Here is a 551,539-nt window from a genome sequence, read left to right as displayed (position 1 = left end):
CAGGATGATAACTTTTTCCAACACAATAGGTTATAGGATAAGGAAACATATCTCATTTTTATTTACTTTGCTCTAAGTTTCTACAATGTAACTTCACTAGAATGGGATTTGCATCTTTTATTGTAAGTACTTTCATTTATAAAAAATCTTCATGTTAATCTATTTGACACTAATGTTTTTGTTGTGGACAAATCATGATCTTTGATATACCTATATTTTTATGCTGTCAATTAAAATGCCAACACTCCCTTTCTTCAAACTTGCATGGCTTCCTACACTGTAATTTGTATATTAAAATTATTTTTCAACATTTACAATGTGCTGTTCTTAGTTAAATGAGCAAGATAGCTGCCTAAGTGTCATTTTTGATGGGATGAGGGTTGGAATAGAGAAGAAAGGCAGAGTTATTGGTAAATGTTTGTGTTCTTCAACTAAATACTTCTCACACATTCTACATTAGGAAACCCATCTCAAATATTCTTCACAGTCTGAGGAGTTTCATTAAAGGTACTTTTCTTGCTTGACGTAGAACAGTTGTATGTTGAGCAATGCAACCTATGGAAGTGGAGATAGGATGTCTGAAGGATTCTCTAGTCTCATGTTCAGCAAAAGTTTAGTAACCTGTTCACATCCACGTTGAAACATATTGTGTCAATCAGTATACTCAAGACCTGTAATCAGGATCATAAATATTTAGCTTGTGTTAACAACTTTTAAATGAGATCCATGCAAACTTATTACTAATGACCGACTAAAGTGACTTTTGTAGGATGATTTTTGTCTGGGGACTATTACCAAATCCAGGTTAAAGATTTTGGATGATCTTTTTCCAAAGAAACCAGTTCATCTCCGCAAATCAAGCTTGGTAATTTTGAGCCCTTTGCATATTGCAATCATTTATCAAATGGTCCATGTATGCATTTTTGAAGATAAGGTGCATAAAGTTGTACACTGAAACTGTGGCCAACAAAGGTCCTTGCAAAGCTAATGTTACAGCTCAGACATTGGATTCACTGCACAAAGGCAATTCGAATAAGTAGACCAACATCCCCTATAGTCTGAAATTCATAATCTTGAGTGTTTTGTGACTAGGCTAACATAGTACAGGCCTTACACTTAACCTTTTACCACAGTATTAAGAAACAAGTATCCATAAAACATAGTCATCATGTGCTTGTTTATTCTTCAGTAGGAAGCACCATAAGAAGCTGAACTTATTTACCAGGAATACTTCTCAGAAATAAAGGAATACAGCAAGTAAACAGCAGGAAATACTCAACTGAAATGAAACATAAAAGACCAAACTCTTTTTCTTATAATTTAACAAATTCTTTTATATAAATAGATGCTGGACATCACTGAACCTCTCCTTAATAGATACGCATTCATCCTAATACATACCAATCCTAGGACTGTTGTCAAGATTTACTGCGGTCTTTTTTGAAATTGAAGATGGAAGAACAATCTGATTCCATTTTGTTGACTTTTGTGTAACGTGTGACTTTAATTCAATATCTTTGAGATAAAAGCACAATATTTAATATAGTCTTATTAATAGCTCCAGCTGAATGTTTTCAATATGTAAATATCACCTACTTCATTACCTTTTTGCTGGTGAACTCTTTGTAAAAAGATGCAATATTTAGGCAATATTCTTACCATTATTCACATTAAAACATCATTACTCACATCAGTAGTGAATGGATTAGTCTGTGGAAAGCAATTCTGTTTTATTCCTTAGGAACCTCTTTTCACTTTTTTTAATCATTGTGGGACATGGGTGTCGTTAACTGTGATGTGGGTATGCCGGCGTTGGACTGGTGTAAACACAGTAAAAAGTCTGACAACACCAGGTTTTAGTCCAACCTATTTATTTGATAATATACTCGCAAGCTTTCGGGTTAGCCCCTTCGTCAGGTGAATGGAGAGTTCTGGCCTCAGACAGAGCATATAAAGCACAGACAGTTTAGAGATTACTGATTAGAATGCGAATCCTTACACCTAACCTGCTGTTCAAAACCTGAAGTGGCTGATAATGTGAGTGGAAGGAGCACTGATCACAGTTTAAAGAGATGTGTATTGTCTCCAGACAGTACAGTAAGTGAGGTTTTGCAAACCCAGGCAAGTTCCTGTTGGCGAACACTTCAGTGGTCACGGGCATTCAGCCTCTGACCTTCGGGTAAGTATTCTCCAAGGCAGTCTTCACGACACACGACAGCGCAGAGTCGCTGAACAGAGACTGATAGCCAAGTTCCGCACACATGAGGACGGTCTCAACAGGGATCTTGGGTTCATGTCGCACTATCTGTAACCCCCGTGACTTGCCTGGGTTTGCAAAACCTCACTGTACTGTCTGGAGACAATACACATCTCTTTAAACTGTGATCAGTGCTCCTTCCACTCACATTATCAGCCACTTCAGGTCTTGAACAGCAGGTTAGGTGTAAGGATTCGCATTCTAATCAGTAATCTCTAAACTGTCGGTGCTTTATATGCTCTGTCTGAGGCCAGAACTCTCCATTCACCTGACGAAGGGGCTAACCCAAAAGCTTGCGAGTATATTATCAAATAAATAGGTTGGACTAAAACCTGGTGTTGTCAGACTTTTTACTGTCGTTAACTGGCCAGCATTTGTTAGCCATCCCTAATTGCCCGGGGAGTGGTGATGAGCTACCTTTTTGAGTCGCTGCAATCTATATTCTGTGGGTTGACTCAATGCCATTAGGGAGGGAAATCCAGGATTTTGACCCAGTGGTGGCAAAGGAATCGCAATATATTTCTAAATCAGGATGGTGAGTGGCTTGGAGGGGAACTTGCAGCTGGTGGTGTTCCCATTTAGCTGTTGCCCTCATCTTTCTAAATGGAAATGGTCGTAGGTTTGGAACGTGATGTCTAAGGCTCTTTGGTGACTTGCTGCTGTGCATCTTGTAGTTGGAATGCACTGCATGGATAGGATAGAGGTGGAGAGACTCTTCCTGCTCAGAAAGGACAGTAGGACTAGGGGGCACAGCCTCAAGAAAAAGTGGGGGGGGGGCGGTTTAGAATGGAGTTGAGGAGGAACTTCTTCACTCAAAGGGTGGTGAATCTCTGGAATTCTCTGCCCGTTGAAGTGGTGGAGGCTGCCTCGCTAAATATTTTTAAGACGCGGGTTGATGGGTTTTTGATAAGAGAGGGGATTAAGGGTTATGGGGAGAGGGCAGGAAAATGGAACTGAGCCACGACAGATCAGCCATGATCTTATTGAATGGCGGGGCAGGCTCGAAGGGCTAGATGGCCTACTCCTGCTCCTATTTCTTATGTTCTTTTATCTTGGTGGAGGGATCGAATGTTGGTAGATGTTGTGCCAATCAATCAGGCTGCTTTGTCCTGGATGGTGTCAAGCTTCTTGAATGCTGTTGGAGCTGTACCCATCCAGGCAAGTGGGCAGTATTCCATCACACTCCTGACTTGTGCTTTGTACATAGTGGATAGACTTTGAGGAGTCAGGAGATGAGTTACTTGCCACAATATTCCTAGCCTCTGACCTGATCGCGTAGCCAGTGTTTATGTGGCGAATCCAGTTGAATTTCTGGTCAGTGGTAACCCCCAGGATGTTGGTAGTGTTGGATTCAATAATGGTTACACCATTGAACATCAAGGCGCAATGATAGAGTGTCTCCTGGTGATGGTCATTGTTTGGCATGTGTGTGTTATGAATGTTACTGCCACTTGTCAGCCCAAGTCTGGATATTGTCCAGATCTTGTTGCTTTTGAGAATGGACAGCTTTGGTATGAGTTGTTGTGAATGATGCTGAACATTATGCAATCATCGGCGAACATCCCCACTTCTAACCTTATGACAGAGGGTAAGTCATTGCAGGAGTCTCTCGCAATAGTGTCATAGGTCAAACAATCTTTGCTGCTTTATCAGAGCTGTCCTAGAGCTGAGACTGACCCTCCACAACCATCTTCCAATATACCAGGTATGACTTCAACTAATGGAGAATTTGCTCCCGATATCCATTTATTCCAGTTTCACTAAGGCTCCTTGATGCCACACTCAGTTGAATGCAGCCTTGATGTCAAGGGCTGTCACTCTTGCCTCACCTTTGGAATTCAGCTCTTTTCTCTATGTTTGAACCAAGGCTGTAATGAGATCAGGAGCCGAGTGACCCTGGGAAAACCCAAACTGGGCATCACTGAGCAGGTTATTGCTAAGCAGGTGCTGCTTAATAGGAATTTGAGACAGAATACATCAGCTATGTTGGCAGATCATATTTAGCTAGTTGACTAACCCCTAGTACAAATGCCAATAATCAAGGGTTGGTTCAGGCAATAAGTATGTTGCTTGCATCTGGCATAATGGCACCAGACAGAATTTTGATAACATTAAAAGGCATGAAGTACTCTGATGGTTAATTCCTGACCACAAGTACCTGCAATCCCAGTTTTAATACTTAACAAAATAAATCCAAATAGAATTGCTAATAAGGGCTTCAGCATCAAATTTGAAAAGGATCCCAAGAATGGTCTTAAAATGCTGTAAGCGATCACTAAAAATGTTCCCAACATTTGGCACTCATTTCCTTTGAAGCATGTGTGGTTTAAGAGGGAACAATCCTGGAATGTAGAGAATTATTGGTATGTATTTTATTCATGGAAGATTTTCATACTGAATTAATGCAGTCACACACAAAGCAAAAACAAATAATGCATATTTGTGTTACAATGGTATACTTGTTTTTCATAATGTCCCTTCTGGTCTCAGCACTTGTCCAGCTGCCCAATTTGCACCATGTTCCATTGAAATAGGCACTAACAGATACATACAAGATAATAATATCTACCAAGCTCTATCCAGATTAAGTCTTGTAATTAAATATTTAAAGTCCACTGATCTGGTAATTAATTTTCAACATCCTGCCTGCTATAGTGTCTACAATAACTGTATAGTTATATGGTTTACAATCACTGATACATTTATAATCTTTAGTCCAGCTAGTTCAACATCATGTTCCCATACAATTCCCTCTAATGAGGAAGACTATTCTCAGTGCAAAGTATTACATTATCTATATGATCCCGATCATACTGTAATCCCTAGACTGCTTTATCAAACTCTAATGTTCCTCCACATCATGTGCAAATATGACCTAATACACAGATTTCTAAATTCAGACGGTTTATACAGATCAAAAATAGTTGGAAGGCCCAGTCCTTGAACACGACTCAACATTTTTACCTCCCTGAACCTTGGGTGATTCTGTATTCTTCCCAGTGGCTTCCTGTCTGAAATTGTGGATATTGTTTTATTTCACATTATTATCTTAATTGGGGTGGTTTCATTTTAAAAGATGGTTGTTTGAATTTTTGTATAGTACGTTAAGTGGGAAGGTGAAGATAGGTGTGAATTTGGAGGGGATTTGGTTAATTGTGCAAATAAACAGAATTTCAATTCCTGCTAAAAATGTGCAAGCTATTAATATGCATAAAAGGCTATATACAATTCATAAGCGAGTGAAATGAAAATGAGTGCAAGGTCAAGTGCCTACAGAAAAGCAATTAATTTTAGTAAGTGTTAGCGTCTATTGGAGTGCTGCAACCAGTTCTAATAATTGCAACAAATTACCCTTCAAAAAAAGTGCAAGGATTAGCAAGTAAGATGGTTCAGCGTTTATTGCCCTTTTCAAGGGCGATAAACGCTGGCCTAGACAGTGACACCCACATCTCATGACCAAAAAAAGTTGACAGATGGTTTAAAAGGTTCATTTAACATTTTTTATTTGGGTTTGGATTTCATTAAAGCCACAAAAGATTTATGTCATGCAGTTTGACTTGTTCTTTTTATAGATCCCACATACCATGACTCAAAAAATTCTAGCTAAACTAGACACTAGGTGTCAGAAAATTTAGAATGTTTTCAGAGGGGAATAGACTGGGAAAGGAAACATAGCTCCAGTGATACAGATTGCCCAATAGTCATTAAGGCACGCTGCTTGGTTTTTCTTAGGTACCGGCATGATGGTCATCTTGAAGCAGATAGGGATCTCAGATTGTAGTAGAGGTTAAAGATATCTGTGAATACCCTCGCCAGCTGATCTGCGCAGGATCCGAGTGCTCATCCGGGTACCCCATCTGGGCCAGTCGTTTACTGTGGGTTGACCTTCAAGAAGGCTGCTCTGACATCTGCAATGGTGACCCCAGCTACAGGTTCATCCAGGGCTTCCAAAGTGGAGGGCATGCTCTCACTGACCTCTTGCTCAAAACGGCATAGAATGCATTCAGCTCATAAGGGAGGTGTGCATTGGAGCCGGTGCTTTTACCTGCCTTCATCTTGTAGCTTGTTATGTCTTGCAGACCTTGTAATAGTCGGCAGAAGTCAGTGTGGCTAGCTTGGGACTCTAACTTGGTCTGTTACTGTCTTTTGGCATCTTTGATGGATCTTCTTAGATCGCATCTGGCTTTCTTGTATAGTCAGTGTCACCTGACTTGAACACCTCAGACCTGGACTTCAGCAAGCAGTGGGCATCCCTGTTCATCCATGGTTTCCGGTTGGGCAACACATGGATTTGCTTCTTTGGCACACAGTTTTCTACACATTTACTAATGAAGTCAGTTATGTAGTGGCACACTCGTTCAGGCTGGTCGCAGAGTTTTTAAATACTGACCAGTCTACTGACTCCAAGCAGCTCCGAACAACATCATCCGATTCCTCAGCCCAACGTTGCATGACTTTCTTTGATGGATTCTCCCACTTCAGTTTTTGCTTGTAAGCCCGGAACAGGAGCACAGCCATATGGTCTGATTTGCCAAAGTCTGGGTGGGCAATGGAGCGGTAGGCTGTTTGATATTTGTTTAGATGAAACTGTGTTCATACATAATTTCAGTTTCTGCCACAGCAACAATATGGCAGCCTGCACGAGCTACTTACTATGAACTGAATGCATTTTGCCCAGCTTTCTGGTCAGCTTATTTTCAGGACAGCATTTGACTCATACAAGGAAGTAATAGTTATTTAGCTTTATACTTTGCTCCAGGATCTTTAAGTGCTTTTAATTTTTTCTGGTTCTGATTTTAAGATTGCAACCCTTTTCCTAAACAACCAGCTGAAAATATTTTGCTCTAGCCACATCAATTATTTTCAAAATCCTATTAAAACCACAAATCAGCCCTTATTCTTTTATAGTATCTCTTAAGCTTGGAATTCTGGTAACATTCTGGTGAATGTGCACTGCTTGCTTCTTGCAAAGCCAGTATATAATTTTTAAGCTGTCTTGCCCAATACTGCACTCCAGATGTGGTCTAACCAGGCATATGTGTACCTGCAGAAAAACTTCTCCTTGATATTCTAGCTCTTTACTTCAGTTATCAGCCTTATTACTCACTCTTTATATCCGTTAACTGGATTTAAGTGATTTATGTATATAGACTCTTAAACTATTTTAAAGCCTCCATTGTTCCTAGTTTCTTAACATTAAAGTAATACTGTGGTCCCTATCTTTTTTTGGTCCAAAATGGATAACCTTATTTTCACTTGTGTTGAAATCCATTCCAACAGTTTCACCCATTCATTGAATCCATTAACATAAAATTGTAATTTTATGCTCATGTCTACAATGCTTCCTATACCATCAAAAAATTTGGATAGATCTCTCTCAAAGTCATTAATATAACGAACAGTTAAGGCCGCAGCACAGATTCTTGTGGGACAATGCTAATCATCTGCCTCCAATTTGAGTATATATCAATTATCCTTGCTCTCCATTATCTATTTCCTATCAATCTACTAACCAGGTCAGTAATTTGATTTGTGAAACATATTGGAATACAGTGAAAGGTATTGCTTCTTCCACATTATACAGACAAAACATACCATTCATAGAGTACATAGGGGAGAAGGAAAGGAGAGGGTGCAAGACGTAATTTGCCTTTAACCAGCAATGTCTCATGCAAAACCTTACTGAACACCTTCTGGAAGTCCATATAAATTACATGCCTGGACATCCCTCTGTCTTTTACTTGAGTTACTTCCTCAAATAACTATTAGAAATGATGCACCTTTTAAAAATTCAAGTTTGTTCTTTCTAATTCAGGTCAGTGACTCTGACCTTAATTGTCTATTCCTCAAATAGAGATAAATGAATTTAAAATAGCATTCCCCACTAATCCTCCCCCTCCCCCAACCTTTTATCTGTTTTCTGGTGAGGATGGCAGGGCATGTGAGAAAGGAAGAAGGGAGGGAAAGGGATTCAATATTCTCCAAAACTTTTATAAAGCTTTAAAACTCTAGCCTAACATTTCATGTTATTCTAGCTGCACAGAACATGCCCAAGCTCCCAGCACAAAGTAGATATGGAAACCTGTCCACATCACACAATATTACCAAGAATAAAAGTAAAATAAATGATTAAAAAGTTTTAGTCATAATGACATTCACCGTTATTCTAACTGAAACAACATTATCCATTTATTTCAGAAGTGATATACACTGAAGACCATCTTGTCAAATACATTTAAAGCTTTATTACATGTGCATGAAGTTAAAAACAGGCCTGAACAAATATTTAAAAACTGTGAATTTTATGCTCATCAGTGTGAGCCTAGGTAGGTGCTGGGGAATAGACCACTTTCCATCTCAGGCAGCATGAAGTACACCCAATCAGATTTTGCATGATTAGATGCAAAGTAAGCACCCTCTATTGTGCTTCCACAATATGATTCAGCTCCATTCTCACAAATGCGCTCAATTTTTGCACTTTTGTGACAATTTTCTATTTTTCATACTCCTTGGCCATGTTGAATAAAATGACTAATTTAGTAGCAAATAGCAGTTTTGTTTTGTGGGTTCATGTCCAATAAGAAATAGATTTGAGACTGCCCAAACTTAATTCATGCAAGACCTACAGCCAACAAGCAGAGAATATTACCATCTCATCAATCTGAATTGGATTTGAAAGTAGGTACCAGAGGTGTGAGGGCCTGTCTATCAACCAACTCAATCTCAAGTTAACATTGTCCAAGTAGATGTTGTATCAACAGACCTTTTAAAATTATAAAATCTTCATGAGTTAATTTACATGAATATGGTGATAGTCTTTCAATAGTGAAAGGGCAGTCACATCATTAAAATAGAACCATTGGTCCACAGCTAACCACAGGAAGGGAACATTACTAGAAGATGCTTCTAGCTTTCTGGATTCAGGTGTGAAAAGACCACACATACTTGTGCAATATCATCGTACTCATAAGTTCTTTTTAAAAATGTATCCATCAGTCGCAGTCCTGAAATACTCTGAAAAGAGGAATGAACAAAAGTAAGTTGTAGGAAGTATGAGCATCACTAAAGGAAACTGCAAGATTGGTCCCAAATTGTTAAAGGGACAGTGTTCACATTTGGTTGAAAGACAACACAAACTGCATTGAACTATCACATTGTTTGTATGCAACAGATCAAAGTGATACATAGCTATAGTGGCTCCTCAAACAAAACGTGCTACATTTTATTAAAACATCCCTTTGCCAGAGAGGCAATGAAGAGTTAAATGGGAAACAAAATCAAAGGGGGACAGATGTGAAGTATTCATTGTTATCACATGGTACTCTCCTTCACCGCTGGTATAATTCCACAGTTTTGTGAATATATACAAGGGTGCTCTGCTTGCTTCTGCGCTCAGCGGTAACACTCTTGCCTCAGAGCCTGAACATTGTTGGTTCAAGTTTCACTCTGGAAGAAAAATACTCCTGGGCAGATTCTAAAGTGTTGCACATAGGTGCCATCTGTCATTAAACCAAGCCTCTGTCTGCCTTTAAGTGGATACAAAAGATTCCAGGGAACCATTTTAAAGAGCACAGCCTGTCTCCCTGGTGGCCTGGTCAGTGTATATTCCCGCAATAAATATCAATAAAACAGATTAGCTATTTATCACATTATTGTTTGCAGGAACTTACAATGCAGCCTCACAGCACATGTTTTATAATTTAACAGTGACCACATTTTCAATGGTATCTCACTGGCTATAAAGCACATTGGGATGTCCTGAGTTTGTGAAAGATGCAATACAATTACAAATCTTTCTTTCCACTAAGAAGAGCATTGTTCTCATCCTTGCTAACATTTGTCAAAAATGAGCAATAGGAATAATTTCAGAATTAAAAGAAAAACAATGTCACATGCATGGTCAGTGCTGAAAATAACAGACTAGATAAAAACAGCAAAAATTTTGCAAATATTCAGTTTAGTAAATTGTGAGTAACAATGATCAACTTTAGATCACAGAATCCCTTCAGTGCATTCTGCCCATTGAGTCTACATCGGCCACAATCCAACCCAGATCTTTTCCCCATAACCTCACCTATTTACCCTTGCTAGTCACCCTGACACCAAAGGGCAATTTAGCATGGCCAATCCACCAGACCTGCACACCTTTGGACTGTGGGAGGAAACTGGAGCACCCAGAGGAAACCCACACAGACACAGGGAGAATGTGTAAACTCCACACAGACATTCACCCAAGGTCGGAATAGAATCCGGGTCCCTGGTGCTGTGAGGCAGCAGTGTTAACCACTGTGCTGCCATGCCACCACCATTTAAATCATGACGATACTGAAAACATGATTGTGAATTAGCTTTAGTAATTTGCATTGTTGACATTTAATGAAACTGATTCAAGAAGCCATGAATATATTAATAAAACCGGTTATAAAATAATTAAATTGCTTCTGAGAACCGAGTAAATCTCAGCCCTTGTAGCAGCCTCAGCCAGTGTAAGTGTGCTTTTGCCAGTTTACCATTTTTATTAAAATGAATAGAAAAAGAGCAGACAATGTATATTCTTCTTAACTGTTGACAATTTTGGGTAAAGCCTTATTCAACATCCAAAATAAAACAATACTATAAATCGTGAACATAATGAAGTATCCAAAGTGCTTCACAGGAGCATTATAAAACAAAGTATGATCCTGAGCCACATAAGGAGACACTAGGCCAGATGATCATAGGCTTCCTCAAGGAAGTACATTTCAAGGAGGGTCTTAAAGGAACAAAGTGAGGTGGAGAGATGGAAAGGTATAGAGACAATGTTCCAGAAATTGGTGCTGAGGCCATTAAAAGTATGGCCACCAACGGTGGAGCGATTAAAATTAGGGGATGCACAAGAGGTCAGAATTAGAAGAGTGTGGATATTGCCGAGGATTACAGAGATAGGGAGGAGTAAGGGCATAGTAGGGTTCAAAAACATGGATGAGAATTTTAAAAATCAAGACATTGAGTGAATGGGAGTCAATGAGCACAGGGATAGCAGAGTTTTGGATTACCTCAAATTTAGAGGAAAGAAAATTGTGGACTGCCAGGGGTGGCTTGGAATTAACAAGTGTAAAGGAAACAGAAGCATAAATAGGGCTTCAGCGGCACATGAGCTGAGACAAGAAAAGTTAGAATATCTTAGAGGTGGAATAGGCAGCTTTACCGATGGCACAGTTATGAGGTTATTAACTCATCTCAAAAGAACAAAGAACCCAGGAACAGGTCCTTCAGCCCTCCAAGCCGGCACCATGTTGTCCTATCAAGGCCAACTGCCTGTATCCTTCTATTCCCCACCGGCTCATGTGTCTATCCAGGTAAGTCTTAAATGTCACTAACGTGGCTGCCTCAGCCACCTCACTTGGCAGTACATTCCAGGCCCCCCACCAACCTCTGTGTAAAAAATTTCTCCTGCACATCTCTACTGAAACGCCCCCTCCTTAACTTGAATTTGCGCCCCCTTCTAATTGTCATTTCTGCTCTGGAAAAAAGCTTCCAGCTGTTCACCTTATCTATGCCCCTCAATTTTATAAATTTCTATCAGGTCACCCCTCAGCCTCCATCTTTCCAAAGAGGACAATCCCATTTATTCAATCTTACCTCATAACTAATACTCTCCACACCAGGCAACATCATAGTACTCCCTTCAGAGCCTCCATGTTCTTCTGGTGGTAACCAGAATTCCAAATGTGGCCTAACCAATGTTTTATACAACTGTAACATAATTAGCCAACTTTTATACTTGATGCCCTGGCTGATGAAGACAAGCATGCCATATGCTTTCTTCATCACCTTTTCCACCTGTGCTGCCACTTTTAAGGATCTGTTGACCTGTACTCCCAGCTCTCTGTGTGTCTATGCTCCTGATGGTTCTGCCATTTATTCTATAGCTCCCACCTGAACTGGATCTACCAAAATGTATCACCTCACATTTGTCTTGTTTAAATTCCATCTGCCATTTCTCTGCCCAATTTTTCAGCCTTTCAATATTTTGCTGTATTCTCTGACAATCTTCATCACTATCCGCAATTCCACCAATCTTAGTATCATCCACAAATTTGCTAATCAGATCAGCCTCATTTTCCTTTGAGTCATTCTTCCAGGATCAAGTGACACTGGGGGGCAGGATTTTACGGCCTCACTCGAACAAGACCAGAAATTCCCGCCTGAGGTCAATGGCCATTTCTGCTGTCTGCCCCTTGCCCGTTCTGATTCCACGGCAGGCGAGGCAGTCAAGTTCCAGCATGAGACTGTGAACAGGTTAACTTCAGACCGCTCCCAGGGAGAGGAATGAGTCAGTAGCTAGGTTTGGAGCAAAGTAGAAGGCAAATTTGTCAAGGGTATTTCATAATATAGGTTCCCGCTTTTTGACAGCTCTTTTCAGTCATATGATTTACCTGTAAACCTTGCAAGGAGGCCAGTAGCTTGAGTGCAAGATGTAGAGAAGAATTTGGACTCAACTTTCCTAGTTGTCTTCCTGAAATGCCACACCAGTGGATTGCATTTGTATTGCACATTTCAAGCACCAGGTCCATTGTCCTCTCACTGCTGGGAAAAGAAAACTGAATGAGATGTTCAGAACAATATCACAGACATTTTGCTGTATAAAAATAAAGATCTGAATGATTTACACATTGTATTAGCTCGTCTAAATCTTTATCAGTATAACAATGCTATTGAATCCAGGTGTGCTGTGAAATAAAGCAGAGACCTAGTAAAGATGCAAATCATACAGCTGTGCTAAATGCATGCGAGACAACAGCTTGGATATGACTCACATTGGATATCATGTGTGGTTTTGAAAACGTACTGTAGCAGGGTGGAAATTTGATTGGAGGAATTTGATCATGCAAGTTCTGGCAAATGTTGGCATGGACTTGGGAGGTGACAATATGTTCAAGGACTTGAGAGGAAAAGGAGGTAGGAGATGGGGCAGTAGTTGACAAGGATGGTGAGTCAAGGGTAGTTCTTGAGGAGGTGATGCTAGCTGATTTGAAGGTGAGAACCTTTTGCAGAATTGGTTAACGTGGGGTCTAGGAGGAGGAAACTGGGTGATTCAGTGGAAGTAGGGCCAGGGTCTCATGGGAAAGCTGAGCTTGGACAGAACAGATGGGGAGATTGGAAAGAAAGTGAAAGCTGAGATTTCAGGGTTAAGGGAATGTGGAAATTTAAGAGGCAGCTGAGTCCATGAGCTCCTGATATGTATTGTTGGGGGAGCAGAGTTGGGGAGTGGAGCAGACAGAGAGGAGGTTAATTTGATTTATAGTAGAGAGACAAAAATTGGAGTTATACCTGCATTTCCAGATGATCCTGGAATACTGAGCAGTTTTAAATTAGATTAAGACCCAGAAGTACTTTATGCAGCCCAGCCTAATCTGGTGGGGAAGGCTAAAACAGTTGTTTGTCACATCCTCTCCAATTTGTGCTCCATCGACTGGAGAGAATGGAGATGAGGGCCATACCAGGATGAGAGGTTGTATTGGGGACTAGGGCATCAAAGGTGGAGGTGAAGGTGCAAATTAGCTACAGCAATCTTTTGACAAACAGACAGCTTTGAAAGTGCAAACCAGGCCATTTCTCCAGGGAAATGTTGTCAGCCTAACCATCGTCAACCACATCATCAAAAACCCTTCCCTCTATCATGGGCACCTTTAGTAAAATAAATTCCAAGACTTTTCCCAGACCAAATTAAAATATTTCATGACCATTTTTTCTTCCAAAGACATCAGAAAATCTGGCGCTTGTAGCTTTACGGAAACATTGGAACTTTGCACCATGTGTCAGTTATTCAATAACCTCAAATTTCTCACAAGAACACCTTGTCCTGTTGAATGTTTGTTTGTGTCCCATAAAAAAGTGCTAATAAGATCACCTATTAAAAATATTAATACATAAATCATTCTGTCACAGAAAAATATTAAATTCCATCCTGCTTTATTTCCATGAACATACAAACAATCTGCTTTTCAGTATCAGCACAGGCTGTGTATATATTCTGCATGCTGTGCTGCTCAAGTGCTTCCACCTTCTACTCCTCCACAAACACCTTCTCCACAGTCTACTCCTCAACAGTCTGCAAAGCTTCAAGCTTCATTTTTTTCTTTTAAATAGCACCTCTTTGCACTGGATTTAACAAGCCATGTTAATTCACTAGTTTATTCTCCAATTTCTGCTCTGTCATCTCACATACAGGACTTAGGAGCAGGATTAGGCCATTCAGCCCTTCAAATCTGCCCCACCATTTAAAAAGATCATGGACGATCTGGCTGTGGTCTCAAGTACACTTTGCTGTCTGCCTTCTTTGTCTATCAAAAATCTAATTCTTCCTTGAATAAATTAATTGACCCAGTCACAGCTGCTTTCTGCGGAAGAGAACTCCACACACTCACAACCCTCCAAGAAAAGTGTCATCTTTTCCATCATAAATGGTAGACCTCATTCTTAAAGCTGTGTCTCCTCATTCAAGTCTACCCCAACAGGAAGCACCCAAGTGGTATCCAACTATCAAATCCCCTCACAGTCTTGTATGTTTCAATAAGATCATCTCTCATTTTCCTGGATTCCAATGGGTATAAGTCCAACCTGTTTAAGCTTTCTTCGTAATATAAGCCCCTCACCCCAGAAATGAGTCAAGAGAACTTTCTCTGAACTTTAAAAAGAAACATTCAAGGGATGTGGATGTTGCTGGCTAGACCAGCACTTACTGCTGATTCCCAATTGTACTTGAGGCGGTGATGGGCGAGCTGCCTTCTTGAGCTGCTGTAATCTATGTGGTACAAGTACACACACAGTGCGGAGGGGGGTGTTCCAGAATTTTGACCCAGCAACAGGGAAGAAATGCCGATATATTCCCAAGTCAGGATGGCAAGTGGCTTGGAGGGGATCTTCCAGGTGGTGGTGTTCCCATGTGTCTGCTACCCTTGTCCTCCTAGATGATAGGGTTTTGGGTTTGGAAGGTGCTGCCTAAGGAGCTCCTGATTGCTGCCATTGTGTCAGAGGTGGAAGTGCGTGAGTTTGCAAATGCGGTGCCAAACAAGCCAGCTGCTTCATCCTGGATGATAGTGCTTCTCATGTAATAATATTTTTTTTTCAGTAAGGAGATCAAAACTGTATACCATATTACCAATGTGGACCTCACCAATGCCTTGTAAAGCTGCAGTAAAACTTCCCTACTTTTATATTCCATCCCCATTGCAATAAATGCCAACATTCCATTTGTCTTCCTAATCACTTTTGTACCTGCACATTAACTTATTGAGATACATGTACCACGACACCCAGGTCCCTCTGTACCAGTGAGTCCCACAATCACATTCCACTTATAGTACATTGCTTTTCTATTCTCCCTGCCAAAATGTACAAGGTCACAATTCCCTACATATCCCAAAAGCTTCCTAATTCATTTTAGCTAGATCTGCCGTCATATTCGTATTACTTTTATTCAATGAGTCTTAGACTCACACTTCTTCCCAACAAACTAAACATGAAATTCTATCATGTTATGATCGCTGCCTAGAGACTCCTTTACTATGAGGTTATTGATCAATCTTGATTTGTTGCTCTTTACCAGGTTTAAAACAGCCTGCTCGCTAATTAGCTCACCACATGCTGCTCAGGAAAATTGTCCTGAACGCATTCCATGAACTCCATGCTCCAGACTGCCTTTGCCAATCTAAACTGCCCAATCTATACATAGATTAGTCACCCATGATTATTGTTAAAGTCCAACAGATTTATTTGGTATCATGAGCTTTCAGAGCACTGATCCTCCATCAGCTGTGGACAGGTGGGTTCACAAACATGGCATATATAGACACAGACTCAAGTGTAAGATAATGGTTGGAACGTGAGTCTTCACAGGTAATCAAGTCTTTACAGGTATAGATAATGCAAGTGGAGAGAAGAATAATCACAGCTTAGAGGTATGACACCTCAAGCTAGGACAGTTAGTAGGAATTTGCAAGCGCAGGCCAAACGGTGGGGTTACAAGTAATGTGACATGAACCCAAGACCCGGTTGAGGCTGTCCTCTTGCATGCAGAATTTGGCCACTAGTTTCTGCTCGGCAATTCTTTGTTGTCACGTGTCTTGAAGGCCATACTGGAGAACACTTACCTGAAGATCAGAGGCTGAATGCCCTTGACTGCGAAAGTGTTCTCCGACAGGAAGGGAACACTCCTGCCTGGTGATTGCCATGCGGTGTCCATTCATCCGTTGCCATAACGTGGTCTCACTGACATATCATGCCTCAGGACATCCTTTCCTGCAGAATATGAAGTAGACAACATTGGCCGTGTCGCATGAGTATGTACCGTGTACCTGGTGGGTGGTGTTCTCATGTGTGATGGTATCCATGTCGATGATCCAGCATGTCTTGCAGAGATTGCTGTGGCAGGGTTGTGTGGTGCTGTGGTCACTGTTCTCCTGAAGGCTGGGTAGTTTGAACCATAGAACATTACAGCACAGAAACAGGCCCTTTGGCCCTTCTTGGCTGTGCTGAACCATTTTTCTGCCTAGTCCCATTGACCTGCACCTGGACCATGTCCCTCCACACCCCTCTCATTTATGTATCTGTCCAAGTTTTTCTTAAATATTAAAAGTGAGCCTGCATTCACCACTTCATCTGGCAGCTCATTCCACACACCCACCACTCTCTGTGTGAAGAAGCCCCCGCCAATATTCCCTTTAACTTTTCCCCCTTCACCCTTAACCCATGTCCTCTAGGTTTTTTTCTCCCCTAGCCTCAGTGGAAAAAGCCTGCTTGCATTCACTCTATCTATACACAACATAATTTTATACAATTCTATCAAATCTTCCCTCATTCTTCTACGCTCCAGGGAATAAAGTTCTAACCTATTCAACCTTTCTCTGTAACACAGTTTCTCAAGTCCCGACAACATCCTTGTAAACCTTCTCTGCACTCTTTCAACCTTATTAATATCCTTCCTGTAATTAGGTGACCAAAACTGCACACAATACTCTAAATTCAGCCTCACCAATGTCTTATACAACCTCATCATAACATTCCAACTCTTATACTCAATACTTTGATTTATAAAGGCCAATGTTCCAAAAGCACTCTTTAGAGCCCTATCTACCTGTGATGCCACTTTTAGAGAATTATGTGTCTGTATTCCCAATTCCCTCTGTTCTACTACACTCTTCAGTGTCCTACCATTTACCATGTATGTTCTACCTTGGCTTGTCCTTCCAAAGTGCAATACCTCACACTTGTCTGCATTAAACTCCATCTGCCATTTTTCAGCCCATTTTTCTAGCTGGTCCAAATCCCTCTGCAAGCTTTGAAAACCTTCCTCACTGTCCACTACACCTCCAATCTTTCTATCATTAGCAAATTTGCTGATCCAATTTACCACATTATCATCCAGATCATTGATATATATGACACTTCGTTGCGAACAATGGTCTGTTTGAGGTTGCACGGTTGTTTGAAGGCAAGTGGTGGGGGAGCGGGGATACCCTCGGCGAAATGACATGTTAGAGGCTTCAAAAACGTCATAGTTTCTCCACTCTGGGACAGTACTGGATGACGAAGGGTATTCTGTCATGTCCCACGTTTGTCTTCTGAGGAGGTTGGTGTGGTTTTTCACTATGGCACATCAGAACGGTTGATCGATGAGTCGTGCACCATATCCTGGTCCACTCACACGCTGCAGGAAAGGATGTCCCGAGGCATCGTACATCGGCGAGACAATGCAGACGCTACAACAATGGATGAACGGACAATCACCTGGCAGGAGTGTTCCTTTCCTGTCAGGGAACACTTCAGCATTCAAGGGCATTCAGCCCCCAATATTCGAATGTGTCCCCCAAGGCAGCCTTCAAGGCACACGACAATGCAGAATCGCTGAGTGGGAACTGATGGCCAAGTTCCACGCGCATGAGGATGGCCTCAACTGGGATCTTGGGTTCAAGTCACACCACATGTAACCCCTACCATTTGGCCTGGACATAGACAGGTGAATAGTCAGAGGCTTACAAGGGGACAGGGTGAGAGAGGGAGAAAGTTTAAGAGAGGTGTGCTTAAATCTTCCTACTTTTACCTGCCAAAGCTCTCTCATATCCCCTCTTTATATTCCTAATTGCTTTCTTAAGCTTCACCCTTTACTTTCTACACCTCATTGATGCCTCCACTGATTTGCTCCCCTTGTACTTTTTAAAAAGCCTTTCATTTCCTTCACATTGTATCCTGAAGATCTCTGGTCATCCATGGTTCTCTGGACTTGTTATTCCTTCCTATCACCCTGTTGTTGATTAATTAGTGTCACAAGTAGGCTTACATTAACACTGCAATGAAGTTACTGTGAAAATCCTCTAGTCACCACACTCCAGTGCCTTTCAGATACAATGAGGGAGAATTTAGCATGGCCAATGCACCTAACCGGCACATCTTTTGGACTGTGAGAGGATACTAGAGCACCCACAAGAAACTTATGCAGACACAGGGAGAACATGTAAACTCCACACAGGCAGTGACCCAAACCGGGAATCGAGCCCGGGTTCCTGGCACTGTAAGGCTAATCACTGTGCCACCATGCCACCCATTTTCAACTGCTACCTGGCTGCGCTCCCATGCACTCTCAAGCAGTGATGTCCAAACTTTTCAGTGACATGGCATACTTCAACGGGACAAACAATTCATTTACAACTTCCATTACTTTTTCGTTGAGCTGTAGGAACTGAGTCCAAGGTCGTTAATGTTTCCACAGTGTGCAACTCCATTCACAACCTCACTAATGCAGCCTACAGTCAGGCAGACCTGGACAACAACCCATCTTGGGCTGGCCACTGCTAATTAATATCTGCAGCACCTGCCTACAGTGACAAGCAGTTACAAGAACCAAGAAGTGGGGGCTGGGTACGCTGCCAAATATTTGACCCACCTCCATATCCATCAAAATTTTTTCATCATCTCCAATGTTTACAGGAGTAGCTTAATGAACGCATACACATCTGTCAGTACAACTGTATCACCACATGAGAAAATTTAGACCAGGATAGAGCAGCTCAATTAGAATCCCTAAATGAGTGCAGAAGACAGCCATTTGGTCCATCAGGTCTGCACCAACATCCCACTCCAAATCTGTAAGCCCACGCATTTACTCCTCAAGCTACACACCTTTGGACACTAAAGGACAATTTAGCATGGCCGATCCACCGAACCCGCAAATCTTTAGACCATGAGAGGAAACTCACAAGGACAGTCACCGAAGGCTGGATTTGAACCCGGGTCTCTGGTGTTGTGAGGCAGCAACGCTAACCAGTGCGTCACCATGCTGCCCCTTGATGGGTGCAACTGCCATTAGACTGAATATCCACTCATTCCATCACTCAGACACTTTGGCTGTATTATATCTCGGTTACTGGATGCACTGCAGCAATTTATTATAGTTAGTGCAATAGCGACTCCCAACCTTGCTACTTTTGGCATCAAAATAAAGCCAGCAATATCACAAGAACACCACCGCCTCCCAAGTAGCCATCATTCTAACTTGGACATCATCCACTGTCCTTTCAGCACTGCTGAATCAATAGCCTGGAATTCCTTACCAAATTCCTTCACAAAAGGACTGCAGTGATTCAAAGAGAATTCCTTCAACCACCTTCCCAGGGCAACAAAAGTCAGTGCTGCCAACAAAAAAACACACCTTAATGGATTGACACTATAATCTGAATGTGTCAATTTGCAAATCTCCATTACTTATTTCATTTATATCAGAAGCAGCTCGAACCACCTACAGGGCATTTTTCCCACGATCATTTCAGATGTATCAATAAAATTTAGCCACAACACTAAAAATGATATGGCATAATTAGTATTAATGATATTAAAATGTTTGGGAGTACTATTTGAAATGCTGGTTGCTCTGGCACATTTAATTATTAATTAGTTAGGTTTTTGTTTATAACTGGCGCTCTGACCCGTAGCAATAATAACCTTTTATTACCACAGCCATACTTAAATCACAGCTGGGGGGAATATTTATTTTTAAACTGCATTGATGACGGTATACTTGCATCAGATCTCTCCCTGACTCACGATGCAGCTGCAGCAGAAAGGTGTGTGTTTTCATCCGTCACCAAATACAGAACCACAAAATTAAAAGGAAAAACAAAAGCACATGTAAATATTTCATGAATGCTTATTCAGTGGATTTCACTTTCCTAGAGAAAGCGTAGGATCCACACTCAGCAGCAGACCAGTTAGGCGATGTCAGCTGTAGAACCTCTCAACAGTACTCTATTGAGTGTAGATACCAGAGAGAGGACATCACTGTAGGGAAAGGAAAACGAAGTTCAAGCATAGTCTACAAAAACATTTCAACTTTAACCTTTGGGCATTCAACAATTCAAACCAAAAAAGTTGGCCCTTTAATAAGCAAAATTTCATACAGTAACATGTTGCATTCATCAGCAGTCTTACTATTACCTGCAATTCGTTATTTTACATGTAACTTCAAAAGGTTCTTCAAGATTTACAGTGTCTGGGATCACCTCCAAGGAAAGTCTTACATCGCCATATCCAGGAGCCTGAAATAAAACCATGTAGGAAATAAAAAGTCAAATCTGTTTCATTATCCTTCTGAAAGGAAGATCAGAAAAATAATTCACCATCTGGGCCAAGAATTACAAATCTTCAGGAGGACAGCTTTAGGCTATGCTAGGCAACATTCTATAGTGATGAAGATCCTTATTTGTTCCTCCAGGTACTCTGATTTTCTCCTACAGTTGAAGATGTATGGGTTGGGTTGATTGGCCATGCTAAATTGACCCTAGTGTCTGGGAGATTAGCAGGGTAAATGAGGGTTACGGGAATGGGGCCTGGGTGGGATTGTGGTCAGTGCAACTCAATAGGCTTTCTTCTTTACTGTAGGGATTCTAAGATTCTATGAATTGCTTTGGATTCTCAGGTGAGGTTTAAAGTATAAAACATTATTTTGTAGTGTTAGTTAAATATAGCCAAGGTTTGCTGAGAGAGAAACTTTGGATGTTCAGGCACATCTGGCACAACAGGCAGGACAGTAAGTTGCAATGAAGAAATAAGAACCTTATAAATATAGATAGGTTAGGAGAGTGGGCCAAAATGCGGCAGATGGAGTTTAATGTGATTAAGTGTGAGGTCATGCATTTTGGTCAGAAAAATAGGATGGCAACTTATTATCTAAATGGGGAGAACTTTGGGGTGCTCGGGTGCAGAAGAATCTGGGTGTCCTCATTCATGAATCACACAAAACTAGCATGCAGGTACAGCATATAACAGAAAGCAAATAGAATATTGGCATTTATAACTAAACGGAATAAAATATAAAGGTAAGGAAATACTGTGCAATAGTACAAGGCATTGGTGAGACCCACCTGGAGTACTGTGCACAGTTTTGGTTCCCTTACTTGAGGAAAGATGTAGTGGCATTGGAGGCAGTTCAGAGGTGGTTCACTAGATTGATTCCAGAAATGAGGGGGAGCTTCAGGTTTTTAGGTTTCAGATTACTAACAACATCTCCTGGTCCCTCCATGCGGGTGCTATAGTTAAGCCCTCCAAATCTCTACTTTCTTAGGAGACTAAGGAAATTTGGCATGTCTGCTACAACTCTCATCAACTTTTACAGATGCACCATGGAAAACTTTCTTTCTGGTTGTATCACAGCTTGGTATGGCACCTGCTCTGTCCAAGACCACAAGAGACTATAAAAGGGCCGTGAATGAAGTCCAGTCCATCAAGCAAGCCAGCCTGCCATCCACTGACTCTGTCCACACTTCCCATTGCAGCCAACATAATCAAGTACCCCACGCACCCCAGACATTCTCTTTTCTGCCTTCTTCCATCGGAAAAAAGGTACAAAAGTCTGAGATCATGTACCAACTGACTCAAAAACAGTTTCTTCCCTACTGCAATCAGACTCACATTAAGTTGAACTTTCTCCATACCCTCGCTATGACAGTAACACTACCTTCTGCACTCTCTCCTTCCTTATGTACAGTATGGTTTGTCTGTATAGCACACAAGAAACAATACTTTTCACTCTTTTTACTAGTACATGTGGCAATAATAATCAAATATGATAATAGTGTAACATTCAGTATGATGGGCCATATATCAGCATTTTATAAGTTCCATTGATGAATGCAACGCCTGAGCAAGCATTAACTGCACAGAACTGGACCACAAGTTTTCATAATGTGGAATTTTGACTAAGTGCATAATTTTGAGAAAACTGAATTGTGCACATCTACTAACCATTCGTTGCAACTGACTTGTTTGTAGCCGTCCTCTTTCACCCAAGTTTGTTTTCCAGACTATGTCCAATTTTCCAATAACTGTGACTCCCTTAAGGACCCCAGCCTTTTCTGCAAATTCAGGCTTAGGCTTGAGACAGTATAGATATTGCCGTGTGTCCATAGGCTGCAAGTATGTCATCTTCCCGAATGTGGAGCAGCTGAACAGAACAGAAGCACTTCAATAAAATTATTTGTTACCTTCTTACTTATCTTCGTAAACAAGCTGAAATAATTACATAGAATTTTACAGCACAGAAACAGGCCTCTGCCAACATTTATATTTTATTCAAGTTCATCCCATCTTTCCTAATTTTTTTTTTACTTTATTCCAATCCAATCAAGTCAAATTAAAGCCAATTCAGAGTCCCAACAAGTTGGGACATTCCCGATCCAAGCTGACAAGACAGGGCTCTCACCACCTGTCTTGGGCTTGATCTTCATGATCCAAGCTGATTGGAGTAGGCGTAGCTCCTCCTCCAAGGCTTGATCTTATTTGCATTTTAGCCAAAGGCCAAGATGCCGCTTTAAAAAATTGCTTCAAATGTAGCTGAAATGTAACCTAATCGCTTCAACCAAGTGCAGCATGTTGACACTACACTTGATCTTAGCCAAATTTCATCCTATCAACATGTCCTTTACTGCTTTCCCCCTTCAGGCACTTGCACTTTAAATGCACCCATGATGATCCTGGGTCCTCATCTGAGTAAAACTTACAATGTGACAACAAGAAGTCACATTATTCAATATTTAAAGTGTCAGCGTAACTTATTCCATATGGATTATGATTTAATTATTGTTTACTATTTGTTATTTATTGCTGACACATGCAAAACAAGGAAAAGCTTAAGGCATTTAATAAAAATGCTTCCAATATTCCATTTTCTAAAGGCCACTTCCCTTTCAGAAGTCAATTACATAGACTGGTCCATAATATTATTAAATATATTGTGTATGCATTCCTTATTCCTTTAATTACATGCTCTTGATATCAGGCTAGTTTATTTTTCATGGTGATCTTCACTAATTACTCTGATTTGCATATTTCTTCCTCCACTACTCTCCATTGTTAAGTGGTCTGTATTAGTGTCTATTCATATGGATTCTATTTTGCTGATAGTTATGTCACTTTTGACATCTTCCCTTTTCCCTCCCACAGACTTTCCTAAATATGTTACACTCTGTAATGTTTAATTCTCAGACTCAAGTCTTCTGTAATCGTGTCTCAGAAATCTCTACTAAGTCTGCTTCTGAACAATGTAATATTACTATAGCTGCTGTTTTATTATGAATATTGTGTGTTTGCTGTACAATTTTAGTTGTTTTTAAGAAAAGTTGTTCTTACTTTATTTTTAATTTACACTCCTGTTCCATAATTCTATTTACCCCCTTGCTATCTACACTTAGTTTATTCTTCCTGTGTCCTCCTTTCATTTTCTGTTTATACCTAAGCTGATTTCATTTTCTGTACATCCTCTCTCTTAATGGTTTAAAGCCTTTGCCACTTCTTGAAGACATGGATTTACAATTAAATATAAGTGAGCATATAATTCAAAATGTTGCAAGTCCAAACAGGACTTTAAAAAAAACACATTTCACATTTGTTTCTGATGTGCTTCACAAGCAAAGAGACAATTGCAGGCAAAACTACACATGCAGGATATTGAGAAGACGGCATTGCAAAATTCATCCAGAATTTAAATCCCATTATGTGCCTTCAGAGCTATCACGGACTCTCAGGTAAGCTATGACATGGACTGAAAGGTATAAATAGATACTAGGGTGCAGGAAATAAGTTTATAGTCCAAGACAATCAGTTAACAAGTGTTCCTTTAGGCTGAAAGCATGTTAGTTTGTTGCAGCTTCAAATAGGGAGCTGGACATTAGATCATGAGTAAATACAGGAGTCAGCCATTTAGCCCCTCAAGCCATTTATTCCTGCCTTCCTTCCATAACCCTTAATTCACCAACTGATTAAAAACCTGTCAAGGACTTGGCCTCCCCATAAGTGCCTCAAGAAAGTTGTGCTATTTATTAATTTTGCAAATGTGATGGATACATACTACCATAGCAAAGTGTGTGCGAATCTTTAGTCTCAGGAACTATCACCGCTACATGGTCTCAGCCACGAATCAGGAATATCCCAGATGTCCATCACATTTCATAGAACTTTGAACTATTCATGAAATCCAACACAAAATATGATCCAAAACAGAATGTGAAGATATGACTTCAATCTTACAGGTCTGCAGATCATAAACTCAAAAGGCAAATACTCACAACTAGTTGGCATAGTGGTTGTAGCAGTTCCTTTCAGCTCAGTTCAATGGCTTTTTTAAACTGTAATGTTTTGTGGAGATATTCATTTCATGCAATATCATATACATGACTCCAGACTGTATTATGCAATACTTGATAGAACATAGAACATTACAGCGCAGAACAGGCCCTTCGGCCCACGATGTTGCGCCGACCAGTTAAAAAACAATGACCCACTAACCTAAACCAATCCCTTTTCGTCCATAAACCTATCCACGGATCTCTTAAACGCCCCCAAACTAGGCGCATTTACAACCGCAGCAGGCAGGGCATTCCAATCCCTCACCACCCTCTGGGTAAAGAACCTACCCCTGACATCCGTCCTATAACTACCCCCCCTTAATTTAAAGCCATGCCCCCTCGTGCTAGCTTTCTCCATCCGAGGAAAAAGGCTATCACTGTCCACCCTATCTAAACCTCTAATCATCTTATATGTTTCAATAAGATCCCCTCTTAGCCGCCTTCTTTCCAGCGAAAACAACCCCAAATCCCTCAGTCTCTCCTCATAGGACCTCCCCTCCATACCACGCAACATCCTGGTAAACCTCCTCTGCACCCTCTCCAAAGCCTCCACATCCTTCCTGTAATGTGGGGACCAGAACTGCACACAGTACTCCAAGTGCGGCCGCACCAGAGTTGTGTACAGTTGCAACATGACGCTGCGACTCCTAAATTCAATCCCCCTACCAAATAAACGCTAAGACACCGTATGCCTTCTTAACAACCCTATCTACTTGATTCCCAACTTTCAGGGATCTATGTACACATACACCTAGATCCCTCTGTTCATCCACACTATTCAAAGTCCTCCGTTAGCCCCATACTCAACACATCTGTTATTCCTACCAAAGTGAATTACCTCACACTTCTCCGCATTAAACTCCATCCGCCACCTCTCAGCCCAGCTCTGCAACCTGTCCAAGTCTTCCTGCAAACTATGACACCCTTCCTCACAATCTACCACACCTCCGACTTTGGTGTCATCAGCAAATTTACTGATCCACCCAACTATACCCTCATCCAGATCATTAATAAAAATTACAAACAGCAGTGGCCCCAAAACAGATCCCTGAGGCACACCACTCGTAACCGAACTCCATGACGAATATTTACCATCAACCACCACCCTCTGTCTCCTATCTGCTAGCCAATTCCTGATCCAATTTCCTAGATTACCCTCAATCCCATACATCTGCATTTTCTGCAGAAGCCTACCATGGTGAACCTTATCAAACGCCTTACTAAAATCCATATATACCACGTCAACTGCCTTACCCCCATCCACCTCTTTGGTCACTTTCTCAAAAAACTCAATAAGGTTAGTAAGGCACGACCTACCCGCTACAAAACCATGCTGACTATCTCCAATCAATTCATTACTCTCCAAATAACTATAAATCCTATCCCTAATAATTTTTTCTAAAACCTTGCCCACAACAGAAGTGAGACTCACCGGCCTATAATTCCCGGGGAAGTCTCTGTTCCCCTTCTTAAACAATGGGACAACATTCGCTAACCTCCAATCTTCCGGTACTATACCAGAGGCCAACGACGACCTGAAGATCAGAGCCAGAGGCTCTGCAATCACTTCTCTTGCCTCCCAGAGAATCCTAGGGTAAATCCCATCCGGACCAGGGGACTTATCTATTTTCAATCCCTCAAAAATATCCAGCACATCCTCCTTATCAACCGCAATACTGTCTATTCTACTCCCCTGCAACCCAGTGTCCTCCTCAGCTATATTCTTGTCCCTCTGCGTGAACACCGAAGAGAAATATTGGTTCAATGCCTCTCCAATCTCTTCCAGTTCCACACATAACTTCCCTCTGCTGTCTATAACTGGCCCTAATCTTGCCCTAACCAACCTTCTGTTCTTGACATACCTATAGAACGCCTTAGGATTCTCCTTAATCCTATCAGCCAAAGTCTTCTCATGTCCTCTTTTAGCCCTTCTTAACTCACTCTTCAACTCCCTCCTAGCCAATCTAAAGTTTTCTAGTGCACTACCCGAGCCCTCAAAAGTCTCATCCGAACATAAGCCTTTTTCTTTTTAACCAACGAATCAACTTTTTTAGTGCACCACGGTTCCCTAGCCCTACCAATTCCTCAGGGACATACCTATCACGGACTCGCAGTAGCTGCTCCTTGAAAAAACTCCACATTTCGGACGTTCCCAGTCCCTGTAATCTCCTAGTCCAACCTATGCTTCCTAATTCTCTCCTAATGGCCTCATAATTACCCTTCCCCCAGCTAAAACTACTGGCCCGAGGTTCATGCCTATCCCTTTCCATCACTAAGGTGAACGTAACCGAATTGTGGTCACTATCACCAAAATGCACACCAACTTCCAAGTCTAGCACCTGGTCTGGCTCATTTCCCAGCACCAAATCCAATATAGCCTCACCTCTAGTTGGCTTATCTACATACTGACTCAAAAAACCCTCCTGCATGCTTTGTACAAAAACTGACCCCTCTAACGAGCTAGGGCTATAGCAATTCCAATCAATATTAGTAAAGTTAAAGTCCCCCCTAACAATTACCCTATTACTTTCACTCCTAACCAGGATCGTCTCCGCAATCCTTTCCTCAACCTCTCTAGAACTTTTAGGAGGTCTATAAAAGACTCCCAACAGGGTGACCTCTCCTCTCCTATTACTAATCTCCGCCCATACTACCTCAGCAGACAAGTCCTCATCAAACTTCCAGAGGTTATTAAATGTGTTCTAACTTTAAACTAGATTGGAAATTGTTTCATTATACTGCATACAACCCAATATTTATGCAATATTTCCAAAAATCAATCCTTCACTTCTAACTTTTCTATGTTACCAGCAATATTTGGCCTTAAATGGTTGGCATTTCTTGATGTCTGCTTTTATAGAAAATCTCTTCCCTCCATTTGCAATCTTTCCTTCTCAATAGAAAATGAAGAGGACTCAAACTTGTTGCAATTCATCTAAACCACAGGTCGCATTCAACAATTGGAGTTTTGGAGCTAACTATCATGGTTGAACAAGATCCTGCAACTGATGTAGTAGAAATGAATATCCTCTATTGTGGTCCAAACCAATATTGTAGAAAATCAAACCAATATCATTTGTAGTGAAACATCATCCCAAACCATGAATATTCTGTGACAAATAATAACATTCATTGCCAGGGAAAATGCATTCATAATTAAATATATGGAATCTCTGAATGACAACTCCTAAGCTGATTGTAAATTACCATTGCTTAGAAGGAAAGTACTTTGAACTGCTCAAAAACAGTTTTTTGTGTGCTTTGTCAGACACTTGAATACAACGTACAAGTTTATCGATTTGGGTTTTAAAAGCACTTCCTTTCAAATACAAAAACTCCAGTCTCACCGCAATGCGTCTTACCATTGATCACCTTTTTCCAGGGTGAACAATCCAAAATGAGCGAATATCAAAATTATCTTACTAGACACAATTAGAAATAGAATATTTTACATTGAATTGATTCTGCTCACCATAATTGGGAATCACCAAATCAAATCTAACTTAGACATTTTTTGAGGCATTATACAACATATTGACAAATATTAGAAAATACCTTCTCACCACCCCAGTTCAGAACAGCCAAGGGTCCAGTTTTTTTTTAAATTACACCTCACATCATGTAGATTCAAGATGCTCACTTCAGTCTTACGACTACAGGCCCCAAAAAGATTCAGTCTCAAGAATTTTTCCAACTTAAACAGAGAACATCACCGTTCTTTGCATATAATTAATTTACTGCATACAGATTGTCTTCTAATTAAGAGGAGAAAAACTGGTATATCCTGCAGTGCTTTGACAGAAAGGGAGCTGACACTGAAAAAGTTAAAGCAGAGCATGTTGAATAAAAATGGAGAGAAGGGGAATGAATTTTTTCAAATCAATATATAAAAAACACAGCCCAACAGAGGACAGCTGTAAATTGAACATTTTCTTCTTACCCGTTCCTTCCAGTATTGACGGTGTTCAGTTCAGTTACATTATACATTATGGATGGCTCAAGAGAAACCTTTTCCATGTACATTGGGGTAGTTGTGATATTCTGTATCTGAGCTTCAAGAAAGACTTCATCTGTCTGTGGGGAAAAAATATTTTCTAAACAAACTCGCACTGGTTCCTCTGAGAATTAACCCAAATATTATGATTAGTTCATGCCTCAGAATCACAGGGCAAGTAATCAATGAAGAAAAGCAAAAGCATTATTTCAGGTAGTATCTTACTCACTTCATATTAGTTCATTAATTTTGCACCGCAATGGATTTGGGAAAAATTTACTAAGATGCATTTTTGATTTACACATTGCAAGTAACTGGGGTATTAAACATTAGTTTAGATCGACCATGGAAGAATACCTCAAAAACACTGTCCTTATAAGATGACTAACGCACATCAGTTACTCTCCCTCTTTGAAACAAGTAAAAAAAGCAGATCTCGTATAGTGAACAACAGTCACTCTTAAAACTGAGATGAAACACTAAGTTACAGTAAACATAGAAGAATAAAATTGTTGAAGTTAATGGGGAAGCAGTTAAGCTAATAAACTCTATTTGCTTTGACAATAGTAACTAGCAATGGTATAGTATTGAGGTGCAGCCTACTGGGAGTACATTGATTTATGAATTGCCCAATGTCTTCTCTAATTTTCCTACAAACAGGAAAATGACATGCAGTGAAATCCTTCTCAATTTAACTAATAATTTAATCCATGATCTGCTCTACATTTAGAATATGACACAGGTTACCCAGATCAAATAAATTGGAGGCGAGACTGCTTTACGTAGAAAAATTAAGACAGAGAGCCGATTTCATAAATGTATTTAAAATTATGAGGATTCTGGACACAGATAGAGAGAAACTGTTCCCACTTGCAAAAAGATCAAGAACAAAAGGGCACAGATTGAAAGTAATCAATAAAAGCAGTAGTAATATGAGGAAAAACTTTACCACAGTGAGTAATTAAGGTTTTCAAGATGATAGTATTTGATTGAGTAATAAGGGGGGAAAAAAAATTCTCTGGCAAGTGGATAATAACCAGAAGCGATGGAGTCAAAAACATTATAAATAGATCTAGAGTGAGGGTGAGGAGAAACTTTCTGATTTAAAGCTGTCGAGATCCGGAATGCTCAACCTAAAAAGGTGGAGGAAGTCAATTCCATCAATAACTTTGAAAGGGAGTTAGACAAATACCCAAGAATAAGAAACCTAATTGGCATGTGAGACAAGGCACAAGTGCTCTTTCAAAGAGACTCCACAGACTCCTTCTGTGCTGTAAGTTTCTATAGTTCTCACAAATGTAATTAACGCTTAGTGTTGATGTAGAGATGCTGGCACTGGACTGGGGTAGGCACAGCAAGTAGTCTCACAACACAGGTTTATTTGGTAGCATGAGCTTTTGGAGCACTGCTCCTTCATCAGGGGACTGCAGGATTTGTTTCACAAACAGGGCATATATAGACACAAACTCAATTACAAGATAATGGTTGGAATGTGAGTCTTAACATATAATCAAATCTTTACAGCTGCATACAATGCGAGTGGAAAGGGGGTTAAGCACAGGTTAATGAGGTGCGAATTGTCTCAAACCATGACAGTTAGTGAGATTTTGCAAGCCCAGGCAAGTCATGGGGGTTACAGATAGTGTGACATGAACCCAAGATCCCGGTCGAGGCTGTCCTCACGTGCAGAACTTGGCTATCAGTTTCTGCTCGGCGATTCTGCATTGTCGTGTGTCTTGAAGACTGCCTTGGAGAATGTCTACCCGAAGATAGAGGCCAAATGCCCTTGACTGCTTGAAGTGTTCCCCGACAGGAAGGGAACACTCCTGCCTGGTGATTGTCGAGCAGTGTCCATTCATCCATTGTTGCAGCATACGCATGATTTCGCCAATGTACCATGTCTTGGCACATCCTTTCCTGCAGCATATTAGGTAGACAATGTTGGCTGAGTCGCAAGAGTATGTACCTGGTGGATGGTGTTCTCAATTGAGATGATGGCACCTCTGTCGATGATCCGGCACGTTTTGCAGAGGTCGCTGTGGCAGGGTTGTGGGGTATCATGGTCACTGTTCTCCTGAAGGCTGAGTAGTTTGTAAAGACTTGATTATGTGTTAAGGCTCGCATTCCAACCATTATATTGTAATTGAGTGCATGTCTATATATGACGTGTTTGTGAAACAAATCCTGCACTCACCTGATGAAGGGGCAGTGCTCTGAAAGCTCGTGCTACCAAATAAACCTGTTGGACTTTAAGCTGGTGTTGAGAGACTACTTATGTATCTTGGTGTTCAATAACGATTAGATTTATTTTATATTCAATGCAATAGCTTCATAGATGCAAACGTTTGCCAAGATAGATTAACCAAAGATTAGTTCTGATCAAAGGTCGTTGACCTGAAACGTCAACCATGTGCCTCTCTGTACAGATGCTGCCTGATCTGCTGTTTCCAGCATGTTCTGTTCCCTACAACTTGTTAGAGGGAGAAAAAGAGGAACTTTCATTGTTGATCTTGATAGGTTCTGCTCAAACACAAGAATGTGTGCAAGATGTCAACAACATTACTGACAGAATGTCACAAATTTTATATTGTCCCATTTTAGATTTGTGCCCCAAACCACAGTATTATCAACTGCATACTTTTAAGTCATTAACAAATCAATTGCAGTCTTCTTTTCACATGTTCATCTCTCAGACCCAACATTAACATTAAAGGATTGCTTAAATGTCACCTTCGCTAATGTAGGTTCCAACAAATCCATTGCTCAAATCCCCTTGATTAATTTTATTTTTCATTCAGTCTTTTATTACAGCAGATTTCTGGCAAGCTTAAGTGATGAGATTAGTGACAGAATGGAAAAGCATTAAAAATGGTGCAATTCAATCAGGGATCTGAAGGAGCAACTTTCCAGATTTCCAATAGTCAATTTACTGAAGTTAAATTCTAGATAGTTCAGAAAAACAGCTTTTTTAAAAAATAAAATGAATAAACCGCAACTTGCCAGATTTTCAGTCATCATTTTGTGGGCAATCCATTTTATAGTCATTTCAAATTTAATCAATGCTTCTCCATTTTTCTGCAAATTGAGCCAATGTTAATTACAGCAATTGTGGTTATGTTGCAATTAAATCAAAGCACAAAGTAGCAATAAATAAAAAGTTACCACAGAACTGAGGTCACTCTAATGGGGGAAAAATTAAAAAGCAAACATTAGATAAATAAGGGTTAAATGTTAAAGAAAAGAACATCTACTTTACCTACAGATTGCATGAAAAGCATAATTATCTTCTTCATTATGCTCCCAATAAACTATTAACAGTATGATAAAGGTGGTCAAAGAAATCACCCACGAGTTATGCAAAATAAACAGATGTACATACATCAGGGCAGCATTCTCCAAAATACTTAAACCAATGACAATCACTCTAGAGGACATGAAGCCAATTATAATATTCTTCTTATAAAAGTTGCAAAATTATTCATAAAATTTGTGCAGTACAGTTTAGTTACTTCTAGGAATGGAAAGATATAATTTGGATGATTGCTTTCCATTTTCTGTCTTGAAAGAGAACATTTACTAAGTTATTTCTACCTCTGGAAACTATAAGGAAGAAGATTTGCACAAATATGCTATCAAATATATATTACTGCTTTTCACAAAGGCTTGGTCCCAATTGTGAAAACCTCACATCACTGAAAATCTTTGCACAAGACCCTTCCACTTGGTTACATACGAAATGTGTAAAACACTGCAGAGTAAGGAACAGAGTAAGGATTTGATTCCCCAGTGTTATTGAATTACATAGGAATGGAGTTAAGTAGGTTTTCAGCCCCTCAGGCCTGTTCTGTCATTCATTTAGATTATAGATTGCTCAGAATCTCATCATTTATCCACCTTTAACTCACATCCCTTGATACCATTACCTAACAAGAATCCCTTGATACAATTACCGAACAAAAATCTATCAGTCTTGAAAATGCTAATTGATCCAGCATCCAAAGATTTTTAAAGAAACAAATACTACATTTTTACTGCTGTGGCATTTAAACAAATTCTTTATGATTTCACTCCTAAATGGCAAAGTTGTAATTTTTAAGAGATTTCCTCTTGTTCTGGATTTCCTCAAAAGAGGAATTCCAATTCCTCAGAGATAAAAGCCAACCTTCCATTTGCTGTTTGAATTAGTTTAAATACCTGCACACTAGTTTAGAGTGGTGCGTTAATATGGACTCCTAAATCCCTTTGCTCTTCCACAACTCTTAGTGACTCATCCTTCACAGATTTTGCCTTGTCTTTTACAGATCCATAGTGGATGACCTCATATTTATCAATCTAAACTATTTTGACGAGCCTAAACATCAAATGCCGCTCTATCGAAAGAGGAGAAAATTCAATCGAAAAACCATCTCTACACATTTGATGTTCATTTCCAAATGATATTGACATAAGCCTGGGAGCAGCAGCCCACCCATTCTTGACCCTTGGGATTTATCAAAGACTTCATACATTTCAAGAATATTACAAAGAAAGGGCATATTGTTGATTGTCAGAAAATCCCATCTGGTCTGTATAGGGCATTGGTGAGGCCGCAGCTAGAGTACTGTGTGCAGTTTTGGGCGCCGTACTTACGCAAGGATATTTTGGCCTTGGAGGGAGTGCAGAGGAGGTTTACTAGGCTGATGCCGGAGTTGAGGGGATTGAGCTATGAGGAGAGGCTGAATAAATTAGGCTTGTACTCGTTAGAGTTTAGAAGAATGAGGGGAGATCTCATTGAGACATATAAGATGATGAATGGGATGGATAGGATAGAGGTGGAGAGACTCTTCCCGCTGAAAGGATAGCAGGACTAGGGGGCACAGCCTCAAGATAAAGGGGGGGCGGTTTAGAACAGAGTTGAGGAGGAACTTCTTCACTCAAAGGGTGGTGAATCTCTGGAATTCTCTGCCCGTTGAAGTGGTGGAGGCTACCTCGCTAAGTATTTTTAAGACGCGGGTTGATGGGATTTTGATAAGAGAGGGGATTAAGGGTTATGGGGAGAGGGCGGGAATGTGGAACTGAGCCACGACAGATCAGCTATGATCTTATTGAATGGCGGGGCAGGCTCGAAGGGCTAGTTGGCCTACTCCTGCTCCTATTTCTTATGTTCACTTTATCCTTTATCTAATATCCTAGGGAAGGAAATCTGCTGCCCTTACCTGCATATTCCTTTCCCATAAATCTAGACTTGGGTATACAGGGCATTATTTCAAAATTTGCAGGTAACACAATTTTGAAAGTATCGTGAACTGTGAGAATGATAATGATGAACTTGAAGAGGACAAAAGCAGACTGGTGAAATGGACGAACATACGGCAGACAGAAGTATTAAGTGATACATTTTGGTAGGAAGAATGAACAGAGCTGATACCAACTGAACTGTACAATTGTATAGAAGGTGCAGGATCAGAGAAAACTGGGGAGGTGTGCGCACAATTCTTTGAAGATGACAGGGCAGGTTGAGAGAGTGGTTAAAAAGATATATGGGATCCTGAGAAATGAAGTAAGTGACAGATTATAGAAGTAACAAAGTTATGAAAGTTCTTAATAAAACACTGTTTAGGCCTCAACTGGAGTATTGTGTCCAATTTTGGATACCACAATCCAAGAAGCATAAGGCAGCTTTAGAGAGGGTACAGAAAAGATTTATAATTTTATTCATTTGTGGGACATGGGTGTTGCTGGCTGGACCAACATTCATTGCCCATCTCTAATTACTTCATGGCAGTTGAGAGTCAACCACATTGCTGTGGCTTTGGAGTCATATGTAGGCTAGGCCAGTTAAGGAAGGCAAATTTCTTTCCATAAAAGACATTAGTGAACCAGATGGGTATTTTGTGACAATCAATAATGGTCTCTTCGTCATCATTAGATTCTTAATTCCAATTTTTTTTTATTGAATTCAAATTTCACCATCTGCCATGGCAGGATTCAAACCCAGGTCCCAGAACATTAGCCAAGTTTCTGGATTAATCGTACCACTAGGCCATCACCTCCCCTGAATAGTTTCAGGGACAAGGAACTTCACTTCTGAGAAACAATTGGTGAAGCTGGGACTATTCTTCTTAAGAGGAGAATCGCAAGAGGAGGTTTGATAGATGTGTTCAAAATGTGATGAATCTGGACAGAAAAGATGGAGAGAAACTGATCCCATTGGTAGAGGGGTCAAAAACTAGAAGACACAGATTTAAGAAATTAGCAAAATAATCAATGACAACATGATTTTTTTTAATGTAGGATTTGAATTGCATTTCCCAAGGGGGTCGTGAGACAGATTCAAATGTGACTTTTATAAAGCATCTGAAGAGAAAAAAATTGTTGGATTACTACAGGGTGGGTGAAGTGGGACTAACTGAAAATGCTCTTGCAGAGAGCCAGGAAAGATTTGACAGGCATAATAGCCTCCTTCTCTCTATAACCATACTATTTTGCTATATACATACCTATATTAAGTAACATAAAAAGCTCATGGAAACGTTAATTACATTCATTTGCATGGACTGCAGCAGTTCAAGGTGGCAGCTCACCACCAACATCTCAAAGGCAATTAGAGATGGGCAATAAATGCTGGCCTAGCCAGTTACACCCACATTCTATGAGAGAATTAAAAACAAGAATTGAAAGGATAAAAGACAATTTAGACAACTTGTGCATATCTGCTAACTGCAGTTTTCATTATATCCTAGTTTGGATATCTAGCTCCATGCCACATGCTTCTACTGTGCAGTTTGCATAAATGTTCATGTTAAATTTGTGTGCACTTTCCATGTCTCCAGAAAACTTTTTTTTACTGAGCCATTTGCTAAGGGCAGTTTCATATTAATGCCTTCTTGAAAAATGCCTTAAGATATTTTAATTTTTTTTATGTTATCCATTAATACTGCAGTTTTAGCATTAGACGCAATAATCCTGCATTGCTTGCTTACATCTCTGGTTCATTACAACTTGCACTGTCACCACATATTGCCAATGACCATGGCAAGAAATCCACACAACCCAAGACCGTTCCATCCTTCCACACAGTTCCATCTCAAAGGCTGCTGTAACATTGAATCAGAGTAACAGAAATTGATTCTTGGTTTCAAATTCAAAAGCTACATCTTTACAGGTTGCTTCACCCAGTTATATCATATTCGAATGACTGGCTGATGTCAGGGTTGTTTTGAAGTAGAGGAATCGGGTTTTGGAATTTTGAAAAGGGCATTGAATATTGCTGAAAAATGAGATACGATATCAAAGCTTTCCATCTTGCATTCATCAGGACAGCTAAGCAAGATAAATGAAAGCGGGAATAACAATTTATATTACAAGGCTGGTTGGCAAGTGGACTCTAATTGGTAGAGGTGTTGTCATGGAGAATGCACCAGAGAACAGTTAGCTGCCAAGCTTTTGTTTCAAGTTCAAACCAAGTAGGTGGCTCTGATTGGTGAAAGTATTGGCACGGGGAATGAATCAGGGAACAGCTGTCCTCCAGGAAAAGGTTGTTAAGATCTGAAAGAACCAAGAGCGAATGTGGGATCTGGAACTATTGGAAATCAGGGAGAGGGAGATGGTGCTAGTAGTATTTAGGAATACGTAAATGTTTTGAAGACTTTAGGCATAATCCCATGTCATGATTAAGAACATACTTGAAGCTTTCTTCAGAATATTGACAGCGGGGAGCAGGAATTAAAGCACAGGTGTTCTGCGGAAAGAGGGAAGTGTAGATACCGAGACAGAGTAGTAAACATAATCAGAAATTAGGAGTGGGAGTGGTGAAAGGTGGGAGATGAAAGTTGCAGGAGGAAGTGTTAAGCAAGAAGCATAAAACAAGAGTCAACTGAGCAGTATGTCAAAAACATTTCTTGGTCTGTCTCTAAGAATTGGGAAGACACGGATGCAAGTACAATAAACAGGCAAGGTTCAGTCAAAGGGGTGTGACAGGAATTAACTGTTAGTTATACTTGCAGATCTTCCCTATTTATTTCCCAAACGATGTCTCAAGGTAAATTTAAAAATAAGTTTAATTTGATAAATAAAACCATAACCAATATTTTCCCTCAATTGTTGGCACAAATCTATAACAGTGTCCTAGAATGACCGGAATGTAACATTTACTGCTGGAGTGAAGTATTCTCCACCGACATTACAGTCATTGCTTCAAATCCCAAAAGTACCAGCCATTTAACCTATCTATTGCAGCTGTATATTACTGCAGGAAACAACCAACAAATACATTGCAAGAGCAGAATTTTAAACAATCAAAACAGATGGGGCTGGTCAAGTTACTAAAAAAGTCAGAGTGCCTATAGGCTGGACCATCTCGTCAGATAAAAAAAAGCAGCATTTTTTTAAAAAAGGGATAGGATTGCTTAAAAAGCTATAAACAATGCAAAAATGCCATCTTAAATTATCAGCAAATTTCGGGCGAATACACAAGCGCCTTGCAGTAGCTTTACATTACCAGCAGCAGTATAATAAACCTTTCTGAAGTAAATTTGGAACTCCTCGTGCATTATGGTAACTTAATCATACACTTACTTCGGCATTGTAGAACTTGGTCTTTACATCAAGTGGTTTAAGAACCTGTGTGAACAGAGAATGAAAGCTGAAGACTCTTTTCTCGAGTAGGTCATCCATCAGTACTGTTAAATTTAGATGCTGTCTAATGAGTAAGGAGTTGCTTTATCAGTAATTTGTTTAACTTCAAGATGAAGAACTAAAGAGAATGTAGAGCATACAACACACATTACAAAAGGTCCGCTGCCACAAATGAAAGCCTATTTGTTTGGTAAAACGTTAGGTGTCACGTGGCTTTGAAGCCTTCAAAAACAAAATCCCTTGTCAAAGAGAATTGTAGAGATTAAAAAGTTTAATACTAAGCACACCAATTTAGCTGCAAGCTTTTCATGCTGTACCCAATCTGCTCACTTCACAACTGCGTTTGACCAGAAGATGCCAAATACCTTTCGCATTAGGCTAGTGTTTATTGTAGATGGTTAAAAGTCTCATGATGCATTTTGAATCACAGAACCATTGCACAGTACAAACAGCACTAGCATTACCCACAGATTAACACTACAAAATCCCCAATCTGTATAGCCTCAGTCACAGCAGTCCGTTATTTGTTCTGAGCAACTCATTTGGATACTGAAAGTAAAAGATACAAGTAGTCATGGCTTTACTACGCATTATTCTGCCAACTCCTAGAAACACACAAAGCTTTGCAATTTTCTCTATCAACAAATGAAAACTATAAAAAAAATTTAAAAAAGAAACTCAAGAAAAATTACTCCATTCTTAGTTACAAAGCCAATGCTCAGAGTGGACAGGGCAAGCCTGAAACCATCCTCTTATCTGGTCCAGAAACCAAATTCAAATTGAATCTAATTCATGGTCCCCACAAGACAGACGAACAAGATCCAAGCTGACAAGATAATGAATTGCACCCCATCTCTGGCTTGATCCAACACTTGACCATAGGCCAAGAAGTGACTCCAATGTATTTAAATAAATAAGGTTTATGGAATTCAAAGCAATGCATCCATGTACAATATAACTGGGCACAGAACAATCAATTGTCCCAATAAATTTTTAAACTTTTCTGAAAACTATGACTGCAACTATGACTACACTTGGAATACTGTGCACAGTTCTGCTCACTGTTACAGAAAGGATATTATTAAACTAGAAAGTGTGCAGAAAAGATTCACTAGGATGCTACCACGACTTGATGATTTGAGTTATAAGGAGACTTGTATTTTTGGGACTTTTCCCCTCGGGAATGCAGAAGGACGAGGGGTGATCTTGTAGAGGTCTATAAAATATTGAGAGACATATATCAGCTAGACAATCAATATCTTTTCCCAAAGGTAGGGGAGTCTAAAAGTAGAGGGCATAGGTTTAAGGTGATGGGGCAGAGATACAAAAGGGTCCAGAGGGGCAATTGTTTCACACAGAGGATGGTGAATGTCTGCAACAAGCTGCCAGAGGTAGTAGTAGAATAGGGTACAATTTTGTCTTTTAAAACATATAGATAGTTACATGGGTAAGATAGATATAGAAGGATATGGGCCAAATGCGAGCAATTGGGACTAGCTTTGGGGTTTTAAAAAAGGGCGGCATGGACAAGTTGGGCTGAAGGGCCTGTTTCCATGTTGTAAAACTCTGACTCCATCATCACCATAAAATATTATATTCAAATTTAGCATTTAAATATGCATTTTTAAATTCCTCTTTAATTAATTGTACATTTGCATATGGCATTTAAGTCATCCTCTTCTTAGGTAGCCCCTCCGGATTGAGGATGACTTGCTTCCATTCCAGCTCAATGAGTTCAGAGATAGCTGATAAAGTCCAATGCATGATTTGTGGATTATTGCCACGTACGGCACAGGTGGTGCTCCCTCCAACACATTAACTTCACCTCTGCATGTTCCGGCAATGTTGTTCAATGAGTTCAATGCTTTCCTCGATGCTGGGCATGGTGACATTGGTGAAGGATGCTGCTATTGGACATCTTTTCTTGTCACTGCATTTGGAGAATCTTGCGGAAGCACTGTTAGTGATACTTTTCCAGTGCTTCAAGGTGTCTGCTGCAAGTTGTCCAAGTTTCCAAAGCATATAAGGGCAGGGATCACTGCTGTCCAGTACTATGAAAACTATTTCACCTTGTTGAGAGCGGAGACCTAGTACTTCAACTTGCAATGGACTGTAGAATGTTTTGCACATTCACAGACCAGAGGTGGCCTGCACATGTGCAGTTCCATGTATTTAAGCTCTTATAGCCCAGTACACCTTAGCAGGAAGAAAGAGTGTACATTAACCCAAGTTATGTAAGCAGGAGTGAAGCAGCATTGAAGACAAGTCCCCCAGAGAAAGGACAGGGATTGGAAAAGGTTCCCAGTTTAGTTAAAAAATAGAGGAGTGGAGAACAGGCTCCAACAGGAAAAGTGAAGAAGGTAACCAAATGTTGGTGACTCCTTGCTGCAGGTGTTAGGACAAAAGGTACCTCCTTGGAGTATTAGTGCTCTGCACAGTGCAGCTGATGATCTAAAGTTGCGCTTACGAGTTGGTATTTGGGTGTCTACTCAGGAATCCAGAGAAATGAAATATCCGGAGATGAGACTGAAACCCTGCAAGTGGACCGTTGCCGATGGCCATCTCTGGTAATTATATAGGGCTCAATAGGTGCTCTGAAGATCCAATGGGCAAAAGTGCTCCTTTGGAGCAAAGGTGCTCTGCTCAGCCTGGCTGAAGAGCTAGAGCTTTGCTTGTGAGTGGTGCTTGAGTGTAGACTTGGGAATCCAGGGGAAGGCAATCTTGGGAGACGAGATTGTAACCCAGTGAGGTGAGCTGTCATTGACATCATGAGAGTCACAGCAACTTTTGGACAGAATTCCAAAGTGAGATCTTCAAAGGTGAAGACTGGAATTCCTTGTAAGAGATGGAGTTTGAGAGAGATTGGTTAATTCAGTGTTATCGCCATCTGGGTGGGTTGTTTTAAAATCCGTGGCATTTGCTTTGGTCACATTTGGCATTTATTGTGCAGTGTGGTGTGTTAGACCACAGTTTTGTTCCATTAATATGCACCTCATATTAACGCTGAACATCAACATTAGATAGTTACTGTAAATAGTTTTATCTTTCTGACCCTGTATAGTAAAGTTTATTTTGATTTGTTCAAAATCCTTGGAAAGATTTTAACGTCATTCACTGAGCAGTTACCTTGAATCTCAAACTTCATTTAAACAAAACACTCTTGGTCTCTAATCAGATCTTCCCAACAACTTTAGGGCCTTGCTAACACACATAAATGATGACCATAGTTCCAGAGTTGCCCATGAAGAGGCACCACAGGCTTGATTTTCACTGTGCGGCAAATTCAAAAAAAGTGCAAGGAACAGCACCAAACATTGAAATACGGCCTTTTACAACCTCCCAAAGCCTGTGATTCTGTCAAACACAAAAGGTTTATGGAGCAAGAACTAATGAGAAAATGGGCCTTTCATTAAATACCCGCAAAGTTTTGGTCCTTTTCTAACCAGCGCCCAAAACACAATAACTCCCCACTTTGATTAAGAGCAATGTTCAGGTCCTAGAAAACGTGGACTATTTTCTTATCTTGGGAGCTTCCTCTCAATAAAGGCAAACAAACAACAGAATTCACTATTGCCTTTAATGTACTAGTTCAGCCTCTGGCTAAATTAGGAAGAGTATCGGAGGTATTTAAGAATTACATGTAGGGTCAACAGACAAGATGTTGCAATCACTTGAAATACTACTCTGACTAGACTCCAGGGGAGTCTACTTAAACTGGTGTCAAGTGCAGGAGGATAATTCTAACATTCCCCTATTGAATTCTACAAACACAAATTGTTTTTGCTATGTCCAGTTTCAAAGTCTACCATTCTGTCCTTCTCAATATCATTATATCCTGATGCAATACTTCTCGGAAATTATATTCAACATTATACTTAAAAGCAACCAGGCAGAATTCCAGTTCCTCACTGGTTGAAACATTTTTCTTTCAAGGGACGTAGGTGCCAGCAACCCTAATTGTCCTTGAACTGAATGGCTTGCCTGTTCATTTTGGAGGGCAGTTAAGAGTCAACCACATTGCTGTGGCTCAGCAGTCACATTGATCAGACCAGATAAAAATGGCAGACTCCCTTCCCTAAAGGGCATTAACAAGCCAAATGGCTTTTGAGCAACAACTGATGGTAGTCATCATTAACACCATTACTGAGTTTAGCTTTATATTCCAGATTTATTAATTGAAATTAAATTCCAGCAGCTGCCACGGTGAGATTTGAACCTGCAGAGCATTAACGCGCAAAGCATTAACCTATGTCAAAGCTGCAAATGCTGTGACAACTGAGTGCATGCTGTAGTTGTGAGTCAGAGTAGCTGATACTAATTGGGAAAGATTAGGGTACGTATAGAAGAATCAGTTTCCACCTGCATGGGGACAAACAGTGTGGCAGGGAAAAGTAGTCTGCACTTGGGGTTATTCACAAAACACAGTATAACATATGCAGAAGGCAGATTGGCTCCAGCTTCTTCCTTTGCCACATGGACGCCCAGCGAATTAACAGGCTGCGCCTCTGGATTACTAGCTCAGTGACATTATCATTATACCATAGTCTTGAAATCTTATTAATATAACCACAAACAACAAAAACTATAACACAATTTGAAATAGTCAGTTGAAATAGACCTACAAGCCTTAGTCGGCTCAAAGGTCACATCCAACAAATGCGGAACAGCAACTGACAAAGCCAATCGAAGTTTGACAACTCTGAAAACAACAGGAAAGTGAAAGGTTATGAATATAAAAATACATACATAATGCACCTGTCAAACCGCAACTTGAGTACTGTATGCAGCTACAAATCAGAGAAGCACGAGATATTCGAACACTCTGGATATTGCAGAAGAGTCACAATCCCTAGCTTTGACAAAGGGTTATCGGGACACGAAACATCAGCTCCTTTCTCTCCTTATATATGCTGCCAGATCTGCTGAGATTTTCCAGCATTTTGTCTTTTGGCCCTAACATAAAGATTTGAGTTAACTGGAAATACTGGACTTCTTGCATTTATTGCCCAAGCCTAGTTGCTCTTGAACAGAGGGCACTTAAGAGTCAACTTTAAAATGGCCCAACAAACCACTCAGGTCAAGTGCAATTAGGCATTGGCAATAAAGTCTGATCCAACCAGGAATATCCACATCCCCTTAATTTTATGCACATACTTGCAAAGTAATTAGAACTGACAAAATATTTAGGTTAAAATCAGCAGATCTAAACAACAAATTAATAGCCTGTTATTTGAAAAAATGATGAGTAACACACAACCTTTTAGCTGATGTATATCTCAAAGAATTCAGCCCTAAATTTTACATATTACCTGAAATTTGAAGAACTTTCTAAAGTACATCTTCTCTCCAGCTTGTGTTGTATAACTGACTGCACAGACTAAGCTGCAAAAGCAAAGCAAAATGAAAAAATAGAAATTAAGGAAACATAGGAGTCAATTTGCAAATGGCACAGCAATATCATAATGGCCAAACTGGCCTTGGTTTAACCTCTTACCCAAGACACCACCTCACCACAGTACTACACTGACTTGTCAACCTTGGTATTTGTACTAAAAAGTGGGGCTCGAATCGAGGGCCAGAAAAGTGAGCTGCCAATTAAGCTACACCCAATACTTAGCAATAAATAACACCAAAGTACGAGCCTATTTTTCTCCAAAGGACAACACTTTAGGTTGAAATAACTTGCTAGTTACAAAACCAGATAAAGCAGATTCAATGGGCTAAATATTCCTTTCCCATACTTGAATTTGTTTTTACTTATCAATGCAAGCAGATGTATGCAAATACAAACTGTGTTGTAACATAAAACAGATGCTGCAACTCAATATTACTGCATAAAAAAAATTTTCCTCTGGCCTATTTATTATCTCTTCCCCAACACCCTCGATATTATTGTTATGAAATGGTTTACTCACCTCCCAACTTCCAGTTCTAACAAAGACCCCACACCTAAATATTAACTGTTCACATGAAGCACTGGATTGCCTTCTTTACCCAGATATTGTTGGACCTACTGTGCAAATCCAGTTTTTCAGATTTCCAACATTTCCATTATTTTCACGCACACATGTCAAGATAAGAACATTTCAATAAGTTCACAAGATCCTATTAACCAGAGAATGCATCAACCTTCAATATTATTCTAAAAGTTTTTCTGGTTGTCCAAAAGTAATATACATTATGCCATTGGTTCTGCCAGAAAATTATTTCATCAAGTTCGCAGTAGAGCAACATACAAGATACATTGAACAAAATTTGAAACTTTGAAAATATAACTCAATCAGAAAATTGGAAAAAATGATGATGATTCAGTGTGGATCCAGAAACTGCTGACTGCATTTTCCGAATTGAAGTTGGTAACACTAGTCTATCGTATCATAAATGGAGTGTAACATCAACAAAGAGGACCATCTGACTCAGTAAATTGCTTGTATGATCTTTTATGGCTCTCAATGAAAGATCATCAAAATGCTTAAAAATTACCATCCAAAGAGCAAAGTGAACATCTGATCAGTTTGAAAAATGTCAAGTTTGGTTCAATAATAGAAACAATGCATTGGCCTCTTTCTTTTGCTAAATCTAAATAGGAATCAGTGATCAATTTAATCTTACTTTTTGTTAAAAAGGGGGAAGGTGAAAAGTAAAAGTACATTTGTATTTAAGAATAGACAGTGTCCTGTTCCTTTATTTCTACTTTCATTAGGATGCATAGCAAAAGAGCAAGTGGTCTTCTGCCTGGACTCTGCAATGTTGCTCTTAGTGAGGATATAGGAACAACAGTCATGTAATAGTTTATCTTCCAACTTCTGATCTTTTTAATCCACATCTCAAATAGGCAGATGCTTAATCTCTGTCCTAGCCTGCTATTTGGTTGAGATCACAACAAAGTGAAAGAAAATACTGTATATTCCTCCTCCATTCCATATCAAAATTCAATGGCACTACAATGTTGAGAAATATTTTGTTTTCCATTAAGCTTAGAACATTTGTTGGCTGCAGCAAACGCTGGACACAAGTTTGCAGCTGAAATTTACCATACACCACAATCTCAATTTCAATCAACACATCAGAATAAAAATGTTGAAGTCAACTTAAACCATTCTCAATGACTTCCTTTCAATTTAGTATAAGGAAGCTCTCTTGACCAAACAGCCACTGTGCAACAGTGGAGGAAAAAGTAAAGGGAAAAAGAAGAAAACAGAAGTTGGAGGACAAAATGACAAATGTGTAAAAATTGCTCTGCTTGCATAATGGTTCTGGGAGCAATCACAGAAAAGCGAGTTTCAGATATGAAATTGCACTTGATTATGAAGGAATTAATCTTTGAACAATGACAAAGTACGAGTGAACTAATAGTGTCATTGTTCATTTTTAAATATATATTGGACTTTTATTAAACTGACAATTTTTTTTATCTGCTGGGCACAGTGGACAATATTCTCCAGCTGTCTGAGATGTGAACGTTTTCCCATAGACAGAGCTCTCAAGAAGAACATTCCTGCGGTTTCACACTTAGGCTCCAAGTTATGTTTCTTTTACACTCAAAGGATTTTTGTACCTATAGATACTCAGTGATTTCTTTGATGCATGCTTTATTTTCAGTATGTTGTTAAAATGGAAAAATACAGAACTTACATGTGTGTTCCAATTTCTTTCACTTCATGGTGAATCACGTCATCAATACAACGGTCAGGCTTAAGTTCAGCCACTGCAGCATTTGAAGCTGACAGGTTTAAACGCTGAGAGCTGGTCTGAAGATCAGCCTTTTTATAAAAAGAAAGGTAAACAAAAATTCCCTGAAAACTCTTTGGTAGTTTTGTGATTTTTAAAACCCTCCTCCACTGAATATCAGAGACTGTGGCACTGTTACAGAAATGGGGCTTGACTATGCAATTCAGTGGCTGCAACAAATATAGTAAACAAGTTTGCAGCTGAAATTTACCAAACACCACAATCTCAATTTCAATTAACCCACCAGAGAGAAAAGGTTGAAATCAACTTAAACCATTCTCAATGACTTTCTTCCAATCTAGTATAAGGAAACACTCTTCACCAAACAGCCACAGTGCAACAGTGGAGGAAGTAGTACAGGGAAAAAGAGGAAAGCAGAGGAGCTCATAGAATCCCTACAGTACAGAAAGAGGCCATTCATCACATCAAGTCTGCACTGACCACAATTTCACCCAGACCCTACCCCCATATCCCTACATATTTTACCCACTAACCCCTCTAATTTATGCATCTCATGACACTAAGGGACAATTTTATTAGCACAGCCAATCAACCTAACCACACATCTTTGGACTGTGGAGGAAACCAGAGCGCCTGGAGGAAACCCATGCAGACACAAGGAGAACATGCAAGCTCCACACAGACAGTGACCCAAGCCAAGAATCGAACCCAGGTCCCTGGAGCTGTGAAGCAGCAGTGCTAATCACTGTGCTACCGTGCTGCCCATATAGGTTTGAATGGGCAGTCAGGTGGAGGAGACTATCAGGTCGTGAGGTAGTTGGGTCAGGTCAAGGAGGAGATTGAGGTCACTATTATTGAGTCCCTACAGTACAGAAGGAGACCATTTAGCCCAACGAGTCAGTACCGACCACAAGCCATCCAGGCCCTACTCCCGTCACCCTCATTTATCCTGACACTAGGGTCAATTTATCACGGCCAATCAACCTAACCTGCACATTTTGGACTGTGGGAGAAAACTGGAGCACCCAGAGGAAACCCATGCAGACACGGGGAGAAAGTGCAAACTCCATATAGTCATCCAAGGCCAAAATTGAACCCAGGTCCCCGGCACTGTGAGGCAGCAGTGCTAACCAGTATGCCACCGTAGTGGTCTAAAGTAAGGTTTATTTATTAGTCACAACTAAAGCTTACATTAGCACTGCAATGAAGTTACTGTAAAATTCCCCTAGTCACCATATTCTGGCGACTGTTCAGGTAAACACACCTAACCAGAACACCTTTCAGACTGTGGGAGGAAACCCATGCAGACAGGGAGAGAACGTGCATACTCCACACAGACAGTGGCCTAAACCGGGAACTGAACATACGTCCCTGGCGCCGTGAGGCAGCAGTGCTAACCACTGTGTCACCACAAGCTGGAGGATAAAATGACAAATCTGAATTCTGCACCTAAATGGCTGCTATTTGTAATTACAAATACTTCTTGCTCATTTTAAAAAGTTCAATTAAAATTTCCACCATCACAAACAACAGAAAAGGGTCAGTTGGTCCGTCAAGCTCACTTTTTCTGGAGAGAGCCATCACCTTTTCCAGCAAAACAAATCGGCTGCCTCTTGAACTATTCTGTTGACTTTACCTCCATTACCATAACAAATATTCTTTATCATCTTGTAGTTGATGTTCCACCTTTAACTTGACATAGTGCTCCAGATTAATACTTCTTCTACCCTCAGCTTCTTAAATAGCTATTTAAAGACTTGCTGGGGAAAAAATAATGTTTTTTTCCTAAATATTTTCTATAATTCTATTCTCTGATTCTAGGAATCAGCCTCACAATCTTAAACTATATTACTTCACGAAATTAGGATACTTATTGAAATCAATCGAGATGTAAGATATAGATTTTGGGGAAAAGGCATCATAAATTTCTTTAGAAACTTGAGCTAGTTGGGATGACTGGATCTCACTATATCTGTATTTAACTGTGAAAATGCATTGCTGGTCAATTACTAGAGTTATTTTCAAACAGGCAACCCTGAAGTCCATTGCTACCGATTGATTTATGACACTATTTACTGATGCAAGATGGAACAGGGCTGTAGTTATCCAGTAACTGCCAGTAACATAACACAATTATGTAGTTCAAAACGTTTTCTCCAGACATTACCCAAGCCGGCAAGGACCAAACCTATAATTACACTTCTAAGTGCTTTGGGTTTGAGAGGAAATAGTCCAAAAAATGTTAACGCTAGTGGAAACACAGGAATGTGCTCATTCCTATCAGAAAAATTCATTTTATGCTTGCCAGAAGAAAACAAAATGGAACATATATGAAAACATTTTATGCAAGAAAATCATAACCACAACATAATAGCCTTACCTTAACCAAGATATCCTTAACAACTTGCACGCTGTCATTATGTACACTGATGTAGCTTGAAAAGGTTTCACCCAAGAAAATATTCCTGCTCAAGACAAATGTGAAATGATCAATATTTCTACACAACATAAGGTGAAAATAGCATAAACAAGCACATTAAAATATATGTATTACAAAGATCAAAGCAGAAACTGCAGTAATATTTGAATACAATTGAATTTTTAGAAGACAGTTTATTTCAGAACAGAACACAGGAATGGTCCTTACAAAAGTGTCTGCTACTTTTAGCTTCTCTTATTATATCTGTACATTATTGCAATGTAAAAATCACTGCTCTGCCATCATGTGGCAAATGAGAATTTGCACCAACAGCACTTTCTGTTAACAATCCATCCCACGGTGGCTTAATTGGCTAAACCAATGAGTTCAGCATGTTGACAAGGCAAACACTCAAACCCTGGTCTGTACTGAGTTAGCTGATTTTAGACATTAGTACCACCCTCATCCTGGCAAAAGACCCACCTGCTGGTTTACACACGAATAGCAGTTATTGGGATGACTGGTGTCAGGAAAATAAAGCTATTAAGCCCTTGCCAAGCTTTTGGGAGTGGAGAAAGGAAGGAGGAAAAATAGGGACGGAGTTTCTGTTTGCAATTATAAACATCAAAACATATGTACTTTGTAATTAGTAAAAATACAGCTTTCATTTATTTAAAAAGTATCAATTAAATTCAGAGGTTCTTGCTGTATAACCCATCACTGCAGCTTGAAAGTAAGCCAAAAAAAAGAACCACAATCAAATTCCAGCAATGAGCCTATTCTAAATTCATGGTTAAATCAATCCTCCCATCATTCAGCTTTTTCTTCATTGCTTTGCAAGATAATATGCAACAAATCGTGTCTCCAAGTTGAAGGAGCAGAGAATTCTGCATCATAGACATCAGTGCCAAGTGACAAAACGCATGTCAACAATGTTTAACGTGGTGCTTTTGTAAACAAGCAATGACTTAACAGATACCACCCTTCTGACCATTTTTCTCGAAGTGTACTCCAAAATCATCACCAAAAGCCAGATCAAATGTTATTTGTCTGGTGATTGCTCTATCTGGATAGAGTTCTTGCCTCTTCCGTTATCAGAATACTATGCAGTCAGTATTAATGATAAAATTGTGAGCAAATTTTAATAATATAAATTGTAATTGATTAGTTGTGTGAAGAATGTATATAATCTATAGGAATGAAGTTCAGGTGCTTGAAAAATTATTCCCCTTAGTAGGAGTATATGTTTCTTTGGAGGGGGTAATGACTAGTCAGATTGCTCATAAGTACAAAACAGTTACTTAATGTAACAACAGTTTCTCCTTGATGCACCAAAGCACTAAAGAACTTAGTGCCCGCTAAATATTAAAAGATCTTCTGACACTGCTCACGATACATTTGTATCACAAACAGAGCACTTCCACAGGCGTTCCAGGTGAAAATCAATAACAATAGTCATTACCCCCTCCAAAGAAACATATACTACTACTAAGGGGAATAATTTTTCAAGCACCTGAACTTCATTCCTATAGATTATATACATTCTTCACACAACTAATCAATTACAATTTGTATTATTAAAATTTGCTCACAATTTTATTAATACTGACTGCATAGTATTCTGATAACAGAAGAGGCAAGAACTCTATCCAGATAGAGCCACAAGACTGACACATAGCATCAAACAACATAGCCAGAACAGAAACAAACAGGCTTTTCAACCCCGAATGGAGGAGATGGGGAAGGGATAAGAACATAAGAAACAGGAGCAGGAGTAGGCCATCTAGCCCTTCGAGCCTGCCCCGCCATTCAATAAGATCATGGCTGATCTGTCGTGGCTCAGTTCCACATTCCCGCCCTCTCCCCATAACCCTTAATCCCCTCTTATCAAAAACCCATCAACCCACTTCTTAAAGATATTTAGCGAGGTAGCCTCCACCACTTCAACGGGCAGAGAATTCCAGAGATTCACCACCCTTTGAGTGAAGAAGTTCTTCCTCAACTCCGTTCTAAACCGCCCCCCCTTTATCTTGAGACTGTGCCCCCTAGTCCTACTGTCCTTTCTGAGCAGGAAGAGTCTCTCCACCTCTATCCTATCCATCCCATTCATCATCTTATACGTCTCAATGAGATCTCCCCTCATTCTTCTAAACTCTAACGAGTACAAGCCTAGTTTATTCAGCCTCTCCTCATAGCTCAACCCCCTCAACTCCGGCATCAGCCTAGTAAACCTCCTCTGCACTCCCTCCAAGGCCAAAATATCCTTGCGTAAGTACGGCGACCAAAACTGCACACAGTACTCCAGCTGCGGCCTCACCAATGCCCTATACAGCCGCAGCAAGACCTCCCTACTTTTATATTCAATCCCTCTCGCTATGAAGGCCAGCATCCCATTCGCCTTCCTGACCACCTGCTGCACCTGCAAGCTGGGTTTTTGCAACTCATGCACAAGGACCCCGAGGTCCCTCTGCACCGTCGCCTGCTGCAGTTTTTCTCCACGTAAGTAATAATCCTTCCTACCATTATTCCTACCAAAGTGGACCACCTGGCACTTGCCAACATTAAATTCCATTTGCCAGTTCCTGGCCCATTCGCCCAGCCTATCTAGATCCTTCTGTAGACTCTCCACACCCTCCGCGCAATTTGCCGTTCCACCAATCTTGGTGTCATCAGCAAATTTCGACACCATACACTCGGTTCCCTCCTCCAGATCATCTATATAAATGGTAAATAGCTGAGGCCCCAGCACCGACCCCTGCGGCACTCCACTAGTCACCAACCACCAATCCGAATAGCACCCATTGACCCCCACTCTCTGCCTCCTATTTGACAACCAATCCTCTATCCACGCTAGCACCCTACCCCCAACTCCATGTCCCCTGACCTTCTGCAATAACCTCTTGTGAGGTACCTTGTCAAACGCCTTCTGAAAATCAAGAAAGACCACATCCACCGGCTCTCCTCTATCCACCGCCCTAGACACATCCTCATAGAACTCCAGTAAATTTGTCAGACACGACTTCCCCTTAACGAAACCATGCTGCATCTGCTCTATCAAGCAATTCCCCTCAAGATGCCTCGCTATTTCCTCCTTGATGACGGTTCTAACATTTTACCTACAACAGACGTTAAACTAACCGGCCTATAATTCCCTGCCTTTTGCCTGGCACCCTTCTTAAACAACAGCGTAACATTAGCCGTTTTCCAATCTTCCGGCACTTCCCCGGAATCCAGCGACGTTTGGAAAATAACCACCAAGGCATCCACTATCACCTCCGCCATTTCTTTCAGAACCCTCGGATGCATTCCATCCGGTCCTGGCGACTTGTCCACAATCAGCCCCTCCAGTCTGTCGAGCACCGCCTCTCTAGTAACAATAATGTCATTGAGACCCTCCAGTCCTACCACCTTTCCATCTCTAACACCCGGCAAATTATTCACGTCCTCCTCCGTGAAGACCGAAACAAAAAAGTTATTCAAGACCTCAGCCATTTCTCCATCCCCTACCACTAAGTCCCCCTTTTCATCCTTTAAGGGTCCAACGTTCACCCTAGCCAGCCTCTTCCTTTTTATATATTTATAAAAACTCGTGCTATCCTTTTTTATATTAAGTGCTAGCCCAGCTTCATAGTTTCTCCTACCCTTCTTTGTCAACTTCTTTGTCAATCTTTGTTGAAGAACAAATAAGCGACCACTATGGAAAATCAAACCTAGAACACCACTTCAAATTAAAATAAAATAAAGGGACACAGCTTCAAATGGGCTGAAGTCAAATTTATGACTGATGTCCAAGTGTCTTCAAACGGAACGGTCAATAAATAAAAGACTTCTTAGTAGGATAATGAGGAGAAAGAAAATTGTCAAAACACTTGGCACAGTGGGATGCTTTTTTGGAGAGTTGGTGCAGACTCAATGGGCCGGATGGCCTCTTTCTGTACTGTAGGGATTCTAGGAGAATCTGCGAAGGTTAAAACACGAGCAATTCGCCTGAAAGAACAGTTCTTTGGAATTCTGTTTCCACCCTCCCAGAAAGATAATTTCACAATATTCTCCCATTTCCTTAACCATTTTTGTTCAGCACTTAGTGGGGTGGGAAAGAGGAGTGAAGAGAGTAGAAATGAAAGACATGTACCTGAATAACGGAACATATGCAAATGATTGAGGAATTCTTACCCAAAGTTCTGAGGGAGAGTCAGCATTTCCCCCAACATAAAGGTCTCCGCTCCTTTAACTGTAGAGGGATCATCCTTCATAAGTTGACTGAAAAGATCTCCTGCAATAAAAAGTTATTAATTGGCACTTGCCTCCAGAATATATTCTTATATTAACTGAATGTTTTTGACAAAGAAATTTTTTTAAAATACAAAGATTTGGGAAAGGGACCTTTCCAACATTTGAAAAAATTAGATTTGAGAGGCAAATTAACACGGGAAGGAGAAGATTTGGATGGTCGATTTTGGAGTCAGTTTCAAATGAATAGGTACGAGGGAGCAAAACAAAGTTGAAGGGTGGCCTCAATGCTTTTCAGCTGGACAATCTAGCCTACTCAATGAGGCAGTAGAGAATTCAGTGAGTGGGCACTGCAATGCTGCTTGGGATAGAGACATTTAGTGTACAGCTGTGAGGAGGAGGATCAGGAGTGATTGTGAAGTGGTGATGTTGGTGGGGGAGGAAGAAGAAAATGATTGAAGGAGCAGAGCAGCAGATATGGGCACTGATAAGAACATGGTTGTAAAAACATTGTACACTAAATGATGGCTCAGGTGGGCATGCTGCCATTGCATACATCAGGGAATAAACTGATCAGAGGGAACAGCTGACCAGTAGTTATGACTGGCTTTCCCCAAAGACAGCTACCTTATTTTGGGAGGCAATGAATAAAGGGTTAATTTCAGTGCTACAGATATTATACAGATAAAGCAGTGATGGTATGCAAACAGCTGTGTGGTTGAAATTAATACTTGCATACATTCACTCTTCCACTGTCACAGGTGGTGTAACAAGTAACCTTAATGCACTTGAAGGACAGGACATTTTCTCACACATGGGATTTGGAATTATTAGAACTGTACTGAGAGAATACTGTGGATAGCAGGCCCTGACAGTAACAGTTCAGGAAGGAGCCTATGTCACAAAGGTGGTTACACAAAATAAACTTTTAGCTTAATAGGGAGATTCATGCCTTTATTTGTGCTGCAAGATTAGAACTCCATTCTGTACAGTCCCTGCAAATGGAAACTGGAGCTCTGGAGCTAAACTCTGGATTGACATCCAGTGGGGTACTCATGATCAGTGGTATAGATGGAGTCCAGTATCATCAGAATGGCTGCAATCAAAATCAGCAGCCTAAAAACAAACAAGGCAAGCTGATTTCTGTTCTGTTTATACTGCTTTTAGCAGAAATAGATGATTTCAAAGTGCATCACAAAATGGCATTATGGACTTCATTCTGTGCTTGTCTGATACTATCTGGGTGATGTGCATATGCAAGCTATTATTTTATATAATCAAAAAAAAATCAATATTTGCAAAGCCAGAAAAGGGCCCTATTTTTGTCATACGTGGATCAAGCCGGCACTACCCAAGATTCTAGTACAAGGAGACAACTGAATTTTCTGCATATAGAACACCTGAACATCAAATAGAAATAAATATTTTAAAACTCTTCGGTCAGAAAAAGACTGTCTCTAGAAAAGCAATTAACAGTTAACCCTCAGATTAGATTTTAACAGTATCTTCACTGCATCGTGAATACTGTGATGTGTAGTTACTGCATGTTAACATTTTTGATTATCTAAAATAATTCTAAAGAATTATCCAAACTCACCAGGCAGGTCTCTATCTTCACAGGTCACTGGCAGGTTGGTAAACAATGTTGGCTTGGTAAGTCGCATCACTATAATATGAAATGAGGAAAGAATCATAGAATGGAGTCAAAATGACCAGTTCAAGAACAGTCACAAATCAAACAGTTATAATACTGATAGTATTAAGCAATTTAACAATGTATCAACTACTGTTAAAACATCAATATAGAGAGAACACTGGAACAAGAGCAAGCCATTCAGCCCTTAGAGCCTGTTCTCTCGTTTAATTAAATCCTGACTGATCAGTACTGCAGCACCAATTTCCTGCTTCCACCATGTCTCAAAAGCTTTATCCAACAAAAATCCAAACCGCAAATCTTTTGTAAATTATGAATATTTTTCAGTTTCTAAAATTTAATTGGAAAAATTTTAAACATTTTTCAGAAAGAGACACGGGAGAGTGGAAAGAGGTGGACTTGCAATACAATCATGGCTGACCGTCTATGGCAGAACAGACTCAAAGGGTAAAACTGCCTTCTCCTGTTCCTATCATGTTACTCTTCTAAATCGAGTGTTGTCAAGTTTTGTCTCACCTGCTTTACTATGCCTTCAAGGTTCAGCTTCCAACTCTGATGGGCGTCTCTCTAAATGTGACTAGAAAAACTAGCCTGCGACTCTAACTAGATTCCTCCTTCAACCCATATGCTGATCTTGAACACCAGTCATGACCCTGCCTTCCCTAATATATTTCCCATCCAAATCTATGAACTCAGCTTAAAAGAGTGTGAAAAAGGAAAAATAGCGTAGTAAACCAAAGACATAACCAAAAATTGTAAAACATGAGGTATCACCAACATAAAGGCACAACTCACTAACTGAACTTACTTGGGTAACAAATTCTTTCATGCTTTGTATACACTAGCTTGGATACATTGATGACTAGATTGGTGCAACAGTCAGTCAATTTATTCCACCATATCTCTCTGTTGTTACTGAAGTCATATAAATAATGGACTTGAAGTTGCTTTCAGGGATGAAGTGACAGCACCTCAAAGAAAACCATCCATAAAGATCTAGCAATCTGTAGCATGAATTTCACCTTTTGTAAAGTCAGATAATTCTGCCACAAGTCAAGCAGAACTTCTGGGGTCCAACAACAGTGATATAAGAACATAAGAAATAGGAGCAGGAGTAGGCCATCTAGCCCTTCGAGCCTGCCCCACCATTCAATAAGATCATGGCTGATCTGTCGTGGCTCAGTTCCACATTCCCGCCCTCTCCCCATAACCCTCAATCCCCTCTCTTATCAAAAACCCATCAACCCGCGTCTTAAAAATATTTAGCGAGGTAGCCTCCACCACTTCAACGGGCAGAGAATTCCAGAGATTCACCACCCTTTGAGTGAAGAAATTCTTTCTCAACTCCGTTCTAAACCCCCCCCCCTTTATCTTGAGGCTGTTAAGTCAATCACATTAAACATTCTCAGACTGATGATCCTTCAATTTGAATTAATTTTTTTAGAGACTAAAAATAACTTGGAACAAACAAAGGGCTTTCAGGTAGAAGCTGACATTAAACTTTAATAACATTTTAAAATACGAAATGTATGATGAGAAACCTGACATTTCACAATTATAATATTAGCTTCCCAAGATCAGAGATTTTTCAGCAGTAAGTATAAAGTTAGTACATTGTTAAACAGATGTATTTTTATAAGGTTTTTAATGAGACTATGCGCAAGTTTCCATGAGCTCAGTGATTTTTGGATTTCAGACTGTGGATGTGGCTTGGATACATCAGTTTGCACACTATGGAGATGTCTGCATTTAACCACGCATCTGTCAGTTTCAGAGCAGTAATGACAGTGATCATTGAAGTCATAATTACTGCAAAACGCAAGCCATTAAATTTCACTTATTGTGAATAAAAACAGCTGTTGATTGGGGAAAAGGGAGTGGTACCATTGGAACAGCCTTCACTTGAACCACATGGAATCAGTGTTGAGGCAAATCATACACAAAGGTACAAGAGATAGGAAGAGTAAACCACATGACTCACTGAGCCTACTCCTTCATTCAATACAATCAGAACAGATCTTTGGCTTCATGCCTGCTCCCCTTATCTCTTGATTCCCAAAGAAACCAAAATGTGACAATCCCAATCTTAAACGTATTCAATGATGCAGCATCCACAATCTACTGGGATAGGAAACTCCAAAGATTAACAGCCCAGAATTCAGAAATTTCTAACCTCAGTGCAAAATGATATCCCTCTCAACCCAAGACTATGGTCTCCTGTTCTAAATTCCCCAGCCCAGGGAAACAACGTGTCTACACTGTCAATCCCTTTCAGAATCTTTAATCTTTCATTCTTCTCAACTAAAGAGAATATTGACTCAATTTATTCAGTCTCTCACATATGGCAACTCTTTCACCCTAGGGACCAACTTAGCGAACCTTTGCTGAACTCTCTCCAACATAAGTATACCCTTCCTTGAATGTGGAGACCAAAACAGCACACACTATTCCAGCTACGGTCTCACCAAAGCCCCACATAATTGTTACAAGACTTCTGTATTCTTGTACTCCAAACGCTTTGTAAGAAAGGCCAACATGTCACTGCCTTCCCAATTGCTTTCCATACCTGCATGCTAACTTGTGCAAAAATATCCAAGTCTCTGAGCAAACTTCCATGTTTAACAGCTTTTAAAAATTATTCTGCCTTTCTGTCCTTACAACCAAAATGCTTATCACATTTCTCCACATTAAGTTCTTTCTGCTATTTGCCCAGTTAACCTGTCCATACCTCTGCGTCCTCCTCAACTTAATTTCCCTAGCTTTGTATCAGCAAACTTAAATATATTACTCTCTGTTTAAGTCATTAATATGAATGGCATACAGCTGAGCTTCCAGTACTGATCCATGCAGCTCTCCGTTCATCATCAATTTGAAAATTTCCTTTTTATGTCTACACTTTGCTTCCTGTCTGTTAACCAATTTTTCACCCATTCTAATATGCTCAAGCTCTTGACATTAATCTTTTGTCTGGCATCTTATCAAATGCCTTTTGGCATATAACTACAGTTTTAGAGGTCTTTAAGTAAAACAGTGGGGATGGAAAGTGCACGTGAGGGAAGATTTGGAACAGTAAATGAGAAAGAATGAGGCACTTGTGCTGGATAGCAGTAATGACCTAAGTGTGACAAGAAGGGACAGTACTTGCAAACATGGGTGCACCAGCTAAAGCCAGAGTAGGGAAAATTGCTAAGAAGAATTTAAAGCATTTATAATAAGGTGGATGAATTCATGGCACAAACAAAATTAACTGTATGTTAAGAATTACGGAGACAGAGCTGAAAAACAATCATGGCTGGAGGTCAAGGGTATTTGACATTTCACACAGGAGAAAAGGAAAATGTGACGGTAAAGAATAAATCAGTAGCCATGAAGAAATATCTTGGTTCAGAGGTGGAAGTACAAATAGCAATGAAGTCACTGGTGGGAATAATTTATAGGTCCCCCAAGAGTAGCTACACTGTAGGACAGAGTTTAAAATCGAGAAATAATGGAGGTTTGTAAAAAAGTATTATAATAACCAACAGAAACTTTAATCTTCATAGATTGAACAAATCAATTTGGCAAAAGTAACCAGGAGGATGAATTCATAGGCTATATTAGGAAATTTTTTTAGAACAATATATCCTGGAACCAACAAGGCAACAAGCTATTTTAAATCTGATAATGTGGAATGAGACAGCATTAATCTATGATCTCATAGTAAAGGATCCTCTCATTAAAAGTGAGCATAACATAATGAATTTTACATTCAGTGCAAGGGTGAGAAACGCAAGTCGAAAACTAGAATATTAAACTTAAATACAGGCAATTACAATGGTATGAAAACAGTTGGCCAAAGTACACTAGTTACAGTACAAAAGCTATGGCAACCATTTAACAAGATATTTCATAATTGTAACAAAATCCCTGTATAATTGTAGCAAGATTTCTTTACACCAACCCTCTTACAACAAAGGCTAATATGCCAATTAATTGAGAAAGAACGACAGAGAATGATGTACCATCTGTGGCTAACTAAAGAGGATGAGGGTATCAACAAAGACATATAATGGTGCAAAGATTAGTAGTAGGCTAAAAGATTGGGTAAATTTTTGTAGGAGCGTTTTCAGAGCCTATGTATTATGCTGGCTTTCATGTAGGGGATTTCCCCTCAACTAACACAAAGACTCATAGAAATAGTACTCTGGTAAAAGAAGTTCTTTATTTTTCCAAGCTTGGTCAACGTATGAGGGAGAACTATTTGGGGCAGTTCCAAATCAATTCTGAAATGCCATTACTCTTAGTTCTGCAATTATACAATTTTCAAAAGCTATTTGCCCGCCCCAACTGGGTATGAGACAATTATATGTATAGGTTATGAACCATGGCCAATAACATCTGCTCCTGGGTGGCTTGGGACTGCGTGATCATCTCGTGGACCTTAAGAATCTTAGTCTCCTGATATTTACTAGACCCTCTTATCCAATGTCCTTAGTTCAACATGTATCCTATTCATAAGGACTGTCTGGAAACTACTGATAAGAATTGTTTTTCCCTTTGCTCAACAGCAGTATTGTTTTAAGGAATGTGATTCTTTTTACTTAATTATGCCCCAAAATACCTTACGAGCATTATATTGTTAACAAAGGTATATTCTTTTGTTATAAACAGAATATTTTCAAAAATATAGGTCTAAATTCTCTGATAGTGGTTATACGTGCCTCAATGCAAGCAGTATATTTCAGGTGCTTTATAACTCTTCTCTGATCTTATCTAACCTGATCTGCTGATCTTTGGTCCCAAGCCATTCTGAATCTCCTTACAGCTTTAGAGACCAGTAAAGGATGACAAAAAGAGAGAAATTAGACCACAAGAGTAAACTAGCAAGTGCAAAAACAGAAATAAAAGTACAAGCATACAAAAAGGAAATACGTAGCTAAAGCTAGTACAGGTATCAAACCTCTTATCCAGAGAGCTCAGGACCAGATGTGTGCCAAATTTGGGGATTTTATGGATCTTGGCTCCTGGGCCCAACATGCATTTGTTATATAAAAAAAGGGTTTTATTCAAAATGCTACCCAGAGTGCCAACTTCAAATGTAACCACGTTTGTTCAAATACAAAGATAAGTAGGAGAATGATACAAAGTCTGCAAAGGGATATAGATAGGTTAAATCAAGTCAGCAAAAAAATTGACAGGAATACATTGTAGGAAAACGTGAGGTTAAATTTGGCAGGAGGAATTGAAAAGGTTATTTAAATGGAGAGATATACAGCAAAGTGTGTCCTTATACTTGAATCCAGAAGCTTAGCATGCAGTAGTTAGGAAGGCAAATGTAATGTTGACTTTACTGCAAGAGGGGATACAGTATACAAGTATGGAAGTCTTGCTACTGTATGAGCATTGGTGAAATCAGAGTGCTACATTCAATTTTGGTCTCTCTACTTAAGGAGAGATGTACGTGCGTTGGAAGCAATTCACTAGACTGAATCCTTGGATAAAGGAGTTGTTTTATGAGGAAAGGTTGAATAGGTTGGTTCTATGCTTACTGGAGTTTAGAAGAATGAAGGGTGATCTTAATGAAACATACCGTTCAGAGGAGGCTTGGCAGGATGAGAACATGTACCCCTCATGGGGGAATCTAGAACAGGGGATATTGCTTAAAAACAAAAGGCGTCTCCAGGTTAAAACAAATAAGTCTTCTCTCAGAAGGTCGATGGTCTTTGGAATTGTCTACTAGAACGAGAAGTGGTAGTTGTACTGTTGAATATATTAAAGGCTAAATTGGATAGATTTTCAATCTACAAGGGAGTCAAGGGTTGGCGGAACACACAAAAGTAGAGTGAAGGCCACAATCAAATCAGCCAGGATTTTAAAAGAACTGCTTTTATTAATCATCATCTCACGTTAACAACATTTTGGTCTCAGGCACTATGTATGTGAAGCACAGGGCTACCATGGAAAAAAAAGCAGTGCTTTGGAGTTATAGCATCAATTAAAGTAAGGTGCAAAAGGATCATCTGAACACTTAAATCTGCTATTATTCCAAATGGTAAGAATTTTTGCCTGGCATTTTGAACTATTTACTTTTTACACGTGTCTTATGAAGTTGTTAGGGGAATGGTAGCTTTACGTGGGGTGGGGGGGAATAATTCTCCCATCCCTTATGCCATGGGAAACGTAGCAGTGTTGGGAGGAGTGGGGGGAGGCGCACACCACGCACAGGTCCATTGACCTTGGGCGGGATTCTCCAGTTTACGCACAGCTGGAGAATCCCACCCAAGATTTTTTGCCAAATGTAGGAGGAAAAATGTACAAGGCACGTAATCGTTAGACAATTTTGGCACAAATCATTTGATCCAATTTTTTTAAATTATGGCAAAAAAGGTAATTTCCCATTAATAAGCTACTAAGGGGAAAACTAGGCACATATAGAACTTTGAAATGCGCAGGTCATAAATTATAGACTATAAGAAGCTGCTCTCACTTATCCTCAAAACTTGTAGCAAGTTAACATGCAACCCACTTGACCTAGAAAAGATATAACTTATAAGGTACAAGGGAAGAATGAATTTAAAACGAGGAGCTCTGTCTGAAGTTCTGTAATGCCAGTCCATGCAGATTGTAAAATTGAGTACATGAAATTTAACAGTTCATCATGATGCACTTCTTCTAAATTCAGGTAATAAAGACAAATTTGGTATATTTTAAATATTTATTTCCAGTGCATTTGTACATTTTACATACAAATCATGATCCATGTGAGATTAACTTGAACAATTCTTATTTGCATAAATACATATCTCTATTACAATTTTGCTTTCTCTCCTCCCTTCACTTTTCAGTATGGAATGGCACTGTAGTTCACAAAGTTTGCATCATTTGGGTGATCCATCTTTCTGGCTAACTGAGATTTTCCAGTTATGGCTGTCAGATTTAATGGATGATTACTGACTTGTGCCTGTCACAGAGTGACTATCAAAGATTGCAGTGAAGACAATCTAATCTGTAATCTTCAAGTTCAGGTCAAATAATTTTCAGAGAAGTAAAACTGTCATTAAATGCTATATTTTGCTTAAAAAGCTATTTAAGTCAGAAATGTTCACCCTTGGAGATCAAAAATCACTCTCCTCCATTTCAGAGGTGTGAACCTTTAGTTACATAATTAATGATGTTCAGTTAACATCATCATAACACAATTTTAATATTTACTGCTACCAAGGTGAATACTTAATATACCTTTCATTTGCAGAAATATTTAAAGTGGTTATAATACCATCAGCTGTCACTCTCACCTCATGCTGGTAAATAGCATCACAGCAGCAGCACCCTATGAGGCACTGATGGAAGTCTCAACTCTGCAAACAAGAGCTCACACAGCAACTGCTAACAGCCAAATCAACTGTGGGATCATCGAGTTCCTCCAGTGAAGGAGGATGCCATTCAGCCCATTGAGTCTGCACTGACTCTCTGACAGAGTATCTTACCCAAGTCCTCTCCCCTGCTTCACCCTCTTAACACCACACATTTACATTGGCTAATCCATCTAAGCTACACCTTTTGGGACACTAAGGGGCAATTTACATGGCCAATCCACCTAACCTGTACACATTTGGACTGTGGCAGGAAACTGGAGCATACAGATGAGACCCACGTAGACATGGGAAGATTGTCTGTTTGGAATTTGCATAGTCACCCAGGCAGGAACTGAAACTCAGGTCCCTGGCTCCTGAGGCAGCAGTGCCAACCACTGTGCTACCATGTTGTCCAAAAGAGCATAAGCAAGCTAGATCTTGTCTAGTGTCCACAGTCTCTTCCTCTACACACATTTTCAGCTAAGATTGCTGGATAGTGATCAGAAGCAAGAGCTGAGCTGCAGCTTTCTTTCCTCTCTCTCATACCCAGGAATGCTGAAGTCAAATGTAACACCATGACCCCTGCCCTGACTAAAATGGCTAACTCAAGTGATCAGAAATAAAACTTGACCTTCCATTTCTTAATGACACAATGCCATACAGACCACTGACTGCAGGGAACATTCCATAAAACAACATTATAGAAAATAAATTCTAGTACAGATATCGATGGATCAGTATAGAAAGCACAGTCTTCACCTTTATCATTTGCATACATTTTAAAATCTCTCAAAACAAAAGAAAGTCCCATTTAAGATCACCTTTCCTCTTTCATACTAAAAGTCTTGCATCTACAGCATGTTTTACATGATCTCAGGACATATTAGTGTGCTTCACAGCACATCAAAGGCTTTTGAAACGTAGTCACTTTGAATTAAACTTGTAGAAATACTTTGTACAGGAAGGTATCTCAAACTGCAATGTGATATCAGTTTTCAAGTGATATTAACTAAGAACTCTCCATTTTTCCTTCAAAGGGCCATGAAATCTTCCCCAGATGGTTCAACATCTCAATAAAAACACAGCACTTTCACTAGAACAGCACACCCTCAGTACTGCACCAAGATGTTGGTCTGGATTTTGTGCTCAAATCTCTCAAGTGGGACTTGGACAATCTCCTGTCTTAGATGCAAGTGCAAGCCCTGAGTTAAGGCTAACACCCAAATATGCTAAAGAGCTCACCAATGAGTGGTTCTGAAAGACAATCCACTCATTTATCAAAATTACATTTAAAGCTATATTGTTTAAAGTCCACAGACAATAACAAGGAATTCATAGATGTCAATGTCATTTTCCTTCTGAAATAACATTTCACATAGCTACAAGTTATAAATTAAACCATGTCTATGTACAAGCAAATTGATTTTACCTGTAAGATTTAATATTTGTTTAATCAAATTACCAACATATTCACAGTATACAACATCACAGAAAACCCATATTTGACCAAGATGTCTATGCATTTTAGCATTACAACCTGGAAGGTGACCATGTTTGATAACACTGTTCAGTTTAGCCCAGCTCTCCTCCAGCTGCTGAGTACTGCAATTGGACTGATCAATGACCCACTTTGCTCTTTGAAAAGAATGCAATTGGAGTTTTTCCTTGATGGTTTGAAGTCTTTGACTGACTGCCAAAGTGCTTGGTCCCCTTATTCTGCTGTATCCTGCAATACTCCAAGTCCGTTCTGATTTGGATTCCTTACTTGTAACTCCGCAGTGTAAACTTGTAATTTTTGGAAGAAATTCCGTAGCAACTACCTGAGTAAGAGGGCCAACCCTTTGCAGGTTTGCAGAAAATTCTAGAAGATCCTCTGTGCAGTCATAATTTTGAGCTTTTGCTTTGAATTCTATCTCAACCAAATGTTTTTCAATTCTTTTTGCTTCTTCATTTGAAATAGCTGGAGGACATTTCTGAGGCTTTACTGGTAAACTTTGCAGATTATTTGGAAACAATGGTATGAACCTTGGTGGAGTTCTTTGCAGGAAGTTTTCCAGCAATCTTTTTGTAATTTTCAGTGCATCTGGGGAACAGTCTTGATTAGGCCTATAATGGACCACCACCTCCATATAAATGATTCCTCTGGGCAACAAGCAGCTGTCTCAGCTTGAATCCCTGGGGGGTCAATGAACATTAGCAAGGTTTTCTCCTTAAATTCAAAGTCATTCAGAATGAAGTGATTTGTCACTGACTGCTTCAACAGTTTAGAAGCAGCATAATATCGGGATGCAGCAGTCTTATCACCTTCAGGAAGCACTACCCTGCAGAAATAAATGTCATTGAATATTTTTTAGCTAATTCTTCAACTAAAACAGCAATGCAGCTTTTGAAAATTCATCTTGGAATCTGCTTCAAAAAGTCACATTTTGCCATCATTTCAAATCTTCACGTAGACAATATCCCAACTTAATTCTGCCACTTTGTACTCACTTTGACATATGTGCAAAACTATCAACGTCATACTCTATTTTTGGGAGATAAGAGAAGAAGGCACTAGTTGTCAGCAGTGGTTCAGTAGTACTTTTTTCTCATCAGTCAGAAGCGCATAGTCTGCAGTCCCACTCCTGAGAACTGAACACAGAATCCAAGCTGAATCACAGTGCAATACAAGTATACCCCATTTAAAGCATGTTCCAATCGTGTGTTTTTGTTTTAGCACAGTTTGCAAATTAGGAATGTTTCCCAAATACCATTTTCATTTTAACATGGTTAAACAAAAAACAATCTGCAACTTCCCAGCACTGATCCTTTCATTTGCCACCTCACTGTGAGCAAGGGCAAACAGGAAATGGGAAGTAGCCAGCAGGAGAGATATCAAAATAATTAGCAAGTTAAGAGTTATTAAGGGAATCAAAACAAGAGACAGAAAATGCTGGACAATCTCAACAGGCCTGACAGAAGGAGAGAGAATAGAGCTAACATTGAGCATCTGGATGGCCCTTCATCAGATCTCTAATTGGTAAGAGAAGGCTTGGGCCAGTTAGGTTCAAGACATCCAATAGGTTTTTCACATTAAAAATACAGAAATGTAACCTACCATTATTACATGTAACCTTTTGGTTAGCATGCCATTTTTTCAGGGGCACATTAAGCCTACTAAAAGGGATAGCTAAATTGAGCGAATGCTGCATTATCAGATAATTTGCCTTTCAGAAGAAGTACCCTTAGCTAAATGTTAAAGATCCCGTAGAAGAGTCGGGAAGTTCTTCTGGTGTCCTGGCCACCATTTATCCCTCAACAAACAGGTAACTGGCCGTTGTTTTTTGGGACTTTGCTGCGCATAAATTGGCTGCCACATCTCATAGAACATAACAGCGCAGAACAGGCCTTTCGGCCCACGGTGTTGCGCCGACCAATCAAAAAGCAATGACCCACTAACCTGAACCAATCCCTTTCCATCCATAAACCTATCCACTGATCTCTTAAACGCCCCCAAACTAGGCGCATTTACAACTGCAGCAGGCAGGGCATTCCAATCCCTCACCACCCTCTGGGTAAAGAACCTACCTCTGACATCCGTCCTATAACTACCACCCCTTAATTTAAAGCTATGCCCCCTCGTGCTAGCTTTCTCCATCCGAGGAAAAAGGCTATCACTGTCCACCCTATCTAAACCTCTAATCATCTTATATGTTTCAATAAGATCCCCTCTTAGCCGCCTTCCTTCCAACGAAAACAACCTCAAATCCCTCAGTCTCTCCTCATAGGACCTCCCCTCCATACCAGGCAACATCCTGGTAAACCTCCTCTGCACCCTCTCCAATGCCTCCACATCCTTCCTATAATGTGGGGACCAGAACTGCACACAATACTCCAAGTGCGGCCGCACCAGAGTTTTGAACAGTTGCAACATGACGCTGCGGCTCCTAAATTCAATCCCCCTACCAATAAACGCCAAGACACCGTATGACTTCCTAACAACCTTATCTACTTGATTCCCAACTTTCAGGGATCTATGTACACATACACCTAGATCCCTAGATCTCCTCCCACAATCTGAAAAATGTGCTGGTTAGATGCATTGACCATGCTAAATTCTGCCTTGGCGAACCTGAACAGGTGCTGGAGTGTGGCAACTAGGGGATTTTCATGGTAATTTCATTGCAGTGCTAACGTAAGCCCTCTTGTGACACTAATAAACAAACTTAAGCTTACATGGCACTGTTAGCATGGTAATTGTTCCAAAGGTTTCCATAGGAATGTTATCAAATAAAATTGGACATCCAGCCCCATATGATGATATATGATAGATACGTTAAAGAGCACCTTAAAGGCAAAGGAAGAGACAGAGGCTTGGAGAATACTTTAGAGATTAGGGTTTTGCCGCAGAAGACACAGGCCAAAATTTTACCGCCCTGCCTGCCACTGAATCGGAGTGGGTGAGGGGCAGACCATAAAAATGTCCACTGACCTATAGTTGCCAAAGATAGAGTAATTAAAATAGGGATGCTCAAGAAATCAGATTGGGAGTGCAGATATCTTGGTGGTTTGAAGAAGAATACACAGTAAGAACAGGTAAGGACATGAAGGGGTTTGAAAGCAAGAATGAGAATTTTAAAAATGAGGCACTCAATGAATACTCTGTAACAAGTGAACATGACTTAGTGAGTGATATGTTATGGAAAGGAGCATTTCGGTCAAGTTTACGGAAGGTGGATACATTAAATTGGCAAAAGTAGCTTTGACGACAAGTTCACAGAATGTGTTCAGGAGTTTTTTTTTAAAACAACAATATATTATTCATAATATTAATTTAGGGTCCCAAGGTAAAGTCCTCCAGGGAAAAGTGAGTGACAACAACATGATGAATTCCATATTCAGTTTGAGGGCGAGAAGCTTAAATCTGAAACAAGTGTCTTATTCGCGAATAAAAACAATTTCCAGGATATGTAGACAGAAGACACTAAAGTGAACTGTGCACATAGATTAAGGTAAACACTACCAGACATTTAAGGAGATATTTAATCATTTTAAAGGTGTTTTCAATTGAGAAAAAAGGCTCAAGAAGAATGAACTTTCTGTAGATAACTAAAGAAGTACCAAATTGAAAGAAGGGGCATAGAATGTTGTGAAGATAAGTGTTAGGCCAGAAGACTGGTAAAGTTTTAGAAACCAGCAAAAGGAGTTTAAAAAAAGGGAGGAATAGATTAGGAAAGACTAGCAAGTAATGTAAAAACTTTTTAAAAATTCATTCATGGGATGTGGCTATCACTGGCTAGGCCAGCATTAACAATCCCCAATTTCCCTCGAGATAGTGGTCTTGCGCTGCCTTCTCAAACCTTTGCAATCCACGTAGTGTAGGTACATCCACAGCTGGTGATAAGGGAGTTCTAGTACTTTGACAGCAACAATGAAGGAATGGTGATATATTTCCATGTAGGAATGGTGGGCAACTTCGAGAGGACCTTGCAGGTGGTGGGAAAGTGGAACTGATCCACTTCAGATCAGCCATGATCTTGTTGAATGGCGGGGCAGGCTCGAAGGGCTAGATGGCCTACTCCTGCTCCTATTTATGTTATGACGTTCCTTTGCTTCTGCTACCCTTGTCTTTCTGGATGGTAGAGCCAATGGGTTTGGAAGATGCTGTCTAAGCAGCCGTGGTGAGTTGCTGCAGCGCATCGTTTAGATGTTACACATTGCTGTCACTGCGCCAGTGGTGGAAGAGCGAGATTTCAGGCGGTGGATAAAGTGCCAATTAAGTGGGCTGCCTTGTGCTGCACTGTACTGCAACTACATTCATCCAGGCAATTGGAATGTATTCCATCACATTTCTGACTTGTGCCCTGCAGATGAATTACGGGACTGAGATGATTGACCTCCGACAACAACAACCATCTTCCTTTGTGCTAGATATGACTCTAACCAATGGAGAGTATCCTCTTTCCCCCCCACCGATTCAGTTTTACTAGAGCATCTTGACGACACACAGTCAAATGCTGCCTTGATGTCAAAGTCAGCCATGTTCGCCTCACCTCAAGAATAGCTCTTTTGTTCATGTTTGGACTAAGGCTGTTGTGAGGTCAAAAGCTGAGTAGTCCTGGCTGAATCTGAACTTAGCACCAGCGAGCAATTAATTTTAGAGTAAGAGTTGCTTATATTTATAAAGTACCTGTAATGTAATTAAAGACCCTAATGCAATTTAAAACATTATAAAACAAAATATGCCACTGAGCTATAGTAAGCAATATTAGGGCAATTGGCCAAAACCTTGGTCAAAGGCAATTTTAAGCTGTCTTAAAAGAGGAGAGCATGGCAGAGAGCTGGAAGGATGACATACCAGAGCTTGGGGCAGAATACACAGGTACAGTGGCCAAGTAGGGTAATCAAAATGCACAAGTACAGGAGGCAGTAAAGGCACCAAATGGTATATTAGCTGTCACAGCAAGAGGATTTGTATAAAGGGATGGGGAGGGATTTTTGCTGCAATTGTATAGGGTGTTGGTGAGGGCATACCCAGAGTATTGTGAGTAGCTTTGGTGTTCTTATCTGAGGCAGGGTGTCCTTGCTATAGAGGGAGTACAGCAAAGGTTTAACCAGGCTGATTCCTGGGATAGCACATCTGTCATATGAGGAGAGACTAAGTTGGTTTGGACTATATTCACTGGAGTTTAGAAGAGTGAGGGGGGGGGGGAAATCTCATAGAAACTTAAAATTCTAATAGGGTCAGAAAGAATGCTCCCTATGATGGGGGATTTTCTAACTGCAAGCCACAGTTTGAGGATACGGGGTAAACTTTTTAGAAGTGAGGTGAGGAGAAATTTCTTCACCCAGAGAAGGGTGAATGTGTGGAAGTTACTACGACAGAATAGAGTTGAGACCAAAATGTTGTCTGATTTCAAGAAGAAATTAGATATAGCTCTTGAGGCTAAAGGGATCAAAGAATATGGGGGTTCATTGATGACCAGCCATGATCAAAATTAATGGTGGAGCAGGCTCAAAAGGTGAAATGGTCTACTTCTGCTTCTAATTTCTGCATTTCTAAATTATACAGAATGGATTTGGGCAGATCGTGCAAATAATGATTACTCCCTTTTGGTTTTTCTGCAATACTCAATATACTACGGTCAAAAAGGATCTCATTCACAACTAGCTCGGAGTATTGAAATGCAGCAAGATTGCTTACAGGTCCCACTTTTGCCAAAGTTTTGCAAGAAATGGGTGTGAAGCCGAGTCAACCCTATATTCAAGACTTTAGCAAAAAAAAATTGGCTAAAGATAGGGTGGTAGTTCGAAGGCTTTAAAAACCATGTTTCCCTTAAAAAGGCTGATATAATTGGATGGACATTTCAATAACATAAGCTGATTATCTGTAATCATTGGTGGAATTAAGTACATTTACTGAATGGAATTTCAGCACTTCCTGCTACATAAATTGTAATGCAGTCCTCATCAGCAGATACTTATGTTACTTTGCATTAAGTCAATGTACAGTCAGAAGGCAGCTGTGTTACTAAAATAATATGGGGAGGGTAAAACAAAGATTTAAACTTACGTGCCACACAAGATTCTCCCATGGTACTTAGAATCCATAACCTCAAATTGCTTCCATGCCCCCATTAATTCCAGTAAGAATTCTCAAAACACCAGATTAAAGCCCAACAGGTTTATTTGGCAGCAAACGCCACTAGCTATCAGAGTGCTGCTCCTTCGTGATGAAGGAGCAGCGCTCCGAATGCCGGTGTTGGACTGTGTTTGTCCCAATCTAACGCTGGCATCTCCACATCATGTCCACTAATTCCACCAGTTCTTCTGAATGCTATATAATTCAAAATTCTCTCTCTCAATACAACTTTGGAACGCCAAGATTTATGATGCTGGATATTGTGTCTCACCCGCACCATCAAAAGATCCATGCAAATAGTGTCTTTGGAGTGTAAACAAAAAACTAATCTCTGCAAATAACCTAAGTAGCAGTCACACTACTCCATATCCCATATGTACTAATTCAAGTAGTGTTATCACCCTTAACTCATTAGAGTATCCAAGTTTTATCTGGAGAGTCTTTATGATGAGAAAGCATGTGACAACTCATATTCGTCAAGTGTAGTGGGCTGCCAACATGAGCAAATTATGATTACTGCAAAACAAAAGAAACAAAATAGGACTTTCCATTTGGGCTCATGTTTCAGTCTGGGTTAGATTCTGAGGAAGCCAACGATCGCTACGGAGGGAAATAGTTGTTGCTCTTTTGGAAACTGATGTTCACACAGAACATTCCTTTCATATTGGACCAGTGGCTGAACTTCTTAACTGAGAACCCGCCTGGAATAAAGGGAATCTCTCAGGATGCATGGAACATGTTCTTAAAATTTTATTCAGGTGAAACGTCCTGATTTAACAAACTACAGCAAAGATGAGGCATGGCCAAGTCTATTTGACACATATGTAGAATAGGAAATGGAAAGAGGGAGGTTCTTGCTGAAGACGCATTGCATTCTTAGAAATTTCTTGAAGGCCTTCTTGCAATTAACTGCAATAAAACTCAGTAGCTGGTAACATGGCCAACATAATACATTGTTTATTTTGTTTTTGTTGAGTATAAAATGTCATTCAGGATATCACAGAAATGCTACATTTTATAAGAGTAATAATATGGAATTTTTCACAACCGCCTGAATCAGCAAAACAGAACCTTTAGTCAATTTCCCAGGCAAACAATGCAACGTATTTCAATACTGCACTGGAGTACAAACCTAAAGGTGCTGATTGACTTGGTGTTTTTGTTTGAAGCAAAACACAAATTCTGGCTATTTCAATTTGAGGAGAAATATAATTTTCTTCTCCACATATTGATGACTCACGTAATGAGTCATTTTTGTATCCCTGCTTTTTGAGACTATTAAAACAAGTAGATTAGTTTAAAGCAAGGACCACAGTATGCTTTACATTTACCAAAGTTATCACAATGTGCTTCACATATATCACATGAAAGGGTATTGTCTGGATAAGCACATATATAATCATTTTTGAACAAGTATTATAGATTTAAACTGTATTTGTGTGTTTCCTTGTGAGCTTCGGCCAACAAGCAATTTATCCCTTAACATAATGAGAAATAAGTTTAATTAGACAGACCATATTCGTTTGGAACAATGAAGCACGGAGCATATCTCCGATTATCAGGGGCAGGTCAGGCAGCTACAAGCAAACAAGATTATTGAAATTAATATAAGGATTCAGCTTTTAGTTGTAATGAATTGATGCAATTGACCAATGATTTCCTAATTTTGCTAGAAAACAGAGTGTATTAATGTAATGTGTATTAATGTAATTGACACATCCAACTTGGATGGCAGGTGGGACAGAAGGAAGGATCAAGTCTTCAGAAATGTATACCTGTTCTACATGTGATGTAAGGTCAGAGAGGAATTGGCATCCTCCAACCATCTCTCTCCCAACGCATTGGTCAAATAAAGAACATCTTTAACCACATACTATCTTTTGCAAGTCTGTGTGTTTGCTGAGATCGACTGAACACAAGATCCCTCCTGCTAAGTGGGACGCTCCGAGAAAATCCCGTTGCACAAGGGTATAGTTCTTCAATTGTCACAAGCCCCATTTCAAAGGCTTTCAAATGTTTCTTCACAGGGAACCCTTCTAAACATTGATGGTTGCCCAAGAACGCTTTGCAAGTTTCAGCACACTCTCAACAACCTATCCTCAACTCCAAAAGTTCCAACTATATAATAACTGCAAAAAGCTGTAACCAATAGCAACTGAAATGTACTAGAAAAAGTCAAATACAGAAAAAGAAAATTTGTCTAATCACAGCATTGGATGTCCAACCCTAAACAGCCAGCAATTTGAAATGCTTTCACCAGTCCGAAAACTTATATTCCATAGTACCATCCTCAAAGGGACACTCTTCACAGTGAATGTTGGCAAATTAACAAACAAGTCTTAACCTGTCCTCTTCCAACATCCGTACACAAAAGTTAAAAGCAAATTACTGCAAGATGCTGGAATCTGAAACAAAAACAGGAATTGCTGAAAAATCTCAGCAGGGCTGACAGAGTCTGTGGAGAGAAGACAGCTAACGTTTTGAGTCTGGATGATTTGAGTAAACTCTTCATTCCCTATTTTAGGGGAAGTAGCACCAATTCTAACTTTCATTAAGCTTTTGCTAAACTCAATGTATATCCAATATCAATATAAATGCTAAGTGGTGAAACATAAAATATTTACCTTGTGACACAGATTAGCAAAGTCCCAGATTTAATTAAAATTTGAGACCAAAGCTGGCTAATTTAATGGGCTGACAACACCAGGTTTTAGTCCAACCGATTTATTTGATAATACTCACAAGCTTTCGAGGTTTCCCTCTTCGTCAGGTGAATGGAGAGTTCTGGCGTCAGACAGAGCATATAAAGCACAGACAGTTTAGAGATTACTGATTAGAATGCGAATCCTTACACCTAACCTGCTGTTCAAGACCTGAAGTGGCTGACAATGTGAGTGGAAGGAGCACTGATCAAGGAGGTTTGATGAAGGAGGTTTGCAAAACCTCACTTACTGTACTGTCTGGAGACAATACACATCTCTTTAACCTGTGATCAGTGCTCCTTCCACTCACATTGTCAGCCACTTCAGGTCTTGAACAGCAGGTTAGGTGTAAGGATTCGCATTCTAATCAGTAATCTCTAAACTGTCTGTGCTTTATATGCTCTGTCTGACGCCAGAACTCTCCATTCACCTGACGAAGAGGGAAACCTTGAAAGCTTGTGAGTATTATCAAATAAATCAGTTGGATTAAAACCTGGTGTTGTCAGACTTTTTACTGTGTGTACGCCAGTCCAACGCTGGCATACCCACATCATAATTTAATGGGCAACATGGTAGCAGTGGTTAGCCCTGCTGCTTTACAATGCCAGGGTCCAAGGTTCAATTCCTGCTTGGAGTTGCATATTCTCCCCACATCTGCATCCCTCCAGGTGCTCCAGCTTCCTCCCACATTCTGAAAGATGTGCTGGTTACGTGCATTGACCCGAACAGGTGCCAGACTATGGCGACTGGGGGAATTTCACTGTAACTTTATTGTAGTGTTAGTTGTGACTGATAAATAAATTTAACTTTATTCTGAATTTGCCAAGTAAGTAATTGGATTTGTACACTGAAAGTAATCCTCATTCATGGGCTCGGTTTGAACTTAGAAAACATTACCTATTAGGAATAGCAATACTCTAATTGTGAGAGATCGCATTGTTTTGTCTGTGCTCACTAATGGGTATGTTGTCAGTCCTGGAAAACGAAACCTACTTTGAGTACTTAATTGTCAGCAACAATCAAAGCTGGACTCACTGCAAAGCAGCATTCACGAGAACTCCCCAAAGAAACGGAAATCGCTGGTAACCTACACGCCATGATGTGGATATGCTGGCGTTGGACTGGGGTAAACACAGTAAAAAGTCTGACAACACCAGGTATAGTCCAACCGATTCACCTGAAGAACAGGAAATCCCCTCGAAAGCTACTGAGTTTACTATCAAATAAATCGGTTGGACTAAAACCTGGTGTTGTCAGACTTTTTACTGAACCTACACGGCCAGAGTCGAGTCACTCAAGAGCGAGAGGGTGTGCCCGGTGCGGGGAGGGGGACTTTGGGATTCAGGTTTCTCTGGTTTCGGATGCAGTTCCCCGTTGACCTGTAAACATCCTCTCAGTTCCCACAGTGAGACAGAGCGCACCCGCCCGCCCCAAAACCCACGGAGAGCTATCCGAAAGGTGAACCCGGAGAGTGGCGCCTCCAGGCCGGTACCGCCGTGCCGCTCCCGCTCCTTACCTTTCAGCGCCAGCAGATGCTCCTGTTTGGGTTGATTCACGTCCATCTTCAACCGCTCAGCTCCCAACCCGCATGCGCCAACCACCCGATGGGCCCCGGTACGAATCAAAATAACAACCAGGGCGAGCGATCTCGAAACGCAGATTGCTCTGAGCTCCCAGAACCTGCTGTAAGTCTGCCCATCAATCAATACACCCACAACGCTTCTCTCTTCAGAGATTACATTTAATAGATGTTTTTAAAAAATGTTTGCCAGAAAATTGCTTAATTTTAATAATATTGCATGTGCCATAGAAAATTATAAAGCACAATTTCCAGCGACTACAGCTATGACTGTAACACTACATTTTGCACCCTCTCCTTTCCTTCTCTCCAATGTACTCTATAAACGATATGCTTTGTCTGCATAGCGCACAAGAAACAATTCTTTTAGCTGTACCTCAATACATGTGACAATAATAATTCAAATTTCAATAATGCAATTATTTTAAAAGGAAAAACACAAGTACTTTGATTATTTCAGTGAGATCATAATAGCACACAAATGAAATACACAAAGCATTGGCTATACTACCCACTAAAATCACATTCCTTAAATTATACTTTTATATCATCACAAAACAGCAGCTGGAATACAGTGGCACAGTGGTTAGCACTGCTGCCTCACTGCACCAGGGACCTGGGTTCAATTCTTGGCTTGGGTTACTGTCTGTGTGGCATTTGCACGTTCTCCCTGTGTCTGCACGTTTTCTCCAGGTGCTCTGGTTTCCTCCCACAGTCTGAAAGATGTGCTGTTTAGATGCAATGACCTGAACAGGTGCTGGAATGTGGCGACTAGGAGAATTTCACAGTAACTTCATGTAGTGTTAATGTAAACCCTACTTGTGACTAATAACTTCACTAATAACTTGTGACCAAACCTTACTTTAGCATGTTTCACAGAGGCAAAATGAAAAACGGACTCAGCCAGGGAAGGTATTTGGTAAAAGAATTTGTTTTGAAGGAGGAGCAGATTTTCCAGTAGGAATTCCAGAACAAAGGCCGGAGGCCTCGGTTAAATTCACAACTCCCTAGGGTGTAGACGGAAGGGTTGGGACCTCTGTCTGCCCTTGTGCCTGGGTGTTTGGGGAGGAAACTCGCAGTGTCTAATGGGACAGTTGATGCTTACTGTGACCACAAGGAACTGAGCATCCTCCCCATTAATAATAAAAAAGTATACTTTTGTTTTGATTGTATTTAATGGCTATTTTGGCATCTTCAGTTTGAATAGACTTCCCCACACTGGGGCACTAAAACGTCCACTTGTGATTTTTTTCGGCAATCCTGGAGTAACCCTGATCCTACAAAACATAGAGGAGGAGAACACACAAGGGGTTATGAATCAAAAGAATAGACAATTCAGACTGAGGGTAATAGTGATTGGACATGTGTGAGACCATGAAAGAATTTACAAATACAAACGAGAATTTTAGGTATGAGGCCTTGGGATTGAGGCAGGTAGTCGATGTAGGTCAATAGGTACTGGGCTGACGGGTAATCAGAATTTTTGGGTGAAGTAGTATAACTATTTTTTGGCTGAGCAGAAGTTTTCAGAAAGCAGAGGATGAGAGGCTGGCTCGTAAGTCATTTAAGTAATTGAACCAAGGAATGACAAGTGTGCGACTAAGCATTTCATCAGTAGATGGGCTGATATAGGGATGAAGGTCAATAATGTTATGGAGATAATAGTGGGCAGTTTTTGTGATGAAAAGGATATGGGGTCAGAAGCTCGATTCAGCATCAAGTAAATCATTAAAGTTGCAAGCATTCTAATTTTGCCTCAGGAGACAATGAGGAATTTATGGAAGTCAAGAACTTGATGGCTTTGACCATTCCATGTTTAGGTAAGGGAAATTAAAGCTCACCCAAGACTAGTAACAATCTGACAAAACAAAGGCAATGGAATGATACAACCGGGTATTCATCTTACATGTGGAAGCATATTTTATGTTTACAGCTGTCACAAAATGGAAACATGTAGATGAAGAAAAGGAAGAGGATCAAGTTGCACCTTGGGGAAATTCTAAGGTGTTGCTGGGAAAGAGAAACAATGAATAAAGATTCTCTGGCTACAATTGGATAGATAAAACTGCAATCAGGAGATGGCCAATGGAGAAGAATGATATAATAAACCATGACTAAGGCTGCAGAAGGCCACAGAAGTATAAAACAATACAAATAATGCATGAATACTATGGAAAATACTTAATCTGCAATTGATACACTACAGTTGTCAAGATCAATTGAACAACTTTCATCAGCAAGATTTTAAAATATTTTTCCCTGATTACTCCCTTTTTCCTCTCTTTGAGAGGTGTTAACTGTTGCTGGACTTTAGGCCTGCTGGCAGGTCAACTATAACTTATTCAAGGGGGTATTTTTCATATGTGAGTGGATAATATTGTTGTCGAGCTATTTAACATGGACGATATGCATTGTTGAATCAATTAGCCTAACATCTACTGTCAGAAAAATGTTGGAATCAATTATTAAGGAAGTAATAGTAGCACATTTGAAAACAGGGTCAGCATGACTTCAGGAAAGGGATATCATACCTGACTAATTTACTAGAGTTTTGAGAGGAAAACTCAACCAGAGTGGAATCAGTGGATGTGTTATATTTGGACTTCCAGAAGGCATTCAACAAGATACCTCACAAAAGGTTAAGTCAAAAGATAAGAGGCCATAATGTTTGAGGTAGTATCTTGGCATGGATAGGGAATTGGCTAATGGGCAGAAAACAGCACGTGGGGATAAAGGGTTATTTTTCAAGCTGGGGTTTGACAGAGATCAGTGCTGGAATCACAACTATTTACAACATATATTAATGACTTGGAAGACTGAAGCGAATGTATTGCAGCCAAATTTGCAGACAATACAAAAATAGGTGGAAAGGCCAGTTGCAAGAGGGGTGCAAGCAGTTTACAAAGAGATATTGATAGGTTAAGTAAGTGGACAAATTGTTGGCAAATGGAGTATAATCTGGGGACATGTGAACATGTTCATGGAGAACAAAAGAAGAGGACATTATTTAAATGGAGAAAAACTACAGAAAGCTGCAACACAAAGGGACAAAGGGAGTATCAGTGTATGAAGCACAGAAAGCTAGCACACAGGTGCAGCAGGTAATTGGGAAGGCTAATGGAATGTTGACCCTTATAAGGTACTGGAATGAATATAAGAATAAGGAAGTCTTGCTGCAACTGTGCAAGGTACTGGTGAGACCTCATCAGGAGTATTTAGAGCAAATTTGGTCCCCTTATTTAAGGTAGTTAAAGAAGGTCAACTAGGATGATCACTGGTATGGAGGGATCGTCTTATGAGGAAAGTTGAAACAGGTTGGCACTGATTTTATTTTATTTATCATTGTCACATTTTTTGGGATACAGTAAAATGTATTATTTCTTGCAGGCTATACAAACAAAACATACCTTTCATAGAGTACATAAGGGAGAAAGAAAGGAGAGGGTGCAGAATATAATGTTATAGTCACAAATAGGGTTAGAAAAAGATCAGTTTAATATATGGTAGGTCCATTCAAAGGTCTGCTGGCAGCAGGGAAGAAGCTGTTCTTGAGTTGGTTGGTGCATGTTCTCAGACTTTTCTATCTTTTTCCTGATGGAAGAAGGTGGAAGAGACTATATCCAGAGTACGTGGTGTCCTTCATTATGCTGGCTGCTTTTCCAAGGCAGTGAGAAGTGTAGATGAAGTCAATGGATAGGAGGCTGGTTTGCATGATGGATTGGGTACGTTCACAAACCCTTCTAGTTTCTTGGAATCTTGGTCAGAACAAGAGCCATAAGCTGTAATACATCCGGAAACAATGCTTTCTATGGTGCATCTGTAAAAACTGTGAGAGTTGTAGCACCCATTGGAATTTAAGAATGAGAGGTGATCTCATTGAAGCATATAGGATTCTTAAGGAGATTGACAGGGTAAATGCTGAGAAGATGTTTCCCCTCATGGGTGGCACAGTGGTTAGCACTGCTGCATCACAGCACCAGGGACCCAGATTCGATTCCCAGCTTGGTTCACTGTGTAGACCTTGCAGATTCTCCCCATGTTTGCGTGGGTTTCCTTCAGGTGCTTCGATTTCCTCCCAAAGATGTGCAAATTAGGTGGATTGGCCATGATAAATTGTCCTGTAGTGTTGGGGGATTGGCAGGAATATGGGGTTACAGGGATAGGGCCTGGGTGGGATTGTTGACAGTGCAGGCTTGATTGGGCTGAATTGCCTCCTTTTAAGGGAGAGAATAGGGCCAGAGGGCATAGTCTCAAAATAAAGGAATGCCAAGAATGCCAATTTAAGTCTGAAGTGAGAAAGAATGTCTTCCCCAGAACTCATTACCACAGAGGGCTGTGTGAGCAGAGTCCTTATGTATATTTATTTAATTTGATTTATCATTGTCACATTTATTAACATACAGCAAAAAGTATTATTTCTTGTGCACTATACAAAACATACCGTTCATGAAGAAGGAAATGAGAGAGCGCAGAATGTAGCGTTACAGTCATAGCTAGAGTGTAGAGAAAGATCAACTTAATGCACGGTAAGTCCATTCAAAAGTCTGACAGCAGGAGGGAAGAAGCTGTTCTTGAGGTCACCGTTGGTATGTGAACTCAGACGTTTGTATCTTTTCCCAAAGGAAGAAGGTGAAAGAGAGAATGTCCAGAGTGCATGGGTCCTTAATTTGCTGGCTGCTTTGCCGAGAGAGTGGGAAGTGTAGACAGAGTCAGTGGATGAACGGCTGATTTGTATAATGGATTGGGCTACATTCACAACCCTTTGTCATTCCTCGCGGTCTTGGGCAGAGCAGGAGCCATATCAAGCTGTGATACAACCAGAAAGAATGCTTTGTATGGTGCATCCACACAAGTTGGTGAGAGTCGTAGCTGACATGCCAAATTTCCTCAATATTCTGAGAAAGTAGATGGTGGGTTTTCTTAACTATAGTGTCGGCATGCAGGGGGGACCAGGACAGGTTGTTGGTGATCTGGACACCTAAAAACTTGAAGCTCTTGACCCTTTCTACTTTGTCCCCGTTGATGTAGACAGGGCATGTTCTCCTTTACACTTCCTGAAGTTGGTGACAATCTCCTTCATTTTGTTGACATTGAGGGAGAGATTAGTATTGCTGCACCAGTTCACCAGGTTCTCTATTTCATTCCTGTACTTTGTCTAAGTCTGAAATGGATAGATTTTAGATCAATAAGTGAATCAAGGACAACAGGGAAAGGGCAAGAAAGTGGAGGTGAGGAATGGCGGTTCAGCCATAATCTTATTGAATGGCGGAGCAGGTTCAAGGGGCTGAATGGCCTCCTCCTGTTCCTATTTTTTATGGTATTATGGAGTCAAATTCTGAGCTCATCTGATATCTGCATATAGGTATTATTCAGCTGCCACATCCAAAGAGACTGAAGCATTGTAACTCCTATTCTAGTCAAAATGATTAACTCAGCAAACACCAGGATTAAAAATAGAGGCCCAATGGTTTATGCAGCATTATGCACAAAGCCAAATTTTTACACACTGTGTCATCAAAGAAACATGCTCCAAATCTGAGATGCTGCATCTCTTCAAAAGTGTAAATCTGGATCAAATTCAACAAATTTCATCCAGCATGCTGGTCATTAGTGACGATCGCATCTGCACTTTAATTAAATTCACTGTCCTCTTATTACTGATGCCTTCTTTGTTGCGTGCTGATAATAGACATGCAGCAAATCAAATCCATAGGGATGGGGTAGCTTCATATTGTGCACTTCTGCTGATGGCTGCAAAGTCCAATTTGTGAGAGGCAGGTTTTGTCATCAATGCCACATATGAAGTGGTCATTGGGTGCCACTGTGGGTTGCTGTGTATAGCCATTGATCATCATGGTGGATGTTCTTCATTGATCCACTTTGAATCAGGTATTTTAACTTATTACCAGAGCTACTGCCTTACATTGTCCAATAACTACATGAACAGAGCTTGCATGAGCTGTTTAAACATTGCAGGACTGAGGGGAAGGAGTGTGGAGGGGGGAGGGATGAACAGAAATAAAAACATTGTTATTCTTTTGATAATAATGGTATGGAGTTCAGAATAGAGTAGATTTGACAATATCAGTAGTAGTCATAGCAATGACAGAATCACTTCTGCATTATGTGCAGTAAAAACAGAATGGCCAATGTAGACTCAATCCTCACTGAATTATACAGTAGAAAGGTACCAATTTGAGGCAAAATGTATCTCTAGGGAAAAGCAAGATCAAATGGGAAGACTTTATTGCACACTGAGATAAGAGTGCAATTGTCGCTTACCTTGATACAGGAATTTAATTTCTGAAGGAGAATGAATGAAGACAAGACATACTTTGGGAAAACGTAGGGGATGATGATAAGTCATAAATTTAAAAAAATGAAGTTTGAAAATAAATGTATACATTAGTTATACAAAATTCTGTCATGAGAGATTACCTAAGGGCTGGAGAAATACATTTTCTCTTCTGCAAAACTGTATTTAGTTTGAGCAATTATTTTAGTAGCGGTTTTAATTAGCATGTATGAGGATAGAGTATTATTATTCTGTACCAACACTCTTTACATACAATCTCCTTACCATGGAGTTTCTTGCAGGGCAGCGTAATTCCGATAAAATAAATAATGGAGTCATTTAACAAAAATGAGGGAAATCTCCGAGAGCTTGATAAAAAACTAAATTACTTTGCAAAAGGCAGTAACACTTACCTGCACTGTATAAAGCAGATTATCCGCTATTACTTTTTTTAGATTAGATAGTCAGATATAATACACAATATAAATATACATAGAACAAATCTACTTAACTGATAATCACAATCAAATATACCCAACACATGCTTACCTTAGCTCTATTTCTGATATCTAAATTTGTTATGGGATTCAGAATAAGGACCATAATTTCCTTTAAAATTTATAAATAGGACAGACCCAGCAGAGGTGGCAGCATAGTGGTATACAGTCAAGGGAGTTGGCCTGGAAACTCTCAACATTGACAGCAGACCACATGAATTCTCATTTTCTTTAAACATGAGAAAGAAAATCTGCTGATTACCATGTACCCTCCCCCTTGAACTGATGAATCTCTACTTTTTCATGTTGAACACCACTTGGAGGAGGCACTGAGGGTGGAAAGGACACAGAATGTACTAGAATCATAGAAATCCTACAGTGCAGAAAGAGTCCATTTGGCCCATCGAGTCTGCACCGACTACAATCCCACCAGACCCTATTCCTATATCCCTAATATTTACCCGCTAATCCCTCTAACCTATGCATCTCAGGACTCTAAAGGGCAGTTTTTAGCATGACCAATCAACCTAACCCACGCATCTTTGGACTGCGGGAGGAAACCAGAGCACCCGGAGGAAACCCACGCAGGTATGAGGAGAATGTGCAAACTTCATACTGAGAATGACCCAAACTGGGTATCAAACCCAGGTCCCTGGAGCTGTGAAGCAGCAGTGCTAACCACTGTGCTATTGTGCCACACTCTGGATGGGAGATTTCAATGTCGAGTCCTAAAGGACATAGCTGCTAGACTAGCTCTGTGGCAGGTGAGACAGAAACCAACAAGAGAGAAAAACATGCTTGACCTCATCCTAGTCACAGCCCTCCATTCAGAAACGCACCCTTCCACTGCTACCCTCTGTCTTTTATGACCGAGGACAGTAAGAAGTCTCACAACACCAGATTAAAGTCCAACAGGTTTATTTGGCAGCACTAGCTTTTGGAGTCTCAGGCTCCTTCATCAGATGAGTCTATGACCACTTCTATGACTGAGGCAGTTCTGTCTCCATCTTGCCAGCTCACCTCTGATCCTGTGCAACTTCACTTTTTGTACCAATCTGCCATGAGGAACCTTGTCAAAGGCCTTACTGAAGTCCATGTAGACAACATCTTCTGCCCTACCCTCATTAATCATCTTTGTCACTTCTTTGAAAAACTTGATCAAGTTAGTGAGACACGATCTCGCCTTCTCAAAACTATGCTGCCTCTCACTAATATGTCCACTTATTTCCAAGTGGGAATAAATCCTGCCTCAAAGGATCCTCTAATAATTTCCCTACCATTAACGTAAGGCTCACTGGCCTGTAATTACCTGGATTATGCTTGCTATCCTTCTTGAACAAAGGAACAACATTATGTTATGGAGGGCATTAGCTATGAAGAGAGGTTAGAGAAACTTGGTTTGTTCTCACTGGAACGATGGCGGTTGAGGGGCGACCTGATAGAAGTCCACAAGATTTTAAGGGGCATGGACACAGTGGATAGGCAGAAGCTTTTTCCCAGGCTGGAAGAGTCAATTTCTAGGGCTTGGGTTTAAGGTGCAAGGGGCAAGATTTAAAGGGGATGTATAAGGCAAGTTTTTTACACAAAGAATGGTGGATGCCTGGAACTTGCTGCTGGAGAGGTAGGGGGAGCAGATATAAAAGTGACTTTTTAAGGGGCATATTGATGAATACGTGAATAGGATGGGAATAAAGGGATATAGTCCCTGGAAGGGTAGGAGGTTTTAGCTCAGATGAGCAGCATGGTCGGTACAGACTAGAGGGCCAAAGGGCCTGTTTCTGTGCTATAATTTCCTTTGTCTTTGTTCAGAGGAAAAACACTCTGCTGATTGGAGTCATACTTAGCACCAAGGAAGATAGTTGTGGTTGTTGGAAATCAATTACCTAATTTCCAGGAAATCACTGTTCCAACCATCTTCATTTGCTTCATCAGTGACCTCCCTTCCATCATAAGATCAGAAGTAGGGATGTTTGCTGATGATTGCATAATGTTCAGCACCATTTGTGACTCTTCAGACACTGAGGCAGTTCATGTCCAAATGCAGCAAGTGACAAGTAACATTTGTGCCATACAAGCACCAGGTAACGACCATCTTCAACAAGAGAGAATCTAACCATCATTCTTGACATTCAATGACACTACCATCAATGAACCCCCACTATCCACATGCAAGGTTTACCATTGAACAGAAACTGAACTAGGCTAGCCATATAAATAGTGTGTTTACCAGAGCAGGTCAGAGGTGGGGAATCCTGCAACAAGTAACTCACCTCCTGACTCTCCAAAGCCAGTACACCATCTAAAAGGCATAAGTCAGGAGTGTAATGAAGTACTCTTCATTTGCCTGATGAGTACAGCTCCAACAACACTCAAGAAGTTCATCACCATCAAGGGCAAAGCAGCCCGCTTGATTGTTACCCCTTCCACAAACATTCACTCCCTCCCACACCGATGGAACAGTTGCAGCATCGTGGACCATCTACAAGATGCACTGCAGGAACACATCAAGGTTCCTTAGGCAGCATTTTCCTAACCCATGACACTACCTTCTAAAAGGAATATGACAAAGTTCAATACCTCCATCAGGAAGTTCCCTTCCAAGCCACTAACCATCCTGACTTCGAAGCATATTTCCTTCCTTCACTCTTGCTGGATCAAAATCGTGGAACTCCTTCCCTAATAGCACTGTGGGTGCATCTACGTCACATGGACACTCCAGGAAGCTGGAAAACATGCAGGCCTCCAGATGAGACTGAAAACAACATGGTCCCAAAGGTTCCCAGGAGAAAACACCTGGCATCCCATTGTATCGGGCAATGGGACCCTGTGTGAGAACTTCTCTGGCTATGTTGAGGGCATCCTGAAACCCATTGTACAAAGAACCCCCAGCTTTTGTCACAACACTACGAACTTCTATAGAAACTTAGCACACATGGAGCAGTTGAACCAGGAGCACTCCTGTCACAATGGATGTCTGGGCACTCTACACCAGCATCCCCACGACGATGGCATTGCTGTAACTGCCTCAGTACTAACACTGACAACTGCCAGTTTTCAGATGCAATTTTACAATTCATCCACTTCATCCTGGACCACAATGTCTTCACCGTCAACAACCAGTTCTTCATCCAGACTCATGGAACAGCCATGGGGACCAAATTTACACCTCAATATACCAACATCTTCATGCACAGGTTCAAACAAAACCTCTTTATCGCACAGGACCTTCAACCGATGCTATACACTAGATACATTGATGATATTTTCTTCCTTTGGACTCATGGTGAACAATCACTGAAACAACTATATGATGACATCAACAAGTTCCATCCCACCATTAGACTCACCATGGACTACTCTCCAGAATCGGTTGCATTCTTGGACACATGCATCTCCTCAGCACTTCACTGTACCATAAGCCCACAGATAATCTCACAATGCTCCACTTCTCCAGCTTCCACCCTAAACATGTTAAAGAAGCCATCTCCTAAGGACAAGCCCTCCATATACACAGGATCTGCTCAGTTGAGGAGGATTGCAACAGACACCTTCAGATGCTGAACGATGCCCTCGTAAGAACAGAATATGGCGCTCAACAGTTCCAGCGCGCCACAGCGAAAAACTGAACCGATCTCCTCAGAAGACAAACACGGAACACAGCAGACAGAGTACCCTTCGTCGTCCAATACTTCCCCAGAGCGGAGAAGCTACAACATCTTCTCCAGAGCTTCAACATGTCATTGATGAAGACGAACATCTCGCCAAGGCCATCCCCACACCCCCACCTCTTGCCTTCAAACAACCACACAACCTCAAACAGACCATTGTCCGCACAAACTACCCAGCCTTCAGGAGAACAGTGCCCACGACACCACACAACCCTGCCACAGCAACTTCTGCAAGACATGCCAGATCATCGACACGGATGCTATCATCTCACATGAGAACACCATCCACCAGGTACACGGTACACACATTTGCAACTCAGCCAATGTTGTCTACCTGATACGCTGCAGGAAAGGATGTCCCGAGGCATGGTACATTGGGGAGACCATGCAGATGCTATGATAACGGATGAATGAACACTGCTCAACAATCACCAGACAAGAGTGTTCTCTTCCTGTTGGGGAACATTTCAGCGGTCATGGGCATTCAGCCTCTGATCTTCGGATAAGTGTTCTCCAAGGCGGCCTTCACGATACATGACAGCGGAGAGTCACTGAGCAGAGACTGATAGCCAAGTTCTGCACACATGAGGACGGCCTCAACCAGGATCTTGGGTTCATGCCACATTATCTGTAACCACCATGACATTCCTGGGCTTGCAAAATCTCACTAACTGTCCTGTCTGGAGATATTACACATCTCTTTACATAAGAACATAAGAAATAGGAGCAGGAGTAGGCCATCTAGCCCTTCGAGCCTGCCCCGCCATTCAATAAGATCATGGCTGATCTGTCGTGGCTCAGTTCCACATTCCCGCCCTCTCCCCATAACCCTTAATCCCCTCTCTTATCAAAAACCCATCAACCCGTGTCTTAAAAATATTTAGCGAGGCAGCCTCCACCATGAGTGAAGAAGTTCCTCCTCAACTCCGTTCTAAACCGCCCCCCCTTTATCTTGAGACTGTGCCGCCTAGTCCTACTGTCCTTTCTGAGCGGGAAGAGTCTCTCTACCTCTATCCTATCCATCCCATTCATCATCTTATACGTCTCAATGAGATCTCCCTTCATTCTTCTAAACTCTAACGAGTACAAGCCTAGTTTATTCAGCCTCTCCTCATAGCTCAACCCCCTCAACTCCGTTATCAGCCTAGTAAGCCTCCTCTGCGCTCCCTCCAAGGCCAAAATATCCTTGCGTAAGTACGGCGACCAAAACTGCACACAGTACTCCAGCTGCGGCCTCACCAATGCCCTATACAGCCGCAGCAAGACCTCCCTACTTTTATATTCAATCCCCCTCGCTATGAAGGCCAGCATCCCATTAGCCTTCCTGACCACCTGCTGCACCTGCAGGCTGGGTTTTTGCGACTCATACACAAGGACCCTGAGGTCCCTCTGCACCGTCGCCTGCTGCAGTTTTTCACCACGTAAGTAATAGTCCTTCCTACCATTATTCCTACCAAAGTGGACCACCTGGCACTTGCCAACATTAAATTCCATTTGCCAGTTCCTGGCCCATTCGCCCAGCCTATCTAGATCCTTCTGCAGACTCTCCACACCCTCCGCGCAATTTGCCGTTCCACCAATCTTGGTGTCATCAGCAAATTTCGACACCATACACTCGGTTCCCTCCTCCAGATCATCTACATAAAAGGTAAATAGCTGAGGCCCCAGCACCGACCCCTGGGGCACTCCACTAGTCACCATCCGCCAATCCGAATAGCACCCATGGACCCCCACTCTCTGCCTCCTATTTGACAGCCAATCCTCTATCCACGCTAACACCCTACCCCCCAACTCCATGCCCCCTGACCTTCTGCAATAACCTCTTGTGAGGTACCTTGTCAAACGCCTTCTGAAAATCAAGAAAGACCACATCCACCGGCTCTCCTCTATCCACCGCCCTAGACACATCCTCATAGAACTCCAATAAATTCGTCAGATACGACTTCCCCTTAACGAAACCATTGTGCTTAACCCTCTCTCCACTCATATTGTCTATGCCTTCAAGACTTGATTACCTATAAAGACTCGCATTCCAACCATTATTTTGTAAATTTAATTTGTGCCTTTATATGCCGTGTTTGTGAATTGAAATCCCACTCACCTGATGAAAGCGCAGCGCTTCGAAAGCTAGTGGCTTTTGCTACCAAATAAACCTGTTGGACTTTAACCTGGTGATGTGAGACTTCTTACTGAACTTTCTGCTCAACAGACCTAGAACATCTGGCGCCAAAATGCCGTGGGAGTTCACCTCCATTATTCTGATGACAGTTTACGTCCCACCCCATGTGGACGTGAAGATCGTGCTGGATGAAATATACCCCACTATGAATAGCCCTGACATGAAACATCCCGAGGCCTTTTTCATCATGGCTGGGGACTTCAATCAGGCCGAGCTCAAGAGCATACTACCAAGTTACCACCAACATGTCTCCTGCTCCACCAAAGGCCCAAATATCCTAGACCACTACTACACAAATATCAAACATACCTACTGCTCTATCACCCGCCGAAACTTTGGCAAATCAGACTACAAGGCTGTGCTCCTGCTTCCAGCTCACAAGCAAAAACTGAAGCAGGAGAATCCATCAGAGATTCGTGCAATGTTGATCTGAGAAATCAGATGATCTCCTACAGGGCTGCTTAGAGTCAGTGGACTTGTCAGTATTTAAAAACTCTGCGACCAGCCTGAATGAACTTGCCACTACAGTAACTGACTTTATTAGTAAGTATGTAGAAGGCATGTGCCAAAGAAGCAGACCGTATGTTCCCCAACCGGAAACCATGGATATACAGGGATATCCGCTGCTTGTTTAAGTCCAGGTCTGAGGCATTCAAGTCAGGCGACACTGACCGGTACAAGAAAGCCAGATATGATCTAAAGAGATCCATCAAAGATGCCAAAAGACAGTACTAGACCAAGTCAGAGTTCCAGGCTAGCCATACCGATCCCCACCGATTATGGCAAGGTCTGCAAGACATAACGGGCTACAAGATGAAGGCTGTAAAATCGCCAGCTCAAATGCACATCTCCCTGATGAGCTCAATGCATTCTACGTCTGTTTTGAGCAAGAGGTCAGTGAGAGCGTGCCCTCCACCCTGGAAGAACCTGTATCTGGGATCACCATTGCAGATAGCAGAGCAGCTTTCTTGAAGGTGAACTCATGGAAAGCAACTAGCCTGGATGGGGTACCCAGATATGCACTCAGATCCTGCGTGGATCAGCTGGCGAAGGTATTCGCAGACATCTTCACCCTCTATAATAATCTGAGGTCCCTATCTGCTTCAAGAAGACGACCATCATCCCGGTACCTAAGAAAAACCAAACAACATGCCTTAATGACAATCGGCCGGTGGCTCTGACATCCACCATAATAAAGTGCTTTGGAAGGTTAGTTATGACACAAATCAATTCCAGCCTCTCAGACTTACCTGGATCCACTACAGTTTGCCTATTGCCGCAACAGGTCCACAGCAGACGCCATTTCCCATGCCCTCCACTCAACCCTGGAACACCTAGATAACAAGAACACATATGTCAGACTCCTATTTATTGACTACAGCTCAGCCTTCAACACTATTATTACATGAAACTCATCTCCAAACTCCGTGGCCTGGACCTCGGCACCTCCCTCTGCGACTGGATTCTGAACTTCCTAACTCTCAGACCACAATCAGTAAGAATAGGCAACTACACTTCCTCCTCGATAATTCTCAACATCGGTGCCCCACAAGGCTGTGTTCTCATTGCCCTACTATACTCCTTGTATACCAATGATTGTGCAGCCAAATTCCCGTTCAAATTGATTTTCACGTTTGCTGATGACACCATGCAGGGGGTTGGATCACAAACTATGATAAGACAGAGTACAGGAATGAGATAGAGAATCTGGTGAACTGGTGTGGCAAAATAATCTCTCCCTCAATGTCAACAAAACAAAGGAGATTATCATCGACTTCAGAAAGTGTAAAGGAGAACATGCCCCTGTCTATATCAATGGGGATGAAGTAGAAAGTGTTGAGAGCTTCAAATTTTTAGGTGTCCAGATCACCAACAACCTGTCCTGGTCCCCTATGCCGACACTATAGTTAAGAAAGTCCACCAATGCCTTTACTTTCTCAGAAGACTAATGAAATTTGGCATGTCAACTACGACTCTCACCAACTTTTACAGATGCACCATAGAAAGCATTCTTTCTGGTTGCATCACAGCTTGGTATGGCTACTGGTCTGCCCATGACCGCAAGGAATGACAAAAGGTTGTGAATGTAGCCCAATCCATCACACAAATCAGCCGTCCATCCATTGACTCTGTCTACACTTCCCGCTGCCTCGGCAAAGCAGCCAGCATAATTAAGGACCCCATGCACCCCGGACATTCTCTCTTCCAATGTCTTCCTTCGGGAAAAAGATACAAAAGTCTGAGGTCAAGTACCAACCGACTCAGAACAGTTTTTTCTCTGCCGCTGTCAGACTTTTGAAGGGACTTAACTTGCATTAAGTTGAACTTTCTCTACACCCTAGCTATGACTATAACACTACATTCTGCACTCTCGCGTTTATTTCTCTATCTTCGTTTTTCCAAATGTTAGTTGTTGCTTGATCAAAGAATTGTTTGAAGTCTATTTTTCATTAATTTGAAATTATTGTCTCTGCCTCTTTCATAGATGGAATGTTGCAGATTCAAAAGACACAGAAGATGGTCTGACTTGCTGAGGATGCAAAGCTGGGAAGGAAGTCAAAATAGATAAAGCAGCAAAATAAATAAAGATCAGTTCGACAGAATATATACATAGAAAATAGAAGCAGGAGTAGGCCATTTGGTGTTTCAAGCCTGCTCTGCCATTCTTTCTGATCATGGCTGATAACCAATTCCCTGATCCCGCCTTCCCCCCTTAATCCCTGGATCCCTTTAGCCCCAAGAGCTGTATCCAATTCCTTTTTGAAATCACCTAACATTTTGGCCTTGACTACCTGCTGTGGTAGTGAATTCCACAGATTCACCACTCTTTGGGTGAATAATTTGTTTTTTATTCATTCGTGGGACATGTGTGTCACTAGCTGCCCAGCATTTATTGCCCATCCCTAGTTGCTCGAGGGCAGATGAGAATCAACAACATTGCTGTGGGTCTGGAGTCACATATAGACCATGTTAGATTCAAGGATTCAGTGACATCTCGTAGGTCTTGGACAAATTAATTAGGAGTTCATTCAAGATGTACACCAACTTCTCAGTCTTGCTCGCCCTCTCTCCCTCTCTCACAAGATATCACCAGTCTCTGTCCTATCTATTGTTCTTACACAATATTATTCATTACTCCAGAGAACGCCCGTTTATACTCATTGCTTAATTAAACACATCACATAAGGTGGTCAACACTGATTAGTCAGGACTTCTAATCATGCAATGTGCACAAGTTAGTGGTCTTCTACCAAGGTTAGCTAAATCATACACTGAGTACATGACAAGCAGAACAGCACATGTAACATTGTAAAATGATCCCAGCATAAGTGAAGCTTTCAGCAGGGTTTATCCCATGTGAAACCTGAAGCTTCAGTAAGCTTTGTCCCATGTGAAAATGAATAAAAATACACCATAGAAAATGTTATAAAAATGTTATATAAAAAAGTTTAAAAAAAAGTAAAAAAACAGTGGCTTCCCACAACCAGATCAGGATGGCAGATTTCCTTCCCTAAAGGACACTAACAAACCAGATATATTTTTCCAACAACCAACAATGGTTTCATGGTCATTAGTAGATTCTTAATTCCAGAATTTTTTACTGAATTCAAATTACACCATCTGCCTGGAGGGATTTGAACTCAGGTCCCCAGAATTTCTGGATTAATAGTGCAACGATAATACCACTGGGCAATAGCTTCCCTAATTCCTCCTTACCTCAATCCTTAAAGGTTTATCCTTTTCCTCAAACTATAATTCCCAGTTCCAGACTTCCCTGCTGTCGGGAACATTCTTACTGTATCTACCCTGTTTAATCTCCTGTTAGATTTTTAGAAGTTTCTATGAGATCCCCCCTCATTCTTCTAAACTCCAGTGAATATAATCCTAACCGACTTAGTCTCTCTTCATTTTATGGACCTGCCATCTCAGAAATCAGCCTGGTATGCCTTCAGTATTCTCCCTCTACAGCAAGGACATCCTTGTAATTTTAACGTTGACGTCAGTTAGTTCTTTTACATGTAGAATGCCTGAAATGGGCTTCTGCCGGAAGAGTTATGGAGGTAAACATCCTGGATGCATTTAAGAAACAATTAGATATTGCATAAGACAGCTAAATGATGCTTCTGGATAGATGCAGAATGCTTCTGGAATGGGTGGCATTGTGGCACAGTGGTTAGCACTGCTGTCTCACACTGCCATGGACCTGGGTTCAATTCCAGCCTCAAGTGACTTTGTGTGTGGAGTTTGCACATTCTCCCCTTTTCTGCATGGATTTCTTCCAGGTGTTCTAGTTTGCTGCAACAGGTTAGTTGGATTGGCTATGATAAATTGCTACTTAGTGTCAGGGGATTAGCAGGGTACATACGTGGTGTTACAACGGTAGGGCCTGGGGTGGGATTGTTGCTGGTGCAGGCTCAATAGGCCAAATGGCCTCCTTCAGCACTGTAGGGATACTGTGAGATGTACTGATAGGGACCAAGTGATCTCAGTCCCCACCCTGAAAATCCATCTGTGCTGTTGAACAGTTTCACTGTGATCCCCCGACTTGAAATTTTATTTTCAGCGGGATACACTGCAGTCCTTGCTTTGATCTGAACTTTCTCCGACTGCTGGGACTGCTTTGCCAGGCTGACTGCACCTGTCCAGGAGGCAGCACCCAACTCCACATCGCGCATGGGCAGCTCCCCACCCCATTGTGACGCGCCGCAGCATTGGGACGGTACCAGCATGGACAAGAAGGGGGGGGTGAATTTGATTTTCTTTTAAAAACAAAACAGAGTCAATCCATACACGACAGAAGATTCGATGACTATGCTTGTAAATATACTGAGAGTTTTGTCATAAAGTGCCGCGGGCAACTATTTTGTGACGGGGGTGATGATGCTGAGTTGTGATGTGTTGAGCGGACTCCCCCCCCCCCCCCTCTGTGAGGTTTGGTATGTTCCGGAATGGCGGCTGCTCCGCTCAGGCTGATGCCGCCGGTGGAGAGCGGCGCCCGGGGCCTGCGGGGGGCCGCCGGCTGCTCTGTCAAGGTGAGTGCGGCCTCTGTCAGCAGCGGGCCAGGGCTCGGAGTGAAGCTAGGTGTCTCCCCCCACTCCATCATCGATGTGCGGGATCGGGATTGAGGTCATGTTTCCTCGCCCCCGCCCCCCAGCTTTATTTACATCCTTCTCTCCCCCACCCTCAGGCACTCAGATCCCTACCGTGCAGAAGGAGGCTATTCTGCCCATCTAGTCTGCACCGACCACAATCTTGTATGTGAGGCCCACTTCTGCTCCCTTGACCCAATTCCCATTAGACTGCTGACCACCTAACATTCCTCCTGCTCCATGTTTAGTTGTTAGAATCCCTACAGTGCAGGAGACCATTTGACCCGTTGCATCTGCACCAACTCCCTGAAAGATCTTACCCAAGACCACGCCCCTCCCATACCCCTGTACCTCTGCATATTTACATAAGAAATAGGAGCAGGAGTAGGCCATCTAGCCCTTTGAGCCTGCCCCACCATTCAGTAAGGTCATGGCTGATTTACCCTGGTCAATCCAACAACCAGCCCTTCTTTGGACGGTGGGAGGAAAGTGGAGCATCCAGTGAAAACCCATGCAGACATGGGAAGAATGTGCAAACTGCACACACACAGTGACCCAAGGCTGGACTTGAGCCCAGGTCCATGGTGCTGTGGGGCAGCAGTGCTAACCACAGTGCCACCATGCTTTAGGTACTTCTTTACCTTCAGATATACTGTCATTGCCCTTCTGCCCGAAGAAAAACAACCCTTGACCCCTCTTGCAAATGACTCCCCCATCCCCAGCCTCCCTTTCCTCTCAAGGTGTTTAACATTTAAAACAATAATTAATGGAACATGAGCATTGTTGGCAAGGCTAGCCAGCATTTGTTACCCATCTTACCTATTTGGAGCTGCTGCAGTCCATGTGGGATGGGGGTTGGGAGAGTGAGTGGTGGTTAGCATGGTGCACCCACCATGCTGTTTAGAAGATTTGTGACTCAATAACAATGAAGGAATGGTGCTATATTTCTAAGTCAGGTTGGTATATTGCGTAGAGGGGAACTTACAAGTGGGGATGTTCCCGTGAGTTTGTATCCCTTGTCTTTATAGGTTGCAGATTTGGAAGGTGCTGTTGAAAGAGCTTGTTAAACGTTGCTACAACGCATGCATCTGTAGACGTACACACTGCTGCCACTGTGTATTGGTGGTGAAGGGAGTGAATGTTTTAGGTTGTGGGTGAGGTGCTGAAGAACTGGACTATTTTGACTCAGGACTTGGCCTGAGACAATTCACAGCTCTTTAATCTGTGATTATCCCTCTCTCCAGTCACACTGTACCTATAAAGACTTGATTACCTGTAAAGACTCGCATTCCAACCATTCTTCACTTTCCAATCCATAATTACCTTGCAATTGTGTCTTTGCCTATATATGTTGTGTTTATGAACCTACCTCCACTCCCCTGCTGAAGGAGCAGCACTCCAAAAGCTTGTGATTCCAAATAAACCTGCTGGACTTTAACCTGGTGTTGTGAGACTTCTTACTGTGCACACCCCAGTCCAACTTTTCACTATATGCTAATACATGTGACAGTAATAAATCAAATCAAACACCGGAATCTCCACATCATCAAAACATTGTGTTCAACATTAAATGCGATTCTGTGATTTACAACACTTACTAAACAGTCCTGAATGTGCTTTGAATTACGTATACTCAATTTCAGATTATCAGTCAGAATTGCAGTGCGGCTCATCTGTGCTTTCTAGAAGCTACATACTGACACACAGGGCCATGTCCTTTGTAAACAGTAAAAGCATGTCCATACATTGTGTCTTTCTTCAATTAAACAAAAGCTTATGGGGCAGCCACTCCCTGCTTAATTTCCCATGGCAATGCTTTGACCAACCACAGTTGACCTGCCTAGTTTGAATTTTAATCTTAAATATATTTAGCGAGGTAGCCTCCACCACTTCAACGGGCAGAGAATTCCAGAGATTCACCACCCTTTGAGTAACAGAGTTGAGGAGGAACTTCTTCACTCAAAGGGTGGTGAATCTCTGGAATTCTCTGCCCGTTGAAGTGGTGGAGGCTACCTCACTAAATATATTTAAGACACGGGTAGATAAGTTTTTGACAGACAAGGGAATTAAGGGATATGGGGAGAAAGCGGGAAAGTGGAACTGAGCCACCTCAGATCAGCCATGATCTTATTGAATGGCGGGGCAGGCTCGAAGGGCTAGATGGCCTACTCCTGCTCCTATTTCTTATGTTCTTATGAATTTAAACAAAAGCTTGACAGTTGTCTGTTCCCTGGTACATTCTCCATGGCTTATTATCAATCATAGGCAATTTGTCAACCAACCAGCACTTTCTTCTCATGCAGTATAAATTATTGTTTCTTTTACAATTGGTATTGTTGTGAATCTGTCCTGCTGATTGCAAGATGAAAAGGGTGGCACGGTAGCACAGTGGTTAGCACTGCTGCTTCACGGCTCCAGGGACCTGGGTTCGATTCCTGGCTCGGGTCACTGCCTGTGTGGAGTTTGCACATTCTCCTCATGTCTGCGTGGGTTTCCTCCAGGTGCTCCAGTTTCTTCCCACAGTCCAAAGATGTGCGGGTTAGCTTGATTGGCCATGCTAAAATTGCTCCTTAGTGTACTGGGATGCTTAGGTTAGAGAGATTGGCGGGTAAAATATGTCAGGATATGGGGGTAGGGCTTGATTGGGATTGTGGTCGGTGCAGACTTGATGAACCAAAGGGCCTCTTTCTGCACTGTAGGATTCTACGATGAAAAGCTTGCATGTCTCTTTTTTCAGCAGTACTTAAGTTCTGTACCACCAAATGATGATATTAGAATATGAAATACTTCCTTAGTGGCTTTGAGTTTATCCATCATCAGGAAAAGATTTGTTCAATTCCAAGTGTGCTTTGATCCCAGTCAAGTAGAAATGGCAGTTTTATAATTTCCTTCTCCATAATTCAGGAAATACTGATGGCGATCAGTCGGCACTCACTCCTGACTGTTTAATTTCAGGTGGAAGTAGAGCGAAAGTGGGTTGTAATTCATGCATAGTTTAATAGCCTTTCAATGCTCACTGTCAAACTTATTTATGAAGAATCCCCACTTAGGTCACGGTACTAGAGGACAACCGTATTAGTGAAATCGTGCTCTCGTGAGAATAGGGCAGTTTGGCTTCATGACTGCAGTGGCCATGACAACCAAGACATGCAAATTCAGAATAGGTTGTTTAATAATTGAACAGGAATCCTGGCGACAAATTCCTTGTCATATGCCCTTCCCCAATAATTCAGCATTTGGGAGATTTCTTTTATTGGTTTAGCTGTATCTGTATCTCATAGAGCATTTACCCATTCAGTTTCTTAATTTTTAGGTTCTAGAATGTGGAGTTTGCGAAGACGTATTCTCACTGCAGGGAGACAAAGTACCTCGCTTGCTCCTTTGTGGTCATACTGTCTGCCATGATTGTCTCACTCGCCTTCCACTACAGGGGAGAGCGATACGTTGTCCATTTGACCGACAGGTGACGGAATTAGGTTGGTCCAGCAATTTATATCTCTAATAATTATAGTTGAATGTTTTTAATTTTCTTAGCATGCTTTAGTTTGAGATGTTTGGTGGTTTACTGCTTTAAGATTCTCAAGTTTATTGACTTGCTTCAGTATTGCAAATTTAGTTTGAACCCTTACAAAGTCTGCCTCTATATAACACTAACTGCTTGATGATCCTGACATGATGATATTAAGTAGAAGCTGGTGGGGCTCTAAATAGAACATTGCAGAATAGCTACAGTGGGAAATACAACACAAAAGTTAGCAGGACCAATATTGTCCAGACGAATTGCAATTTCTGTCAACAGATAATTGAGGTGCACTTATCCTGAGAAGATGCACTCCACCTTGGCTGTATAAGTTGCATTACTTAGTAATCTATTGACTTCTAATCCCGTGACTATTTTAAAAAAGAGCAGAGGAGTTCGGCCCCAGTACTGGCTAATGTTAACCCCTTAACTAAACCGATTGCTAAAACTGATAAACTGGCCATGTGTGAGATTGCTCTGTGTAAATTAGCTGCTGCATTTTCTACATTAAAATAATGACTATATTTCAAAAGTACTTCATTGACTGTAAAATGCTTTGGGGCAACCTAAGATTGTGAAAGACACCACATAAATTAAAGACTTTAATTTTTTTCAATCATACATATAAAAACCACAAGTTGACCACAAGAATTTTAAATAAATTATGTTTCTTTATTCAATCATGGGATGTTGGCCTCATTGGCTAAGCCAGCATTTATGTCCTTTCCTGATTGCATTGGAGGGTAGGTCTGCTGAGGAGCAGTGGAGGATCTTTAAGGAGATCTTTCTTGGTGCTCAGCAGAAATTTATTCCAATGGTCAAAAAGGACCGTAGGAGGAGAGATAATAAGCCGTGGATAACGAAGGAGGTGAAGGAAAGTGTTAAAAGCGGAGGCGTTTAGAGTAGCTAAGAGTAGTGGGCGAGAAGAGGATTGGGAGAGGTTTAAATGTCAACAAAGATTGACAAAGAATTTGATAAAGAAGAGTAGGAGAAACCATGAAGCTGGGCTAGCGCTTAATATAAAAAAGGATAGCAAGAGTTTTTATAAATATATAAAAAGGAAGAGGCTGGCTAGGGTGAACGTTGGACCCTTAGAGGATGAGAAGGGGGACTTAGTGGTAGGGGATGGGGAAATGGCTGAGGTCTTGAATAATTTTTTTGTTCCTGTCTTCACGGAGGAGGACGTGAATAATTTGCCGGGTGTTAGAGATGGAAAGGTTGTAGGACTGGAGGGTCTCAGTGACATTATTGTTACTAGAGAGGCAGTGCTCGACAGACTGGAGGGGCTGATTGTGGACAAGTCCCCAGGACCGGATGGAATGCATCCGAGAGTTCTGAACGAAATGGCGGAGGTGATAGTGGATGCCTTGGTGGTTATTTTCCAAACGTCGCTGGATTCCGGGGAAGTGCCGGAAGATTGGAAAACGGCTAATGTTACGCTGTTGTTTAAGAAGGGTGCCAGGCAAAAGGCAGGGAATTATAGGCCGGTTAGTTTAACATCTGTTGTAGGTAAAATGTTAGAATCCGTCATCAAGGAGGAAATAGCGAGGCATCTTGAGGGGAATTGCTTGATAGAGCAGACACAGCACGGTTTCGTTAAGGGGAAGTCGTGTCTGACAAATTTACTGGAGTTCTATGAGGATGTGTCTAGGGCGGTGGATGTGGTCTTTCTTGATTTTCAGAAGGCGTTTGACAAGGTACCTCACAAGAGGTTATTGCAGAAGGTCAGGGGACATGGAGTTGGGGGTAGGGTGCTAGCGTGGATAGAGGATTGGTCCTCAAATAGGAGGCAGAGAGTGGGGGTCAATGGGTGCTATTCGGATTGGCGGTTAGTGACCAGGGGTTGGTGCTGAGGCCTCAGCTATTTACCATTTATATAGATGATCTGGAGGAGGGAACCGAGTGTATGGTGTCGAAATTTGCTGATGACACCAAGATTGGTGGAACGGCAAATTGCGCGGAGGGTGTGGAGAGTCTGCAGAAGGATCTAGATAGGCTGGGCGAATGGGCCAGGAACTGGCAAATGGAATTTAATGTTGGCAAGTGCGAGGTGGTCCACTTTGGTAGGAATAATGGTAGGAAGGAATATTACTTACGTGGCGAAAAACTGCAGCAGGCGACGGTGCAGAGGGACCTCAGGGTCCTTGTGCATGAGTTGCAAAAACCCAGCTTGCAGGTGCAGCAGGTGGTCAGGAAGGCGAATGGGATGCTGGTCTTCATAGCGAGGGGGATTGAATATAAAAGTAGGGAGATCTTGCTGCGGCTGTATAGGGCATTGGTGAGGCCGCAGCTGGAGTACTGTGTGCAGTTTTGGTCGCCGTACTTATGCAAGGATATTTTAGCCTTGGAGGGAGTGCAGAGGAGGTTTACTAGGCTGATGCCGGAGTTGAGGGGGTTGAGCTATGAGGAGAGGCTGAATAAATTAGGCTTGTACTCGTTAGAGTTTAGAAGAATGAGGGGAGATCTCATTGAGACATATAAGATGATGAATAGGATGGATAGGATGGAGGTTGAGAGACTCTTCCCGCTCAGAAAGGACAGTAGGACTAGGCGGCACAGCCTCAAGATAAAGTGGGGGGGCAGTTTAGAACGGAGTTGAGGAGGAACTTCTTCACTCAAAGGGTGGTGAATCTCTGGAATTCTCTGCCCGTTGAAGTGGTGGAGGCTACCTCACTAAATATTTTTAAGACACGGGTTGATGGGTTTTTGATAAGCGAGGGGATTAAGGGTTATGGGGAGAGGGTGGGAATGTGGAACTGAGCCACGACAGATCAACCATGATCTTATTGAATGGCGGGGCAGGCTCAAAGGGCTAGATGGCCTACTCCTGCTCCTATTTCTTATGTTCTTACGCTTTTGAGAAGGTGGTGGTCAGCTGCCTTCTGGAATCACTGTAGTTCATGTGGTGTAGGTAAACCCACAGTGTATTAAGGGCATTCCAGGATTTTGACATGATGCTATAGTTCTAAGTCAGACAGTGTGTGACTCGATGGGAACTTTCCATCCATCTACTGCCTTTGTCCTAGGTAGTATAAGTCGTGGGTTTGGAAAGTGCTTTCGAGGGAGCCTTGGTAAGTTGCTGCAATGCATGTTGTAGATGGTACACACTGCTGCCACTATGTGTTGGTGGTTTAGGGAGTGGATGTTTAAGATTCTGACTGGGACGGCAATCAAGTGGGTTACAGAGACACTGATGCCATTGAATTTCAAGGGAAGATGGTTTGATTCTCTCCTACTGGACATGGTAATTGCCTAGTACTTGTGTGGCCTGAATGTACTTGGGACAAGGTCATTGTTAAATGGGACATTCAAATGGCATTTTGTTAAATTGTAATTGTTCTTTTGTTGATAGGTTGAGACCATTTTTTAATCAATTGATGAACTTTGCCTTTATTAAGTCTTCTTCTCCTTTTTACCTCCCTCAAATTTTCAACATCATCTTCACCTTGATGGACTTAGTTCTGTTTTACACTCTGAATATAACTGCAATGTTTCTACCCTATCCCAAAATAATTTGAATGAATTAGGACATGTGTGATTCTACTTTCCCATGAAAAGTGAATGTAGGTGAAAAGCTGTCAGTACTCACGATAGCTTTGGGTTAATTAGAGTGAATTTTGAAAAAAGAAAATACTGAATGCAGAATGAATATGAATTAATTTGACAGGTGATTCAGGTGTCTGGGGCTTAAAGAAAAACTTTGCTTTGCTGGAACTCCTGGAACGTTTGCAGAATGGTACTGCCAATCACCACGGAGCATCTGAAGAGGTTCTGGGAATATCAGGAGAGGTATGTAACTAACTGTCATGGTAGATGGAAAACTCTAGGATCTGAGAAAGATAATGGTACAGGGGTGAAGGCAAGAGTTTGTCGAGGAAATTGACAGGCATCAAGCCATCATGAGTGACAAATCAGAGGAGAGGGAGGTGGTTTTTATCATGGGTGGAAAGTGACAATGCATGGGGTTTGAGTCTAGTAATGAGAGGCTTCACATTTTTAACTGTCAACTCAGTTCATTTAAAGCTGTACTTTTGTCACTAATTTCTGAAAGATTGAAGATTAGAAGGTTTACCAGAGGAGTGTTGGAGCTGATTAATGCCCAACATGGAGATCTATCAGTGAAGACAGAAGGTATGGCTGAAGTACTAAATGAGAACTTTGGGGATTTTTGTTAAAGCTATGGTGAGTATCAGGTCTGTTAGGATACTGGGCAGATAAAAATAGATAAATAGAAAGTCCTAGAATGAATTTAAGGGAAAATTGTGATTGAGTGACTCGGTTGAGATTTTTAAAAAGAAGTAACAGTGAGGGTGGATGAAGACAGTGTATTTAATGAACTTTCAAAAGGTTTTGATAAATGTTCGCAAAATAACCCATGGGTTAACAATGCAGGAAGAAGCTTGGATGCACACATGGCTTAGAAAAAAACAGCATGTGGTGAATGGCTGTTTTCTGAACTAGTGGAAGGTGTATAATAGACTTCTTGAATGTTCCATACTGGGACAACTGTTTCTGTTACATGTTAATGCCCTGGACTTGGGGATACAAGTTTAAAATTTGTAGATGACATGGAATTTGGAAATGCAATGAGGAGGGTAATAACATAGAAACATAGAAGATAGGAGGAGGAGGCCATTTGGCCCTTCAAGCCTGCTCCGCCATTCATTACGATCATGGTTGATCATTCAACTCAATAGCCTAATCTTGCTTTTTCCCCTTAACCATTGATTTCATTTTCCCAAAGTGCCACATCCAGCCACCTCTTGAATACATTTAATGTTTTGTCATAAACTACTTCCTGTGATAATAAGTTCCACAGGATCACCACTCTTTGGGTGAAGAAATGTCTCCTCACCTCCATCCTAAATGATCAACCCTGAATCCTCAGATTGTGACCCCTAGTATTGGACTCCCCCACCATCGGGAACATCCTCCCTGCATCTATCCTGTCTAGACCTGTTAGAACTTTATAAGTCTATATGAGATCCCCCTCTTTTGTCTGAATTCCAGCGAAAACAATCCTAACCTAGTCAATCTCTCCTCATAAATCAATCCCATCATCCCCGGAATCAGCCTGGGTAAACCTTTGCTGCGCTCCCTCGAGAGCACAAACATCCTTCCTCAGAAAAGGAGACCAAAACTGCATACAATACTCTAGGTGTGGCCTCACCAATACCCTATATAATTGCAACAACACGTCCCTGGTCCTGTACTTGAAACCTCTCACAACGAAGGCCAACATGTCATTTGCCTTCTTTACTTCTTGCTGCGCCTGCATGCTTACCTTCAGTGACTGGTGTACAAGGATACTCGGGTCCCGCTGCACACTCCCCTCCCAATTTACAGCTATTCAGGTAGTAATCTGCCACCTTGTTTTTGCTTCCAAAGTGAATAACCCCACACTTATCCAAATTATACTGCATTTGTCATTGATTAGTGCACTCACCCAATCTGTCCAGATCATTCTGAAGGATCTCTACATCTTCGTCACCGTTCATCCTCCCACCCAACTTGGTATCATCTGCAAACTTTGATGCTTCAAGGGAACAAAGATTGGTAGAAGGGATGGATACATGGTAAATAAAAGTCAATATAGAAAATTGTGACGCATTTTAGAAGGAAGAATGAAGCGAGATCATATGTGTTAAATTGTTAAAAGATACAGTTTTAATTGGGGTTCCAGAAAAAGAGTCCGAGGTTAATTTGTATTCAGATCTTTGAAGGAAGTGGGGGGGTTAATAGAGCAGTTAATAAAGCGTATGGAATCCTGAGTTTATAAATAGAGGCATAGAATACTAAAGCCAGAAAGTTAGGCTAATCTTACACAAAAACTCTGGTTTGGCCCCAGCCGGGGTATTGTTTATGATTCTAGGCACCACACTTCACGAAGTGTGTGAAACCTTAGGTGAGAGTTCAGAAGAGATTTACTAGAATGGGTCCAGAGATGAGAGATTACAGTTATGTGGATTGCCTAGAGAAGCTGGGGTAGTTCTGTTTAAAACAGAGAAGGCTCAAAGGTTTGATTGGAGCATGTAAAGTCATGAAAAGTTGAAATTGAGTAAATAAAGAGAAACTCTTTCCAGTGGCTGAGGGTACAGATCTAAGGTGATTGACAAAAGAACCAGAGGCAAAGTCAGAAAAACCACTCTTACACTGAGTGGTTATTATTTGGAATATATTCTCATTTAAGGTGCATGTTATAGATCCAACAGTAATTTTAAAAAGGGAATTAAATAAATACTTGAATAATAAAAAAAAATCAACATTAAGAGGAAAAAAGCTGAGAAGCAGGACCGACAGGATTGCTGTTTCAAAGAATTAGTCAAGACTCAATGAGTCATATGACTCTTTTGTACTGTTCTGTACTATGATTCCCTACCTGGCCTCTGAACTCTGATGCTGATTTAAGTTTAGGTAATGTAGCAAAAGTTATAATTGGATGCTGTAGTATTGCTGATTTTTGAACTGGCAATTAGTATTAGGCATGATTGTTTGCTGATTATATAGACTTTCAGTTCCCATTTGCTGTACTTGGTGGACAGATGGTGAATTTGGCTCCTTTTTATTTCTTAAATAACCCTGTGATTTTTTTTCCTAAATAGGGCAGTGCATCATAGGAAGTGGGAGTAAATGTTTTGCCAAAATAACAGAAACAGCTGTTAGTTATCCATTTATGATGTATCTATTAAATGCGATGCAAAGTAGCATAAGGTTTCCTGTTAAGTACAAAAGCAAAATGCTGTGCATTCTGGAAATCTGAATTCAAAACAGAAAATGCTGGAAATGCTCAGCAGATCTGGCAGCAGTGTGGAAAGACAAACTGAGTTAACATGTCAGTTTGATGACCTTTCATCAGAACTGTTTCTATCTCCACATGCTGCCAGACTTTCAATGTATCTTCAACATTTTCTCTCTTTTTGCTGATAATGATTTAATATAATGAACATTTTGGCGATCTTTAGTTCAGATTGTGATAAAATGAGGTGATTTTATATCATTGGCCAGTAATGTTAATGTAAAGTGCTATATACTTTCAGTTTAATAAACTAGTTATAAATGGACAGAGCATATTAGTATTTATTGACAGTAGATGAACTAACAGTCTACTTTTTGATGTAAATTTTTCTGAAGCGTGTTATCCGCTGTGATGAAGATGAAAACCATGTTGCATCCATGTATTGTACCGTGTGTGCAACTCATCTTTGTGCAGACTGCTCCCAGGTAACGCACTCTACACGGACATTAGCCAAACATCGACGGGTACCTCTAGCTGACAAACCGCATGAGAAGACCATGTGCTCTCAACACCAGGTGCATGTGATCGAGTTTGTTTGTTTAGAGGAAGGATGCCAATCAAGTCCTCTAATGTGCTGTGTATGCAAGGAATATGCAAAGCATCAAGGGCATAAGGTACTTGTATTTTTAGCTAATCTATTACTGCCTGCAGCACTGTTTTCATAAGGTCTTGTCATCAGAGGATTTAAAATGGAACAGAAGCATTTGTATTTTTCATTCATTGTTTATTTCATACAGGATTTTAATAATTGGAGGTGAGCATATAATGCGGGAAATCATGCTTGTACACCTCTTAGCAATTGGTTCCATGTGATAAGACAAATAAACACAATTTTGGTTTCCTACTTGACTGAAAAGTGATTGATTTTAAAGGGCTTTCAGAAACTTTAGAAATGGGTTTGGAAAAAAGATAGCATTTTAAAAATAGTTTCTCATCAATAATCATATAAGTCATGGGTCTGTTACTAATTGATGATATGCTAGTTGATGTAATCTATATTTTAAATGTTGCTGTTTTTGTAATTCCAGAATATACTCTTAGAAACTGAAGCAAATCAAATCCGTGCATCAATTTTAGATATGGCACACTGTATTCGTACTTTTACAGAGGAAATCTCAGATTATTCTAGAAAACTTGGTGGGATTATTCAGAAGATTGAAGGAGGAGAACAAATAGTAGAAAGCAGAATTGGAATGGCTCACACAGATCATGTAAGACTAACATGTTTCTCTTTTAGATCATAAATTGCTCAGTATAATGTCTTTGGTCTGCCTCACCATTATTTCCCAGTTTACTTTAATGAAGCAATATTGATCATTGTTGTGTCCAGTTAACTTCTACAAAAACGCAGCTTGTGTTTTCTAGACTGTGTTCACTGCTTTAAAGTTTAATGTTTTTGTTTCATGGGACATTATGAAATTTTTAATCTCTAATCTCTGATCCGAGATACTGGTCCATGTTTGCTTTGTGTAATATAGCCGGATCATTCCTGAAGGTTAGCTGTAATCAGGTTGGCTGTCTGAACAAAAGGAATAAACACAATATTTAAATATTTAAAATAAATAAGGTGAGCGCAGAAGTAGTGCTGCCTCTATATTAGTTTACTTTTTCCTGCATAATGGCATGAGTTTTATTTCATTATTACTTGCAGGTCACTAAGAGTTCCGGAGGCATTTTGAACCAAGCGATGCTCATTTCGCTCAGCTATCAGAATTGCTTTTGTTTTAATCACAAATAGTGCAAAGAACTGAAAATGTGGGTAGTAAAGAAAATGGTAACTTCGAAAGTGACACATTTTTCTCTTGGGAGTCAATAAGAGTCAGAGATAAATCCATTTTTGATGAGTTTTCTTGCTATATAACATTAAAATATTGTCACAGAAACAGAAAATGCTGGAAAAACACAGGCCTGGCAGCATCTGTGGAGAGAGAAACAGAGTTAACATTTTAAGTCCATATTAGCTGAGAGTTGATAAATGACATCTATAATTATTATGCCACCTTGGAGCTTAAAATCCACCTGTTATGAATATAGTCCATATTCATTCTTACTTGCCTTTCTGATAGGTTCCAGGCAGCGCTGAGAATGCACGTTCCTGTGTTCGTGCATATTTCGCAGAATTGCACGAAACACTGTTTCGGCAGGAGGAAATGGCATTGAGCGTAGTTGACGCTCACGTACGGGAGAAATTGATATGGCTGAGACAACAACAAGAGGATATGACAATTCTCCTGTCTCAGGTTTCAACAGCTTGTCTTCACTGTGAAAAAACATTACAACAGGTAGGTGTTGAGACCATAAAACAGCATTTTATTATCGCCTTGAATATGTAACCCATAGGACATAAGACACAATAAGATTGGTATAATAAAACCCATGTATCCTGCCCACATTTATGTGGCTCAAAAGATTGTTGTACAGCAGATCTCTTTGAGGAAGAATTATACATTTTAAAAATTATGCCTTGCAGTTAGCTCTTAAGCATCTTTTCAAATGGAATAGAGGATGCATCAAGCCCCACTACATAGATACCTTTCTGATCTCTCAATTTGCGATTAAAGTTCTGCACGGTCAACGAAAAGTGAAGGAAGGAGATTGAAGCAAGAGATATGATTAAATAGTAATCATAAAACAACTATTTCAGCTGGACTGAAGTTCAGCGAACTGTATGAATGGGTTATCCTAGAAATGGTATATTTCAGTTAATCTGCCCATCTGTAGCTCCGATTCAATGCAACATTTAATTTAAGACTGAATAAGAAAGTTGGTAACTTATTATTTCACAATAGTAATTTGCAAAAATCTTGGTAGTTTCCTATTATTGTTCTTTATTTCTATTTTAAATGGATATAACGTAATTAATGAAAAAGACACAAGAAAAATAAAATAAATTCCTAAAAGAAAGGCAGGCTTACATTAATATAACACCTTTCACAACCTTAGGATATCTCAAATTGCTTTACTGTCAAATAATGTATATTTGAACTGTAGTCACTTGTAATGTTTTTCATTAGAACGAAAAGCACTGATTTAAAAACAGCAATGAAAATACATTTAAGAAAATGGAGCTTCTTCATTCAAATTTTGTTTTCTCTGTTACAAAGTCCAGAAACTGATAACTGGCAGTTCAGATTTCTTTTTAAAAGAGCTAAAGGAATGATGTCAATATTTCACATTTTAAGACGTTCACTGTAATGTGACTTGAAAACAATATTGACTAAACACTACCTCTGTAGGCACCATGTACTTTAAACCACAGAACAGTATTTACCATTTATTCTTAGCCCAACCAAAGAAATAAACTTCAAAAGTATATACTACACTGTCCTTTATGTGGACATGATGTGGAGATGCCAGCATTGGACTGGGGTAAACACAGTAAGAAGTCTCTCAACACCAGGTTAAAGTCCAACTAGTTTATTTGATAGTAAACTCACAAAGTTTACTATCAAATAAACTGGCTAGACTTTAACCTGGTGTTGTGAGACTTCTTACTTTATGTGGACATTCAGTTTTCCCAGAATCAGTCCAGAGTGATTCTTACCTCCTGAGGGTTTATTCCTGTGTTCTTTTTGCAGCCTGTTAACTTGCCATCTTCAAACTGTCTCTCACAGTGAGATTTTCTTTTATCCGGAGCCTTGCTCCCTAGGTCAAGCTAGGAGCCTAGTTTTAAACTTTCTATGTAGTTGGTCTTTTCATTCCAAGCAAAAGCTTCTACCTGCATTCCTGCACGGCGAACCGTAGAAACTTTTATTGGCATCTAGCTGCTCCCTCTGTCCCAAGTCCAGGCAGACTCAAAGCACTATCTGTAATGTTCAGTGATATTCTAGGAAAGCTTGCAACTTCATCTTTAATTCGGCTCCCTCTGTGTCCTTCCCCATGACAGTGGTCCTTGTATCTAGGTAGAAATGCTAATTAGCTATCCTGTTGGAGCTAAATGGACAGTTTAAAGCACAACTTTGTAAAAAATTCATTTATGGGATGTGGGGGTCACTGACTGGACAAGCATTTATTGCCCATCCCAAGTTGCCCTTGAAAGGCGGTGGTGAGTTGCCTTCATGAACCACTGCAGTTCCTAAGGTGTAGGTACACCCAGAGTGCTGTTAAGGAGAGAGTTCCAAGATTTTAATCTAATGACAGTGAAGGAACAGTGATATGTCTCCAAGTCAGGATGGTGATTGACTTGGAGGGGAACCTCCAGGTAGTGGTGTTCCCAGGGATCTGATGTCCTTATCCCTCTAGATGGTAGTGACTGTCGGTTTGGAAGATGCTACCTAAGGAGCCTTGGTGAGTTACAGCAACGCATCTTGTAGATGGTACACACTGCTGCTTCTGTTTGTTGGTAGTGGAGCGATTGAATGTTTGTGGAAGGGGTAGCAATCAAGCCAACCACTTTGTCTGGATGGTGTCAAGCTTCTTGACTGTGTTTGGAATTGCACCCATCCAGGCAAGTGGAGAGTATTCCATCATACTCCTGACTTGTGCCTTGTAGATGGTGGACAGGCTTTAGGGAAACAGGAGGGCAAGTAACTCACACAGGATTCCTAGCCTTTGATCTGCTCTGGTAGCCACAGTATTTAAAATGGCTGGTTCTAGTACAGTTTCTGATTAATGGTAACTCCTAACCATCCTTCCTTTGATTTCTAACAATCAACCATCCAGGCTTACTGTCAGACAGACTTCAGAATAGGTCACTTCATTTGATCTTAAATTTAAAGAGACAGTCCCAAAACAGCATAATCCTACAAACCTCAATTGTATCACCACGCAGCATTTGCAGCCAAGAGAATTAGTTAGGTGGCTTCTGCAAGTCTGATTCTAATGCTGTTGTAAAACTGCTTGATGCATGCGCTTGTTTCCTTCATCTCTGATTTTTGATACTTATATCCTGGCAGTCCTTCAAAGTAGCAGTTCAGTTCATCAAGGGTTGTAATTTCAAACCTTTACCTTTTTTGGGAATCAGAAGCTTGTGGATCCTAGCCCACTCAAAAACTTGAGTACGTACTCTGGGCTGACATTTCATTGCAATGGAGAGAAAGTGCTGTATTGTCAGGGGTGCCATTGTTTGGATGAGGCATTAAATCAAGGCACCATCTATCAATTGAAAAAGATCCCATGTCAACCAACCTTACCAAAATATTTTGTCTGGCCATTCACCTTACTTCCTTTTGTAGAATCTTGTTATACAAAATGCCTCCCTAACACACTGACTGTCTTTCAAAAGGTAAATTATTGGATTGAAAATACTTTTGAAGGTCTTAATGATGTGATAAGGTGCTGTATAAATGGAAGTTCACCCAGAATTGGTATGCAACAAAGTTAGTTGCATCATTGAATTAAGAGCAGAAAACCTTGTCAGAAAAACTGCATGTCAGTATCTGCGAAAAATAAAGTAGTGATAAGTTTTGAGTGCGTAATAAAACAGTGAGTTTTTTTTTGCATATTGTGTATCTTTTGATTTTTCTCATTAACTAATCATGTGTCAAAACAGAGCTTTACTGATATTATGCTGTACCACAATGCTTCATTTATTTTAAGTGTAATGAAATGCAGTCCTTACACTGACAACTGAACTTTAGTGTGTTTGACGTTTTTTCCTGGCTAGGATGACTGTCGTGTGGTGATGGCAAAACAGGAGATAACCCGTTTGCTGGAAACATTACAGAAGCAACAACAACAGTTCACAGAACTCGCTGATCACATTCAGCTGGATGCTAGTATCCCTGTCACCTTCACAAAGGTAAAGTATATTTTCCTGGTCATTCAGTAGTTCCTTTGAGGCTTAATGTGCTTTATCTTCTTTTCATCTAGTTGTTTTGAGTGCCAAGCAAAAGTTGTCAATTTTTATTGGCACATTACTGCAGACACAATTCTTTGGCCTGAGAAACAAGTAGAAGGAAGTATAATGAAAATACTTAATTTACTTATCCCAGTTGACCATCTTCAAATAAGACAAATATTGAATAAATGCTGCTTTACCCTTTAAAACACAATAAAGATAATCTATGATTATAAGTAGCTTTAAGAAGCTCAAGATAGGCAGGATTACAACATTTAAACTACTGTTCCCAGTAAGTGCACAGCCGTGCAGCAGTCCAGAACTTTCTGCTCAGGTGACAATCCGGCCTTACAGAAGAAGTGGTCCCTTTTAAGATGTGTGCCATTTGGCACTTTTAAAGGGACAGCACAGTCAGAAAAAATAGGCTATGCAAAGCAAAGGGAAATTAAGGGAAATTTGGACATTAGAAAAAAGAAATAAGAAAAATAAAATTGATAAAAGTATTGAAATGAAATGTTAAATTAAAAGATAAGAAAGCCAAAGATGGACAAAGACATTTTTTATAAACTACACCTAACATATAGGGGAAAAGGGGGAGGATAAACCTACGTTGGAACAAAAATAGGGAATTCACTTTTAAGAAATAATTATAATTTCACAAAAGACCACCTAGTCTTAAAAAGCTTTGGTCAAAGATTAACTTTGAATGCAGTCTTTTTGAAACATGATCATAACTAAATTACATTTATTTAATTGATCTAATAATGCAGGCATACTTCCCCATCTCAAATCAGCTCAGTTACTAGCATTTTTATCTGAGCCAGATGGTTTCAAATTAAGTCTAACATCAAGTCTTGAACACAGAACCAGCCTGACGTTTGTGTGCAATATGAACTTGTATTGTAATGTCAGAGATACCATCCTTCAAGTGATATGGAGGCCTATTTTTCTGTGCAAGTGGGCATCAAAGATCTCAGAACAGGTCTGAAGAAGAGGAGGAAATTCTTGTCCTTTGTTCTGGCTAACATTCTTCCCTCACTCAGTAATGTCACAGAAATTAAATGATCATTCACCATTATTGTTGTAATACCTTGCTTTGTGCAAATTGACTACATTTGCTTGCATTCTGAATGTTTAAAATTTACATAGATTCATAGAGGCTTACAAAATGGAAACATGCTCTCAGACCCAACCTGTCCATGCCACACAGTTTTTAACCACTAAGCTAGTTCCAGTTGCCCACATTTGGCCCATATCCTTCTTTACCCATCTTAATAGGTTGACCAGATCTGTACACAGTATTCTGAGTGTGGTCTTACCAATGTCTTGTACAACCTCAACTAATTTGATTTGTCCTGGGTTATATGAAGAAATTGTTATGCTGCACTGGATACGGCAAAGGTCCTCAAGATCCTAGTTGTAATCTTGAAGATTTGTGTTCCAGAAGTAACTGCACCTCCACCAAGCTGTTTTAATACAGCAACAAAAGTGAAAATCACCCAGGTGTGTTTTGTGCATAAAAAGCTTAACAAATCCAATCCAGTCAATCTCCCCAACATCAGCCAAGTGACAGAAGGGATCATTTACGTTGCTATGCAAAGCTTCTCAATCTCAAACATTCATTCCATGACAACTTGCACTGCACTCTACATTTTGATGGCTTCATTCCCAGCAGTTTCAGAGTGAAGAATGGAGTAAATCCAAGTATGGAGTATAATCCAAATGGAATATCCAAGCCCCACTCTATTTGGCATCATCATCTCCATGCTTCCCCTGCAGTTATGGAAGAAGTCTACTTGCATGCTTGGTAAGATGGCAAGCTCCACGATTTATCAAGATTGAAGACAAAGTCAAAACTCATTACATCCCAATCAGAGAACTCCTCTCACACAGAATCTCAGCTACAAGAACTGTCCCTCATGCTTGTAACTTGTTCTCGTAGGTGTCAAGAAAACTGTGGTCATGGGACAAGATGTTACATATCTGCCCGTAATCACACTAAAAAACATCCCATTGGTGGAGTGTTGCCATTTTCCTCCATTTGCAACTAGTGATTCCCAGATTCTGCAACTCAGGTCCCTGGTGACAGACAATCTGTCCCTTCATGCAGAACTTAATACACACAGGGAAAACAGCTACCATCTTTGGCTAATTCATGAAAGGTGCATGGTGTAACATCAAGCTGGTCCTTGGGACCAAGCTGATGGTTTATAAGGCCTGTGTTCCCAGTACCTTGTTGTATGGCTGTGAAATATGGACAACTTATATCTATTAAGAAAGGAAGCTCAGCAATTTTGTCTTTGCTGTGTGTGACGCATTATCGTTATGTAGTAGCAGGAAGATATCATCAATGCGGCAGTCCTCTCAAAGAGAGCTCCCAGATTTGAGAACATTCATCAAACAGAAACAGCTTCATTAGCTCAAGCCTCTGTAGGATGGAGGACGATCACATACCCAAGAACTTTCTATATGGTGAGGTAAGCAAGTAAGAGGTCTCACAACATCAGGTTAAATTCTCAACAGGTTTATTTGGTAGCACAAGCTTTTGGAGTGTTGCTCCTTAGGTGAGTGAAGAGTTGTTTTCATAAACAGACTCAATTTATAAGATAATGATTGGAATGTGAGTCTTTACAGGTACAGACATGTGAATGGAGAGAGGGTTAACTACAGGTTAAAAGGTGTGAATTGTCTCCAGCCAGGACAGTTAGTGAGATTTTGTAAGGCCAGGCAAGTCATGGGGATTACAGATAGTGTGACATGAATCCAAGATCCCGGTTGAGGCCATCCTTATGTGTGTGGAACTTGGCTATCAGTTTCTGCTTGGCGATTCTGCGCTGTCGTGTGTTGTGAAGGCCACCTTGGAGAATGTTTACCCGAAGATCAGAGGCTGAATGTCCGTGACTGCTCAAGTGTTCCTCAACAGGGTGAGAACAGTCTTGCCTGATGATTGTTGAGCAGTGTTCATTTATTCGTTGTCATAGCATCTGTATGGTCTCGCCAGACATTGGGTAAGCGTTCTCCAAGGTGGCCTACATGACAACACAGAATTGCCAAGCATAAACTGATAGCCAAGTTCCACACACATGAGGACGGCTTCAACTGGAATCTTGGGTTCATGTCACACTATCTGTAACTCCCACGACTTGCCTGGGCTTACAAAATCTCACTAACTATCCTGGCTGGAGACAATTCACACCTCTTTAACCTGTGCTTAACCCTCTCTCCACTCACGTTGTCTGTACCTGTAAAGACTCACATTGCAACTATTATCTTGTAAGTTGAGTCTGTGTCTATGTATGCCCTGTGTGTGAACACAACTCTTCACTCACCTGAGGAAGGAGCAACACCCCGAAAGCTTGTGCAAAACCTGTTGGACTTTAACCTGGTTTTGTGAGACTTCTTACTGTGCTTACCCCAGCCCAATGCCGGCATCTCCACATCAAGGTAACCAGAGCCAGACGTATCAGTAGGATGTCTAAGGCTCTACTTCAAGGATACTTGCAAATACGACACGAAGCTCCTAAACATCAATAATCGCACCTGGGAGTCACTAGCTGCTAACAGGAATATAATAATACATCTCCTGTAGACTGGCATGCAGTACCATTACATGAGTGACTACAAGCACATGCAACAGATGCCAATTCCAAAAACAACAACCAAATATGACAATTGATAGCACTTGTAGTAGAACCTGTCTCTCAAGGATGGCCTGTTCAGCCATCAACAGGCCATTTGAAAATACCCCATCTGAAGTATATTGCTTGCTGTGTATTCATTATGTTTCATGGATACCAATGACAACTGGGATTTGGAAGAGGTGGGGGGAAATCTCTCCACTGGTTGGGGTCATACTTAGCACGAAAGAAGATAGTTCCTCTGTTGTAAGGTCAAAAGTGGGGATGTTCGATAATGCTTGCACAGTGTTCCATGCCATTCACAACTCTTCACAAGAGGTTATTGCAGAAGGTCGAGGGACATGGAGTTGGGGGTAGGGTGTTAGCGTGGATAGAGGATTGGTTGTGAAATAGGAGGCAGAGAGTGGGGGTCAATGGGTGCTATTCGGATTGGCGGATGGTGACTAGTGGAGTGCCCCAGGGGTCGGTGCTGGGGCCTCAGCTTTTTACCATTTATATAGATGACCTGGAGGAGGGAACCGAGTGTAGGGTGTCGAAATTTGCTGATGACACCAAGATTGGGGGAACGGTAAATTGTGCGGAGGGTGTGGAGAGTCTGCAGAAGGATCTAGATAGGCTGGGCGAATGGGCCAGGAAATGGCAAATGGAATTTAATGTTGGCAAGTGTGAGGTGGTCCACTTTGGTAGGAAGAATGGTAGGAAGGACTATTACTTATGTGGCGAAAAACTGCAGCAGGCGACGGTGCAGAGGGACCTCGGGGTCCTTGTGCATGAGTCGCAAAAACCCAGCTTGCAGGTGCAGCAGGTGGTCAGGAAGGCGAATGGGATGCTGGCCTTCATAGCGAAGGGGATTGAATATAAAAGTAGGGAGGTCTTGCTGCAGCTGTATAGGGCATTGGTGAGGCCGCAGCTGGAGTACTGTGTGCAGTTTTGGGCGCCGCACCTGCGCAAAGATATTTTGGCCTTGGAGGGAGTGCAGAGGAGGTTTACTAGGCTGATACCAGAGTTGAGGGGGTTGAGCTATGAGGAGAGGCTGAATAAACTGGGCTTGTACTCGTTAGAGTTTAGAAGAATGAGGGGAGATCTCATTGAGACGTATAAGATGATGAATGGGATGGATAGGATAGAGGTGGAGAGACTCTTCCCGCTCAAAAAAGACAGTAGGACTAGGGGGCACAGCCTCAAGATCAAAGGGGGGCGGTTTAGAACGGAGTTGAGGAGGAACTTCTTCACTCAAAGGGTGGTGAATCTCTGGAATTCTCTGCCCGTTGAAGTGGTGGAGGCTGCCTCGCTAAATATTTTTAAGACGCGGGTTGATGGGTTTTTGATAAGAGAGGGGATTGAGGGTTATGGGGAGAAAGCGGGAAAGTGGAACTGAGCAGCGACAGATCAGCCATGATCTTTTTGAATGGCGGGGCAGGCTCGAAGGGCTAGATGGCCTACTTCTGCTCCTTTTTCTTATGTTCTTACGTTCTTATGTTCCAATATTAAAACAGTCCATGCCTGGACGTAGCAAAAATGCACAGTATTCAAGTGCTGGACAATGACTATCTCCGACAAGAGAGAATCTTTAATCGTCTGTCATTGATGTTCAACAACTTACCATTGCTGAATCTCCCCACCAACAACATCTGTGCTAGAAACTGAATTGGACCAACCACATTTTTACTCTGGCCTGAAAAGCAGGTCAGAGACTGGGAATTCTCTAGAGAGTAACTCCCCAAAGCCTGTTCACCATTTACAAGGCACAAGTTAGGAGTGTGATGGAGTACTTTCCACTTACAGTCTGCTTGATTGCTCATCTACCACTCTCAACATTTATTCCCTCTGCCACCAATGCACAATAGCAGCAGTGTGTACCATTTCCAAGATGTAGTACAGACAGAGTTCCTTCAATAGTATCTTCGAGACCCATGAACTCTCCCATCTGGAAGAACATGGCAGCGAATGCGTGGAACCACCATACTTGGAAGCTCCCCTCCAAGTCGCACACCATCCTGATTTAGAGTTATATAGCCATTCATTCTCTCTCTGTCAGAGTCAAAATACCAGAACTTCCTCCCCAACAGCACTGTGGATGTGTGTACCTATTCCATACTGACTACAGCATTTCACAAAGGGAACTCACCAGTGTAATTAGCGATGGGTGATAAATGTTGACCTTGCCAGCAACACTTATATCCCATGAATGAATAAAAACCCAAAAAATTGCCCTTTTTTTGTGTATTATTTTTCTCTCACCCATTTTCATCAACTTTTCTTTAAGTGTTGAAACATGAACATGCATGTTCTTACCACAGATACTGGCTGAGAGCATTTCCTGTTCTGGTAACAAATAAGAGTTTGCAATATTGGCAAATAATCAAATAGATGTATAATCAAATATTTGTTTAGCTTTTAAAATTAATTTTGTGATCCATTAAGTCAAAGGACCAATATAACTTTGGGTGGTGTTAAATCTTATCAGAAAGACAAATTGAGTTTGAAGTTGAATTTTTATTTATTGTGGAAGGATAAGATTGAAGATTTGATTTGATTTATTATCACATGTATTATCATACAATGAAAAGTCTTGTTTCTTGCATGCTATATGGACAAAGCATACCATTCATAGGAAATGAGAGTGCAGAACATAGTGTTACAGTTATAGCTAGGATGCTGAGCAAGTTCAGGTCCATTCAAAAGTCTGATAGCAGGGAAGAAGCCATTCTTGAGTCGGTTGGTACGTGACCTCAGACTTTTGTATCTTTTTCCTGATGAAAGGAGGTGAAAGAGAGAATGCCTGGGGTGTGTAGGGTCCATAATTATGCTGGCTGCTTTGCTGAGGCAACAGGAAGTGTAGACTGAGTCAATGGACGGGAGGCTGGTTTGTTTGACGGATTGAGCTATGTTCATGACATTTTGTAGTTTCTTGCAGTCTTGCGCAGAGCACACTGTGATATAACCAGAAAGAATGCTTTCTATGGTGCATCTGTAAATTTCATTTTTTCCTCAATAGGATAACCGTGTTCATATTGGGCCCAAGATGGAGATACGTGTGGTCACTATAGGACTGGATGGAGCAGGCAAAACAACCATCCTCTTCAAACTGAAGCAGGATGAGTTTATGCAGCCTATTCCTACCATAGGTAATTTGCATAGTATCAAAATGCTCATAATTACTTTGTCAGTGGCAGTAAATGTTCACATGCTCCAACTTTTAGAATAATTAATAAGTATATTTATGTTCCATACAGCTTTTAAAAAATTCATTATTTCTATCAGCAGTTCTGTACTATTAAAATCCATCATTGAAAATATTGAGATTATAGCTGCTGAGACAATAATGACAAAACATTCTCAATACTCTAACACCATCTGTTTGCATTTTGTTATCCACAGCAGTTGAATAAGCAGTGTCTCTCACTCAACCACTCATTCCCTATTGATTTCTCTTTCTCTTGGTGTCCCTTTGTCTGTCTTAGTGTGTGTTTCTCCCTTTCAATTATCACTTTTCAACAGTCTCTTCCAAATTGAAGCCCGAGCTTTGATTTATGACTTCAGTTTTAGAATGGCTTTATATTTTTGTCAACATTATCTTCTGAAAATGTAAAACTAACATTTTCTCCCCTCCATTGCAGGTTTTAATGTAGAAACTGTAGAATACAAAAATTTAAAATTTACCATTTGGGATGTAGGCGGCAAACATAAACTGAGGCCACTTTGGAAGCATTATTATCTCAACACACAAGGTAGGACAATATTTACTTATGTGGACACTGATTGTTGGCATCCATGTAGATGATTAAGTTGTTGTGGCACACTGTTACAGGATATACACTCCTAATTTTCTTTCCCCATAATTGCTGCTATTATATATGGATTTCATATTGCTTTATTAGATTACTGACTGCATTGAGATATTTCCTTTGGCTGGATTTTCCTATGAAAATCTTAAAATTAAAAAAAATTCCAAGACTTTGGCCCAGATTTTTCAATCAAGATAGAGGAATGATGTTCACTGTTCATTATGTTTACAGCTGTCTGTAAGCATATGAATCAGGTACAGGAGTAGGGCACTCAGCCCCTCAGGTATGTTCCCCTCAGGCTGATCTGATAGTGATCAAAACTTCACATTCCCATATACTCCTGAGAACGTTTCACCCTCTTGTTAATCAATAACCAATCTATTTCTATCTTAAAATATTTCAAAGACTGCTTCTAAAACCCTTTCTGAAAGAGAATTCCAAAGACTCTTAACCCTCTGAGAAAAAAAAATCTCCTCATCTCTATCTTAAATGGGCAGCCCCTTAAATGGGTGACCCCCAGTTTTAAATTCTCCCACAAGAGGAAACATATTTTCCACATCCACCTTCTCAAGATCCATTATATTCTTAAATGTTTGAATCAGGTTGCCTCTTACTCTTCAAACCTCAAATGGATAGTAGCTTAGCCTGTCCAACGTTGCCTCATAAGACAACCCTCCCATTCCAGGCTATTAAATCATCTCTGAACTATTTCAAACACATTTATATCCTTGCTCAAATTAGGAGACCGATACTGTGCACAGAATCCAGATGTGGCCTCTCCAATGCCCTGTAGGACAAAGACATAACCCCCTTTCACTTGTATTTGATTCCCCTCGTGGTAATCAATAACATTCTATTGGCTTTCCTAATTACTTGTACCTGTATACTAACCTTTTGAGATTCATGCAATAGGATATGCAGATCCCTCATTATCTCGGAGCTCTGCAATCTCTCACCAGTTAAATAATTTTTTTTTTATTTTTCCTGCCACATTGGTGGAGATGGCACAGTGGTTAGCATTGCTGCCTCACAGCACAAGGACCTGGGTTCAATTCTTGTCCTGGAACACTGCTTTATATATGAATAATGCCACCTTGGGTAATATTTCAGAGGGAGGCTGGTGAACATAGAAACCAAAATCTCCTATCAGTACTTTCTGAAGGGAAGGAAATGGGAGTTGATTTTTTACTGGCTTTGAGATCTTAAAAGTACGTTTATAGTAATTTTTCATGCTTTTATTCCTTCAGCAGTTGTATTTGTGATCGATAGTAGCAACCGGGACCGATTGATGGAAGCACACAGTGAGTTAGCCAAATTATTGGCTGAAAAGGAGTTGAGAGATGCTTTACTCCTTATCTTTGCCAATAAACAGGTATGTCACCAGCAGTCATAAATTCAAGTTTTACCAATTCATCTTTATTGGCTGGAAACAAAATTATTTTCTGAAATGTTGGGACGCTCAGTTACAAGATCAAGAAAATTGAAGGGAACGTAGAAATCAGATACTTGAATAAAAAAGGCTTACAAGTAGAACTAATTATCACTGCGCATGGGTGAACAGGAAACTTTACAGGGCTTCCAAAGAAACATAGCAAGATCTGAAAATATTCATTGTAAATTTTATGCATTAGTTATACTGATTTACCCAAAATAGGGTAACTTTTATGCATGATACAGGAAAGAGGAATTGAAGTGATAGTTTGGATTGATTAATTATCATATGATCAAATATGTTGCTTTTTTTTAAGCAAATTAATTTCCATTTATTGTAATTTGTTCAACAGGATGTGACTGGAGCACTTGCTGTAGAAGAAATAACGGAATTACTGAGTCTGCACAAGTTGTGTTGTGGTCGCAGCTGGCACATTCAAGGCTGTGATGCCCAGAGTGGATTAGGTCTACATGAAGGGTTGGATTGGCTCTCAAGACAGTTGGTGGCTGCAGGAGTGTTGGACGTAGCCTAATGCTGCAGCAAGAACAAGCTTCATCATTACTTTTGCCTGTAAATAACTGCTTTGCATGTCTCTCTGACATCTTTGCCTTGTGTTGTATTTGAAGAAAAGCCAAAACTGGTTTAAGTGAACAGAGACATACAGGCAGTCAGTTTGTAAAACAGACTTGAAATGTATTAATGTATTTGAGTGTTTCATTTTGAGAAAATAAGTTCAGTTAAATTGTGTATTTGTTGCAATAGTCTGTTATTGTGAATGGTACAATAATCCTCTTGTGACTCTAACCCAGTTCAATTTGTTGCCATTTAATTCTTTTTCCTTAATCTAGTTTTGTTTTAGTGATGTTGTGAAAGTTTTGAATTCAAGCCAAGGTATTAATTTAATACTAAGCGAGTTCTCTCGTATGGGGAAAGATGTGTTAATTTAACTATGCACAGTACTATGTAATTCTGTGGCAAAGATGAGTGCGCATTGAGCTTTTTATGACTGTCAAATAGCTGCTAATTATTGCTGAGAACTACATGTGCCTCACTCTTAGTAGCTTGAATGCTAGTAATAAGCTTACATTAGAGAAAGTACAGAAATTCAAAGTTAGAAAGCAAATGGGTAAGCACTTTCTATTCAAAGTACTCCAGTTTCTTTACTCAAATATGAGTCAATTTTTATTGTGCTGTGATTCACAAACTCTCCACAGCAACTTTTTAGAAATTAAGACCATGTATTTAAATCTAAGATGTGGAGATGCCAGTGTTGGACTAGGGTGAGACTTCTTACCGTGTTTAAATCTAAGAGCCAGAGCAATCATGCTACTGCCAACTGGTTGCAGTGTACTCAGCAGTATCAAGTGGAATGTTTTTGAACAAATAGTGCTGCCAAGCATTTTCTTCTAACTATACATCACATTAACATGTACAATTTACATTTACTATTTAAACACTTTTTTTGCCTGTGCTGAAGAATAGTAAATTCCTGTAGAACACAACATTGTTTCTGACTTGTGTTTTACTTATCTGGCAGAGCTGTAGACAATTCATCTACTGTTCTCAATAGAGGGAAATCAAAACCAGCTGTGCAACTAGTAATTGATACTGTCCACATATCACAAGTGAGGTAGTCTGCATTGCCTTTAACTCAAAGCTGTATATGTAGGACTGACAAATTGAGTGCATATGCAGTTTGGGAGTGAGAAAAAGACTTCAGATTAACACATCTTTGCCATCCCTGAAAGATGAGTTTACTTAATTGTATTTAACCCAAGTTTAAATAAACTTGTGCCAATAAATTATTATACATGGGATATAAGTAGTTCCAAGATCATTAAAGTATTCAGTTGCTCAAAGAGAAAATGGCGCTTGGTTGATGAAAGTTTGCATGTTATTTTTTTCATTGGGTATCACTGGCTAAGCCAACATTTGTGGCCCATCCCTAATTGCCTTAGAAGGTATTGGTGAGCCACTTCTTTGAGTCATATAGGTTTACAGCATGGAAACAGGCCCTTGGCCCAACTTTTTCATGCTGCCCTTTTTTTAAACTCCTGCATTTGGCCCTCTATACCCATCTTACCCATGTAACTATCTAAATGCTTTTTAAAAGACAAAATTGTACCCGCCTCTACTATTACCTCTGGCAGCTTGTTCTAGACAGTTACCACCCTCTGCATGAAAATATTGCCCCTTTGGACACTTGTGTCGCTCCCCTCTCACCTTAAACCTATGCCCTCTAGTTTTAGACTCCTGTACCTTTGGGAAAAGATATTGACTATCTAGCTGATCTATGCCCTTATTATTTTATAGACTTCTATAAGATCACCCCTCAGCCTTCTACACTCCAGAGAAAAAAGTCCCAGTCTAGCTAGCCTCTCCTTATAACTCAAACCATCAAGTCCCAGTAGCATCCTAGTAAATCTTTTCTGCACTGTCTAGTTTAATAATATCCTTTCTATAATAGGCTGACCAGAACTACACACAGTATTCCATGTGTGGCCTTACCAATGTCTTGTACAACTTCAACAAAACATCCCAATTCTTGTATTCAATGTTCTGACCAATGAAACCAAGCATGCTGAATGCCTTCTTCACCACCCTGTCCACCTGTGACTCCACTTTCAAGAAGCTATGAATATATACCCCATGATCTCTGTTCTGTAACTCTTCCCCAGTGTCCAACCATTAACTGAGTAAGTCCTGCCCTGGTTCACCTACCAAAATGCATCACCTCACATTTATCTAAATTAAACTGGCATTTGCTATTTGTCAGCCTACCGGCTCAATTAATCAAGATCCTGTTGCAATTGGCAATAGCTTTCTTCACTGTTTACTATGCCACCAATCTTGGTGTCATCTGCAAACTTACTAATGATGCTTCCTATATTGTCATCCAAATCATTAATATAAATGACATAACAATGGACCCAGTACTGATCCCTGAGGCACACAGCTGGTCACAGGCCTCCAGTTTGAACAACCACTCTCTAGCTTCTAACAAGAGCTAATTTTGTATCCATTTAGATGCCTCACCCTGGCTCCCATGAGATTTAACCTAATGCAACAACCTACCATGTGGTACCTTGTTAAAGGCTTTGTGACAACATCAACTGCACTACCCTCATCTACCTTCTTGGTTACCTTTTCATAAAACTCAAATTTGTGAAATGTGATTTTCCACTCACTTTAAACGGCTCAGGCTGTCTGATACTGTTAAGAAGGGAGGTCCAGATTTTGACCCAGCAACGTGAAGAAATGGTAATATAGTTTCAAGTTACGCTGGTGCATATTTGAAGAGGAATACATTTCTGCTGTCCTTGTCCTGCTACGTGGTAGAGGTGGTGGCTTTGGAAGATGCTTTTGAAGGATCCCTGATGCAATGCTACAGTGTATTTTGTAGATGGTACATACTGCTGACACTGTTTGTGGATAGTGGACGGGGTGCCAATCAAGTAGACTGTCCTGGTTGGGTGTCCAGCTTCGAGTGTTGCTGGAGCTGCACTTATCCACTCCTGATTGTGTCTGGTAGATAATGGACAGGTTTTGGGACTTGAGATGAATGACTCACTGCAGAATTCCTAGCCTTTGACCTGCTCTTTTAGCTATTGTTTATAGACCCAGTTCAGTTTGTGGTCAATGGTAACCTCCAGAATGGTGATGCTACTGAATGACCAGGAGAGATGTTTGGATTATTTTGCTCCCCCTATCAGCCCAAGCCTGAATGCTTTGTTATCTCAAGACTTAGAATGATACTGAAAATTGTTCAATTACCAGCAAAGTCCCACTTCTGGCCTTCTGAAGGGAACTGAGGAATCATAGCGCAATTGGCATCATGGACTTTCAAATCCTGGTATCGCTAACAAATGACTTAAGCAACACACCAAATTAATCTTCGACCATCTGCTCTGCATAGGGTTGGATATGTTTTTAGAAATGGGCTTTTCTGCAACTCAGGTTGTATTGTAATCAGCACAACTATGTTGGTTCAAATTTTCAGTAGGATGCTGAAAAAAAACAGGGATTTCCCCCATCCAATTCCATCTGTAAATATGCTACATCAGTCTCTGTAGTAAATTTATTTCCTAAGAACCACCACTGCTTTCATTTACACTATTATGCCATCCTCAAAATTGGAATTTTCATCCAAAATTACATAGCCAAAACTGCTAAGTTTTTTGTGTCAGTCTTCACGCAGGAGGACACAAATATCTTACCGAATATTAAAGATGGGGGATGGTAGGAGATGAGGTCCTTAATACAATTACTGTCACTAGAGACTGCCACTGCTTGGTAGACTAACGGGACTGAAGGTAGACAAGTCCCTGGGACTGGATGGAATGCATCCCAGGGTTCTAAAAGAAATGGCAGAAATAATAGCAGATGCCTTAGTAATTATTTATCAAAATTCACTGGATTCTGGGGAAGTGCCAGAGGATTGGAAAACAGCTAATATTACACCGCTGTTTTAAAAAGGTAGCAGACAAAAGGCAGGGAATTATAGGCCAGTTGGAAAAATGCTAGAATCCATCATCAAAGAAGAAATAGCAAAACACTAGAAAAGAACGGTTTGATCAAGCAGACGCAGCATGGATTCGTAAAGGGGAAGTCGGGTTTAACAAATTTACTGGATTTCTATGAAGACGTGACTAGTGCGGTAGACAGAGGGGAACCAGTGGATGTGGTGTTTTTAAATTTCCAGAAGGCGTTCAATAAGGTGCCTCACAAAAGGTTGCTGCAGAAGGTTAGGGTACACGGAGTTGGGGGTAAAGTGGATTGAGGATTGGTTATCTAACAGGAAGCAGAGAGTTGGAATCAATAGATGCTTTTCTGGTTGGCAGTTGGTGACTAGTGGAGTGCCACAGGGATTGGTGCTGGGGCCTCAACTGTTTACCATTTACATAGATGATCTGGAGGAGGGGGCTGAGTATAGGGTAACGAAATTTGCTGACGACACGAAAATGAGCGTAAAAGCGAATTGCATGGAGGGTGCAGAAAGTCTGCAGAGTGATCTGGATAGGCTGAGTGAGTGAGCAAGGACCTGGCAGATGGACTATAACGTTAGCAAATGTGAGGTTACCCACTTTGGTAGAAATAATAGTAGGAGGGATTATTATTTAAAGGGCAAAAAGCTGCAGCATGCTACAGTGCAGAGGGACCTGGGCGTCCTTGTGCACAAGTCCCAAAAACCCAGTCTGCAGGTGCAGCAGGTGATCAAGAAGGCAAATGGAATGTTGGCCTTTATAACGAGGGGGATAAAATATAAAAGCAGGGAGGTCTTGCTGCACCTGTACAAGGCACTGGTGAGGCCACAACTGGAATACTGTGTGCAGTTTTGGTCCCCTTATTTGCAAAAGGATATATTGGCCTTGGAGGGAGTACAGAGAAGGTTCACCAGGTTGATACCGGAGATGAGGGGGTTAGCTTATGAAGAGAGATTGGATAAATTGGGCCTGTACTCGTTAGAGTTTAGAAGGCTGAGGGGTATCTTATAGAGACTTACAAGATAATGAAGGGGCTAGATAGGGTGGAGGTAGAGTAATTCTTTCCGCTAAGAAAGGAAAACAGAACTAGACGGCATAGCCTCAAAATAAAGGGGGGAGGGCAGTTTAGAACGGAGTTGAGGAGGAAATTCTTCACTCAAAGGGTGGTGAACCTCTGGAATTTTCTGCCCATTGAAGTGGTGGAGGCTATCTCATTGAATATATTTAAGTCACGGGTAGATAGATTTCTGATAGACAAGGTAATTAAGGGTTATGGGGAGAAAGCGGGAAAGTGGAACTGATCCACTTCAGATCAGCCATGATCTTATTGAATGGCGGGGCAGGCTCGAAGGCCTACTCCTGCTCCTTTTTCTTATGTTCTTATCAAGAAACTCTCTAAATCTGTAGGTGATTTGACCTATATTTATCTACCAGTCTTCCAAATCCCCTCATAGAAGTTACCCATCTTGGTAGGCTGTCATTTATTATAACTCAATAGTTTTAAATGCTTCTGAGGTTCTCTTGTAATTGTAGAAAATACACCAATCCCTTTAAATCACAAGAAAATAAGCAGAGATATACAAAAGGAAGGTTTATTACATAAATGCATCTTGTAGCAATGTTACAATTACTTGGCTAAAAGCCAAATTACCAGAGAACCATCCTAAATCTAACTCCAGTTGCACTACATTAGTGGCTGGGGGTGGCACAGACGAGGTGTATGCCTTCTATGCACACATAATGAACATATGTCCATTATTTTGCAGCGGATGGCTGCGTGCAAGTGAAAAAATGCATAGATCATTACATTGTGCAGCAATAGGACCTGTGAGAAAGTAAATTTATCCGTGGCTGGAGGAGGAAAAAGTATTTAATTCTAACTCCATCAACACTGCACACTGGAGCAGGTTGAGTAAAGTCCAAATGTATAATTTAAAATAAAACCGTACCAAACATTTTAATATTTAAAAGGACATGATTTTCCATTATTTATTGGCATGACATGGATAAACATTGCAAAAGCCATATATCCCTTTGTTAAAAAAAGTTACAAAATTACTTTCACAAAATGGAAACAATCTTCAATAATTTCTCAGACTTCGTTAAACTGGAACTTCTATTTTACAGTAATATTAATAATACTAATATCTTCATAAGGCTTGTCTGTTTTTGGATTACATTTCACATTGGCAATCCTTTGGACCACTTCCATTCCTTTCGTCACACGGCCAAAAACTGTATGTTTGTTGTCAAGCCATGGCTAGAAATATCAAAACAAAAGTTAAAAGCAGGGTTATTACTTAATCTCTACGTAGCAACATTTCACAATAAAAGTGGCTCATCAACTGACTTTGATAAAATGTGAGTGGTGGGAGTGTGGAAAAAGTGGTAAATGTGGGGTCAGTTTTAACATTTAAGAAAAGCTTGGATGGGTTCATGGATGAGAGGGGTGTGGAGGGATATGGTCCAAGTGCAGGTCGGTGGGACTAGGCAAAAAATGGTTTGGCACAGACAAGGGCCAAAAGGCCTGTCTCTGAGCTGTAATTTTCTATGGTTCTATGGAGTGCAAGAAGTTTGACACAATCCAGGGTGGCACAGTGGTCACAGCACCAGGGACCCAGCTTCGATTGCCGGTTTGGGTCACTGTCTGCAGGGGTTTCCTCCCACAGTTCAAAGACACGTGGACTAGATGGATTGTCCGTGTCTGGAGGTTAGCAGGGTAAGTACACAGGGTTACGGGGATAGGGTCCGGGTGAGACGTCGTCAGTGCAAGCACGATGGGCTAAATGGCCTTCTTCTGCACTGTAGGATTTGATGAAAAGACTATTCACCACCTTAAACTTTAACTCCACTACAACCTATGCACAGTGACATCAGTGACACCATGCACTGCAGCAACTCACCATGATACCTTACAAATCTGTTACCTCTGCCACCTAGAAGGAAAAAGACAGCAAATGCATGGGAACATTGCTACCTGCAAATTCCTCTCAAAACCACACAACATCTTGGCTTGGAATTAATATCCCGATTTCTTCACCATCGCTGCGTCAAAATCCAGGAACTTTCTTCCCAACAGCACTGAGGGTATCAACACCACATGGACTGCAGCAGCTCCATAAGGCAGCTCACATTACCTTCTCTAAGGCAATTAAGGATGGGCAACAATTGCTGGCCTAGCCAGCAATGCCCACAACCATGAAATAATAAAAGTTTTTTCACAGGTTAGGTTTTCTGAATATTGAAATAAATGAAGTATTAAGCAATAACATTCAATTCTGAAGAATAGCAAAGAAGTGTAAAGACTTACTGTAGGCACAACAGTTACAAAGAACTGGGATCCATTACTGTTGGCACCTGCATTGGCCATACTGAGTGTATACGGTCGATCATGTCTCAATGTTGGATGAAATTCATCTTCAAATTCTCCTCCCCAGATACTTTCGCCACCCATCCCTGTGCCAGTTGGATCTCCAGTTTGAATCATGAAGCCCTACGTAAAGATGCATGAATTCAAATTATCTTTGCAGGTGCTTTGATCTTGCATTTATTTACTGAATGTTTTTAATTTGACTTACAACCAAATTTACAAACAACATTCTCTTTTTTACGATTAGTTTACAGTCAAGTTTCAATATGCTAAATACCTGACTGCAGTGTTTTCTGCACCCATTATAATTAGTAGAAACATCTCTACAATGAAGCACTAATGAGAACTTCTGTCCAAGGGTTTTTTCAGTTTGATGCAACTTTTAGATCAGGTGTAATTGGTACTTTTAAATTTGAAAGATTTGATGAAGTAATGCAAAATCTCATTGCTGTTATTCTGCTCTGTCATTTAATTACAAAGCACACATAAATCTGATTAAATTTTGGACGTTTAAATCATTCTATACTGTAACAGTTTTCTACTAATTTAAAACAAAAATTGTATACAATCAAGTAATCAAACTTGACAGATCAATTAAAATAGCAGCGTCAGTCTCAAACCTCAACATGATGCAGGTTAATCTGTATCCCAAGTTGAGATGTTAAGCTTAACCTGCCTTTCCCTAGTAATCTTCCCAGAATTGGAAAGATCTAAAATAAAATTATTCCATACAAGAAGTTCTATATCAATATCCACCTAATATTTATTCAAATAAATATGCATTCAGTTTTCTAAATTATAACATGGGACTTCAGCAACACAAGAGGTCCTATGTAAAATGCTGGTGTGGCCTCAGATGGAGTACTGCGTCCAATTTGGGTAGCACAATTCAGGGAGGACATGAAAGCTTTAGACAGAGTTCAGAAGAGTGTAATCAGAATGGTTCCAGAGTTAAGCAATTATAGTTATATAGACAGATAGGAGCAGCTGAGACTGTTCTCCCTGGAACAGGGAGGGTTAGGAGGAAATTGGATAACTATTTAAAAAAGAAATTGCAGGGAAATGGGGAAAGAATGGGTGACTGGGGCTAACTGGATTGTTCTTTGAAAGCCAACAGAGATTCGATGGGCTGCATGCCTCCTTTGACTGTACTATTCTAAGAGCTGTTAAAAATACCTTAATGATACGGTGAAATATATGTCCATTGTAATATCCATTTCTGCTGTGTACACAGAAATTTTCCACAGTTTTTGGACACCTACATTCAAGAAAATAAAAAGTGCCAGTTATTATTGCCAGAAGAAATGCATTACAAGGGGAAAAAAGGGTCAGGTTTAAAAAATATCTTTATCTAAAAAGGTGTAAATAACTCTTATTTTGATCTACTTGAAAAGTTAAATGACAAATTGTGCTAGAAGCTCACAATGTCAGGTCTTACAGCAGAAGCATTTTTTTTTAAGTTTGAGGGAAAAGTTCAACTTTTGCTAGTATATACAGCCAGCACAGAACATAGTTTTAAACGAATCAGAACAAGGCATAGCTGCTTAGTGCAAACATTTAACATGATAATACTACAGTTCACAAAGTTGAAAATTGTTAACAATTTACCAGATATTTTAAAACACCAAAGTTAAATTTCACAAGAAAATAGTTCTAAATACATCTGCAAACTTACTCGACAGGGAAAAGCTTAACATGTACATCTCCCATAGTTGTGTGGATAATCGCGCTGTCTGAAACACGCTTGGGGCCATCTGCTTGTGTGGCAGCCATGACCTCCTCTTTAGAGGGTTTCTCATTGAAGACGTCTCGATCAGACTCAGCACTCTTTGTATCCTCTGGTTCCCGCTTTGTAAACTTTAAATAATTAGGTCAGACAAAATAATAATGTCAGCCAAAATAATAATGCCAGACAAGGAACAGCTTAAAGAATACTTAAACAAAAAGATAGATTCACCATTCTGAACAGAACATCTACTCAGGTTAAAGGTTGTTTTGGTTTTCATTAAGTAAGGATATTTAAATTGAATAAATGGCTCTGGAGCTCTAGCAATCTGACCCTTGAAGCCCAATCTGAATTCTGTTTGTTCCTTCATCACTTATCTGCTTGTTTGAATTTTATGGGCTATTCATTATCCTTGCCTTATTGGTAGATTAAATCTTGAACGAGAGTACCAATATCTGGTAGAACAAGTATATAAAGAAACATTAACATTGAATCAAAGTATATATATGCATCCCTGCCACCACCCCAAACAAAACCTGGATTCCTACCTGTAGCACTTTGCCATTTTATCCCATACAGTACATCAAAGTAAAAGGAAACAAAAAAAATGCATGCAAATGTCAGTTTTAAAAACATTATGCAAATCTGCTTTAAGCATTCTTGACATAGAAATGCAATTACACCCTTTTCAATATTGCTGAGAAATTAAAAGTTTTAATACTAGAAATTACAGACCAATTTGCTTATAAATTTCCAATTACCATATAGAACCGGTTCTTTTTAAATGCTGTACAGAATACAGTTGGGTCCTGTTGAACGTTTTGTAGCACAGGGTTATCAGAAGCTTTCATTTCCATGGTCATTACAACCTGTGCCTGTTTAGCTGCACCTTGGAACAAGGCTAATTGCACCACTCGAATATTTTCTTGTTTACCCAGGATACGCACACACCTCACAAGAGGGGAAAAAAAAGAATCAATTTTTCAAATGATACATCACTATAGCAATTAAAAATCAGTGGCATTATCCCTTTAGTTTAGTATTATTTTAAAATCCTTCTATAAAACGTTCTCTGACTGTTTCTTTGTGTCTTACTTGAACAGTAACTTGGAGAAGAAGCAAAGAAAATAATGCAATAGGAGAACAATCAAAGATAAACATTCCACTGGAGAACCTGGACCAAGGAACAAAATCTTGTGTTTTTCTATCCCTTTGGAAGCCACTTTCACGAAAGTGGGACTAACCTTTGCGTTCAACTTGGTTCAGATTTATAACAAACTTTACCCTGTGTTCTTTCATAGGTCTGCCAGTTCCCACACATTGACTTCAACACCTCACATTATTTTCAAATCACTCGTGACCACACTCCACTTACTGCACTGATGTCCTCTGCACACTCCCAGGCGCTCTGCTCTACCTCTCGAACTGCAGTTCACTCTTCATTCCTTTTCCCCCACTCAACCACAGATGGCCACTCTTCAGTCACTGTGTTTCCACGATCTGGAATCCTTTCACTTCCTTTTAAAAACCTGTGAGAGACCATGATTTTGCCCACCGACTTTTCTATTTCTTTTCTCTCCCCACCGCCCCCACTAGGGATACGCTTTTTCCTCAAAGGCAAAATGCTTTCAATCCTTTCTGTACTTGAGAACTACATTCAGCCAGTACCATTTCTCCGACATCCTTACCTAATAATAACCAACAGTCTTCAAAATTGATACTGATCTGGCATCTGCTTTTTGTGCTTGCGTGTGCGTGGTGGTGGTGGCAGCGGTGATGGGGGGGCGGAGGGGAGGGGGGGAGGGAGAGAGAGAGAGAGAGAGAGAGAGAGAGAGAGAACTTGTAGAATTCCACTATCCTGCATGGAAATTGCTTCTTGATTTCACTGCCAAATGCCCTGGCTCTAATTTTTACAATGTGTCCCCTTATTGGAATTCCACACTAGAAAGAAAAGCTACATTTTAAAAGCCATGACACCCAACCTTCAAGGGAGTACAAATTAGCTTTGTGCAACCAGTCCTCTTAATTTAAGGTCTGGTAGCATTCAGATACCAAATCCCAAATAGTCGAGTTCTGTTTCTGGTTAATGATAACCCCTAGGATGTTGATAGTGAGGGATTCAGCGATGGCAATGCCATTGCATGTCAAGGGGCAATAATTACATCCTCATGTTGGAGATGGTCACTGCCTAAAATTTGTGACACAAATATTATTTGCCACTGATCAGTCCAAGCCTGAAGATTGTTCTGGTCTTGCTTTATTTGGACATGGATTGCTTCAGTATCTGAGGAGCCACAAATAGTGCTGAACAAAGTGCAATCATCTGCAAACTTTCCCACTTCCGATCTTATGAGGAAGCAGCTGAAGATGGTTGGGCTGAGGACACAACCCTGAGGAACTCCTGCAGTGATTCCTGGAACTGAGATGATTGATCTCTAACAACGAAAACAATCTTCCTTTGTTCCAGGTATAATTCCAACAATGAATGGTTTTCCCCAATTCCCACTGAATCATTTTGCAAGGGCTCCTCGATGCCGCATTTGGTCACAGTCTGCCTTCAAATCAAGAGCAGTCACTCTCACCTCACCACTGGAGTTTGGCTCTTTAATCCATGTTAGAGCCAAGACTGTAACGTCAGGAGCTCATTACAGCTTTGTAGGAGGAACCCAGGCTGAATGTCAGTGAGCAGGTTAAGCAAGTGGCACATGCTTCTATTATCAAACTATAAGAGAATGATTTGAAGATATGCCTTGTGGAGCACAAATTTACCTTGAACTGGAAGCTTATGCTGACAATGAAGAAAGCCCTTCAGTTGGCCTCTACCAGAACTGCAATTTACTAACAGGAAGCAAAATAATCAAAAACACTTTCATTCATGCTTTCAATGCATCTTAGTAGGTGGGTCAAATGACTTGTTTCAATGTCGTATATGAGTTAGTGTACTGATGTTATGATGCAAAATGCCCTGCCTGAAAGAGTGATGGAAATAGCTTCAACAGGACCTTTTAAAAGGGAACTGGATACATACTTAAAAAGGAAATTTTTCTAGGGCTCTGGGGAAAGGGCTGGCATCCTATCACAAGAAGACACTGCTTCACTGACAGCCAAAATCACTGTGGTAATTGATCCTTAATCTTCCCATTCTGGTGTTTCTCCTTCCAGTCTACCAGCAGTGACACAGTCTTTAGACGTCTGGGTTTTATACATCTTCCCAAATCCCTATCCCTATGATACTTTATTTGTAAGCGGGAGGAAAATCTCAAATGCTTCAGTTATTTCCAGTCCTCTGACTGGTTAGACTTCTCTTCTGCTTCTGTATTTCCAATGTATTGAAGATGTCATGTAAATGCAAATTGTCACAAACAATATAGGAAGAGAGAAGAAAAACTGAAGGATTATGTCATTGGATATCAAATTTTCAATTGTACCACTAATTGTTCACTATTGATTTATTGCATATGGTGTTATTTTCATGGATTATATTATAGATATATATATATAAAATATAAAAATATATATACCTGTTTGTTTCTACATTTATTACTTTGATTCCCAGCATTGTACCATAAAGTACAAAATGTCCAGTTTCATCAAAAATGATATTTGTTAGCCTTATTCCATCCACTTTTTCCAGTTCTCGTTCAACAGCCATACGCCGGCCAAACTCCATGTCAGGAAGTTGTGGTCTCATCTGTTGTAGTTCTGTAAACATCTTAAAAACATTAAAACAAAGAGTTCAATTCATACAGCACCGAACTCTATTATAGAATAATTGTGAATGAAAATTCTACAGAAATTATCTGAATTCCAGACCTGGTGGAATATACAGAATAGTCCTACAGGAGTTTAGGGGGATGGGGGCAAGCTGCTAAGACTTCCCTCCCACAGTCAGTGAAGAAAATAAAAATCACATGTAAGCTTTTAACTTTAACACTTCTGGGAACCAATGGCCCAGTTAGGCTGTAAGTGCCAAGTGTTGAACAATGTAGAATTGGCAGAGCTGAGCTAGACTGCTGGTTCTACATCTCACTGTTCAGAAAGGAAGAATTAATTACACAGGCACAGGGCTCTGTCCAGCAGCATCTAAGTGTTTTTTTTTTAAATACACGTTAGCAAAGAACTGGTGGGAGAGTTGACCCTGCTACATGATAATTTGGTATAAAGTCCAGGAGATGATTTGGGAACGTTTTAGCAGATATATTTAAAGACAATGGCTGGAATTTTCCAGTGCCCCGAGGTGGCTTTTCCCACAGCAGACGTAGCTCGCCACTAGCCGTCAGTGGGATCTTCCGGTCCTGCCAAAGTCAATGGCATTTAGGATAGCTCGCCCATCCCACCCAAGGAATCCGCAGCAGAGGTCAACTCTGATGGGACCAAAAGATCCTGCTGGTGAGAAGGGCTGGAAATCACATGTAAGCTTTTAACTTTAACGCTTCTGGGAAGGCTGGAGAGTGCCTTAAATTGGTCTAACTGACTGTTGGCAAAATGGAAGTGCCATTACTGCTGCAACTTCACTTCTGAATCATACAAGATCTTCCAAAATAAATTCAAGCAGGGTACAAAACCAAGAGCTACAAAATAAATGGCAGCTCCCAATCTGTATGGGGCGACACAATAGCACAGTGGTTAGCACTGCTGCTTCACAGCTCCAGGGTCCTGGGGTTCGATTCCCGGCTCCAGTCACTGTCTGTGTGGAGTTTGCACATTCTCCTCGTGTCTGCGTGGGTTTCCTCCATGTACTCTGGTTTCCTCCCACAGTCCAAAGATGTGCGGGTTAGATTGATTGGCCATGTTAAGAAATTGCCCCTTAGTATCCAGGGATGTGTAGGTTAGAGGGATTAGTGGGTATAATACGTAGGGATATGGGGGTAGGGCCTGGGGTGGGATTGTGTTCGGTGCAGACTTGATGGGCCGAAGGGCCTCTTTCTGCTCTGTAGGGTTCTACGTATGCAGGAATAAAACTCCATTGGTCAACTACTATACTCCATATATGAACTTAGTAGTGCAGTCTATTAATATAACTTGCACGCCAAAATATAGAAGTGCTCCACACAGACAGAAGCAAGCACATATTGTGCAAGGCTTGGAAGAATCAGGCAATGACTGAAGGGATGATTGCAAATATCAACAGACTCAAGATGAAAAAGAGCTAGGGCTTAGGGTTTTCAAGGGAGAATTCCAACAAGTAGCCAAAAGAAAGCTGAAGTCTTTGCCAAAAGTCTTTGTCTTTGGAATAAAGATACATAACAGATCAAGAATGGCATGAGCAAAATGGAACAAAGAACCTTAAGTTAATTCACTGAAGATTGCTGCTTGTAGCCAGGAGCTGCTTTAAATGCGTACTCCAAGAGATCTAAAATCAATAGCTGGTCGTTGCTGAAGTATATGTCAACGGATAGTGAGCAAGGACAGGACTGGGCTTAACCCAAATGTCCTCTTGCGGCTGAACAACTAACACACACTATCCAGGCTCATAAATGAAAACGGTTTCTTTGGTAAAGGTTTGACAACCCCAATCCTGTGTCTGGTGAATATAAGATCACAACATAATGATGCTTAAAATGCAGGATAAATTGTGTCTAAATTGGTAATCTCACAGAGACTTACAAATGGCTGTTGAGAGATGGACAAAGTTAGCTCAAATACTGGAACAGGAACAGCTTTATGACAGGCTACACCTGGTACATGCATTGTGGCACCAGGTGGAAAAAAATGTTTCATCCCTCATTAGAGACAATAATTGATAACAAATGTTAGATTATTAAAAAATAGGTTTTCACTTACTGTGAGGGATTCATCAAACACCCTCATGAGCTTCCCAGTCAAAAACCTGAAAAGCCGTACTTTGCGGTCGGAACCAATAGTAGCCATTTTTTTCCCATCAGGGGAGAATGTGATGCTTATTGGGTATGATTTACATTTTGCAAATTCATACAGGTCTGTATCAGTCTTGTACTCCCACTCCACGTTTTTGGGGAACTTGTACTCAGTAGGTGGCCCAGTCCAGTATTCCAACATTCCAGATTTGTCAGTCGATACTACAACCTTGTAGACAGAATTTAAGTTAATCTCAGTAAGAGAACAACTATGCAGTTTTTCAAATACATGTAGTGGCTGGTTGCTTCCTCTGGCATCATATACAAAGATCTTGCCAGTGACTTTTTCCGAACAGGCCACAGCAGATATAGCATCTCCTGGTGAGTAAATCCATCCGCACTTGCCAGGATGGTACCTGTAAAAGATAAAGAACTCATTTAATTCAAAATTCATTGTCAAGTTTCTCACTTTTTATTGATTTATTGCAGTTCTGACCTGCCTAAGGGCAGATCCTGATTTTTTCCATGCTTCATGGAGCTTTATTCAGTTGCTTATCAGACCCTCACATTTTCAATTTCAACAAGCAATGCTGCAGCAAATAATGCACCTCCCAACTCCCAAAGCATGGTTGTCATCTACAAAGCACAAGTCAGGAATGTGATGGAATACTCCCCACTTGCCTGGATGAGTGCAGCTCCAACAACACTCAAGAAACTTGATATTATTTGGAACAAAACAGCCCCCACTTGATTGGCACCCCATGCACACAAACATTCACTTCCTCCACCACCAACACAGAAGCAGCAGTGTGTATCATATACAAGAAGCGCTGCAGCAACTCACCAAGATGCCTTTGACAACAGTTGTCAAATCCATGATCTCTACTGCAGAGAAGGACAAGGGCAGCCAGTGCAATTACAAATTCCCCTCAAAATCAGACACCTTCTGACTTGGAACAATATTGCCATTACTTCACTGGCAATGGGACAAAAGCCTGGGACTCAAGCCTGGGACTCCCTTCCTAGCAGCACTGTGGTTGTTTTTACACAAGATGGACGGCTGGAGCTGAAAAAGTACCTTATTACCACTTTCTTATGTGAAATCAGGGATGAACAACAAAAGCTGGCCTTGTCAGCGATGTTCACATTCATAAAAAAAACAAGACTATGGAAAAGACTACATGAAGTGGCTTCCTATTGCATTCCTCATATATTCTTGAAAGAAACACAGGTCCTCTTTCATTGCCAGCATTTGGTGCCCAAAACAATGGGAGCAGTGGCTCCGATCTGAAAGTATTGAACTTCATGTCAAATCTGGAAGGTTTTTAATTTAAATTTCCTTATTAAAAAATGATGTGCTTTTCCTCCAGCTTCATTGGTAAGAGGTCAAAGAAAAAAAGTCAAAAAGGGTGTGAGGGGAAGAATTAAAACTGCAAGCAGTTTAGGTTCACGCTTGTGGGCTGAATAGAAGTGTTCAGCAAAGCAATCAGCCAAACTGTGTTTGATGTAAAGGAAACTGTAACTTGAGCAGCAAAAACAGAAAATTAAATTAAAAGAAAATATAGTTTCATTAGGAATAAGTGTTTGGGGCCTGGGCAGCAGAAAGTTAAAAGGGCATCTTATTTGCTTGCATAGGAGGGTGCAGGTGGGAATGAATGAGGAATGGACCAGGGTTTTGTGGAAAGAATAGTCCCTTCAGAATGCGAAAAGCAGAGAGATAGGGACTCTGCACTTGGGGGGGCATCGCTTCAGGGTGGTATGGTGGTTAGCCTCACAGTGCCAGGGACCTAGATTCAATTCCAGCCTCGGGTCACTGTTTGTGTGGAGTTTGCATGTTCTCCCTGTGTCTGCATGGGTCTCCTTTGTATGTTCCGGTTTCCACCCACACCCAAAGATGTGCAGGTTAGGTTGATTGGCCATGCTAAATTGACCCTAGTGTCAAGGAGGTTAGCAGGATAAATATGTGGGGTTACTGGGATAAGGCCTGGGTGAGACTGTGATCGGTGCAGACTCAATGGGCCGAATGGCCTCCTTCTGCACTGTAGGGATTATAGAGGTTCTATGATTCTGTCATGCTGGAAGTGATGAAAATATTGAACATTGAGGTGGTTGGCGTCAAAGCTGAGGACAAGGAATCCTTTGTGGTCCTGGGAAGGAAGGGAAGGGATGAGGGTGGATGTAGGAAACGTGACAGCCATTGTCAAGTTTCTCTTCAAACATGATAATGCAGAATCGTCCACCAAGGAGAAAAGATTTACTGAAAGAATTAATGTGGAATATGGCATCAAGACATGGGAAACATTTCACCATGTCACCAGACCTGCCACCATGACATAAAAACATGTCACCAGGCATACAAACCATGTGTGGTTTGTTTTGTGGGGATTAGTGAAAGAAAAGAGAAAAAAAGAGAATAGGGCTATAGAAATTTACTGAGAGGATGAAACAAATAGAAACAGAAAAAGAGAAAGACTGTGGAAAAGAGAAGAAAATGTAGAGACTTTGATGAAGCATTTTAAACATGCAACCATTTCTTACTGTATTGGTCAATATTGAATAAAGGCAGTAGCCAACAATAGAAAGGGTTAGCTATACACTATGATTGGAATATCAACTGATGATTTGTTAACATTTCAGGTCTATGACATTTCATCTGACATTAATTCTGCTTCTCTTTCCACAAATGCTGCCAGACCTGCTGACCATTTCCATCATTTTCTGTTTTGGTTTCAGATTTCCAACACCTGAAATATTTTGCTTATGTGATAATAGTTTTCACCAAGAATTTTTTTGCCTATTCATAGCCAAGAAAAATTTCTCCAAATTATGAATGCTCACCTTGACTAATTTCATGAAACAACAGCTCTATGTTATCATTATTCTTTAAAAAAGTGCACTGGTAGCTATTCGGAGTTTGTGTTTAAAAACAGCAATTTTTTCTAACATCAGGAAATCTATGCCATGTTGCATTGTGCAACTTCAGTTTCAAATCATTAATGTAAGACTAAAAGTATTGCTCCAAACAAGGAAAAAAGAAAATATATAATTTTTAATTCCTTACCCTAATTTGAGCATGTTAATCATATCAAAGTTCACAACATCAAAAATCTTCATTGCCTGGTCATCACCAACAGAACAGAACAGAGCTCCTTCTGCACTAACACAGATAGACTCAATAATGCCTGCATTTACAGAAAAATAAGATGAAACACAAATGAGGCTGCAATACTGTCATACAACATCCACTGTCATTTAGCAGCTTTTCAGTGATTTTTGTTGTACCTAGTTCTTCTTAAAAAGTCAACATTTTTAAAAACAGCTCATTAGTTGCCAATCCAGAGACTTGCTTCTAAATTTGCCTTGTACTAGTTTGAACTTGTGTATAATCTGTCCAGTTCCTGAATATTACCTCAAGCTAAATGGCATGAATATAAAACCTTGGAGCAAGATTATACTGTACAACCCCTCAAGACTGCTCTACCATTCAATACCATAGTTGATTTTTTTGCCTCAACTCCACTTTTCTGCTCAATCTCCACATCTCCTGAGCCCAAAACGCTCAATGAGAGCTGAATATGTTCAATAACTTAACATGCCTGGGCTTACTGGGTTTAGAATATCAAAGTTCACAGGCCACAAAGTGAAGAAATACATCCTCAACCCAGTCCTAAATGGCCTATTTGTAAAGTTGAGCCTATGCCCCCAAGTTTTAAACTCTCCATGCAGGAGAAACAGCCTCTCAGAATCTTCTGGGTCAATAAAGTCACCTTTCATTGATTCCAGTGAGTATAGATTGATCTTACTCAATAGATCATAGAATCATACAGTGCAGAAAGAGGCCCTTCAGCCCATCAAGTCTGCATCAACCACAATTCCAGCCAGGCCCTACTCCCATACCCCTACATATTTTACTCGCTAATCCCTCTAACTTACACATCTCAGGACACTATGGAGCAATTTTTTTAGCATGGTCAATCAACCTAACCCGCACATTGGACTGTGGGAGGAAACCAGAGCACCCGGAAGAAACCCACGCAGACCCGAGGAGCATGTGCAAACTCCACACAGTGACCCGAGCCAGGAATCGAACCCAGGTCCCTGGAGCTGTGAAGCAGCAGTGCTAACCACTGTGCTACCGTGCCGCCTGGTCTCAATCTCTGTCAATGGGGCAGCTCTCTCATTCCAGGAATTAATATCATGAATCTTTGCTGCAAATATATTCTTACTGATGGGAGGGGACTAATATTGTATGCAGTACTCCAGTAGTGATTTCACCTCAGTTCAGTACAATTGCAGCAAATCTTCCTTACTATTGTACTGCAACCCCCTTGCAATAAAGGCTACATACAATTCTACCTAAATACTTGATGTACCTTCGTGTTGACTTTCTATGTTTTGTTTACAAGGGATATCTAAATCCCTGTAAAGACAGCGTTTAACAGTTTCTCACCAATTTAAAAAAATCTGTCTTGTACTCTTCCTGCCACGATGATTTATAGTGCTTTAAAAAAGTGTAGTATATTTTTATTAGAAGTATTTTGTTTCCAAACAAGGATTCAAACAAATAACTCATTAGGCGGTTTGACTGACCACCCTAATAACTGACAACATTAATAACAATGAAAAACAAACAAAATCCACTCAATTGAATGGCAATTAGGGATGAGCAATAAATGCTGGTGCGGCCAGCGATGCCCACATCCCATGAATGAGTTTTTTAAAAAAGGCAATGTTTTATCCATGCTGCCACTGACCCTGCAATTCCATGGGCTTTAATTTTGCAGACAAGCCCATTATGTGACACTTTACCAACACGTTTTGAAAGTCTATGTACACCAGTTAATCGCATTGTATCATCAACCTCTCTCACCTCATCAAAAAACTCTAGCAACTAAGATAAACACTTAACACATCAACGCCAGCTTTCCTTAACTAATCCACATTTATGCAAGTGACTGTTAATTTGTGTTGGAGAACAACAGGTTATAGGATGATATTTATACTATTAGGGTGAGGGATTGGAAAGATGTAATGTACAGAAGGCAAATGGAATGCAAATGGTGGTGATTGTGGCTAAGAAGGGTGCTGATAGCTACCATTAAGAGATCAGACTGTGTAAATGGCAGGATAAAAATTAGCAGAGTGTCGAAGGACAACATGAAACATGCAACAGATGTGCCAAATGGGACATTTAATTACTTAATTTGTCCCAGATTATCATTTGTAAAAGCTCTTCCACAAGTGATGGGTCTGTAGTTGCTGGATTTACATTTCCACCATGTTTTTGAACAAGCTTGTATCATTTGCAATTCTCCTGTCCTCTGGCACCACTACTGTATCTGAGGATACAGGATAGGAAGACTAAGCCTAGTATCTTGACAATTTCTATCCTTACTTCTCAGTATCCTTGGATGCATCGCATTTCATCCTGATAACTTATCAACCTTAAGAACACACAATTTTTCTATGGCGGCAAATATTTATTTAGTATTTTAGCCACATCCTCTGCCTCCATCCTCCTTTTGGACCCTAATCATCCCACTCTCCTTTTAGTACATTTTTATCATATGTCAATAGTAGACTTTTGACCAATGGTTACCAAGGTACCTGTGGATGAGATCAAAGACTGCAGGGTGAATGGGCAAACTGATAGTGATAGGGAACACTATGCTGGGGATAGATTCAGCCAGAATCAGGAGGTCCGAGTACAGCTAGTCTTTCTAATATCATTTTGTCAGTTTTAAGAACATAAGAACATAAGAAATAGGAGCAGGAGTAGGCCAACTAGCCCTTCGAGCCTGCCCCGCCATTCAGTAAGATCATGGCTGATCTGTTGTGGCTCAGTTCCACATTCCCGCCCTCTCCCCATAACCCTTAATCCCCTCTCTCATCAAAAACCCATCAACCCGCGTCTTAAAAATATTTAGCGAGGCAGCCTCCACCACTTCAACGGGCAGAGAATTCCAGAGATTCACCACCCTTTGAGTGAAGAAGTTCCTCCTCAACTCTGTTCTAAACCGCCCCCCCTTTATCTTGAGGCTATGCCCCCTAGTCCTACTATCCTTTCTGAGCGGGAAGAGTCTCTCCACCTCTATCCTATCCATCCCATTCATCATCTTATACGTCTCAATGAGATCTCCCCTCATTCTTCTAAACTCTAACGAGTACAAGCCTAATCTATTCAGCCTCTCCTCATAGCTCAACCCCCTCAACTCCGGAATCAGCCTAGTAAACCTCCTCTGCACTCCCTCCAAGGCTAAAATATCCTTGCGTAAGTACAGCGCCCAAAACTGCACACAGTACTCCAGCTACGGCCTCACCAATGCCCTATACAGCCGCAGCAAGACCTCCCTACTTTTATATTCAATCCCCCTCGCGATGAAAGCCAGCATCCCATTCGCCTTCCTGACCACCTGCTGCAACTGCAAGCTGGGTTTTTGCGACTCATGCACAAGGACCCCGAGGTCCCTCTGCACCGTCGCCTGCTGCAGTTTTTCTCCACGTAAGTAATAATCTTTCCTACCATTATTCCTACCAAAGTGGACCACCTTGCACTTACCAACATTAAATTCCATTTGCCATTTCCTGGCCCATTCGCCCAGCCTATCTAGATCCTTCTGTAGACTCTCCCCACCCTCCGCACAATTTGCCTTTCCACCAATCTTGGTGTCATCAGCAAATTTCGACACCCTACACTCGGTTCCCTCCTCCAGATCATCTATATAAATGGTAAATAGCAAATATGCAAAGTCCCAGCTACATCCTCTTTCACTATGACTTTAGCAGCCTGTTCCTCCTTGGTAAAGAGAGACGTAACTTGCTCATTTATACAGCTGTATCCTCTGTCCCCATGAATAAACCCCCTTTTCTGCCTAATCAGCCCCAATCTTCCTGTTACCATTCTTTTATAATAAGAGTCATAGGGGTTTATGACCTCTATGGAAACAGGCCCGTCGGCCTAACCTGTCAACACCGCCCAGTTTTTACAATTAAGCTGGATCGAATGGCCTGCATTTGGCCCATATCCCTCCATACCAATCTCACCCATGTAACTGTCTAAATGCTTTTTAAAAGACAAAATTGTACCTGCTTCTACTACTGCCTCTGGCAGCTTGTTCCAGACACTCACCGTTACATGTGTGAAAACAGTTACCCTTCTGGACCCTTTTGTATCTCTCCTCTTTCTCCTTAAGCCTGTGTCCTCTAATTTTAGACTCTCCTACTCTTAGGAAAAGATGTTGACCTTATCTATGCCTCTATTTTACAGACCTCTATTAAGATCACTTTCAAGCCTCCTACATCCCAGGGAAAAAAGTCCCAGTCTATCCAGCCTCTCGTTATAACTCAAACCATCAAGTTCCCCAGCAGCATCCTAGTAAATCTTTTCTCCACTCTTTCTAGTTTAATAATACCCTTTCTATAACAGGATGACCAGAACTGTACATAATATTCCAAGTATGACCTTATCAATGTCTTGTACAACTTCAACAAGATGTCCCAACTCCTGTATTCAATATTGAAATCAAGCATGCGAAATGCCTTCTTCACCACCCTGACCACCTGTGACTCCACTGTCAAGGAGCTATGAACTTGTACCCCTACACTGCTTTGTTCTATAACTCTCCGCAACGCCCTACCATTAACTTGAGTAAATCTGCCAACGGAAAACTTTTGGATTCCCTGTCTCTCTGCTTATCCTCTCACGGAAAGTTTCCTACTTTTAAACCAAAAGAGAAAACACTGGAAAGCTTTGACGAACGGTCATCTGGACTCGAAACCATCACCACTTTTCTCTCCTTACAGATGCTGCTAGACCTGCTGAGATTTTCCAACATTCTCTTTTGGTTTCAGATTCCAGCATCCGCAGTAATTTGCTTTTTTCCTACTTTTAAAGTCAGGCTAAACAAAAACAAAAAGGTAGAGTTTTCTGTACGGAGAATTGTGCATCTGGAGTTTGATCTATCTGCTTGGCTACATCAAGATAGGAGTTGCACATTAGGTATTTTTGACTTTCTTGTTAGCATCAAGACACAAGTCTCAATATCAAAGTGCCATTCATTTGCTGCAGTATATCCTTAATAATTGTGACTATGCAAATATTCTTAAAATTTTACTTTGATATTCACATGAATAAAAATTAGAATATCAGAGCATTTTAGTTTGTAAAATATAAGACTTAGAATACCAGAGCATTTTACCTAAATGACTGCGAAAATGCTTGACAAACTCTATCCCTTCATCATACTTCTTCTTCCAGAATTTGACATGTCCATCCTGACTGGCAGTTATGATGAAATCGGTCCTGTTTATTTAGAAAAGAAACAGTAATAGGTAAGTAAGTATGAACATTGAAAAGTTTACCTAATTGTAGAATTATACTTATAAAGGGGAAGCTTTCAGCAAGTTAGCCATAAGGGAAAAATATCAACATCCAATAAATATTCAAAAATGAAAAGATAATTATAACAATAATTATAATTTTATCCATACATCTTTGGTTCCAAAGTCTCTACTGCCTATGCTTTGAATTTGCAACTTGAACAATTTACAGCAGGATCAGAAAAAATTACTTTCAATAGCACACAAACAAAGAATACATTTAAGTCGTTGTACTTATAGCTGTTTGGAATTTTATAAAAGTGGTAAATTTAGCCATATCTGACTTTCTTTTAAGAAAAACCTTTACAATCAGACAATGCTTTGCATAAACAATTTTCCCAATGCCGAAGGGAAAAAAAACTGAAAAGAATATTCCACACGATTTCCAAGTATACAATACTGTTAATACAAAAAACAACCCAAGCAGTTTCAGAGTAGGAATGGCGGTCGGCAGGAGGGGCAGTGTGATGACAGGTAACGAGAGAGAAAGGGAAAAGGAAATAGAGAAATAAGAGAAAGGACGCCAAATGTGACGAAATCCCTTACATCTTGGGTTTGAGGATATTTTAAAAGTTGGAAGGAGGAGAAATTAAGGATTGAGAGAGAATAGCATGAAAGGCCAAAGTGATTGAAAGCTCAGTAGGATGAAGTTACATGGTATGCAGGAAGCGTAGTTTTAAAAGTGTATAAAAGTCTAGGCTGAGACAAAAGAAATGTAGGAAGTTAGAGATGGGGTGAGACAGGGCATTAGAAGGATTAGAAGACTATGATGACTTTAAATTTACTGCGCTGGAGGAAAGGGAACTAATGTAGATCGTGAAGAATGAGTGAAATTTCATGGTGCAAGAAGATGAGGTTTTAGTTTGAATCTTATTGAAGGTGGAAGGTAGGAAGAAGAACATTGTCCCAAATCTGTTTCCCCCAATGAGAGACGGGAGGCTGAGAAAAAGTGTCAAGTGAGAAAAAATAACAAAAGTAGAATGCTGAGAAAGGGTCTGATGAAAGGAAGTATGACTGAATGGGAGGATAAGAGAAGTAAGAACCTGGTCTGGAAAAGACCTTAAAAGACAGTGGGAACCTTGGGTCCATTAGACAGCAAGTGGAAAAAAAAGAGGGATCTATAGCAAAGAGATGCATGGGAAACATATCAAAACATGAAACAGGACAAGAATGACATTTAAGTGACTAATAAAAAAAGACATTGATTGATCACAAAGCAATACATCTGTCTGCAGAATTACTTGCTTGTTAACATGAGCAAATAAATTACATAATCTCACACCAAAACAATATCAAAAATAAACAAATATGACAGCAATAAACATCAAATCACTTGAACTCTATGTAAATTCTAGTTTGTTTCCTACGTAAAAAGGAAATGAACGGAGGTCTCACCGGGTGCACACCATGTGTGTAATAATATCTCTGTGCATGTAGCTACGCTCATACATTGAAGCACTTGGCAGGTTGTCCAGATACACATGTTCAAAGTCAAGAACTGCAAAGAAACAAAGCAAATGTATTTCTAATTTTAGCAAATGTTATAACCAGTAGAGACCAATAACTTTACACAAGAGATTTGATTTCCAGTGACCCACTTAAGGGAATTGCACATCAAGATTTCACATTTTAAGATTTCGATTGTAACAAACCAACTAAAGGCTAAACTAACTAAGCAATGAATATTAAGCAATTAATAAACTAAACTGAGATACCCTCCTTCAACTTTTAACATGATAGAAAACCAAACTGCAGTTATGCTTTACGTCCTGCTCTCTGCAGAAAAACAGTTTTCACAAGAACCAGTCCAACATCACTCCTTCTAATAGATTTGCTTCTCCCCATTTTGCCAAGTTAAATCGTTGGGTGACCATCAAAATGCACTTCTCTCGGTTTCCAGAGAAGTACAGAACCAAATACCAGCAGTAAAGCCTACTCCAGTGATTTTTCCCTCCTCCCACCTATCCCTGTTCAGGCCAGGATAAATCTTCCAGGTTCTTTAAATTGCCACAGAAAGTATCTCTTCAACCAGAGATCATCTCCCCTCAAATTTTGCATGGTAGCTGACAGAGATGCACACATCTGAGCATCAGATTAGCTGCGGCCCCCTGCCTCGCAGTGAGACCTCAATCTCTCTCTCTCAGCCGAAATCTTGGAAACTTAAAGTCTATGCAATGTCAGCCCAATTGTTTTTGCCTTTGTCTCTAGATATGCTCTGATATGAACAATTCATGTTGTGTTCCCAAGTTTCACCAATACTGGGAAAAAGTTGTTCTGTTGGAAGAGGCTTCACTAAAAGCATACTAGGGCCAGTTCCCTGGCAAATCACATTACTAAGGCAATACTCAGGGCTTTAAACTAACAAAGTTAGAGTAGGAGGATTCAGGAAAGGGTTTAAAGCAGAGCATTATTTTGGATGAAAATAAGCAGAGATTAAAAACAATAAGGAAGAGACAGTGAGAGTAGCAATGGTAAACAGGCATTAATGAAACCAGGGAAATCCAAGAATCAGATATGAACAGGTCTGAATTTTATCAACCAAATACTGGGAAGACCAAAGCAATTTCTTTAGCCATGATCAAAAACTCTGTACCCTTTCCATTGGGGAGACAGTGATGGGTATTGTCACTGGACAAGTAATCTTGAGGCCCACGATAATGCTCTGGTGAAAGGTGGCTGCTCCATGGCAGTTTGTGAAATTTGAATTCAATTAGTAAAAAATCTGGAATTGAAAGGTAATCTCACTAATGGTAACCATGAAACCATCAAAGAAAACTACAGCACAGGAACAGGCCGTGTCAATCATGATGTCCTAACTAAACTATACGTTCTGCCTTTAATTTGTCTGTATCAGAACTGATTACCACTTCCTTCTTAACTGACCTTAAATTACATCCGTATGTTGCACTTTTACAGAACTGATAACATGATGTGATATGAATACACAAACTATGTGAAATGGCAGATCATATTAAGATAATGCAGGAGTCCCATCCTCTTCAGAACTGACTTAATAATCCCAGCCAGCATCTGATGCTGAACCAAACATTCATCCACCATTCTTTCTTAACACCGTCAGGTTTCTGAACATTTACCAAGTATAAAAAATGGCTTAATTTCAGCTTCATGATGGACACTTTCATCCTTTGTCTAACATATCCATATTCCTTCCTTATTCATCTCCAGACTCAACTACTCAAATATTCTTCTGGTCAGCTTCCCTAAACTTCACTGTTATATCATGATTCACAATCCTGTCCTTTCTGACCTGCATGAGCTTCTTATTCCCAAAGGAACCAAATTTAAATTCTCATATTTACATGTAATTGCCAGCATGGCCTGGCCTCTCACCAATTTTAACTTCCTACCCTCTGCTTTTGCCCGACCATTGCTAATTGTATCTTCAGCCATCTAGAGGCCAAATTCTCTGGGATTGTCAATCTAAACCTCTCCACCTTTCTCCTCCCATTTAAGCATCAGGCATGGTTCAATAAATGACTTATGTTTATAAGGCACCTGTAATATAATAAAAACAACACACTTCACTGGAACATTAGAAAACAAAATTAGACAATGAGGCAATACTAAAACAGCTGACCAAACATTTGCTCAAATAGGTAAGTTTTAAAGAAAGAGAACTAATGCTGTGAAGTTTTGAGAAGAAACTATGGAGCTTAAGAGACTTGAGACCCAGTCATCAGCAATGGAGCAAGTGAAATCAGGAATGTCAAGAAGCAAGAATTAGAGGATTGTAGATATCTCAGAAGGTCGTGGGGCTGGAAGAAGTGATAGTGAGGAAAAAGGCCATGCAGCAATTTGAAGATGAGAATTTTAAAAATCAAGGCTTTGACCAGGAGTCAATTTAGGTCGGACATCATAGGGGTGATAGGTGAATAGGACTTGGGTGTGTTTAAGAACAATGGTATCAGAGTATTAGATGATCTCAAGATAATGCAGAGCAGCATTTGTGAGGCCAATCAAGTGTGTCAGAACAGTTAAATTTAGAGATAAAGGCATGAATGAAGGTTTCAGCAGCTGAACTGAGGCAGAGCCAAAGTCCTCATATTAGAGAAGTGGAAATAGGTGGGCCTCAGTGATGCTAGAGTCATGCTTCTATCGGTAACATCTTGTTCTTAAGTTTGTAGGCTCAAAACTCACTAAGCATAACATCTTAGCTGACATTGCAACATAGTACAGAAGAAGCAGTGTATTGATTGAAGTGTCCTCTCAGGCGGCAGTACTTTGAAGGGGAGCGGGGGATTTATTCTTAGTGTCCTGGCCAATATTTATCGCTCAAGCAACAACTCGAAATCAAGGTATCTGATCTTCATGAGATTTTTTTTGTGGGAGCTTGCTATGCAACTTTCCAGCTGCCGCATTTCTTTTCATTACAATCGTGACTGCGCCCATTAGCTGTGGAGCGATTCGGGCCATTCTCACGGCAGGATTTTTTTATAGATACATATTTCTTTAAGGGACATCGTTGACCAAGCACTTGGATCAATTATAAGGCGCAGGTTGTACATGTTGATGGAGGGACACATTCCCCGACAGAACTAGGATTTTGTGCCGGCTCCTGCCCGCGCCGCCACTCGGACGGGCCCAGCTACCTTTCTTTTTCTTTGTCGGCACCGCCTGGGCGGGGAGCGGTCCCACCCACTCCTCCTCCGCCGACTCCGAGCCGCTTTCCCCTGCCGACTGCTCTCGCTTCCTACTTGCCGCCGCCGCCATGTTGTAATAACCTCTGACCTTTACCCTCGGTTGGGGGGGGGCCCTGCCTGATTGGTTCCGGGTAGCCCCGGGGGCGGAGCCTAGTGGGCAGTGTCATCAGGGGGTGTGGCTCTGTTTGTGAAACAGGTGGCCCCAATTCTGCAATGAGTGCGTGTGTACCTGTGCACTCACACTGGGAGACACACATCCACTGCTCAGGAGCCTCTTCAAGCTGTGTCAGACCCTCACTCTGTCTACATCAGCAGGACTTACCTGCTGGATACTTAACCCCCTGCAAATGTTACACTGGTTAATACCTGGTCAGTGATTAGCCTACAGACCACCCCAATAGCATACTGGCTAGCACTGATACCTCACAGCGTCGGGGACCTGGGTTCAATTTTGGCCTTGGATGACTGTGTGGAGTTTGCACATTCTCCCCAGGTTTCCTCTGGGTGCTCCAGTTTCCTCCCACAGTCCAAAGATGTGCAGGTTAGGTTGATTGGCCATGGTAAACTGACCCTAGTGTCAGGATAAATGAGGGTGACGGGAATAGGGTCTGGATGGGCTTGTGGTCAGTGCAGACTCGATGGGCTAAATGGTCCAATGGAATTGGCAAATGTAGATTGGGGGCGCAGATTGGTCGGAAGGACTGCTGAGGATCAGTGGAGGATCTTTAAGGAGATCTTTTTCGGTGCTCAGCAGAAATATATTCCGATGGTAAAGAAGGAATGTAGGAGAAGGGATAACCAGCCGTGGTTATCGAAGGAAATAAAGGAGAGTATTAAAAGAAGTAGTGGGCGAGTAGAAGATTGGCAGAGGTTTAAAAATCAACAAAGAATGACTAAGAAGCTGATAAGGAAGGGAAGGATAGACTGTGAAGCTAAACTAGCACTAAATATAAAAAAGGACAGTAAGAGTTTTTACAAATATATAAAGAGGAGGAGGCGGACTAGAGTGAATGTTGGACCCTTAGAGGATGAGAGGGGGGATTTAGTGGTGGGAGATGAGGAAATGGCTGAGGCCTTAAATAAGTTTTTTGCCTCGGTCTTCATGGAGGAGGACGCGAATAGTTTGCCAGATATTAAAGATAGAAGGATGGTAGGAGTTGAGGGCCTGAATGCGATTACTGTCACTAGAGAGGTAGTGCTTGATCGACTAGCAGGAATGATGGTGGACAAGTCCCCAGGACCAGATGGAATGCATCCCAGGGTTCTGAAGGAAATGGCAGAGCTGATAGAAGATGCCTTAGTGATTATTTACCAAACTTCGCTGGATTCCGGGGAAGTGCTGGAAGATTGGAAAATGGCTAATGTTACGCCACTGTTCAAAAAAGGTAGCAGGCAAAAGGAAGGGAATTATAGGCTGGTTAGTTTAACGTCTGTTGTTGGAAAAATGCTGGAATCCGTCATCAAAGAAGAAATAGCGAGGCACCTAGAGAAAAATTGTTTGATAGAGCAGACGCAGCATGGATTCGTAAAGGGGAAGTCGTGTTTGACAAATTTATTGGAATTCTATGAGGATGTGACTAGTGTGGTAGACAGAGGGGAACTGGTGGATGTGGTGTTTCTCGATTTTCAGAAGGTGTTTGATAAGTTGCCGCACAAAAGGTTGCTTCAGAAGGTTAGGGGGCATGGAGTTGGGGGTAAGGTGTTAGCGTGGATAGAGGATTGGCTGTTTAATAGGAGGCAGAGAGTTGGTATCAATGGGTGCTATTCTGATTGGCGGTTGGTAACTAGTGGAGTGCCGCAGGGATCGGTGCTGGGGCCTCAGCTATTTACCATTTATATAGATGACCTGGAGGAGGGGGCTGAGTGTAGGGTGACGAAATTTGCTGATGACACAAAGATGAGTGGAAAAGCAAATTGTGCGGAGGGTGTGGAAAGTCTGCAGAGGGATCTGGATAGGCTGAGCGAGTGGGCGAGGACCTGGCAGATGGAGTACAATGTTAGCAAGTGTGAGGTTATCCACTTTGGCAGAAATAAAAGTAGGAGGGATTACTATTTAAAGGGAGAAAAGCTGCAGCATGCTATGGTGCAGAGGGACCTGGAGGTCCTTGTGCATGAGTCGTAAAAACCCAGTATGCAGGTGCAGCAGGTGATCAAGAAGGCGAATGAGATGCTGGCCTTTATAGCGAGGGGGATAGAATATAAAAGCAGGGAGGTCTTGCTGCAACTGTACAGGGCACTGGTGAGGCCGCAGCTGGAGTACTGTGTGCAGTTTTGGTCGCCGCACTCGCGCAAGGATATTTTGGCCTTGCAGGAAGTACAGAGGAGGCTCACTAGGCTGATATCGGAGATAAGGGGGTTGGACTATGAAGAAAGACTAAATAGACTGGGTCTGTACTCGTTGGAGTTTAGAAGAATGAGGGGGAATCTTATAGAGACGTATAAGATAATGAAAGGGATGGATAGGGTAGAGGTAGAGAGATTCTTCCCGCTCAGAAAGGACAGTAGGGCTAGAGGGCACAGCCTCAAGATAAGGGGGGGCAGTTTAGAATGGAGTTGAGGAGGAACTTCTTCACTCAAAGGGTGGTGAATCTCTGGAATTCTCTGCCCGTTGAAGTGGTGGAGGCTACTGAATAACTTTTTTGTTTCTGTCTTCACGGAGGAGGATGTGAATAATTTGCCGGGTGTTAGAGATGGAAAGGTGGTAGGACTGGAGGGTCTTAATGACATTACTGTTACAAGAGAGGCGGTGCTCGACAGACTGGAGGGGCTGATTGTGGACAAGTCGCCAGGACCGGATGGAATGCATCCGAGGGTTCTGAAAGAAATGGCGGAGGTGATAGTGGATGCCTTGGTGGTTATTTTCCAGACGTCGCTGGATTCTGGGGAAATGCCGGAAGATTGGAAAGTGGCTAATGTTACGCCGTTGTTTAAGAAGGGTGCCAGGCAAAAGGCAGGGAATTATAGGCCGGTTAGTTTAACGTCTGTTGTAGGTAAAATGTTAGAATCCGTCATCAAGGAGGAAATAGCGAGGCGTCTTGAGAGGAATTGCTTGATAGAGCAGACGCAGCACGGTTTCATTAAAGGGAAGTCGTGTCTGACAAATTTACTGGAGTTCTATGAGGATGTGTCTAGGGCGGTGGATAGAGGAGAGCCAGTGGATGTGGTCTTTCTGGATTTTCAGAAAGCGTTTGACAAGGTACCTCACAAGAGGTTATTGCAGAAGGTCAGGGGACATGGAGTTAGGGGTAGGGTGTTAGCGTCGATAGAGGATTGGTTGTCAAATAGGAGGCAGAGAGTGGGGGTCAATGGGTGCAATTTGGATTGGCGGATGGTGACTAGTGGAGTGCCCCAGGGGTCGGTGCTGGGGCTCAGCTATTTACCATTTATATAGATGATCTGGAGGAGGGAACCGAGTGTAGGGTGTCGAAATTTGCTGATGACACCAAGATTGGTGGAACGGTAAATTGTGCGGAGGGTGTGGAGAGTCTACAGAAGGATCTAGATAGGCTGGGCAAATGGGCCAGGAAATGGCAAATGGAATTTAATGTTGGCAAGTGTGAGGTGGTCCACTTTGGTAGGAATAATGGTAGGAAGGATTATTACTTACGTGGCGAAATACTGCAGCAGGCGACGGTGCAGAGGGACCTTGGGGTCCTTGTGCATGAGTTGCAAAAACCCAGCTTGCAGGTGCAGCAGGTGGTCAGGAAGGCAAATGGGATGCTGGCCTTCATAGCAAGGGGGATTGAATATAAAAGTAGGGAGGTCTTGCTGCGGCTGTATAGGGCATTGGTGAGGCCGCAGCTGGAGTACTGTGTGCAGTTTTGGGCGCCGTACTTATGCAAGGATATTTTGGCCTTGGAGGGAGTGCAGAGGAGGTTTACTAGGCTGATGCCGGAGTTGAGGGGGTTGAGCTATGAGGAGAGGCTGAATAAACTAGGCTTGTACTCGTTAGAGTTTAGAAGAATGAGGGGAGATCTCATTGAGACATATAAGATGATGAATGGGATGGATAGGATAAAGGTGGAGAGACTCTTCCCGCTCAGAAAGGATAGTAGGACTAGGGGGCACAGCCTCAAGATAAAGGGGGGGCGGTTCAGAACGGAGTTGAGGAGGAACTTCTTCACTCAAAGGGTGGTGAATCTCTGGAATTCTCTGCCCGTTGAAGTGGTGGAGGCTGCCTCGCTAAATATTTTTAAGACGCGGGTTGTTGGGTTTTTGATAAGAGAGGGGATTAAGGGTTATGGGGAGAGGGCGGGAATGTGGAACTGAGCCACGACAGATCGACCATGATCTTATTGAATGGCGGGGCAGGCTCGAAGGGCTAGATGGCCTACTCCTGCTCCTATTTCTTATGTTCTTATGTTCTTATGTACCTCGCTAAATATATTTAAGTCACGGGTAGATAGGTTTTTGACAGACAAGGGAATTAAGGGTTATGGGGAGAAAGCGGGAAAGTGGAACTGATCGACTTCAGATCAGCCATGATCTTATTGAATGGCGGGGCAGGCTTGAAGGGCTAGATGGCCTACTCCTGCTCCTATTTCTTATGTTCTTATAGGGGTACATGTTCATAGCTTCTTGAAAGTGGAGTCATAGGTGGACAGAGTGGTGAAGAAGGCATTTCAGCATGCTTGGTTTCATTGGTCAGAACATTGAATACAGGAGTTGGGATGTCTTGTTGAAGTTGTACAAGAAATTGGTAAGGTCACACTTGGAGTACTGTGTACAGTTCTGGTCACCCTATTATAGAAAGAGTGCAGAAAAGATTTACTAGGATTCTACCAGGATTTGATGGTTTGACTTATAAGGAGAGGCTGGATCGACTGGGACTTTTTTCTCTGGAGTGTAGAAGGCTGAGGTGTAATCTTATAGAGATCTATAAAATAATGCAGGGTATAGATCAGCTAGATAGTCAATATCTTTTCCCAAAGGTAGGGGAATCTGAAACTAAAGCACATAGGTTTAAGGTGAGAGGGAGAGATACAAAAGTGTCCAGAGGGGCAATTTTTTCACACAGAGGGTTGTGAATGTCTGAAACAAGCTGCCAGAGGTAGTAGTAGAGACAGGTGCAATTTTATCCTTTAAAAAGCATTTAGACTGTTACATGGGTAAGATGGGTATAGAGGGATTTGGGCCAAATGCAGGCAATTGGGATTAGCTTAGGGGTTTAAAAAAAGGGTGGCATGGACAAGTTGGGCTGAAGGGCCTGTTTCCATGCTGTAAACCTCTATGACTCTATTTATTCATTAACTGACTAATCCAACAAAAAACTTTCCTGAATAATTTTGTGAAACAGGGTTGTGTTTTCTCTTGCACTCACTTGTCTTCTCCGTGGATGGCTGCATTTACTCATCAATTTCAGTTGTGATTGGAAATCCCGGCTGAAAGATCCCAAGAAAGGTCACAGGAATTGCTGTACGCAGCATCCCTGTAAGCAACATCAATACTGATGGAAGATCAGTGCCACTAAGTCTGTTTCTGTCCATCTATGATGCTGGACCTACTGAATATGTCCACCAATTTCGGTTTTAAAATTTAAAGTTTATTATTCACAAGTAAGGTTTACATTAACACTGCAATGAAGTTACTGTGAAATTCCCCTAGTCGCCACATTCTGGTGCCTGTCTGGATCAATATACCTAACCAGCACATCTTTCAGAATGTGAGAGGAAACTGGAGCACCCAGAGGAAACTCACGCAGACACAGGGAGAAAGTGCAAGCTCCACACAGATAGTGACTGAAGACAGGAATCAAATCCAGGTCCCCGACGCTGTGAAGCAACAGTACTAACAACTGTGCCACCCACATTATTTCAGATTTCCAGTATCCACAATATTTTACTTTTGTATTACACTAAGGTCTAATTCAGGTTTAATTAACATGAGATAGCTGATACAATCAGACCACACAATGGTATATATTTGTCCAGAGTTAAGTGACTGCCCTGACCACTGCAATCCCATGGCCAAGCTATAAATATCACTTAAAAGCAAACAGCTAGTATATATTGTATGTACAAGCTAATAGAAATGCACATCCAAAAGCTTCTTCAGAGGACAAAACATATTCATCAATGCACTGATGATGATAAACTCATGATGTTCCCCATCAAAAGTCCTATAAATGGTAATTGGCTATTTTTCATGGATCCCTATTGCAATGTCATGGATAGGTTTATACTCTCTATTGATCCCTTGAATGATGCAATTGAGAGCTCCTTGCTCCTGGTATGGCCACACATGGCAGCAAGGTCATGGGTGCGGAGATGCCAGACAAATTGTGGTTCGAAAATTCTCAAATGACAAAGGAAGACTGTGTCATACTAGCCGTGAAGGTCGAAGAAGGCTGCAGTGACAAGGTCATCCTAATCGGTGCAATTTGACATGTCAGTGAAATGTGATCATCAAACTGTCCACATTATGTGGACAACGTCAGTGCCCCAAGGTTCCCACCATAAACATATTCACACACATATTTCTACAGGATCAATTTACCAGTCCTGGGGCAATGCGGAATTGGCAATGGGGACAGGGCTGTGAGGCTGGGAGTACCTTGTCAAGAATCTGCATAAAAGCAGCAGATGCTTAAAGATGATTGGACAACTATGTTTTACGCAGGTGCCTATGGGGAGTAGCACATATGACTGAACATTCTTTTTCAGGAAACCCTCAGCTCATTCCAGATGGTTCATGGGTGAGAAAAGGTGCTCTAAAAATAGCTGTCCAACCATCTCCTGATGGGGAATTATAAAGTCCGGGATCAAAGAAAGATAACTTTAAACTTGGAACGTCATGGAGAATCTCAAGAGTGAACGTCGGAAAGAAGAATTGCAATCAGATCATATGAGCTGCCCTCAGAGAGATCTGACTTCCTGGGGAGGGGCTGCTGAAGGAACAAACAAAGGATACACCTTCCACTGGAACAGAAAGTCTGACAGCAACACTTGTGTCCATGGAGTTGGTTTTGCCATCTGGAATAGGATCTTAGAAATCCCCAATTGCATAAATGAAAGATTCATGACTCTTCACCTACCAGTCGGCTGTAACCAATATACCATTGTCATCAGTGCTTATGCCCTGAATCTTGACTCTCATGGAGGTGTCAAGAAAAGGTTCCATTCTGATCTTGATGAAATCTTCACTGCCTTATTCTCAAAAGAAGCACAGATTACCCTGCTGGGGGACTTTAATGATGTGTATATGCTGGCGTTGGACTGGGGTAAACATAGTAAGAAGTCTCACAGCTCTAGGTTAAAGTCCAACAGGTTTATTTGGTAGCGAACACCACTAGTTTTCAGGGCACTGTTCCTTCTTCAGGTAAGTGGGGAGTTCTGTTCACAGACTTGGGGGACTTTAATGCCAGGATTGGATGTGACTCTGATATCTAGAAGGGAACTGTTAGGGAAAACAGGGTTCTAAAGGTTAATATAAATCATGCACACCTGCTGACAAAGTGTTCTTAGAAGATCCAATTGATAACTGTTATCAGTTGATCCACAGGGGGATGGGTGGCTGCTGGATAAATCATTGACTTTTTCAGTCATTGATGAATATCCTCTGAGCATAAAGACATTACAAAGTCCAAAAGTTAAAGGGAAGAGAGTCAATGTCTCAGACGTAAAGCAGCAGACTGAAGAGAGGAATTCCAAGAACAACATATGACTTACCAGGAAAACCTTTAGACATCCAACTAAATTCTACAACATTGGGATCAAATAAAGTTAACTGTACTAGACTCTTGCACCCAGACCATTTGTTTCGGGTATCATCTTAACCTGGACTGATTAGATGAAAACAATACTGAAATAGGAGGCCCCTAAGAGCAAAAATGAGTAGCCTTCTTTGCCTGGCAGAAGATTGCAAGCCAGGAAGGCAGCGTCCAAACAGCTCAATTCTGATAGTCAAAGCCAAATCTGGAAGATAAAGAGCATGTGGTGGGAAGAGAAAACCTGGGAGATCCAACAATATGCTGAGCATAATAACTTGCAAAGCCTTTTTGAAGACACTGATGTTTGGAAAGACCATCTTGAAAACTCAACCATGAATCCACAGTTGCAGCCGATACTCTCCAACTATTCCCTCAGTATCCTATGGTAAAATCAATGGGAGAGCTGCAACAGAACAATCAAACAGATGAAAAGTAACAAAGCCTATGGCCCTTATCGTATTCCAGCTGGGATCTTCAAATCTGGTGGACTTTTGCTCTCAATAAGACTCCATGCACTCAATCTAGATTTGAGAGGAAAGAGAATGCACCCCCCTGCCCCTCCCCCGTCACCCCCAACCAACTTTAGGAATGAGACAATTGCAACTATCTTCAAGAAAGAAGATAAACAACTCTGTGGAAACTATTGAGTTATTTCCCTCGTCCATAGCAGGCAAAATCCGGATACACATTTCCTGAATCATCAACTTCTTGTGGCTGAGGAACAGTGTGACTTTAGACCTTCCAGAGAAAATGCTGCCATGGAATTCTGTTGCCAGAGAAATCTAAGGAAAACATTGCAAACAAGACCAGGAATATTTCATTGCATTTATCAAACTGACCAAAGCATTTAACTCAGTGAATCATGAGGCTCTGTGGATTGAGCTCCAAAGATTTGGATGTCCGGGAAACTTCACCACAATCCTACAATTGCTTCATGATGATATGACTGCAACTGTCTGGAGCGGGAGATCTGAAACAGATGCCTTCAAAACCTGGACTGGGGTAAAGCAATGCTCTATGATAGGGCCCAAACTATTAATATATTTGCCAGTGGCTATTGCCTGGTGTCAGCATTAAATAGTCTTTAAATGGAAAATACTTTAACGTCAATCACCTCCACACAAAAAACAAACTAACCATCATAAATGTACACAATTTACAGTTTGAAGTGGAATGGGGTCAATTAGGTATCAAAAAGGGATGCAGAGGGCATAGCTGAAGTGATAAATAAGAGTATTGTATCTGAATCTTACCCAAGGAAGAACATAAGAACATAAGAAAGAGGAGCAGGAGTAGACCATCTAGCCCTTCGAGCCTGCCCCGCCATTCAATAAGATCATGGCTGATCTGTCGTGGCTCAGTTCCACTTTCCTGCCCTCTCCCCATAACCCTTAATCCCCTCTCTTATCAAAAACCCATCAACCCGCGTCTTAACAATATTTAGCGAGGCAGCCTCCACCACTTCAACGGGCAGAGAATTCCAGAGATTCACCACCCTTTGAGTGAAGAAGTTCCTCCTCAACACCGTTCTAAACCGCCCCCCCTTTATCTTGAGGCTGTGCCCCCTAGTCCTACTGTCTTTTTTGAGCGGGAAGAGTCTCTCCACCTCTATCCTATCCATCCCATTCATCATCTTATACATCTCAATGAGATCTCCCCTCATTCTTCTCAACTCTAATGAGTACAAGCCTAGTTTATTCAGCCTCTCCTCATAGCTCAACCCCCTCAACTCTGGTATCAGCCTAGTAAACCTCCTCTGCACTCCCTCCAAGGCTAAAATATCTTTGCGCAGGTGTGGCGCCCAAAACTTCACACAGTACTCCAGCTGCGGCCTCACCAATGCCCTATACAGCTGCAGCAAGACCTCCCTACTTTTATATTCAATCCCCCTCGCTATGAAGGCCAGCATCCCATTCGCCTTCCTGACTACCTGCTGCACCTGCAAGCTGGGTTTTTGCGACTCATGCACAAGGACCCCGAGGTCCCTCTGCACCGTCACCTGCTGCAGTTTTTCGCCACGTAAATAATAGTCCTTCCTACCATTATTCCTACCAAAGTGGACCACCTCACACTTGCCAACATTAAATTCCATTTGCCATTTCCTGGCCCATTTGCCCAGCCTATCTAGATCCTTCTGTAGACTCTCCACACCCTCCGCACAATTTGCCATTCCACCAATCTTGGTGTCATCAGCAAATTTCGACACCCTACACTCGGTTCCCTCCTCCAGATCATCTATATAAATGGTAAATAGCTGAGGCCCCAGCACCGACCCCTGGGGCACTCCACTAGTCACCATCCGCCAATCCAAATTGCACCCATTGACCCCCACTCTCTGCCTCCTATTTGACAACCAATCCTCTATCCACGCTAACACCCTACCCCCAACTCCACGTCCCTCGACCTTCTGCAATAACCTCTTGTGAGGTACTTTGTCAAACGCCTTCTGAAAATCCAGAAAGACCACATCCACCGGCTCTCCTCTATCCACCGCCCTAGACACATCCTCATAGAACTCCAGTAAATTTGTCAGACACGACTTCCCTTTAATGAAACCGTGCTGCGTCTGCTCTATCAAGCAGTTCCCTTCAAGATGCCTCGCAATTTCCTCCTTAATGACGGATTCTAACATTTTACCTACCACAGACGTTAAACTAACCTGCCTATAATTCCCCGCCTTTTGCCTGGCACCCTTCTTAAACAATGGCGTAACATTAGCCGTTTTCCAATCTTCCGGCACTTCACCGGAATCCAGCGACGTCTGGAAAATAACCACCAAGGCATCCACTATCACCTCCGCCATTTCTTTCAGAACCCTCGGATGCATTCCATCCGGTCCTGGGGACTTGTCCACAATCAGAATGTGCTATGAACCCCACAGTGAATAAAGACAAAGACCAGAGCTTTCCAGCCATTCATACCCATGGAATTTTCCGGTCTTGCCGACCAATGGTATGGGTTTCCTAGTGGCAAGGAAACCCCATTGAGAGTGGCGGGATTAGAAGATCCAGCACTAGCCAATGGTAGGCTGTCTCCTGCTAAACACAAATGGCGCTTTACATACTGACCATAGTTGAAACATTAGATAGGTTAAATTGTTATTCATTTATGGGATGTGGGCATTTCTGGCTACACCAGCATTTATTGCCCACCCCTGGTTGCCCTTCAGAAGGTGGTGATGAGCTGCTGTCTTGAATCCCTGCAATCCCTGAGGTGTAGGTACATCCACAGTGCTGTCAGGGAGGGAGTTGCAGGATTTGGACCCAGTGACAGTGAATAAACAGAATTTATTTCCAAGTCAGGCTGGTGAGTGACTTGCAGGAGAACTTCCAGGTGGTGCAGTTCCCAGGCATCTCCTGTGTTCTTGTCCTTCTAGATGGCTGTTTGGAAGGTGCTGCCTAAGGAACCTTCATGAGTTCCTGCAGTTCATCTGGTAAATGGTCCATACGGCTGAAAATAATCTAACAGTACTCTGATTGATCAGCAGTTCTCTAAGGCAGGACTTCCTTCCCAGATAGAAGTCTCCAGCTGGGACAATTAATGCCCTGGTTGATGGTTGAGCATTAATGGCTGGGGGAGGAGGGGGGTGCAACAAGGATCAGCAGAGATGCGTTCACTGCTTATTCTTTGGGTGGTGCAGTGGGAAACCCCACCATCCAAAAAATCCATTCTTATGTTTCACCAGCACATGCTGATGTTCTGCTACTTACTGAATCATGCCGAATTTTACTGTCTCTTCTCAAGAGCAATGACAACAAAGATGATGAGAATTAGGAAAGACTGCTTTTAGGTATAAAACTTAGGAGGGTCTTTGTCTACTTTCTGCACACAGCATTTTGAATTAGAGATTTAGGGAATGCACTGAGGCAATAGCCTGTTGTTAGGCAAAAGAGAAACGCCCCAGCTCAGAATTATCCACAGCCAAACCTGCATAATTTATACATATGCTGATCTGAAAAGAAAGTCTGGGAGCACCACAGAGAGGTTTTCTTTGAAAAATATTTGACCCTATGTTCATGGTCACACACTACCACTGCACTGCTGATCAAGATGGTGTTTCCATGCCCAATCTACCATTTTGACATGATCAGAGGCAATGGGGGTGATCTTATCAGCTTGTCACGCTGGTTGATTGGGCGAGCCGGTAAGATCACAAGCGAGGCTTGTGCCTGACTTCTCGCCTCTCGTCTTACCAGTGCTGAATTGCCAGCATTATCAGCCCCAGCAGGCTGAGACCCCACCTCAAGGCCCAGCTCTGATTGCTGGCCGGCCCCTCCCTCCGTTAGTCAGCCTGATTGCAGAGTGGCAGGGGTCCCCCCCCGTCCCATCAGGCCCTGCCTCATCAGGCCCCACCCCATTAGGCCATACCACCTTGGTACTGCCTGATGCTTTGTAGGCAATGCCAAGATGCCTCCTTGGGCATTGGCATTTTACCCCTTGGGCAATGCCAGGGGGCCCAGGCTGGCGTTGCCAAGGTGGCAATGTCTGGGGGAACACTGGCTCCTGCACCTCTGGGTGCCCTTAATGGCCTCCCCTTCACTCCAGCAGGGTTGGGCCACCAGTTCCCCACTGGGGAGCTATAATAATCCCAGCTGGAGTGAACCTTACCTGGCGGTAGGTGAGAAGCTAGTGGACGTGGAGATTTCAGTCCCAGGCCCGCTAATGGGATTTAAACAGTTCTAAAATTAGTATTTACATAAATTATTCAGTTCTGCACCAATTTCTGGCATGAAGCTGCTGGTGCTGGAAATCCAGTGCTCGGACACTCCCAGAGGCAATGGCACATAGCGGGAAACATGTGAAATGGCCTCCGCTTGGGTCTCCCAGCCTGCTGTGCCGCAAAAGCAGTGCAACAGACTAGGAGAATCGCCCCCGTTATTTGTGAGCATGGGACAAAATCATCCAGCCTCACTTGCCTTAACGGCCTCACTGTAGAGGTCCTCCACTGGGGACCAGATGTGATGGCCTCGTCGGTGAAACCAGAGGCCATTGAGGCCTGCCTGGGAGATCAGGGGCAGGAAGGCTGTGTCCTGGGACTGCCCACCAGGCACCCTGGCATTGCCAGCCCAACACCCTGAGTAAGGTACTCTGTCAGAGAGTTACTGCAGAATAGATGGGCCACATGGCTTCTTCTACACTGTGGGGATTCTATGATTCTAAGTTGCTTCATTGGAGTCTGCTCTTTTGACCCTTTAACCTAAATATGACCCAGATAGTGAGAAAGGCCAATGTCATTGCTGATGCCGTATCCAAATTCTAAAAATAAATCCCTTCAAAATTTACTGCAGGGAACTGACATTGCACTTGTTGGCAGTATGCTTAACTTTCACGTATGAATGAAAGATTGAAGGCACCTCCCTTTACTTGTTTCTTGTTTTTTGCAAGACCATGTATATAAAAAAGAAATAGAATTCATTTTTTTCCCTGAGAGCAGAAAGACTGACATGAAATTAATTATAAACTACATAAATCAAACTTTATATCTTTTGCCCGTTTAAAAATTATCTTTACCAAACCAAAAGATAGTTGTCAGAGTCACCTGATATCTGGAATTGTAAGATGACCACTAAGGTATTATATTTGATTTGATTTATTGTTGTCACTTGTATTGGGAGAAAGTGAAAAGTATTGTTTCTTGCGCCCTGTATGGACAAATACATAGAGTTCATAGGGCACATAGGGGAGAAGGAAAGAAAAGAGTGCAGAATGTAGTGCTACAGTCATAGCTAGGGTGTAGAGAAAGATTGACTTAATAAAAGGTAGGTCCCTTCAAAAGTCTAATGGCAGCAGGGAAGAAGCTGTTCTTGAGTCAGTTGGTACATGTTCTCAAGCTTTTGTATCTTTTTCCTTGACGGAAGGAGGTGGAAGAATGTATGTCTGGGATGTATGGATTGTTCTGGGGACAAAAAGAAGCTACCGAAAGGAAATGGACATTATTTGCATTCTATAAGCCACAAAATAAAAGCCAGATCCAAACACCCAATAAACATCTCTTTATGAAATCACTGTAAAAGAAGGAGATCACATGACTCGTGATCATTCTGAAATCTCTATATGCAGCTGAGAATTCAGCAGCAGCTGACCAAGAGTCCTGCAATGTGCCCTCCTTGAAACCTGTTTATCTGGAAGCCACTGGCTACTGCCAAGAAGGTGCCAATTTACACTGCCAACCTGTGCCAAGGAGCAGTGCCAGGGGCATTGCCAGACCACTGCCCAGCCATTCTCTCCCCTGGGAGCTATACTAACCTTTATGACCCCGGAGCAACCCCATGACAGGTTCATGTCTAGGTTGTGACAGCACATCAGCATCCACTGACTATCCAGTGAGGGGCAGTCTCAGAGAGAGAGAGCTCTGTAATGAGCTTTCTGTGATCCCATGTTGTGTTTCACGCCACTCCACCAGGAATTGGCTAGTAAGATCAGAACTCAGAAACTCACTGGCATGAATCGCACTCTCTGGATTTTGAGCATGTGCTGCCATTCACGCAGCTGGAGAGTGCTGGCTCAAAATTACCCCCAAATCTCCAAATATCAACCTCATATGACTGCAGCACCATCATTTTAAAGAAATTCTGCACTGCTGCTTTCAGCCAGGAACTGTCTGAATTGGAAATTCTCCATGAGGGAATCCCATCTGGATTTGGATTTTCTGGACTCTAGAAATCATGTGACTGATATCTATGCCCATGGTTTGTTTTACTGTTAAGTTATTCATAGCTCTAAATCCCCATCTCATACCCTAGCTATGAATGTATCACTGCATTCTGCACCCTCTCCTTTCCTTCTCTATGAACGGTATGATTTGTCTGTGTGATGTGTAAGAAACATGATGTCGAGTTGCTGGCGTTGAACTGGGGTAGGCATCAGGTTAACAACATCAGGTTAACTTTAACCTGGTTTTGTGAGACTATTTACTGTCCAAGAAACAATATGTTTCTTTATCTACTAATACACGTGACAATAATAAATCAAATCAAAGATCTTTTCTGTCCCCCATACTATATATTTGTGTGTATGAAGTGGGATCATCTCCCGGGTTTCAATGTGTCAATGAACTAACCTTGTGATATAAGGGGGAGCCAATGGCCAAGTAGTATTATCATTAGACTATTAATTCAGAAACTCAGCTAATGTTCAGATTCGAATCCCACCATGGCAGATGGTGGAATTTGAATTCAATAAAAAAATCTGGAATTAAGAATCAACTGATGACCATGAAACCATTGCTGATTGTTGGAAAAACCCATCTGGTTCACGAATATCTTTTAGGGAAGGAAATCTGCCATCCTTACCTGGTTGGCCTACATGTGGCTCACGTCAGCAATGTGGTCGATTCTCAACTGTCCCTGAGCAACTAGGGTTGGCCAGCCAGCAACACCCATATTCCACAAATAAAAAAAATCCTGAGCATCTGCTGTGAGTTACTTTAAAAAATTAACTACGTGATCAAAGGGATCAGCCTGTTCTGAAAGCAAGAACATTTCTGCTTACAGGCAGGTGGCTAGAGAATAAAGGAGTTCAGTTTTGTCTCTCTGCTGTCCATGACAATCTGCTTAATTTTGAACATAGGAGTTTACAGGTTTCTTGACTTGTGCTGTCACATTCTGTAAGCTTGTATGACAAAGCTGTCTGAGAGCTCAATATTGCTGTCTAGAAATATCACCAGGCTTCATGAAGATGCCATAATCCTACCAGAAAATGGTATAAGTGGCAGTTTCTTAAACAATTCCATCCCATTAACGAAAACCAAGATTTTACTTCATTTATTTATGCAGTATCCCTACAGAAAACCTGATTCTGCTTCAGTTGTATTAACTAGATTCAGAATTGTATTTCAGCAGCCTGGAACTGTGGCCAAGTTGTGGTGGTGGTTTGAAGTGCTAATTAGTTACTCAAAGGATGATTGTTGTGTGCAATCTCAAACATTTCAGGCTATTGTGAGAAGATCCTGTTGTAACACCCGAGGCTTGTTCTATTCTATTTGAACATTGGCAGCTTTAGTTAGACAGATACATGAGAGCTTTTCCCCAGCCTAAAAGGGGAGATTCGCACTTTAGGATAGTGCTATTAAATGACAGCCCCCAGGGCAGAACCTCTTTTTCACAAGATTTAAGGAGGGAAATCCATTCTCATGGAAATCCCCCTCCCCCCACCCGCACCCATCTCTCTCTCTCTCTCTCTCTTTCCCTCCTTTTGCATCACTCAGGCCAAAAATGAGTTTGTGTTTTTGTAACAGGAACAAGAAATGATTTTTAAAAATATGAACCAAATCAGTCTTGAAAGGCCAGCCAGAGAATTCCATGTTAAGAGAGAAAAGGAATTGTGGTATTATTGTTTTCCATAACTAGGAAACAGAGAAAAAATATTTTTTCTCATTGAATCAATGCATATAGTTCATTTATTTCATATCATGCATGAACCTGCTGATGGTCGAAGGTTGTGCCTCAGCTTGATCTGCCTGCTTCAAAAGAGGTACAGACATTTTGTGTTGTTACATCTCAACCGCTGGTATATGGAGTCAAAGATCTGTTTTATGACTTTTGGGTCACAATATAACTTAGCTAAATATTTGGCAGGGCGAAGTACACTCGCTTAGTTTTGTTTATTTCTTATTGTCACAATTACATTAACATTGCAATGAAATTACTGTGAAAATATCCTAGTCGCCACAATCCGGTACCTGCTCAGGCACACTGAGGGAGAACTTAGCATGGCTAATGCACCTAACCAGCACATCTTTTGGAGGGAACCCATGGAAAACATGCAGACTCCTCACAGACAGCGACCCAAGCTGAGATCCGAATCCTGGTCCCTGGCGCTCTGGAGCAGCAGTGCTAATCACTGTGCCACCATACTGCCCCTAGGGACTGCCTGGAATGTGAGTTTTACTTACACAGCTGACAAAAGCAAATATATAACATAAAAAACTGGAAAACTATGATAATATATTCTACTCCAGACCCCTGCATCAGACCACTTAACTTGAGGCTGGGAATTGTTTCCTCCTACTGACCAGGTAATGATGACAATTAGGCTCAGGCAGGAAATTGATGGACAACATGAAAGTGAGGCCCTGGAGATAAAATCATCCAGGCCTCATGCTGCAGGGGACAGTATAGTTTTCTGTCCGCCTTAACCCCTACCTGCTTGAACTTTTGCCTGTTCTCTTTTTAAAATACAGATTATTGATTCAGAATAGGATATGCTCTAACTTCCTTCTGAGTTTATGCATATTTCAGATAGGCCAGTAGGTGGCACACACACCTGCTTTTAAAACCGCTGCAGAACATTCATCCATAAGTCCTGAAACTAGTCAAAGTTTTGTGTTTTTCTATATTTTTGACAGAAAGTTTTATCTTCAAAGGAGGGTGCAAAACCTAAAAATATTTTGTTCCACATTTCCTTTGCAGCTTCATTCAAGTATGGGCAGCATGGTAGTCATGATGTGGGTATGCCGGCGTTGGACTGGCGTAAACACAGTAAAAAGTCTGACAACACCAGGTTTTAGTCCAACCTATTTATTTGATGATATACTCGCAAGCTTTCGGGATTAGCCTCTTCGTCAGGTGAACTCTCCATTCACCTGACGAAGGGGCTAACCCGAAAGCTTGCGAGTATATTATCAAATAAATAGGTTGGACTAAAACCTGGTGTTGTCAGACTTTTTACTGCAGCACGGTAGCACAGTGGTTAGCACTGCGGCATCACAGCTCCAGGGACCTGGGTTTGTTTCCCGGCTTGGGTCACTATCTGTGTGGACTTTGCATATTCTCCCGTGTCTGTGCAGGTTTCCTCCAGGTGCTCCAGTTTCCTTCCACAGTCCAAAGATGTGCGGGTTAGGTTGATTGGCCATGCTAAAATTGCCCCTTAGGGTCCTGAGGTGTGTAAGTTAGAGAGATTAGTGGGTAAATGGGGATATGGCCTGGGTGGAATTGTGGTTGGTATAGACTCTATGGGCCAAATGGCCTCTTTCTGCACTGTAGGGTTTCTATGATTATTCAGCTGCAAAAACATACAATCAGTGAGTGGCTTCAACTATCTTGCCAACTGGGCAGCCAGTAAAAGGCACACAAGGCAATTGCCCTGCAGTACCATTCTTGACTTGATTTTTCCTAGTGCTTAACAGAAAAACAAATGATCTCTGCCATAGTTTGCCTGCACAGTACTGTTCAAGTGAAAAACTGAATAACATTGGAAAATGGATATGGGATATCCCACTTCACTGCACTGCCTGAGTTTTGATTAGTTTCTTATATCTGAAAGTATAAGGCTAGATTCTCCTAAAGCAAATCATTCATTGCCCCTTGTTAATTGTGTCTTTGATAGCGAGTCACTTGACTTTATAAAAACCTAATGCACTTCGTGAGCGACTTACTTTTGTTTAATAAGAAAAATCCTGAAGTAATTGTACATGCACAGGACCAGCATTCTTTTCAAAAGATCTGATACGTGGTGAGCATTTATTTTCATTGTAAAAGCAATAAGTTAGTCACAAAACAAATTAAATGAAAGAAAGTATATTTTCTTGACATCCAATGTGCCTATCACCTGCATTCAACCAACTAATCACCATATGTTAGGTTTAACTTTGTATTTAGATAACATACCTTGAGCATAAAAATGTTTTACTTAATCACAGCAATTATAGAGGTTGAAAGTTTTTATTTTGACCTACATGACATACAAACAAATCAACATTTCTCACACTATGTTTGAATTATTCTTTTTTTCTCAGACTGTGTTTGAATTTTTAAAAAAACTTTCAAAGATTTTCTTCAGTTGAAGGATTAATGATGTTGAATGGGAAAAAAATGCTTTACTGACACATGCTCTTGGGCTGCCTCCTGGCTTAATGGTAATTATTTTATGTATGACCTTACCTGACCCCTGTAGACTGCCCTCCACACCTGTATTTGTGCAATTAAACTCTAAACTCCATTCCAACCTTTCACTATTGTTTTACTGCTTTTACCTAAACAGAGATCTCACATGTTTTTAAACAACCTTTCCCATATGTGAATATATTTTTGTGACAATCGCTTCAAAGCTCTTTTGAAATCAGTCAGCCTGGTTACTAGAAACTAGTCTTGCGACTCTATGTAATGTCGGTCTTTGCATTGCTAGATTATAACCGATTGATTTGGCACAATTTTCAGCACAGCTTGTGAATATTGTATTCCGCTTAACAGGATTTTTAACCTGAGGACATCTTTTGCAGTTAAATTAAATTAGTATGATGAATAAGGAATGTGTAGCCAAATTGACTGGATATTTTGAGACTGCTTTAGGCTCCCAGAAGTTTTTTCCTCCCCTTATTACAAGCTTTTCATCTCTTCCATACATTCTTAACAGTGATGGGCAATTGGGAGTGGGAAATACTACAGCAAACCTATTGCATCAGCTGACATTCAGATTGATGGACTAAGCAAGGAAGTAGGACACAAGACAAACAATTCTAAATTAGTGCTCTTTTAAAATTTCCCGGCTCACACTTTTAATTAAAACAACCCTTACTAAAGTCTGAAATGACATTCTTTGCCATTGTTACCATGGTCCACCAATCTTCCTGATCCTCCTTGACTTCCCTGCAATCTTTACACAGTTGACTGCACAATACTCCTCCATTGCCCTCCTTTGAATCCATTGTTTGATCTCATTCTTACTTATTCAATCATCGTCAGAGAATCTCCAGCAATTGCTTTGCTTACAACCCCCTTAGAATTTCCTCCAGTATCCTTCTTTTCTTCATTAAGTTGACTCTGTTTTCTAGTAGAAGGTGTGGAAAGCAGTGGGACTGAAGTGAAGACTTGCTTTATTCCTGCCAACTTCATGTTTGAAACCATCAGGAGATTTTTCACACTCCATCACTCTGGTTAAATTTGTCCAGCTTTCTATACCACCCAGCTTTTCTAGTTTAATTCTATTTGAATTATCTTGTGCCAGAAATTTCATAGGTGGAAAGTTTGCAGTGGGCTAACAAGTGGGTATAGGGAGTAAGGGAAAAATGACTATTAAATATCTGTCAAAATAATAATGTTATAGGGCTTTCTGCTTCTCAGTGAGATTTCCTGCTTGTGCTTGGTCTCAAGTACGACATACAGAAAGCACATTGTAAAGATCGACATTTCTGCACCTTTTTAATATATTTTTTCAAGTATGGAAGTAGGGCAGATGATAGCGACAGCTTGGAAAGAAGAATTCTTCACTAGGGAATTAACTAAAAGGTGACTGGAACATGAAACAGGCTGTAATGCGTTAAACTAACCCAAGGAAATATGCAACCAGATTATGAAGCATTCAAATAAAATGACACTGATTTGTATACGTTATGATCTGGTCATTACAATATCTGAATATGTGAACCCATTTCAGAATTGTCTTTTTCACTGTCACAGTAAATTTTAAAATTTTCAACCTTTGCTCAGTATATCGGTGCTGAAGACGCTCTAGCTTAGAAATAACTGTTGCCATATGAACAATTTCTTAATATTCTTGTGTATTTGTCAACTATTTCAGTCGTGTCTTCAACCTATATGCCTGTGTTAAAATAATGGACAATAGAATGACGTGGTGACTGTTCATCTGCCAATAACATCAATTGTGACTTGTAAGCTCTTCTTGCTAAAGCTTCACTGAAGTGTAATTGTGTCTTTTATTTGAAACATATATTCCATTATATGTATCGGGCAAGCTGGAACTGGTCTGTATCCTTCAGTTTTTCACTTTGCTCCTATTGTACATCAAGGGCTTTAGTCTTTCACCTTGCATTTTCGAACTAAATTCTCTAACTGAGTTCACTATCCAACTGTCCTCTGAACAATTGTCCAATGGAAACAAATGTGGCTCCATAGATCCCTAGTGTGTTCTATTTCCATGTCCAATTCCCGCATCTGTAATATTTGATGAATTTTTTTTTGTGAAAGCAACATCCCAACAGTGTTTTTCTCCTCAAGGTAGCTTTGTACATTCAAGCTACCCATTGATTAAAGGAGGTGTGGTGGTACCGTTTAGCCTGTAGACATTTATACAGATACTATTGGTGGTGCTCCTTTGTTGACCTCCTAGGAGGCACACAAGTAACGTTTGGAAAACCTCTCCCCAGCTGCCCTCCCCAACACCCCCACCCGAAGCTAGTTTCCCTCCCTTTCCCCAAACAAGTTGAGCCAGGCTGGTGAAACTTGCCCTTTGGGAGTAGGCTGACTCTAAATGTTACCTGAGATCTAGTTAACTCGACCATCTCGAAAGCCTCTGTTGTGTTAAACTGAATAAAGCATTAGCAAAGTAGCTCTGAGCTATGCTGTTTATCTAGACTGTAAGAACGAACTATAATGAAAAGCCCTGAGCTATAGGAGGACATGGTATGATTAACGGCAGTAAAATCTGTCCTCCTACTCACCTTAGCTAAACAACCACCCACCTGAGCAACTCGCACAGAGCAAGTAGATTTCTACAATGATTTAATTCAAAAGAGCTGCCAGCTGGATTATAAAGCTATCTGCTGATGTGGCTAAGGGTACTGATTAAAAAAAGATAACAGGTTAAGTAAAAGACGTAAAGGCATTCTGCAGCTGGTTTAAGCACCCACATTTAAACATGGGTGTGAGATTGGGCTCAGTAACACCCATTGTTGGGGAACTACAGGCACTGATTGAGGATCAAAATGAGGTCCAATGTGCATTTCTGCCCCACATCACAAAGGATGTAACGCTCATGAAGGCATTAACACGTGTACAGGTAACATGCACCAAAGATATGCACAGCAGGCAGATCATGATCATCTATTTGTGTAATACTGATTTGATGCCAGCACTGCCATTTTGAAGCTCAACACTCCACCCATTGTCCTGTCTTAGTGTCATGTAACTGTACATGTGTTAAGCAACAGGGAGGATATTCCACCTTTGAAAATTGGTATCTGCAGCCATGATGTAATGAGCTTGCACGATTTCAGTTTGGATTTCCACTAAAGCTTTCAGACCTTTGGTGGGAGCTATTTGCGTTGCAATAGAAACTGAGAGATGGGCCTTTAGACACTACATCATGGTTGGGTCCACAACTATGCCAATGGAATTGGCCACCTTTCCCATGTTGGAAAGAATAGGCTGCAAGGCCTGTATTCATTCATTGTGGTTAGAATAGTGGTTATACTACTGGAATAATAATCCAGAGGCCTAGACTCATGATCCTCAGATATGGGTTCAAATGTCAGAGCAGCAATTAAGGAACTTGAATTCATTTGGTTAAATAAATCTAGAGGAAAAAAAGCTATGATCAGGAATCATGACTATGAAACTACTGGATTGTCTTAAAAAGGTAACTGGTTCCCTAATGTCCTTTAGGAAAAAAAGCTTGCTGTCTTCATCAGTCTGGGCTATATGTGACTCCAGACCAAAAAGATGTGAATTTTAAAATCCAGATGTTACTTGACCAGGAGTCCATGTAGGTCAGTGAGTGCAGGATTAGTAGGAGAACTGGGCTTGGTGGGAGCAGAGTTTTGGATGACCTCAGGTCTAAGGGAAGTAAGATGTGGAAGACTAGCCAGAAGGTACTATAAAATACTGTGTATCTGTTTTATGGTAGAAGTCACAAAGAACATTCCAGAAATAGTGAGGAACCAAGGGGGCAATTCTCCCAAAAAAAGTTTTGAAAAGTGCTGAATTCACAGGAAAAATGGAGTAAATCACGGTGGTTTTATCAGTGGGAGTACAGACTCTCTCTGTGCAATGGAGAAGCCACAGTCATGAATATTATCAAAAGCTTGGAGGCGGGGCCTAGTCACGTCAGATTCCAACAGTTCTGGAATTCTGCGCATGCGCAGTGGCCCTAATCTGTCACTCTGCAGTTTGCCCAGGACCCTGGCAGTGCTGCCCCTCCAGTGCCCCCCTCCCCCATGACCTAATAATGGTTCCCACAAGATTTCCCCGGCCAGCCCCAACACTCCACCCCCATCTAGAATCATAGAACCCTACAGTGCAGAAAGAGGCCCTTTGGCCTATCGAGTCTGCACCGACCACAATCCCAGCCAGGTCCAACCCCCATATATTATACGCACTAATCCCTCTAACCTACACATCCCTGGATACTAAGGGGCAATTTTTTAGCATGGCCAATCAACCTAACCCTCACATCTTTGGACTGTAGGAAACCGGAGTACCTGGAGGAAACCCACACAGGCATGAGGAGAATGTGCAAACTCCACACAGACAGTGACGTGAGCCAGGAATCGAACCCAGGACCCTGGAGCTGTGAAGCAGCAGTGCTAACCACTGTGCTACCATGCCACTCTACTGTCTAGGAGCACCCCAATCTCCAGCCCCTCCGCCCTAGGATTCCTCCCACCACCACCCCCCTGCCTTCCCTTGTGCCCCCCCCACCCCCCCACCACTGCAGATCCCCTCACCCTGGAAAGCAGACTCCCCACCTCCCAGCAGACCCTCCCACCCTGACAGACACCCTCTCTTCCTCCCCACCAGCTCCCCCCCCCCCCCCACCCACCAACCCCCTGGCACAATGGCTGGAGTGTTGAGCTTCAAAATGGCAGTGTCGGCATCAAATCAGTATGACCATTAATTGATGATCATGATCTGCCTGCTCTGCATATCTTTGGTGCGTGTTAGCTGTGCATATGCATTTAGGCTCTGTCCCCTTGGTACTGCCTGATGCCTACTGGGTATGGGCACTTTGCCTCTTGGGCACTGCCAGGGTACCCATGCCCGGGGGCACCACCCCTGCCACTCCACTCCCTGAGGAGCTCTGATTGCCCTCCCTTCACTACAGCTGGGTCTCCCACTAGTTTCCTCGAAAGTGGCAAGCTACTATAAACCCTATCGGAATGAAATTATAATAGCAGAGTGGGAGATGCTATTGGTCGTGGAGAATTCAGTCCCAGGCCTGATAATCACACTTAAATTTCATTAAAAGTAGACTCAAATAACTTACTTACTGTTCCTGCTGTTTCCAGTGTGGTCTGACCACACCAGATATCTGTTACTAGGGGCTGTATGCACGTCGGGAACGCATGCACAAATCCCGCAAATCGGCACATGCGCAATTCTCCCGGCCTGGCCTACCAAAAAATTAGCAGTTTGGGACGGGAGAATCCCCCCCCCACCCCGCACCAAAGAATCCCTCTATGGCCTTGTTCCTCCCTGTCTCTGTAATCTCCTCCAACCAACCTCACAACCCTCTAAGATATCTGTGCTTCTCTAATTCTGGCTTCTTGTGCACCCTCAAATCTAATTGCTCCATTTTTGGTGATCATGACTTCATTTTCCTAGGTATGAAACTCTGGAATATGCTCTCTGCTCATTTTTACCTCGCTTTCCTCCTTTAAGCCATCCTTTCAAACCTTTCTGTCATGGACAGAATTTGTGTGTTTTCTTACAATACATGATTGATGGTTGGTATTTTCCAGCCCCGACACAGGCTGGCATCATTGTGGGCGGATGGGGGGATTTGGAGAGCCGCTCAGCTCCCATCAACATAATTTTAAAGTTTTTTTAAAAGTTTCTTCAGCCTATTTGGTGTAGGCTGAAAGCAGAGGCCCTGCTTTCCTCAGCATTGTAAGAAGTCTCACAATACCAGGCTAAAGTCTAACAGGTTTATTTGATAGCACAAGCTTCCAGAGTGTCGCTCCTTCTTTAGGTGAGTAAAGAGTTCTGTTCACAATCAGGGCATATACTGATGAAAACTCAATTTACAAAAAAATGGTTGGAATGTGAGTCTTTACAGGTAATCAAGTCTTAAAGGTATAGACAATGTGAGTGGAGAGAGGGTTAAGCACAAGTTAAAGAGATGTGTATTGTCTCCAGCCAGGACAGTTAGTGAGATTTTGCAAACCCAGGCAAGTCATGGGGGTTACGGATAGTGCGACATGAACCCAAGATACTGGTTGAGGCTGTCCTTATGTGTGCGGAACTTGGCTTTCAGTCTCTGCTCAGTGACTCTATGCTGTCGTGTGTCATGAAGGCTGCCTTGGAGAACGCTTACCCGAAGATCAGAGGCCGAATGCTCTTGACTGCTGAAGTGTAGCCCGACAGGAAGAGAACACTCCTGCCTGGCGATTGTCAAGTGGTGTGCATTCATCCATTGTCGTAGTGTTTGCGTGGTCTCCCCAACGTACCATGACTCGGGACATCCTTTCCTGCAGGGTATCAGGTAGATAACGTTGGCCAAGTCACAAGAGTATGTACCATTTACCTGGCAGATGGTGTTCTCACATGAGACGATGGCATCCATGTCGATTATCCTGCACATCTTACAGAGGATGCTGTGGCAGGGTTGTTTGGTGTCATGATCACCTCAGCATTGGTCATTTTTTTTTCCTGGTGATGCTCCTAAAGTTGCTTAGCTTCTGGCTCTCTGATTGGGTTGGCAGATCTAGGGGCATCCTGCACAGGAAGGCAATGCCAGGGGAAGCTTATGTATGAGTGCTTCCTGTAAAATCAGTGGAAAGTCCCATTGGCTGGCTATGTGCATTGCCAAAATGCATTTCTGGCTGCTGCAGGTTTTGGCCCTTTATTTTTATGTTTGGTTTACTTGTTTCTATTAAACCCAGCTAGCCTGTTCATGCCTATTGCACCAAATTCTGAAGAAGGTTCATACAGACTCGAAACGTTAACTCTGTTTCTCTCTCCACAGATGCTGCCAGACCTGCTGGGTTTATCCAGCATTTTCTGTTTTTATTTCAGATTTGAAGCATTCACAGTAATTTGCTTTTATTAACACCAAGTTTCTTCATTGTTGTTTATCACTTTGCCTCTGAATCTTTCCCTCTTGTCATTTGCTGACCTATATCTTAGTCTTCATCTAGGGCTTCTTAGGCACTCTTTTCACTTGCCAAAATGTAACAGTAGCCCCTGACAAGTAGTGTTGAAAATCCATTTCTCCTGATAGCAGGTGCCTACTTGCTTGTATAACAAATTTGTTGACTTAATCACTAGCACAACAAAATGCTTAATACAAATTAGCAATTATTTTTAAATGAACTGTGTTGATATTAATAGTTTTTCAGGCCTTATCTTATGAAGCTTGGCATTTCTCTATTGCTTATTGGTCAAATATTCATCCTCATCATCACTTTATGTATCTCTCTGTGACTGTATCAATGCATGACTCTATGGGCGGGGTAAAAGTCAGTTTCCTACCAGTCTGAAAACGCTTTCAAGTTTTTGACTGCCGACTTTCATGGTGGTGTGGGTTACCTACCATAACATGTTGGGAATCATGTTTTCATGTATTTGAATATTGTGAATTAAAAACCCAACTTGCTGGAATCACATCCTCGCTTTAGATGGAATGGTCACACGGGCAGGTAGTGTTATAGACAGTAATAGAGGTTTACAGCATGGAAACAGGCTCTTCAGCCCAACTTGCACGTGCCACCCTTTTATTTAAACCCTGAAGCTAGTCCCAATTGCCTGCATTTGGCCCATATACCTCTGTATCTATCTTACTCATGTAACTGTCTAAATGCTTTTTAAAAGACAAAATTGTACTTGCTCTACTACTACCTCTGGCAACTTGTTCCAGACACTCACCACGTCTGTGTGAAAGAATTGTCCCTCTGGAAACTTTGGTATCTCTCCCCTCTCACCTTAAACATATGACCTCGAGTTTTAGACTCCCTTACCTTTGGGAAAAGATATTGACTATCTAGCTGATCTATGTCACTCATTATTTTGTAGAACTCTATAAGATTACCCCTCAGCCATCTGCGCTCCAGAGAAAAAAGTCTCAGTCTATCCAGTCTCTCCTTATAACTCAAACCATCAAGTCCCAGTAAATCTTTTCTGCACTCTTTCTATAATAGGGTGACCAGAACTGTATACAGTACTTCAAGTGTGACCTTACCAATGTCTTGTACAACTTCAACAAGAATGTCCCAACTCTTGTATTCAACGTTCTGACCAATGAAACCAAGCATGCTGAATGCCTTCTTCACCACTCTGTCCACCTGTGACTTCACTTTCAAGGAGCTATGAACATGTATCCCTAGATCTCTTTGTTCTGAAACTCTCCCCAGTGCCCTGCCATTAACTGAGTAAGTCCTGCTCTGGTTCAATCTATCAAAATGCATCACCTAGCATTTATCTAAATTAAACTCCATCTGCTATTTGTCAGCTCACTGGCCCAATTGATCAAGATTAACCTTCTTCACTGTCCACTATGCCACCAATCTTGGTGTCATCTGCAAACTTACTAACCATGCCTCCTACATTCTCATCCAAATCATTAATATAGATGACAAATAACAGTGGACCCAGCACTGATCCCTGAGGCAAACCACTGGTCACAGGGCTCCAGTTTGAAAAAACAACCCTCTGCAACCATTCTCTGGCTTCTGTCATCAAGTCACTTTTGTATCTATTTAGCTACCACACCCTGGATCCTGTGAGATTTAACTTTATGCAACAACCTACCATGCAGCACCATTGTAGGATAATTAGACCAGCCTGATTCATGACCACATATAAGTGATGTACACATGGCAAACTGCACTTCAGTCACGATTTCAGGACAGTCCTGGGCAATAGAGCAAGGAGCAAGACATAGCTGGGGTTAGAAAGCATAGACAGTGCTGGGCATCAGTACCAAAATTTAGAAAGCTGTGCTTGACACACCAGTCCTGCTTTCAATCCAAGGATGGGAGAACCTGTCAGTCCTCTGCCAGTCATGCACAGCATGGTGTGCAGGCTATGTGGTCAGTCCTTCATACATTTCAGTCCTGGAGGTTGGTGGCTTGATACTGGTCTGCAGATGGCACAGTACAATCAGCAAAGGCATCTGTAGATGAGGAACAAGTAATGTGGGCTTCTAAAGAACCTTTCTCGCGCAGGTAGATAATTGTCAAAAGGATCCAAATGCAAAGGGGCGATGGACCAAAATGCATGTGCTTGATGGCCCAAATACCTCTGAATCTTGCAGCTGTCAGATTCATGATTCAAAGCCTTCTCCCCATTTCCCCGAATATTGTAATTACAATAGTAAAATTAATCCAAAGAATTCAGTCTAACAGTGCCCTGGCTGAGGCTTTTATTGCCTATCAGAACTTAGTCAGATCCAAGCCCCTGTGTGAAAGCTCTATCATGCTTGTGGCATTTGAATGGGGTGGGGTGGAGGTGAGTCCTTACTGGCAATCCTTAAGGCAATGATAGTGCTCCAGGGGATGATGAAGGGATGGAATGGATGTGATAAAAGCAACCCATGGGCTTCACAATAACTCACTAGTTCATGACTGAACAGTGAACATGGTAGGGTCCGTCGTTCACGTACCTGTCTAATGTTTGTATAAAGAGGAGCATGAGTGTATTATGGATGGACCAGGCAATATGGTGTTTATCATGGCAATCAGGCGATTAAGAAGGAGGAAAAGGAGCAGCCACCAGGCTGAGCTAAGGGAAAACCCTCACCCTGATGAACAAGAGCCATCGAGACCCCTTCAAGACCCTGAAGCTGAGGCTGCAGAACCATTGAGTAGAGGCATTTGACATGACCAAGGGTGTACAAAAGTCATTTCCCATAGCTCCAGATGAGCAAGAGACATTGCTGTAGATGCATTTTCATGGCTAGAGATGTGGCGCCTCACATCTGCTGAATTCTCTGGGAGGAGTTGAAGCCACAGAGACGGAGAGGCCATCCATTGCCAGTGGTCTCAAAGTGACTGCTACTACGAACTTCTCCATGAGTGATTTGTCCCAGGGCTCCTCTGAGAACCTTAGCAGAATTTCTCTGGCATCTGCTCATGAATGCATTTGAGAGATTACAGACATCCTATTAAGCAAGATGCACAATTATGTCCAGTTCTCCTTAGATGAACCCAGTCAGGTTGCCAGACCAATGGGACTTACAGCGATCTCCAGATTCCCACAGGTGCAGGGTGCCATCAACTGCACTCATGTAGCTTTAAGTGCTCCCTGGTAGCAGCCACTACAATTCATCAACAGGAAAGGGTTTCACTTTCTCAGTGTGTGCAGTTGGTCTAAAACCACCAAAAGCAGATCATGCAGGCATGTGCATGACACCCTGGCTGCTAGCACAACTTGTATATCCTGAGTCACTTGCAGGTGCCACAGATCTTCAAGGGCCCTCGGCGCATCCAGGGTTGGGTGCTTGGTGACAAAGGCAATCCACAAGTGACAGGGCTATTGAATCCCAGCCCTCTCTGCCATGAGACCAAACATGTATAGAAGCAAAAATGTGCATAGAGGAGATGTGAATGGTAATAACAGAAATATAACCAAAACCTGCCATTTGAAACAAAATAAAGTTAAAGAAAAATGAAACAAAATAGGAAGGGGATACAATCTGAAATTGATGAGCCCAATATTGTGCTCAAAGATGGTAAAGTTCCCAAATAATCAGAAAATGATATTCTGCAAGCTTCATGGAAAAACTACATTTGGTCAAGGATGGGAAGGTCAGTGTGAGAGCAAGGTGGACAACTAAAATGACAGGTGGCCCGAAGTTCGGGGTCATGCTTGTGAACTGAGTGGAGGTATTCCACAAAATAGTCACCTAATCTGTGTTTGTTCTCCCTAGTGCAGAGAAGACTCAACAGGAGTAGCAAATACAAAGTACTAAACTGAAAGAAGCAAAACACTGTTTTGGCTGACTGATGATTTACTGGAAAGAGACTGTCTGAAAAGGTTTGTCTTGTGAAGGGGTCACTCAAATTCTCAAATTCTACATTACATTGAAGTGATTGACTTCCAATAATGTTTTGTATCTCATGAAAATTTGTTTTAAAAAGGAATCTTTTTGGTCCAGATTTTGGGGAATAGTAACATATCTTTAGGTTGAAATGGATTACGTAGGGCAGGCTGTTTAAGCTGTAAATCAAACAGCTATAGCAGCCTCTCTGACCTTTTGCAGTCAGCAGATCATTCTAAAACATATTCATTCCAACTTCCAGACACTACTATAATAGTTATAAATCATCTTGCCACTCTCAGCCAATCAGAAGCGAATTATTGTTCATGAGAAGACATTATGAAATTCACCGAATATGCTAGCAGCCCACACTTTAAATAAATGTATGTCAGCATTCCATACCTGTGCACAACACCAGCAATCTCATAGAAATTCTAGTTCACAAGGGACTTTTGATGCATTGATATTTTGTCTCAAGAAGATAGGTTTCTACCGTCTAAAAAATCATTTTAAGCAACATATAAATATTAAACATATAAATATTTGTGGTTTCTTAATGTCTACCTCCTGATAGAGGTTCGTCATTCACTCTGATCTGAATTGACTTGTCTTCTGTTTGATCCTTGAAGCTTCAAAATTGAAGAACACAGCTTTGAGCCTTGAGAAAATACTGTTAAATTAGAAATCAGGCCTTTTGTTGAGATGTATGAAATTTTAGGATTGAACTTAAGCTTGCATGCCTGGACTAGTGTAGATATTTGAGCATATCTGTCCCATGTACATCTAGGCTGCCCATATCGAGGGTGCACCACCCCCACTCACCTGAACCCCTGGGGGGCCCCAATTCCCCAGTTTCATTCCAGCAGAGTCTCCCACTAGCTCCCTGAATGTGGGGAGGTACTCTAAACCCCACCGGGATGAAGTACTCCTGGTAGAGTGGGAGATTCAATCAGGCCTAGCAAGTTCCTGATAATCACATGCTAAACATATTTCAACAGCATTAAAAAAAATTCTGCCAGTTTCCAGTGTGGTCTGGACTCCGACTGTTCTCCAGCTCTGGGAGATGTACATATGTTCCCAGCGTATGCGCAAATCCCAGAAAAAAGCTGACAATGTGCCCGACCAGCCAGAAAAGTTGCAGGTTGCGATGGGAGAATTGTCTCCAATTCCACATGTATGACATTGGCCTAAATGTTGATATAAGTATCTAATGACAAAATAGTGGCTGCCTTAAAACATGTGGTTACATCTAATTTGAAACCTTGTTGACACTGTTGAATTGATATGAGGAAGTTGACATCTGAAGGAGATTTGTTTTGCACATTTTTCCAAAGCGTGTTATGAGTTTGTTGAACGAATGATTTTTATTGCACAGAATTTAGTACATTTCTAATTACGATGGATAATTTCCCTAAATGTTGGTCTTGTCATACTGCTGTCACATTTAATTTATTGTAGTTTTAGAAATTGTGCGGAGTAGAAATTATGCAGTGCACCATATAAAGAGAGGTTGCATGTTTCCTTTGCAAGTATTATAAAATACCACTAAGTATGACTTAACAGCGAAAATGAACGAGTTGAACTTGGGATCCCAAAACCTCCTGTTTGAAAAGTTCATCTTTATATTTATATTTATTCCATCTGTTGCTCTTTCCGATCTCCCTAATCTTCCCCAGCCCTACAATTGTCAGAACACTTCTCTCACTTCTTGTGCATCTCGCCCCTTTCTTTGCTCTTCACTATTGACTGTGTCTTCAGCCATCTGTGTCTTGTGATCTATAATTTTCACTATAAATCTTTCCATCTCCCTCTTCTCCTTTAAGATCTTTCTCACAACCCACCATTTTGACCAAGTTTTTGATCACTTCTCCTTATATCTCCTTTTTTGGCTCTGGCATCCTCTTTTATCTAATTATGCATCTGTGAAGTAACTTGGAATGCTTTTTCGATGCTGAGTGTGCGTTATACTCTTTTAATAAAACAATGATCAATAAACAAGATAAAAATGAAAAGGATGACAGTGCCGATGGGCACTGAAACTAATATAGAATATCACAAGGAAACTTAACTAATTAAATTAAAATGTCATTATCAGTGGTGATGATGCATCCCAGCCCCCATAGTGCCCACCTGTCATGGAAGGCCTGAAGCATCCTGGTGAACTCTTCCTGTCCAAGGACATCTGGCCACAAACATAGCCACTGTAGAGGGGCAGACAATTGGGTTAGACAACCCCCTGAACCGCCCACTGCCTGGACCTGTTCATGGCCAACTTAGCAAGGTCCAGGAGCAGGCCAACAAGGAGGTCTCCTCTCCTCCCCTCTGCACTGGCTGTGAACAGTGAATGTATTTATATATGCACATCATTTTTATAATTGTTGCTCTTGTTGTAGTTAACAATAATAAGTGATAGCAAAGGATTTGATTAGAAAATGGTATGTGGTAATCAGGCAAATTGAGGGTCTCAATATTGAACACAGGGATTGCTGACTCTTTGTTCAAGGTTATAATTCTCATGCAATAACTTCCAGATCTTCCTTAAACTCTTGAAGAAACCTTGAGTGGGGTGCTTTCCACTAAATCAAAAAAAAGGAGTTGAGCAACTCTCTTAAGCAAAGTTAACAAATCCTAGGAGATCACATTGACTAGTTGAATAACAGCAGATTTGGGACACTTTAAATGAAGAATAGTATGATAGCAGGGAGAGGAACATTGAATAAAGACCAAAAATGGATTTTTAAAATTTATATTCATTAACAAAAACAAATAGAAATGTTCAGTTATCAGGTGTTGACTTAGCTGAAGCAAGCTATTAATTATAAGTTGTCTGGAGCCTGCACTTCTACTTTGATATCTGACCTTGCATTCCACTGTATAACTAACTGTTACCAGAGCATCAAAGAAGATTTTCTTTCCATTTCACAGAGTCAGCATCCATGCATAACTCTGTATGAGGACATGAAAAGATTATTTCCTTTTTGTGCCCAAAACAAAAAAAGGTGTTGGGTTTTACTGACATAGCACTGACCTGTTGAAGGATTTGAATTCTCATTTCCTTTTCTCCACAACCTTGAAGGAAATGCACTTTTTTTTCCTCAAAACAGTCATCTGTAATAAGTAGGTTGAAAAGAGAATCATCGCTTTTCCACTCTGCGGAGGAGATGCCAGAGGCACTGTCATCATGACAACAATCTGGAATGATGGAATCTTTGCTGACAGATGGGAAAGGTACAGGTGTCTAATTAACACAGTCGGGTCTCAGGCTTGAGCTTATATTTAGACCTCTCAGGGTAAACTCTCCAACTATGCTTGCCTTATGCTTACTTCATTCTACCAGTATTTTTCAACCAAAAATTTGGTTGTCTTTATTTTTATTTTAGAGAGCTATTCTTTCCTGGGGCTTAAACTCTGTTAAAGGGAATTGCAAACTGGGAAAAAAAAATGAAGTTGTTCTTGACCTGAATTCTATGGTGAGGGGGAAGAAATGTACATTTATATAGCACTTTTCAGAATGATTGGACATCTCTAAAAACTTTCTAGCCAGTGATTTTTGATTTGATTTGGCTTATTATTGTCACATGTATTGGTATGCAGTGAAGTTTCTTGTGCGCTATACAAAGCATACCATTCATAAAATACATAGGGAGAACGAAAGGGTGCAGAATGTAGTTTTACAGTCATAGCTATGGTGTTGAGAAAGATCAACTTTAGTTACTGTTGTAATGGAGGAAATGCACTGCTAATTTGTGATCAGTGAATGTTTGCGTATAGCAAGTGTGATAAAGATCAGATCATCTGTTTTTGTGACGTTGATTAAGGGATAAACATTGGCCAGGGTACTGACTGCTTCAAAACCTACAGGACTACAAACCAAAAATGGTATTGGGCTCCTTTTCAGTAGATGTGCATGATGGGCGGTAATTATTTTATGTTTCTAGGTTTTATTTGTTTACTCATGGGATGTGAGCATTGCTGACTAGGCCAGCATTTGTTGTCCACCCCTAATTTCCCTTGACAAAGTAGTAGTGAGCCACCTTTTTGAATCATAATCCATGTGGCGTAGCTAAACACAGTGCTGAGTGGACCAGAATTCTAGGATTTTGACTCAATGTCAATGAGGGAACGATAATACTCTTCTAAGTCAGGATTGTGTGGAGCTTGGAGGGGAACTTGAAGGTAGTAGTGTTCCCATGAAACTGCTTCCCCTGTCCTTCTAGGTGATAGAGATTGCAGGTTTGGAAGGTGTTTTGAAGGAACCTTGATGGGTTACTGCAATGCACCTTGTAGATGGACACATTGCTGTCACTGTGCATTGATGGTGGAGATGCTTAGACCCTCTCTTTTTGAAGCTGGACATTGCCTGGCACTTGCTTGGCACGAAGGTTAATTGCTTTTGCAGCTCATGCCTTAATGACATCTAGGTCTTTCTGAATATGGGCGCAGACTGCTTCAGTATCTGAAAAGTTGCAAATGGAACTGAACATTGTGCAACCATCGGCAAAGATTTCCACTCCAAACCTTATGAAGGAAAGATCATTGATGAAGTAGCTAAAAATGGTTGGGCCTAAGATACTCCTGCATTGATGTCCTGGCCTGAGATGATTGGCTCCAACAATCACAATCATTTTTCTTTGTGTTAGGCATGACTCCAAGCAGTGCAGAGTTTTCAGCTGACTCCCACTGATTTCAATTTTATTTGGGCTGCTGATGCTTAGTCAAATGCTGCCTTTGATGTTGAAGCAGTAATTCCGCATTTTACTCTGCAATCCAGCTGATGCAAACGCAGTCCCTGTCCTTGTGGGTGGTCGAAGTTGTGACTTTGGTGAGTTGCTGCTGTGCATTCTGTACATACAATTGATTTGATTTGATTTATTATTGTCATATGTATTGGGATACAGTGAAAACAATTGTTTCTTGCGCACTATACAGACAAAACATATCGTTCACAGAGTACATCGGGGAGAAGGAAAGGAGAATATATATTACAGTCATGGCTGGGATGTAGAGAAAGATCAGCTTAATATGTGGTAGGCCCACTCAAAAGTCTGACAGCAGCAGGGAAGAAGCTGTTTTTGAGTTGGTTGGTATATGATCTCAAACTTCTGTGTCTTTTTACACTGCAAGCTGGTATGTGGTGGCGGAAAGGGCGGATGTTTAGATTACCACTTCTGCCACAGGCAATGTGTTCCAATCCGATTACAGGCAAATTCCAAGAAACAGAAAGCAAGACGTTTAGCATACGAAGTTCTTTTTTTATTTCTCTGCATTCCCTCATCATGTTGGTGAAGCTCCCTACTTTGTGCAGCTGAACAGGGTGGTTCTGCTGTTTTTTTTAATCTATCCCATATTCATTGCACAACATGTGCAATAGAAATGTCCCACACAAAGATGGATGTGTGGATAGAAGCTTCCTGTTTAGATGCAATCTCCTTGGAATTTTAAATGATGGGATCTGAAGGCAAAATTTGTATTCACTCATGACATGCAATAAAAAAAACAAAATGCACTTTACAAACTCCCCCTTCCCCACAAAGTGGTAAACCTTTGCCCTTTCGTTTTCAAACTACGTAATGTTATTTTATTTCCTCAATCATTTCATTATGTTTGGGATCACTTGATTGAACATTAGTTATTTAACAATTGGGGAAAAGGAGAAAGGAACAATTTTCTTTTTCTTGTGAGAGCCTTGTCTGAGACTGGGGAATGAATCCATGGGTGGTCTCCGTCACCTCACCCAAATGGTTTTTATCTAGTTGTGGGAGCTGACACCCCTGTTGGCAGACTGTTTAAACATGGCAGGACATCACCACTGAGTTCATTCAAAGGTACATTTAAATAGGGGTCATTTAATAGTGAAGAGCAGCTGGAGTCTTGATTGATTTCTCCCTCCCCCTTTCCTTGCTCAATAACAGTACCGCAACTGTGACTAGATCAAGGATAAACCTAGGACCTTAGTGGCCTGTATACCTCAGCAGACCAACAGGCAATATACTTGTCCACTGTGAAAAGCACTGCTAAAAGAGATATGTGTTAATAGTGAACTCTGCATTGAAGATTGATTGGCGATCTCAGATCCAAAGAGGTTGTAGATTGTTTGCTGTAAAACTGACTGCATATTTGCAAATGTATCACCCAAAGATTAACTGCAACTGCAAAGAACACTTTTAACATTGTTTTAATAATTGAACCACCCCACAATGGCTTAATAGAACCATCTCATCCAATATTAAACTTTACAGAGTGAAATGATTCAGGCTACACTGCATTGGGCAAAACAAGAGTAAAATGCAGCAGATACTGGAACTGTGAAATACAATCAGCAATGTTGGGAACACTCAGCCGCATCTGGGATAGAGTGAAATATTTCAGACTGATGACTTTTCATCAGGGTTTTCCTCAGTGTGAGCCCAGAAGACCTTGAGATGCTGACTGTTTGACAGGGCAGCAGAAGAGGCAAGAAGAGACGAAAAGCTGAGCTGGCTGACAAGATGGTTCAGAGAAAGCAGGGGCAGGTGAATCATGCACCCTCTCAGCCCACTGTACCTACCTGTAGCAAATGGGATGGAGACTGCCTTGACAAAGCAGGAATCCTGAGACACACCAGGCAATGTTTAATGCTAAACTGACCACCCCAGCATAAACTGTGGTCTGACGAGAGGGAATGCTGCCATCACTGTCACCACCAGAATTAGATCATGCAGCAGTTGACCTCAGCAACCTTGCAACTGGGAAGGAGAAATTAGGGTTCCTGTTCCTAATTGCTTTCCAGTGACTGTCTTCTTGAACATGCTTTGTTTGGCGTTGACATGGTCAGGCTGTTATATCCTTCATGGTCTCAACATTTACTGTCAAGGTACACGCCATGAAGAGTGCAAACATGAATTGCTATCATTGTGTTACGTAAATTAACGAGGCATTTTGTATGTAGCAATGCCTACCAACTGATTGGTTGAGGGGACAGTATAGATGGTTCTTTCATTTTAACAAATGTACAAAATATTTACCTGAACTATTTGGAGCTACTGGAATCCAAAATATTTTTCGTTCTTTTGATTACGTGTTATTACTTCTATCTTTTTAGGGCCACTTGTTACATACTCAGCTTTCCAGTCAATGGGGTGAATCTCCCAGCCCGCTATGCTGCTGTAACAGTGCAATCAGCTGGGAGACATCAGCAGAAGCCATTTAGCAGGCTCCCTGCTGAGCGCCACAGCCTCTGCACGTCTCCAACTCCAAGATTTTTGGGGTAAATATTAAATTCCAATTTGCATTTTATTAGTGGGCCCAAGTCTCCAAGCCCGCTAGCCTGGTGCATTGCCCAAGGGGAAAACTGGCACTGCTCACTGAGCATCAGACACTGCCAAGGGGCGGGGCAGAGGGGATGGGGCCTCTTGAAGGGTTGACCGATTGTGGTATGGACACCTGTTGATACTCTGCATTCAGGATCAATGGCAGAGGGAGGGAAGCGGGTCATCCGGTCTGGTCTTATGACTTCCAGTGGGGGAGGGGAGTTTGGGTGGGCCGATGAGTGCTTGAAGTGTGGGGTATTCATTCTGAAAATCCCACTAAAAAAAAATAGGAGTTACTCCAGTGTTTATGCTAATTTGGCACATAGAATTTTTTGGGGCAAATCGCCCCCAATTTGTTTGATATTTCTTAAATTTACAATGAACGGAACAGACTGGAAAATACTATCTGGTTCGTTTAGCCTGTCCCACATTGCTGTGATGCTTTAAGCATAAGGACAAGACATCCCTTACCCTCGAGATGTTCCTGGAAGAGACAAAAACCTGATCAAAAATCCAAGGACAATTATGAAACCAAATTCAGCTCTGATTCCTGGCATTGATCAAAACTAGCCCAGAAGACCACACTAGGAGCTTCCTCTTGTTTGATGCAACATCTAACCCAGCCATGGTCTGCCAAAAATAATGCACAGAGAAAAGTAAACACTTAAGAAGATGGCCAAATGACTTGCTTTATAATTGGTTGCTGGATGGTGCATGAGAAAAATTTGATACTACTCATTCACTAAGTTTCCTTCTTTTCCTCTGATAGATGCAGGGAGGATATTCCCAATGGTGGGGGAGTCCAGAACCAGGGGTCACAGTCTGAGGATTTGGGGTAATTCTTGCTGAGGATTCTTGCTGCGGCTGTATAGGGCATTGGTGAGGCCGCAGCTGGAGTACTGTGTGCAGTTTTGGTTGCCGCACTTACGCAAGGATATTTTGGCCTTGGAGGGAGTGCAGAGGAGGTTTACTAGGCTGATTCCGGAGTTGAGGGGGTTGAACTATGAGGAGAGGCTGAATAAACTAGGCTTGTACTTCTTAGAGTTTAGAAGAATGAGGGGAGATCTCATTGAGACGTATAAGATGACGAATGGGATGGATAGGATAGAGGTGGAGAGGCTCTTCCCGCTCAGAAAGGACAGTAGGACTAGAGGGCACAGCCTCAAGATAAAGGGGGGGCGGTTTAGAACGGAGTTGAGGAAGAACTTCTTCACTCAAAGGGTGGTGAATCTCTGGAATTCTCTGCCCGTTGAAGTGGTGGAGGCTGCCTCGCTAAATATATTTAAGACGCGGGTTGATAGGTTTTTGATAGGCAAGGGGATTAAGGGTTATGGGGAGAGGGCAGGAAAGTGGAACTGAGACACGACAGATCAGCCATGATCTTATTGAATGGCGGGGCAGGCTCGAAGGGCTAGATGGCCTACTCCTGCTCCTATTTCTTATGTTCTTATGTAGGCCATTTAAGACGGAGGTGAGACATTTCTTCACCCAAAGAGTGGTGAGTCTGTGGAATTCATTACCACAGGAAGCAGTTGATGCCAAAACATTGAATGCATTCAACAGGCAGCTGGATATAGCACTTGGGGTAAATGGGATCAAAGGTTATGGGGAGAAACCAGGATTAGGCTATTGAGTTGGATGATCAGCCATGGTCATAATGAATGGCGGAGCAGGCTCGAAGGGCCAAATGGCCTCTGCCTGCTCCTATCTTCTATGTTTTCCTGGCAGTAACCAACAAATCTCCCCGGTAACTCCAGCAAATTGAAAAGTTTGTAGTGTGAAGAGCCACAACCATAAACTTGCTACTCACCCATACTTAGTGCACAAGTCTTGTCTGATTAACTTACTGGCACTCTTTGACAAAATTCTGTGTCCTCTTAGCAATAAAAATTTTGTGAAGGTGATACATTTAAATTTCATCAAGGGTTGTGAGACTGCAATACATAAATTATTAATCCATACCTTATTGAGGAAGGCAGGGGGCAGGGAAGCTTCTGAAGTGGATTGAAATTTTTGGAAAAAAAAGAGAAAACGAAGTGTGGGTGTGAATCCAGCTCTATTGTAATGGCGACTGGCCATCGATAGTGCGTCACAGTGATCAGCACTGGAACCATACACAACATATAAGTAATAAGTAGTTGGGATGTAAACAAAGCTGTCAGTTTACAGATGACACCATTTCTTAGAGAGGTGATTATTGAAAATAGTGAAGATCAAAATCAAACGTAAAAGGATCTGAAGAAATTGAGAAGGTGGCTCTTAAAGAATAATAAGTGGGAAAAGGCAAACTAAGGCTGGGAAAGGGAAATAAACAGCAAGAGATAAACTAAATAGCTCTGAGATGCAGAACAAAGTGACAGAAATCATTGGTTTTTGGTGAATGGCTCATTGAAGCCAGTGGTGTAATACAGCAGCATAAGGAAAGCTAATTGGATCTTGAGAAATGTCTAGCTAGAGGGTTAGTGCACAAATCCCAGGAGATGATAATGAACAAGCCACTAATATAGTCACACCCGGAGTACCATTCACAAATCTGTTTTCTATACAACAACAAGATATCTTAGCATTAAAGCAGTGCAGAAGAGGGGAACCAAACTGACACCTGGCTTAAGGCATCTGAATGATGAGCAGAGATTGAAAAGCCGAGGATTGCTTACTCTTGAGAGGAGAAGGCTCAGGGTAGGCATTATACAAGTATTCAACATTGTTAAGGAAATACATAATTTGAACACTGACAATATGTTTGAGATTGTTGCAAAGTCTAGAAATAGATTACATTCAAACTTAGAAGAGGGAAGGTACATAGACAGCTTAGATTTAACCATTTCATGCTGACAGTCTTGAATGTATGGAATGGACTACCTCAGGGAGGAGCAAGAAAAGGGGAGAAATTTCAGATAGTGGACGGTGGAGAGATTTTGAGACTGGCCAGATGAACTCTAGAATCTTCTCCAGTTCTGTATTTTCTCGTTTTTTTTGCTCCTGTGATACAGCATCTACCTTTATGTAGGATCTTACCCAGATAAAAGCAGGCAGTAGCTAGATAATAGAACAAGGATAATGATGAAGACACAAATCCACCATTGATTTCTACATAAAAGGTCTTCTAATACTTTAACAAAATTGTTTTCATATGAATATTGCACCAATCAAGCTGCCCTTAGATATCTTAAAGGCAAATATGAAGTTCTTGCAAATTCAATTCCTCTATTTACCAAAGCAGTGGTTGTAGCAATTTTTCCCTTGCAAGCCAGATTTATTGATGTCAATAGTAGAAATATAAATTAAAAATATAAATATATGGAAATTAATAAATATTGAGTTCAATGAAACTTCTTTCAGAAACATTAGAACAAATAAGCTAAGTGAATACTCTAGGCCTGGCAGGGCCTGTTCAACTTGAATTAAGTCTGCCCCTGAACATCAAATGCTGATGTTGTTATCACATTAATCACAAGGTAGATTTGAATAATTGTTGTTTCTCAATTATTTCAGCGACAAGAAAGGACTCTTAGAGGTGTATTTGTGATGACTGTGCAATGCCCCCCCTCCCCGGCACTTGTGCTTTGATGAGTGTAAGAAATAATCAGCTCAAGAGTGTAATTCTCCAAGGAGCATGTTCCCAGTCTCTGTTATACTAATGGGGAAGCTGCCAAATAGAGCATGAATTTCCCTATTTGGATGAAGAGCATATGGATAAGCAAAGGAACACAGATTAGAAGCAAATATCTTCTATTATTCTTTGTATTTTTTTTGTCATTGGATTTTGCTGAACAGACTTGAATATCTGTGCTGTAAAATTCAAGACAAATAACTGGTGATGGTATATAACTGAATTGCTGGTCTAAGTTGTGGAAACATCTCCCTGCCAGTGCTGAATGGTGACATTGTCAACTGGGGTGTTCTAGTCATCAAGACCTTCTGTCGCCACTGTCAGAAGCTTATTTGGTTTGCCCTTCCTGTTGTGCCAGAGGGTGGTTTTCCTCTGCATCCCAATGCAAAATGTCAAATGTCACGCAATGTAAACACTAGTTAAGCTCCTGTGTAAACACATATACACACACACCAAACTGGAAGCATTTAATTTGGTTCTACTTTAAATTAAAGCAACACTTCCATGCTTTCCTCCTTAAGACACCAAGGCAATTATTAGAGCATTAGAAAATTAATTGTAACGAAAAATAAAGCTAATGTAATGAGATTAACCTTTACATAAACATAATTTTTAGTGTGATAAAACATGGGCAGAATTGATATAATTTCCATATTACACTCTTATCCTGATTTGAAAATGTTATGTGTTTTTGTAAGCCATATTTCACCACCATATTTTAAAACATCACGGTCAGGTCAATCTGGGAACAATTATGGTTTATAATGGACTATCAATGCTGTGAATGAATAGTAGGCTCTACTTACTCTTAGCTGCCCTATGATTTTGTTAAATAAATTACTGTACTTTGTGTGTTATACAATGTGTCTCAGGTCAAGTATAGCAACTCATGCTGATTTACACATCTGGGGCATGAAATTGGGGTTATACTTGATTTTTGAGTGCTACAAATGCTTTTTAAATTTTGAACTGGCAGCTGCAAGGTGTGCGTGCACTCTGCGCCATTCTGGTCAAGAGCTTAATGCTTTGTACAGTCAATGGCTGGTGAAAGTATGCAAGGGAGGCAGGTAATGATATTAATAACTGTACAACACTGATTTGATATCAGCTGTCACTTTTTGGAGCTAACATCATTTCACAACCGCACACAAGGTAAAACACATACAGCAACAGTAAGGAGCCCAGACATGACAATCATTTCCTTGCCCACAAAGCATTGTCTGCTCTGATTGTGTGCCCATCTCTGCCAGCCTGCATCTGGAGCTGCCTCACGATAAACATCCTCGACCCATTTGAAAACCAAAAGGAGTGGACCATTCCCATATGGAATGAAAAGAGATAACATCCCCGAGGATACCAGCTTTGCACTGGCACTCAAGTCAATGAAGCTATCATGAACCACCTCTCTGTTCCTTGTCCACATTGTCACGGACATGATTGCATGAGCAGCTGATCACTTCTCACACTCATCAGCGACCTCAGTCAATCTCCTTGGCATGTCATTTATACGGAGGTCACTAGTTGCTGCTTATTCATCCATGTTGCATTGAATTGAGAATGTAAATCAAGCAAACTCATTATCATCCAATCAAGACAGGCGTCTAATATACCATCACATTGTTGCCTACACTGATGAGATATCCCTCAGTCCTCTTCATTCAGCAATGGTGCCAAACATGAAGTACAAGAGAACATTATGCCCTCCAAAAGAGAATATCCCCAAAAATGCATCTAATGTGCACAGCAGTCAAGTGAACAAAATACCTTCTATAGCTATATTCATAAGCACACAATAACAGCAATCATGTCACCATTGAGTCCTCAATACTCCTTATTTTTTCTTTTATGACCACTGCATGTTGTTGTGAACCTGGCATCAGCAGTTGATAAGGAGGTGATGCCCTGCTGCAGGGACACATGCCCGCTGCACAAACTTAAAATTTGCATTGTGATTGCACGCATGGCATCTGCTGACACATATGGGGAAGTGGCACTCAGTTCCTGTCCCACTGTAGCGAACTGTTTCCCTCTTACTAAATTCCACCCTAGGTGTGTACTACTATTGCCCTCTACAGTTGTAGCAAGTTTTCCCTACTTTTACACGATTAAAAATAGTCGGATAACTCAGTTGGCTGGACAGCAGGTGAGTGATATCAACAGCATGGGTTTAATTCCCATATTGGCTGAGGTTACTAATGAAGGCCCTGCCTTCTCAACATTGCCCCTCGCCTGAGGTGCAGTGATCCTCATGTTAAATCACCACCAGTCAGCTCTCTCCCTCAAAGGGGAAAACAGCCCATGGTCATCTGGGACTATGACCACTTTCTTTTTACTTACTACAAACTACATTTCATTCTTTATTGTCAGGGAGCCGTGGATGGAATAAGCACATGGCTTTGTTAGGGTTGAATGTTTCTACATGCTGCAGGATGCTGTTTATTGTATTCACATCACCTTGTGTGTGTGTCACATGTCAAGCCTGCTACGTAACAGAACCAAAAAGGGTTCCAATCCCTCAATGCCCAGTTGGTGTGTGCCATACTCTGTGAATAATGTAGGCTAGTGCCCAATGTTCTGGCAGCAATTATGATGTGTCCATTGTGAGATAGTCCACAGTGCCAGCTCTAAATAAGCTCTCATGACAAACCAAAGATTCCCTACTGGGTGCAGACTATTGTGCTAACTAGGTGGCCAATACCTGGAAGCTTAGCTCGCATACGTACAGGTAGCATGCATAAAATGACAGCATGCTGCAAATGTGAAGTCAAAGGGAAGACCACTGGCATGCTAAGACATTGCTTCTATAACCTTGATCATTCACAAAGGACACTGCAGTACTTGACTGAATTGGAATGTGGATGTGGTGGTCAGCTGATGCAAGTTGTGTATCATGAGGGCAAAGCCCTTGTGATAGGTGTTTCAGTGAGTAACAGAGGAGCAGGAATGTGAAGAGGAGGACGCGAAGGAAAAGGAACAAGAAGAAGAGAGAATGGAATCTAGAAAGGTCTTTACCGCCATGACTTTCATGAAGAACTCATCAAAGTCAATATCAGTTAGCTCAACCCCAAATCCCCATTCAGCAAGAGTCCCATTTCTGATCTTCCCTCTCTTGTTGCCCATCACAGCGTCTGATTGTCCATAATTCAAAAATAAATGTAAACATAAAGTAAACATTTCCAAACTAAACTTATTAATGAAACCATGCCATATTGCATACAAAAGTCAATAATGACTATTATGCAATCACCTAATGCCTGTCTACTGTGTGTCTTTGCCCAGTAGTAGTCTGACCCCAGTGGCTGCAACATGGCTAGTGAAAGACTGCTGATTTTCACTGGGGAAGACTAAAGATGGCCTTAGAGGACAACCTCCAGCATCTCTGGACCTAGAAGACCTGGCTTCAAACTGCACCATTGGCAGCAATGAATGGCAGCAATATGAGCTGGTTGGCTGGCATACAATAGCAAGGGCACTGGTGGAGCAGCAGTAGTCAGAGGATGTGTGTTGTCACCCTGAGAGAGACAAGATCTGTACCTTATGGAGCCACTACCACTTTGCCGGCTGCAACTCAACAATCTGAGTATTCAGTTGGAGGACGGATTGGTAGACAGCTTTGACACCCTGTAAGCCCTTTTAAGCAAGGTAGTTCATAGCCATGATGAAAGCAGTCTCAGTTTGCATGACAGCAGTTGTAACATCAGCTGTCAGATGCTGTATTATGCTGGGTCCACAAATGGAGTTGGCCACTATTCCACATTGCAAAAGGTGGGCTGCGAGCTCTGTACAGAGCCCTGTGCCTAGTCAGTGGCAGACTCCTCAATGCCCCACCCCCACAAGGTTTCCCAATGTACCAAGCATTTAATTGTGCTTGCCCATAGACCTTCATCTGTATGCTGCTCCATTAAAATACTCATCTGACTCATTTGAAGGAGAACTTGTGTGTGAGCACAGCTTCTGGAAAACTGTCTGCCACATGGGTTTTCCTCGTCCCTGTCCTTCTGCAGTGCTTGTGCCTTCATTATCACCTGACTTCTTGTTATTGACGGGTTGCACACTTCCTGGGTATCTGAAAGGGAAAAGGGTGGGATTGGAGTTCCCGGAGGGTGGAAAAGTAAGAGGTCATCTGCAACTTGTAAATCTGAAGAGATTGTAGGATGGGGGGAGCTGGGGTGTGAGAAGGAAGATTAGGTATGGGGATACTGTCATCTTGGGTGATTTCAGCCTCACCACTGACCTTGGCCTCATGAATGGGTATCCTTTTAATGAGCAGCACTGTCTTCTCCATGGTTATATTTCATCTCTGGTTAGTTCCTGCTGTCTCTGGTTTGCACTACCTTATCTTGCAAGAGAGAATTAAAGGTGTCTATCTGTGTGGTTTAACATACTTCACTGATTGATTGTCATGATTGAATAGCTGACTGTGTATGTAAGCCTTGTGGAGTGGATGTGAGACTCGTAGGAATGCTGAGGGCGCAATGGACATATGAATATCAGTAATGAGGCTTAATAGGGTGGCACGGTGGCACAGTGATTAGCACTGCTGCCTCACAGCACCAGGTATCAATTCCCAGCTTAGGTCATTGTCTGTGTGGAGTCTGCATGTTCTCCCTGTGTCTGCGAGGGTTTCTTCCAGGTTCTCTGGGGTTTCCTCCCACAGTCCGAAAGACATATTGGTTAGGTACATTGGCCATGCTAAATTCTCTCTCAATGTACCCAAACATACTGGAATTTGGCGACTAAGGGATTTTCACAGTAACTTCATTGCAGTATTAATGTAAGCCTATTTGTGACATTAATAAATAAACTTTAAACGTTAATTGGTAGAGGTTGTTGGTAACTAAGTGAGATGTAGTGACTAGATCAGTAGCTGAAGTTGCATACAGAATTTGAAGATGCACTCATCAATCTTGTCCTTGGAATTTCTTGTGGCACTGCATCCATGGTTCTCAGATCTTGACTCCTAGCACTGACTTCCATGGCTGGCTGCTCCCTCTGTCTTCTCGGTATGTGCCTGGTGGGTCTCCTTCTTCTGCCCTCCCTCCTCACCCATGGACACAATACATCTCTATTACTTTCCACTTCCTCCTCCAAAGCTTCCACTGCAATTTGTGCTTTTCTATGTTGTTCCATTTGTCCCACGGTCAGACAAGCTTCTGCATCGGTACCAGCCACACTGCACCTTTCCTTTAGGGAATGCAGTCTAGCTTTAAGCAGTGTAGACTAACATTAACTAGTGCAAGCCACACGCAGTATTGGTGCCTGTTCTGGCCATTTAACATTTCCATCTGGCTGGACGATGTAAGCACTCAATTGAGTCGGCAGCAGAAACCTGGCGTGCTGCCTGTACTGCAATCAATAGGAATGGTTTCATCACAATGCTATTCCTACATCTGTTTTCAGGTGCTATCAAATTTAACCCATGTATAGTTCTAAAAAATGATTATAATCTGAGATTCCATGGTGGATAATTAATGATGATCGTGGTTCACTCTTTCATTATCATTTGCTTCATTTGATTTAGTTATATTAATGAAAATTAATCTGACACAGTTAAAATGTTACAGGGAAGAAAATTAATACTTCTTTAATTTGGTTGTGTTTCTTGCTTCAATTTAACTATGCTGCACAAGCCATGTCTACATGGTGGCATCTTCTGTATTTGCAATTAACGTGAATGACTGTTAAAAATTCCAGGAACTCAAACCCTGCCATTTGTTACTCTGTTGTTGCTTATTCATTTCAGATGTATAGACAAAGATCCTGTTACTGAAATCTCTGATTTGCACAGCATATGCAAGATGTCATGCACGGATATGCTGGTTGTTTCCTTCAACTTCATGAAGTTTATGAAGTTTTCTTATGAAGTCTTATGAAGTTTTCATCTTATTTTCCTCTGTTATTGAAAACCCTCATAGGCTCAACTCTGTTCTGTTTTCGTTTCTGTGAAAATAAAATATTCAGTACTTTGTTTCATGATGCAAATGTATTTCACTTCAATTTAGAGACAAAACCTTAATCTCCCCTCATCTCCCCATGGTGCTTCTTTTTACAAAGTGCCATGAAGAAAGAGTGTGATCAGAATTAAAACAGCATCAAGTTGCAGCAAAAAGAGTGTACTCTTGGAAGACCCTCATGGCATATTGAAACTCACAATTACATCAATGCATTGCAGTTGCAGTGTGCTAGCTCCTAGATTTCACCACATCAATTCTATTGAGATTTACACTAGGGGGAGATCTCATGAGAGACCAGTCTAATATCTGGACTTGTATCTTTTTCCTGATGGAAGAAGGTAGAGGAGACTATGTCTGGCGTGCACGGGGTCTTGATTACGCTGGCTGCTTTTCCGAGGCAGCAGAAGTGTAGATGGAGTCAATGGATGTGAGGCTGGTTTGAGTCATGGATTGGGCTTCATTCACATTTTAACTGAGGACTAAGATAAATCAGATGTTAATTTTTGACACAATCTCCATCTCTCTCTGTTGCTAAGTCGATTTCACTAACAAGTTTGAAAGGAAATCCATTTTCTCCTTTTCTAAGGCACTTATTTCTGCTGTGGCATGATTCTATAGTTGCTAGTAGTAGCAGCAACAGTCCTCAATCCCTTATCTAAATGGATTCTATTCAGGTGTGGGTTTAGGGTGAGAAGCCTAAATTTTCCTTTGGCTACAGTTCCTGTGGGATGTGTGTTGGGTGGAACTTGTTGCTGCCTAACGTGATGGAAGCTGAAATAAAAGCAGAAAATGCTGGAAAAACTCAACAGTTCAGGCAGCATATGTAGAGAAAGGAACAAATGTTTCAGGTTGGTGACCTTTTAAATAATGCCCTCTTAAGTTCCTCATCCCACTACTGTTTGTATTCACCTAATGGCAGGCACAGAAATTGCCACACAGGGAGCCCAAAAAACAAACCCAATGGTGTTTTGTTTATGAGGTCTGGGGCCGGGGGGGGGATGGTGAGGTTACTCATTCAAAGGCACTTAATGCCTGATTGACGGACCAGCATTGGGAAGGGAAAGAGCTACTAAAAGCCAGCCTCTTGCTCATGACTCCAAACCCCCATTCCTCTCTCCTGTGGCCTCCAGTCCATGGCTCCCATCCCACCCTCTCTGACCTTTGATCTGACATCCCTCATTAACCTCAAGTTGATGTATTGCTGGAAGCTGTCAGCACTCTTGGCAATGAGAACTGCCAGCCTTTGACTATGTGGCAGCTCCCAGTGAAGGTCTGGTGCTGGCCAATTAAGTATTTGGCCAATTAATTCTTACATGGTTGCTCAAACTATTAATATAGAGCATCCACAGAATAAACTGCTGCTACTAGTTGAAAGGGCTTAGTGACCAGTTGGAAATAAGCATAATCATAGGGTTCATTAACTCATTCAAACCATTACGCCACCTACCTGCAGACCAAGAGCCAGTCACAGCGCCAATATGATATATCAGAGGAATCTACAAATGACGGTGTTGTCTCATGAGTATCTTCTGACTAGCCTCTTGTCCGCATATTTGACAGCTAAGAAGTAAAGCTAAGTTGGCCATTAACAACAACAATAACTTCATTTATATACCGTCTTAATGTTGAGGACTTGTCTCAAGGTGCTTCATTGTTTTAAGTTTATTTATCAGTGTCACAAGTCGGCTTACATTAACACTGCAATGAAGTTACTGTGAAAATCCCCTAGTCACTACACTCCAACACCTGTCTAGTATACTGAGGGAGAATTTAGCATAGCCAACCAGCACGTCTTTCAGATTATATGACAAAACCAGAGGACCTGGAGGAAACCCACACAGGGAGACTGTGTCGGGAATAAAGCTTGGTCCCTTGTGCTGTGAGGCAGCAGTGCTAACCACTGTGCTATCGTGCCATCACTGAAACGAATGCCTCCAGCAAATCTGTCTCATCACTTAACTTCCGTAAAATGCAGTATACCTCATCCACAAGAGGCTTTTCCAGACACATTGTAGCCAGCCATATTCAAATCACATCTCAGAGAAGCAAAAGGTTTTGTTTAGAAAGCATAATTCAGACAATGGTACAAAATGGAAGCAGAGAATTGGCAGAAACTATTTGTTTCAAATAATCAGATGGTCATAGAGTCAGAGAGGTTTACAGCATGGAAACAGGCCTTTCAGCCCAACTTGTTCATGCTGCCCTTTTTTTTTAATCCCTAAACTAATCTCAATTGCCCGCATTTGGTCCAAATCCCTCTATACCCATTGTGCCCATGTAACTATCTAAATGCTTTTTAAGAGACAAAATTGTACCTGCCTCTACTACTACCTCTGGTAGCTTGTTCCAGACACTCATCACCCTCTGTGTGAAAAAATTGCCCCTCTGGACACTTTTGTATCTCTCCCCTCTCACCTTAAATCTATGCCCTCTGGTTTTAGACCCTACCTTTGGGAAAAGATACTGACTATCTAGCTGATCTATGCCACTCATTATTTTATAGACCTCTATAAGGTCATCTCTCAGTCTCCTTTGCTCCAGAGCAAAAAATCCCAGTCTGTCCAGCCTCTCCTTATAACTCAATCCATCATGTCCCGGTAGCATCCTAGTAAATCTTTTCTGCGCTCTTTCTAGTTTAATAATACCCTTTCTATAATAGGGTGACCAGAATTGCACACAGTATTCCAAGTATGGCCTTACCAATGTCTTTTATACAACTTCAACAAGACATTCCAACTCCTGTATTCAATGTTCTGACCGATGAAACAAAGCATGCCGAATGCGTTCTTCACCACCTGTGACTCCACTTTCAAGGAGCTATGAACATGTACCCCTAGATCTCTTTGGCTCTGTAACTTTTCCCAGTGCCCTACCAGTAACTGAATAAGTCCTGCCCTGGTTCAATCTACCAAAATGCATCACCTCGCATTTGTCTAAATTAAATTCTATCCGTCATTTGGCAGCCCACTGGCCCAATTGATCAAGATCCCATTGCAATTGGAGATAACTTTCTTCACTGCCCACTATGCCACCAATCTTAGTGTCATCTGCAAACTTACTAACCATACCTGATGGTGTAGTGATAATGCCACTGGACTAGTAATCCAGAGGACCAGGTAATGTTATGGGGACATGGGTTCCAATCACACTATGACAGCTAGGAGAGATTGAATCAATACATTTCAAATTAACAAGTTATTCTGGGGTGGCATGGCAGCACAGTGGTTAGCATTGCTGCCTCACAGCGCCAGGAATATGGATTCAATTCCAGCCTGGGGTGACTGTCTGAGTGGAGCTTGCACGTTCTCCCTACGTCTGTGTGGATTTCCTCTGGGCGCTCTAGTTTTCTCCCACAGTCCAAAGATGTGCAAGTTAGGTGGATTGGCTATGCTAAATTGTTCCTTCATATCCTGAGACGTATAAGTTACATGGATTAGCCATGGCAAATGTGTGGGGTTACGAATGGTTAGGACAAGAGAGAACCTGCATAAAATACACTATCATAGAGTCAGTGCAGGCTTGATGGGCCAAAAGGCCTTCTTCTGCATTGTAGGGATTCTATGAAATAAAATGGTGGTAACATTATATGTTCTTCTTGGCAAGGCTGTATGAGTTTAGGGATGCATAGTAGAGTGTGCAGATTATAGCATCTTGGTGATAAACAGGGATGTAGAGAAGACTATTCATCCTGTTTGTGGCATTGAATAGAAGATTTCCTTTTTCAAAATGGTTGTGAATGTCTCTTGCAGCATTTTTTCAAACAGTTTGTCCTCGATTACTTATTAGGCTGCAGTCCCTTTTTCTGATATAAACTTACATACCAGGTAATTGCTTACAACAGCAAAGAAGAGGCTGATCTCATCTTGGCCTCATCTCCACTTTCCTTCCTGCTCCTGGTAACCTTTCATTCCTCTACTTATTCAAAACCTATCTATCTCCTCTTTAAAGTTGTTTGGTGTTCTGGCGTCCACTGCATTCCGGGATAAAGAATTCAATAGATTCACGATCCTTTCAGTGAAGTAATTCCTCCTCATTTCTGTTTTAAATCTGCCATCCCTTAGCCTAAAACTCTGATTTCTCATTCTAGAATGTCCAACAAGGGGAAACATTTGCTCTACATCTACTCTGCCAATCCCTATTAGCATCTTATATACCTCAGTTAGATCTCCTCCTGTTCTTCTAAACTCCAGTGAGAGTAGGCCTAAACTATCAACCTCTCTTCATAAGACAAGTCTTTCTTCCCTGGAATTAATGTAGTGTGCCTTCACTGAACCACCTCTAATGCATTTACATCCTTTCTCAAGTAAGGGGTCAAAAGCTATGCATAGTACACCAGAGACAGTCTCACCAACGCCTGATAAGGTTGCAGCTCCCTACTTCTATATTCTATTCCATTAGCAATGAGTGCCAAAATTCCATTTGCCTTCCTTACTACCTACTGCACCTGCACACTAAGTTTCTGCAATTCATGCACAAGGACATCCAGATCTCTCTGCACTAAAGCATTTTGAAGTTTATCTCCATTTAGATAGAAATCTTCTACTCAATCCTTTTTATTCTCCTGACCAAAATGGATGATCTCACATTTATTCATGTGAAATTCTATCTGCCAAATTTCAACCCACTCAGTTAAGCTATCCATTTGTGAATTTCTTAGATCCTCAATGCTTTCCCTATTTTAGTGTCATTTACAAATTTGGCTATAGCACATTCTATCCCTGCAAACAAGTTATTAATATAGATTATAAATAGTTGGGACCCTAGGACCGGACCTTGTGACACACCATAAGTTACAGCTTGCTACCCAGAAAAAGATCCATTTATCTCCATTCTCTGCTTCTATTGGTTAGCTAATCCTCTATCCAAGCTAATATCCTCTATCCAACCACATGGGATCTTACGTTGTGTATTAATTTTTTTATGGTCAAATGCCTTCTGGAAGTCCAGATACACTACATTTACAGAACCCCCATTATTCACTTTGCTTGTTACACCTTAGAAGCAGTCCAACAAATTAGTCAAACACAATTTACCCTTCATAAAACTATGCTGACTTGGATGGATTTACTTCTGCCTTTCCAAATGCCCGGTTACTACTTCTTTAATAATGGATTCCAAAAGTTTCCACTAACTGGTCTATGGTTTTCTACTTTCTACCTTTCTCCCTTTTTGGAGTGTTACCCTAGCCTTTTTACAATCCATGGAAACCTTTCCAGAATCCAGGGAATTTTGGAATATTAATACCAATGCCTCCAACTGTCTCTGCTGCCACTTCATGTGTAAAACCCTTGAATGTTGGGCATCAGGCCCTGGAGACTTGTCTACCTTTAATCCCAATAGCTTGTGCAGTACTATTTCCTTAATGATGGTGATTGCTTTATGTTCCTCCTTTTCCACAACCTCTACATTATTTGTTACTATTGGGATGGTTCTAATGACCTCCATCTTGAAAACAGAGGCAAAATATTGATTTAGTGTCACTTCTATTTCTGTGTCCCTCATTAGATAACTCCCCAGTCTCGTCCTCTTAACCAAATTTGACTTTAGCTATTCTCTTCTTTATTGTACACTTACAGAAACTTTTGCTGTCTATTTTTGTATTTTGTGCTAGATTTCTTTCATGATTTACCTTTGCTCTTTTTATTACTTTTTTTAGCAACTCCCTGTTGGTCTTTAAAAGTTTCCCAATCCTCCGCCTGCCACTGACCTTTGCAATATAGTATGCTTTAGTTTTTGCCATTATATTATCTTTAACCTCCAGGTGCACTTCCACTTCTTACAATCTTTCTTCTTCTCTGGTATATATTTTAGTTGGGAGGAATTGAATATATCCTTGAATGTCTGCCACTGTTGATTGACTATCCTACCTTTTAGTCTTTCAGCCCAGTCCCCTAGGGCCAAATCTGTTCTCATGCTTCTGTAACACCAGAACACTAAGGTGGGACTCAAGTGTGTTGCCCTTGAACTGAGTTTGAAATTCAAGCATGCAATGATCACTCTTCCCTTGAGGATCCTTTACGAAAAGATCATTAATTAATCCCATCTCATTACACAATGCTAAATCCACATCGGCCTTCTCCCTGGTTGGCTCAACAACATATTGTTGCTGTTGCTGGATCTCTGCTCCATTTGTTATGTATGTCTGCCCAAGTAACAGCCCAAAATTGGATGAAACAAGGCAGGAAATCTAGACCCAGCTGTTGGCATCTGTTCAATTATGGATAATATCACCACCATGCCCAATTCTATCCTTGTATCCATTTTCAGAATGCAAGTATTTTTAGCAGTTATCAGTAAATTGCGATCAGTAGTGAGGATTCTAACTGATTTCCACCTTCCTGGTTTAGTGCTTTCAAGATCAATTTTGACATTCTTCCTGCTACCAAGCCTGAGACCAAGCTACTTGCATTTGCCACATGAGTCCTTGCTGGGATGGAGCAACAAAATATCAAGAAACATTTTTGTTTGAAATTAAGTTGTCAATAGATCCTGCTGAAGTTACAGGAGACAAAATTATTTTATTAAGGTACAGGTGTCATCAAGAGCAGATAAATGACCATCCAATAAAGGCCAACACATTCTGGGGGGAATTTTACCATCCCACATGCTATAGGAATCATAGTGGGTTGCGGGTGGGGGGGCAGGGGAGGGCGGACCACGCAGAGGTCCTTTGACCTTGGGCAGGATTTTCTGGTTTTCAGTCGAGCGCAGCTGGAAAATCTGCCCTCTGTTTCACAAACTCCCTCACTTGTTGAATTTTTGTTTTAAAGAGAATACTTTGTTACCTTGTTATTTAAATCTGTCACGGTCCATAAGATTAATGAAGAACAGAACAATAATCTATTTTTTGGACATTGGAAAGGAAATTACACTGAAGGAATGTTTTTGTTAATTAAACCACCTTCTCAAGGGGCAATTAGAAACGGACAATAAATGTTGGCTTAGCCAGACAACCTATGAAAGAATTTAAAAAATAAAGGAAGGGAAGGGAAAATGATAATTATGTCAACACTATTCTGTAGAAATTTTAAAAATGATTGTGGTCGCAAATAATGTGATGTTGAACAGTGATAATTCTGTAAAACACATTAGTGCTTTATAACAGACTTGCGAGACAATGCAAAAAGAGGACTGTAGACAGGGCTTTAAACTAATTGGGGGGGGAGGGTGCGAGGGTAGGTGACGTTACGAGGTCTGAAGTTAAGGAGAGGGTACAGGTAAGGGAAGAGGCCGAGGATGTCCCAATTGGTGGCGTTACGGCAAATAGGGTCCAGGTGAAGGCTGGGATGAAAGCGCTTTATCTGAATGCACGAAGCATTCGGAATAAAGTGGATGAGCTGGTGGCGCAGATCGACACAAATGGATACGATCTGGTGGCCATTACAGAGACGTGGCTGTAAGGTGACAGGGACTGGGAGATGAATGTACAGGGCTATCAAGTGTTTAGGAAGGATAGGCAGGAGGAAAGAGGGGGGGGCGTAGCTCTGCTGATTAAGGATAGTATCAAGGTGGTAGCAAGGGATGATATTGGAGCCAAGGAGCAGAACGTGGAATCGTTGTGGGTGGAGATTAGGAACAGCAAAGGGAGGAAGACGCTGGTGGGTGTCGTCTATAGGCCCCCAAATAATGATCTGGAGGTGGGGCGGGCTGTTAACGTGCAAATAAGTGCGGCGTGCAGGAATGGGACGGCAGTAGTTATGGGGGATTTCAATCTGCATATTGATTGGTTGACCCATGTTGGACGAGGTGGGCTCGAGGAGGAGTTCTTGGAATGCTGCCGGGATAATTTCCTTGAACAGTGTGTGTTGGAGCCGACAAGGGAGCGAGCTATCTTGGATCTGGTGCTATGTAATGAGGCGGGTAGAATTAGGGACCTTGCGGTGAAGGATCCTCTTGGAGAGAGTGATCATTGTATGGTGGAGTTTCTGTTGCAGATGGAGGAGGAGAAAGTGGGTTCCCGGACACGCGTCCTTTGTTTGAATAGAGGGGAGTATGGTAGGATGAGAGAAGAATTGGCGAATATGGACTGGGGGAGCGCGTTGGAAGGTAGGTCTGCTGAGGAGCAGTGGAGGATCTTTAAGGAGATCTTTCTTGGTGCTCAGCAGAAATTTATTCCGATGGTCAAAAAGGACCGTAGGAGGAGAGGTAATAAGCCGTGGATAACGAAGGAGGTGAAGGAAAGTGTTAAATTAAAAGCGGAGGAATTTAGAGTAGCTAAGAGCAGTGGGCGAGAAGAGGATTGGGAAAGGTTTAAATGTCAACAAAGATTGACAAAGAAGTTGATAAAGGAGGGTAGGAGAAGCTATGAAGCTGGGCTAGCACTCAATATAAAAAAGGATAGCAAGAGTTTTTATAAATATATAAAAAGGAAGAGGCTGGCTAGGGTGAACGTTGGTCCTTTAGAGGATGAGAAAGGGGACCTAGTGGTAGGGGATGGGGATATGGCTAAGGTCTTGAATAACTTTTTTGTTTCTGTCTTCACGGAGGAGGACGTGAATAATTTGCCGGGTGTTAGCGATGGAAAGGTGGTAGGACTGGAGGGTCTTAATGACATTACTGTTACTAGAGAGGCGGTGCTCGACAGACTGGAGGGGCTGATTGTGGACAAGTCCCCAGGACCGGATGGAATGCATCCGAGGGTTCTGAAAGAAATGGCGGAGGTTATAGTGGATGCCTTGGTGGTTATTTTCCAGATGTCGCTGGATTCCGGGGAAGTGCCGGAAGATTGGAAAACGGCTAATGTTACGCCGTTGTTTAAGAAGGGTGCCAGGCAAAAGGCGGGGAATTATAGGCCGGTTAGTTTAACGTCTGTGGTAGGTAAAATGTTAGAATCCGTCATTAAGGAGGAAATTGTGAGGCATCTTGAAGGGAATTGCTTGATAGGGCAGACGCAACACGGTTTCATTAAAGGGAAGTCGTGTCTGACAAAGTTACTGGAGTTCTATGAGGATGTGTCTAGGGCAGTGGATAGAGGAGAGCCGGTGGATGTGGTCTTTCTGGATTTTCAGAAGGCGTTTGACAAGGTACCTCACAAGAGGTTATTGCAGAAGGTCAGGGGACATGGAGTTGGGGGTAGGGTGTTAGCGTGGATAGAGGAATGGTTGTCAAATAGGAGGCAGAGAGTGGGGGTCAATGGGTGCTATTCGGATTGGCGGTTGGTGACTAGTGGGGTGCCCCAGGGGTCGGTGCTGGGGCCTCAGCTATTTACCATTTATATAGATGATCTGGAGGAGGGAACCGAGTGTGGGGTGTCGAAATTTGCTGATGACACCAAGATTGGGGGAAAGGCAAATTGTGCGGAGGGTGTGGAGAGTCTGCAGAAGGATCTAGATAGGCTGGGTGAATGGGCCAGGAAATGGCAAATGGAATTTAATGTTGGCAAGTGTGAGGTGGTCCACTTTGGTAGGAAGAATGGTAGGAAGGACTATTACTTACGTGGCGAAAAACTGCAGCAGGCGACGGTGCAGAGGGACCTCGGGGTCCTTGTGCATGAGTCGCAAAAACCCAGCCTGCAGGTGCAGCAGGTGGTCAGGAAGGCGAATGGGATGCTGGCCTTCATAGCGAGGGGGATTGAATATAAAAGTAGGGAGGTCTTGCTGCAGCTGTATAGGGCATTGGTGAGGCCGCAGCTGGAGTACTGTGTGCAGTTTTGGGCGCCGCACCTGCGCAAGGATATTTTGGCCTTGGAGGGAGTGCAGAGGAGGTTTACTAGGCTGATACCGGAGTTGAGGGGGTTGAGCTATGAGGAGAGGCTGAATAAACTAGGCTTGTACTCGTTAGAGTTTAGAAGAATGAGGGGAGATCTCATTGAGACGTATAAGATGATGAATGGGATGGATAGGATAGAGGTGGAGAGACTCTTCCCGCTCAAAAAAGACAGTAGGACTAGGGGGCACAGCATCAAGATAAAAGGGGGGCGGTTTAGAACGGAGTTGAGGAGGAACTTCTTCACTCAAAGGGTGGTGAGTCTCTGGAATTCTCTGCCCGTTGAAGTGGTGGAGGCTGCCTCGCTAAATATTTTTAAGAAGCGGGTTGATGGGTTCTTGATAAGACAGGGGATTAAGGGTTATGGGGAGAGGGCGGGAAAGTGGAACTGAGCCACGACAGGTCAGCCATGATCTTATTGAATGGCGGGGCAGGCTCGAAGGGCTAGATGGCCTACTCCTGCTCCTATTTCTTATGTTCATTTTACCATCGAGGCAAAGCTATTTATATCGATGCACAACCATTACAATGCCTAAAAATAGAGAATGCTGGATAAACTGGAGGTCTGGCAGCATCTGTGGAGAGAGAAATAGCGTTAATGTTTTGGATCTGTATGATCTGATAACTGTGGCCCGAATTTTGCTGTCCCAACCGTCCCAGGAATTATAGTAGCGGGCGGGGGACGGGGAGCTGGGAGGGAAGGGGGAACCCATGCAAAGGTCCATTAACCTCAAGCGCGGTTCTCCGGTTTTGAGGCGAGCGTGGCCTGAGAATCCTGATGTTTCTCTCTCCATTGATGCTGCCAGACCTGCTGAGTTTAGCCAGCATTTTCTGTTTTTATTTCAGATTCCCAGCATCCGCAGTATTTTGTTTTTATTACAATGCGGCGATTGCTGCAAACCATTCGGTCATGACTTCCTTCTGGCTGGGTAGGCATCTAGAAACCCAGGACAATGTTTGGTTGTATTCTGTGCTTGCCTGCCCCCAGTGATATTGCTTCGCAATATTTTTTTCGCCTTTTTCTTCATCCAGGAATCCACACGGTGGCGATGTTTGAATAAATAGAAGTAATAGAGAAAGTGTATGTCTATATATTGAACCAGCATGTGCTCCTCTAACGTTAATTCAAGGGTCTTGCCTAACAGTTCACAGCAAATCGTCGTCGAGTACACGAGTGGCACAGAAGTAGTTTGACGTATTTTAGAACAAGCTTTCAAATCAAACTTTAAGGCAATCATTCACGCATGACCCTTAAATAAGCCAAAAAGTAACTTAGTCAAAACGCCTTGTAAGTATTGAATGTATTTAGCGAGTGTGCTGCAATTTCAGTTACTCAGTTTCAGCTATATTCCCATTTCAGTTACATGGATTAAAAGTTAGTATGCGAATAAAGAAAACATGAAAAGGAATATTTTTATTTACTGGGGCGAAACCCAATGTTGTTTGTACACACACTTACTAATAATGATTGGACATTGTTGAAAGGATTATTTTTCATGACATTAAAGAATCAGTTCCGGAATCATAGTTCAGGACGAATATTTTATCCCAAACAATCACTTCACTAATTCGACATAACATATGGAGTGTGTTTATTTGAAATTGTCAATACCCACCACAGGATGTACTTACACCTCCTAGACCTGTTTGGCGCGGAGCCAAGTAGGTCACGTCGAGTACTAGCGGCTGTGGAGACAGATGCATTTCCCTTTCACCCCTCGTCTCCACGGGCTCTCTGGCGACCTTCAAAACACTGAGAGCTCTAGCTCAAGGATCCAAGCGGCTTACACCTACTATCTCCGGCGTGGGTTGGAGCAGTCTAATTGAAATAAAGCCTGATTCACGATTGCAAAATAATCGAGACAATAAGACTGGAAACTTTGTATCTTGTCTCTTTTCAGACAGTGCGTGGCCAATCTCCGCTTTTTAAAAAAGATTCTTTCCCTGTACAGACAACGGGAATGGCTCGCAGTGTAACTGACAGACAAACCAGATGTAGGTGTGCTGTGTGGAAGCTCAGGGAATCGATACCATTAAGTTGCGACTCACAATTGTTTTGCTAACCACATGAAACAGACGAGAGCTGGTCTAAACGGCAGGACAGTATTGTTTAAAGCACGTTTGGTTTATGTGAATAGTTTTGTTTTTGTTTATTTAAATGAAACCGAAAGTGCGAAACGACCCCAACTGGTTTGATTTCACAGTTGGCTCAGCACATCTCACGCCAACACCTTTGTCCCATCGTTGGCGTTATGAATGCGATGGCAGAGCTGCGGATACAAGCACTAATGCTCATGTTCCGACTCTCCGCCGACTTTATAACGATTATGTCTATATAGAGGTACAGCATCCTGTGTATTAACTGGAACCAATCCAATTAGAACAACTACTGCAGTTGGTACTGAGCACTTTTTAAGAACATTAAGCAATATTCCAAACCCAGTAGCTCTGCCTTTTTATCTAGCCCTCCGCGATTTAAATCTTCACTTACGGCGATGCTGAGAAGGACAGACTTTTTATGGTTTACAAGTTATTTTAATTTTACAATATTATCTCAAATATGATTATCTTATGGGACCTACAGGCTGTAATCGCCTAATGTCATTTTAACCTTCAATTGTAAACCAAAAGTTCCTCACAGTTCGATTGAACTTCCTGCCAAGTTCTGAGACTTTTCATTTACTCAACGTTCTTTGATTTTATAGTCGGTTGGGACGGGTAGTGCAGACCCATCTTGCACTCACCATGTTGCACATTATTTATCTAGCCTGCTTTTTTTTATTGATGGCAAACAAGATCTTGGAACTCAAAACATAGTGGCAATGCTGTTTGCCGGTTAACTTATTCTATGCGACCATAAACCGTGGGATTGATTAGTGACAGGCGTCCTAGAGAGAGAAAGCTACAGATCTTTCATGTCGAGTTTTAATTTCAAAGCGTTGATGGTCTAAGTACCAGTTAACTTCCTTTTAATTTTTGAACTGCTTTCTTCTAGACTAGGTTTAAATGGTTTACCACCTTCCTCATTAATAAATGCAGAGGTTAACTTCTACAAGGCGACTGACAATCTACGAGATAATTCAGACAAATACAGGAGGACGTGCCCCCCCCCCCCCATCCCAGAAATGCTGGAGGTTATTTGAAAGTTTACGCTGGAGCTGCCCATGGAATGCAAACAGTTAAATCGACTTTCAATCCATTCTAACTTCCATCAGATTTAGCAAGAGCTTTACAACGACTAGCAACGCTGCTTTAATTGTTGTGGCTTTTCCCAGCGGTTTTAAACAGAGATAAGTTGTCCCGGTGGACAACTTAATATTGGAGATAAGACAATCTCTTAATATTGGCGATAATCTAAAGTGAAAAAAAGCAAATTACTGCGGACACTGGAATCTGAAACCAAAAGAGAAAACGCTGCTGGAAAACCTCAGCAGGTCTCGCAGCATCTGTAAGGAGAGAAAAGAGCTGACGTTTCCAGTCCAGATGACCCTCTGTCAAAGTGAAAAAAAACTTAACAATTCCACCTCACCTAGATGAATAGCAACCTAAACGTGAATACCCCTCTGATAACATTAAAATAACATGGATGTACGTGCCCAGGCTATGCTCACCGGAGCACGCAATGAAACGCTCTATTGCTACCAGACAGGAGCCGTGTGCGAGCAGGGCAGCTGCTTCTTTCACACTTCAAAGTGAGTATGGGAGGCTTTGATGGAGTTAGCTCTCTGCTGGACTCCTCTGCCAGTTTCACCCTGACTGGACCCCTTCGCTGCCCCGCTCCCCTCCCCATCACGTGATCCAGAAAAGACATGCGCACAACCCGGTCGGGGGGGGGGCGGGAGGGAAGCACATCTGCATTTTTCACTGACGTAAGTACGCTGTGCAGCTCACATCGCCAGATTGCAAACCTAAACTTGGCTGGAGGCCGGTACTGAGACCGGGGCTGCTTCATATACTTTGTTGTATTGCCTGCCTTACTTTTCCAACTGTCCTATAGAGCTTTGTACAAAGTCAGCTGCCCTGGAGAGAGGAGGGGGTGGGGGGGTGGGGAGGGGGTAAAGAAATCTATGTTGCTTGGTGGTGGCTGATGGCATCCCGATTTCTGCCAAGTCAGTAACTTCAGTAAGCTCCCCCCCGTCCCACCTCCCCCCCCCACCCCCCTCTCCAAACTGCAGGATTCTGTTCTGGATGAAAATAACTCTTGTGGTTTCGGGAGAGTAGAATTGATTGGTACGGATCGCCAGTGTGCACGGTCTATTGTTTGAAAGCTGCACTTAAACCCGTCCCAGAATGAAGATGAAAACGGTAAACGCTGCTAGTAACATTTTCCCGACCCTTTTGTTTATTTTAGAGTGTGGGTTTGCTGCTAACAGCTCACTGCAAGCTGTATTGTTAAATGAGTGGGACTGGACACAAGCAGTATCAGTGAGTTAATTCTGTTTATTTTATTGCTGAAAATGGATTGCGCTGGAAAGAATCGTTCGTTTTTTTAAAGGAAAGATTAGGATGTTTTAAACCCTAATTCAGCAGGTCCTCCCCTCGTGCATTCTGAAGGAAGATAGTTCCGTTTGTTTTAAGATAGTAACAAAAGCTGTGCAGTAGAGTGTTCTTTGATTTAATCTGCACCTCGTGTGATTTGTGAGGGGACTTTCAAGGATGCGTCGATCCAGTTAATCCAATGTTGCGAGTGTGATTGTATCGGAAGCATATATATATGTATATATATAAAATCGAAGCAAGGCATAAGAGTGTGCAAAGAAGTCACAGACTTTCAAATTCTTATATTGTTGTAGAGACGCTTGTTTTTATTTGAGCTGCCGGTGTAATGTATTTGGGCCAAATGCCAACTGTCTGGGTCACACGCGTTTTATCCAAATAGATTTAGTGCTGCTGTCTGGGCTGCCGAATGTTACTTTATATTGACTGTGCGGAACCTATTCGATTTCCTCTCCATATAGGAAAAGTTTTAATTCTCCCTGATTTTTTTTGACATTGAAATGCTGACGTTGAGCAGCCAGCTGTGTGCTGTGTTTTTGCAGTGTCTCGCCTTTTCGTAGCTCCTTCAACTGAGAGAGAAAAAACATTTTTGGGACTGTCCAGCAGAAATCTTGACAGCTCCTGGAAACTTTACTCGATCCGGCGCAGGAAATTCAGCACAGGTTGGAAAAGGCAAACCTTGACTGGTGACGTTTGCAAAGTTTTCTCTTTTTTTCTGTTCAGGATCTGCCCTCATGGTGAGATTTCTGCTCCGATTTGATTAAAAAGAAACATTCGTGATCTGCATTGCATCATTTCTATATTTTTTTAAAAAAGGGAATCAAATGTTTTTCGTTGTAGAATTAGGACAGTAACTGGGGTTGTATCATTTCTTTCCTCACTGAAAGGGTAACCATTCAACAGCAGGAGCAGGTCTGCAACTTCTATTCAGTAGGGAACCGCAGACTTTATATCTTTCGATTGAGCCACTGCCCCTCCCCCTTCACTTCCCTAGTAACATGCACATGCCACTTGTACCATAGCCCTATCCGTTCAGAAGTTTGTGCTGCGCGCTTATCTTAAATCTCAAACCGTGACTCCCCATTATGTTCTGGGTGACCCACTGAACACCAACTTTTTCCATGCACTTGGATATAATGTAACTTCTGTGTACCGGGGATCCTTTTGTTTCCACCTTTGCCCTTGCTAACTACTGTGTTACAACTCCAGAGTGACCGGGTTTGGGAGAAACATTTGGCCAAAGCAGTTAAGGGTGTACCCAGGTGCTTTTAAATAAATTGCTCTAAGTGTAAATCCGTGCACCATTTCGTCTGTTTCGCAAACCCACTATTGTGTTTTTGCATTGACTTCTTATGAAAGCAATGTCATTCGGAGTCGCCAGTCTATTTCATTTCCAGTCGAGAGGGTATTCAGCTGTAATGCCAAGAAAGTGTAAGCTAGAAACGTCAGTCCGCCCTTCCCACCTCTCTCGCCTGCTCCCTTTTTGAAACTCTATGTATGATTTTAGATATTGTGCAGAAGAGCTGCTTGCTTTCAGCGTTAGGCCAAGCTTTGCTTGAGGGCGGACAAGACTCCCGTCTCCACTGTGAAGTGATGCTGATTGTCACCGCGTTTCAGCACCTTGCCGTGCCCGGCTCCTGTTCCTTAAGGACGTGTCAGTCACTGGAGTGCTCACTCGGGACTTTCCCAGTGTTCTTCCTTTCGCTTTGTTACACAGGACTCGCTTTGTACCGGGGCGAGACCGCCTCCTGCTGCCTGGAGTGAGACATTCCAGAGCTGCTGATGGTTCGCATTGTGTTGTCCGCCCCCCTGGTGTTACCCCCCTCGTGAGCCACTCTTTTCCCTCACTGTCCTCTTGTGGTCTCACCCCCTCCCTGAATTTTCTTTAATGTTCCACTTTTCCTTTCCTTTGCCTGACAGATCCTTGCATTTATATAGTGCCTTTCCCATCCTCAGAGGTCTCAAACGCTTTACGATCAACCATGTACTTTTGAAGTATAGTAACTTGTCAGGAACACTGCTTGCTTCTTGATGGCCTCTCTATGGCTCAGACCCTGTCTACCTGTCACCTGCTGTCCCTCTCTGGTAACCTCAACTTCCCCATTTCTTTGTTGTTATTTCCTTTTTGATGTTTTAGAATCCCTACGGTACAGAATCATAGAACCCATATAGAATCCCTACAGTGCAGAAAGAGCCTATTTAGCCCATCTAGTCTGCACTGACAACAATCCGACTGAGGCCCTATCCTCGTAACCTCACTATTTACCCTGCTAATCCAGCTGATAGTAAGGGGCAATTTAGTATGGCCAGTCAACCTAATTTGCACATCTTTGCACTGTGGGAGAAAACCCACACAAATATGGGGAGAATGTGCAAACTCCACAGACAGTTACCCAAGGCCGGAATTAAACCTGGGTCCCTAGTGCTGTGAGGCAGTGGTGCTAACCACCGTGCCACCCCAAGGAAGCCATTTGGCCCATTGAGCCTGCATGGACCACAATGCCATCCAGGCCCTATCTCCTTTCATCCCTGCTAGTCCCCCTGACTCTAAGGGCAATTTATCATGGTCAATCAACTTAACCTGCACATCTTTGGAGTGTAGGAGGAAACCGGAGCACCCGGAGAAAACCTACACAGACATGGGGGGCGGTGTGTAAACTCTACACAGTGACCCGAGGCCGGAAGTGAACCCAGGTCCCTGGTACTGTGAGGCAGCAATGCTAATTATTGTGCCAGCTTTGTTTTGCAATTTTCCCGGTTCTTTCTTCAGTTCCCCATTCACATCCCGCGGCCCTTCTGTTCTTTGTTTTTCCTTGCTTTGCTCCTCCCTTGTTTTACCAATGCTCCCATCCCACTCCCCATCTTCAATTGCTTTGCCTTTTTAACAACTTGTACTTTAAGGGCAGCTTTAACACTGGAAAACATCCCATTGCCCCCATTTCTTACTGACCCTCAATGATTCCCCTTTTCCCTTTATTCGTCTCCTATACCCACATTTTTCCTCCCTTTTCCTGTACTCTTAACTTTCCTCCTCTCCCTTTCCTCTGTTCTCTCTCATCCCTTTTTACAGTTCTTCCAGTCCTTTTCCCATCTCATCCTCTCCTCATCATTTATCTTTTGCCCGTTCCTCTTCTTTTGCCTGTTACACCCTCCAAAGCTCCCCTTCCCTCCTCCTGTCTAATCTTACTCCTCTTATTTCCATATCCATCTTCCATCTCTGTTTTCCCTCAATCCCTCACTTAACCCGACAAATCACCTTTCAATTCCCCATTTCATTTTTCCTTCCTCATCTGCCTTGTTGCTGCAATCCTTCTGCACTCTTCTCCTTCCCTGAGGTTCTCTCTAACTTTCCCTTTCTGATCCTCCATTCCTATCCATTCAGTCCCTGCTCTCTTGCCTCTCCTTTCTCCTCTTTCCCTCCACTATCCTCCTCAATTCTTTTTTATTTTCCCCTACGCTTAGCAGCCTGCCTGCCTCTCCTTCTCCCTTCATCCATTCTTCCACCTCTACCACCATCCTCATCTTTCCTTCATCCTTTCCACCCCTCCACTCTCCTCCATTTTCCTCTCCTCCTCCATCCTTCCCTCCATGCACCCCTTCTTTCTTAATGTCCTTTTCCTTCCCATCCTGCATCCTGTGACCTCAAAACTTCCATTCCTTCCTTTATCCCTTCCTCTATCCCTCTGCCTTCACATTTCTTCCTCTATCCTTTCCTCTAATCTTCCCCCTTCCTCCACATTCCTTCCTCCAAGCACTCTCTCTGCTTCCAACTGGTGCTCTGCCTGCATGTAGACCAGTAGCAGAAAGGTCAAAACTTTGCAGAAATGTCAAAACTTTGCCAGGCCTGATTGGTGGATACATTTCTAATGAATGGTCGAGTGATTGGGCTCCATTCAGTAGGAGGTGAGAGTGGGTTTGGGTGACTCAGCTTCTCTTCATAGACCCTCACTCTTCATATGGAGACTCAGTCTTCACATGGACACTCACCCCTCACATGGAGACTCTACATGGACACTCACTCCTCATATGGACCCTCACTCCTTACATGGACACTCACTCCTCACATGGACACTCCCTCCTCACATGAACCCTCAATTCTCACATGGACACTAACACCCCACATGAACCCTCAATCCTTACATGGACACTCCTCATTTGGAGACTCACTCCTCACATGGAGACTCACTCTTCACATGGCCCCTCACTCCTCACATGGAGAGACTTCTCACTTGGAGACTCACTCCTCACATGGAGAGATTCCTCACTTGGACACTCACTCCTCATGCGTTGAATCACTTTCAATATGGAGCCTCATTGTCTACTTGGAGGCTCAGTCTTGAAATGAAAACTCATTCTGCACGTGGAAACTCACTCTCCACAATGAGCTTACTCTCCATCTGGGGTTCTCCTCACATGAATCCTCAATACTCACATTGACACTCACTTTCACATGGACAGTCACTCCTCACATGGACACTGACTCCTCACATGAACCCTCAATCTCACATGGACACTCCTCACATGGAGACTGACTCCTCACATGGATACTCACTCCTCACATAAACCCTCAATCCTCACATGGAGACTCACTCTTCACATGGACACTCACGCTTCACATAGACACACTCCTCACATGGAGACTCACCCCTCACATGGTCCCTCACTCCTCACATGAACCCTCAATCCTCACTTGGAGTCTCACTCCTCAAATGGAGATTCACTCTTTACATGGAGCCCAGTCTCTTCTGCCCTTTCATGCTCAGGACTGTAGTTGCACAGTCAGGATTTGTAAGAAAGATAAATGTGCTCCAAAAAATGATGTATGACCACTTTATAATTCATTCGGTCTGAATGGCACTCATGCTCACTGAGTTAGTTGTTTAGGTTTTTTGCTGATTATCTTGGAAATTACGCACAAAAGATGAGTTTTCTCTAATTTCCTGTCAGCTGCTCCTTCTGAATTGTGTATTTTTCCTTGTGAGAAAGCGATTAAGAAGTCAACACTCACAATGTTGTAAAGGGGGAGAGGAGTGTAAGTATACATTTCCTCTGCCATCTATTTGATATGATTTAGACAGGCTGAGTGTGGGAGCGTATGCATGGCAAATGCAGTATAATGTGAATAAATGTAAGGTTGTCAATTTTGGTAGCAAAAATAGGAAGGCAGATTATTATTTGAATATGTGTAAATTGAGAGAGGTGGATACTGAGTGAGACCTTGGTGTAGTCGTGCATCAGTCGCTGGAAGTAAGCATGCAGATACACCAAGTCATAAAGAAGGCAAATATACGTTGGCCTTCATAGCAAGAGTATGGGGATTTGAGTATAGGGATAGGGATGTTTTTACTGCAGTTGTATAGGGCATTTGTGAAGCCAGTTTTGTCTGCAGTTTTGGTGTTCTTACCTGAGGAAGGATGTCCTTACCATAGAGAGAGTGCAGCAAAGGTTTATCAGCTGATTCCTGGGATGGCAGGACTCTCATATGAGGAAAGAAAGTCGGTTAGGATTGTATTCGTTGGAGTTTAGAAGAGTGAGAGAGGATCTCATAGAGACTTATAAAATTCTAACAGGGTTAGACAGGATAGATTCAGAAAGGATTTTCCCTCTGTGGTGGAGTCCAGAGGACTGAGGTGCTCAGGGACTCAAGGGATATAGAGAGAAGGCAGAATCAGATTATTCAATTCGATGATCAGCCATGGTCAAAATGAATGGCAGAGCAGGCTTGAAGGGCCAAATGGCTTAGTCCTATTTTCTGTGAAAGTTTCTATATATGTGTGGGGTCTTTTCCTCTTCTGCAATCCGAACTTTTGCATTGCAACACAGTCAGTTTGTATTGCAGTATAGAATCAATCTGTGTAACTCAACTGTTTTGTTGCTAAAATTCCCATCACAAATAATGAGCTGAGGGTAACAGTGGCCAAGGGCATTATTAATGTGTGCTGTTCCCTTTTGCAGGCATATGGATGACTGAGTCCCAATACATGGCCAATGAGTGTGGGTGCTGAGGATTCCGCCGCTTTGCTGCTGGCTCTGGGCGCAGGGATGAGTGGCCACCCGGGCTGCTGCACCAACTGCTGGACCTTTCGGCGCTGAGGCACCGCCGCACGGAAACGTGCCGAGGACTCGGCGACCCTAATGGGCTTGTTTCCGTGCGCTTCTGGAGTCAACCAAACGGTCTAGCGCAAAGGATAGCCACAAACAGCTGGAGGTTCACTAAATGATGGAAATTTTTTGGAAGACGCTGACTTGGATTTTGAGCCTGGTCATGGCTGCTTCGGAATTTGACAGTGACACAAGGCTTTCTTACAATTCTCAAGGTAGGATCATCCGAGCATGACCAGAATGTAATGTAGACTAGCGCCACATCACCAACGCTTTCAAACCCAAATAAACCATGTTGGCTTTTGTTGGCACGAGTTCATATTTACTTTGTTACAACCATCTGTCATTTAAAAAAATCTACACTCCTGACCGTTTGTAAAAAAAACAGTTTGGTTATTAAGACAATTGGATTGTATGTGAATGACATTTATTGGTGATTTGATGTAACCCGTCATGTACAGTAGGTTGGGAATAGGAAGAGACTGAACATAGCTCATTTGATCAAACCTGAACAAGATCCAGAACGCATTCTTTAATGTCTTGTTTATGACTGGAGTTTGCCGGTCTACACAGCAGAATCCTTATGTTGCACTTGGAATGTTAACAGCAAAATTGTATCACTACCTTGTTAAATGCAAAATTGGTACTAGGATTTTAAGGGAGGGTACTGCTGACATTTTCTGCATATGTCTGGTTATTTCAAAGTCTTTGTCATTCCCAACTTACTGCATTGTATCGTGGTTTCACTAATTCTGTGAAATATTACTTGATCAAACACTGGATAATTGTGACTTCCTCACTTGTAGCTTAACATGCTGAACACTTCTGAAAATATTTGACAGCCACTTTCCCTTGACATTAGATGGAATGATTTTGACTGGTATTTAGTAGTATTTTGTCACCTCTTTTTTTTCTTTCCATGCCCATCTCCTGGATCTTCCCACCTTGTGATTTCAAAGAGGAATTCCTTTCTTACCTCGAACATTATCAGCTGACAGTTCCCGCCCGAGTGGACCACAATGGAGATTTCCTGAACATCAGTGCGAAGAGCTATAGACGTTCAAGGCGAAGGAGGAGTTCGGATACGACACCTCATGATCCAAATGAATCTAAATTATTTTACACACTGACCGCCTATGGAAAGCACTTTCACCTAAACCTGAGTTTAAACACTAAATTAATCTCCAGACATTTTATGGTAGAATATTGGGGGAATGACGGCCCAGAGTGGAAACACGATTTTATTGATAACTGCCATTATGTGGGATTTGTACTACATGAGCACAATACTACGAAGGTGGCTTTAAGCAACTGCAATGGCCTGGTGAGTAGAACAGTAAATTTGCTTTTCAAACTGGCACACTGCTTTATTCATTCGATTGCTTTTGTGCTATGGGATATAAAGGATTTGTTATTCGGCATCAGTCAGAACTGTTAACTGAACTGATGGAACCATTGCAGGAACTGAAGCATAAACAGCTGCCCCGCTGTATAATGCACATGGCTAATTTGCATATGATCGACCGCAGTGGGAAGGGTAGCCAGATCTTAAAGAGGCAGGTCCCTTTCAGTGGCCTCTGCAGACCGAATATAGTTCTGAAGCATGTACAAATCCAACTTCCTGTGCAGCATATTAAAAAAGAGATGTCTGACAAACTTTCATGCAGGGCTATTAGTTTAATTTACATAAATTCTTGTCTTAATGCCTTAGTTGGGAAGAGTGACCAGCTTCCCGTCAGTGTTTACAAATATTGCATTTTGTACCATAAGATATATGACAGTTATGATGGAACAATGTAATTCTGCAACTGGCAAGAAGGGTGAACTGTGATTATTTGTATTACAATGAATAAACTAAAGTGCACATTTAATTTGGAGACAAATCACAATAACAAATGGCTGGATACTGTGGATTGTTTTAAAGTAATAACATGCACTGAAATTAGCATTGGCTGCATTTTTGGAAGAAAGTTGGATGGGGAATGAAGGAGTAACATTCATTGCTAGCAAATCCTCAGCAATAAAGGTCCAATCATTTAAAGACCCAGAGTTTTGAAAGAAACAAAACTACCATTAGAAAGTAGAATTAAAACATATTGCTTTTAATTGTCAGCAGATTTAGTATATTCTGTTTGTTTGGATGACCTTTGGTCTCAGTTAGTCACTGTTATATGTTTTATTATTCATCTTACTATTATATTTCCTACATGTTCATTATGCACAATTCAGATATATCTGTACTAAACTTAAGGAATGGACTATTTTGGATTACTTCTTAAAACTTCTAAAATACTTACACACAATAATGATCTGTTTTGTTCTCTTAAGCACGGGGTGATTGTAACAGAAGAAGATCAGTATTTCATTGAACCATTGCAGGATATATCTGAGGACAATACTAGTGATATTACTTATGGCGAAGGCCACCCTCATGTTGTTTACAAGCGTTCTTCCATTCGACAGAGACATCAAACAAACATGTCAAACTGCGGAGTTCCAGGTAACTTACCTAACGTTGTAGGAGTCTATACAGAAGTATAAACTTTTTGCCTTTCATGGAAATATGTAGGATTAAAAAATAGGTACATATTGTATGAACCCACAATACTGAAAAATATGCAGAAATACCAAAACTGTTCATTTTTGACTTAATATGGTAATGATTTTTACTGTTTTTAATTTTTTGATTATTTTGTAATACAAAATCTTTTCTTCAATACAATAGATGTTACTAATGACTACCTTGTTGCTTAAAAAAATGTTCAGTTTGTTCAGTAAAAAGTCTGACAACACCAGGTTTTAGTCCAACCGATTTATTTGATAGTAAACTCACTAGCTTTCGAGGGGATTTCCTCTTCTTCAGGTGAATGGAGAGTTCTGGCCTCAGACAGAGCATATAAAGCTCAGACAAACTGAAAGACAGTTTGTTGTCAGACTTTTTACTGTGTTTACCCCAGTCCAACGCCAGCATATCCACAGTTTGTTCAGACCATACATCTTCAGAGCCCCAAATATAAGAAATAAAATTGCTGATTAAGAGTTTCTTCATCATCATCATTTCAGTCGTGGCTCTCATTTTTGGGGTAAAAGGTTGTGGATTCAACCTTCTGAATCCCAGTCCAGAGAGTGAAGCACAAAATCTAGGCTCAAATTTCAGTGCAATACTGAAGGAGGGCTGAATTATCAGGGGTGTAGTGAAATCTTAAATTGAGGCTCCTTCTGTCCCACTGAAGTGTGTAAAATATTCCAGGGTAAGGTTTTGAAGAAGAGACGTCTTCTTCTTTGGTGTTTTAGCCAATGTTTGTCCCTCAGTTAACATCACTGAACCAGATTATTTGCTGCTTGTTATGTTGCTATTTTTGGATTCTTGTTGGCTGTCACTTTTTGTATGTATATTAAACAGTGACTATACTTTGAAGTACTTAGTTGGTTGTAAAATACTTTGGGATAACCTGCCATAGTGAAATACATTACATAAATACAAGTGTTTATTTAATCAAATACTTTTGTCTTGCAGTACTTAGAGGAATGCCAGAGCTTTATTTTATTGTATCTTCTCTATGTAGGGTGCTAATGAATTGCAGTTGGTTGCCACTTAATAAATGAAAAAGAAGTTCTAAACAGAGTCACATGAATGTATAAAAGGCAGGTGGAAGTTCCTGCTTTTTCAGCAATATTTTAAGTTAGTACTGTTTTAATATTTGGAAAGATATAGATGTCTATTTGCATAAATGTAAATACCTGTGTAGTATTATAAAGTGTGCCTTAGAATCAGTGTGCATTCAAGATCTGCAAACTGAGAGATGAGCTAGAGGTTCATACTACAATTGCCCCAACTGCATCAGATTTCAGGTCACTCATTGGGTAGAGGTGCAAAATGAAAGTCAATGTGATCTGACAGAGTGGGAAGAGAGTTTCTCAGTGGTTGATTATAGAATAGCACTGATGTAAACTTAGCAACAGGTTATTTTGTCGCTTTTTTCAGATAGTTATGGGGATCTAATCAGGGATCCTGAAATATGAATAAGTATTATACACTTAAATTAAATTTCACTGAAGAAAACTATTAACAATGAAAATAATACATTATAAGAACATAAGAAATAGGAGCAGGAATAGGCCATCTAGCCCTTCGAGCCTGCCCCGCCATTCAATAAGATCATGACTGATCTGTCGTGGCTCAGTTCCACATTCCCGCCCTCTCCCCATAACCCTTAATCCCCTCGCTTATCAAAAATCCATCAACCCGCGTCTTAAAAATATTTAGCGAGGCAGCCTCCACCACCTCAACGGGCAGAGAATTCCAGAGATTCACCACCCTTTGAGTGAAGAAGTTCCTCCTCAACTCCATTCTAAACCGCCCCCCCTTTATCTTGAGGCTGTGCCCCCTAGTCCTACTGTCCTTTCTGAGCGGGAAGAGTCTCTCCACCTCTATCCTATCCATCCCATTCATCATCTTATACGTCTCAATGAGATCTCCCCTCATTCTTCTAAACTCTAACGAGTACAAGCCTAGTTTATTCAGCCTCTCCTCATAGCTCAACCCCCTCAACTCCGGTATCAGCCTAGTAAACCTCCTCTGCACTCCCTCCAAGGCCAAAATATCCTTGCGTAAGTGCGGCGACCAAAACTGCACACAGTACTCCAGCTGCGGCCTCACCAATGCCCTATACAGCCGCAGCAAGACCGCCCTGCTTTTATATTCAATCCCCCTCGCTATGAAGGCCAGCATCCCATTCGCCTTCCTGACCACCTGCTGCACCTGCAGGCTGGGTTTTTGCGACTCATGCACAAGGACCCCGAGGTCCCTCTGCACCGTCACCGTCGTTATGTTGTCTGATTAAATCACAAAAATAACACAAATGCTGGAAAATTGAAAAAAGTACTGGAAATATAAAGTGGATCAGTCAACTCCTGAAAGGTTCAGACAGGTTAATATGGAGCTGTATCTGATGAAGAGATCCATCTAACACATTGATCTTTCTCTCAGGTGATTGATCTGGTATGCATTCCCAGCATTCTTTGATCCAGTTACAATTGTAAAGAAAAAAAGAAAGCCAACATACTTGTGTTCATCAAGTGTCTTTCATATCTCCAGGATGTGTTTTGCAGCATTCTTGTAACAAAGAAAGACACGGCAGCCAATTTGTACACAGCAAAGTCTCATAACCATAAATTAGATAAATAACCAGATAATAGTGTTAATAGTGCTGATTGGAATAAGTATCAAGCAGGACACCAGGGGTACTCTGCTGTTCAAATTATGCCGTGGGATTATTTGTTCCAATCTGAAGAGGCGAATAGTTCAATGTCTCTTTCAAAAGATGGCACCTCTGACAGTACAGCATTTCCTTGGTATGCACTCAAATGAAGTGGGTCTTCAACCCACAAACACGTGACTCAGAAGTAAGAGTGCTTTCCCACTCAGCAGTAGAGGCAGGATCATTGAACATTTTTAAGGAAGAGATAGATAGATTTTTGACTAACAAGGAAGACAAGGTCACTGGGGTAGGTGAAATGTGGAGTTGAGGTTACAATCCGATAATCCATGATCTTATTGAATGGTGGAGCAGGTTTGAGGGGCCAAATGGCCTACTCCTGTTCCTAATGTGAATGTTTGTATCTTTGAGCATTCATATCATTGAGTCAAGGCTGATAAAGAGGTCACTGTATTGAGAATTAATCGTGAATTCTGTGCTTATTTGTGGCTTGAGGCTGGTAGTCACAGAATAATTCTTCAGCCTGCTTTAACCTGTATTGCTAGTTTGGGAGTCAGAGAGATTTTTTGCACACTTACTCAAAAGCACCTGCTGATTTACTTTTCTTGGCAATATGGTTTTTAAGTGAATCACAGAATCCCTACAGTGCGAAAGGAGGCCATTTGGACCATCAAGCCTAGACTGACAACAATCCACCAAGGCCTGCCCTCGTAAACCCACATATTTACCCTGCTAGACCCCTTGACACTAAGGGGTAATTTAGCATGGCCAATCAACATAACCTGTACATCTTTGGACTGTGGGAGGAAACCAGAGCACCCGGAAGAAACCCATGCGGACACAGGCCAGAGCTGAACGTGGCTCTATGGGGCTGTGATGCAGCAGTGCTAACCACTGTGTCACCGTGCTGCACATTCTGTTAATTAGGGTGTGGTGCTTAACACAGAAATGTTTTGAGTGCAAGAGTTGGAACACTTCTGTATGAGTTTATAAAATATGCAGGAAATCCAGTGTTTCAGGAGTACTGTGTTCATGTCAGGCACTGCACCTCAGGAAGCGTATGTATTGGCGTTAGACGGAGTGCAGCACAGATCAGCTGGAAGAATACCACGGCTAAAAAGGTTAAGTTATGAGGATAGCTTGCATAGACTAGGGATATGCTTTCCAATTGCTCGTGAGGTGAACTTAGTTGCAGGTGAGCTTTGAAAATAATGGCCAGAATTCTCCCAGCAGTTTTTGATCCAATCTTTTGATTGTAAAGAGAAAAAGAAAGCCAACATACTTGTATTCGTAAAGTGTCCTTCATGTCTCCAGGATGTTTTGTAGCCAATTAAGCATCTGAAGCGCAGCCATTCTTGTAACAAAGGAAGACATTCGCATGAAAACTGGAGTTTTCTACTCCACTCTAGTTTTTTTACTCTTTTCACTCTCTAGTTTTTTACTCTCTAGTTTTCACTCTAGTTTTTTTCAGTGGGGATTCAGAGAAGAACCTCCCACACTCTGTACACTAGAGAGTGCCTCAGCATGAATATTACTAAAACTCTGTGAGTGGGGCCTGTTTCCACTGGAGAGGCTGACAGCATAGCGCTGAGCAGGCCACTGCTCATGCACCAATTTGTCAGCGCTGATATCGGGCATGTGCAGTAGTTTTGCACTGCTGGCTTCCCGATCGCAGGCCAACCTCACAACCCTCACGCCAGCCCTGAACTCTCCTGTCTGCGCCCCCCAACCCCAGTCCCCCCACCCCGATTCCCCGTCCCAGCAGGCTAACCCTCCCCAGCCCACCCTGTTCGATGGCTTCTCTCCTTTCCCCCACCCCCCAATTCTGCCTGCAGAGTTGTAGCGGGACCCCTCCACCCCCACTGATTGGCCCTGCTGACTCCACCCTCTAAGTCCCACCCACACAGGCCCTGTCTTCTTGGCACTGCCCCATGCCCAGTGGCAGTGCCAAGATGCCCTTGGGCATTTTCACTTGCCCCTTATGCAGTGCCAGGGGCCCAGGCTGGCACTGCCAAGGTGCCAATGCCCAGGAGGTAGCTCCCCTCCCATCTCAGGGCCCCCCTTCACTCCAGCTGGGTTGGGCTGCTAGTTCCCCTTAGTGAGGAGCTACTGTAATCCCTGCTGGAGTGAACCACTTTGGCGGTGAAAGAGTGAGATGCTAGCAGGCCCGAAGACTTAAGTCCTGGGCCCGCTAATTACATTTCATTGAATATATTTAAGTCACGGGTAGATAGATTTCTGAGAGACAAGAGAATTAAGGGTTATGGGGAGAAAGCGGGAAAGTGGAATTGATCCACTTCAGATCAGCCATGATCTTATTGAATGGCAGGGCAGGCTCGAAGGGCTAGATGACCTACTCCTGCTCCTATTTCTTATGTTTATTTAAATTATATTAAAACGACCATTTAAATGGTTGTGCTTGCCTGCTGATTTCCAGTGCGGATGTGATGCTGCTGGAAATCTGGCACTGGGAGATGCTATTGGGGTGGGAGCACATGTGTGAACCCCGTGAATTGGCTGACGCAAGAATCTCCCGGACCGCTGCAATAACAAATTTGTGCAACAGGATGGGAGAACTGCCCATGGAGTTCCCAGATGGCATGTCAGTCTCCCAACGCCTCTGAAAGTGTTGCTATTTTCTAAGCAAGGGGAGGAATGGAGGGAACCGGCAAGCTGTTCATCTTCAATTAATGGTTAAATTTCTCAAACAGCTTATTAGCAGCCTGTGGATTTACACATCACACATTGGGTTAAGCAAACAACCTGGTTCAGTGCATGGCTATTGGGAGTAATGTAGGGAAGTGTTATGTGATGCTTCTGCTGAAGTAAAATTGTTGGAAAAAAGGAGTTATTCACAAAAGCATTCCAATACCTTTCCATTGGATGTTTGGCCATTTCTCTGCACTATGAGGCTTCTGGCCCTTTGATATCCTGTCTGCTGTATTCTGCAGAGTAACAGCAATCCCAGCAGTGGCTGCCATTTGCTGTTGAGCTTGGCACTTTGGGGTTAGTTCCTACCTCCCAGCAGCAGCCGGCACCCCAGTTTGGGTGCTGAGCTTATCTCTGCTCCAATTAGAAAATAATATTGCAGCAGTATCACAAGGACGGCACATGGTCGGGACCCAGAAATCTGGGTGTTGGGTCCCTGACGCCAGATTGACAATCAGGCTCCAGGTTTGCATTTCATTGTGTGCAGAAGATTAAGAGGGCGTATAATTGAAGTATTTTAAATGAATAAAGGATCCTCTTTCCTCGACTCTAAAACTAACAGTGCATAAATTTGGTCTTTTGTCTACTGATCTACATTCCCCTGTCTTCTTGTGCTTTTCTCCAGATATTTGGCATGTTCCCATCATCCCACCTACTAGCTCAATGTCATCTGCAAAAATCACTTCCCATCTTCCTTGCTCAGTTAGAACATCCCTGATCATCAGGAAGAGAAAAGGGGCTCAGTGCCAATCCTTGCTGTCATCCAACTTTGGCTTTGAAACTCTGACTCTTCCCCACACTACTTTTTATTCTTGTTTGGCATTCCAGAGGCTTTTGTACTCTAACCGTGCCTATTGTATTGTTGAAATATGGCTTTAATCTTTAATATAATGGGAAGAACATTCAGCTGTGGGCCACAGAAGGATGGTATTAAATTGGTGACCCATGAATTCATTGGAATCTAATGGAAAGGAAAGTTGGGCTTGGTTCATAAAGGATAATGATCTAGAAATCATAGGAATTTATGGCACAGAAGGAGAGCATTTGACTCAAATGCCTATGCAGGTCATAAAAAGAGTTGTCAAGCTTCATATCACTTTCTAATTCTTGATCTGAAGCTTTATTATGGTACAATTGCTCAATCCATTACTGTTCATTTTAGGCTCTTCAGAGAGTTGGAAGTTCCAGTTAATGTTATACACAGAGGGCAGAATTTACATGTTCAGTGTGGGCACACGCCTGACCCGGAACCATGTTAAATAGCGAACGATGAACTCGAACATATATTTCAATATCATTGTGCACTCACGCGATATCTCGGTCAGTGGGTGCAGGTGTGGATCGGCAGTGTGCCTGCTGACAATCATGAAGCTATTTGAGGGGATGTTCTCTCTAATTAATTGGGATTTCACAATGGCCCATGTGATTTTAAACTCATCTCATAGGCAACACAGGCAGGTGGACCAACCAATTTTGAACTTTTTCCAATCAAGGGTGGGATAGAAGAGGGCTGCAGCAAAGGCTGGCTGAGTAGTTAGAGAGTTCTTGGCAGTGAAGTGAGGTGGTGTTTGTGTTTCCACAGAACCTTGTTTCTGTGTTGGGTTCATAATAGTGCGGCACTTACAGGACATTTCTGTCCCTTGGCATCAGAGATCCGGGTCCCTGGTGTTACCGTCTGCACACAGATCAGCCCCATAAGCAAACCTGCAGAAGTGTATAGTCTACTCAGTAGGGACCAACCAACCCCTCCCAACCTCCAGGGTGTGTACAGACAGCAATCAAACTACCTTGACACGACCAAAGTCCACTGCTGCAAAAGGCTGTGGCTTTCAAGTGAAGCTGTAACAACCATCTGCCAAATGATTGGCTTAGGCATAGTCTCAAATTGTGTGGAAGGCCACCAGTGCCTGTGGTTCTTAAGGTGACTGTCACACTGAAATTTTCAGCCTCTGGATTGTTCCAGGGTAATCCGTGTGGAGTTTCTCAGCCAGCTGCACACAGCTGTGTCAAGCTGGTCACTGACACCTTGTTCAGGCACGTGAGAAGATTCATTCATTTCAGGACAGATCAAGTCAGCCAGGCTAAGCGGACCAGAAGCTTCACTACAATTGTGCCAGCGATTGTGCCCATGTGACCATCAAGGTGCCAGCTAGCCAGCCTGGTGCCTTTGTCGACAGGAAGTGGTTCCACTTTATGAACATTCAGATAGTCTGTGACCACAAGATCCAGATGTATGCAGGGTACCTGGGCAGATCTCATGATGCCTACGTACTATCCCACTTGTAAGTGCCAAGGCTGTTAACAGCTCCAGCTCACCTTGAAGGGTGACTGATTGGCAACAGTGGTTATCCATTTAAAAGGTGGTTAATACATCTGTCTGGCACCTAAGGAGAGGCAGAGAAGAGATACAACTGCTGCAATTCTCTACAAGGGCAGTTGGGTAGAGGACCATTGGGCTGCTGAACGTAAAGTTCTAATGCCTGGACCAATCTGGGGGCACCTTGCAGTACCTGTCCGAACAAGTGTCGCTCACAGCAGTTATCTGTTGTGCTCTTCATAATTTTGCTAACTCCAGGGGTGAACCTCTGGACCAGGAAGATGCTGATGTTGCTGCACCTGCCTCAGACGAGGACACTGACGTCAACTCAGATGCAGATTCGGGGCAGCCAGAAGGTGAGGATGAGGAGGCTGAAATCAGGAACCTGCATGAGGGCAGGGACACCAGGGAGGCTCTGGTTTAGCTCTTTTTCAGCTAAGCTGGCATTCTCTATCCTCTCACAGAGTTCATGGCCACCAATCCCAGACAACCCACAGTGAATGACTTCATGAGCCTGAACACCAGAATTATAAAGGTTTATACCCTGGAAGTATATCCACAGCCATTTATGAGACAGAAACAATTTGAGAACATAGGGTATTGATGGCATATGAGAAATAAATCATTTATGGTGAGAACCATAGCATAAAATAAAGCAAAAATATTCAGTTGGATCACCAACAGTTAATAGTGATAGAGAGAGCAAACAAAACCACCCTGTGGATACCCCTGGTTGTGCTCACTGTGTCTTCAGCTTAGGTTTGCAGGTGTTACGTCTAGATGCCTCCCCCTCGCTGTCAGTGGAATGAGAGACAGTTTGTTAACATTGATGCCCTGTTGGCACAGATGACCTTGGTGGTCATCCTCTGGCCAGTGGGGTCTGAGCAGGCATCATCTGGGAGTTTGCGTTGCGATATGGCTGGGCACTCTTCAGCCGCCGCTGACTCGGAGGATGGAGTGGTGATTGGCAGAGGGTGGATGAGATGCTGCCCTCATCTGGGGTGCAATGAGAAGAGGCCCCAGAAATGACAACCAGCTTGTCCACCATTGTGAAGCAAGTCTTCACCTCGCTGCTCACCAATGAAGGATGGCCACCCATCTGAGAGACTGGTGTCGCTTCCTTCCTCACTGGTAGTGACCTCCTGAGGTTAGTCCCTGTATGAGGATTTGCAGATCCAAGCACAACCCAGTAACACATCATAACACTTCTGGAGCTCCCTCTCCTTTAGAGTCACCACTCTCTCAGTGGATGAGGCTGGGCACCCAGAGCTCAGGGTTACTGCAGAACTCATGCTCCTCAGGAACTCCTCTATGAGACCATGGCACACAAACCCTCAGGGCTCTCTGTCAGATCTCCCCTTGCAACCCATTGTATAGTCAGTATTTGCCACCTGGTTGATGACTCCAAAGCTCATCATCCTCCTCACAGTCAGCATGGCTCTTTTCTCCAGCAGTCCTTCAGTGATGCCTTGGGCTTTCACTGTCACCACCATCTGCACCAGTGAACGTAATGTGCCCTCACTGCAATGTCCTAACAACTCATCCCATATGGTGATGCCCTCTGATGTGCCATTTTCTGCACTGGTGCTTGATACTGAGATAGGGTGTGCTGCAGGTGCATCCTGCCTGCTTTCATTCTGCAGTGTTAAAGAAGGGTCATCAGCCTCTTGGCTGTCTCTGGTGGATGGCTGACTAGAAGGAAGAAAACAAGTGGTCAGAAGCACCACTCATATCACAACACATAGGTATTACAGTAGCACAGTGGTTAGCACTGCTGCTTCACGGTGCCAGGGACCTGGGTTTGATTCCTGGCTTGGGTCACTGCCTGTATGGAGTTTGCACATTCTCCCTGTGTCTGCATGGGTTTCCTCCAGGTGCTCCAGTTTCCTCCCCCATTCTGAAAGACGTGCTGGTCAGGTGACCCAAACGGGCGCTGGACTATGGCGACTAGGGGATTTTGACAGTAACTTCATTGCAGTGTTAATGTAAGTCTTGCTTGTGAATAATAAATGAACTTTATGTTGCCCAGCGCGATTGGTTTCAGTTGCATTATAGTCTCAGTGACTGGTGCATCACTGAAGTTGTTCTGAGAATGAGATGCCCGAACTTTCACCTTCATCCTGTCATAAATCAGCCACTGGACTCTTACCATCCTCTGCTACACCAGCCTGTCCAAACTTGACGACCTCCCTCCACACACACTCGAGCTCCAGTGCTCCCAGCTCATGCTGGTGAGAATAGCCGGGTTCTTTGTTCAGTGGGAGACCTCTTTGTTTCATCCCTGGGCTTTAGGATGACCCTCTAGTGGCTGCTCTCTCTCTCTCGGTTATTGTGGTTATGTTTCTCCTTCCAGTAGGTGCAGAGCTCTATTAAGTACTGAATCCTTCACCTCTAGTGGCACATCATGCTGCCCATCTAACTCATTATCACACCCGAAAGGCTTGAGAAGGTTACCACCCCTTTGAACACCTGACCCTTTGATGGACCCAAGGCTTCAGGTTCTTCTCTCTAGTCTTGAGATTAAGTTAAGTTTATTTATTAGTCACAAATACATTAACACTGCAATAAAATTACTGTGAAAATCCCCTAATCGCCACACTCCAGCACCTATTCGGATACACTGAGGGGGAATTTAGCATGGCAAATTCTCCTAACCTGCACATATTTGGACTGGGGGAGGAAACTGGAAGACCCGGAGGAAACACGTGCAGACACAAGCAGACTCCACACAGACCGTGACCCAGGACGGGAATCGAACCTGGGTTCCTGGCATTGTGAGGCTGCAGTGCTAACCACTATGCCACTGTGCTATCGATACATGGGAAGATTTGTGCAAAAGCCACATACTTAATTACAACAATGAATGGGCAGCCTTCATCTGTCAGTCAGACTGAAAAATGACCACTCAGAATTCACCCATGCGGAGTACAGATCGTTATTGAACCTTTTTACGGCAATGGATCCAGGTGCACCAGACTAGGTCATGCCTACTGAACCCCAGCTACCACCTCTGCCCAGACCTTCTTTGTTTAGGATGGCCTCCTCCTTTCAGCTCTGGGCATTAGGATGTTCCCCCTGGCTGTCAGCCCCTCTAACAGCCCTTGCAAAACGTTGTTGGAAAACTGAGAGGCTTGCTGCCTGCCTGACTCCCCTCCGTGTGTCTTCCAACGTTTGCCATTTTGCATTCTCCGGTTTCTACAATGACCTTTAAACCTTGTGGTGAGCTGCCTTTGGACACGGTGCCTGCCCTGCATCTTGCCCTGCACCCATGCCCAGCATCTCACCAAGTTCGGCTGCGATTCACACTGACTACCAGTGTAACATCGTGAGTTTAAAATGATCGCAGGTGGGGCTGGGAATCGCGGCTGTTTCTGGTTCTGCTTTCCGAGCACAGAAGTTGCTTGTGAAATTCTACCCAGAGTTGATCGCATGATATATTGTTTACTGGTGTTATTGCATTTTATGTTGTGAAGTTTTAGGAGACAACTTTACCAAAAAAAAATTCGAAGTGCCGAACGAGCCTAAAACAGGAGAACCTATTCATTGGGTGAGCTCCTGGATGTAGTCGTATGGCACGTAGAAAAATAAAATGAGGCAAAGTGTGATCCTCGCCTGTAGGGTGAGTGGGCAGAACCTATTCACACTGGCAATCAAGCTGCCAACTGCTAGGGTCATGGGGCACTGGTCGGCCTTGCCACCGAGGAGCTTCAGTGGCCTCTGGTCTCACCAGTGAGGCCATCACATCAGATCCCTGCTGCTGTGGACCATGCGTGATCCTCGCCAGTAAGGACCTCCACTGGCAAGGCCGGTAAAACAAGTGAACCTGGACAATTATGTCCCAGGCTCACTAACACTATTCAAATGATCTAGTACCATCACGAGAGGTGAGAAACAGCGTGTAAAGCTATTTTTTGGCCTCGCTTGATCCTATTGGCTTGCTACACCCATCGCCTAGCTTGAGAAGCTGGTAAGGTCGCCCACAAAGTCTTTGCTCTCTGTGACATTTAATAAAAAAAATTGTTCAGTGGCAGGGGAAGATGAGCTATCAGGAAATTTGCCATGTTTCCCTGTGGACTGTTCCATTTCTCATCCCCCACTGCTCAAGAGTTGCATTAACTGACCTTGCAATATCTCAGGAAAAAGTGATGTGGAGATGCCGGCATTGGACTGGGGTAGGCATAGTAAGAAATCTCACAACACAAGGTCAAAGTCCAATGGATTTATTTGGTAGCACGAGCTTTCAGAGTGCTGCTCCTTCATCACTCACCTCACCTGATGAAGGGCAGTGCTCCAAAAGCTTGTGCTACCAGATAAATCTGTTGGACTTTAACCTGGTGTTGTGAGACTTCTTACTCAGGAAAAACCGAAAGCTAGTCAATTCTTTCTGCAAACTAAAGCAGGGAATGCTGTCTCCAGGTCAGGCTTGTAAAGAGGAAAAAATATAATATCACAAAAACAATAAGTACCTGCTCTGTTAGAATAAATCTAGGTGCAGAGCCTTCTGTTATTCTTTTGCATGAAACTTATATTGCTGCACCTTCTTCAGCTAAAGACTCCAGAAACAAGCATATAAGTTTGGGTGCAGTGTTATTCAGCAGAATGGGATAAAAGGTTAATGCCATTCTTCATTTGAATTGCTTTATTTTTTGGGCAGAGGAAAATCAGCCCTATCATTTCCAATTAGAATTGAGAACTTACATGACTTAACGCAATGTCAGTGGGGCACTGGGAGAGATATAAGTCGATACAAAGATAGTTTGTTCTTGAGAGCATTACTGGCTAGGCGAACATTCATTGCTTATCCCTAATTACCCTTGAGAAGGTGGTGGTGTGCCATCGCCTTGAACCATTTTAGGTATACCTGCAGTGCTTTTTTTTTGTAATGGTTTAATAGAGCTGTGTGGCTGTTTATCTGGAGTCAGATGTAGGCTAAACTTTTTTTGATTCATTTGTGGAACATGGGCGTCGCTGGCTGGCCAGCATTTATTATGCATCCCTAGTTGCCCTTGAGAAGGTGGTGGTGAGCTGCCTTCTTGGATCACTGCAGTCTATATGGGTGAGGATGCCACTGGCTAAGGATGGCAGATTTCCTCCCTTGAACAGCATTATTAAATCAGATGGACTCTTACAACAATCTATTAATTTCACAATCATTGTTAATCGGACCAGCATTTCATTCCAGATTTATTAATTAATTGCATTTATATTCCCCCAGCTGCTGTGGTTGGATTTGAACTCATCTCCAAAGCATTAATCTTGACTTCTGGATTATTAGTCTAGTAACATTATCAAGTTGCCACTGACTCAGTAGAAAGGAAGGTGGGGCCAAACTTCTGCAGCTGCCGTGATTTGGTTTCTGGATTTTGATTATGACTCAGTCTCTTGTGTTTTGAGCTATTATCTGGGATGATTGTGCACTGGGTGAATGGTGAGGGTGGCAGGAGGAATCTTTGTTGCTAAGAAGGAGCTCATCAAGAAGAGGGAAATGTCAGAGGAGAAGAAGCCGATGGGGTCAGAAGAGCTCAAAAACTCTGACATTTGGTTTTTCTCAGACTTTGGACAGAGTCAAGACCTAAAATGGGTTAGGATTTTAAGAACTAAGGAGAGGACAATGTGCATGCTATTTAGATACCCTCCTACAAAAAGGCATTACCCTAATGCCATGGGCAGCATGGTGGCACAGTAGTTGGCAGTGCTATCTCACAGTGCCAGGGACCCAGATTCAACTGCGGGCTTGCGACGCTGTTATGTGGAGTTTGCACGTTCTCCCCATGTCTGTGTGGGTTTCCTCTGGGTGCTTTGGTTTCCTCCCACGGCCTGAAAGGCATGCTGGTTAGGTGCATTGGCCATGCTAAATTCCCCCTCAATGTAACTGAACAGGTGCTGGAGTGTGGGTTTTCACAGTAACTTCATTGCAGTCTTAATGTAAGCTTACTTGTGACACTAATAAACAAACTTTAAAACTTTAAACTTTAATAGGGGCCTTAAGTTTGTTGCTACATCTTTCCTGACCAGAATTGACTGATTCAGTGTTGGAGACAGGGAGATTGGTGAGGGTTGGGGCAGGGGTGGCATGTTTCTGTTATTTATATGCAGTTGGATAGTGAAGACTGGGCTGACAGGCCACCCTGTTGGGGCAGCTATATGAAAACCTAGGTCTTCAGTGGGGTTGCAGAGAACGCAGCCCAGTTTGCTTTGACTTATATTTGGCTGTTCTGTCTGATTTCAGGTGAATGGTGGAAGAACACAGGAATTGTTAGTTGAGAAAAGACCGAGGTCCATAGTTGTTGCTATATGTAAGAACACAAGACGTAAAACAAAATAAAGTCACTCAGTCCATCAAGCGCATTCCTTCCACAATGTAAAACCTCTCCACTGGGGATTCTGCCCAATCCATTTGATTTACTGTTGAAATGCTCTGGAAAAAGTTCTGCCTCCTTCAAAAGTAAATCAAGCATGACTGCGGAATACCTAAGTAATATAACAGCATCTCCATGGCCTCGGCTTCTTGGGAACCATTATGTTGTATGTAGTATATACTTATCTTTGTCTGTCCTTATCCCATAGCCATCATATTTTTCATAACTTGACATTCATCCAGCACATTATCAGTGATATTTAATTTATTAGGGTAGAAGATTCCTTTTTAATAAAAACATTTATAACAGAGAATACATATGTGTATTTTGTGACATGACTGTACTATTCCATCACATGATCTGTTAAGAAGAAGAATTGGTGCACTAATGTTGGTTCTGCTGAGCGCACATTGGGAGCAGCGTGCTGTTTGAGTATGGTTCCTAGCTTTGCCTGAGTTTAGGGGTATTGAGGATCCTGCTCAGGAGTGGATTGGGCGAGGGGGGTTGGTGGGGCTGGGGGTTGGTGGTGGGGGCGGTTGTGGGGAGGGGAATGAGATTGGCTCATTGTGCCTTGTAAATTGCTGGGAGAAGATTGTTAACTCGCAGCTATATTCAAACTTCCTTGGGAGGCAGTCTGGATCTGTGTGGGAGGTGTGTGAGTTTCCAAGAAAGTGTTCCAGGTTGCCTGGCACTTGCCAAGTACCAGGTAAAGTCTTTGCTTCAGTTGCTGTGACTAACATATGTTCCACAGATTTTTCATGTTAGCTGGGGGAGGAGGGCAGGAGGTGGAGTACTGCACACAGTTTCCTAACAGTGTCCTGCTGTCAGCCTTGTTCTTTGGCTTCATATTCTCTGTGTCTCTTTATAAAACTCCAAATGCTTTCTTTTTTTACTATGGCTCAATTGACCTGCTCTTGCACTTTCAAGGAAGTAGGCGATTTAGAGCTACATCGCTCTCTGTTCCCTTACATCATCTCACAGAGTGTTTAGACTTCCATTCCATATTTTTTTAAGCAAAATGAATCACCTTACACATCTTGGAATTAAATTGCTTTTGGCATTTGTTTGCCCATTCCATTCTCTTGGCTGTATTCTCCTGTTTACGGAACACCTTGATTTCCACAGCCCCCCTTTTGCACTCAGTGAATTTTGATATTGTTCTTTTCAATAATCCGAATTCTGAAAACTAAGTGAACTAAGTACTGCCCCATCCTTCTCCAATTTAAGCAATATTGATTAACAACATTGGTTAACCCTACTCATGGTTTCCTGCCCATCAACCAACTTTCTACATTTTACTTATACTGTACATCTCGATTTTTGTGACAAACCACCGTTAAGCATTTAGAAATTCCGTATGCGTTAAAATTATTATATCCACTTTTTTTGTTCTTTAAAAGAAGCCTTGAATTGTCCAACATAATCTGTCTTTAACAATTCCATGATTTTCGTGATTGGTTAATTCATGAATCCATAAATGCTTGCTACTTTTATCTTAAATTAGGAGTTCTCAATGATACCCACATCTGATGTTAGAGTCATTGGTCAGTGGTGATTGGGTTATCGTTGGGTCCTTTTCTCAAAATCAGGATATGTTGGGTGGGATTTTCTGGCCGCGCTCACCTCAGAAACCAGAAAATCCTGCCCAAGGTCAATGGACCACTGCATAACCCGCCCACCCCCACTTCCCCTTCCCCCAAGTCCGCTATAATTCCCATGGCAGGCTGAATGGGAAAATTGCCCCCTCTCCCTGCCATGTATTAGTTATTCACTGGCTTCCCAGCCCAATTTGCTTATTAAAAGATTGAACAATAGCTAACTCCTCATCAGCCAAGCAGGTAGGCTTTCAATGCCCAGTGACTGAGTCACTTTGAGGCAACGTTCCCTCTAAACTGCCGTTTAGAGTTATGCAATAACCAGAAAGTTACCCTGCAGGAAGTGTGCAGGTTGGTCCCTTTAAGTTACCACGTGTGCTAAGAACAGGAGCGTTTCCTGATCAGCATACTGCAGAAAGCAATGACAAACCACTAAAATACTTTGTCAGGCATAATCCTGACCTAATCCAGGAGGCTCACGGTGATATCTTTTTGGCATGGTACCTGAAGAAGTAGGATTTTGCAAAAGATAGGTGGTTTTGACTACATTTTGTTGGAGATGGAGATTGCCTGGCGCACGCGTGTCCAGACATTACTTGCCACTTATCAACCAAAGTCTTAATTATGTCCAGGTCTTACTTTATGCTGGCTTCAACAGCTTCCTTATCTAAGGAATTACGATTAGAACTGAATACTGCAATCTTCAGTGAACATTCCCAATTCTGATCTCACACAGAAAGAAGGTCATTGATTAAGCAGCTGAAGGTGATTGGGCCTAGGACATTAGGCTGAGGAATTCCTGCAGCAGCATCCCAGGGTTGAGAAGATTAGGTTTCAACATCCACAATCTTCCTTGTTTCTAGGTACGACTCCAGCCATTGGAAAGTTTTCCCCGATTCCCATTGACTTCATTTTTATCACAGGTCCTTAATGCCATCCTCAGTCAAATTGTGCCTTGATGTAAAGGGCAATCTCTCTTAATTCACCTCTGGGGTTCAGCTCTTCTGTCGATGTTTGGATGTGTTCCATGATGACACTGTCAACAACCCCCTCCATCACTTTGCTGATAATCCAGTGCTGACCAATAGCGTGGTAATTGACTGAATTGCATTTCTCCTGCTTGTTGTGGGCAGAACATACTTGGGCAATTTTTCATAATGTCAGATAGATGTTAGTGTTGTAGCTGTATTAGAAAAGCTTGGCTAGGAATTCAGCTAGTTCTGGAGCATTGTTGCTGGTATGTTGTTAGTGGCCAAAACCTTTGCTTCATCCAGTGCACTTCGTAGTTTCTTGATAAAACATGGAGTGGATCCAGTTGGCTGAACACTGGCAGTTCTGAGACATGCACACAAATGTACACACTACACAAACACAAACATACACACATGACACACAGACATTCACATACACATACGCAACACACCCTCACACATATATATCACACACACATAGACACCACACAAACACACTACACACATACACACACACACCACACAAACAAACACATACACACACACACCACATGTACATTTCACACACACACATACAGATACCACACATGTACACCACACACACATGCCACACACACATACACACACTATACACACACCACACACACATATACTACACAAACACACACACATACATTACACACACACACACACATACCACACACACATACCACACATTACATACACCCACAAACACACACATACACATACACACACATCCTTTTCTCAAACACACTCACCCCTCACTCTAACACACATTCACCCCCCTCTCTCACACTCATTCGCTCCTCTTTCCCATGCTCAAAGGTCCGCTCCAGTACCGCTCACCCTGCTCTAAGGACCGGCCTGACCGACTGCTCTGTGATCCACTCTGCAATGCCTCACCAATGCTCCAGACACATGCACTTAGTTCCAGTCAAAGGCTAGATCGTCCCATCATTCTGCTGTCCACTCTTGTCCAATCAGAATCTAGATTTTCTAGAAACCAGTCTCTGGACATGCAGCGCTACAGCATTTTTCAAATGTTACAAATGTGCCTGTCTTACCATGGACGCCATGGCTCCTGTCTTACCATGGACACTGTGGGTTCTATCTTACCTCAGACACTGTGGCCCTGTCTTACCACGGACAACATGGGCTCTATCTTACTGCGGTCTCCATGGCTCCTGTATTACTGAATTACAGAGAGGAGCAATAATTATAGAGTATTGCTGGAAAAAGCATCTCCAAACAGCACATTCCTTACGCTGTTCACAACAGATAAAGTACAAACCATGCCCAAACAGCTTGTGCTTGCAAAACACAATATCCAGTGTTGGATATGAATCTATGATTAGATAACACTTGATAAATATAATCCGCAGTGTGCTTAAAGTTATGTTCACAACCAATCTAAGACTGTCGTTTCGGTTTGCAGTGTGGCACATTTGCATTTTCTGGAAGCAACATATATTAATGTCCTGTTATTTGCAGACACAAAAATCATATTCACAGATCGCAGCTATTTAAGCTAAACAAAATAAGTGATAGCCATTTACTGGTTCATTCCACAGGGCAATGCTTTGACCAGTCAAGTTGCCTGGTTTAAATTTCAAACAATGCTTGGCAGTTAACTATCAGTGACCATCAACCAGTGCATTCTCCATAGTAACACCTCTACTAATCACTTGCCGACCAGTCAGCAGTCTCTTTTCAGGCTGTATAAAATTATTGTTTCCTCTGACATATAGGGAGATACTGTGTCCATTGGTGGAATGATCAAGAGCAAATGTGTATGGCTTTAAGGTAATTGACAAAAGAAGCAATGGAGATGTGAGGAGATTCTTCTTCATGCAGCAAATGGCTAGAATCTGGAATTCACTGCCTGAGAATTTGGTGCAGGCATGGTCAAGAAGAAATAGGATTGTTATTTGAAAAGGACAAATCTGCAGGGCTAAGGGGTGAAAGTCAGGCACTGGCATTGGGTAAATTGCTCCTATGGAGAACCAGTGCAGACGTGATGGACTGAATGGCTTCCATCTGTGCTGTGACTCTTCTGTAATTCTGTGGGTTTATGTCTCCCTCTCTAACTGTTCGCATCAGAGAATCACCAAAGGAACCCTCACCAATTCCTGGGACATAAATGTATTCAACTAGTTGTAATCTCTTAATATTTTTGTACAAACTCCAAACATCAGAAATATCTAAAATGTTTCTATTGAAGGGTCAGAGAAATGTTTTCCTGCTGCAAGATTTAAGTGACTGCTGTAATTTAAAGGGACAAGCGTTACTTTCAGAAGTAAAGGAAATTAACGTATCCAAAATACTCTCAGCTTCTTTACCCTGTGGAAATGCTGCTGGATGGAGTCAGCCAGTGGAGGATGGCCCTGCTTAGCATGAAACAATGCAAGGTTCGAGAAGAGCTACGTAACGATGTAGGTACAAAGTGGACAGGACAGTGAGTGTGAACATGATCCGCCCGCACAGAGGCATTTAGTGCAGGAAAAAAATTAAATGACTCCACCAGGTCAAACAAGATAAGAGGAGCCAGTTTCCTTCCTAGAATGCACTAATGTACTAAGCATGTCTCTCCAATAATGATTTGCTTTTCCTACTCTGTTAAAGTGCTTGAATAACAGCCTAGTGTCCCTCTCATCTCCAACCTTCACATGAAATTGTTCCTTTAATTACACCCTTGTGGGCCAAGTTGTCAGAGAGTTCTGTGCTTTCGTTGCCTAAGATGACTCAAGTGCAAGACTGGAATGCTCTATCTTTCTGTTTTGATAGTTTGGTAACCAGTTAAGGACAACTATGTCACAGGGTTTCACTTATCTCTCCTTAGGCCTGGTTTCCATGCCCAATATTTTGAGTGGTGCATGGGAAGAATGGGCATGGGTAAAGATGGCCTTTCTGGGGATACTTTGCATTTCCAAAAGCCTCTTGTTGATGCTTCCACATGTATTAGGAAGTTAGAGGGCCTGGGTGCTCCAGCTACTGCAGAAGAGATGAAGGGATTGAAATTTGATGTCAGGGGTTGGCAAATAGCCAATAGTGCATCTGATGTTCAGCCCATATTGCGGAAACTCACAGAGAAGGAAGCATTCATTAGCATGGTGTGATACTGCTGGTCACTGAGCTAGTGGAATCTTCTTCTTTGTGATATATTGAATAAAGGTTGTGGGTACAATCTATGACATATTTACCTTTTAGGAACTTTGTGAAATGAGATGTCCCTCATGTCATCATCAGTTGTCCACAGGGAATAAGATGAGGGGTTAAACTGGGGTCCTGTCTGCCTGTTCAGTTGGATCTAAAATACTCTACTGCACGTCTGCATGAAAAGCTGGACTTTGTCCTGATATCCTGGACAATATTCCCTCAACCAACACAAACTAAACAGATTAACTAGTCATGCATCCGACTGTTGTTGTTTTTGGAACCTTGCTGTGTATAGATTGCCTGCACTTCAAAAATGACGACAAGTGCAAAAATGTGGAGAAAATACATTTCAAAAAATTATGAATTGGTTATAAAGCTCTTTGAGATGCTGTAAGATTAAATGCACTTTTGTGCTTCATGGCTGGAATTCTCCTGCTGTTCACACCGGTGGTATTCTCTGGTCTAACTGGCAATGCACCCCACCTAGGAGTTGCCCATTGACTGCAGCAGGACCAGAGAATCCTGCTGCTAGCAAACAATGCGTTATCTCCTGTCGGCTGGAAACACGTGGCTAAGAGGCTGCAGAATCTCGCCCCATACGTTTACCATTCCTAACCATGGAAATTAAACTTTGCGGAATAGTTTCTCCTTTTCACATTTCAGTCCCTTGCTAGTATATGCGAGGTCTGCTATATAAAGCAGAAGGTCAAATGTACTAAGAAGGAAATATGGAGAATTAGTTCATCTAAGCCAGTTGTTAAGCGGCTTTTAAGCCAGTCTGAAGTTGAAGCTGGTTCAGGGCGTACTGACCCAGTCCTGTAATGCAACCTGAGCAGTCTAACTAAAAGGGAGACCCACCTGAGGGTTTGTTTGTTTGTTACAAGCTGTGCACTTTGCGTCTGGGTGTTATTTTTCAATTGAATTTGATGTTCTCGCGATGTCTTCCTGCCCTTTAATTATTGATTGCTTCAAGTCACGAAGGTGAAACTCCACATTTAAAAGGAGCTGGATTATAAAGTAGATGCTAATCCACTAACCTAATTAACATGGTTGATTATCTTCACTTCTAGAAGACCGCACAGGAAGAAGAAAGCCCTGGTGGTTAAATGATCCCACGGCCTTTCCAACCTCATTGCCAAATAACAAAACCAATCCCCATCGACAAAGGAGATCAGTAAGCCTTGAACGCTTTGTGGAAACTCTTGTAGTGGCAGACAAAATGATGGTGGGATACCATGGTCGTAAGGATATCGAACATTATATCTTATCTGTAATGAATATTGTAAGTTTTATCCCTTTGTATTTTAAAATGATAAACATCTGTTGAATCTATTTTCTTGTTGTCTAAAATTCTTCTCTCTGCTATTTTAGCGGAGGTATTAAATTATCGAATATGACTGAGCGCCTCCACTAAAATAGAAGAGTGGAATTTCACATGAAACATTTCGACCTTTTATTGCACAGTGTAATTGTGAGACTTCTTTGTTCACTAACATCAGCTAGGCAGGAACACTTAAGGGACAATTTCAGATGGGAGTATGATTCAGCTGTGTGGGGGCCTTAACTTTATGTTGCATCAAATGGGTGGAAGGTCCAGCTGGTTAGCAGTCAGAAGAATAAAGGTTTGGGTGGCAGGAGGCATAGCACCAATCACTTATCATTGAGAAAATAAGTTATAAGAAGGGAGGTTGAGGGGGAGTTTTGTGAGTAGGAAAACCATTGCTCAGGAGACTTAATTATTTGTTGGGAGTTCCAGAGAAGTGCTCCAAAGGCATAATTTGACTTGTCTCTGAATGGTGAGCTGAGAGCCAAGGGACCAGTAAATCTACAAGGAACCGCACTGGGATGGCCCTCTGACACTATTCCGCTTTCTCAGTAAGGCGATTAGATACTCAGAGACTGTCCACACCATGGCAGCCTTTGGGGCCCCACTGATCTCCTCAGAGGGGTTTATTCTCTGCCTCTCAGTCTCTTGAGTAGTTTATTTTTCACTTGGTTGGTCCAGCCCCTCAGACCTCTTGCATGCTTCAGCAGCAATCACCCCTTCCAGCAGCACTGTTTAGGCTTCAGAGCTGCTGGCCTTCTGATTGGATTGGCACTTCAGGAGCCTGCTCACCATCCTTAATTGGAAGGCAGGCTTGCAGGTGACTAATTAGGAGGCCACCTGTGGTGAAATTGCTGAGGAGATCCACTGTCAACAGGTGTGCGCTCAGGATCTGCTTTTCACCACAATGTTTGGGTTCTGAGGGCCACGCTAAAATTCAGGCCTTGGCTTCACAAGGAAACTAAAAGAACTTACCTTAAATTGCCTTATATTGTCCACTTTCCAATTTTCCTTACCTGACCAGAAAGCTGAAGTGGCTTATCTGTCAAGCCAGAGTAAAAATGGCAGTTGAGGCTGATGAACAGGTGAAAATCAGCACTAGCATGAAACAGGAGGAAATCAGGAGGGAAACATTGGAGTACAATGTTAGCAAGTGTGAGGTTATCCACTTTGGCAGGAATAATAGTAGGAGGGATTACTATTTAAAGGGGGAAAAGCTGCAGCATGCTACGGTGCAAAGGGACCTGGGGGTCCTTGTGCATGAGTCGCAAAAACCCAGTCTGCAGGTGCAGCAGGTGATCAAGAAGGCGAATGAGATGCTGGCCTTTGTAGTGAGGGGGATAGAATATAAAAGCAGGGAGGTCTTGCTGCAACTGTACAGGGCACTGGTGAGGCCGCAGCTGGAGTACTGTGTGCAGTTTTGGTCACCGCACTTGCGCAAGGATATTTTGGCCTTGGAGGGAGTGCAGAGGAGGTTCACTAGGCGGATACCGGAGATGAGGGGGTTGGACTATGAAGAAAGACTAAATTGACTGGGTCTGTACTCGTTGGAGTTTAGAAGGATGAGGGGGGATCTTATAGAGACATATAAGATAGTGAAAGGGATGGATAGGGTAGAGGTAGAGAGATTCTTCCCGCTCAGAAAGGACAGCAGGACTAGAGGGCACAGCCTCAAGATAAGGGGGGGGGGGTGCAGTTTAGAACAGAGTTGAGGAGAAACTTCTTCACTCAAAGGGTGGTGAATCTCTGGAATTCTCTGCCCGTTGAAGTGGTGGAGGCTACCTCGCTAAATATATTTAAGACATGGGTAGATAGGTTTTTGACAGACAAGGGAATTAAGGGTTATGGGGAAAAAGCAGGAAAGTGGAACTGAGCCACTTAAGTTCAGCCATGATCTTATTGAATGGCGGGGCAGGCTCGAAGGGCTAGATGGCCTACTCCTGCTCCTATTTCTTATGTTCTTAAATCTCCTGGGCTTTAACATAAGAACATAAGAACATAAGAAATAGGAGCTAACTCACCACTGAATGGTTGCTGCTAGGTAAGAAAAGCCAAAATCAACCCCTTTTATTAACACTAATAATCAAAGTTTGCAAAAAGATGTATTTCGCTGTCTTTATTTACTAGAGAGAAAATGAAGATAATCAACATAGAAACTGTACAGTGCAGAAGGAGGCCATTTGGCCCATCAAATCAGCACCAACAACAATCCCACCTAGGCCCTATCCCAGTAACCCCACGTATTTATGCTGCTAATCCCTCTAACCTACGCATCCCAGGACACAAAAGGACAATTTAGAAAGGCCAGTCAACCTAACTGGCACATCTTTGGATTTCAGAAAGTTGTGATGACAGTAAGTGAGTTAAAAGACAATAATTCTATCTTACATTGCTAACCATGAGAAAAAAACTCAAGTGTTTTATAAACATATACTGTATAAAAGAACATAATAACATAATAAATAGGAATATGAGTAGGCCATACAGCCACTTGAAACAACTCTGCAATTTAACATGATCATGACTGATTCTTAACCTCAACTCCACTTTACATTTATCCCTTGATTCCTTTAGAATTAAAAATTTTATTGATCTCAATGTTGAATATACTCAAATGACTTAATGACCACAACTCTCTGAAGTACAGCAACCCAAAGATTCAAAACCTTTTGAATGAACAAACTTCCGCTCATCTCATTCTAAAATGGCTGTCCCCTCATCGGGAAACTGTGGCCCCTGCCCCACAAGCCCAGCTCAAGACAGCAGGGAAATCAACCTTGCAGGGTCTAGCCTGTTACCTTCTCTCAGGATCTTATCAGATCACTTTTCTAAATTTGAACTATGGGCTGGTGTTTCTGAACTTTTTCCCACCGTGACTCTTTCTGGCCTAGACCCTGCAGAAAGAGCAGGATTTGGAGGCCATGGGAATTGTGGGGGCAGGTAGGGGGGTGGGGGGGGGGGGGGGCGTTGTGTATGGTGTAGCTGTGAGAGCTGTGGGGGTATATGTAGTAGAACTGTGAAGTAGAACTGTATGTGGGTGGGTGGGGAGAAAAGAGCTATGAGAGCTGTGGAGAGGGGGTGTTTCTGCAAGAGTAGGGGGGTGTCTCTGTGAGAGCTGTGGGGAGGGGCACCTCTTGAGGGCTGTGGAGAGGGGCATCTCTGAGGGCTGTGAGGAGGGGGTGTCTCTGGGGCAGTGGGGAGTGGGTGTCACTGAGGGCTGTGGGCAGGGGGCATCTTTGAGGGCCGTGGGAAGGGAGCATCACTGAGTGCTGTGGGAAGGTGGTGTCTTTTCGAGAGTGGGGAAGGGTGTTGCTGTGGAGAGAGTGTGGGGAGAGGTTTAACTGTGAGGAGTGTGGGAGGAGAGATAGGAGAGCAGTCAATGTTTCTTTCCTTGACCATTCTGCAGCCTCTGGATGGATGCAGCAATGGGGCCTTGAACCACATTTGTTTAGGCCACACCCACTGAACGTTGGCAAGGAAACACATTGCACGTGCTTGTGTCATTGTCCTTGGATCCAGTGGCAGAGTCAATCCCAGGGGAGTGACCACAGATACCATTGCTGCCTTGGTGGAGAGGGAGGTTGTGACCGAATTGCTTGAGCCGGGAGCCCGCTGTGGATTAGGAGCCATAGTTTGGGAAGCTTTTGAATTGGTTCAAGTACCACCTTAGGACTTGATAGCTAAGGACAATGCGTTCTTAAGATAACCAAACGGGTTGCCTATGAATGGACAAAATCCTTCCAACACACACCAATTGCAGGTGGAAAGAGTGGGAGAGATGTTGGGTCAGTTACAGAATGGAAGGAAACTTGGAGCCTCTGACATCGCTCTCCGTAACTCCAGCCTACAACATGTAAGTTGCCACAGAAAGATGAACTCCCTGAATAATGTGTAACATACCCCCACTGCTCTCACAGCCCTATCCCCCACCTCTACAGACCTATACCCCCACCCTCACCCCACAGCCGTATCCCTCCCATTGCACTTCCCTATTCCCCTCCCCACATCCCTATCTCCCCACAGCCTTACTCCCCTCTCTCCCTCAGCTGTATCCCCTCACCTCCACAGCCCTATATCCCCACCCCCCATAGCCCTATTCCCCCACTGCTCTCACAGCCTTATCCCCAAATCCCCAGCCCTACAGCTGTATCCACCTTCACCCACCCTACAGCCGTATCACTCCACATCCCTATCCTCCTGACCCCATTGTCCTATCCCCCCACTCCCACTGCCCTAACCCCCCACCCCCACAGTTCTATCCCCCACTCCACAGACCTATTCCCCCCACCGCCATTGCCCGATCCCCCCACCCCACATCCCTACAGCCCTATCCCCCCATCCCCACTGCCCCATTCCTCCCAACCCCCCCACAGCCCTAACACCCTGCCCCCGACCCCCACATTCCTATTCCACAAGTTCCACAGTTCAATCCCCCCAACAGCATAGATCTATTCCCCACCCCCACAGCCTTATCCCCCTGACTCCCACGGCCCTCTCCCCCCACCCACACAGCCCTATTCCCTCCAATCCCTCAGCCCAATGCCCTCACCCTCTCCCCCCAGCTCTTAAAGCTCTATCCCTTCATATAATTCTATCCCACACCACAGTTTTGCCACTACTTTTCCCTTCCACCCCTCACAGCACCACCAATTCTGTCCCACAGTTCTAGGCCTCCTCTCAGTCTCTGAGCATTAGACAACCCTTTCATTGTGTTGCAACCTCTATGAGTTGAGCTTTCTTGATCCCTTGATGTTGGAAGAGAGGGATTGAGAAAACGGAGTAGCATCAGGATGGCTCTATGACACATTTCTGCTGTCAGAGACGATATCCGGAGCTGACAATGAAGTGCTCCACAAAGTGGAGCTGCCCACTCCATGGAGTTGAGTTAACATTGTTAAGGCTCCAGTTAGTGGTGACTCTTTGGCCTGGTCTGTATTTTGCTACTGACTGAGCAGTCTCCGCCACAAGCAGAGGCTGCCAACTCAAGGAATGCTGCCTCTCTGCAGCAAAGGCCAATGATGAAGTCATGGGGAGGACAGGCCACACATGCACAACTTTACTGGAGGAGTCTACCCTTTCTCCAAGGAGCCTAAAGACTCCAGCCCTGATATTCTTTTATTTCCATCCATGCCTCCGAGGATGCCTGCATGTTGTGATGCCCTTGAGGTCCCGACCTGCCTCAGCAGTGCCTACCTTTCCTGGCGGACTACCAAAGCTCCAGAGCTGTCAGCTCAGTGATTGGGCCTGTAGTGCCGAGAACCTTCTTTTCTGTCCTAAGTTGGAGGCAAGTGTGAAGGCAAAACCGACTTGGGTCCAGTCCCTTCTAAGATTGTGCTGTTGGTCCCCCAACTGGCCAGTGTGGCTTTGGGACCCAAATTTGGTCCCAATATCAGGGCCCCAAGGGATAATTCAGTCCTGTGTCTTTTCTTCACAGCTTCCTTTCCCAACTAGCTTTGCATCATTGGCAAAAGTGGATACATTAAACATGGTCCCCTCATCTAACTCTTTCATCTGTATTGTAAATAACTGAGATCCCAATACTAATCCCTTTGGCTCCCAACTAGTAACAGTGTGCCAACCTGTTTTTCCTTCTCTCTTTTCTGTCTTTTAATCAGTTGTCCATTCGTGCAATATATTACTCCTAACACCATGAACCCTTACTTTGTGCAACAACTATTTGTGTGGTACTCGTTCAGAGTGTCTTTTGAAAATCCAAATATACATCCACAGGTTTTCCCTGGCTTGTGACATCCTCAAAAAAACTCTAATAAATTTGTTAAACAGGATTTTGCTTTCCTCAAACGGGCTGACTCTGGCCTAATCATATTATGATTTTCTAAGTGTAATTATCACTTCCTTAATCATGGATCCCCAAATTAATAAATAGAGATAACTGATGTCAGGCTAACTGGCCTGTAGTAGTTCCCTGTCTGTAGTTCCCTCCTTTATCAAACAGAGCGGCTACACTAGTTACATTCTAACTTGCTGGGACCATTCCAGAACCTCAGGAGCTTTGAAAGTGCATCCAATATCTCTGAAGCCACATCTTTTAAAATGCTGGGATATATGCCACCAGATTCAGGGGATTTGTCAGCTTTCAGTTCTATCAATTTCTCCACTTCTTCAATCTCTAGGTTGAATGCATTATCTAAGCAGGAATAGAATAACGATGGGCACTTTCACATAAAAAAATTAGACCCTTTAATAGACTCAGCATGAGGTCTTCCCCAGGTTCAGATTATCCAATAAACCTTTCAATTTTTGCACTTTGGGTCGCTTCTGGTATTGACAAGAATTTACTTTGTTGGCGACATACAAGCGTCATTGCTCACAATAATAATTGGTTCATTTTACGGTGTATATTTAAAGTTTCATCTGGAACTTTCAAAACAGTCCGTAAAAATTGTGAAAAACATTCCACTTCTTAGTTAGTTCTTTCTATTTCTCAATAGTCATCCGTTCTAGTTGATTTAAAATCCATATTACTAGGAGACTGAGGAAATTACATGAATGCTTCCAATGACTTTTGTCCATTGAAGTGGAGAATAATGGTATATTTGTGTTGTTCTAACATGTGCTCTCAGTGAGGGAGGTGCTGTAACAGTAGCTCACAATCATAACATTAGCCTTCTATTTGCAGAATATCTTGTATTTTTACTTTGTTTGCCTGTCCTTTTTGTTGACTTTTTTTTCTTAAATTTTTGTGAATTTTTACTTGCTGTTGGAATCATAGAATCCTGCTGTGCAGAAGGAGGCCATGTTGTTCATCGCGTCTGCATTGACCCCACAATCCCACCCAGGCTGTATCCCCATAATCCCATGCATTTACCCCAGCTAGTCCCCCTGACACTAAGGGAGCATTTAGCATGGCCAATCCACTTAACCCACACATCTTTGGACTATGGGAGGAAACCGGAGTATCCTGAGGAAACCCAGGCAAACTTGGGAATAACATGCAAACTCCACACAGACAGTGATCCAAGCCTGGAATCAAATTTGGGTCCCTGGTGCTGTGAGGCAGCAGTGCTAACCACTGTGCACTGTGCTGCCCCAATTTCCTTTCCTTGGCCTCACATGTATAATTGAATGGACAGACAGCCAACTTGTTTACTGTCCTCTAACTAGCAACTGTAGAAGCTCCACAAGCGTGGGGCTGAATTTGATGCAAACAGTAGTAACCCTGATGCCAGGCCAGGAAGCTAGAGGGCAACCCTACCATGGCTGTATTTGGGAATCTCAATTCAGTGTCCCTCAGGCAATTCACTGCCTGTTGTTGGAGATCCAATGGCAAGGCATAGTGATGCAGTGGTTAGCATTGCTGCCTCACAGCTCCAGGGATCCAGGTTCAGTTCCAACCGCGGGCCACCGTCTGTGTGGAGTTTGCAGGTTCTCGCTGTGTCTGTACGGGATTCCTCCAGGTGCTCCAGTTTCCTCCCACAGTCCAAAGATGTGCAGGTTAGGTTGATTGGCCATGCTAACTTGCCTCTTCATGTCCCAAGATGTGTAGATGAGTAGATTAACAGGGTTAGGGCAGGTGGGTGGGTCTGGTGCTTTGCTCTATCAAAGAGTTGGTGCAGACTCAGTGGACTGTATTGCCTCCTTCTGCATTGTGGGGATTCTATGATTCTATCCCATTCATTTGGGGGTGGAGATTCCACCTCCAGCCGTTGGTCAGTTGGAGGGCTGGCAGCTCTTCAGTCTCAGCAGTTCCACCAAAAACGATGACCATTGCTGAGACTGCACCTAGGGATAGGGAGGCTTTGGAATCCAGCTACGTTGTTAAGCCCTCTCTGGCCAATCAGACAGATCTCAATGAGGGGGAAGGAAGGTCCTGTTGAGGACAGTGGTGTCTTTCAGTGGGGTTGGGCCTTGCCATTGTGGGGCCCCTCCGCAGGCCACAAGTTGCCCTATCAGGAGAGTCCCTTTCGAGCCTGCCACAGGGTTCCCAGCTTTTACTGGAATGGCTCTTCTCTGAAGGAAGGTCACCAACCAGCAGCGGTGATCAGGGATCCTGAAATGGCCACTTCAGTGCCTTTATTTTAGCTTCTGGGAGGGAAGACCATCTTTAACCTTCCATGCTGATGACTGAACAGTAGGGACTCAGGAAGGCAATGGGCTATCTACACCTAGTTGAGTCTCCTGATACGAGGTCCCTACTAACCCACTTTCAGGCCATATTAAATTCTGCCCCGGTTGAATTTTCCACTGAGTTTCTCCACACCTCATTTGGGAAACATCTTCCCTCCACTCCACATCTCTTTCAAATTACCCAGCTGCAATTACAGAATTGCAACATAGCAAACAGGAATGCGAACAAGTGAGGAGTTGGCCCACTGGGGAGTGACAGTGGAAAGATTCACCATTTTTAACAGCCAGGTCTCAATGATGCAAAATGCTGGAAAATCTTAGCAGGTCTGACAGCATCTGTGGGAAGAGAATAGAGCCAATATTTCGAATCCAAATTACCCTTCGTCAGAGCGAAGAGAAAAGAGAATCACCAGAGATTTATACTATTGGGGTGGGAAGCGGAGCTGGAACTGGACAAAGGGAATGTAAATGAGGACGAAGAAAGCTGAGAAGGTGCTAAAAGTATCCATTAAGTGATCAGAATACCTGAATAGGCAGAGCAGAGGTACAGAGGTTAAGGAACTGCCTGAAGTGGAAAGTGTGGTGTGTGTGTGTGTGTGTGTGTGTGTGTGTGTGTGTCTTTGCGGGGGATGGGATGGGGGGAGGCAGAAAGACACTGCTAGCTGGCTGAGCTTGCTGTAATTTAAAATTGCCATTGGTGGGTAAATCCATTTTTATTGCCCAATCCCCTGCTGCAGGTTCAACGGTGGGCATGATGGGAGAATATGGTGGGAGGCTCAGTAATTAGTTAACGCAGATGTGAATTTACAATGGGATCTTCCGCTGGGTGCCTACTATGGTGGGTTGGAAAACCCACCAGAGGCTGGCGTGAACTTTGTTTGCACTCCATTAATGAGATGGGTCAGTGATGGTGGGCATCTTTTCAGCCTGGTGTCTGGATGGTTGGCAGATTACATGCTATCAGGCCTGCCCTGGGTGCATAATTAATAAGATTGGGACATGTTTTACCACTAGCATCTCAAAATGGGAGAAAGTGGCCCCAAGTTTCCACCAGGTTTAAATTTTCCCAATGTTTTAACAACTAATCCGGTCTAACATTTCAGTCCATTTATTGCTGTATGTCTCACTGCAGTAAATGGAGAACACATAAGAATATTGCTTTGAAAGAATGTACTTGTGCCTTTTTGGTTACAGCAATTATCAATGAATTATAGTTACCTGAAGAATGTGGAAGCTGACGTGATGACTATTTCAATAAAAATCTATTTATATCTGTCTCTGTTCACCAATAAATATAGAAATATGGAAAAAGTGGATGTGTAACAACATGCAAAATTAAAGCGATAGTTGCTTCAACAGGAAGATTTTCAACACTAGTTCTAAGATATGAGGAATAATTTTATAACATCATTTTCTTGGCAGGGTATCCTCTCAGCTGAGAGCATAAATCAGAATTGAGGCACGTACTCCCCTGGCTTTCTGTCCATTAAATCATATGTTTAAATTCCTGATACATTCTCAGCACTGGGAGAATGATTTCATAAAATTACTCAAGAAGCTGTAATTAATTATGCTATTGCTGTCAATGTGAAGTTGTCACAATAAAAGCAGAAACAAAAAGAGGAGTTTTACTTTTGTCTGACTTTGTGTCTTTTCTTATTTTCTGGAGGTCAGGTTGCCAAACTTTACCGTGATTCCAGTCTAGGAAATGTTGTGAACATAATAGTCACTCGTCTGATTGTTCTTACTGAAGATCAGGTAAGACGAGGAATGCAAAATAGCTATTTTCTTTAATAGTTACTTTTCACTTTGACTGCTTTACACAAATAGAAAGGAAATTCTGTTACTGTTATTGGGGAAGCAATACTCTAGTTTTGTATGTAACAAGATTGTAAATGCTTTCAACAAGAATGTGCTATTGTCAGAAGTACTATCCTCTTGATCTATCTAATGATCTGTTGGGCTGAAGTTAAAACATTAAAAAATGTCGTAATAGAAAATTGTGGCCTGAAATAAAGGGTACTTTTTCAAAAAAAATTAAAAAGAAAGCTGCCCTTACTAATTATCATCTTCATTTTCATTCTTTGAAGAAAAACTGGTTCTTCAGTAATGTGTTTGGATTTCTCTGGTATACTTGTTGCATTGTAGCCAAACTTGGAGATAAATCATCATGCAGACAAGTCCTTGGACAGCTTCTGTAAATGGCAGAAATCCATTCTTTCTCACCAAAATGATGGAAACACCATTCCAGAAAATGGGATTGCTCATCATGATAATGCTGTTTTAATTACTAGGTAAGCTGTGGTTGTTTGCATGCAAGTTCTAATCACAAAGTAAATGTCTTAGATACAGAAATTTACCTACATTTATGTCAGTATGTGGACTGCAAATTGCTACACTTTCTTTCTACCTTAAATTTCCTTCATATAAACTGCCCCCTTCTTTTGTCCACTTGAGCTTGATTCTTCTGTGAGGCTGGTGAATGGGCAGTGGCCAATGCCCCATGCCCTCTGCTTTCAGGTGCTAGAGGAGGCTGCCACTCACCCACTCTGATTTCTGTGCCAGCAGCTAGGAGAGGTGCAGACCCAGCATTGCTCCTGACCTAACATGTGGGAGTCAGTTTAGGAGATGAATGGAGACTGGAACAGTATTTGTTCTGAATACCAGCCATTTGATTCTCTATTACTGAGTCACCCCTAATTTCAAACCTCCAACAATTTCATTTCCAATCTGTGACTATTCAAGTAGATTAGATGTTGAAGATCTACACTGTTTAGAATCAGTCAGGCTTGTGTGATAAAAGGTACACAAAAGCTGATGCCAGTAGGAATGAATAGCTACGTTGAGGGAAAGAAGGAGAAAATTTATAAAATGCCTAATGTGCTCAGCAATGATGGTACAGTTGTGAGCATGACTGCCTTTCAGACAGTTGACCTGGGTTCAATTCATGGCTATCACATTGCAAATTTATTAGGGCGGCACGGTGGCACAGTGGTTAGCACTGCTGCCTCACAGCTCCAGGGACCTGGGTTCGATTCCTGACTTGGGTCACTGTCTGTGTGGAGTTTGCACGTTCTCTCTGAGTTTGCGTGGGTTTCTTCCGGGTGCTCCGGTTTCCTCCCATAGTCCAAAAGTTAAATTGATTGGATATGCTAAATTAACCCATAGTATCTTGGGGTATAATAGGTTGGAGGCATTAGCAAGGTAACTAAGTGGGGATAGGGCCTGGGTGGGATTGTTGTCAGTGCAGACTCGATGGGCTGTGTGTCCTCCTTCTGCACTATAGGGTTCCTGTGTTTCTATATATGTCGAGTATTCATACCCTGAATTGCCATTGTTGAAGTGATACAATAAATTGAGGATTTTCATTCAAAGAACAAAGAACAGCACAGGAATAGACCCTTTGGCCCACCAAGTCTGTGCCGATATAGATGACTCTGTAATCTGATATTTTCTTGCGTCTATGTGGTCCACATCTCTCTATTTCCCGCCTATTCATGTATCGATCCAGATGCCTCTTGAATGTTGTTATAGAATCTACTTCCACCACTTCTTCCAGCAGCGCATTCCAGGCATTCACCACCCTCTGTGTGAAAAAGTTTCCCCTTACATCAACTTGTGCCCCCAAGTAATTGACCATTCAACCCTGGAAAAGACTGACTATCCACTCTATTCAAGCCTGTCATAATCTTATAAACCTCTATCAGGTCCTTCCTCATCCTCTGGCACTCCAATAAAAGCAATCCAAGTTTGTTCAACCTTTCTTCATTGTCCATATTCTCCATATCAGGCCACATCCTGGTAAATCTGTTCTTCACTCTTTCTAATGCATTAATGTTCTTCTGATAGTGTGGCAGCCAGAATTGTAGACAATATTCCAAACGTGGCCTAACCAAAGTCTTATACAGCTGCAACATGATTTTCCAATTCCTATACTCAGTGTCCCGACCGATGAAGGCCAATCCTGGGATGTGGGCTTCGCTGGCTAAGCCAGCATTTAATGCCCATTCCTAATTGCCCTTGAGAAGGTGGTGGTGAGCTGCCTTCTTGAACCACTGCAGTCCATGTGGTCTAGGTACACCCACAGTGCTGTTAGGACGGGAGTCCCAGGATTCAGATCCAGGAGCAGTGAATAAAAGACAATATATTTCCAAGTCAGAATGGTGAGTCAGGAGGTGGTGTTCCCTATTTGTATACTGTCCTTATCTCTCTAGCTGGTAGTGATTGTGTGTTTGGAAAGTGCTATCTAAGGAGCCTTGGTGAGTTTCTGCAGTGCACCTTGTAGATGGTATACATTTTTGACACTGTGGTGAAGGAAGTGAATGTTTCTAGTTGGGATCCCAATCAAGTGGTCTGCCTTGTCCCGAATGGTAACAAATTTCTTGAGTGTTGTTGGAGCTGCACTCATCCAGACAAATGGGGAGTATTCTATCACACTCCTAACTTGTGCCTTGTAGATGGTGGTCAGGCTTTGGGGGTTAGGAGGTGAACTACTAGCCTTTGACCTTCTCTTATAGCCATAAATGGCTTATATGGCTAGTTCAGTTCAGTTTCTGGTTAATAGTACGCCCCACAATGTTGATAGAGGGGGATTCAATGATAGTAATGCCATTGAATGTCAAGGTGCAGTGGTTAGATTCTCTCTTGTTGGAGAAGGTCATTGCCTGGCACTTGTGTGGTGAAAGTGTTATTTGCCATTTGTCAACTTGGATTTGTCCAAGCCTTGCTGCAATGGACTGCTTCATTATCTGAGCGAACGGTGCTGAACATTGTGCTATCATCAGCGAACATCCCCACCTCTGACCTTACGATGGAGGGATGGTCATTGATAGTTTGGCCTAGGACACGACCCCGAAAAACTCCTGCAGTGATGAATTTAGATAATTAATGTCTCTTGAGTGCAATCCACCAGTTGTTTATGAAATAAAGCTGAGTTAACATTTCAATTGCTCTTAAAGCCCTGGTTGCATTTATCATACACAGAATAACACAGCTACACAGAAACATAGAAATGACATTATGCAATATTGAAATACAAAAGCCAAATGTACTTCCAAGACATGATTTCTGAACTTTACTTTCTATGTGTAAGACAAATGGGATGCTTGCCTGTTTGGAAGAAACTTGAGCAACTCTGTGCCAGAGACAGGGAATAAGAAGTAAAAGTACATTTTTAAGGATGTGATGTATTTCTGAATGTTTTTCTTTTTATACCAGTTGTGACTTAAATAGAGTAAAATGTATGAAATGTGCAAACACCATATTTAGCAAAATACGCCTTCTCAATCTTAAATTATGTATAAAAGAGTGTTATACTCAAACAGTTGCCAGAATAGTTACAGTCACGTTCTGAATGCGTGTCCAGCATAGATGGGAATACTATTGAGTTTTGGACAGTGGATTAAAACAGGCTGTTAATTTTCTTCCAAAATTTTGTTGTTAAATGTGAGGGTAACAAAAAAATCGCTCCATTTATATAATGCTTTCTGTTGACTTTTATTCATCAGTCTCCCTGAGCCATTGCTCAACTACAAGCGAGGGGGCAGCGTTGGCAACCTTGTTGATGCAGGCCAAAAGTAACAATTAAAGGATGCATGAGCATAGTTCCAAGAATAAAACTTTTATTTCTTCACCCTTCTGAGAGAGGAAACAGGAAAGTGTCTGTGATCAGAAAGGCACCGCTGTGCAGGACCATGAGAATAGCCCATCACACTATGCAGTCTTGTGTTTTTCAATCACTGATTTGTAAATCTATAATCAGCTCTCAGATTACCTTAGCAGCTTCCTTTATTGGCTTTGTCAGTTTAGCCGGTGAATAGCTGAGCTGTATAGGTCAGCAAAATAACTGCTTGATCTCCTGCCTCTGCTGAGTTAGCTGATTATGTGTCTTTAGGAGCACTTCAGTTGGCTTCAGCTCTTTTGGATAGAGTAGGAACAGAAAAGGTTTGACGTGTTTGGCAAGGCGAAAGAAGGAGTCAGCTTGAAGGATGGCCACAATCATGTAGATGAAGGACTCACAAATTGCTAGTGGATAAGCTGGGGGGAGGGGAGTTTGGGGGTGGTAGTGATGGGAATGGTCAAGGAATATGATTGGCAATGGAGAAAAAGAGCCTTAGATGATCCTAGAGTAATGAGTGGGATGGAAGGGAAGAGTGCGGCCCAGTCGAACTTGATATGATCCAATCCAATCAGGCAGTGAGTGGCTAAGGTACTTATGTCAGATGTGCTCAGTTTTGAGTACCCATTCTTGGTTAACATTTCGCAGTACTAATATAGATACAGGGTGGATTTTGAGCCCACACCCTCCATATGTAGGATTGCTGACAGAGGCACAAATCCGGAGACAATTGGAAAATATGATTCTCTCTGGAGAGATTGCTTTTCCCAATTTTCCCTGCCCTTTGCCAGCAGTATCATGAGGGTGGGATTCTTATAATATAGACACTCATCAATTTTTAAATTGATAAACAGGCCTTTGATTCCCCCCTCACTTAATATTTAAACCCCACTGATATGATGCTATGTTTGCAAGGTTCACAATAGATCTGGTCAAATGAGAAACAGTCCAGGAATCTTGCTGGGGGTGCAGAGGAAAGTATAGCCCCAGGGAAAAAGGATATGGTTGATCACTACCTCCGGTACAGGTTATCACTACCAGATTGGCAATACCAACCAACTCAGGTAGGGTGGATGGGTGGAGGGGAGAGTGTTTGAATGCCAGCAATGATTGTGGGAGAAAGTGCTGGGGGAGGGGCTGTGTGGTTGGGAATACCGATGATGATTGTGTTGTGGAGGGATGGAAACGCCGGCCATGATAATGGAAGGGGGCGGGGCGGGGGGGGGGGAGAATGGTGATTGTGGAAGGGAGGGGGGAGGGGGAGAGCCCCGATCTCAGTGGAGTCGGTCCTGCCCGCACTATGAAGCCTTGCCTCTTCAGAGTGATAATGTAAACCACACCCACTCATTTTTTTTGACTGATCGAGAGAGAAAACTGGCCTGTGGAGCTGAAGAGCTTCACGCCATCTTCAGTCTGAGTCTGAGCCCCTCCCCCTGCCCCACGTCCCCCATTGAATTTTGATCCAGTCAGCAGCATGAATTTCCATTTTGGAGCCATATTGCTTGGTAAATACATCCAAAACAGGAAATACAGCCTTTCTTTACTTGAAAATAAGGAATTGCCAGGAAGCTTGTTTCAGCAGCCTAGGATAAGACCAAAGCCTGATGAGTCTTCTCCCTTTCAAGATAGAATAATTAAGGGGGATAATTGAGTATTGGGTCATTGTTACTGATACCGTCAGTCTTGGAAAGGAGGGGAAGCCAGTCTCTTTGTATCATTCTTTGCAGGTTAAATGTTACAGTACCACTGCTGGTGAACATGCCTGGAGGTACTGACGGTTACTGGGCCCCATTCCCAGATGTCACTAGCAGGAAAATCTGTTTTTAGCCACAAGGCAGTATGAGCAGAACATACTGGTATGTGCTAACACATTTGCAGTTTGTTATCTAATAAGGTCAACCAGTCAGATGTATGTCTTTCTTCATACACACTAGAAAATGTCATGAAAGAGAAAATATTTATAATCATGGCCAAAAGCACTAGATTTAGAAATGCGTTCCCAGCTGACACTATTTATGTTTGACTTACAATAGCAGAGAAAAGGAAAGCCTGCCTTTCAAAGTAGTGATGCTTTCTCTTTGTTGAAGGTATGTCTTGTTTGCATTTTTTACACTATCCGTTCTCTACTTGTACAGAGATAAGGCCTTTAAGGAATGTGATTGCGGATTGGTCAGAGACAGAACAAAAACAGAAGTTTTTAAAAGGTATTTTAAACCACAGTGAACCATAATTCCACAGATAGAAGATGTTAAAAAAATTGGGTGCGATCTTACCAGCCGCTCACGCCATGCTCCTGCTGCAGCGCAGTCGGAGAACTTGGAGCCCAGCCAAGTCTCTGTTCACTGCAGCAAGATGGGAAAATCCTGCCGGCGTGGACAGTTGTAACATTCCAGCCATTGTCCCAAATGTTAATAGAAATTTGTTTTGGGGATGTGTGTGTGTTAAAGGAGACTGATTAGCTCAGATGACTCGCATGTGGTTCTCAACAACGCCAACAGTGTGGGTTCAATTCCTGTAGATCTGGGGCCTGCTTCCTTGCCAGACCCCTGAAAGTGGGAGGCAGTGGTAAACCACCACTGAAAACAAAAACTGCCAATGGAATGGCGGTGGATGAAGCACCAGCAGGCATTGAACCAAGGACCTTTCTTCAGGCCAAGCACACATGACTGAATATAAATATTGAGGGAAAAATATCATTAGTGCACTTAATTTTAATTATTCCTTTTTATCACATGGCCCTGAAATTTGTGAATGATTGGTGTAATCTCGCTCATACATTGACAGAAAATGTTCAGTTCTTACATATTTAAAGAAAATTGCTAGTGAGTTGTCCACTATTTTTCCATCTGCCTATGGAGAAATAATTGTTTTTTGCTAAGCAAACCCCACTGACCTCAGAATTAACACTCACACTATATCATGTGGAACCACATGAACATAATGGGGGTGATTCTCCCATCCCATTGGGCTGATCGAGTAGCGCAGTGGGTTGGGAGACATCAGCTGCAGCTGTTTCGCTGGATTCCCGCTGGGCCCGCGGAGGCCTAAGTTGTTTAGCGTCAACCGATTCGCACTAAAAATCAACATGGCAGCATTTTGCATGTGTTACTGTAGCTTATCATATCATTAGTGGGTCTGCAACTAAATTCCTCCCCCAGTGCTAGTAAGCCCCCCTCTCCTGCTTCAGGTCACACTGGTGGGGTTCACAACTGCTGTATAAAAGCTGGCACCTGGTGTGGCAGTGTTGAACAGGAGTAAGGAGGTAAGTGTGATGGGCTGCAGCCTCCGGACTGCAGGGCAAGTTGGAGGCAGGGCCTGGAAAATTTCTCCCCGGTGTGGGGAAGTTCCTGGAGGACTGTGATCTGCACTCCGTTGCCTTTGATGCCCTTGACAGCCTTCCCCTGGGGGACTGAGACCTGGAGGGCTGCGGCTGACATGCAGGTGACAATGATGTTTCTGTGCCATCCTGTTCATCAAGCTGGCCCTGAGATGTACCACTGTGAGGAAGGTGGGAATCGGAAGGTCTTGGAACATCCAGAGTTTCCTGGGTGAAAAGCCCTGGCATAGACTCTAGCCCTTCCTTCTCCTTTGGGGTTCTGGCCCCAGACACACTGCATGGGATGCTAGGGCAGCTGAACTGAGTTCCAGAACCTCCAGCATCACCTGGCTCCGCCGTTCCTGGAGGCTCAGATGCGTCTGCCCCATGGTCAGTGATCCCTCAGCCATGGTCCTCTGAGACTGGGCAAAATTCTGGAGCCCTTCCGCTACAGCATCCTGTGAGCAAGCCAGGCTCTGGAATCCCTCAGAGTAGCCCTCTGAGACTGGGCTAACTTGTCAAGGCTCACAGCCACACCCTGCTGTGTCTCCAGAATGCCAGCAAGAGCGCCAGCCATGGCCAGTAATGTCTCCCACAGGCCTCAGACATCCATGCCATGAACCGATGTGCCTCCAGGATTCCGACAACACCCTTGGCTGTAGCCCGCTGTATCTCTGCCATGGCCTGTTGTGACTCCAGGATGGCCGAGCCCTGTCACTTATGAGGACAAATCCCTGTGAAAGATTTTCCATTACAGATGTCACCCTTGCTGTTTTGGTCTCGTTACCTTGCTGCATCGGCACCACTTCCTACTTAACTCTGACTATTGCATGCTGCTTATAATATTTGGCATGCAAGTAATCCTGTGTTGTGGCTTCACCAGTTTGGCACCTCATTTTTATGTATGCCTGGTGTTGCTCCTGGCGTACCCTCCTGCACTCTTCACCGAACCAGGGTTAATTCCCTGGCTTGTTGGTAGCAGTAGACTGGACATCTGTCGGGCCATGAGATTATAGATTTGCTATTATTGATTGCTGTATCACTAACGTAAAGTTGATATTGTAAAACTTGTTAACATAAGAATGTCAAGTGAAACTTGAATGAAAAATGCCTCAACTGAAGTGTAAAGCTGCTCCAAAGAATTTTGTCACAGAACAGTAGGAAGCAAGTTTGTACCTGCAGATTCCTTACAAGGTCAGCTTCTAATTTCAGCTATGGGATCAGGAGAAGTTACAGAACAGGTGTTTCCTCACATGAAAGAGAGAAAGTTGGCAGTTGAATGACTCTGCTCCATCCTGCTGCGGCGCCTAATTGCTTACTGAAAACAGAGCCTGACCACCACTTTTCTAGTTGTCCTCTTGGCTAGGGCTTGTACAATGAGCATGTCAGAACCCCACTATACAGATTGGTGGTGCAGTGGGTTGTTGTGCACGTACATTAAACAACTGGGTATGGGTATCTCCTAAAATTCACTACATAATAATTCTGCACTTTGGTTGTGACGCAAGGACAAGTGTCAGATGATCATCCTGAGCTGCTCTTGCTACTCTCCCAGTTGTTGGTTATAACCCGATAATAACACCTAGTTTGGTCTCTTAGTAAAGGAATTAGGATATTTCCATTAATTCATAACCTTTGACAGTAATATATACTGAGTGTAAATATTCTAGCAGCACGGAAGTGATATTGTTACCTCACCATCTTTTGCATTACTTGAAAGCTCACTTAGGCTCTGAATTATTTTTCACAAACGCTGGTAGCTTCCATGTTTGTATGTGTATGGCAGCAATCAAGTTGACATGAATACCCATAACTATTAATTCTGGGTCAATATTCTCTCTAAGCCATGTGGCCACGTCACAACCTGAATGTTCCCGTACAGACTGCGCATAAATTGGCCCTTCTGAGTTATAGAACAAAGAACAACACAGCACGGGAAACAGGCCCTTCAGCCCAATGAGCCCGTGCTGCCATTTTAACATTATGAGTGCCCTCCCCTACCCATGACCTTTGTCTACACCTATTGGAGAAGATTGAGGGAAGACTAATTTAAGGACAATTTGTTACACCAATCAGCCTAAGAGCACGTTTTTGGGATTTGGGAGGAAACCGGAGCACCCGGAGAAAACCCACGCAATCATGGGGAGAATGTGCAAACTCCCGCAGACACCAGCCCACATCTATGTATCTGCACAACAAACAGTGATAGTCACTGAGCTGTCATGTTGCCTGTCAGATAGTCCAGTTCAAGCGTTCACTAACGACATGAAGCACTAGGCAACTCTCGAAGCAACATCCAAGAGCAGCCATCGCACCACCCACTGCATGTATGCCCCTTGTTGGCCAACAAGACGGACCGAACCACCTGTGAAGTAAAAGAAAAGACATCAATAAACATGCAAAACTTAGACATTTATGGAATCCCCAGAAGTGCAGAAATAAAGCAAGTGAGCCATGAAATATTTTGGAAGGTCCATAGGAATCAGTTGATTTACAGGGACGTCCCAAAGCTCTTGATCTTTATTTAGAAAAGTCTCCTGTATCCCTCCATCTCTAGTCCGCTTATGCGCCTGTCTAAGTAAGCCTTAAACAAGCCCAGTGTGCCTGCCTCCACCACCCTACTTAGCAGTGCATTCCAGGCCCCCACCACCCTCTGTGTGAAAAACCTCCCTCTAACATCTGAGTTATACCTCGCCCCCCTCACCCTAAGCACATGGCCCCTCGTAATTATTGTATCCAACCTAGGAAAAAGCTTACCACTGTTCACTTTATCTATACCCTTCATAATCTTATACACCTCTATTAGATCTCCCCTCATCCCCCGCCTTTCTAAGGAGAACAGCCCCAATTTCCCAATCTTTCCTCGTAGCTCAGACCTTCCATACCAGGCAACATCCTGGTAAATCTCCTCTGCACTCTCTCCAGGGTCTCCATGTCCTTCCGGTAGTAAGGCGACCAGAACTCGAGCGTTTTTGTCATCTCCTCAAAAAATTCTACCAGATTCGTAAGGCGCGACCTCCCTTTAACAAATCCATGCTGCCTATCACTAATCAAGTTGCCACACTCTAAATGCTTATACTGGACAAATGCGGGTGAACCAACATTCTATACAACTGCAACATTAGACGCCAGCTTTTATATTCTATACCCCTCCCTATAAAGGCAAGCATACCATAGGCCTTCTTCATCACCTTCTCCACCTGTACTGCCACCTTCAAGGACTTGTGTACATGCACCCCCAGGTCCCTCTGCGTTTCTATACTCTTAATAGGCCTACCATTTATCGTGTAACTCCCCCCTACATTCTTTCTTCCGAAATGCATCACCTCGCATTTATCTGGATTAAATTCCATCTGCCATTTCTCTGCCCAATATTCCAGCCTATCTATATCCCGCTGTATTGTCTAACACTGCTCCTCACTATCAGCAAGTCCAGCCATCTTCGTATCATCTGCAAGCTTGCTGATCACTTACTCCCTCTTCCAAGTCATTTATGTATATTACAAATAACAAAGGTCCCAGTACTGAGCCCTGTGGCACACCACTAGTAACAGACCTCCAGCTAGAAAAGGACCGTTCCAGTACTACTCTCTGTCTCCTATTACCAAGCCAGTTCTTAATCCATCTAGACACCTGTCCTTGTATCCCATGAGCCTTAACCTTTTCCACCAACCTACCATGAGGGACTTTGTCAAACGCCTTACTGAAATCCATGTAGACGACATCCACAGCTCGTCCTTTGTCGACCGTTTTTGTCACCTCCTCAAAAAATTCTACCAGATTCGTAAGGCACGATCTCCCCTTAACAAATCCATGCTGCCTATCACTAATCAAATTGCCACACTCTAAATGTTTATACATCCTATCCCTAAGAATCCTATCCAACAACTTCCCTACCACTGACGTCAAACTCACCGGCCTATAATTACCTGGTTTATCCCTACTACCCTTTTTAAACAACGGTACCACATTCGCTATCCTCCAGTCCTCTGGGACCTCACCTGTGTCCAAAGGAGAGACAAAGATTTGCATCAGAGGCCCAGCAATTTCATCCCTCGTCTCCCTAAGCAGCCTGGGATAAATGCCATCGGGCCCCGGAGATTTATCAGTTTTAATACTACCTAAAAACCCTAACACTTCCTCCCTCGTGATAGATATTTCCTCTAACGGGTCTACAACTCCCTCCAAGGCAGTACCTGACAACAGGTCCCTCTCCTTCGTGAATACTGACACAAAGTATTCATTCAGGATCTCCCCCATTCCCTCGGACTCTAGGCATAGTTCCCCTCCTCTGTCCCTAAAAGGACCAGTTTTTCCTCTAACCACCCTTTTATTCCTAACATAGTAGTAAAATGCTTTTGGATTTTCCTTAATCCTGTCTGCCAAGACCATTTCATACCCCCTTTTCGCCCTTCTAACTCCCCGTTTAAGCTCTCTCGTACTCTCTGTATTCCTCCAATGCTGTCTCTGTTCCCAGTTGCTTAGACCTAACATACGCCTCTCTTTTCCACCGGACCAAGTCCTCAATCTCCCTAGTTATCCACGGCTCCCTGATCCTACCTTTTCCATTCCTCCTCTTAACCGGCACATGTCTTTCTTGCACCCGTTCAGCTGTCCCTTAAAAGACTCCCACATGCTGAACGTGGACTTACCCTCAAACAACCTCTCCCAATCAGGATCTATAAGTTCCTGCCTAATCCGGCTGTATCTAGCCTTCCCCCAATTTAGCACCCTCCCCTTCGGACAGCACTCATCTTTTTCCATTAGTATCCTGAAGTAAACTGAATTGTGGTCACTGTTCGCCACATGTTCCCCTTCTGCAACCTCGATCACCTGACCAGGCTTATTTCCCAGAACTAGATCCAGTATAGCCCCCTCTCTAGTTGGGCTAGCTACGTTCTGCTCCAAAGAACCTTCCAGTACACGTTATACAAATTCCTCCCCGTCTGGACCCCCAGCCCTAGGCACCTTCCAATCCACACCAGGGAGAATAAAGTCTTCCACTATAACAACCCTATTTTTCCTACACCTATCCAGAAATTCTTTACATATCCTTTCTTCCACCTCCCGCGGTCTATTTGGTGGCCTATTGTATATCCCTAGCAAAGTGATTGCTCCCTTCCTATTCCTGAACTCCACCCACAGCGACTCATTTCCCGACTCCTCTAAATTATCCTCCCTCTGCACCGCTGTAATGTGGTCCCTAACTAACAACGCCACTCCCCCACCTCTTTTTGACCCCCCCCCCCCGTCACGCCTGAAACACTTATACCCAGGAATATTTAGCTGCCAGTCCTGCCCTTTTTTTAAGTATGTCTCTGTCACTGCAACCACATCTAAATTCCTTGCAAACATTAAGGCCTTAAGTTCATCCGTTTTACCCGTTACACTCCTTGCATTAAAACAGACACACTCCAGACCTCCAGGCCCACCCGGATCCTCCCTCTCCTGGATGACTGTCCTCTCATCTAACCTTACCCCAGCACCCAACTCACTCCCAATCCCAGTGCCTACTGAGCTATTGGTTTCATCCCCACCCCCCCTCCACATTAGTTTAAACCCTGCCGAAACACTCCAGCTAACCTCCCAGCTAAGATATTTGTGCCCTTCCCATTTAAGTGTTCCCCATCCTTCCTATATAGGTGCCCTTCTCTCACGAAAACTTCCCAATGATTAACAAATGTAAAACCCTCCGTCTTGCACCAATCCTTCAGCCATGCATTCAGCTGAAGGATCTCAGTATTCCTAGCCCCACTCTCACTCAGCACTGGTAGCAGCCCAGAGATTGCCACCCTGGAGGCCCTGCTCTTTAGTCTTGCACCAACTCCCTAAACTGCTTACGTATTTCCCCCCGCTCTTCCGTCCTACGTCCTTCTCACCTATATGCACAATTACGTCAGCTTGATTCCCTTCGCCCTTCAATATTCCTTCTACCCTCTCTGAAACATCCTGTACCCCTGCTCCAGGGAGGCAGACTACCAACCTGGAGTCTCGCTTTTGCCCACAGAACCGCCTATCTATTCCTCTAACCCTCCCATCCCCCACCACTATCTCACTTCTAATCCCCTTCCTTCCCTGTAAGGTGTTCTGGTCCTCCTGTCCTTCTTCTGGAAGATCACCTCCCCCATTTGATACCCTTCCCTTGACGTCTTGGGAGACTGCCACTGGGGTAGCCTTTGGACCATGACTTTTCTTCTTTTTCCCCTTCCTAATGGTTACCCACCTGTCCCTCCCTCTTAGGCCCTGGTATCTCCACTTGACTATGGTTCATATCCATTAGTGCCTTGTTCTCCCTTACTAGAAATGCATCCTCAAGCCTCAGCTCTAATTCCCTGACCCGGTCTCTCAGACGCTGCAGCTCCCAACACTTAGCGCAGATGTGGACTTTCGAGAGACGAGATGTCCCCAGAAACTCCCACATGTGACACCAAATGCAGTTAATTTGTCTCCCAGTTGAGTATGCCATTTATCTGAGTACCTTTGGAAATCAAAGCACAAAAAGGGAAAAGAAGACAGACAACAACAGAAACACCCACCTCTCCTACGCCCGCTCTCGCCTAAGCCCAATGAGCCAAAGCCCTTACAGCTCTCACTATGCTCCCAACTCACTCCGCTGCCCGCTGTCTACTGCGGCCTTCTTTTTATATTCCGCGCTACCTTCCCGACTACCCCCGCACCTACTTCCATTACGGAGAGAAAAAACAAACAAAAACCCTGCGAACCGGAAAAGGAGACAAAAAACTCGAAAACTAAACGGGTATTCAGCCACTCACCACCAGCACTTTGCAAGTACACTGCTCTGAAGAACAATGAGGTGGATCCTTGGGTGAGTACCTGATTTATACTTCCGCGCTACCTTCCCGACTGCCCCCGTGCCTACTTCCGCTATGGAGAGAAAAATCGGGGAGTTATCTCGAGCATGTAGCATTCCAAATAACAAACTAGTAGGTACATTGGTCTGGAGTAAATGTTCTTTTTCTTTGGCAGTGCAAATGGAGTTGAAAGGTGGAATTTCCCCAAAAAGTTGTAAGTGTTGAATGGGCAAGAAAACGGTAGGTTTTCTTGCCAGTAAGGACGCAAATTTTCAGCACACTGTGCATATCAGGAGCCATCATGCAATTCTCACCAGGAAGGAGGTGGGTGGAGCCTAATCACATCAGTGAAGCCAGCTGCTGAGCTCCGAGGCTTCAGTAGCGTCCGGTCCCACTGGTGAGGCCATCATGTCTGGTCCCTGTTGGTGGGGATCATCTGTGGTTCTCGCTGGTGAGAACCTCCACATGTGAAGGGTTAAGTACAAGTGAGCTTGGACAATAGTGCCTGGGAGTCACTAATGCCATTTAAATAGTGTCATTAATATTTAAATAAGCTGTTGCGTGAAGCTGGCTTCGCTGACAAAACATGCCATTACAATCAAGAGAGGTGAAAAACGGGGCATAATCCCGATTATTTTCCTCTTGCCCCATTTTACTAGCTCACCACGCCGGTTGTCAGCGTGGCAAACCCAGTAAGATCACATCTGAATGTTTTTACCATTCATAGATTCATTGTATCCTCATCCAGGTCATTTATGAAAATGACAAACAGCAAGGGTCCTATGTTTCACGTTGGAAAAAGATGATGTTTGCAGGTTGATGACACAGCTCTCTATCTGGATTTCTATTTGCCCAGATCCTGTGAATACATATGCCCACAACCATTATTAGTTAGGTGCAACAAGACTATAAATATGAGTGACATTTTGGCAGGTGCAGCAAACCAGTGTGGCATCCCTCCTTTGAATCATGCCTCTCAAGAACCATCCAATGTCTGAAATCAGATGTGCTATCTAACCTACTTTCAAAATTGGAACCTTTTCATGGACAAATCATCTACCTAATCCAAGTCTGGTTACCTGAGTCAGAAAAAAGCTACCCAAATTTGGACCTGAATTTGAACTAGGTGAGGATATAAACCTCCCATCCTGTCTGAGCTGTCCACTATCCTTTTTCGTGGCCTACCTCCTCCTCCTCCAAACATTTTAGGTGGGAGGATTCCCATGGTTGTTGGTAATGATGCTGAAGGCAAAGTAATTCAACTATTTGCACAAAAGCTTATGAGAACCAATATACCACGAGAAAAAGATTAAATTGAGAAAGTACCTCAAACAGTAATTTCATTGCAGTGTTGATGTAAGCCTACTTGTGACACCAATAAATAAATAAACTTTAAACTCAAAAGAAAGCTGTTAAATTAGTTCTTCCTTCTGGCCCTTTAGGGGTACTTCTTAGATTATTTCTACTCAGAGGTGAGCAACCTTCAGGAGTGTATCATTTTGTCTATCCTTTGGATGCACGTATTTCCAGAATAGAAGATCATATAAAATATAATTATAATACTGAATGAAGTTCTCATTTGAACTTTATGCCTGCCCCTTCATGGTGACTGCATTAATGAGTGTCTCCAATCAGGTAAATTCGGTGGGTGATTGCTAGGCCAAAAGACCTGGTCAGAAACATCTGATCCAATTTTTCACACAGAGAGTGGTGAGTGTCTGGAACAAGCTGCCAGAGGTAATAGTAGAGGCGGGTACAATTTTGTCTTTTAAAAAGCATTTAGACATGGGTAAGGTGTGCATAGAGGGATATGGGCTAAATGCGGGCAATTGTGACTAGCTTCAAGGATTAAAAAAAAAGGGTGGCATGGACAAGTTGGATCAAAGGGCCTGTTTCCATGCTGCAAACCTCTATAACGCTATGACCAAGGGTCACTACGCTACACAATACCATTTCAATCATTTTGGAGTTGGGTGGGTAGTTGAAGAGATGTTCAGCCACTGGATTTTATGAGCCCCCTCAGTCTTGCCAGAGTGGGTAATACAAAATGTAGCCCATTTAATCTTTACTGTGTTTTTGAGTCTGGAAATTTGACCTGGGAGAACTTCATGTTCAGGCTGGGTAACTAATGTAAGAAAATTCCAAGTCTAGCCTTCATCTTGATAAGTACAAAATTTATTATAAAATAAAAATTATTAAAAGAAAAAAAAATGAAGCCTGCCAGTATAATTTGGCATGTAATGTTGTTTTTAATAGTAAATATAAAGTATGCTTTTTTTGGCCAGTGTTTTCCACATCTCTTCAGAAAACTATGGTTCCATTAATGCCAGTGACCTAAGCGGTCACACTCATGTATGAGCCTGCCCAGCAAATATTCATGCATTTGACCACAGAGAAAATCATAGCCAAGCCTGATGCAGTTCTTGCCTGCTGATCACATGTGTGCACTCTCTTATTGGAGGTAGTGCTAGGTTATAATTGGGAAGTAGTATGCCAGCTGACTATTTTCTTCACTATCCTAAGAATGCTGCAGCCGAATAGCTTTTCTCATTTTCCGTAGTGCTAAAATAACACATTTCTTTACATTTCTGATAACTTGACATTGCGCAGAAATCAAATCTGGAACTTTCTCTCATATTCTTCTGTTTGAGGTGTTGTTCATGTCTATTGCAGTCTTCTGAGACTTCATTCTTGACATAAGGTTGCAAGAGAGAACCTGCTTATGGTAGTCACATGGTCTCACGTCACTTCCCCAAAATGATGTGAACTGTCTGATTGTTATATTATTAACCCTTTACCCTACATTTTAGAGATTATAGGGCTTCATCATCTATATCCTAAACAGCAACTACATAACAGCTACATTTGTCATCTTTGTTTGAGGATCAGAAGGAAATTAAATCCCATGATAAAAAAGAGTGGAGTGCAGACATCACTGGAGACACTGAATCTGAGGAAACATAACACAGAAGAAGAAACACGAAGAAAGTACACTTCCACTCCAAATCCTCCTCAGACCCACTTCACAACAGATCTTTCTAACTCACACAATAGATAAGCCATTGTTGCACTGTCTAACTTACACCAGCTCTATATACTGACATATCATGCTTGCCTTAATTATGCAGACAGACCAGGCACAATTTGATGATTACACTTCTCTGCAACCAGCTGTTTTTCCTATGTTCAACTCCGGATGCTTCTGGCTAGACCCGTTCATGGCTCTGCAGCAGCCACTCTGCTGAATTTATGGGGCGAGTGTTGAATGCTACTGTGAAAAATGTACCATTTCATTGAGGCTTTGATTTTGATGTGGAAAAAGTGCAATATATTAGAATCATGTTTAAGTCAAAGTAATTTTTCATTAAATAAAACAGATTATGCTGGGCGGACTCTGCAGGTCCGGCAGCATCTGAGGATCAAGAAACAGAGTTAATGACTGGAACTGTATCACCTCACCTGCATGGAATTGGAGCAAGCGAGGGTCTGACAGTGGAAATCTCCATTGACCTTGGGCGGGAATTTCCGATCTCGCCCGAGCGAGGCCTTAAAATCCCACACAGTACTTCAAGTCCAATATGACTCTTCTTTGGAACGGTAGAGAGGTAGAAATGTGATGGGTTTTATGTTGTTAAGAAAGGAAGGGGGGGAAGAAGCAATCTGTGGTTGGTCTCCCCACTGTAGAGCATACCATATTGTGAGTGACAAATCCAGAGGAACATTGGTGCAGGAATAGGTCATTTGGCCCCTCGAATCTGCACTGACATTTAACTAGATCATAGCTGATCATCTGTCTCAGGTCACCAGCCTCCACAAAGGATCAGCATCCGCCATTCCTGCCACATCCTATGTGATGCCATGCCAAAAACCTCTTCCTTTCCTGTGTCAGCACTCTGTAGAGACTGTTCCTCTGTACCACCCTGCACCACTCCTTTATCATCCCCAACACCTCATTTTGTTCCCATGGCATCTTCCCATGCAATCACAGGGGGTGTAACATCTGCCCCGTTACCTTCTGTCTCCTCACTGTCCAAGGCCAAACCTTCCTTCCAGGTGAAATAGTGGTTTGATTTAATCTACTGTATTCACTGCACACAATGTAATCCCCTCTGCAACGGACAGACCAAACACAGAATGGGTGACGGATTTGCAGAACACTTCTGCTCAGTTTGTAAACCTGATCAATTGCTATTTCAATTCACTACCTTGTTTTCATGCTCACCTTTCTGTCATTGGTCTGCTGCCATGAATGTTCCAGTGAAACCCAAAGCAAGCTGGAGGAACAATACCTCATCTTCCAAGTATGCACTTTATCTTCTGGACTTAACATTCAGTACGACATGTTGAAATCATACCACCGCTCCACCCCCCCCCCTCCCCCGCACTCCCCTCCACCCTCCACACCCAAGTGCCCAATTTGTACAAAAGCAAATTACTGCGGATGCTGGAATCTGAAACCAAAAGAGAAAATGCTGGAAAATTTCAGCAGGTCTGGCAGCATCTGTAAGGAGAGAAAAGAGCTGACGTTTCAAGTCCAGACGGCGCTTTGTCAAAGCTCAAAGTGTTATCTGGACCTTAGCTTTGACAAAGGACCATTTGAACTTGAAACGTCAGTTTTTTTTCTCCTTACAGATGCTGCCAAACCTGCTGAGATTTTCCAGCATTTTCTCTTTTGCCCAGTTTGTATCTTGTTTTCATGTTTTTGGCTTTCAGATAGAGCTAACTCTTATTCTGCTATTAAATTCTATCCTGGATCAATGCTTTACTTCTTTACCACAACAATTACCACTTCTTTTTGTCTTGTGTTTCCTGACATCTTTAGTATTTAATCATCCACCCACCCCCTCACTCTCTAACCTATCCCTGACTTTCTATTTTGTTCCACTTGACCCTTCCCTTCTTTTAACAGCAGAAAACCCATCACATTTCTACCTCCCTTGAGTTTTGAAGAAGAGTTATACTGGACTCAAAACGTTAACTCTGTTTCTCTCCCCACAGATGCTGCCAGACCTGCTGAGATTTTCCAGCATTTTCTGTTTTTGGTTCAGGTCTCCAGCATCCACATTGATTTTGTTTTCATTTTTCATTACTTCTGCACCATTTTTAACAATATAAAAAGAGCAATGAGACATGTTCTTTGTCCAGTGCTTGGAACTTATGGAGTAATCTAGGCCACATTCTTTGAGCTTATATAACCATGCAAAGGCAATTTTCGTGGTCTCTGTTAATTTATTGCAAAATGTTTCTTAATGTCTGATGTCAGCTTGTTACTTTAAAGCAAATGTTTAATGAATAAAACTAGATGGTAATGTAAAAAGGCCAGTCATTGATTAAAGTAACTGTATTGCATCAGGTATTGCATTATAGTAGGATAATGAGGCCCGACACATAGCAGGTTTGTAGTTAGAAAAAGAAAATACATGTAGAAACAAGTAGCTGTACAACATAGTGGTATTCTAGTAAACTCTGCTTTTTATCCCACCTAAGGCACTTTTACATTGTTGGAATGCCATTCGTGACAGACATTCGGTACTCCAACCATTGACGGCACAGTGAAATGAAAAAGACTCGACCTCTGGAGTCATGATGGCTTCGGGAATTCTACTTAAAACTACATTTTTTCCTGTTTAGCTGTGGGACCTGCTGGTTTCTAGCCCCTGACATAATTAGGAGGCTTGACGTTAGAACCAGATGAAGTAAACGGGGAGATTTGTGCGCTGATATAACTGATCAAATTTTATTTGCTCTGGTGAAGTCCTTAGGAATTTTTATACTATCATAACGGTATATATTATTGTTGGTCTTGATTTAAATATTTCACAATATAGGAGTAGCTTTAGATAAAACATTTTTTAGCATTCTTTTCCAGAAGATTTTATTTAATTTGATTTGATTTATCCTTGTCGCAAGTACTAGAATAGGTCTGCTTCTAATATTTAGCTTAAATTGATGGTTTATTTAACTTGACTTATGTTCCAGTCAAACTGTACTAAAAAGTGTGGGAATAGTGAAGAGCAGTAGCATTTATTTATCACCAGCAGAAAAGGAGTAGTAAGTAGTAAATGGGCAGTATTTCTGTAATACGATTCAGATGTGGATGGAGGAAAATTCAAGATAATTTTTATTACCTACTCATACAAACAATTTCTCCTGGTTGACCAGTAATAGTGACATTTTGATCAAGTAGGGTACAGTACAGTCTGCACACAGCTCAGACTGATCATGCCAAGTTTTGACTATGAATATCTGGAAAATAAAACAAGGCGATGACACATATCAACTTTTCAAATACATGCTATGCCAGTGAACTGAAAAATGTAAGGCCATTGATGTTTAGAAAGTAGGATATGTTTTGAGTGCTGGTGTGAAGTACTATAATTAACTTTGGAGGTGTAACAAGGAATTTGTTGACAGTGCATTGCCTGTATTAAGTGCATGTAAAAGGATGTGTGAAAAAATTCTAACAAAACAAAGATTCAAATCAGTGGAGGGAGGTGACTATATTTGCTAGACCTGGTCTATTTAGAAGAGTTCATGTGGTTTGAACTAAACTGGTTGTTTGGAAGTATTTCTGAAAAGCTGCCAGCTACATGGCAAATATCAGACAGCAGGCGATTTGCAGCTAATTTACATGTGGACTGAATCTGTGGAATGCTTTCATGGTGCCAAATAATGTAACATAACTTGGCTTCATTGGCACTGTGGTCTATATACGGAGCTTTAATTTCACAAGATTTATGAACAGGTGTCTTATTTTGTCTAATGTTTTACCCTCTGGCAGTATGTATATTTACAAAGTGTGAAGAATTTATATTTTCCAGTGTCACAGACATGCATGGTAAAGTTTATTTTTTTAAATGGAACCACATAAGTTTTGCATTCATTAGTGCTTATTTATCTCATGTTCCAGTTAAAGACTATTTTCCCCTTTCAGGTGCAAGTATCTGACTGTTTAGAGACACTGTTGCAGAAAACTCTCTGAAATACTTCATTGGAAGTAACAATTGTACTGTAAATTAATGTAATTTTGCATACATATATTGCTGTTGTTGTTATACCTACATGTCGTAATTCTAACGACATTTAAATTAGAGCTAGATTTAACCTAATTGTGCTTCAAACTTCAATTAGAGTTTGAGTTATTCAAACTCATGATGAGAAGCTGTTAACAAATGATCATGATAATCATTAAACTTTTATGGTTCCTGCACATTGAAAATCCTCAGCTTCCTTGGCGGTGCCTCAGAAAGTGTTGAGAACCAGCTGAAAAGGTGACTTTATTACCTCAGCCATGATTTGCAGTGGCAGCAGTGCTAAAACTGGAAAGTGCAGACATTGCTGGCTGCTGGCCTTTAGTCACAGGTAGGCTGAGTGCTCTGCTTCAATTGAAGTCAGCAGACGATTTTAGATTTAGAAGATTTGCTGACTACAGAAGATTTGCAATCTGACTACCTGAAATTCTGTTCCAGTGAGCTCCATTGGCTGTGCTCAGCAATATTGTGAGATGGATTCCACCGCACCAGGATGTCCAGATTATTACAGAAATGCTTCCACTTGAAAGAGTTCTTTAATATACAGGCGAATCATTTGGACTTTTAAAAAGAAAGAAGCATAGATCTTCTGAATACCATGCACAGCAGACATTAGTATGGGAAGTTAGAAGTTGATAAGTAATGGAGTCAGTTATCATTAAGCTGGTATGTCTAGACTATGAAACTGACTCTTGATCAGATCCTTATGATTTCAGAAATGAGTACTAGGCAGACTTATGATACATATAAAGAAGGTGCATCTTGAGATATTCCACTTTCAATATTTTGCAAACAGTATGAGATGATTAAAAATGGGCAGGAAAGCTTTCTTAATTTATTGAATTAAGTAAGAAGATTTCAATTCCAATTCTCTTCCTGCACCTAGTGATGTGCTAAGGAAGACTTTTGCCTTTTTTCCATAGCTAGTAATTCCCAGAACAGGTCGCAAGTCTGTTGCCAGGGGCATTTTGCTTGAGGGGTACAAATCCACATCAAGCCTGGCTGACCAGGAATCTCTCCCACTCTTACCACTAGCCGTTGGCGTGCTTGGAAGAATTTTGTTTGACGCTGAAAATATTTGACCGCATTATGAACGCACCTTCCTTGGCCAATTCAAACCTGGAGCTTCTCTCTCAGAGGCAGGGATGCATTCCACTGTGCCACAAGTTGGAAGATGGGCTGTTTTTAATGATAAGATATAACATACAATTTGTTATTCTGTAATAATGCAGTGTTTATATCTTATAGTCCTTTTCCCAAAGACACAGAGTTCTGCCATTAGGGAGGAGCTCTCCGTCGTGGCAAATCTCCCAGAAATGGCTGAATATTTTAGAACTTGCCCTGAAACACAGCATGCTTTAAATCACCAACTGCCTCTACTGAAGTGGGATTTTGGAAAGCCAAGAGTCTGAAACCTGGATTATGCAGATTACAGCCAGTAACAAGAGGTCTGGACTTGGTGGATTTGTTTGGATAGTCAGTACCCCATTGTATAAGATCTCAGCACACCTTTGGGAGAAGTAAGGGATCATTTGGGATTATTAAAAGTGAACATGACTATGCACTTTTTATGCACAAACTCATTGAACTGCCAACCTGTCAAAGAATGGTCTAGCTGCAAAATGAACAATTCAGCTGTGAAAAAACTGTTACAAAATCGTCTGCTTTTCAAGGCTGTCAAGGAAGTGTCAGTGCTGTTGAGGAACTACCCAAGTATTCTAGGTGAGTTGGCATGGAAACGTAGGTCAAAGGGTAGTGTTTGGGGGCATGGGTTGGCATGAGTTGGCACTTAGTTGGCAGGGGGATGTGAGGGCCTTTGAGGATGGGAGAAGAACATGGGTTACCATAGATGGTATTAGGAGCAATGGGGGGGTGTAAGCATGCATGTGTTGACATAGATTGGCATATTAATTACTGAGTGAATTCTCTTGACTCTCACTTTCAAGTTTCCTGGCGTGAAATGGGTTGACTTTGTTCTTTTGCAGGAGCAGGATAAAAGTTAATATTTGCTGTGTGGTGCTGACCTGCTTCATTTGTCTAAATGTTGAGTTAGCTCAAGTGGACTGATTAAAAGGAAAGGTGATAGAGAAGCAGTGGCTTGTATTTAAGGAATCATCTCAAAACTCTCAACAAAAATATATTCGACTGAGAGAGAGAGATCCTGGGGGCAATTTTCCAGACCAGTCCTCTCTGTGGGCAAAAAAACAATTTTGGCTGTTAAATCTTGCAAGAGGCCATGTTCCTGGGCCCTTCATAAATGGGAATGCATATGAATATGATTAAACACTGTCATTTTGGGCCATGTCAAATGGCCACCAGCAGGAATCACTACTGGTTTCCAGAAATGAAAGTAAGTTGTGATGATCATGCCAGGGGCTTAAGGGTGAGTATAACCCCTGAATGGTGAGGGACATGGTTGGCTGCACCCTGGTTGGCACCACGAGATGGGCAGTCCCACGGCAGAAAGTCAAGGGGGTCAGCTTCTAGGATACTCCATGGATGCGGATACCCATTACGTGGCAGGGGTGATGGGGGTGGGGGTGGTGGGGGGAGAATTGTGACTGCATGAAGGTAGGGGGAGGAGGGGATGGGCCATAAGCTAAGAGAGGAGTGCTCACCCTTATACCAGTGGAAGGGTCAGGTCAACCTGATGTTTGCGTGATAATTGGGGTGGGGTCATTCTCCTCATCTGCAGGTGTGTCCTGATGTCCATAGAGGGTGGGGGGATGCTATAACTTAACATTGAGTTTTGTGGAGCTGGCCTTGTCGGATCTATCCTGTTTCATCTATTTCTTTCTCTCTTATGTATCTATCTTCCTTGCAAATGTGTCTAAGCTGTTTTCTTCAGCTGCATTATGTGATAGCAGGCTGTGCATTCTAGCCATTCTCCAGGTTCGGAATTTTCTCCTGAATTCCTTATTGGATTGATTCCCTAGCTTTGGACTCCCCAAAAATGGAAACATTTCTATGCCTGTCTAATAAATCCCCTTCATAATTTTAAAAACATTTATTAAGTTTCTCCTCAGTCTTCTCTTAACCCCTGTCTTTCCTAATAGGTAAATTAGGTCATTATTGTAAGTCTTGTTTTTGCACCTTTTCCAGTGCCTCAAGTCATTTGTTGCAGTCTTTTTTTAAGATTATTTAACAGACACAAATATTACTTGCCTGAGCATAATGGCATATTGGGTCCAAGTCTTGAGTTTATAGGGTAGTTTCAAAATAATAACAGAATGCTCGCCTTACATTATAAGCTCATAGCCATAAACATGAAGCAGCCCGAAAATCTTGTATTCCACCCTCACCCTCAATTTTTTGCCAACTGCATATTTTGCTTTTATGGTCAACTCTGTTCGTGATTAGACAGATTGAACTTGTTGGTTTCATCCAGTAATTTTAAGCCTATTTAGAACTGTGTAGTATTCAATGAAATGAAACCCTAGAGTTGCAGGTTGTCAGAAAATAAGACATTACCTTTCTGGCATTATATCTGGAGATGAACTCCCTAATGCTTTAATCTCCTTTCAGTAAGTCTTCCTCTTGCGCTAATGGCAATAACCATCTAGAATTCTCTGGGGTGGGATTGGTGTCACATCATGACCTTCACGGGAATTGTCACCGGCAGGATGGAAAATTCAACAAAAGGTCCATGGACTTTGAGCATGAATTTCCAGTTAGTTTTTCAACAACTGCCTTTGGCTAGAAATCAAATGAAATGCTGTCACTCTATGCATTTTAATATTGATCAAGTACACTTTTTAAACTTGCTGTGGAATATCTGAACCCTCTGGAAATAATGTTAATCTGCACACTTACGGGGCGAAAAACTGCAGCAGGCGACGGTGCAGAGGGACCTCGGGGTCCTTGTGCATGAGTCGCAAAATCCCAGCTTGCAGGTGCAGCAGGTGGTCAGGAAGGCGAATGGAATGCTGGCCTTCAATCCCCCTTGCTATGAATATAAAAGTAGGGAGGTCTTGCTGCGGCTGTATAGGGCATTGGTGAGGCCGCAGCTGGAGTACTGTGTGCAGTTTTGGTCGCCGTACTTATGCAAGGATATTTTGGCCTTGGAGGGAGTGCAGAGGAGGTTTACTAGGCTGATACCGGAGTTGAGGGGGTTGAGCTATGAGGAGAGGCTGAATAAACTAGGCTTGTACTCGTTAGAGTTTAGAAGAATGAGGGGAGATCTCATTGAGACGTATAAGATGATGAATGGGATGGATAGGATAGAGGTGGAAAGACTCTTCCCGCTCAAAAAAGACAGTAGGACTAGGGGGCACAGCCTCAAGATAAAAGGGGGGCAGTTTAGAACGGAGTTGAGGAGGAACTTCTTCACTCAAAGGGTGGTGAATCTCTGGAATTCTCTGCCCGTTGAAGTGGTGGAGGCTGCCTCGCTAAATATTTTTAAGACGCGGGTTGATGGGTTTTTGATAAGAGAGGGGATTAAGGGTTATGGGGAGAGGGCGGGAAAGTGGAACTGAGCAGCGACAGATCAGCCATGATCTTATTGAATGGCGGGGCAGGCTCGAAGGGCTGGATGGCCTACTCCTGTTCCTATTTCTTATGTTCTTATGTACTACAAATGTTAAAATACAGACCAACATCAGTAAATGTTTGCATGAAGCATCTGTGAGTAGTAATGGACTAAATGTTCGGACCATGTAAGTTGGTAACTACAGTATAAATATTTTAAGAACATGTGCTATATTATCTGAATCATTGATCATATGTTAATTTGCAACAACTACATTGATTTATGTAGTACAGATTAAACCATAAAAATTAGCATTGCAGGATGTCACTTTGTAATGGCGCTATGATTTGAAGTTGGAACAAGAGGTGGAAAGGCTAGTAATATGGTGGGAGGAAGGCATCGCAAGGGGATTGCACTACTGTATCTGTGTGGGAACCTTAAAAGTGTGGCCATCTTCTAAGCAGTCTGTTGAGCTAATTAAGTTGCCAATGATTGGCTAACCCCTGCTCTTGGTGGCATTTTGCCAGCATTGAAAGGGGATGCCACCACATGAGGTTCTAGAGGGCAAGGCGAGGGGGTTGTATCATCCTTTATGGCCATTGTGAGGCTCATGGATCCACCTGGTGGCAACAGCCAGCCCTACAGCTAAGGTCATAAGTTGAAGATGACCAGCCGCCACCCCCCCCACCCCCAATCCATCGATTGCTGAGGCCCCCTTGCCTGACCCTGTCTCTTTTAAATAAACTTGTCTCATCTTCAAGGGCACTTGAACATGAAGACACTCTTTCCTTCATATTGCAGCCTCAGTTTCAACCTGTAATGCTGGCAGTGCCGAAGCTACCAAGCTGCTCCCCTCTGATTGGGTCAGCAGCTCTCCGAGGTGGGCTGCTGTCACGCAGATGGAAGACCAGTGACCTTTTAGTTGGCTGTCACTGGTAAAATGTTGCCCCAGACTCCAACTGTCCACATGGTACATGGCACAAGTTGGGGTTCCACATTTGGTCCCAGCAGCGGATCTTCATAGATGTAGCCCACTATGTCAGTTGTACCACTTGAAAGGAATGTCAACGTACTTTGTGGAGAAGAAGAGGCACCATTTTCTTTTTGTTTTGAAATTTTTTATTGTGCATGGTTGGGGGAAGGGAATACAGAAGTCTGTTGTAGTCACTGTTGAAAAGATAATGGCTCAAATTTTGCTGTTAACACAAAATGGGCAGTACCAGTTGTTCATTCCACTTACAAGTGCTTGCATATATGTTGTGGGCTTTCGTATTGGGGGTTGTTTGAGCGCCAGAATGGTGCAACATCCTGTACAGGGAATATAGGAACTATGTGAACAGGGAAAGCAGTCTCTTTAATCAGTCAGATTGAAGAATCCAACCTGAGGAATGCAAAGCCTAAACCAGTGCCAGGATGGCAGTGCTAGGGGGTGGGCCCCCCGAGGAACCCCATTAAAGGGTGGGGGTGGGGCTTCCCCTTATATGTGGTGGGAGTGGAGGTGTCTCCTAACACCTGTGAGAGGTTGTAATGCCTGTGTGTGTGTGTGTGTTGGTGGGGGGGGGGGGAGAAATGCCTGATGTCATGTGAGAGTTGCCCCAGTGCTTGTGTGTTGGAGAAGGGGGGTGCACATATGCTAGCATGGTGGGAGTGGGGCTGCCCCAGTACTTGTGTGGGGGTCTTCTGTGACCATGGGGAAGTGGGGGGGGGAGTTTATCATAAAAGCACTAATTGGGGCTCAAAACTCTATGGAGCCAGCCTTGCCGACTTTATTAGACTCCATTCTGCCAGAGTGATGGTGCAAACCATGCCTGCAGATTCTCTGTACACTGAGTGGCAGGAAGGCTGGAGTGAAAACTCAGCTGTGCATCTGGAGATACATATCAGTTTTCAGTCTGAACCTGACACTTTGACAGATTTTGGGAAAATTCTACCCAATTGCCAGAATTTTACCGCCTCACCAACCACTTGAGGCTCGTATATCATGCCCGAGACTAATGGAAAATGCCATTCTGTGAGCCTCGCCTGCCCCAATTTTGGGGCGGGTATGCCAGTAAAATCAGGGCCTGTAAGTTTGAATATTTTGTTCAAAGTCAAACCAGGTGTAGAAAATGAAATATAGAGCAGGAGATATGGGGTTAAGAGAATGAAAGATAGAATAGTCAGGAAGCAAAAGAAAGAAACATTTGTAATTGAATCTTTTCTAAAACTCAGAAACAATAATTAAAATCTGCAGGAATGTGATCCCACACTTACAAAAGTTAAGTTTTGAAGTCAGAATTATTTGGCGGTAATTAAGACATATGTCAAAATTCCACTTTTTCTGGCATGTTTAAATGGGTAACTACCACAACTTTATAACATTCCATATGTTTCAATGGTGAGTCTGTTGACAAGAGCCAAGCTTCTGGAGGAGTAGGGAATCTCAGACAACAATTTGCTGATTTCTGTGTTTTAATGCAGTCTCCAGAAGTTGCTGTTCAGTAAATAATGGTGAGTGCCATGGTTTTTAACTACAGTATATTTAATTTTCTTTCTGTCTCACGTATTATGACTGCAGAGGAAAATTGGTTCTCCTTTCTGTGATAGAAGCCAGTTTCTAACCCTTTAAATCTTGGGACAGCATTAAGACAAATAAAATCATGCTGATTTGTAGACACTACTGAAGTTTTTTATTATGGCAAAGCACCACATCTGTGCATATGAAAACTTCTACGGGCAGGATTTTCAAGCCAGTGGGAACTATGGTCCCATCAACAGCAACCGCCTGCCATGAGTTATCGGTAGTGGGATGGGGGTGGAGGAGAGTGGGGGTGGGAGGGTGGTGGTGCTGAAAATCTTGCCCATCATTTGTAATGTTTTTGCAAAATCACTGAAATTATGGGAGGGCACCTTTTATGTTTACCGCACAGTGCATTAGTGAGTAGAATAGATGGATTCACTTGGATACAGTTACATACAGTGATTTCTAATTATGTTTTGCAATAGTTTTTTGAAGAATGCTGAACACTTGTTGGACTATGATACTCTTTTGTCAATAAATATATTTCCTTCAATTACACTCCCATTGGTCTCTTCCTCTTTTGATATTCCGTACAACTGCCTCTTGTTCCCCGCCTCCTTTGCACTAGGAAGCTTCAAAAGTAGACTTGTTCATAAATTCTTTCAGTCTCATTCTGAAACAGACAGGAAATGTAATTTGCTCAGGGGATAGATTAATCTGAACACTTTTCTTTGGCTATGATTAACACACCATTTCCTGGTAGCCGTGCTAGCATTCATTATTAATAGTTCCCTTTCATTAGCTACTGTCTTCTCCCTTTTAAATCCCCACTTTCATCCTCTTTCTGAAAAATCCACCTTTGATCCTCCTTTCCTTTAAAACACCCATGTACAATCTCCCTTACTTCTTAAATTCTTGAACATATTCTTGCCTTCCCAATCATTGTCATTATTCCCAAGACTTCCCATTTGAATTCCACAGTCAGGTTACCACATGTCTTATAGTAACATAAGCATAAACAAAATTACAAATGGCACCTTGTGACTGGGAATATGGTGTATCATCCTCTATCTCTACTTCTCCACAATTTTTGACTTGGTTGATCACAAAATCCTCATCTAGTAAACCCATTGGCCACCTCTATGGGTCTTTATTTGCTTGGGTTCACTTTTATTTATCCAATCAATGATGGCTTTCTTCTCATGCCCCACACCTTTACCTCTGGAGACCCTCTAGAATTTATTCTTGGCCTTATAGCTTTCCCCAATACGTGTTGCCCTACAGTGATGTCCTATGTGGAAATTAATGCAGCCTGTTCCAGTGGGAACCGTGATGCTCAATCATGGAAGAAATTGTGCATCAGTGCCTTGGAGGCAGGGAGGGACTGATGCGTGAAAATCAACTGCTCTCAGTGGGATGTCAATTAGAGTCAGTAATTAACAAATTGACACTAATTATCCATATATCAATCTGAATTTAATGGTTCAGGAATTAAATGGGAGCCAAATGGCTTTCCCATGCTTCCCAGCAACTTGTCATTGTCAGGTACTCAGTGCATGAATGAGGGACCCACCTGGGAAGGAGTTGCAGGCACTGAAAGCCACCCCTTGTTTCTGACTCCCTGGCACTCCCCTACCCTCCTCTCGCTGGTAACCCCTTCCTTGCTATCCTATTCCTGGCCCTCACTCACCTGAGGCGAGGAATCCCGTGACTGAGAGGTGTTGCTGACATCAGATTGGCAAGCAGCTTTCGGTGGCAGGATTTCTGCTACTCGGGTCCTAAATCCCAGGAAAGGCTCAGTGCTCCCCTGTTAAATGCCTGCCAGGAAGCAGTGCAGGTTTTCCTCTAGCTCTCCAACTGGTGGGCTCCAGGCCATGGGGTGAATATCCATATGTAAATACTACCCATCATTAATTCTCTACTTTTTTCAATCATTCCATAAGTCAAATGATAGCCCAGAGATTGAATTTGATTTGTTATCATTATTGTACTATCCTTTATTCCTGTGCCTTGGGTGTTGCTGTACAATATGTATAAGACCAAATTTATCAAATTTTAAGTGTTGCTTATTTCCATTAGCTACTAGATGAAAGTTGCCAAATTATGAAGGTAGTGTGGATTCAACTGTAGGTGCTCTCCTAAAGTTCAAAACAGATTTTCATGCGATCCTCTTGAAGCGTTTCCTTTTTTTCAATTGTTCAGATCACCAAGATCTTAAGTGTTGTTATGATTACATGCTAAAGATGATATTGTCTACATTAGACCATTAATATGAACCAACAGTAAAGAGCTCAAGTCCTATAAAGGACACATTATTCTATGTAACAAGATAAAAGAGCACACAGCAGACTTTAATCTTTAAACGGGACAGTAACAGCTCTTACTTGGATTATTCTAAAGTGCTTTCATTTTGTAAGTAGTAAAGTGTAGCACTCCATTTAAGTGTATACTTTATTAAGTGTATTGTAATTTTTAACAGCCCAGATTCTTCTCGTCTGTTTATGTGAAGGTAATTTTGTTAAGTGCACAATAATAAGACCATTTATTTGAAGTGCGTGGTGTCACAGCCATACCCCTGACTCATCTTTTTGTGATACTGATCTGTTCATTGTCACACTGCTGTTCAAGACCTACTGTAACCTGCATGAATATCATAGGAAGCAGGATGAACTGGCGTATTATTGTAGAAAAGCAGGAGTACATTTGAAATGGGTCTGGATCTCCCGAGAAGAGGCACACACTGTGGGATTGGCAACTCTGCTCAAACACATTCTCCTGAATCAGTACAGCTCCACATTTCCTGTTGGACTTTCCTGAACTGTGGAGTCAAGTGTCCTTCAGAGAGCTCTGTCGTAGTGGAGTAGACTCAGGAGAAGACGGGGCATGTCCCCTTTTTACGGCACTGTTGCCATATGGTAAGTTTAAATGTTAGTGAATGGATAGGGTGGGTGAGGTAGTTGCATTGAGTAGATGAGGTGGTAGGTGAGTAGGGTGGCAGATGGGTGAAGGTGGATGAGCTGGTTGATGGATAGGATGCTAGGTAACTCGGGTGGCAAATTGGTGAGGTGATAGTCATGTCTGGGACTGGTTAGGTGGCTGATGGGTCGTGGGGGGTGGTAGTTGCAGGGTCAGAGTGGTAGTTGGGTCCAGTGAGAGTGATTAAGGTGTCAGTGCCGAAATTCCTCAGGAGTTAAGATTTGTTTTTTGGGTAAATACATTGGAACTGTCTGAAGTATCCAACTCTAACTCAGAGTTGGAGATGTTCATGGAGAGATCCAGGGAGAAGGAGAATTATCCATCAGGAGTTGAAACTTCCATGTAGGTCAGCGTGTCAGGATTTTCACAGGGTCCCAACACACATCTTAGTTGTATGTCCGGTCTCTGATGATCCAGAGAGTTGAAGGTTTGGACCATTATTCTTATTGTACAGTGTATTTTGTCAGAGGATCAGAGAATCTTACAGAAGGAGACCATTCAGTCAACTGTCCCTGTGTCATCTTTTTGAAAGAACTATGGAATGGATCTTATTCTCCTATCTGCCCATAGCCCTGCCAATTTTCCTTCCCAGTGATTTACTGAGTTCCATTTATCAAATTACCAATGAATCTGCTCCCAGCAACCATTCTGCTCTATATTCTAGATAACTCATTCACTACTGCAGAAGGTGAAGTCGCATGGGATCAGAGGTGAGCTGGCAAGGTGGATTCAAAAGTGGCTCAGTCAAAGAAGTCATGATGTGGATATGCCAGCGTTGGACTGGGGTAAACACAGTAAAAAGTCTGACAACGCCAGGTTTAAGTCCAACCGATTTATTTGATAGTAAACGCACAAGCTTTCGGGGTTAGTCCTTTCATCAGGTGAATGGAGAGTTCTGGCCTCAGACAGAGCGTATAAAGCACAGACAGTTTACAGATTACTGATTAGAATGCGAATCCTTACACCTAATCTTCGCATTCTAATTCTAAGATTCTAATTCTAAGATTCGCATTTTAATCAGTAATCTGTAAACTGTCTGTGCTTTATACGCTCTGTCTGAGGCCAGAACTCTCCATTCACCTGACGAAGGGACTAACCCCAAAAGCTAGTGAGTGTACTATCGAATAAATCGGTTGGACTAAAACCTGGTGTTGTCAGACTTTTTACTCGGTCAAAGAAGACAGAGGGTAGCAGTGGAAGGGTGTGTTTCTGAATGGAGAGCTGTGACAAGTGGTGTTCCTCAGGGATCAGTGCTGGGACCTTTGCTGTTTGTAATATATATAAATGATTTGGAGGAAAATGTAACTGGTTTGATTAGTAAGTTTGCGGACGACACAAAGGTTGGTGGATTTGTGGACAGCGATGAGGACCATCAGAGCAGAGGCTACAGCAGGGTATCGATCAGTTGGAGACTTGGGCAGAGAGATGGCAGATGGAGTTTAATCCGGACAAATGTGAGAAGGTAATACATTTTGGAAGGTCTGATACAGGTAGGAAATGTACAGTAAATGGCAAGGCAAATGGGATACTGGCCTTCATAGCGAGGGGGATTGAATATAAAAGTAGGGAGGTCTTGCTGCAGCTGTATAGGGCATTGGTGAGGCTGCAGCTGGAGTACTGTGTGCAGTTTTGGGTGCCGCACCTGCACAAAGATATTTTGGCCTTGGAGGGAGTGCAGAGGAGGTTTACTAGGCTGATGCCGGAGTTGAGGGGGTTGAGCTATGAGGAGAGGCTGAATAAACTGGGCTTGTACTCGTTAGAGTTTAGAAGAATGAGGGGAGATCTCATTGAGACGTATAAGATGATGAATGGGATGGATAGGATAGAGGTGGAGAGACTCTTCCCGCTCAAAAAAGACAGTAGGACTAGGGGGCACAGCCTCAAGATAAAGGGGAGGCGGTTTAGAACGGAGTTGAGGAGGAACTTCTTCACTCAAAGGGTGGTGAATCTCTGGAATTCTCTGCCCGTTGAAGTGGTGGAGGCTGCCTCGCTAAATATTTTTAAGACGTGGGTTGATGGGTTTTTGATAAGAGAGAGGATTAAGGGTTATGGGGAGAGGGCGGGAAAGTGGAACTGAGCAGCGACAGATCAGCCATGATCTTATTGAATGGCGGGGCAGGCTCGAAGGGCTAGATGGCCTACTCCTGCTCCTATTTCTTATGTTTCTTATGTTTCTTAATCTCTGGAATTCTCTGCCCGTTGAAGTGGTTGAGGCTACCTCGCTAAATGTATTTAAGATGCGGGTAGATAGGCTTTTGGTAGGCAAGGGGATTAAGGGTTATGGGGAGAAAGCGGGAAAGTGGAACTGAGCCACTTCAGATCAGCCATGATCTTGTTGAATGGCGGGGCAGGCTCGAAGGGCTAGATGGCCTACTCCTGCTTCTATTTCTTATGAGTATTGATAGGCAAAGGGATCTGGGTGTACAGGTACACAGCTCACTGAAAGTGGCAATGCAGGTGGAGAATGTAGTCAAGAAGGCACATGGCATGCTTGCCTTCATCAGCCGGGGTATTGAGTTTAAAAATTGGCAAGTCATGTTGCAGCTTTATAGAACATTAGGTAGGCCTCACATGGAATGTAGTGTTCAATTCTTGTTACCACACTACCAGAAACATGTGGAGGCTTTACAGAAAAGAATTACCAGGATGTTGCCTGGTATGGAGGGCATTAGCTATGAGGAGAGGTTGGAGAAATTTGATTTGTTCTCACTGGAGTGACGGAGGTTGAGGCGAGATCTGATAGAAGTCTATAAGATTATGAGAGGCATGGACAAAGTGCATAGTCAGAAGCTTTTTCCCAGGATGGAAGAGTCAATTACTAGGGGGCGTAGGCTTAAAGTACGAGGGGCAAGGTTTAAAGGAGATGTACGAGGCAGATTTTTTACACGGAGTGTTGGGTGCCTGGAACTCGTTGCTGGGGAAGGTACTGAAAGCAGATGCGGTAATGACTTTTAAGGGGCGCCTTGACAATTACATGAATAGGATGGGAATAGAGGGATATGACCCCCAGAAGGGTAGGGGGGTTTTAGTTCAGTTGGGCAACATATTCGGTGCAGGCTTGGAGTGCTGAAGGGCCTGTTCCTGTGCTGTAATTTTCTTTGTTCTTTATTCTTTATCTCCTTTTGCCAACTATCATAAATCTCTGTCATCAGCACTCTGATCCACCTTGCAATGGAAACAATGGGCAGGATGTTACAGCCATGTGCTCCCAAGACCAGAAATTCCTGACCGAGATCAACGGACCTTTAAAAGAACTGCCAAATTTTCTGTCCTGCTTGCTATGAGTCCCTCAGCAGGCAGAACGGTAAAATTCTGCCCAACATCTCTATACTTTATTACATTTATTGAACACCTCCGCCCTGTTTCCAGTGAGGTTCTGCAGAGTTCAGTACCAAGTGCTCTGTTTCTTGTGGCACATATTAATCATTTGGACAGAAATATAGGGGGTACAATCATGAAGTTTGCCGACACCACACAAATTGGCCGCATGGTTGATAGAGAGGAGGGAAGGTGTAAACTGCAGGATGATATCAATAGACTAACCAGGTGGGCAGAAGAGTGGCAATTGGAATTCAACTCAGATGAGTGTGATGTGATGGATCCAGAGAGGTCAAATAAGGCAAGAGAATACACAATAAATGGGAGAATACTGAGAGGTGTAGGAGAAGTGAGGGACGTTGGAGTGCATGTCCACAGATCTCTGAAGGTAGTAGACCAGGTGATTAAAAAGACATATGGAATGTTTTCATTTATTAACCAAGACATAGAATATAAGAGCAGGGAGGTTATGCTGAAGCTACGTGGAATTTGACCACAACCTGGGCATTGGGTGCAGCTTTGGTCACCTTATTATGGTGATGGGGGTATGTGCTTTATGGCTAATGTGAATATGATGGGCAGAGTGGCCTCCTGTGCTATAAATTTTTCTACATTCATATTGGAACAAGAGGAATGCACAGGGATGTGGAGAGAGGGTAGGGGCAGCAAGTATAGATACAATGGGCTGAATGGCACTGTAAAGAACCTATGATTCTTAGAACAAGAACCTCAGCTTCTCCAATCAGAGTATTGCACACAGTCTGAGCAGTTCCAACCTAAAATGCCAATAGTGAGCCCCAACATTATAAAGTTAAAGTGTACTTATTAGTCACAAGTAAGGCTTATTTTAGCACTGCAATGAAGTTACTGTGAAATTCTCTTAGTCACCAGACTCCAGCGCCTATTTGGATCAATGCACTTAACCAGCACATCTTTCAGATTGTGGGAAGAAACTAGAGCACCCGGAGAAAACCCACACAGACACAGGGAGAACGTGCAAAATATTAAAATAGGCCTGACACTGAGAGGTAGTGGGTGGTAAGCCCCTTTCACAATGTTAGTGTATGCATTGTCAAGATTAACTGGACAGCAAGGCTGCTGACCCAGCCCTGTTAATGTCAGGCAAAAAAATTAAAATGAACCCCCGTGTGGAACAAGGTCACACCTCAAAGAAAAAAAATGTACACTTGGTCTCACTGTGATTAGATTGAATTTCATATTGGCATCAGACTGCAGCTGCTGTTTATTATTGACTTGGCACTTAACTGGAGGACAGCAAATCAGTGTTAGTTTGTTGCACAACCAGGGAGTTGATTACCTTACTGGAACAATAAAGATGTACGTGCATTTTAACAAGCAGTTTTCTGCCTGTGGAAACATAACACCATGATGGAGGTACATAGTTTCCTCATGGAATATTGACAAATGTAAGAATTGTTCACACTGTATTCTAAAAGTGGAATAAAAGGAGCTTTGCCACTTATATCAGGCAAAGAGGGTGGATGATACCGATGCTAATTGTGAGTCAGCTGCTTCAGGAGCTGAAAGGGAAAAAAATGGGAGTTTAATTCTGTTAAAGTGGTATTAGCATTATTTGTCGATGTTGCTGAAGGTGCTTGAATGTGTGGAGGCAGAGTGATACGTGCTAGAATCCTATGAGTCAGTGGAGCATACATCATACTATGCAGGTGTACCCATGAGATGTCATATGAGATGTCATACCAAAGTGATGGTGGCTAGCAGAAAAATGATACCTTGTAGGTTTTGTTCCTAGCCGACTTGCCCAACATCTTTTAAGGCTCTGATTGAGGCTATGAACAGTAAAAGAAAAGCTGTAGACTGTCAGCATTGAATGTCCTTTTCTATTTTTTAAACTCCACTGGGTTTTCCAGAGATGTGTTGAAACTGCAGCTTTGCCAAGTATTGGCTGCCAGGGGAGAACACTTTCTTATCAGTTAATATCTGTTTGGATCTGGTCTCCAGGTTTGCCATGCTATTGAATGTCAGTGTAACTCGGTATCCTGAAACATACATAACAGTGCCTTTCCCTGTCTGCCTTTGATCTAACTGTTTTGTTCTTTTGCTCCAAAAATAGGTTACATGTTATGTTGTTGTCAGTGGAGATTGTAATGAACTGAAGCTTGCTAAATCCTTATGTTCTTGAATAAAAGGCTTTACAGATTCGAGTTGACAGAGCAGAATGGTTTTGTTAACTTTCTGTAATATGTCTGCTTTTACAAAGAAAGCTAAGCAATTTTAGGTTCTGTTTACATTTCTGTAATTAGTTCCATTTTGGCCCCAGATCTTTACTGCTTTCACAAAGAAGCCTTAAATTCTGGCAGAATTGAACTGTCTACATCCAGTCAAAACATTGTTCTCTTGTTTTAAAGTTGCACCCAGAATACTATTTAAGAGAAGATTCCATACAATTTGTCTTGCTTGGTGAACCGTTATTTTTATGTAAAGGTTTGAATTACTGAAATTATCACTTGATCCAAACATAACAGACAAAACATACAAAAGGAAGTTTGCATACGTTTCTGATCAACTATAATATCAATAAGATCACATTTTTCATAGAAGTACCACACGGAGACATTTTATATTGCAACAGACATACGAACTCAGAGCAGGAGGAGGCCATTCAACCCTTGAGCCTGCTTTACCATTCAAATAAACTCATGCTGATCTGATGACCCCCAGATCCATATTCTGCCAACCCCAATAACCTTTGACTCCCTTGTTAGTCAATAAACCATATACCTCTGCCTTAAAAATATCTATTGACCCTGTTTCTTACAGTCTCTGGGGAAAAGAGTTCCAAAGATTTAAGACCCTCTGAGTGAAAAAGATTTCTTTTAATTTCCGGCTTAAATGGGCCACCTCTTATTTTAAATCTGTGTCCACTAGTTCTAGTCTGTCTCACAAGGGGAAGCATCCTTTTAGCATCCTTCATGTCAAGTCCCCTCAAGATCTTATCGCCAAAAACCTACGATCTCATCCGCACTGGAATTCTCCAGTGCTGCAGCAATGAATGGAGCTTTGGTTGAGCGCCAAATTCTCCATTCTCGCTGGCAGTTGTGTGGTCATGGACACGTTGAGAGAATACCACCTTGTATGTTTCAATAAGATCACCTCTCAGTGTTTTTAAACTCCAATGGATACAGTCCCAATCTGTCCAACCTTTTCTCATTACATAAGCCCCCACTTCGGTATTAATTGAGTCTGAAGTGCTTATAACACATTTACATCCTTTCTTAAATAAGAAGACCAAAACTGTACACAATACTACAGAAGTGTCTCATTAATGCCCTGTACAACTGCAGCAGCAACATCCTTGTTTTTACATTCCATTCCCCTTGCAATAAAAAACAAGATTCCAATTGTAATTCTTGAAGATAAGTACCACACTTTCACAAAGTAATTTTAAGATCAGATGAGTATTATTTTTCTGTCCTTTGACTCCATTACAGGTGGCTTAGATGAAGGACCTGGTATGGAATAAACCATTCCCACAAGTAACATCTTACCTTTTACTACTTCCCATCTCTATCCAAACTGGTTCAGTACCTAAACAATACATTCACAGATTCCCTTCATTCAGATTGCTTCTTACTTCCTCAAAGAAACCTAATAAATTAGTCAGACATGATTCCGTTTCACAAAATCATGTTGACTCTGCTTTGAGATTTTCTACGTGCCTGGCTATTACCTCCTTAATAATAGATTCCACCAATTTCCCTATGTCAGATGTTAAATTAAATAGCCTTTAACTTCCTTCTTTCTGTTTCCTTCCTTTCTTGAATAAAGGAGTCACATTTGCCATTTTCCAATCTGATGAGTCCTTCCAGAATCTAGGGAATTTTGGAAAATTAATGCGCCCACCATCTCAACAGCCATTTATTTTAAGACTCTAAAATGAAGCCCATCAGAACATAGGGACTTGTCAGTTTTTAGTTCTAATAATCTTCTCAATATTGTAACTGATTTACTTGCAACCTTTCACCACTTGATTCACAGTTATTTCTGGGATAATATTTGTATCCCCGACAATGAAGTGAATATCTATTCACTTCATTGTCATTTTATTTTTCATTATTAATTTTCTGTTCTCACTCTCTCAAGGACAAATGCTCACTTTCCTTATACTTTTCCTCGGTTTTACATTTCCAACCAACTTTCTCTTGTACTCTAATTTATCCATTCAATTTATTTCTATCTTTAATTTCTTTTGTTAGCCACAGATGGTATATCCTTCTTTTAGAGTCTGGGTTGTATCTTTTCTGAGTATTCTGAAACAATGCCTTGAATATCTGCCACTGCATCTCTCCTGACCTATCCATTAACTTATTTTCCTAGTTTACTTTAGCCAGCTCTGTCTTCAACCTCTCATAATTGCCCTTACACTGCTTTTAGATCTACTTCTTTTTCCCTCAAACTGAATCATATTGTGATCACTTTAATCTTGGGGCTTTTTACTGAGGTAATTAATCAATGCTGTCTTATTGTACATTGCCAGGTCTGGTATAGCCTGATCTCTGATTGGTACTAAAATTTGCTGCTGTAAGAAACTGTCCCGAAAACACTCACCAAACACCTTGCTAAGCTGATTTGTTCAATCTATATGTAGATTAAAATTACCCATGATTATCACTGTATGTTTATTGCAAGTCCCCATTATTTTTTCCTATGTAACCTGTCCTACAGTGCGGTTATGTTAGTGGGGGTGGGGCAATAAACCACTCCCACAAATAACTTCCTACCTTTATTGTTTCTCATCTCTACCCAAACTGATTTTGATCTCCAGATTTAAGGTAATTTTGCTTTCTCTATTAGACCAATGTCACCCCTCCAACTTTTCCTAGCTTCCTGCCCTTCCTAAATGTCACATATCCTTGAATATTCAGATCCCAGTTTTTGTCGCTGTGCAGCTATGTCTCAGTAATGACTATCAGATCATACATGTTTATTTCTATTTGTGCTGTCAATTTGTTTGCTTTGTTAGGAATGCTATATGCATTGAGAACAGAGCACTTAGTTCTGCATTTTTACTTTTTTATGTGACCTCTAGACTTACCTGCGGGTGCACTCTTAGATCTGTACAGTTTGCCCCTTCCTAACGTGCTGTGATCATTACTTCCCTTATTCCTGTTCTGCTCTTTTGCCTTATCTTCTCTATTTAATTAGTCACGTCTTCTCAAACTTGATCCCTTACCCACACTATTTAGTTTTAAAACCCTCTCTACCACCCTAGTTACACAACTCAGCAGAACACTTATCTCAATGGTACAGTCCCCACTTGCCCCAGCATTGGTATTAGTGGCCCAGGAATCAAAACATATTTCTTGCACACCAATCTTTGAGCCACATATTTAACAAATTTGCTCACGCCTCAAGTCATAAACCAGAGATTATTAGCTTAGAGATTCTGCTTGTTAATTTAGCCCCTAGCTATTTATACTCCCTCAGCAGAACCCTGTTCCTAGTTCTACCTATGTTGTTGATATCTACATGGACCATGACCACTGTTTCCTCTCCTTCCCATTGCAAGTTCCTCATGGGCCTCCTCATCAGCACTAGCAGCTTCAGCCGAGGCCCTGATGTTCTGCAAATTGGCTCTGGTGTTTAAACACATAAGCCACATTCTAATTGCATCAAAATGCTCAGCATTAGAACTCGCACCCTGTTATTTCTTTAGATCATCATAAAGACTCCAAGGGTGCCATTTTCCAGTCGCGCTGGCCCCAAGGCTGGAAAATCCTGCTCGAGGTCAATGGACCTTTGCTTGATCTGTGTCCTGCCCATTACAATTCCTGTGGCGTGTGGGATGGTAAAATTCCAGTGCTAGCCTTTACCTGAATTATGCCTTAACTGACAGGAGCACAGCATTAATTTTGCTCCTCCAGCCAAACGATCAATGGTTTCATAACCTGAGCAATAAGTCCAACACATTACTTAGATACCACACCTGAATCCTTATATTCCTGAATACTTAGCTTGCCTTTCAGGATGGTCACAATGGTCATTTGGGGATATCCAAAGATGTACCAATTTCAGTGTGCATCTCATCTTTCTCAGACCTCTGAATTATTTCCATTTTTGTTTCCATGGTATTGTTTTATATTTAGAAGAGGAAACATCTCTTGCACCAGATTTACAATTTTCTGCCGTTATTATGGGCAAAGATACTCTAAATTTTAAGAAAGAGTTTGGAAAAGCCAAGTATTATAAAACTGCTTTGGAACAGCAGCTGAATGTTGATGCGCCTGTATGAATGTCACTGCTTTGGCATCATAATGTCAAAACAGGGTGTTGATATATAAATGTCGTAAGCGCCATTCATCATGACACGAACATTGTAAAGTCAAGGACTGTCTGTACTGCCAGTATGTCCTACTACAACTGCTAAAACCTAACAATTACCAATAAATCGCACATAGTTTAAAGATAAAAGAGCAAAATATTCACCAACTAATCATTTATCTGTTTTGTGATGTTATGCTTTAGTTTCTCTCAAAACACAGTCACTCTGCTCTGCTATTTTTTAAATATGTAAGTCTTAATGTGATTGCATAAGGGTGGGCTAAGAGAGGACCAGGAGGCAGTGACCACCAAAAAGAGTGGGATTGGATTGGAACTGGATTGATAGAATCATAGAATTTCTACAGTGCCATGAGGTCCATTATGTCTGCACAGACTCTCCACAAAGCATCCTATCCATATCCTATCTCCTTATCCCTATATATTTACCCTGCTAATCCCCCTAACCCACAAATTATGGGACACTGAGGGCAATTTAGCATTGCCAAACCACCAAACCTGCATATCCTTGAAGTGTGGAAGGAAACCGGAGCACCTGGAAGAAACCCATACAGACACAGAGAGAATGTGCAAACTCCACAGTGAATGCAGCCAGGAATCAAACCTAGGTCCCTGGGGTTGTGAAGTAGCAGTGCTAACCACTGTGCCACTGTGCTACATGGTTATCATTTATAAGATGTGTGCATCTCTAATTGCCCTTCAGGAGACAACTTCTTGAATACAATATAGTTCCATGCACAATAGTGAATTGACAGTGTCTTGCTAGAACATTTCAGAGGACAATTCAGAATCACCCACATTTGTGTGGAGCTGCATGTAGGGCACACTGGTCAAGGATGGTAGTTTTGTGGTTACCATTAGTAAGACTAATGTTTAATTCTAGTTTTATTAATTAATTGAACTTAAATTCCACCAGCACCTGTGGTGGCATTTGAACTCACATTCTGGAAGATTAGTCCAGATCTTTGGGTCACCAATCCAGTCACATTACCATTATGCTCCCATTCCCTAGTTGTACAGACATCACAAAGTAATTAAACAAGCCTGTTTCAATATAATTGCTGTAAGCAAAGTGGAAAGATGTAGTTTTCAACCATCCCACCAATCAATTATTTGACATTTGAATTTATCTTTTTTATTTGCATGTTGAACGCAAGCATCATTGGCAAAGCCAGTATTTATTATCCATTTCTTAATCTTCTGCACACGTAAGATTATTGTAGTGATATGAAAATAATTTCAAAGGATTATAAAAAAAATTAGAAATCCAAATTAAACTTTGAAAATACTGGAAACACATGGCAGTTTAACCAACAGATTCTTTATCAAAAATGACAGCCGCGATTCGCACAAAAGTGCTGAATTGGTGGGACAGCTGTTCTAAATCTCGACTGTTTTGTCAGTTCAGCTTCTCACCTGAATTTCTGCACTATGTGCACTGCAGAGGTCACAATTGTGAATATCATTAAGCTGGGCGGGGTGGGGGGGGGGGGTGGGGGGGAACCTATTCGCACCGGGGTCTGACAGTTCTGGAATTCTGCACATACGTATTGGCCCCAATCTGTCAGACTCCTCATTTGTTGGCCAGCTCTTTCGCTGGACAGCCCGGGACTCCCGCAATGCTGCCCCTCCAACTCCTCCACCCCCCAACAGCCCAATCGCAGCTCCCACAGCAATTCCCAGGCTAGTCCTGACATCCCACCCCCGCCCTGGAGTGCCCCAATGTACAGCCCACCCCATTCCGAGGTCAGACCCCCTCTGAAGGCAGGCCCCCCCCCAGCCTGCCCCAGTCGCTGGCCTCTCTCCATCCCAGATCGATCCTGTCTGCAGAGTGACAGTGGGATCCCCCAACCCCACCAATCACCCCTAGGTGCTGGTCCACAATAGGCCTTGCCCCCTTGGCACTGCTTGATGCCCAATGGGCAGTGCCATGGTGTCCCCTGGGCATGAGCCCTGATTGCTCCCCCTTCATTCCGGGGTCTCCTGCTAGTTCCCCAAACATGGGGAGCTACTCTAAACCCCACCAGAATGAAGGACTATGATTATCGGACCCAGCAAGTTCCCGATAATCACATGCAAAACATATTTAAACTACATTAAAAAAAGATTCTAATGACTTACTTGCCTTCCCACCAGTTTCCAGTGTGGCCTGGTCCCCGACTGTTCTCTGGCTCTGGGAGACGTGCGTGCATTCCCGGCCGATGCACAAATCTGGGAAAAAAGCCGATGCGCGATTCTCCTGACCGGACCCACTAGAAAAGTTGCAGGTCATGGATGAGAGAATTGGGTCTGAAATCTCCAGTGTTTTTTTTGTTCATTTGTGGGACATGGGGTGTTGCTGGCTGGTCAGCATTTATTACCCATCCCTAATTCCCTGAGAGCAGTTGAGAGACAACCACATTGCTGTGGCTTTGGAGTCACATGTAGGCCAGACCAGGTAAGGATGGCAGATTTTCTTCCTTAAAGGACACTAGTGAATCAGATGGGTTTTTCCGACAATCCTCAATGATTTTATGGTCATTGGTATATTTTTAATTCCAGATTATTTTTATTAACTCAAATTCCACCATCTGCCGTGGTGGGATTCGACCATGAAACAAGTCCATTGAACTTGGGTGGGCTATACCGGTTTCGGGGTAAGTGCAGCCGGACAATCCCACCCTAAGGTAAAGGCAAATTGCCACGGCTGCTGGAATCTGAATCAAAAACAGAAAATGCTGGAAAACCTCAGCAGGTCTGACAGCATCTATGGCAAGAGAATAGAACAAAGAACAAAGAAAATTATAGCACAGAAACAGGCCCTTCAGTCCTCCAAGCTTGCACCGACCATGCTGCCCGACTGAACTAAAACCCTTCCAGGGACCATATCTTCTATTTCCATCCAATTCATGTATTTGTCAAGACGTTCCTTAAAAGTCACTATCGTATCTGCTTCTATTACCTTCCCTGGCAGTGAGTTCTAGGCACCCACCACCCTCTGTGTAAAAGCTTGACTCGTTCATCTCTTTTAAACCTTGCCCTTCGCACCTTAAACTTATGCCCCCTAGTAATTGACTCTTCCACCCACGGAAAAAGCTTCCGACTATCCACTCTGTCCATGCCCCTCATAATCTTGTAGACTTCTATCAGTTTTAACCTCAACCTTCGTCATTCCAGTGAGAACAAACCAAGTTTCTCCAGTCTTTCCTGATAGCTAATGCTCTCTATGCCAGGCAACATCCTGGTAAATCTTTTCTGTACCCTCTCCAGAGCCTCTACCTCCTTCTGGTAGTGTGGCGATCAGAAATGAATACTATATTCCGAGTGCGGCCTCACTAAAGTTCTATAAAGCATCAACATGACTTGCCAATTTTTAAGCTCAATGCCTTGGCCGATGAAGACAAGCATGCAGCATACCTTCTTGGCTACGTTCTCCACTGTGTTGCCACTTTCAGTGACCTGCGTACCTATACGCCCAGGTCCCACTGCGCCTATCAATATTCTAAAGGGTTCTGCCATTTACTGCATATTTCCTACCTTTATTAAACCTTCCAAAATGCATTACCTCACATTTGTCTGGATTAAACTCTACCTGCCATCTCTCTGCCCAAGTCTCCAACCAATCTATGTCCTGTTATATCTACTGACGGTCCTCATCACTATCCGCAATTCACCAACCTTTGTGTCATCCGCAAACTTACTAATCAAACCAGTTACATTTTCCTCCAAATCATTTATATATATTACAAACAGCAAAAGTCCCAGCACTGATCCCTGAGGAACAACACTTGTCACAGCCCCCCATTCAGAAACACACCTTCCACTGCTACCCTCTGTCTTCTATGACTGAGCCAGGTCTGTATCCACCATGCCAGCTCACTCTTATCCCATGTGACTTCACCTTCTGTATCAGTCTGCCTTGAGGGACCTTGTCAAAGGCCTTGTCTGAAGTCCATGTAGACAACATCCACTGCCCTACCCTCATCAATCATCTTCGTCACTTCCTCGAAAAACTCGATCCAGTTAGCAAGATATGAGTTCCCCTTCACAAAACCATGTTGCTTCTTGCTAATACATTCACTTATTTCCAAGTGGGAGTAAATCCTGTCTCGAAGAATCCTCTTTAATAATTTCCCTACTGTAAGGATCACCGGCCTGTGATTATCTGGATTATCCTTACTACTCTTCTTTAACAAAGGAATAACACTGGTTATTCTCCAATCCTCTGGGACCTCCCTTGTAGCCAGTGATGATACAAAGATTTCTCTCAAGGTCCCAGCAATTTCCTCCCTTGGCCCTCTCAGCATTCTGGGGTATATCCCATCAGGCCCTGGGGACTTGTCTACCCTAATGTTTCTCAAGACACCAATACCTCTTCCCTATTGATCTCAACATGACTCAAACTATCTATCCACCCTTTCCCATACTCATTATCCACAAGTTCTTCTCTTTGGTGAATACTGACACAAAGTACTCATTCAATACTTTGCTCATTTCCTCTGGCTAGAATAGAGCAGATACTGTCAGAGCTGCTGAGATTTTCCAGCAATTTCTGTTTTTGTTTCAGATTCCAGCATCCACAGTAATTTACTTTTATATTATATTGGTGATTGCTGGAACTTGCTTTGCACAATTTGGCTGCTGCGCTCCCATACATTTGAACAGTAACAATCCTTTGGAAGTATTTGGCGTCGAAGCATTTTGGGACATCCTGAGGTCATGAAAAGGACTAAATGAAAGTATTTTTTAAAAAAATGTTGTCTCTGTTGTTGCCACTTCCAGTGTGACTATTTAAATTCATGACTAAGTTGTTCTCCTGCTGCAAACACAGGAGCATCAGTCCAATGATGGAGCAGTGAGAGCGATATATGGTTATAGTTAGAGGATGGTTTAAGGCAGTGGGGAAAGTAGAATCAATTTGGGTGCAGCTGAGAAAAACAAAAACGACAGGAAACACTGGTGAGGAATAGCCTATAACAATATTTGTGGTGTCAGGCATCATATAAATCAGGAAAACAGAAGTGCTAATCAGAGGTGATAATCTTAATCGAGACCGCACAAAAACAAAATTAGAGTAATAGTACAAAGGATAAGTTTAAGGAGTAAATTCAAGATAGTTTTCTAGCACAATATGTCAAGAAACCAACTGGGGAAAAGACTACTCGTTTTGCAATGAGACAAGGCGAATTAATAACTCAATAGTAAAGAAAGGGGAAAGTGATCAGAATATCATGGAATTGTATATCGAGTTTGAAGGCCACACTTAGAGAACTGAATCCCAGCAGCAGCACTTTGGAGCAGAGACTGCAGCTATGACTTAGCTAGTCCTGAAGAAAAGCAGGCAGGCTGAAGTTAAGTCCAGTGTATTTTGGGGAGCTCTGGCTGGCCAGACTGAATGAAGGGGTAGGAGAGTGAGGGGGAGAGCAGGTTTGACAATCTGTGGGAAGGGTTAAAGGGGGTTATGATCTTGAAGGGATACCTGTACTAGGTACAAGCATCCTCCAAAGATGGTGACCCCCATCCTCTTGCTCAACACCAGCTTGTCCAGTAAAAGCCTCTGGGCTTCCCATGTGTGTGACTTAGGTCTCCCTGTGCTACAGGTAAAATAGCTTAAAATGAGGCATTTGGTACACAGATCCCTAAAGGCAGCAGTTCAAGTAGACAAGGTTGTGAAGAAAGCACATGGAATACTATCCTTCATTGGCAAAAGTATAATAATATGAAATATATAATGTTGGAATTGTATAACTGGTGGGGCTTCCCCGTGATTACTTGATTGGCCTTGTCACATGCACTTCTGTTTTCCTATTTTGTTTTTCCTGACATCACTGGGACATAAGTTGAGGTGACCATGTTCTGTGTTTTACAAGTTCCCCCCATCTTCAAGCATTCTGGTAAAGGAGCATAAGTTTCAGCTCTAAGCTGGAACTGTCACTGAAAGTTAAAAAAAAAGCTGTCTGGCGGACTACTTTCATTGACAAGCCATGTGGTGTAGGTTAGAAAAAAAACATAAGCATCTGGTTGTGCAGTTTTAATAGAGTTCGTTGTTGATATTTCCCCAAGGGCTATTAATAATGCTTAGCTGAGCTAAAAAAGACTACAGTTATCTCAGCAGGTGGTTCTGAGGTCAAAGTTTGATTGCCACTTTAGAGAGGCTATTAAAGGATAGAAGGCCTTTGATATGGGATCTGAATAGAAGTTTGTCTTTATGTGGTTAATCACTTGAGGAGATTTAAAGGTTTTTCATGAAGGATTTGAGAGCTAGTTTCAATATCAAACATGTGTAAATGAGAGCGTTATCTGTATATATTGTTCCATCTCCATGTGGATCCTGAGATCTGCCAGTGAAATATATAGTAGAATCTCTGCAGTGTAGAAGGAGTTTATTTAGCCCATCAACCCTGCACTGACAACAATCCCATCCAGGCTGTATCCCCGTAACCCAATATATTTACCCTGCTAATCCTCCTGACATTAATGATCAACTTAGCATGGCCAATCCATCTAAATGGTGGATATTGGGGGAATGGCTGTGGAGGTGGCATCAGAACTATGCAGAGGTGTGGGGAAGTTGGTGGGAGTTATGAATTGGCATGGTTTAGCATGAAGTCTGTGTGGAGGTTAGGTGGGATAAATTGTTATGAGGGTTGAGAGCTAGATGGCCTAACAGCATCTGAAACAACTAAAAGGGAAGTCCCAGAGATTTAGGGCAGGCCTTCTAACTAACTCATCTCAGCACTTGCCCCTCCCCACTGCATCCAATGAGCTGCATCCAAAGTCTGACGCTAACCAGTGCTTCCTCCCCTGTGGTACCTCCATCTAGGCCCCCACAGTGTTCTCCTTTCCCCCTTGAGCCTCACTTTGCTTCCTTGCCACAAGATTACCAGCACTTAATGAGTTGGGGACTTCGAATCTGGGGACTGCTTGCTGGTGACTGGTGTTGCTGGGATTATAGAGTTGCCTGTCACACAGTCAGATTGGCTAGCAGTTCTCCAAGGCAGGACTCGAGTGAAATTTGCAATTGCCGTGAATGCTGTTTGTTTTAACTTGCCATCACATTTATGATGGCTGAATTTTACTTTGTGGCTTTGCATCATAGGAAGTTTATTTTAAAGCAACATTATGACACAGCTGGGAGTTTTGTTGGCAAATGAAATGTATAGCCTACTGATGTGACAGGAAGAGAGGTTTTAATAAAAAAAGAACACATTCCATTTTATAATGATAAATTAAACTGAAGCATACAGCATGCAGCTTAATGATTACCAAGAAAAATGAAAAAAAATCAAAATTTGGCACATTGAAGTAAATTTTATGTACTTTGGAAGGCAACAGCAACGTTACTTTACTGCTTGGTTGCAACAAATCACTTAAGTGGTTAACAGATAATGGCAATATTTTTCCAGGAGTTGAATTTGATTTTTGACCTGCCAAATCTGCATTGACATTGGATAACATGTCTGATTACTGTTCCTTCAGTGGCTTCCGTTCTATTTCTGTGCATTTAAAAATAACACTGATGTAAGAACTGCCCTTTTGATGTTGTATTCTATCTGTAGTGACCAGCACTTTCATTAAGAAAAAAAATGAAAGCCAATGACAGTACTGTTTTTGCAAATACCTAAGCCCTTGTGTTTAAAATGAAGTGCCAGTTTAACCAGGATCTATGATCGCGTATGATTCATTTGACAAATGTATTACACTCCAAGGCATAGACCTTTGAAGGAGAGTTATTCAATATTTTGTTTTAGTGTGTGAATGTTTCCTTTCTCTCTCCCAGCCGCTCTCCACAGGCTCTACTGTAACTAGGCCACCACCCTAGCCCTTTCTTCCCTAAGTATTAACCACCAGTGATACAAACTCAAGGTCGTTCTTTGAAGTCTTTTGTTTTGCTCCCAATATGTTGCTTATGTCATCCCAGAGCTCACCTTATTTGTGGGCAGTGTATGACCCAGCTCTCAGGCAGTTACCTTGATGATGTGCAGCTGGGATTGCATTTGGGTTCTTAAGATTTGTAAAGGAGCCTGTAAAGTTGATCTCCTAGTTTCTTCTCATTACTCTTCAACCCAGCTCCCTCCCTCAGCCCAGCCATTTGAGGAGGGACCCGACTATAGTTCAGTGCCTTTTCTCAGTAGCATGGTTGTGATAAAGGATTTTTTTCACGCACCCGCAACTCTGTTTTAAAGTGTAATTACTTTCAGTGTATCCATTCATAACTTTCCCCTCAATTAACCACTTACTCTGTTTCCTCTTTAGCCCTTTCTGATTGCTTTCCTCTGGCCCAGTATTGAATTAATATTTGCAGGTTGCAGTAACTGTCAGAAGTTATTGTTAGGTTCTTACAAGTGCTGATTGATTGATGTGTGTAACAAAGCACTTCTTACCATAAGGGAATATAGAGTTCATGCATTACAATTCTGGTACTGGCAACATCTGAATCTGTTGCATATAAGTATATTCATGTTGAAGAATGTCACAGGACTGTTTGGCAAACTAATCAATGCATTTTTCACCATTTGAATCAATGTTGTACAGTTCAATCAGTTAAATTAATGGAGTATTCCATGCCACAATCTTGCAGATAAAGACATACCTGTATTTTAGGGCAGCAAATAATTTAGTCCAGATGAAAATTTTCACTGGAGACAGATCTGTTGAATCTGTGATCTTTAGCGGTGAGCAAGGGCAGAGTACACAAGAGGCTTTCTATAAGGGAGAGAAATGATAACAGGAGCTGGTCTCTCAAACCTAAAACAAAGCATTTTCTTATGTTTGGACAGTAAACATAGTGCAAATCACGAGCTTTGCTGATATAGGCATGACACTGCTATTGCAGACAAACATGCCCAGATATTTCTAGGGAAATTAGGGGAAGAAAGGTTTCTTGTTTTGAAAAATGAACCCGTGTTTTAAGAATTTTGCTCGGGTACAAATACTAAAGTACTGTTCAATCTGGGAACAAATATTACGAGAATGCTTATTAATGTTCCTGTTTTTTTTGGCAAACTGAGTATCTTAGTTGATGCTCACTAATGCACAATGTCTGGAAATACAACTTGTGTCTTCCACTACTCACTTCATAAAACTCCATGAATAGTAAGACATCAGTTGTAAAGATTTAGCTTCAATACTTCTATTAAGAACTATTTTAAATGTAGTGTGAACTATATTTGGTTTTGGCAGGATGTATTTATTTACATCTTGACTTTTGATGGGAGGGAAAGGATCTTTGTTTCAGATTATTTTCATTCACACATGACTTGATTATTTTTTCCAAATCCCAACAGGGACCATTCTTGGGAAAAGAATGGAAAATGGCTGGATAGCTTTCGAGGCATTAAACAATCGAGCCAGCAGGCCTTGAAGGGACTGCTGCAGGCTACTTTAGAAAAAGCTAAGTAAAGGTTTTGAGGATTTATTGTGGAGTCTAGAGGAACACGAAAGCTTGATCACTCCCACTGCACCATCATTTCCTCCTCCCTATCTCCAGCTTGTCTGGTGGACTGCCTGAATGTGTTGGCTCAGCATGGCTTGCCAGCATTATCAAACTGAGATATTGCCATCAATATGGTTTAACCCCTTCACTGAGCACATCAGGCAAGAGATGCAGTCGCACTGCCCACCCTCCTAAAGTCAATGTTGCCCATCACTATTGCTCATTAACTTGCACGCCAGGGGATGAAAATTTTTAAAAAACTCATTCATAGGATGGGGATGGTGAAAGGGCGATTAATTGCTCCATGTCGAGGGGATGGGATCGGCCGCGGAGCCCAGCTACAGCTGCTTGACAGACCTTGGTGTTCTGTGCTATTGCACAGAATATATATACCATTGTTCTGCCACCTCAAGTGGCTTTGTTCTGCCTGTGGGACGTTGCCAGTGATCATGATGTTGGTGTCTGGGAAGTTGTTTGCAAGGTATGATTGGGTGAGTATGATTAAGTCAGGCTGTTGCTTTACTGGCCTGTAGGACAGCTGTCCTATTCTTGGCACAGGCCCCTAGTTGGTAGTAATGTGGTCAACACTGCTGGGTGTACTGTTGTCATTTCCAGCGCCTAGGTTGATGCCGGGTGGTCGTCTTTTTTCATTCCTTTTGGACTTTGCACCCATTTGATACAACTGACTGGCATGATGAGCCATTTCAAAGAGCATTTAAGAGTCGACCATATTGCCATGGGTCTGGAGTCACGGGTATGCCAGGTAAGGATGGTAGATTTCCGTCCTTAAAGGACATTTAGTAAATCAAATGGGCTTTTACAACATCAATGGTTTGATGGCCATCATTACCAAGACTGGTTTTAATTCCAGAATTATCCATTGAATTTAAATTCCACCAGCTGCCATGGTGGGATTTGAACCTGTGGCTCCACCGCACTGACGTGTACCTCTGGGTTGCTGGTCCAGTGAATTACAAGGAGGTACAATGATAATGGGAAGGTTAACATAAAAATGCTTTGGGAAGAAATGAGATGTTGGAATTGATGGAATAGTGGACAGTGTGTTGCAGAGGGACATTCCTCTCAGAATGCTGACAGACTGGTGAAGGTTGGTGACTTGGTCTCGCTCAGACTGAATTTGGCAATACTTCACTTGGTAGCTTTGCTGCTTTTGGGGTTGAGACAGTTTAAAGTTTTAAATGCACAATTTAGTTGTTCTTTTGGAGACAATGGTACAGGGTTGAGTATTTCTCTGTCCGCAGCAAGTAGATTGTCAAAGTCAGAAGATAGGGTTCAAAAACTTTGAAGTTACATAGAGGGAAAGATGGAAAACATGAACCCACTAGAATTTTAGCTGTTTGTTCAGATTTGAAGTGTAAGCAGGTGCTTAGAACACATTCAGCGTTGGGTTGTCACATGACCTTCTCTCGCCAACTGTCCAGTGATCCAAGTAAGGTCATGGCCAGTGTATTCCAATTGTAAATTGATTAGATCATGGATGGAAATCTTTTTAAGAAGTCTCACAACACCAGGTTAAAGTCCAACAAATTTATTTGATGGTAAACCCACAAGCTTTCGGAACACTGTTCCTTCATCAGGTGAGTGGAAAGTTCTGATCAGAAACAGGGCATATAAAGGCACACACAGTTTACAGAATAATGATAAGAATGCGAGTCTTTACAGCTAATCTGCTATTCAAGTCTTAGAGGTACAGACAATGTGAGTGGAGATAGCATTAAGCATAGATTAAAGAGAAGTGTATTGTCTCCAGACAGGACAGTAAGTGAGATGTTGCAAGTTCAGTCGAGTCATGGGGGTTACAGATAGTGTGACAAGAACCCAAGATCCTGGTTGAGGCCGTCCTCATGTGTGTGGAACTTGGCTATCAGTCTCTGCTAGCAACTCTGCGCTGTCATGTGTCGTGAAGGCCGCCTTGGATAATGCTTACCCGAAGACCTGAGGCTGAATCCCTGTGACCACTGAAGTGTTCACCAACAGGAAGGGAACAGTCTTGCCTGATGAATGTCGAGTGGTATTCATTCATCCATTGTCGTAGCGTCTGCACGGTCTCCCCAATGTACTATGCTTCGGGGCATCCTTTCCTGCAGTGTATTAGGTAGACAACGTTGGCCGAGTTGCAAGAGTACGTACTGTGTGCCTGGTGGATGGTGTTCTCACGTGTGTTGATGTCATCCATGTCGATGATCTGGCATGTCTTGCAGAGGTTGCTGTGGCAGGGTTGTGTGGTGCTGTGGTCACTGTTCTCCTGAAGGCTGTGTAGTTTGCTGCGAACAATGGTCTATTTGTGGTTGTGCGGTTGTTTGAGGGCAAGAAGTGGGAGTGTGGGGATGGCGAACATCTGGCGAGGTGTTCGTCTTCAGCAATGACACGTTGAAGACTCTGAAGAAGAGTACCCTTCATTGTCCAGTACTTCCCCGGAGCGGAGAAGCTTCGACATCTTCTCCGGAGTCTTCAACATGTCATTGATGAAGACGAGCATCTCACCAGGGCCATCCCCACGCCCCCACTTCTTGCCTTCAGGAGAACAGTGACCACAACACCACACAACCCTGCCACAGCAACCTCTGCAAGACATGCCAGATCATCAATATGGATGACATCATCTCACGTGAGAACACCACCCACCAGGTACACGGCACATACTCTTGCAACTCGGCCAATGTTGTCTACATTGCCAACGTTGCAGCAGGAAAGGATGTCCCGAAACCTGGTACACTGGGGACTCTACAACAACGGATGAATGAATACCACTCAACAATCACCAGGCAAGACTGTTCCCTTCCTGTTGGTGAACACTTCAGTGGTCACAGGCATTTGGCCTCTGATCTTCGGGTAAGCATTCTCCAAGGTGGCCTTCATGGAACACGACAGTGCAGAGTTGCTAGCAGAGACTGATAGCCAAGTTCCACACACATGAGGACGGTCTCAACCGGGAACTTGGGTTTGTGTCACACTATCTGTGACCCCCATGACTCGGCTGAACTTGCAACATCTCACTTACTGTCCTGTCTGGAGACAATACACATCTCTTTAACCTATGCCCAATGCTATCTCCACTCACATTGTTTGCATCCTTAAGACTGGAATAGCAGATTAGCTGTAAAGATTCGCATTCTAATCAGTATTCTGTACACTGTGCGTGCCTTTATATGCCCTGTTTCTGATCAGAACTTTCCACTCGCCTGACGAAGGAACAGCGTTCTGAGAGCTTGTGGGTTTACTATCAAATAAACTTGTTTATTTAACCTTTAATTTAAATTAATTTAAGTTTATTTAACTTTAACCTGGTGTTGTGAGACTTCTTACTGTGTTTACCCAACTCCACATCATGGAAGTCTCTTTCTCAGCCAGAGCCCTATTGTTGAAGTGATTATGGGCCCGATTTTACCAGAAATGGCACGAAATTGCAGTAAATTCGGGCGTCTGGCCTTTAATGTGATCTGCACCTGAAACCGAGCAGGATGTGTAAGCATTTAGAGTGTGGCAATTTGATTAGTGATAGGCAGCATGGATTTGTTAAGGGGAGATCGTGCCTTACGAATCTGGTAGAATTTTTTGAGGAGGTGACAAAAACGGTCGACAAAGGACGAGCCGTGGATGTCGTCTACATGGATTTCAGTAAGGCGTTTGACAAAGTCCCTCATGGTAGGTTGGTGGAAAAGGTTAAGGCTCATGGGATACAAGGACAGGTGCCTAGATGGATTAAGAACTGGCTTGGTAATAGGAGACAGAGAGTAGCAGTGGAAGGGTCTTTTTCTAGCTGGAGGTCTGTTACTGGTGGTGTGCCACAGGGCTCAGTACTGGGACCTTTGTTATTTGTAATATACATAAATGACTTGGAAGAGGGAGTAAGTGATCAGCAAGCTTGCAGATGATATGAAGATGGCTGGACTTGCTGATAGTGAGGAGCAGTGTCAGGCAATACAGCGGGATATAGATAGGCTGGAATATTGGGCAGAGAAATGGCAGATGGAATTTAATCCAGGTAAATGTGAGGTGATGCATTTCGGAAGAAAGAATGTAGAGGGGAGTTACACAATAAATGGTAGGCCTATTAAGAGTATAGAAATGCAGAGGGACCTGGGGGTGCAAGTACACAAGTCCTGGAAGGTGGCAGCACAGGTGGAGAAGGTGATAAAGAAGGCCTATGGTATGCTTGCCTTTATAGGGAGGGGTATAGAATATAAAAGCTGGGGTCTAATGTTGCAGTTGTATAGAACGTTGGTTCACCCGCATTTGGAGTACTGCGTCCAGTTCTGGTCGCCTTACTACTGGAAGGACGTGGAGACCCTGGAGAGAGTGCAGAGGAGATTTACCAGGATGTTGCCTGGTATGGAAGGCCTGAGCTACGAGGAGAGATTGGGCAAATTGGGGCTGTTCTCCTTAGAAAGGCGGGGGATGAGGGGAGATCTAATAGAGGTGTATAAGATTATGAAGGGTATAGATAAAGTGAACAGTGGTAAGCTTTTTCCTAGGTTGGATACAATAATTACGAGGGGCCACGGGCTTAGGGTGAGGGGGGCGAGGTATAACTCAGATGTTAGAGGGAGGTTTTTCACACAGAGGGTGGTGGGGGCCTGGAATGCACTGCTAAGTAGGGTGGTGGAGGCAGGCACACTGGGCTTGTTTAAGGCTTACTTAGACAGGCGCATAAGCGGACTAGAGATGGAGGGATACAGGAGACTTTTCTAAATAAAGATCAAGAGCTTTGGGGTGTCCCTGTGAATCAATTCATTCCTATGGACCTTCCAAAATATTTCATGGCTCACTTGCTTTATTTCTGCGCTTCTGGGGATTCCGTAAATGTCTAAGTTTTGCATATTTATTGATGTCTTTTCTTTTACTTCACAGGTGGTTCGGTCCGCCTTGTTGGCCAACAAGTGGCATACATGCAGTGTGTGGTGCGATGGCTGCTCTTGGATGTTGCTTTGAGAGTTGCCTAGTGCTTCATGTCGTTAGTGAATGCTTAAACTGGACCATCTGACAGGCAACATGACAGCTCAGTGACTATCACTGTTTGCTGTGCAGATACATGGACTTGGGCCGGTGTCTGCGGGAGTTTGCACATTCTCCCCGTGATTGCGTGGGTTTTCTCCGGGTGCTCCGGTTTCCTCCCACACCCCAAAAATGTGCTCTTAGGCTGATTGGTGTAACAAATTGTCCCTAAATTAGTCTTCCCTCAATCTTCCCCAATAGGTGTAGACAAAGGTCATGGGTAGAGAAGGGAACTCATAATGTTAAAATGGCAGCACAGGCTCGTTGGGCCGAAGGGCCTGTTTCCCGTGCTGTGTTGTTCTTTGTTCTATCCCGCCTTTACCAACACCTGATATGGGTGCGGATCCGGTCTGTGCCCCAATCGGGCAGCCATTAGCATGCATTTAAATCAACTTAATGAACTGCACATCCAACTCTACCACCAAACCCCACTTTACTGTCTTCGGATCCATTTTGGATGCGCTGCTATCAACCGGCAGAATAAAAATCCGCAGCGGATTCTGCCTCCTGGGGGGGGGGAGTGTAGGGGGTGCGCCAGGCGGGGTGGGGGGTGCGTGCCTGCCTCCTGGGGGGGGTTTGATCGCGGTGGGCAGGGGGTGGGGGATCGCCGGGGGTGTGCTCCGCCAAGGGGGGGCTTCCTCCCAGGGGGCTCCGATCGTGGCTCATCCCCCACACCCCCCGGCCCTCTCTCTGTTTTGTCTTTCCTGCCCAGGTGCACCATTTCAGATATTTTTCGAACTGTGTATGCACAGTTCAGAGCTCTGATCGTTCCAGCAGCACTAAGCCCCGCCCACAGTGCAGACTGGACCGCAGCCGGCAAAAGGCGTATGGGCGCGCTGGAATGAGGATTCTGGGCTCGGATCCGTTTTACGTCCGGATCCAGCCCTTAGCCTCCCATTGGTAAAATCAGGCCCTATGTCTGATGAATTGTCTTCACCGAGTACCCAGTTGATTTGCAGGATGCTTTGCTAATGGGATAGGCAGTGACCCCCCCTATCCTTTTTCAAGGCCTTTGGTCCTGATGTGGTAGTGCAAACAGGTGCCCTCCACCTCAGTAGTTTTGAAATGCAGAAGGTCCAGTGTTGCAAATATGTAATCAACTTTGTCTGTGATCCCAAGTCACTGGAATGTGTCTTTAGTCTTTTAAAATAAAATCAATTAGGGTTTTCTGTTGTAAGGCGTTGGGTGGAGGTATTAAGGTATTCATAGTCCTAGGAGTTCGATAGTAAGTATTTATTGACTGTTATATGCATGGGTACAGTAAAGATCCAACTTGGAGCTGCTTCCAGCTTTGTTTCTACATGTAGCTCTGTCCAATACCGTACTGACCTCTAGGTCTGGGCTGTGTGTTCTCTTACATTACCGTGTAGACAGTACAGTAGTCAGTCACAGAGTAATTCATTATGTGCCAGAAACTTGTACCACCTTCTTCAGCCAGTAAATTCAAAAATCATTTTTGGTCTAAAGCACATTTTCACAGTAAAAGCAACAGTGCCAAGTCCTACCTGGTTTACTCCTTGGTAAGGATGTATATAATGCAAGGTCACGTATCCACTTCATTCTTCCATTGGCCATTCGCTTCGGACTTGGAGAATTTTATTTTTCTCTCTGAACTTTTTTCTTCATTTCCAACCTTCTCCTCTAGGCAAACGTTCTCTGCTACCATGTTAAACTCCAGGAAGCCAGGTGGTGAAGGATACAACTTGAATCAATCTTCACACACTTTTAGAAGGAAGTGTTTGCAGAAATATCCAATTATACGCCCTAACCCAGCTCCCACAGATTTGGTCTGTTCATCTTTCTTGGACCACAAGTTAATCCCTACTTAATGCTCACCATATGCATGTAATTGCATACAATTAAAACACAATTAACAGTAATTCTCTGGCCATATTTTTGCATTTTAAGGCAGAGGATTAAAGGACAATTCCTACTGTAAACTTTTTTAAACATCTTTATGTTTCCAATGTTTTCAAAACTAAAATATTTATATTTTTCAAACGAATGGAAAAATGAACTGAGGTTGATTAATTCTTTATAACTGCTGTTCAAAAAATGGTAATGAAGGAGAAATGTGCTCATAATTCACTGTTTCTTTATAATGTGGATACTTAAAAGTATTATCAGATGACATTTACCTAAAATGTGGAAGCAAAAACGATGTATCCCGCAGCTTCCTGTACTGGTGTACCTACTGTACTCATTCTTAAGTGTGTGAATTAATTGTAGTGTTAAATCAGGCAGGCAGGTTGAGGTTAAACTCAGACAGGTTGGATGCTGTGCCTTTTTTAATTGCTTGGCACTGTTATATTGGCAGTTATAGAGCATTGTCAGTGGATGTGAAAGTGACTGTCTTCTTGAAATTCTTCACATTGTCTTCCTAGTAGCCTGGAGCAGAGATATCTCCAACATTTCACAGGTATATGGGAAGTGACTGACACACTATGTGAAGAAAGGGGACTACCTTGTCTTCTCATGCAGAGAGAGAAGCAGGTGGGAGATGCATATGTCCTTGTTAGGATAGTAGGCTTCACTTTGCCATGCTACAGAGTGACATTGACTTGTACACCTATGCAGGTTTCACATCTGAACTCTGAGGTGAAATGCAAATGCAAAAGAGTCCATTCCTTTAATGTCACAGATGCATCTGTCTATAACAGTATGGGTAGGAGTGAGAACCACACCGTCCTTGTAGAGATGAAGTCCTGTCTTCACATTGAGAATACCCACCACCATGTTATGTGGCACTGTCGCTGTGCTAAATGATAGATTTCAAACCGATCTAGCAACTCAAAACTGGGCACCACCAGAAGCAGCAAGACTTATTGAACCACAATCTGTAACCTCTTGGCCTGGCATTATCCCTTATTTAACCATTACCTTCAAGCCAGGAGATCAAGCTTGGTTCAATGAAGAGTGCAGGAAGACATGCTCGGGGCAGCACCAGACTTACCTATACATGAGGTGCCAACCTGGTGAAGCTACAACACAGGACTAGTTGCAGACCAATAGTGGAATTAGCACCCAATAGACAAAGCTAAGTAATCCCACAACCAGCAGATCAGATTTAAGCTCTGCAAGCCTATCACATCCAATCATAGGGATAGGAACAATTAAACAACGAACTGGAGAGTGCACCACAAATATCCCCATCCTCAATGATGAGCCAGCACATCAGTGCAAAAGAAGCATTTGTAACCATATTCAGCCACAAGTGCTTAGTAGATGATGCATTTCAGCCTTCTCCTGAGGTACTCAGCAGTCGAGATGCCAGACTTCAGCCAATCCAATTCATTCTATGTAATATCAAGAAAAGATAAAGCAATGAATACAGAAAAGGCTGTGTGCCCACACAATATTACAGCAATAGTACTGAAACGTGTTTTTAAACCCATTTTCATGGGATGTGGGTGTCGATAGCAAAACCAATATTTATTGTCCATCCCTACTTACCCTTGAGAAGGTGTAAGTACACTCACAATGCTGGTAAGAAGGCAGTTTCAGGATTGTAACCCAGTGACAGTGAAGGAACTGAGATCTTAACCATCTAGAAAGACAGGGACAGCAGATACCTGGGAACATCATCACCTGGAGGTTCCCATCAAATCCACTCAGTATCCTGACTTGGAATTATATCGCCATTCCTTCACTGTTGCTGGGTCAAAATCTTGGAGCTCCCTTTCTAACAGCATTGTTGGTGAATATGTAGCTGGTGTACTCAGGATACTTAGAGCATCATGCAGTTTAATACTTGCATCCTGACTTCCTGATGCTCCAGTCCACTGTACCATCAGCATTGACATCATAATGAGAGAAAGTGGCCACTGAGAAACAATGTTAATCCTATTTAATGAACACATGCTCAACCCATACATTACGGCAGCATGCATACAACAAGAGCCATGCTGCCGCACAATATATCATTAACCAGAACATTGAGTTGCTTAAGCAACATTTCTACTGCTTGGATTTACCATTTATATAGATGATCTGGAGGAGGGAACCGAGTGCAGGGTGTCGAAATTTGCTGATGACACCAAGATTGGGGGAAAGGCAAATTGTGCGGAGGGTGTGGAGAGTCTGCGGAAGGATCTAGATAGGCTGGGCGAATGGGCCAGGAAATGGCAAATGGAATTTAATGTTGGCAAGTGTGAGGTGGTCCACTTTGGTAGGAAGAATGGTAGGAAGGACTATTACTTACGTGGCGAAAAACTGCAGCAGGCGACGGTGCAGAGGGACCTCGGGGTCCTTGTGCATGAGTCGCAAAAACCCAGCTTGCAGGTGCAGCAGGTGGTCAGGAAGGCGAATGGGATGCTGGCCTTCATAGCGAGGGGGATTGAATATAAAAGTAGGGAGGTCTTGCTGCAGCTGTATAGGGCATTGGTGAGGCCGCAGCTGGAGTACTGTGTGCAGTTTTGGGCGCCGCACCTGCGCAAGGATATTTTGGCCCTGCAGGGAGTGCAGAGGAGGTTTACTAGGCTGATACCAGAGTTGAGGGGATTGAGCTATGAGGAGAGGCTGAATAAACTAGGCTTGTACTCGTTAGAGTTTAGAAGAATGAGGGGAGATCTCATTGAGACGTATAAGATGATGAATGGGATGGATAGGATAGAGGTGGAGAGACTCTTCCCGCTCAAAAAAGACAGTAGGACTAGGGGGCACAGCCTCAAGATAAAGGGGAGGCGGTTTAGAACAGAGTTGAGGAGGAACTTCTTCACTCAAAGGGTGGTGAATCTCTGGAATTCTCTGCCCGTTGAAGTGGTGGAGGCTGCCTCGCTAAATATTTTTAAGAAGCGGGTTGATGGGTTCTTGATAAGAGAGGGGATTAAGGGTTATGGGGAGAGGGCGGGAAAGTGGAACTGAGCCACAACAGATCAGCCATGATCTTATTGAATGGCGGGGCAGGCTCGAAGGGCTAGATGGCCTACTCCTGCTCCTATTTCTTATGTTCTTATGTTCTTATGGCTCTGGAGGAACCTAACAGTGATCCCCAGCATGTGTGGCACAAACTGTTATGGTCTGTTCTGTCCTGCATAACATTGCCATTGAAAGGACACAGGCCTTGTCACCAAGTCTCAATGAGTAGTTGAAGGAAGTGAGTAGGAAGAGAGGTGGCAATCAACACAGCCCCTTTCTTGTCAAGCCATCTGTAATTGGCTCATCTGATTCTAGATTCAGTGAATGTGGTGCAATGTTTTTGGATAATGTAGTTATGATTGAATATAGTGTGGAGTGTGTGGTATCCTGGTGAAGTTGTGCATGGAAAGTATGAGTTGTGATTGATAAGAGATTTTTGGTAGGTTAGGAGATGGAGTAAGATGCTGTGAAGGTGAGTATGGGAGGAGATTGGGAGTTGGAGCAGTGTGAGAGCTCTGGTTAAGATGCTGGGGTATAACATTTGAAGATTAATTCACATCTGCTCCATTGTCTTCTGAGAGTTTTAATGTTTCCTAGCTCCCCGGAGATAAAAGACTCTCCTCCTTTCCATGTCCTGAACCAAAGCTTTCAGTGCTGCCATGGAGCATGCTAACTCCCCTGTTGTGCCAATTTTCTTTCTTTCTTCCAGGTCAAACTCCCTGTCCCAGCCACAGCATCTGTTCCAGCTAGAATACGTTTCCCCATTAAGAGGTGTAGGTTAGCATTAAATAATGGAGGCTAGCTTTAAACAGTGCTAGCCTTTCACGAACTTGGGTGGTCTGCCGAGGTGAACTGCCATTCAACAGTGCGTTCAGTGTTGGAGTGCATGCCACTATCAGGTAAATGAGTAGGCAGTTCAAGATTTGTAAGCTCCATACAATGGGGGAATGGAAGTGGGTTAATCATGCATTGGGATTCCTGTCTGTTTTGGAGGCTATCCAATTTTATACCTTAGTTATATAAAAATCTTAATGACCTTTTTGTCTAATGCTTGATTTAATTTGAAATTTATTGAATTGGGCTAATTATCTATAGTTCTTTCTTTCTCCACAGAAACATAGAAAATAGAAACATAATTAGGCCATTCAGTCCTTTGAGCCCGCTCCGCCTTTCATTTTGATCATGGCTGATCATCAAAATCAATACCCTGATCCCCCCTTCCCCTCATATCCCTTGATCCCTTTAGTCCCAAGAGCTATATCTAATTTCTTCTTGAAATCACACAATGTTTAGGCCTCAACTACTTTCTGTGGTAGTGAATTCCACACTTGAATTCCACAATTTGGGTGAAGAAATTTCTCCTCACCTCAGTATTAAAAGATTTACTCCTAATTTTCAAACTATGACCCCTAGTTCTGGACTCCCCCACCTTTCTCCTTTAGCTGTTCCCATATCACATGGGATCACCACAATGCTGGTTGATCAACCTTCACAGCAACCATAATTTTTTTAAAAAATTGGGTTGTTACCTCTTATGTCCCTAAACAAACCACTAATGCAACAGCTGGATTCATTTAAATTACCTCATCATTTGCAGAGCACTTCTTAATTCTATGTGGGGGAAAAGTGGAAATAATGTACTGTACCACACCAAATAATTTGGCAGAGTGACTGTCTCTTTCACAGCACTTAATCCAATTGTGGGCTTGTCAAAACAAAACTAAATATATTAACCAAAGAAGACTCCATGATAGTTGCAAGTAAATTATTAAGTTTGTTTAAATTAAACATTTTGAGGCAGTGGTGTAGTGATATTCTTGCTGGACTAGTAATCCAGAGACCCGGTGTAATACTAGGGGGACCCAGGTTCGAATCTCACCAAGACAGATGGTGGAATTTGAATTCAGTAAAACTCTAGAATTAAAAGTCTAATGATGGCCATGAAACCATTGTCAATTGCTGTAAAAACCCATTTGGCTCACTAATGTCCTTCAGGGAAGGAAACCTATCGTCCTTATGTGGTCTGGCCTACATGTGATTCCAGATCCACAGCAGTATGGTTGACTCTTAAATGCCCTCAGGGATGGGTAATAAATGTTGGTCCAGCCAGCAACACCTACATCCCATGAACAATGTTTTAAAAATTGTAGGAATGAGAAAGAATTGGTTTAAATTATTGTTAATCAAAACACTAATGAATAGAATATCATGGGGTTGGAATTGATCTTCCGTGTAGCATAAAACATTTGATTAGGAATCAGCAATCTATTATACACCTTTCCTAATTTCCTTTTCCATTGAAGTTACCAGCAAAAGGAATCAAATGGATTGCTGATTTGCTGTTGCACCCTGTGTGCTTTAGTTCGAGGCCACTTGCATTTCCCTTGTGTTGATCCAGGGGAGGAGAAAGGCAATGGTTTCAAAACGTTATAACAGAAAATAACATACTGGGTGAATAATGTCTGCAGACCTCCAAACCTGTAACCCCCAAAGCCTTCCACAGATTCCCTTGAGTACAGAGCAAGGGCTGTTTTCCTCTGAGAATAAAGATTTTGAACATTGCTGGGTTCACACTCGTCTGGGTCCTCCTGGTGATTTTGTGCAGTTGTGACAAGTTGAACGGGAAAAAAATGGAAGAATATGGACTGTTTATGGAACACAACCTGCACCTCTGTATCCACTCCTAAGAGCACCATTTGGTCATTGTATTGGTGGCAGTATGTTGCAGAGAAACTTGCAAATACTTAAAGGAAGGTTTTGAGTGGCCTGTGAGGAGCAGGGATTTGGAAGGGGTGTGGTTGGTGGAGGATAGCTTATGTGCAAAAGACAGTTCACTTAACATGGTCCTTTGATTTTATTTGATTTATTATTGTCACATGTATTAGAAAAGAGTGAAAAATATTGTTTCTTGTGTGCTACACAGACAAAATGTACCATACATAGAGAAGGAAAGGAAAGATTGCAGAATGTAGTGTTACAATCATAGCTAGGCTGTAGAGAAAGATCAACGTTGTTCATTGGCGATGGGAAAATACATAAATTAGGGTGGATTACTTGCGAACTTTTGCCAGTAACTATGGACAGAGCAGGATTTTCATCCCATCAGCCAAAAGCCAGAGCTTGTGAGAGTTGTTGGGGTCAGGCAAGCAGCATAAAACAGTTGGATGTCTCCACCAATACTGGCTCATTATGGATGCCTGCTGTGGGGATACAAGGTAGAGCATCTCCCTGCAGGCGACATGATGCCACAGTGATTGCACTGCTGCCTCACAGTGTCAGGGATCAGGGTTCAATTCCAACCTAGGGTGACTGCCCTGTGTGGAGCTTGCATATTCTCCCCAGGTCTGCTTGGGTTTCCTCCGTTGCTCCAGTTTCCTCCCACAGTCCAAAGATGTATAGGTTAAGTCGATTGGCCAAGCTAAATTGCCCCTTAGTGTTAGGGGGACTAGTGAGTTAATGCGTGGTTTACGGGGTTAGGGCCTGGGTGGGATTGTTGTTGGTGAAGACTTGATGGGCCAAATGGCCTCCTTGTGCACTCTAGGGAAATTATGATTGTATGATTCAATAATTGTAGTCTGAAACATTCCTGTTGGCCCCATTTATATTGTCTCCATTTCCTGAGTGGCAGCAGAATTTGAAGACAGTGTTGTTTTTCCATTGTAGATTGGCAAATAAATAAAGACCACAAGCGCATAAAAATAAATCTCTGATATCAGTGATAAGGGAGAACATTTCTTCACCTTTACTGTCCATCTGTCTAGGACATGCATTTTCATAGTGATATCATGAAAAATCTAAACCACGGAAACATACACAGATTTACATCACAGAAAGAGGTCATTCAGCCCACTATGTCTGTGTTAGCTGAGACAGATCAAGATCATTAACGTAATCATTAACACAGCATGGTGACACAATGGTTAGCGCTGCTGCCTCACAGTGCCAGAGATCTGGGTACAATTCTGACCTTGGGTGACTGTCTGCATGGAGTTTACATATTCTCCCCATGTCTGTGTGGGTTTCCTCCGGGTGCTCTGGTTTCCTCCCACAGTCCAAAGATGTGCAGGTTAGATTGTTTGGCAATAAATTTCCCTTTAATCTCGGAGGGGGCGGGGGAGGCTTAGCCGAGTAAATTGTGGAGTTACGGGGATAGGGCCTGGGTGGGATTGTTGTTTCTAGCATGATTCCAGCTCTTGTTCCTGAGCCCTGTCAGTTACAGCAAGTCAAGTGATTTATTTAAACAAAAGCAGTGAGCGTTTCTGCCCTTACGACTCTTTCAGGTGGTGAGTTCCAGACCCCTACCACTCTCTGGATGAACTAAATCTTCAACTCTTTTCCCAGTCCTACTACCAATTACTTTGAATCTGTGCCCCTTATTATTGATCTCAGTTAGGGATGTAGGCATTTCTTATCCATTTTATTTGGCCCTTCAATTAAATCTCCCCTCAGCCTCCTCTGTTCCAAAAAAAAACTGCTGCCTATCCAATCTTTGCTTATAGCTAACATTCTCAATTCCTGGCAACATTTTTGTAAATTTCCTTTTTACCCTTTCTAGTGGATTCACATCCTTCCTGGAATGTGGTGTCCTGAATTGTATGCAGTGCCCCAACTGCAACCTAATTAGTGCTTTATATAATTGTAACAATGACCTCCCTGCTCTTATATTCTGTAGCTTGGCCAATGAAGAAAGTACCCCATATGTCTTCTTGAGCACCTGTCCTGCTACCATCAGGAATCTGTGGATATGTGCACCAAGGTCCTCCTGTTGCTCTGTTTGTCTCAGGATCCTCACATTTATTGTGTATTCCATTGCGTTGTCTGTCCTCCCCAAGTGTATCATTCCAAACTTGTCTGGACCAAATTCTGTTTGCCATTTTTTGTCCATCTGACTACTCCATTGATACCTCCCTGCAGTTTATATCTTTTCCTTTCAGTTTCAACCGCACAGCCAATTTTTGCATCATCTGCAAACTTCTTAATTTTACCCCCCTGCATTTAAGTCAAAATCATTGATAAATATCACAAACTGCAAGAGATTCAGTACTGAGCCCCATGCAACCCTGCTGGAAATTGCCTTCCTGTCACAACAATAGCTGCTGACCATTATCCTTTGTTTCCTGACTCTGAGCAAGTTTTAGATCCAAATTCCCACTTCCCCTTGGATCGCATGAGTTGTTAATTTTCTGACCTGTTTACCATACGGGATCTTGTCAAAAGCTTTAAAGGTTACACCAAATAATTAACTGAATTTATTCAACACAGAGGCCGTCTTGAACCACTGCAGTCCACGTGATGTATGTATATCCAGAGTGCTGTTAGGGAGGGAGTTCCAGGAGTTTGAGTCAGCAACAGTGAAGGAACAGTGATATATTTCTAGGCCAGTATGGTTTGTGGCTTGAAAGGGAACTTGCAGATGGTGGTTTTCCTGTGTGTCTGCTGCCCATGTCCTTCTTGATGGTAACAGTGATGGGTTTGGAAGGTGTGATTAAGGAGCCTTGGTGAGTTCTGCAGTGCATCTCCAATCTGTCCTCATGATTGAAGCTTCCCATCCCTGGAACCATTCTTATAAACCTCTTCTACGTCCTTCCCAACACATTCATATCCCTCCTATAATATGGTGCCCAGAACTGTACACAATATGCCAGCTAAGATCTTAACTGGTGTCATGTATATAAGTTCAGCATGACCTTGTAGTTGTACTGTATGCCCTATTAATAAAGTAAGAAGTCTCACAACGCCAGGTTAAAGTCCAACAGATTTTTTGGTAGCAAAAGCCACAGAAAGACCCGATGTGCTGTCATACGGCTAGTCCATTGCAGAGGGGAAGATTTCTTTGCTGTTCTGTGTGACAGGTAAGTTTTGCTGCAGAATGACTCCCCTGAATCCTGGCAATAGCCTATCCATACCAGCTGGGGCAGCTTCAGTTAACCATTCTGCTACCGCTTGTTAGATTGCAGCTCTGTAGAAACTGCTCCAATCTTCCAATCCAACAGGCACAGAATTTACCATCTACTCAGGACAAGGCAGCTCATCTGGGGTGTGGAAAACTCCCAATATATTACAGTCTTCGGAGTCAGATTTACTCTATCTAACTGCGTGCTGTACCTGTCCTGGGAGTGTTTGATGGGGGGACAGTGTAGAGGGATCTTTACTCTGTATCTAACCACATGCTGTACCTGTCCTGGGAGTGTTTGATGGGGGACAGTGTAGAGGGAGCTTTACTCTGTATCTAACCCTGTGCTGTACCTGTCCTGGGAGTGTTTGATGGGGACAGTGTAGAGGGATCTTTACTCTGTATCTAACCCCGTGCTGTACCTGTCCTGGGAGTGTTTGAAGGGGGGATAGTGTAGAGGGAGCTTTACTCTGTATCTAACCCTGTGCTGTACCTGTCCTGGGAGTGTTTGATGGGGACAGTGTAGAGGGATCTTTACTCTGTATCTAACCCCGTGCTGTACCTGTCCTGGGAGTGTTTGATGGGGACAGTGTAGAGGGAGCTTTACTCTGTATCTAACCCCGTGCTGTACCTGTCCTGTGAGTGTTGATGGGGACAGTGTAGAGGGAGCTTTACTCTGTATCTAACCCCGTGCTGTCCCTGTCCTGGGAGTGTTTGATGGGGACAGTGTAGAGGGAGCTTTACTCTGTATCTAACCCCGTGCTGTGCCTGTCCTGGCAGTGTTTGTGGAGGCTGCCTCGCTAAATATATTTAAGACGCAGGTTGATAGGTTTTTGATAGGCAAGGGGATTAAGGGTTATGGGGAGAGGGCGGGAATGTGGAACTGAGACACGACAGATCAGCCATGATCTTATTGAATGGCGGGGCAGGCTCGAGGGGCTAGATGGCCTACTCCTGCTCCTATTTCTTATGTTCTTATGTCTTAAGACTTGATTACCTGTAAAGACTCGCATTCCAACCATTATTTTGTAAATTGAGTTTGTGTCTTTATATGCCCTGTTTGTGAGCAGAACTGCCACTTACTTGATGAAGGAGCAGCGCTCTGAAAGCTAGTGACTTTTGCTATCAAGTAAACCTGTTGGACTTTAACCTGGTGTTGTGAGACTTCTTATTGTGTTTACCCCAGTCCAACGCCGGCATCTCCACATCATGACTATTAATAAAGCCCAAATTACAATATGTTTTATTAATTGCTTTCTCCACCTGTCCTGCCACCTTTAATGGTCTATGCACATATACACCCAAGTCCTTAAGGACTTGATCAATTCAGTCGATAGTGATGTTACCAAGCCACTCTTCGTGATGGGCATTGAAGTACCCACCCAGAATACATTCTGCACCCATACCACCCTCAGTACTTAAAGTGGTGTTCCATGTGGAGGATTCATCAGCTGATTCGAGCAGTTGGGGAGGGGTTTGGGTGGGGGGGGGGCGCGATACATGGTAATCAGCAGAAAGTTTCCTTGCCCATGTTTGATCTGATGCCACAAGACTTTATGAGATCTGGAGTGGATGTAGAGGATTCCCAAGAGTGTATACCACTGTGCTACCATCTCTGCTGAGCCTGTCTTGCCCATGAGCCAGGGCTTGCCCATGAGCCTCACAAAAGGTTGCTCCAGAAGGTTAGGGTGCATGGAGTTGGGGGTAAGGTGTTAGCGTGGATAGAGGATTGGTTGTCTAATAGGAAGCAGAGAGTTGGTATCAATGGGTGCTATTCCGGTTGGCGGTTGGTGACTAGTGGAGTGCTGCAGGGATCGGTGCTGGGGCCTCAGCTATTTACCATTTATATAGATGATCTGGAGGAGGGGGCTGAGTGTAGAGTGACGAAATTTGCTGATGACACGAAGATGAGTGGAAAAGCAAATTGTGCGGAGGGTGTGGAAAGTCTGCAGAGGGATCTGGATAGGCTGAGTGAGTGGGCAAGGACCTGGCAGATGGAGTACACTGTTAGCAAGTGTGAGGTTATCCACTTTGGCAGGAATAATAGTAGGAGTGATTACTATTTAAAGGGTGAAAAGCTGCAGCATGTTACGGTGCAGAGGGACCTGGGGGTCCTTGTGCATGAGTCACAAAAACCCAGTCTGCAGGTGCAGCAGGTGATCAAAAAGGCAAATGGGATGCTGGCCTTTATAGCGAGGGGGATAGAATATAAAAGCAGGGAGGTCTTGCTGCAACTGTACAGGGCACTGGTGAGGCTGCAGCTGGAGTACTGTGTGCAGTTTTGGTCGCCGCACTTGCGGAAGGATATATTGGCCTTGGAGGGAATGCAGAGGAGGTTCACTAGGCTGATACCGGAGATGAGGGGGTTGAACTATGAAGAGAGACTAAATCGACTGGGTCTGTACTTGTTGGAGTGTAGAAGGATGAGGGGGGATCTTATAGAGACGTATAAGATAATGAAAGGGATGGATAGGGTAGAGGTAGAGAGATTCTTCCCGCTCAGAAAGGACAGCAGGACTAGAGGGCACAGCCTCAAGATAAGGGGGGGACAGTTTAGAACGGAGTTGAGGAGGAACTTCTTCACTCAAAGGGTGGTGAATCTCTGGAATTCTGTGCCCGTTGAAGTGGTGGAGGCTACCTCACTAAATATATTTAAGTCACGGGTAGATAGGTTTTTGATAGGCGAGGGAATTAAGAGTTATGGGGAGAGGGCGGGAAAGTGGAACTGATCCACTTCAGATCGGCCATGATCTTATTAAATGGCGGGGCAGACTCGAAGGGCTAGATGGCCTACTCCTGCTCCTATTTCTTATGTTCTTATGTCCTTATGACATATCCAGGGATGGTGATGGTGGTGTCTGGGGCATCATGGTGGGGGACTTTAAACTAGAAAGGATGGGGGGCGGAAATTGTGATGGAGAGACTGGGACCGAGGAGGTTAGCTCCCAGGTAGGGAAGGACTGCAGGCAGTATGAGAGGGAGGTTAGACAGGGCTGAAGTGTACCTATTTTAACGCCAGGAGTGTAGTAAATAAGGTGGATGAGCTTAGGGCGTGGATTGCTGCTTGGGATTGTGATGTGGTGGCCATTACGGAGACTTGGATGTCTCAGGGACAGGACTGAGTACTTCAGGTGCCAGGATTCAGATGCTTCAGGAAGGACAGGGAGGGAGGCAAAAGAGGTGGTGGAGTGGCACTGTTGATCAGGGACAGTGGCACGGCTGCAGAGAAGGAGGATGCCGTGGAGGGACTGTCTACGGAGTCTCTGTGGGTGGAAGTTAGGAACAGCAAAGGGTCGAAAACTTTGCTGGGTGTATTCTATAGGCCGCCCAATAGTGACAGGGAAGTTGAGGTGCAGATAGGGAAACAGATTCTAGAGAGATGTAGTAATAATGTACTAGAGAGACGTAGTTGTCGTGATGGGGGACTTCAATTTCCCAAACATCGATTGGAATATCCCAAGGGTAAGGGGTTTGGATGGGGAGGAGTTTGTTAGGTGTGTTCAGGAAGGTTTCCTGACACAGTATGTGGATAAGCCTACGAGAGGAGAGGCTGTACTTGACCTGGTACTGGCGAATGAACCAGGACAGGTGACAGATCTCTCGGTGGGAGAGCATCTTGGGAATGGTGATCATAATTCTATCTCCTTCACAATTGCATTGGAACAAGATAGGATCAGGCAGGCTAGGAAGGTGTTTGTCTGGAGTAAGGGGAAATATGAAGACGTCAGGAAGTTAATTGGACAAATTAACTGGAAGGAGGCATTCTTAGGGAAAAGTACCGAAGGAAGGTGGCAGATATCCAAGGAATGTTTGTCTGAAGCTCTGCATGACAACGTTCCGATGAGACAAGGGGGTTTTGGTAGGTTGCGGGAACCATGGTGCACGAAGGCTGTGGTGAACCTAGTCAGGAGGAAAAGGAAGGTGCACAAAAGGTTCAGGGAGCTAGGAGATGTTAAGGATCTTGAGGAGTATAAGGATTGTAGAAAGGAGCTTAAAAGGGAAATTAGGCGAGCCAGAAGGGGTCATGAGAAGGCCTTGGCGGGTAAGATTAAGGAGAATCCCACGGCCTTCTACAAATATGTGAAAAGTAAAAGGATGAGAAGAGAAGGGATAGGACCTATAAAAGGTGAAGGGAGAAAGGTCTGTGTGGAACCAGAAGAAATGGAAGAGGTGCTTAATGAGTACTTTGCCTCAGTATTCACGGTGGAAAGTGATCTGGGAGGTTGTACTACAGGTTTGCAGCAAATGAAAAAGATTGAGTATGTGGATATTAAGGAAGAGGATGTGTTAGAACTTTTGAATTCTATCAAGATAGATAAGTCGCCGGGACCAGGTGGGATGTACCCCAGGTTACTGTGGGAGGTGAGGGAAGTGATTGCAGAGCCCCTGGCGATGATCTTTGCATCGTCAATGGAGACGGGAGAGGTTCCGGAGGATTGGAGGATTGCGGATGTGGTTCCTATTTTCAAGAAAGGGAACAGAGATAGCCCGGGAAATTACCGACCAGTGAGTCTGACCTCAGTGGTTGGTAAGCTGATGGAGAGGCTTCTGAGGGACAAGATTTATGAGCATTTGGAGAGGTTTGGCATGATCAGAAATAGCATGGTTTTGTCAAGGGCAGGTCGTGCCTTACGAGCCTAGTTGAGTGCTTCGAAAATGTGACTGAACACATTGACGAAGGCAGAGCGGTGGACGTGGTGTACATGGACTTCAGCAAGGCATTTGATAAGGTCCCCCATGCAAGACTTCTTGAGAAGGTGAGAGGGCATGGGATCCAAGGGGCTGTTGCCTTGTGGATCCAGAACTGGCTTGCCTGCAGAAGGCAGAGAGTGGTTGTGGATGGGTCTTTTTCTGCATGGAGGTCAGTCACCAGTGGAGTGCCTCAGGGATCCTTGCTGTTTGTCATTTTCATAAATGACCTAGATGAGGAAGTGGAGGGATTGGTTAGTCAGTTCGCCGAAGACACGAAGGTCAGTGGTGTTGTGGATGGTCTGGAAGGATGTCAGAAGTTGCAGCAGGACATAAATAGGATGCAGGACCGGGCGGAGAAGTGGCAGATGGACTTCAACGCGGATAAATGTGTAGTGGTCCATTTTGGCAGGACCAATGGGATGAACGAGTACACTATCAAGGGTAGGAGTCTTAGCAGTGTTGAAGAGCAGAAGGATCTTGGGGTCCGGGTCCACAGGACTCTTAAATCGGCCTCGCAGGTGGAGGATGTGGTCAGGAATGCGTATGGTGTACTGGCCTTCATTAATCGAGGGATTGAGTTTCGGAATCGGGAGGTAATGCTGCAACTTTATAGGACCCTTGTCAGGCCTCATTTGGAGTACTGTGCGCAGTTCTGGTCGCCTCACTATAGGAAGGACGTAGAAGCTATTGAAAGGGTGCAGAGGAGATTTACAAGGATGTCGCCTGGATTGGGAGGCATGCCTTATGAAGATAGGTTGAGGGAGCTGGGACTCTTCTCCCTGGACAGACGAAGGTTGAGAGGCGACCTGATAGAGGTTTATAAAATGTTGAGAGGAATAGATAGGGTGGATTCTCAGAGGCTATTTCCCCGGGTTGAAATGGTCGCTACAAGAGGACACAGATTTAAGGTGCAGGGAGGCAAGTACAGAAGTGATGTTAGGGGTAAGTTTTTCACTCAGAGGGTGGTGAGTGAGTGGAATCGGCTGCCGTCAGTGGTGGTGGAGGCGAACTCGCTGGGGTCTTTTAAAAGACTTCTGGATGAGTATATGGGATCTAATGGGATTGGGAGTTATAGATAGGTCTATGGATTGGTAGGTATTGACGTGATCGGCGCAACTTGTGGGCCGAAGGGCCTGCTTGTGCTGTAGTGTTCTATGTTCTATCTGTGATTCTGTGAACATGACTGGGTCAAGTCTGTGGGCAGCTCTCACAATTTTAGCACAAGCCCCCAGACCTTAGTAAGGAGGACTTTGCAGGGTTGACAGCGCTGAGTTTGCAGTTGCTAATTCTTTTGCTGAGTTCAGTTCAGGGTGGAGTGTCTGCTGGGCAGCCAGGTTTCTAGTTGGCACAGTGCCAACAAATGTTTTGGTCAAGGCCCTGTAATCTGCAATTCCCCCCCACCCCCAGCATAAAGTTCATCTCTAAATGTCATCTTATGAACCACTGAACTGATGAAACAAGGGATTCCAAACCCATTCTATCAGTTTCTGTTCTCTGAGAAAGGGAACAACGTGAGATTAAAGTATTCTGTGCTTCTTGATTATGTTATTGAAAGGTTTTGCGATTTAGATTGAAGGATATTAATAAGAGTCCTGTGGGTTCATGGCAGTTTTTATTCTAGAAACTGGATGTGTGTGCCTAGCAGCTTGGTTTCAAGAACAGCTATACTGTGTATGTTGCTCATATGGACATTTTGCACACGTTTAAAGATCTGAGAGACAGAAAGGAATTGTATCAGAATGGATAATCCATATAGGTAATCTAGGAATGCACCAACTCATGCAAACAATAGGGTCATCTCAAATCTCTTGCAGGGGCAAAGTTGATATAATCAACATTCTAGAGAATCTGCTTTTCCAAGATTGACCTGATTTTCATGTTGCCTGGTGTTGCTGGAGTTCTGCTTGATGTTTCTGCTATTGTGTCACTTGGTAATGATTTGGTTGATGTTGCACCGTTTGTTCACCGCTGTTGATGTCTCATTGATCAGAGATGCTCCTGGTGTTGCTGATGATCTTTTCTGCTTTATCAGCCATTGTGTTAGCCAAATATGGACTGTTTCTTCTCAAAGAACAAAGAAAATTACAGCACAGGAATAGGCCCTTCTGCCCTCCAAGCCTACACCGACCATGCTGGCTGACTTAAGTAAAACCCCCTACTCTTCCAGAGACCATATTCCTCTATGTCCACCCTATTCATGAATTTGTCCAGATACCCCTTAAAACTTACTATCGTATCTGCTTCCACTACCTCCCCTGGCAGTGAATTCCAGGCACCCTCTGTGTAAAAAACTTACTTCGTACATCTCCTTTAAACCTTGTTCCTCGCACCTTAAACCTATGCCCCCTGGTAATTGACTCTTCCACCCTGGGAAAAAGCTTCTGACTATCCACTCTGTCCATGCCCCTCATAATCTTGCTCCTCAACGTCCATCGTTCTAGTGAGAATAAACCAAATTTCTCCAACCTCTCCTCATAGCTGACACCCTCCATACCAGGCAACATCCTGGTAAATCTTTTCTGTAAAGCCTCCAGAAATGAACACTATCTTCCATGTGTGGCCTAATGTTCCATAAAGCTGCAATATGACTTGCCAATTTTTAATCTCAGTGCCCTGGCCAATGAAGACAAGCATGCCGTATGCCACCTTGACTACCTTCAGTTGCCACTTTCAGTGACCTGTGTATCTGTATACACAGATCCCTCTGCCTGTCAATACTCTTAAGGGTTCTGCGCTTAATATAAAAAAGGATAGCAAGAGTTTTTATAAATATATAAAAAGGAAGAGGCTGGCTAGGGTGAACGTTGGTCCTTTAGAGGATGAGAAAGGGGACCTAGTGGTAGGGGATGGGGATATGGCTAAGGTATTGAATAACTTTTTTGTTTCTGTCTTCACGGAGGAGGACGTGAATAATTTGCCGGGTGTTAGCGATGGAAAGGTGGTAGGACTGGAGGGTCTTAATGACATTACTGTTACTAGAGAGGCGGTGCTCGACAGACTGGAGGGACTGATTGTGGACAAGTCCCCAGGACCGGATGTGAATGCATCCGAGGGTTCTGAAAGAAATGGCGGAGGTGATAGTGGATGCCTTGGTGGTTATTTTCCAGATGTCGCTGGATTCCGGGGAAGTGCCGGATGATTGGAAAACGGCTAATGTTACGCCGTTGTTTAAGGGTGCCAGGCAAAAGGCAGGGAATTATAGGCCGGTTAGTTTAACGTCTGTGGTAGGTAAAATGTTAGAATCTGTCATTAAGGAGGAAATTGCGAGGCATCTTGAAGGGAATTGCTTGATAGAGCAGACGCAGCACGGTTTCATTAAAGGGAAGTCGTGTCTGACAAATTTACTGGAGTTCTATGAGGATTTGTCTAGGGCGGTGGATAGAGGAGAGCCGGTGGATGTGGTCTTTCTAGATTTTCAGAAGGCGTTTGACAAAGTACCTCACAAGAGGTTATTGCAGAAGGTCGAGGGACATGGAGTTGGGGGTAGGGTGTTAGCGTGGATAGAGGATTGGTTGTCAAATAGGAGGCAGAGAGTGGGGGTCAACGGGTGCTATTCGGATTGGCGGATGGTGACTAGTGGAGTGCCCCAGGGGTCGATGCTGGGGCCTCAGCTTTTTACCATTTATATAGATGATCTGGAGGAGGGAACCGAGTGTAGAGTGTCGAAATTTGCTGATGACACCAAGATTGGGGGAACGGCAAATTGTGCGGAGGGTGTGGAGAGTCTGCAGAAGGATCTAGATAGGCTGGGCGAATGGGCCAGGAAATGGCAAATGGAATTTAATGTTGGCAAGTGTGAGGTGGTCCACTTTGGTAGGAAGAATGGTAGGAAGGACTATTACTTACGGGGCGAAAAACTGCAGCAGGCGGCGGTGCAGAGGGACCTCGGGGTCCTTGTGCATGAGTCGCAAAAACCCAGCTTGCAGGTGCAGCAGGTGGTCAGGAAGGCGAATGGGATGCTGGCCTTCATAGCGAGGGGGATTGAATATAAAAGTAGGGAGGCCTTGCTGCAGCTGTATAGGGCATTGGTGAGGCCGCAGCTGGAGTACTGTGTGCAGTTTTGGGCGCCGCACCTGCGCAAAGATATTTTGGCCTTGGAGGGAGTGCAGAGGAGGTTTACTAGGCTGATACTGGAGTTGAGGGGGTTGAGCTATGAGGAGAGGCTGAATAAACTAGGCTTGTACTCGTTAGAGTTTAGAAGAATGAGGGGAGATCTCATTGAGACGTATAAGATGATGAATGGGATGGATAGGATAGAGGTGGAGAGACTCTTCCCGCTCAAAAAAGACAGTAGGACTAGGGGGCACAGCCTCAAGATAAAAGGGGGGCGGTTTAGAACGGAGTTGAGGAGGAACTTCTTCACTCAAAGGGTGGTGAATCTCTGGAATTCTCTGCCCGTTGAAGTGGTGGAGGCTGCCTCGCTAAATATTTTTAAGACGCGGGTTGATGGGTTTTTGATAAGAGAGGGGATTAAGGGTTATGGGGAGAGGGCGGGAAAGTGGAACTGAGCAGCGACAGATCAGCCATGATCTTATTGAGTGGCGGGGCAGGCTCGAAGGGCTGGATGGCCTACTCCTGCTCCTATTTCTTACGTTCTTATGTTCTTATTGTATATTTCCTATCTGTATTAGACCTTCCAAAATGCATTACCTCACATCCTCACCTACTTAGTTTCAGTCTTGATGATGTGAGACTTTGGAGTGTCTGTTCACCAACAACTTCTGCTACTTCCAAGTTCTCAGGCTGGATCTCGTACAACTGCAGTTTGTTCCCTCAAATCAGGCAAGGATTTGACAGGCTTGTTGAAGTGTTGACCTCCTTCTACCTGTGCATTGTGAGTTGTTGTCTTACCTCCTTCTGGTCTTTTGGAGGATGTATTTTGCTTGGCAAAGTCGACTTGTACTTTCTGCCATTGGGTAGCTCTGTAGGCAAATTTATGTCAGCTTTGAGAGATGTAACTGAGGCAAGGTTTGAGCCTTTGGATATGTCTTTCCAAATCCCTTTGAGTAATGTGGCAATGAAAAGGTGATGTTGAACCAGTACTGTTCAAATTCCTTAAACTGTGTTCCATTGTCACCTTCATGGCATGGTAGCAGAAAGATTAGCATTGCTGTCTCACATTGGCAGAGACCCAGGTTCAGTTCCGGCTCAGGTGATTGTCTATGTGGAATTTGCACGTTCTCCCCATGAATACATGGGTTTCCTCTGGGTGCTCCGGTTTCCTCCCACACTCCAAAGATGTGCAGGTTAGGTGGATTGGTGATAGCAAATGTGTAGAAATACGGGAACAGGATGGGGAGAGGGTCTGGATATGATGCTGTATAGAGAGTCGGTATAGACTGTATTGTAGGGATTCTATGATGATTCTATGATTCTTTCAGGAATTTCTTACTCAGTTAACCGAATGCCTATTGTTGGGATGATTGTTGTATCCACAAATCTTTGACTTTTCTGATAAAAGGGAACTTTGAATAATATGAATAATAAAATGTCATTCTTGATTATGTGTGAATAACTTAGCTTCACTGTATGCGCTGGTCTGCGTGGTACTTCAGTAGCTAACATCTCCTCTTTCTGCTATGTATTTCTGTACTTCTGGTATACACTGCAGACACCATTCATTTGATGTCTTTGTAGGTACCTACCCAATACACAACTGAGCATACACTTATCTAATGCCACTTGACCTTCAAGTAACTCCTGGAGAAACCTTTTCTGCATCATTTTAGAGTCATAGAATCATAGAGGTTTACAGCATTGAAACAGGCCCTTCGGCCCAACTTGTCCATGCCACTCTTTTTTTTAACTCCTAAGCTAGTCCCAATTGCCCACATTTGGCCCATATCCCTCTATACCCATCTTACCCATGTAACAGTCTAAATGCTTTTTAAAAGACAAAAATGTACCTGCCTCTACCTCTGGCAGCTTGTTCCAGACACTCACCGCCCTCTGTGTGAAAAAATTGCCCCTCTGGACACTTTTGTATCTTTCCTCTCTCACCTTAAACCTATGCCCTCTAGTTTTAGACTCCCCTACCTTTGGGAGAAGATATTGACTATCAAACTGACCTGTGCCCTTCATTATTTTATGGACCTCTATGAGATCACCCATCAGCCTTCTACGCTGCAGAGAAAAAAGACCCAGTTATCCTGCCTCTCCTTATAACTCAAACCATCAAGTCCTGGTAGCATGCTAGTAAATCTCTCCTGTACTGTTTCTGTAACAGGATGACCAGAACTGTACGTAGTACTCCAAGTGTGGCCGTACCAATGCCTTGTACAACTTTAAACAAGACGTCCCAACTCCTGTGTTCAGTGTTTTGACCAATGAAACCAAGCATGCTGAATGCCTTCTTCACCACTCTGTCCACCTGTGACTCCACTTTCAAGGAGCTATGAATATGTACCCCTAGATCTCCTTGTTCTGTAACTCCCCACAACGCCCTACCATTAACTGTGTAAGTCCTGCCCCGGTTCAATCTACCAAAATGCATCGCCTAACATTTATTTAAATTAAACTCCATCTGCCATTCATAAGAACATAAGAACATAAGAAATAGGAGCAGGAGTAGGCCATCTAGCCCTTCGAGCCTGCCCCGCCATTCAATAAGATCATGGCTGATCTGTTGTGGCTCAGTTCCACTTTCCCGCCCTCTCCCCATAACCCTTAATCCCCTCTCTTATCAAGAACCCATCAACCCGCTTCTTAAAGATATTTAGCGAGGCAGCCTCCACCACTTCAACGGGCAGAGAATTCCAGAGATTCACCACCCTTTGAGTGAAGAAGTTCCTCCTCAACTCCGTTCTAAACCGCCTCCCCTTTATCTTGAGGCTGTGCCCCCTAGTCCTACTGTCTTTTTTGAGCGGGAAGAGTCTCTCCACCTCTATCCTATCCATCCCATTCATCATCTTATACGTCTCAATGAGATCAATGAGATCAGCCCACTGGCCCAATTGATCAAGATCCTGTTGCAATTGGAGATAACTTTCTTTACTGTCCACTATGCCACCAATCTTAGTGTCATCTGCAGACTCACTAATCATGCCTCCTATATTCTCATCCAAATCATTAATATAAATGACAAATAACAGTGGACCCAGCACTGATCCCTGAGGCACACGACTAGTTCTCCAAGTAAGCATCTTCCAAGGCAGCCTTCACGACACACGACAGCGCAGAGTCGCTGAGCAGAGACTGATAGCCAAGTTCCGCACACATGAGGATGGCCTCAACAGGATCTTAGGTTCATGTCACACTATCTGTAATCCCCCCATGACTTGCCTGGACGTGCAAAATCTCACCAACTGTCCTGGACAATAACCATCTCTTTAACCTGTGTTTAATGCTCTCTCCACTCACATTGTCTGTACCTTTAAGAATTGATTAGCTGTAAAGACTTGCATTCCAATCATTATTCTGTAAATTGAGTTTGTGTCTTTATATGCCTTGTTTGTGAACAGACTTCCAACCCACCTGACGAAAGAGCAGCTAGTGGCATTTGCTACCAAATAAACTTGTTGGACTTTAACCTAGTGTTGTGAGACTTCTTATTGTGCATACCGCTAGTCACAGGGCTCCAGTTCGAAAAACAGCCTTGTACAACACAGAAGCCAGTTTTGTATCGATTTAGATACCTCACCCTGGATCCCGTGAGATTTACCTTATGCAACAACCTATCATGTGGTACCTTATCAAAGTCCGTGCTAAAGTCCACGTAGGCAACATCAACTGCACTGCCCTCATCTACCTTCTTGGTTACCCCTTCAAAAAACTCAAATCAAATTTCTGAGACATGATTTTCCACTCACAAAGCCATACTGACTGTATCAGTCCTTGCATCTCTAAATGCCTGTAGATCTGTGTCTCCCAAAATACCTTCCAACAACTTACCCACTACAGATGTGATGCTCACTGGTCTGTAGTTCCCAGGCTTTTCCCTGCAGCCCTTTTTAAACAAAGGCACAACATTTGCCACCTTTCAATCTTCAGACACCTCACCTATGACTATTGATGATTCAAATATCTCTGCAAGGGGACCCTCAATTTCCTCCCTTGCCTTCCACAATGGGTGTGAGTATTCTGGATCTGACCAGCAAAACATCATCTTCTGGTGAGATATCATTATGGTAGTCCAATACTGCTATATTGATAGCTGTGTTTGATATATCTTCCTGGATTACTCGCTGTAAGACCATTTGTGACTCTTTGGGTGGAATTTTCCCACCCCGCCTGCCACGGAATTCCTAGCAGTTGGGGCCGGACCATTCAAAGGTCCATTGACTTCAGGTGGGAATTTCCAGCCTTGGGGCAAGCCCGTTGGAAAACCCCGCCCTTTGTCTTTGCTGGTCTCATCTCTAATTTGACTCAGTTTCAATGGTGTTACATTCACTAGTTAGACATTGAGTTAGGGCATCTGCAAGCACCTTTTCTCTTTGTGGATTGTATTTCAGTACGAAATTGTAATTCTGAGCCTCGAGGAGCCTCTGCAGTCTCTCCTGGTGTTTGACAGAGATTTGCCTTGTAGATTAGCTCCAGTAAGTGATGATCATTCTCCATTATGAACTTTCATGGAGATTTGAATGGCATTTCTCACATCCATGCATGACTCACTTTCTGCAGCCTCAGCTGATGTTCAGCTTTGGATATGAATTCTATTGCCTTTCCATCTTCTACCAGGGCTAGTCTCAGTCCTTCTGTGCAAGTGCCTACTTGCAGACTGACATATTTCTCTGTGTTGTAGTATGACAGATTTGTCTCCTTCTTGACCACTTCTTTGAATTTGCTGAAAATCCTCTTATGCGCCTCTGGCCACTGTATTCTCTTTCACCAGTTCTTGTAGGTTTGCAGTGTGTTCTAACATGTGAGATATGAATAAAATCACTTGCTGGATCAAGCCAAGGGAACCTTTCAGCTTTTTCTTATCTTTGGGAGCTTCCATCTCAGAGCTAGCGTTTTCAGGACTTGCTTGGCTCTGCCATTCCAACAAACAGGCATTCTCCAGCCATCACAATATTTAAGTTTAGGTTTATTTATTAGTGTCACAAATAGACTCACAAGTAAGCTCACAGGGAGAGCGGCACGGTGGCACAGTGGTTAGCACTGCTGCATCACAGCACCAGGGACCCTTGTTCGATTCCCGGCTTGCATCACTGTCTGTGTGGAGTTTGCACATTCTCCCCGTGTCTGCATGGGTTTCCTGCAGGTGCTCTGGTTTCCTCCCACAGTCTGAAAGACGTGCTGGTTAGGTGCATTGACCTGAACAGACGCCACAGTGTGGCGACTAGGGAAATTTCACCATAGCTTCATTGCAGGGTTAATATAAGCCTTACATGTGACTAATAAATAAATATATTAACACTGAAATTAAGTTACTGTGAAAATCCCCTCATCACCACACTCAGGCACCTGTTCGGGTACACTGATGGAGAATTTAGCATGGCCAGTGCACCTAAACAGCACGGCTTTCGGACTGTGGGAGGAAACCGAAGCATCCGGACAAAACTCACACAGACAAGGGGAGAATGCGCAGATTCCACACAGACAGTGAACCAAGCTGGAAATCGAACCCAGGTTACTGGCACTGTGAAACAGCAGTACTAAGCACTGTGTCACCATGCTGCCCCATACATTTGTCAGCGTCTAGCTTGATCTCGGCTTTCCTAGTTCTCTCCTGGCTTCATGTAGTCATTAGTCATAGTCTGTTCCACCTTCACCATAAATCTGACTATCGTTAGTTATGCTGACTGCTCCTGTGCATCCCTTGTATGTCCAATCTACTTTCTGCTGGGACAGGTCCTGTTTCATTTTAATGCCAAATGTTAGTTGCAGGAATTTGTACTGTCCAAAGGGTGTGTTTTCTTCTTGCGTTTACGCTCCAGCAGCTATTTCTGACATTAAGGTTGCTGAAAACCTCTGCCCCTGTCAATGCTGGCATGACCTCCTCCAGTGTTGGAATCGGAAATGATTCTTCTTTATTGCTTGATTAAAATCTTTGGGATCCAGGAAAATTTGTAGCTATCCGTTTGGTTCCTCTCACCATAATGGAATTTACCCTGTCTGTCGGCTATGTAACTCTGGCAATCACTTATTTTTCTTCCATCTCTAAGAGCTTTCTTTCAAGCTTCCTTCTTAATTCAGTTGGTACTGTACTGTATATAAGGGGATGAATCACTGCATCAAGAGATGTGATACTCAAAACTTCAAAGCATCCGACCATTTCATCAAAATATTCTGTAAGACATAGAGGGCGGAATTTTCCCGTCCTGCCCACCACAGGAATCGTAGCAGGTGGAGGCGGACCATGCAAAGGTCCGTTGACCTCAGGCAGGAATTTCCGGGCTTGGGGCAAGCGGGGCCAGAAAATCCCGCCCAGTGACTACAGCAGTTCAAGATGGTGGCTCACCACTACCTTCTCAAGGGCAACTGGGGACGGGCAATTAATGCTGGCCAGTGACACCCACACCCCAAAAAATGAATTTTTAAATATTTCTGGTCGGAGATTGTTTTTCACTGAAAGTACTAACACCCGCGCTCAGCGATTCCTCTTTCATCTCATCGTTCACTGAGATCAGCTGCAGCTCTTTGCAACTGCTCCATGCCAGAAAAGCAGGACCATCTGTTTCTGTGATGTGAGACACGGAATTAATGTCTTTTTCTCTTGCGTTCCTCTGAATTGGGTCGTTACCAGCTGTTGATTCTCAGTTCCATTACATTCTGTCAGCATGATGTTGCTTAGATTCAGAGCTTCTTTCACTGGCAAACTATTTTCTTTCAAATTTTCAGGCAAGATCTTCTGGTAAAGCCTAAGTGGGATGATGCTCCAGTACCAAGCTTCACCTTTATGATTCTGGGTGTTTTTCTCACCTTCTTCCTGATTTGAATTTCTTCTCTCTAGGAACTGTCACATTTAGACATTTCATTTAGCTTATGAATCCTTTTTCTATTATAGCTTCAAACTCACTGTCATATTCCAGGATATAGATTATTTGTTTTGTTTTCCCTTATTCTCCCTGTTGCTCTGCTCTGGTAACATCCTTTCTTTGTTTTGCACATCTTTCCTCAGTGACTGCAATTTCCACAAACTCTGCAGTTCAATCCGTACGTGGGACATTTTCTTCAGTCTGTGAACTCATGGCCATCCACAGCCTCTGCACATCTTTCTCTGTGTCTGCGGTGTATTCTATTGTTGCTGCTTCACAGCACCAGCCTTGACTTAACTGAAGGTTCATTTATCTACTTCTCACTGCCTTGCTCTGGCAGTGTCAGCTGTCTGTGTTCTTACTAACAGAACTTTGTACATCAGGACATGCAGTGCACCAAATGAGCTGACCTACCAGATTCTTATCCGTTTCCTTGAATTTAGACTTGCTGGCTACATTTTTCAACCTTAAGAAGTTGTCACCAGGCTCGCCTGGTTCCTGCTTCAGGCTTTCAAGTTCATATTGATAGTTCGCCTTTAATTGATTTGTGTTGAAATTGTCAAAGGATTTGCTTGGGTTTTTATTTTCATTCTCACTGACCTCCCAGCTATTAAGCAGTTCAAAATCTTTCTCTTTTGCCTGAGAATGATGACCCTTTCCTCTTCACTCGTGCCTTTTTGAAAACTACTGAATGTCAGTCTGTACTTTTGTTAAACACCTTGTGCCGATATGATAGCCTCCCAGTTCATCCTGAATTGGATCTGTGTGTTCATTGCTGCAGGGGTGGCAACCACTTTAGGTTTCCTTTGCACGATCCATCCATTTGTTTCCTTCACCAGCACTAATTTGGACTGATCTTTCTCCATCTAATTCAGCATTTATTTTGTTTATGTGGCTAGAGCTAATATAGAGGGCCTGGTTTTACCATTTTCATTCTAAGTGCTGAATCTAGGAGCAATTCAGATCTGACTTGAAATCTGCTCTCAGGCACCCCCATACACACTCAGACTGGAAAAAAAAATCATGGGTCTGAATCGCACTGTGGGCAGGGCTTAGTACACCTGAAGCGATCGGAGCTCTGATCAGAACGTGGTCCTGGGCCGCAGAAAGCGGAGAAAGTAGCCCGGGAGTGAAACACGAGAGTGATGGACCCCCACAGACATCACTATCCCCCTCATCCACCCATCTCCCCTGCTACCCAGACCAATAGCGACCCCCATCCCCCCCTGCCCCTCCACCAGAAATCCATCTGGCCTCCCCTCCCCACCACCACCAGTGAGCGATCGGGCCTCCCCCGCGCCCCCCCAAGAGAGCAATCTGGCCTCAACCGCCCCCCCCCATGCCCCCAGAGAATGATCTGGCCTCAGCCCCCTTCACCCCTCCCCCCAGAGATACGTCTAACCCACCTCCTCCTCCCTCCCCACCCCCTCACCAAAGAATGATCTGGCCCATCTCCCTCGCGCCCCCATGCCCCCCCCGACCCGCTCAATCAGACAACGATCGGCCTTCTCCTCCTCCAACAGACAGTAGATCACCCCCCGCCTCCGCCCCCCCCCCCCCCCCCCCCCCCCCAACCAGACAAAAATCTGCCCTTCTTCCTCCTTCAACTAGACAATGATCGGGCCTCCCTCCTCTCTCCCCCTCCCCACCAGAGAATGATCTGACCCACCTCCCCCCTCCCACCAACCTGAGCCGTTGGAAGCTCTGAACTCACCTCTTCAGCAGTTGGAGCACCTGAAACAGACTTTTATTCAGCATGTCCATTTCGGCGCGATTCCAGATCAGCGAACGTGGTGGTAAAGGGGGAAATGTTGATAAATCGTCGTTGTGCCTGATTCGGGTGTAAATTGGATTGCGGCCATTCCCAGGCCTCGGCAAAGTGGCAATCTGCGTGGACACAGGCACGGATTGCGCTAATGGCCTCATACCCCACTTTTATCACACTTTCGTGCCCGGAATGGTAAATTCAGACCCAGAGTGTATTTCTCAGATTTTACTATATGTTGCAGAATGACATACTGTTGATTTGGTGCACTGACTGTGAAATGAGAGTTGCCTAAGTCCCAGGAGACCATCAGCTGCTCTCCCCCTGTTTGAGAGGGAGAACTGACTGGTGGTGACTGAGAGTCACCACACCTCAGGTGAGGGGAAAGGTTGAAAAGGTAATATAGGTAACCTCATCCAGTATGGGAATTGAACCCATTCTATTGGCGTCACTCTGCTTCACGAGCCAGCTATCCAGCCAACTGAGCTAATCAACCTCTCACATAGTGAATGATGTGGCATTCTTTATATACATGTGCACATGCATAATAATAATACACTTCCAACCCTTTTTGATTATAACAATATAGTGCTAATGTAAGCCTGCGTGTGACACTAATAAATAAACTTTAAACTTAACACACGTCAACACTTTACAGGCATCAGAATGATATACCAGTTTCAATGAACCATCTAACGGCCTCCTGGGATGGGGGTTCCTTGCTGGATGCTCAGTAGGGTTCAGGGTGTTGGGATTCAGATCAGCTCACTGGAGGCGGGGCCAGGTTTGGCTGTTACCATAAGTGGCACTGAAGAGGCTGAATATGGCAGGAAGAGACCTCATTATACCGCACTGATTTTTAAAACACATTACCAGCCTACACTGTCCAGTTTCCAGGTCTCCTTCTGCACTCCGAAACGTGGGAACTTTGAACTTGGCAGCTTTTCTCCTAAAACATGGATGTGCAAATGGCAGCCACAGCAATGGCTGCTGATTTAGGGCCCAGAATGCAGCCCACTTCCTCGAATTCCCACCTCTATTCCTATCCTCCCCACCAATTAACTGGATGACAGACCTTTCTCTAGGCTCATCAAGCCTCAATGCCCAGAAAACCCTGCTGAAAACAAAAGTGGAATTGAACCTGCCTCTTGATTCCCAACTTTGAGGGGAAAATCAGTCCCAGATCTCAATTTTTGTGACTTAGGCTATTGATACTTGTATATAGAAATTTGAAGCAATCACCTTTTTCACAAGTTAAATGCAGTGGATACTCTAAGTTAAAAAAAACATGAAATGCCGTCAATACTCAGTATGTCTGGAAAATTCCGTAGTGAGAGAAACAGAGTTTGTTTCAGGTCAAATGACTTTTACTAGTTTACCTTTGACTGTTTTATCACCTTTCCCCTTTGACTTTCCCTCTTTCTGTTTTGTTACTTTCTGGTCTCCTCTCCTCTTTTTACCACATTTCCAGGTAAACAATTTCTGTCTTACTTGTCCCTCCCATCATGATATCCAGGTCACATCCTTAAACTGTACTTCCCACAAACTTGCGATTTAAATCTGTTTTAGTGCTTGTTTTCCCCCTCTGTACAAGAACATGGATAATTGTTTCGTTTATTTGCTCGACTTCTCCTTTCCCAAAACTTGACCAAGTCTCCTGGAGATCCAGAGTGTGCTGTTAATCTTTAAAACGATATGCTGATGTGGCTCTCTGATAATATGCCTTTCCTGAATTTATATGGCTCTGGGAGCGATTTTGAGGTTGTTTCCCTTTTTAATTGAATGCTTAACTCCTCAAATTCCTTTACGAGGACCTCGGCTTTTTTACATTGCTGAATATCACATGAATCATGGTGCCTGAGTGATTTACCCTTCCTTTTTGGAGCCTATTTCATCTTTCCAAATTTCCCTCATGGCAGTAGGGAGGCAACGCACAATTCAGAGCTATTGCTTACTGTTGCAAAAAAGCTATCAAATAGTCTGCCTTTTCTGTTGAACATAATTTTCCTCCCTCCCTACCCCTGGCATTCATTTAACCCTCTTCCTCCAATTGGTGCAATGGTGCCTGTGATTTCACTAAAATGCTTGTAAGAGCTACGGGATTGCAAGTCTGTTTGTATCGCATTAAGTAGTGACTGCTTCAGCCTTCAAATAAGTCTGTACACACTCATGCACTAAACGTTATCTTTTCATGTGTACCTTGAGATATTGCTTAATGATATGTGATTGTCCACGTTGATTTGCCACTCTCAGGAGTGCTGATTGCTCAACTTGACTGCTCAGGAAAGGCACAACTTTTATGTGATACACAAAGGAGAGTAATGGACACAACATCCTAATGTCATTATGTTACTGCTACTCAGTGTTAAAGGGGTGTCACTTCTGCAGTTCACAGTACTGTTAACCTGGACTTATCCTATTGGCTTGGGGAAGATGTTTTCCAGTCAAAGAATGAAGAAGACCTGTTTAGGGAAGTATTCTACTTTTTAAAATAAATGTGATGTACCTTTGTTTCGCCATTCATAAACCTTTTATTAAAAAATAAGTATTCTTAACACCATCTTGGAAGTCCATCATCTGTACATGGTTAGAATTTTCTTTCTTTTGTTTTTTAAAGTTCCCAGATCCAGCCATTTGCTGTGACTATATACCTCCAGACATGCTGCTTCTTTTCACCTCAAACCATTTTCTTTTCATTAAGGCTCATGACTACAAAGATCAAGTTTAACCTTTTTTTTAAAACTGGCTGATGTCCCATTGGCTTGAAGCCAGACCCTGTAAGCATGCTGTTCACATCATTTTCACTATAGTGCTGAAAATGCCAATACTAGCTGGCAACATGTAATTTCACCAGTCATCGTTTACAAGTGTTAACCATGCTATGTTAATGGACTAGCTATATAAAACAAAACAATATTTAATATGCTACTGAATTCTTCCCAATTTCTCCCCTCGTAGATATGACATTTGCACCTATAAAAACAAGCCCTGTGGAACCCTGGGTAAGTTTTTACTGTTGCAGCTAATATTATTTCCCAATAGTTCTTATTGATCCATGAACTCTTTATTTTGATGCCAGTTGGTTTTCCTTAACCTGAATAAATAAATCAATTTAATTTAGATTTTAGATTTTAGCCATCCTTCGGAATTCTTTGAAGTTTAAGTTAGCTGAAGCATTGTTCCCTTTCTCTTTCCTTGCAGTAAGTTTCTTCAAAAAAGTCAATCTCAACTTGGAGCATTATGCAAATGTAACTAATACATTATGTATATATATATATGACAATTTACTTTGTTTCCAGTAATACACTCGCAAATATATTCATGTATCACTGTTTTTTTCCAATTAGGTGTTATTGTCATGGTAACTACTGTTGTATCTTCCCAGCTTGTCGCATGTGATCTTCAGGAGACTGCTCCCTGATCAACATTAGCAATTCTTGATACATTGAATTTTGCCGCACTGTGTCTACTTCTATTTTGCCTACACAAACACAGTTATGTTGAGTTCAAATGTTGTGCTCAAACCTTTTATTGTTACATTTTTATGAGGATCAATTTTACATTCCACACCAGGACTACATTATGCACTCTGGGCTCTTGACTGTATTGCAATTTGCTCCAGCACATATGCTGTGTAATATTTATCTCCTGATTAGAAGTTATTTTCAATGCACAATCTATCACATTTACCATTGGTGGAAATTATACTGCATTAATCAAAACAAAACTGCTGACTGATGCTTTCTAACTCTACAGTTCGCTTATAACCTTAAATTCAATTGGCTCCTGCAAAGCTTAAAGGCGCACAGGCTATATACAACATTTAAGATATAGAAAGCACCTTATGACCAGAAACTGTATTTTTCATTCAATATTTAAATATTTGCTTGTGGATAATTTATTACTTAAAACATTGGAAGATAAATTCCTCATTGCAACTCTGAGCTATTTCAGAATTATTTGTCCTTCTATTTATAAAACTGCTTCACGTGACAAATTCAAATGTGTTAAGATAACAGTTGCTTATTTCAACAATTTGCTGCAAGATAAACAAATCACTAGTCCAAAAAAAATTGCTCGACAAAAAAGTACATTTTACTTCTCGCTAGGTAAGAATAGAAGAAAAAATAGAAATGTTGGTTTTAGTTCCCTCTTCAGGCTCAAGTTTCAGGTGGTCCCAAGTTACCAGAAGTAAATTTATAAATCTAACCCCTAGTCTAGACGTTTTCCAGCGCTGGCTGTGGCTCAAAAAAAATTAATGTCTGGGCCTGTAAAGTGCAATTCCCTCCAGTGAATACGTAAATGACTATAAACTTAACCTTGTGCCAATTATTCCTTCTGTGTACATAGGTTTTCTATATATTCTATAGAGATATTATATATAGAACCTAAGCCTTTATAACAAGAGTATTTAAGACTGAAACACCTTGGCTTGACCTTTTGTGTCTCCTTGTATTTATTCAGGCTTGGCCTCGGTGGCTGGAATGTGCGAGCCTGAACGGAGCTGCAGCATCAATGAAGATATTGGCTTGGGTTCAGCATTCACAATTGCACATGAGATTGGTCACAAGTGAGTGAATTAAAAGTAATCCCTATTCCCAATTTTAAAATGAATTCTTTGTATTTCTTTGCCAAATTCACAGAAACGCAATTCTCAGTAACTTGAGGTGATATTAGTTTATGAATCCTAACTACCAATGTCAAAAAAGTGATATTTCCCCCTGTTGCACCTCCCATCTGTAGTACAGTAGCTGTAAATACACGCTTGCCCTTTTAAATAAAAAAATGACTGACTTTTGAAAATATATTAACACTTCAGCTTATTGGGTAAGATAAAGAAGGTGAGTTGTGCAGATGCACTGGGCTGAATGGCCTCCTTACGCACTATAAGAATCTGTGATTGTTTCACTGCACACCCCTTCCCCTCCACTTTTCCAATTAACTTTCCCTGTGCAGTAAATTATTGTTTTGCTGTCTGCCAGTGACATTCAGGACACATTGTTAAGAACCACCTAAGGATGATTCGAACTCTGATTTGTGCTGGGAGTGACTGGTCCTCAGTTTTCACTTCTCCCTATTGACATGGGAAAATTTCTACTGTAGCTTCTATATTTTCACCACAAAAGGATGCCTCCCCATCATGACTAAAACACATAGAATAGAATCATAGAATCCCTACAGTGCAAAAGGAGGCCATTCAGTCCCTCAAGCCTGCATCCCCTCCCCCCTCCATGCCTTATGCCAGTAACCCCAAGTATTTACCCTGCTAATCCCTGATGCTAAGGGACAATTTAGCATGGCCAGTCAACCTAATCTGCCTACCTTTGGACTGTAGGAGGAAACTGGAGCACCTGGAGGAAACCCACGCAGCTATGGGGAGAATGTGAAAATGCCGCACAATCACCCAAGTCTGGAATTGAACCTGGGTCCCTGGCGCTATGAGACAGCAGTGTTAACCACTGTGCCACTATGCTGTCCCATCCTCAAACACGGTGCTTCCCATTTTTGTGGGGACAGGAATGTGGGTGGAATGCATTTCACACATGCATGGTTCAGGAAGATCAATTGCCTTTGCTCAGGTTGAATCCATATGATGTCACAAACTGTTTAAAGTATTCATTAGTGAACTGTGGCCCATTTACTGTGATTACACAGGCTGGGGTTCCACATGTTGCAAATATCTCCTTCAATCATGTAAATACTACTTCAAATGTGTGATTCTGCAGTTGCTTGACTTCTGTCTTTTTGAAACTCTCTCCCTCAGAACATGGTGGGGGCAGGATCATTGAATATTTTTGAGGCGGGGGTCAACAGATTCTTGTTAGCCACCCCCCACCCCCCGGCTAGGAGTGGGACTAACAATAGCTCCCCACTAACTAACTGGCCTGACCCAGCTGGAATGAAGATCGGAGGTAAGGTGGGTGTCCCCTGGGCATTGCCAGCCTGGCCCCCTTGCAGTGCCGAAGGGACAAAATGGCAACGCCTTGGTTGCACCTTGGCACTGCCCACAAGGCATTGGGAGGAAAGATCAAGCGAGCTGTGGGGGGTCGGGTCGGGGGATGGCCTGGAGCCGTCTGGGAGCCCAGCAATTGTGGAGGTGGAAGGGGGGTTGGGGGGGGCAGGGGAGTGGGCAGCACTGTAGGATTGTGGAACTGGCCAGCTATCGGAAGACTGGCAATGTGGGGCAGCTGTGCATGCGCTGACATGTTCTGACAGATTGGCGCATGTGTAGCGGCCTGCTCAGCACTATGCTGTCAGTCTGTCCAGCAGGAATAGGTCCTACCCGGCTCTTTATCGAGATTCACGCTAGGGCAGCCTGTGATGCATACAGTGTGAGAGATTCATTCTGAAAATCTTGCTAAAAAATCCAGCAGGATTTAATCCAGTTTTCACGCTAATTTGGCACTTAGAATTTTTTCAGAAGAATCCCTGCCCATTGTTCCGTGCATAAAGGAATTCATCCTAAGTTCCCATGGACTTGGTTGAATGTCAGACGATATCAACAGTTTTCTTGTCTCCTGACAATGAATGGCACAAATAATGTTTGATATACTCTCTCCCAATGAATTAGAGAGACCTCTCCACCAAACAGAATATCTTGATTTGGCTCAATATTTTGTGATGCTTGCATGTCCTTGGTATAATTATTGCAGTATGTCAACTCTTAGAATGACTAATACCTTGTCGTAGATGAGTAGGTCATTAAGCACACTGAGGTGTCAGCCAGAATTCTGCAGCCGTTCACACTGGCAGGATTATCTCATCCTGCTGGCAGCCCACCCCGTCCACGGGTTTCCCGCTGGAGTGGCGTGACGTTGATGGGAACTCCCATTGACAGAGGCGGGATCGGAGAATCCTGTGCTCGCACACAATGCGCCACCTCCTGCTAGCGGGAAACATGCGGCTGGGAGACCAGAGACTCTCAGCTGTCTTCTCTGTTCGTAGTGTAGTCCGGGAACAGAATTTCCTACCTTTCTGGTGTAAACAGACACACTTGCTTCGTTTCAGGATGAAGGGTGATGTGATTTGCTATCTTCAGCTTCTCTAGTCTTGTGACATTTAGGGAGATAAATCATGACTCACAGCGAAAGTATTTCCCAATGAGAACCAATCATGGACAACCAAGGAAGTTACGGAGGGTACTAAGTTCAAAGTGGAAATATATAAGCTAGCAAAGATTAGTGGTAGGCCTGCAGAGTGGATAGAGTCAGAATGTAGCAAAGATGGACCTAAAACAAAATCAGGAAAGAGGAAATAAACTATGAGGGCAAGCTAGTGAGAACCGTATAAACAGACAACAAAAGCGTTTTTAAGTACATTAAAAGGAAGAGAGAAGTAAAAGAAAGCATTGGTCCCTAAATGAAACTGCGGAAGTAATTATGGGGAACAAGGAAATGGCAGAGGAGTGAAATCAATATCTTGTGGTCTTTACTAAAGAGAATACTACAAGCATCCCCAAAATAGTGTAAAATACGGGGGAGGAATTAAATATAGACACCATCACCAGAGATTTGTTTTAGATAAACTAATGGGGTTAAAGGCAGGCAAGTCCCTGGACCTGATGGTTTGCACCTCAGGATCTTAAAGAAGGTAGCTACAGAGATTGTGACTGTCATTGACTGTCATTTTCCAAAAGGAAGCTGCAAGTAGTGATAAAGGAGGTTAGAGGTCAATAAGCAGTGGAGTGCCACAGGGATCAGTATTGGGACCACAGCTCTTCGCAATATATGTTAATGATTAGGAGTGTGCTGTGGCCAAAATTGCTGATGTTACGAAGATGGGAGTGAAGGCAGGTTGTAAGGAGGATATAAATAATTTACAGAGAGATACTGGGGAGTCCTTGTTCCTGAAACCTAGAAAGCTAGCATTCAGGTGCAGAAGGTAATAGGGAAAGCACATGGAATGCTGCCTTTTATTTCAAGGGAACTGGACTATAGCAATAAAGGAGTGTTGCTGCAACTGTATAAGGCACTAGTGAGACCACATTTAGAATACTGTGTACAGCTTCAGTACCCTTATTTAAGATATGGAACTACATTCATGAAAGATCGTGAATGTAGCCCAATCCATCACACAAACCAGCCTCTCATCCACTGACTCTGTCTATACTTCCCACTGCCTCGGCAAAGCAGTCAGCGTAATTAAGGACCCCACGCACCCCAGACATTCTCTCTTCCACCTTCTTCCTTCGGAAAGAAGATACAAAAGTCTGTGGTCATGAACCACCTGACTCAAGAACAGCTTCTTCCCTACTGCTGTCAGACTTTTGAATGGTCTTACCTTGCATTAAGTTGATCTTTCACCCTAGCTATGACTGTAACACTGCATTCTGCACTCTCGTTTCCTTCTCTGTGAATTGTATGCTTTATCTCTATGGCGCGCAAGAAACAATACTTTTCATTGTATGTTAATACATGGGACAATAATAAATCAAATCAAATCAAAATCAAATGTTATCACTAGAGCCAGTACAGTGGAAGTTATTAGGATAATCCAGGGTAAGGAGAAACTGCCATATGAGGAAAGATTAAAGAGGTTAGGGTCTGTACTTCTTGGCGTTCAGAAGAATGAGAGGCGATATGATTGAAATATATAAAGTTCTTAGGGAATTAGTCAGGGTAAATGTTGGAAGGATGTTTCCACTCATGGGAAAGTGGAGGACCAGAGGGCACAGTCTCAGAATAAGGGGGTACTCATTCATGATGGTTTTGAAGGAGAATTTTTTCTCTCAAAGAATGGCGAATCTTTGATATTTGTTACCCCAAGAAGCTATGGAAGCTGTGCCCTTGAATATTTTCAATGCTGAGATCTGTACGTTTTTAATCAGTAGGAGAATTAAGGGTTATGGGAATAAGGCAGGAAAGTGGACGATGAATTTTAGATCGGCCATGATCTTATTAAAAGGTGGAGCAGGCTTGAAGGGCTGAATGGTCTATTCCTGTTCCTATTTCTTATAGTCTTACAGTGAGAAGCCATGAAAATTCAGCTCTAAAGTTTTTAGGCTAACTTTCTTGACTTTTCAATTCCTCAACCCTGCAAATCAGATGCAGGTCGGCTTTCCTACTTAAGAATGAACAACTCATGCTTCAGTATCACATATAAAGCTATAATGATTTTCTCTTTATATATTGAAGAGTTTCATTCAGGTGACCTATGACCCTGAGTTCTATACCATCTGCCTGTGTGGTATTATGTATAATGACTGAAGAGAGCTTTTCTTCAACCATCGTTCAGTTTCAGAAAGAACCCAAACTGCTGCACCTGTGTCTATTATAAAGTGTTCCCCTCCACTAGGTTATCAGCACTCCATTATCTTCTGCTTGTTTGCTAGATCTCTTCAAGGAAAGGCATCTCAATATGACTGATATCTTCTGTTTCATAGATCTTGCCATCCTTTAAAGACTTCTCTTTTTGCTTATCCTGTACAGGCTTCCTGCTGTGACATAGCAGAGTGATCCTCCTATCTGCAGCCGTGGCATTTGGCCTGTTCGGAGGGACAATTTCTGCACCTGTGTTTTTTCCCACACATTAATTACAGTTAGCTGGTTACAGATGCATGCTTTTCCTGCATCCTTGGATTTTGTTCTTAAATTTAACATACTCCACTGAGTCAGTCATTTTTGGAATTGCTTCTACCTGTCACCCCAAATCAGCAATTGATTTTGCTTCCTGACTGCCGCTTGTCTGCTCGATTGAATTGGCGACAGACATAAAATACAAGGGAGGGCTTAAACATTGGTCTCAGGTGGAGTTGACGGGTCTGGCGGCTGATGCACAGTATTCATTCGTTCCTGCTGTGCTAATTGTGCCCTGTTCAGGGTGTACAGCTCCTGATGTATTCCATGGATGGAATTGCTCATACTTTGAGTGCATTTATCCAGATGGCTGAGGGAGACTGGCATCCCCTGGCTTGAGACACTGCTCCTGCTTCCATTCCGAGTGCTGCTCCATGAGTCTGTCCATGAAATGAGCTCTGTTGGATGAGCCAAGCTTCTCAGCTTGCCGGAACACAGCAGGTCATTGAACCTTTTCTAGCAGTAATCCATGAGTGTTGGAGGTCCCCTCCTGTGCCCACCACAGCCTTGGTTGCAGCAGATGGATTGCACCAACCGGCAGGATAAAGAACTAATCTCCTCCTCTGGACCTTTTCCATTAATACCTGAAGATCCTGCTCAGAAAAGTGCCAGGAAGCTGGACCCATTCTTTCCCCATGCCTCCTCTGTGTGACATCCTATCAATAAAAATGTAAGGCCAATTCAGATTACGTCGTTCTAATTCACTTTTGTGTGCTTATCTGCATTTAACCATTGTCACCATAACATCACTGATCACTGCAAAGATTTGATGGAGAAACTAACCCTGCACAAATCCTTGATGCTATGTGTGTTGCAGCTGTGACTCCAAGGTAACATGCTGAACTCTCTGATCACTGACAGCCCTATTGGCTCACTGCCTTAGTCACATTGCTATGCTGTGACAGTATGCAGCTGTGAGGGACCTGGTCAAGGGTCAATCATGTGGGTGTATCCTGATAGGGCAAGCAGATGAGATAATTATTCATCTATTTATCATTCATCCACCCACTGAGCCTAGGCAGCAAACAGGGCAACAGAGTGGTTAGCGCTGCTGCCTCTCAGCGCCAGGGACCCAGGTTTGACTCTTGCCTTAGGCGACTGTCTATGTGGAGTCCATGGGTTTCCCATGTTTTACGTGTGGAGGGTCACAGTGCAAATCATTGCAAATTCATGGATGCTGTCTGTCACTGCTGCAGCAAAAAAAAGTGCATTTGGCTAAAATGTGTAAGGCGCCAAGAATAAGTCAGAGGCTGGGCATGAAAATTCCAATTCAAAAAAGCTTCAGTCAGCAGTACTTCACCTGGAAAGCACAGAGCAGGAAGAGAAGTGTTCCTATAACATGTTCAATTTGAGTGAGGCAAACATCTGTGCTACAGTACAGGTTGATGGAAAGGAAATTAAGATGAAGGTTAACATGGGAGCCTCTAATTCGGTTACGTTCACCTTAGTGATGGATAGGGATAGGCATGAACCTCGGGTCAGTAGTTATAGCTGGGGGAAGGGTAATTATGAGGCTATTAGGAGAGAATTAGGAAGCATAGGTTGGACTAGGAGACTACAGGGTCTGGGAACGTCCGAAATGTGGAGTTTTTTCAAGGAGCAGCTACTGCGAGTCCTTGATATGTATGTCCCTGTCAGGCAAGGAGGAAATGGTCGAGCTAGGGAACCGTGGTGCACTAAAAAAGTTGATTCACTGGTTAAAAGGAAAAAGGAGGCTTATGTCAGGATGAGACTTGAGGGCTCAGGTAGTGCACTGGAAAGCTTTAGATTGGCTAGGAGGGAGTTAAAGAGTGAGTTAAGAAGGGCTAAAAGAGGACATGAGAAGACTTTGGCTGATAGGATTAAGGAGAATCCTAAGGCGTTCTATAGATATGCTAAGAACAGAAGATTGGTTAGGGCAAGATTAGGACCAGTCAGAGACAGCAGTGGGAAGTTATGTGTGGAACCGGAAGAGATTGGAGAGGCATTGAACCAATATTTCTCTTCGGTATTTACGCAGGGGGACATAAATGTAGCTGTGGAGAACACTGGGTTACAGGGTTGTAAACTGGACGGTATTGAAGTTGATAAGGAGGATGTGCTAGATATTCTTGAGGGTTTGAAAATAGATAAGTCCCCTGGGCCGGACGGGATTTACCCTAGGATTCTCTGGGAGGCAAGAGAGGCGATTGCAGAGCCTCTGGCTCTGATCTTCAGGTCGTCGTTGGTCACAGGTATAGTGCCAGAAGATTGGAGGATAGCGAATGTTGTCCCATTGTTTGAGAAGGGGAACAGAGACTTCCCCGGGAATTGTAGACCGGTGAGTCTTACTTCTGTTGTGGGCAAGGTTTTAGAAAAAATTATTAGGGATAGGATTTATAGTTATTTAGAGAGTAGTGAATTGATTGGAGATAGCATGGTTTTGTGGAGGGTAAGTCGTGCCTTACTAACCTTATTGAGTTTTTTGAGAAAGTGACCAAAGAGGTGGATGGGGGTAAGGCAGTTGACGTGGTATATATGGACTTTAGTAAGGCGTTTGATAAGGTTCACCATGGAAGGCTTCTGCAGAAAATGCAGATGCATGGGATTGAGGGTGATTTAGGTAATTGGATCAGGAATTGGCTAGCAGATAGGAGACAGAGGGTGGTGGTTGATGGTAAGTATTCGTCATGGAGTTCGGTTACAAGTGGTGTGCCTCAGGGATCTGTTTTGGGGCCACTGCTGTTTGTAATTTTTATAAATGATCTGGATGAGGGTATAGTTGGGTGGATTAGTAAATTTGCTGATGACACCAAAGTCGGAGGTGTGGTAGATAGTGAGGAAGGGTGTCATAGTTTACAGAGAGACTTGGACAAGTTGCAGAGCTGGGCCGAGAGGTGGCGGATGGAGTTTAATGCGGAAAAGTGTGAGGTAATTCACTTTGGCAGGAATAACAGATGTGTAGAGTATAGGGCTTACGGTAGGACTCTGAATAGTGTTGATGAACAGAGGGATCTAGGTGTATATGTGCATAGATCCCTGAAAGTTGGGAATCAAGTAGATAAGGTTGTTAGGAAGGCATACGGTGTCTTGGCGTTTATTGGTAGGGGGATTGAATTTAGGAGCCGCAGCGTCATGTTGCAACTGTACAAAACTCTGGTGCGGCCGCTCTTGGAGTATTGTGTGCAGTTCTGGTCCCCACATTATAGGAAGGATGTGGAGGCTTTGGAGAGGGTGGAGGCTTTGGATGTGGAGGCTTTGAAGGATGTGGAGGCTTTGGAGGTTTACCAGGATGTTACCTGGTATGGAGGGGAGGTCCTATGAGGAGAGACTGAGGGATTTGAGGTTGTTTTCGTTAGAAAGAAGGCGGCTAAGAGGGGACCTTATTGAAACATATAAGATGATTAGAGGTTTAGATAGGGTGGACAGTGATAGCCTTTTTCCTTGGATGGAGAAAGCTAGCACGAGGGGACATAGCTTTAAATTAAGGGGTGGTAGTTATAGGTTGGATGTCAGAGGTAGGTTCTTTACCCAGAGGGTGGTGAGGGATTGGAATGCCCTGCCTGCTGCAGTTGTAAATGCGCCTAGTTTGGGGGCATTTTAGAGATCCGTGGATAGGTTTATGGATGGAAAGGGATTGGTTTAGATTAGAGGGTCATTGCTTTTTAATTGGTCGGCGCAACATCGTGGGCCGAAGGGCCTGTTCTGCGCTGTAATGTTCTATGTTCTATGCTGCTGTGGAAACTCAACAGGGAAAGGTTCTTGATGTTCAGGGACATCCAGTGGACTCTGCTTCAGGAGAGGATAAGAGATATTTATTCATAAACACTTAACCTACTTCTGTGCCCACAAGTCCAGCCCCAAGCCTCACCAGTGCCTACTGAGCCACCAGTGATACTGCAAATATCACAACATAGTTGCAAAGCTCCTGAAAGTAGTTGAGACATAAATGTCATTGTGTTTCTTTCCTTCAGAGGGATCAAAATTAAGGGTGACAAATTGTTATAGAGTGTAATAGTAGGTACTAAGCATCTCCTGTTTCATTATGTTTATTGATGTCTTTAGTAAGTGTGAGCATGATCAAGTGACATCATCAGTAGCACGGGTTTACATGAGTTATCATTATAGTCAAGTGGGCCTGTGCAGGGTTGCCACCAGATTCTGTGTCCACGTTTTAGTGTTTGTTTATATTTTTGTAAGTAAAGAAGATTAAACATCAAAATTGTCTATCTTTGTCAAATTACCACAGCTACAGATTCCTATTCCCCCGTTCCCAGGAACTTACTGGTAGATACAAATTTATAAAGGTGTAAACACTCCTGAAAATCTGTTTAGTGTTATGATTTAAAGTTATTTAAATCTACAGCCCTTTATCAATGAACCAAAATGGGCTGCAGCTTCCAGTTGGAGTGCAAAAGAAGACAGTGAGTTAATTGACAGGGCATTTGGCATGGCTTATGAAAAACCATTAATTCCTGCTGTTTAAATAGACTTCATTATTGACATTTCACAAGGATCATGTTTCCCCATTGTGAATGCTTGCCTGAGTTTCAAAAGTTCAAAAACCACTTAATTCAGCAAGGATGCTGAGTTCACATTTTGATTGACAGTTTCAAGATGCTGTTAGAGAATTGGCCATCTTTAGTATGCTTAGCGAAAAGAAGTTTCTTTTGCAATAGATTAGCAACTTGAAGAACTTAACATTTTTCAGGGGAATTAACATTTTTGGATGTTTTTCATCAATGAGAGATTTTATTTCAGTATCAAATGTGTATGAATGAGAGCTCTCTTAGTTATTAGAAATTTAATTCCTCTCATCGCCACATAAGGTCAACACTGGGTTGATGGCAATGGAATTGGCATGGCATCATGGAGGTGTCATTGGATGTATGAGGGGGCATGGATGTGGGTATGGAGCCTTTTTAAAGAAGGTAGGTCTGCTGAATTGAGATATTTTCTGACTTCAGCCTCTTGTCTCAGTGGTGAAAATTCAGCTCCTAATGTTTAGAGTGTAGTAGGTGATGACCTTTTTGTTCTTGTTCTTCTGATCTAGTCCAGTCTCTCTGAGGGATTCAGTGCTCAGTGAACATTTTAAGTTACTTTTCAAGTTCACTGCAATGTCTAATATTTAAGTTCACCCCCTACCTGCCTGCAGGTAGGCTCACATTAGAAAAGAACAGATTGCTCACACCAGCAACGTTTATAGCGATGTTAATTTCTTCTCCAGTTTGAAAAGTAAAACCCATAGAGACCATAATCTGTCATGTGTGATTCATCAAGTAAAGCAACTCTTTTACCACATAATATTCTCACTTTCCAATATCACCTTGAATGTTAAACAGTACTCTGAATTTGTTACAGATGTTTAACATTTATCATATGAGAGGGGAGTCAATGACAGCTGAATTTCTCAACGTAATCAATTTAACATGTAATAATTCCATTTATCCCAATCTTAAGCAGATCATTAACACTTGCATACCAGCACTAATGAAAAAAATCATTTAACATAGTCAGTTTCTTAATAAATGCTTTCAATGCAACTACTACCTTTTCAGAATTTATTATATTGTACATTTCCTATTCAGTCCATTGGAATCCACAGACTAGATTGTGAATCTGTTTGTCTCTAACACTTGGACATTTTCTTCCCCAAAAGTAGCAAATCCGAGCATAATTTGGGAAAGATGATTTCTTCCAGAGGACCACCACCATGGGTTATTTTCTAAACTTACCCTATCACTGGACTCGGTTCATATAGTTCAGTTGGGTTGGAAGCAATGATTAAATCAGCAATAAGCTGCTTGTGAACATCCACTTAACTTATTGCACCTTACTGATTTTAGAAAAGTTGTATTTACACTTGCTTGCCTGGTTATGTGAGGGTATAAAAGATGGACGTGCTTTAAACAGCTGAGTATTCCTCTTAAGCAAAGAATCCTACCAAAAAGAAAGGAGGCAGAATACAAATGTAAAGCATAGACTAATGAAATGTCACACATCCTGTCCGGTTCATTCCAGGCACAGATCAAGTCTCTCTTCTTATTGATATTATCCCACATACTTAATTTCCCAGGGAATCATTCTGCAAAACTTTTTCCTGACACCCACAGTTAATTGAGCAAAACTTCAGATTTTCTGTCTGATCATACATTATTCCATTCTGACTCATATTAGCTTCTCACTGCCAGTGCGTAGATGATTTGTTGCCTTCTGCTTTCCAGGTGATGATGTTCAGGGTGTGAGAGCTGCTGAGAATAGACAGACTTGCAGCAAAAAGAACAGCATAGAGTCAGGAATCTCATACTCAAAGGTGCCACTAAAATGTACTGTCATGCACAGGAAGCTCCCTTCCTCTGCAATTTAGGAAGTGCAAAATGCAGAAAAATCAATATCGTTGTTCCACAGTAATGAAATAACTTTCATGTAGTAGGATTTGCAGCATGTACAAGTCCACTTTCAAGCCTGAAATGAGCTTCATGTACAGAGCGCGCGCGGCAACTGGTTGGCCTGAGGTCAGGTTATGAATGGGTCTCATACATATTATAATTTGGGTACACTGCCAGTGTTAGTCACACCTCCACAGACAGCTTACCCTTTTTAAGGAACTGAACGTCAGCCCACTGACCTCACCAGTTAATAGCCCAAAAGCATATTGTGTGGTGGAGTGGGAATGCTGATCCGGACAGTGTCGAATTGGAGGTACACCCTCCTCTTCCTGCCTCCATAGCAATGTCATTTTTACAATTACTTACTCCACCACAGTTGACTTCTATTGTTTTAATTGGCCACTGGGAAAGTGCGGGAAAGGTCTGACCCAGGACTGAACTGGGTGACTTTCAGCTGTAAGTTTGGCGTGGGTCTTTGCCATGACCCTCATCACAAAACTAAAACTGAATTTCCTTCTGATCATTTTGGAATCATTGAATCATCAAAAGACTAGTTTTTTTAAAGAAGTACTACATATTCGCACACACTTCAAATATTTTCACAAGTTCAAGATATAACTTTACTTTCTCAGCCACTCCCTATATACCAGACCAGTTTACTTTCCCATTACTCTGATTCAACTATTTTTGTAATTTCTTTCCCATGTTTTGCTCCATAGATCAGAAGACTGTTCAGTCTGCAGATGTCCCAAGACTTCTGGTTGACTCAGCAGTGTAAGCTGTTGTTAAACCATATGGAAAGGTCCCAGGCCTCCTGCGCAGTTTTCCATCTTCCCACCATGCCACGCCTTGGTTGAGTCACCAGGAGGAGGCATTCTCGGGTGGACTGCCAGTTTTTCCTCCCTTTCCCAGAGGATTTTAAGTTTTTTTTCCCCAGAACTGTGGATGCGCAGAGTAGGCTGTCAGCTGAGGCACTTATGTTTGATAACGCTTCGGTAATTTATAGCTAGAAACTTTGATGTTTGTTGTGTTAATCACGATTAGCAACTAACAAATTTGCAGAAACTTAAAGGGGATGAACTGGGTATGACAGATTGGATGAAGCGAATAAAAATAGAGAATGCTGCAAACGCTCAGCAGATCAGGCAGCATCTTTGAACCAGGCAATGGGGCGGGAGGAAAGAACAAAGGGAAAGGTCTGTGCTAGGGTGGAACAGAAAATTCTGGAAACACTAAGCAAGTCAAGCAGAATCCTTGGCTCTAAACTTACTTATTAACTGTTAGATCTCTAACTTCTTCCAGTTCCGTTGATAGGTCATCAACCTGAAATACTAATTCTGTTTCTGTTTCCACAGATACTGTATGTCCAAATGATTGTTTCCAGAACTCTCTGTTTTTACTTCAGATTTACAACATCCACAGTATTTTCTCTCTGTTTGAATGTCTGTGTAGAGAGGGTGCTTGTTGACCAATAGAGTTTTTTGCTTAGTCCATGCTATCTTATGTTCCTTGAGTTTATTCAGGACAGGTAAGCTCATCACTGGGAGAAGTCCTAGACAGGAGGTTAATTAACCACAGGAGGTTAATTAACAATATAAAAGCTCAGGTGTTGGAGCCAACATATTGTCATGGATTAAGATTTGACTCAAAGGCAGAAAACAGAGAGTAGCAATAATGGGTCATTCTTGCATTGGCGGACTGTGGTTAGTGGAGTACCGCAAAAATCAGTACTTAGGCCCCAGCTGTTCATGATATACAGCAATGATTTGGATGTGGGAACCAAATGTAATCTTTCTAAGTTTGCAGATGATATAAATGCAAAGCAGCTACAAGAGGATTTGGACAGACTTAGTGAATGGGCAAAAGTGTTGCAGATGGAATATAATGTGGAAAAATGTGAGGTAATCCATTTTAGTAGAAGGAACAGATGTACAGATTATTTCCTAAATGGTAAAAAATTAGAACGTTTAGATGTACAAAAGGACCTGTCTATTAGTTACTGAAGGCTAATATGCAAGTTTGGCAAGCTATTAGGAAGGCTAATGGAATGTTAGCCTTTATTGCAAGAGGATTTGAGTATAGAAGTAATGAGGTCTTGCTTTAACTGTATGGAAGCTCGGCTAGACCGCACCTGGAGCACTATGTGCAGTTTTTATCCCCTTACCTCAGAAAGGATATTATTACCATCGATGGAATGCAACAAAGGCTCACCAGACATGTTTTGAGGATGGAGGAACTGTCTCATGAAGAGAGATTGGGTAAATGGTACTCATTATTCAAAAAGGAAAGGAGACAAAGTGGAAAACTACCAGCCAGTTAGCTTAATATGTCAGAAGAAAAATATTAGGAACTATTAATATTGCAGGGCACTTGGATAAGTTTAAGTTAATCAGTTAGGGTCAATGTGGTTTTGTGACACGGATGTCACATTTAACTGACTTATTGGAGTATTTTGAGGAAGTATCAAATGCTGTGATAAAGGGGAACCAGTGAATATGCTGTACTTAGATTTCTAGAGGGCATTTGATAAAATTCCACATTAAAGGTTATTGCAGAAGGCAAAAGCTCATGATATTGAAGGGTGATATATTGGCTGGCTAACAGAAAGCATGGATAGATGATTGGCATGCTAAGAGAAAGCAGAGAATAGGCATAAATGGGTGTTTTTCAGGTTGGTAAGATGTGGTATGCTGCAGGGATCAGTGCTGGGATCCCTTTTGTTCACAATTTATGTAAATAACATAGATGAAGAGATGGATAGGATAGTTGCCAAATTTGATGATGACACAAAGATCAGTAGGAAAGTAAGGTGTGAAGAGGACATAAAGAGGCTATAAAAATATATGGACAGGTTAACTGAGTGGACAAAGTTAACCACTCAGGTTAACTTTGAGTGATCAACTTTGAGTGATCAAAGTTAACTGAGTACAATCTGAGAAAATGTGAAATTGCCCATTTTGACAAGAAGAATAAAAAAGCATATCATCTAAATGGTGAGAAATTTCAGAGCTTTGAGGTGCAGAAGGATCTGAGTGTCTTAGTGCACAAATCAAAAAAGGCTAGTAAGCAGGTACAGCAAGTCATTAAAAAAGTTAATAGAATGTTAACATTTATTGCAAGGGAAATTGAATACAAAAGGAGAAAGGTGATGCTTCAGTGATGCAGGCCTCATGTGGTGTAGTGTTTTGGTCATCTTATTTAAGAAAGGATGTAAATAAACTGGAAGCAGTTCAGAGAAGATTTATCAGACTAACATCAGGAATGGGAGGGTTGTCTTATAAAGAAAGATTGAACAGGCTGGGTTTGTATCTGCTTCAGTTAAGAGGTAACTTGACTGAAAGATGTAAGATTCTGAGAGATTTTGACAGAGTGGATGTGGGGTCTTTTGCATGAGAATCTAGAATTAGGGATTATTTTTTAAAAAAAATGGAGATGAGGTGAATTTTTTTACTCAGAGGTTTGTGAGTCTGTGGAACTCTTTTTAAAAGGTGGTGATGCAGAATCCTTGAATGTTTTTGAGGCAGTGGTGAATAGATTCTTGGGAAGCAAGGAGGTGAAATGTTATTGGAGGTAGGTGGGGTTTGAGAATGCTATCAGATCAACAGTGATCTTATTAAATGGCAGAGTTGGCTGGAGGAGCTAAATGGCCTACTTGCTCCATGTTTGTATGTTCTCAAACCCAGTGATGATCAAAATCTGAAGTGTGTTGCATGATTGTCATGCCTGTGACTTAATGGAGCCTCGTGAAATTATTTGATGTGTTAAGATACTCAAAATATTATCATGCCCACTGTAAAATAAGGAGGAAATAGAGACAAGGGTGGCATGATGGTACAGTGGTTGGCATTGCTGCCTCCCAGCACCGGGGATCCAGGTTCAATTGTCTGTGTGGAATTTGCATGTTCTCCCTGTGTCTGTGTGGGTTTTCCATTTTCTCTGTATGGATTAGGTTGATTGGCCATGCTAAATTATCCCTTAGTGTCAGGGGACTTGTAGGATAATATGTGGGTTTATGGGGATAGAACTTGGGTGGAATTGTGGGTTGATGCAAGCTTGATAGGCCGAATGGCCTCCTTCTACACTGTAGCGATTCTACGATTCTAAGGTGCAGGATTTACTGGCCCCACCCCCACTGAGATTGTCCAGTTGCGCTGGATCATTTCATCATCCGTGGCAGGTCCTACAACAACAGAGCAGGGAAACTCTGGCCAAGAGCAACGGGAAGTCAGAGAGATTTCAGTGGAACTAAATAGTGCAGAACTTTCCTGAAAATTTGGGCAATAGCAATGTCATACCTAAAATATACATCATTGTTATGGCACTGATGTACTGGGAGATATTGGTATGAGTGATGTGCTATGTCTTGTGTCACCTGTAATTTCTTGAGATTTTTACATTGTAATAGCTCTGCACCTACCCCCACCATCCCCACACCATCCAAATAAACATGTTTTGTTGAATTGAATCTAGTTCGATTGTTGTTGATTGTTAGACCATAACACATTGGTGTTGGGAGGTAACAGAATGGCACTGGTCAGTCAGAGAATGCTGAGTGTTTCGCATCGGTGCTGGTGGGTTGCAATATAGCACTGGTGTGCACACTACCTGTAAATCATCTCTTAGCTAGTAAGTTACCTATGTCAGTGGAAGGGCTAAATTCTTTAATACGCTTTAAAGTTCTTGCTGTCGATCAACTGAACATTTTCTCATTAAATTTTAAGTCTCATTAAGCAAATGGATTTTATGCCACCAGAATGTCACACTGTACCAGCAATAAGGTTTAAATCACCATGTGTATATTAGCTTAAGAATTTATTATGTGAAAGTCCCCTTGGTTCCACTTTACATTACCTTGAAACTTTACGTTTATGTTCCTGTACCCTTCATAAAAAATATTTATTTCTGTATCTCTAATATATTACCACTAGAACTGATTCCTATTGAGGTTTGTGCTCTTGTTGTTAAATTAACATCATCTCAAATATCAATTAATCTCTTCAGCCCATTTTAATTTATAGGATTAATGGATTTATATGTGAGGACATGCTATTAAATCAAAAAATTAAATACGTTAGATAAACTCAGCAGGTCTGGCAGCATCTCTGGAGAGAGAAGAATGATATGTACTTGAAACTCTGCTGAGTTTATGCGGCATTTTCTGTTTTTAGTTCTGATTTCCAGCATCCACAATATTGTGCTTTTGTTTTATTGAATTATCTAAGTACTTTTAATACCGTTAACAATATTTTTCAGCAGTAAAATAGTTAATGTTAATGGTACATTCTAATATTTCATTGTATGTGTATAGGGGAATAAAATTGTAAATATTTTAAATGGCACCTTCCCTAAATGATGAATCATACATGGGGACATGATCCCCACCATTTGAACAGTGACCGCACTGCAATGTATCCAAATGAATTGTCCAGTCAATTTTGACATGCATTTGTCACTTGAGGGTCGAGGAACATCATCATCATCCAATTGCTGGCATTTGATACCAGTGTCACTATGGCAGCGAATTCCAGAGTAATCAACAGCCGCTTCAATCTCATTAAAACTTTATGGTGCAAAATCATAGAATTCTTACAATGTAGAAGGAGGCCTTGCAGTCCATTGAGCCTGCACAGATAACAATCCCACTCAGACTGTCATTAATTACCCTGGCCCTCCTGCCACTAAGGAGCAATTTAGCATGGCCAAACAACCTAATCTGCACATCTTTGGGCTGTGGGAAGAACCTGGAGCACCTGGAGGAAACTCATGCAGACACAGGGAGAACGTGCAAATTCCACACAGACAGTGACCCGAGGCTGGAATTGAACCTGGGTCCCTGGCGATTTAAGGCATCATTCACAGTTTTCTTAAATGTGAAGATTCCATAGCTCTAGATATCTGGATCATTAAGTCAGTGTCAGGCTTCCTAATCTGATAGGCAAAGCCTCTCTCAAGTACCTATGCAGCTGTTTTCCTCAGATTTTTCTATGGTTTTGAAGGCCAGACCTTTTAATTGTAAAGCTTTTGTTAGAGTGCCGCAACAAGGTTGAGTAAGCTCTCTTATCTGCTGCTCAGAAGAAGGTTAATGTATACTATTTGACCCAACTTCTGTCTGGGCTTTCAGAGGAAATGTGCATCTAAACTGAAAGGCACAGGGTTGCCAGGAATTTCTTCAGACTTCACCTACATATTGCGGGGTGGCCACTACAGCCTATCATGACTCTAAAGGCAACTTGTCAGATGGGAAAATTCAGTTCTGAGCCTCTCGCTTCACTGGCGATTAAGCACAGGTAAATCCTGAGAGGGATTTCCAGACACAACCCTTGGAAAAACCGTAGGTGTGCAATGAGGGCAAAGTTGAGGAAGCACTCCTATTCTAACTGACCAAAGGGAGGATTCTTTTTAATGACCTGAAAGAACGGGGTAAGGCAGGAACAACAGTTGCTGCAAGTCTTGTGAATGGATTTCAACAAGACATACTTCAATGCATGTTAAACCTCTCATTTACATATGAGAGAAACTTAACCATTAATATATGCGGCCATTTAGGTGCCTTAGGAACTTAACAGATTGGTACAGGCTATCTGACGCTGCATTTGAATGCAATGTGTCCCTTTTTATCTGAAAACAAGTGTGAGTACACCAATTTCTAACCTTTTGCATTATGTCTGCAAAAGTTTTCTTTCAAATGTCTCAGCTATATAGTGAATGCTGCACTTGAAATTCTCAGGTTGGATCAGAGGTAATAACATAGTAGTGACATAATTTTTGTTAAATGCTCTATATGAAGGACATGTATACAATCATAAATCATGATCTTGTCATTTTCTTTGTTCCTTATTCATGGAATGAGGCATTTTTCTGCTGACCATTGCATATCATTATGTATTTTAGAGCTTATGCTCTAGCCATGCGAAGTTGTGAATGTGTTAAAAATCCCCAAGAGAGTCTGTTAAATACCACATCCACTGAATGCTTCAATATGAAAGAAGACTGGAATAGAAATTGTTTTGAGAATAGATGTACATCAACATACTTAATCATGAGGAGTCATTTCTCTGAACACGTACGGGGGTGTTGAAAGACTCCCTGTACCGAGACTGATGCTGTGCGTCAAGACACTCAGTGCTTTGAATGTTAGATGGTGGCCATGATAGATCGTTGTCTGGCTGCACAGTCGGTTAATACAGTACTTCTTTCTTGACAGTTTCGGCATGAACCATGATGGAATTGGAAACTCCTGTGGGACGAAAGGTCATGAAGCAGCAAAGCTCATGGCAGCTCATATTACTGCCAACACCAATCCGTTTTCCTGGTCTACGTGCAGCAGAGATTATATCACCAGCTTTCTGGAGTAAGTGCCCAGTAGCATAGCAAATTCAATTACCCGGATGACTCAAAAATTAACCACTATTTGTTGCTATGGATAAATATAGAATTAATTGATAAAATTGGGCTTGTAGCTCAATGAAAGGTTTATGTGGAACTATAACTGATCCTATATAGGTTTTGTTTAACGCAATGGGTAAGTGCGCTTGATTTTAAAGTAAATTCTCCCTTTGACGTTTATTGATATGAGGTTAAAGTAAGCACAGATTTGTAAATGCGAAAACCAGCTGATGATTCATTAATTTTTCTCCTTTTAATTTTTCCTCCTGTTGTTGCATTAGCCTTTTCAATTAAAGGTTGTGATATTTAACCATTTAAAAAGTGGTTTTTTATTCCTATGTTGAGAAAATGCCTGCGGGAGTTTGAACTGTTTTGAACATGTTGGTTTTGATTTATCCTTCACAATGCTACACCATGTCTAAAGAGAACTAATTAATTGGTTCTGGGGCTGGGAAAAGATCATGGCACGTGTTCAATGCACTAATACTCCATCCCTGTTGTTTATTATATCTGCTGCTGTGTATTTTGTGGAAGATGAGTGATATGAAGTTCATTTTTGGTCTTTTGCTAATTCATTATTGACAGCAGGGCATTTGTAAAAGAATTCTGTCTATCCAAGACAAACAGGCCCTGACTCTTGCACGCACACTCGGATTGGTGCTGATCACTGGGGAAAAAACGTATTATCAAACCAGTAAAAAGGCACCAAAAGTTAGTTTCCATTATCAGCCAGCAGCAGCCTGAGCCGTGATGAGTTATAACGGCTTATTCCGAACTGCTGACATGTGGAACTGATATTCCGCCCTGTATAAATAATAGCTTACTGGTCCAGTGGGGGTTTTATGCAATTTGGAAACAAAGTGGGGGGTAATCACTGAAGCTTCCAACCCAGAAAGAAGTGTGGTTTTGAGAAATACTCCGATCTGTCTTTAACACTTGTCCACATGCTCAAGTACTTTCTTTTCCTCAACGTGGAAAAGCCTAGAGAATGCTAGAGAGCTGTCCTTAATAAAACAACAGCTGTGTACAATCCCTGCAGGCAGGGGCAGTATTTAATATTTTTTTCCGGAACAAACCATTTGGCCCAAAACTTACCCAGTCTTATATCAACATAGTCTGAGCCCTACCAGCATTGAATTTAAATGTTTTAAACAAAGAGGTAAATGCAGAAATTAGTCAGGACAGACCTTTTTTCTGTAGGCAGAAAAGCTATCTTAATGTCCACTTGAAAATAGAATCCATTGTTTTAACTTCAAAGTTTACGAGGCTAATTTTCTGATCTGACCATGTGCGTACCAGAAACATTACAGCATTGGTGTTATGTCTGCTGAAGTCTGGTACGGCCCATCCAAAGATTCTTCCTCATTGCACTGACCAAGCTTGCTCGTGAGATACAGTCTGCAAGCGATTGTTTTTGCTGCTACACAGCACGATGATGTGATAACTTTACAGGTGTTTATAGAATGTTAAATACTGTTGCGAGTGTTTTGTAGATTTTGGATATTGTTGCAGGTATTTAGAGGATGTTAGATATTGCTGCAGGTGTTTAGAGGATGTTAGATATTGCTGCAGGTGTTTAGAGGATGTTGGATATTGCTGCAGATGTTTAGAGGACGTTGGATATTGCTGCAGGTGTTTAGAGGATGTTGGATATTGCTGCAGGTGTTTAGAGGATTTTGGATATTGCTGCAGATGTTTAGAGGATGTTGGATATTGCTGCAGGTGTTTAGAGGACGTTGGATATTGCTGTAGGTGTTTGGAGGACGTTGGATATTGCTGCAGGTGTTTAGAGGATGTTAGATATTGCTGCAGGTGTTTAGAGGATGTTGGATATTGCTGCAGGTGTTTAGAGGACGTTGGATATTGCAGCAGATGTTTAGAGGATGTTGGATATTGCTGCAGGCATTTAGAGGATGTTGGATATTGCTGCAGGTGTTTCGAGGATGTTGGATATTGCTGCAGATGTTTAGAGGATGTTAGATATTGCTGCAGGAGTTTGAAGATGTTGGATATTGCTGCAGATGTTTAGAGGACGTTGGATATTGCTGCAGATGTTTAGAGGATGTTAGATATTGCTGCAGGTGTTTAGAGGATGTTAGATATTGCTGCAGGTGTTTAGAGGATGTTAGATGTTGCTGCAGGTGTTTAGAGGATTTAGATATTGCTGCAGATGTTTAGAGGATGTTGGATATTGCTGCAGGTGTTTAGAGGATGTTCAATCTCGCTGCAGGTGTTTAGAGGATGTTCAATATTGCTGCAGGTGTTTAGAGGATGTTCAATATTGCTGCAGGTGTTTAGAGGATGTTCAATATTGCTGCAGGTGTTTAGAGGATGTTGGATATTGTTGCAGGTGTTCAGAGGATATTAGACCCTGCTGCAGATGTTTAGAAGATGTTGGCCATTGCTGCAGGTGTTTAGAGGATATTAGATAGTGCTGCAGGTGTTTGGAGGATGTCAGATATTACTGCAGGTGTTTAGAGGATGTCAGATATTGCTGCAGATGTTTGGAGGATGTTGGATATTGCTGCAGTTGTTTAGAGGATGTTGGATATTGCTGCAGGTGTTTAGAGGATGTTGGGTAGTGCTGCAGATGTTTGGAGGATGTTGGATATTGCTGCAGATGTTTAGAGGATGTTGGATATTGCTGCAGGTGTTTAGAGGATGTTGGATATTGCTGCAGATGTTTGGAGGATGTTGGATATTGCTGCAGATGTTTAGAGGATGTTGGATATTGCTGCAGATGTTTAGAGGATGTTGGATATTGTTGCAGGTGTTTAGAGGATGTTAGATATTGCTGCAAGTGTTTAGAGGATGTTGGATATTGCTGCAGGTGTTTAGAGGATGTTAGATATTGCTGCAGGTGTTTGGAGGATGTTGGATATTGCTGCAGGCGTTTAGAGGATGTTAGATATTGCTGCAGATGTTTGGAGGATGTTGGATATTGCTGCGGGCGTTTAGAGGATGTTGGATATTGCTGTAGGCGTTTAGAGGATGTTGGGTAGTGCTGCAGATGTTTAGAGGATGTTAGATATTGCTGCAGATGTTTAGGGGATGTTAGATATTGCTGCAGATGTTTAGGGGATGTTAGATATTGCTGCAGATGTTTTGAGGATGTTGGATATTTCTGCAGGCGTTTAGAGGATGTTAGATATTGCTGCAGATGTTTGGAGGATGTTGGATATTGCTGCAGGTGTTTAGAGGATGTTCAATCTCGCTGCAGGTGTTTAGAGGATGTTCAATATCGCTGCAGGTGTTTAGAGGATGTTCAATATTGCTGCAGGTGTTTAGAGGATGTTGGATATTGTTGCAGGTGTTTAGAGGATATTAGACCCTGCTGCAGATGTTTAGAAGATGTTGGCCATTGCTGCAGGTGTTTAGAGGATATTAGATAGTGCTGCAGGTGTTTGGAGGATGTCAGATATTACTGCAGGTGTTTAGAGGATGTTAGATATTGCTGCAGGTGTTTAGAGGATGTTAGATATTGCTGCAGATGTTTGGAGGATGTTGGATATTGCTCCAGGTGTTTAGAGGATGTTGGATATTGCTGCAGATGTTTGGAAGATGTTGGATATTGCTGCAGGTGTTTAGAGGATGTTGGATATTGCTGCAGATGTTTGGAGGATGTTGTATATTGCTGCAGGTGTTTAGAGGATGTTGGATATTGCTGCAGATGTTTGGAGGATGTTGGATATTGCTGCAGGCGTTTAGAGGATTTTGGATATTGCTGCAGATGTTTAGAGGATTTTAGATATTGCTGCAGATGTTTAGGGGATGTTTGATATTGCTGCAGATGTTTAGAGGATTTTAGATATTGCTGCAGATGTTTAGGGGATGTTAGATATTGCTGCAGATGTTTACAGGATTTTAGATATTGCTGCAGATGTTTAGGGGATGTTAGATATTGCTGCAGGTATTTAGAGGATATTAGGTGTTGCTGCAGGTGTTTACAGCATCTTTTCATAAGAAAATGTAACTTTGATTCAAACTTGTTTCTCCATTCTATCCCAGAACCCGAGGCTTGACACTGGTGTAAAGGCCAGATTGGCTGACTGTTCAGTGCTGATTATGTTAGAATTGAGTCCCAGGAATATTGGCCTCTTCCCCTTCTCTTGGGGCATTAGTTCCCAGTGACTGGGAGAAGGTAGCACTCCATTCCAATATACATCAACGAAAGGAACTGGTTATAAATATCAACCATTTGCAAAAGTGACAGAATCAGCGAAGATAACGGCACAGATTATTACATTATTGCCAAGTAGCTGGAAAGCATATTTTATGTTATTTATTTGTGAATTATTGGCATCATTGCCAATGTCTGCACCTATTGTCCATTCCTAATTGTTATTCAGACAGTAGAGCTAAGCTGCCTTCTTGAACTGTTGGTGAACAATGTTAAGAAGGAAGTTCCAGGATTTTTACACAATGTCAGTGAAAGATCAGCAATATAGTTCCAGGACAGGATGGCGTGTGACTAAGAGGGGAACTTGCATTGCTGGTTGCTGTGCCTGCCACACAGTCTGTTTTAACCCTTATATGGTAGACAAATAACTGCGTGTAGACATCTCATTAGTAAAACCAATATTTATTTAAAACACACAATCAATAATCACCCATCCAACCAACAATAAGTTATCTTACAGAAAATGCTAAAATTCAAGCCCAGTACAAGACCTTGACTTAACTTTGCGTGACTGGCAAGTACCCAAGCAGATATTGGCCTTTATGTGTGCGCTGGTCTCAGTCGTCCTCTGCAAAGTCTGGTCCTTTGGTCTGGTCTGGTACTCTGGCTCTGGCCTTCCTTTCTTCTCGGTGTGATGGTTCTCCTCGTGCTGGTCATCGCTGGCGACGGTCACCGTTATTGTAGCTCATTCGTGGGGTCAGAGACGGAGAGAGAGATTTTTGGTTGCATAACACCCTTTATACCCCATTGGGTTTCGCGTCCCTTTAGGCCATTGCCAATCAATCGATCAGACTTGATTACCCTGATCGATAAAGTCCAATCGAGTGCTGCCATACCAATCTCTGGGTGTGTCTCCAATGGCCATGTCTGGAGGTGCTGGAGGCATGTAGAATAGACACCTCCCTCCCAAATAAAGGGTTACGGTGTCCCTATGTCTGATAAACAACCCATCCTTTTGTCCTGAAGATGACCCATATCCTGTGTATTCACTCGTCTGGGTTGCAGCCTGTTTATCTCTGTCTTTTAGGCTGCAGCCTGTCGTTTTAATTCTTGTCCAATTGTCCCAGAATGCTTTAATTTTAGATGGCCCATTTGGCCACAGTCCCCCCTTTGATCCTGAATGTGAAGTATGATAGATCACAAACTCAGGACCAGTATCTGTCAGGAATTCCCAGTCACTTAACAGTCACGTAAGGCCCAGGTATTGGCATGCACAGTAATAATACATTCCTACAACATATTCCAGAAGCTATAGCCAACAATACTTTACAAATACAAATTGCCATATATTCTAAACACCATTATTACAATAAGCTAATTACCCACAAATACAGACAATCACATATTCTGAACACCATTATTGCAATAAACTAATTATAAACCAACATTCAAACAAATGTTATAATCTGCAGATCTGAGGTGCATTTTGGCAGTAGGATTTCCAGTGGTTCATTAGTACAAATTGCAAAATGGCAGGCTTCCTATAAACATTGCTCTACTGAATAAGAGGAGAACATGGTTCAAGGGTGGACTCTACGTTCTGCCTCTGGGTGATCCTCATTTTCCATCGGCTGAATTGGACTGTGAAGATGATTAGGTATACCAGGGTGAACCATCAGATTTGACATTATGTAAACAAATGGATGGATTTGGATGTTTGACCCCACCCCCCACCCCCAATTCCAAAGATCATCCCACCAAGAGGTGACTTTAATTTCTTTAATTCCCCTTTTCACCCCTTGGGTCTGCTGTATTACTTTGGTGAAGGTTCTGTGGGCTGTAGCCAGTTTTGCCTGAATGAGATTCAATTCCTCCGGCAGGAGTTTTAGGCTTGTGTCATATTTCTCATGGGATTTCCCTAGAGACAGTTGGAGCTCGTCAGTGGCATTCACATCTATCCTCTCCCTCTTATGAATGCCTGTTAGTTGAATGAGGCACACCCTGGCTGGTATGTCTGTAGTGTTAGTGATGTTACAATGTGTCATGCCATACTGATATTGTTTTAGGGAGGTGGTGAGACAGTAACTCCCTGCTCCCGTGTAAGCCACCCAAGTTATGTCTGTGTCCATACTACTGAGCAATTTAGGTTAGTGTTTGTTCTGAATCCACACATTGTGTGCTCATTTAAATAAACTGGGCACGGGTATGCGATTATTTTGTCAGTTTGCTGACATCTGTCCAGAGTAGTGCCAATAAATCTCCCTTCTTTCTCCACTGAGTGCAGTAAAGTGCCGTCGTGCCCTATCCAGATATCCTGATGGATAGTCTCTATATTTTCCACTTCAAAGACCCTCTGTCCGACCCGGTCATCAGTGATTATGGGGAGCCCTAATATCATTCCCAGGGCTTTCCCTGGAGCCCCTTTGCAGTCATCATTGAACCAGACTTTGGTCAACTGTCGCATCTGGCAGCCAGATAACTCGGGGTGTTTCTTACCCGTAAATAGGTGTTCCACCTGTTCGTCACTAATCCAAGATGGAACCTGTCTACTGCGTACCTGCTCTAGGTTTTCCCTTAACTGTTCTATTGTCCACTGTCCATATGCACTACATAAAGTCCAGTCCTGTTTTTGGTCATCATCCTCTAATTTTCCCCTGATATAATTTAATTGTCTTGATGTATCCTTTCAATACAGCAACCATGTGGCTGCTGGCTGCATTCTCAGTCATTCTCCTTCAGCATCTTGCTGATTGTCCTCATTGATAGAACTTAGAGCCTGTTTAACCTGTTGGGTCAGAACCCTAAGTTTATTGTCCAGGTTAGCTAAATCAAGGGTGTTGATGGCTGCTAGCCCTGCCCCGTATACTGTGGCTATGTCATTGACTAACTCTCTCCTGGATCTTCCCTGTCTTTCATCCATTCCTGTCTTCCATCCTAACAGTCTGCAAGTAAGTGGAGGTATAATCTCTTAAGTGGGGGAGAGCACCACTCTGGCCCCAGCTATATCCATCACCACAGGTACCAATTTGTAATGGATGTTGCCGTACAAGGTTTACCCAGTGTGTTTTAGAACCAATCCATTCTGTGGTCCAGGGGTGGCTTCAGGACAAATCGAGTGGAGTGGGCCTGGGGTTGGCTTTGGCCCAGTTCTTATTTTGTACAATGCAAAATTCCCCTCTGAGTGTCCCGGGGCAACGCTGCCCGAGCTCTAATCTCTTTTCTGGGCTGTTGTGCCCTTTTCAGGGCACCCGTTATTTGAAAATCCCCACCAATCCCCTGCTACGGTGACACTCAGGTAACATTCAGTTGAACTGCCATTTGGTTTCTTGTATATCAGCCACTGGTTGTTGCACCCAAACATTATACTCTTATTGGGATGCACCCATAACATACCCTCCTCACATTCCCCCGCGTCAGATGGGGCAAACCATAAATAACCGAGATACCAAAAGTTCACCTTGCTTGGAGTGTCTTGTGTGCTTATCCCGATGATGAGTCGGATGAGGTGGATCCTAGGTTGTATCTCTGTCGTCGTCCGTCGCTGTCCTGAGGAGATCAATGTAATATCTAATATTTGATGTATATACATATATTTAAAATGTCCATGCTCCCCCCTCCCCTTTTTCTTTGAACACTTATTTGACAGTGATGTGGTCAGGAGAGCCCGGATATATCAAGTGTCGCTTGATGTCATAGTTTCTTTTTCTAATTGTGGAACACTACGGAGCAATTTTGTTCAGATTGCTAAATAGGTGAGTCGTGGGGTTGTCAGAAAAGAGCTTATTTAACTGGCCAACAAAATCAAAGTGGCCAGTTTTAGTCAAGCAGCAGTCACCATTAACTATAGGGATTTGAACAGCACTGGAGTTAGTCTGTAATGACCTGAAAAGGCATCATTTCTATAAGTGTGTAGGAGTTTGAAGGCAGGCAACCTGTAAAATTTAGCACCTCTAAGAGTTGGAAATGTGTCCCTTTAACATTAGAGGTAAAGAGATGGCTCTTCCATCTTCAGAACATTGAAAATAAAATTCTCTGTGTCACTTGGAACGCTAAGGAGCAGGGTTAAGAGCAGCTGCATATTGTACCAGGCTTTTGCACTGTAAGAGTCTTGTTTGTTTCATTTCCTGTTGAAAATGTAGCCCAGTGACCTTGAAGATTTTAAAATTTAGCATAGCTGCCTCAATGATTTTAAAATTTAGCATATCGGCCGTAAAGATTTGTATAATTGGCTTAATGCTGTCTTAACTAGAGAAAAGTGGTGAAAGACCATGGCATCAGATTGTATAAATAACCTGGTTAATCGTACTAGCAGTATACAACTGCTTTTAAGTGGGTACTCCCATCAGACGTTCTTGTACCTTGCATTTGGTCTGTACTGTAGGCTGAATTTCATCATTTGGAGCACCTTAGATTCCTTCATTCAGCATTTTTGTTAACCAGTTGCCCAACAGAGACTCATCTTCTGAATCATTTGTCTCATGGGGCTCCATTATTATCTCCTCACCTGGTTTCCATACCTGTTTGTTGGACTGCTCTGTGGGGTCTGTGTTTGAATCAGGGTTCAGGGGTCCTTCATCCTCGTGTCCCAGTCTAATTAATTTGTGTCTGGTCCCTTAACCATGTGGGGGATGCAGCATCGGGTGTCCCCATCAAAATAACCTGGTGTCGTTTAGTCAGGGCCTCACTGTTGGGTCTGGGTCTGTTAAGGTCTATGTTTATGAGAGAATCCATAATGCTGCGAGGGCTGATATCTGGCGAGTTGCTCCAGTCCTCTAGGGTGCGCAAATCTCCTGTTATGTCTGTCGATCAGTACCCCTAGGGGCACTTCAGGTGTAGACAAGGCTCTGGGCTATAGTGTGGTTGGAGGAAGGGTCTGGTCTGGACCTGAAAGTGGATGAGAAGGTGCGCAGGGGAGTATATTTCCTGGGTGAGGCTGTTCCAGTCGCCCAGTGTCATCCTCCCCTATCTCTAATGAGAGATGGTGGAAGTGATTATTCTGAGTCCCATAAGCTTTCAGTTGATTGACGTGGAACCAATCAGTTTTCCCATTGGCGATTAGGACCTTATATATTGAGAGACTTATTTTGTCAGTGATGGTATGCGGATCTGCATATCTCAGGGACATGAAAGAACTGCGGTTGTAAAGGGAAATCATCACCTGCTGGCCAACTTATATTCTACTGGGTGTATCCTTTTATCGAAATATGCCTTGCTGAGTTTCTTTGTAATTCCTAATCAGACAGCCACGGCTAACTGGGCTGCTTTAATGTTTTTGGTTATCTGCTGGATGGCTTTCCCGTGGGTGAATTCTGTGATAGCAGGCTCAGTTAAATCAAACCCCAAGAAGTATTCAGCCCCCCTCATAGGCAGGCCAGTCATTAATATGTGGGGGGTGAATCCAGTAGAACTGGAAACAGTATTATGTACCTTTATGAGGGCAAATGGAAGTACTATATTCCATGTTGTGTCTTTCTAATGATCCATTTAGCACTTGGTTCGTGTGCTCTATGATTCCACTGGATTGTGGATGGTAGATGATATGGAATTTCTGCTTGATGCCGAACATAGCCAGAATGTTCTGCATCATCCGCCCGGTGAAATATGTCCCTTGGTCAGACTCTGTGCTGTGGAAAAGACCCTATTGTGTAAACATCTGCTGGGCTAATACCTTTGCAGTGGCCTTACCTGTGTTGGATCTAGTGGGGAATGCCTTGACCCATTTGGTGAAAGTGTCTATTATTACTCAGACGTTTTTAAATCCATTCCTACATGACACTAGTGGGCTGATATAATCAATTTGAGATTTGTCCAGGGGCCTTCTACGTACTGGATGTGTGTGCCTTAGCTCCACTTTTCTGGCATACCTATCGGGGTTGTTCTTGGCATAAATTAAACAATTGTTGATATAATGGGCAACGTCATCGTGCAGTTCAGGCCACCAACATAATTCTTTTAATCATTCAGTTGTTGTCTCTATGCCCTGATGGCCATGTCCGTCATGGTACTGGTAGATGAGCTGATTTCTGTCCTGGGAAGGGACTACGTATATGCCTGCCTTTAATATCAAACCCTCCTGAATCTGCATTTTGTCTTTCCATTTCTCATATGGGGCTGGGTAGACTGCTTCTAAAAATTGTTTTAGGGAACTCAGTGCGTTGCGCCTGAACCAAGTCGGCTATATTAGTTTGGCAGATGGTCACAGCATTGACTCGCTCTCCTACAGGTGGCTGCCAAAACTGTCCTGTACGAGCACTGGCCTTAACTAATGCAATGGCCTTACAGTTTCCAGGTCGGGAGATCCTTTGATGGCTTCTAATCTTAATAATCCCATATGTGCGTCCTTCAGTGGCCTGCAGAACGTATTTTAATAAGGGGGCTGATGGTAGGGGCTTTCCATCCGCAGATACGAAGCCTCTGTCTTCCCATAACAGTAGGAACTCAGTCAGGCTGTTGCACACATACATACTGTCAGACTGTATGTTGGCAGGTGTTGGAAATAGGTCTGGGTGGCTCACTACATATGTGACTGCTGCTAGTTCAGCAGCTTGAGCACTCAAATGGCTGGGTGGTTTGAAGGCGAGTTTTATTAGTAGCTATTCCTGTTGATTTTCCACATAAATGCCACATCCTGTGATTCTGGTCCCATCCGCTATGGCGGATAAACCATCTACATAAACTCTCATGGCTGAGTCTGTCCGCTGGGGGCTGCCTGTTTTGCCCCTGATCGTGTCTCCTGTCATTTCAGGATAAACTGACCTGTGGGGTCCTTCGTGGCAAGAACCTGACACTCAAGAGGATCTCCCCCGTAATTTAAATTATCTGCCAGGGACGTGGGCACTTTGGTTTGCTTTATGGTGATGTCTCTACCCTGCAGTAGCAGTGTCCAATGGGCAGTGCGGACCTGGCTTACTGAGCTGTCTTTAAGGCAGCCGTCCAGCAGAAGCTGTGTTGGGATGTGTTCAGTGAGAATGGTTACTGGGTTCAGTCCGGCAATGCTGCACGGCCCAAAATACTGTGAGCAGATGGCGTTCACACCTGGAGAAACCTTGTTCGACTGGGTCCAATACTCGTGAGGCGTAGATGACTGGGCCTGGTCTACCATGTCTGTCTTGTAATAATACTGCTGAAAGTGTGTGGTCAGTGACTGCAACTTCTAAGGCGTATGATAGATCTGGGTCAGGGTCTAGTAAGGCTGGCAAGGGTGCACTTTAAATCAGTTATTGCAGCTGTGTGCTGCGCAATCCACTTCCAGGTCGGGTTTTTCTTTAGCAATTCAGAAAGTGGGGCTGCCTTAGTGGCAAAGCCGTTATATGTTTCTGACAGTACCCTACTAGACCTAGGAAAGATCGAGGACACTCACATCTCGGAGCAATGGGAGGTGCACTATGGAGTCTATCCTTTTCTGTTCGATCTCCCTCTTCCCATGCGTAATCACTGTAGCTAGGAATATAACCTTGGGTTTGCAAAATTTGGGTCTTTTTCGTGTTGACTTTGCAGCTTAATGAATGGAGCAGCGCGAGTAATTCATCCAGCAGTGTTATATGCTCCTCTTTGGTGTAAATCATCTACGCATTGGACCAAGCACTCGGGTCGGGAAAATCTTTCTAATCGGTAGCTAGTTGCCTTTAGAAGATGAACGGGGAATTATGGAAACCCTGTGGTGGGCAAGTCCAAGTGTATTGCTGTCTTTGGAAGATAAAAGCAAACTTGTACTGGCAGGACCGATTTTAAAGGGATGGTATCCAGTACCATGAAGAACTTTGCCTGGGTTCCCTGTCTCATCATGGTGACGGGGCTTGTGGCTACTGTGGGGGCTGTGAGTGGGGTAACCTACTTAATTCCCAATATTGACCGTTAACATCCATGATCCATCTACCTTCTTCACAGGCCATATCGGCTCATTATTTGTGGATGCCACTCGTCTCAACACCCCCTGCTGCAATAGAATATCAATTACTTTGGCCATCTCCCCCTCTGCCGGTCTGGGGAAACCGTATTGTCTCTGTGGTTTCAGGTCTGGCCCTTCAATAACACTTCCCCAGGTATCTGGCCACAATCATCTTTGTGCCGCCCAAACACTCCATTGTTTCTATGAAGCACCTCCCTGATGGCTGGATCATTGCTAATGGTTAAGGGATCAAACCAGAATTCCCCTGTTGTGCTAATCCTATTAGCATGTATCCTGACTGGAATGATTGATGGCGCTCTGCTAATCGTAGCCATCTACCAAATGCATCGATTAGTTGGGTCAAATGAAAGATTCCATTTATTAATATAAATGTGTTCAGTGCTTGGAGGAAGGTCAACTAATACTACCGGATGGTCGCACTCCATGTTACCGAGGTGGACCTGTACAGGGGCTGTAATGTGTCCCTCCTGCATGTGTCCTGTGAATCCACTGAGTGTAATTGTGCCCAAGCTGGCCAAGGGATGTCTGATTTTAATTTTGATACATTTAGGGTAGTTCGGGAGCCTCCAGTATCCCAAAGGAATTCTATGAGGTGGCCTCTTACGTCGCCATTAACTGGAGGTGTTCCTACGCTATCCCACCTGGTGCTACGGATCCAGGTTGGGGAGGCCAGGCACCATCAGTCCGGGATTCCATAGGTGGGAACAGTTGGACACAGTGATGGGCTCGTACTTACGGTATGCATGGGGTGACCGTGACCTTCCATTGGTGGTGGGTGGTGTTCTGTCTTGTACCTAGGAGCTGCCCTAACTGGTAGAGCCGCTAGTCATGGTAGTCTCGAGGACCATGTATATGGTAGTATGGGACTCCTGCAATCTCAGGTGAAGTGTCCTGGCTGCCACAATTAAAACATGTCCCTCTCTCTCTCACCAGGACTGCTGTGTAAATTGGAGCTGTACCTGTCTGATATTGGTGATCCCTTTTACCCTCGTTTCTCCATACTGGACCCTGGCTAGCCCTTATTGGAAGCATTCTCACCTCCCTTTCTGACCATGACATTGAGGCTCCCTGAACTTCCTGTTCCCAGACTCGAGCTAAGTGTCAGAGAACATAAGAACATAAGAAATAGGAGCAGGAGTAGGCCATCTAGCCCTTCGAGCCTGCCCCGCCATTCAATAAGATCATGGCTGATCTGTCGTGGCTCAGTTCCACTTTCCCGCCCTCTCCCCATAACCCTTAATCCCCTCTCTTATCAAAAACCCATCAACCCGCATCTTAAAAATATTTAGCGAGGCAGCCTCCACCACTTCAACGGGCAGAGAATTCCAGAGATTCACCACCCTTTGAGTGAAGAAGTTCCTCCTCAACTCCGTTCTAAAGCACCCCCCCCTTTATCTTGAGGCTGTGCCCCCTAGTCCTACTGTCTTTTTTGAGCGGGAAGAGTCTCTCCACCTCTATCCTATCCATCCCATTCATCATCTTATACGTCTCAATGAGATCTCCCCTCATTCTTCTAAACTCTAACGAGTACAAGCCTAGTTTATTCAGCCTCTCCTCATAGCTCAACCCCCTCAACTCCGGTATCAGCCTAGTAAACCTCCTCTGCAGTCCCTCCAAGGCCAAAATATCTTTGCGCAGGTGCGGCGCCCAAAACTGCACACAGTACTCCAGCTGCGGCCTCACCAATGCCCTATACAGCTGCAGCAAGACCTCCCTACTTTTATATTCAATCCCCCTCGCTATGAAGGCCAGCATCCCATTCGCCTTCCTGACCACCTGCTGCACCTGCAAGCTGGGTTTTTGCGACTCATGCACAAGGACCCCTAGGTCCCTCTGCACTGTCGCCTGCTGCAGTTTTTCGCCACGTAAGTAATAATCCTTCCTACATTATTCCTACCAAAGTGGACCACCTCGCACTTGCCAACATTAAATTCCATTTGCCATTTCCTGGCCCATTCGCCCAGCCTATCTAGATCCTTCTGCAGACTCTCCACACCCTCCGCACAATTTGCCGTTCCCCCAATCTTGGTGTCATCAGCAAATTTCGACACCCTACACTCGGTTCCCTCCTCCAGATCATCTATATAAACGGTAAAAAGCTGAGGCCCCAGCACCGACCCCTGGGGCACTCCACTAGTCACCATCCGCCAATCCGAATAGCACCCGTTGACCCCCACTCTCTGCCTCCTATTTGACAACCAATCCTCTATCCACGCTAACACCCTACCCCCAACTCCATGTCCCTCGACCTTCTGCAATAACCTCTTGTGAGGTACTTTGTCAAACGCCTCCTGAAAATCTAGAAAGACCACATCCACCGGCTCTCCTCTATCCACTGCCCTAGACACATCCTCATAGAACTCCCGTAAATTTGTCAGACACGACTTCCCTTTAATGAAACCGTGCTGCGTCGCTTCATTGTGTGTAGTCTTGCAGGGTCAAAATTAGCGCTGGCTTTCTTGCCTTCCTCTGTGGTGTGCGAGACTAATGTCCCAGCCCATTTGGATGAATCAGCCTCATTTAATCTAACCTGATCTAATTCCCCATACACTCCCGTGAAATGAATCCATAAACGACCAGCAAAGGCAGTCAGATGTTCCCCTTTCCTCTACATTTATTTAACCCATCTACAGGATCCCCTTTATTAAACCCTACCGCGGTCAATATTGCTTCCTTGATCTCGTTCAAGGTTCCTTCCCCAACATTTTGAGGGCTTGGCAGGGCAGACTGTACAGACTTGCTTAAGCATATGACCGTGAGCTTCACTACTTCCCTTTCATCTAGCCCGTGCATTATCTTCTGCTGCCTAACATCTTCAAAGAAACTGTATAGATCAATTGAAGGCTCAAAAATTGTGATTTTATTTGAGATTTTGGCCAATTGTGCCACAATAAACGGGGTCGTGTACGTAACAGCTGGGCCTGAGACTCTCCTACCCGATGTTCAGTCGTCACTGGGTGCATCGGTACTGGAGGTGAATCTGGGGGCGCAGTGGGCATGACTTCCTCTGGGAAAGATGGTGGTGGACCCCAATCCTTGGTTAGCATAATTTAAAGTCTACCATTTTCCTTGAACTCTCCCCAATACGCATCCTCTATCTCCTCTTCCTCTATTGTCCCAAAGGTACACATAAATCCATTTCGAACCGATAATAGGGGTTCCAGCCGTGGAATTTCTCGCTAGCATTTGGAGTGGTTAGCGGTTGCCTGTCTCTGTTCTTTACTGGCTTGATGTAGTGCCTTTATTGCCACCTGCAGATCAGTGCACTTCCAATCATGCTACTGTCTGCTCGGCTTCACCTTTGGCCAAGACAGAGTCTTGGTAGACTCTCTCATGCTGGGTTTGAAAATTGCCCAGATGTAATAAATTTGCCTGGTTGGTTCTCTTTAATTCATCTACCTCTCTGTCCTTTTCGGCTCCTTTCTGCTCTATCCTCTCCTGCTGCTGTTCTTTTAGTTTCTTAATCTCCTCCTCCTGTTCAGTTCTTTTTTTTATCCTCTCCTGCTGTTGTTCCTTTAGTTTCTTAATCTCCTTCTCCTTTTCCTCCTGTGCCTGTTTCGCTTCCTCCAGTTCCTTACGAACTGAGTTTAATTCTTTTTCTGTTCCTAGCAGTTGCCCTAAGCAGCTCACAATGGCAATTTCTTTCTCACATTTGTCTGCCCGTTTTCCCTGAATTTTCCTTAGGTCATCCTAATACTTCTGCTCTAGGATCCCAGTCCCATCTCAGTATTAGCACAAGATTCTGCCCATAGGGACCACCCTTTCTTCTTAATAAATTCCCTGATTTTTGTTTCTCATATGGGACACTTCTCTGTTTCTGTGCTGTTTCCTGCTATTCTATATTCAACGAGGATAGGGAGTTGATTGGACTGCGGGTACGGCTTTGGGCTTATGTTCTGGTCCTAATCCCTCCGGATTCTAATGCAAATCTCTGGAGTTTACCCCCCCTCCTTGTTAGTAACAATGCATGCACAATAAACAATTTCCCGAAAGCTGTTATTTGTCCAATAAGGAGTTTACACCTATTGGCTCTGAGTTTTAAATAATCATTCAATATAGGATTGAATCATTTTAAGTAATCATTCAATACAGGATTCAATATCAGAAAAGCAAAGTTATTTCTTGTCGATGTCCCGGTGGAGTTGCCAATTGTTGTGGCTGCCGCACAGTCTGCTTTAACCTTTATACAGTGGACAAAGAACTGCGAGTAGACATCTCATTTGTGCAACCAATATTTATTTAAAACACACAATCAATAATCACCCACACAACCAACAATAAGTTATCTTACAGAAAATACTAAAGTTCAAGTCCAGTACGAGACCTTGACGTAACTTTGCGTGACTGGCAAGTACCCAAGCAGATATTGGCCTTTATCTGCGCCTTGGTGTCGGTCATCCTCTGCATAGTCTGGTCCTTTGGTCTGGTCTGGCACTCTGGCTCTAGTCTTCCTTCCTTCTCGGGTATGATGGCTCTCCTTGTGCTGGTCATCGTTGACGACAGTGACCATTGTTGTATCTCGTTTGTGGGGTCAGAGAGAGAGAGAGAGAGAGAGAGATTCTTGGTTGCGCAGCACACTTTATACCCCGTTGGGTTTCTCACCCCTTTTGGCCATTTCCAATCAATCGATCAGGACTCAATCACCCTGATCGATAAAGTCCAATTGGATGCTACCACACCGATCACTGAGTGTGTCCCCAGTGGCCCTGTCTGTAGGTGCTGGGGGCATGTAGAATACACAACTCCCCCCCCAAATAAGGGGTTACTGCGCCCCTCTGTCTGCTAAACAACCCAGTTTGACCAGAAAGTCTCTTTTGTCCTGGAGATGACCCATATCCTGTGTATTCATTCATCTGTGTTGCAGCTTATTTATCTCTGTCTTTTAGGCTGCAGCCTGTCGTTTTAGTTCCGGCCCAGTTGTCCCAGAGTGTTTTATAAATTGCCATTTTAAATGGCCTATTTGGCCACATGGTGTTCCCATCTGCTGCGTTTATCATCTAGGTGGTGCAGATCACAGGTTTGGCAGGTGCTGCTGAAGGAATCTTGGGGAGTTGCTGCAGTGCATCTTGTGTATGATAAACACAATTACTAGTGTATGCTGGTGGTGAAAAGTGTGAAGGGGTTTGTACAGCAGATCTTTTGAGAATACTTACATATGTGTGGAGTTTGCATGTTTTTCTCCTGTCTGTGTGGGTTTCCTCTGGGTGCTCCAGTTTCCTCCCACCGTCCAAAGATGTGTGGGTTAAGTTGATTGGCCATGGTAAATTGCCTCTTAGTGTCAGGGGTCTAGAATAAATACATGGGCCTATGGGGATAGAACCTGGGTGAGATTGTTGTCGGTGCTGGCTTCATGGGCCAAAAGGCCTCCTTTTGCATTGTTGGGATTGTAAGAGCAGATATGATCTCTAACTCAACAATTCTGTCTGCCATCTGTGTCTGAAAAGTCAAAAGAAACAGCCTTTTCTTTGCATCCACTGTTGATGAATTCTTTAGGCTGTTGGCAGTACGATGTGAACTGTAAGGGATCAGTGTGGAAGTTTGATCTGATTGTGAATTGTTCTTTCAGTGTTGTCCATATCTTTTGAGGAATGTGTTCAGCCAGTGTAGAACGTAATGTCCTATCACTAGGTGATTCTTTGTAGCTTGCTTGTTTGGTTTTGACACACCTGAATCAAGAAGTCATAGTTATATACATTGTTTAAACATTTAGAATTTGGATACTAGGTCAGCTGCATCCCTATGTCAAACAGGAATTTTGTAGACATTCTGACAATATCACTTTTGATCTTCCTTCTGCTGTTGTACCTTAGCTGATTGTCAGTGTAGCCACTTTTGTGTGTGGGTTGAAAGCTCTGCCCATCTAAACAAGTTGTGGCAAGAATGCACCAGAGTAATAGTGTTGTTTTGTATTCAATTTATTTTTCAGCAACTCCCATTGCCACCCTGTTATAATCACAACCTTTTTTGGGCTGATTATTATGATGGTTGTTTTTTATTGTTTTTAAATCACACTGTCTTACTTTCAGAACTTTCAGAACTGACAGGCTGTGTGCTGCAATCTCAGCAATCTCTGTCTGCTTACCAGCTCCATGTTTGAGCATTTGCTCGATGCTTTGTCTCCAAAGCTTTTCTTCACAGTCGCCACACTGCATTTTCAACACACTCCAATGTATTGCTGTGTCTGGCCAAAACAAGAATTTTTGCATGTTGTGTAGCACAAATTAACACAGTTATATCTATACTTACTCAATTTCCATCCTTGCTATCATGTTGTGGCTTCCATTAAAGATGTCGACTAGCTACCACTCCTGTGACTTAGAAGGAACCACTGCTTGTTCTTACAGTGATATAAGTTATTGAGCTTATTTGTGCTGTATAGAACACAAGGCACCAATAGCTCATGAAGGATTGGATAAGTACATTGTGGGTTCATTTATTAAGACTAAATACATGAGAACAGTCATTGTCAGTGTACTAGGTGCTTTCTGCTCAACTGTTTCAAGTAAAAGTGAAACTAGAACTGGAACACACAATACATACATTGTACACAATACCTTCTAGTGACGCAGTGAGGCACATTTTCATCCTTGTGAATGCATGCAGCAGCACCTTTCATCCTGTACACTCATTGAAAGGAGGAAATATTGTATGGAAAACTCCGCAGGAAGTCAGAGCATTTCTATTTCTATGGACTTGCCAAACAGCATTGGATTTTGCAACTTAATTATCTACCACGTTCAGAAGTTGCAACAAAGATACAACCTTAGGAAACACTTAAAGCAGCTGCTTTTTAAGGATCCTCTTGTTCTGCTAAACTCTGAAAGAGAAGTGTCATTAATGCAATAAATTTCTCCATGGTGTTGGAGATAATCATTTGCTGCTTGGTCTGATAACAACAGGCTCAATAAAGCTTCTTAAAGCTAGCTAAATCCAAGAAATGTCCCAACTTAAACACGTGTGTCACTTCAGCAACTGCCCCCTGCTTGCAGTTTATCTATAATGAATGCTGTAAGCTTAAATAACAGATGGAGTTAATTCTTTGGTCCCTCCACATGATGACTGTGGCCTTGAAAGTTCATAATTTGCTCTTCAGATGAAGTCCCTGCGCAGAATAGCCTGTCCCACATGTTGCTGTTAGGATTTTGAGCCAGATAAAGTACCTTCATAGATCTTTTGTGGAGATCTGGCCTTTGGTAACATTAGTCATACCTGTTACATAGTGTGTGGGAGCTGGAGGGAGAGTTCAGGAACTTTGTAACATAAATCTGCAGAAAGGTTGCCCTGAATGGTGTAGTTTTTCATTGTGCAGCTGTCTGTTTTACCTTTAGTCTCACTTTTAATCATACAAGCAGATGTAGGTATGTTTTGATTGAAAACAAATAAAGGAACCATTTTGACCAAATTAAAATTATGTTCTATATAGTCTGGAAAATTGTTCCACATGTTCCTTGTTTCTGACCCTATCTATCACGTCTGGAGATTATGCGGAGCTTAGTGGATTGAGTCTTCTGTGGTATGTTATTTCCAAGCCACACAAATTAATGAAATTCAGTACCATTGTCATAAGGTAATAGAGAATTTTTTTTTTAAATGTTAGCACACCTTGATTTTATTTTAGCCCACCTTGATAAATTGATAAAAGAAATAAACATTTAAGTGTAACATAATAATGCTTATTGAGTGAATTGAAATATATAGTGCGAAAACTTCCAACATTTTTTCGATGCAAAATGTTTGGTCAAGGAGATAAGATTTAGGGAATGTCTAAAACTAGGATAGGGAGGCAGAGAGGTTGGTGAGGGATATCCAGAGCTGATGGAAGAGCTGCCACTGGTGAAGCAGTTAAAATCAGGAATGAACAAGAGGACAATGAATTGCAAATATCTTGGAGGATTGTAGAACTGGAGAAACATACAGAATAGGGAGGAGCAAGACCATAGAGAGATTTGAAACCAAGGATGAGAATTTTAAAATTGAGGCATTGCCTACCTGCAAGCCACTGTAGGTCATAAGAACATATGCGACTTGCTGTAAGTTTAGGCACAAACAGACAAGTTGTGAATAAATCCAAGTTTCCAGAGTGGAAAGTGGGAGGCCAACAGAAGTTCATTGCAAAGGTCAAGGCTGGAAGTGACAAAGATGTGACGAGGTTTCAGCAACAGATGAGCTGAGTCAAAGTTGAGTCACGCAGTATTACATGATGATATTGGACAATATTAATTGTGGAATTAGAACATAAGAACATAAGAAATAGGAGCAGGAGTAGGCCATCTAGCCCTTCGAGCCTGCCCCACCATTCAATAAGATCATGGCTGATCTGTCGTGGCTCAGTTCCACTTTCCCGCCCTCTCCCCATAACCCTTAATCCCCTCTCTTATCAAAAACCCATCAACCCGCGTCTTAAAAATATTTAGCGAGGCAGCCTCCACCACTTCAACGGGCAGAGAATTCCAGAGATTCACCACCCTTTGAGTGAAGAAGTTCCTCTTCAACTCTGTTCTAAACCGCCCCCCCTTTATCTTGAGGCTGTGCCCTCTAGTCCTACTGTCCTTTCTGAGCGGGAAGAGTCTCTCCACCTCTATCCTATCCATCCCATTCATCATCTTATATGTCTCAATGAGATCTCCCCTCATTCTTCTAAACTCTAACGTGTACAAGCCTATTTTATTCAGCCTCTCCTCATAGCTCAACCCCCTCAACTCCGGTATCAGCCTAGTAAACCTCCTCTGCACTCCCTCCAAGGCCAAAATATCCTTGCGTAAGTACGGCGACCAAAACTGCACACAGTACTCCAGCTGCGGCCTCACCAATGCCCTATACAGCCGCAACAAGACCTCCCTACTTTTATATTCAATCCCCCTCACTATGAAGGCCAGCATCCCATTCGCCTTCCTGACCACCTGCTGCACCTGCAAGCTGGGTTTTTGCGACTCATGCACAAGGACCCCGAGGTCCCTCTGCACCGTTGCCTGCTGCAGTTTTTCTCCACGTAAGTAATAATCCTTCCTACCATTATTCCTACCAAAATGGACCACCTCGCACTTGCCAACATTAAATTCCATTTGCCATTTCCTGGCCCATTCGCCCAGCCTATCTAGATCCTTCTGCAGACTCTCCACACCCTCCGTGCAATTTGCCGTTCCACCAATCTTGGTGTCATCAGCAAATTAGCAATGTTGGGAGTACATCGTCAGAAGTATGTGTTAGGATCAACGATGACGCCAAGGTTGTGATCAGTTTGATTCAATCTCGGATGTTTAACAGGGAGAGGGATGGAGTCAGTCGCCAAGGAGAGAGGTTTATGATGGGGGCAGAGACAAAGGGATGAATGATACAGGCCACCTGTGGGCAGGAAAGCAGGCAGATGGACTCTTAGGATGTGGTGTCAAAGCAGTGTGCCTCCCATCATGATTTTACAGGCAGTGAGGAAGATGCTGGCATGTTCACCAACCTGTGGCCCAGTTGAGGCCCTTAAGTGGGCCTCTCAAACCCTGGCCTAAACACCCCATTCCAACCTCCAAGCACTTAAAGTTCCAATCCATCGCAGCTTGTCTCCTCAGTGCTGAGGTGCAGTACCAGCAGTGGCCACCATCCCCACCACATTGGCCCTGGGAGAGCTGCGGCTTCTGATTGACCGGCGTCTATCAGAGATGGGACTTCCTGTCCCTGAGGGATGAAAAACCCACTTCCAATCTATTAACAATTTTACAATCATTAAAGTTTTGCATGGAGGCTGGTGTTCTGCTCTGTGGATCCACTGCCTGGGGTGTGGGGAATAAGTGCCCAGTGTAATTGGGCAACCTTGTGAGGCCAATGTAATGGATCTGATCTTCCCAGAATTTAGAGAGAGGAAATTTCTGCTTATCCAGTACTGGATGTCGGACAAGCAGTCTGACAATTTAGAGACAGTGAAGGAATCGAGACTGGTGATGGTGAGATTGAACAGAACTCATCAACATCTATGTGGAAGTTAACACCATTTTTTGGATGATGTCACCAAAGGGCAACTTATAGATGAGAAACAGAAGGGGCCAAAAAATTATCTTTGCGGGACACCAGTGGTAACTTGTGGGAACTGAAGAGAAATCATTGCAGGTGATTGTCTGGCTACAATTCGATATATAAAAATGGAACCAGGTGTGAGCACTCACAGATAGCTGATCTAATATTTTATGTGTGGGCCTTTTATTTGTTTTTAAGGTTGTGAATTGAAAGTTCTGTTTGTTACAATCATAAAATAATGCTTGTTTCATATTGGTTTATGTTGTGGCAAACAAGAGAGCCAACTTTGTGACGTCATTACTGCAATAATGGTTTATCTCAGTAGTTTTCCTTTTGCCTTACGGTGTTGATTATATCTATGGCAAAACCAATAGGATGATAGAAAATATCCTTCAACTGCCAATGTGTATCCTTTTAGAAATTTGCTAGAAGGATAATTAATTTTTTTTGAGTAGGTAATTTTTTTCATTTTCCAACAGCTCTGGGCGTGGAACTTGCCTGGATAACGAACCACCAAAACGTGATTTTCTTTATCCAACAATAGCACCAGGCCAGGTGTATGACGCTGATGAACAATGCCGGTTCCAGTATGGTACCACGTCACGCCAGTGTAAATATGGGGTAAGACATCTGATTCCTAAAATTGCTCCATTGCAGTTAATTATGCATTTCAGCAATCCTCGAACACTTATGCACTCCCTGCCTTCCCCCACTTTAGGTGCTATGTAAATGGTCAAACCCAATTTCACTTGCACTTCTGTGGTTATACGTAAATAATGACGATGCACATGCTTTGACTTTTTCATTAACTGTATTGTTAATATACGAGAAGAATAACTTCACGAAGCACGCACAATGTAAATTTACCGGTGCAGACATGATAGGCCAAAGGCCTCCTTCTGTGCCCTAACAGTTCTGTGGAATAGACTTGCCCTCAACACAGGCCACACACCATCCCTGAGATAAGATGGTGCTACATTTCTGTCAGTGCTGTTCTTGAGTTAGTTGTTGACAGTTACCTGAACGCCTCTTGGACCAGGTCTCGTCTATTTCCCATCCCTGATATGGAGAAGAAACTCCTGACCTCTTGATAACTTCACACACGGCATGGTCTAGCCTGGCAATATACCATGTGGGATATCCGATTATCACCAAATACTGAAGACTTGTTTTTTCAAAACTATGAAGGTGGCTGTACAGCTGAGGCTACATAGACCAGTATGTGCTTACATGTTAATTGTATATGTTTTTTGTTAGTAGATTTTATCTACGGAGTCTCAATTTTACAAAAAAAGCGTTAAAACAACTTTGATCGGAAAAGCTAACATCTTTCCCCCTGTGAGGAGTCCTGAGAATTAACAAGATTTTCACAGAACTGATCCTTTCTGTACACTTGATGCCTATCTTACATACTAAAACAGAATAAACTTTACTATGTATTGGATAATTCAGATTATGTTACCTAATAGATTGTTACGCTTTCTCCTGTTCATATTAGGCATTACACTGATTAAATAGGTATTGGAACTAATGATTTAATCAACTTGATGATCTTGCTGGTTGAATGGTTTGATCAACAAGCTTTACAACTAAGCTTTTGGTCATCATTCATAATCTCTCTCCACTTGCTTCAACATGTTTTCCTCTTTCCCTGTGGACAACAAAATATGACATTTTATTCTATGTTGAAGATGGTATGTAAAGGCATGTTATTGCCACATATTAAATCAACACATGTGACTTTGAATAGTGTGGATGAACAGAGGGATCTAGGTGTGTGTGTACATAGATCCCTGAAAGTTGGGAATCAAGTAGATAAGGTTGTTAAGAAGGCGTACGGTGTCTTGGCGTTTATTGGTAGGGGGATTGAATTTAGGAGTCGCAGTGTAATGTTGCAACTGTACACTACTCTAGTGCGGCCGCACTTGGAGTACTGTGTGCAGTTCTGGTCCCCGCATTACAAGAAGGATGTGGAGGCGTTGGAGAGGGTGCAGAGGAGGTTTACTAGGATGTTGCCTGGTATGGTGGGGAGGTCCTATGAGGAGAGACTGAGGGATTTAGGGTTGTTTTCGTTGGAAAGAAGGCGGCTAAGAGGGGATCTTATTGAAACATATAAGATGATTAGAGGTTTAGATAGGGTGGATAGTGATAGCCTTTTTCCTCGGATGGAGAAAGCTAGCACGAGGGGGCATGGCTTTAAATTAAGGGGGGGTAGCTACAGGACGGATGTCAGGGGTAGGTTCTTTACCCAGCGGGTGGTGAGGGATTGGAATGCCCTGCCTGCTGCAGTTGTAAATGCGTCTAGTTTGGGGGCGTTTAAGAGATCTCTGGATAGGTTTATGGACGAAAAGGGATTGGTATAGGCTAGTGGGTCATTGTTTTTGTAACTGGTCGGCGCAACATCGTGGGCCGAAGGGCCTGTTCTGTGCTGTAATGTTCTATGTTCTATGTTCTATGTTTTCTGTACTACATTTTAATCATGGATTACAGAACACAGTTATATCTTCAATCACAAAGGAATCTTCCATTCTGGAATCTAGGCCAGTAGCAGGTGGGAAAGTTGGTGTGCTTCCCACTGGGTGGCAGGACTGCTGAACACGTGTGATCTTTCACTCTTCAACTTATGAATTATGCATCAGGATATCAGCCAATCCTATGGTGAGGCAGGCAAAATGTCACCTGCTATGTTGTTACCTCATGGGGTCAAAGGTCCTGATGCCATATTTAAATAGCACCCAGACAGCCATTTACTCAGTGCAGGTCAGGACCTCTGCCTTTCTGTTCCAGAGTTCTTGCAGCTGCAACTCCTAATGGAAAGGTAACAGATGCGAGAAAAAATATCCTGGGAATCTGAAGGTGCTTCTGGCTTCGCTTTTCACACATTTGTAGATAGGAATATCGCCTGTGACGCACTCGTGGTCGGGTCAATGCAGTGGACCCTGTTCGCCGGCATTGTGACTTTGAGGCCCCGCTGCCTCTTGCTGCTCAGGCCCTTCCCTTCCTGCCCCTGGCCAACCTGCAATGGACCTTCCTCCCTGTCATCTGGGTGAGAACCATTACTAAGGCAGGGTTGCTTGAAGTCTAAATCATTGACGCCTCAGTGGATTTGTGAATGAATTGAAGTGATAAATTTAGGTGGTGCATCCTTTACGTGTTTTCCTCCATCTTAAAGCCAGCAGGCCAGTGTGAAGCTCTTTGCTTGGCCTCAGTCTAGACAAGGCATCCCCACCACACACTTTCCAAATGAAGGATATCTTGAAGGATCAGAGATGGGCATTCCTCCAACTCATACATATTGTATGTGGAGATTCTGCTCTTTTACAAAGTTGCTGAAAGCCATATGCAAGAAGCCACTCTCTAATACCAATCAGCTTGTGTCCACTGGACTTCAGATTCTATAAAGAGAGACTATTGATATAGCAGCATAAAAAGACTAACCAGATGATCTCTTGTCAGCCATGACCATTCACTTGAGAGGATGGAGGTTTGGAGCTCCAAGTTGCCTGCTCTTCACCAGTTGTGCACTAGGAAGCATGCACCTCCTTCCCTCTTCAAAGAAACTTAAAACATCAAACCAAAATGTCATAAATGGGGTTGATAAAACACCCCAATCCCCATATTACTTAAGTAACACTAAACGTCAAAACATTGGAAGCAAGATAAATTACAAAAGACCGGAAAAATCATTGCAAGTGCACACAACAAATACTAGATACAGGTAATCTTTAAATCTAATTCTACATCTTGACAGAATTGTTGCATCACATCAGCAACAAGTTTCATATTAACTAAGCAAAACAAAAAATAATGCTAAATGTATCTTTAGTTGTATAATTAATTTTTCTACAGAAACAGTACTTGTATCACAGCGATGCTGAGGAATCTTTATAACATGGGACAGGGGCGTGGAGGGGGAGATGGGATGGAATTATCCAGTCCCCTTGCAGCGGAGGTCATTTCTTCAGAAGGAATTCTTCAAAATGAAAATACAACAGAACATACTCCAACTTATAAATCAAAGAAAGGATTTACTAAGGGAACATCATTATTCCAAACTTGGGATCTTGCATTAGGCTACCCCAAGCTACCCACAACTCTATGCAGTTCCTTATTTATGGTGAATCAGTTGGTCAGCTGACTCTTATATCACTCTGGAACTGGTTCCCTGGTTTACTGGTTCAGCTGACCCTTACGTCTTGTTCCCATTGATCACATTACATCCAATGCAAAGTTGTCACTGGTTACATTCTAACAGAGGTGACTCGCTATTGGCCAGCAGAAGGATCTTCGACTCCCACTGAAGTTGATGGTGATTTACGTTCCTCATCTGTGCCGCTGTTGGGGAACTCATGGCGGGGATCCATTTCTGTCAGGCTGCAACATCGTATTGGCGGGAAGGGCTTGAGAAATCTGCCCTTGGAGTGATGGGGGATTTGAGGGAGGGCGGTAGGGGGAGCTCAGAAGCAAAAAAGCTTGAGACACCACTCCCCCCATTCAAGTGTACTGCGTGACTGAGTTGTAGGATTTTGGTTTCGGTGTTTTTGTGTCCAGCGACATCCTCAATTATTCTTCTGAGATAACAAAGAAGCACAAACACCCATCAGGCAAAGTCAGAGGATAAATCAATGGCTGCTGCTGTTATAGGTGTCCTCATAGATGCTTGAAAAGAAATTGCCTCCCCTTTTGGTCAGGGAATGCTGCATGAGTTAGTGAAACCAGTAGAGGAAAAAATGACAGTAGATTGAAAATTAATGATTATTCTGCATTTGTTTACTATTACAGCTATTAAAGTTGTGAGTCTGCAGATCAGATTCTTTGATCTATGTGTTGAAGTCAATGCAGCTTTACAGGCTTGGCCCCCACCAGAATTAACTGAAAGTTCAGTGATGGCTGCCAGGACAACCATAAATATAGATGTAAATTTTCAGGTGCAGTGGACAAATGCTACAATGTCCTGCTTAGTGCTGTACTTACGTTTTTCTTGAAAAAAGAACAGCTTGGCGTGCATTTAACATAGAATGAAATTTGTTGCTGTAAATGGAATATTTTTAAAGCTTTGTGTACTTTGTGAGACAGAAACAACATGAACAAAAAAGGACAAAAATGCAGCCCCCTCCAGCTCTCCATACTGAATTATTACTTATAAGGAAAAAGACCAGCCTTTATACCAGATAAAGGCTGGTATAAAGACACTTTAAGAACATAAGAACATAAGAAATAGGAGCAGGAGTAGGCCATCTAGCCCTTCGAGACTGCCCCGCCATTCAATAAGATCATGGCTGATCTGAAGTGGATCAGTTCCACTTCCCCGCTTTCTCCCCTTAACCGTTAATTCCCTTGGCTGTCAAAATCTACCCGTGACTTAAATATATTTAGCGAGGTAGCCTCCACCACTTCAACGGGCAGAGAATTCCAGAGATTCACCACCCTTTGAGTGAAGAAGTTCCTCCTCAACTCTGTTCTAAACTGCCCCCCCGCCTTATCTTGAGGCTGTGCCCTCTAGTCCTGCTATCCTTTCCAAGCGGGAAGAATCTCTCTACCTCTACCCTATCCATCCCTTTCATTATCTTATATGTCTCTATAAGATCCCCCCTCATCCTTCTAAACTCCAACGAGTACAGACCCAGTCGATTTAGTCTCTCTTCATAGTCCAACCCCCTCATCTCCGGTATCATCCGAGTGAACCTCCTCTGCACTCCCTCCAAGGCCAAAATATCCTTGCGTAAGTGCGGCGACCAAAACTGCATACAGTACTCCAGCTGTGGCCTCACCAGTGCCCTGTACAGTTGCAGCAAGACCTCCCTGCTTTTATATTCAATCCCCCTCGCTATAAAGGCCAGCATCCCATTCGCCTTCTTGATCACCTGCTGCACCTGCAGGCTGGGTTTTTGCGACTCATGCACAAGGACCCCCAGGACCCTCTGCACCGTAGCATGCTGCAGCTTTTCCCCTTTTAAATAGTAATCACTCCTACTATTACTTCTGCCAAAGTGGATAACCTCACACTTGCTAACATTGTACTCGATCTGCCAGGTCTTTGCCCACTTGCTCAGCCTATCCAGATCCGTCTGCAGACTTTCCACACCCTCCACACAATTTGCTTTTCCACTCATCTTTGTGTCATCAGCAAATTTCGTCACCCTACACTCAGCCCCCTCCTCCAGATCATTTATATAAGTGGTAAATAGCTGAGGCCCCAGCACTGATTTCTGCGGCACTCCACTAGTCACCAACTGCTAATCAGAATAGCACCCATTGATACCAACTCTCTGCCTCCTATTAGACAGCCAATCCTCTATCCACACTAACATCTTATCCCCAACTCCATGCCCCTAAACTTCTGAAGCGACCTTTTGTGCGGCACCTTATCAAATGCCTTTTGAACATCTAGAAACATCACATCCACCGGTTCCCCTCTGTCTACCGCACTAGTCACATCCTCATAGAAATCCAATAAATTCGTCAAACACAACTTCCCCTTAACGAATCCGTGCTGCGTCTGCTCTATCAAACCATTCTTTTCTAGGTGCCTCGCTATTTCTTCTTTGATGACGGATTCAAGCATTTTTCCAACAACAGACATTAAACTAACCAGCCTATAATTCCCTGAATTACTTGACTTTACCTGAATGCACGAAGCATTTGGAACAATGTGAATGAGCTGATGGCTCAAATCAGCACAAATGGATATAACCTAGTGGCCATTACGGAAACGTGGTTGCAGGGTGACAGGGACTGGGAACTGAATATCCAGGGGTATCAGGTGTTTAGGAAGGATAGACGGGAGGAAAAAGGGGGTGGGGTAGCTCAGTTAATTAAGGATAATATCAGGGCGGTAGTAAGAGAAGATATAGGCTCCAAAGAGCAAAACATGGAATTGTTGTGGGTGGAGATAAGGAATAGTAAGGGGAGGAAGACATTGGTGGGTATGGTCTATAGGCCTCAAGTAATAACTTTGAGGTGGGACGGGCTATAAACAAGCAAATAATTGATGCATGCAAAAACGGAACGGCAATAATTATGGGGGATTTTAATCTGCATATTGATTGGATGACCCAAGTTGGACGTGGTGGGCTTGAGGAAGAGTTCTTGGAATGCTGTCGGGAAAGTTTCCTTGAACAGTATGTAATGGAACCTATGAGGGAGTGAGCTATCTTAGATCTGGTACTGTGTAATGAGGCAGGTAGAATTAGGGATCTTCTTGTGAGGGATTCTTTTGGGACGAGTGATCATGGTATGGTTGAATTTCTGATGCAGATGGAGGATGAGAAAGTAGGGTCCCGAACTTGTGTCCTCTGTTTGAACAGAGGGGAGTACAATAGGATGAGAGCGGAATTGGCGAATGTAGATTGGGGGCGCAGATTGGTTGGTAGGATGGCTGAGGAACAGTGGAGGATTTTTAAGGAGATCTTTTTCAGCAGAAATATATTCTGATGGTAAAGAAGGACTGTAGGAGAAGGGATAACCAGCCGTGGTTATCAAAGGAATTAAAGGAGAGTATTAAATTGAAAGCTGATGCGTTCAGAGTGGCTAAAAATAGTGGGCGATTAGAAGATTGGGAAAGATTTAAAAAACAACAAAGAATGACGAAGAAAGCGATAAAGAAAGGAAAGATAGAGTATGAAGCTAAACTAGCTCTAGATATAAAAATGACAGTCAAAGTTTTTACAGATATATAAAGAAGAAGAGACTGGCTAGAGTGAATGTTGGACCCTTGGAGGACAAGAGGGGGGATTTAGTGGTGGGCGATGAGGAAATGGCTGAGGCCTTAAATAAGTTTTTTGTGTTGGTCTTCACAGAGGAGGACACGAATAGTTTCCCAGATATTAAAGATAGAAGGATGGTAGGAGATGAGGTCCTTAATGCGATTACTGTCACTAGAGAGGGAGTGCTTGATAGACTAATGGGACTGAAGATAGACAAGTCCCTGGGACTGGATGGAATGCATCCCAGGGTTCTGAAAGAAATGGCAGAGGTGATATCGGATGCCTTAGTAATTATTTATCAAAATTCGCTGGACTCCGGGGAAGTGCCGGAAGATTGGAAAACAGCTAATGTTATACCGCTGTTTTAAAAAGGTAGCAGACAAAAGGCAGGGAATTATAGGCCGGTTAGGTTAACATCTGTAATTGGAAAAATGCTAGAATCCGTCATCAAAGAAGAAATAGCGAGGCACCTAGAAAGGAATGGTTTGATCAAGCAGACACAGCATGGATTCGTTAAGGGGAAGTCGTGTTTAACAAAGTTATTGGATTTCTATGAGGATGTGACTGGTGCGGTAGACAGAGGGGAACCGGTGGATGTGGTGTTTTTAGATTTCCAAAAGGTGTTTGATAAGGTGCCTCACAAAAGGTTGCTGCAAAAGGTTAGGGTGCACGGAGTTGGGGTTAAGGTGTTAGCGTGGATAGAGGATTGGCTGTCTAATAGGAAGCAGAGAGTTAGAATCAATGGGTGCTATTCTGGTTGGCAGTTGATGACTAGTGGAGTGCCGCAGGGATCGGTGCTGGGGCCTCAACTGTTTACCATTTATATAGATGATCTGGAGGAGGGGGCTGAGTGTAGGGTGACGAAATTTGCTGATGACACAAAGATGAGTGAAAAAGCCAATTGCGTGGAGGGTGTGGAAAGTCTGCAGAGAGTTCTGAACAGGCTGAGTGAGTGGGCAAGGACCTGGCAGATGGAGTATAATGTTAGCAAATGTGAGGTTATCCACTTTGGTAGAAATAATAGTAGGAGGGATTATTATTTAAAAGGCGAAAAGCTGCAGCACGCTACAGTGCAGAGGGACCTGGGGGCTCTTGTGCATGAGTCGCAAAAACCCAGTCTGCAGGTGCAGCAGGTGATCAAGAAGGCGAATGGAATGTTGGCCTTTATAGTGAAGGGGTTAGAATATAAAAGCAGGGTGGTCTTGCTGCAACTGTACAGGGTACTGGTGAGGCCACAGCTGGAGTACTGTGTGCAGTTTTGGTCGCCGCACTTGCGGAAGGATATATTAGCCTTGGAGGGAGTGCAGAGAAGATTCACTCGGCTGATACTGGAGATGAGGGGGCTAGCCTATAAAGAGAGATTGAGTAGACTGGGTCTGTACTCATTGGAGTTTAGAAGGCTGAGGGGGGATCTTGTAGAGACATATAAGATAATGAAGGGAATAGATAGGGTAGAGGTAGAGAGATTCTTCCCGCTTAGAAAGGATAGCAGGACTTGAGGGCACAGCCTCAAAATAAGGTGGGGGGGCAGTTCAGGTCGGAGTTCAGGAGGAACTTTTCACTCAAAGGGTGGTGAATCTCTGGAATTCTCTGCCCGTTGAAGTGGTGGAGGCTACCTCACTAAATATATTTAAGTCACGGCTAGTTAGGTTTCTGATAGACAAGGGAATTAAGGGTTATGGGGAGAAAGCAGGAAAGTGGAACTGAGCCACGACAGATCAGCCATGATCTTGTTGAATGGCGGGGCAGGCTCGAAGGGCTAGATGGCCTACTCCTGCTCCTATTTCTTATGTTCTTATGTAAAGATGGACACTTTCCCTGGAGGTGTTTTCTGCAGGGCTATAAGGAATATGTGACTTTTTCAGACTTCAATTGTACACCATTTTAAACAAAGTCAAAAACAATGGTATTTTGCTAATTAGTTTGGCGTCATTAGGTTATTCATTTATTTCATACTTTTGGATACTTTAGCTTATTCATTTGCTACATTTCTGTTGTATATGATGGGATAATTTCCGTCTCTGTAACAGCACTTGATTCCGTCTCACCTCAGCTCATCTGCTGAATCTCTTTTGTCTTTGTTACCTCTGTTACTTCTAGACTTGACTATTCCAATGCACTTCTGGCTGGCCTCCCATCTTCCACCCTCCATAAGCTTAAGGTAATCTAAACTATGTTACCTGTATCCTAACTTTTATTAAGTCCCAATCACCCTGTCTTGGCCAGCTTACATTGGTTCCTGATTAAGTGATATTAAAATTCATACCAATAATTTCAAATCCCTCTACGGCTTTGTTCTTTTCTGTCTGTGTCACTTTCTCCATTCCTCTGAGATGGTTTCCTCAATTCTCACCTCTTGCGAATTCCTGATTTTGATTTTTCCACCATTGGTGGCTGTACATTCAGCTGCCAAGACCTAAGTTCTGGAATTTCCTTCCTAAATCTCTCTCTACCTGTTTCCTCCTTTAATCACTATATAAAACTGCATCCTTCATCAAGCTTTTGATTATTTGCTCTTATATCCCCTTATATGCTTGGTCTTATGTTTTATGAGGATTAAGTAGGATACATGACACAGAAACAGGCCATTCAGCACCAATCAGTTCATGCCAGTGTTTCACTCCACTCCTTGGATGGCATGGTGGCACAGTGGCTAGCACTGCTGTCTCACAGCACCAGACTCCCTGGTTCAATTCTGGCCTTGGGTCACTGTCTGTATGGAGTTTGCATGTTCTCCCTCTGTCTGTGTGGGTTTCCTCTAGGTGATCCAGTTCCTTCCTACACTCCAAACATGTATTAGTTAGGTGATTGGCCATGCAAAATTGCCCTAGTATCAGGGGGGCTAGCAGAGTAAATACACGTGTTAAGGGATAGGATCTGGGTGGGATTATTGTTGGTGCAGGCGTGATGGACTAAATAGCCTTCTTCTGCACTGAAGGCATTCAATGATTCTATGATCCTCCTGTCTTTTCTGCTCTTAAATTTGTCATCATAGTCATCTATTCCCTTCTTCCTTATATGTTTGTCTAGCTTCCCCTTAAATTCATATATACTATTTGCTTCAACCACTGCCTGTGCCAAGGAGTTCCACATTCTTGCCACTCTTTGGGTAAAGAAGTTTTTTCTGAATTCCCTATTAGATTTCTTGATGGCTGTCTTATATCGATGGCCTCTAGTTATGCTCTTCATGAGAAGAGGAAATATTCTCTCTGCATCCACTCTGTCAAAACCCTTCATAATTTTAAAGACCTGTATTGGGCCAGCCCTCAGCAGAAACCCAGTCTCTTAGTCCTTTCCTGATATGTATGCTGATGCATGTCTGGTATCACCCTTGCACCCTCTCCAGCACATCTATATCCAAACTTTTGAGTATTGATTAACCATGGTTCAATAAGTGTGTTGTTTCATAATGCCACTGTCCACCACCTTGGAATATTTTACTTTTAAAGGCACTATAAAAACATAAGCTATTGTTGGAAAGCTTTCAGTGAGTTATGTTGTTTTTGCTTCATTAACAAAAATGCTGTTGCCATAAAGCCCTATTCTAGAAATGGAGGGTAAAATATGCACAATTCTTGAAAAAGTGATGTGGAATTCTCACTATTTTTAGCAGTTTTAATAGCATATGGTCACCACATTAAACATTGGTTGCAATCTCAATCTTAACTTTCAAAGTAGTCTTTGGACTCATAATTGCTATTGACATACTGCCATGTCTGCAGCATGCTACCAGAAACAAGTGGACTTGTGTTGTCTCAAACAACCAGGAACTCATTCTGTAGCTCTTTTGATTGGATTCTGGTTGCAGGCATGGAGTGTCTCACAAATTATGAATTCAGTGAAAGATTTAGATCATTTGAAATCAGTGGTAGAGTAGTGACATCAGAAAGCAGAATGCCTGTATTTTCCTCCTTGGGTACAGTCTGGAGGTTGCAGCGTAATTGTATTTTGCGTTGCACCCATGTATTCAACTGATCTAATTAGGACATGCCCAAACATAAAATGAGTATATATGGACAGAAATCAGTGTAAAAGATTGAGACCCAAGGAAATGCCCAACCTACATCAGTACATTTCTTCAAGTTTTAAAATAAAAAATTTCAATTTAATTCTCCATCAGATGAAGTGGGGCAGAAATTTGCCTTGGACGGTGGCACAAAACAAATGGTATCGAATTCAAAGAAACATAGGAGCAAGAGTAGGCCATTCAGCCCTTTGAGCCTTCTCCGCCATTCAGTTAGATTGTGGCTGATCATCTACCTCAATGCCACATTCTTGCACTATCTCCGTATCCTTTCATATCATTAGTCTCCATAAATCTATTGTTTTCTGTACTGAAGGTGCTTAATGATTGAGCTTCCTACATTCTCTGAAGTAGAGAATTCCAAAGATTCACCATCTTCTGAGTAAAGAAATTCCTTCTCACCTCAGTGTTAAATGGCTTACTTCTCATCCTGAGATTATGTCCTCTGGTTCTACACTCAGCAGCCAGGAGAGACATCCTGGGCCCGATTTTACCATTTTCATTCTAAATGCCGATTCCGGGCTAGTACAGATCCGACTTAGAAATCCACTTTCAGGTGCCCCCATAGGCTCTCAGCTATCTCCAGTCCAATTCCTGCTGTGGGTGGGGTTTAGCGCTGCCAGAATGATCGGAGCTCTGAACTGCGCATGCGCAGTTGGAAAAAAATTGGAAAAAGTGCACCCATGTCAGATTGCTTCTGAGCCGCAGAAAGCGGAGAAAGCGGCCCAGGAATGACAAGCGGGAGTGAAAAGTAGGAGCAAGGGTGTATCTCAGATGGGGGGAGAAGGAGGGAGGCGGGTTAGATGTATCTTGGGCGGTGGGGGGGGGGGTGGTCAGATGGATCTCTGGTGGGGGTGGCAGATGGATCTCTGGTGGGTGGGGCAGGGGGGTCTGCTGCTACTCTGCGGGTGATCGGTGGGGGGGAGGGGGCAGAGATGGTGATCGGTCTAGGTAGTGGGGGAGTATGTAAGGAGGTCAGTAATGTGTGGGGGTAGTGGGGGGGTGGATAAGGGACACACACACACACACACACACACATCACTGCCCCCTTATCTACCCCCCCACTACCCAGACTGATCACCTCCCCTCTTCCCATTCTCCCCACTGATCACCCGCAGAGTGGCAGCAGATCCCCCCCCGCCTCCCCACCAGAGATCCATCTGCGCCCCCGCCCCACCCCCCACCACCACTGCCAGAGATCCATCTGACCCGGCTCCCCCACCACCACCACAGAACAATCAGTCCCCCCCACCCCCTCATCAGTGATACATCTGACCCGCCTCCTCCTCCTTAGCCCCCCCAACCAGACAACAATCTGACCTCATTCCCCTCCTTCCCCCCCAACCAGAGAATGATCTGACCTGCCTCCACCCCCACCCCCACCACTGATCTGAGTCAGAGAACCATTGGAAACACTGATCGCGCTCTTCAGAGGCTGGAGCACCCGACTCGGACTTTTATTCTGCAGGTCCCTAAAAGTGTGGTTCCGGATCGGTAAACGTGGTGGTAAAGGGGGAAATGCTGATAGTGTTGGGTGGGCAGTTCATTAATTCAATTTAATGCATTTAATGATTTGGGCGCGGAATGGATCCCCGCCATTCACGGGTCTCGGTAAAGTGGCGATCTGCACGGACTTGGGTGCAGATCGCGATTAAGGCCTCACACCTTTACCACGATTTCACGCCTGAAAATGGGTGCAAATTGTTGGTAAAATCGGGCCACCTGCCTACATCCAACCTATCATGCTCTGTAAGAGTTTTATAAGTTCCAAAGCGATCACTTTTAATTCTTTGAAATGCTAGAGAATATTCTTCCAATTTCTCAATCTCCCTTATAATTCCACCAACCCAGGGATTAATTTAGAGAAACTCTCTCTGTGGCAAGTATATCCTTTCTTAGATAAGGACACCGAAACTGCACTGTGATTCTTCAAGGCTCTATACAGACAGTTTTACTCCTGTACTCAAACCTTATGATGAAGGCTATTAGACCATTTGCCTTCCTTATTGTCTACTGCACCTGCATTCTATCTTGTAATGACTCGTGAACAAGGACATCCAGGTTCCTTTGGACACCAACACTTCCCAATCTCTCACTAGTTAAGAAATGTTCTGTTTTGAAGTTTTTTCTACCAAAGTGGATAACTTCACACATAGGTATTCTATCTGCCATATTCTTGCCTATTCACTTAGCCTTTTCAAGTCCAGTGGTCATCTGGGACTTTGGCTACTTTACGTTTTTACCTCAAGTCCACCTGAAGCCTCCTTGCATCCTCCTCACAAATTACATGCCCACCTAATTTTGTGTCATTAGCAAGTTTGCAAATATTACAATTTGTCCCCACATGCAAACCATTTATATAGATTGTGAATAGCTATGTCCCTAAACAATCATCCTTGAGGAATCCCACTAGAAACATCTGTCATCAAGTGAATGGACTGTTTACTCCTTTGCTTTGCTTTGCCTGTTAACCAATTCTCAATCCACACTAGTACATTTCCCTCCCAACCCATGCACTCCAATTTTATTCATTAACCTTCTGTGTGGCGCCTTAGCAAAAATCTTCTGAAGATACAAATACACTTCATCCGCTAGTTCTCGTTTAACAATGCTACATCTGACAAGCTCAAAAATCTCAATATATTTCTCTTTCGTAAATAGTAGCACAATAGTTAGCACTATTACCTCACAACACCAGGGACCCAGGTTCAATTCCCGACTTGGGTCACAGTTTGTGTGGAGTCTGCACGTTCTCCCCATGGCTGCGTGGCTTTCCTCCATGTGCTCTGGTTTCCTCTCACAGTTCAAAAGATATGTAAATAATAGAATTTCCATACTAAATTCTTCCTCAGTGAACCCGAACAGGTGCCAAAATATGGCGACTAGGGGATTTTCACAGTAACTTCATTGCAGTGTTAATGTAAACCTACTTGTGACACTCTAAACGTTAAACTTAAATCTGTGTTGACTCTGTCCAATTTTACCATTTCTTTCAAACATCAAGTTACCATGTACTCTCTGATAAATGTAACAAAGCTAATAGATTGATGCAAAGTAACAGGTCTGTAGTTCTGTTTTCTCTCTTTCTTCTTAAACACTTGCTACTTTCCACTCTGTGGGAAGCTTTCCAGAATTGATAAAATTTTGAATGTAAACTACCAATGCATCCACTATCTCTTAACACCTCTTCCATCACTCAGCATCAACCACCCATACATAGCACCTGATACTCAGCTCCTCTGTGGTCAATGGAATTAAATATCTAGAGCTGCATAGAACCGACAACTGATATGGTATCACCGATTTTGTGTGACTGCCCTGGACGAAATTCGACCCCAGGAAGAGCCCACATACAGAAAAGGTTTAGCTTTTTGAAGTGACAAATATCTTACCATAAAAGCAACAAATAAGTCTCAGTTATAAATCTCAGTGAGGATACATTTGATGAAAATACATTTCAAAAATTACAACTAAAAGAGCAGAATACTCATTTTGTTTCCTGCAGTGAGTGAAATAAGGTTTGGACAATGTTGACGCACCTATCCCCAAACAAGCACAATTGTGGTCATACTCACATCTGAGAACCGAGAGTGTGGCTCGTTTTGGCAGAGCAACTTGTTCGGATAGAATGTTTAGTAGGTGGAGGTAAAAGGTTGAGGTGACAATTATGTTTTGGAGTAACTCACATATGTCCAAATTTCCACAATATATTAAACCATGTAATTGGTTTGTACCCAGATTATAAGTGCATCTTGTGGTGATTTCACGGTAATGCACTGTGCTGCCAGGTTGCATGTTAAATTTTGACCAGGACTCGGTTAAACATTCTACTGAACATTGAAGACTGATGACAATCAGGGAAATACCATGTCTTGCTGGCTGCTGAATTTAACCTGACATATTTACATTGGTGGTATCACCAGTTACACCAGACCAGGCATGTCTACAGCTGGTGGCACTAGTGGAATAAAAATGCCACTGCTGGTGCCAAAAACTTTATTCTGATCAACTTGCCACTGCATTCTTTCCTAGGAAGTGTGCAGAGAGCTTTGGTGCCTCAGCAAGAGCAATCGATGTGTGACAAACAGCATTCCCGCCGCTGAAGGTACCCTGTGCCAGACGGGAACTATTGAAAAAGGGGTAAGTACCCTTTAAAACTGTTTGCTCAGAACCTTCACACAAATGTAGCAAGAGTTAATTAAACCACTTTGCCTTTACGATAAGCAGTGGACTGATTCACATGGCTGTAAATGTATTTGCAACGGAGCTCTGCTAAGACCCAGCATGATGTTGCTGGTCTCATTTGGAGTACTGATATGTTTGAACTTCTCATAGTAAAGCATTTCTCTCATATTTAATAAGCTCCGCAAACATGTTAAGAAATAGAAATCAATTAATCAACCTATGACATGACCGATGCATTTTAAAAACTGGTAGGGTAAGGATCGACCTCAGGCCGATTTTTTCCATTGGTCTTCATATGCACAATTGAAGAGATAAACATGTAATATGACAATCTCCACATGCCAACTTTAACAACGCACCAGATTCAATCATGAACAAAGCTGGAAGAAAAGTAATACTTTTAAAGTTTTGACATATCTTGATGTGAAAACAGAACCAAGACACCAGGTCAAGCCCATCTCTTAACATTAAAAACCGTGCAAAGCTGTCTGTGTTAAAACTGAATTTTCCCTTATTTGGAGATGGAGAAGTTTGGATTGTTCCCTTTCTCCTTCAGTAACAATGTAGAAAGGTGAAAATGAGGAGGAGACAAAAGCAATATCAGATCAGGCCAAGTTTTAGCTGAAACAAGCCAAGCCAACAATCTCAATGCCTATATTTATCCTGATTCTGTCACTACAGTTCCTGCTTGCTTCTCTGAGTTATAAGGGCCTCTCTAAGGTGCAGTGTTGTGTTTCAGTGGGTATATAATGTTATTGTAAATTTAATCGCTATCAGAATACTTGAGCTCTACCTGGCTGGCAGCTGCCTTTGTGAAAATGATTGAGGTCACTTCACCAGTACTGAAGATATCCTCATACCAAGTGTATAAACAAACTGGAGAAAGTGCTTTCCCTTCCAATCTTGTTCTTCAACTTTGCACATTAGTCATATTTTCTGTTACATTTTAATGTTTTTGGAAGCAGCAACTCAAGTTTTATTTACCTTTTCGCAAGGAGAACATGGGAAAACATTACTGCTGGCAAACGTTGAGAAATGTCAGGTGGTGAGATATATAAAACTTGGAAAGCTTATCAAAGACTGGAAAATTTATTGAAGAAATACAAGAAATTTATTAACCTTTTTTCAAACCAATTCAGTGACAAATGTGAATAAAATGTCAATGTAAGTGAATGAATGGATTTTGTGTACACTGGAATGAGGGATATAGCAAGGTGAGTGAAAGAGGTGTCATGTATCTGATGGAACCTCAGAAATGCAGTGAAACTAAACAGTTTGGCCTAGAAAATTTCTTAGGCCCACTTGCAAGCCTGAAATGGTTGGAAAACCAGGGCTGGATTGTAGAAGCAGGACGGGATGTGTTCATGCTGTTGGTTTGGTGCCATGAGACATTTTTGGAAACCCCAGTTGGAGTTGGATTAGCTGGCCATTGCCAAGCACTGGGCAACCAATTGAGGGCAGTTAGCCCAATTCTAGAGCTCATTAAGGTGCCGTTCCCACTTTGACTGGGATTTCCACTGAGCAACATGGGCAAGAGATGTCAACTTTATGTTTACAAGGACACCCGGGTCCCTTGGAATGCAAACATCTCTCAGTTTCTTATCATTTAAAGAATACTCTGCTTTTCTATTTTTTTCCTACCAAAGTTGAGCAATTTACATTTTTCCATATAATATCCAATCTGCCACATTGTTAGCCATTCATTTATCCTGTCTAAGTCATTTTGCAGCCTCTTTGCATTCACATAGCTTAATTTTCCACCTAACTTTGTATCATCAGCAAATTGCATTATTCTTGTTTCCTTATCAAAGTGAAAGACATTGATTGCAAATACCTGAGGCCCAAGCATTGATCCTTGCAATACAACACAAGCTATAACCTGCCAACCTGAAAATAATCAATTTATTCCTGTTTTTCCTTTTGTGTCCATTAGCCAATTCTCAATCCAGAGAATGTTAATTTTGTGTAATTCCCCTTTTTTATGGCACCTTATCAATTGGAGGCAATTCTCCAACCTGGCACAGATCACACAATCCCTGAGAATAGCACGTGGGCCTAAATCTCGGCTTTGTGACTGGCACCAACATTGCAACCCTCCCAGCCCCTTTCTAATGGCATGAACCGGATGGCATGAGGCCAGTTGGCATGTTTAAAGTAGCATTTCAATATTCATGGCCCGCTTGAATTCCAGTGCATGGAATTCACCAGCCTTCGAGCGCGGTGCGAGTCTGCGAGTATCACTGGGTACCTGGCAGCACCGTTCGGGCACCATCAGTATGCTGGGGCAGTACCAAGGGAGTGGGCTTGAGGAGGGCTATAATGAGGGTGGGGGTCATACATGGGTGGATCATATCAAGGATTGGGGTTCTTGATGGGGGGGTATGTTGCGGGCCAGGCAGCGGAACTCATCAAGAGGGCCTCAGTGCTCTGATTCCGGCACTCTGTAGCAGGGAGGAGGAACATTTTCGGGAGGAAGGAAGCGGACTTGTGAGATCGAGGTGCCCTTATGAAACGGTGCTCATGCATTCTGAAGCTGGGCTCATCGGCGTGTTTACACCTAAGAGAGAGGCCTGGATCACTCCTGTTTTCTTGCTGCTATGACACTTAGAAATTTTTTGGGACAATTCCACCCAATGTTTCTTTGAAAATTCCAATACAATACATCCACTAATTCCTTGCTAGTTACAACTTTAAAACGTGCTAACAAATTTGGCAGATAAAGTTTTTTGCCCATACTTACATGTTACCGATTATGTTTTCAAAGTGTCCTGTTATTACTTCCTTAAAAATAGATTCTAATATTCTAATATTTTCCTGATGATTGAAGTCAGGCTAACCGGCTACAGTTCTTTATTTTCCTTCTCCCATCTTTCTTGAATAGCTGCCTTCCAGTGGACGGAACTGCTTCTAAGCCAGGAGGAGCAGGAATGTTTCCTGCAAGCCCAACAAGCTACTGAGTAAACCACCCCCACCCACCCAGCAGTCAGTTAGCACCTCCCTACCCAACATTGGAATTACACCCGCAGTTTGGACAGCCCTGCACTCTTCCTCAGTACACCTATCTGTTCTCATAAGCTTCGGCCTTGTGAAGAAGGCTCCCTACAATAACTTGCTTAGCACCCACATTTATTGTCCATTCCTAGTTGAGGAGGTGAAGGTGAACTGCCTCTTGAACCGCTGTAGTCCATGTGATGTCGGTATGCCCACAGTGCTGTTAGGGTGGGAGGTCCGGGATTTTGATGCAGTGACAGTGAAGGAACGATGATATTATTTCCATGTCAGGATAGTGAGTGATTTGCAGGGGATCTTCCAGGTGATGTTCCCGTGTATCTGTTAGAGTTGTGGTTTTGGGATTTGTTTTATTTATAAACAAAAGATTTTTTTTGGTACATTTGGCGCTTTCTTCTTGTATAATACGGAGCAAACGCAGTTAGAAACTATGTAATTAGAATATTATCACTTTCTGAACCTCTGGAATGGGTAATGAATCTCTGGAATGGGTGGTGAATCTCTGGAATTCTCTGCCCATTGAAGTGGTGGAAGCTACCTTGTTGAATATGTTTATGTCACGGGTAGATAGATTTCTGATCGATAAGGGAATTAAGGGTTATGGGGAGCAGGCACGTAAGTGGAACTGATCCACTTCAATTCGGCCATGATCTTATTGAATGGCAGGGCAGGCTCGAGGGGCTAGATGGCTACTCCTGCTCCTATTTCTTATGTTCTTATTCTGTCAAATGATAAAACATTGTTCCAAAAATTAGATAAACTGTGATTTGTGACAAAGTGCACAACACAGAAATGCTATTTTCCATTGTTTGACGTTCATTTTAACTTCTGTGATTGGCCACTGATGTTCTCTGCGTAATAGTCCCACGCAGAACAAAATGATTTTCAGGGCTTATCTGGATTGCAAAATGAGATGCAGCTAGTGGAAGCTGAGAGATATTGGTGCCAATAATAACTCTTGAAGTGCGATAGAAGAGGGCTAGGTTTTTGTGGGGGGGGAGGGGGTGGGTGGGATTTGTGGCCACAGGCCCTGCTGAATTTACCAATAGATTCCCCAGCCTCAGCCAGCCAGATTGACTTGCTGACTGCTGGGTGGGGTGACAATGGGAGAGCTGAGCGGATATAAGCCTGACCCTGAGGAAGGGGTGAGTATTTTATCATGACGTAAGGGAAGAGGGGGAAGTTTCAGATACCGCAGGGCATTGATGTTGGATATTGTGGGGGAGGTGGGGGTAAAATAAATATCACAAATTGGGGTGGGTGGGATGAGCCAATCACAAGAGTTTTATTGCATGGAGGTAAATGTGGTGGGATGAAGGATGCACTTCGGCTTCTTCCGACTTGCAAGCCCTTTACACCTCCGTTTTGCTGGCAAGCTTCTGGCGTGTGGCATCTTCCTGCTCCTACCTTCTCTATTTCTATGTGTGGCTGTTAACAGTCAACTGAAGTTAAATTTGAGCAACCTTATACACAGATATTCATACCTTCCCAAAAGGCAGAGGGAATTGACACCTATCAGGCTGAAGTTTCTGGGCCTACAGAACCAGGATGGGAGGCAGTGGTGGGACTGTGTAAAAGATCAGCAAGGACAGGCATGTAGAATATCCATCACCTTCCTGCTGCCATGGCGTTTTACCAGCAGCAGCAAGGAGCATGGAGAAAGACTCTCCTGCTCAGAAGCCATCCAGGTCAGATCATGGAGGGGCCCCTGAAGATAATGGTCACCTCCACAACAGCATGGTCGGTTGGACTTTGTTGGGACTGCATAAATTGGAGGGCTGGCAGCTTTTCAGTAAGAAGTCAGTGGAACCTTGCACACACCTGATGAAGGAACACCGTTTCCAAAAGCTTGTGGGATTGCTATCAAATAAACTGGTTGGACTTAAACCTGGTGTTGTGAGATTTCTTACTGTGTTTACTCCAGTCCAACGCCGACATCTTTACATCATGACTACCATCAGCTTTTCAGTCCCAGCAGTGTCACAAGAACAATGTCCCTGCTGAAACTACAGTCAGGATAGAACTGCCATCACACCACTCATCAACAACCCCTCACCAGGCCTGCCTCCAACCCCACTCACCCTACTGCGAGGCAGGCATCCACTGATGATTCAGCGGGGTGTAGTTCCATCAGGGGCCACTGCTGCTGTGGCACTGCTGAGACTGAAGCACTGCTAGCCTTTCAGTTTGCACAGTCCTAATAAAACTGTTCAGTTAATCATGTTTAGTTGGTACTTAATGAATCTTAACATTTCTAAAATTATATTTATGTTACAAAGTGGTTTGGTACTAAAGTGACGTCACATCTGCAAATGGCTTTCCAATGCACGCTATACAACATGGCATCACTACAAACAATTGCTGGAGAGCAGAAATGAGTGAATGAGGGAGGTATTGAACTAAGCAGGTTACACAGGAATAATATAATGCCACACAGTCACCTGTGCAGTGCCATCAGTTATACTCGCTCTTTGCAAAGTTCATTAGGTGTGACGCGTGCACAGGCACACACACACACGCTACATCTAACAGGTCAGTGTGCTGAGTGCTGAGTAAGCATCAATTTTGATTTAACCCTTCATGAAACAAATGTTATTTTCAAGTACAACGACAATGTGGAAGGGGCTTGAATTCATTATTTAAGAGGACAACGGCATAAAACGACCATTTTTTGCAAGGAGTAAACAGAGGAACACCATTCAGAAAAAGAAGTTGAATTTATGTATTTCACAAAGTAAAAAGGTATGGCATTTTTGTTATTAGTTATACATACTTTGATGATGTTGAAAATATATTAGCTTTCCATAATTTCATAAAATAAGATTTTTAAAATAATTTGCTAAATGTAACGTGCAACATTATTTAAACGTCTTTTTCGCTTGACACAGGTGGATGCCCATTTGGTGGCCATTCTCTTTCTCCCTATTCCATTGTTTGGTGGCTTAATTAGGAACACCAGCACCAAATTTCCGAAAGGTAATTGTAGACATATGACTGAAGGAAGCCAGTGAATGTGGCCCTTAACTGATGCCACTGGCTTAACTCTGACACTCTGTATACCGTCCCTTGCTTCATTCTGCTCTTTCCTGGTGTTAACCACTTAACCTGCTGTTGTGAGACTTCTCACTCTGCTACTTTGCGTTGTAGCTTTCCACAGTGCTTTGTAAACAGTCTAGTTTCTCTGTGAATTATCTATCATTGCACAATCTTTTAACTATCTGCTCACCCTTTGAATTCACATTTATCTTTATTTTGTTATGAACTATTCCAAATGCCTATTTTATATTCATCAGGCCCTGACTTGTTTCTTCTACAGGTCCAGGTATTCCCTCTTCATGGCACAATACCATTTTCCAACGCATTGGGAAGTGTGTGGTGATACAAATTCATCATTTAATGAAGAAGGCCATGAGGGGTTGGTGACTTTTCCTGGTTGCTTCCCGAGGCATGGACTGTATGCTGGTCAAAGACTGCACCTGAGATTTGCCTACTACAAAGCGAAAGGACATTGAGCTATACAAACATCAAAGAAGAATGTATATGAATTGTAATACAGAAAAAAATAAATCGTAAAGTAAGAAACTTGCAGTGAAACAAACTTGAGAGGCGGTGTTATTTTACTGATGACTGAAAATGTCATGTTTCTTTGCCACCTTGTTAAGTCTATTTGCCAGATACATATCACCAGAGAATTACACATAAGAATAGTCATTATACCCATCTTAATTTATCCATCCAGAAAAATCCCGAATGTCCCTCCCCATTGTAGTCCATTGTAGCATTCAACCGTTTCTCAGTGACCTTCCTGTAACTTTCCTATGCTGATAATTATGTTCCCTTGTGTCTATTGCACGTGTCTTCCTACATGGTAGTGTTTGGAAGATGCTATTGAAAGAAATGGAATACACTGCTGCCACAGCACAGATGGTGGAGAGAGTGAATGTTTAAGGTGGTGAATGGGAGAATGCCGATCAAGTTTCTGCTTTGTCCTGGATGGTGGTGAGCTTGGTGGTGAGCTTCTTGAGTGTTGTTGGAGCTGCTCTCTGCCAGACAAGTCGAGAACATTCCATCATACTCCATATTAGTGCCGTGGCTTCAACAGGTTGGCACCTCATTTTTAAGTATGCCTGGTGCTGCTTCTGGCATGCCCTCCTGCACTGTTCATTGAACTAGTTTTGATCCCCCAGCTTGATGATAATGGTCATGTGGAGGACATGCTGTGAGATTACTGATTGTGGTTGAATACATTTTCACTGTTGCTGATGGCCTACAACACCTCATGGACAACAATTTTTAGCTGCAAAATCTGTTCTGAAGTTATCCCATTGAGCATGGTGGTAGTGTAATACGACATGATGGAGGGTATCCTCAATGTGAGGACAAGACTTGGTCTCCACAAGAACAAAGGTGGCAAGTGGAGAGTATTCCATCCTGATTTGTGCCTTGTAGATCATGGCCAGGCTTTGGGGAATCAGGAGCTGAGTTATTTGCCATAGTTCATCACTTGTTGATGTTTCAGAGTAGACTGATAGGGCAACAATTAGCCTGATTGGATTTGTCCTCTATTTTGTGGGCAGGATGTGGAGATGCTGGCATTAGACTGGGGTAAACACAGTAAGACTTCTCACATCAGGTTAAAGTCCAACAGGTTTATTTGGTAGCAAAAGCAGCTAGCTTTCGGAGTGTACTCCTTTGTCAGATGAGTGGAGTTCTGTTCACAAGCAGGGCGTATAAAGATACAAGCTCAATTTACAAAATAATGGTTGGAATGAGAGTCTTTTTAGGTAATCAAGTCTTAAAGGCACAGACAATGTGAGTGGAGAGAGAGTTAAGCAGAGGTACTTCCCTAGAGCGGAGAAGCTGCGACATCTTCCTCGGAACCTTCAACATGTCATTGATGAAGATGAACATCTTACCAAGGCCATTCCCACACCCCCATTTCTTGCCTTCAAACAATCGCACAACTTCAAATAGACCATTGACTGCAACAAGCTACCCAGCCTTCAGGAGAAGAGTGACCATGAGACTACACAACCCTGCCACAGCAACCTGTGCAGAATGTGCCGGATCATCGACATAAATGTCATCATCTCACATGAGAACACCATCCACCAGGTACACAGTACATACTCTTGTCTACCTGATACGCTGCAGGAAAGGATGTCCCAGGGCATGATACATTGGGGAGGCCATGCAGACGCTGCGACAATGGATGAATGGACACCGCTCGACTGTCAGTAGGCAAGAGCATTCTCTTCCTGTTGGGGAGTAGCTCAGCAGTCACAGCCATTCGCCCTCTGATCTTCGGGTAAGAGTTCTCCAAGGTGGCCTTCACGACACATGGCAATGCAGAGTCGCAGAGCAGACTGATAGCCATGTTCTGCACACATGAGGACGGCTTCAACCGGGATCTTGGGTTCATGTCACACTATCTGTAACCCTCACAATGCTCACAACTTGCCTGGGCTTGCAAAATCTCTCTAACTGTCCCAGCTAGAGACAATGCACAACTCTTTAACCTGCGTTTAACCTGTGTCTGTGCCTTTAAGACTTGATTACCTATAAAGACTCGCGTACCAACTATTATTTTGTATATTGAGTTTGTGTTTATATGCCCTGTTTGTGAACAGAACTCCCATTTACCTCTCGAAGGAGCAGCACTCTGAAAGCTAGTGGCTTTTGCTACCAAATAAACCTGTTGGACTTTAACCTGGTGTTGTGAGACTTCTTATTTTGTGGGCAGGACATTCTTGGGCAGTCTGCTGCATTGTTGGGTAGGTACCTGCATTGTAGCTGTACTGGAACAGCTTGGTATGGGTGCAGTAACATTCTGCACTCTCTTCTTTCCTTCTCTATGTAAAGTATGCTTTGTCTGTATAGCGTGCAAGAAACAATACATGTGACAATAATAAATCAAATCAAATCAAAAACAAGTTTTGGAGCACAGGTCTTCAGCACTATTGCTGGAATATTATTAGGGCCCATAGCCTTTTGCCTTCAGCTGTTTTTTAATATGGAGCGAATCGAATTGGTTGGAGACTGGCATCTGTGATACTGTGGACCTCAGAAGGGGTCCAAGACAGATCAGCCACTTGGCACTTCTGGCTGAAGATTGTTGCAAATGCTTCAGCCTTATCTTTTGCTGTGATGTTCTGGGCTTCATCACAAAGGATGGGGATGTTTGTGGAGCCTCCTTCTTGGTAAGTTGTTTAATGGAACACTGCCCAAGCTTTGTTCTGGTTGTAGGATCGCCTTTTCTCCACCAATTGTATGTTGCTTCTTCTGTTTAGTATGTATGGCACAAGAGTGGTGTTAGTAAGTCCATTTTTGTGATGGACATTGAAGCACCGCCCCTGCCCCCCCACCAGAATACATTCTGTGCCCTGTACCTGGGGCTATGTATAAAAATTAAAAATTGGCAACATGTGCACTTGCAGAATTGTGTTTAACTACTTAAGGATGAAATTAATGTCGGAGATATAATAGACTCAATATTCAATGTAGCCAAGTAATACAGTTTAGTAAAACAAAACAAAGTTAAGAGGATGTTGAAGTACATTAACAAAACAGTAAAGTACAAGTTACAGGAAGTCATTTTCAAACTACATAGTTATTTGGCCAGGCCACATAGAATCGTAAAATCTACAGCGTAGAGACGGGCCCTTTCGTCCAACTGGTCCATGCCTACTGAAATGCCCATCTAAGCTAGCCCCATTTGCCTGCATTTGGCCCATATCCCTCTAAACCGTTCCTATCCATGTGTCTGTCCAAATGCCTTTTAAATGTTGTCAAGGTCCCTGCCTCAAACATTTCCTCCACACATGTACCACCCTCTGTGTAAAAAAGCTGCTCCTCAAATTCCCATTAATTCTTTCCCCTCTTAATTTAAACCTATGCCGTCTAGTTCTCAATTCCCCAACCCTGGGAAAAAGACTGAATGCATTCACCCTATCCATGCTTCTCATGATCTTATAAACCTCTATAAGGGCACCCCCCAGTCTCCTACACACCAAAGGAAAAAGTCCTATCCTGTCCAATCTCTCCCTATAACTCAGTCTTTTGAGCCCTGGCAACATCTTTGTAAATCTCTTCTGCACTCTGTCTAGTTTCATAACATCTTTCTTATAGCAAGGCGACCAAAACTGAATACAATACTCGAGGTGTGGCCTCACCAAAGTCCTGTACAACTGCAATATAACTTCCCAATTTCTATATTCAGTGCCCTGACTGATGAAGGCCAGCATGCCAAAAGCCATATTCACTGCCCTACCTACATGTGACTCCATCTTTGAAGAATCGTGTACCTGAACTCCAAGGTTCCTCTGTCCCATGATATTCCCCAAGGTCCTACCATTCACCGTGAAAGACTTACCTTGATTTGACTTTCCAAAATGCAACATCTCACACTTATCTGTATTGAACTCCATTTGCCATTTCTCAGCCCACTTCCCCAGCTTGATCAAGTTCCCACTGCAATTTTTGATAACCTTCCTCACTGTCCACCTATTTTACCATCTATTTTAGTGTCATCTGCAAACTTATTGATCATGCCTGGTGCATTCTTATCCAGATTGTTGATATAGATAACAAACAGCAATGGGCCCAGTCCTGACGCAATGAAGAGTCACAGACCTCCAGTCCAACAAGCATCCTTCCACAATTACCCTCTGTTTCCTACCAATTGTATATCCAGTTTGCCAGCTCTCTCTGAATTCCGTGTGATCTAACCTTGCAGAGCAGCCTACCACGTGGAACTTTATCAAAGGTCTTACTGATGTCCGTATAGACTATGACATGATCTCCCATGCACAAAGCCATGCTGACTACTTCTAATCAAGACCTGTCTTTCCAAATGTCTATGAATCTTATTCTCAGAATCCTCTTTAGCAACTTACCCATCACAGAGTTCGGCCTACTGGTCTGTAATTCCCAGATTTTTCTTTGCAACTCTTCTTAAATAAGGGTACAACATTTTCTGTGTCCACTTTGGCCCTTGAGGGGTCATATTCTCTCTCTAGTTATTCTTATTCCTTTAATATACTTAAAGAATCCCTTTGTATTCACCTTAATCCTCTCAGCCAAAGCTACCTCATGCCCCCTTTGTGCTCTCCTAATTTCCTTCTTGAATATACTCCTGTATCCCCTGTACACCCTCAGGGAATCCCTTGATTCCAGCTGCTTGTACTTGAGCCAGGCCTCCTCCTTTTTCCTGGTCAAAACCTCAATATGTTTTGTCATTGAGGGTTCCCTGCTCCTGCCAATCTTGCCCTTCACCCTAACAGGAATGTATGAACATTGAACTCTTAACTATTTCCCTTCTCTCACTTGCCGGAGGTCCCTTTGCCCTCAAACAAGCTACTCCAATCAACTCTTGCAAGCTCCTGTTTAATTCCATCAAAATTCGCCTTGCCCCAATTTAGAACTTGCACTTGTGGACCAGTTTTGGTCCTTTCCATAATTGTATTAATATTAATAGAACTATGGTCGCTGGTCCCAAAGTGGTCCCCCACCATTTCCTGTCACTTGCCCTGCCCTATTTCCCAAGAGTAGGTTAGGTTCTGCCCTTTCCCGAGTAGAACTCTCCACATCCTGAGGAAACTTTCCTGAACACACTTAACAAATTCCACCCCAGCTAAGCTCTTTACACTATGGCAGTCCCAGACTATGTTAGGAAAATTAAATTCCCCTACGATGACAACCCTATTACTCCTGCAAATCTCCCCAATCTCCCTGCACATTTGTTCTCCTAATTCCCGTTTACTATTTGGGGGCCAATAGTCCAGCCCCAATAAGGTCACCATCCCCTTCTTATTTTTTACTTCCACCCACAAAGTCTCACTGAATGATCCCTTGATTATTTCATCTCTGATTGCTGCCGTGCTTCCACATTTGTCCTGCCTAAAGCACCTGTACGCTGGAACATTGACTGCCAGTCTTGTTTCCTTAGCCATGTTTCAGGTATGGCTATAGTATCCCAGTCCCGCGTGCCTATCCATGCCCTGAATTCATCACCTTACCCGTCAGCCCTCTTGCATTGAAATAGATGCAATTTAATCTAATAGGTCTCCCCAATTCCTACCATGCTCCTACCTAGCATGTCTATTCAACTTGCCATTGCTGAATACTGCCTTCCTTTCAGCCTCTCATTTCCTTCCCTGCTGGTGAGGATCCCATCCCCCGCCAATCTAGTTTACACCCTCCCTTGTAGCACCAGCAAATCTGACCCCCAGGATATTGGTCCCCCTCCAGTTCAGATGCAATACATCCCTCTTAAACAGGTCACCTCTGCTCCAGAAAAGATCCCAATGATCTAAGACTCTGGATCGCTGCCCCCTGCACAGATTCTTTCGCCACACATTCATCTGCCATATTCTCCAGTTTTTACCCTCACTAGCACGTGGCACTGGAAGTAATCCAGAAATTGCCATCCTCAATGCCCTGCTTCTTAATCTTTTTCCTAACTCTCTGTAATCACTCGATTTCTGGTTGCTGACCCTCCACCTTGAGAATATTCTGCAGCCGCTCCAAGATATTCTTGACCCTGATACTCGGGAGGCAACTCACCATCCTGGTCTCCCGTTTGTGGGCACAGAATCTCACATCTGTCCCCCTAAACGTCAAGTCTCCGATCATCACAGTCCTGCTTTGAATTTGTTTACTGGTAGAATAGTGGAAGCAAAATCCTAAAATAATTTAGGGTATCATTAGAGACAAAGGCTGGAATTTTATTGCTTCATCTGCCCCGGAATCGGAACAGGTGAGGCTCACAGAACGGAATTCTCTGTTGGTCTCGAGCAGCATGTTACAAGCCTCACCTGAAACATGTTGTAAAATCCCGCCCAACAATGGGAGAGTCAGGGTTGCATGGATGTTCAGTATTAATGTCCAAAAATATCTTAATCTTCGTTATCCTCCCGTTGAATGTTGCTTGCCATTTTTATATATCTTTTATTTATCTGCTATTAGTTTTAATATTTTATTTCAGGCTTTCCCTTTTGATTTTTTGATGTGCTAATTTGCTTGGCTTGGATGTTTTCTTTTAACTGATGATGTGGAGATACCGGCATTGGAGTGGGGCGGACACAGTAAGAAGTCTCACAACACCAGGTTAAAGTCTAACCAGTTTATTTGGAATCACAAGCTTTTGGAGCTCTGCTCCTTCATCAGGTGAGTAAACCAATTGGACCTTAAACTGGTGTTGTGAGACTTCTTACTGTTCTTATTACTGTTAATAGCTGTCTTTTATGTCTTTGCATTCATTTAGATTTTTTTTAAATAAATTCATCTCTGCCTAGGTGCTGCTTTTAGATTTATTTAAGTTAGAAACCTTTAGCTCTTTGTCAATCCTTTTGATTTTGCCAACACTTTCTGAAGCACCGCACCGGGCAGTCTGAGCTCACCATATCTGTTCCTTCAGCTTGCCCCACACTATTAACTCCCAATGAAGGCTTGCCTCTCTCTTTGGTCATCCCTCCCCCTTTAATCTTACCAGGTTGCACTGCAGGTTTGTGTCATCCTCGATATTTTAAAGCATTGCCTCATTGCAGATTACCTCTGGTTATCATTAGGTAATTTGAGATGAAGTCTATTATCCACTCTGACAAATCTTTGGTGGTAACCTTCTGCTTCAGTGTGGGTGCTCTCTTATTTTAAAGTGTTCACTGGAGCCCTTCTGAAAGCAGCCGTCTAGGAAAAAGTGTATGTATTTTGTTGGGCCAAAATGTTTAAATTTCCCACTTATTTGTTTGGTATTTTCCCCCTTTAGTTGTGTGCCCCTTAATGTTGGCTATCACTGGGGAAAAATGCCAAATATGTGTTGTTGTAAGCAATTTGCCCCTTCTTGATTTATTTTAATCCCACCAAAGTGCCTTCTTGCCGTATGCCTTTCGTAGGAGCATAGTGAGTTGAACCACTATTGCTATTACTTAAAGGGCTTTCCCTAGTAATTTATTCCATGTGTCCATTATCTTTCCTGTGAAACAGTTCTGCCTGAATTCCCTATTTACCGCTAAAAGATTACACCAAAATCGGCATAATTTGTTTATTTAAAACTAAGTTCTAGATATTCAGTACATCTCATGTACATATTCAGGAACTAATAAAAATTCTATATTTGAAGAACGTTCCTACTTTTCACATTATTGGTTGATTAATTATGCTTAAAGGTAATCATACAAAGTTATATTTAAAAACTACAAATGTTTCTGTTTTATTTCCAGATTCCAATGAGATTGGCATTTCTTTACAGGAATTTTAAATTAATATGTTGACATTTTTTGCTACATTTGATGATATCATGAGTTCAGAAAAATCCACATTGATATTGCAGAATAAACAGTGATGGAAAATCTTGAACAAATGATGCAGAAATGGATATTTGTTATTTTCTTTCTCAAGTTAGTAGTTATTGCAGAGTCAGTAGCATGCATTTGAAAAGAACGCTGATGATTTTTAGTTATATAGTTTTAAACAGAATGTAAATGAAAGTTGTTACCTTTTCCAGAATTTTTTTAAAGCAAGCATGGTACATTTTAATGAATGCATTGTTTGGATTCAGCACATAGGGAAGAGATATGTTGATTCAGCATTAATATATGTTCAGTTGTGTGAAAACAGTTCAGACTTGATACGAGCTAAGATAAAGGCAAAATGTAGCGGAAGCTGTAATCTGAAACAAAAACAGAAAATGCTGGAAAATCTCAGCAGGTCTGACAGCATCTGTGGAGAGAGAATAGAGTCAACATTTCAAGTCTGGATGATCCTCTGTCAGGGCTGCTGAAGGATAGTCATGTGGAAATATGATGTTGTGGTGTTAACAATGACCTGGCTCAGAGGGCAGAGCTATATTAAAAGTTCCAGGAGACAGAGTGTTCAGGAAAGATAGGAAAAGAGTAGGGGTGGTGGTACTGATTAAGGAGAGCATTGCAGTGCTGGACAGAGTGGATGTCCCAGATGGTCAAAGGACAGAATCTATTTGGCTAAAGCTAAGGAACAAAAAAGATGTTATTACATTGCTTGTTTTAGTCACCAACTATTGGGAAATATGTAAAGGAACTGAGGGCTGAGGAACTGGTGTAGGAGGCAGGGTTTCCGAATCTTGGAGCAGGTACCTCTTCCTGGGGCAGGTGCGTTACACCTAAACTACAAGGGGACCAATATACTTGCAGGGAGGTTTGCTAGTGTTATTGGGAAACGTTTAAACTAGATTTGCATGAAGATGGGAACCAGAGTGCCAGAGCAGATAGTGGAGTGGGGGGTAAAAAGACAGGTTAGTTCAAGCAAAATCACAAATGGAAGGGTTGAGTGTGGTGGAAATAATCTTTTGAGGTGTGTCTATTACAATGCCAGGAGTATTGTGGCGAAGGCAGATGAGCTGAAGGCGTGAATTGACATGTGGAAATATGACATTATTACCATTAGTGAAACTTGGCTACAGGAGGGGCAGGACTGGCAGCTCAGTGTTCCAGGGTTACAATGTTTCAGGCGTGATAGAGACAGAGGGATAAAAGGTGGAAGGTTGGCATTGTTGGTCAGGGAAAATGTTACAGCGGTACTCAGGCAGGATAGATTAGGGAGCTTGTCTACAGAGGCCCTATGGGTGGAGCTGAGAAACAGGAAAGGTATGACCACATTAATGGGGTTGTATTATAGACGACTCAGTAGTCAGTGAGAATTGGAGGAGCAAATCAGCAGAGAGATAGCGGACAACTGCAAGAAACACAAAGTTGTGATAGTAGGGGATTTTAATTTTTCACATATAGATTGGGACTCGCATACTGTTAAAGGTTTAGACGGGGTAGAGTTTGTTAAATGTGTTCAGGAGCATTTTCTACATTAGAGGTGCCAACTCGGAGGATTCAATACTGGATCTCCTATTGGAAAATGAGTTAGGGCAGGTGATGGATGTGAGGGTGAGGGTACACTTTGGATCCAGTGATCATAATGCCATTAGATTCAACCTGATCATGGATAAGGATAGATCTGGTCCTTGGGTTGAAGTTCTGAACCGGAAAAAAGCCAAATTTGATGAAATGAGAAGGGTGATGAAATGAGATAGTGGTATGTGGATTGGCACAGACTGTTCTCTGGTAAGGATGTAAATGGAAAGTGGGAGGCCTTCAAAGGAGAAATTTTGAGAGTGCAGAGTTTGTATGTTCCTGTCAGGATTAAAGACAAAGTAATTAGGAATAAGGAACCTTGGTTCTTGAGGGAGATTGTAACACTGATTAAGAGGAAGAGAGAGTTGTGTGAAATGTACAGGCAGCAAGGAACAGATCAGATGCTCGAGGAGTATAAAAAGTGCAAGAAGCTACTTAAGAGGGAAATCAGGAGAGCTAAAAGAAGATATGAGGTTGCTTTGGCAGACAGAGTGAAGAAAAATCCAAAGAGCTTCTCTAGGTATGTAAGGAACAAAAGGATAGTGAGGGATAAAATTGGTCCTCTTGAAGACCAGAGTGGTAGACTGTATATGGAACCAAAAGAGATGGGGGAGATACTAAGTGGGTTTTTTGCATCCGTATTTACTGAGAAATGGGCATGGAGTCTATGGAAATAGAGCAAACAGAAAGGGAGATCATAGAACCTTTACAGATTAAAGGGGAGGAGGTGCTGGCTGTTTTGAGGCAAATCAGAGTGGATAAATTCCCAGGACTGGACGGGGTATTCCCACGGACCTTGAGGGAAGCTAGTGTTGAACTTGCAGGGGCCCTGGCAGACATTTAAAATGTCAGCAATCATGGGGGAGGCGCCGGATGATCGGAAGGTGGTTCATGTTGTTCCATTTTTTAAAAAAGGTTCCAAAGGAAATCCGGGAAATTATAGGCCAGTAAGTTTGACGTCGGTGGTGGGCAAGTTATTGGAAGGTGTGATAGGGATAGGACCTACAAATATTTGGATAGACAGGGGCTTATTAGGGAGAGTCAACATGACTTTATGCTCTATTAGAGTTTTTCGAGGGGGTTACCAGGAAAGTGGATAAAAGGAAGGTGGTGGATGTTGTTTACCTGGATTTCATGGGAGGTTATTTAGGAAAGTTGAGTCGCTAGGTATACATGGGGAGGTAGTAAATTGGATTAGACACTGGCTCAATGGAAGAAGCCAGAGAGTGGTTGTGGAGGATTGCTTCTCTGAGTGAAGGCCTGTGACTAGTGGAGTGTTGCAGGGATAGGTGTTGGGTGCAATGTTGTTTGTCATCTATATCAATGATCTGGATGATAATGTGGTAAATTGGATCAGCAAATTTGCTGGTGATACAAAGATTGGAAGTGTAGTGGACAGTGAGGAAGGTTTTCAAAGCTTGCAGAGGGATTTGGACCAACTAGAAAAATGGGCTGAAAAATGGCAAATGGAACTTAACGCAGACAGTGTGAGGTATTGCACTTTGGAAGGACAAACCAAAGTAGACCGTACAGGGTAAATGGCAGGACTCTGAAGAGTGCAGTTGAACAGAGGGATCTGGGAGGACAGGTACAGAATTCCCTAAAAGTGACATCACAGGTGGATAGGGTCATAAAGAGTGCTTTTGGTACATTGGCCTTTATAAATCAGAGCATTGAGTATAAAAGTTGGAGTGTTATGGTGAGGTTGTATAAGGCATTAGTGAGGCTGAATTTAGAGTATTGTGTACAGTTTTGGTCACCGAGTTACAGGAAGGATGTAAATAAGGTTGAAGGAGTGCAGAGAAGGTTCACAAGGATGTTGCCAGGACTTGAGAAGCTGAGTTACAGAGAGAGATTGAATAGGTTAGGACTTTATTCCCTGAAATATGGAAGAATGAGGGGAGAATTAATTGAGGTGTATAAGATTTTAATGGGTATAGATAGAGTGAATGCAAGCAGGCTTTTTCCACTGAGGCTACGGGAGTGAAAAACCAGAGGGCATGGGTTAAGGGTGAAAGGAGAAAAGTTGAAAGGGAATATTAGGGGGCATTTCTTCACGCAGAGAGTGGCGGGAGTGTGGAATGAGCTGCCGGATAAAGTGGTAAATGCGGGGTCACTTTTAATATTTAAGAAAAACTTGGAAGGTTCATGGATGAGAGGGGTGTGGAGGGATATAGTCCAAGTGCAAGTCAGTGGGACTAGGCGAAAAATGGTTTGGCATAGACAAGGGTCAAAAGGCCTGTTTCTGAGCTGTAATTTTCTATGGTTCTATGGAACACATTTGCAAGGAAATTAAAGAGAATTTCAAGAACTATAGAGTGATTATAATGAGGGACTTTAATTATCCCATTATAAACTGGGATAGTAGTAGTGTAAAAGCAAAGCGGGACGAGAGTTTTAAGAGTGTATTCAGTAGAGTTCTTTAGAGCAATACGTGTCCAATCCAATGGGAAAGGAGTTGCTGCTAGACCTGATTCATGGGAATAAGGTGGGCCAAGTGGATCGAGTGTCAGTGGGAGAACATTTTAGAGGACAGTAACCATTGTATTTCTGCTGGCTATGGAATTGGACAAGGAACAATCCAGAATAAGAATGATTAACTGGGGAAAGCCAACTTTCAATGGGATAAGAATGGATTAGGGCCAGATAAATTGGGATTAAAGGTTGGCAGGAAAAATAGTAACTGAACAACAGACTGCCTTTAAGGAAGAGAGTTCAAGTATGGTCAAGGCTTATTCCCTCAGGAGGGAAAGGTAGAGGAAACAAATCCAGAGGTGCCTGGATGATGAAAGAGCCAGAGGTTAAGATGAATTAGTAAGTGTGTGCTTACCTCAGATGTCAGGTGGATAATACAGAAGAGAACCAGGCTGAGCGTAGAAGATCCAAAGGGGAATTGAAAAAAATAAAAGAAGCAAAGGGAGAAAATGAGAAGAAACTGGAAGCCAACATAAAAGGGAATCAAAAGCTGTCCTTATATATATAAATAGCTGAATGGTGGTAAAGGGCAGAATGAAGTCAGTTTAGCACCATGCAGGGTTTTGAACTGACTAGGAGGAGGTATCAAATTGGCAGGCTGTACTTAAAATTTATAAGGCACAAGGACCAGTATCCAAGGATACTGAGGGAAATGAGAATGGAAATTGCAGAGGAACTTTCCATAATCTTTTTCACTCTTTCTTAAACTCAGAGGTGATGCCAGTGGACTGAAGAATTGCAAATGTTATATCTAATTTAAAAAAGTGCAAAGATAAGCCCAGCGACCGCAGGCTAGTCAGTTTAACCCCAGTAGTGCAGAAGCTTTTAGAAACAACTATTTGGGATAAAATTAACAGTCACTTGGGCAAACTTAATTAAAGAACGTTAGCATGAATTTGTTAAGGGAAAATGATGTTTAACTAACTTGTGGAGTTTTTTAAAGTGGTAAGAGGGAAGACTAATGAAAGTAATGCTGCTGGTGTGGTGTGGACATGCTTTTCTAAAACTGCCACATATAGACTTGAGAGAAAAGTTAGAGCTGATAGAATAAAAGGGACGGTAGAAATATGGATACAAAATTGGCCGAGTGACAAGAAATAGAGAGTAGTGGTCCTCCGCTCTTTTTTTTCAGACTGGGGAAGGTTTATATTGGAGATCCCCAGGGATTGGTTTTAGGAGCACTGCTCTTCCTGTTTTATATAAATGATCTAAACCCTGGTGTATAAGGCACAATTTGAAAATTTGCAGATGAAATGGAATTTGGAAATATTGTGAAGCATGAAAAGGATAATGGAAAACTTCAAAAGGACATGAGCAGCTTGATGGAAATCATGGACAAGTGGCAGATGAAATTTAACATAGATTGAATTTTGGTAGGAAGAATGAAGAGAAACAATATTTAAAAAGGATAGAATTCTAAAGGGAGTGCAGGAGCAGAGAGAGCTGGGTGTATACGTGCATAAATCATTGTAGGTGGAAGGACAAGTTGAGAGAGCGGTTAATAAAGCATATGGCATTCTAGGCTTTATCAATAAGGGCATTGGTACAAGAGCAAGAAAGTTATTTTAAATCTGTATAAAGCACTGGCCCAGATTTTCAAGAGGAAGCAATCATCATCAGACTGATGATGAGTCAAATTCAGTGTGCATGGAAGCTGGAGCGCACCTGCTTCAATGCAAGGAGTATAACAGGTAACAGTAAGAAGTCTTATATCACCAGGTTAAAGTCCAACAGGTTTATTTGGAATCATGAGCTTTCAGAGCACTGCTACTTCATCACCTGGTCTTGTGAGACTTCTTACTGTGCCCTTCCCAGTCCAACACCGACATGTCCACATTATAACTGGTGAGACAGTTGAGACATGCATGAAATTTGGATGTGATTGCGGTAACGGAGGCTTATTTAAAAGAGGGACAGGATTGGCAGCTAAGTGTTCTGCAATGTGGGTGCTTTAGGCGAGACAGAGGGGAAGGCAAAAGAGGTGGGGGAATTGCAGTACTGGTTAGGGAACATATCACAGCTGTACACATGATGGACACCATGAAAGAATTAAGTAATGAGACACTTTGGGTAGAGCTCAGAGGCAGGAAGGGGGCAGTCACTATGATGGGGGTGTACTACAAATCTCCCAACAGCTCACAGGAAGTTGAAGAACAGATATGTAAGCAGATTCTGGACTGATGTAGAAATAATAGGGTCGTTGCAGTGGGAGATTTAATTTTCCTCATATTGATTGGAAATCCCTGAGGAGCCCAGATGGTGAGGAATTTGATTAGTGTGCCCAGGAACAATATGTAAATAGTATACTGGACCTAGTACTAGGGAATGAGCCCGACGAGATCATCAAAGTTGCTATGGGGTGACATGTGGCAAATAGTGACTACAATTCCGTAGGTTTTTGGATACTGATGGAAAAGGACAAGTGTTGTCCTAGAATTAAGATGCTAAATTGGGGGAAGGCTAACTACAAACAGATTAGGCAGAATTTGGAGGCTGTTGTTTGGGAGAGCTATTTGAGGGTAAATCCACATTTGGCATGTGGGAGTCTTTTAATGAGCAGGACAGGCACATACCTGTGAAAAGGAAGGATAGGAAAGGCAGGATTCAGGAACTGTGGTTGACCAGGGAAATCGTGAGTCCAGTCAAAAGAAAAGGGTGCAGGCAAAATTTTTATAATTTCACACCAGAATTATAGGGAGTGGGATAGCTTGATCTTGGGGTTGGACATAGCTTGGCACAACATTGAGGGCCGAAGGGCCTGTACTGTGCTGTAATGTTCTATGTTCTATGAGGTCCAGGCGGTTAAAAACAGATGAAGCACTTGAAGAGCTCAAGTAGGGAGTTAGAAGGGCAAAAAGGGGTCATGAAATGTCCTTGGCAGGCAGAATTAAGGAGTATCCCATAGCATTTTATACATATATTAGGAACAAGAGGGTAGCTAGAAAAAGAGTTGGTCCACTCAAGGACAAAGGAGGGAAATTTTGCATGGAACCAAAAGAAGTGGGTGAGATCGTTAATGAGTACTTTGCATCGGTATGCACAAAGGAAAGGGACATGTTGATTGATGGTGTCTTGGAGGAGTAAGTGAACCCTCCAGAGCACATCATCATTACCAAGGAGAGAGTGTTAGGTGTATTAAAAAGCATTAAACTAGACTAATCCCCAGGGCCAGGTGGCACCTATCCGAGATGACTGAGGGAGACAAAAGAGGAAATTACTGGGCCTTTAACTGAAATCTTTGTTTCCTCATTGGCTACAGGTGAGACCCCAGAGGAGTGTAGGATAGCCAATGTTGTCCTGTTATATAAGAAGGGTAGCAAGGATAACCCAGGTAATTATAGGCCAGTGAGCTTGACGTCAGTGGTGGTGAAATTGTTGGAGAAGATTCTCAGGGATAGGATCTGTACACATTTGGAACTGAATGGTCTTATTATCAACAGACAGGTTGATTTTGTACGAGGAAGTCATGTCTCAGTAGTTTGATTGAGCTTTTTGAGAAGGTGACAGAAATGATTGATGAGAGATGGGCTGTGGATGTTGTCTACATTGATTTTAGTAAAACATTTGATGAGGTCCCTCATGGCAGGCTGGTGCAAAAGGTTAAATCACATATGATTAAAGATGAACTAGCTAGATGGACTCAGAACTGGTTTGGCCACAGAATGTGGAGATGCCGGCATTGGACTGGGGTAAACACAGTAAGAAATCTCATAACACCAGGTTAAGGTCCAACGAGACCTTGGACCATATCCCTCCACACCCCTCTCATCCATGAACCCATCCAAGTTTTTCTTAAATGTTAAAAGTGACCCTGCATTTACCACTTTATCCGGCATCTCATTCCACACTCCCACCACTCTCTGCTTGAAGAAGCCCCCCCTAATAGTCCCTTTAAACTTTTCTCCTTTCACTCTTAACCCATGCCCTCTGGTTTTTTTCTCCCCTAGCCTCAGTGGAAAATGCCTGCTTGCATTCACTCTATCTATATCCAGATGGCAGATGAAATTTAATCTGACAAATCTGAGCTGATGCATTTTGGTATATCCAATTCAGGTGGGAGCTACAAAATAAATGTCAGAACTAACAGGAGCATAGAAACACAGAGAGATCTGGCAGTACAGATTCACAGATCCTTAGAGGTGGTAGCACCGTTGGAAAAGCTGGTGAAGAAAGCATGTGGCATGCTTGCCTTCATCGGCCAGGGCATCGTGTGTAAAAGTTGGCAAATTATGTTACAGTTATATAAAAAATTGGTTAGGCCACATTTGGAATACTGTGTCCAATTCTGGTTACCACACTACCAGAAGAATGTGGATACTTTGGAAGGTGTACAGAAAGATTTAGCAGGACATTGCCAGGGTATTAGCTATAAGGAGAGATTGAATAAACTGGGATTGTCCTCCCTGGAAAGACAGAGGCTGAGGGGGTGACCTGATAGAAGGTTATAAAATTATGAGGGGTATAGATGAGGTGAACAGTTGGAAGCTTTTTCCCAGGGCAGCAATGACAATTACAAGGGCGCACAAGTTCAAAGTAAGAGGGGAAAGGTTCACTAGAGAAGTGCGGGAGAAGTCTTTTACACAGAGGGCAGTGGGGGCCTGCACTGCCACGTGAGGCAGACATGTTAGTGACATTTAAGACTTATCTGGATAGACACATGAACAGGTGGAGATAGAAAGATACAGGTGGTTGGTCTAAATAGAACAACGTGATCAGTGCAGGGTTGGTGGGCTCAAGGGCCTGTTCCAATGCTGTACCGTTCTTTGTTCTATTGCTGCTCCATTCCTACTTTTCTCCACCCCGACACTGCTCTGCATTTCTGGCCGTGTCTCTCTAGCTCAGTTTCAAAAAATTCCTTTGCAGCACTGTAGCATCTGGGAAAGACTGGACATGCCCTACTTTTAATGGCTAGCTAATGGGGATGGTGGTGAATGGGTAAGTGGATGAATGAATAAGTGGATAGGATGATAGGATGAGTAGATGGGTGATGTCGGTGGGTTGGGTAGCAGCTGGGCATGATGGTAGGGTGGCAGATGGGTGGGGTGGATAGGTGGTCACATCTTGGGGTAGTCAGGTAGTGAGGAGCAGGTGATTGGTCTGTTTGCAACATTGGAAGGAGCTATTGGTTTGTTTCGGGGCTCAAGGGAGTAATCAGATGGTCAGATTGGGGAACGATGGGGAGTTATCGGTGCATGAGGGGGTTAGTTGGGAGGTCACAAGCAAGGAATTGGGGGGAGGCGTTCATTGTGTAAAGTCAATTGTATCATAACCAAAGAATTAGGCTCAGATTTTTCTGTCTCCACACTTCTTGTGTGACCATTCAAATAAGCTGTCGGAGCTGTCCAAAGTCTTCAACTTTGACACTGAGTTGAAGATTTAAAGAGGGCTCTGTGGAATTGAGAAATTGCCCATTGGAAGTTCAAACTTCCCAGACAATTCCCATGATGATCGGCACATTGGCATTCCATTGGATTGTCTCTGATGATCTGGATAGCAGCAGATCTGATCTCCACTGTGGTATTGGGTCCAGTTCTGGCATCACATTTTAGGAAGGTTGCAAAGGTATCAGAGAGAGTGCAGAAAAGCATCTTGAGGATGGTTTCAAACATGAAGAACTTTAGTTCTGTTCAGATAGATTGGAGAAGTTAAAACTGTTGAGAGGAGAATTGACAGAAATATTCAATACCATGAAGTACCTGGGTGGAATAAGTAGAGAGAATCTGTTCCCACTGAAGGAAGGATTGAGAACAAGAGGACATAGATTTAAAGCAGTCGGGAAAAGAAGCAATAGCTACATGAGGGAAAATGTTTTCATTCAGCAAATGGATAGGATCTGGAATACACTACCTGTGTATGTGGAGGAGGCAGGGGCAATGGAAGATTTCAAGAAGGAATTAGATCATTAACTTAAAGAAAGAAAATTACAGGGTTCTGAGAAAAAGGCAATGGCGACATTAGGTAAATTGCTCCTGCAGAGGACCAGCATAGGCACCATGGGTCAAAAGGCCCCCTTCTGTACTGTAACTATTCACTGATTCTATGGAATGTCATAACATTTGTGAGCAGGATCAGGAGCATTCTACTTCTAATAACTCTATCACCAAGAGTCTAAGGAAGGGACTCTTCACAGAGTCAAGATGATTCCGCAGTGCTTTAAAATGGCGGGTAGGATGTAGATACAGAAGTTCCACCCCCATTGCTGACTCATCCAAATTTTGCTGGAAGGAGATCCAAAATCAGCAAACCCATTTGAACATTGGGCTAAGTTCACATCAATACATTTTTTTTGATCAACAAGCCTTAATCCACATTGTGAGAGTCACAAACTGATGGAGCAGGTGTATGGGCAGATGTGTTTAAGTATCATGACCTGAAGTTTTTAAGCCCCTTGCTCTTGAGGTGTGAAGAAAACTGGTTTAAGCTGTCAATGAGAGTTAAAATAGTTAACTGCTTTGTTTGATAGGCCATCAGGTGTAGGTTAGAAAAAGACATGAATACCTGTTCCATAATTTCAGTAGTGTTCTTTGTTGACATATCTCAAGGACTAATATTATGTCAGTTAGAATGCTTGGCAAAGCTTCAAACGCTACAAAAGCACTTATCTCAGCAGGGGATTCTAGGTTTTTGAGTTTAAATGATGAGCTATCTACAATATAACTACTTAACCATCAAAGTACACAAGGAGATATAAAACTTTGAATGGATTTCAGGAATGGAAGTTTTATTCACTATTAAATGCGTAGGAGTTAAAGGTGTATTAGATTATTAGAAGTTATTTTATTTTCATCCCCCATGGTTCATAAGATCTTCCAATGTTGGGTGCTATGTAAGTGGCTAGGGAAGTGATATGGGGGGAGCGTGAGGGGGCATGGAGTGAGGATTGGGCCTTGAGTTGGCATGGAGGTGAAATGGGGGTATGAGGGGGCATGGGGGTGGTGGAGGGGATGGTCAGTGATATTGGCGGGGTGTGCATGAGCGCTGCTGGGTCTAACAGCTTCCAAAGCAACTGGAATGAAGAACCAAGACAAGATGAGCCTTCTAGCCAGCCCATCTGGGCACTCGCCTGCCCCCATAGCCAACTTGAGACACCTGAATCCATCTTGCCCTTGCCTCCCTGAGAAGTCAGTCTAACAGGGTCCTCAAATTAGGATATTTCCCTACTCCAGCTACCTGCCTTGGTTGTAAGAATCCAACCCTAATACTTGAGCAAAAGTGTTTGATGTTTATCCTTTTAAGTGTACAATTTGTCAGGATAAGGATTACTAATTGCTACAATTCATTATTGCTTAATCTGTTAGTGTGTTCACACTCTGCCAGTTGAATAACTAATTCTGTGTATTCTGGTCTCTTACAGTGGTGTTATCAAGGTGAATGTGTGTCTTTTGGTACTTGGCCTCAGAGTGTAGATGGAGGCTGGGGACCATGGTCCTTATGGGGAGAATGCAGTAGAACATGTGGGGGAGGAGTCTCCTCATCTCTGAGGCACTGTGACAGTCCAGCGTAAGTAACTAAAGTAAGCCAGAGCAAAAAGACATATTTGAAAATGACACAGTAACTTTATTTCATATGTTCTCTCTAACAAGGATCAGAAGTTGCAACTGAAAAATAAAACTGAATATATTAATATTTTACAATTGCTTTTTACCACTTCTGACTAATGCTGTTTATCGCAAATCTGTGGTCAGGGACAATAGTTTAAAAGTCAGAATAATGGTCAGAGGCAATAGCATGATTTGGATAATATGCCGAATGTAGTATCATCAATTGCGGTTGTAGGAGAGGCAATAGTGTAGTGGTATTGTCACTGAGCTAGTAATCCAAAGACCCAGGGTAATGCCCTGGGGACCCACGGTCAATTTGGAGCAGTTTGAATTCAATAAAAAAGTCTGGAATGAAAAGTCTAATAACGACCCTAAAACCGTTGCTTATTATCATAAAACCCATCTGATTCACTGATGTAGGAAAAGAAATCTGCCATCCTTAACCTGGAATGGCTTACATGTGGTTCACTTTAAAATGCTTGACTGACTTCAAATCAGGGATGGGCATTGAATGCTGGCCTTGCCCATATCCTATGAATTATTTCAAAATGCAGCTGAACTCTGCATTTAGAAGCTGGCATCACTGCAGCACATCCATGAGGTTGAAAGCTTCATGGAGAGCACATTTAAAGATTGGTCACCTGCAACCTGAGACTACACAGGAAGGTAGGGAATTGTTGAACACCACGCAATCAAGAAGAAAACAAGCAGGAGTCTCCTGAGTGTATCCCGGTATTCTGCTCTGAATACTGATGAGACTGATGGTACATCCAGGGATTGCAGCCAGAACTAGGTCCATGGCAGATTTGGGAAATAGGAGAGGGCAAACAAAAGGTGGGCAAGAAATTACAAAGTAATTTTTTTTAGGGGCAGCTTCCACTCCATGTCCTGTGAAAGAAGCACAGAAACCCTGAGGAGATGGCAGCGAGGGTGTTTGTGCCATTTCTGCTGAAGTTATAGGAAAATCTCTATAATAATTATATTTTATATAATTATATTTTACTGTACAATTTAGCATAGATATGTACCCAAGGACTGTAGACTGGCCAATGTGATACCCTTCTTCCCAAAGGGAGCCAGAACTAATCAGGTGATTATGGGTCAATTAGCTTAACAGCTGTAGTAGGAAAAGTTCTAGAATCTTGAATTAGAAATTTCTAAACGTGGTTAACAAAATAATTAAAGCAGCTAAAAATGAATTTCATAGAACATAGAACATTACAGCGCAGTACAGGCCCTTTGGCCCTCGATGTTGCACTGACCAGTGGAACCAATCTATTGACCCTCTAACCTAAACTATTCCAATGTTATCCATATGCCTATCCACTGACCATTTGAATGCCCTTAAAGTTGACGAGTTCACAACTGCTGCAGGCAGGGCATTCCACGCCCCTACTACCCTCTGAGTAAAGAACCTACCTCTAACATCCATCCTATAATTACGCCCCCTTAATTTACAGCTATGTCCCCTCGTGTTAGCCATCACCATCCGAGGAAAAAGGCTCTCACTGTCCACCCTATCTAATCCTCTGATCATCTTGTATGCCTCAATTAGGTCACCCCTCAACCTTCTTCTTTCTAACGAAAACAACCTCAAGTCCCTCAGCCTTTCCTCATAAGACCTTCCCACCATACCAGGCAACATCCTGGTAAACCTCCTCTGCACCCTTTCCAATGCCTCCACATCTTTCTTATAATGCGGCAACCAGAACTGTACGCAATACTCCAAGTGCAGCCGCACCAGAGTTTTGTACAGTTGCAACATGACCTCACGGCTCCGAAATTCAATCCCTCTACCAATAAAAGCTAACACACCCTACGCCTTCTTAACAACCTCATCAACCTGGGTGCCAACTTTCAGGGATCTATGCACATGTACACCGAGATCTCTCTGCTCGTTGACACTACCAAGAGTCCTTCCATTAGCCCTATATTCTGTACTCCTGTTATTCTTACCAAAGTGAATCACCTCACACTTTTTCAGAAAAGAAGCTTGCGCTTAATGAATATGGTAATATTCTTCAAGGAAATTATAAGTCTGGGCCAATATGAGAAAGGTCAGGAAGTCCAATTAACAGAAAATAGGCAAACTTTGGGTGAATTTTGACTCAGACCCTTTTCCTGATCCTTGGCAGTGAATTGGATGTTCTCCTAGGGCAAGGATGATGAAGATTTGCCCACAAATGACTTCAGTTCATGGATCTGTTCATGAAACCTACTCAGGAAAAAATATGCATTGCGACACTTTTTAAATTACGTTATGAAAAAATAGGGAGAATGTTAAGAAAAAATCATGTAAATAGTGCTTCATGAATATGTAGCAAATTGTTTGTAACTAACTGTCCAAATCTTAGTTCATGGAATATATTGTATTGATGTGAAGCACAGATTATTGTTTCACAATGTTTTTTCTCCAAACTACTTCTTCTCCAAATCCGTAACTTTGGCAGAGTTTTGGCAGGAAGCCCATTTACTTGTGCAGAGGGGTGTTCCACTAATCCTCTGTCAAAGTTATGCAGCAGAGCAGGCGAAACTGTAAAAAAAAACTCTTGCCTTAACATTTTTCAAACTTTTATCTACCTTTCTTTAATATCCTTTTCAGTAATTTAGTGCATGCAGCAGCACTGTCCACACTTAAAAATAGTTAAATACATTTCTATTTAAATTATCTTGTTCTTTTTCCCATTGGTCGCTTACTAATGAGATAGCTGGACTCAGCTTTTTACCTTATATGGGCTAACTCTTGTCACCAAGATGCTAAAGTAGTGGATAACGTGATCTATCCAAATTCAGTAATGTTTGGATGCTGCCCTATGGGAAATGCTTAAAGCAGTAGCTCCAAAAGATTTCAACAAAAACGTGCTAAGCTTGAATCACCAAAATCATGAGGTAACAGAGCTGGAAAAAGCTAACATGAGCAAGTAAGGCGTAGAGATTTTGGGAGGGGGTTGGGGCGTTGGGGCTAGTGTGGGGGAGGTATCCCCCGACTTTGGCACGGGTATACAATGGACCGTATGGGATTGGTAAGATACATAATGGGCAGCTGATACAATGCTGCCTTTTTACTCCCTTGAACTATATGAAATGAAAACTGGGGGAGATTCTGAGGCCTGCTCCAGCCTCTGGAATCATAAGAACTCTTTCCACCCCTTTCCTGCCAGTTGTGTGGCTTTCATCAATTTGTTCAAATGCTAAAAACAGGCAGCTGCTTGAAGCAAGCAGATTACTAATGATAATATTTAAATCAGGATTCTATGGTACCTTTACAGGATACGTATGCCATTTTAAGACTCAACTGGGCTGGCTATGCACCAGCCAGGCTCACTGGTGCCTGCTGCGATGCAGCCAAGGGGGCACCAGAAGATGCACGCTTATTTGTTTTTGTGTGGCTGAGAGAAGCAATCCCGCTCCTCTGGCCTTTTCGGAGGCACCTACATCCAGCTACCCGTTCTCCATTTAGTTCACTGGTTTAAACCTACACAATCCTTCAGTATGAACAAGTTATGTCTACCTGTGAAGTTTCTGACCTTATACAGTTTGTTTTAGATAGAGCAGGGGTGAGGTGTTTTGCACAGGGTTGAAAGTGTACGAAAACTTGCTTTGATAATGATTTAATTTCTTTGTCATTTTATGAATCGGGAAATAGATATTCTTTAGCTAGTCTGTGCAGAATATTATCAAACATTTTTAACAAAATGTCTGTTTTTCCAACAAAAGTCAATTCTTTCCTAAGCAGTTTTAATTTATGTTTTAATTTATATTTCTAACTATGAACAACCTTAATACTACCACTAACAAGTGTGTTGAAATACTGACTAACTTTTCAGTGTATTTTAAGTGATTATTTTTGTTCTGTCTGTGATACGCTGGGCACAGTTTCAATTTTATTTTGTTAATCTCTCAAGACCTATGAGACAAAATGGAATATCATTTCTTTAATCATTATTTTTTTCAAATTGTTAACTAGGCCTTCTGGTGGTGGGAAGTATTGTCTTGGCGAGAGAAAACGTTACCGCTCCTGTAACACTGACGTAAGTGAAACCATTAAAGGTTGCTGGCAATGGCAATGGATGATAAAGTTTACATTTCCAATTGTAGAATCCTCCAGAGAAAACAACTGTTCGCTATTAAATATAGAAAGTTCGGGAAATGCACAGCTGACCAGCCATAACCTGCATGAGAAAGATAGTTTTTAATATTTCCCGTGAGACTCTTGCATTGAAATTGTTCTGAAAGGCCATTCTTTGAAAGTAACCCACATTTAACTTTTAGATGCTGGTTCACCTGTTACGTATTTGCTTTTCTTTCAGATTTCCAGCGTACATGGCTTTTTTTTTTCACTTTTTCACCAGCATTGACAATTTGCATTTACTTTATCATTTATTCAAAACATTTTGGCAAATACTTTCCTCTCTAACGCTTCAGTTATTTATTCTGCTGCCAACTGGCCCAGTTCCAAACATCACCTGGCTGTGAGTTTACATGGGGTGGCCTGTTTATTCCTTCACGATGGAACCAATTAGCAATGGAAGCCTTCACTGAAAAACAATAACAAAAACCCAGGAACTTTTGTAGTTAGTTCCCTAAGTGAATCTCAAGCAAGACTTTCCACAAAATACGAAGTTAAAGGGAGAATGATGACACCTTCTTGCTATGTGATACCTTTAGTATAACAAAACATCTCAAGGTACAGTAGCTTTATTAAAGAATATTTGACACTGAGCCACATAAGGAAGTATTGGGACAGATGAGCTAAAAGTTGATCAAAGAGGTAGCTTTTAAGGAGCATCTTGGAGGAGGAAAGAGAAAGAGAGATGTGGAGTTAAGAGAGGAAATCTCAAAGCTTAGGATCTTGGCAGCTAAAGGTGTGGCGATCAGTGGCAGAGCAATTAAAATTGGGGATGCTCAAGAGGCCAGAAGTGAAGGAATGCAGGTATCTCAGAGGACTAGGGGAGATTCAGAGATAAACAGGATTGAGGCCATGGAGGGGTTTAAAAACAAGGATTAGATTTTTTAAATTGAGGCTTTGTCTAATCAGATCAAATGCAGTGAGTGTGGGTGATGGGTGAATAGACGTTGGTGCAGGTTAGGATACAGGCAGCAGAATTTTAGACAACCTGAAATTCATAGAGGTTCAGATGTGGGAGAGCAGCCAGGAATAGTTAAGAATAAAGGTAACAAAGACATGATTGAGGGTTTCAGCAATCTGGTGGGGGAGATTTCGTAATGGTGTGGATACGTACGCAGATGCTCATCTCGAGATCAAATTTGCCAACAAGTTTGCATTAGTTTGTTTCAGCTGAAAAACTGAAAGCTTTTTGGTGGATTCAAATTGAAATTAGCCAGTGTCATTTTGGCCGTGCTTTCACATTAATACAACCAATTGCAATGTAGACCAGGATCAACTCTCTGGAGTATTTCTTTCTCTCAATGTTCCCCAAAACCCACTCAAAATTAAAATATCCCTCCATTAACTGTCAGTAATAGATTTTCAATAAAGTGCCCTACATTAGATAGCAGAAGAAAAGCAGATTAGTTATCAGCTTGTAAATCTTCCAATATGTCTGATGACAGGTGGTAAGAGTTGGAAGGTCCCCTGGTCAGCCCTCCTGCAGAAGGCAATGGAAAACCACTGCAATACTTTGCCAAGCATAATCCTGACCCAATCCAGTGGTAGGTAGCCCCATTCTCTCGTAAGCCATGGTACCTGGAGATGGAGCAATGAAATTTACATGACTACTGATCGGATTGCAAGTGCTGTGTAAAATATCAGCATTCAAGGAACTAGATTGCAAACTGGGATATAAGATGTTCAGTGAAATGTTGAAAATGGCATTTAATCTCAACTACAGTTAAACATTGTGCAGAATTTCACAGCTCCCTAGCTGGCGGATTTGCAGATGGGGGAGGGGTGGCAAGGGGCGGTAAAAATCCCAAGATGGGCTTCCTGCCAAACTTCCACCTTCTTCCAAACTATCTGCAATTTCACAGGGATCAGCAAGGTCTGGGGCAGCCTATCTACCCATCCTTACCCCAAGTGAGTCTCTTAAGTGGCCAATTATCGGTCACTTAAGGCCATTTCCCAGAGCAGTTCAGAGGTAAAAGGAAGTCAGGCATGTCACATTACTGGGTCTTGGCCACCCTTTCCACATTGGCCTGTCCCTTCTAGGTGCCTCCTTCCTTCCTCCAACCCCTCCCGACTTTTCCAACAAGACCGCCACCCATCCTTCTTACCACCCCCCCTCAGGCCTCCTTCCCCATTACTTGGTGAGACTCCCTCACTCCCCTGGGATCCTGGTAGTCCTTGCCCTGGCCACTGCTGGCACTGAGATTGATGGGACCACATAGTCGCCAGTGGGATTGAAGGGCAACTCTCTGAGGTGTGACTAGCGCCCACATGCAGGGTGAAATTACCATCTCCAGACAACGGAGCATTCAATGGCTGCGGGTTTGCTGTGATCAAGGAGAGTATGTTCCCTAATGACTCTGCAGATGGCAGGGCAGCAAGCCCTGGCATCCAAAATATCCTGACCACCAACACCACCCTCCCGCTCCCGCCCCACCCCACCCCCCCTAAAATTAAAACAGAAAATCCCCCCGAGGTGGAAACTTATAATTGGATGTTAAGACTTGATAACTTGCTGTAGTTTCTTATCAAGTGGTTGTATCAATTACTGTGCAAACATTTTGCAGTGAATGCTATTTGTTTCTATGGTACCTGCTCCTTTTAAACAGTGAAGGTCACCAGTTACTATGAGGTACATTTCACACTTCTTTTCTGCTTTGATCATTTGTTGTAGACAACAAAAGGCCATGTCTTTACCAATTGTACAATGTTTGAAAGCTCTGTTTGACTTTTCAGCTTTGACCTTGTGTCATGGAAACTTTCATATTAGCAGGAAGGCAATATTTCTGGGAATGTGACTTTTTATTGCAAGTGGCCAGTAGATTGACAGTGTAATGTTTGAAAAGGTACATTGAAAATCACCACATAGATGAGAGAATAAACTCCAGACCCAGTTTAATGGTTTTACATTGGAGTCCGACAGCTCCTAGGCATTTGTTTTGCCACTTTATTGATTTAAAGAGTGACTACAACTGGTATAGATCATTAAACATATCAAAGAGTAAAGGGAGCTTTCAAAGCCAAATGCACAATTTCAAAGGTTCCTAACCATTTTCACAAACACCTCTCTAGGATTTTCCATTCCAACTAGCAGCATGCGCATTGCAGACAGGAGGGGATCATTTGGAGAACAGCTCCCCAAAACTTCCTGCCCTACCCACAATGGTGCCCACCACTGGCGTGGCTGGAAAATCCCACTCTTTCACAGAAATGTGCCAGAAACTGGAACAACACCTGGGCACACAGAGAGCTCACGCTGATGTATCCAGGTGCACCAATGAACAACAAATGAGAATCATCATGAGCGAAGGTAGGAATTCCTACATCAGGAATTCCTTCATTTCAGCACCTCAAGATAATCTGATGTGTGTCGTCAGATGTGGAGATTCCGGCGTTGGACTGGGGTAAGCCGCAGCTGGAGTACTGTGTGCAGTTTTGGGCGCCGCACCTGCGCAAGGATATTTTGGCCCTGGAGGGAGTGCAGAGGAGGTTTACTAGGCTGATACCGGAGTTGAGGGGATTGAGCTATGAGGAGAGGCTGAATAAACTAGGCTTGTACTCGTTAGAGTTTAGAAGAATGAGGGGAGATCTCATTGAGACGTATAAGATGATGAATGGGATGGATAGGATAGAGGTGGAGAGACTCTTCCCGCTCAAAAAAGACAGTAGGATTAGGGGGCACAGCCTCAAGATAAAGGGGAGGCGGTTTAGAACGGAGTTGAGGAGGAACTTCTTCACTCAAAGGGTGGTGAATCTCTGGAATTCTCTGCCCGTTGAAGTGGTGGAGGCTGCCTCACTAAATATTTTTAAGAAGCAGGTTGATGGGTTCTTGATAAGAGAGGGGATTAAGGGTTATGGGGAGAGGGCGGGAAAGTGGAACTGAGCCACGACAGATCAGCCATGATCTTATTGAATGGCGGGGCAGGCTCGAAGGGCTAGATGGCCTACTCCTGCTCCTATTTCTTATGTTCTTATGTTCTTAAACATAGTAAGAAGTCTCATAATACCAGGTTAAAATCCAACCGTTTATTTGATAGTAAACCCACAAGCTTTTGGGGTTTGCCCCTTCGTCAGGTGAGTGGAGAGTTCTGAGAATGGAGAACTCTCCAGTCACCTGATGAAGGGGCAAACCCCAAAAGCTTGTGGGTTTACTATCAAATAAACTGGTTGGATTTTAACCTGGTGTTGTGAGACTTCTTGCTGTGAGCATGTCATCAGAGCCAGGCCTGGTTAGCCTGCCATTTGGGAGCCATCTGGTGGCCAAGGTAGGCATGAATAATTTGAGTTAGGGCACAGAACTCTTCTCAATCGAATTAATGTCCCTTAAAATCCATGACCTTACCTGTCCAGTCCCACCACAGTAAAGCAGGAGTGCAGTGGGAGGCCAGGTGCAATGTGTGGATACAATGGTTTCCAGCCTTCTTCCAGAAAGGTTCCAGCCACCTCCAAAAAAGCCAGTGGTATGGAAGGAAATGTGGCTAGCATGCAGATACCCAAACTGGGGAATCCTGCCTCCCTGAACTGTTGTACGCAGAGTCCAGTATTGGTTAACTGAGACTGTGGACCAATATCTTTAATGTGGAACCACATAATCCCTACTATGCAGAAGGAGGCCATTCAGCCCATTGACCTTGCACCAACAACAATCCCATCCGGTCCCTATTCCCATATTTCTATGTATTTCCCTGCTGTTCCCTTGACACTAAGGGGCAATTTAGCATTACCAGTCAACCCAAGCCTGCATATCTTTGGACTATAGGGGGAAACTGGAACACCCAGAGGAAACCCACGCAGATGTGGGGAGAACATACAAACTTCACACAGTCACCCAAGGCTGGAATCTAATCCAGGTCCCTAGTAGCAGTGCTAACCACTGTACCACCTCGCCGCCCAAATGTTGGGGGTCCCAGCATTGCCACTCCTAGATCTAAATGGCTCAGTTGGATTCCTTGCCTCCTTCTAGCAGACAGGCTTCTTGAGCTGTGCTGCTCATGAAATAGTCCTCCACCCAGAACTTGTCAATGAAGGGACCTTCCACTGACCCCATTAACTTTGGCAGGGTAGAATTGGAAGTACTGGGCGGGCGTCATTTACACCAGTGTGACTAAGCCTCACTTTAACCCTAATTATTTTAGTGGTAACATACAGAATTTAGATGTAAAGAACTTGTTTTATTGGGATTCAGAGTAATTTTGAGGAAAATGCATTTAATTTAAGTGGGCAGAAATACCATTTGAATTTTATTACCAAAAAAAGATCCAGACCTAATTACATCCTGTTGTACTCATCAAAAGTCTTTGGATTTAGCTGAATCCTCTGTATGCTTTTCAAAGGTAATGGGGGGGCCTGTATATGTACAATTTTGGGAACATCATGCTGCTGCTGAAATTATTTCTAATTGTGCTGCATGTAAATGCTATTCCATGTATTGCTATAACCATGAAATAATTGCCAAACTGATCTTTTGCAAGAAGAAAACTTAAAAATGACCGCACACCATTCAAATCAAATAAAAAATTAGAATTGATTTTTGTTGTTCAGATTACACATTAGCATGTGCTCATAAAGTTAATTTGTTAATCTTGATTGATCAGATGTGATCTGCTGCAGTGTTCTTGGTTAACCGTCAGAAACAATGAAAAGTCCAAGGTGGGTTCCAGAGGGAATTTTATAAACTCCCCCTGCCCCGTGGGTGTGGTTTTGGTTGTGGTCAGGGGAGGAGGGGAGCACACGTAAATAGGTCAGGTGAGTGGCCCACTCCCTTTCCACACAATCTAAACCTGGTTAGCATAATGCAGGAGGTGGGCAAGGGGTGCACTTTGCCACCCGCCCTTAGGCATATTAGCTGCCCAAGTAAGTGGAAATTAAGACCCTCAATCTGCCTCCACTGCCATAATACATCAGACGATGGAAGGTTGGAAAAAGTGGGAAGGCTGTTTTTAACCAATGATGGTGAAAAGGCAGGAAGAAAGAGAGCTACCTCGTTCATCGGGACTGCCCTGTGTGCATTAGGGGCACCCCCCCCCCCTCCCCCCCAACCAAGATTATAATCCATCCTCCTTTATACCTCTCTGCCTGGCCTCCAAAATCTCACCAGCACACCTCTACTCTCTTGAGGCGATGCTGGGACTGCAAGAACTGTTGACCTCTCAAATTAGCTAGTAAGTCTCAAGAGCAGGACTAATTCCTTCCACTTACTGGGGGCAGGTGTGATCCTCACCTTGTTTAGCACCCCCTGCAGCACTAAGGAGCGGACAGGAGGAGCCGTATCCCCCCCCATCCCGTCTGAAAATGTTGCAATACGTGTAATTATGTTCTGTATTCAGCAATCAAATCACCATTCCAGACTGTTTATTAACGCAACTCTTGTATTCATTTGCAAGAAAGAAAATAGGTAATAGTTTTACCTTTTTTTGCGCTGTAAGCTCCAACAGCAACCCATTATGCTCAAATACTAAACATGTTATGATGATGTCCAAACTGCATACTTATATTTAAATTGGACACTGACAGTTTAATGCTGTTTTGGCAGTCAGGGCTTTGTAGCTACACCGAGGAAAGTCAAAGCTCCATGGAGCAGTTAAATTAACACTTAACAAACACTCCTGAAATGTTCTAGTTTCTTTTTAAATCAAAAATGTTTATATTTAGTTTGCATTTGATGATGATTGGCATTCAAATCCTGTAGAAATTAGCTTTGAAAATGCTTTTCTTGGGAGGAAAGATAACCTCAGGAAAAGGTAATGTGATATTTTTCTACAGACACAACACAGAAATGTATGTTTTTCTCTCCACAATTCCATTTAGCCATGTCCAACAGGATCTCGTGACTTCCGTGAAAAACAATGCGCCGACTTTGATAATTTACCTTTTCGCGGGAAATATTACAACTGGAAGCCATACACTGGAGGTTAGTGTGATTTTGTGTCATCTAAGTATTTTTCTTTATCATTTATTTTACTATTTCCCCTTTTCCTTCTCCAGCAGTCTCCATGACCATATAACTGTCAGGCCATTTGAGATGGATAGACAGCTCTCTGCCAATACTACTCTGTAACTGTCCTCTGGACATGCATAACAGCAATTAGAAATAAACCTTTCTCCTAGTCTTTCCTCTGTTTTTACAGGAAACGATCTGGTGTCTTCTCCTGGTGGCACAAAGTTGAGAATCGCAGACAGTAATTCACATCCTATGACTTGTTTGGGGCATCATTTCAGAATTTTGTGGCTTCTTGCTTTTTATTTACATATATAAATTCAGATGAAACCAAATTAATTTTCTTTAAATTCTTCATTCCATTTAATATTTATGGTGCTAATATAAAACTGAAAACATGAGTCACAGAATCAGTCCATGGTCATTACCCCATGACACCTAATGAGAAATGCATGTTTTTTGAATGACAGGTGAAGTTGAATTTTAATGTGGTCGTAAGTGGGAATTGAACAGTAAGGACAAGCTATATAAACTCTGCTTTGTCTGCCTCTTTGTTGACCCCAACCATTTGTTTTCCTTCTCTGACCGAAGGCTCTGACGAAGAGTCATCCAAACTTCAAACGTTTGCTCTTTCTTCTTCCCATAAATGCTGTCAGATCTGCTGAGATTTTTCCAGCGTTTTCTGTCTGTGTTTCGGATTCCAGCATCCGCAGTAATTTGCTTTTATTTAGCTAATAAATATTGTTGGTCATCTGTGCTTCTGTAGGATGAATAGTGATTTGGATGAGGTATTAGGAAGCTGCCATTGCCAGTGAAGCTGTTCCCCAGCATCAGGCATGGGTTCCAAGAGAGGTGGGAGAAAATTAAGGACTGAATAAGAATTAATAACAATAGTTCAATTTCTGATTATATGGTACGCATGAATGTTCAGCAGATTAAAGTTGAATGAACTTGTATGTAATGTTGCCTTTTGAGTTTTTACATTCAGAAAATATTGGTACCTTGTTTTATATTTAAATACTTCTGTTCTCATTCAACAGGTGGTGTTAAGCCATGTGCTTTAAACTGCTTGGCTGAAGGATATAATTTTTACACTGAACGGTCTCCTGCAGTTATTGATGGAACTCGTTGCCATGCAGACTCACTGGATATCTGTATCAATGGAGAGTGCAAGGTTGCATATACTTTATTATTAATTGTATCACATTTCCTTATCATTTTTTGGAAGACTCTAAGGAATTATTGAATTCGGTTGACACGTAAATTTGTAAATTCCTTCTTCGTTGTTGCAAATGGATTCTTAGCTCAGTCAAAAGCAGAAGCCCCAACAGTGCCCACAGAAGTGTGCTTCACTTAACAAATTTAGTGGGGTAGTGAAACACAATGATCAACCCCTTTTCTATCATTGTGAATAGGTTTGCCTTTGAGTTTCATGATTTTAAACCTTTGTACCCAAGGTTTGCTTTTTCTTCTCATCGGTCAGATCAATATATTAAAATGATTTGATTTGATTTATTATTGTCACATGTATTGGTATACGGTGAAAAGTATTGTTTCTTGCACGCTACACAGACAAAACATACCGTTCAGAGAGTACATAGGGGAGAGGGAAAGGAGAGGGTGCAAAATGTGGTGCTACAGACATAGCTAGGTGTAGAGAAAGATCAACAATATAAGGTAGGTCTATTAGACTATTTAAAAGAGAGTACAGTTTCAAAAGCATAGAATGAAAGTAAAAGATAGAATTAGAGGGTATGCTGGAGACAACTTGCAAGAAGTCGCATCACTCCAGCGTCACCTTGAAAGTGGGGAATTCTTGCATGGAAGCAAGTCTATACATGTAGTAACATATCGGCGTGGTTGCATAGTAGTTAGCATTGCTGCCTCACAGAGCCAGGGACCTGGATTCAATTCCTGGCTTGGGTCACCCTGTGGTGGAGTTTGCACCTTCTCCCCATGACTGCGTGGATTCCCTCCGGGTGCTCCGGTTTCCTCCCACAGTCCAAAGATGTGCAGGTTAGGGTGACTGGCCATGCTAAACTGCCCCTTAATGTCAAGGGGATTAGCAGGATAAATATGTGGAGTTAAGGGATAGGGCCTGGGTAGGATTGTTGTCAGTGCAGACTTGATGGGCTGAATGTTGGGATTCTATGATTCTATTTGATGATATCCATGTGAAAACTGAAAATATACATTTATTGTTGACTTGCAATATACATGGATCAATCTGGCATGTGATCCTGCGTATTCATCCTTCAGTTTAATTTTATTCCTCTTTGGAGAACAGAAGGGACAAAAGGATTGTAGAAGAACATTTAGTTCATGTACTGTTACCATCTCTGTAGAGAAAGATAATTTTTAAAGGGGAAATTTACACTTCCAGTTATCAGCTGAACAAAAGACACAAGATTTCACTTTTACTTTGAAAAAGACAAAAAGAACACTATTAACTAAACATTTGCTTCTTGTAGGTAACTTAAAAGTATCAAACAGAATTTCCCCTTTTCTACTTTTAACGACAACTGAAAACCCCAATTTTGTTACGTTACTTGGTCTCTTAAGTAGATGTCTAAATCTCTCAGGACCATTCCAAAGTGATTCACAGTTCCCAAAGTTTTACATCTGTTCTTTCCCCTTCTCAATACTATATTGCATAGTGAGACCTTCCATGAGCATTCTCCGTCTAGGTCCAGCTGGGCAAACTTGGTCTTAAAACTGAGCATGAGCACCCGCTCCCCCCTCATTCCACATAGTGAATGATAGGCTCAGCATTTTCTCTGCTCAAGGTGCAGGGCTGGCTGACTTGTTTATTTTGCAACAGCCTCCCAGTTGACTGCAGACCCCAATTAAAATTGATACATGGCAGATTCTAAAAGTGTCCAATTTTCAGACAACTCCGGTTTGTGGACAGTCGGATTTGAGACATTACTGTAATACCTTCTGGGACTTCAAAAGATGCAGAGTCTACCTATTATAGATTTAGGAGCAATTACCATTGTCCCCAAGTGTGAACATCTCCCTCTTAGTAAAACAATCTGGGTCGTCTTCTCATCTCTTGCAATTAACCCACCCAGGCTTATTGTCAGGCAGACGCCAGTAGATCTTAGCAGTGTTGAGGAGCAGAAGGACCTTGGGGTCCGGGTCCACAGGACTCTTAAATCGGCCTCGCAGGTGGAGGATGTGGTCAAGAAGGCGTATGGTGTACTGGCCTTCATTAATCGAGGGATTGAGTTTAGGAGTCGGGAGATAATGCTGCAACTTTATAAGACCCTTGTCAAACCCCACTTGGAGTACTGTGCGCAGTTCTGGTTGCCTCATTACAAGAAGGATGTGGAAGCTATTGAGAGGATGCAGAGGAGATTTACATGGATGTTGCCTGGATTGGGAGGCATGCCTTATGAAGATAGGTTGAGGGAGCTAGGTCTCTTCTCCCTGGAGAGGCGAAGGTTGAGAGATGACCTGACAGAGGTTTATAAAACGTTGAGAGGTATAGATAGGGTGGATTCTCGGAAGCTATTTCCCAGGGCAGAAATGGTTGCTATGAGAGGACACAGGTTTAAGATACTGGGGAGCAGGTACAGAGGAGATGTCAGGGGTAAGTTTTTCATTCAGAGGGTGGTGAGTGAGTGGAATCGGCTGCCATCGGTGGTGGTAGAGGCGAACTCGCTGGGGTCTTTTAAGAGACTTCTGGATGAGTACATGGGATTTAATGGGATTGTTCCTCTGCATCCTCTCAATAGCTTCCACATCCTTCTTGTAATGAGGCGACCAGAACTGCGCACAGTACTCCAAGTGGGGTTTGACAAGGGTCTTATAAAGTTGCAGCATTATCTCCCGACTCCTAAACTCAACCCCTCGATTAATGAAGGCCAGTACACCATACGCCTTCTTGACCACATCCTCCACCTGCGAGGCCGATTTAAGAGTCCTGTGGACCCGGACCCCAAGGTCCTTCTGCTCCTCAACACTGCTAAGATCTACTGGCGTCGGCCTGACAATAAGCCTGGGTGGGTTAATTGCAAGAGATGAGAAGACGACCCAGATTGTTTTACTAAGAGGGAGATGTTCACACTTGGGGACAATGGTAATTGCTCCTAAATCTATAATAGGTAGACTCTGCATCTTTTGAAGTCCCAGAAGGTATTACAGTAATGTCTCAAATCTGACTGTCCACAAACCGGAGTTGTCTGAAAATTGGACATTTTTAGAATCTGCCATGTATCAATTTTAATTGGGGTCTGCAGTCAACTGGGAGGCTGTTGCAAAATAAACAAGTCAGCCAGCCCTGCACCTTGAGCAGAGAAAATGCTGAGCCTATCATTCACTATGTGGAATGAGGGGGGAGCGGGTGCTCATGCTCAGTTTTAAGACCAAGTTTGCCCAGCTGGACCTAGACGGAGAATGCTCATGGAAGGTCTCACTATGCAATATAGTATTGAGAAGGGGAAAGAACAGATGTAAAACCTTGGGAACTGTGAATCACTTTGGAATGGTCCTGAGAGATTTAGACGTCTACTTAAGAGACCAAGTAACGTAACAAAATTGGGGTTTTCAGTTGTCGTTAAAAGTAGAAAAGGGGAAATTCTGTTTGATACTTTTAAGTTACCTACAAGAAGCAAATGATAGTTCTATGGCCTGGTAGGTATGGAAATGATAGGTGCAACTTGTGGGCCAAAGGGTCTGTTTGTGCAGTAGTGTTCTATGTTCTATATGTCACATGACCCCTCTCATTTACCCTAAAGTTACCAATACAGGGCGCAACCTTACTGCTGTTGTTGCAAGCAAGGACAGAGAATTTGGCACACAGCCAAATCTCTGTTCATTGGCGTGGGACCAGAAAATACCACTGGTGTGAATAGCTGTGAGATTCCTCCCACAGTCTCAAGCTAAAGTACAGTTATAAACCAAACAATATAGTCCTAAAACATCTTATAAGCTCACATTGTAACAGTGTAAAGTACACCATAAATATAATAATATTTATGTGCGTATGCATACATATAGAGAGAAAGTAATTACCTATGTATAGGTATCTGTGTTTAATGTAACACATCAGTTAAGGGTGATGCCTTAGATCATTTGGAGTTACGCTGTAACATGAAGGAAAAACTGAGATTTAAGTTCAAGTACATTAAGCGATAAAACTTTAACCTACACAACTCAATGATCATCCCTATTGACATTTGTGTTAATTGATACCCTCAAAGCTTGTCCCCCAGTGAACTCATTGGTACTCACTACTTAAATAAAGATCTATTGTAAAATTTATAATTAGCAGAAGAGACAAAGACATTACAATTAATCATACTAATTTGTCACTTTGATTGATAAAGTGGAAATGATGGTTACAGTCTGTCTCTCTGAATGGCTTTAGTGAAATTGTCCATGAATAAATGTTATTCTTTAGTAACCTGATTATGAAAAGATATTGGCTGAAAAAAATTTGCGACAGAAACCATCAGCCCACTGAGTAGGGTATGCAGTGATTCTGGTCCTCTGGGTGGGGAATGCAGTGATTCTGGTCCTCTGGGTGAGGTATGCAGTGATTCTGGTCCTCTGGGTGGGGAATGCAGTGATTCTGGTCCTCTGGGTGGGGAATGCAGTGATTCTGGTCCTCTGGGTGGGGAATGCAGTGATTCTGGTCCTCTGGGTGGGGTATGCAGTGATTCTGGTCATCTGGGTGAGGAATGCAGTGATTCTGGTCCTCTGGGTGGGGAATGCAATGATTCTGGTCCTCTGGGTGGGGTATGCAGTGATTCTGGTCCTCTGGGTGGGGAATGCAGTGATTCTGGTCCTCTGGGTGGGGAATGCAGTGATTCTGGTCCTCTGGGTGGGGTATGCAGTGATTCTGGTCCTCTGGGTGGGGTATGCAGTGATTCCGGTCCTCTGGGTGGGGTATGCAGTGATTCTGGTCCTCTGGGTGAGGTATGCAGTGATTCTGGTCCTCTGGGTGAGATATGCAGTGATTCTGGTCCTCTGGGTGGGGAATGCAGTGATTCTGGTCTTCTGGGTGGGGAATGCAGTGATTCTGGTCCTCTGGGTGAGGAATGCAGTGATTCTGGTCCTCTGGGTGGGGTATGCAGTGATTCTGGTCCTCTGGGTGGGGAATGCAGTGATTCTGGTCCTCTGGGTGGGGAATGCAATGATTCTGGTCCTCTGGGTGGGGAATGCAGTGATTCTGGTCCTCTGGGTGGGGAATGCAGTGATTCTGGTCCTCTGGGTGGGGAATGCAGTGATTCTGGTCCTCTGGGTGGGGAATGCAGTGATTCTGGTCCTCTGGGTGGGGAATGCAGTGATTCTGGTCCTCTGGGTGAGGTATGCAGTGATTCTGACTCACATGGTGCCCTATGCTCACTCATGTGAGCCTGCATTTGCTGAAATTGTCCAAGCTGGCCCGACTGTGAGCTCATGCAGTTATTCCAGCTGATTTAGTACAATGCATTCAATAATTAGACTGCACATCTCACTAAACATCTTTTTACAACGTGCTTTTAATTGTAAGACACACCGACCACATTCCCATACTACTGCTATTGGGCCAACCTTCCAATGTCCCGTTTACTATCAGTAATGATAATCAGTGGGAAGTTTGTGGAAGGGCTGTAGAGTGTTTACAGAGTTGTTTCAGGATTTGAGCTTCAGGAAGAACAATTTGATGATTTGTCCACAAAAAACCTGCAACAAAAATGGAGAGTTAAACATTTTTTTTCATGGAGTGTGGACATCACTGACTATGCCAGCATTTGTTGCTCATTCCTAATTGCTCTTGAACCAAATGGCCTGTTAAGCCATTTCAGAGGGCAGTTAAGAGTCAACCACATTGCTGTGGTCAGACCAGATAAGGGTGGCAGATTTCCTTCCCCAAAGGGCAAGAGAGAAATAGATAGGTTATTACAACAATTAACAGTGGTTAATTGGTCATCATTAGGCTTTTTATTCCTGACTTTTTAATTGAATTCATATTCCAACATTTGCCATGGTGGGATTCAAATCGGGTCTAGCAACAGTACCACTACTCAGAGTAGCTGAGCCTATGGATCTGAAATATGACAGGGAAATGGAGGAGACGCTGCAGGGATGTACAGAGGGAGGAAGAGGAGGAGGTAGGAATGGGACATTTGGGAGGCCTTCGCTGTGGATAGACTTGCTCATAAGCACTCAGACTCTGGCTCTCCCGGACAGCATCCCTTCACCATCATTGCTCCAGTATAGCCCAGCTTCCCGTCATCTGCAAGGTCCTGCCACAGCATCCTCTTGGCCATAATCCTGCAATAAAGGCCACCAACAGAACCCTTGTCATTAGCATCTTTATCAAACAACACATCCAGTTTTCCAGCAAAAATGAATTATTCACTACTGTGCTTTCCCTGAGTGCCTGTCTTGTGAATACCATTGCATGTCCTATAGTGCTTGTATGCAGTGCTATCCCCGTGTCTGCAGCATCGCTAGTGGAAGACTTCTAAGTTTCTGTTATGAGACTGCAGATGGCCTTGCAAGACAGTCTTGAGCACCTGTGTGCCTTGAGGGTCGAGATTCAGACTGCACCCAACCTACCAGTGAGGCAGTGGCAAAAGCAACAGTGGAGTGGCTTTGATGTGAGCATGAATATTGTCATCCTGGTTCCTGCTCCACATAGTCACGGAGCAGTACCTTAGCATGGTGGCACAGTAGTTGGGCAGCACAGTGGTTAGCATTGCTGTCTCACAGCACCAAGGACTTGGGTTTGATTTTCTGCTTGGGTCACTATCTGTTTGGAGACTGTACGTTCTCCCCATGTCTGCATGGATTTCTTCCAGGTGCTCTGGTTTCCTCCCACAACCCGAAAGACGTGCTGGTTAGGTGCGCTGGTCATGCTGAATTCTTCCGCAGTGAACCTGAACAGACGCCAGAGTGGGGTGACTAGGGGATTTTCACAATAATTTCATTGCAGCGTTAATGTAAGCCTACTTGTGACACTAATAAATAAACCTAACCTTAAAAAAACTTAGCAATCTCAGTAATCTGTTGATTATTGGACTTGTGTGACAGTCTCCCTGCTTCTTTGAGCACTGAAATCCTCAGCCATGATGACAACATTCTGAACCTGAATGACAGCAAACATGGATCTTGGGACCTCTGTCTGAGCTGCCACGGCAGCACTGAGACATTGGTTAGTCACTGCCTGTCTGCAGTGGGAGCTGAGACAGCTGCCTCATGGGTGGGTCTTCAAATGTTAGCAAGGAAGAATAGATGGACTCCAAGCTCCGTACAACGTCCTTTACCAGATTGGGACTAGATTCTGTCATTCTCCTTTTGCCAGTGACGGCAGGCTATCTGACAGATGTGCCAATGCCCCAAGTATCTCGGTGCTCATTACATCGGCGTTCCCTTGTCTTCATCTGTGACTCTGGCAGCAGAACTTGTGTGTGATACCCCCATTTAACAGCCTATTCCTATCCTTAGCCCTGGTTGCAGTCCATCTGTGAATCACCAAGTGTAGATCTGATTTTACACTGCTCTCTAAAGTATGCAGCGTGCCAATATTTAAGTTTGTGACTTGACTGCCAGATCAGGAGACAAGGCTTCTTCATTTTTGTTACATTATAGCTTCCTCACTTCTCCTAAGGCTGCTGTGATTAGATAGGCACAGCTCTTAGGTATCTGAAAGTAAAAAATCAGGTGGGGAAGATTGGTGTGAGCACAGAGGGTTAGATAGCAAGAGGTTCATGTTTACAACTTAACAACTTACACATCTTGCCAAATAGAAGGATAAGGATGAGGGTAAGTAGGGAGAAAGTGCATGAGGTGGGAACGTAGATTATTCACAATGTCCTCCACGATGCCAAATGCAATGGGCTCCGACACAGTTGGAACCATGATGCAGAGAACCATTTCCTCTGTTGACCTCAGGAAATGCAGGTGTTCTTTCCCCCCTCTGCTTCTGCTCTGCTCCCTTTGATTCCCAGCTCTTGTAATCATAGTGTTCATATGGCTGGTCCAGTTCCATTTCTGGTCAGTGATAATTCTCCAGGATGCGAATGGCGGGGGTTAAGCGATTGTAATACCTTTGAATGTCAAGGGGAGCTGGGTAGATTCTGTCCCTTTGGAGATGGTCATTGTCTGATACATGTGTGACACGAATGCTACTTCTACCCCTCCTCCTTTCCCTTTTGGAGGGAGCTCCTTGAGGGCCTCCTGGTTCCCGGTGGAAACATGAATTCTCTGTTCCTATCGACCTCCAGCACAAAGGACTCCAGCCCACATCCGTGAAACAGGAAGACTTATCACTTCCTTGATTCTCCATTTTCTTTATTATTCATGGGACACGGGTGTCGCTGGCGGGCCAGCATTTAATGCCTGTCCCTAGTCGGCTTTGAGAAGGTGGTGAGCCACCTTCTTGAATTGCTGCAGTCCATGTGCTGTGGATTGATCCACAATGCTGTTTGGGAAGGAATTCCAGGATCTTGATTCAGGAAGGAATGGCATTTTCACATTAACTTCATTGCAGTGTTAATGTAAGCCTATTTAAATTTGAAGAATGGACCTACTTGGCCCAACATAATCATTTACACAAGAGGGCACCATGAAGTTTGCATGGTGTCTCTTTCAATGGGAATGAACATGAGCAGATCATGGATTTTCCTGAGGACAGACCTTAATGAAATTTCTGCACGCTATCTTCTCCATGACTTTTTCCAAATGTCTCCCATCTTACAGAAAAATTGTGGAATTAACCAACATTACAACCCTTTGTGCCTGCCACTTGTTTTATAGCACCTACAACCCTGTGGATGAATCAGTGTAAGTGACTTGCAGTAATGCAGTGGAAGTTCATGTCAGTCTTACTTCCAGCAATAAGCAGAAATTCATCATCAGGTTTAAGAAAGCTCCACTCGCTGACTTGCATATTTTAACATATTTAAGCCTTTGCACTAACCCAGGGAAACCCTGTGGATTTTGATGAAAAGAAACCAACAAACAAAAGTCTAATGAATACAATTGCAAACATCGCAAAGCACATACTGGGCTGAAGCAACAGGATCTTTCCCTCCACCCAATAGCAATCTGTAAGTGCTTGTGTATCCACACTGACACTTTTAAAGATAATTTACACCTGCCTGAACTCCACAGGGCTTATGCAGAGAACAAATAAATATTGCAGCCACACAGAATGACAAAAATCAGCCCCCCGTCCTTATAATGTTCGAACTTGACAGACCTTGCTGGATGTTTACTAGGGATTAGGTTAGTTTCTACGGGAAAGTTTTTTTAACATTTACTTTGGTGAAAGAAATGTTGCAACAGTTAATGCTCAGGATGTTTGCCACAAATGCAGGAAGGTCACATTTTAATTGCTGGGTCTTAGAACTATTCCATGCTTTTTGTTCCCTATTAAACAAGTGTGTATAAAGAGTAAAGGGCAAAGGTTAGCTCTTTAGTCTGAAGTTGTTGATACATTTACATAGTGATTAAACTTAACTGCTGAATGATATAATTCAGGTGATGGTAGATGAACCTAATTCTGAAGGTTTTATGTTATAAGAGTGAAGAAACTAAATGTTCTTTATAAAATGTTTTCCTTATTATCATCATTATTATCGTTATTTTTACTTTACTTTTCCTTTAGGTTTCCATATATTAAAAGAGTCTTAAATGTTCATTTTGCAAATCAACAAAACAACTCAATCAGTTTGAAATTGGTATAAGATAAAAACAATGAAATATTTTAGATACCCAATAATTAGGAAATTCCAGGTCCACAAATTCAGAGGCTGACTGTCGGATCCATGCATGTTTGAAATGTTATTATTAGGGAGGTGATAGTCTAGTGGTATTATCGCTGTACTATTAATCCAGAAACTCAGCTAATGTTCTGGGGACTTGGATTCCAATGGTAGAATTTGGATTCAGTAAAAAAAGAACTGGCATTAAGAATCTACTGATGACCCATGAAACCATTGTCGATTGTTGGAAAAACCCTTGTCGATTGTCAGGAAAGCCCACCTGGATAACTAATGTCCTTTAGGGAAGGAAATCTGCCATTCTTACCTGGTCTGGCCTACATGTGACTCCAGACCAACAACAGTGTGGTTATATAAAAATATCAATCTCAACTGCCCTCCAAAGGCAACTAAGGATCAGCATCGCCTATGTCCCACAAATGAATAAAAAAAATTCCTATTATTTCAATCAGTGTTACAATGATAATACAACTATTTTGATTGCTCTATTTCTTTGTGCCTAAAGCATGTAGGATGTGATCATATTTTGGGATCTGATGCAAAAGAAGACAGGTGTCGTATTTGTGGAGGTGATGGAAGCTCTTGTGAAGCAACAGAAGGTCTATTCAATGATTCCCTGCCTCGAGGAGGTAAGTGGACAAATTCATCCATCACAATAGCTGATTGAAAACAGATTTTTTTGTTCTTGGATTCCAGCATTTTCATCCTCAAGGCAGGTAGGGGGAGTTGCACAAAATCCCTGGCTCAGCCTGCCTGCGTTAGGAAAAAGTGCCCACAGAGACAGGATCTTCATTGCCAGGGCTGGATGTGGGCCAGAGGCAGGCTAGCTGACCTGGGAAGAAGTATGGAAGCAGTCTAGCTGCTGAGGAATGTCTGCCTTAGTGTGGCAGGATTTTGTCTCAGTGGAAGAAACACAAACGCTTCTAGTCATAAACCCTCACATCCTTCATCTATCAAACATTCTCTAAGCCCTATCCATGCTATTTCTTGCTTCCCACTGACCCCCTAAGTCCCCTCATGCCCCCATGCCAAACTCTGCCCTGCTATCCATCCCTTTCTGAACTCTACGCAAAGCTTTGCCTTTCCACCAACCGCCATGTCCCCTCGTTTCCCATATGTCAAGCATGGGCACTTCCATGCCCATTAACCAATCGTACCAATGAACACCATCTTGTGTAGTGGATTTTTTGAAAAAATATAATCCATTGATAACTTTCTCCTGAGCTTGAAAAAAATTGAGGCCAAGTTAATAAAAGTCAATCATCAAGGCTGTTTGAAGCTTCAAAACCACAGACCTTTGGGTCCACTTTACTTTGTGAAATCGATTGTGAAGATTAGTGAGCCTGAGCTGTCAATTAAGCAGTGTTTCCTAGTGAAGCAGCTATTCTAGTATTCTAATAGCTGTTTAGGGTCACAGTGGTTTAGTGCTTTTGAAGGTTTAAGGTTTTTGAAACCCCATAAAGCCTGGACAATTGAAACTCCTTTAGCTTAATTCAGAATTTTCTTTTCAGAGAGAGAAAGTTATCAACAGCTTACATTTTCTCAAACCAAATTTTTCAATACATGCCACTATGCACTATGTGTTCACATCCAGTAGGCCAATGGATATAGAAGTGCCATGCATGGCATGGGGGCATAAAGGGTTTGAGTGGGCGGGTAGAAAAGCAGAGTTTGACATGGGGACAGGGTGGGATATAAGAGGCAGGCGGAAAGGCAGAACTTGTTATAGGAGCATTAGGGGACATGGGGTGGGTAGAAGAAGAGAACTTGGCATAAAGGCTTGAGGTAACATGGGGTGGGTGAGAAGGGGGTAACTTGGCATAAAGGGCATGAGAGAACCTTTTAAATTTACCCCTCAACAGGGGGTTCACAACGCCTCTAAGGGGCTGTATGCCATAACTCTTCAAAACCTGGCCTGACTGCATGAAAATTGCAGTGTAGGATATGCCTATCTCTGCAATGAAGCCAGCCAGGTGGAAAGTGCTGAATGCAGGCTTCTGACAGAAAGCAGCCTGTAACCTTTAGAAGCACTCCTGAAAATTAGACTGTGGAGGAATGAGGTTGGGAAACCTAGAATCCAGGAATAGTCCTCCATTTTTAGAGGGCTCCTGAGACAAGCCGACTTGGTGAAAATCCAGGCCCAAGTGTTTCTTTCTCTTGGAGGTAAATGATTTATGACAATCAAATGAATTTTTGATTAAATTAAAGTGTTTATAATGTGCCAATTTCAGAACTCCAGAGTATTACTGTTTTGCTGTGAAAAGTTTGACATTTAATCAAAACATTATTCCTACCTGGGGCCTGTTTCCTTAGCATATCATATGATATTCAGTCAAGCATGACTAATAACTTGTCCTATTTCCAGCAGAAGATATTGGACATAGAACCATAGAATTCCTTAGCTATGTTTGTACTACTTTCTCGAGGATCTTATTTGGACATTTTGAATGTCTACTGAACATACGTGTTCAAACAGCACTGGTGAGCACAGGTAACTTCCAATGACTATAGGAGCTAAGATCTGATTAGAGTTTATGATCTGAACCCACCCGAAGATTTCAGAACCTCTTAAGAATGGAAGAAGCCTCCCAGCTCATCCAATCAGACACCCTGCCATGATACCCCATTGTTTCCCTATAAATTCCATGGCCAAAAGATTTGTTTATGTTGAAGTGTTGCTATGGAAACTTGCATTGATCCTTACAGCCTCACAACACCAGGTTAAAGTCCAACAGGTTTATTTGGTATCACGAGCTTTCAGACTGCTCTTTCATCTGATGAAGGAGCAGCGCTCCAAAAGCTCGTGATATCAAATAAACCTCTTGGACTTTAACCTGGTGTTGTGAGACTTCTCACTGTGCACACCCCAGTCCAACACTGGCATCTCCACATTATGATACTGAGAGTGTAGATGCAACGTAGAATTCTCCAGTCTCATGCATCCCTCTCGCTGCCAGCAAGAACAAAGAATATGGCGCTCAGCCAAATCTCCATTCATAGCAGCAGGATGGAAAATCTCACCCACTGGTGAGGTCAGAGAATTCTGGCCATAATGTTGCAGGAAATGTCCCCTGACCGCATAACAATTCAAATGTTCCCACACAGGCTGAGCACATACTGACCCAGTTATTACCATGCTTCAACAACCACACAAAATATTTAAAGGGTTCATGCACTTAAATTAGTAGGCCACATGTAGGAGAACAAGATGAGAGGGAATATCGGCTGGGGCAGTTTACTATGATGTGGAGATGCTGGTGTTGGACAGGGGTAAATACTGTAAGAAGTCTCACAACACCAGGTTAAAGTCCAACAGGTTTATTTGGTAGCACAAGCCACTAGCTTTTGGAGCGTTGCCCCTTCATCAGGTGAGTGTGAGTTCTATTCACAAACAGGGCATATAAAGACACAAATTCAATTTACAAAATAATGGTTGGAATGCGAGTCTTTACAGGTAATCAAGCCTTAAAGATACAGAAACTGTGAGTGGAGAGAGGGTTAAGCACAAGTTAAAGAAATGTGTATTGTCTCCAGCTAGGACAGTTAGTGAGATTTTGCAAGCCCAGGCAAGTCGTCATGGGGGTTACAGATAGTGTGACATGAACTCAAGATCCCGGTTGAGGCCATCCTCATGTGTACGGAACTTGGCTATCAGTCTCTGTTCACCGACTCTGTTCTGTCGTGTGTCGTGAAGGCCGCCTTGGAGAATGTTTACCCGAAGATCAGACGCCGAATGCCCGTGACCGCTGAAGTATTCCCCAACAGGAGGAGAACACTCTTGCCTGGTGACTGTCGAGCGGCGTTCATTCATCCGTTGTCATAGCATCTGCATTGCCTCCCCAGTGTACCATGTCTCAGGACATCCTTTTCTGCAGCATATCAGGTAGACAACGTTGGCAGAGTTGCAAGTATATGCACCATGTACCTGGTAGATGGAGTTCTCACGTGAGATGATGGCATCCGTGTAGAGCAGTCTATTTGGATTTCCTCGTTAATGCCACTGAGGATTGCTGTAGAGGTAGTGCAGCACAATCTGCCTCAAGGAATTAACATAGTCTGCAAGCAATGCTGTGAACAAATTGTTACCCCCAGATATATGTTGAACGCTGTGACAAACTCTGACAAATTTAGCTGTAGCTCTGGTGATTTTTTTTATTCTAATGGAGGGCAAATAAGGAGGCAATTCTCACCAACGCCTCTTTGCCTGGAATGTGCAATTTTGTACAATAAACCAAATTCTCTGAAATGTGTAATTTGATCCAGTGAGATCAGGCAGGTTTCAGAGTTCAGAGAAAAGCACAATACTCACAGTACTGATTTTGGAGTACAGGCAGAGGCTAACGCTATGGAGTTCAGAGAACAAACAATGCTAATTCTACTGAGTTCTGAGAATGCACAGCGCTAACGTTCTGGAGTTAAGAGTATTCACAATGCGAACACTCCTGAGTTCAGAGAGCACAAATGTTAACATTCAGGAGTTGTGAGAATGCACAGCACTCACTCACCCAATTGCTGAGGACACAGAGCCTTACTAAATTTAGAGAATACACAAGACGTAGACAGAATGCAGGGTGCTAATACTATAGTTCAGAGAACACACAACTCTGGCACTACCGAGTTCAGAGACTGCCCAGCACTAACGCAACTGGTCTGTTTCCTCCCACTTCTTGTGCTTTGTGACCTCCTGCAACAGACAGTTAATCGTTGGCAGCCTTCATCTTGCAGCATTCTTTCTATGGAACACGATGTTTACTTATGAAGACACCAGCTTCCAACTTACTTATCATCATCTTGAGAGTTCCAAACACCTGCCCAAAAATAGCCACTTTCTGCCCCTCAGCTGGCAGCCTGTTGAGACGCAATTGTGCTGGTTACTACTTGTTACTGTCAGTGGGTGGATTTTCATTGCTTTTGCCCCTGTGGACCACACAGTTTCCCGTAACCCACATCAAATCTCACATGACAAAAGGATTATTGTGTCTTCAAGCTCTTTGACATTGCTTAGGATTTGTGATCTTTTCTGGACGGAGGCACACAGAGAAGGCAGGAGGAGACGTTCCCAGACTCATTTTCTTATTTGTTTACTTTTTGACAGGAATGCCTAAAGAGCTACTGTGCCCTGGTCTGAAATGTTAACTTTGTTTCTCTTTACAAAGACACTGGCAGACCTCCAGCATTTTGCTTTCTCATTGTCAAGGCCCAACATTCACATGTATGCCTGAAAGGTCAAACTTTGCCACATCTTCCTCTTTTCCAAGGACAGACCTTCAACAAGAGTGCCTCCAGGGCCATGTAAATTGATTGGAATAAGATGTCCTATGGACCCTAAGGCTGAACAGGAGCAGCACATTTTTGGTGCTCCCTTCAATACTGGAATGAGGAGGAAAATCCACCCTATTATCTTTATGCGGTTTGCCAGAATGGTTAGGCTCCATGGGAATAGAATAGCACATTTTTAACAGTAGCAGCCTCAATGCTGCACATCGCACTCCCTACCCATAATTGCCACAGCACTCCCTGTGCACAAGGAAAACATAATCAACAGAGGTCAGCAATCCACTCCATCATTGTAGGAGCACATCTCAATGCTATGATCCCCCACAATCACAGAATTGACCCGAATAGCTCATCTAAATGATGGCACGAACACTGCCTTGTCCACATCGATTATGTACTGACACTAACAGCTGTATTTTCCATCTTACACAATCAGTCCTTTCCATCCTTCACTATTTAACCCAAAAGAAGTGTGCAGTCAAAGCAGATTACAGATGGAATAGTTGATGATTTAAAAGGATTGAGATAGGGCGTTATAATCTATCCAGCCCTGTCCAACTTGTTCGAAGACAAGCACTAGAAATGACTGATTGTGGGGGAGTAAATCTAGTTGGCTAAGTGACTAATAATCTTAGGCATGCAAACAGCAGATGCAGTTGAAGTCCCTTAGTACCTAGTCAGCCAGAAAGCAAAAATGTGCAACTTGTGAAATTAATACCAAAAAAGTACGGAGGAATAGGAGCACCCAGACCGATTTTCTTAAAAAATCAGGATTAATGATGGAAGATGGAACAAGGTGATCATTTCACTTGCTTATGAATAGAAAATCTAAGCTGCACAAAGAAGTTCCATGCCTGTTAGATTTATCAAGAAACTATTAAGCAAGACACAGATAATATGGCTTGAATAAACTTATGAAGCTCAACTGTTGAAAGCATTGTCTTTTTTGAATCCCATCTATCGTTGTAAAGTTTGAATAATAACTGGCTTGGTGCTGTTTAAAAAATATTGCATGGTTGGCAGATAATCAATAATACAGAAATTAATTAATCATTGGTTGAACAATTCGGTTTGGCCAACCTTGACCTAGTTTCTAGTGGGTATAGGTACACAGTAGAAAGTACCTATAATTCATCTCATTGGCACCAAATTGGTTTTGTAATTCAGAGAGGCCACATGGATGACTGATCTGGGAAACTAATAAAAAAAAATTGCATTGGTATGATAGATGTTTTTCTGATGCTGGAATTAAGACAAATTGGCAAGAAATTCACCTTACAGCTGCCTGTTTCCCATTTGTAAAACCTCTGCATTGTGAGTTGTGCTCTGCTGTGCTGAACTGTGCCAGAAGTGCAGAGTATGTCACGTTGGCTCGGATGACTATTAGAGATCCAGGGTGCCTGCCTTCAAACAGGTGTGAGGTTTCTGAAATACCAAATCAAGGGTCTGCACTGGTTGTGGTACCTTGAATATTAAAGTCAGATACATTTGGTTGGAGCCTGCAATGCACATTTTCTATCTTGTTATGTCAGGTGTTGAGTAGGATAACCAATGATCCTCAATAATATTATTAGAAGCCCCTCTAAATAAACTCAGGAAATATTCAATTTTTAATCTCCAGGCCACTATTGTAGATCACCTTACCCGAATCCTTTCTGCTTGCTGACGCACAATAGAAAACGGCCAATGAACTGCTGTCCCTGACTAGTAGCTCAATACCCATTTGGTGTCTGCAACTGATGCTAGCTGAAGCCAGTATGGACTGGTGTACTGAGCTATTGCTATACTGACTTTGCACCAATTTTCTGTGTAAGTCAAATTCCTTTGTTATTATTGAATGAGGGAATGATTTTCAATTTGGCTGTCACTCAGCTGATGTTGGCTGTCATTGGCCCGATTAATTTTGGTGACTGGGCTACATAATGATCAAGTATGCAAGCTGCCAGGGCTAAATGAGCAGTTCACCAGTCCATGGAGGGGAGTTGGGAAATCTAGAGGCTCCTCCATGGAATGTAATCAGCCACGACCAACTCAAGAGGAGAGGAAGAAGTGATTGCAAATGTCTCAATGGAGCCAGCAGTAAGGACAGTGCAGGGGCATTCATGATAGACCAAAATTCCATTGCAGTCCTAAATACTTCATAGCAACCTGATTTAAACACACTGTCCACATTTATTGTAGGCAACCATCTACATTGCCAAATAGGATTCAATAACACAGACACTGCTGATTTGTGGCAAAGTCATGCCTTCAGGTATTCACACCCCATTAATGTGCATTTATGTTAGTGATGAGATTCTGGATGCAACTGTTAACAATTAAGAGAGGCAATTGCTTTGTGAGACTCAATTATTTTTAAAAAGCCTATTACTTTTCGTTTTGGTGGGCAGATCACACTAACACTGATGTATCTGCTATAAAAGGTGTGGACCACCTGTTAATGAGCCTTCCAGAACTACAGGTCATAGTTTGAGGATAAGGGATAAACCTTTTCAAGCTGAGGTGAGGAGAGGTTTCTTCACCCAGAAGATGGTGAATGTGTGGAATTGACTACCACAGAATGCAGTTGAGGCCAAAACATTGTCTGATTTCAAGAAGAAATTAGATATAGCTCTTGCGGCTAAAGGGACCAAGGGGTACGGGGGGAAGGGGGATCAGGATATTGAATTTGATGATCAGTCATGATCAAAATGAATGGTGGAGCAGGCTTGAAGGGCCAAATGGCCACTCCTTTTTCTAGTTTCTACGTTTCTATCTGTTTTGACTCAGCCAAGAATATATAATGAGACAGTGCTGAGAACCCTTAAATCTATTAGACAGTCGAAATGTCTGAGCTCCAGGAACAATTGCTTGATTGACAACTCTGGCTTATTGGTCACTACTGTCAAGTGCAACATAGAATCCATAGAATCCCTATAGTGCAGAAGGAGACCATTCAGCCCATTAGGTCCGCAACTACTCTCTGAAAGAGCATCTTACCCAGGCCAAACCCCTGCTCTATACCCGTAACCCTACCCATTTACCATGGCTAATCCACCTAACATTTAGCATGGTCAATCTACCTAACTTGAACACCTTTGGACTGTGGGAGGATTGTGGCACTGGGAAGCAGCAGTGCTAACCACAGTGCCACTGTTTTTTACACAGATAAAGAGATAAAGAATTTTCAAATGGTTTCAGCTATTGGTACTTTAAATGGTGATTGACACTTTTATTGGCTGGTGGTAAAAGGGAGCATTTTTGAGGAAGTTGATAGTTGTCAATAAATGATTGTTTAAAACTTTTTTCACATCATTTTGTCACTATGGAGATTGTTATTTCTATACAGTACAAGGAGTGAATAGGCATGGAACTGTCATAGCTTGGCATGAGGGCACAAGAGTCCATAGGAGTGATTGAGGGGCATATCTGGACATGAGGATACGAGAGGGCTTTATCTTGGAATTGGGGGATGGGGCATCAGGAGGACTTTTTGAGTTTAACTTTCAAAAGGTTCTTCATACAGAATATCTCTAAATGTTGTGAACCATGGCTCTTTGAAAACCTGCTCTGTGTTCATGAAAACTGTGAAGGATCAGGATATGTGTGTACATGTAAAGGGGCCAGTACAGAGTGTGAGCTTGCAACCAAATCAGTTCACACTCTTAAAAAGCACCCCTGAAAATTGGAACCCCAGGAATAGGGCCATGAATGCCAGAATCAAGTCCCAGTCAATATTTTCACCCCTCCACAAAGTCTCCCTGACTCCATGAAAATCCAGCCCTAAATATTTTTTGTTGCCAGTGTCACAGCTGTAATAATGGTGAACACTGACAGTTTTGCCATTGTTACGACTGCAAAATCCAGGCCATAACTAAACCAATTAAGGTTGAATTTCTTTTAAAGAAATAGTAGCGCAAAGTCAGTTACTTCCAGCCTATCCATTGAAATAAAGTCATTCATGTACTAAATGTTGTGCTTCCAGGTTACATGGAAGTAGTACAGATACCAAGAGGATCAGTTCATATTGAAATACGGGAGCTCGCAATGTCAAAAAACTACATTGGTGAGTTTTTAGTGATGAGGTGTATATATGGAGATATGTTGTTTGATTAATTTATTTGCTTCATTTATTTGGAAGGATTAAAATTGGATGCAAGCCTTGTACATTTTAAACAAAATCAGTTTTTCAAAAGTATGGAAACTGCTCCACTCAAAGGATTTTTAAGGAATAAAATAAAAGCAAAATACTGGAGATGCTGGAAATCTGACATAAAAATAGAATGAGAAGTCTCACAACACCAGGTTAAAGTCCAACAGGTTTATTTGGTAGCAAAAGTCATTAGCTTTCGGAGCGCTGCCCCTTCATCAGGTGAGTGGAAGTTCTGTTCACAAACAGGGCATATAAAGACACAAACTCAATGTACAAAATAATAGTTGGAATGCGAGTCTTTCCAGGTAATCAAGTCTTACAGGTACAGACAATGTGAGTGGAGAGAGGGTTAAGCACAGAGTTAAACAGCCTAATGGTGGGAAGGCACTAGTAAAGAGCATGATGCAATTTTCCAGCCCTCAGACCTCCAAGCCCATCTCTCACGTGATTTGTAAATTCTGCCTGGTAGCTCTGTTTCGTCTCTCTACAAGTGCTATCTAAGCCAATGACCATTCCCAGCAGTTTTGGTTGTGGTAACTTTAAAACACTTCTATATTCCTTGCAAAATACTTTGTTGTTTCTTTATGAAGTTGCTGAAGCTTTGTCTTAAGAGTAATTTGGAAAATTTTACTTACAGCTCTGAAATCTGAAGGCGATGAGTATTACATAAATGGTGCCTGGACTATCGACTGGCCAAGAAAATTTGATGTTGCTGGCACAGCTTTCCACTATAGGAGACCTGCAGATGAACCAGAGTCTCTTGAGGCATTAGGGCCTACCACAGAAATGCTAGTTGTCATGGTAATACCTCTAAAAAAAATCCTGTTATTTTATTTTAGTACTGTTTTTTCTGTCTATTTTCATCCTCTCGTCTTTCTCTTTCAAAAGTGTCGACTCCTTGCTATAGTTTGTTTGATATGCTGTTTACTCTCCATCAGTCTAGACGGTGAGTGTCAGCAGGGAAAAATTTCAGCCAAGCCTGACCCTTTCCACTTACATGTACTCCAGACAGGAACTAGAACCTTGTCTGATTTTTCTCTCCCTAATGCAGGGCCACCAATGCAAGCTGGAGTACCCCTACTGCTACCTTGGCTGAGATCAGTCGGCTGTACAGGCTTATAGGTCAATTATAGGCCTACTTGACTTGAGGTTTAAGTGCTAATTTGCCAGGAAAATCAGCAGAAATGTCAAATGCATTATATAGCTGGCATTTCTGCTGATGTTCAGCTGAATTTTCAGTGGGCTATCAGGAGAATCCCTGAAGAAAGTTCTGTTGACTGCTTCAACCAGCTGAGCCATCAAGGAGTTGCGCTCCTCTTTACTAGTCGTGTTCCAGAGATATGTTTTGATTGTACTAATTCTAATTTCTCTTGCCTGAGATAATGGCTAATATAGTTCAAAAATAGAAATATTTTGCATCACTCAGCAAGAACAGTTCATATTTATATAGGACAGTTGACATAGTAAAATGTCCCATGAAGCTTCACAAGATCATTATTAAGCGAAGGTTTGACAATCATGTCAATAGCTAACACATTAATTAAACCCTCCCCATTGCATTACTTTGAGAATTTGCACCAAGTGCCATGAACAAAGCAATTGCAGGTCTTTTAAAAAAATAATTTGGTAGTATAATGCAAACCTGTTTTCTTGCAAGTTATATCACATGCAGGTGGGCTACATTTGTTTTTCAATCATGGAGGGATTACACCAATGTAGGTGCAAAGCCAGTAAAACAAAACTCCATGAGCTGTATTATGTTGTAATATCTGTGCACACTAAAATATGTCAAAATAGTGCTTCACAGTTCAGATAAATTTGAAATGACTCTTTTGTCAATTAAATTTTGGATTCCTTTTTTCACTAATTCAGAATTATTCACATATCCTGTCCACCCATTTGCAAGGGGCATGATCTTGGTATAGAAAAGTTCAAAATAGTGAATTAGTTGCAGACTTGAGGAGTGTCAAAGACTGTGTGAGCTCATTTACTGGGGCATTGGAGATAAGGGACCAGATATTCAGCATTTACAGAAGTGGAGCGCATCTTTGTCCTTCTGGACTTCTGCCCAGCACAGAAAATGTGAAAGGAAGAAAAAACTGGATTTATGTGCACGTTTCATGACCCCAGGGCTTCCTAAGTGCCTTACAATTAATTGAGGCTTTGCTAATGCAGTCAAGTGTTGTAATATAGGAAACGTGGCAGTCAGTTTTTTCACAGCAACGTCCGAAAACAGCAATGAGATAATGACCAGATAATCTGTCTGAGAAATAAATGTTAACTAGGACAGTGGGAGAATTCTCTGTCCTGTGACCCTGTCTGGCTTTCTCATTGCAAGTTCTTTAGGAGCACATGGAGAATCCTGCTGAAAGGTTATGGTGCCAGTAGTCACTACAGTGGCAGAAGAGTTTGGAAAGTGGTTTGGAAAACTTTAATCTTTGCATGGTCTCTCCATTACCCATAGCAATTTTAGATGGGAGGGGAATATGAGAAGGGTAAATCTGGGTAGGGATATGACAGAATACATAATTAAGCTAATTGCTATTCAGTCAGCTCACTGAATTTAAAGGCCTGCAGGAGTTTAACAGGCTGGGCATTATTATTATGCATGAGTATGAGTGCTGGAGCTCCTGAGAATTTTTTTCCAGAAGTGTCTGTGAAGAACATGGGACCTCCTCCCCCACCTCTCACCACACAACTGAGATACACCAAAAAAGGATGTTCAGACACTGGCACTGCACACGTTTTGGAGGCTAGTATAGAGTTGGGATCTAAGCATGACAAACCACTGGGCACACAAGGGCTGTGGCTAGGCCTGGGGAAAGAACAGTTCATATAAAGGTATCGTAGTCTGAGGTGACCATAGACTGCTCTTCCCTTTGAGGGAGAGAGCTGGTGGCAGTTTAACCAAAGGATGGGGGTGGGGGCAAGGTTGAGAAGGAGGAGTCTTAATGGATAAGTTCAGTCGGTACGGGTATTGAACCCATGCTGTTGACATTGCTCTGCATCATGAACCAGCTGTCCAGCCAACTGAATTAACCAAACCCTCCCCCGACTCCTCTATTCATGTACCAGGTCACCGGAGGGGAAGGTTGCAGGTGGGTTCTGCTGCAGGGACACAGATGAGGACATTGATGGGCCTGACTACAGGAGAACACTGATGGGGATGAACACCAAGAAACTTGGAAGATTTGATAGGCCTGCCATACAGACAGTTTCCTATCATTGTCAAGGAGCAAAGAGGAGTCCCGTTCTAAAAATAGCACGGGAAATCATACTGAACTTGGAGCCCATTCTATTCAGCACTGATCTAGTGGTCAGCATTTATTGATCTGCTGTGACTCTGTGAACGCTAGCCACATCTATATGCTGTAGGACAAACACAGACATGGGCCGTACTTGCAGCAATGCAGTCTCTGACTGCAGTGAGCACGTCTATGGCTCTCAGCCCTCAAAGAGATACATGGTTCAACCATGTATCTTTCCTCTGATTACCAGGATTGCTGAATTGACAGCCTGGGCAATAGTTGTGGCTCTTTGAAGCAAAAACCTCTCTGAGAACAATATTGTGCTGATTCCCATTACTACCAGCCACTGCCCTTGTTGGTGTATCATAGCTAGATACCCCTGACTGCTGCCACCTACGTTAAGGTGCTGAAGTCTGAAGCCAGGCTCTCAAGACTGAGCTATTTAAGGGCATCCTCCAAAGCCAGCTACAGTCTTCCCCAGTGAAAGCCAGCAGCCTTCTAACAGTCACCCTGCAGTCACTGGGATAACATTGTGAAGGAGCACTAAGACAGTGAAATGCACCCAGAAGACATACACTATGCGTTGGATTTTCCAGGTCCTGGAGCATGTTTTGCAGAGATGGCCTGCCATTGGCCAGTGGTGGGATCCTCTGATCCTTTGGCTGTCAGTGGGGTTTCTTGTTCTCTGCACACCCCTCTACCGGGAGACTGCGGCGAGTTTGGCATCGGCAGGACTGAAAGATGCCAGCACTGAGAATGGCTGGAAAATTCAGCTTATGGAAATGCTCAAAATTGATTAGTTCATTTCCATTTGTGTAAAATGTGTACTTTTAGAAAAAATGTTATGGAAAAGATACTGTTGGTGGAGAGTGTCAACTTCTAATGCAGCTACATTCATCCAAAAAAGTGGGAGCACTCTCTATTTGTTCCTTGTAGATGGTAGACAGGATTTGGGGAGTCAGGAATTGAGTACTCGCCACAAGGGACCTTCAATCCTCCTCTTGTAACTGGCTTTGGGTTACCATTTGTGTGGAGTTTACGCATTCTTCCCATGTCTGCTTGCGTTTCCTCCAGGCGCTCCGGTTTCCTCCCACAGTCCAAAAATATGCAGGTTAGGTGGATTAGCCACGCTAAATTGACCCTTAATGTCCCAAGATGTGTAGGTTGGAAGGATTAGTGGGGTAAAATGCATGGGGTTAAGGGGATAGGGTGCGGTGGGGATGGTGGGCCTGAATAAAATGCTCTGTCAGAGTGGGCCGAATGGCCTCCTTCTGCATTGTAGGGATTCTGTAATTCTAGTCTTGTGTTGTAGGTTCAATGCCACTGTGACTTTGAGGTCCACTGCAGTGTCATCCTTGCCCTGGTATGAGTGTGCAGGTTGTGTTGATGAAGGTGGCACAGTTCTATACCCATCTCCTTGGTGAAGCTGAGTCATGTCAGGCACTGTTCCTGTTAAGCAGGAGGTTGGGGAAAAGCTATCAAAAAACCTGTGCTGGTAGGGCCTTCTGTGAAGGGTGTCCTCCCTCTTTGTAGAGCTTCTTTTCACTGCAGGCTTTGCTCTGTAGTCATGTTGCAGATTCAGAGGTTCTGCACAACTGCCATCATGCCTCTAGCAGACGAGAGTGATGAAAACCTCTACTCTCCCTGAGTGGATGCACAAATCTCCAAAAAGCAAGCCACACCACTTCCACAAGCTTTGCCATCACAAAAATCAAAAATGCCTTACCTACACTCTGGATTCAAAAACAGAAAATGCTGGAAAATCTCAGCAGGTCTGACAGCATCTGTGGAGACAGAATGGAGACATTGTTTTGAATCAGGATGATCCTTCATCAGAGCTCTGGTTAGAGGACTAGCTCTTTAAATAATAGGGAGTGGGTCTCTTACACAGTTAAACACAAACACAGCTGTGACTGATTAACACAGGTGTTCAGAGGCGCTGTGTAGGCTAAGTTCAGGAACATGCGCCAAATTTGCTAAAATGCACGCAACATTCCCAACCTGAGGCACAGTACAGGCTGCACCAGAATTGGCTGTAAGTGCAGACCCCATCATTCATCACATTGTGACTTTGCAGCTTCTGTAATATCGTCACCAATGACGCTATGGAACCCAGTTTTCCAGCAGTGGTATTCAGGATTTGCTGTGCATGCAGCCACTGTTCTTGGAAAGCAGTTCCCATTGTGAGTTGCAGGAGCAGAAGAGACTGTGATAACATGGAGAGAAGGAGGGAAACGTACACAGACCGGCAGAAGGTTTCCATGATGTAGTGACACAAATATATCTTGTAACTGGCAACAGAATGCAATACCACTTATCCTCTTAATTACCAGTCTGTCTGATCAGTAACTCAAAAGGGCACTGTTTCAAAACTTGCCAAAGCTTTTTTTTTGTTGTTTATAAGCACACAATGTGAAGACAATAATCATGTCAGAATGCATCAGCCTATCAATTTTTCATGCAATTGTTGTGAGAACACTAAGCTCTTCTGGCTGGACTCCCTCTCTAAACAAAAACAAGCTTGGGAAAAAAATAACATATCTTCTTCATTAAAATATTTGCTCATCCAGCTCTTTTGAAAATTTCACGAGTTGGAATTGGTTCAAGGAAATATATTCATGCCCAGAAATGAACCCATTTGCAGTTAAGGCAAATCTTACAGATTTGTACTCCAGATACAATTGGGTTTTTTGCCTCCGTATTTACTGAGGAAACAGGCATGGAGTCTACGGAAATTGGGCAAACAGATAGGGAGTTCATGGAACCTTTACAGATTAAAGAGGAGGAGGTGCTGGCTGTCTTGAGGCAAATCAGAGTGGATAAATCCCCAGGACCAGATGGGGTATTCCCACGGACCTTGAGGGAGGCTAATGTTGAACTTGCAGGGGCCCTGGCAGACATATTTAAAATGTCAATATTCATGGGGGAGGTGCCGGATGATTGGCGGGTGGGTCGTGTTGTTCCACTGTTTAAAAAAGGTTCCAAAAGAAATCCGGGAAATTACAGGCCAGTAAGATTGATGTCGGTGGTTGGCAAGTTATTGGAAGGTGTGGTAAGGGATAGGGTCTACAAATATTTGGATAGACAGGGACTTATTAGGGAGAGTCAACATGGCCTTGTGCGTGGTAGGTCATGTTTGACCAATCAGAGTTTTTCGAGGAGGTCACCAGGAAAGTGGATGAAGGGAAGGCGGTGGATGTTGTGTACCTGGATTTCAGCAAGGCCTTTGACAAGATCCCTCAGGAAGGTTACTTAGGAAGGTTCAGTCGCTAGGTATACATGGGGAGGTAGTAAATTGGATTAGACACTGGCTCAATGGAAGAAGCCAGAGAGTGGTTGTGGAGGATTGCTTCTCTGAGTGGAGGCCTGTGACTAGTGGAATGCTGCAGGGATCAGTGTTGGGTCCATTGTTGTTTGTCATCTATATCAATGATCTGGATGACAATATGGTAAATTGGATCAGCAAATTTGCTGATGATACAAAGATTGGAGGTATAGTGGACAGTGAGGAAGGTTTTCAAAGCTTGCAGAGGGATTTGGACCAACTAGAAAAATGGGCTGAAAAATGGCAAATGGAATTTAACCCAGACAAGTGTGAGGTATTGCACTTTGGAAGGACAAACCAAAGTAGACCGTACAGGGTAAATGGCAGGACTCTGAAGAGTGCAGTTGAACAGAGGGATCTGGGAATACAGGTACAGAATTCCCTAAAAGTGACATCACAGGTGGATAGGGTCGTAAAGAGTGCTTTTGGTACATTGGCCTTTATAAATTGGAGTATCGAGTATAAAAGTTGGAGTCTTATGGTAAGGTTATATAAGGTATTGGTGAGGCCGAATTTAGAGTATTGTGTACACTTTTGTTCACCTAGTTACAGGAAGGATGTAAATAAGGTTGAAAGAGTGCAGAGAAGGTTCACAAGGATGTTGCCGGGACTTGAGAAGCTGAGTTACAGAGAGAGATTGAATAGGTTAGGACTTTATTCCCTGGAGCGTAGAAGAATGAGGGGAGAATTAATTGAGGTGTATAAGATTTTAATGGGTATAGATAGAGTGAATGCAAGCAGGCTTTTTCCACTGAGGCTAGGGGAGTGAAAAACCAGAGGGCATGGGTTAAGGGTGAATGGAGAAAAGTTGAAAGGGAATATTAGGGGGGCTTCTTCACGCAGAGAGTGATGGGAGTGTGGAATGAGCTGCCGGATAAAGTGGTAAATGCAGGGTCACTTTTAACATTTAAGAAAAACTTGGATGGGTTCATGGATGAGAGGGGTGTGGAGGGATATGGTCCAAGTGCAGGTCAGTGGGACTAGGCAAAAAATGGTTCGGCGCAGACAAGAAGGGCCAAAAGGCCTGTTTCTGAGCTGTAATTTTCTATGGTTCTATATTGAGGTTAATCAGCTTGGGAGTGCGTCATGAGGATTGGGAGAGGTCAGCAGCTCTTGCCACGTTTTATCCCTCACGGAATTATCCCTCTGTGTTCATCAGTTTATAAAGATACATTTCTGACTTTGTCAACCTGTGGAGGAGCTTTGCCAGAGTTTTAAAAGCTTGTCAGAATATGGGCGATTCTGAGAAAACCATGTTTATTGTGCATTCCTCGTTGTCCCAAGGAGGGCTTGGTGAGTCTTCTCTATACTAGATATGACTCCAGTCAGAGGAAGGTTTTCCTTTGAGACAGCTGATCTCAACTTTGCTGGCAATTGGGGTCGTTGCATTATAATACGATACAGATCATCAAATTACATTGATGGTGTCCATTGTTGTAAAGGATATTTGGGGAGGATTTAGATTTACAAGGATAGGGTGATTCCAGAATGATTGAGTGTGTCATAGAAACTCTTAGCTCTCTCACTTAAACTATGGTGAAGAATTACAATAACCTACACCCCATTTACATCATCCTTCTCCCACCTGAACCCAGTGTCCCAGTTACGTGGCAAATAGTACAGATTTCCAGCATAAGTGTGCAAACACCCCTGAGTCCAGGATTTGGGATGGGGCATCCATGGAAGGAGTGAATATTGGTTATTAATATAACATTTTGAAGTAATCTGGAATGAAGTACTGAACCAATAAATAATGAATAAAAACATTACCTTTAATAAAAAGCCCAATTTAGTTACCACAGAGGGAGTTCTATGGTAACAGATAACTGGCTCCTTTTCTGTTTCATTCCCTCCAGTCAGAAAAACATAGCTAATTCTTTAAATCTGCAATCCTAATCGTTAAATATAACTTGCAAACTGTGGCCAGTTTGAAAATTGTCTCTTAAATGTTAAATCTGCTTGATGGAATCATCTCCGTTGGAATCCTGAGTCGAGCCCAGCACTCATTTAAAGTTTGACCATTACCAGCTGCTCGAAAGTCTGTTCCTTCTCTTCCACTTGGCATTGGGCATGGTTTTTCACAGGTGAAGTATAATGGCAGCAATATATCTTCTTGCCAACCGTGCCGTCAAGCCTGTGGAGCTTCACTTAACCATTACCAGGAGAAAAAGCTGAATTCTCTGCAAGTGAAATTACATTGTTACAATATCAGTAACGAATGCATTGACACTTTGGGATGAAACTGACATTAAAATAATCAGAGTAATTTTCCAAATTCATAGTCCTCGGTATGGAGCCATGGGGTGTAGGATTGGCCCCACCAGCAAGTGTATGTATGTCTGTATGTCTGCTGCCGGCCAGCAATCATACCTCCTCCCGATTGCCTCTCTCCACATCACTCCCCCAATCCCCAGGACTGGCTAGGGCTTTTTGGCTGCTTTCTGAGGTAGCTGATCTTGCCACCCTTCGTGCAATCCATCATCTGCCTCTGGGCCACAAATAGCACTCACAGCTCATTGGCATTGGTCTTGTTTTCAGACTTATTCATTGTGTTGCATCATATATTGCTTCCAGATTGCACCCTAATTTGGACACGATACAATTTCTATTGTAGGCCATTGTATTTACCCCAGAGCTGTCTGATTCTCCCAGTCGATGTGAAATTAAAACCTCCCATTCTGACTACATTGGACAGAATGTTCCACTTGTTTCAGTGGTGGGAATCATGGTGGGCAGGACACTAAATTTGACATGGTGAAAAAAGTCATTTTCCCACTGGCAGGAAATTACTTTGGAATTTTGTTCTCCCAATGGAAGGTTAAAGACTGGTTAAAGGAGTTTCCAGCTGATCTATGTCAGGAACCGCTTTTGCATTTATTTCTGATTTGCATCTCATTGCTCATTAAAAGGCTGACTCTCCAAACTAAATGCTGTGCCAGTAGATAATTAGAACAGTGTGTTTCCTGGCTGTAGAGAAACAGCTCACACCTGGCACTCCTCACTTCATCAATGACTTGGAGGTCAGTAGGCACTGCCTTCACCACACCTTTCACAATGTGGCTGCAAGATATCAGGTGCCTGCATCACAAGCTGTGCCAAGGCTGGGCGCAGGAGGCAAGACCAATGGGGGCGTTGGGGAGAGATGAAATGGGTGTGGTGAACATGGGAGGCGAGGGGAGGGAGATCAAGTCAGGACTTGAAGGGATGTGTGGAGTGTAGGAGTGGAAGGGGGAGACAGGCAGAATGAGGGGATGATCAAGAAACAGAGTGGAGCAGTGAAAGACTGTCCCGGGGCAAGAATTGTTACATAGTCCAAGGAAAAAAACGTAGTAAATAGGAATAGGAGTAGGCCATTTGGCCCTTTGAGCCTGCTCCTCCATTCATTATTGTCTTGGCTGTTCATCTAACTCAATAGCCTGGTCCCCAGGGAAGGGAAAATTGGAAAGGAATTCTGCTTGATGGTGTAATCTCTTCTCCACTGAAGGGACAATGGGATTGAGACTTACTCACTCTCACTCCTTCTGTTAACCCAGGCACAGCCAAAACATAGCAAAACTTGTAAACATGTCCCACCAACTCCAGAAATTCTAAGCACATCTAGACCTTTACTCTACCTTTTCTCTCACAAAATGCAATGCTTATACTGAGTGATAAATATGGAGAAAGTATCCAATTCTGTGGCGCTGACATCCCATATTTTGATCAGAACAAAGGACATAACCAAAAGATAAAAGATATTTATTTCCCCAAACAATGTGATGAGATGAAAGAGGTAGTTGTAAATTGAAGATTGCACTGAATGACATGATATGTATGTGACCCTAAGAAGCAAGGTTCCAGACTCAAGTTGTCTGATCTGTTTTGTTTCATCATAGGTGCTTCTACAAGAACCAAACCAGGGAATTCGATACAAATTTAACGTTCCAATCACTCGCACTGGTAGTGGTGATACAGAAGTGGGATTTGCATGGCATCATCTGCCCTGGTCAGAATGCTCTGCCACCTGTGCTGGAGGTAGAACTGCATGAATACTGCCCGATTATCAATACTTAGTGATTCTTAATGTAGGGTTTATGACTTGTGTGTAAAACCGCACTGTACCTGTGCACCTATGTAACCTTTGCAAGGTACATTCAAATCAGCTGTTCCCTAGAATGTACAAAAACATGATACATTTCACAATATTATCCACACCTACAATCAAGGAATCTTTTGGATGAAAGGAGACCACTTGGCCCATCAGGCCTATGATGGCTCTTTGAAAGACCAACCCAATTCGTCTAATTCCCCAGTTCAGTACCAACTGTTTAGGATGATTATTTAAGCAGTAAATCCCACCATTTCATTACATAAGAAACCATAAGGGAAACCTTATTAATACATTATTGTTTCTCCAGTGGTCTCATAGGTAAAAACTTTGGTGTACACACCAGAATGTCCTCACCTTGATTTCTAATCCGTATTAAGCTCTCTGAACATCAGCAGTAAGTGACTGGGTTGAAGGAAAGTTAGCTATTGTACCAGCACCAGATCATGCCCTTGGCTGAAAGTTGTGGATGACAAAAATGGGCTCAGCTCTGACTTTTCCATGGTTGAATAATTTATTGCTGATTACCTGAGCTCCCATTGGAAGAACATGGCCACTTCTTTGAAAGGCTGGAACACCTTTGGAATTCAACCTTTATATTCTGAAGAGGAGGGAGGACTTTTAGTATTCTTTTGTGCAAACAGTGAATGATAACGAGCATAGTGGGAGATAGTGGCATAATGGTAATGTCATTGGACTGGTAATCCAGAGGCTCAGGCTAATGCTCTAGGGACAAAGGTTCAAATCCCACCATGGCAGCTGGTGGAATTTAAATTCAGAATTAAAAGCTAGTCTCAGTAATGGTGACCATGAAACAATCATTGATTGTCATTGAAAAAAAAACACTTAGTTCACCAATGTCCTTTAGGGAAGGAAATCTGACAGTCTTGTCAGGACTGGCCTACATGTGACTCCAAATCCTCAGTAATGTGGTTCACTCTTAATTACCCTCTGAAATGGCCCACTAAAACATTTGCACCCAAGGGTAGTTAGCAATGGGCAACAAATGCTATCCTTGCCAGGGATGGTTGTGAATGAATAAAGAAAAAATTGCACACTGGAATCTTGACTTTCTGATATACATGATCTTAGTGGCCAGATTATTACATCTTTATTTCTGATAAATAATTGACCAAATTGAGACACAACTGGAATGTACACAGGAAAATGCCTTCACTTCACTCTGAAAACTTTAGATTTTTCCATTTTTTCTCCTGAGTTTAAACATGATTAATATCCTTTTATTTATTCTATTATATCTGACACAGTGTGACAGTTTTCATATCATTTCCAAATTTCTACTGGTAGATTACATAAATTAAATTTGCTGGCCCTGAAATCCATGGGCATTCTGTCAGTCTCCTGTTGTAACTTCAGTGGGAGGTTCATGGAACTCTTGAAGAAATGATGAAAATTCCTGTTTCAGGAGATCCTGCTGATCCTTACGCCCAAATTACGACAGAAGGTTAGGACAAGCACTGAGAAGTTCAGAGCCACTGTACGATACGTGATGTTATATATTTTAAGGGATCTTAAATCTTAGGTACACAAAAGATAACAAAAACCAAATTGCAATATACGAACATATGAATTAAGAGCAGGAATAGGCCATATGGCCCATCATTCTGTAAGATCGTAGCTGACCTAATTGTGTTTAGGATAACACTACTTTCCTTTCAACCCCTTTTTCCTTTGTCTCCCTTGTTAGTCAAGAATCTAACTACCTCTGCTTTAGAGTATTCAGTGATCCTGCCTTTCCCATTCTTTGGGAAGAGAGTTCCACAGACTCATGACTCTCTGAGAGGAAGAAATTTCTCTTCATCTCCATCTTAAATGGGAATCCCCTTCATGTTTAAACTATGTCCTCTAGTTGTGATCTCTCCCACAAGGAAAAACATCAATCCCCTCAGCATCTTATACATTTCAATAAGATCATGGTCAGAGTTCTCACATACCAATTACCACTGCCAGCAAGAACGCAGAATTTGGTGCTCAGCTGAATCGCCATCCATAGCAATGGGACCGGAGAATCCCAGCCATGAGTGAGGTTGGAAAATCTGATCCCGCCCCTCAATATTCTAAACTTTAATGGATACAAGCCCAGCCTGTTCTACCTTTCTTCATAAGATAACACCAATATCCCAGGAATCAGTTGAGTGAACCTCTTCTGAATGACTATTAATGCAATAATATTCTTTCTTGATTAAGATCAAAACTGTACTCTAGTTGTGTCTTACCAGTGCCCTGTAAAGCTGTAGCAAAACATTCCTATTGTTATATTCCATTCCTTTTGCAATAAATGACAGCATTCCATTTACCTTCCTAATCACTTTTATCTGACACAACTTGATAGTTTTCGTATCATTTCCAAATTTATACTGGTAGAACTCACGTACCAGGAATCCCAGATCCCTTTGTGCCTCAGAATTCTGCAACCCCTTTCCACTTAGATAATTTGATTTATTTTATTCTTCCTGCCGAAGTGGACAAGTTCACATTTTCCCACATTATACTCCATATGCCAAATTTTGCTCACTCACTTGATCAACTATATCCCTTTGCAGACACTTTACGTTCTCTTCGTAACTTTTGGTCATACCTATCTCTGTATCATCAGCAAATTTAACAACCATACATTTTGTTCTCTCATCCAAGTCATTGATATAGATTATAAATAGTTGAGGCCCATGCGCTGATTCCTGTGGCATTTAATTTGCTAACTTGAAAATGACCCATTTATACCTACTCTGTTTCCTATTACCTAACCGATCCTCTATCCAACATCTGTAAAACACCTTCTGCCCTGTATTTCTTAAAATTATTTCAACACCATGTTCATGTTTTCAGAATAAGAAACTAACTTGTAAATGATTTTTCTGATATCAAAAGCTTAATATTACTTCATCATCTATGACATATTCAGCCAACAATCGTCAGTGGTGATGGCCTTTTTACCTGTGTGACCAGTTAATTCTGATGTAATCATGACCATTAAAGGTCATTTTTAATGAAAGTTATTATTTTAGGCTTATTTCCGATTTGAACCTGCTTTTGCACCTGAAACGTAACTCTATATTTTCTCTTCAGGAACTGGTACTCTCCAGAAATACATTTTGTCACAGATCCCACATTATCTTTGGATGTTACATGTACATGTAGTACAGCATCTTGCTTGCACACTCCAGGTTTCTCTGCATCCCTTTTAAACATTTGCCATTTAGTTTGCATTGCCTACCCTAATTACTCTCTCCAAAATGCATGTCCACATATCTCTACATTAAATTGTGTTACTCCATTTCACTAGCTTCTCAATTTCCTCTTGAAGATTGTCCTTCTCACCCTCACTGATTAATTGTTAGAAATGAAGCCACTTTTTCTGAGTTCCCACAGCAGAAGCACAAATGAAAACGTTGGTGTGCAGTATCCATCATTTACACTTACAATTTGCAAGGTACATTGTCATGTAAGAAAATGTTGGGTAATGTCAAAAGACCATAAGATATAAGAGCAGAATTAGGCCATTTGGCCCAAAGAGTCTGTTCTGCCATTCAATCATGACTGATATGATTCTCGCGGTTCCTCCTACCCAATTTACTCCCTTTCACCCGATCAACAATTATATTCCATTCTCCCTCATGTCGTCTGGTTAGGCGCATTGGCCTTGCTGAAGTTTTTTTATCCCCATTCTCCTTCCTGCCTTCTCTCCTTTATGCTTTGCTCTGGCTGGACTCCCTCTCGAACCAAAGTCAAGCTTGGAAAACATAAACATATCTTCTTCATTAAAACATTTGCTCATCTGACTCGTTTGAAAATTATATCTGGATAGGTACATGAATAGGGAGGAAAAAAAGGGATATGGAGTGAGTAAGGGCAAAAGATTTTTTTTTAGTTAGGGCATCATGATCGGCACAAGCTTGGTGGGCCTAAGGGCCTGTTCCCATGCTGTGGTTTTCTTTATTCTTTGTTCTTTTTGTAACAAAACATATTGCAGAGCTAGACAGATTCAGGATATACTGCTGTAGATCCAGAGAGAAACAAACATTTTTCTAAGACTGCATATCCCTTAATATTATGATTTTTTAAAAAAATGATGACTATATATTTTTATTTAAAGAATGTACTTATCTTAACAAAAAAGGATAAAAACACTTCTTATTTTACAGGTGCTCAGAAACAAGAAGTAGTTTGTAAAAGACTAGATGACAATTCCATTGTCCAGAATAGTTATTGTGACCTTGACAGTAAGCCACCAGAAACTCAGAGAGCTTGCAACAGTGAACCATGTCCACCAGAGTAAGTTTGCAAATGTTTTCTATATAACTTTCTGAAATGTAGGAACAATAACAGTGTTTCCATCTACAGCAATTTAAATCAGCAGAAGCTGACTGTTGAAATATGAATCACGGGTCAAAATTACATTCTATTTCCAGTAGTGGGAAAGCGTGAATTTGTCCCAATTGTCATGAACCACGCTGATGTTACTGGTGAGGGTGTCCCAATTTGAAGCACCAGTTCATGGTGGTGTGTAGTTTTTATGGAATATTGTGAGGCCTCACATAAAACCCAATCAGGAACCAATCCAGTTATCATCTAAACATTTATTAAAGAATATTTATTAACTAAAAAGAAAAAAAAGCCCAACAAAAAAGACCACAATATGCTAAGACACTGAAGTACATTAATAACTAAACACACATACAGTTTATGTTGAAATTATCCCCTTGTACTAAAATATATCTATAATTCCTGAACTCATTAAGACATCCTTTTCCCAAACAACATCAAAATTAAATAATTCTATAAGTCAAATCCAGCTCCTTGTTAATACAAAATAGAAGGCTGTTGGGGAAGCCTGGGAAACATCTATTCCTGATCCAGCAAATATATTAAAACTGCCTTTACGAAGGTTTCCCGCAGTGCTTTGGCTCCAAGACTTAGATGCAACACTCCAGCTTCTCTGAGAAGTACAATATATTACATGATGCCTTGACTGTGAAATGGGTCTTAGCCTTTTGGCTGTAAGGTAGAGAATGTTTCTGCTTGTGGAAATTGACATTTCTATAGCAGTCTCTGGTATTCATCTAAGTAAACTATTTCTACTGTGAGAGTAATTCACACTTGATCATTTTTAGATGCTCTCATGCCTTTTGAATGCCCTGATCACATTTAGAGCATTACCTGCCCCAGGAAATTCTGGCTGTTACTTTTGTTATGCAGATTTCTATTTCTCAGATCTTAAATTCTTGTTACTGTGGCAAATCATGTGACACTTTGACAGGAAGATTATAAAAGCAGCATATGATCAAAATGGAGAGAGGTTGTGAGATACAGAAGGATCTGGGGTTCCTGGTGCATGAATTCCAAAAAGTTAGTATGCAGGTACAGCAAGTAATTACATAAGAACATAAGAAATAGGAGCAGGAGTAGGCCATCTAGCCCTTCGAGCCTGCCCCGCCATTCAATAAGATCATGGCTGATCTGTCGTGGCTCAGTTCCACTTTCCCGCCCTCTCCCCATAACCCTTAATCCCCTCTCTTATCAAGAACCCATCAACCCGCTTCTTAAAAATATTTAGCGAAGCAGCCTCCACCACTTCAACGGGCAGAGAATTCCAGAGATTCACCACCCTTTGAGTGAAGAAGTTCCTCCTCAACTCCGTTCTAAACCGCCTCCCCTTTATCTTGAGGCTGTGCCCCCTAGTCCTACTGTCTTTTTTGAGCGGGAAGAGTCTCTCCACCTCTATCCTATCCATCCCATTCATCATCTTATACGTCTCAATGAGATCTCCCCTCATTCTTCTAAACTCTAACGAGTACAAGCCTAGTTTATTCAGCCTCTCCTCATAGCTCAATCCCCTCAACTCCGGCATCAGCCTAGTAAACCTCCTCTGCACTCCCTCCAGGGCCAAAATATCCTTGCGCAGGTGCGGCGCCCAAAACTGCACACAGTACTCCAGCTGCGGCCTCACCAATGCCCTATACAGCTGCAGCAAGACCTCCCTACTTTTATATTCAATCCCCCTCGCTATGAAGGCCAGCATCCCATTCGCCTTCCTGACCACCTGCTGCACCTGTAAGCTGGGTTTTTGCGACTCATGCACAAGGACCCCGAGGTCCCTCTGCACCGTCGCCTGCTGCAGTTTTTCGCCACGTAAGTAATAGTCCTTCCTACCATTCTTCCTACCAAAGTGGACCACCTCACACTTGCCAACATTAAATTCCATTTGCCATTTCCTGGCCCATTCGCCCAGCCTATCTAGATCCTTCTGCAGACTCTCCACACCCTCCGCACAATTTGCCTTTCCCCCAATCTTGGTGTCATCAGCAAATTTTGACACCCTGCACTTGGTTCCCTCCTCCAGATCATCTATATAAATGGTAAATAGCTAAGGCCCCAGCACCGACCCCTGGGGCACCCCACTAGTCACCAACCGCCAATCCGAATAGCACCCATTGACCCCCACTCTCTGCCTCCTATTTGACAACCAATCCTCTATCCACGCTAACACCCTACCCCCAACTCCATGTCCCCTGACCTTCTGCAATAACCTCTTGTGAGGTACCTTGTCAAACGCCTTCTGAAAATCCAGAAAGACCACATCCACCGGCTCTCCTCTATCCACTGCCCTAGACACATCCTCATAGGAAGGGAAATGAGATGTTGTTTATTGTAAATGGAATGAATAAAGAAGAAGTGGGTTTTGCTACATTTTGCTACATATACAGATATATAGGGCATTGGTGAGACCACATCTAGAGTACTTTATGCAGTATTAGTCTCCTTATTTAAGAAAGGATATAGTTGCACGAGAAGCAGTTAAGAGAAGGTGCACTGAACTGATTTCTGGGATGAAGGGATCATCATATGAGGAAAATTTGGACAGTCCGAGCATGTGTTCATCGTAGTTTAGAGTCATGGAATTTTACAGCAAAGCAAGAAGCTCTTTGGTTCATCATGCCTGTGTGGCCATCAGGCACATATTTATTCTAACCCCATTTTTTAGCACTTGGTCTGTAGCCTTGTATGCTATGGTGTTACAAGTGCTCATTTAAATATTTCTTACATGTTGTGAGGGTTTCTGCCTCTACCGCCCCTTTAGGCGTGAATTCCAGATTCACTCTGTTGAATGAAAAGGTTTTTCCTCAAATCCCCTCTAAATCTCTTACCCCTTACCTTAAATCTATGCTCCCTGGTTATTGACCCCTCTACAAGTGGAAAGACTTCTTCCTATCTACTTTATGTTCCTCATAAATCCTCCCTCAGCCTTCTGTGCTCTAAGATAAACAATTCCAGCCTAACCAGCCTCTCTTCATAGCTGAAATGCTTCAGCCCAGGCAACATAAAAACATAGAAGGTAGGAGCAGGAGGAGGCCATTTGGCCCTTCGAGCCTGCTCCACCATTCATTATCATCATGGCTGATCATCCAATTCAATAACCTAATCCAGCCTTTTCCCCCAAACCTTTGATCCCATTTGCCGTAAGTACTGTATCCAGCAACTTGGTGAATCTCTTGTGCACCCTTTCTAGTGCAATCACATCCTTCCTATAGTGCGGTGACAGAACTGCACGCAGAATTCTAGCTCTGGCCTAACGAGTGTTTTATACAGCGCCATCATACCCTCCCTGCTCGTATATTCTGTACTTTGGCTAATAAAGGCAAATGCCCCAAATACCTTCTTAACCATCTTATCTGCTTGTCCTGCTGTCTTCAGGGATGTATGGACATGCACCCCAAAATCCTGCTGGTCCTCTGTACTTCCTAATGCCCAACCATTCATAGTGTATTCCCTTGCCTTGTTAGTTCTCCCAGAATGGATGTCCTCACACTTTTCAGGGCTAAATTCCATTTGCCACTGTTCTGCCCATCTGACCAGCCTGTTTATATTGTCCTGTAATCTAAGGCTTTCCTTCTCACTATTCATCACACCACTAATTTTCGTGTCATCTGTAAACCCACTGATCATAACGCCTACATTCACGTCTAGATAATTAATGTATACTACAAATAACAAGGAACTCTGTTATATGCCACTGGACACAGGTTTCCAGTTACAAAAACAATTTTCAACCATCACCCTCTGCCTGCTACTACTAAGTAACTTTTGGATCCAATTTGCCAAATTGTCCTGGATCTCATGGGCTCTTACTTTCTTGACCAGTCTCCCATGCAGGATTTTGTCAAGAACTTCACTGAAGTCTATGTTGACTGCATCAACTGTACTGCCTTCATGTACACAACCAGTCACCTCCTCAAAAAATTCATCACATGATCTCCCACTGCAAAGCAGTACTCACTTTCCTTGATTAATCCCTACCCCTGCAAGTAGAGATTGATTCTGTTCTTCAGATGTTTCTCCAATAATTCCTCTACAACTGGCTTGTAATTACCTGTTTTTTCCCTATTTTCCTTCTTGAATAATAATACTAAATTGGCAGTCCTCCAGTCATACAGGTGTACAACATAGGAAAAAGGCTCTTTGGTCTATCAGACCTAGCCAGTCAAAGACAAATGACCTACCTACTTGGTCCATAGCCTTGTATACCTTGGCATCGCAAGTGCACATTTAAATACTTCCTAAATGTTATGATGGTCTGTGCCTCCATCACCCTTTCAGGCAGTGAGTTCCAGACTCTCACCAATCTCTGCATGAAAATGTTTTTCCTCAGATCCCTTCTAAACCTCCTGCCACTTACCTTAAATCTATGTCCCCGGATCATTGATCCGTCCATCTACCAAGGGGAAAACGTTATTTCCTGTCTTCTCAATCAGTGCTCCTCATAATCTCACACATCTCAATCATGGCCCCTCTCAGTTTCCTCTGTTCCAAGGAAAACAACTCCAGTCTATCCAATCTCTCTTCTTAACTAAAACTCTCCAGCCCAGGTAGCACTCTAGTAAATTTCCTCTGTATCCTTCCCAGTGCAATTATATCCTTCCTATAATGTGGATTCTGGAACTGCACATGATACTCTAGCTGTGGCCTAATCAACATTTTATACACTTCCAGAATAACCTCCCTGCTCTTAAACTGTAAGCCTTGGGTTATAAAGGCAAGTATACCATAAGCCTTCTTAACCACATTATCCACCTGTCCTGCTACCTTAAGGAACCAGTGTACACACAGCTCAGATCCTGGGTGTTCCCAGGGTCCTGCATTCATCATGTATTCCCTTGTCTTGTTTGTCCTGCCCAAATGCATCACCTCACACTTATCTGGATTGAATTTCATTTGCCACTGATCAGCTCATCTATATCCTCCTGTAATCTCCTCACTATTTACCACCGTACTAATTTTTATATCATCCTAAAGCTTACTGATCAACCCCCCTACCTTCAATTCTAAATCAGTCATATAAATCACAAACTGTCCTCTGGCACCTCATCTGTGGCCAGAAAGGATTTGAAAATTAGCATCAGTCTCACACAGCAATCTAGGATACATCTCATAGAATCATAGAATTCCTACTGCGCAGAAGGAGGCCATTCAGCCCATCAAGTCTTCATCGACTGACTGTCATTCCCAAGCCCACCCCCCTGCTCTATTCGTATAACCCCATATATTTACTCCACTAATCCCCTAATCTACACATCCTGGGACACCAAGGGATAATTTAGCATGGCTGGAGCACTTGGAGGAAACACACGCAGACAAGGGGAGAACATGCAAACTTCACACAGTCACTCAAGACTGCACTTGAACCCGGAATCCTGGCTCTGTGAGGCAGCAGTGCTAACCACTGTGCCACTGTGCTGCCCCATCTGGGCCAGGGAAGTTATCCACTTTTAAGCCCACTAAAACCACTAATACTTTCACCCTCTCAAAGCTAATCTGTTCAGTTATATTACAGTCTCCCGTCCTGCTTTCTCCCTACATCGTCCTTTTCCATAGTGAACACTGATGCAAAATGCTCACTTAATATCTCATCTATGTCTTTCAGCTTCACACACAGATTGCATTTTGGTCCCTAATGGGCCCTATTCTTTTCCTCTTTACCCTCTTGCCCTTAACATACTTATAAAACACCTTTGGATTGTCCTTCATTTTGCCTGCCAGTATTTTTCATGCCCTCTCTTTGCTAATTTATTTTTAAGTAACCCCCTGCATTTTCTCTATTCCAGGGCATCCACTGTTTTGAGCCCTAAGCCTACATTTTTTACATTATCCAATTCTGTATATCCCTTGACATCCAACGTTCTCTGGACTTTTTGGTCCCACCCTTTAATTTTACAAGCGCATACTTGCTTTGTACTCTTTTTTTTAATAACTCCAACTGCTCTGATGTAGATTTTCCTGCTCCTAGTCCACTTTGGGCAGATCCTGTTACAATCGGCCTCTCCCAATTCAGAACCTTTATTTCTGGTCCACCTCTATAACTGCGTTAAATCTTACTGAGTTATGGTCACTATCACCAAAATGCTCCCTCACTGACACTTGTACCACCTGCCTGACTTCATTCCTTAATATTAGATCCAGTACTGCCCTCTCTGTTGTAGGACTTACTACACGCTGACTCAATAAAATTTCTCTGATCCACTTTCAGAATGCTGCCCCCTTTAAATCTTTCACACTTTGCCTATCCCAATTAATACTGAGGCAATTTAAATCTCCTGTTATTGTTACCCTATTGTTCTTACACTCCTCTGAGATTTGCCTGCACATCTGCTCTTCTATCTTTCCCTGATTGTTTGAGAGTCTATAGTAAACTCCCAGAAATGTGATTGTCCCTTTTTTGTTTTTAAGTTCCATCCACTTGACCTCAATTTAATAAGGGTCCGATAAGATATTATCCGTCCTCACTGCAGTAATTGACTCCTTGATCAATATTGCTACAGCACCTCTTTAACACCCTCCCCGCCTCCGTCTACCCCATCTCACCTGAATATTCTATATCCCAGAATACTGAGCTGCCCCTCCAGCCCCTCCTCAACCCTATCTTTGCACTAGCAATAATATCATAATTTCGTATGTTAATCAGTGCTCTCAGTTCATCTGTCTTACTTGTAAGACTCTTTGCATTAAAGTAAATACCATCCAGCCTTGCCATGTTCCCCTGTGCCTATTTTTGCTCTGTCTCCCAGACTGACACCGTTTCTCTTGTGTATTTGGCTGTGTATCACCCTCGACTGCAGTTCCACTCCGTAACCCATCCCCTTGCCAAATGAGAGATTATCTTACTGAAACATATAAGATCCTGAAGGAACTTGTGAGGATGGGTGCTGAGAGGATACTTTCCCTGTGTGGGGCAGAATAGATTGAGAGGACACAGTTTAAATATAAGGGTGTCCCATTTAAAAAGGAGACCAGGAGAAATCTTTTCCCTTTGAGGGTAATGAGTATGTGGAATCTCTTCTCCAGAGAATGGTGGAGGCAGAGTTATTTAATATAAGAACATAAGAAATAGGAGCAGGAGTAGGCCATCTAGCCCTTCGAGCCTGCCCCGCCATTCAATAAGATCATGGCTGATCTGAAGTGGATCAGTTCCACTTTCCCGCTTTCTCCCCATAACCTTTAATTCCCTTGTCTATCAAAAACCTATCTACCTGTGACTTAAATATATTTAGCGAGGTAGCCTCCACCACTTCAACAGGCAGAGAATTCCAGAGGTTCACCACCCTTTGAGTGAAGAAGTTCCTCCTCAACTCCGATCTAAATTGCCCCCCTCCCTTACCTTGAGGCTGTGCCCTCTAGTCCTACTGTCCTTTCTGAGTGGGAAGAATCTCTCTACCTCTACCCTATCCATCCCCTTCATTATCTTATACGTCTCTATAAGATTCCCCCCTCATCCTTCTAAACTCCAACGAGTACAGACCCAGTCTATTTAGTCTCTCTTCATAGTCCAACCCCCTCATCTCCCCCTGATCTCTCATCTAATGCTGAGTTAGATAGATTCTTGATTCACAGCGGAGTAAAAGGTGTAACTGGTAGGAAGGAAAGTGGAGTTGAGGCCGCAATCAGATCAGTTATGATTGAATGGTGCAGCAGGCTCGATGAGACAAATGGCTTATTCCTGCTCCTAATTCATATGTAAATATGTTTATATCGTTGGCATCCTCTCAGATGCTTAGACTCTGAGCTCTGAATTCCCTTCCATAATCCACCCTGCCTCTCTACCTCCCCTTCTTTCTCAAAACCTACCTGCTGGGTCAAGATTTTAGCCACACATTCTAATATTTTTCTATATAGATCATTGTCAAATTTTACTAACTCGCACTCTGGAGAAGCATCTTGGAATGTTTGACTCTGTTAAAGGCACTAAATAATTGCAATTGCTTGTTGTTTTGAATAATGCATCAGGTTCTACAGTGAGAATCACATGCAGGAATCAGCCCTGCAGTCTATGTGGCACAGGGATGTTCTGCTCAGATACTCCAATAACTTGCTTACCTGGAGCTAATTCATATTAAGGAAAAGATAGTCGAGCTAGGAGAAGTGGACAGGAAGGGACCAGGTGGTGGCCATTCATGTGGCAGAAAGCATCCATGGAGAAATAATATACAGGCCTTAAAATCACATAAGGATTTCTTCGGGAACATGCAGCAGGAATACAAAGTTTGTATTTGTATTGTACAAATATTCTTTGGTATATTCTGGTATGCAGAAGAAGGATGACCAAGGAATTTGAAGCTGTAAGAAAATGGTGTCAACCTGGTGAGAAAATAATGTTACTTTTATAAGTAACAGAATAATTCTGGGGCATTGAGGACTAGTACAAGAACTTGTACCTAAATAAAGCAGGAATATGAGACTTCCAGGAGAGACAGCTAGTGGGAATAATTTAAACCAGATAGGCAGCGGGGGAGGGCAGAGAGGAAATTAGATCCCAGACAAGACGGATCACCGGGTAGAAGGTAGTCAATACTCACGTATGGGCACACAGGCTTAGAGACAAACAGGAGCCAGATTCCAGGCAAGGCAGACACAGGGCCAAGAAAGGAAGCAAATCTATAATTAAAATATATATACATGATACTAGAAGCTTTGGGGATGAGATGCTGGAACTGGAGACTGTTGTAGCAGTAAGGAACACAATGTGATAAGAATATCAGAAACATGGTTGACCCTAGAGGATTGTAATGAATACAGCATACATGAGTATAGTGTCAGAAAAAAGTAGCAGACAGGAAAGGGGGTAGTGCAGCCCCATATGTCAGAGATACACGGGAGGTTAATGAAGTTCATCCTCTGGGAGTTGAAAAGTTACAGAATGAATTTCTCTAGTTGGATATCTTCAATGTGAAAGACAAAACATGTTAGATTACTAGGTTAGAAAAAGATGGAAGACAGCTTATTCTATAAGTTATATGGAAAGTTATTTTACTGGGTGATTTCAGTAATTTGGAAACACCCAAGCATTTTGGCATCTGTGTTACATGATTGCTTCTTGACCAAGTGTGTGCAGAAAGCTACGAGAGGCAGTGTACATTGTGACTTTGTAATGATATGGTAATTAACTATTACAGCAAATGGAGTCTGTGGCATCATTAGGGGATTGTGATCACACCAGTACCACATTCATTGTGATCTGAGATCTAGAAACACAAAGGGCAGGGCACAAGGTTTTTAATAATAAAATGGCTACTTCAAAAACAATGAGGAAACTGCTTGTGCAAGTTGATTGACAGGGCTTGTTCCATAACATTTCAGCAGATAAGTGGAATATACATACTGCTGAACACGCAGGCGAAATGCATGCCTAAGGTCAGCAAGCTTAGACTAAACAAGCATGACCCTAAATCAGAAGCAAAATAAAGAGGAAGGGCAACCTGTATAAATAATACACAGAGGAAAGAACTGACTGGAATGAATGGAGGAACTTGGAGAAAAATGTTAACAAGGTGGTCAGAGGGGTAAGAGAGAGACATGGAGGAAAACATAGCTGCAGACTGTAACATAACATTAAGATTTGTTTTAATATTTCAACAATAAGAGGGCAGTCAGAGAATTGGCAAGCACTCTAAAAGAAGCAAATGGGACTGAAATAAAGGCTGTCAGTACAGTTGATTCTTCCAGGTCTTCACAAGGGAAGACACGAGCAAAATGCCTCCCTGAATAACTTAAATAGAATGAAATACTTTAAGGTAATTGGAATGCAAGCTCCAACAAACGAAATCAGCTCAAAACAAATGAGGCCCAGTGATATTATTTATCCCAATGTGATAAGAAAGTTTTGAATTATTAATGTACTCACCAGAGAGTTGAATACTGAGGAGGTACTAGGCGATTGGAAGCAATAATATGGTGCCATGTTTAAAAATGGCTGCAAAGCAGATGCAGGAAACTAACTGGAGTGGTCTTACATCAATACCAAGCAAACTAGTGAAATTCATTATCAGGAGTAAACTTACAGATCATCTGTATGATAATAACCTAAAAAAAAGCATAGATTTATAAGAACATAAGATATAGGAGCAGAATTAGGCCATTCAGCCCTTTGGACCTGCTCTGCCATTCAGTCATGGCTGATATGATTTTCATTTCCATTCACCTGCCTTCACCCCATAACCCTTGATCCCATTTTAAAGACACTCAATGACTTGGCCTCCACAGTCCTCTGTGGCAATGAGTTCCGCGGATTCACCATTCTCTGGCTGAAGAAACTCCTCCTCATCTCAGTTTTAAAGTAGCGTCCCTTCACTCTGAGGTTGTGCCCTCAAGTTCTAGTATCTCCCACTAGTGGAAACGTCCTCTCCAAGTCCACTCTATCTAAGCCTCTCAGTATTCTTAAGTTTCAATTAGGACCTCCTCATTCTTCTAAACTGTTATTGAGTATAGGCCCAGCCTCCTTAACCACTGTTCATATGACAAATCCTTCATATCTGGGATCATTCTTGTGAAACTCCTCTGAACCCCTTCCAAGGCCAGCACATTCTTCTTTAGGTATGAGGCCCAAAACTACTCACAATATTTCAAATGGGGTCTGACCAGTGCCTTATACAGCCTCAGCAGTACGTCTCTGCTCTTGTATTCTAGCCCTCCAGAAATGAATGCTAACATTGAATTTGCCTTCCTAATTGCCAGTTGAACCTGCATGTTAACCATAAGACAGTCCTGAATAGAACTCCCATGTCCTTTGTGCCTCAGAGGTCCAAAGTCATAGACCATTTAGAAAATAGTCTATGCCTCTATTCTTCCCACCAAAGTGCATAACCTTACACTTTCCCATATTGTATTCCATCTGCCACTTCTTTGCCCACTTTCCGAACCTGTCCAAGTCATTCTGCAGCCTCCCCACTTCCTCATCACTACCTGTCCCTCTACATAATCTTTGTATCACCCGCAAATTTAGCAACCATGCCCTCGGTTCCATCTTCCAGATCATTAATGTATATAGTGAAAAGTTATGATCCCAACACTAACTCTTGTGACCACTAATCACCAATAGCCATCCTGAAAAGGTCCCCCTTATCTCCACTCTCTGCCTTCTGTTTGTTAGCCAATCTTCTATCCATGCCAGGACCTTGCCTCTAACACCATTGGCTCTTAGCTTATTTAGCAGCCTCCTGTAAGGCACCTTGTCAAAGGCTTTCTGGAAGTCCAAATAAAGCACATTGACTGGCTTTCCATTGTCTAACTTCTTTGTTACCTCCTCAAAGAATTCTAATAGATTTGTCAGACATTGACAAAGCCCATGCTCATTCAGCCCTATTTTACTATGCATTTCCCAGTACTCCACAATTTCATCCTTAATAATGGACTCCAAGATCTTACCCACGACAGAGATCTGGCTAACTGGCCTGTAATTTCCCATCTTCTGCCTCCCTCTCTTCTTAAACAGGGATCTTATATCAGCCTTTTTCCAGTTCTCTGGGATCTTCCCTGACTCCAGTGATTCCTGAAATTTCAGCACCAATGCCGCCACAATCTCAACAGATATCTCCTTCAGAAACTTGGAGTGTAGTCCATTCAGTCTGGGTGATTTATCCATCTGCAGACTTTTCAGCTTCCCCAGCACTTTCCTCAGTGATGGCCACTACATTTACCTCCGCCCCCCGCAATTCTGTTGAAGTTCTGGCATGCTACTAGTGTCTTCCACTGTGAAGAAGACTGATACAAAGTACCCAATCAGTTCCCCTGCTATTTCTTTGTGCCTCATTAGTCCTTCTCGAGCCTCATTTTTCAGTGGTCCAATGTCCATTCTTGCCTCTCTCTTACCTTTTATATATCTAAAAACACTCTTGCAATTTTCTTTTATATTACTAATTAACTTACCCTCATAATTCATATTTTCATATTTCAGAAGAAGAAACTTTTTCTTGACAGACTTTTCAAAAATTGGCTGTGGGAAGGCCTTTGCTTTAGTTACCCAAGAGTTCTTGCATAACTGTTGCCCCAGTTCTTGAAGAGGTGAAATGGCACTAGTTCCTTCTGCCATCATAAATGGCATCACTAGCCAGCACATTTATGTAGGCTCATATGGTGGGATTCTCTGATCTTGTTCATGGCTGCCCTGCTGCAAGTGAGAATGGGGAGTTTGACATTTCAGCCAAAACTCCATTCACTTTCAGTGGCACAGCAGATTCCCAGTCCTGAACAAGTTCAGATGTTTGTGGCAATGAAATATTGCTTAGATTGAATTTTCATACAAATGTTTCAAGATTTTAATTGTGTGATTGCAATAAGAGTAGTTTTAACATTTATTTTTCAGATTCAAAGTGACGTTAGGAATTGGGGACATATAAAAATGCAGAGTTCTACAGAAAGAGCAGAGGAGTAGGCCACTTTGAACAGCTCTTTTGAAAAGGTGGCCCTGTTTTGATGAAGTGAATGGGCCCCAGTGCTGTATTACCCTAAGCTTATCTTCTTTGATTTGCAGATGGTTTATTGGAGATTGGTCGGAATGCAGCAAAACGTGCGATGGTGGAATGCGTCTACGAACTGTACTGTGCATTAGGAAAATCGGTCCCTCTGAGGAAGAAACCCTTGATGACAGCCATTGCCTAACACACAGGCCCATTGAGAAAGAACCCTGTAACAACCAGTCCTGCCCACCACAGTGGGTCGCACTGGATTGGTCAGAGGTACAGACAACAGAATACTACCTTACTTTTTTATTTCTGTTTATTTTGCCCAAACATGTCGCGATTTTACTACATTTATTTCAATTACAAGTAAAATCTCCTGTTAGCTTAAGAAAAAGGCAAAGAAGAAGTATCATTTTAGCATTATTGCTGAGTAATGAGTCTCACATGTGCTCATGTTAGACCCTGAACATTCTCTGCAGGGTGTCTGGTGAAAAGACAATTTATGAGTGAACTTGCTATGGATAAAAAACTTACTGCCATCTGATACTCTGCATCAATTATCAAAACATTTAGGAGTCTGTTTTCATGACTTGAAAGATGTAATAGTATTTACAGATTTTTAGAATGCAATTCTTACATGTGTGTTTTCCTTTGCACATGCCAAATATTTACAAAAATTGATTCTAAGGAAGTTTGAACATAGAACACTACAGCACAAACAGGCCCTTCGGCCCACGAGTTGCGCCGATCATATCAACACCTACCAATCTATAGACCTATCTATAACCCCCAATCCCATTAAACCCCATATACTCATCCAGAAGTCTTTTAAAAGACCCCAGCGAGTTCGCCTCCACCACCACTGACGGCAGCCGATTCCATTCACTCACCACCCTCTGAGTGAAAAACTTACCCCTAACATCACTTCTGTACTTTCCTCCCTGCACCTTAAATCTGTGTCCTCTCGCAGCGACCATTTCAACCTGGGGAAATAGCGTCTGAGAATCCACCCTATCCATTCCTCTCAACATTTTATAAACTTTGAGATATTGTCTGAACATTATCTTCTTTATGTGTTTATTGAGATGCGGGATACTGGTTGTAAAATAAAACTTTTCACTTGGGCGCGAACAGTTGGCTCAATCTTCAGGTTAGCAAGACAGTACCAATGGAGTGATGTGAATTGGCCACTTCTGTCAGGAAATATTGACTAATATAACAGAGATAATAAGCTCATTTCAACGTATGGGTACTGAATTTCCTCAGCCTGTCTAGGCCACTGATGGCATTGTTGGGAAAGACTAGGGATCGCTGCGGTGGTAAGGCATTAATGTGAGCAGAAATTGGGGGCGAGTTCAGGTCTCTGCCCTATTTTCTGTGTCTGGGGTTTCAAAAGACAGGGTAGGCGGGGAAGGACAGTTGTTTCATTTCCCACCTTTCAGGTAGCATCCACAAAAAAAACCAAATGGGATTAATATGACAATTCCATATATTGGAATACCAGGATTGGTGACCTTGCTGTACCATGTGCCCACATGAAGGCAGTGGCAGTGCGGCTTGCCAAAGCAGAAATGTCAGGGTTCCTTACATTGTCTGACCACGAAGGCCAAGCTACTGGCTGAGTTTTTGGGCTGACCAACATTGCAATTTCCTGTCCTCCCACCTAGCAGGTGCCCTACTTGTATTTATAATAACGTAGCTGCCCCCGCTGTAGGTCAGACTTCTCAAATTCTGGTGTACAACAGGTCCCATTTCACTCTCGGTGTGGGCATGAAATAGGGACCACGATTTTCAGCTCCACCAAGTACTGTGCACTTTTCAAAAAATGTTATGTTTTTAAACTCAAGTAACTGAACCCAACAGAGGCCATTTGTCATATCTTCCAGCCAGCCACATTAGTGGCCTCTACATTCATACAGATGTTCAGGTGAATTTCTGCATGTTTGAACAATGCTGAGATCTGTACTGTGTTTTACTTTTGTGATCACTGGTGATTAGTTCTGTTTTTAAGAAATTAGAAGAAAAAACAAATTAGTATGGAAGCCTTCCTTGTAGTTAAATAATTTTTAAAGTATTTTCCTACAATGCAATAGTGACATTTAGTTCAGCAGTTAGTGTACGAGGTTAGTTCCCTTTAGGTCCCATCATGTTTGTATATTGTTCAACCTATCAGGTTGACACATGTTGTAGATTTGGCCATGAGTTGTTAGAAAGGATATCAACATTTTGTTTCAAGTTATCTTACTATAGTTTCTGTAGTTGCAAGCAGCATTGATATAAAATGAGCAGCCAGTTGTGTCTACATCAAGGGCATTAGTAGCAGTAGAACAGATCAAAAAGTTACTTCTAATAATTGTGTTCACCTGTGATGAATTTGTCATTGTGACATTAGACATTGTGGGGGAATAGTATTTTGCATTCTGTTTTTTGCCCCGATTGACCTGAAGGCATTTGCTAATATTGGGGTATTGTTTTACAGGAACTCCTTCTCTAGTTTCTTGCTCAAGTAATCATTTTTTATGTATCAAGATTGTGAATGTAGCTCTTTGACTATGAACCAAAAAAGCTGAACTTCATCCCATCACCACCTGACATCCACGTGCATAGGGTGGAATTTTACAGCCCTGTGGCAATGGGCATAACATGTGGCAAACCCTTCTAAAATTCCACTGACTTTAGCAGGACTGTAAAATCCAACCAACATCAAATTCTGCCTATGTATTCATTAGATAGTGCAGTAATCCCAGACAATTTTCCATCGTTAGCTAAGGATCAATGGGAACAACTGTAATCATCTTAGTGCAATTCCAGTTGACATTAGTTAACTTAGACAAAACAAAGGGTGGGATTTTCTGGAACCCCAGTGACATGTTTTGTCGTGATGGGTGCGGCTACCATTGGCCAGCGGCGGGATCTTCCAAACTGCCACTGTCAACAGGGTTTCCCGTTGTTCACACCTTGCACCACTGGGGACCAATGATGTGGAGATACTGGCGTTGGACTGGGATAAACACGATAAGAAGTCTCACAACACCAGTTTAAAGTCCAACAGGTTTATTTGGTAGCAAATGCCACAAGCTTTCGGAGCATTGCTTCTTCATCAGGTAAGTGGGAGTCCTGTCCACAAACAGGGCATATAAAGACACAAACTCAATTTACAGAATAATGTTTGGAATGCGAGTTTTTACAGGTAATCAAGTCTTAAAGATACAAACAGTGTGAGTAGAGAGACCGTTAAGCACGGGTTAAAGAGGTGTGCATTGCCTCCAGACAGGATAGTTAGTGGGACTTTGCAAGTCCAGGCAAGTCCTGGGGTTAAAGATGGTGTGACATGAACCCAAGATACTGGTTGAGGCCGTCCTCATCTATGTGGAACTTTGCTCAGCGACTCTGTGCTGTCATGTGTCGTGAAGGCCGCTTTGGAGAACGCTTACCCAAAGATCAGAGGCCGAATGCCTGTGACCGTTGAAGTGTTCCCCAACAAGGGGAGAACAGTCTTGCCTGGTGATTATCGACCATGCAGACACTACGACAACGGTTGAATGAACACTGCTCAACAATCACCAGGCAAGAGTGTTCTCTTCCTATTGGGGAACACTTCAGCGGTCATGGGCATTCGGCCTCTGATCTTCAGGTGAGTGTTCTCCAAGGCGGCCTTCGCGACACATGACAGCACAGAGTCGCTGAGCAGAGACTGATAGTCAAGTTCCACATACATGAGGATGGCCTCAACCGGGATCTTGGGTTCATGTCACACTATCTGTAACCCTCACAACTTGCCTGGACTTGCAAAATCTCACTAACTGTCCTGTCTGGAGTCAATACACATCTCTTTAACCTGTGCTTAACCCTCTCTCCACTCCCATTGTCTGTACCTTTAAGACTTAATTAGCTGTAAAGAATCACATTCCAACCATTGAGTTTGTGTCTTTATATGCCCTGTTTGTGAACAGAACTCCCACCCACCTGACGAAGGAGCAGCGCTCCGAAAGCTAGTGGCATTTGCTACCAAATAAACCTGTTGGATTTCAACCTGGTGTTGTGAGACTTCTTACCACTGGGGAACCCACAGCAGAGAGTCACCATTGGTGGGACCGAAAGACCCTGCCGGCAGAAACAGCCATAAATCAAACCAAAGAATCAAACTTGGCAACTTTCTGATCTCTTTAGTTCTTTATCAAGCATTTTTCCCTCGTTTCTTACAACACCAATATTTATCTCAGCTAGTAGATGATAGTGATGATTGCAAAACCAAATTTGGTCACTTGTGTAGCAGCCAGTGTTGGCATTTCACAACTCACGAGACCACAGCCATTGCATAAATATTTGTGTCAAACATAATGTGTGAACATAAATGAAGATTTTTTTCAATTTTTTTAAGAGCTACATTAATTTACTGTCAGACTGCATGTAGAGTGTTGACGTCATTTCCTTCTGGAGAGCAAACATTCCCACTCCTGGCACATTGGCAAAGTCTAATAGGCTTCAAACAGTTTGAAAACCATCACTTTGAAAGACTAATTCCTCCCTCTTTTGCAGTGTACTCCAAAATGTGGCCCAGGATTTAAGCATCGAATTGTTTTGTGTAAGAGCAGTGACCTGAGCAAGACTTTCCCACCCTCCCATTGTTCAAATGAAAGCAAGCCTCCAGTCCGGATTCGCTGCAGCCTAGGGCGCTGCCCACCACCTCGTTGGGTCACAGGAGAATGGGGCCAGGTAACTTGGCACTCTTTCAAATTTGTGCTGTTTTCATCTCTCTCTCTATATATATATATGATTTTTAGTGTACAAACTAACGTGGCTGCACTTGATGCAAGGAAACTATATGAATGGGTCTGAACTATATTCATTCCACAGAAGGAGGAAATCTAGCCTGTTGAGTCCATTCTGGCATTCTGTAGAGAAGACCAATCAGTTCCATTTCTCCAATTTGTCCCTGTGGTTGTGCAAATTTATTTTCCTCAAGAGCTCACTCAATTTCCTTTGAAAAGCCTTGATTATCTCCACTTCCTTGCTCATGGGCAATGAGTTCAAGGTCATTGCTGCTCTGTAACAAAGTTCTTGCTCACATTCCCCCCTCAGTCTCAGGATTGCCTGCCCACAATCTTGAATCTGAGTTTCCTAGTCCTTGTACCAGCTAATGGGACCATCTTTTCATTCTTATTTTGCCTAAACCTGAGAAAATCTTGGACACCTCTGTCAGATCCTCCCTCAGACTCATTTGCTCCAAGGAGACCAACCCCAGCTTCACCAATCTAACCTTGCAATTTAAATCCCTCATCCCTGAAACTAGACTGATATATTTCTCCTCTGCATCCTCTCAAGTACCCTCATGTCCTTCCTGAAGTGTAATAATGGGAGCTGTATGCAATATTCTAGTTGTGGCCTAACCAGATTTTATAAAGGTTCAGCATAACTTCCTTTCTTTTGTGCTCAATGCCTCTATTATGAAGCACATGATAGCTTATGCTTTGCTGGTTACTCTCTCAATGGGCTGGATTGTCTTAGGAGTTCTTTAAAAATAGCAACTGGGACCCAATTCCAGGATTCCTGACTCCATTCCTAGGGTTTCGGATTTTCAGAAATGACTTTTAAGGGTGTGGCCTGGTCCAGGTCAAACACCTGCATCCTGCATTCCTAACATGGCCAACTCCATATTTGGGCAGCATTTTCAATGAGTGTGGTTCACAGAGGTGTCGTGAACCATATTCTGCATGATGGGATTCTTTAGAAGGTAAGTTCACAAGGTTCTCTTCTTGTCCTCCTTCATGCCAATTTATAGTCCAAACAAGCCCGATGGCCACTTGTGCACCCAATACAAAACTGTGTACATACACTCACCACTCCTCCTCCCAATGATATCTCTTGCTCACATGTCAAGCTGTGGCACTTCCATGAGCCCACTGTACACTATATAGAACCAATGAACTCGACAGAGACAATATGATTGTGTATAAAAAGCTTTAAAAATATAATTCCTGCATAATTTTCAGGTGTTTTAATTTTGGGCTCTCATTTTTATATTCATTAATATTCTTTCTTTGTTCATATCAATCAAAATCATGAGTATTGAGCCTTGGAACTAAATTGGAGATAGTTAATTTGAATATGGTAACATCCAGTAGGTGATAAGTACTTTAATTATAAACAACTGATCTATTTAAACTATTCTGTAAAGGTATGATAGTTGAATTAATCATCGTATAGTTACCCATCCCCTGAAGCAATGTGCTTTTAGTAGAGGTATTTGATGAAGGATGTCTAGAGTGAAAATTGTTGCAGATTGTTATCAACTACAGACTGATTGCTTGATTTACTGAAATACTTTAAAGCCATCTCCAGGATTCGGAATGTGAAGCAGATTTGGGGCATGAGAGAATTACCATTTACTATTTACACAGAATAACAGGGCTGGATTTCTGACCTCACTCGCAGCCAGATTCTCTCTTCCTGCTGCAGTGAATGGAGATTTGTCTGACCGTCAAATTCTCCATCCTTGCTGGCGGCAACGGTGGGTGTGAACAGTTGGAGAATTCCAGCAACAGAATCTGTCGCATAGAAACAGACCATTTACTCGAAATAGTCTGTTATTATTTCTATTCTAATTACCTTTTGTCACCATGTCTGATATTGCTCTATTCCCTTCTCACTTATGTATGCATCAAGTTTCCACTTAAATGCAGCATGCTATCTACCCCAGCCACTCCATGTGGCAATGAATTCCACAATCTGAATACTCTATGTAATGTTCACATAAGAACATAAGAAATAGGAGCAGGAGTAGGCCATCTAGCCCCTCGAGCCTGCCCCGCCATTCAATAAGATCATGGATGATCTGTCGTGGCTCAGTTCCACATTCCCGCCCTCTCCCCATAACCCTTAATCCCCTTGCCTATCAAAAACCTATCAACCAGCGTCTTAAAAATATTGAGCGAGGCAGCCTCCACCACTTCAACAGGCAGAGAATTCCAGAGATTCACCACCCTTTGAGTGAAGAAGTTCATCCTCAGCTCCGTTCTAAACTGCCCCCCCCCTTTATCTTGAGGCTGTGCCCTCTAGTCCTACTCTCCTTTCTGAGCGGGAAGAGTCTTTCCACCTCTATCCTATCCATCCCATTCATCATCTTATATGTCTCAATGAGATCTCCCCTCATTCTTCTAAACTCTAACGAGTACAAGCCTAGTTTATTCAGCCTCTCCTCATAGCTCAACCCCCTCAACTCCGGTATCAGCCTAGTAAACCTCCTCTGCACTCCCTCCAGGGCCAAAATATCCTTGCGCAGGTGCGGCGCCCAAAACTGCACACAGTACTCCAGCTGCGGCCTCACCAATGCCCTATACAGCTGCAGCAAGACCTCCCTACTTTTATATTCAATCCCCCTCGCTATGAAGGCCAGCATCCCATTCGCCTTCCTGACCACCTGCTGCACCTGCAAGCTGGGTTTTTGCGACTCATGCACAAGGACCCCGAGGTCCCTCTGCACCGTCGCCTGCTGCAGTTTTTCGCCACGTAAGTAATAGTCCTTCCTACCATTATTCCTACCAAAGTGGACAACCTCACATTTGCCAACATTAAATTCCATTTGCCAGTTCCTGGCCCATTCGCCCAGCTTATCTAGATCCTTCTGCAGACTCTCCACACCCTCCGCACAATTTGCCGTTCCACCAATCTTGGTGTCATCAGCAAATTTCAACACCATACACTCGGTTCCCTCCTCCAAAGCATCTATATAAATGGTAAATAGCTGAGGCCCCAGCACCGACCCCTGGGGCACCCCACTAGTCACCAACCGCCAATCCGAATAGCACCCATTGACCCCCACTCTCTGCCTCCTATTTGACAGCCAATCCTCAATCCACGCTAAATCCTCAATCCTCTATCCACATTCTTTATTGAATTCATTTTCACCCACAGGCAGTGGAGCTGCTTCAAAATGTTTACCCTGGTTTTAAATAAGACTTTAATCAGTTTATCTTTGATGATTCAACTGAAGCATGTGAGGCTTTTATTAATGATGTGTGTGTAATGCTTATAGCTCAAGGAGTGATGACAATAGTTCCAAACCAATATCCATTTACATGTTTACACTTAATTCAAAAAACGTTTTCCACGAAGGAGCTGGTGTTCTTATGTTAATGTGACTTTCTCTCACTTTAGTTCATTCTGGTCTTCTGTAATTTTAGTTGGTGGTCAGTTACAGATTGAAGTTCTTTTCCCATTGCTGCTGTAACAATTTTGCTCTAATTCCCTCTACCCAGCACTGCCAAAAATTCACCGTTGCTAATTTTATGGGGTGTGAAATTAATTTTTTTGGACTCATCAATGTAAGTGATATTTCCTTACTCATCATTTCTCTGCCCAAAGGCAGGAGTTTGGTGATTATTTGTTACAAAAGGGGATGAGGAGGCAGGCCCCAAGATTGCTTTAGCTGAATGAGGATCAAACCCTGCAGTGTTGACATTAATCTGATCCAGCTAGTTATTGAGTATACATCAAGAAATATGTGTCTGAGAAACCCTACCCTAAAGCAACATGGTAAATTTTTCCCCTTCTCACAACAGCCATTCCTAAATGTGATTATTTGGTGCCAAGTGTATCCATAAAATCCTTACATGTAGAGAGAGGCCACTTGGCCCATCAACCTGCACCAAATCTCCAAAAGAGTCTCCCCTGAACCCTGCACGACCTATCCCCATAACCCAGTCTTTGGATAGTACGAATCAATTTATCATTGGCCAATCTACCTAACCCTCACATCTTTGGACTGTGGGAGGAAGCCGGAACACCCGGAGGAAACCCACGCAGACGAGAAGAATATGCAAACTCCACAGACACCCAAGGCCGGAATCAAACATGGGTTCCTGCTGCTGTGAGGAACCAATGTGCCACTGTGCCATCCCTATCTTTTATGGGCAATTTTGTACTGTGAACCTGTGCCTATTAGGAATATAGAATGGCCAGATAAAAATGCATTTCCGCAACAGCAGGAACTTGAAATGGAATGCCACCCTGCAGAACAAGTTCCAGGAATTAAGTCTGTCAATTTTGCCCAATCCTTTTCATTTGTTTCCATTGATACTAAGGAATGGTTATGATTGTTTAATGGATAAGCAACTTAGAGATTGTTTAGTTCAATTTCTAGCAAAATTAAATTCAATCATTAGTGAAACAGTTGGATTTTTTTAAATAATGGTCATCATTAAACTTTTAATTCCAAATTTTTTTTAATTGAATTTAAATTTGGCCATCTGCTGTGGTGGGATTTGAATCTGGGTCCCTAGGTCTTGCGCTGGGTCTATGGATTACTAGTTCTAGTGACAATTACCACTACACCACTGCCACGGTCTGACTTTAATGGAGGGAACCTGCTGACCTTTCTGTTCTGGTCTTCATGTTTCTACACCCACACTGGGAGGTTGATTCTTAATGCCCTAAGGGCAACTGACAATGGATAAGAAACGTTATCTTGCCAGCATTGCCCGCATCCCTAAAACAACATTTTAAAACTCTATCTTTTGACTTGCTCATTATTATTTAATTGATGTCAGCTGGTCCTAAATTACAATCCAGGACAGCACATTTCAACATGGGTCAGTGTTCTGTATCATACTTCAAAACCCAGACTGAGGAACAAGACTGAAACTGTCTGACCACAATCCTAAAACCAACACTAAGGAGTCTACATCCTCAAACCAGAGACCACATTTGAAATGCAACCTACACTGACATTTTGATAGATTGCCTTTTATTACATTTAAGGAATCCAAGCCAAGCTGAATTTATTGGTCAGAAAATGCTACAGTCTCATATGGATGAGTTTGGTACACACAAACTAAACACTATTCTCTTATAAATTTGCGATAGTAAGAGGAAACACTCCAGTGTGTCATTGATGTATATTATGAAACCTTTTTTAAGAGTATGCAAATTTATGGACTAATCATAGAAATATATGATTAAGCAAAGTAGCATATATTTATCGTTGATATGCAACATTAGTATGAATAACTTGTGGGGCTTGGGGGAATTTTAAGACTAAAGACCACACAAAGTATTGCAGATCCATCCATTTTCCATTAAAGTGCCTTTTAGAATGTTAACTTTGAAAAAAGACTTATAAAGGCAGCATGAAAAATGCGTAGGTTAGATGGATTGGTCATGCTCAATTGCCCCTTAGTGTCGGGAGATTAGGAGGGTAAATACATGGGGTTATGGGGATAGGGCCCAGGTGGGAATGTTGTTGGTGCAGGATCCATGGTCCAAATGGCCTCAGTCTGCACTGTAGGGATTCAGTGATTCTGTGAAGGTCACAGGAAACACAATACTGGAGCAGCCTAAAGGGTAGGCTGCACTAGGTCAGGCTAAAACATGGTCAGCCAAGGGCCAGGCTACACCGTGGCCGGTTGAAGGTTAACCTATGACAAGGCAGGATGAGTATTGGGCTACTCTGGGACAGGCCGAGGGTCAAGCTACACCAGGCAGCTGAGGGTTGGCTCTACATGGCAGGTCAATGTACACCAGAGACAACTTACACATCAGAACTAGGAGCAGGAGTAAGCCATTTGGCCCCTCAGGTCTACTCAGCCATTCAATAAGATCGTGGCTGATCTTTTCATGGATTCTGCTCTACTTACCTGCCTGCTCACCATAACCCTTAGTTCCTTTACTGTTCAAAAATATATCTATCTTTGGCTTAAAAACATCCAGGTAGCCTCAACTGCTTCACTGGGCTGGGAATTCCACAGATTCACAACCCTTTGGATGAAAAGTTCCTCCTCAACTCAGTTTAAATCTGCTTGTCCCTCATTTGAGGCCACCTGCCAATGGAAACAGCCTCCCTGGTTCTATCTTATCTATTCCCTTCATAATTTTATATGTTTCAATAAGATCCCCCCTCATCCTTCTAAATTCCAATGAGTATAGCCCCAGCCTACTCAATCTCTCCTCATAAACCAACCCTTTCAATTCTGGAATCAACCCATTGAGGGCTGGTTCAGTGTCTGCCATTTCCTGAACCACCTCTAGCCAAAGGATGTGGAACCCATCAGTATTACTCAAATGACTGACACCATAAATTCAGCTGAATCAGCGGCACATCCTTTCAGCCAACAGAATTTCCACCTTGGCAAACCTCAGCTGCTATACAGTCAACGCTTTCAATAAAGCTATCAAAAAGAAAACAAAGCTTTAGCCCTTTGCAAGATTAAAGTCAAAACACAATTTAAACTGAACATGTTTTCATTATCTGCTTGCAGTCTATGAATTGTAGGTATTCAACATGCATTTTTGTTCCTTATTTATTGCAGTGTTCTGCGCAGTGTGGGCTTGGCCAGCAGATGAGGACAGTCCAGTGTCTCTCATATACGGGTCAACCATCTAGTGAATGTCCTGAAACCCTTCGACCACCCTCAATGCAACAGTGTGAGAGCAAATGTGATGCTACTCCCATCGCCAATGCAGAAGGTTAGTACAAAAAAATACACAAGTGGATTAAATGCCACTTCAGGAAATACTTTCAGGATCCCATCAGTTTGAATTGTTTCAGGTGTTTTTTTGTGCACAAGATTTCTGGTAAGAGACGTAGAACTTTCTAAATTGCTCCAGTGTGGTGTGTTGCTCGCTGGTTCAAATGCATGGATGTGCTTGTTGTGCCAGCAACGTTTCTGCCAACTGAAAACATTGGCATTTGAAAATATTGGCTTTTAAAAGGAGACAAATTTGTGGATCATGCTTATGTAGAATTTTGTAAAGGAACAGCAGATTTATGTCAATTGACGTAGGCTTTCTGTTCCAAATGTCAAGTGGGAAAAATTAGATTCTTCTACTGGTGAAGGTCACTCCTTTGAAGTATTTAATTCATTGACACTTACTTTGACACAAGCCATTTTGATAGTTAATTACAAAATATTCCCAGATTTTAGCAACTTAGATTATGGAAAATAAAGAACCAAACAGCCTAGACACATTTTTTTATTAAAAAAAACAACCTGAACAATTGCTTTGTCCTTATTTTGAACTATTTGCACAGCCTTTTTCTTCAGCACTCCATGTTTAATTACAGATATGTGCTTCATTTTGGAGCAGTTTGGGCAGTTGCAAACAGTCAAAATAAGTTTCCTACAATAAATCACTTTTAAAAAAATCATTTTTGGAGGAAGTGTCTGTATGTTTTCTCAGCTGATGACAGAAGTGAGGCTGCATTTAGCAAAGCAATTTCAAACAGTTGTGAAAGTTTATACCAATGACAGACATGCTGTTGAACTCAGCATCTGTTTGGGTTCTTGAGTTATGCTTTTTGAATTACGGTATTTGTTTGAAGCCAGATTTTGAAGCATTGCTTCTGTTAAGTGTACTGTTACGTTTGGTGTTGAGACTATATTGTAATACAAACACCAACAGTCCAGCCTGAACTGCAATGTATGAAATACAGTTCTGTTCCATTTCTTTTAAGGTATGTGTGTGGCTACAGGATCCAGACAGTGCAAGGTCACCTGAAAATTGAACCAAAATTCCATTTTAATCATTTTTCATGCAGTTTCAAATTTCCTTGTAGTTTATGTAGTGTGTTCATGTACCTCTCACAGTAGCTGCCAATACTTCATCATTTGCTGTTTATTGTTTTGAGCGTAACATATACCCTTGGCATATTCCACATCTGTAAATCAAGAGGTGGATATTCTTTACGATTCATTGATTCCAGACTAAGTATCCTTCAAGTAATTGTTAGGCAAATTCCATAAAGTTCCACACACGGTTCTTGTGCATTTTACAAAGTAAATGATAAAAAATAAACCATGAATGTAGCTTATCGAAAGTAAAAATTGGAAAATCTTGAAATAAAAAAATTCAACAGTGTAGTGACTATCTGGAAGAGAAAGAAATATTAATGTTTTGAATGGGACCATTTATCAAAATGAAAAGCTTTACTTTGTCCCAAAGAAGTTAATTTTGACATTGGTCTGAATTTTACGCTCTCCCATCAGTAGGTTTTTAGGTGGGGAGAGCTTGAAATTGCAGAAACAGGATTCCCTTCTGGATTCCCAACTGCCCAGCTGGCCCGACCATACAGTGATTTTACACTGGGGCAGGCAAAGCCTCAGATGGGAAGCCCACAATTGCCTCAATTGAGGTCCTAAGTGGCCAATTAATAGTTGCTTCCACCTTGCCTCAATTTTTAGGCTGACAGGAACATTGAATTTCTATGAGAAATGGCTGGCAAGAATCAAAGTTAGATCTCAGGTGGTGGTGGTGGGGGGAGGGGGGTGGTAGCAGGTGTGCCTCCACCAGAAACCCCTTTTGATTTGAGGTCCAGTGACTGGTGACCTCTGACCCTCTCTATACCCCACCCCTGGCCTCTCCCGCAAGATCCCCATCATCCCCCTTGAAATCCTAGGCCTTCCTTACCTTCCCTGCCCTGGGACCCTTTACATTTGTCCTCTGGCTCTGGCATTTAGGCTCAGGAAGTTCTGTGCAGATCCTCTTCTGTCCACAGCAGCACTGTTTTATTGACCAGCTCTACAAGACAGAAGTCCTACCTGCAACTAAACGATGCTTATTAGAGTGTATATTGGCTGTGGAACAGTTTATGGGGAAGTTTTCCTCACCGACTCTTTGGACGGTGGAAGGTGAACCATGAACATCTGAAAAACTCAAACCATTGTCTGATCGCTTATATTGTATTCATCCCAGTGCTGAAATTGAAATTGGAATCTGTTTTAAAGGGAGTCAATTTAATATGGTTGGACAAAGAAAAATATGTCAAAAATACGTATTTCACTGTTTTTGGAAACTGTACGAATTGCCTTCAGCATGTGACCAACCACCAGTTCTCAAATTATACGGTAAATTCCACTGAGGATCTGCACTGAATGGCAGTTGGTTCATAAAATCAGAGCTAGAACATTTCCAATCTCTGCTTCCTTAAAGTGGGCTCCTCACAATGAGCACAGGATTGGGATAGTTATCCAGCTTTGTGCATGATAGGATATGAAAATGCAATGTATTTTTTTTTGAATAGATTATAAATTAGAAATAAAAGGAACGGAACAAATACCACAACAGTTGATCAAAGATTTGTCTCATCCATCTGGAGGATGAATAAGATGCTTCTAGTGGAGGCATGTTCATCTTGGAAGTGAATCCTGTCAATTTTGTTGTCTTACTCAGTATTGTCAATCCTTTTGCTTCATAGAATGCAAAGATGTGAACAAAGTGGCTTACTGCCCACTGGTGCTGAAGTTCAAGTTCTGCAGCAGAGCGTACTTTAGACAGATGTGCTGTAAGACCTGCCAAGGACATTGACCCGAAACAAGCCTCGTTAATTCTATCATGGAAGACGTGCCTGCCCTGATTTCACACAATGGAATGGGATTTGATGTCCCCACAAAGTCTTTACCCTGTGGAAAATGTAACCACTGGTCAGCTTCAGCTGACAATAATTTGCTGTTATCTTAACTTCTGTGAAGTGGGATTTAAAAAAAAACAAAGGTGCTGGACACAGAGAGGAGGAGATGCCAGTTCTCAGTTTTCTGCTAAGCAACATGAAAAACACTCAGCTGTAAAGAACATGCATGGTCACTTGAACAAATTGAATAGTTGGTTCATCTCCAGGGACCAGAAGGTTAACGTAATATATATTGGACCTAAATAAGAGAGCGAACAGTTTGTATATGTTCAAAAGCTGATAAAGCAGAAAACATTAATTATCTGAGCTTGCCTAGCTGTATAAAAACTCCGAAAGATACATGTTTTCGATACACTTCAAAAACGTTACAATTATTTATCTCACGTAACAGTGACCAAAAAAGTTTTATAGTATCAACTGATAAGTTATTTAAAAAAAAGAACCAAAAATGGAACACATTTATTCTGTATGTGGTGCTAAATTTCCAGTGCTTTCTGCTGAAATTTTATTTTCAAGGATAAATGGTTTTTTTTAGAAAAATTATGCATCTGCCCTGGAATCCTAAATCATGAGAATTAATCCATTCTGTAAATGAAAGTGAAGCAAATCATTAGTCCTGTGGCGATACAGGAGAGCATCAAAATCAATGACGCTTCTTACTGCCAGCCAGAATTCAAAATTAAGGCGTGTTGACAAAATAATTTTACCATGATTTTATGTTCAGTAGAATTTTTTAATACAACAACAAAAAAGGGAAACACTGGTGTTTCTGCTGAAGCCATTATAAAGTAAGGGGTGGCAGAGATCATGAACTCGAGCACTGCTCTGCCAGCGTAAATGATGCCTGGAGCTCGAATTCAACCACTTTCACCACCTTTGTTTATGCTACTGGTTTTGGAGTGGCCTCGACCACACAGGCATCCAGTTTCTTAAATCAGGCTCCATTCAAGCAGTTTTGCTCAAGACCACCATGCTAGGCGTAATGCAAAGACAGACTATCCACTTTGAAACGAGTCACACCTTTCAGCAAAGCTTGTAATAAAAGGAAAGGAAATAAATGCTCCAGATACTTCTCTATTTCGAAAGGGGAAACACCTGTTTCAGAATCATTTCTGTGCTGCTAAACAGATAAATGCAGCCAAAGAGTATTTGCAAAAGAGAAAATATAAGCGGTGTTAGAATATGTAGGTAGCACTACTCTCACTAGGAATATGAAGCAATACATTATGTTTAGATTTGACAGTGTATTGCTACCTTAATTATATTTAAATGTGAAACCACATAGTATTTGTACACTAAAGCTTAAAAAACCCAGACATGATTCCAAAGCCCAATGCTAGCAGAGTAAATGGCCTAACTTGATTAAGGACTTGATATTGAGGTAATAAAAGAGGATACGTGTTCATATAACTATAGTACTTGAAAACTTGCAATTTGCAGCAGGTACTTTATGAATGTGCATTTGTGTTGGACTGTGCCTCTTTTGTCTAGTGCAATGAACCTATCTTAAGTGAGAATATTTGTAAATCATTGTGTACAAAAACCATTAACATGCAAAACAGGGCACTTTTCATCAGTTAGGTGAGATTCTGTAGATTTTGAATGAAACAAATGTTTGGTAGAGTACATTTATTTTCATTTCAAAAGAATTATTTTAAAGTAATTTTCATGAAAAATGTGATTTTTTTAAATAGAACTAACCAGCTAACTATACATCACAAAAATAAATAAACAAGGATGTGATTTGTCACACAAAAATGTACAAATTGACAATTTTCTGGTATGGCAGTCTGCACGGGAAATTGTCACGTCGCACATTTGGTTTGAAGTCATAGCTATGAAAAAAATCCTTTCTGATGTAAATACAGACCAACAAGGTTTTTTTTTGACAATCTGTATATGATGTTTTGCTGCACACTTGGCCATGAAAATCCTGTCTGTCATCTACTACCTCTTGACAGTTTTCTTAAACAGCTTTCCTCCACAACTGGCCATCAAACACCTATCACTAGGCTTGCTTAGCAAACTAGTTCCAAACATTGGACGTCTTTCTAAATGAAACTAGTCAGTCTATCTTGGTGCTGTCTTACCTTGAGAGGTCTAATTATCAAAAAGGGAATGCTGTTGCTATGACAATCCCAAGAATGGGGCCCTCATACTAGTGCTTTAATACTCCAGGGCATGAGTGCGTTTATCAATAACTGTTACAACAAGGAACTTTATTTAAAGAATTCTTCTTTACCTCAGATTAGATATTTACATTGCAAAGATTTGTTTCCACAGGCGTATTTTTGTTCTGTGGTACTGGTGCTATATAAGCAGGGAGTTGAATGTATATCTACATATAGAACAGCACTGAGAGTGGAATGAAAGCAACTCCCTCAACCAATATTGGATTGCATTATTAAAGGGAACAGAATGCAAAATGTACCTGAACTAATAAACTGAGAGGAAAAAAAAACTGAGAAAAAGAACTTCAAACTGGGACTCAATGTGGAACTGAAATTGGACCAGAAAGTTAGAGAAATGTGTTCAAATAGCACAGTGCATTGCTGCTGCTACTTTGTAGCCACTTTAATATAAAAGTTGGATCCTTTCTGTAGTTTTCAAACTGATATCAAAAAATAATTGTGCAAGCTGTAAAGGAGTTTGACAGGCCTGCCATTGCTGAGAAGAACAGTACATTGTAGCCAGTAGATGAAGAGCCCAAGGCACACATTGCAGTATTATCAGCATCTGGTCATAGAGACTGAGAAAGGACTTGTCCACAGGTATACCCCCAAGGTGCATACTTCATGGAGCGATACACTTAATTATGGATTCTATTAATCACTGAATGTCACATAAATATCCTTATCCAGAATGGAAACTAGCATTGTATTATTGTGATTAGTTGCTTATATTTTATATTCAGTATTAATGTGGTACACTGTTACTAAATATTTTCTTTTTTGTAAATTATATGCTAATTTATTGCAATGTTTCAAGACACTTGTTTTACATTCATTTAACTGCATATATTGAAAGGTAGTACTGAATGCAGTGAAATGATATTCCATATTTGTGACACAGATTGTTTTCTTCCCTAGGTAATTTAAAACAATAAAAATGCAGCTTCTAAACATAGAAGAGTTCCTGTCAACCTGTTGTTTATTTGGTGAATTGCATATGAACCTAGGCACCTATGAATTAAGAATGGGAGTAGGCCATTTGACTCTTCGGGCCTGCCCTGTTATTTGACATGATCATGGCTGATCTATTGTGGCCTCAACTCCACTTTCCTATCTTTGACCTACTTGTCAATCAAGGATCTATCTAACGTAGCTTTAAAAATATATGACCCTGCCTCTGGCATTGTCCGGGGAAGTGAGTTCCAGATTCACAAACCTTTGAGATAATAAAGTTCTCCTCATCTCTTAAATAGAAGACTCTTTATTTTAAAGCCGTGTCCCCTAGTTCTAGTTGCTCCCACAAGGGGAAGTTTCTTTCAGCACCCGCTCTGTCAAGCCCTGCAGGATCTTGCATGTTTCAATATGATCACTTCTCATTCTTCTAAACTCCAGTGGATACAGGCCCAACTGGTCCAACCTTTCCTCATTGGATAACCCGTCATCACAGGAACTTTTGTTTTCAAGGTAGACCAGATAGTATAGTAGATTGTAGTACCAGATGGTATAGATAGAGTAAACAGAGGTAAGCTATTTCCTATGTTAGAGACACACAGTACGAAGGGCCATGGGCTTAAGGTGAGGGGGGAGAGGTATAACACAGTTATTAGAGGGAGGTTTTTCACACAGAGGGTAGTGGGGGTATGGAATGCTCTGTCAAGTAAGGTGGTGGAGGCAGGCACGCTGGAGTTGTTTAAGAGTAACTTAGACAGGCACATGAGTGGGTTGGAGATGGGAGGATATAGGAGATTGTTTTAAATAAGGTTCATTAGCATTGGGCATCCCTGGTAATGTAAAAAGATGTGGTGTGATAATAATGTTTTTCTCTTTTAATTCACAGGTTTTGAGTCGGTCCGCCTTGTTGTCCAACGAGGGGCATACACGTGATGGGTCGTACTTGGGCTGCTCTTGAATGTTTGAGAGTGGCCTAGTGCTTCATGTCGTTAGTGTGTGCTTAAACTGGACCAGATACTGGGCAACACAACAGCTCAGTGACTATCACTGTTTGCTGTGCAGACACATGGATTTGGGCCAGTGTCTGTGGGAGTTTGCGCATTCTCCCCGTGCTTGCGTGGGTTTTCTCCGAGTGCTCCGGTTTCATCCCACACCCCAAAGATGTGCTATTAGGCTGATTGGAAATAATAAATTGTCCCTAAATTAGTTTCCCTCAATGTGGATGGCCATAAAACAATAGATAAGGGGTCATGGGTGGAGGGGGGGAACTGGTAATGTTAAAATGGTGGCGCGGGCTTGTTGGGCCAAAGGGCCTGTTTCCCAGGCTGTTTTTGTTCTTTCTTCTTTGTAGACCAAATCAGATGCATCCAAGGAGGCTGAAGGAAGTGAGAATGGAAATTGTAGGGGTATTGACTATAATTTTCCAGTCTTCTAGACTCATGGGAGATGCCAGAGGACTGGAGAATTATAAATGTTACGCCTTTATTCATGGAGTCATAAAGGTTTACAGCATGAAACAGGCCCTTCAGCCCAACTTGTCCATGCTGTCCCGTTTTTTAACTCTAGTCCCAATTGCCAGCATAATGGACATCTTACCCATTTAACTGTCTAAACGCTTTTTAAAAGACTAAATTGTACCTACCTTTCCTACTACCTCTGGCAGCTTGTTCCGGACACTCACCACTCTGAAAAAATTGCCCCTCTGGACCCTTTTGTATCTCTCCCCTCTCACCTTACGCCTATGTCCTCTTGTTTTAGACTCCCCTACCTTTAAGAAAATATATTAACTATTGAGCTGATCTATGCCCCTCATTATTTTATAGACCTCTATAAGATCACCCCTTGGCCTCCTACGCTTCAGAGAAAAAAGTCCCGGTCTATCCAGTCTCTCCTTATAACCCAAACCATCAAGTCCCAGGTAGCATCCTAATAAATCTTTTCTGCGCTCTTTCTAATTTAATAATATCATTTCTATAATAGGGTGACTAGAACTGTACACAGTATTCCAAGTGCGGCCTTACCAATGACTTGTACAACTTCAACAAGATGTCCCAACTCTTGTATTCAGTGTTCTGACCAATAAAATCAAGCATGCTGAATGCGTTCTTCACCACCCTGTCTACCACTTTCAAGGAGCTATGAACTTGTACCCCTAGATCTCTTTATTCTAAAGCTTTTCCCATGTCCTACCATTGGCTGAGTAAATCCTGTCCTGGTTTGATCAACCAAAATGCATCATCTCAGATTTATCTAAATTAAACTCCATCGGCCATTCATCAGCCCACTGGCCCAATTGATCAAGATCCTGTTGCAATCCTAGGTAACCTCCTTCACTGTCCACTATGCCACCAATCGTGGTGTCATCTGCAAACTTACTAACCATGCCTCCTATATTCTCATCCAAATTATTAATATAAATGACAAATAACAGTGAACCCAGCACTGATCCCTGAGGCACACCACTGGTCACAGGCTTCCAGTTTGAAAAACAATCCTCTACAATCACTCTCTGTCTTCTGTCATCAAGCCAATTTTGTACCAATTGGCTACCTCATCCTGCATCCTGTGAGATTTAACCTTATACAACAACCTACCATATGGTATCTTGTTAAAGGCCTTGCTAAAGTTCATGTAGATTACATCAACTGCGCTGACCTCATCTACCTTCTTAATTACCCCTTCTTAAAACTCAGTCAGATTTGTGAAACATGATTTTCCACTCACAAAGCCATGATGACTGTCCCTAATCAGTCCTGGCATCTCTAAATGCCTGTAGATCCTGTTTCTCAAAATACCTTCTCACAATATATCCACTACAGATGTAAGGCTCACTGGCCAAGCTTTTCCCTGAAGCTCTTTTTAAACAAAGGCACAACTTTCATTACGCTCCAATCTTTAGGCGCCTTACCTGTGACTATCGATGATTCAAATATCTCTGCTAGGGGACCCACAATTTCCTCCCTAGCCTCCCACAGTGTCCTGGGATACACTTCATCAACTCCCAGGGATTTATCTACCTTGATGCCCTTTAAGATTTCCACACCTCCTTCTCTGTTAAAGTCAATCCACAAGACATCACTATTTCCCCAAATTCCTTAACATCCATGTTTATATTCATTTAGGATCTTACCCATCTCTTGCAGATCTGCACATAGATGACTTCTTAATCTTTAAGAAGCCTTACTCTCTCCCTAGTTAATCTTTTAGCCTTTATGTATTTGTAGAAGGTCTTTGGATTCTCCTTTGCCTTTTCTGCCAAAACAATCTTGTGTCCCCATTTTGCCCTCCTGATTTCTCTCTTGACTCTACTCCTACAGCCTCTACACTCTTCAAGGGATCCACTTGATCCCAGCTGCCTATGCATGTCATGTGCCTCCTTTTTGATCAGGACCTCAATATCTCCAGTTAGCCAGGGTTCCTTACTTTTACCAGCCTAACTCTTCATTGTAAAAGGAATGTGTTTACCCTGAGTCCTGGTTAACACACTTTTGAAAGCCTCCCACTTACCAGACATCCCTTTGCCTGCCAACAGGCTCCTGCAATCAACTTTTGAAAGTTCCTGTCTAATAACATCAAAATTGGCCTTGCCCCAATTTAGAATTTTAACTTTTGGGCCAGATCTATCATTCTCAATAGCAATCTTAAAACTAACAGAATTATGGTCACTGGTCCCAAAGTGATCCCTCACTAACACTTCTGTCACCTGCCCTTCCTTATTCCCCAAGAGGAAGTTCAAAAAACGTTGTAATAATAGCGCCAGCAATTACAGCCCAGTCAGTTTTGCATCAGTCAGAGTTGTACATACCGAAAAAGCCCTTCTAAAAGCTCGCTCACCACTGACGCACGTGGAATTCAGAGAAACTCAGCGAGATGGATCCGACACTGGCTTAGTGATAGGACACAAAGGGTAGTGCTAGAGGCTGTTTGAGTGACAAGAGGCTGATATCCAGTGGAGTACCACAATGCTATGTCCCTTATTGTTATAAACATAAATGATATAGATAATAATGTGGGAGAATGATAAGAAAGTTTACAGATGACACCAAGATTGGTAGGGTAATTAATAGTGAAGAAGGTCATAGGTTACAGGAAGATGGACAAAGCAGTGGCAGAATGTATTTAACCCTGATAAGTGCAAGGTGATGCATTTTGGAAGAGGTAACAAAAGGGATTATTTAATGAATGGTAGGACACTAAGAAGCTCAGAGAAACAATGGACCTTGGGGTACTTATTCACAGATCCCTGAAGGTGGCAGAGCAAGTGAATAAAATAGTTAAGAAGGCATCTAGGACATGAGCTGGAAAATGGGATTAGCATAGCTTTAGTGGTAGTTATTGCCAGTGAACACTTGATGGGTTGAACAAAGGAAGTGAGAGTAGAAATTGTAGGAGTGCTGGTCATAATCTTCCAGTCTTTTCTAGACTCATTCCATTTCCACTAATCCCATTTTCGAGCACTTGGCCCATATGCCCCTTCATGATTAACCCCTGAACCAAGGGGAACAACTGCTTCCTATTCACTCTGTCCATGCCCCTTATAGTCTTACACCTCAAACATGTCCCCTCTCAGTCTTATCTGCCTATTCAGTCTCTGATAGCTCAAATAGTCCCATCCTGGTGAATTTCCTCCATACCCCCTCTAGTGCAATCACATCTTTCCTGTAGTGAGGTGACTAGAACTGCACACCACACTTTGGCCTAACCAATGTTTTGTACAGCTCCAACATTACCTCCTTGCTCTTATACTCTATGCCATAACTGATAAAGGCATGTGTCCCAAATGCCTTCTTAAGTGGACCAAAACTGTACACAGTACACCAGGTGTGGTTTCAATTGTACAATTGTACAATTATACAATTGTAGTAAAACTTCCAAACTTTTATATTCCTTTTTGCTTGCAATAAATGATAATATTCCTTTTGCCTTCCTAATTACTTGCTGTACCTGCATACTAACTTTTTGCAATGCATGTAACAGGATACCTCTAAACTCCAAGTTTTATGATCTTTCTACATCTAAATAATGGACTGATTTTCTGTTTTCCTGCCAAAATAGATGAGTTCACATTTTCCCACCTTATACTCTGTCAACTATTTGCCCACTCACTTAAATCCCTTTGTAAATTATTTATGACTGCTATCGCAGTTTACTTTTCACCTATTTTTGTGTCATCCACACATTTAGCAACCTTACATTTGGTCTCTTCATCCAAGTCGTCGATCTAGATTGTAGCTAGCTGAGGTCTAAGTACTGATCCTTGTGATGATCCACTGGTTACAGCTTGCTAACCAAAAAATGACCCAACTATTATGAATCCCTGCTTCCTGATCCTTTAACCATGCTACACCTGAAATAACCATTGATATGACACCTTATCCTTTTGGAAATCCAAGTACATCTAAAGGTTCCCCTTTATCCATGTTATTTATTACTTGTAAATGGTGGCTCAGTGGTTAGCATTGCTACCTCACAGCACCAGGGACCCAGGTTCGATTCCAGCCTTGGGTGACTGGCTGTGTGGAGTTTGCACATTCTCCCTATGTCTGCTTTGATTTGCTCCGGGTGCCCTGGTTTCCTTCCACATTCAAAGATATGCAGGTTAGGTGGATTGGCCATGGTAAATTGTCCCTTCGTGTTCCAAGATGTATAGTTTAGGGGAATCTGCGGAGTAAATATGTGGGGTCATGGGGTTGGGCATGGTAAGATGCTCTGTCGGAGAGTTGGTGCGGATTTGATGGGCCGAATGGCCTTTTTTTGCATTGAAGAGATTCTATGATTATACTCGTTTGGTAGTATAGAATATTTGGATAAAGACATTTTCTTTTGGAGCTTTTTATCTTGCACTCATCAGGACATTTCTCAAGAATACCAATGTCAGGAGACACAACAAATTTATATTGAATGGGAAGAGAGTTCTGATTGGCTGGCAAGAAATCTAATTGATAGAGGTGTTGCTATGGCAAATGATGGTGACTGACAGTAAGTAGTCTGCCAAGCATTGTTTGAAATTTAAACCAGGTGAAACTGCTGAGTGGTGGGAAGAGCTATTTGTTAGCTTACTCTCATGCTAAATGAATATGACTATCAATTGATGCCCAGTGTTCAAACTTACTCCCATGGATTTATAAAACTAGCATTTAAAGTAAATATTTTAGGTCTTTGTTCAAATTTAACTTGCAATTTACACGTTTCTGATTCATGAAGTCGACGTCCACATTGCAATTTGAGATCTCAGTGAATGCAATAATTCCATAACAGTTTTGGTGGATCACAAAGGTTAGTACAAGTGAAAGAGAATTCTGCACTTCCAACTCATTTATCCATAAAAACCTAAAGCTCTGAAGAAGAATCATACAGACTCAAGACATTAACTCTCTCCACAGATGCTGCCAGACCAGCTGAGATTTTCTGGCATTTTCTGTTTTTGTGTCATAAAAATGTATTGTTTATCCTGCCAATGTACTGAACTGAGGCAATTTATGCCCAAATGCAGCAAGACATGGATAACATCCAGGCTTGTGCTCACAAATGACAAGAAACATTTGTGCTACACAAAAACCAGGCAATGACCATCTCAAACAGAAAAGAATCTAACCATCACCCCTTGACATTCAATGTCATTACCATTCTTGAATCACCCACCATCAACATCTAAGGGATGGTCTTTGACCAGAAACTGAACAGAATTAGCCATATGAAAACAGTGGCTACAAGAGCAGTTTGAGACTAGGCCGCAATTCTCCCTTCCCGTCCTGCCAGTTTTCCAGCAGGTCCGGCCGGGAGATGCACATCTGTGGCCTCAAACCAAGATTTGCTCATGTATGGAGAAAGCATGCACATCTCCCAGAGCCGGCAAGCAGTCGCCAGCCAGACCACCCTGGAAACTGATGGGAAGGCAAATAAGTAATTTAAATCTTTTAAAATCTACTTTAAATATGCAGATTTGCTAATTATCGGGCAATCAAATCTCTGTCCTCGCTGCAGTGGCAGTAAGACATGAACAGCTGGTAAGATCACACCCTTTGACTCTAAAGCGTTTGCTCTTATTACACTACAGAATGGTGAGAGTAAATAGAATGGGCCTGTGTGCTGGACCTTGTGGAGGATTGAGAGGTTATCTGTGTGAGGCATCACTAGCCCTCACAGAAGCTCTGCTGAATCTATGCAGAAAAGGTGATTAATTTGGCTAAGGTGCCCAGAACGATGAAACATAGGCCATTTTAGACCTTGATCTTCCACACTCCGTATTGTAGGTGAGGCATGTCATTGAGTGGACTCCAAAGTTAATTTGTTGTTTTTTGGAATGTTAAAGTTGTCAAGGGATATGGAGCTACAGTGGATGAGTGACCACCAGAAAGCAGTTACAAGAAATTCCCTGATCGAGCTGCATAGAAGAGATATCTTGAGGGGCCAAATGGTCTATCATGCTTTTCTTCTTGTTTCAGATTCCACTTGAAAAAGCTCTCAGCAAGGTCTATTCCTCACTGGTATGAGGTGACTCTGAACGCCACCAAAGTATTATTTCATGTTGCATTTGATGTGCCATACAATCAAACTTGGTGAGAGCATGGGAAAATATCCATTTCTACTTTCAGGTGACCTTTGTGAGAACAGAATGCTGTACAGGTTCTGATGTTTATAGTTAGTGCAAAGTGCATTATGTGTGTAAACTATAATCTGTGTTACAAATAAAGAGCCCACCCCCCCCCCCTCCCCCGCCCCCGCCAGACAGCAGAAGATTGAAAACAAAGTACACCTTAACTGCTCAGGGACCAGTGCTCTTGTGAACTGTGTAACTGGGGAAGTAGAGAGGGTTTTATGCTAAATAGTGGGGGCAAGGGATAAAATTTGTGAAGATATGGTAAATCATAGATCAAAGACAAAGCAAAAGAGAAACATGTTATTACGGGAAATGCAAAACATACTGCAACAGGAAGGGATGAAGATTACAAATGTAAATCCAACAGACGAGACTAAGGGTTATAAAAAGAATAAAATACTAAAACTAAAAGTTTGTTATCTGAATGCAAATAGCATTCGAAACAAAACAGATGAACTGAGAGTGCACATAGAAATAAGTACAATTTGATAGCTACTACAGAGACATGGCTGCAGCAGGATGTGGATTGGGACCTGAATGCTGAAGGGTGCAGGATATTTAGGAAGGATAGGATGTGAGGGAGAGGTGGAGGGGAGGCTCTGCTAGTTAATAATGATATTAGCACAACAGAAAGGGATGACCTCCATTTAGAAAACCAGATGTGGAAATGGTTTGGGTTGAGATGAGAAATGTTAAAGGTAAGAAGTGACTTGTGGGAGTCATGCACATGTCCCCTGATAGCAACCACATGGTAGGTGGAGCATAAAATAAAAAATAATTGGAGTTGTCAGAAAGACAATGATGCCTTAAATATTTGCCAGTACATCTCTATTGACTGACCCCTTAACCTAATTTGCTGATTCACTTTAGCCAGCTCAGCTTTCATGCCCTCATAATTGCCCCTATTTAACTTTAAAAACATTGTTTCAGACCCACTATTCTCACCCTCAAACTGAATGTGAAATTCAATCAAACTTTAATAATCATGGTGTATTTTAAATTGTATATAAACTGGAAAGGTCAAGTATGTAAAGGTAGCCTATGTATGGGATTTGTTGAATGTTTTTGGGATTTTTTTTAGAATAGCACATTTTAGAGTCAACCAGAGTGCAGGCTATACTAGGTCTGGTATTGCACAATGAAATGGGAGTAATTAATGATTTCTTAGTGAAGGTAGCCCTTGGTAGCAGCAACCATAAAATGATTGAATTTTTGATGCCAATCAAAATTTTCACTGGCAAGAGATTTTCCTTTCCTGCCAAAGTCACTGGACCTTTGAATGTCTTACCACATTTTCCAGCTCTCCCGCTCCATGATGGGGCCAAAACATTCAGCCTACAATGTACAGCAGCAATGTACAGAGACCTGGATAAGGTCTCACTGGAGTGTGATCCGTTAGTCACAGAGCAATGCTGCTTCTTTGAGTGTTGGAACCTCGAGAACAGAATTCAGCTCAGCCAGGTTCTCCATGGAATGGGTTAATAATTAATAGGGTTCTCCTTCATTCTGCCCAAAAACAAGGCATTAAATCCTCTGACCTAGAGACCCCTCCCATAGTGAATGCTTGAGAGGTTTTGTCAACTGCGCAACAACACAGACAGCTTCAGCATGGTGTCTGTGAGGTTTCCCAATGTGTCAAGTAACTGTCCCCCTGTTACCCATTAAATATCCCTCCTCTTGGTACACAATCACTGTCTTATCATTTCTCTCCCTCCTGTAACCATCTGGTGAACCCCAGTTAGCCTGACCCCATTGCTATCTATGTGCACATTCCTACCCTCCCCCTTGAGCACTTAACTGTTGACGTAGGCATGCCTTTCCTGATCTTGGCCAATCTCAAGGTCAGCTGTACCCTAACTTACCATGACTCCTCCCTCTCCATGAGACTACCACTCATCCATGATGCTAGAACCCTAAATCCCATAGTTAATGTTGTGGATATTCCTATCCTCCCTCTCCCACCACTGAGCTCTTCGCTGTTAATATCCCCATGACTCATGTGAACCTCACCCCCCCCCCCATCCTGAGGTTGTGTCCAGAGACAATCACTCCACAGTCCTAAATAATAACTCTCCTTCATTGCCTTTTCCCCATTTAAAGGCTCCAGATTCTTCCCCTGACCATAACCATCCCGCCTTCAGCCCATGACCAAACAACACACCCCTATTAACACCAAATATGAGGCTATGATCATACCCTGTACACAAAGCTGTGCCTGACTCCCATTGAGCACACAGGCATTGTCCCTCCATGGAGTGGGACCAAATATGTGTGCCATGCATAGCCCTATAACATCACCCACAAAGCCCCATGTAACTTACCCAAACCACAGAGACCTACGACTATCTTTAACCTCCTAACCCAACATTCTGCACATGAGACGCCCACCGTGAGCAGTCTCACTAAACATCCCCACCTGATTGACATTGCAGTTGTGACATTGTTTATGACACAGCAGCACTGCGGCAGCTCAGCTTTGAATGACGCATTCACCTCAAAATCATGAGCAAAGTGGTGGTGGACATTTGTACACATTTATAACCAGTCGTGATTCAGGCATTCAAATTTCCCGATGGCGTGGCACATATAATATCCATTTGGATATTAATATAATTAACATAATTGGGAGGGGGATATGATTCAAGTGACTTGCATTTTTAATGAGTATTCACGATATGTTAATGCATGCAAAGATCAAATAACAAAAACCAAAGAAAAGTACAGCGCTGGAAGAGGCCCTTCAGCCCTCCAAACCTGTGCTGATCATAATGCCTTAACTAAGCTACAAAAAAATCCTTCTGCCCTTACATGGGCTGTGTCGCTCAATTCCTTCCCTATTCATCTACCTATCCAACTGCCTCTTAAATGTTACTAATGTGCCTGCTTCCACCACCTCCTTTGGCAGTGCGTTCCAGGCATCCACCAATCTCTCTGTGAAAAACTCCTCCTGCACATTTCCCTTAAACTTTCCCCCTCTCACCTTGAACCTATGCCCTCTTGGAATTGACACTTCATGCAGATGAGGTTCCTGACATGGGTCAGCGACAAAGCCAACACTCCATCAACCCACCATGAAAGTGGTGAGGGAAATTTCCAACTTGCTTTCCTGCCAGTGGAAATCCAACTTTTGGCTTTGCTCTGAATTTTCTGCTCCCACCTTCCCTGGAACCCACTGCAGGACAGGAAACTCCCACCAAAGGTTTTGCTCCAGTTTTCATTGTCACAATTATATTAAGTACAATTCACCTTGTTACAATCCTTGGCCTGACCCTAAGAGGTAGGGGGAGATCTGGTCAGTGATCAATAATTTTTTTTAAAGTAGATAGAAGTTGAGATTCAAGACACCAGCTATTGGAATAAAACCACAAGATTCCCCAAGGTTTTGAACAAACATAAATGTAGAAGTTCAAAAGGATAGAACAATTTTCATCTTATACTCTAATGTTCAGGGTGAGTATGAGGTATGTGTAAAGTAACAGATGAACTGTGATCAGACACACCACCCCATACAGTAAATGACAGATGCAACCAAAAAAGAAGAGTCCATGGATTTATCAACAAATCATCCAGATGTTAGTCCTTTCAGGAGTCAACCAATCTCACTGAAACTTCATCTTTCGCATGCGAGCTTCCAATCTCCACCTTTGAAGATCTCTCTTCTGGAATTCTCATCTCCATCTGAATGGCTATAAAAATGGCCCACATCACATGGTTTCTAATCTCACCTTCCGAGGTTGCTTCTCCCTGCATTCCCAAGTCTGCTCAAATACTAGTTTACAAGCACACTTTCAGATCTACAGCCATGCCAACCATGGCTCCAAAGGGGTATCTTTGTCCCAGCAGGTCATAGTATGGAATCAATTCTGCTAACTATGGTTCTTTTTTCAATTTAGAGTGTTTTTTTGATCCTTTCTTTTAACTCAGTTAATGGGATCTATTCCTTTCCCTGTGTTTGTGACACTTCTGGCTGACAGACTGACTGCCTCAAGAAGAGCTGCTTACCGACCCTTGAACTGATCTGGGGACCTACCAAAACACTCCCAAAGGATCCCAGCCTTGTTAGTAGGCAATGTAACAGGCATTGCAAAATGCTTACAATCTCACAGACTGCTAATCTAATATCCAACGACACACATCCTTGGATTTCATGACATCTTTTCCCATTGAAGAAAGTTTCACTGCAGTAAAGGTTTCTTCACAATCGCTTTACAGTTTCTTTACAAGTACTTAACACCATAAATTTTAACAAATAGTTTGTTAAATAACATACCGAAAAGCGTTTCATTTTGTTTCACAACAATACATATTGCATCATAAGATTTAACCAAAACAAAACTCAATACATGTGACAAGTAGGATTAGCAGGTTTTAAACATCACAAACATGTCATAACACAACATATGCCTTTAAACTCAGAAAAAACTATTTTTCAACGCTGCTTTGGGTGAAATCAGCCAACAATTGAAGATTCTTGGTTAGATCAAAACTTGGAATGGAACCTGATCCCTCATCTGAACTACTAGACTCTCTTTCACTCTGTGACTTAAGCTTTTCTCTAGTCAGTTGTTATTCCACTACTAATTTAAACCCCCTCCAAGCATAATGTGACAAACAAGGCCAGGAATCAACTCTTAATTCATTTAATAGTCTTCCCCTTATTTAACATTTTAGGCACTGAAATTAAACTTAAAACAATTGCAACACTTTAATTCTTTTACTGAAATTTAATTCTTAACTGAACATTAACTCTAATTCTTTAACTGATAATAGATACTACCCAATTTAGAAAGAAGTTGCCAGGTCTGTTCCTGATGTAAAATTTATCCTCGTGATCTTCAGGGCACACTTTTTGTGATGGTTGATTTCTAGAGTTATTGCTGCAGGCAAAGACTCAAACATACCTCTTTATCTTAAACTTCTCACATTCTTCCAGAAGGTTATGGTATAACCAGAAACCAAGCACATTATTCAAACAGCCATTAGAATTACTTGTAAATGACTATGTTGTGCTTGGTTCGGTGGCATGTAACTTACACAGAGCCCATAAACCTCAGTGTCATTGAGTCTACCTCAAAATAAACAACTTCCCATATTTGGTCAGCACAAGAAGCTTCAGATCACAGCTCCCAGACCAGGTCATGGCTCACAGCAACTTTACAACCTACTTAATTTTTAATTATAAGTTGACCAAAAATCCCAGCATGCTTAACACTCAGTCAGAATCACCCTTTAAAGCCAATATTGCCATTATTGTTGATAAAATTATTGTTGTAGTCATTCTTTCTCCATCCACACAGATCATTCTGTCTAATTTATTTTTCTTGTTCAAACACAAACTCAAGCTTTTGAATTTCCCTTTTTTTGCTTTTTGTTTTTCTTTTGTGAACTGAACTTTCTTCATTTCTATTTCTTTTTCTATCACAAGTTGCTTGTGGTGGAAATTTTCACAGTAACTTCATTGCAGTGTTAATGTAAGCCTACTTGTGACATAAATAAATAAGCTTTAACTTCTTTCATGTTTCCATGTGCAGCTCCAGTTTCCACCCTCAATGTTTCCTCTACCTGACATCATTCCCCAACCTTCCCCTCACCCAACAAAGATTAACGTCCTCTGTACCCTGCACCTTCATGTCCCTGTCATTCTTTCCCATTCCCACCCCATCCACATGTTGCTTTCTGTTTTAGAGTGCGGTCTTGTCTGAGACCCAAACCATGAATTCTCTCATCTAGGCAAAGTGCAATGACCACTGTGAGCAGCCCCACTGCACATCCAAAGCACCCACTGTGAACAGCTCCACTGCACATCCAAGGCACCCACTGTGAACAACACCGTCACACACCAGAGGCACTCACTGTGAATAGCGTCACCGCACACCCGAGGCACCCACTGTGAACAGCCCCACTGCACACCCGAAGCACCCACTGTGAACAGCCCCACTGCACACCCGAAGCACCCACTGTGAACAGCCCCACTGCACACCCGAAGCACCCACTGTGAACAGCCCCACTGCACACCCGAAGCACCCACTGTGAACAGCACCACCGCACACCCGAGGCACCCACTGTGAACAGCTCCACTGCACATCCAAGGCACCCACTGTGAACAGCCCTACTGCACACCTGAAGATCCCATTGTGAGCAAACCTACTGCACACCCGAAGCACCAACTGTGAACTGCCCTAGGCACACACCTGAGACACCCACTCTGAGCAGCCATGCTATATTCCCAAAGGGTCCCACCCTTGTCATTAAACAGGAGCCAATATAACAAGCATAGAGTTTCAAAGAACAAAGAACAGATAAAATTATAGCATAGGAACAGGCCCTTTGGCCTCTGAGCCTGCACTGACTGTGCCGCCCGACTACCTGCTATCCTGTACCTTAAATGTGACGATCTTCACAGACTGCTAATCTAAAATTCAGGGATAAACAGTTCACCGGATTTCATGAGAACCTTCAAATATACCCATCCCATTCTGGGTTAAAGTTAGCATGTAATTGAAAGCACCCTGGTGTACATCTTATCTGACATTTGCTGCATTTCCATAAATTGAATTTCAAACCAACATCATAGATATGACATCATCAATTTTTAGCTGAATTAAACAACACTTGGCCACAAAAAAAAGAGGCTGACAATTCTCATATCTCTGGCTTTGGGCAGCAAGACTCTCGACTAAGTGATGCAATGAAACATACCTTTTGTAAGGACGTGAGCGGCTCCAGTGTTCCATCTGGTCCCTCGCTTTAAAGAACCAGGGTATCACCGAATATCTGCAGTAGGAAAGATACATTCAAGAACTGAGCACAATGGAAAAGTAGTAAACATCAATCCATGTACATACACACATTTATTATTCATAAATGATGCTAAAAGATTAGCACACTTACAAGGGAGCCACCTTCACAGTCATGCTGCAAGATTAACCTACCTTATGATTGCACTGAACAGCAGGTTGGTAAGAATAAGAAAAGGTAAAAAAAATCTAAATAATCCTTTTACTCAAATGAAAAATTGTGACATATGAAATCCATTCCAATTCTAAATGTAAGCACCGGCCTGACTTAAAAGAGTATAGGCCCAAACCTTGAAGAAGGAAAGTAATAAATATATCAGCACATTCATGGAAGAATTGGATAATTCCTGATGAAAGTTTTAGATAGAAGGACCTTATGTGTGACCTTATGAGAAGCTAGATTTCTTTGACAGCTGTGCTTGAAAACTTTCAGTCATGTTTTCTCATCATACATTCAACCAAAACTAACTGGCAACTCATTTTATTTATTAACTTTAAAACGTTTCTTTGCATAAGCCTGTTTCTACATAGCGAACCAAAATAGTTTGTGAAGTCTTGACAATGTGATAAAGTGAAATAAGAATTCACAATGTCACCAACTAGGTCATAGTAAAGTCTGAATTCATGTCTAGTTTTCCTCTTCCTTGTCACCAGCATTGACCAAGATATTATTAATTAAATCTCACAAAGAATTCAATGTGTTACCCTTTCTCCCCATTCTCTTCTATCTGTTCCAATCTCACCTGGGTACTCCATTCACTGGCAATATTGAATACTACACAGCAGCTCTCAGACTTTTTGCATCTTGGGTTTATTTCCACTCCTTTATTCCCATCTGCTTTGTATTAAGTGACAAATTTGCATTATGCCTCATTGTTTTTCTATCACCAATATTTCTTCCCTATTGTAACATCAAAGTTGTGCTATGCATTCTGATAACTGTCCATCATTTCATACCAAGGGTTCTTCAAATAACTTCCTGTCTAGCAATGCCATGCAAAATTACACAAAATCTTTTGGTTTGACATAATACGTTTTCATATAATTCTGTCTAACAATGAATTGAAGTTGCTATTGGAAACATAGTGCTACACAGACACTTTTGTTAATGGAGCCAGGAACAGCAGGGAATCAGGAATCAGAAATCACCCATACACTGATCAGAGTCACAAACATTTCATTTCCGCCTATCCTGGCAACAGCTATGCTTTTTATTCCTTATTCTAACTTGACCCCAGTGCACTGAAAAGATAAAAGCAGGAAACTCGGAGTTAAGCCATTGCTCATTCGATTATAATAGGTGTAAATAAGTTCACTTGAGGCTCAGTACATAGCTTAGGGGAAGAATAATAAAGTACAGGAGACTGATTATGGGTAGAAAATCTGCATAAAGAGTTTTTGCCACATTTTTTCAAGCAAAAGTAGTTTTTGCTCTGATTATATAGTGAAAGTCTCCTGAAAATAGTCTGGTATTCCTAAGATGTAATGCTGAAGGGAGGAGTTTAGTATGATGGCCAGTAACATAGAAAACTATTCCACAAATGGTAAAACATGATTTTCATCGAGTTGTCAACTTAATTTTAAAATAATCCGCAAAAGGGGAAAATTGAGATTTTTTGCGTAGCGCTTTATGATGTGAAAGAGTGATGGAAGCAACTTCAATTTTAACTTTCAAAGGGGAATTGGATATATACTTAAAAGGGAAATACCTGTAGAATTCTGGTAACGGGGAAAGGGCTTAGCACTTATCAGACAATGCATTTGAAAAGCTGGCAAAAGCACAATGGGCTAAAGAATCTTGTTCTGTGTGTAAGGTCCTATGTGATATAATTTACTTTTATAGAGATATGTTTTTGTATATATTGGGGTGATTTTCAGGCCCTGTTTGTGGCAGACACAAGTCCCGTATGGTTGGAAACTCTGGTGAGAGTTCAGAACCTTTATGGTTGATTGATGTCAATGTTTCCTTGCAATGATCATTCTGAAACTTTCTCAATGAATAGTTTTTGTGAAACTTGATTGTCTTTGGAACAATAGAACATAGAACATAGAACATTACAGCGCAGAACAGGCCCTTCGGCCCACGATGTTGCGCCGACCAGTTAAAAAACAATGACCCACTAACCTAAACCAATCCCTTTTCGTCCATAAACCTATCCACGGATCTCTTAAACGCCCCCAAACTAGGCGCATTTACAACCGCAGCAGGCAGGGCATTCCAATCCCTCACTACCCTCTGAGTAAAGAACCTACCCCTGACATCTGTCCTATGACTACCCCCCCTTAATTTAAAGCCATGCCCCCTCGTGCTAGCTTTCTCCATCCGAGGAAAAAGGCTATCACTGTCCACCCTATCTAAACCTCTAATCATCTTATATGTTTCAATAAGATCCCCTCTTAGCCGCCTTCTTTCCAGCGAAAACAACCCCAAATCCCTCAGTCTCTCCTCATAGGACCTCCCCTCCATACCAGGCAACATCCTGGTAAACCTCCTCTGCACCCTCTCCAAAGCCTCCACATCCGTCCTGTAATGTGGGGACCAGAACTGCACACAGTACTCCAAGTGCGGCCGCACCAGAGTTGTGTACAGTTGCAACATGACGCTGCGACTCCTAGATTCAATTCCCCTACCAATAAACGCCAAGACACCGTATGCCTTCTTAACAACCTTATCTACTTGATTCCCAACTTTCAGGGATCTATGTACACATACACCTAGATCCCTCTGCTCCTCCACACTATTCAAAGTCCTCCCGTTAGCCCTATACTCAACACATCTGTTATTCCTACCAAAGTGAATTACCTCACACTTCTCCGCATTAAACTCCAACCGCCACCTCTCGGCCCAGCTCTGCAACCTGTCCAAGTCTTCCTGCAAACTATGACACCCTTCCTCACAATCTACCGCACCTCCGACTTTGGTGTCATCAGCAAATTTACTGATCCACCCAACTATACCCTCATCCAGATCATTTATAAAAATTACAAACAGCAGTGGCCCCAAAACAGATCCCTGAGGCACACCACTCGTAACCGAACTCCATGACGAATATTTACCATCAACCACGACCCTCTGTCTCCTATCTGCTAGCCAATTCCTGATCCAATTACCTAGATCACCCCCAATCCCATACATCTGCATTTTCTGCAGAAGCCTACCATGGTGAACCTTATCAAACGCCTTACTAAAATCCATATACACCACGTCAACTGCCTTACCCCTATCCACCTCTTTGGTCACTTTCTCAAAGAACTCGATAAGGTTAGTAAGGCACGACCTACCCGCTACAAAACCATGCTGACTGTCTCTAATCAATTCATTACTCTCCAAATAACTATAAATCCTGTCTCTAATAATCCTTTCCAAAACCTTACCCACCACAGAAGTAAGACTCACTGGTCTATAATTCCCAGGGAAGTCTCTGCTCCCCTTCTTAAACAATGGGACAACATTTGCTGTCCTCCAATCATCTGGTACTATACCAGAGACCAACGACGACCTGAAGATCAGAGCCAGAGGCTCCACAATCACCTCTCTTGCCTCCCAGAGAATCCTAGGGTAAATCCCATCCGGACCAGGGGACTTATCTATTTTCAAACCCTCTAGAATATCCAGCACATCCTCCTTATCAACTGCAATACTATCTATTTTACACCCCTGCACCCCAGTGTCCTCCTCAGCTACATTCATGTCCCCTGAAGTCGGTTCCCCTTGGTGACATTAGAAATGTCCGAAAGTGAGGAATGAGCATGTGATATCAGAGCTATGTGTTCATCCTGATAAGCTGCCCGATTATTTCTGAGGCATTTACTTTGCTCTTCAATAGCTACCAGTGGTGCTTTACTGAATCTTTCTGTAAAGACGCAGTGCATAAAGTGATACGGAATTAATTGCACAATAGTCTTTCATTACTCCACTCCATTCCTTGACCCCCAAGTACAGCTTTCATCTTTCCCCTCTCCTCTCATGTTTCCCCCAGTAATTTCTTAATTTCCCTCCTTCCCTCTTGTATTTCCCCCCCACAATCATTGTTCTCTGGAGCAGTGTACTGGTGGCTGGTGAGTCTAAACTGCGAGTGTACTGATTTTTTTCAATTGCATTGCTGGTTCGCGGGTTTTTTTGCATTTTGCGCTTTCCGTAGTGGGTCCTAGGCGCAAGGGCAGTTAGGAAGGGAGCGTGGGAGTACAAAAAGAAGGCCATGGTAGACAGTGGGCAGCAGAGTGAGGCGGGTGCTGAGTGAGTGCTGCAAGGGCTGTGGCTCACAGGACTTAGGCGAGAGCAGGCTTAGGCAAGGTGAGTTACTGGTCAAATTTTTCTACCTGTGTCCATCGGTCTAAGGGTGGTCAAATAAATGGCAGGGTCCATGGGGAGGCGTGTCAGCTGTGTAAGGTGCAATATGTGGGAGTTCCTGGAGACACAGCATCTCCAGAGAGTCCACAGCTGCACCAAGTGTCTGCAGTTGCAGTGTTTGAGGGGCCCGGGTTTGGCAACTGGAGTTGAGGCTGGAGGATTTATTTTTAGTCAGGGAGAATGAGGCGCTAATGAATAGGAACCACGTTCAAGAGGGGATCTCAGAGCCTAGGAGGGGGGATGGGTGGGTTACAGTTAGAAAGGGGAAAAAGAAGAGGACTAATGTTCCAAAGGCTACCCCAGGGGTAGTCTCTCACGATATCAGGGGTAAGGCACCAACTGAGGTGGAAAGGGCACGAGGGGAAGACCGGAATGCCTCAGAGGGAAGGAAGGGGGCTGGATGTGAGATAGTGGTGGGGGATGGGAGGGTTAAAGGAATTGATAGGCGGTTCTGTGGGTAAAAGCGGGACTCCAGGATGGTAGTCTGCCTCCCTGGAGCAGGGGTACAGGATGTGTCGGAGAGGGTAGAGGGAATTTTGAAGGGCCAAGGGACCCAGGCGGATGTAATTATACACGTAGGTGAGAAGGATGTAGGAAGGAAGAGTAGGGGGGAAATACGTAGGCAGTTCAGGGAGTTGGGGACCAGGCTGAAGTGCAGGGTCTCCAGGGTGGCAATCTCTGGGCTGCTGCCAGTGCCCAGTAATAGCAGGGATAAAAATAATGAGACCCTGCAGCTGAATGCGTGGCTGAGGGATTGGTGCAGGACAGAGGGTTTTAGTTTTGTAGACCATTGGGAAGTCTTTGCAAAGGAAGGGCACCTGTATAAGAGGGATAGGGAACACTTAAATGGGAAGGGTACATATATTTTAGCTGGGAGGCTGGCTGGAGTGTTTCGGCAGGGTTTAAACTAATATGGAGGGGGAGTGGGGAGGAGAGAGACAGCTCAGGCACTGGGAGTGAGTTGGAGGTCAGGGTAAGTCTAGATGAGAGGAAAATCTCCCAGGAGAAGGAGGATCCACTCAGATCCTGAGGGTCTTCAGTGCATCTGTTTTAATGCGAGGAGTGTGACGGGTAAGACGGATGAACTTAGGGCCTTGATGTTCGCGAGGAATTTAGATGTGGTGGCAGTGACAGAGATATGGTTAAAGGAGGGGCAGGACTGGCAGCTAAATACTCCAGGGTATAAGTGTTTTAGGTGTGATAGGGGAGGGTTGAAAAGAGGAGGCAGAGTGGCACTCTTAGTTAGGGAGCGGATCACAGCGGTGCAGAGGGAGGATAACATGGAGGGGTTGGGAATTGAGTCTCTGTGGGTGGAGTTGAGGAATAGGAAGGGGGCCATTACTATGCTAGGAGTGTACTATAGGCCGCCTGACAGCCCGCGGGCAGTGGAAGAGGGTATATGTAGGGACATTTTGGATAAGTGTAGGAAGAACAGGGTTGTTGTAGTGGGAGATTTTAATCTCCCTGGGGTGGATTGGAAGGTGCCTAGAGCTGGGGGGGTCTGATGGGGAGGAATTCATAAGATGTGTATTGGAAGGGTCCTTGGAGCAGTATGTAGATAGCCCGACTAGAGAGGGGGCTATACTGGATTTAGTTCTGGGCAATGAGCCGGGTCAGGTGGTTGAGGTTGCGGTAGGCGAACATGTGGCTAATAGTGACCACAACTCTGTCTACTTTAGGATACGAATGGAAAAAGATGAGAGCTGTCCTAAGGGGAGGGTGCTAAATTGGGGGAAGGCTAGATACAGCCGGATTAGGCAGGAGCTTAGGGATACAGACTGGGATAGGCTGTTGGAGGGCAAGTCCACGTTAGGCATGTGGGAGTCTTTCAAGGGAAAACTGAAATGGGTGCAGGAAAGGCATGTGCCGGTTAGGAGGAAGGATGGGAAAGGTAGGATTAGAAAGCCATGGATTACTAGAGATATAGAAGACCTGGTTAGGAAGAAACGAGAGGCGTATGTCAGGTCTAAGCAGCTGGGAATGGAGAGAGCGTTGGAGGAGTACAGGGAGAGTAGGAGGGATCTCAAAAGGGGAGTTAGGAGGGCAAAAAGGGGGCATGAAATGGCTTTGGCAGGTAGGATTGAGGAAAATTCAAAGGGTTTTACTCCTATCTTAAGAGCAAAAGGGTGGCTAGGGGTAAAATTGGTCCCCTCAGGGACAGACGAGGGGAATTGTGCTTAGAGTCCGAGGGAATGGAGGAGATCCTGAATGAATACTTTGCGTCGGTATTCACGAAGGAGAGGGGCTTGATGTCTGGTACGGTCATCGACGGAGCGGTAGACCAATTGAAGGAACTATCGATTACGAGGGACGAAGTGTTAGGGCTTTTAGGTAGCATTAAAACTGATAAATCTCCGGGGCCCGATGGCATTTATCCTAGGCTGCTTAGGGAGGCAAGCGGTGAGATTGCCTATGGTATGTTAGCCTTTATAGGAAGGGGTATAGAATATAAGAGCTGGACTCTAATGTTGCAGTTGTACAGAATGTTGGTTAGGCCGCATTTAGAGTACTGTGTCCAGTTCTGGTCGCCTTACTACCGGAAGGACGTGGAGACTCTAGAGAGCGTGCAGAGGAGGTTTACCAGGATGTTGCCTGGTATGGAAGGACTGGGTTATGAGGAAAGATTGAAGAAATTGGGGCTCTTCCCTTGAAAGACGCCGACTAAGGGGGGATCTAATAGAGGTATATAAGATTATGAAGAGTATAGATAGAGTAAACAGAGGTAAGCTATTTCCTATGTTAGAGACACACAGTACAAGGGGCCATGGACTTAAGGTAAGGAGGGAGAGGTATAACACAGTTATTAGAGGGAGGTTTTTCACACAGAGGGTAGCGGGGAATGGAATGCTCTGCCAAGTAAGGTGGTGGAGGCAAACACGCTAGAGTCATTTAAGAGTAACTTAGACAGGCGCATGAGTAGGTTGGAGATGGGTGGATATAGGAGATTGTTTTAAATAAGGTTCATTAGCATTGGGGCATCCCTGGTAAGGTAAATGGATATGGTATGATAATAATGTTTTTTTTCTTTTCATTCACAGGTTTTAAGTCGGTCCGCCTTGTTGTCCAACGAGGGGCATACACGTGATGGGTCGTACTTGGGCTGCTCTTGGTTGTTCAAGATTGGCCTAGTGCTTCATGTCGTTAGTGTGTGCTTAAACTGGACCAGAGCTGGACAAGATGACAGCTCAGTGACTATCACCGATTGCTGTGCAGACACATGGATTTGGGCCGGTGTCTGTGGGAGTTTGTGCATTCTCCCTGTGCTTGCGTGGGTTTTCTCCGGGTGCTCCGGTTTCCTCCCACGTCCCAAAGATGTGCTGTTAGTTTCCCTCAATGTGAATGGCCATAAAACATTAGACAAGGGTCATGGGTGGAGAGGGGGACTGGTGGTGTTGAGATGGCGGCTTGGGCTCATTGGGCCGAAGGGCCTGTTTCCCAGGCTGTTTTCGTTTTTTGTTCTTTGTTCTTTGTAATCCTGCCTCTGACTCCCCCATGCCCTCTCTTATAACCCTTCAGTCCTGCCTCTTACTCCCCATCCCCTCTCTTGTAACCCTCCAGTCCTGCTTCTGTTTTCCCCATCCCCTCCCATGTAACACCCCCCAATATTGCCTTCTTATGTTCCATCCCCCAGGCCTGCCTCTAATGTACTCCTTCTCTTTAATGTTCAACCCTCAAGTCCTGTCTCAGTCTCCTCCCAATTACCCGCTGGACTTGCCCAGATTTGGCCCATCTTGTACGACTGGCACTCAACATTTCACATCTATGATCCTAAAGGAAGGCAAAAGCAGCATCTATTGACTTTTGGTGTATATGAGCTCGCCAGTGCATACCACTTATACAGAGTCGTGAAACAAATCATTCTAATTGCCCACTGGCAGAGCAAGTAACTTGGAGGGGGAATTTAATTCTGGTGAGATCAACTTGTAATGAACATTCATAAGATGCAAATGAACAAAGAACAAAAGGCAGCACAGTAGCACAGTGGTTAGCACTGCCGCTTCACAGCTCCAGGGGCCTATGTTCGATTCCCGGCTCAGGTCAATGTCTGTGTGGAGTTTGCACGTTCTCCCCATGTCTGTGTGGGTTTCCCCTGGGTGCTCGGGTTTCCTTCCACAGTCTAAAGATGTGTGGGTTAGGTTGATTGGCCATGCTAAAAAATTTCCCCTTAATGTCCTGAGATGCATACGTTAGAGGGATTAGCGGGTAAAATATGCAGGGATATGGGGGTAGGACCTGGGTGGGGTTCTGGTTGGTGCAGACTCAATGGGCTGAAGGGCCTCTTTCTGCACTGTAGGGTTCTATGATTCTATGATATCGCTCTATTCCCATCCTATTCATGTATTTGTCAAGATGCCCCTTACAAGTCACTACTATATCCGTTTCCACTACCTCCCCCAGCAATGAGTTCCAGGCACCCTCTGTGTTAAAAATCTACTTCGTACATCTCCTTCGTACATCCCCTCGCACCTTAAACCTTTGCCCTGTAGTAATTGACTCTTCCACCCTGGGAAAAAATGTCTGACTATCCATTCTGTCCATGCCTCTCATAATCTTGTAAACTTCTATCAGGTCGTTCCTCAACATCTGTTGTTCCAGTGAGAACAAATCAAGTTTCTCCAACCTCCCCTCATAGATACAGTTCTGGTCACCTCACTATAGGAAAGATGTAGAAGCTATTGAAAGGGTACAGAGGAGATTTACAAGGATGTTGCCTGGACTGGGAGGCATGCCTTATGAAGATAGGTTGAGGGAGCTGGGACTCTTTTCCCTGGAGAGACGAAGGTTGAGAGGCGACCTGATAGAGGTTTATAAAATGTTGAGAGGAATAGATAGGGTGGATTCTCAGAGGCTATTTCCCCGGGTTGAAATGGTCGCTACGAGAGGACACAGATTTAAGGTGCAGGGAGGAAAGTACAGAAGTGATGTTAGGGGTAAGTTTTTCACTCAGAGGGTGGTGAGTGAATGGAATCGGCTGCCGTCAGTGGTGGTGGAGGCGAACTCGCTGGGGTCTTTTAAAAGACTTCTGGATGAGTATATGGGGTTTAATGGGATTGGGGTTTATAGATAGGTCTATAGATTGGTAGGTGTTGATGTGTTCGGCGCAACTCGTGGGCCAAAGGGCCTGTTTGTGCTGTAGTGTTCTATGTTCTATGTTCTATACTGCCCTCCATACCAGGCAACATCCTGGTAAATCTTTTCTGTACCATCTCCAAGCCTCCACCTCCTTCTGGTAGTGTGGCATCCAGAATTGAACATTAAACAAAGAACAACACAACACGGGAAACAGGCCCTTCGGCCCAACAAACCCACGCCGCCGTCTTAACAAAGCATTTTCCTACACCTACCTTGACCTGTGTGTATGCGTATGGTACCCCCATTGGAAAGCAGATTCAGGGGAGAATAATTTAGGGACAATTTGTTACACCAGTCAGCCTAAGAGCACATCTTTGGGGTGTGGGAGGAAACCGGAGCACCCGGAGGAAACCCACGCAACCACAGGGAGAATGCGCAAACTCCCACAGACACAGGCCCAAATCCATGTATCTGCACAGCTAGCAGTGATAGTCACTGAGCTGTTGTGGTGCCCGTCTGCTGGTCCAGGATTAAGCACACACACCGACACGAAGTACTAGGCTACTCTCGAAACATCCAAGAGCAGCCCACGCACGACCCACCGTGTGCATGCCCCTCGTTTGACAACAAGGTGGACCGACACACCTGTGGAGTAAAACAGACAAAACATCAACACATATAGCATTAGATTTCCAGTCACATCCCGAGGCTCTGACCCTCATTTAAAACCGTCTCCTATAACCCTCTATCCCTGTTTCGCTCATGTGCCTATCTAAGTAAACCTTAAACAAGTCCAGCATGCCTGCCTCCACCACCTTACTTGGTAGTGCATTCCATACCCCCATGACCCTCTGCGTGAAAAACCTTCCTCTAGTATCCAAACTATACTTCTCCCCCCTCACCCTTAGCTCGTGACCCCTCGTGATATTGTATTCCAAGTGTGGCAAAACTAAGGTTCTATAAAACTGCAACATGACTTGCCAATTTTTCAAATTCAAATGTGATTCCTATCATGGCTCAGTGGAACCCAACCCGGCTTAAACCCACCATCACAGTGGAGAGAACAGAATTCCAAACTAATTTTTACCAGTGGGAAACTGACATTTTCAATTATGCCAAACATAGTGCCCTCACCCGCCACAATTAGCTGGTGGGAGTGGGAAATTCTTTCTTTTGGCAATTTTCCATCCCATATTTCTGCAGGCCTCAAGTTACTTGTCCATGAGTAGGGAGTTAAGTTACAGACTCCCAGGTTTCTGCCATTCTAAAGCAGCCTCTTGAAAGCATGTTAGATCAATCCCAGAAGGGCTATATCCATTCAATTGCCAGCGGTTGGCCTGCAAGAGAAGGCACATGGCATCAGTGCATTACAGGACGTGTAGAAGGACTTGAGGAATGACAGCCTATCTTGAGGATTCTCATGTTTCTTTGCTGCCCCCATTTCATCTGCAGCGCAGGCAAGCTCTTCCTCCTCCTCAGCCAGTCTGAGGGCTCTCTCCTGAAAACATGTGAGGGTTCTCTGCTCAGGTATGACTCCAGCTGGCTGCGCCCACTCACTCTTGTTGTAGTTGAGTTTGTCCTGTAATGACACAGAGAGGAGCACTGTAAGTGCGAGTGTTGATATTTAAGATGGTGATGAGTTGTGGCAGGCGTGGAGCTTGGGTGGGAGCTGGAGGAACACAGCAGCTACTGGGAAAATATGGTGATTGTGGGAGGGAGGGGAGAACCTGGTGCCTGATGTTGGCAAAGGCCAAGGTGGCTGAAGAGTTCAGAGATACGAGGTGTGTGCGAGGGGGTTCAGTGGGAGACAGGGGGTAGTTCACTGACCATAGCTGAGAGAAGAAAATCATTCATCTTCTGACACCGCTGCCTTGTCCTCTTCTGGAGTGCACTTGATCTGACCAGTGTTGCCACTGCATTCCCAGGCAGAGGTGGTGACCCTGCTGGAAGGCCGTCTCCTGGAGCATGAACCTCGGGTTTCCCGAATCTGCTCCACTCCATCAAATAGTCTGGTGAGGGCCCTCTCTAAAAAGTGAGGTGCAAGCTTCTTCGCTGCCATCCCCTACAGTCGCTGTGGAAGAAGTGCTGGGGAGTCATTTATATGCAGCTCCCCGGTGCTTGCAGCAGTTAAGTCATTGTAGGGCAGGTGAATCAGAGGGAGTTGCTGCAGGAGAAGCGAGACACTCATGGAAATAGAAATCAATACCAATGAGCCATAAGATTCGGCCTAAAAACTTGTCAGCGCATCCGCGCAGAACACTCCAGGCAGGATTTTCCAGCCACGCTCACCCCAAGGCCAGAAAATCCTGCCTGAGGTCAACAGACTTTTGCATGGTCCGTGTCCCACTACAATCCCCGTGGCAGGGGGGAACGGGGAAATTCCACCCTCCATTTTTTGCCCTCTCCCCAGCACTCTGCCATTTTATGGTAAGATTTTGCACTGTGAGTTGAACCTGCCTTCACTAGAAGTATCTCAATTTCTCCTTACTATGACAACATTTGCTATACCTCAACCTCAGATACTTAAACGAATTATTATTTTTGGCTCTCTCATCAATAAAGAAATTAACAAAACATTCTCTGAGACCACTTTTTGTGGTTCTGCTCAGAACCTTACCATGCAAAGCTGAGTGAAGAGTTAATCTGTTGATACCTCTGCATGCTACACCACCACACACACTGTAAATTACTCTGTTGCTAACTAAAAGAGAAAATACTGGAAAATTTCAGCATGCCTGGCAGAAACTTCAAGGAGAGAAAGTAGCTGACTTTGAGTCTAGATAACCCTTTGTCAAAGCTGGACTTGAAACTTGGCTCTATTCTTTCTCCACAGATGCTGCCAGACCTGCTGAGATTTTCCAGCATTTTCTCTTTTGGTATCAGATTCCAGCATCTGCAGAAATTTGCATTTATGCTTTTATACAGTTGCTAACTAAATTTTTGATTTCTAGCTAACTTACAAACTTAGTTAACTAAATGGTAAAAAAGAGAACAAAATCAGCACGCAATTTCCTGCATTCTGGCAAAGTTGTGCAGAGGTTTGTAAGTGAAAAGAAATTTGCAGACTGGATTAACCAAATCTGCAATTGGCCACATTGCTAAGAGATTTAGCAGCACATTAACATAACATGAACACGATTAAGAATGACCTAAGAATCATTAAAAAAAAAGTTTTATTCCAAATGCAGACAAACTTCAGTTCTTGAACTCAACATTCTAAGAAGCAACTACAAAGAAAAGAATTCCATCTGAACTGATTTGAGTGTCACTGATTCCCTTGAACTTATCAGTTACATCTGTGTAGAATGCTTTAGATCATTCTATCATGTCTGGATCTTACAGCAGACCAAGTGTGTTTTTTTATATGGTCCGCATGATTAATAGACAGCTTAACTACTTAAGTATTAAATCCCAAACATGTGTGAGCAGTAAGAATCCATTTAAACACCTGTTTCAACGAAAGGAAAGGATTTGCCCATTTCATTAATAACTAAGAATGTTGAAGCTGGGGTATCCTTTATCCTGGATATTTTTAATAGGGTGTTAGTGAGATGAACTATATGATATCGTACTCTGGTTTCCGCGTTTACCGGAAATAGTAATTGCTCTTTGAATAAAAAATTGTTCAGTTCTATAATTCACTTCTCCGTTTTATAATAGAGGCCTTTCTAGTAGAGCTTGAAGAATTTTATGGAAGTGAGTTGAACTAGTTGAAATTAAGGAAAGATAATTGCAGCTCTGAGTTCAGTTTTTTCCTCTGCAAGTATTTCGTGCTAAGTTATAAGATTTTGCTTTTATTTTACACATCAATGTGAGCAGTTATGGGCAGCCTGATAGTGCAGTGGTTAGCACTGCTGCCTCACAGTGCCAGGGACCCAGGTTCAATTCCAGACTTGGGTGACTGTCTGTGTGGAGTTTGCACATTCTCCTCATTTCTGCGTGGGTTTCCCCTGGGTGCTCCGGTTTCCTCCCACAGTCCAAAGATGTGTGGGTTAGGTTGATTGGCCATGTTAAAATTGACCCCAATGGATCAAAAAATTGAATAATCTAATGAGATAGATATGCTAAAACATATATTGCTTTTAAAAGAAAATTGTTGAAAATACAATGATAAAATCCCAGGGGGCAATATATTAAAACATGTGTTTGTTTAATTCAGAATATCCAGATAGAACCTGAAGAACCTTGCACCATTTTTGCAGTTTATGTAATTTCAAAACTTTCAGTGGGATCAACAGGTCACAGGGATAGGCCATGTGTGGGATTGTGGTCGGTACAGGCTCAATGGGCCAAATGACCTCCTTTTGCACTGTAGGGATTCTATGATTCTATGTGGTTATACGCTGGAAACTTCTGTCTGCGCATTATGTAAAGACCAGTGGTTTCAGTTAACAGAATAACAGTGAGGCCTGTTGGAAGTTTTGAAATTACATAAACTGCAAAAAGGGTGCAAGGTTCTTCAGGTTCTATCTGGACATTCTGAAGTAAACAAATAAATGTTTTAATATATTGCCTCCTGAGATTTTATCATTGTATTTTCAACAATTTTCTTTTAAAAGCAATACATATGTTTTAGCATATCTTATTCATCAAATTATTCAATTTTTTTCTGGGGGTGAGCCTAGTGTGAAAGCTCAGGTGGTTAGGGGATGTAAAAGATTGGGCCTTGTGATTGGGGACTCTACAGTTAAGGGGACGGATAGGAGAGTCGGAAGTAATGGTAGGGACTCGGGGCTGGTGTGTTGCCTACCAGGGGCTGGGGTCCGGGATGTATCGGAAAGGGTATTCAGGACTCTTAGGGGAGAGGGAGATCAACCCCAAGTTATAGTTCATGTGGGGACGCATGACATAGGGAGGTTAAGGGAAGGGGATATTAAGCAGAGATTTATGGAGTTGGGGTGGAAACTAAAGGCCAAGTCTGATAGAGTGGTTATCTCCGGACTCTTGCCTGTGCCACGGGATAGTGTAGAGAGGAATAGAGAGAGGGAAAGTTTGAACTCGTGGCTGAGGGGATGGTGCAGGAGGGAGGGGTTCAGGTACTTGAGCAATTGGGTCTCATTCTGGGGAAGGTGGGACCTCCACAGGAGTGATGGTCTGCACCTGAATCAGAGGGGAACCAATATCCTGGGGGGTAAATTTGCTAAGGCTATGCAGGGAGGTTTAAACTGATTCAGAGGGGGGGTGGGATCCTGAGTAGAGGGGGTGAAAGTGAGGGGGACATAGATGGGGACTGCAATGCACGGCATCGTGGGGCTGGGGCGGAGCAGGGTTTGAAATGCGTATACTTTAATGCGAGGAGTATTCGCAATAAAGTGGATGAACTTGCAGCGTGGATCAGTACCTGGGACTTTGATGTTGTGGCCATTTCAGAGACATGGATAGAGCAGGGTCAGGAATGGTTGTTGCAGGTTCCGGGGGCTCAAATGCTTTAGTCGGAGTAGAGGAGGAGGTAGAAGGGGAGGAGGAGTAGCATTATTAGTCAAGGATTGTATCACAGTGTCAGAGAGGAAGTTTGATGAGGACTTGTCTGTTGAGGTAGTATGGGCTGAGATTAGAAATAGGAGAGGAGAGGTCACCCTGTTGGGAGTCTTTTATAGACCTCCTAAAAGTTCTAGAGAGGTTGAGGAAAGGATTGCGGAGACGATCCTGGTTAGGAGTGAAAGTAATAGGGTAATTGTTATGGGGGACTTTAACTTTACTAATATTGATTGGAATTGCTGTAGCTCTAGCTCGTTAGAGGGGTCAGTGTTTGTACAAAGCGTGCAGGAGGGTTTTTTGAGTCAGTATGTAGATAGGCCAACTAGAGGTGAGGCTATATTGGATTTGGTGCTGGGAAATGAGCCAGACCAGGTGCTAGACTTGGAAGTTGGGGTGCATTTTGGTGATAGTGACCACAATTCGGTTACGTTCACCTTAGTGATGGGAAGGGATAGGCATGAACCTCAGGCCAGTAGTTTTAGCTGGGGGAAGGGTAATTATGAGGCCATTAGGAGAGAATAGGTTGGACTAAGAGATTACAGGGATTGGGAACGTCCGAAATGTGGAGTTTTTTCAAGGAGCAGCTACTGCGAGTCTGTGATAGGTATGTCCCTGTCAGGCAAGGAGGAATTGGTAGGGCTAGGGAACCGTGGTGCACTAAAAAAGTTGATTCGTTGGTTAAAAAGAAAAAGGAGGCTTATGTTCGGATGAGACTTGAGGGCTCGGGTAGTGCACTAGAAAACTTTAGATTGGCTAGGAGGGAGTTGAAGAGTGAGTTAAGAAGGGCTAAAAGAGGACATGAGAAGACTTTGGCTGATAGGATTAAGGAGAATCCTAAGGCGTTCTATAGGTATGTCAAGAACAGAAGGTTGGTTAGGGCAAGATTAGGGCCAGTTATAGACAGCAGAGGGAAGTTATGTGTGGAACCGGAAGAGATTGGAGAGGCATTGAACCAATATTTCTCTTCGGTGTTCACGCAGGGGAACAAGAATATAGCTGAGGAGGACACTGGGTTGCAGGGGAGTAGAATAGACAGTATTACAGTTGATAAGGAGGATGTGCTGGATATTCTTGAGGGATTGAAGATAGATAAGTCCCCTGGGCCGGATGGGATTTACCCTAGGATTCTCTGGGAGGCAAGAGAAGTGATTGTGGAGCCTCTGGCTCTGATCTTCAGGTCGTCGTTGGCCTCTGGTATAGTACCGGAAGATTGGAGGTTAGCGAATGTTGTCCCATTGTTTAAGAAGGGGAACAGAGACTTCCCCGGGAATTATAGACCGGTGAGTCTCACTTCTGTTGTGGGCAAGGTTTTAGAAAAAATTATTAGGGATAGGATTTATAGTTATTTGGAGAGTAATGAATTGATTGGAGATAGTCAGCATGGTTTTGTAGCGGGTAGGTCGTGCCTTACTAACCTTATCGAGTTCTTTGAGAAAGTGACCAAAGAGGTGGATAGGGGTAAGGCAGTTGACGTGGTGTATATGGATTTTAGTAAGGCGTTTGATAAGGTTCACCATGGTAGGCTTCTGCAGAAAATGCAGATGTATGGGATTGGGGGTGATCTAGGTAATTGGATCAGGAATTGGCTAGCAGATAGGAGACAGAGGGTGGTGGTTGATGGTAAATATTCGTCATGGAGTTCGGTTACGAGTGGTGTGCCTCAGGGATCTGTTTTGGGGCCACTGCTGTTTGTAATTTTTATTAATGATCTGGATGAGGGTATAGTTGGGTGGATTAGTAAGTTTGCTGATGACACCAAAGTCGGAGGTGCGGTAGATTGTGAGGAAGGGTGTCATAGTTTGCAGGGTGACTTAGAAAGGTTGCAGAGCTGGGCCGCGAGGTGGCAGATGGAGTTTAATGTGGAGAAGTGTGAGGTAATTCATTTCGGTAGGAATAACAGATGTGTTGAGTATAGGGCTAACGGGAGGACTTTGAATAGTGTGGAGGAGCAGAGGGATCTAGGTGTATGTGCACATAGATCCCTGAAAGTTGGGAATCAAGTAGATAAGGTTGTTAAGAAGGCATACGGTGTCTTGGCGTTTATTGGTAGGGGGATTGAATTTAGGAGTCGCAGCGTCATGATGCAACTGTACACAACTCTGGTGCGGCCGCACTTGGAGTATTGTGTGCAGTTCTGGTCCCCACATTACAGGAAGGATGTGGAGGCTTTGGAGAGGGTGCAGAGGAGGTTTACCAGGATGTTGCCTGGTATGGAGGGGAGATCCTATGAGGAGAGACTGAGAGATTTGGGGTTGTTTTCGCTGGAAAGAAGGCGGCTAAGAGGGGACCTTATTGAAACATATAAGATGATTAGAGGTTTAGACAGGGTGGATAGTGATAGCCTTTTCCCTAGGATGGAGAAAGCTAGCACGAGGGGGCACGGCTTTAAATTAAGGGGGGGTAGTTATAGGACTGATGTCAGGGGTAGGTTCTTTACCCAGAGGGTGGTGAGGGACTGGAATGCCCTGCCAGCTGCAGTTGTAAATGCGCCTAGTTTGGGGGCGTTTAAGAGATCTGTGGATAGGTTTATGGACGAAATGGGATTGGTTTAGATTAGTGGGTTAGTGTTGTTTTTTTTTAAAAAGCTGGTCGGCGCAACATCGTGGGCCGAAGGGCCTGTTCTGCGCTGCAATGTTCTATGTTCTATGTTCTATGTTATTCAACGTCATGCTTGGCAAGAGTGGGAACTAAAAATGAATAATATTCAGCCTTAAATGCAGAGATGCTTCAAGAAACCTGAGAGCCTACGATGCTTAATGGTTTATGATCTCTTTCCTCACTGTAGAGATTCTATGACTCTATGATGCTTGATGATGAATATTACTTTTCCCAAAAACTGACAGTCATAAGTTAAACACCATCGTAGAGTACACTGGGAGAAACGATTCTAACATTCATTGCAACAAATACTTGTTACCTTCACAAACAACACAGTTTCAGTGCAACAGCATTGAGATCACCCCTAGCCTTGATGATCAATTCTCCTGAAGCTAAGTAATGCCTGCCTGAGATCTAAGGCTCTGTGTATTCACAGCCATCATTTTCACAAATGAAATGCCATTGTTATTGTCATAGATTTGAAAATGAAGATGATTCACTGTGAGGAGGTAGAGTGGGAGTTAACGTAGCTGTGGATCCAGATAGGAGCTCATGGAGATTGTACATTTTTAACTCTTGAATAAACTCAGGATCTTGCATCACATTGATTAGCCGTCAAGGCTAATCTCCATGAGATCACCCGAGACTTGGTAAGGGACAAATACAAATATGTTTACAATAGAGTGATGATGATGGGAAATGATGACTGAGTGAGATCTATCTATAACTTCACCCAGCTAGCCAAAGGCATATTGGAAAGTTTAAGGTGGACTTTTTTTAAATATACTTGAGAAGACACGATGCCAGAAATCACCAGATAATAATGGTGGCGATCTTGAGCCCGTGCTTTCTCTCTGTGCGAATGCCGGTGAGGACTCAAGATCTGGAAGTTGCAGATCTCACTGACAAGATTGTGATTTTGGATCTTCTTCTCCCCTCATCGGTGATGTCATCAGATTCATGCCCAGAGCATGCATTTCAATAAATTTTAATATCATTAATCCACTCCCTTGCCAGGCCGCTGGTGCAGTTTATTACAAGTTCACACGGACGTGAACCTATCGTAGGGGTTTCCCCGGGGGTGCAGATAGGTATGGCCCGTAGGGGAGAGGGATTTAGCCAGTCAGTGGCCTCACAATGCCCACTGGCAGTGCATCTTAGCACAGGTTGGCACTGCCATGTTGGCACCATGTCAACATAGCCATGCCATCCTGTGCCAAGTTGAGGGCCCCAGTGAGACCCTCATGCGAAAGGGAGGGATCCGTTTTTATTGTGTCTAGTGGTGGTCAGGAGCATGCAGAAGAGCTGGGGATGCTGGGGATGGCCATTTGAGGATGGGTGCTAGCTCCAACTGTGAGGGGGAGAGGGAAGGGGCTGATAATTGGGGGTGGAGTGACAATTGAGGGGGGCAGAGAGGTGCCAAATCCGATCAGGGAGTGGAAGGGGGGTTACTTTATTCCTGTTCAGTATAGCTGGGTTTTTAATGACATGTTGAGACCCTGTCCCCTTGCAGGATGCAAAATATGCCCCCTTGATTTTTTTGACAGAACGTCCTAAGATCTGGAGAAAAATTGGACATATTTCTCTGGAGAGAAACGTGTTAGTTTTCTCACTGAAAAGAAAGCTGCACCATTTTTTGGTAAGATTCCCACTTATGTTCTGGAAAGTTCCTACATGAATTGCACTGTGGACCTGCTCAGAGATGTTTCATGAAATTTCACACCAGAGGGGATGTTGGGGTCCACATCAAACAGGGACCCTTGAAAGGAATGCACTAAAATGCAAAGTGCTAAACTTTTAATCCACTGTAATTCGGTCAAAACAAGGGGCATGGCTATCCAGTCAGTTACACCCTATCAAAACTCTCTGTGGAGGATGAAATAACTCCGTACCCCGTCAGTTTCTACTGTCTCAAAATGTGTCAGAAAGTTTCTGAGATGAAAGATCAAAAACTATGATTATTTGTTCTACAACAATCAAATACTTCACTCGGAATATAATAACAGGAGGTTTAAGAACTGTTTTTTCAAAGACAAGAAAGGGAGAGAAATCATCAAAGACTGAAAAAGTAGCAAGGGCTCACTCTCTGTCTCTCTCTCTCTGAAGATAGGAGTGTCTCCAGCAAAGCGCAGTACCTAAGCTTCAAATCTGCTCCAGAATTTTAAAAGAAACCAACTCGCCTCAACCAGCTGCAATGTTCAACAAACTATACCTTGCAAACAAGCAAAAGGACTTAATCATAGATTCCTTAAGCTTTTATTCCTCTCCTTAAGTTTCTAAGAGTCCTTGAACGTCCCCAATATGGGCAATGCCTTCTGCTTCTCTTTCTTTGAACTGTGTCCAGAAGAATCATACCCCAGAAGCCATGGTAACACTATGCCAACACGTATGACCATTTTCCAAATTTTGTCCCCACTTCTAATTTTTTCTCTTCTCTTATTTGGAAATAGTCCAAATTCACATCTTCCACTGACTGTAAGGTACATGTCATCTCATGCACCTTACTCACCACTGTAATTAGAGCCATATAGACTAAGGACCAATATTAATTTCTTGTTTCTTTGGGCTTCTCAAAGTTTTCATTCCATTGTGAAAAAAATAACACATTTTCTCAAGATAGTCACAAGTATACTTACATTCTCTTCTCAACATATTTTAACCTAAACCCCACAGATACCAAAACCATTATGAACAAAAGTTAAAACACAGATATCACGATATCGGAAAAGAAATGTTTCCTTCTAGTACAGAACAATTAAAGCAATGCATTGTTTGTTTAAGCATAAGGACAAGCTACTTTTAGCCATTTCATCGAACAGAATTGCTGAATACAGACTCTCTGGCAACTTAAGTCCTAAAATGACCAGGTACTGTTTTTCACAAAAACAACTTGTTGTTCGTCCATCGTCATCGATGAGGACCTCGACGCCATTAGTCATTTTGAGGCTGGCTGTGGTGTGTCCAAAGATGACTGATCAGGCCAATTCGAGCATGGAATTTCCTGGCAACATATTGGACAGACTTGTGTAGACACTGCAGTTATTGCACTGGTCGCTCTGGACTTGCACAGCTCGCGTTTAAGTTGTGCTTCAGCAATACATCTTGCTTCGAGAGCTTGACAGCCCTGGTGGATGAGGCAGCGCCAGGTCGGGCGGTTTTGTGCCAGCGTTTCCCAGTGGTTGTGTCAATGTCAAGCAACTTCAGGGAGGCTTTAAGTGTGTCTTTGAAATGTTTCTTCTGCCCTCCATGTGAGCGTCTTCCAGCAGAGAGTTCCCCAAAAAGGAGCTGCTTGGGTATGCGCTCGTCTGACATTCGGATGACATGACCTGCCCACCGGGTCTGTGCTCTCATCAGCAGTGTGTGGACTGATGGTAGACTTGCTGTAGAGACAATTTCTGTGTCTGGTACTTTGTCTTGCCACCAGATGCGTAATATTCTGTGAAGACAAGTCATGTGGAAATGATTGAGCTGTCTTGCATGCCTTCGATACACAGTCCACGTTTCACAGGCATACAGGAGGGTAGTGAGTACCACGGCGCTGTAGACCTTCAGTTTTGTTGCTGGGCTGATTCCTCGATGTTCCCATACAGTGGAGCACAGTCTGCCAAAAGCAGAACTTGCCTTTGCTATTCTGCAGTTAACTTCTGCATCAATAGTCACTGCTTGGGAGAATGTGCTGCCAAGATAAGTGAACTGGTCCACTGCCTGTAGTTTCTGCCCTTTGATTGTGATTATGGGTTCTGTGTACGGTGCATGAGGAGCAGGCTGGTGCATGACTTTGGTCTTTTTAATGTTGATGGTGAGTCCAAAGTTGTCACAAGCCGTGGAAAATTTGTCCATACTGAATTGCATCTATGGCTGTGAGCCAGCATACAGGGCGCAGTCATCGGCAAAGAGGAAATCGCTCAGAACAGTCTCTTTCACTTTGGTAATAGCTTGAAGTCTCCTCAGCTTGAAGAGCTTCCCATCCACTCTGTACCTGAGGCTGATTCCAGCAACACTGTCCTGGAAGGCATCATTCAGCATGGTAGTAAACATCATACTGAACAGTGTGGGTGCGAGCACACAGCCCTGTCTGATGCCATTGGTGACTGGGAATGCCTCAGAGGATTCTCCGCCATCCAGTACTCTGGCCATCATGCCATCATGGAACTGGCGTACCATCTGAATGAATTTGGGGGGTCAGCCGAACTTTGACATGATCCTCCACAGGCCTTATCAGCTTACGGTGTCGAAGGCTTTCGCGAGGTCAACAAAGGTTGTGTAGAGCTCGTGATTCTGCTCCTGACACTTCTCCTGAAGTTGGTGCAAAGTGAAAATCATGTCAACAGTCCCACGACCTTTGCAGAAGCCACACTGTGACTCTGGAAGCAGGCCCAGCTCCAGATGAGTGACCAGATGATTTAGCAGGACTCTTGTGAGGGTTTTTCCTGTGATGGAGAACAGCAAGATTCCTCGGTGGTTGTCGCATACTTGCCGATTACTCTTCCTCTTGTAGAGTGTATGATGGAAGCATCTTTAAGTTCCTGAGGAATGGATCCTTGCTTCCAGAAGGACTGGAACAACTCGGTGAGCTTCTCAATAAGTGCAGGACCAGCAGCTTTATAGATCTCTGCAGGTATGGCATCTGCCCTTGGGGCTTTGCCACTGGATAGCTGGCTGACAGCTTTCATGACTTCAGCTACTACCGATGGGTCATCCATGGCGCTGTTGATATCAACCTTGGGAATCCTGTCTATTGCCTCACCGTTAATAGATGATGGTTGGTTGAGGACGGCTTCAAAGTGTTCAGCCCATCACTGCAGGATCTGAGCCTTCTCCGTAATGAGAGTTGTACCATCTGTACTTAGGAGGGGGTAACTCCCGAGAGATTGAGGTCTGTAGAGAGTGTTGAGGGCTTCATAGAACTGTTTCAAGTCGTATCTGTCAGTGTACCCCTGTATTTCATCTGCCTTGATGCTCAGCCAGGCATCCTGCATTTTATGCAGTTCATTTTGGATTGTCCTGCGAGCACTGGTAAAAGCATTTTTCCTGGCAGCTGAAGATGGGTCGTTCTGACAGGCCCGATGAAGACGGTGCTTTTCAACAAGTAGAGCCTGTATTTCTTCATCATTCTCATCAAACCAATCATGCTGCTTGCGGGTAGAGGGCCTGAGCATCTTCAGCGCAGATGTATGGATAGCATCCCTGAAGTGTTCTCAGTCGTCCTCAGTGCTGCCTGCGAGATGTAGGTCAGCAAGCTTGATTTCTAAGTCTTCAGCCAGTGCTGAAGCTTTGCTGGGGCTCTTTAGCTTGGCCGCATTGATTCTTTTCATAACCTTGCTTCCTTGTGGTCGCCTCTTGGATCTGATGCGGAGCCTCATTTTGGAGACAATGAGCCTGTGATCTGTCCAGCAGTCAGCAACACACATGGCCTTGGTTACTCTGACATCCTGCCTGTCATTTCTCCTGACAATGACATAGTTGATAAGATGCCAATGCTTACAGCGGGGGTGCATCCAAGCGGTCTTGTTATGGGTAGGCAGACAGAAGGTTATGTTGGTGATGAGGAGGTCATGTGCTGCACAGGTCTAGACCAACAACAAACCCTAAAAAATAGTAGGATTATCAAAATCTTACAAGGACTCCCTTGGAATGCCTTGGGTGGATCTCCCTTGGATGCCTAAGGGTTCCTCATTGACTTCTTGAAGAAAAGGGGCACCTGGAGGTAGGTAGAGGTGCCTTGTCCCTCTCCCATCCAGCCACTGCTGGAATACATCCAAAGCTAGAGCAATGGAGTGCGGTTTTGAGGGCAAATCCAGCAGAAACAGCCGTACCTGGGTCTCCAAACCTGTCCCCACCCCTCCTTTGGAAACTTCAATGCACTTGCATGCTGGAGTCACAACATCAGACAGAATGTTGACGGACTCCTTCATCTTTCATTCCAGGCCTCTTACAACTCTGCCTGATGTTCCACTGCCTGTTTCTGCATCTCCAAAATTTCTACCAGGGCCGATTCCAGAATTTTGTCATCAGGCTTGGATTCAGCAGCAGCCTGATATCCAACAACCCTAAGAGTGTCAGGGACTTCTTTTTGGAGATGCAGAAACAGGCAGTGGAACATCATGTCCGCATGTATACCAGATAGACCTTCACTGGCTTCTTGAGAAGCTCAATCTTGTCTTCCACACAGAAAAGATCCCTCTCTTATCCAGTGAAATCTGCTGCTTGTTTCTCATGGGTGGAAATGTCATCAACTCTGGGGTCGACCGATTTTCACTCTCCTGCTTTTGGTGTGCAAAATCTTGTCCTGCATAAAGACATTTGGATTGACTATGAATGAAAGAGCAGTTCAGAAACCTGTGTGCCTGTTGCATATTCTTTGTGTATGCTTTGTATATGCATATCCCCAGGGATTAAGAAGACACTTATGCAAGAATGTGCATGAGATGATGAGATTAAAGTTGCTGGCAGACATGCAGTGCTGATGCTCCCTGCTGGTCATGTGTCCTTGTGGACTCTAATCCTTAGACTGCCTGATGCCCTTATGGGACTGTGAGTTTGGAGTGAGCATAAGTTTCACTTACCCTGGCAGAGCATATTAGATCATTTTTGTGTTTGCTGCACTGCAGGGCAGTCCTTTTCTGTTGGCCATGGGTGCTGACATCCTTGGGTGAGCTCCTCCTGGGCTGGTGTGGTCAGGTGGAAGGACCAGCTGCTCTCACCCCTCAAAAAGAGGGCCTTTCCTGAATGGCCTGCAGGGGATGCCCAAGGAGGCCATGCTGAACTGTGGAGCAGACGATTTGGTTTTTTAATGCACCATTGAGAACTAGAATGTCACAAAACACCTGACCTATGGTTAAATTCAAAGTTTAAAGTTTATTTATTAGTGTCACAAGTAGGCCTACATTAACACGGCAATGAAGTTACTGTGAAAATCCCTTAGTTGCCACACTCAGACACTTGTTCAGATACACTGAGGGAGAATTTAGTGTGGCCAATGCGTACAACCAGCACGTCCTTTTGACTGTGGGAGGAAACTGCAGCACCCAGAGGAAACTCACGCAGACATGGGAAGAATGTGCAAACTCTGCACAGACAGCAGTGCTAACCACCTGTGCCACCGTGGCACCGTGCATTTCTGAGTGGTTGCTGTTTTAATATGGTGCTAGGACCTTTGGCTCCATGAGAACTGGACAAACCACAGCCTGCAAGTTTGGACAAACTCATCGCTGATGGATAATTAATAAGCTGAAAAGCTGAAAGTCACACAGGTTCATCCCACCCGCCATCCAGTAGGAATCACAGAGACTTTCCCAGCCATCATAGTCTCCAGAGACGAAAATTCTGTCCACAGGCTAAGTGCCATCCCAAAAAAGGAGATTTACTTGAACTTTGGGAAACTATCTATTCTTTTGCAAATGTAATCTGAGCTAAAAAAAGAATTTGCTGCTGCTAGCCTTTGTCAATTTCTTTCCAAACTGGATGCCAGATGATACACTGACTTTCTATGTATAGCAGCATCATAAATGGACTCAATTTGCAGACAATTATGACTTTGCTAGCAATATGATTCAATGATAACTTTTTCAGATTTATTTGTGCTTCTGCTACATGTAGCAACAAGAGACAATTATTTCCACTGCGGAGTTATGGATTACCCAAGGAAATTTCTGTTTTTTAAGTTACTTGTGATCTGCAGAAAATGAAGTGAAAGCTTTTCTTTCTCAGTTTAGTGGATTCTCTCATCTAAAAAGTTTCTTTGAAGTAACTGGTTTGTGTTCTACAGGATCCAGCTGTTCTCCAGTTGGACCATTTTGTTGACAAGTGTTTGGTTTTAATCACTTCTTTTATACATCATCAGTAGAACACCATAAATCGGAACCTCTTGGGGGCTGTGCTTTCTGCTTGGATTCAAAGTCATTTAGATTCACAGTAAGATATTATTTGGGTTCTTTTACAATCTCAGACTGCAGAGCTTCTCCACATGCTCACATCCTGCCCTCAAAGCAAAAACCAGGACAGATATGAATAAATCTGCAACTGACAGAGAACTGCTGACAGCCAAATGGAAGTGTTGTAGATTGTTTGGCAGTTCACAGGCAGAAAGATAAGGACAGCTCTACACACCCCATGACATCCCCCTCACTGTGTTCATTTCAGCACTGCCCACAATTAAAAATCTTTTAGATTGTGTAGTAGAGAACTCTGCGTGGGGCCTGGGCAGGAAGTGGGAACAAACCCAATTCAGTTTTTCAGATTTTTGAAGACTTCAGCTGACTTCTATATTTACAGGGTATCACAATATGCACACTATCACATATTGCACTCGTAACTCTAACCTGAGCTACTCATTAACAATTTATCTTGTCCATAGTTAAATGCAAGTTTAATTGTAAGGAATCTTTTTAGTCTGTTTCAATTTATTATTTGATTGAATGATTTTCAATATATAACCCAACTTTAAACATGAGCTATAATGGAATACTTTATATTAGCGATGTTTCGACTTTCTCCTGTGGGTGATGCGTGTGAATTTTAACAGACTCCGCGCCATTGTGGACAATCCTGAATTCTTGAAGAAGGAATCAGCATTCCTGAAAAAAAAAGCACAGAAGTCAATCTTTATTCATATGCACAGGAGGGGAGCATTTAACCCAACAAGGGTCCTGTACATGAATACATGTAGAGCTAATATCTAATCTTGACATATGGCTATAACCTGGTATAAATGGTAGCTAAATAGTTCATGCCATTGGATACTCGGAAAGCACAGAACACATTGGGAAAGATAGAGGGAGAACAACATTGAATAAAAAACACAATTGCCAAAGTCAAAAGAATGGTTAGGATGATCAGAAATATAATGGCTAGAGTTAAGGAACAGCAAAGAACTCTGGTAGAAGACTCTTATATAAAGTATCTAATAGTATTCATGTGGTGGGGATGTATAAATATGAAAACCACTGAAGCAGAAACAATGGTGTTATAATAATATATTTTAATCTTAATGTGAGATCAGAGAAGCAGAAGTCAAGTAATAAAGTCAATGAATTCCTGGAAAATATTCAGGATAATTTTCAAGAACAATACATTTTGGAATTGACGAGGCATTAAGCTAAACTTTACTTATTAGTCACAAGTAGGCTTACATTAACACTGCAATGAAGTTACTGTGAAAATCCCCTAGTCGCCACACCCTTGTTCCTATTTGGGTACACTGAGGGAGAATTTAGCATGGCCAATTCACCTATCCAGCATATCTTTGGAGTGTGGGAGGAAACCGGGGCACCCGGAGGAAACCCACACAGATACAGGGAGAATGTGCAAACTCCACACAGACAATGGCTCAAGCCCTGAATCAAACCTGGGTTCCTGGTGCTGTGAGGCAGCAGTGCTAACTACTGTGCCACCGTGTTGCCTTGGTTTAGATTTAACTTTAGGAATGAGTAATAAATCTGAAATAGTTAACAATCTGATTGTAAGGGAATTGCTCACAAATCGTGACTAAAGTTTCAAATTTAGGTAACCAAACTTAAAGGAGATGAAAAAAAATCAATATTGGCTACAGTAAACTGGGTGGAATCATTAATGGGTAAGCTGGCAGTATAAAATATCCAAAGAAGCATTTGGTAAAATGCAAAATATCCCTAAAAGGAATGATCCCACTTGTGCAGTTAAGCAACCATGGTCAATAAGAAACTGTATTAAGCTAAAATAAAGACTAGCACAAATGCAAGGAAAAGTGGAATCTAATGGAGTTTTAAAAAAATAATTTAGATAGATTACAGCTAAACTATTTCTTCTGGTGGGAGCAAGAACAGAAGGTTAGATTTATATTATTTGGGAGTAGCACACAACCTAAAATTCCTAAAAGGCTGTGAATGCTGAATAACTTGAACTTTTCAATGCTAGATTTTTATTGGGCATGAGTAACATGGAAAATCGGACATGGGGCAGAGGCGGATAAATGGAATGGAGTACAAGTCAACCAGAGTCTAACTGAATTGTAGAACAGGATCAAGGGGCTGAATGGCTTAACCCTATTACTATGCCATCAGGCTTTTGAATGGCCCTGTCATATATTAAGCTGATCTTTCTCCTCACCCTATCTGTAACTGCACCTTCTCCTTTCCTTCTCCTCTATCTAGTCTATGAGTTGTATGTTTTCATCTGTACAGGATGCAAGAAACAATACATTTCATTGTACTTGTGACAACAACAAATCAAATCAAATCAATCAACTCAAATTCTATGACTTTAACCTTCCCCTTGTCTTGCCAGTGATTTGGATTCCACCTGGTAACACGTGAGTAGGATCCTCTGTGATAATAAAAGAGTTAACATTATTTTTGAGAAAAACTCAGTGCTTACCATGGGTTTCTCACATTGCCACTGAAAATGTTGCCATGAAACTCGCCATCCCTCCTTTGGGCTGCCTCACAGCCATTTGACGTCCTGAGGTGCACTCAATGTCTTATGTGAGATTGCAGCCTTCATCTGGAGAAGAAATCTCACCTCTGAGAGTTGCCAGCTAGTCTGATTGGCTGGCAGTTCTTTGGTCCCGGGAGGCCAGGAGCAGTGGCCACTACTAGGACTGCAGCCATCCTCAAAGAAGAAGAGCCAGGTAAGTTGGAGAATCTCATCATGGGGTCAAGAAAGAAGGCCCAGAGATGGTAGAGGTAACAGGAGTACAGGCCAGGGGTCAGGGGTCATGGGGGCAGACCTAGAGATCTTCCAAATGGAAAAAGTGGGCCATGAATTACATAACCCCAACCGCCACCGTCACTGACTCTCTACCCGCACCCCCCCCCACCCCCCCTCCCCCTGCCACCCCCACTCTCCCCATTCCTGCCCAAGTTCCAAGCAACCTTCCCTGCTAGGGTTCCTGCCTTTCACTGCCCTTTGCCTGAATGATTGTGGCTGTGTGAAAAGTAGTCCTTAAGTAGACTTGAGGTCTCAATGGTGCAGGCCATTGACAGCCTTGCCCACTGCCCATAAAATCATGGCCAAGTTGGGTAGGCAAGTAGATGGTGGAAAGATACCTATAGGATTTTACAGGCTCCCCTGCTTGCAATCCAGTCTGCAGAGGGACTAAAAAACTTTGCCCCGTGTTATTTGGCTCATTGTGGTGGGTAATGAAATTCAGCAGTGAGAGATTGCTCACTATCAGAGGTGCCTTAACTACCTGATAAAGTGGATATAAAACTTCCCATGGGATTATTCAGATAAATCCTGAGTGCTTTTCTGGCTTATGACTAAAACTCCTCCCCCCAAACATCAGCCTCACAAAAATCTATCTGATCAATCACCTAATTTATTCTTTATGGAATTCTATGTTGAGTGGTTGGCTGTCGTGTCCACTTATAAAGTAACATTGACTGTATTTCAAAAACAATCTACAGTCTTCTGTATGACTGAAGGGCATTGCAAGGGTATAAGAATGGATCTTTCACATTTATATTTGATTGTTTTACAAATGATTAGGATCTTAAAATGAACCAGATGGCTTTTAGAGATCAAACTGCTTTGAATTTATAATTCTGGCCTATAAGTATTTAAATTGTACACTGATTCTTCACATTTAAATTAACTGACACTACAATGAAGTCTGTAAACACCAATAATATCCAACAGCATTTTCCTAATCAGCAATCTACACACTCCCGTCATAACATTAGGATTAGGGCATGTCCATTTAATTCCTACTGAGGTTTGCACATACTTGCCCCTACAGATGCAAGCACCAAGATCTCATTTTGAATACACACTGTGGAAAGGGTGCTGCTCCTTTTCCAACCAATGGAGGATGCATAGCCATTTGTGCACAGCCATTAATTACTTCAGGGCTTCAGGCAATGTCGATCAAAGGTAGATCTTAGTTTAAAGGTTACATACCAGAATTCATGAAGACAGTAAATAAATCCATACCTGCATTTTTGTGGTAGCAAGATTATTTCAAATGCATTTTGGGTTCTGTACCTTTAAAACAGCAAAAATGTACTTACCTGAGATAGTGAAGGTGTTTTACTAAAACAGGTGTTATCAAAACTTTTTGTGGCCTTGAAAACCAGCCTTTTACATTAGTTAAAAAGGATATTGCTTCCCTGTGTTGCTTATTTTTGGATCCCATTAGGAATTTCTAGGAGTAATATATAAAGTTAATGATAACATAACCCTAAAGTTATACTGATAATTTTGTTTTAATATCTGTTGTGACTTAATCATTTTCTATGCTACTTTTTCCATTCTGGGTAACTCAAATTTCAGACTTCCTGTGCACTCACTGACCCACAATAGCTCCTGACCAAGTAACCCTCAGATTTTGAAATTCTGATCTTGTTTTAAAGTCCTTCCATGGCCTCACCCCTCCCAATCCCTGACATCTTCTGGAGCCCTAAAATCCCCTCCTCATTGCCCCCAGATCTCTGTTCTTTGCCAATGCTGGCCTCTTGAACATTCCTAATTTTGGGTCACCATCTGGCCTAATACTTCCTTCGTTCCAAAACCTTCCTTCAAAGTGCCTTGTGATATGTTATTACATTTAAGGGATAATAGAATACAATTAGGCAGAGTTATGCATTATTTTGCAATGCAACAAGCAGGGTGGCTAAAGGGAAACCAGTGGAAGCAGTGTATTTGGATTTCCAAAAGACATTTGATAAGGTGCCACATAAAAGATTACTGCAGAAATAAGAGCTTATGGTGTTGGGGGTTATACATTAGTATAAAGAGAGGATTTGCTAACTAAAAAGAAACAAAGAGTAGAGATGAGTAGGTTATTTACAGATTGGCAAGTTGAGTTAGATAGATTTTTGATTGACTAGGAAATCAAAAATTGTGGGGCACAGGCAATAAAGTGTCCATAATCTTGTTGAATGGTGGAGCAGGTATGATGGATCGAATAGTCTACTCCTTGGCTGAGACCCCTCTCCCCTGCAAAATTGACCCTAACCATCTGACTACATCCAGCCCAACCCAACTTCCCCCAACCTGCCCTGACTGCCTCCCGACCACCTGACTACCTTCTGGCCAGACTACCCCGACCTCTTCTGATTGCCCCTAACCACTCAACTAACCTCAACCTGACTCAACCAGCCCACCACCCAACTACAATTCAAACCTATCCAACTGCTCCCCAGCCACCTGACTATATCGCCAACTAAAAATGACTACCCCTGGCTAATTACCCACCTTTCCCATTCACTCATCTTATGCACCTCACTAATTAGCCACTCACCTATCGATCCACCTACCCATTCAATTACTCACCCAATTACTCACCTATCCATTTTATCACCCACCCACATCACCTACCTATAGTCCCACCCATCCATTCTATCCATCTACTCTCCTCAGTCACTTACTTTACCCTCCTACCCACCTTACTCACCGACTTATTTTATCCATCTACCCCCTCTAGCCTCCTAACCACATAACCTTATTCTCTGACTCAACCACTCACACACTCATTCAGCCACTTACCCATTCGCTCATCCATTCACTGACATTCATTAGAAGACTGAACCAGAAGATGACAACTTATGCCATAAAAGGGGAGCATGTCCTCTCTTCCCTCCACTCTACTCCATTCTGATGGAATTCCTCCAGGCTTGCTTCATTGAGCATTTGACAGCTTGGGTCAGAAGATTCTGGAAAAAATGTGCAGCAGCGTCAGATTAGGAAATTCTTAACACACAGTGGCGATGTGCCCAGTATTTACCCTGCTTGGAGTATTGAGGATGTAGAAATGCCGGCGTTGGACTGTGGTAAACACAGTAAGAAGTCTCACAACACCAGGTTAAAGTCCAACCAGTTTATTTGATAGTAATCCCACAAGCTTTCGGAAACGGTGTTCCTTTGTCAGGTTTGTGGAAGGTTCTGATCATATAAAGACACATACAGTTTACAGAATACTGATTAGAATGGGCTTGCCTGAGCTTGTAAAATCTTACTTACTGTCCTGTCTGGAGACAATACACATCTCTTTAATCTATGCTAATGCTATCTCCACTCACATTGTCTGCATCTTTAAGACTTGAATAGCAGATTAGCTGTAAAGACTTGCATTCTAATCAGTATTTTGTAAACTGTGTGTGTCTTTATGTGCCCTTCTCTGATCAGAACTTCCCACACACTTGACCATTTCTGAAAGCTTGTGGGATTACTATCAAATAAACTGGTTGGACTTAAACCTGGTGTTGTGAGACTTCTTACTGGAATATTGAGGCCATAATTTCAGGAGAGATGAAGAACAAAGAGGAATGATGGCTTTCATAAGAACATAAGAACATAAGAAATAGGAGCAGGAGTAGGCCATCTAGCCCTTCGAGCCTGCCCTGCCATTCAATAAGATCATGGCTGATCTGTCGTGGCTCAGTTCCACTTTCCCGCCCGCTCCCCATAACCCTTAATCCCCTCTCTTATCAAAAACCCATCAACCCGCGTCTTAAAAATATTTAGCGAGGTAGCCTCCACCACTTCAACGGGCAGAGAATTCCAGAGATTCACCACCCTTTGAGTGAAGAAGTTCCTCCTCAACTCCGTTCTAAACCGCCTCCCCTTTATCTTGAGGCTGTGCCCCCTAGTCCTACTGTCTTTTTTGAGTGGGAAGAGTCTCTCCACCTCTATCCTATCCATCCCATTCATCATCTTATACATCTCAATGAGATCTCCCCTCATTCTTCTAAACTCTAACGAGTACTAGCCTAGTTTATTCAGCCTCTCCTCATAGCTCAACCCCCTCAACTCCGGTATCAGCCTAGTAAACCTCCTCTGCACTCCCTCCAAGGCCAAAATATCTTTGCGCAGGTGCGGCGCCCAAAACTGCACACAGTACTCCAGCTGCAGCCTCACCAATGCCCTATACAGCTGCAGCAAGACCTCCCTACTTTTATATTCAATCCCCCTCGCTATGAAGGCCAGCATCCCATTTGCCTTCCTGACCACCTGCTGCACCTGCAAGCTGGGTTTTTGCGACTCATGCACAAGGACCCCGAGGTCCCGCTGCACCGTCGCCTGCTGCAGTTTTTCGCCACGTAAGTAATAGTCCTTCCTACCATTCTTCCTACCAAAGTGGACCACCTCACACTTGCCAACATTAAATTCCATTTGCCATTTCCTGGACCATTCGCCCAGCCTATCTAGATCCTTCTGCAGACTCTCCACACCCTCCGCACAATTTGCCGTTCCCCCAATCTTGGTGTCATCAGCAAATTTCGACACCCTACACTCGGTTCCCTCCTCCAGATCATCTATATAAATGGTAAAAAGCTGAGGCCACAATTATGGCCAAAGGAAAGAAACTTCATTTCTGATGATCTGAGGTGAGTTAGGAAATGAGTAAGCATGCCCCTGTCTACTTCAATGGTGATGAAGTGGATGTAGTTGAGAGCTTCAAGTTTCTAGGTGTCCAGATCGCAACAATCTGGCCTGGTATCTCCACGCTGATGCTACAGTTAAGAAAGCCCACCAGTTTCTACTTTCCCAGGAAGCTAAGGAAATTAAGCATTTCAGTTACGACTCTCACCAATTTTTACACGTGCCCCATAGAAAGCATTCTTTCTGGTTGTATCACAGCTTGGTGTGGCTCATGCTCTGACCAACATGGCAAGAAATTACAAAGGTAGCCCAGTCCATCACTAAAACCAGTCTCCCACCCATTAACTCTATCTACACTTCCCGCTGCCTTGGAAAAGCAGCTAGCACAATCAAGGACCCCATGCACCCATGGACATATTCTCTTCCACCTTCTTCCGTCGGGTAAAAGACATAAAAGTCGGAGAACATGTACCAACTGACTTAAGAACAGCTTTTTCCCTGCTGCCATCAGACTTTTGAATGGATCTATCGCATATTAAGCTGTTCTTTCTTTTCATCATATCTGTAACTGCAACACTATATTCTGCACCCTCTCCTTTCCTTCTCCTCTATGTACGCTATGAACAATATGCTTCATCTGTATAGCATGCAAGAAACAATACTTTTCAGAGTATTCCAATACATGTGACAACGATAAATCAAATCAAATCAAGTATAACTCTCCTGTTCTTCTTTGAAATAGTGCATTGGGAGTTTTTAAATTTACCTGTGATAGTCAGAGCCTCAGTTTAATGTTTCTTTTAAAATATAGCAGCTATCAGAGCAACACTCCTTCAGTACTGCACTAGAGTGTCAGCTGGAGATTTTACACTCAATTCCTGGTATTTGACTTGAATCCACAGAAACACAGAGAGCAACACGTGTCAACTGGACAGACAAGGCACAAAGGCAGACGGCTGCCTGGAGAGACCAGTTTATGAGACGAAACAGCTCAACTGAAAGAGTTCTCACCATACAGCCATGACTGCTTGAATTGCCTTCTTCCGTTGAGGAATCTTGTCCCATCTTTTCAGTCCTGACCAAACAAATTGAAAACAGTTGATAACATTTTTGTGTTCTACAATACCAGCTGTTTTCTTTACTGCTGTGCTTCCTATGTTACTTATACCTTGCTTGACACCTTGTCAGAAAAGCCTGAAGAAATACTTGGGATGATAAACTATTCAAAGGTGGCCCAGTGCAGCCAAAACAAAAACCGATATGGTAGCAATTTGCCAGTAAACTGAGTGCTGAGTGCACGATATATAATGAAACTGGATCAGACAAAGAAACATTACAAGCTCAAAGGTAAAGCCAAGGAAAGCTTTTCCAGAAATGCCAGGCATGAAGCCTGTTGGGAGAGGGGAAGGGGGAGGAAATTCCCATTGAGCCGACTAACTTGATAGAAAGGTAGATTTTGCAGATTGCATCGGGAATTGATTTGCACAGAGGTATCAACAGTCTCAATAAAAGCCCTATATTCATAATGTGAAAGCTTTCCCTGTCCTGGCAAATATCTTCACTTTCTGGGACGGCTTGGAATCATGTGTGTTGACAGATCTCAGCTTATTGATAAAGTCGCTGAAGCATAAGACTTACCATTAGGTTTTCTGTTGCTGGGGCTGCTTCGTGGGAAAGTCGATATTGGAAGTAAACTTAATAACCATGACATGTCCACAGAGCATATATAAGATCTGTAATGACAGCAGCAGTCATACCAAGGATAGGTTTGATGAAACTAGTCCCATTATCTGATCTCTCCAGGCATTGATCTGTCTTTGTTTCTGGTCTGCCCAGATGTCACATGCTGCTAAAGCCAGCAATTTCCATGCTGTCTCTTACTATCCAGTGAAGGGGAATTGTGGAACCACTATATTGAGGTGGGAATGTCTAATAATAACTGCTCCAGCATATCATACAGCTCATCCACCACATCACTGGAGAGGTGCACTCTTCATAGGCAATTGTGCTCAGACATCACAATGAGTGTCTGACAATAAACCTTAAAAGCTGTGTGGCACTTTCTCTTATCATGAGACTGCACTCTTGCCACCTGACTACCACTGCCCTGTGCAGTGCTTCAAACCCTTTGGCTGCTGGGAAGAGACTTGAAGAAGCTATAGACAGGATGGTCGAATGGGCAGACACATGGCAGATGAAATATAACACAGGGAAGTGTGAAGTGAAATATTTTGTTATGAAGAACCAGAGGTAATAGAAAATATAAGGTACAATTTTAAAGGGAATGCAGGAGCAGAGACACCTGGGCACGTGCACACTAGCAGGTAGATTGAGAAAGTGGTTAAAAAGGTTTACAGAATCCTTGGTTTTATAGTGACGCATAAAGTACAAAAGGAAGGAAATTATGATAGAGTCATAATGGCCCAGCAAATTTAATTCCCTCAGGTGCTCATTGAATTTCTTTCTGAAATGAACCTTTATAAAACATAGGCTCAGCATGAACTGTAGTATTACGTTCAAATCAGGACACTGCACTTTAGGGCATATGTGAACGCTTCAGAGAGTCTAGAAAAGATTCACGAGAATGGATCCAGGGATCAAAGTCTTCAGTTAGTTCTTTTTAGAGAAGCCAAGGTTGAGAGATTAGATAAGTTCTCCCTGAATATTCAAGTCATGTGTGACCTCTTAGCAACCTTCACATGAGATGGTGGTTTGTGTTGCATTAGTCAACTCTGTATTAAATGGCCTTATGTGGCTTAGGAGCCCCACTCTGGCATGGCAGTCTCTGCAGGATTTGCTAAGACTTTGCTAAGCCCTCTGAAGCAGTCGGAGGGCAGTCAATGTTCTCCAGCAGTTTAAATAGACTGCCTCTGTTTACATAGTTGGAAGTCTTGGTGTTCAAAATCAGGAGGGATCTGAACACACAGAGAGAAACTGTTTACATTGGTGGAAGGGTTGAGTATGAGAGAACATGGATATAAGGTGAAAGGCAAAAGAAGCAATGGCAACATGAGGAAAAAGCTTTTAAGCATAGAGTGGTTGGGATCTGGTATCTGAGGGAGAGTAAATCTTGGTTTTCAAAGGAGAATTAAATAAATATCTCTAGAAATAAAAATTGCAGGGCTACGGGGAAAGGACTAGCTGATTTGTTCCTGCAGAAAGCCAGCACAGTCACAGCAGAAAAATGGCCACTTTCTTGCTGTAAAGCTATAATTTTAAGATAATGCTTAATTTGTTATTCATTGCCTGACCAAGGAAAGTAGTTTCTCTGCATTTACCCTACTAAGTCCCTTTATCATTTGAAGACCACAATTCAATCGTCCCTGAATTTCAGACTCACAAGATTAAAAACCAAGTTTATGTAACCTTGTCCTCACAATTTAAGGCTTTACACCCATTACGAGTTAGATCAGGAACTAATTTTTCACAAATAATCTCGTTATATTTCCCCTAAAAGGTTGCAAAATACTGGATCAAGTGACATTTTGAAGATTAACTCTGCTGGATTTTAGGTAAGCACATCAAGTTATATAGAGCTGATTACATTGTGCTCATATCATTAAACCTTTTTCTGCACTGCAACATTGGGAATAGGGGTAATGCATTGACATTTTCTGACATTTCATTTAAATTAGATCAATGAAAATAGCTGACATTATGCTTCAAGCCAACTGCTTTGAGAAGGTGCAACGCATACTCTACCTGTCTGATAGGTGCGCCAAAGAAAAATCACTCCTGATATTTTAAAGTTGACATTTACTGAAAACGTGCATGTTAAAAAATTATTTGGTGGAATTTTGAGAAAGGCAATAAAACACACTACATATTTTTGGAGCCAGCTACAGTTTAAACTTAATAGCTGTGTGTTAGAAATAGAATTGCACTGATTGACTAGACCACATTAGCATATCAAAATGCTAAGTTATGAGAAAAATGGTTGAGTGACACTGAATGGAATGTGTTTTTGCAGCTATCACAAAATATCTTCCTATCCTTTGTCATGTGAAGATAGATAAACATGCACATAATCCCATCCCAAGTTTTACTGGCAGTCTAATTGGAAACCCTGGGGGTGGCATGATGGCATCGTGGTTAGCACTGCTGGCTCACAACATCACAGACCTGAATTCGATTCCCAGCTTGAGGCACTATCTGTGTGGAGTCTGCACATTCTCCCCGTGTCTGTGTGGGTTTCCTCCAGGTACTCTGGTTTCCTCCTACAGTCCTAAACACATATTGGTTAGGTGCATTGGCCATGCTAAATTCTCCCTCAGTGTACCCAAGCAAGTGCCAGAGTATGGTGCTAGGGGAGTTTCACAGTAACTTCATTGCAGTGTTAATGTAAGCCTACTTGTGACACTAATAAATAAATTTTAAAAGTTCTTTACCTTATCCCTGTATTCTTCCTTGATTTTCTTCTTAAGCCTTTGGCCTTCCATTTCACTCAACATGACTGATCTGTTTAGGTGGCCTCCACCCCTCTGGCAATTGATTAGCATACTGAAATTTCCTTTTCTGTATCTCAGTAAACATCTTCCCCATAGCTCTTTGGCTTTGGAGATGGAGGTGTTGTGGTACATGCCACTGGACTAGTAATCTACTTGTCCAGACTAATGTGTTGAGGATGTGAGTTCAAATCCCACAGTAGCTGGTGGAATTTAAATTTAGTTAATAAAATCTGGAATATAAAGCTAGTCTCACTAACGGTGACCATGAAACTATCAACTATATTGTAAAAACCCATCTGCTTCACTAATGTCCTTTAGGGAAGGAAATCTGCCTATATGTGACTCATTAGAGAGAATGAGGAGGCAATTGACAGGAGCTACTGGCAAGTGGTCACACCAGGGCAATGGGAGGAAGGCAAGTGGGTAACGGTTCGGAAGGGGAAAGCTCATGGAATGGAGAGCACCCCAGTGCATGTCCCCCTTCATAATAAGTACTCCTGTCTGAGTACTGCTGGGGGGGACAGCTCATCTGGGGGAGGCAGCGGTGGCTGGGTCTCTGGAGCTGAGCCCGCCCCAGTACTTCAAAAAGGTAAGGAAAAGAGGAGAAACCAGTGTTAATAGGGGACTCCATAGTGAGGGAGGCAGACAGGCGTTTTTGCGGACGCAGGCGGGAGTTGCGGATGGTGGTTTGTCTCCCTGGAGCTGGGATCCGGGATGTCTCTGGACGCATCCCAGACATCCTGAAAGGGGAGGGTGAGGATCCGGAGGTTGTGGTACATATAGGTACCGCTGACGTAGGCAGGAAGGGGGAAGGGATCATGAAAAGGGATTATAGGGAATTAGGTAGACAACTGAGAAGGAGGAACGCGGAGGTAGTAATTTCAGGATTGCTGCCTGCGCCGTGGGAGAATGAGAGCAGGAATAGAATGAGGTGGAGGGTGAATGCGTGGCTGAGGGACTGGAGCAGGGGGCAGGGATTCCGGTTCCTGGATCATTGGGACCTCTTTAGGGGCAGGTGTGACCTGTACAGTAAAGACAGGTGGCACGAATCCCAGGGGGACCAATATATTGGCGGCAAGGTTGGCTAGGGCTACTGGGGGGACTTTAAACTAGAAAGGTTGGGGGGAGGGAATCGAGATGAGGTGACTGAGAGCGAGGAGGTTAGCTCACAAATAGAGCAGGACTGTAGACAGTATGAGAGGGAGGTTAGACAGGTGATGGAGAAGGGAAGTGCCCAGACCGAGGGTCTGAGGTGTGTCTATTTTAACGCCAGGAGTGTAGTGAATAAAGTGGATGAGCTTAGGGCGTGGATTGCTGCTTGGGAATGTGATGTGGTGGCCATTACGGAGACTTGGATGTCTCAGGGACAGGACTGGGTACTTCAGGTGCCAGGATTCAGATGCTTCAGGAAGGACAGGGAGGGAGGCAAAATAGGGGGAGGAGAGGCACTGTTGATCAGGGACAGTGTCATGGCTGCAGAGAAGGAGGATGCCGTGGAGGGACTGTCTACGGAGTCTCTGTGGGTAGAAGTTAAGAATAGCAAAGGGTCGATAACTTTGCTGGGTGTTTTCTATAGGCCGCCCAATAGTGACAGGGAAGTTGAGGTGCAGATAGGGAAACAGATCCTAGAGAGATGTAGTAGTGACAGAGTTGTCATGATGGGAGACTTTAATTTCCCAAACATCGACTGGAATATCCCAAGGGTAAGGGGTTTGGATGGGGAGGAGTTTGTTAGGTGTGTTCAGGAGGGCTTCCTGACACAGTACATGGATAAGCCTATGAGAGGAGAGGCTGTACTTGACCTGGTGCTGGCGAATGAACCAGGACAGGTGTCGGATCTCTCGGTAGGAGAACATCTTGGGGATGGAGATCATAATTCTATCTGTTTCACGATAGCATTGGAAAGGGATAGGATCAGGCAGGCTAGGAAGGTGTTTGTCTGGAGTAAGGGGAAATATGATGACATCAGGCAGACAATTGGACGAGTAAACTGGAAGGAGGTGTTTTTGGGCAAAAGTACTGAAGGAAGGTGGTGGATTTTCAAGGAATGTTTGTCTGGAGGTCTGCACAACAACGTTCCAATGAGACAGGGAGGTTTTGGTAGGTCAGGGGAACCGTGGTGCACGAAGGTTGTGATGAGCCTAGTCAGGAAGAAAAGAAAGGCATACAAAAACTTCAGAGAGCTAAGAGATGTTAAAGATCTAAAGGAGTATACGGGTTGTAGAAAGGAGCTTAAAAAGGAAATTAGGAGAGCCAGAAGGAGTTATGAGAAGGCCTTGGGTAGGTAAGATTAAGGAGAACCCCAAGGCCTTCTACAAATATGTGAAGAGTAAAAGGATGAGAAGTGAAGGGATAGGACCTATAAAAGGTGAAGGGGGAAAAGTCTGTGTGGAACAGGAAGAAATGGCAGAGGTGCTTAATGAGTACTTTGCCTCGGTATTCACGGTAGAAAGTGACCTGGGAGGTTGTACTACAGGTTTGCGGCAGACTGAAAAGATTGAGTATGTGGATGTTAAGAAAGAGGATGTGTTGGAACTTTTAAATTCTATCAAGATAAATAAGTCACCGGGACTGGATGGGATGTACCACAGGTTACTGTGGGAGGTGAGGGAAGTGATTGCAGAGCCCCTGGTGATGATCTTTGCGTCGTCAATGCAGACGGGAGAGGTTCCGGAAGATTGAAGGATTGCGGATGTAGTCCCTATTTTCAAGAAAGGGAACAGGGATAGCCCGGGAAATTACCGACCAGTGAGTCTGACCTCAGTGGTTGGTAAGTTGATGGAGAGGATTCTGAGGGACAGGATTTATGAGCATTTAGAGAAGTTTAGTATGATCAGAAATAGTCAGCACAGCTTTGTCAAGGGCAGGTCGTGCCTTATGAGCTTAGTTGAGTTCTTTGAAAATGTGACTGAACACATTGACGAAGGAAGAGCAGTGGGTGTGGTGTACATGGACTTCAACAAGGCGTTTGATAATGTCCCCCATGCAAGACTTCTTGGTGAAAGGGCATGGGATCCAAGGGGCTTGATCCTTGTGGATCCAGAACTGGCTTGCCTGCAGAAGGCAGACAGTGGTTGTGGATGGGTCTTTTTCTGCATGGAGGTCAGTCACCAGTGGAGTGCCCCAGGGATCTGTTCTAGGACCCTTGCTGTTTGGCATTTTCATAAATGACCTGGATGAGGAAGTGGAGGGATGGGTTAGTAAGTTTGCCGATGATACGAAGGTTGGTGGTGTTGTGGATAGTTTGGAGGGATGTCAGAAGTTGCAGCGTGACATAGACAGGATGCAGGACTGGGCGGAGAAGTGGCAGATGGACTTCAACGTGGATAAATGTGTAGTGGTCCATTTTGGCAGGTCCAATGGGATGAAGGAGTACAATATCAAGGGTAGGACTCTTAGCAGTGTTGAGGAGCAGAAGGACCTTGGGGTCCGGGTCCACAGGACTCTTAAATCGGCCTCACAGTTGGAGGATGTGGTCAAGAAGGCATATGGTGTACTGGCCTTTATTAACCGAGGGATTGAGTTTAGGAGTCGGGAGGTAATGCTGCAGCTTTATAGGACCATTGTCAGACCCCACTTGGAGTACTGTGCACAGTTCTGGTCGCCTCACTACAGGAAGGATGTGACAGCTATTGAGAGGGTGCAGAGGAGATTTACAAGGATGTTGCCTGGATTGGGAGGCATGCCTTATGAAGATAGGTTGAGGGAGCTAGGTCTCTTCTCCCTGGAGAGACGAAGGTTGAGAGGCGACCTGATAGAGGTTTATAAAATGTTGAGAGGAATAGATAGGGTGGATTCTCAGAGGCTATTTCCCAGGGCTGAAATGGTTGCTATGAGGGGACATAGGTTTAAGATGCTGGGGAGCAGGTACAGAGAAGATGTTAGGGGTAAGTTTTTTACTCAGAGGGTGGTGAGTGAGTGGAATCGGCTGCCGTCAGTGGTGGTCAAGGCGAACTCGCTGGGGTCTTTTAAAAGACTTCTGGATGAATACATGGGAATTAATGGGATTGGGAGTTACAGATAGTTCTTTGGCCTGGTAGGTATGGATATGATCAGCGCAACTTGTGGGCCGAAGGGCCTGTTTGTGCTGTAGTGTTCTATGTTCTATACCCGCATTCATGTGATTGACTTGTAACTACCCTCTGGACTCTCAATTTCCTAGCCTCCCATCCATTGACTCTGTCTACACTTCTCACTATCTCAGCAAAGCAACCAGTATAATTTAGGACCCCACGCACCTGGACAGTCTTTCTTCCACCTTCTCCCGTCGGGAAAAAGATACAAAAGTCTGAGGTCACAAACCAACCGACTCAAGAACAGCTTCTTCCCTGCTGCTGTCAGATATTTGAATGGACTTACCTTGCATTCGTTGGTCTTTCTCTAACCCTAGCTATGACTGTAACACTACATTCTGCACTGTCTCATTTCCTTCTTTATGAATGGTATGTTTTTATCTGTATAGCATGCAAGAAACAATACTTCTCACTGCATGTTAATACATGTGACAATAATAAATCAAATCAAATCAAAAATCAAAATGGCCAACAATGCCTAGTTACCATGACAGAATCAAGAAAAATCATACTTATTCTTAGTGTCCCATTGAACTCTGAAGAATTTTTGTGCTCTCAGATTGCATGTGATTTTTTTTCTATGTTCTTATTTTACTGTCTGTGCTTTTGTCTGTACAATTGTTTGGGGGTCAGATAGCTGGACAGTTGGTTCACGATGCAGAGTGATACCAACAGCACAGGTTCAATTTCTGTACTGGCTGACGTTATTCGTGAAGGCCCCACCTTCTCAACATGACTCCTCACCTGTGGGTGGCAATCCTCAGGTTAAAGCCATCGCCAGTCAGTTCTTTCCCTCAAAGGAGAGAGCAGCCTATGGTTATCTGGGACTTAGAACATTGTTTCCAGGAGGCATCTTAGTTCTGCAATTTAAGTTTTTGTCTACACAAAAGTTAATACGTTGGATATATATACTCGTAACCAATTTCGCCTATTAGATGGTCAATTCTGTATTCTTTAAAATTTTTAACTGTTATTCCCTCTTGTCATTGTCTCCCCTGAATTGATGAGCTGTGAGCCAGTAGCTTCAGCAGCAGCTGCTAAATTATTTGATCTTCATTAGCCCTCATTACAAATCATTGCTTTAGGTTTCTGGAGTTTACTTCAGCTTGTAAATAGCTGTCCAGAATTGTCTGTTGTGCATTAATTCTCACAAGTCTCAGGGTTGCCACCATCAATATGCTACCATTTGTGTACCTTGGGTTATTACATTTTCTGTTTCTCAGACTTGGATGGCGCTGAAAAATTCTTACATCTATTCTCTAAATATCAGAATACTGAACCAGTACTGAAATAAATTCTCAAGAGGCAACTTTGGTTATCCTATATTCTTGTGGTTATTTTTATGTTGTCACAGTTGCAAAGAATTCCAAATTTGACTGGATTCCTTGATATAATCTAAGAAGCAGAGATGTAATATGTAATTGTATTAACATTTTACCTAAACAACAAAAGCAGTTTGCCTTCTGCAATCTTTGATTTATTATTGTCACGTCAATTAGAATACAGTAAAAAGTATTGTTTCTTGCTTGCTGTACAAAGCATACCATTCATAGAGAAGGACACTCACCCTCACACTAAAGGGGCAATTTAGTATGGCCAGCCCACCTAACCCACACATCTTGGATTGATTTGAGTTTGATTAGTGTTTCTTTTAAAACCAGTCATAGGAACATTCTAATTACTGTTAGAAGAAAGACCACGGCCCTCTCTGTTGTGGTTGTCTTCTTTCATCTTGGTAGAAACATGATACAATGCTGATGCAACTGTTAACCAGAGCAAGCAATCTCTGTCCTACACTGAAAAACCTCCTACAATTACATCTTCATGTTAGTTAGCAAAATACTATTTAATATCAATTATTTACCATTGTGAGTATTAGTCATGCAGCTCTTATGAATAACCATTCCATGAGGTCCAGCTCATCTACCTTGCTATGCAAGGGCATACTACATGAACCTAGACAAAGATCGCTGGCTCATTGCTTGGAGACTGGAGATGGAGAATGCAGTTTGTTTCCACCTAGTGTGTTTTCCCTATAAACGTCACAACAGCATCCAAGAACAAAAGGTTTTCTTTATTCATTTGTGGGACGTGGGCATTGCTGGCTGGCCAGCATTTATTGCCCATGCCTAGTTGCCTGAGGGCAGTTGTGAGTCAACCAGATTGATGTGACTCTGGAGTCATGTGTAGGCCAGAACAGATAAGGACAGCAGATTTCCTTCCCTAAAGGGTGTTAGTGAGCCAGATGGGATTTTCTGACAATTGACAATGGTTTCTTAAGGGTTATGGGGAGAAAGCAGGAAAGTGGAACTGATGCACTTCAGAGCAGCCATGATCTTATTGAATGGCGGGGCAGGCTCGAAGGGCTAGATGGCCTACTCCTGCTCCTGGTTCTTATGTTCTTATGAGAGTGTGCAGAATGTAATGTTATAGTCATAGTTAGGGTGTAGAGAAAGATCGACTTAATGTGAGGTAGGTCAGTTCAAAAGTCTGATGGCAGCAGGAAAGAAGCTGTTCTTAAATCAGTCGATACGTGACCTCGAACTTTTTTATTTTTTTCCTGACAGAAGAAGAGGGAAGAGAGTATGTCTGGGATGGGTGGGGTCCTTAATTATGCTGGCTGCTTTTCTGAGGCAGTGGGAAGTGTAGACAGAGTCAATAGATGGGAGGCTGGTTTGCGTGATGGATTGGGTTACATTCACAACCTTTTGCAGTTTCTTGTGGTCTTGGGCAGAGCAGGAGCCATACCGAGCTATGATACAACCAGAAAGAATGCTTGCTATGGTGCATCTACCAACTCAACTAACTAGTTCATATTTAGTTCATTTTTTTTGATGCATGATAGCAGACATATCTAATCATAATTTTTTTATTTCAAAAATATACTTTATTCATAAAAACCTCAGTTAAACCATGGCAAAACTACATGTCTAAAAATAGCAAACAGTGCAGAATAAAAACATTTTTACAGTTCTATGCAAATTACAGTCATTACATTTCAAAACTTAAAACTATATACATGCCTCAAAATTTACTGTGTGCCGTTACTTCTCAGATTGGCACACAGTTACGCAGGCCGAGGGTATTCTGCAGTTCCCGAGCCCTCAATCTGCCTCTGTTAAAAGGCCTCACAGTGTGGCCTTTCCCCATTGTGCCTTTGCGACAGCTGCCCCAAGCTTCAGTGCATCCCTCAGCACGTAGTCCTGGACCTTGGAATGTGCCAGTCTGCAACTCTCGGTTGAGGACAGTTCGTTCAGCTGGAAGATCAGCAAGTTTCAGGTGGACCAAAGTGCATCCTTCACCAAGTTGATGACCTTCCAGCAGCAGTTGATATTTGTCTCGGTGTGCGTCCCCGGGAACAGCCCATAGAGCACAGAGTCCTGCGTCACCAAGCTGCTCAGGACAAACATTGACAAATACCACTGCGTCTCACTCCAGACCTTCTTTGCAAAGGCACATTCCACAAGGAGGTGTGTGACCATCTCATCAGCCCTGCAACCGCTTCGAGGGCAGCATGCAGTGATGCTGAGCCCTCCAGTGTGCATAAAGGATCTGATGGGGAGTGCCCTTCTCACTACCAGCCAAGCTAGATCTTGGTGCTTGTTTGTGAGTTCTGGTGATGACGCGTTCTGCCAGATGACACTGACAGTCTGCTCAGGGAACCATCTGACAGGATTCACCATCTCCTTTTCTCTCAGGGCCCCAAGGACGTTAGGCACTGGCCACTGCTTAATTGCCATGTGGTCAAAGGTGTGTTTGCGGAAAAATATCTAATCATAATATTGCTCTTAAGCACATACACTAACAAATCATTTGTCACAAACCACTCAAGGAGTCCGAATTACAGTGGCAACAAACACTTTTACGTGCATGTTGTAGTCTGGAACTATGGATAGAGAAGATAAAGGCTCTGATTTCCTTTCCCTCATATGGCTGGCCAGGAATTTTTCCTGCTCTTACTAGCTTCTTTGGTGTGAATTGGAAGGATTTGCAGATTTATAATCAGCCTTTTTGAGCCCATTCTGAATACATCTTCCTTGGCCATCAAGCCCCTGGGTGGGACTCAAATCCAGTGCTTCTGACTCCGAGCAGTGACACTACCCACTGTGCCACAAGATGTCTTATACTAAGAAATGTAATGAATGTGCTTTAAATGATGGGTTAGGCAGTCCATGGTAGCTACACAAAATTAGTACATTGAATATCCACTTTTAACCTTGTTCATCTCTTAGGTGGCACTCACTTTTGAAAATACAGGTTATGCAGCAGCTATTTTGGGACGCCAAACTTAAAAAGGACAAATAAATAATTTCGGGTCAATTTTCATTGACTTCACCTTACACTAACTGTGGTCCGAAGTCTTACCGCTCTGTTAACACAAGCATCATTTGGAAAGGGGCTTCCTCCAGGTATTTGATGTACCTGCCTTTCCAGACGATAGACCCTTTTAATATGAAACTGGGTCTTATGAAGTAAATTGGATCCAAATCAATTCCATGGACGATGGTATGAAGGAGGCCCACTAAAGGTTAAGTTGTAAGTTATTTTTGTGGGCTCCTGCAGGCCCGCAAATACAAATAGAAACATAGAAAAGTACAGCACAGTACAGGCCCTTCGGCCCTCAATGTTGTGTCGAGTTATGTCCAAATCCAAAAGCAAACTATCCCACTCCCTATCATTCTGGTGTGCTCCACGTGCCTATCTAATAACCGCTTGAAAGTTCCTAAAGTGTCTGACTCCACTATCACAGCAGGCAGCGTATTCCATATCCCAACCACTCTCTGAGTAAAGAATTTACCTCGGACATCCCTCCTATATCTCCCACCATGAACCTTATAGTTATGCCCCATAGTAACGGTTACATCTACCCGAGGAAATAGTCTCTGCACGTCCACTCTATCTATCCCCCTCATCATCTTATAAACCTCTGTTAAGTCGCCTCTCATGCTCCTCCGCTCTAAAGAGAAAAGCCTCAGCTCCTTCAACCTTTCCTCATAAGTCCTATCCTTAAACCAGGCAGCATCCTGGTAAAACACCTCCGCACTCTGTCTAATACTTCCACATCCTTTTTATAGTGAGGTGACCAAAACTGCACACTATATTCCAAATGTGGTCTCACCAACATCCAGTATAGTTGCAGCATAACCCCACGGCTCTTAAACTCAAACCCCCTGTTAATAAATGCTAACACATTACAAGCTTTCTTCACGGTTCTATCCACTTGAGTGGCAATCTTCAGAGATCTGTGGATATGAACCCCAAGATCTCTCTGTTCCTCCACATTCCGCAGAACCCTGCCATTGACCCTGCAATCTGCATTCAAGTTTGTCCTACCAAAATGAATCACCTCACACTTATCAGGGTTAAACTCCATCTGCCACTTTTCTGCCCAGCACTGAATCCTATCAATGCCTCTTTGCAGCCTACAAGAGCCCTCCACCTCATCCATTACTCCACCAATCTTGGTGTCAACAG

General features: G+C 42.5%; 4 protein-coding genes across 18 annotated transcripts; 2 read left to right on the top strand and 2 right to left on the bottom strand.

Moving 5' to 3' along the window:
• Positions 1-8,479: 8,479 nt before the first annotated feature.
• trappc13 (trafficking protein particle complex subunit 13) lies at positions 8,480-90,697 on the bottom strand. 12 transcript variants are annotated; one of them, XM_080186581.1, is made up of 14 exons: positions 90,597-90,697; positions 86,643-86,726; positions 53,461-53,529; positions 51,807-51,906; positions 47,595-47,679; positions 45,158-45,285; positions 42,832-42,904; positions 37,463-37,507; positions 32,069-32,086; positions 28,853-28,986; positions 22,535-22,733; positions 20,729-20,829; positions 12,676-12,826; positions 8,480-9,271 (listed from the first exon to the last, which is right to left on the bottom strand). In XM_080186581.1, the coding sequence occupies exons 3-14, from the start codon at positions 53,525-53,527 to the stop codon at positions 9,164-9,166; spliced, it is 1,209 nt and encodes a 402-aa protein (XP_080042707.1). In that variant the 5' UTR covers positions 53,528-53,529; positions 86,643-86,726; positions 90,597-90,697; the 3' UTR covers positions 8,480-9,163. The 12 variants fall into 12 exon arrangements, with proteins under 12 accessions (XP_080042707.1, XP_080042703.1, XP_080042701.1 ...); XM_080186577.1 differs by lacking the exons at positions 86,643-86,726; positions 90,597-90,697 and adding exons at positions 63,342-63,482; positions 72,691-72,757; XM_080186575.1 differs by lacking the exons at positions 86,643-86,726; positions 90,597-90,697 and adding an exon at positions 72,691-72,756.
• On the top strand, positions 90,335-116,937 carry trim23 (tripartite motif containing 23). 2 transcript variants are annotated; one of them, XM_080186574.1, is made up of 11 exons: positions 90,335-90,425; positions 93,796-93,958; positions 97,670-97,791; positions 101,134-101,412; positions 101,827-102,009; positions 102,865-103,080; positions 106,404-106,538; positions 113,214-113,343; positions 113,836-113,946; positions 115,254-115,375; positions 115,788-116,937. In XM_080186574.1, the coding sequence occupies exons 1-11, from the start codon at positions 90,342-90,344 to the stop codon at positions 115,965-115,967; spliced, it is 1,725 nt and encodes a 574-aa protein (XP_080042700.1). In that variant the 5' UTR covers positions 90,335-90,341; the 3' UTR covers positions 115,968-116,937. The 2 variants fall into 2 exon arrangements, with proteins under 2 accessions (XP_080042700.1, XP_080042699.1); XM_080186573.1 differs by having other exon boundaries at positions 115,251-115,375.
• Positions 116,938-120,712: 3,775 nt separating this feature from the next.
• On the bottom strand, positions 120,713-143,919 carry ppwd1 (peptidylprolyl isomerase domain and WD repeat containing 1). The gene is made up of 11 exons (XM_080186572.1): positions 143,821-143,919; positions 140,606-140,708; positions 139,030-139,133; positions 133,893-134,013; positions 130,800-131,247; positions 128,537-128,727; positions 125,777-125,966; positions 124,965-125,146; positions 124,466-124,547; positions 123,230-123,412; positions 120,713-122,179 (listed from the first exon to the last, which is right to left on the bottom strand). The coding sequence occupies exons 2-11, from the start codon at positions 140,659-140,661 to the stop codon at positions 122,036-122,038; spliced, it is 1,701 nt and encodes a 566-aa protein (XP_080042698.1). The 5' UTR covers positions 140,662-140,708; positions 143,821-143,919; the 3' UTR covers positions 120,713-122,035.
• A 60,035-nt stretch (positions 143,920-203,954) lies between these two features.
• adamts6 (ADAM metallopeptidase with thrombospondin type 1 motif, 6) lies at positions 203,955-490,332 on the top strand. Of its 3 annotated transcripts, none has more exons than XM_080186565.1 (25): positions 203,955-204,096; positions 210,244-210,605; positions 211,350-211,714; positions 212,719-212,890; positions 233,811-234,019; positions 243,824-243,907; positions 244,298-244,443; positions 330,024-330,067; positions 331,530-331,635; positions 350,192-350,338; positions 372,884-373,025; positions 388,167-388,274; positions 414,036-414,181; positions 418,190-418,253; positions 425,156-425,258; positions 426,326-426,459; positions 436,512-436,635; positions 445,248-445,328; positions 446,053-446,216; positions 455,864-456,002; positions 460,239-460,368; positions 472,892-473,096; positions 477,360-477,536; positions 484,127-484,283; positions 487,012-490,332. In XM_080186565.1, exons 2-25 carry the CDS (start codon positions 210,506-210,508, stop codon positions 487,119-487,121), a joined length of 3,357 nt encoding a protein of 1,118 aa, XP_080042691.1. In that variant the 5' UTR covers positions 203,955-204,096; positions 210,244-210,505; the 3' UTR covers positions 487,122-490,332. The 3 variants fall into 3 exon arrangements, with proteins under 3 accessions (XP_080042691.1, XP_080042683.1, XP_080042686.1); XM_080186557.1 differs by having other exon boundaries at positions 233,808-234,019; XM_080186560.1 differs by lacking the exon at positions 203,955-204,096 and adding an exon at positions 204,973-205,025 and having other exon boundaries at positions 233,808-234,019.
• The last annotated feature ends 61,207 nt before the right edge of the window (positions 490,333-551,539 follow it).

Source organism: Carcharhinus amblyrhynchos, chromosome 1, assembly GCF_965287045.1.
Source record: "Carcharhinus amblyrhynchos chromosome 1, sCarAmb.v2.hapA, whole genome shotgun sequence".
Lineage (NCBI taxonomy): Eukaryota > Metazoa > Chordata > Chondrichthyes > Carcharhiniformes > Carcharhinidae > Carcharhinus > Carcharhinus amblyrhynchos.
This window is presented reverse-complemented; position numbering and strand designations above follow the sequence as displayed.

Excerpts from the sequence above, each read along its gene's own strand:
- ppwd1 (XM_080186572.1), bottom strand. The coding sequence starts at position 140,661 with ATGTATGAGCGTAGCTACATGCACAGAGATATTATTACACACATGGTG. Across the intron at positions 125,147-125,776 it reads AAAAGAACCGGTTCTATATG|TTTACAAAGCGGGAACCAGA; the intron begins GTAATTGGAAAT and ends AATTATTTAAAG. Across the intron at positions 123,413-124,465 it reads TATTTCACCGTATCATTAAG|GGCTTCATGATTCAAACTGG; the intron begins GTATTTTTAACA and ends ATCTTTACGTAG.
- adamts6 (XM_080186557.1), top strand. The coding sequence starts at position 210,506 with ATGATGGAAATTTTTTGGAAGACGCTGACTTGGATTTTGAGCCTGGTC. Across the intron at positions 445,329-446,052 it reads AATGTCAAAAAACTACATTG|CTCTGAAATCTGAAGGCGAT; the intron begins GTGAGTTTTTAG and ends TTTTACTTACAG. Across the intron at positions 446,217-455,863 it reads CAGAAATGCTAGTTGTCATG|GTGCTTCTACAAGAACCAAA; the intron begins GTAATACCTCTA and ends GTTTCATCATAG.
- trappc13 (XM_080186610.1), bottom strand. The coding sequence starts at position 62,980 with ATGGAGGTGGTGGTCCATTATAGGCCTAATCAAGACTGTTCCCCAGAT. Across the intron at positions 53,530-62,280 it reads ACAAATATTAAATCTTACAG|TGATGCGACTTACCAAGCCA; the intron begins GTAAAATCAATT and ends TTCATATTATAG. Across the intron at positions 22,734-28,852 it reads GTCAATACTGGAAGGAACGG|CTGCTCCACATTCGGGAAGA; the intron begins GTAAGAAGAAAA and ends TGTTCTGTTCAG.
- trim23 (XM_080186573.1), top strand. The coding sequence starts at position 90,342 with ATGGCGGCTGCTCCGCTCAGGCTGATGCCGCCGGTGGAGAGCGGCGCC. Across the intron at positions 90,426-93,795 it reads CCGCCGGCTGCTCTGTCAAG|GTTCTAGAATGTGGAGTTTG; the intron begins GTGAGTGCGGCC and ends CTTAATTTTTAG. Across the intron at positions 115,376-115,787 it reads TTATCTTTGCCAATAAACAG|GATGTGACTGGAGCACTTGC; the intron begins GTATGTCACCAG and ends TTTGTTCAACAG.